The following is a 576,716-nucleotide window of genomic DNA, read 5'->3' on the forward strand; positions in this document are numbered from 1 at the left end:
CGAATAACTATGCATTCATAGCATTCTTTACAATGGCTGCATAGTAGTGTCATGGCTTTCTAGTTAGGTAGTTTGGGTTTTTTTTTTTTTTTTTTTTGAGACGGTGTCTCGTTCTGTTGCCCAGGCTAGAGCGCAATGGGGAGATCATGGCTCACTGCAGCCTCAACCTTCCGGGCTCAAGCGATTTTCCCACGTCAGCCTCCTGAGTAGCTGGGACCGAGGGTGTGCCCACCACTTCCAGCTAATTTTTGTATTTTTTGTAGAGACAGTGTATCGCTATGTTGCTCAGGCTGGTCCTTCCGAACTCCTGGACTCAGGTGATCCTCCCACCTCCGCCTCCCAAAGTGTTTGCATTATAGGCATGAGCCACAGAGCCCAGTCTACTTTGGGTTTTAATATGTTTTCCTGTCATAATTCTGCAAGCTCAGTGAATTTACTGGCAGTCTATGCTAGAAAAGAATACCTAGTATTTGTATAGTACTTTACAGAGTATACTGGCACATATTGACTATGTAATGGGAATAACGGTGCTATCTGTTCCATAGGGTCATTTTGCGAAATGGCAAATAGAAAACATGGCATGGCATGACAAATAGAAAACAATCCATAATGTGAATTGTTATTACTACAGTAATGTCAATATTCCTGTAAGGGCAGAATCATCATCATGTATATATTTTAGATAAGGAAACTGGCTGGGAGAGGTGAAGTAATTGATCTAAGACATCAATGTGGAAACCTCAGCTCATTTGACTTCAAATTCCATAGTTTTGGCATTGCCTCATATTGCTAGTCTTTTCTGTGGGACCTGTCCTTTCCCACAACATTGCAGGCAGGGCTAGCCTTGCCAGCTGCCTCCATCAAAAATTATTTTCCTATTTCTCAACTCTCCAGAATCCCACACGAAATTGCTTGACTTTGGGATGGTTATTCAGCTGCAATTAACAGGGGCCTTAATAAAGTTAAGCCGCCGAAACAAGCGGTGTAGCATGAGAGAGGACTCTAGCACCTGGCAGGTGAGGTTTTTGCACTTCTCTCTCTCTTTTTTTTTTGTTTGATAAGAGTCGAGCTCTGTCGCAAGGCTGGAGTGCAGTGGCGCGATCTCGACTCACTTCAACCTCTGCCTCTAGGGTTCAAACGATTCTCCTGCCTAGCCAGCTAATTTTTGTATTTTTAGTAGAGACGGGGTTTCACCATGTTGGCCGGGATGGTCTCGATTTCCTGACCTCATGATCCGTCCACCTCGGCCTCCCAAAGTGCAGGGATTACCGGCGTCAGCCACGGCGCCCGGCCATTTTTGTGCTTCTCGATTTCGCCACGTGGCCTTGGTAGCCCAGGAGGCTCTAGGAGGGCGGAGGCACGAGTAACACCCAAAGGACTACAGTTTCCAGAAGTCCGCGCGCGCCGCGTGCCACGTGACCGCCTGGCTGGCGCGCGCGCCTGGGGGTTCGGTCCCTAGCCGCGTTCTCGGTCGCTTCCCTCTTCCCTCGCCGCCTCCCGGCCTCCGCACCGACGCGGCCCGGGCTGGAGCCGAGCCGGGGCCGAGCTGCAGGCCAAGCCGGAGCCGGATCCTTACCCGCAGGACGTGGAAACATGGAGGCCTGAGCCGGCGTGCGCCACCTGAGGCTGCGGCGGCGACCGCGACTTCTCCCGACCCCTCTGCCACCCGCCCGTCAGTCCGTGGGTCCGTGGAGCTGGAGCGTATCCCCCCGCCGGCTGAGACAGGTGGGCTGTAGCGCCGCCCCCCTCAGCGCGGCCCGGCCTGAAAGCCCGGCTGCTCCCGGCCTCCTGTCACAGCGGGTCGGGGGCCACTCTCCCCTCCCCGGCCAGCGCCCGGAGGCGAGGGGCAGCGCAGCGGGGCGGCGGCGAAGGGACCCTCCCTTCCCTGCCCGCGGGCGCCTGGGCCACCCCGGGGGGGCTGTGGTGACAGCGGACGGACCTCTGTCCGAGTCTGCTGTTGGGAGTTGGGGGATACCGAAGGCCAAGTCGGTGCTTCCGGAGATGGGGCGGTGTTGGTCTGACAAATGGGCGTGTGATGGGCAGGGTGAGCAATAGTTGTGGGTTTTTCTTTCTTGTTTTTACATTCATAGTTTATTGAGATATAATTAACATGTCAGAAAATTAACCCTTTAAAAGTACAACTCAGTGGCTTTTAGTATATTCAGAGTTGAGCAGCCATCACCACCGTTAATTCCAGAGCATTTTTATCACCCCCAACAAAGAAGCTCGTACCCATTAGTAGTCTCTCCTCCCTCTCTCCCCTACACTATTGATCTACTTTCAGTCTCCGTGAATTTGCCTGAGCAATTGTGTTTTGACTGAAAAGTGAAAGGGTGGGTGTTTGTGAACTGGGGGCAGTAGTGGGGTTTGAGGGTATTGGTGTGGTAAAGCTGATTGGATAAAGCTGTTCTCTGCTGAACAGGGGCAGAGAAGTGGTGGGATGATTGTAATTGGCCAGCAAAGCGGGTACCCAGGATAGACTGATTAGGGGGCACAGATGGAGTGAGATCGTTGAAAGAGGAGAGGGGAAGTTGGAGAGAGGGGTGTGTAGAGCAAGGGCGATGTGCTGAAAGATGAAAACTTGGAGGGTGGAGGCGGTGGAGAGGAATGTACCGTCCACCAGAGGAACTTAGGTGCTTAGGCTGATGAGTTGAGGGCTCAAGAGAAGAATGAGGTGGAAGGGAAGAGAATCTATAGGAATGGGTGAATGGTTGCTGCAGAGGATGAAATTTATGAATATATGGATTTCTGGAGTGATTATCCTGCTTTGAAGTTTTATTTCAGATAATCCTCTCAGCAATTCAGAGATAGACTGGACGCGTATGAATATTTCCATTCTGTAAATGAAGAACTAGTCTTTAGAGGTTAGGTGTCTGGCTTAAGCTCATAAACTGAGTACATAGGGCAAAATGAGTTGGAATAATTGATGAAACAATCAGTCACAAGTGGATTAAATGGCAGAGAACTGAGTTGGGGCAATGTTAATAGGAAGGAGATTCAGCTATTAAGAAGTCTGTGTTGTTACGGCATATAGTTCAAGGAGTTTTTATGTTTTTGCACTTTTTAACCACAGAAAAGTTCACACAGTGAAATAATAAAGGGTACTCCCATGTACCCATTACCCAGCTTCAACAATTAACTCATGCCAATTTAGTTTCATCTGTGTACCTATTCATTCCTATCCCTACTCACAGGTATTTTAAAGCAAATCATAGGCATTCAATTTCATCTGTAAATATTTCAATATATATCTGTAGAAGATTGAATTGCTTTTTTATGTTGTTGGTGGGAGGCAGAGTCTCGCTGTTGTTCAGGCTGGAGTACAGTGGCGTGATCCTGGCTCACTGCAACCTCTGCCTCCTGGGTTCAAGCAATTCTCCTGCCTCAGCCTCCCAAGTAGCTGGGATTACAGGCACGTGCTACCATGTCCGGCTAATTTTTTGTATTTTTAGTAGAGACAGGGGTCTCATCATGTTGCCCAGGCTGGTCATGAACTCCTGAGTTCAGGCATTCTGCCCATCCCAAAGTGCTGGGATTACAGGGGTTAGCCATAGCACCTGGCCTGCTCTCTCTTTTTAATAGGCCCACAATACCATTATCACACATAAAAATTAATAGTAAGTTTTTAATATCTAGAAAGATTTACTGTACTTTAAAAAAAGTGTGGTAATCCATTTGATACAAGGAGGATAAACAGTGCAAATGCTTTTATGTTTGACTCTGAAAAATGTGGCATAATTATCTCCTGATTTTTCCATTAGATCCTGCCATCCTGATTGTTCCATTTTTTTTTTTTTAATTAATATGACATTTTTCTACAAAAAGTTTGAAGAATTGTCACTTTGGCTGGCTTTTTAATGAATGGAGGGCAGGAGAGAAATAGAAGTGAAATCTGTTACAACATGTACAAATGGCTCTTATATTGCTCCAAATATTTGGGCAATTTGGTTATGCTTTTCTTTTCTAGATAATTTCTTATATTGTTAGGAATTGTTTAATGTTTTATGTATCAGTTTTCTATGATTGCTGTAACATAACATGTTACCACAAATTTAGTGGCTTAAAACAATGCATTTATTATCATAGTTCTGTAGGTTAGAAGTCAAAATGGGTCTCACTGACTGTCAACAAGGCTGTGTTCTTTTCTGGAGGCTTCTAGGGGGATATCTATGCCTCTTCCAGCTTCTAGAGGCTGCCACTTTCCTTGGCTTGTGGCGCACTTCCTCTATCTTCAAAGCCACCAGTGTTGCATCTCTCTGATCATACTTCCATCCTCAAGTCTCTGACCACACGTGGGAAAGGTTCTCTGCTTTTAAGGACCCATGTAATTAGATCAGACCCACTTGGCTAATTCAGAATAATCCCCCCTTGAGGTTCTTAATTTAATCACGCTTGCAAAGTCCCTTTTCCCAGCAACATAATCACGGCTTCCATGGTTAGTATGTGGACATCTTTGGAGGCTATTATTCTGCCTACCACAATGTGTTTTGGAATATTTTGCTGAGACTTAAGAAAGTAGGTGATTTCTTTTGCTGCTGTACATGCAATGAGAGGGCCGTCTTTCACTTAGGATTGTAGATAATGGGAATGGTTAGATCTAGAGAAGACTGTTTCCTTTTAGTGGAATATGGGAAATACCTGTGACACTTGTAGTATAGGCTTTGGTAAAATGAGACCTTTAAAAATGATTAAGTATAAAAGCAAATACAGCTCCATGTAAAGTTTTCCTATATTTCGTTTTGGTCTCTTTTTCATATTCATGTCTTAAAAACATAATATATATATGTGATCAGAGGGCTAACCTGATACTTGACACAGGACACGCTGGGGGCAATGATGGTTCCCATGCCCAGGGTGAGAAGGCAGGGACTCTCTGTCCTAGTGGGAGGTAAAGGCACCCCCATTTCAGCAGCAAAGGAAGACTCCTAATGAAAGTGAGAGAACATCTTCAGGCAGAATGAACTACTGTGAGATCTGGACTTGAAGCAGCCCCTTGTCAAGTTCTTCTGTGACTCAGCTGGGCATGGTAGAGTACTGTGGGCCTAACAGAGCGGAGTGATAAGATGGCCATTGCTGCTTTTCCTTTCTCCGGACAGAGAGAAGACTAATCTTAGAGATGGAAAGGATTTCCGGAACTCCTCCGGTTTGGGATCCTGTTTCCTGGTGGGTTTCACTTTCCTACTTAGCTGTCAAAGTCTTGACTGGCTCTAGGTGTGAAGATTCTGGCTTTCTGGTGGTGGTGCATCATTTATCAGGAAATGTGATGGGACTTATTAAATATCTGCTCTTGCCTTTAAGCATTTTTTTTTTTTCTAGTAAGGTTTTTAGCAGAGCTTAATGCTTTGAACTTTGCTTGTAAACAGTTTGTAAGTTATCCTCACATTACTTGATTCTAGACAAAATGAACTAGTGGGGCTGGGAACAACTTTACATATAGGTCTTATTTAGTAAAAGTTTTTGTTTTTTTCATTTCTTTAAGGAAGTTTGATTAGTGATTTTTGATAGCTTCTCTGATTTTTATCACATTCTTTAAAAATGCAGACAACGAAAGTGGCTGAAACTTTCCAATAAGGACATTGGAATAATTATTTTTAAAAAGCTTATCTTTTCTTTTATTGCTCAGTCTTTTGGGCATTTAAAACCTTTTGTCCATCATATGATCGATGATAAATTTCTTTGTTAGGTTGAGTCAGTCACTGAATCTTGACAATTCTTCCTTCAAAATATGTCATGCAACCCTCCACCCAGAATACTTTGAAAGCCCTACCTGTATCAGTTAGGATTAGGTTTGGCTACGAATAACAGAGACCTGAAAAATAATAGCTTAAACATGTAACTAGTTTGTTTCTTTTGTAAAAGAAGTCCAGAGGTGGACAATTGAGCTGGACAGCAGAGCTGGTTTGGCAGCTCTGCTGTCATCAGGAATCCAGCCCCTTGCAGTTTCTTACACTGTTAACCTTAAAGTATGGCCCTTGATTTCTGGGTCCAAGATGGCTGCTGGAGTTCGAGCTAAAATTTCCATGTGCCAAACAGCAGGATGGAGGAAGGGATAAAGAAGTGACTGTCCACTCTTAGAGACTTAAATGTATTTTAGTTGAACAGGAATATGCCTAGTCAAAAAATTGGAGTTCTGTTCCTAAAAGGAAGGGAGGACTGGAGATTGGGTAGGGAATTAGCATTTTTTGCTATTCTTTTTTCTATTTTTTTTTTTTTTTTGGAGACACTCTGACCCTGTTGCCCAGGCTGGAGTGCAATGGTGGGATCTTGGCTCACTGCAACCTCTGCCTCCCAGGTTCAAGTGATTCTTCTGCCTCAGCCTCCTGAATAGCTGGGATTACAGGCATGTGCCACCATGCCTGGCTAATTTTTGTATTGTTTTTATTAGAGTTGAGGTTTCACCATTTTGCCCAGACTGGTCTCGAACTTCTGACCTCAGGTGATCCACTCACCTCGGCCTCCCAAAGTGCTGGGATTATAGACAGGAGCCACTGTGCCTGGCTTCTGCTCTTCTTTATAATTAGTTTCTCTGTCTGGACCTAGACTAACCTACATACTTTTTGAAACTCTAGGTTTGAATCCTAGTTCTGTCATTTATTTGCTTTGGCATGTTACTCAACTTTTTTGAGCTTCAGTTTTCTCATCTGTAAAATGGGACTAATATATACTTTATATGTTTTTTAGAGAATAAAATGAAAATACCTCTCTGTATCTAGCAATATATACACTATAACTATTAGTTGTTTTTCATTCTCTTCCTTTAGGTTTCTCGACTTGGATATCTGAATGAATGGTGTAAAAAGATGAGAATTGGAGATGGACAAGGGGAAGGATATATATTAAGTTCAGTATTGAGCATGTGGAGTTTGAGGTGCCTGTGGGACACCAGATGGCAATAGATGTTAGGCAATTAAATAGGCCTGGCACTCAAAAGACAGTTCTGACTAGACATAGATATTTTGGATTGTCAGTGTATAGGGGTAGAGTTCATCAGTCTGGAAGTCTTAGGATGTATGCAATTGTACGGTTACTATGTGCAAAGTAAGAAGGCATGCCCTTTAGTGAGTCTTTGTGTGAAGCGTCAAGCCTCAGCTTACTTTCTGGCCTCTTCTTTATTTATTATTTTTATTTTTATTTTTTTGTGGGTTAAGGAGTGGAAAGTTTAATAGAAGAAAGGAGAGAGGAGAGCAGCTCTTTGAGAAAGAGAGAGAGAGACCTCCGAAAAAGAGGGGAGGCCATGGACCACAGCAGATTTTATATGGAGAAGGTGGTGTCTGAGTTACATAGGGCTCACAGATTGGTTCGATCATGTATGTCGTCTACAGAGTGTGTGGGGATGGCTGGTTGCCTCTACCTAATCGTATGCAATGGGCTTGCCAGTTGATTGGCGCCATCCTATCTGCTCTTACAGTACATATGGCTGGCCGAGAAGAGAAGATGGAGCCGCCATTTTGAAAATGTCTAGTCCTTAGTTCCTGCAGGCATTCTCCTGTGCAAGCTCCCAGTTTACAGGCTGCTCTTTGTTAGAAAATGATTTGGGGCTGCTTTTCATTAAAAAGAAAAGTCTTACTGAGGACTCCCATGCCTTTGCTATCTGCCTAAGTAATTCATTGTTAACTTCTGTATCATCATTCCCTGCTCTGGAGTGGCAACCCTAACTGCTGTTAAGTAATTCCTTGTTAACTCCTGTGTCATCATTCCCCACTCTGGAGTGACCCTAACTGCTGTTAAGTAAGTCCTTGTTAACTCCTGTATCATCATTCCCCGCTCTGGAGTGGCAACCCTAACTGCTGTTAGTGGGTGTTGGGTGATGACTCTTTGTGGCTACTTCCTGCTGAAAAGGGGCATCATGTGGGGAACAGCAGCTAGGGCTCCTCCTGGGGTCAATCTAAGGGTCCTTGGAAGAAAGGCATGTCCGTGTGTGGTTCTGTCGGCAGCACCATTTGGAGTTTGATTCTGTGGCTATTCTGATGGGTTGTAACACTGGTTTGCCTCCACCACATGTTGCTGAAATGTTAATATAAAAGTAACATTCCTTTTAGGATAAGTGGCATTGGATTTGGGTGGCTGGAGTAATTTTAGTGTTAACCTTGGCTAGATCTTTCCTGCAGTTATCAATCCCTACATGACTTCCACAGAAAATCTCTTTCCTTTATAACCTTCTTTGCATAGCCAGGCTGTGACATATTACCAAACCCAATAAGAAGTTCTAGCAAACTCGGTGATGGTAAAACTTTCATGCTTCCTTTTTGTTGGTAATTATCCCTGCTATAAGGATAATAATTAAGCAAAATACTACAACAATGGAAGCTCTCTGTCCAGTATTTCAGTTAGAAGGTGCTACCATGTATAACCCTACTGCAAATAGTAGAGTGAATATAGCAGTTCCCACAAGTATGGTATAGTAGATACTTTCCATCTAAAATTTTACTTGCCAGGGTATCCAGATTTTTATGTTACCCATCCCTTTTTGTTTCTTCCAAGCTTCAGGAGATCGCCACTTGATTCACAGGAATAAGCAGGGTTAGTCTAAAATGTAGGCACACAGCTTAAAAACAATTAGTGTGACTAGGATTTAATGACAAAGGTATGATAAGCTTTGGAGCCTATTTTCACTCTCTAGTCCTCATTTTTGGTAAAAACAAATTATGATAGGACCGTGTTGTTTGTAGAATAAACTTTAGTCTTATATTTGGCCGGGTTATTTGCATAACGTTCAGCAAGAGTAATTATTTCTACATAGTCCTTTTGGATTGGCTTTGATAGAACTCTGTTCCACAAGAAATCTCAGATAAGACTTCTTAAAGCTGAGCCCAGCCATGGGTTTGTATCCTCAAATACCTGAGAGTTGGCTGATCCTTTTCTCTTAAGGTCCCAAGATAAACTTGGAACTCCTGGACCTGTTAGAAAGTGACATTCTTCACAGACCAAAGGTTAGGAACCCTGTGCAGGGACTGTGTAGACAAGGTATGAGGCCAGTTCTTCCCATGGAACTTTTTCAGCTCTGCAAGTGGAGATTGACTCCTTAAAGGGAAGCATACACTTCCAGTCAAAGCCTTGATAAAATAATAACCAGTTTTTCCAGTTGTGTCCTGTTGAAAAAGAAAAATGGATTCTTATTTCACTGATGCAGACAACTATATTGCCATAAGTTAAGAGTTCCCACAGATTAGAGGAACCAAGCAGAGAGAAACAAACATGCTCCAAGTTTTGTTCACAGAAGTATACCTTACTGTATTATTAGAGACTGTAAATAGTTCAAAATAAGTTTCCTTGACCCTGAAAAGCAAACTAAGGATCAGCAATATTCTAAGCAAAAGTCAAAAAGATTGCTTTAGCTTTCTGAGTGCAGTCCATTTAGTCAACTCTTGTTTCGCTTGATATTTGTGAACATTTCAGTTCTTAATGAGTCCTGTACATTCTTTCTCTCTTCCAATGTTACAATCTTCAAAGCTGTTAAAAACCTGCATTTGAGAACACTGGTTAAAAGTCCTTGATTATAAACCATCTTTTGAGAAGGAACAAAGCAAGACAACAATTGTCTGTGAATGACAAAATTTCCAGGTTACAATTAAAAACATGACTGAAAAGTTTAGTTAACCTTAATTATGATTGATAGCATATATTTAGACATTAGAATTTTAGAAATCCCATACAATTTTGGAACATATATTAGTATTCACCAAAATATAACTTAAAGAAGATTGGACATCATTTTGGCAATTCTCATGTGACTAAACACATCAGATAATCCTGTTTACCTCTTTGGATGTTTCAGGGACCCTCTGAACAATCCAGAAAGCCAGGCATCGGGAAAGACAATTTTGAAGCTTGAAGGTTGATTTTGGGATGCCTGTTAAATGTTAGAGGTTTAAAACACTTGATGTTATGAAATAGAATTCCAAATTGCCATTATTTATTTTGCCAAAATGATGACACAAAAGGCAAAAATCTTTCATTAGCCTTTACCATTACATGAAAATCCTGTTTAAAGCCAAAATTTACCCTTATATTAGTTTATTAAAGTTGTAAACAACCTTTTGATAAAACCTCATAGGAAATTCCATCTAATCTTAACCAATAACCATGGGGTGAAGTCTTTACAAACCCTTTACAACCCCTTTTGCTAAAGGGCAGATTAGTGTCTTAAGAGAGCCTTACTGTGCTTTTCTTTCAATGCTCAATTTAGGAAAGGACGATATAATACCTTTTTGAATTTAGTTAATGTTTACATATTTTTGCAAGATTAATTTTTGTCTTTCTATAACTTGTTAAACCTTTAGCTCTGTCTTATTAAATTTAAGATAATTCCTTATCCCTGGGCAAAATTTATATTTCCATGCTTTCTTATAATCTTTTATTAAAAAACACATTTCACTGTTTTTATAAGCCTTGCAGATAAAACCGTTTAGAGATCTCAAATACATGTTGCACTGTTAACTCTCAGCAACTTTCACTTTTGGTGAAAAACCTGGTTAGTAAGTGATTTTAATTATGTACTAGGTGTGGAGTCTAGGACCCAGATGAAGTTCGGCTTATGGGGTCCTGGGCCTGCATCCTAACCTGAGGTACCCTTTCTTTTGACAGAACCATACAGAAAGATACACAAGCACACCAGATTGGCTACAGCATAAGACCAACCTCACAAATTCTTTTTTATTAATTAAAACTTTACAGAGAATAAACAGTGATCCTTATTATCCTTTTTACCGGTTTGCACAGGAAGAGATAAGCCAAATTGTTATTGGCTTAAGTTATATTGTTGACTGGCTAAAAAAAACTTTTATCCTTTTGCCAACATGTTGGGCTTCTGGGTTCCCTTCCTATTAGCTCAATTCTAAGTCAAGCACCTTTTAAGGTTTTGGGAAATTAATTTTTCCTACTTTGGAGGAACATTATAAAAGAAGAGATAGGAACCATTGTACACTGTGAAAGAAGGAAAAACACCATAGAAAAGTCTGGGGATTCCAGTTAGGGTTGTCAAGAAGTACTGCCTCTCATTGGGAATTGTGTTTCCCTTATTTCTTTGCCTTCCCTATTTTCCCTTTTCGTTTTAGGCCTACTATAGGAAACATTGCTCATCTTTGAATTTCTCTGCTGCCTGCTTTTCAGCTGTAGTTAGGGTTTGGCTTAGAAGCAACATAACATCTCTTCACGAGAGGTCAAACACCTGAGTTAAATTTTGGAAAGCTTCTATATACCTAGCAGGGTCTTTAGAAAATTGACCTAAGTCTCCTTTATTTGCCTAAGGTGTTGCAAAGGGAAGGGAACTTGAATGCTAGTGACATCACCTCCATTGGGCATTTCCTGTAGAGGTAAGAGTGAAAGTGGGGAGTGGGAAATTTTGGAGATGGTGGAGGTGGAAGAGCTGGTGGTATGGTTGGAGGTGGCCCTGAATAAGGGGGACTTGGAGGGCTGGGACACCCAATAACTGCCTCAGATGATTTCCCCAGAAGTTACTTCTCTAATTTTGGGGAATTATTATCTTTGGGCCTGCTCAATGTGATTGCTAAAAGGGCTGGGTTGATTCTGTAACGCTTACAAAAGTCTAGTAAAAAGGCCATGCATGCCCTTGTGCAAAAGAAAATGAGCTGCTTTTTCTTTAAAGTTTCAGGGTCAAAGGAGTCCTTGTGCTTCAGAATGCACTCCAGGGGAGTGCAGGATGAAGATGGTACCCACTTAGAGAAGTGACAAAAAGGTGGCCCTTTAGTCTCCTTCCTTTGGGTGTAACCCATGGTAGAGAGGAAGACAGTGGGGGCATACCCCCTGCTTTTTTCCCTCCGTGTTTCCTGGGTCCCAGGCACCTTGTTGAATGTGCTGCCCATGGTTGCCAGTGTGACCCCCAGCCATGGAACCAGAGGAACTAAGTCACTGGGTCTAGTCAAGCTCACCCAAGTGGCTCTAGTCCTCTGCCTGTTATTTCCCTTCAACTTCCTAGACTTGTGTGACTTGCCTGGCTTCCCAAAAAATGGATCTCAAGAAAAGCTACACAATAGTTGGGCAAGGCCCCTTTAATGGAGGGGGTGTGCTAGATTGAACTCTGTATCCTGCTATTATGGCCTGTGCTGAAGCATTTACCCTTAGAGAATGGTTCCAGTTAACTTCCAAACTTAAAACTCCCTTACTAATTAAGTACTACTCTAATTGTAGGCAGAATAGGTGCCTTAAAAAAAATGTGGGAATCGTATGGCCGTTTTCCTGCTGATGAGACAGTATTCAGACTAAAATTTGGCTTTGGAGGATATTTTACCCCTAGTTGTTGAAGGCAGAAGTTTCCCAATTACAGAAGCAGCATAAAGCCTGGTTTCTAGTAGAGAGGCAGAAAAAGGAAAGAGAATTTGGAGGCTAGGGTATTTCAGTGAAGGACTGACAATATGCTTCATGGAGAGGATTCCTATTTCACTAGGTGGCACTGTTGACCTTAAAACACCACATACCCTCTAGACCAAGGGCAGAGAGAGACCTGGAAAATGCCACGTGCTCTCCAGACCAAGGGCAGAGAGAGAGAGAGGTGCTCACTGTTGGGGGGTCAGGGAGCCCTGTTCTTAGAAAATCACAAAGATGCTTCCCCTTAAGCTATATCCCCAGTTACTACGGCACTCCCTGATCTTGCCAAACAAGATTACTTCCCTGAACCATGAAACTTCCCACACATTTCTTACACGGAGAGGATAAGAGATATGGCAGTTGCGAACAGCAAAGGAGGAAATTACAATAGGAAAGTTGGAGCTCCTGTTGCTGACACCCCACTAGGGCGGTTGGAGGCTGGGGTCCAGAGCCTTTGGGTAGCAGGGGGGGTAGCCCCAGCCAGAAATCCTCAGTCACCCCGGGACTTCTTCCAGCCCCACATGACAGCTAAGTCCTCCATGAAAGGTCTAAAATGGAAGCCGAGAGCCTTGGAATGAAAGGACAGAGTTGGAGTTCGCTCTTCTACTTAGCGTTCTGATGAATGTTGTACTTTGGTATCCCGGACGAAGCCCCCATTTTGAAGTGGCTACACTGTCTGGGGTATATACCCTGGGGTTTGTTGTTGCCCACCGAGAAAGAATTGGGACACGGACACGTGGGTGGGTTAAGGAGTGTATAGTTTAATAGAAGAAAGGGGAGAGGAGAGCAGCTGCTTGAGAAAGAGAGGCGTTTGAAGAAGGTACTTTCTGGCCTCTTATGCTTCTGCTTTGATTCCTTTTCTGTTCCAGCCATGTTAAACTTCTTTCAGGTCCTTGAACAGACTCTACCTGTTATTTCTTAACCATAGGGCTTCACACGTGCCATTCTCTGCTTTGGAAGTTTCTGAACTCCCACATCCACCCAGGCCAACCCTTCTTGTCCTTTAGGTCTTAACTTTTTTTTTTTTTTTTTGAGATTGAGTCTTGCTCTGTCTTGCCCAGGCTGGAGTGCAGTGGTATGATATCGGCTCACTGCAGCCTCTAACTCCTGGGTTCAAGTGATTCTCCTGTCTCAGCCTCCTAAGTAGCTGGGATTACAGGCGCCTGCCACCACACCCGGCTAATTTTTGTGCTTTTAGTAGAGATGGAGTTTCACCATATTGGCCAGGCTGGTCTTGAACTCCTGACCTCAGGTGATCCGCCCACTTCAGCCTCCCAAAGTGCTGGCATGAACCACCGCACCCAGCCGGTCTTAACTTTTGTGGTGTGACCTCTTGGAAGCTTTCCCCAAGTCTTGAATAGTTGCCGTCTTAAATTTCTTGTTGATTTATTTGTATCTCTGTATATAATTCCATTCTTCACAACTTTAACCTTGGCACTTTGCATACTGCTGGCCACATAGTGGGCAATCAGGAATATTTACTGGCTATTGATAGGCTTCTTGTGCTTATTGTAACCATAATGTGATGTAGCTTATATATTGCTTATTTGGTTTTTCAACCCTGTACTGTTCTTTAGTATTTGCACATTGAATTGTTTATATGAATCATTGATTATGAAATAGTAAAGCCGATTCTCTCCTATTTATTTTGATATTTTTTCTACTTAAAGTAATACTTGTGTATTGTTAGAAAAGGTAAATAATAGTAAAGGCAGGTTATAAAAAATCAGCAATATCCTTACCCATCCCCACTTTTTAGTCTCATTTTCAGAGGCAGTTGCTTTTAAGAACTCTGTCTCTCTCTCTCTCTCTTTTTTTTTTTTTTGGTAGAGATGGGGTCTTGCTATGTTGCCCAGGCTGTTCTTGAACTCCTAGCCTCAAATAGTCCTCCTGCCTGGACCTCTCAAAGTGATGGGATTACAGGCCTGAGCCACTGCACCTGGCCCTAAAAATTCTTTTAAGCTTTTTCTTTTGATACTTACCTCTGCGTTTATAAATCTGCCTAAATTGCTATTTTGTGATTTATCAATTTTAGATAATACATATTAACTTCTTGTTATGGTAGGTGGGGTACTCTTCCACTTCCTTCCCCTATTTCTAAAAGCCCTTCCAGTATAGTTATATAAGAATTCTTGGTTAATTTAGTGTTTAACTTTTATATTGTTATGACTACATAAATATTGTTCACTGCTGGTAAGTACTTTACCATGTTTCCCCTTATTGCCTCCTAGTTTGCTTAGTTTTCCATGGATATATTATTAATTTTTAACAAATACTTTGAATGGCCTGTGGGATTTAGTGCCTAAGAAACTGACGTAAGGTGTTACTCTGGCTACTGCTATTGCAGTTGTTTTGTGTCCCTGTTCCAGAGGTTTCATGTCTTTTTCAGCTTTGTCAGTAAAGTAAAATCTCAGATCCCCACAGTGCCTGACCTGACAGTGTAATATCCCCCATTTTGTTTGTGCTTTCTTTTTGGAACTGTTACTATTAATATATTAAAATCTTCTAAATTATTCTTTAAATTTTCTATTTTTTCTCCTCTTGTTTTTCACTTATTTGTCTTCTTGCTCTTTATTATGGGAGTTCCCTTGACTTTTATCTTTTCTCCGTTCTAGTGAATTTTTAGATCTTACTTTAAATTTCAGGTGTCCTTTCTTGTTCTTCATTTCATTTTTTATGACATCCTACTCTTGCTTCATGAAGCAATATGTGGTTAAAAGAGAATGGTTTTTGTACCTATCCTGCCTGGGTTTAAAACCTGCTATGCCACTTTCTAGCTCTATAATCTTGGGCAAATTACTTAACCTTTCTTTGCTTTAGTTAAATTATGTAGGCTAGGAGTTGGCAGACGTTTCATGTAGGACCAGATCATAAATATTTCAGGCTTTATGAGCCAAGGGGCAAAATGAAGGATATTTTAAATTATTTAATCATTTCATTATGCAAGTACTTATATAACAAGAGAGAAAACATTTCTACAAGTTTTTTATTAATAAAACTCAATGCAATACTAATAATGATCGAGAACAATTTTTGCAATAAAGGTTTGCTAATGAGAAGAATGAATTTTTTTTTGGAGGAGAGGGGATAACATTTGGCTTAATTGGAGTTTAAAGTTAGTGTTCCCTATCATCAAAATTTATTATAAATGTCCACCTATTAATGCTGATTTGTAATGAGATTTCATGTATTTCATCTTTGAAAATGTCTTCTTAGATACTGCCAAATACTGCTAATAGTCTGTGAACATATGGTTTTAATAGAGCATATTCATTGCTTGGAAGGCATTTACAGAATTCTTTTAGACTCTTTTCTTGATATTTAACGTTTAGCAAATCATTACATTGCAGACTAATCACTTCCAATTGAGAATTAGGTGGAAGCTTCTCATTGCACAGTTAAATGGTTTTTGAAATGTGGAGTGTTCGTTTCTACTTGCATTGAGGTATGAAAAAATACTGCTGGAAATGTTTGATTTTGGAAAATATGTCTGCTGCATATTTGTGTGGCTGTAGAGATCTTCTTATTTTAATTTTTGGCAGCATAGGAAGTGCATGAAGCATCTTGACATGACTTGTGACTCAGGCAATGTTAGTTGTCCTTGAAATGATTCTCTCAATATAGGTTTTGCATGTAGACCCTGTAGTCCTTCTGATTTTAGGCTGAATTCATTAACAGATGTAATCAAGTCTGCAGCAACAATAGTGGTTGAGGGTGATTCTTTTCATTCAGAAAAATTTGTCTTGGCCTGGATCTTGAAACATTTCAGTAAAACTCTGCCATTGTTAAGCCATTATGTTGTTTTGTGGCAGGACTCGTCAGGATATTTCGCTTCTATTTCTGACAAAAATGTCATGAGAACAAATGAAATTTACCTTTGGCATTACTGGTCCAGTAACACATGATAGATTCAAATGTTTTCTGCAGAGTACCTGCTGATTGAGAATATGATGAATAGCCATAAGCTTTAAACACCTTACATCTCACAAGGCTTGTAAATTTGTCCAGCTAAACCCTTTTCTGCTTCATACATATTTTTACCACCGTCAGTTGTTACACATCTTAGCAGATTCTACTTCAGGTTGTTCTAAATTAGTATTTTCTTGACTTTTTGGAAAATATTCATAGATGTAAGTGTTTCTTATGTACTGTACTTCGAGCCACTGTTTTCATGGAAAGAGTAAGATGTTAAAGATATTTTCTCTGGACACAATTCTTTGACTGCTATAATCAAACACAATTTAATTAACTCACCGTTGGTAAATCCTTTCCTTGCTTGCTTAACAAATGAGCCATTTGGAAATTTACTTTGGTTGCAGCCTCATTTCCCTTGTTAATTTTTGGCAAGACATTCTGCTCTGAGGAGGTATATCTTGTTTAACATTTGCCCATTTTCCTCTCCATTGCTCTCATGAGTTGGGAGTGAATGCTGTGTGGCAGGGCATATTGGGATATTGTGATGAGTGCTTAGTCTAGTAATGCTTCCTATATTGTATTTTGCTGGCACAGCTGTGATGCATCTACATAATAAAGTATTTTGACATCTAACTAGATTTAAAAATTCTGCAGTTCACTGTGACTTACGAGTGTGACATCAGAGTACTTCTGTTGTTTTGTCGTGATAGTCACTGGTAAAATAGTATGGCAATACTCATGACACTTGAAATGCTGTTGAGTATAACTGTATCATTGAGATTTGTGGCGCACTGAGAGTATAAAGAGATGAGGGCACCACAAATGGTCTCTGTAGCAACTACCCAAGTCTGCTGTTGTATCAGGAAAATAGCTGTAGACCGTATGTACACAAATGAGCACGGCTGTGTTCTGATGAGACTTTACTGACACTGACATTTTCTTTTCATATAATTTATACATGTCACAAAATATTCTTTTGATTTTTTTCAACGATTTAAAAATGTGAAAATCAGGTTGGGTGCAGTGACTTTATGCCTGTAATCCCAGCACTTTGGGAGGATAATGTGGGCAGATCACCTGAGGTCAGGAGTTTGAGACCAGTATGCCCAACAAGGTGAAACCTCATCTCTACTGAAAATACAAAAATTAGCTAGACATGGTGGCGTATGTCTGTAGTGGCAGCTACTAGGGAGGCTGAGATGAGAGGATTGCTTGAACCCAGGAGGTGGAGGTTGCAGTGAGCTGAGAGTATGCCACTGCACTCCACCCAGGGCGACAGAGTGAGACCCTTTCTGAAAAAAAAAAAAAAAAAAAAAGTAAAAATCATTCTTTGGACAGTACATAGGATTTAGCCCTTGGGCTGTAATTTGCCAATTTATGATTTAGGCAATGAGAAAAAAAAGTACTATGCCATAGTTTGTGGGGAGTGTTAAATCAGTTAGTATGTGTGAAACACTTAAGATGGTGACTGGGGACATAGTAGGCGCTAAATAAATATTTGGTATTATTATTGTTACCGTTTTCATTATTATCTAAGGATATTTTAGTTTTTATTTTTTTCTTAGAATCATCTGTTTTCTATGATTCCTTTCTTTAGTTTGTTTTGGTTTCCTTTTTTTTTTTTGAGATAGGATCTTGCTCTGTTGCCCAGGCTGGAGTGCAGTGGCACAGTCACAGCTCACTGCAGCCTTGACCTCTCAGGTTCAGGCAATCCTCTCACCTCAGCCTCCCAAGTAGCAGGAACTGTAGGTGTGCACCACCATGTCTGGCTAATTTGTTTATTTTTTTGTAGAGACGGGGTCTTGCTGTGTTGCCCAGAGTGATCTCCAAGTCCTGGGCTCAAGTGATTCTCTTGCCTTGGCTTCCCAAAGCGCTGGGATTCTAGGAGTCAGTCACCATGCCCGGGCTGTTTTGGTTTATGTGTTTCATGTTGGAGGCTTTACTCACAAGTCTAATCATTTTTGACTGTCCATTCTTATTTAAAAGTGAGACTACCCCGAAACTGATTGGAAGCTCTTTGTGTAAGTAGATTTTGTTGAGTGGTGGGCATTGCTGTGAGGTGATGATCTGTTTTTTTAAATTGGCCTGGCAGTTCCTAAATGTCTGTATCTTTTCCCTAGGTTCCTATTCAGTTTCTCTTGAGAGGAATCCTTCAGTCTCCTGCCTTGGAGGCAGGGAAACTCATGATGGAGCTGTAGCAAGTTGCCTTTATCTTCATTCTCCTGTTTTCTTCATTTTCCACCTTATTACCCTCCCCAACCTTGGCGTTGGTCTCTCTAGTCGTATTTCTCTGGGGAGCACATGTAATAATCTCTTCCTGGGGAGAGAGACCCCCAGACTTTAGCCCTGCACCTTGCCCCATATTCCCCAGTGCCCAGTCTCTCACTCTTCAGCCTTCCCACGGCTCCATGCCTTCCTTCTTGTTAGTGTCCCCCTTGGCAGGAACTCCTTTTGAGGCTTCCTCAGGTCTGCTGGTTCAGGTACACTCCTCTGTCACCTTCCCATCTTCCACACTTCCCTTGATCTGATCTTTGTGGGTTTATATCTTTCTTTCCATTGCTTTCATTTCATTGGGCGGGGAATACCCAACTCTACTTAATATAGCACTTGGAACCTAGTTGCGTTTCAGAGAATGTTCTATTACTTGTGGACTCATGGCACCTGTGGCATTTACTATGTCCTTTGGCTGGTGATTATTGCCCGTTATTTCTCTGATCTCCTGTTTCAGCTTTCTCCTTAAAGGCTCTTAAGTACAAGTGTGGCATATATGTGTGTTGTGTGTGTTTGTACACACAGGCAATCCATATATATATTATATATCATATATCATTTATAATATAATGTAATATAAATATATTATAATATGTATATTATATAATATATAAATAATATAATACAATATAATATATATATATTTAGGAGGAGAGCAATTCTGGAATATAGTGTAGAATTGTGGATTATCAGCCTGAGATGGGACAAAGGGCATTAGGGCATCATTTACACGTTTTGAGGGTGTTAGAACAGGATTTGGTTATCATGGATTTTCAGATCCACTAATGTTTACTTTCCATTTAAGGCACATTAAATCAAGAGATAGTCAGTACACATAAAAGAGGAGATTTACTTTATGTATTTATCAAATATTTCACAAATTAAATATAAAATATTGAACATATCATGTATTATTTATTTATTTTTTTGCTGACAGAGTCTCCCTGTGTTGCCCAGGCGGAAGTGCAGTGACATGACTGTATAATAGCTCACTGCAGCTTCAAAATCCTGGATTTCAGGTGATCCTCCTGCCTCAGCCTTCTGAGTAGCTGGGACTACAGGCTCATTAGCCGTGTTGCCTGGCTAATTTTTGAATTTTTTATAGAGACAGAGTTTTGCTTTGTTGTCCAGGCTGGTCTTGAACTCTTAGCTTCTGGAGATCCTTGCACCTTAACCTCCCAAAGTGCTGGAATTACAGGCGTGAGCCACAGTTCCTGGCCTGTTACCAAGTATTTTTTAACGTTTACTAGTTTGATGGGTAACGATGATACATTATTGTTTTAATTAGCATATCGTACTCAGGATTTAGGCTGAAGATCTTTTCATATATTTATTAGCTGTGGGACCTTGGCTATTTCAGCAAGTATTTTTTGAGTAATTTCTCTTTAGCAGCATGCCGGAGGTTGATTAGGGATAAGGAAGAAGTATAAGGCCTGATTCATACCTCTCAGGAATAATCTACCTGGGGAGATATGTTTTATGTACTACAGCATAATAACATTTCAAGGCCGCTTTTACATAATCACAGCTTTAGGAGATTAGTGGAGAGTTTTAAGGGGTAACAGGGAGGAATGATAGAATCAATTTTACACATTAAGATTGAGTTCTTGACTACATTGCATTGAAGATAGGTCCTTTGAAAGGTTTGCTACTAAAAGTGTCAGCAATAGCCTACTTCTCGTGTCTAGCATAGACTTACATAAGGATCACTGTTACCAACAAACTTACTGATTATATTATATATATTATCATTGAGTTAAAAAAAGTCTTAAGTAATTTAGAGATATCAATACAACTGGCTTCCTGACCACAGGTTGGGTCTAGAAGGAGAAATTTGAAAGTAGTATCATGGAAGCCAATAGAAAAGCCAGGAGATGGAATCAGTTACTGACAGATTTAGAGAAAGAAGAGCTGGAAGCCAAGGGAGTCTAATGATGCCCAGTGAGGGCAAAGGCAGTAGGAGTCTTTGGAGATGACCCAATAGTGTTTTCTACTTTACTCTAGTTTTCATTGATAAGGGTCTTGAGAGTTCCAAATAAATTGGGAGGAGGTGATTGTGTGTGTGTGTTTGGAATCCTTGGCAGGAGTCATTGCAGAAGAGATGCCATTGGGGCTCAGTTTTCTACTTTGCTTTCTGTGGGGGAGCAGGTGGATCTTTCTGGCAAGAGTGCCTCAGTGGCTACTGGTCTTATTATGTCTGAACTTGTTTCTCCTGTATATTCCAGCTGCCCAGGGTGTTGCCTTCACTCTGTTCCTAGCAGGTAGCACCCTGTTGTTGCTTCCTGTGGGAGTAAGGGCTTAAGCAGGGGTGTCTGCTCAGGTGCAGTAGCCAAGCTTCTGTTAGTTGCTTCTGGGCCTTTTTCTGGCCTTTCTGCCTTTGTGCCAGAGTTCCTGTTCACACTCTTTGGGATGGTGCCCTTGAAGGCCCTTGAGCCTGCTCTGGGATGCCATTTCCCTTTTTAGCCCATCTCCAGCTGTTTTCTATTTTATAGGGATTCTTCACAGCTTCTGGCCCCCTGTTATTTTATTTTATTTTATTTTTTGAGACGGAGTCTCGCTCTGTTTGCCCAGGCTGGAGTGCAGTGGCCGCCCCTGTTATTTTTTGAGCATGGCTGTGTAATCACTGGCTATTTAAAAAAATATTGTTTATATTATTTCTAGGGTTCGATGAGAAAAAACGGGGAAGGAGGCACTGTACTCTTTGCTCAGTTGGCTGTCTCGATTTTATTTGTTAACGTTCTGTTCAGTGTCTCTCCTGATATGCTTGTAGGCTTTATTCATATTGTTTTAGAACGATTTCATAGTGTTCTTAGACTGAGCAGTTATTTTGATTTATTAATTTTATTTTTGATACAAAGTCTTGCTCTGTTGCATAGTGCAGTGTTGCAGGCGTGGCTCACTGCAGCGTCGAACTCCTGGGCGCAAGCAATCCTTCTGAGTAGCTGGGACCACAGGCTTGTGCCACCATGTCCAGCTAGTTTTTAAATTTTTTGTATAGATGGAGTCTTGCCATGTTGCCCAGGCTGGCCTTGTACTCCTGGGCTCAAGCATTCCTCCTGCTTCTGTCTCCCAAAGTGCTGGGATTACAGGTGTACAGGTGTTTGATTTAAGACTTAATTTTGTGGTCCATCCTAGCCGCCTTGAAAATAAAGTTTATTTCCTATAAACCAGTAGAAAACAGTCATAGGATATGAACAGGTAGTGGCCTTATTCAGGGCAAGAGAGATGCAAAATAAAATTGTATTGAAAAACTTTTTAAAAAAAAATCTAAGTTGGCAAGGATCAGAAAGTTTGATTAAATAATGGTGGCTGTGAAGTAGAGAAATAGGCATTGCTGGTGAGTATCCAAGTATCTATCAAAATTACAAATGCATATACCCTTTTACCCAGCAATTCTATTTCTCTCGATTTATCATATCTGTCTACTCATACATGTGTGAAATATTTTATATGCTTATGTAAGTGATAGTATAAGATATAAGTAATGTATATATCTTACTGGGGAATGACATTTATTTATTTTTTATTACTTGGAGAATGATTTGTAATAGCAAATGATGTCAACTACTTAAGTGTCCATCAATATGGTATTTGAGAAATTATAAAATGGAATGTTACACAGTTGTAAAAAGGAATGAAGTGGTTCATATACGGATATATAATGACTTCCTATATATTGATGAGTGGGAATAGCAGAGTATAGAGGAATATGTCATATGCTATGGTTTGTTTAAAAAGAGGTTGAACATATGTTTATAGATACACAGAATGTCTGTGGAATGATGTCCAAGAAACTGGGAATGTTTTCTCTGAGTTGAGAAGGTAGTTAGAAGATGGGATGGGAAGGAGACTTTTCACTATATATCCTTTGAAGCTTTTGTATTTTGTACCATGTATATTACTGATACAAAAAGAACATAAACAAAAACATCTGACAGATTTTGTTAGTAGACTCTCTGATAGTATTGTTTCTCATTGTTGCTTCACCTGGTGGGAGGAGGAGGTTGATTCCAAAATAAAATTTTGTTCTTTTGAAAATTCAGCATTCATGTACTTAAACTCTCAGGGTAAAATTGCTTGCTTTTAAGGTATCACACAAAAATAGTAAGATACTGGTCTATTTAAATGAGAACAAATTGTTATGATTCTCGTTTCTTTTGATCTGATGTCATTTTTATCCTGCTATAAAATTAACAGAATAAAAATTAAATTTATTAAAATATGAAGCGCAGAGAAGGAAAATTGAGTACATGGTAGAGCCAGGAGGACCCATACTTAAATTGCTGTCAGTAATTCAACACTCTTTGAACTAACCCACTTTCATCCATACAGTTAGAGGTGCTTATTCAGTACACTAATATTAGGCCTATAATCCTAACTGCTAATTAGCATGAGTCCCCTGATAAATAGCGCACTGTAAACAAGTAGTAAAGGTCCTTTTTACTTGTTTGTTTAAACATATATTTTATTGAGGCATATTCAGGGTCACAGGGATTATTGGACAAATAAAAATAATTTGAAAGGTTTGGCTAAAAAGGAACCAGCAATATCCTTAAGTAGGTTGTGGAGGACAAAATCTGTTGTATACTCCTCAGAGTTAATGAAATTAATGCAGATCCCAGAGGACCCAAGAACATTACTTATTTTGTTTTTATTGAAAAAGTTCAATTTTGAATAAAATTTGAAAGAAATAATTTATTGGGTAGCTGGGAGAGGTGACTCATACCTCTAATCCCAGTGCTTTTGGAAACCTGGGCAAGAGGATCTCTTGAGGCCAGGAGATTCAGATTAGCCTCAGTAACATAGCAAGACCCTCATCTCTACAAAAAATTTTAAAAAGTTAGCAGGGTGTGGTGGCGTGTACCTGTAATCCCAGCTACTCAGAAGGCTAAGGCGGAAGGATTGCTTGAATCCAGGAGTTTGAAGCTACAGTGAACTATGTTCATGCCACTGCACTCTAGTCTGGGTGACAGAGTGAGACGCTATCTCTAAAATAAGTAAATAAATTAAGTTTGGAAAACTAGTCTAAGTGAAAGAGCATTCTATAATAGGACACTGAGTAACTAGAATGTGAGATCCTAATATCTCATCATGTATAATATGGATGATGAAGTAACTTAATATGTAAAAACAATCCTAGTGGTTGTGAAAGAAAGTACCTATTAGTCTGATTTGTTGGCACCTCTCTGGGACATGTAGATTCTTTTTCGTTTGTTTGTTTTTGTTTTTGTTTTTGTTTTTTTTGAGATGGAGTTTCGTTCTTGTTTCCCAGGCTGGAGTGCAATGGCACGATCTCGGTTCACTGCAACCGCCACCTCCGGGGTGCAAGCGATTTTCCTGCATCAGCCTCCTGAGTAGCTGGAATTACAGATGCCCACCACTTTGCCTGCCTAATTTTTTGTATTTTTAGTAGAGATAGGGTTTAACCGTGTTGGCCAGGCTGCTCTTTAACTCCTGACCTCAGGTGATCCACGCACCTCAGCTTCCCAAAGTGCTGGGATTACAGGCATGAGCCACTGTGCCCGGCCCTGTGGTTTTAATTGAGCACTTTATGAGATTAGGTTTCTCTTTTCTTAGCATATCAATTATACTTTTTTTTTCACTTTTTTAGTGGTTACCCTAGAGTTTGCAATCTACATTTACAAGCAGTCCAAGACTGCTTTTAAATAGCACAATAACAACACTACCACTTCATAGATTGTACAGTACCTTATGATAACGAAGTATTCCTAATTCCATCTGCCTGTCTGTTGTATTTTCAGTTCACACATACATTGCTGTCCTTCACTTCTTCTTCTTTTTTTTTTTTTTTGAGATGGAGTTATGCTCTGTTGCCCAGACTGAAGTGCAGTGGCATGATCTTGGCTCACTGAAACCTCTGCCGCCTGGGTTCAAGTGATTCTTGTGCCTTAGCCTCCCCAGTAGCTGGGATTACAGGCACATGCCACCGTGCTCTGCTAATTTTTGTGTTTTTTGTAGAGATGGGGTTTTACCATGTTGGCCAGGCTGGTCTTGAACTCCTGACCTCCAGTGATCCCCCTGCCTTGGCCTCCTAAAGTGCTGGGATTATAGGTATGAGCCACCATACCTGGCCCAAAAGTTTTTAATTTGATGAAGCCCAGTTTATCAATTTTTTCTTTTCTGGGTTGTGCTTTTTTTTTTTTTTTTTAGTTGAAATCGCCATGTGGTGCCACCACACCTGGCTAATTAAAATAAATTTTTTTTTTTTTTTTTTTTTAAGACGGTATTGCTATGTTGCCCAGGCTGGTGTCTAACCCCTGCCCTCAAGCGATCCTCCTGCCTCAGCCTCCTGAGTTGCTGTGATTACAGGCATGATCTACTGCATCTGGCCAGAAAATATTTTATTTTTAATCAAAGTAGTATATGGACACAATTTTGAAAAGTCAACTAATATGACAGACTTAATGTAAAAAACTGCTCTACCACCCTCCCCACTCCAGAGTCCTTTTCCACAGGGGTGGCCACTTTCTTTTTCTTTTTCTTTTTTTTTTGAGACAGAGCTGTGCTCTTGTTGCCCAGGCTGGAGTGCAGTGGTGCGATCTCAGCTCACTGCAACCTCCACCTCCCGGGTTCAAGTGATTCTCCTGTCTCAGCCTTCCAAGTAGCTGGGATTACAGGCACCGGCCGCTACACCCAGCTAATTTTTGTATTTTTAATAGAAACGGGGTTTCGTCATGTTGGTCAGGCTGGTCTCAAACTCCTGACCTCAGGTGATCCACCCGCCTCGGCCTCCCAAAATGCTGGAATTACAGACGTGAGCCACTGCACCTGGCCACCACTTTAAAATCTATAAGCTGTTGCTTTGTGCTATTTACCTCCTTATTTATTTATTTAACTTGAGACAGAGTTTCACTCTGTCACCCAGGCTGGATTGCAGTGGCGCAATCCCGGCTTACTGCAATCTCCACCTCCTGGGTTCAAGTGATTCTCGTGCCTCAGCCTCCTGAGGAGCTGGGATTATGGGCATACTCCAACATGCCTGGCTAATTTTTGTATTTTTAGTAGAGATGGGTTTTCACTGCGTTGGCCAGGTTAGTCTTGAACTTCTGGCCTTAAATGGTCCACCTACATTGGCCTTCCAAAATGTTGGGATTACACCACACCTGGCCCTGCTTCCTTATTTATAACTAATACATTTTTACTGTTTTTTGATTTACTAACTTTACATATTTTCTATTGAGCACTACCTATTATGGAAGATGAAGGTTTAGCAGTCATAGACCACCAATCCTGCTTCTTTTTCCGGAATCTTTTGAGAGTTAACTCACAATTTTTGGTTAAATATTTAGTATTTATATCATAGTGATTATATAAATACTGATTACTGTTGAATTTAGTCATATACTATGATTACATGACCTTTCTTAAGTAATTTCTGTTTTTCCCAAAGTATGTAGTCTATACAAAATTATTTACTTTATTCTCCATAAAACTATTATTCATTGCTTCCAAATTCTCCTACAGTGTTGTAACATTCCACAGAGTAAGGTTAGACACATCAAGTGAACTGTCAGTTATATGCTTTCTTCTCCTGGAGATCCGCGAGCTGTTTTGACTCTTGTCCCAGCCTGCTGCGTGGCTGTGATTCTCTATACTACTGCCCTGTGTTGGATCCCTTGTTTCTTGAATTTCTTCTTTTTTCTCGGCTTACTCCCTCATGTGGAAGGAGTACATCTTGTAGCTTCCTTGTAGGTTCCTGGGAGGCCTTTTGAATCTTGGCAAATCAGAAAATGTTTTTATTCTACTTTCAAACTTAATTGATAGCTTGAAAAGCTATAGATTTCTGGTTAAATTATTTCCTTTTGGCCAGGCTCAGTGGCTCATGCCTGTAATCTCAGCACTTTGGGAAGCCAAGGCAGGAGGATTGGTTGAAGCCAAGGCAGAAGGAGTTCGAGACCAGCCTGGGCAACACAGTAAGACCCCATCTTTACCAAATAAAAAATATTAGCTGGGATTTGGTGGCATGTACCTGTAGTTTCAGCTACTTAGGAGGGTGAGGTGTGAGGATCTCTTGAGCCCAGGAGTTTGAGGTTACAATGAGCTATAATCACGTCATTGTACTCCAGCATTGTACTCAGCAACAGAGTGAGGCCCTGTCTCTTCAAAACAGAGCAAAACAAAAAACTGTTTTAATACTAGTGCTAGCTATGAATAAATCCATAATATTTTTTGCGAGTTTTAAAGTCTTATAAATGACAGCATACCATATCTATTAGGTAGCCTGCTTTTTTAAAAAAACATTTTATATTTTTGAGATGTATCCATTTAGCTCTGTTTCATTCATTTTCACTAGTGTATTATGTCCCCTTATAATTTTGATAGCTTAAAATACTATTGTAAGTTAGGAATTTATATATTTCAGAGTTTTTTTTTCTTTTTCTTTTTTTTTGAGATGGCATCTTGCTCTTGTTGCCCAGGCTGTAGTGTGCAATGTGTGTGATCTTGGCTCACTGCAACCTCTGTCTCCTGGGTTCAAGTGATTCTCCTGCCTCAGCCTCCCTTGTAGCTGGGATTACAGGCATGCGCCACCACGCCAGACTAATTTTGTATTTTGAGTAGAGGGGGTTTCTACATGTTGGTCAGGCTGGTCTTGAACTCCGGACCTCAGGTGATCTGCCTGCCTCGGCCTCCCACAGTGCTAGGATTACAGGCGTGAGCCACCGCGCCTGGCCTTCAGGGTATTTCTTTTATAGCATTTTCTAATTGGGCAGCCCTACTTTAAGAAATTAAACCTTATGATTAGCTGGCTTAATATAGAGGCTTAATTGAAGCTGAATTATTATTCATTTGAAGTTGAATTGAGTTATTGGGGCCCCTGTCCCCTTGCAGGAAGGATGAAAGTGGTGGCTGGCCTCAGGTTCAGGGGCAGGTGATGAGGAACCAGATCAGTATTTCTCTCTCAGATTCGGAAGACCCGGCTGTCCATGTGCATCATCGGGGAAGCCTCTTGCTCTCCGAATAAGCAGCTCAATCCAGCTTCCAAATTCTGACCATGGCTTAAGTGCCTTTGTGGAATGAGGAGGGACATGAGGAAGAAAGTGAGTCACTAATGTACATTCTCACCTGAGCTGAGCCACCTTTGGTCCCTGAGCCCATGTAGTTTCCTTTCGTTGTGATTATAATTTTAAAATAGTATAATTTATTATTTACCTTATCACCATTTTGTTATTCAATGGGAGACCTTTTCTGAACAAATCAAGATAAAACATGATCTAGAAGTGTGTTAAATGTGATTTAAGGAAGACAGTGATTCATATTTGTAACTAAACTATTAGTTTTCTTCCCTTAGTGACTGAGAACAACCAATACTGACTTTTGAAGAGCCTCGTGGATACTAATTATTTATTCACTCGCTTGTTCTTTCAACATACTGTTTAGGGAATTTTTTACATGCTAGTCTAGACAGTGGGCATAGAAAGATGAATAAAATAATTCCTGTCATAAAAATGTGCATGGTTTAGGAGAAGAGGCATATCAACAAAAACTACGTATATGCCCTATGGCAGAATGAGAGAAACATTAAATGTGATTCCTTTGTAACTGGGATCTCTTTCACTTGAAGTGGGTAATTCAGGTTTGTCCCCATGACCCCCATAAGTAGGGGCAGCACGTGGTAATTACTTGAGCTATATTCCCTTCCTTGTACATTCAAGCCATCCAGATTTCTGTATTTCTTTGTCACCATTGTTTTGGTTGTAAAACACCTTCATTTTCAGACTAATTATAAGTTAGATTATTATGATTTTGCTTTGAGACATTTTCTTGGGTAGAGATGTGCCCATCCTAAGATACATAGTATAAGTACCATATAGATTTGGATTTTTGTGTTTGTATTGGCTAAGACAGGTGTTAGCTCCATATTTCTTTTTCTTTTTTTTTTTTTTTCCTGAGATGGAGTCTTGCTCTGTCGCCAGGCTGGAGTGCAGTGGCACGATCTTGGCTTACTGCAACCTCTGCCTCGTGGGTTCGTGTGATTCTCCTGTCTCAGCCTCCCGAGTAGCTGGGACTACAGGTGTGTGCCACCATGCCCAGCTGATTTTTGTATTTTTAGTAGAGATGGAGTTTCACCATGTTGGCCGGATGGTCTCAATCTCTTGACCTCGTGATCTGCCCGCCTCGGCCTCCCAAAGTGTTGGGATTACAGGCGTGAGCCACCATGCCTGGCCTAGCCCCATGTTTCTTGTACCTTTGTATCTGATGTCTAATATATTTATAAATACAGAAAGATGTGATTTTCTTTAGTAAGTTTACAGTTTTTTTATAGGTAGACAATGATGACTTTTGAACAAGTTTAAAGTTTTTTTATTTTTATTTTTTATAGGTTGTCTTGTGGAAATGCAGGTTTAAGGACAAGTTATCTGCTTAAGGAAGAATATGGGATCAAATAGCAGCAGAATCGGCGATCTTCCTAAAAATGAATACTTGAAAAAGTTATCAGGCACGGAATCTGTCTCTGAGAATGACCCGTTCTGGAATCAGCTTCTCTCGTTTTCTTTCCCTGCACCAACTAGCAGGTAAGAGATTGCCTGGAGATTGAAAATTTGGATAACGGGCCATATCAACTTGTGTGGTATGCGGATTAAAAAAAAAATTTAGAAATGTTCTGTCTATCTGGTCTGTCATACATAAATCAGTAGAAAATCCAAAAGATTTGAAAGTAGAAAATAAGCTTTTCTCTTCTTTTTACCCCACTCACTAGCCACCTCCCTTCTCTAGAGGTGAGCACTGGTGGCAGTTGATTTTGAATCATTCTAGAGATAGTATAGGTTACTTAAGCATATATCCCATATAGTTTCACAAAATTGTTTAAATACAAATGGTAGCATACTACATGTCCTGTTCTGTCCCTTGCCTTTTTTCCCACAGTTAAGTAAAATATATCTTGTATATGTAGCACATATGCAACTGCCTTATTCTTTTTAATGACTGTGGAGTATCTGTAGAATATATTTAATTGGTTTTCTGTTGATGAACATTTAGATTATTTCCAGTCTTTGTTATAACAGTTATTGCCACATACATCATTTCTTATACACACAAATATATCTTTAGTATAAATTCCTTGAAGTACAATTCCTGGGTCAAAGTGTATGTGCATTTGCAATTTGGTAGCTATGCCAAGTTGTGCTCCATGGAAGTTGTAGGAATTTACACACCTACCAGCAATGCATGAGAGGTGTGTTTCCCCATATCTTTGTCTGTTTGATGCATTTTTAGACCTTTGACCTTTGCCAGTTTTGGAGGTGAAAAACAATATCTCATTTTTAATTATATTACAAAAACTGATAGACAATAATGTAGAATGACTAAAATATTGAATTCCCATACACTCAATAACTAGATTTTAAAAAATTTTATTTACTTTTTAAGAGCTTTATTATGATAGGCAGAATAGTAGCCCCCGAAAGATGTCCATATCTTTGTCTGCAGAATCTGAATATGTTACATTACATGGCAAAGGGGAATTCAAGTAGCAAATGGCATTAAGGTTACTAATCAGCTGACCTTGAAATAGGGAGATTATCCTGGATTATCTGGGCAGGGCCAATGTAATCACAAGGCTTCTTGAAAGTGGAAGAGGGAGATGGAAGAGAAAGTCAGATGTGATGTGAGGAGGACTCAGCCTGCCCTTGCTGGCTTTGAAGATGGTAGGGGGTCATGAGCAAGAAATGTGAGCAGCTTTGCCGGGCGCGGTGGCTCGCGCCTGTAATCCCAGCCCTTTAGGAGGCCGAGGCGGGTGGATCACGAGGTCAGGAGATCAAGACCATCCTGGCTAACACGGTGAAACCCTGTCTCTACTAAAAATGCAAAACGTTAGCTGGGCATAGTGGCGGGCGCCTGTAGTCCCAGCTACTCTGGAGGCTGAGGCAGGAGAGTGGTGTGAACCCGGGAGGCAGAGCTTGCAGTGAGCTGAGATCACGCCACTGTACTCCAGCCTGGGTGACAGAGCGAGACTCCGTCTCAAAAGAAAAAAAAAAAAAGAAATGTGAGCAGCTTCCAGAAGCTGGCAGAGGCAAGAATGCAGATTTCCCTCTGGAGCCTCGGGAAAGGAATGCAGCTTTATTGACATCTGGATCTTAGCTCATTGAGTGTCAGACTTCTGACCTACAGAACTGTAAGATAATAAATTTATGTTGTTTGCACTACTAAATTTTGATAACTTTTATAGTAGCAATAGGAAAATAATACACTTTTTGAGGTATGTTTCATATATCATGTAATTCACCCATTTAAAGTGTATTATTCAGTGTTTTTATTCACATAATTGTGTAACAATCACCAATTTTAGAACATTATAATCCCAGAAAGGAGCCCTATCCCATGCCCATTAGCAGACATTCCCCCAAACTCTAGATTGCACTAGCAACCACTTATTTATTTATTTATTTATTTATTTTTTTTTTTGAGAGGGAGTCTCAGTCTGCTGGAGTGCAGTGGCACGATCTCTGCTCACTGCAAACTCTGCCTCCTGGATTCAAACAATTCTCCTGCCTCAGCCTCCCGAGTAACTGGGCTTACAGTTGCATGCCACCACACCTGGCTAATTTCTGTATTTTTTGTGGAGATGAGGTTTCACCATGTTGGCCAGGCTGGTCTCGAACTCCTGACCTCAAGTGATTCACCTTCCTCAGCCTCCCAAAGTGCTGGGATTATAGGTGTGAGCCACGGCGTCAAGCCACTAATTTAATAACAACTACTACTATCTTTGCCTCTTCTAGACGTTTCATGTAAATGGAATTGTAACAATAAGGGGTCTTTTGTGACTGGCTTCTTTTTTTTTTCTTCTACTTTTTTAGAGATGGGGTCTTGCTCTGTTACCTAGGCTGGTCTTAAACTCCTGGGTTCAAGCAATCCTCAGCACCCCAAAGTGCTGGGATTACAAGCGTGAGCCACTGCACCCAGCTGTGACTGGCTTGCTTCACTGAGTGTAATATTCATACATGTTGTTGCATGCACCAGTACTTGCATTCCTTTTTTTTGTTTTGTTTTGTTTTGTTTTGTTTTTTGAGACGGAGTCTCGCTCTGCCGCCCAGGCTGGAGTGCAGTGGCTGGATCTCAGCTCACTGCAGGCTCCGCCTCCCGGGTTCACGCAATTCTCCTGCCTCAGCCTCCCCAGTAGCTGGGACTACAGGCGCCCGCCACCTCGCCCGGCTAGTTTTTTGTATTTTTTAGTAGAGACGGGGTTTCACCGTGTCAGCCAGGATGGTCTCGATCTCCTGACCTCGTGATCCGCCCGCCTCGGCCTCCCAAAGTGCTGGGATTACAGGCTTGAGCCACCGCGCCCGGCCTCTTTTTTTTTTTTTTTTTTGAGACAAGGTCTCACTCTGTTGCCCAGGCTGGATTGCAGTGGTGCGATCGTAGCTCCCTATAGCCTTGAACTCCTGGACTCAAGTGATCCTTCCACTTTACCTTCCCGAGTAACTGGGACCACAGGCATACACCACCATGCCTGGTCTTGAACACCTGGCCTCAAGTGATCCTCCTTCCTCTGCCTCTGAAAGTGTTGGGATTACAAGCATGAGCCACTGCACCCAGCCTCCGTTCCTTTTTATTGCTGAGTGATACTCCATTGTATGGATATACTGCATTTTGTTTGTCCATTCAGAAATTAATAGACATTTGGATTGTTTCCATATTTTGTTCATTATTGTTTTTTAAGTATCTTAAAGTCTTTTTTTACATAACCATAATACCATTATCACACCTAACAAAATTAACAATAATTCCTGCTACCCAGTTCATATTTAAAATTTTCCAGTTGTTTTATAGTTTATTACAATTAGGAGCCAAATAAGGTGCATATGTTGCATCTGATGGTTCTTGTTCTTAAATGTCTTTTAAAGTAGAATATAGGTATCCACTTCCCACCTTGCCACTATTTTTTGCTTCATGTCATTTTTAAAACAAATTGTGTCAGTTTTTCTGTAGAATGTTCCATCTTCTCTATTTATCTGATTGCTTTTCACACCTTGTAACTTGTTCTTTTGTTCTGTGTATTTCCTGTAAATTGGAAATGAGATTTAAAAGCTTGATAAAATTTAGGTTAATCATTTTTGGTAAGGTTTTCCATATGTAGAAAAAGTGTGTTTTATACCAATTATCATACTAAGATTGATCAGAGTTTTGAGTGTAAATATTTTAGCATCTATTGATTTTTGTCTGAATCACCTGTTTTATGAGGTTACAAAATGGTAATATTTCTAATTTGGTCATTTCTACATTTATTAACTGGAGTTCTTCTGTAAAGAGGACTTTACGTCATCAATTAGGTTATGTAAAATATAGTTCTTACTATATTTATTACTAATTAAGGGTAAGCATTTCAGTTTTTTTCTTTACCGATTTTCAGGAAGGGGTTGGCGTAATCCTGACAAAGAAGTCTATACTTCTCGTTTCCCTTGACCTCAGAGGTAGAGGGCCTATTTGTCTGTCTTTTGAGGGTAAATTCATACACACACACACACACGTTTTTCCGTGTGACTAATAGCAGTCGTTTTTCTTTTTGATACCCAGTTCAGCAAGTTTTGGATAGTGGTCCTTATGGTTTTATTTGCCTTTCTTTAATAATTAAGGTTGTGTTTATTTTCATTGTTTAAGGAGTATTGGTATTTCCTTTTCCGGGAACTGTCTGTTTACATCTTTTGGCAATACATTTTAATTTTTAACTTTATTGTATACAGTTGGATTGAGCCTTAGAAGTTTAATTTAGTTTAAGCCGGGCGTGGTGGCTCACGCCTGTAATCCCAGCACTTTGGGAGACTGAGGCGGGTGGATTACCTGAAGTCAGCAGTTCAAGACCAGCCTGGTCAACATGGTGAAACCCCGTCTCTACTAAAAATACAAAAAATTAGCTGGGCATGGTGGCGGGCGCCTGTAATCCCAGCTACTTGGGAGGCCGAGGCAAGAGAATCGCTTGAACCTGGGAGGTGGAGGTTGTGGGGAACTGAGATCCGTGCCATTGCACCCCAGCCTGGACAACAAGAGCAAGACTCTGTCTCAAAAAAAAAAATAAGTTTAACTTAGTTTATAATTAATCTGATGGCTTGGATTAGATGTATTTTATATTGAAGTGGTTACTTATTCTTGCTTCTGAGATCCTTGGAAAATTAAAGGTGGCTGTGGATTGGTGGGAAAGGTCATACTGGAGATGAGCTATGGCATCAACAAATTTTGAAATCATTTCCTTAATCCTTGCAGAATTATCATTGAGTACTGCTGCTCATGTGATAGTGATACGACTTAGAGGAAGAAAGGGCAAAATGGAGAGCATGATTTATCATCCAAAATAATTTTTCTTTTCACTTATGTAAATTCTAATGTAATTTATAAAGCTATTCCAAATTACAGTATATGGTTTTTACACTGAAATATACTAAAGTAGACTTTCCTAAATAGAGGTATGTACCATGTTTAAGGAATAAGGAGACTGCTGTTAAAATGTCACTTCTTTTCAAATTGACCTATAGATTGAAGACAATTTGAATTAAAATTCGAAAGCCTTGTTTTGGAAGATTGGGGGATCTTGATAAGTTTATTCCGAACTGTGTATGAAAAAGAATAAAGAACAAGAATAACTGAAATACTTAAGAATAATAAGAATAAGAATAAATGTATGTGAATGTACTTGTTTTATGTGGAGCTGGCATATCAGTGGGGAAAAAGATGAACTTATCAAGAAACAGTGATGGGAATAATTTGTTAGCCATTTTTGTCCACCTGTGCCAGTGCCTCACAGTTTAAGTTATTATGGCTTTATAGTTTATTTTGTTAATTCCTACTTTTACTCAAAAAAAAATTTTTTTTTGAGACAGAGTCTCGCTCTGTTGCCCAGGCTGGAGTGCAGTGGCATGATCTTAGCTCACTGCACCCTCTGCCTCCCAGGTTCAAGCAATTCTCCTGCCTCAGCCTCCCAAGTAGCTGGGACTACAGGCATGTGCCACCACGCCTGGCTAATATTTTGTATTTTTAGTAGAGAGAGACGGGGTTTCATCGTGTTAGCTAGGACGGTCTTGAGCTCCTGACCTCGTGATCCACCTGCCTTGGCCTCCCAAAGTGCTGGGATCCCTTTATACCTTTCTCTTAAATCACCTGGGTGATTTAAGAAAAGGGAATGGCAGCCAGACGCAGTTGATCACGCCTGTAATCCCAACATGTTGGGAAAGGTATAAAGGGATCTTAGTGAAAAAACTGTAAAGTAAATAAACTGCATTGTAAATATGTGAGGGTATATTTATAAAGGTTTCTTCCTGCCCCCACCGCCACAAGTGAGTTTACACGATAGAGGTTTCGTTTGTGGTGTTGCATATACTTTTGGCCTGTCACTTTCTCTTTGGCACTGCCCTGCTCCTCGCTGATGGTATTTGATGTGTGACCTTCGGACTGAGGAGGCTTTGAGGTAGCACTTGCCCCCTCGTTGACAGAGTTAGGGACCAAGATTACCTAGTTTATGAATTATTCAGGACTAAGATGAATCTCAGTAGAAGAGACTCTGAATCTAGATAATTATGAGATTGTTCACTCTTGGAATTCCTTAGATACGTATGTACCGTCTTCAAGTAAAGTCCATTTTTGTAGCCAAAAATTGATGTTTGCTGCAATTTTTAGAAATACTAATAAGGCCTTTAGGGTGAATCTAATCCTTCCTTACTATTAACTATTTTTAGCATCAGAGTAATCAGATTTTGTTAGAGTTTCCACATGTGGTTCTAAAATCTTACTTAAATTATTTAATAGTTTTAAATTTTTCACTCTTAAAATTAGTTGTGCAGCAAAGGTCTGAAACAAAATGAAGAATAATTAAATACTAAAGGTTAATAATATACACTGGTTTTTTCCTAAATATTTTAAACTACTTATATGACTGATTTTCTTTTTTTGTTTTTTATCTTTTTTTTTTTTTTTGAGATGGAGTCTAGCTCTGTTTGCAGGCTGGAGTGCAGTGGCGTGATCTCGGCTCACTGCAACCTCCGCCTCCTGGGTTCAAGCAATTCTCCTGCCTCAGCCTCTTGAGTAGCTGGGACTACAGGTGCGTGCCACCATGCCCAGCTAATTTTTGTATTTTCAGTAGAGACAGGGTTTCACCATGTTAACCAGGATGGTCTCGATCTCAACCTCGTGATCCACCTGCCTTGGCCTCCCAAAGTGCTGGGATTACAAGGGTGAGCCACCGCACCTGGCTTATGACTGATTTTATACATGTTTCTAAACTACATAATGGCAGCAAAAATGAAAAACAGATCTGTGCTTATTATTTTTTGGTTCACAGGCATCTGAGGCTATGGTGTGTGTGAACATAACCATGTGTCATGGTTATCTTTGAGAACTGCTGGACCAGACTATCTCTGTGTATCAAGCTATTATTCATTTATTTGTTTCTCAGGCTATAATGGTTAGCTAGATATATGATGTCTTTTGTCCTTAAAGGCTTATAATCTTTTTTTTTTTTTTTTGAGACAGAGTTTCACTCTTGTTGCCCAGGCTGGAGTGCAATGGTGTGATCTCGGCTCACTGCAACTTCCGCCTCCCGGGTTTGTGATTCTCCTGCCTCAGCCTCCCAAGTAGCTGGCATTACAGGCATGTGTCACCATGCCCAGCTAATTTTGTATTTTTAGTAGAGATGGGGTTTCTCCGTGTTGGTCAGGCTGGTCTTGAACTCTCAACCTCAGGTGATTGGCTTGCCTTGGCCTCCCAAAGTGCTGAGATTACACGTCCAGCCAGGGCTTATAATCTTATCTGTAAATCAACAAACAAGTATGGTGAAATATGATAAAGGGTGTTATAGAAGAATTGCATTTTATGCATATGCAAACAAATATGCACATATATCCCTTCTCTTTTTTTGACAAATAATAGCACATATGTTACATACACTTTTTCACTTTGTGCTTTTTTTCATCAGTTGTATCTTGGAGAGCCTTCTATATATATTAACTTCCTCACTCTTTTTAATGGGAGACATATATACCAAAATTAATTGGATTTACCATTTGGATTGCTTCCAGTGTTTTGTTATTACATATAATGTAGCAGTGAATAACCTTATACAGGCTGGGTGTGGTGGTTCATCCCTGTAATTCCAGCATTTTGAGAGGCTGAGGCAGGAGGATCTTTTGAGGCCAGGAGTTTGAGACCAGCCTGGGCAACATGGCGAGACCCCATCTCTACAAAAAATAAAAAAATTAGCAGAGCTCAGTGGCTTATGCTTATAGTCCCAACTACTTGGGAGGTTGAGTCAGGAGGATCCCTTGAGCCCAGGAGTTCAAGGTTGTAGTGACTATGATCAGGTCAATGCTCTCTCCAACGTGGGCAATAGAACAAGACCCTGTCTCAAACACCACCATCACTAACACCACCACTACCACCTTATACATATGGATAGAAGTGACTTCTTGTACTATAAAGGAAACGTGACCAAATGACTTCTAGTAATGCTTCCAGTTTGTGTTGAGAGGAATGGGAATCAAGTGTAATAGGTTGGGAGTGTAGAAAGTGCTTCCCAACATATTTCATGATGTTTCAGGGTAAATCGATAAGGCTGCTCGGGTCTAGAGTGGTCTGCGGCTCTGAACAGTGTAGGGGCTCTAACTATGGAAGGGTGAACTGGGAAATAAAAATCTGTCCAACTGTTACCTGTTTTGGGCATACTTGTTAGAAAGTTGAGGATTAGAAGTAGAGTCCCTTGTAGGCTCTTGCTGAGTGGATTTGGAGAACACATTGTTTCAGAGACATTATTTTTTTTAAGTAGGATGAGTAGGTGGAAAGTGCAAGAAGAAAAACTAGGGCAGGAAAACAAAATCTGAGACATCTGCAGCAACGTACCAGGGATGTGCTGAAGGTCTGAATTTCTGTTACTGTGTAGGAAATGGAAAGTCCTATATCTCGGTAAGTGTATGTAACCAGCTAATAGCAGTATAGAGAATAATATCTTTAAAAAGTTATTTTTGTTTTAAATTAACACTTGATTTGAGTGTTAATACTTAATGAGCGTAGAGTTCTAGATTTGAGAGCAGTGCTGAGCAGTATAGCAGCAGCCTGAATACTCTTCTCCAGAGGAATTGTTTTGCTAAAAGGTGCAGTGACTTTGGGTGAAGTGTGAAGAATGGAGACCATGAAGCATGGCAGGGGGAACATGAATTTTGAAGCCAGACTGACCTTGCCTGAGCTCCACAACTGACTAGTTTGTGAATTTGGGAAAGCTGCTTAATCTCACTGAGCCTGTTACTGCTTTTGTAAAATGGAAATAATAATCCCTACCATGTAGATTCATAGGGATGATGAAACAACATCACACATGTAAAGTGTCTGACTTTGCTCTTCTTTTAAGGAGTAATTACCAATTAGTTTACAAAAGACCAAGGACTCTGTCTTGAGAGTTAGTCTAAAATATTTGAGGAATGAAAATAAGCAGCAGAAATTTAACCAATTTTCTGATGACAGCTTTATCTTGATGATTGAAAGTCCTGTGCCTCTTTTGAGCTAATTGTTCTGCTGTTTTAAAAATTAGGCCAGACGGTGATTATAGTAATAGTCATCTTTGTGTATAAACAGTCTACCTTTTTTTTTTTTTGAGTCGCGTTTCGCTCTTGTTGCCCAGGCTGGAGTGCAGTGACGTGACCTTGGCTCACTGCAGCCTCCGCCTACCAGGTTCAAGTGATTCTCCTGCCTCAGTCTCCCAAGTAGCTGGGATTACAGGCACATGTCACCATGCCCAGCTAGTTTTATATTTTCAGTAGAGACAGAGTTTCACCATGTTGGTCAGGCTGGTCTCGAACTCCCGGCCTCAAGCAGTCCACCCGCATCAGCCTCCAAAAGTGCTGGGATTACAGGCGTGAGCCACCATGCCCAGCCACAACCTACTTTTTATAAAGGCTACTTTTCAGAAAACTTTACTGTGTTATAGAAATTGTATTATGTGTACTGAGCACTAGATGGTGCTCATATAAGGCAAAAAAGGCAGCTCTTGGCACAGTCACTTAAAACTCATTTTTCTGAGTACCAAAGTAATGCATGTTCATTTTTAATACTTTTAAATACAGAAAATCACCAGGAAGGCAAAAAAAAAAAAAAAAAAAAAAAGATAAAAATAATAACAACCAGGAGTAACTTGTTAACATTTTGGTGTATATCATTTTAATTCTCTCCATTTTAATTTTTTTTTTTTGAGAGACCCAGTCTTACTCTGTCACCCAGACTAGAGTGCAGTGGCATGATCTCAGCTCACTGCAACTTCCACCTCCTGGGTTCAAGCGATTCTCCTGCCTCAGGCTCCTAAGTAGCTGGGACTACAAGTGTGTGCCATGCTTGGCTAATTTTTGTATTTTTGGTAGAGACGGGGTTTCGCCATGTTGGCCTGGCTGGTCTCAAACTGCTGACCTCAGGTTGAAGCAGGAGAATCGCTTGAGCCCTGGAGACAGAGGTTTCAGTGAGCCGAGGTCATGAGACTGTACTCCAGCCTGGGAGACAGAACGAAACTCCGCATCCAAAAAAAAAAAAAAAGTGAGTATTTTTTTGATTAATATACCTAAAAAAATAGTTATGGAATGTCTTCCAGGTGCCAGGGACTCTTTTTAAGGACTGAAAACATGAATGACATGGTCCCTGCTCTCAAGCAGTTTACATGTTACTAGAGGAGATGAGTGATAAACAAGTGAAAAAATAAATATGTTAGGTCATTTCTGGAAGTGTCAAGTGTAAGAAAGAAAAGCGAAGCAGAGTGAGGTCATGGAGAGCAATAGCTTTAGGAGATTTCTTTAGCCAGAGAGTCTCTGGGAAAGCAGCATTTGAGTAGAGACATTAGTGACGCCAGGGAGTGAGCCTTGCATGTTTTGGGGAGAGTATTCCAGGTAGAGGGGCAGCGAGTGTAAAGAGGCTGAAGCAGGAGTAAGGTCTGCTCATTAGAGGAGCAGCAAAGGGCCTGTGTAGTAGAACAGCCAATATGAAACAAATTACATAGGAACTTGGCTGTGTGAAAGATTTTATAAGTTGTATCGTAGTCCAGAGATGAGCCTGTTTCAATGTCACTATTTGGGAATTGAGTCTAGTCTGCTATAATTTACTAACTATCCTATAATATGGAAAGATTTTATTCATGTATTTTTTTATTGTGGTAAAATAAACATAAAATTTACCTTTTCAACCATTTTAAAAATTATTGTTTTTTCGTCTGGTCCTCTTGACTCTCGTAACCTTTTCAACCATTTTTAATTGTACAGTTTAAAGTACGTTCACAGGGTTGTGCACCCATCCCCACCATCCCTTTCCAGAATGTCTTCATCACCTCAGATAGAAACGCTGTACCTATTAAACAATAACTTCCCATCCTCTCCCCCCAGTTTCTGGTCACCTCTATTTTTACTTTCTGTCTCTTTGAATTTGACTACTCTGGGTATGTCATATAAGTGGAATAATATAATATTTGTCTTTTTGTGACTGGCTTATTTAATGTAGCATAATGTTTTCTTTCTTTTCTTTTTCTTTTTTTTTTTTTTTTGAGAAAGAGTCTCTCTCTGTCTTCCAGGCTGGAGTACAGTGACGCAATTTCGGTCAGGGTAGCCTCCGCCTCCCAGGTTCAAGTTGTCCTCCCGCCTTAGCCTCCCAAGTATTTGGGATTACAAGCGTGCGCCACCATGCCTGCTAATTTTTGTATTTTTAGTGGAGATGGGGTGTCACCATGTTGGCCAGGCTAGTCTTGAACTTCTGACCTCAAGTGATCTCCCCACCCCGGCCTCCCAAAGTGCTGGGATTATAGTTGTGAGCCAGTGTACCCAGCCTAGTGTCATGTCTTCAAAGTTCATCCATGATGTAATTTCCTTCCTTAAGGCTAATTACCCATTGTAGTTTTATACCACATCATATAATGTTTTCTAAACTTCAGTTTGCTGTACTCTTATCCTTTTAAAGGGCTTCCATTTCTCTTTAGCATTGTTAGTTTCCACTTGTCACTTTGACTTTTCTTTCAGGGATTTTTCTTGCGTGATAAAAAATGTAATTCTACTGAGATAAATGATAAAATAGAATGATGAAATGATAAAAGATAATGATAATATCATTCTGCTAAAAGGCTTCGCTAACATAAGCATTGTTTCTTTACCAGTTATTTATTGAGCTCACTGTTTGTCAGATGCTGGGCCCATTGCTGTAGGCACCTCTGTTTGTTTAGTTCTATTATTGTTGTTCAAGTCTATTACTCCCATGTGTGAGAGAACTGAGGCCTAGGAAGGTTGTCTAAAGCCACACAGTGAGTAGCGAGTAAGGACCAGATTTAGTTTAAACCAGGTTTATTTGTCTAAGTCCGGAGAGGAATTCCGTTGACCATCATGCCACACTGTCTCCTTGGGAAGCACAGGCTAATCTGAGACCTAGTTTCACGTAATTACTAAAGAGCTGCAACATTAGATCGTATGGTAATCTTTGAGAGTAGAACCACCAGATTATATGTTCACATTTTCAAGCACTTTTCAAAGCTGCAGATCATAATCACAGGTATCTTAAGTGCTATTATTTACAGTGATCACACAAGCTGATGGGTAATCTGTTTAGTATTTTCACCTTGCCTTGAGTGGAGCGTATCTTTTCTCTTTTTAAGCAGAGCTGCCTGAATGATTCTTTGTCAAAGTTTCTTAGTCTGTTTCCTCAGTTGACACACAGGAAGAGAGACTTCTATTGAATTAGGTCACGTTTTTAGCTGACAGAAACAAGTGATTGTAAAATTATTTTCTTCTTTGAATCTTTGATGCCTGTCTCTGTTTCTATATTTTTAGACTCTTCGGCACACTTTATGTTCAATTTTATTAGAACTTTTCAAGTTGAAAAATCTGCTCTGTTGTAGAGGTGGGCCTGGGATCGCTACTAAACCATCTTCTAAATTCTGTTTTGATTTTTTTATCGTAGGTTTTCTTGGTTGGTGACCAAAACAATGTACTAGGCTATTTTACTCAGGGAATAAATAATTTGATACTATTCTTGGCATCTTATTATATTTTTCAAATTGAGGGACCACAAGAAGTTCAGTTTTTACATCTTGAATCAAAACCTTTATTTCCCATCCTTTCATTTCTACCTTTCTATGCAAAATTCATTTTAGAAGATGCTTAGGTTTTCCCAGGATTAATCAGTCCCTTAAGCTAAAAGCTTAAATGGGGGAAATATAACCTTTAAAGCATTAAAGTAAAGGGACATGTAAGTTTTACTCCAGGTGCACCCTTGATTCCTTTTCTCACATTATCTAGCATAGTAGTTGCTGAAAATTTGACATTTTAATAGTTATAGTTCCTTTCATTTTGGCAGTTGAATGACAGCATATAGGATTGTCTGTGAACCACATGAATGTAAACACCTTTTTGGTTCTGCATGGGTGCATTAAAAATTGCTATAATTTATATGCAGTTTTTATCCTTTGACTTTTTCCTATGAATAGGCCCTCTTAAAACATTAACCTTCCCACAGTTTAACCACTGAATGGGCTGATTCTTGTTAGTTTTGTGAATAATTTCTGTAATTCTCTTTGCTAAGGTAAGGGGGAAAATGTCTTCAGAAATGCTTCTATCCTTTCCTGAATGGTTACTTGTTGGTTTATTCAGGTTATGTCTTAAACTGACTAGCATTATATATTGTCAGAATTTGTATGTTGTTGGCTGAAAATGACATCATATAAAATGTCAGTTTTGAAAGAATTTTATGGCAGAACTTTCAGCTGAAGGGACTAAGGATTTTCAGTGTTTATTTTATGAAACTTATAGTTTCTTTGATTGTTCAGCAAACCTGTATTCAGAAGTCTGTTATAACTTCTCGCCCAACTATCTGCTTTTCTTAAAAATATTTGAGCTATGAATTTCTCGGTTTTCATTATTGAGATTCATACATGAGAACGGTGTGCCTAAAAGTAAAATAAAACCAGTCTAAATTACAGAAAACTGAATTGGGGAATATTTAATTTAAAATTGTAGCTTCCTGACCACACTATAGTTTCTGATTTCATAGCAGTTACAAGAAAGTTGTCTATTATCTTACCATTTTCCTTACTAGATTTAAAATTTTGTTTTCTTCCAATTCTTTATAATTCACATAATTTTTACATGATTGTAATTATAATGTAGATATACTTTTTATAATAATTTATGTATGACACAACTCCTTTTTGGAATATATAGAAATTCCAACTAGTTGCTGGAGTGTTTCTAGGTTGATATTATGTGGGTTTGCCTTAAGAGTATCTAATTTAATATTATTCATATTGAAAGAATCTTAATCTGGAAGTTAGATATGTTTTTTCTTATATTGTGACATTGGACAAGTTACTCAGCTTCTCTATTTCTGTCACTTGTAAAGTGAGGATACTCCCATTTCCTCGGTTAACTTCTCAGGGTTTTTAAAATAAATCCAATGAAATAATAAAGGTGAAAGAACTTCGAATAGTGTATATAGGCCTGTACGAAATGCAGGTTATTTCAGCAAATTTATTTACATGTGAACAATAATATGCCAACATCTTTAAATACATTTATTTTGTAGAAGGTTAAATAATACTTTTTCTAAATCCCTTTTTCCCTTGTCAAAATGATTTATTTAAGTATAACACAAAAGTCAGTTTCAATTCAATTTATTTAATTTTAATTTTAATTTTTTTTTGAGACAGGGTTTTGCTGTGTTGCCCAGGCTGGAGTGCAGCTCATTGCAGCCTCCACCTCTAGGGCTCAAGGAGTAGTTGGGAGTACAGGCATGCTACCATGCCCAGCTAATTTTTTTTAGAGAAAAGGTCTCACTATGTTGTCCAGGCTTCAGCTCAATTTTAGACAAACAGGCCCCAATCCTGAATTAGTAAATTTCTTTTTTTTTTTTTTTTTTTTGAGACGCTGTCTCGCTCTGTTGCCCAGGCTGGAGTGCAGTGGCCGGATCTCGGCTCACTGCAAGCTCTGCCTCCCGGGTTTACGCCATTCTCCTGCCTCAGCCTCCCGAGTACCTGGGACTACAGGGCCCGCCACCTCGCCTGGCTAGTTTTTTTTGTATTTTTTTAGTAGAGACGGGGTTTCACCGGGTTAGCCAGGATGGTCTTGGTCTCCTGACCTCGTGATCCACCCGTCTCGGCCTCCCAAAGTGCTGGGATTACAGGCTTGAGCCACCGCGCCCGGCCGAATTAGTAAATTTCATATCAGTAAAGTTCTGCTAAATGTATATAATAAGACTTCTTTTTTTTTTTTTTTTGGTTGTGGTGTTATACAACCAATTGGTAAGCTTTTTTTTTTTTTTTTTTTTTTTTCCTAAGATTATATTTTATTCAACTTCTTATTTTTTTTTTACCTTAATCCCTGAGGACCAACACCATGGCCTGGCAGTGTCCATTGGTACCTCTTTTAATGCTTAAAAATCCAGTGGCCGAGTACTGTGGTTTATGCCTGTAATCCCAGTACTTTGGGGGTCGAGGCAGGAGGATTGTTTGAGGCCAAGAGTTCTAGACCAGCCTGGGCAACATAACGAGACTCCATTGCTACAAAAAAAAATTAGCTGGGCATGGTGGCACACAGCTGTAGTCCTGGCTACTCGGGAGGCTGAGGTGGGAGGATTGCTTGAACCCAGGAGTTCTAAGCTGCAGTAAGCTGGGATCATGACACTGTAATCCAGCCTGGGGAATGCATTGAGAGGTCTCTAAAAACACACACACACAAAATCCAGAGTGTTCAGATGAAGAAGAAAGAGACAGATGAGTTAGCAGAAAAGCAGATTGAGATGACAAAGGAAAAAAGTGTTGGATGATGGAAACCACTAAAGAGGCACAAATCATTTCTTCAGGTATTGTGTGTAGGCTCCATGACCTAAGTCACGGAACGTCAAGTAAGTTAGCTTAAGTGTGCAGCTTCTGTTGACCCCAGTTGTATTTTACTTGCAAAATGTAGCCTGCCTGACCTGCTACACCAATTGACCAACATATTGTAAATACCTCTTGCATATTTTCATATGTGACAATTATTAGGAATAGGTATTTAGTTTATTAGATTGTCCATGTTATGTATTTATTTTTTTTGTGGAAACTTGAATTCTTGAACTACAGGCTTCATATGAAAGAGGCTTTTTTTTCCCCTACCAACAAGTATTTTTCCTTATTAATTTGTCAGGATGGGAAAACTAATTGACATCCAACAGTGGTACACTGTTGATGATTGAAGGGATACATGCTTTAACGCCAAGCTCTGGTCTTTTTATTCCATCATTTGTGAACTATGGCGGGGTCTCCCCTGAGTTGTGGTGGAGAGCAGATCTGCCATCAAGGCCACAGAGTTGTTTGTCTTCCATCACCTCCCAAATGGTGGCTGATGACATTTGGAAGCATTTTCTGTTTAAGAAGCAATATAGTTGATCATATGTCTTTATAATGAACAAATGTAATCCAGAATTTTTTATTTAACATTTGCTAACTTTTTTTCTTTTGTTTCTTTTTCTTTTTTTTTTTTTTCTGAGACAGAATCTCACTCTGTCACCCAGACTAGAGTGCAGTGGCACAATCTCGGCTCACTGCAACCTCCACCTCCCAGGTTCCAGCGATTCTCCTGCCTCAGCCTCCAGAGTAGCTGGGACTACAGGTGTGAGCCACCATGCCTGGCTAATTTTTGTATTTTTAATAGAGACAGGGTTTTGCCATGTTGGCAGGCTGGTCCTGAACTCCTGACCTCAGGTGATCCACCTGCCTCGGGCTCCCAAGGTGCTGGCTCACAAGTATGAACCACCGTGCCCGGCCCACATTTACTGAGTTTTTACTTTTTCTGTCACAACTGAATATTTCTGTATTTTGTTGACTAGACCATTCTTGAAGTTTAGGCCAGAGCTGTTTGTTATGCCATAGGGTTCTCACACGAGTTTAAGTCCATAAAGGTTATAAACTCTGTACAATATTTATGTGCCCTGTCCCTCTTGTTATTTAATACAATTGATTGCCTGGGCCAGCTAAAGAACTTAGGTGGTGTTGAATAGTGTTCCTTCTAAATTTACATGACATGGTAATAATTTGCTACTTAGACATCATACCCTTTATGAGTTCCTCTGTAGGCCATTTTGGAGGGAAAACAATCCATATTTGTAATAAAGCTTTATACTTGCTTACTCTCATCACATACTTATTTGAGTTTAAAGATAACTGGATTTGATGTCAAAAGATCTTGATTTGCAACTTTGCAAATCTAGCAATGTGTGGAAGATTATAAGCTACAATTATGCACTACTGCTGGGTAATCTTTCTGGAATGTAATTTGCAACATTCATCAGAACAGAAGTGTTCACTGACCTAGCAATTGCACTTCTAGATTTATGTTAAGGACATAATTGGACAAGTTCAGAAATATATGTAGAGAGACATGTGTAAAGACATTCATAGCAATGTTTATGGTAGAAAATTGCTAACAACTTAAATGTCCACCAGTAAGATTGGCTACATAAATAAAAATGATGCATCTGCACACTGGAACAACATGTAGCCATTAAAAATAATCCTATGTTTTTAGATATGGAAAAGAACCTACAGCATAATAAGTGGTTAAAGCCAGTTATAAAATCATATGTATAACATAATATTGTTCATGCAAAATTGTATGTATATTTTAAAATGTATATAGTATATTTATTTAAATTTTTAATATAAGTTTGTATAGCTTTTTATGGTTCAGAGTTTTTTTTTCTTTTTGAGATGGGTTCTTGCTATGTTGCCCAGGCTATTCTTGAATTCCTGGAATCAGGCAGTCCTCCCCCTTGATCCTCTTGAGTAGCTGGCACTACAGGCGTGTGCCACTGTACCTGACTGGTTCAGTTTTTAAAACTTACTTGGAAATAATTTAGATTGATTAGAGGTTGCAAAAATGTGCAGGGTGGTTCTTTAGCTCCCATAGTTTCCTCCAACTGTAACATCTTGTGTAACTACAGTACAGTATCAAAAATAGGAAACTGACATTGGTACAATCCCTAGAGCTTATTGAGATTTCACCAGTCCGTGATACGGTTTGGATATTTTGTCTCCTCCAAATCTCATGTTGAAATGTGACTTCCAATGTTGGAGGTAGGGCCTGGTGAGAAGTGTTTGGGTCATGGTGGCAGATCCCTCATGAATGGTTAGCACCATCCCCCGATGATGAGTGAATTCTTGCTCAGTTAGTTCACACAAGAGCTAGTTGTTTAAAAGAGTGTGGCATCTCTTTCCTTTCTCTCTCTTGCTTCTTCTCTTGCCATGTAACATGCTGGCTCCTCCTTCACCTTCTGCAATGATTGTAAGCTTCCTGAAGCCTTACCAGAAGCTGAGCAGATGCTAACACCATGCTTCTTATACAGCTTGCAGAGCCATGGGCAAATTAAACCTGTTTTCTTTACAGATTACTTAGGCTCAGGTATTCCTTTATAGCCATGTAAAATGGACTAACATAGTTAGTTATCCGTGCGTTCATTTGTGTGTTTATGTATAGCTCTATACAGTTTTATCATGTGAATAGATTTATGTAACCAACCATGATCAAAATACAGCGCTTACCCTTTATGGCCACACCCATCCTCTCCTCCCCATCCCCATCCCTAATTCCTGGCAGCCACTAATTAGTTTTCTATCTCTGTAGTTTTATTTCAGCAATATTATGTAAATGGAATTTTACATTGCATAACATTTTGAGAAGGGCTCTTTTCACTCAGCATAGTGTCCTTGAAATCCATTGAAGTTGTTGTCATGGGTCTCACTTGTTCATTACTTTTTAATTGCTAAGTAGTGTTCTGTGTTGTAGATGTGCCATAGTTTGTTTAGACGGTCACTCATTGAGGGACATTTGGATCATTACCACTTTTTGGCTGTAATGAATAAAACTGCTGTGAAATTCATGTACAGATTTTTGAGTGAATGTAAGTGTTCATTTCTTTGAGATAAATGTTCAAGAGTGCAATTGCTGTGTTGTATAGTTTGTGCATATTTAGCCTTATAGGAAATTGCCAAATGGCTTTCCAGAGTGGTTTTATCACTTTGCTTTCCCACCAGCAGTGTATGAGAGAGCCAGTTTATCTGCCTCCTCGCTGGCATTTGATGTTGTCACTATTTTTTATTTTTGCAGTTTCGATAGGTGTTTAGTGTTGCCTCCTGGTGATTTTGGGATGGGTCGTTTTTACAATAATAAAAAGTAATAGCCACTTTCTTTTTTCTTTTCTTTTCTTTTTTTTTTTTTTTTTTTGAGACAGGGTCTCCCTCTGTCACTCAGGCTGGAGTGCAGTGGCGTGATCTCGGCTCTCTGCAACCTCTGTCTCCTGGGTTCAAGTGATTCTTGTGCCTCAACCTCCCAAGTAGCTGGGATTACAGGCGTGCTAATTTTTGTATTTTTAGTAGAGACGGGGTTTCACCACGTTGGAGCCAGACTGGTCTCGAAATCCTGACCTCAGGTGATCTGCCTGTCTCAGCCTCCCAAAGTGTTGGGATTATAGGCATGAGCCACCATGTACATCCAAAGTAATAGCCATTTTCTTTTAAAAAATAAAAATAATGGCCATCCTAGCCTGAGCAATCAGGCAAGAGAAAGAAATAAAAGGTACTCAAATAGGAAAAGAAGAAGTCAAACCATCTCTTGTTGCTGACAATATACTTCTAGAAAATCCTAAAAACTCCTCCAGAAGGCTCCTAGAGGAGATAAATGACTTCAGTATGATACAAAATCAATGTACAAAAAGTCAGTAGCATTTCTATACGTTGATAATGTTCAAGCTGACAAAATCAAGAATGCATTCCCATTAACAACAACCTCACAAAAAAGAAAATACCTAGGAATGCATCTGCCCAAGGAGGTGGAAGATCTCCATAAGGAGAACAATAAAACACTACTGAAAGAAATCATAGACAATACAAACAAATGGAAAAACATTCCATATTCATGAATTGGAAGAATTAACATTGTTAAAATGGCCATGCTGTCCGAAGCAATCTACACTTACAGTATATTCTTATTAAACTACCATGTCATTTTTCACAGAATTAGAAAAAACTGTTCAAAAATATGGAATCAAAAAGCTTGAATAGCCTAAACAATCCTAAGCAAAAAGAACAAAGCTGGAGGCATCACATTATCTGACCTCTAAGTATACTATCAGGCTACAGTAACAAAACCAGCATGGTACTGGCACAAAAACAGACCAGTGGAACAGAATAGAGAACTCAGAAATAAAGCCATATACCTACAGCTATCTGATCTTTGTCAAAGTGGACAAAAATAATAAGGAAAAGACTTCCTATTCAATAAATGGTGCTGGGATAGCTGGCCATATGCAGAATAATGAAACTGGACCCCTACCCCTTACCATATAAAAAGTTTAACTGAAGATGGATTAAAGATTTAAATGCAAGAACACAGAGTGTAGGAATCCTACAAGAAAACCTAGGAAACACCATTCTGGACATCGGCCGTGAGAAAGAATTTGTGACTAAGTTCTGAAAAACATTTGTAACAAAAACAAAAATTGACAAGTAGAATCTGTTTAAACTAAAGAGCATCTGAACAGCAAAATAAAAAATCAATCAACAGAGTAAACAGACAACCTGCAGAATGGAAGAAAATATTTGCAAACTGCATTCAACAAATACCTAATATCCAGAATCTATAAGGAATTTAAACAGCTCAACAAGCAAAAACCAAATAACCCCATAAAAGGCATGAATGGACAATTTTCTCTTTCTTTCTTTCTTTCTTTCTTTCTTTCTTTCTTTCTTTCTTTCTTTCTTTCTTTCTTTCTTTCTTTCTTTCTCTTTCTTTCTTTCTTTCTTTCTCTTTCTTTCTTTCTTTCTTTCTCTCTCTCTCTCTCTCTTTCTTTCTTTCTCTCTTTCTTTCTTTCTTTCTTTCTTTCTTTCTTTCTTTCCCTTCCTTCCTTCCTTCCTTCCTTCCTTCCTTCCTTCCTTCCTTCCTTCCTTCCTCCCTCCCTCCCTCCCTCCCTCCCTCCCTCCCTCCCTCCCTCCCTCCCTTCCCTCCCTCCCTCCCTTCCTTTCCTTCCTTTCCTTCCTTTCCTTCCTTTTCTTCCTTTCTTTCCTTTCTTTCTTTTCCTTCTTTTCTTTCTGATGGAATCTTGCTCTGTTGCCCAGGCTGGAGTGCAATGGTGCAATCTCAGCTCACTGCAACCTCCACCTTCCAGGTTCAAGCAATTCTCCTGCCTCAGCCTCCCTAGTAGCTGGGATTACAGGTGCCCGCCACCATGCTCAGCTAATTTTTGTATTTTTAGTAGAAGTGGGCATTTCACCATGTTGGTCAGGCTGGTCTCAAACTCCTGACTTTGTGATTCACCTGCTTTGACCTCCCAAAGTGCTGGGATTACAGGCGTGAGCCACCGCACCCAGCCATGAATGAACAGTTTTCAAAGGGAGACATATAAGAAGCCAATAAACATATGAGTAAGTGCTCCACATCATTAATCATTAGAGAAATGCAAATCAAAACCGCAATGATTTGCCATCTCACACCAGTCAGAATGGCTGTTACTAAAAGGTCAAAAAACAACAGATGCTGGTAAGGCTGCAGAGAAAAGTGAATGCTTATACATCACTGGTGGGAATGTAAATTAGTTCAGCCACCATGGAAAGCAGTCTGGAGATTTCTCAAAGAACTTAAAACAGAATTACCATTTCACCCAGCAACCTACTACTGGATATATATTCAAAAGAAAATAAATAATTCTACCAAAAAGACACATGCACTTGTATATTTATCACAGTATTACTTGCAGTAGCAAAGCCATCAGATCAACCTAGGTGCCCATCAATAGTGGATTGGAGGCTGGTCATGGTGGCTTATGCCTTTAATCCTAGCACTTTGGGAGGCCTAGGTGGGAGGATCCCTTGAGGTCAAGAGTTCAAGACCAGCCTGGCCAATATGGTGAAACCCGATTTCTACTAGAAGTACAAAAATTAGCCAGGTGTGGTGGCATACGCGTGTAAGCCCAGCTACTCAGGAGGCTGAGGCAGGAGAATTGCTTGAATCCGGGAGGTGGAGGTTGCAGTGAGCCAAGATTGCGCCATTGCACCAGCCTGGGTGACAGAAAGAGACTCCATCTCAAAACAAACAAACAAAACTGAAAAAACAACAGTAAATTGGATAAATAAAATGTGCTATATATATGCCATGGACTATTATGCAGCCATAAAAAGAATGAATTAACATCCTTTGCAAGCAACATGGATGCAGCTAGAGGCCGTTATCCTAAGGAAATTAACATAGGAACAGAAAACCAAATACTGCATGTTCTTACGTACAAGTGGAAACTAAACATTGATTACTTATGTATATAAAGATGACAACAATAGACACTGGGGACTACTATGGGGGGAAGAAGGAGGGGGACAAGGGTTAAAAAACTGTTGGGTACTATGTTCACTACCTGAGTGATGGAATCATTCATATCCCAAATCTCAGCATCATGCAATATTCCCATGTAAAAAACCTGCACATATACCCCCTGAATCTAAAATGAAAGTGGAAATTTTTTAAAAATAACAAATCCTAGACTTAAGTCTTTGTTCTGCCACTTAGTGTTTTCTTTATCCGTGCAAATATCTCATCTATAATAGAAATACTATCTGCTATGCCTTTTTCACAATACGGCTGTATCAAATGAAATAATATATTCATAACCACCTTGTAAGCTATAAAACATCATGCAAATGTAAGTTGCTTAATACTGAGAGGTGTCCTAGGTGTGAACAAGGATGTTGATTTTCTTTGTCGTCTACTAGGTTTATACTTCTATTGTAATAAAACATTAATGTAAATAAAATCAAAGCACATCACCTACAGTTGTTTAATAGAGCTGCTTTGGTACTATTTCAAAATGTATAACCACTCAAAATTACTAAATGATGTTTTATACTCCTCTCCTGCTCAATGCAGGGGAAGATAAGGGAAGACTGATAAACTTCTTTAGTAATTTAAGTGTGTATTAAGGGATAAATAAGTAAATAAATATTTGACAGTTTAATACTAGTGGGTTTTGTTGTTGTTGTTGTTGAGGAGTTAGGGAACTCATTTATTGAGCTGTGTGCTGGGCGCTTTCCGCACATTGCCATATCATGTTCATAGCTGTCCTATGAGTTGGCATTTTTACCTCCATTTTACAGATGAGAACTGAGATTCTCAAATTAAGTAATTTGGCTAGGTTATACCAGTAGTTAATGAAGAAGTTGGAACTTAAAAATGCAGCTTCAAAAATCGATCTCTTTCCATTATACCAGGGGCATATCTGCTTTTCAGTAACAAGCACAAAATTGGAAATCTGTGTGAGCAGTATGCAGGAGTTTTGCTAATTGATGGCAGAGTTTAAACTGAGAGGTAGAGTATACTTGGTGTATATGGTTTAAACATGATCCGCCTATGAATCCAGTGGGTGCAGAGACGTTCCATATTCTTGCTGTTGGAATTCCTTCCTAGTATTTTAATTTGGTCTATAATTTTAGTGGAATTAAACAAGAATTTTTAAAGATTATGTACCAGATTGTGTTGTGATTTAGTAAGTTAGTGGTTCATCCAAATCTACTAGCCGGACACTTGGCAGCAGTGGTTAATTATATAGGGATTGTTGTGAGCACATGGTTAGACTTTATCATATACACTAGTGGAGACCTGATTATTGCTGTCATTCTCATTATCTTTTTCTTCCCCCCTAAAAATCTGAGGATGGTCATGGCCAGGGTCAGATATTTAACCATTATATACCCTAGTCATCTTGCTGCTGCTCTAAGAGTTTTGTTAATGTTTGTTTGGTTTTTTTTTTTGTGCTTAATGACTCATCATTAGATGTAGGATGGAATCCAAACTCCTTAGCAGGACATAAGGATACGTCATTCTTTTGCGCTGATTTACCTTACCAGTCTTCTCTGCAACCTACACTTCCCAGTAACTCTGCCATGATATATGTTGGTAGGCTCAGTAGAGTTGGCACATAACTTAGAAATAACTCAGTTGTATTATTGGTGTTCATCGTTGGAATTTTGTAGCAGAAGCTCCTGTAGAAGCATATAGATGGTGGGAGGTTGAGGTTGTTGACATCTGTCTCTCTAGGGAGATTCTCTTCATGAAATCAAAGGAAGGAAGCAAACAGAATATAGCCCAGAAGTGGCAATGGTAATGTTTAAGAGTTTCCTCTACAGTTGTGAAATTTTTCTTTTTTCTTTTCTTTTCTTTTTTTTTTTTTTTTTGAGATGACGTTTCGCTCTTGTCATCCAGGCTGAAGTGCAATGGTGTGATCTCGGCTCACTGCAACTCCACCTCCTGGGTTCAAATGATTCTCCTGCCTCAGCCTCTGAAGTAGCTGGGATTACAGGCGTGTACCACCACACTCAGCTAATTTTTGTATTTTTAGTAAAGATGGAGTTTCACTGAGTTAGCCAGGATGGTCTCAATCTCCTGACCTCGTGATCTGCCCACCTCGACCTCCCAAAGTGCTGGGATTACAGGATTGAGCCACCGCGCCCAACCTGCTCTTAGTTTTAGCTACATATAGTTGCTGACCACCTGAAATGGTCCAAACTGAGATTTGCTAAAGCATAAAATACATACCAGATTTCAAAGATTTTTAAAAGAATGTAAAACATTTCATTGATTTTATATTCCTAAAATGATAATATCTGAGAAATTGGGGCTAAATAAAATACGTTAAAATTAAATTCACCTTTTTCATTTTACTTTTTCAATGTGACTACTAGAAAACCTTAAATTACAAAAGTGGCTTACCTTATATTTCTGATGGACAGAGCTGCTAGAACCTCCCAGCAATTAAAGGCAGTGTCATGTATAAAAAATATCATACATACACACAAAGCTAAGACCTACTAACTACTTAAGTGAATATCCTGTTACCTTAAAAGTCTCAAATTATATGCATATTTTAAAAGATACTGTCTTTTTAAAGTTAAATGTTTAAGTTTCATCTAAGATTGACTTTTTTTAAACAAGATAACCTAGAAGTGATCCTATGATATAGTTTATGGGTAGTAGTTTATGGAGACTCACCATATTAGATATTTATAAAGTGTCTGCCAGCCTTACAACGTCCCTCTGCTGTCTGTCTCTCTGTATGCTGCCTCCCTGCCCTTTTTTCTGTCTTCCCACCTACTTTTCAGAGTTGAGCAGAGGCAGACAGATAGGTGCAGCCTGTCTCCACTCCTGACATCTAACCCAAGCCTAGCCCAAGTCTTAGAGAATTTAGAATTGAGATGGAAAGACAGGTTTTCCATTTGGCTGGAACTTGGCTGCCTAGTTGAGGGCGGTGGGAGGCCATCCTCTACTGACAGAGTGGCAAAGAAAGCCAGTTAGTAAGAAAGATGAGTAAAAGCTTTGCAGAAAGAAAGACATACACAGCAAGGACTCTCAGGATTGCTGCTGGCTTTCCAATTCCTGGGAACAGTTCTTCCAGAAGCCTGGGTGTGTTCTTGATCTTGGATTCTATGAGACACTCCAGTCTCTTCATCACATCTTCCCCTTTCTCTGGCATATACTAAGTAAAATTGATTTTTGTTGACAACCAGAAGACTTCTAATTAATAAATCACTGTGGTCAGATTTAATGGTGCACAGTAGTTGGCAAGAAGTGGGAACTATGAATTACTCAGTTTATCGGTTACTCAGAAAAAAAAGTAAAAGAGGTATAAAATGCAAAGGATTGTAAAAAGCTTTATGAAATTAATAACTAGACCACATGCATAAAATCTATTTCACTGGTGCTTCCACTTTCTTCAGTCAATGGCACTCTCTTTTAAAGCTGACTGGAACCAAGAGTTTCAATTATACACATGTGGCTATAATCTTCAAAGCTGCTAAATTTGTTCATTCAGCAAATAGTGCTTGGGTGCCTAGGACATGCTAGACTTTGGGAAAGATGCTGCCTCTGCCTCCAGGCTACATGGAGGAATGAAGTAGCAGATAGACTGTTCAGTGCTGGGTAAGTATGAATTGTCAAACCGGCCCTGTGTCTGAGCTCACAGGATGTGCACTCAATGAACCATAGGAGGAATCAAAGAGGCCATCCTGGAGGAAGTAACTGTTCTTCCTGAAGGGCCAAGAGACATCAGGCAGGCAGAACAAAGAGAATAGTATGCAGAGACATGGCAGTCACAGAGAGCCTGGCATGCTCTGGGAAGGGGTGGTTAATCAACACAGGGGAATGGCAAATTACAAAGCTGGAAAAGTATTCTAGACGGCTGGAATACCAAGTTCAGTCTCTCCACTTTTGTTTTGGGTATAAACAAAAACCAAAACAGAGCTCTGGTTTATTTTTACAACAGTATTAGCCTGAAAAGGGGATTAATTCCAGCATAAATTGGTGAGGTTGGTTTGGACATCACTTCTTCCAGGAAGCCTTCTTTGATCAGGTCTTACCTAAGACAAGGTAAGAAGCCCATTCTCCACCCCCAACAGCACTCAATCATAAAACTGGGCACGTGGCAGTAAGATTGCCCAATTGCTTGTCTATGGCCCCCACTAGATTGTGGGCTCCTTGTTCATCACAGTATTCCCAGCCCCGTACAAAGCAGGCAGTTAGGCACTGTCAGACACCACTCAGACCTTCATTACCAGAAGACAGAATTATTTCCCCTGGCTCCTTAGGGAACACTTCCCAGTTTCCAGCCCACAAGGCAAGGTCTACTGGTCAAGTTTAAATTTCTGTTAAAATATTTTTTAAAAGACATTTTTCTTTCTTTCTTTTCTTTTCTTTTCTTTTCTTTTTTTTGACACAGAGTCTTCCTTTGTCACCCAGGCTGGAGTGCAGTGAGTGAGCTTGGCTCACTGCAACCTCCGCCTCCCAGGCAAAAGCAATCCTCCTGCCTCAGCTTCCCAAGTAGCTGGGATTACAGGCACTTGCCACCACGCCTAGCTAATTTTTGAATTTTTAGTAGAGACGATGTTTTACCATGTTCACCAGACTGGTCTTGAACTCCTGACCTCAGGTGATCTGCCCACCTCGGCCTCCCAAACTGCTGGGATTATAGGCGTGATTCATTGCACCCAGACTAAAAGACATTTATTTCTTTCCAGATATAAAAGAGCATATCCTTTTGAAGCAGTCTGATTTGTCAGAATTATCTGGAAAGCTCCCCACTGTAGTGAGCCAGCCAGCACCTGCCATTCTGTGACTATGTCCCCCAGGCCTGGATCCCCTAACACAGGGCCACAATCTGAAATAGCATCACTGCCACTGCCTCGTTCAACAATCACCACTTCAGAGCAGAAGCATCTTCAGAGCTCACATTATAAGCTCCAAGAGAACAGGACAATGTCATTCACTTATACATCCCCCGCGGTGCCTGATACAGTGGCTCAGCCAGAAAAAAAAAACACTTAGTAATTATTTATTAACTAGAGTCATAGAGCTCTGTTTGTTGCAGGATGCCTGCAATTTCTGCACTCTCAAGTGTTACTTATTTCTACAAAGGAAATCAGCCAGGCACACCCCTGCCAAAAGCAACACACCGATTGTTATAATAGAATTCCTTTCCTCTCATCCTTCCATCCCTCAATTTTCTAAACTTCTTGGAACATTTTAAGAATAATCTGCTTTCCCATTTGCTTGATTTAGAGCTATAATGAGGTGGTAAGGAACTGGGGTGGTTGGTAACTGTTGCTGCCTATTACAGGCATCTGTGCACAGTACTGTTTTAGTTAAACAAATGAGCTCAGATGTTCTGGCAGCAGGCAACTAACAAATCATCATTTGCAGTAAATAAAAGTAAAATGGTACTGTAAAAATGTGCCAATGTTTCCAAGAATATTACGATTAGAAACGAAATGTTGTTTCTGAAGGCAGATTTGGGCAGTAAAAACACGTAAAAGGGGGCAAAAAGGCAGTGTCAGATATTCATACTAATTCAGACTAAATAAGTATCACACAGTATACTTCAAGCTTAATGCATACATAAATTCCATACCTCCAGGTCAATTTGAAAACTGTCAGTAGTGGGAAATTAGGGATAAATACTTAAAACTAGTTATCTCTTAGTCAAAGTAGCTAAACAAACTAAACTCTCAACAACCATACTGATCCAATGACCAGGTGTGGCTCTCCCTGATGCAATCCATATATTAGAGGCCTTCTTCTCAGAGGATGGCCACACTATTACTTTGCCAGCGACATAAACAGATGGGAGTCACAAAACTGGAATCTTGGTTTTGTTTTTTACTGATACATAATAATTGTAAATATTTGTGGGGATACATGTGGTATTTTGATGCATGTATACAGTGTGTAATGATCAAGTCAGGGTGATTGGGACATCCATCATCTCAAACATTTACCATTTCTTTGTGTCAGTTTTGCTGGTGACATCACAGTGAACAATTACTAAGGGATTGGAGAACTGCGCCCAAGAATCAATCAATCAACCTTTTTCTCTCTCTCTCAGACACACACACACACACACACACACACACACAATCTGAAACACAGTTAAGAACCTTCATTGGGCTACCCGGAAGATAATTCAGTAAGGAAGTGATTATGAAAATTGTCACAACTAGACTGGGTACTAAAAAATACAAAAAAATTAGCTGGGCGTGGTGGCGGGTGCCTGTAGTCCCAGCTATTCCGGAGGCTGAGGCAGGAGAATGGCGTGAACCCAGAAGGCGGAGCTCGGAGTGAGCCAAGATCGCGCCACTGCACTCCAGCCTGGGCAACAGAGTGAGACTCTGTCTCAAAAACAACAACAACAAAGACCAATCAGTTTCCTTCCACAGGTTTTCTAAAGTTTTCTTGTCAAAAACCTTGATGGAGTGAGTCACTCTTAAAAAGTGCACTTCACCAGCAACAGAAAAGAACCCTGGAGGGTTACAGGTTTTAAAGCTGCCACGAGAGAGTTGCCCATTTGGAGGATTTACTGTACCATGTGTATTGGTAGAAAAGAAAACATAATTTTTTAATCAAGTCACCAGGCTCTAAAGCTGGTTCTTGTTCTACTCAGACTTCGGATTCCTGGAATTTTACTTTAAACTCCTTGCATGCCTCAGTCTTCTTATCTATAAAAATAAAGTTTATAGTGACCCTGTCCCCTAGAAGAGATTTTCATGGGATTTAATTGCATCAATATATTTGAAAGTGTTTTGAAAGATATTTAAAAGGTTAAACAAACGTGAAGCATTATTTTAATTTATTAGCTATGGGGAAATCACTACATTTTGGAATCAATAATAGCTATCATTTTTAAAAAGTTTTATTTTGTTAATTGACATAATTATATTTATAGGGTACCATATGATGTTTTGATGTGTTATACATTGTGTAATGATTAAATCAGGGCAATCAGCATATCCATCACCTCAAATACTTGTTATTTCTTTGTGGTGAGAACATTCAAAATTATTTTAGCCATTTTGAAATGTAAAGTACATTATGGTTAATTCTAGTCACCCTACTGTATAATAGAACACCAGAACTTATCCCTCTTATCTAATGTAACTTTGTACCTGTTGACCTCTCTCCCTCTCCCTGCCTGTCCTACCCAGCCTTCAGTGCCACCGTTCTACTGTTTACCTCTATGGATCAACTTTTTAAGTTTTCACAGATGAGTGAGATCATGTGCTATTTGTCTTTGTGCTTGACTTATTTCACTTAATGTCTTGTGGGTTCATCCAGGTGCCTCAAAGGGCAGGATTTCATTTATTTTTATGCCCAAATAGTATTCCATTGTGTATATGTACCTCATTTTAAAAAAATTCATCCATCGATGGATACTTAGGTTGATTCTGTATCTTGGCCATTGTGAATAGTGCTGCAGTAAACATGGGAGTGCAGATATCTCTTTGACATACTGATTTTGTTTCTTTTGGATATAGAAGTTGAGTATCCCTAATCCAAAAATCTAAAATCCAGAATGCTCCAAAATCCAAAACTTTTTGAGCACTGACATGATGCTTAGAGAATAATACTCATTGCACTATTTTGGATTTTGGGTTTTTGGATTAGGGATGCTCAGCTATAATGCAAATATTTCAAAATCGGGGAAAAAAAATCTGAAATCAGAAATGCTTCTGGTCCCAAGCATTTTGGGTGAGGGATACTCAATGTTTATACCCAGTAGTCAGATTATTGGATTATATGGTAGTTCTATTTTTAATTTGTTGAAAAACCTCCCTACTGTTGTCCTTAATGGCTGTACTAATTTACTTCCCTAGTGCCTTGGTCTGTTTTGTGTTGCTATAAAGGAACACCTGAGGCTGGATAATTTATAAAGAAAAGAGGTTTATTTGGCTCACACTTCTGCAGGCTGGTAGCAGCATCTGCATCTGATGAGGGTCTCAGGCTGCTTCCACTCATGGCAGAAGGTGAAGGGGAGCTGGTGTGTACAGAGAACATATGATGAGAAAGGGAACAATGGGGTGGGGAGATGCCAGGCTCTTTTTCACAACCAGTACTAATGGGAACTAATAGAGTGAGAAGTGATTCACTTCTGAGGGAGGGTATCAATCTGTTCATAAGGGATCTGCCCCTATAACCCAGACACCTCCCATTAGGCCCCATCTCTAACATTGGGGATCAGATTTCAATATGAGGTTTATAGGGATCAAACATCCAAATTATAGCACCTACCAACATTGTATAAGAGTTTCCCTTTCTCTGCATCCTTGCCAACGTTTGTAATTTTTTGTCTTTTTAATAATAGCCATTCTAACTGGGTGATGTGATATCTCATTGTGGTTTTGATTTGCTTTTCCCTGGTGATTAGTGGTGATGAGCATATTTTTCATATACCTGTAGCCATTTGTATGTCTTTTTTTTTTTTTTTGAGATGGAATTTCGCTCTTGTTGCCCAGGCTGGAGTATAATGGCACGATCTTGGCTCACCGCAACCTCTGCCTCCTGGGTTCAAGCGATTCTCCTGCCTCAGCCTCCCCAGTAGCTGGGATTACAGGCATGCGCCACCATGCATGGCTAATTTTGTATTTTTAGTAGAGATGGGGTTTCTCCATGTTGGTCAGGCAGGTCTCAAACTCCCGACCTCAGGTGATCCTCCTGCCTTAGCCTTCCAGAGTGCTGGGATTACAGATGTGAGCCACTGCACCCGGCCTTGTATGTCTTCTTTTGAGGGGTGTCTATTTAGGTCTTCTGTTCATTTTTAAATTGGATTTTTTTTTCTGTTGAGTTCCTTGTGTATCCTGGATGAGTCCCTTGTCAGATGCATAGTTTGCAAATATTTTCTCCTTTTCTTTGGATTGTCTATTCACTTTGTTGTTTCCTTTGCTGTGCAGAAGCTTTTTAGTTTGATATAACCCTATTTGTCTATTTTTGCTTTTGTTCTCTGTGCTTTTGAGGTCTTGTCCAGCAAGTCCTTGCCCAGACCCATGTCCTGCAGCATTTCACCTAAGTGTTCTTCAAGTAGTTTCATAGTTTCAGGTTGTACGTTTAAGTCTGTATTTTAAGTTGATTTTTGTAAGTGGTTAGAGATAGGGGTCTAGTTTCATTTTTCTGCATGTGAGTATTCAGTTTACTCAGTACCATTTATTGAAGAGATTGTTCTTTCCCCAATGTGTGTTCTTGATGCCTTTGTCAAAAATCATGTATGGATTTATTTCTGGGTTCTTTATTCTGTTGAACTATCGAAAAAAGAAATAAGGTAATACATTTTCAATAGCTATTAAAAAAACACCTAGCAATAAATTTAACTGAGGAGGTAAAGATCTCTGCAATGTAAACTATAAGATATTGATGAAAAACATTGAAGAAAACATAAATAAATGCAAAGAATATCCCTTGTTATGTATCAGAAGAATAAATATTGTTAAAATGTCTATGCTATCTAAAGTGATCTATAGATTCAATGCAATCCCTATCAAAATACCAGTGATATTTTTCACAGAAATAGAAAAAAAGTTCTAAAATTTCTGTGGCAACACAGAAGACCCAGAATAGCCAAAGCAATCTTGAGCAAAAAGAGCAAATCTGGAGACATTACATTACCTGATTTCAAAATATACTACAAAGCAATAGTAACCATAACAGCATGGTACTGGCATAAAAACAAACACAGACAAATGGAACAGAGTCTATCATTTATTGAGGATTTACTTTGTGTCAGGCATTGTTCTAAGCACTTTATTGATACTGTATAATTTAATCATAATAACCTTATGAAGGTACTGTTACTATTTCTGTTTTATATATGAAGAAATTAAGACATAAAGATTTAACAAACCAGCCCAAGGTCAACTATCTAGTAAGTAGTTGAACTGGAGTTGGAATGCACTTAAAAAAATTGTGGCAAAATATACACAATGTAAAATGATTTTAACCATTTTAAAGTGTATAGTTCTGTGGCATTAAGTATATTCACATTGTTGTGCAACCATTAACACCATCCATCTCTAAAACTTTTTAATCTTGGCAAACTTAAACTCTATACTGACTAAACACTAGTTCCCTATTTTCCCATCCCCAGCCCCTGGCAACCACCTTCTTGGTTTTTCTCTGCGAGTTTAACTCCCCTAGGAGCCTCATATAAGAGGAATCATATAATATTTATCTTTTTGTGGCTGGCTTATTTCACTTAGCATAATGTCTTCAAGGTTCATTCATGTTGTAGCATATATTGAAATTCCGTGTTTTATTTATTTATTTTTGTTATTATTATTTTCTTTTGAGATGGAGTTTCACTCTTGTTGCTTAGGCTGGAGTGCAATGGTGCTATCTCGGCTCACCGCAACCTCTGCCTCCCGCATTCAAGAGATTCTCCTGCCTCAGCCTCCCGAGTAGCTGGAATTATGGGCATGCACCACCACGCCCGGCTAATTTTGTATTTTTAGTAGAGATGGGGTTTCTCCATGTTGGTCAGGCTGGTCTTGAACTCCCGACTTCAGGTGATCCGCCCGCCTCGGCCTCCCAAAGTGCTGGGATTACAGGCATGAGCCACCGCGCCTGGCAAAATTCCCTATTTCTTAAGGCTAAATAATATTCCATTGTGTGTATGTACATTTCATTTATCCATCTATCTGTTGGTAGACATGTGGGTTACTTCTACCTCTTGGCTACTATTAATGGAGCTGCTATGAACATGAGTGTACAACTATCTCTTCAAGATCCTGCTTTCACTTCTTTTGGGTATCTACCCGGAAGTAGAACTGCTGGATCGTATGGTAATTTTATGTTTAATTTTTTGAGGAACTGCTATGTTTTTTGCCATAGTGGCTGCATCATTTTACGTACCATCAGTGTACAAGGGTCCTAATTTCTCTACATTCTTGCTAACACTTGTTACTTTCTGTTTTTTTTCCTTCATCCCTCCTTCCCTCCTTCCCTCCTTCCCTCCTTCCCTCCTCTTCCTCCTCTTCCTCCTTCCTCTTCCTCCTCCTCTTTTTTTTTTTTTTTTTGAAATGGAGTCTGACTCTGTCTCCCAGGTTGGAGTGCTGTGGGACGATCTTGGCTCACTGCAAACTCCACCTCCTGGGTTCAAGCGATTCTCCTGCCGCAGCCTCCCGAGTAGCTGGGATCACAGGTGTGTACCACCATGCCTGGCTAATTTTTGTGTTTTTAGTAGAGATGGGTTTCACCATATTGGCCAGGCTGGTCTTGAACTCCTGACCTCAAGTGATCTGCCCTCCTCAGCCTCCCAAAGTGCTGGGATTACAGGTGTGAGCCCACCTTGCCTGGCCTTTTTTTTTTTTTTTTTTTTTTTTTTAAATAAAAGCCATCCCAGTGGGTATGGAGTAGTATCTCACTCTGGTGTTAGTGTTTCACTAATGACTAGTGATATTGAGCATGTTTTCATGTACTTATTGGCCATTTCTATATCCTCTTTGGAAAATGGCTATTTAAGTCATTGGTTCATTTTAAAATTGGGTTGTTTGGTTTTTGTTGTTGTTGAGTTGTAGGAGTTTTAAAAGTATATTCTGGATATCAGTCTCTTATCAGATATGTGATTTACAAATATTGTTTTCCATTCTGTGGGTTGACTTTCACTCTGTAGATAGTATCCTTTGACGCATGGAAGTTTTTAATTTTGGTAAAGTCCAGCATGTCTGTTTTTTTCTGTTGATACCTGTGCTTTTTGGTGTCACATCCAAGAAATTGTTGTCAAATGCAATCTCAAGAAACATATTTTCTTCTAAGCTTTATTTCTGTCTCTGTCTGTCTGTGCCTCTTTTCTCTGTGTCAGTTTGAGTCTGTCTCTGTATCTGTTTCTATATGTTTGAATATTTGTATCTTTTTTCTACATATTTATAAACCATCAAAACATATATGTATCATCTCTCTTTTCTTGCCTTATTTCTTAATTTTCCTTTTTTTTTGTAGAACTTTTTGAAAGTATTGCAGAAATCATGACACTGCATGTATTTCCCAAAAATAATAGCATCTTTCTAAACTATAATTACTACTGCCTTTAGAATCGGGCACACAGGGCCCCTGCCTTGTGCTGTCTACTTTGGAGTGCCTTTCTTGAATTTTGCTAAGTCTCCCCGCTGCCTCAATGCCTGAAAGGCAGGGTGCCCCAAGCTCTTCTCTTTAGGAGTCTCATATTTAGAATTACAGTAAATTTCCTAATTATATTGAAAATTGAAGCCTAACTGTTTTTTTTTTTTTTTTTTTTTTTGCTGATCTTATTGTTCACTACTGTGTACCATATTTTTCCTCTAAATTATTTTTCTTATCTTTATGTTTATCTTATCTTTTCTTATCTTTATTTCTTTAACTGATTAGTGTGTACATATTTAGTATTATAGTCATTAATTACCTGTATTCTTCTGTCTCTCTAGTACTGAGTTGAAACTCTTGGAGGAAGCAACCATTTCAGTCTGCAGGTCATTAGGTAAGTGGGGAAAATGTGTGTGTATGTGTGTGGGGCATTGTTTTCAAATTTGGTAGGTTTTGATAGTATATGAATTGAATTAATGAAGTAATTGTTCTTCTTTGACAGTAGTAGTAGTATTTTTTTCTATTCGTGGCATTCACAGATGCTGCTAGAAGATACCCTTCAGTCAATAGCAATATGACACATGCTTGACTATATCTGCAGTAGTGGCAATGGACTCTGCTAAGCCATAGACAGTCTTTCAGCTTGTTCTTTTTGTGAATTTTGAAATACTGAAAATAATGTGATTTACCAACTGCTGTTATTGACTATGTTCACCAGAATAATTATTACTTGTTAAAATCTATTAGGAATATATATTAGAAAGTTTCTATAACAAATTGATATTATGGCAAAGAGCATGGAATCCAGAATCACTTTATGATTTTAATTTCAGCTGTGAGACTTATTAGCTGAGCTTTAATTTCCTCATGTAAGCTGAGGATAAGGACAACTATTTACAGGATTCTTATAAGGAAAAATTAGGTAATATGAAATATTCTTTACAATGTGTGGCATGTAGTCATTGCAAACCATTTATATCAGCAAATGTTACCTTTTTCAGGTCTTGTTTTTCAAATGCTTAACTTTCAAGTTCGTAGCAATTGGAAGAAATTGTATATATTTTTAAAATGCAGGCAGTTATACTTAGATTGCATTGGTGCTTTGAAAATTAAAGATAATGTGTCTGTAAAATACCTAGTGTATAGGAGTATAATAAGTGAGAACAATATTCTGTTTTAAAATCAAGCTATATAGGCCAGACAAGGTGGCTCACGCCTGTAATCCCAGCATTTTGGGAGGCTGATGTGGGTGGATCATGAAGTCAGGAGTTCAAGACCAGCTTGGCCAAGATGGTGAAACCCCATCTGTACTGAAAATCCAAAAATTAGCCAGGCATGGTGGCAGGCGCCTGTAATCCAGCTACTCAGGAGGCTGAGGCAGAGAATTGCTTGAACCCAGGAGGCAGAGGTTGCAGTGAGCCGAGAGGATGCCGCTGCACTCCAGCGTGGGAGACAGAGCAAGACTCTGTCTCAAAAAAAATTTAAAAAAAAAATCAAGCTATATGGATAACTCCCATATAAACTATTTTGCTAAAAACAGTTTTTGATGATTTTTTTTTTTTTTTAAAGAGAGAGAGTCTTACTTTGCTGCCCAGGCTGGAGTGCACTGGTGCCATTGTGGCTCACTGCAGCCTTGATCTTCTGGGCTTCAGTGATCCTTCCACCTCAGCCTCCTGAGAAGCTGGGGCTACAGGTGCATGGCACCACACCTGCCTAATGATTTTATTTTTTGTAGAGATGGGGGTCTCCTGTGTTGCTGAGGCTAGTCTTAGGCTCCTGGCTGCAAGCCATCCTCCTCCTACCTTGGACCCCCAAAGTGTTGGGATATTACAGGCATCAGCCTCTGTGCCTGGGCCCAAATATTTTTGTTTTTAAAAACAAACTATGTTGATAACGAAAAAGGTGTTATTGCAGTAGTTGCCTTGCCTTACAACCATAGCTTAGGGAATTTTTTGCTTAATAGAGCTGGCTTTCAAAAGCCATGTTGCAATTCAGTGCTGAAAATTAAGCAGTTTGATGTAACAATATTAGTGTAGTTACTGTGATAATGACTTTTAAGGTGACTTTGGGTTTTTATAAAAATTAAAAAATTAAAAGATGAAAAAACAGAAAAATATAACAAAATAAGGAAAGCAATGAGAAAACAAATAAAGAAAAAAATTACATTAAGAAAACCGAAAGTAGCTGGGAGTGGTGGCTCATGCCTATAATACTGGTAACTTAGGAGGCTGAGGCAGGAGGGTTGCTTGAGGTCAGAGTTCAAGGCCAGCTTGGGCAACATAATAAGATTCCATCTCTACACACAAAAAAATTGATAAAACTTAGCCAGGCATGGTGGCACGTGCCTGTAGTCTCAGCTGCTTGGGAGACTGAGGCAGGAGGATTGATTGAGCCCAGGAATTTGAGGCTGCAGGGAACTGTGGTGGTGCCACTGGACTCCAGTCTGGACAATAGAGCAAGGCTCCAAATCTAGGGGCAAAAAAAAGCAAGTAATATTTACTTATTATATATAATGTGGAAAGCATACTAAAATGTAAACAAGGTAGTAATTGCTCATAATTTGAAAACCCTGACATGGCATTGTTGATATTTTTGTATTTTTTCTTCTACTTATGCAATGGATATAAATTTATATATATATCATCCACCATACAGACACACACACACTCACACACACACACACATATTTTAATCTGTGTTTTTCATTTGACATTGTATCAGGAATGTGTTCATGTTTTAAAATACTTTTGGGAACAGCAAAAAACGATATACATTTATTGCTCCAAATTCCAGTAAATATGATGGTTTGGCTAAAATAAAAATAATCTCATATTAAGCAGTACGTATGTAATCACTGCAAATCTTTAGTGACAGTTTCATATAAATGGTATTATTTATATTTTGTTTACACTCAGCAGCATGTCAGGAACCTCTTCACATCAATAAGTATAAGTGCATATCAACTTTAAGGGCTTTGTGAGTATGCTTAGTTTCCTTTTTGAAAAAAAAAAAATTTAAAGTGCTCGTCTACTGTCAACAATTTTCCTTCTCCTTTTTTTTTGGTCTGAAAATGTTCTATTTTTTTCTTCGCTTTTGAAGCATATGTTTTGCTGGATATAGAATTTTAGATAGACATTAATTTATTTTCCGTAATTTAAAGGTGTCATTTCGTTATTTTTTAGCTTTTCTTGTTTTTGTTGTGAAGAAAGCAGTCAACCTTATTGTTGCTTCTTTGAAAACAATGGAATTTTTAACTTCTGGCTGCTTTTAAGTTTTTCTTTTTATCTTTTGATTTTCAGTAGCCTTAGAGTGAGGTGCTGAGGAGAAGTTTTCTTTGTTTTTTTGTTGCCTGAGGTTTGTAGAGATTCTTAAATCTGTGGGTTGGTGTCTTTTATCAGTATTGGAAAATTCTTTGCCATTATCTGTTTATATATAAAATTTTTGTTCTCTTCTGTCTCTCCTCTCCTCCTGGTACACTTGTTATACTTGTGTTCAATGCTTTTGTTTCCATTGTGTTCCATATACTTGTTAGGACTTTTTTTCTTTTGTAGTTTACATTGTTTTTCTCTCTGACCTTCAATGAGATATTTTCTGTTAATTCATCTTTAGTTTCTAGTCTTTTCCTTTTTTTTTTTTTTTTAAATTTTTATTTTGAGACAGTGTCTCACTCTGTTTCCCAGGCTAGAGTGCAGTGGCACTATCACTGCTCACTGCAACCTCAGCTTCCTGGGCTCAAGAGATCCTTCCACTTCAGCCTCCTGAGTAGCTGGGACTACAGGCATATGTCACTATGCCTGGATAATTTTTAAGTTTTCTGTAGAGGTGGGATCTTGCCATGTTGTCTTGAGCTTCTAGGCTCAAGTGATCCTCCCATCTAGGCCCCCACAAAGTGCTGAGATTACAAGTGTGAGCTACTGTCCCTGGTACTCATCTTTTCTTCTGGTATGTCCCATTTGCTGTTAAAACTATCTACTGAGATTTTTAAAACAAGCTTTTAATTTTAGAATAGCTGTAGACTTATGGAAACATTTCAAAGCTAGTATAGAGCGTTCCTGTATACTCTTCACCTATTTCCCCTATTTTAACATCTTACTTTAGTATGGTACATTTGTTTCAACTAAGGAATCAACATTGGTACAGATATACCCCAGAGATATTGTGGGTCAGTTCCAGACCACTGAGATAAAGCCAGTATTGCAATAAAGTGAGTTGCATGAATTTTTTGGTTTCCCCGTGCTTATAAATGTTATGTTTACATTATACCATGGTCTATCAAATGTGCAATAACATGTGTTAAATGTACGTATCTTAATCTTATAACTGCATCACAAAAAAATGCTAACACATCATCTGAGCCTTTAATGAGTCATAATCTTCTTGCTCGTGACAACGTGACGTCCAAGATCACTGATTCAACCAGGTGCGGTGGCTCACTCCTGTAATCCCAGCACTTTGGGAGGCTGAGGTGGGCATATCACCTGAGGTCAGGAGTTCAAGACCAGCCTGGCCAACATGGTGAAACCCCATCTCTACAAAAATACAAAAATTGACTGGGCATGATGGCAGGTGCCTGCAATCTCAGCTACTCAGGAGGCTGAGGCAGGAGAATCGCTTGAACCCGGAAGGCAGAGGTTGCAGTGAGCCGAGATCGCAGCATTGCACTCCAGCCTGGGTGACAGAGTGAGACTCTGACACACACACACAAAAAGATCACTGATTAGAGATCACTATACAGATATAACAATAAAATGCTTGAAATATTGCAAGAATTGGCTGGGCATGGTGGCCTGTAATCCTGGCACTTTGGGAGGCCAAGGCGGGAGGATTGCTTGAGTCCAGGAATTTGAGACCAGTCTGGGCAACATAGGAAGACCCTGTCTCTACAAAATACTAAAAGAAAATTAGCCAGACATGATGACTCCTGAGTAGCTACTCAGGAGGCTGAGATGGGAAGATCTCTTGAGCCTGGGAGGTTGAGGCTGCAGTGAGCTGTGATCACACTACTGCATTCAGCCCCATAGGTGACAGAGTAAGACCCGTTTCAAAAAAAAAAAGAAAAAAGTAAGTAAATAAATATGAAGACATTTTGCAAGAACTATCAAAATATGATGCAGAGACATGAAGTGAGCATGTGTTGTTGGAAAAATGGCGCTGATAGACTTGCTCACTGCAAGGTTGCCACAAACCTTCAATTTGTAAAAAGTGCAGTATATTTGAAGCACAATAAAGCAAAGCATGATAAAATGAGGTTATGTTAATTCTATTAACTAAACTGCACACTTCAGTCTTTCACTTGCTTTCTCCTAATGTGCCTTCACTGTTCCAGGATCCCACCTAGGGTGCCACATGACATCTAATCGTCATGTATTTCTCTGGTCTGCAACAGTCTCTCAAATTTTCCACATTTTTGATGCCTTTTGATGATTTTGGGGAGTATTAGTAGGGTATTTTCCAAAATGTTCCTCAATTTGAGTTGTCTGATGACTTTCTCATACTTAAACTGGGGTTATAGGTTTGTGGAAGGAAGACCATGGAGATGAAGTGCTGTTCTGAACACACTGTATCAAGGGGACATGCTGTTAATATGACTTATCACTGATGGTGTTGACATTGATCACTTGGCTGAGGTACTATTTATCAAGTTTCTTCAGTGTAAAGTTGTTTCTTTCTCTCCTGATTCCTTCATTTTCAAAGGGTAGTTTTTCTAGATATAGAATTCTTGGTTAACATTTTTTTCTCTTTCAGCACTTTGAACATATTATTCTACTGTCTTCTGGTCTCTATTTTTTCAGATAAGTCTGACATTAATTGTATTGTTGTTCCCCTGAAAATGTTGAGAGATTTTTTCCTGCTGCTTGTAACATGTTCTCTTTGCTTTTTAAAGGAGTTTTTTGGCCAGGCGTGGTGGCTCACACCTGTAATTCCAGCTCTTTGGGAGGCCACAGCAGGAAGATTGCTTGAGGCCAGGAGTTAGATGCCAGTCTGGGCAACATAGCAAGACCCTGTCTCTACAAAAATAAAAATAAAAATTAGCCTGGCATGGTGGCTTGCATCTCTTAGATGTGTAGATTAATGGTTTTCATCAGTTTTGGGAAATATGTTGCCTTTTTTGTTTTTTTGTTTTTTCTTTTTTAAGGAATAGGGTCTCATCCTCTTATCCAGGCTGGTCTTGAACTCCTGGCCCCAAGCATGCATCCCTCCTCAGCCTCCCCAAAGCACTGGCCATTATTTTTGTTAGGCTTTTTATGCTTAGCTTTATTACCTTTTTCCTGAATGTACACATGAGGTTTTCTTGATCAGATTTCTTTTCTTTTTTTTGAGTCAAGAGTTTTGCTCTTGTTGCCCAGGCTGGAGTGCAGTGGTGTGATCTCCACTCACTACAACCTCCACCTCCTGGGTTCAAACGATTCTCCTCCCTCAGCCTCCCAAGTAGCTGGGATTACAGGCATGCACCACCACACCCAGCTAATTTTGTATTTTTAGTAGAGATGAAGTTTCACCATGTCAGTCAGGCTGGTCTTGAACTCCTGACCTCAGGTGATCCACCCGTCTTGGCCTTCAAAGTGCTGGGATTACAGGCTTGAGCCACCACGCCCAGCCCAGATTTCATATTAAATACTTCACAGTAAATAAGATGTCCACTGGTCCTTCTTTGTCCTAGTTCTTACCCACTAGGATAATGCTGTGAGAGCCAGGTCAGTTGTTTCGCATGATAGTCAGACTCCTTGTAGGTGAGGGATGAGGAAAAACATTTGCCAGCTTATAAAGGGTAAAGAAGCAGCTGTACCGTCCTCTCCTGAAAGAGTCTGCTCTTTACTCTAGTCCTTTGGCATATAAATACAATTTTTTCAGGAGCCAGGTATCCTCACTTCTTGTTTTGGCATTTTAACCTAGGGATATCTCCCAAGTTCTGTGGCCTCATTTGTCCTTTTTTTCTTTTTTTTTTCTTTTTGTTCATGAGACTTTTTCCTTTAACTCTTGGTGATAAATATTTCTCATTATGCTTTTTCTCTGTATGGTTTTTCCTATAATTTGATGAGGTGTTTTGATTGGTGTATTAAGATCCTTTTCAGTTCAGAAGTTTGTTTTTCTTTTTTCTTTTTTTCATTATGGCTCTGATTTTGTGTTTTAGTTTCTTCTCCTTACCTCTTGATCGCCCGTAATGTTCAGGTTGGATCTCTGTTCTTTACTTTCTGTATCTTTTTGTCTCTGTTCTTTTCTCATATTTCCTCCTTTGTATGATTGATTTCAATGTTTTATACACTGCCAGTTCTCCTCTTTTACTATTGTAGTGTATGTTTTAGCTGTTATTGCATTTTTAGCTTGTTTCTTAATCATTTCTAGTCTTTTGTAGATAGGCTGCTCTTTTTGTTGTTGTTGTTGTTGTTGTTGAGATGGAGTCTCGCTCTGTTGCCCAGGCTGGAGTGCAGTGGCATGATCTTGGCTCACTGCAACCCTCGCCCCCTGGGTTCAAGCCATTCTCCACCTCAGCCTCCCAAGTAATTGGGATTACAAGCATGCGCCACCATGCCTGGCTAATTTTTGTATTTTTAGTAGAGATGGGGTTTTACCATATTGGCCAGGCTAGTCTTGAACTTCTGACCTCAAGTGATCTTCCTGCCTCGACCTCCCAAAGTGCTAGGATTACGGGTGTGGCTCACTGCCCCCAGCCGTTTTTGTTTTTTTTTTTTGAGACATGGTCTTGCTCTGTCGCCCATGCTGGAGTGCAGTGGTGTGATCATGGCTTACTGTAGCTTCAACCTCCTGGGCTCAAAGCAGTCCTCCTGCCTGGCCTCCTGGGTAGCTGGGACCATAGGCATGCACAACCACACCTGGCTAATTTTTGTATTTTGTGTAGAGATGGGTTTTTGTGATGTTGCCTAGGCTGGTCTTGAACTTCTGCCCACAAGCATTCCTCTCACCTTGGCCTCTCCAAGTGCTGGGATGCAGGTGTGTGCTGCTGTGCCTGGCTTGCTCTCTTTTCATTACATGTGTTTCCCCCAATGGATTTCTGTTCTTTTTTAAAAAATAGATGGTTAATTTTCCTATTGTCCGTTGTTGATTGCTATGTATTAAAATTCTTTTGGCAATTTTGATTTAGCTTTTCTTCTGAGGTTTCACTGTAACTCATTTCTTATCCTCTGGTTGCTGTTGTTGTTATTTTCTCGTTTTCATTAAACTAACATATTTATGGAGCACCTACTATATTACAGGAATTATCCCATAAGCTTGGGCTGTGACTGCAAAAAACACTGACCCAGGTCTCTGACCTCATGGATCTATTTATTTCATTGAGGAGCCAGATAATTAATAAGTATATCTAGTTTATATAATGGTGGCTGTTGAGAAAAATAAAGCAGAGTAAGGGGATGGGATATAACCCATGAAGGTGCCTTGTTTGCTCCCAGAGAAGCTGCGTTTATTTCCTCTGTTGCTTGTGTAGATCCTATAGATGCTTGTTGAATCTGCTGTTATTTTAGTTTGAGAGCAAATTGATATATTTCCCAACCTAATTTATAGAGCCCGAGAAGGTTTTATTTGTCCAAGTCTTCTTAGTTTAAATGGGACCTTCATTACCCTCGCTTCTTGGCTTTGAGGTATGAGGGAATTCTGAAGTTCCCAGGTTGATCATCTGCATCAGTGTCTTTCTACCTCTCCCTCCACCATATGCTGCTGTGTTGTCCAAGCCGAATATGTATCTCTAAATAAGGATTCTTAAAAAAAAAGTACCATGATCTTATGAAAAAAACAACTTTTAATATCACAAAATATTCGGTGTTCAAATTTGTAATTGTCTCATTTTGTTTGAACTGGGGGCCAAATAAGTTCACACATTATTTTTGGTTATGTCTTTATATTTCTTTTCATAGCAAGTTTCCCTTTTCATCTGTCTTTTTCTTCTTTTCCCTCTCTCAGTGTATTTATTGAAGAAACTGAGTGGTGGAGTTTCCCACAATGTAGATTTTGTTCGTTGTATCCCTGTGTGGGGTCATCTTGTCCTCTCTCCTCTGTATTTTCTCTACATTGGTTGTTGGATTTTAGAGCTCATGAGTCTTTCAGTGAGATCTTAGAAAAGTTTGTTTCAGGGGCTAGAAGCAAATTTAATCTCTCATCTCAAACAGAAATCCTGTCTACAATACCCTTATCTGAATGTTACCCAAACTTTGCTTGAATTCTTGTAGAGATGGGGGCATTCCCTTCTTTACACGAGCATCACTAGTTAACAGACTGCTACAAGTTCAAGCTCTAGCATCAGGTAAGTTAGCTCTTTATCAAGCACTGTTGTTATCTTAATTTTACAGATTAGGAAACTGAGGCAGGGGCCAGTTTGGTAAGTTGCCAAGTGTTCTACAGCTGGTCAGTGGTGGAACTGAGATTTGAACTTTGTCAGATTCTGTAATCTAGTCCCATTACACTTTTCTGCTTTCCGGTTGGACCTCCTGTGTTGTTACTCTGGTTCCCGAAGCTCATTCAGCTTCAACATAGCATTTTATTTGCACCAATTAACTGTGATCATGTAAAATTTCTTTTCTTCTACCATTGAGATATTTTGGAATCTTGAATCTACCATGGAGTATTGTTTAAAATCATTGAGTGTATTTAATTTTATTAACTTACTACCCTAATCTTCATCTTATCCAAAAGAGTATCATGGAAACTTTTTAACTGTCTTGGTAGGTAAGCTCCACGAAGACAGGGAGTTCTCTTTACAAATATTTCCTTAGTATCTGAAACAGTGTGGGCACATATGAGTAGCTCAATAAATACATGCTGATTGAATGAATGAATGAAGAAGGTACACAGCGCTTTAATTATATCAATCCAGTAGTCTGGTTACTCTTTCCAAAAACACAATGTTTTATTTTTTTAAATAGCTAATCATTTATACATTCAACAATTACAAGGCCATTCAGTAATAAAGGGGGCTGTTGAATGAACAAAGATTTCAAAGTTGGGATTCTGAGTGATGATTGTAGTCATGTTACCCTCAGCTTAGTTTGTTTCAGCATTTTGTTTGGATTTACAATAGCTAGATAAAGTCCCAGAGAGATGCACTTGCAAACCTTAACTGGTTTTTTGTTTGTTTGTTTGTTTTTTCTTAAAAAGTTTATCCTGAGGTCTCTGGGTATTTTTTCATTAACACTAAAACTTGAAAGAGGAATAGGACATTTTTGTTTCAAAGTGAAACTCTTAACATTATCTACTATCTTATCACATATCTATTCTTTTTTTTTTTTTTGACAAATCTTATTTTATTCAGATAGCAGTCTGATCACACATGGTCCAACAATACTCAAATAATAAATCAAATATAACCAGATGTTAAAGATTGGTCTTCAAACATCATAGCCAATGATGCCACGCTTGCCTATGATCTCTCCAACATAAAACCACATCAACACCTCAGTGGCCACCAAACCATTCAGCACAGCTTCCTTAACTGTGAGCTGTTTGAAGCTACTAGTCTGAGCACTATTGACTATTTTTTTCAGGCTCTGAATAGCTCTAGGGATCTCAGCAGGGGTGGGAGGAACCAGCTCAACCTTGGCGTAGTACCAAAATGTGGCCAATCAAGGCTTCGAGTAAGTCACAGCAGCATTCACCAGAGCCGGGGTCTTCTCAACAAGGTTACGGACAAATTGGGCCATGGTTCTGGAATGCAAAGTCCGTCGCCCGGAATGGCTGGCTGAATGTCACCCCCACATATCTATTCTTGATTGTGAAGGCTGGACAAAAACTGCTGATTGACAACAAATGTTGCACCTTGCTACTCACAGTGGTATTCTTCAGCTAGCAGCAGCAGCAGTGGATGTCACCTGAGAGTGATAGAGATGCAGAATCTCAGTGCACATTTCACATGTGGAGTCCATTTGCATTTTAGTAAGAATGCCTTGTGATTTAAATACACATTAAACTTTGAGAAGTGCTGTCAACTTCAGTTAGGAGTATGGTGGACCTGAGCTTCTGAACTTCCACCAAGCTCTCAGATAATGCTGTTGTGGCCAGTCCATGAGCCACACTTGGAATAGCAAAGTGCTTGTCATTTTATCACAGTTAGAAAGTTAGGCAATTACTTGGATTGACTCTCAAGTCATGACATATGCAGCAGGGAGTGAGCCTGGCAGTTATTAAGCGCAATGCAGGTATGCTGTAATGCTGTACTTACTCCCATGTATAATATTTTAAAATATATGTGTATGGGCCTGAATTTTAAAAAATATTCTGGAGAACTTCATTTTTTCAAATCTTGACACATTTCAATAAGTTCCAATATGCCAGCCTGGGCAACATAGGGCCATCCCATCTCTACAAAAAATACAATTAGCTGAGCATGGTGGTGCATGCCTGTAGCACTAACTACGTGGGAGGCTGAGGCAGAAGGATCACTTGAACCCAGGAGCTCAAGGTTGCAGAGAGCTATGATTGCACCACTGCTGTCCGGCCTGGGTGGTAGATCAAGACCCTGTTTCTACATTTGAAAAAAAGAAGTTCAAATATATGCAAAATTCCCAGATCTTCGTAAGAATGAAGTTTCCTGGCTCCCCAAGCCAGTGTGTTTGAGTGTTTGCATTTCCAGTTTTCAAACTAGTTAAAAATACACTTCAGAAGAGAAACAATTATCCAGGACTCTGGAATCTCACATTTTGAAAACCACTGGTCAAGGAAGAAGACTGTGTTTGCTACTAACATATTGTTGACTTTAAGCCCAGAGCTTAGCCTTTCTGAGCCTGTCTCTTCATCAGTCAAATGAAAGGTTCTTCAAAATAATCTCTCCCTTCTGATGAATTCTTAGCTTCCATGCTTCTGTGACTTGCTATGCAGCCTAGTAGAGCTTTATAGTTTCATTAAGTCCAATTTCTTGATTATAGAGGTTGCTTCACCTAGCAGTTTAAAGTCAAAGATTTGAGCCAGTTGATAAGGATGTTTCCTTGAGCAAGTAGCAACCTCCAGGTGAGGATCTGTGAAATGGAAGCAATACTAGTGCTTTTCCTGGAGGGTTGGTGTGAAGATTAAATGAGTTAATGCATGTAAAGCACCTACTCTATGTTGTTCATCATATGTTAGCTGTTGTTTCTTTTGCAGATGAGAAAACTGAGGTTGGAGAAGTAAGTGATTTGTCTGAGGTTCAGTATTCAGTTAATTATAGACCTGGATCTAGAAACTAAATCTGATTACTGATACAGTTGCTGAAGTGCCCGTCATTTAAAGTTAAAAACAAATTCTTTAAAGTTTTGGCTGGTCAAATAGCTCCCCCTCTAGCCACACTGCTTTGTTGATATATTTTCTTAATTTTTCATTCAAATGATTTGTGATCTGGATGGTGTTTTAGATTTAATAAACTTTTATAGTTTATTATATTCTATATACTGGGGACATATGATCAATTTTTGAGTTTTTAAAAATCTTTTCTAGAGAAAGATTTACTGTGTATCTTGACTATGTCTGTTAACTATTATTTTTTCCTTTATGATTTTGCATTCTGAGATAAGATGGCTACTTGTACTGTTTCTATCATTTTCATTTTGCACATCAGTTTTTGATGTTCAGAATTAAGACCAAGAGCAGCAGTTTCTCTCATTGCTTATTTCTGTAATTAGGTGTGAAATTAACAGTAAGGTTGGTCACTGAGCAATTTCAATATGGCATTTGGTTTTATAAGTGTTATGATAAGCTCACTTTGATTTTAGTTCTTAAATTTAACTTTTTAAAACCTTTTCTTCTCTTGCAGTTGAAAACAATCCTCGAACAGGAAATCTTGGTGCACTGATTAAGGTCTTCCTTTCTAGAACCAAAGAACTAAAACTCTCAGCAGAATGTCAGAAGTAAGCTGGCTAATTAAACCATGTTTGCTTTATATTTAACAATGTGAATTTTAGTTTTCATTTATTGGTGGAAATGGACTGTGGTCTTTTGAAAATCTCTGTGAAGGAATTATTCTTATTATTAAGGAAAAAAGGTAAAAGAGGTATTAGGTTAGTGTCTTAAGTCACTGGGGTGAGATTATAGATTTTGGAATTTGATTTCAGGTTTTTAGACAATCTTTATATGCTTTAAGAAGATGAATAATGATGTAATTATCATTAAGAAGGTAATCCCCCCCATTATCACTGCTGCTGCTATCTAGTTTAAATGATGACTTAGTCTGAGTTTTATTTCATTCTACATCTATTGCCGTTATTTCCGTCATATTTTTTACATCAATGAAAGGTTAACTTTTTATGCACTGAAGCATTTTTCAAAACCATGTTTGGGTGTCAGTCGCTGAAAAGATTAAAAGATTTTGCATTGTCTTGCTTATAAACAAATTACATTGAATCCAATAAAGTTTTTCTTGGGAGTTCATGGTCATTAATACAAATAAAAAGTATTTTACTGTGCTGCAGGCAGTGCCTCATTGAAAATTTTGGTTACATATTTGCATATATTCTTTTTATGTTACCACAATCTTTAAAATTTTTTTTGTAGCCTTCTTCTCTTTTAATTGCCTGTATGTGGTATACCTGTTAAGAACAAAGAATAGTCGTTCCTACAGTCATCAGTAAAGATTTTTATTAAGTAGATTCACTATGTAAAATATGTGGAATGAACTATGAAGTAAAACATAATATCGCTGGTACAATGTAATAAATCATGAGTCATTAAAATATATGGACATTGTCCTAATATTACCAATTAGGATGGACAAAATGGTTGACAGATCAGGAAGAAATAATGGACTAGAAATAAACCGTGATGCTAATGTTTAAATATTGATTCTTGTATGATTTTGGTCTTTCTAGCCACATCTTCATTTGGCAGACACACAATGCTTTGTTTATTATTTGCTGTTTGCTGAAAGTGTTCATCTGTCAGATGTCGGAAGAGGAATTACAACTTCATTTTACTTATGAAGAAAAATCTCCTGGCAATTACAGTACGTATTGTTTTTGAAGATGTTCTGGATACAGCATGTGTAACATTATAAGGATAAAATTTCAGGAATAAAAGTATAATTTTGAAAATTCCAGTTATCCTTATAATTTTCATTTTAAAATGAACTTATACTGTCATTTTTTCTTTTTCTGTATTAATTTAAATGAGTCAAGACTCAGAATTTTTTTTTCCTTTTATGTAAGAAAGCTGATGGTGTTGAAACTTTCATCTATTTTGACTTTCATGCATGTGGATGAAGAAGAAAGTAACATAAAAATAAAACTCACACAAGTATTTACTTCTTTCAGAAAACAGAGGTGTCAGTTTTAAATATTATTGCCAAGTCAATGTATTATTAAGGGAGCCAACTAGTCGGATTTTATGTTAAAGGTTACTTTCATAGAGTGCAGCAATAGCTTCTGGGTCTGAGTGTCTTTGAGACTACAACACTTTATCAGAAGTAACATTTTCAAGGACAGTTTTATGATGCCAAAATGTGTCATCTTTTTCTGAAGATATAGGGAAAGGTTACGCTTCACACTATCTTTCCTCTCTGAGGGCAAGGCAGTGTTGCCCCGTAGTTTTCTGAGTTCTGTTTTCAAAATAGATCTCTACCCTCATCAGGCTGACAGCATCACCTGTGTGATTCAAGGTCATGTGTTACCATCTCTTGTGGGGACAGGTATTGGGAGAGAACTTTGTGATGTGTATACTTTTCATGGAGGTCTGTGTGCTATGTGGATTTCGTGTATATACATAATCACACTTAACTTTCAAAAACCAGGAGTAATTTTTCACTGTGGTTTCAACTGTGGTTGCTAAATACCTGTTTTTAAATGTCAAAGTCAAATATTGACAAAGGGAAACAAACGTATAAAAGAGTTACTATTCATCTAGGTCAACATCACAATGTACTGATTTTTCAGTATATCCATGTCTATGGGGAATATTTCTTAAATTCTGTTATAGAATTTTTATTTTTATTTTTATTTTTTTTGAGATGGAATCTCGCTCAGTTGCCCAGGCTGGAATGCAGTGGTACGATCTTGGCTCACTGCAACCTCTGTTCCTGAGTTCAAGCAATTTTCCTGTCTCAGCCTCCTGAGTAGCTGGGACTACAGGCACATTCCACCATGCCCAGCTAATTTTTATATTTTTAGTAGAGATGGGGTCTCACCATATTGTCCAGGCTGGTCTTGAACTCCTGACCTCCAGTGATCCACCCCCCCTTGGCCTTCCAAAGTGCTGGGATTACAGGCATGAGCCACCGTGCCCGGCATAGAATTTTTAAAAACAATATTATGGGGAAGTAGAAAAGATTCTGTGAAAAGTTAACCTTTTGTGCATTCAAGCATTTCTTAAAACTATTTTTAGATGGCAAAAATCTTATGGAAATTCTGGTTATATCATTTAAATATATTAAGGTATTATGTTACATTTTGAGCAAATGAAATGACATGATACAAGAAAACAATAGTTTACAATACTTTCAACTCAAGTAGCAGAGTGACCATGTGTATTTATCTCTTCTCCCTCTGAAACCCCATTACCTGATGGTAGAGAAATTTTCTACACATACTATCGAGCAACTTAGGACAGTCATTTCATCCTTCTTTAGGCTTCTTATGGCCTCTTTTGAGATCAGGAAACGGTTTTGGAGAAATAGAATATGAATTTCTGTTTTACTGCAATCTTTTCCTCAGTGTATTTCCAAATTAGAGAAGGACATTCTTCTTGACTCACACTTTGAAAATACGATTTTACCATCTTCTAACATTTTAACATTTTTTCTGTGACTTGATAGCCATTTGGCAGGTTCATGTCCAAGGAGGCTATTGCCTTTCATTTCTGTAAGGTCCAAATCTCACTAAGTTCTGCAGGTTTTGAGGAAACTGAAAGGTGGCAAACATCACAGGGCAGGAAACCACTGCCTCATAGCAATGCTGTGTGCAGGGCATGCAGAACATTCAGCAGGCAAGAGCTCTTCATTTTCTTTGGTTAGAAGTTTGTAGACTGAATGGAATTTGCTGCAGTTTACATATGCCCTGTCCCCAAATATGCAGATAGATGAGCAAACTCTAGTTTGTGCTTGAACAAGATATCAGCAATCTTTTGTTTTCTGTTTATGTGGAAACATTTTTTTTCCCTCTACTGATACTGGACAAATACAGGTTGAGTGTATTTAAATTCAAATTTCATCCTTGAGAGTGTGCTGAATTTAAAATATCACAATTAAGTTTGTTTCGTAAGTGTTCTAAAGTTTCTTTCCAACAGATGACATTGTTGGCTGGTTGCAGGGAAGCAAAATCATATGTTCCACTTTTCTTTGAAAGTTATTGTATTAGGGTTCTCTAGAGGGACAGAACTAATAGCATAGATGTATATATGAAGGGGAGTTTATTAAGGAGTATTGACTCACATGATCACAAGGTGAAGTCCCATAATAGGCCCTGTGCAAGCTGAGGAGCAAGGAAGCCAGTCTGAGTCCCAAAACCTCAAAAGTAGGGCTGACAGTGTAGCCTTCCGTCTGTGACTGAAGGCCCAAGAGTCCCTGGCAAACCACTGGTGTAAGTCCAAGCATCCAAAAACTGAAGAACCTGGAGTCCAGTGTTTGAGGGCAAGAAGCGTTCAGCATGGGCGAAAGATGAAGGCCAGTAGACCCAGCAAGTCTGCTCCTTCCACCTTCTTCTGCCTGCTTTATTCTATTCGTGCTGGCAACTGATTAGATGGTGCCCACCCAGACTGAGGGGGGGTCTGCCTTCCCCAGCCTACTGACTCAAATGTTAATCTCCTTTGGCAACACCCTCACAGACACACCCAGGAACAGTACTTTGCATCCTTCAATCCGATCAAGTAGACACTCGATATTAACCATCACAGTATCACAATTACTGTTCTACATTTCATAGCTAAAATGTGGATAACTTTATTATTCTTGAATAAAGCAAGCATATCAATTTTAGCAGTTTTATTTGCTGTCATCTTTTATTTTCTCTTCTGTCCCAGAAGACCATTTCATGGAAAGTCATTTATTGTTTTGCCCAGTTTTGAGTTAGTATGAATTACTACCTCATTAACTTTGGGGGATGGGGGGAAGGGGATAGGTACTGAAATTATCTTTGATGCTGTTAAAAAAATGTTAAATTTCAGATACTATACCATATTAATTTATTAAGTAAAGAATATGTTTCTATAAAGGGTGAATAAAATGGCAATGAATATGTTTGTGTATGTGTGTATATATATATATATACACACACACACATATATATATGTATTTTTTTTTCTTTTAAAGTCCAAGGCAGGTGTAGTGTGTGTGTGTGTGTGTGTGTGTGTGTGTGTGTGTCTTTTCCCCTTTCCCATTTTGTAACTGTGAGAGCCCCATGTGTTTAGGGGCTGCCCCATGAGTATTTCCCTTGGATAAAAATGTTTACCTTGTCTTCTCAGGGGAAACAACTCTCCAGTTTCATTGTAGATCAGACATTCCTTTCTTGGATTCTGTGCTTTCTACTCTGAAGTAATTCCTGCTGAACTTTTGAGATTCTGCTCTAAAAAAGATAGGCAGCCATTTTTTTTTGTTTGTTTGTTTTTGTTTTTTGGAGACAGAGTTTCGCCCTTGTTGCTCCGGCTAGGGTGCAATGGAACAATCTCAGCTCACTGCAACCTCTGCCTTCTGGATTCAGGTGATTTTCCTACCTCAGCCTCCCAAGTATCTGGGATTAGAGGCATATACCACCATACCCGGTTGCTTTTGTATTTTTAGTAGAGACAGGGTTTCACCATATTGGCCAGGCTGGTCTTGAACTCCTGACCTCACGTGATCTGCCCACCTCGGCCTCTCACAGTGCTGTGATTACAGGTGTGCTCCACTGCGCCTGGCCTGGGCAGCCAAATTTTATTGAAGCTACCTTTCATTAAGCTACCTTGGAAAAGGGAGCTGAGGCACAGGAAGCAAACTGAACTGTCCTAATATTTTTAGAGATTGAGCATTTGTCATTTTACCGAAGTTTATTTCAATAATAAAAGTCCCTTTGACTCCACATTTGATTAGTGGTACTGGAAAAACAAGTATTTCTCCTTCTTCCCCCTAAACTTTCACAGGCAAAATACATTTTCTGTCTCTTTCTCAGTCACTAAGTAGGAAAGGAACATAAGTCAAAACTTTCTAAGTTGTTTCTGAATATAGCTAGATTTTTTGCTGGTCTTGATCTTCTTTTGGGATTGATCATTATGTTCTCTGACTACCATATAACTGTATGTTATAGTATAGACTTAATCAAGGATTTGAGAAAGTTAACTAAGTTGGTGTGTGAGAGATTCTGCAGGATTTTGGTATTTTGAATGTTATATACTTTGTTTTTTTCTAGGAGGGAATGTTTGCAAGAATTATATAGAATTGAATTAATTTAATGTAACTATCCCCAACACTCCATCATCTTTCACAGTTATCGTTTATCATTCAGCAGTGATTTTCAGAGCTTGTGCTTCATATATTGAGTTTGGGTTTCAAGAGAGGAATATGTTTAATTTACTATGTTGATAATTAGCCTTCTATATTTGTTAAATATATACTGATGTCTACAGTTAGAGCTTTTAATTAGACTTGTGTCTTGCGTGTGTTAGTTTTGTTAATGCTGGCCTTCGTGATTGTGATGCCAGCAGTACCAAAAACATAGTTCTGCTTGGCAAGTTGCAAACCTTCCCACGAAGTGCTAGCAGCAAGAATGGAGTGAATGTTTATCCTCACAGGGCCCAAGAGCATAGCCCACTCAATACCTGCAAATCCAGCACTTAGTTTTGTATTATGTACTACAAAATATGCATATTTTATTCTTTATTTAACATGACATTGTCAGAGGCATGGGAACCAGAACAACTCCATCTTGAATAGGAGCTAGGTAAAATTAAGCTGAAACCTACTGGGCTGTATTCCCAGACAGCTAAGACATTCTAAGTCACAGAATGAGATAGGAGGTTGGCACAAAATACCAGTCATAAAGACTTTGCTGATAGAACAGGTTGCAGTGAAGGAGATGGCCAAAACCCACCAAAACCAAAATGGCCATGAGAGTGACCTCTGGTGGTCCTCACTGCTACACTCCCACCAGCGCCATGACAGTTTACAAATGCCATGGCAACGGCAAGAAGTTACCCTATATGGTCTAAAAAGGGGAGGCATGAATCATCTACCCCTTGTTTAGCATATCAAGAAATAACCATAAAAATGGGCAACCGGCAGCCCTCGGGACTGCTCTGTCTCTGGAGTCGCCGTTCTTTTTTTCCTATACTTTCTTAATAAACTTGCTTTCACTTTGCCCTGCGAACTCGCCCTGAATTCTTTCATGCGTGAGATCGAAGAACCCTCTCTTGGGGTCTGGATTGGAACCCCTTTCCTGTAACATATTTATCCTGTTACAATATCATTTTTATTTTAATATAAAATTATTTTTCATTATATACCATTAAGTGAATTGATGCACTTTAGAGATATGCTGTATTTATTTTGGGGCCAAAATCTCAGAGTATCCCTGCACCCCCCACCTTTGTCCAAGCTTGGGACGCAAGATTTTTTGTTGTGCATCCTAGGTATTCTAATGTAAGGATAGTGGGAAAAAGACACTTTTTCAACCATAGGCCACATTATCAAGATAGTTATCTCACTGAAAGAGCCATCTCTGTGGTAATCTGTCAGTGATTCTGTCCATATACTGACAGAGCTTTTCTTTCTTTCTTTTTTTAATTTGAACCTGACATTGTGAATATATGCTTTCTTTATACAGAGTTGACAGTTCAGGATTTTATACTTTTTTTTTTTTTGAGACGGAGTCTTGCTCTGTCACCCAGGCTGGAGTGCAGTGGCGCAATCTCGGCTCACTGCAGCCTCCACTTCCCGGGTTCAAGCAATTCTCCTGTCTCAGCCTCCTGAGTAGCTGGGATTACAGGTGCCCGCCACCAGGCCCGGCTAATTTTTGTATTTTTTTTTTTTAGTAGAGACGGAATTTCGCCATATTGGCCAGGCTGCTCATGAACTCCCGACTTAAGGTGATCCGCCCACCTCGGCCTCCCAAAGTGCCGGGATTACAGGCGTGTGCCACCTCACCTGGCCCTATACATGCTCTTTAGTGTTGTTGTTTGTGTTTATAATTGAGCCTACTCTTGGTCCACCAGCTTAAGTCCAGTGAGTATCTTTTAAGACTAAAGACTTTCTGTTTTTGGCATATGTAATTATTTTTACCTTAGTCTTCCATGTTGTTAGTTTGAGATTTCTACTTTAGCCCTTTTTATATTTTCTGCCAATTTCTTTTTACAGTTGATAAAAGAGCAATAAAATTAAATGATTACACAGATACTGTTGAAAGGGGGAAAAATGGAGCATGACCACGCAGTAGCTGAAGACATCCATTTATCAGCTGATATATGATATCTGATTTAGGTATATGAAAGACTGTTTGGGGTCAATAATATACAGTGGTACAGGTTGTTTGAAGGTCGAATTTACAAAAGTGGAGGGCCATCTGCAAACAATTGAGCGAAGTCAACTGAGGCATCTTAGGTATGTTGGCTTATTCCACACACAGCATTTTTTTCTTTATTCCAATCCATTGTAATACTGCTGTGATCACATGGATATTGCTGGCATTTTCAGTGAAGCAGTCTTTATGAGTGTAATGTGTCAGTAAGCTCTTAGTTTGTAATCTAAATTTGTGAGGATTTTGTATTTGAACATTTTCCCATAGGCTACATATGATGTGGTAGCAGATTGTTAGAGAGAATTTGTATTATTATATGAGGATAGCTCTTTCCATTAGTCCATGCCTTTTGAGAATCAGTCAAAGGGGACAAAGCCAGCCCTAGGCAAAACTATGAAGTAGTACAAAATTGTTTCCATTTTCCTTTGGCCTTCAATGTGAGTTTTTCTTTCCTCTTGCCAAGGTAATACTGATATTTATTTTACATTTTGTGTCTTATAAATCTAATATTTTAAGTCCTTAAGGGCCTAAATCTGTTGTTTGTTTTTGGAAACACTTCTCATGGCTTGTTTCCTTATGTATTTGATGACATTGATTATTTTTTTTTTTTTTTTTGAGACAGAGTTTCTGTCACTCATGCTGGAGTGCAGTGGCATAGTCACAGCTCCCTGAAGCCTCAGCCTCCTGAATAGCTAGGGCTACAGGCACATACCATCAAGCCTGGCTAATCTTTAAAGATTATTTTTGGTAGAGATGGGGTCTCACTATCTTGCCCGGGCTGGTCTCGAATTCCTGGCCTCAAGCAATCCTCCTGCCTTGGCCTTCCAAAGCGCTGGGATTATAGGCATGAGCCACCGCACCCAGCTGTGTTTGATCTTATTTGAGGCTCCAAATAAGGGAGAGATTTGCATTTGCTTCTAAAGGGATCCAGGGACTGTGACATCTGATGCCATGTTAGCTTCCTGCAGCGATTCTTGACTTAATATGGAGTCTCAGGTTCAGGCCCCATTCCTTGCCACTGACTGAGGCTTAGTCTCCCCGTAGTGGGCTCCATTCTAACTGGCATTCGTCTTCTGGGTTACGTACCTTAGAGTTTGCTTACTGCTCAGTGTTTTACTCTGGATTAAAGTCCATTTATTTGCTTGTAGGTTCTTTTGGTTATAGGGTTGGAGTCCTTAGAAATTTGCTTTACATTCTGGAAGCCCATCAATGCACTAAAAAGTGTTATTTTAGCCAAGAACTAGATGTTTTCTATAGGAGGGCTCATTGGAGTAACTACTCCACCATGCTGCAGTGATAGTGTCTTTTTCTTTTTCTTTCTTTTTTTCTTTGGAGACGGAGTCTCGCTCTGTTGCCCAGGCTGGAGTGCAGTGGCATGATTTTGGCTCGATGCAGCCTCCACCTCCTGGGTTCAAGTGATTCTCCTGCCTTATCCTCCTGAGTAGCTGGGAATCACAGGCACATGCCACCATGTCCCGCTGATTTTTATATTTCTAGTAGAGACAGGGTTTCACCATGTTGGCCAGGCTGGTCCCAAACCCTGACCTCAAGAGATCCACCTGCCTTGGCCTTCCAAAGTGCTGGGATTACAGGTGTGAGCCACTGCACCTGGCTATAGTTTCTTTACAAATATATTTTTTTTAAATGAGGGAAGAAGACTTTGGAGATTTAGAGGCTGAAGATAAAAGCAACTAAGTGGGGGTGGTGGGAAATAAAGCTGAAAGGAAGGTCCAGGGGAGTAGGAGGTGCTAGGATGAAGAGCCCAGAGAGGGAGTTAGTCCTGGTTTTTTTTTTTTTTTTTTCTGAGATGGAGTTTCGCTCTTGTTGCCTAGGCTGGAGTGCAGTGGCGTGACCTCAGCTCATTGCAACCTCCGCCTCCCAGGTTCAAGCGATTCTCCTGCCTCAGCCCCCCAAGTAGCTGGGATTACAGGTGTGGGCCACCATGCCCAGCTGATTTATGTGTTTTTAGTAGAGACAGGGTTTCACCATGCTGGCCAGGCTGGTCTTGAACTCCTGACCTCAAGTGGTCCGCCCCCCTCGGCCTCCCAAAGTGCTGGGATTATAGGCATGAGCCACTGCGCCCAGCATTAGTCCTGTTTTCAAAGAGATTACCACCTGTGGTGCAGTGGGCAGCTCTGCAAGCACTGAGGGGAGGGAGGCAGCAGATCAGCTGCCCAGACCTGGGGCGAGTGAGGTGCGTAGGCCCAAGACACTGCATAACCCATGAGTACAGCTTTGTGGAGAGTAGGAAAGAGACAGGACTCGACAAGGCCAAGCAAAAGCCTGGCTTTAATAGCACTTCCATGGCATCAAACAGTTCAATATAAATTTATTTTTAAAAAATTATTTTGTGGGACTTGCTCTCAAGCATAGTGGATTAAACATGCGTGTTTGCTTTCTCCTGGAACTCCAATAAAATATCAGCAAAGGGACTTTCAAAAAGTCGTGAATTTATTAGATTGAGGAAGAGAGGGGAACACAATGTTAATAACATTTTGAAAGTTGGAAGATGGAGTAATGATGAGCTTCACTGATCTGTGAAAGCTGAAAGCTAAATGGCTTCAGGGTTGGAGAACTCCAGAAAAAAAGCCAGTTCTTACTCCAGAACCCTGGAAAGGCTTAGGAATTAGAAGTGCCAGGTGTCTCTGAAGGCATTCCGGCTTGGTAGGAAGAAGCAGTTCTGTCCAAGGTTCTGTCCCTTGCCATACAGTCAGGAGGCCACCCCCCTTTCCAATTTAATACTACAGATCTGTTACCGTAGAGGCTGGACTCAGAGAGCCTCCTGAGTGAACTCTCAGGCACTGAGGAAGGAGGGTGGCCTACTGAGACCAGGGCTCAGTAGAAAGGCTACATATGGAAGAGTAAGGTGTCTTGACTTCGCTGCCAGAATGCTGGCACCAGGATTTTACCCACCCTATTCCCTTTCCTGCCAGATTAGTGATACTCTTATAGAGAAAATGAACCAAAACGGGGAAATGGCTTACATTTCAGTGCCCCCATTGAAGCAGCCCAAAGCCCTCCAGTGGGAACTGCTGTTTGGCAGGCTCTGCCTGTGCACACCACGCTTCAAGTCAGCAGTGGCCTCACGCTGGTGGGTCAGTGGAGAGCCAAGGATTCCAAACAGTGAAGGCAACGGCTGACTTGTGAGAGATCAAAACATAACAAAAAAAAGATACAAGATAGGAAATTTGTGGAAGTATATTTAAAATTTGTTAATTACCCCCTCTCTAACACAAGCAGTTTCCTTTCCATTCTCCCCAGGCTTAAAACATTTTTGAAACTCTTTCTTTGGAATCACCCTAAAAACCTGTGGCATATTTGTTTTGCCAAACTCGATGGCAGTGAGTCCTGTGAAGCTAGCTTTGTTTTTCCAGATGGCTCAGGTGTTTTGGCTGCCACAGCAGCAGGTTCCCTGCTCTCCTTTCTCTGCTGGAACTGGGCCCTAGAGACCAGGGCAGGCGGTAGCTCAGGAGGTAAACCCAAATTTGTATAGTATAAATTTGCTTTGTTTGTTTAAATAGCAAATTTAATAATTTAACCTTATAGGTAAGCAAAGCAATAAACAAACCCATGTGGAAAAATGTGGCTCAGAGAAAAAAGAAAGCATGGACTTAATCCTTTAAAATATTGACTTGTAATATATGACTTGTAATCGGTCTCTGCAGAAAAACGAAAGTGCCTCTAGGAATTCCTGAACTGTTCTTTGGTCATATAATAGGTGTAATTATTTTGTAATATTTCTGTCTCTTCTCTCCCTTTCTTTCCCTTATATTATTAGTGGAACAAAATCAATTAAACTTTTCTAATAGGCACATTTTATAATCAAACCTGGTAGAGTATATTATCTTTTAGGGTAATTAGAAACATTTCTGTTTGACCAAAATAATAGCAGTCAACCAGAATTATTATCGATTTGATTTGAATGGTATAGGACACAAGCTTATAAATATTGTAGTGCACTGAAACGCAGATCACTTTTCTTTTTAAAAGAGTCCTTTTGCCTTTCATCTTTATGATTAACCTACAAGAGACATTTTGGTTTTGCTAATTAGAAGTTTAAATCTAATATTTTAGAATAATTTAGGATAACTTCAATGTTAGTTTCACTATTAAAGTGGCAAAAACCTAGACTCTACCATGAGTCTTTCATTTTCTGAATATAAGTTTTTAATGAATATAATCTAATTATGTGTCTTCCATTTTAAGGAAGCCAGTTTTATTCTGAACTTCTAAGGTACTCTGTTAACCTGTTTTTGGAGTACAGCCCTATTCGATTAAGTTTTTAGTACTTGTATTTGGCACAGTGTAATTTTGGGGAGCATTAAAAAACTGGCAGTTCAACCTTCTGAATGCAAAGAAAACAAAGACAAAACTCTTTTAACATTTCTTTTAATGACTATATATATTCTGATTTAAATCCATATGTTTTATTTTTCTGGTTGCTTTGTTTTCTAATGATCAATGAGCGCTTTTTAAAAACAATTTTTTTGCTGTCTTCCCTTCCCCTCCTACTGTGATGGAAGGCCTTTGATTAGGACAGTATCGTACTGTTCTCTGCTTCTCTCCCTAAGGACAATATGAGAGTGCTATCTCAGCACATGGTGCTGAATGGATGCTGGATAGAATGAACTAACAGGGACTGCCGCTTAATTTTGGGTATAGATTATTAGAACCTTAAAGGACCCTAGATATCATCTCGCTTGTCTACTCCTTCCCTTGGTGAAGTTCATAGGGACTAGAGCATTGGGGCTTTAGAATGAGAGCGTTCCAGGGATAGGGCTGGGATTTTAGTGACCTTGTTCTGCACAATACGGATGATAATAGCTTATATTTATTCATTGTTTTAGATTATTTGTACATTGGATTTTGAAGGAGTCAAGAACTTCTAGTATGTGTTGATAAATACATTGTGTGTCATCCTGATGTATAAACTAATACGTAGTACTTCAGATGTCTCCCTCCTAACTGGGCCCGTAGTACTCGGGGTTTTGTATTTACAATGTTCAGTGAAACATGAATTGGTTGAATAGTTTCCCCCAACTTTGTATAGAAACATATCTTTAAAAATAATTTAAAGGATATTTTCCTTTTAATTTTTTCCCTTGAGAGTATAGATTTGAGTTCAAATCTGGATTCTGCCCCTTACTCTAATTAAACTAACCTGAGCCTTGATGTCTTCATCTATAAAATGATTATCATAATCATTAACTATTCATCAAGAGTTATTGTCAGGGTTAACGTTAACATGACATTGAATATAAAGTGCTCATCACAATGCCTGTCCAAGGGTAGAGTACTCGGTAAATGCTGTTAATGTGATCTTACAGAAACTAAGACTTAAAATACTAAAATATTTGTCTGGAGCTATTGTGGTAATTTAAAACTCTTTAAGGGAAAATTCTGGTTTGTTTGTTTGTTTTAACAGTCAGGGTCTTGCTATGTTGCCCAAGCTGGCCTCCAACTCCTGGGCTCAAGAGATCCTCCCGCCTCAACCTCCTGAGTAGCTGGGACTATAGCATGTGCCACTGTGCCCAGCATTGAGAGAGAACTCTTAGGAGAGAAATGGGCTCTATAAGTTATAAAACTTCACAATACAGTAAACACACTGAATCTTTGCAAAGACCTTTGCTCAAAGAACCTCAGTTTATTTTGTCATTGACCTGCAAATTTCAAGAATTTTTAAGATTCTCTTTACTGCATGAAATGCTTGAATGTGTTACTATACTTTTTGTAGGTGAGTTTATATTTATTTTTTGGAACTAAGGAAGATATTTGGCCTTATAAGAAAGCTAAGGTGATGTAAGTGCTAGTTGGGAAAGGAAATAATGCAATATGAATGGCTTGCTTGATGTCAAACCTAGTAAGCAGTCAAATCTTGTCACTCTTCACTTAAAATACAATTATTTACTTCTATATTAGCTGAGAAGCAAGAATTTAGAATTCTGAGGAATTTTTTTTTTTTTTGGGAATGGAAGTCAAGATATTTCAGCTGGATATTGCTTATTGTCTTTTATTAGAGCTTTGGCCTTGAAATATTATATTTTACTTGTATGAAATATATTTATCATCTTCATTATTTTATTAGATTGATAACAAAGCTGTGTGTATACTCCTTAATTGACCTAAATGTAAATTTGGCTGAGGTCGTGATTTGAGTGGCACATGGAGTTGAATAGAGAATCCTTGTCATCATTTTAATATGTAAAAATTAGGTGTTTTTATACCCCTGGAAGTTAAAAAATCAAATCAGGCACCATCTGTGGTTCCTGAATACTTGGTCTCTCACCTTCCGTAATTAAAAAACTATGCTGGCTGCTTGGCTGAACAGGGGTGTTATTAAACTGGCATTTGGTCTGAAATGTTCCTTAGGGAATCACTGAGTGATTTTAAGTGTTCTTTCTTGGGCCTGGGACACTACATCCTGTAGAATGAGTTAAGGAGTGACTGTTTAGCAAACATATATTGAGTATATATTATATACCAACAAATCAACTTGTTGGAGTAGGTTGTTAACTTGAGTTATGTTGGGCAGCCTTGGCAATGAGAGGGATTTTAGTTAGATCTGGTAACTAACCATGCAGTCCCAGAGACAAGTGTGACTTACTCTCTTATTTTATTTTTTTCACTAATAATAGAGCCAAGCCCGATGGTTCTTGGAGTGAGATTTAATTTGGTTGTTGAACTTGAGTCTTGCCGTGTGTCCTTTTTAGCATTGATTGGTGTGTTCAGCATGATTTAATATTCTTTTCAAGATTTGTACTTACCTCTCATGGGGTTACTATGCCAGTTCTTTTTGTGGCAAAGCAGGATGAAATTTCTTTATAATTTCTGAATGCTAGGTGATATTGTGGCCTAGAAAAGAAATTGCTAAACTTTTTTTTGAGACTCCAAGTGCTTTGATGCTTTGCAATTACCTGCTGGATTTTTCTGAGATACCTGGGCTCAGTTCAGCAAATTGTATTGAGTACATATTATGTGCAAGCTCGGATAGAGTCCAGTAGGGGCCTGCTTGCTCGTAGACAAAAAATGATGGCATAATGTAACCAACATATGCAATGCAAGAGGCATGAACGAGGCATAGATACTTTATAGATTATTCAGGGTGAGGCAAGGGAGTGGGTATCATGGAGGAGATGAAACTTAGGATGGTTCAGATGGATACAGATGGGCTTTTTAAAAATTAGATTTTTATTGTTGGAGGCTATTCCAGGCAGAGGGAATGTTACTGAGGTGTGAAATGGCATGTAGCAGATAGCTTGGCATTGCTGGAATATACACTGCAGTACTGGAGGGAGATAAAGGTACAAAGGGATAAGGGAACTATATCTCCAAGAATCTGGCATGCTGTACTTTGGAGCATGGAATTTTTTTGGTATATATTAATCAGCTTAAAGTAATTGAAAAGACCTAAGCCAGGAGAGTGAAAGGATAGAGTTTAGTTAGCTCTCTCTGATTGTAACCTGGAGTTCGGATTGCAGAGGAGTAAAATTGGAACTAAATACTAACTAGTCATGAAGATTAAAGGAGTCCAGGAGTCAGTTTTCTTTCTTTCTTTTTTTTTTTTTTTTTGAGACACAGTCTCGCTTTGTTGCCCAGGCTGGAGTGCTGTGGCGCGACCTCAGTTCACTGCAACCTCTTCCTCCTGGGTTCAAGCAATTCTCCTGCCTCAGCCTCCTGAGTAGCTGGGACCACAGGCGTGCTCCACCATGCTGGACTAATTTTTATATTTTTAGTAGAGGTGAGGTTTCACTATGTTGGCCAGGCTGGTCTCGAACTCCTGACCTCAGGTGATCTGCCTGCCTTGGCCTCACAAAGTGCTGGGATTATAGGTGTGAGCCACCACACCTGGCCCAGGAGTGAGTTTTAATTTAGTAAACTTGTTTAGCTGAACTGTGGTGATGAGCTAATGAACAAAAAAGCACGACGATGGTAGAACTCTGGGGAACATGCCAATAGTTGAAAGGTATTTTGAGGAAGCAGACACTGGGAAGAAATAGAAAAAGAAGTTTGTTAAAAATAAGGTATTATAGGAACTGAGAAAAGAAGGAATTTCCTGAAGGAGGAGGTGTCAGTAATGTCCAAGAGCAGAAGTCACATAAGATACTGACTGACTTTGGGAATTTGGAGGTCAGTTACTTGCAGTAGTTTGGGATAGGGGAACATTTCCATTGGAATGGTAATTTGCATTCTGCCTTTGCCTCTTATTTATTCTTTGACTTCGGAAAGCCCTTTTACCTTTGACTCATTGTCTGTAAAGAGGAGGTTGGCCTCTTTAATGGGGTTCGGTCTACGATCTGTGGAGCTCCAGAGGTTCATAAAAGGTAGCTTGAGACCCATCAAGAAATCAAGGGTAAAGCCAGATATTTGTTGGGGAGGGAGGGATAAAAGTCCTCTACCCCTGCTTCAAACAAAGCAGTTAGAGCCGCTTGATTTTTATCTGTTTCATATATTTGGCTTTAATGTAAGATTTCATTGAAAGAAACACAGTGCAGTATAAAAAATCTGACAACTACTGGCATACAGGAGCATTAAGTACCTTCAAGCTTTAAAAGCTATATTACTATAGAGGTGTTGAAAGGTCCTATACTAGATTAAGATTATGATAGATGCTAACCTGTTCATGGTTTGGATTTTAATCAGAGGTGAACATTAATGACTGAGTTTATATAATGATAACTGTTCATGTTCTCATTAGGAATGAAAATGTAACTTCTAAACAACTGTATTCTACTGTGTACTTTGTTAAAAAAAAAATCTTTTTATGTGTCTTACCAGGTTCTGACTCAGAAGATCTTTTGGAAGAATTGCTGTGCTGTTTGATGCAGTTAATCACTGATATTCCACTCTTGTAAGTTCCGGCTAGGCCAGGATTTGTTTTATCTTCTTTGTATGTGGCAGATCATCATTGATCATGTTGCGGAGTTTGTGGGTCCTGGTGTAGTACTTATATGTGTGCCTTTTAAGGATTCTATATCCAGAGTTCTTTTCTTTCTGCCTAATATTTAGACTGGCTATTCATCGTCAAAACAAAAATGTTACGTCGTTAAGGGGGAAATAGTGAAACTATCTTAAGAATATGGTAGGCACGGAATTAATCTCTGTATTAAGAGAGCTTATAGATCTTTGGAAACAACATTTTAAGAGAGAAGCAATTTGAATCTACTTCATATTATGGTAGACACAGTGAGTTGAGTTCTCCTTATCTTCCTGACTTCTTGATTGTGTTTCCAGCCTCTTTTGGTGAAGCCAGATTTTCATTTCCAGCCTTCTTTGATGCTAGGCATAGTCAGTGAGATGTAGAGGAAGGTCCTCCAATGAGACCTCTGAGTAAAGCTCTCTAAAAGGAACTGCTTGACTCAGCTAGGAGGCATATCTTTTTTCTCTTGACAGCCCTTTCTCCTGCTGTCTGGAATGTGGATAGTCTTTTGAGTTGCACAGCCTTCTTGGCACCATGAACCAAGAGACTCACAGAAAATTCTGTTTTGATGTCATTGAGCTGCTAAACCAAAGTCAACAACTACCAGCACCACCTTTTTTCATCCTGGACTTCTCATGTGACAGAAGTAGACCCTTATTAGTTAACACTGCTGTAACTGGGCCTCTGTCACTGCAGCTCAACGCAATTCCTATATGATTCAAAATGTTCATCTCGTTTGTTACTTTTTAAAATTTAAAATAGAGACAGGGCCTCACTGTGTTGGCCAGGATAGTGTTGAACTCCCAGCCTCAAGTGATCCTCTAACCTCAGCCTCCCAAAGTGCCTGGATTACAGGTATTAGGTGCCTGGCCTCATTTGTTACTTTTAAAGCAGTGATTCTCAACCTTAAAAAAAAATTATTGGCCAGGTGCAGTGTCTCACGCCTATAATCCCAGCACTTTGGGAGCCTGAGGCAAGTGTATTGCTTGGATGCAGGAGTTGGAGATCAGCCTGGGCAATATAGTGAGACCCTGTCTTTACTTTAAAAAAAACAAAATTAGACCGGGCGCAGTGACTCACACCTGTAATCCCAGCACTTTGAGAGGCCGAGGTGGGCGGATCATGAGGTCAGGACTTCAAGACCAGCCTGGCCAACATGGTGAAACCCCGTCTCTACTAAAAATACAAAAATTAGCTGGGCATGGTGGTGCATGCCTGTAATCCCAGCTATAGGGAGGCTGATGCAGGAGAATCGCTTGAACCAAGGTTGGGGAGGTGGAGGTTGCGGTGAGTTGAGATTGCGCCACTGCACTCCTGCATGGGCTACAGAGCGAGACTATGTCACAAAAAAAATAAAAAATAAAAAATAAAAATAAAAAAAATTTTAAAAATATTTTCTACCTGAGAAGCCTTGTTTGACATTTCTTTCATAATTGCCTCTCCCACTTAATGAAATTTGAGTCCCCAGACACACTGAATGTCTGTTTATGTCCTACAGCCCTTTAGAGGACCACAAACCATTATTATTGTATCTATGAAGATTTTTACTTACCTCTGTAGAAAGAGTTTACATCTCCTGTTGAAAATGCATATATAAAAGGAATTATTTTTGAAATAAAAAAGTAGATTTTACTGTTTCTCATGACAGAATCTCAGTCTACATGGGGATATAATTGGAAATGTGCTATTTATCTATGGCGCCAAAAGGAAAGACAGATATTTGTGAAAAAATAGGCTGCAAGCTGCTGTTGTACATGAATGCAACATCTAGAATTTTAATATAGTCTTCGAAGTGAGAACCACCAACCCCCGTCATGATATGGTCTCATGGTATGCACCTGGGAAATTAGGCTGAGACAACTGAAGAGTCATCGCCTAGGGAAGGAAATGGGACAATTTCCCATTCAACCGGAGCTCCTGCAGCAGACACATGCATGCCATCCTTTCTCCCATTCCATTCTAACAGAACTCCAGTATTGTTTAGAGTGGTGCTGTGTGCCCAGATTTGTTTTTCAGACACTTTGGTGGTTCCATGTGACCATGTGACATAGTTTGGGTCAAGTATATGTGAGCAGAAATCATGAACTTGCGGAGCATATCCACTCCAGCCTTTTGCTTGTTGCTCTCCCTTCCTTCCTGGAATGTGGAGGCAATGCTTAGGCTGTCTTGAAACTATGTTAATGAGCATTGCATGCAAAGAATAGTGTCCTGGGAGCATGGGATATTGGTGACATTATGAAACTATTACATGGGCCCTGGATCCCATATCTTTGGTTTTCCTCTTACATGAGAAAAATAGATACCTATCTTGCTTAGGCCACTTTGGTTAGGTTTCTTTTACATGTGGTCAGATCAGGGAAGGGAAACACATATACTGTGTGCTGTTTCTTTGTCATGGTGTGTGGGGTGCTTCATGTGTTCCTGATGTAATTTTACAAGTAGCACCACCTCTAATTTTTCTTTCTTTTTTTTTTGAGATGGAGTCTTACTCTGTTGCCCAGGCTAGAGTGCAGTGGCGCAATCTCAGCTCACTGCAACCTCTGCCTCCTGGGTTGAAACAATTGTTCTGCCTCAGCCTCCCAAGTAGCTGGGATTACAGGCAAGCACCACCACACCCAGCTAATTTTTGTATTTTTAGTAGAGATGGGGTTTCACCATGTTGGCCAGGCTGGTCTCAAACTCCTGACCTCATGTGATCTGCCTGCCTCGGCCTCCCAAAGTGCTGGGATTATAGGCGTGAGCCACCACGCTTGACCCTAAATATTTTTTTTTTAATAACACAATACCAGGAATTTAGTACTTATCCTAAATGCGTACACTCTTTTGTTGTTGTTGCCTTTATTGATAAAATGTTTTGGTGACATTCAGGGGGATGGAAACAGTAAATACCTTTAGATAGTAAATTGGCTCCAAACACAATGAATACAGCAGCCATTTAAACACCCTTGAGGAACAAGCCGATTGTGTTGTAATATATCAAACATTTCAGTGTTTTAATGTGTTTATACCTTTTAAATTAACTGAAAATGCACAGCTAGCCAGTTGTCTCCTATTATGTACACTGAGCTTTAACCAGCTGCTGAAACAATTTCTGATGATTTAATGTTCTTGGAACTCCATCCTACAAGAAGGTTTGTCTTGGTAACGGTTTCCATGTGAAACCAAACTACTCTTTGAATGTTTCATTTCCTCTAACTGTAGTGCAGTATTATGGATCAATGTATAATTTGAGAGGAAATAGGAATATATGCAAACCAGGAATGCTCTCACACCTGAACATCATCAGAAGTGCTATAAACGTTTCACATTTCACATTGGTAATTCATCCTGTGCTGCATTAGCAGGTGAATAACAAGATGAAACTAATTTTAATGGCCACTGAGGGTAATTCAAAACTAGCGTAAATGTTTCTTATGAGACTTTTAAAATCATTCTGTTAATATTGAGAGCAAAGGGGTTGCCATACATATGTATATGTATGCTATATATTTATTTAGAGATCTGTAAACTAAAATGTAAATGATACCTCATTATAAAGAGAATAGGATCAGTGGCAGTAGTTGAAATAAACTCCCGGAAGTTCATTACAGTGATCTTTGTAGGAGTTCATTTGTAATGAAGATTGACTTTTAAGTAGTTACTGGCTACTGTTTCTCAGACACTTTGGATTTCTTGATAAAATATTAATTCACGGAGGTATTAATCTTCATTAAAATTGTTCATCTTTCAGGAATGCTTAACTCCATAGCTCTCAGCATTTATATATTTAAAATAAAGATTAAGTTCTGCATGGACTTGACATTTTTCAGTGTATTTTGGATCGATCCCACTAGAATTTAAATAAATCTGTCAAAAGCAAAACCTTGCCTTTGATTTTTATACCTTCCCTGTGTCTCAGTGAAGTGAACAGGAAAGTAATAAAGATAAAGGTGTTTTCTTCAAGACACTAATATGGAGTGTTCTAACAGAAAGAATGTGGGTAGGTAAGCCAGAGGTAAAAGCCCAGCGCTTGGAATTTGTGACACTGTCTGGGTTCTCGTGATGTTACTATAAGGGCTGAATGAGACTTGTGGGAACCAACCGAGTGGTGGAGTCGGGTGGGGCCGTAGCCGCAGAAGCAGTGATGCTGTATAGACCCATCCTTGTATTTTCGGGGCTACTTGTGATGCCGTTTTGTTAATAAATGGAAGTTATTTTGAGGACTCAAATTAGATTTTTTTCCCCTTGTCTTTGTATCTGTTTTTGTTACTGTCATTTTTCAGCAAATCTGTGGCTGTTAGCTGTACATGATGACGTCAGTGTCAAGCACAGGCTCCACCCCTTCTCACTAGTGCCACCACTCTGGGCAGGTCTGCTCAGGGTAGGCATTTTTCTATTGGCCTCAGACCCAAAATACAGCCTCTTTTCTCTGGGATCCATTTCTGTGGTCTTTCTTATGAACCTGTGAACTCATTGAGGACTGTTTAATTTTTAGCCTGGCCCTGATTTACAGATTTGTCAATTATAATTTAATCTAAGAAAACATTTTTAGTTTTTTTCGTAAGGTATAGATTGATAAAGATGAGATTTTCATAATTAATTGCTTTCACTGCCTTTTTCAGGGAGTGTGTATCTCTTTGTGTACTGTGACTTGTCGGGTACAGGGGATTATCGGATGTCATCCGCTAACCCTCGCTGGTGGTCCTGCTGATGTGGAGCATGCCAGTCCATGCTGTGTCTAGGGCCTTGCCTTCTTTCATTCTGCAGTCTATCTGCCTTTAGATATTTGCATGGCTCACATTCTGACCTCCTTCAAGCTTTCATCTGCTTCAAGTTTTGTTTCTTTAGAAATGGCCACCTTGACTACCCTATGGAGTACATTTGACCACCTACCTGAAAATAGCTCCCCTCTCATTCTCTGTCCTTTTTTCATGTGTTATTTATTTACTTATCTTTTTTTTTTTTTTGAGATGGGATTCCCACTCTGTCACCTAGCCTGGAGGGCAGTGGTACAATCATGGCTCAGTATAGCCTCAACTGCCCAGGCTCAAGCAATTCTCCCATCTCAGACTCTCGAGTATCTGGGGCCACAGGTGTGTGCCACCATTCCTGACTGCCTGACTAATTTTTAAAATTATTTGTAGAGATGAAGTCTTGCTATGGTGCCCAGGCTGGCCTTGAACTCTGGGCTCAAGCAACCCTCCTGCCTTGGCCTCCTAAAGTGCTGGGATTACTGGCAAAAGCCACCATACCCGGCCTGTTTTTTGTTGTAACACTTTTCACTCTCATATTATCTGTTATCTCTCTTGCTCATACTTTCCCAGTAAAACTAGAATGAAAGCTCCATGAAAACAAGGGCTCTTGTGGCAGCATTTGGCTTGCTCACTGCTGCTGCATCCGTGATATTCAGGTTAGCCTGGCACATGGTAGACTCAAATATTTCTTTACAGAGTAAATTAGTAAGGGTCTAACCTGTTCAGTGTGCTTAAAGCATTTTGTTTGTTTCTCAGCATCTAGTCCTATATGGAAACAGTATTGTACTAAGGCATATTCCACTGCAAGTGTAATGGCTCATTTGTAGTTGGCACATTGTAATAAGTGGGTGTCTTACTGACATTTGTAGTAGAAAGGGGCTACTGGAAGCTGAAGCACTGAGAAATAACACCTGAGATTGTTTAAGTAACTAGTAGATTAATTAGTTATAAGTGCTGAGTATTCTGGGGCCGTTTAGGGACGATGGGCTTTGTATCTCAGTAGTCCCTAGATTATTCCTTCCTAGTATAATAATTTCTTTTTTAATTCAGGTCATCCTCAAAAACATATTGTGAATATACTATGTGTGTACAATGGAGTAGACCCTGAACACAGAAAGGTGTGACTCTTGAAGAGCGTAGAGTTGGATAGACAGAAAGATACCCCGATGAGAGGAACATTTGATAAATGCCACAGTCATTTGGAGTTGAACAGATTAGCACTGGCTAAATCATTAAGGAGGCAGAAAAGAACCGGATAGGGACTTCTTAGGTATGAATAATGTATTTGGAGAATCACAAGCACATTAGGTTGAGCAGAGGATTTGTGGAATATTAGGGATAAAGAAGCTACATTGATGTAGCAAAGACTCAAATGTTAGAAGACTAAAGGTTTGATTATTTTTAGGGTTCTCTGTTTATTGAGATATAAAAAAGAATATAATTATTAGAAATATTTCTATAAAATACATTTTGGAAATATTTGAGAGTGAAACTGAGAATCTTATTTATAAAATTCAGTTTATAGCATTTCTAAAATGTAATAACATTATATAAAATGCACATTTATTGGGCCCATAGATTAATAGTACTGGGTTAGATGTTCTGCTGTGGAAATTTGAGTACTGAAAACACTTGGTGGTAACAGTGAGTAGATGGTTCAAGAACCTAGAGAGTCATAAATGGTTTCTTTATTATGGAGTCTCCAAGTTGTTGGAAGAGAGTGAAGGTATAGGAGAGACCCGTGGTTGGCAACGAAGGGCCTAGCTGTTGGGAAAGTGCCTTTCTACAGCCCTGCATGTTGATGCTAAAATGCTTCTCTGAATCTAGCCATAAGGTAGGGGAGGGGTTGGAGGGTGACTACAGCGAGCCAGCATTTTAAGTTTTAGGTGTTACAAGGTAAACATCTAGTATAGCTTTCTGAATGAATTAGGCATTTAAGGCATCGATTGAATCAGTGAATCAAAGATTGTAGTATTTTCAGATACCAAAACAGTATTATGTATTAAGTTCACAATAGCTTTTTAGTTTGAAAATTGATGTCTGGTGCCTTCAGAGAATTTTTTCTGGTAAAAAACCAAGATTGTTACTGAATGCTGCTGTTAATTTTGTTTGCTGTTATTAATACATGTATAGCAAAATATGAATGAAGTGATTTGATGTTAATAACTGCAAATTTTAATTCTCCCAATGAACAATCGATTTTTTTCTTTTTTATTTTTGCTGACACATAACTTATTTCTTTACGGAGTAATTTCTTTTCAGACATAATCCAGATTATATTACATTTGAATATCTTCTGGTAGTCATTGGTGCTGAATTTTAAGTGGTCATATATGTATGCACATGGTTTAGGGACAAAATCAGATTGCACAGAGGCTTATAATGAGAGCAAATATTATTTTTCTCATCCCTTTTTAAATGTTTTCTCCTGAGAGACAACCCTTCTAAATTCTCACCTCTTCTGGTGGTTTATATAAACCTTTACCTTCATTGAACCTTTTATATTTCTAAATAATATACCATTATTTTGAAAAAAAAAAGTCTTAGTTACTCTCAAAACATTTAGTTTTGAGAGTAATTTTAGGTTCACCACAAAATTGAGCAGAAAGTACAGAATTAAAAAGAAAAAAAATTAGTTGTTTGTTGGGAGAATTAAAATTTGCAGTGATTAATGTTAAGCCTACTCCACATACATAGAGTACTCCTGTCCCATCAGTGTCCGTCAGCAGAGGAGTACATTTGTTATAATTAATGAGTCAGTACTCCTGTCCCATCAGTGTCTGTCAGAAGAGGAGTACATTTGTTATAATTAATGAGTCAGTACTACTGTCCCATCAGTGTCCATCAGCAGAGGAGTACATTTGTTATAATTAATGAGTCTGCATTGGTACTGGATTATCTCCCAAATATAGTTTACTTTATTGTTCCCTGTTGGTGTTTATTTTCTATGGGATTAGACAAATGCATGATGAAATGTATCTATGTCATTGATACAATGTATACAGTGTATCTACCAATATATTGATCAGTGTATCAATTCTGTCAGTTGTATCTATCAATGTATCAATGTATCATCTATGTATCATCTATCAATGTATCAATTATCGATAGATATATCTATACAGCCATATCTATCTGTGATAGATATCAACGTATCAATATAAATAGATATCGATATCAATAGATATAGATATCGATACATTGATAGATACATCTATCTTTGATACATCTATCAATGTATCTATCAATGTATTGATAGATCAATTGTATCTATCAGTTTATTGGTCAATGTATCAATTGTATCAGTGTATCAATGTATTGATCAATGTATCTATCATTGTCATATACAGAGTAAATCAATGGATGATGGTTAAAGTATGTTTAATTTTGTAAGAAATTTATATTCTATGGGATTAGACAAATGCATGAAATTCATATTCTATGGGATTAGACAAATGCATGGTGAAATGTATCTATCATTGTCATACAGAGTAGATGAATGGATGATGGTTAAATTATGTTTAATTTTGTAAGAAACTGCTTAACTGTCTTCCAAAATGCCTGTACCAATTTTGCCATTCCCACCAGTAGTGAATGAGAGTTCCTGTTGCTCCACATCCTTGTTAGCGTTTGGTGGTGATAGTGTTTTAAATTCTGGCATTTGAATAGGTGTGTAGTGGTATCTCATTGTTTTATTTGCAGTTCCCTAATGACATATGATGTTGAGCATCTCTTCATGTGCTTGCTTGCCATCTGTGTATCTTTTTTGATGATATATCTGTTAGTCTTTGGTCCACTTTTTAATTGGGTTGTGTTCTTGTTGAGTTTTAAGAGTTCTTTGTATATTTTAGATAACAATCCATTATCAGATATGTCTTCTGCAAATGTTTTCTCCCAGCCTGTGGCATTTCTTTTCATTCTCTTCACAGTGTCTTTCACAGACTAGAAATTTTTAATTTTAATGAGGCCTTTGCTATCAGTTATTTTTTTCATGGATTATGTCTTTCACAGAGTAGGAAACTTTAAATTTTAAAATTTTAATCTTACTATCAATAATTTCTTTCATGGATTGTGCCTTTGGTGTTGTATCCAAAAAGTCCTCACCATACCCAAAGTCATTTGGATTTTCTCCTATTTTATCTTTTTAGTTTTATAGTTTTGCATTTCGTATTTAGATCTGTCTCTTTTTTTGCATGTGGATATCCAGTTGTTTCATCATCTGGTTGAAGAGACTACCTTTCCCCATTATACTGTCTTTGCTCCTTTGTCAAAGACCAATTAACTATATGTGGGTCTATTTCTGAGTGCTCAGTTCTGTTCTGTTGATCTATTTATTCTTTTGCCATTGTCATGCTGTCTTGATTACTGTAGCTTTATAATAGGTCTTGAAGGATAATGCCAATCCTTTTAGTTTGTTCTGCTGTTTCAATTTTGTGTTGGTATTTATAGGCCTTTTGCTTTTCCTTGTAACTTTAGAACCAGTTTGTTGTGTTACTACAAGTTACTACAAAGTAACTTGCAGGTGTTTTGATTTGAATTGTGTTGCGTCTGTAGATCACATTGAGAGGAATCTTGACAATATTGAGTCTTTCTATCCATGAACATAGAATATCTTTCTATTTATTTAGTTATGTGATTTCTTTCGTCATAGTTTTATGGTTTTGCTTATATAGCTTTTGTACATATTTTGTTAGATTTATATCCAAGTGTTTCATTTTCTTGGTTCTTAATGTAAATGTATGCCACTTTTTTGATTCATTAAATTATTTATTGGTGTCTGCTCAGATGATTATCTCCTTCTGTCTACTTGCACCTGTTCCCTTGCTATATTCCTTTATTATATTTAAATTATCATTTTTAGTTTTTCTGTGTAATATATGTCTTTTTGTTCCTTCAAATATAGGCAGTAACACTTGGCTTTCCCTTTGTAAATTGAAGATACTACTTCCCACACCCTTCATTCAGTTCTGTTTCTTTTTTTTCTCTTCTTACTTGTATTATCTGTACTTTTATATCTACTTATTTTCCCCCAGGATGACAAGTTTACTTAAGAATATTCTTTGTAGGAAGTACACAAAAGGAAGCCAAAGAGCAGGGATTAGTTGGGTTCAATAAAAATAATTAGAAGGCAGAACTCTCCGTCTCTTAAATTTTTACTATGTATCTTAATTGTTTTAAAATATTAGTAATTTCTAGATCAGAAGACATCTAGGTAAATCTTGTAACATTATTGGAGCTAAGTTACGGGATAGATAATCTAAATGGGAGAAGTGACTTGGAAATGTGTATATGTTTTTAATTTTCTTTTAGTATATTTATTGTTTTGAGAATTTACTTTAAATCAGCTAATGAAACTACTCTATGAAGATCTGACTAGGGAGGATTTTGGAAACTTTTTCATTTCTACGTTTTGGACCTATTTTACTCCCTCCCCAAAATCTGTCAGGATGACAGAGTATCAGAATTTACAGAGAAAGCAATATGTGTACTTGTAATTTGCAGTAGATATATTGTACTTCAATAAAGAGTATTGAAAAGCTTTAAAAAAAAATCAGACCCTCCCAGTAATATACTTAGGCACAGGGAGAGTTTAACAAAGTAAATCACTAGATACTGTCAATTATTTGGGCATCAAACTTTGCTAAATAATCCATAGTTGATTCCTTAAGAGTCAACTTCAACTACAAAAATCCACTCCAGTGTCACAGGAGGTTTTATTTTATTTTATTATTTTTTTAAGTTTTATGATATAGAACAATTCAATTACATCCCTCTCAACTCAAGTTCCCTAGTTTCCCTTGTGGTCAGTCTGTGCCCCAACTCCCAGTCCCTGACAACCACTTGGCAAGAAGTATAGCGTGATCTACTTTCTCATGTAAGTTTTTGTTTTTCTTGGAATTTAATGACATTTCTTAGCTTTTTATGTTTTTCCTTTACTTTAGCTTCACTTTTAAAAATAAAGCTTTATTGAGATAGCATTCATACGCCACAAAATTCAGTCTTCTAACTTGTACAATTAATTGATTTTAGTGTATTCACAAAATTGTGCAACCATCACCATTATTTAATACCAGAACCTTTTCAGCACCCCAAGCAGAAGCCATGTGCCCATTAGCAGTCACTCTTCATTTCTCAGCCCCTAGCAAAACCGGCCTACTTTGTGTTTCTATGGAATTTGGCTATTCTGGACATTTCATACAAATTGTATCATATGACATATGGTCTTTTGTGTTTGCATTGTTTTACTTAGTATATTTTCAAGGTTCATTCTAGTTGTGGCATGGATCAGTACTTCATTCTTTTTTTATTATTTTAGCCTAATTTTTGAAAGTTATATGTGTAGTCTTGGGACTACTCATTGACACCATCAGTTGCTTTGTAGGGCTATCACATAGCTGTGTCATTTGGGATTCCTCTTCACTATTTTCTTGGGTGGCTTCCACTGTTGTCTGATATTCTTTAAAGCCATTTTTGGTTTATTTCCTCAGTTTTTATGTAGCACATTCTCATGTAGCTTTTGAAGAAAGTATTAGTCCTTACTTGTCTATATTTGTATGTATTTGTCTTGTATGTCTTATAAGTCTACATTTGAATGATAGGTAGGCTAGTTATGAGTTTCTGATTGAGAATCAGTATTCCCGAGAGTTTTGAAGATATTCCATTACTGTCTAATATTATTATTAGTGTTGTTAGAGGAAATTCTGATGCCATCTGATTATCATTGCTCTGTACAGTTTTTTTTTTTTTTCTTTTTCTCTGTGGAAGATTTTAGAATCTTGGGTATGTCTTTAGAATTCTGAAATATGGTGATGTGTTAGTGTGGGTGATATTTTTTCATTGATGGATTGCTTATTAGTCAGTAAATATTTGTTCTTCAACTGTGGGCAGTTTTTTGTGTTATTTAATATTTCTTTGTGCATTTCTTCCCTCTTTTTAAATTTATTTTTATTATTTATTTATTTATTTTGAGATAGAGTCTTGCTCTGTTGCCCAGACTGGAGTGCAGTGGCACAATCTCGACTCACTACAACCTCCACCTCCCAGGTTCAAGCGATTTCTGGCTAATTGTTGTATTTTTAGTAAAGCCGGGATTTCACCATGTTGGCCAGTCTGGTCTCGAACTCCTGACCTCAAGTGTTCTGCCCTCTTCAGCCTCCCAAAGTGCTAGAATTACAGGCGTGAGCCACCGCACCTGGCCCTTCCCTCTTTTTTAAAATCTCTCTAAAATTCATGTTCAAGTCAGATATTGGACTTTGTAGGTTTAACCTGTCTTATCTCAACTTTTCACATCTTTAAATAAAAAAAATTCTAACTTTCTGGAAATTTGTTTGATTTTTATTTTTTGATGTCTTTCATCAAAATTTCTGTACTAAAATATTTATTTTTAATAGGTAATATGTGCGCATGGAAAAAAATCAGGCAGTATAAAAGTGAATATAATAAATCATCTCACTTTGGACCCTTTTTGTCTAATCTTCTAGTCCCTCTCCCAGTCGTAGCATACAGCATAAAAAGTGTTTTTTTTGTTTGTTTTTCTTGAGACGGAGTCCCACCCTGTCACCTAGGGTGGTGTGCAATGACGAGATCTTGGCTCACTGTAACCTCTGCCTCCTGGGTTCAAACGATTCTCCTGCCTCAGCTTCCTGGGTAGCTGGGATTACAGGCGCCCGCCACCACGCCCAGTTTAGTTTTGTATTTTTAGTAGAGATGGGGTTTCACCATGCTGGCCAGGCTGGTCTTGAACTCCTGACCTCGTGATCCTCCCACCTTGGCCTCCCAAAGTGCTGGCATTATAGATGTGAGCGACTGCGCTCAGCCAAAAGTGTTTTTAAATAAAAATGATACCAGCCACACAGACTATACTGTAAGTTGCTTTTATCACTTTTAACTTGATTTTTCCCAGTCAGTAGCTATAGATCAACTTTGATTTTTTTATAGCTATTTATGGATTGTCTGAATATATCATAATTTAATCAGTCTCTTATGAAAATTTAGTTTATTTCCAGTCTTTTACTGTTATAAACAACACTCCAATGAATATTCATGTACATAAATTCACTTAATACATACAGATATAGACATCATATGTGTTTTAGAGTTGGCATTAATTGTGCACATTTTAAGTTTTGATAAAGATGTGATAAGTTTGGTAACAATTTATTCCCGAAAAAGATTATACCAATTATAGTCCCACCAAAAGCCTCTAGCAGAGCCTTGCAAATATTGTATATTATAAAACTTTTTGTAAGTTAAAAATTGAAATCATATTGTGATCCTTTTTAAAATTTTTTTGAGACAGGGTCTCGCTCTATCACCCAGGTTGGAGTACAGTGGTGCGATCACGGCTCACTGCAAGCTCAAACTCCTGGGCTCAAGTAAGCCTTCCTCCTCCACTTCCCCCGTAGCTGGGACTACAGGTGTGTGCCACCAGGCCCAGCTAATTTTTTAAATTTTTAGTAGAGATGAGGTCTTGCTATGTTACCCAGACTGGTCTCTTTCTGTCTTTGCCTCCCAAAGTTTTGAGATGACAGATGTGAGCCATGGCGCCTAGTTATATTGTGATTCTTATGTGCATTTTCTCATTGTAAGTGAAGTTGAATATCTCTTAATATTTTTAAACGCCATTTCTAACATTTGATGAAATTTTACAATCATTTTTAGTTCGTGAGGGTTCTTTTTCTCTGATTATTCCATGTTTTATGAATGCAACATTTTGAGTTGGCCTAATTGCACTTTGGACATATACCTACCCACCATAAATTCTATACTTGTTACAGTTTTGGAATATTTGCTTTAGTTATGTATCCATCTTATCAATCTGTCAGTCTATCTTAATTTTTGTTTTTAAGAATATTTTTAATAACTCTTTTTTGTGTTGAACTTTATTTCAAGAAAATTTGTGGCTATATTTTAAATATTTGATGCATTTTTTGCATATACAGTATAGCATTTAAGTTTATAAAAGTTCAGTTTTTAATATTTATGATTTTATGGATTTTTTTTTTTTTTTTTTTTTTTGAGATAGAGTCTCACTCTGTCACCCAGGCAGGAGTGCAGTGGCGCGATCTTGGCTCACTGCAACCTCCACCTCCCAGTTTCAAGCGATTCTCGTGCCTTAGCCTCCCCAGTAGCTGGGATTACAGGCGCCCACCACCATGCCTGGCTACTTTTTGTATTTTTAGTAGAGTTGGGGTTTCGCCATGTTGGCCAGCCTGGTCTCAAACTGCCGTGCTCAAGTGATCTGCCTGCTTCGGCCTCCCAAAGTTCTGAGATTATAGGCGTGAGCCACTGATTCTGGTCTTTTTTTTGTTTTTTTAATCTTCTGAGGAGTCTCAGTTACCAGGCTGGAGTGCAGTGGCGTGATCTTGGCTCACAGCAACCTGTATCTCCTGGGTTCAAGTGATTCTCCTGCCTCAGCCTCCTGAGTAGCTGGGATTACAGGTGTGCACCACCATGCCCAGCTAATTTTTGTATTTTTAGTAGAGATGGAGTTTCACCATGTTGGCCAGGATGGCCTCCATCTCTTGACCTCAGGTGATCCACTCACCTTGGCCTCCCAAGTGCTGGGATTACAGGCGTGAGCCACCGCGCTTGGCCGTTTTTTTTTTCCCCATTTTTTTTTCTTCAATAAATCATAAAAAAATGGAATGGATATTTTAATTTGTGTGATCCATCCCTTTAGTTTTTATATATGATGAAGTTGATAGGTAATGTGGTCAATAACGGTAATGAGTGGCAGTTCTGAGACTAAAATCCACATTTCTTGAATCCCAAATGCCAAGCACTCTTTCTTCTAGTGTTAAGACTTTTACAAATGAGGAGTATTACCATGTCTTTGATTTGTTAATTTTTAAAACTGGCCATTATACTGTTGTTGACAATATCTGTTCTATGGCATATTATTTTTTAGTCTTTCCCCGTATTTGACTCCTAGAATCTCCATGTTGGCATGCATTGATATTTTTAAATTTTGGTCTCAATCCTTTGAACTTGACAGTTGTTTTTATTAAACTTATGTTCCATTTACAGTACCATCAGGTTTCTTATCCAATAGTAAGCAAAAGGAGGATTTTTTTTCCTCTGTATTCATTGACTGCCCTTAGCCAACACTAACACCCATTTCATGAAGTCTTTTGTCTTTATCCAAGTGTTCCACTGTGCCCTAGCAGAGCAGTGCAGGGTCATGGCGCCTGTCTCTTTTGCTTCACATGAAATTAATAACTTGCTCCAGCAGTACTTTGTTCTAGGACATTTCCAGACCAGATGGTGGAAAGTTCTTGGGATAATATGGCAGCCAAAGCAGTATTTTGGCTTTTTAAGGTTGACTTTGTTTTGGTGATTGTGTAATGAAAATCTTCTGAAGATTATACGAGGACATTAAAACAAGAAAGATCTGTTGGATTAAAACATTTTTCATCTTCTAAAAACCACCACACTCAGCATGGTAGAATTTTGGTTTCTTTCAAGTATTGGCCTCTCTGGCTCTTTTTCCTGATTATTTGGCACTTAAGATAGCCCAATTAATGTATTTTTAATTTTGTCTTCACAGAAATGTAACATTGCTTTTGAATTCCTTTTTTAGAGAGAGCATTATAGAAAGTTGCAGGAGGAAATGACATTAGAGGTCCTCTTGCACATAAGAGGAGACCCAGAGAAATTATTTATTAAAGTTAACAGAGTGAGTTAATAGACACTTAGAAGCAGACCCTAATTTTCTTAGTTTTGAATCGGTGACAGCATACTGTTTGTGATTTGGGTAACTGTTTTTTTTCTTTGCTTTTGTTTCAATATGTTATGTTTTAATTAATAAAAGTTCAGTTTTTAATATTTATGGCACTTCTGTTTTTAGTTATTAACTTACTTTTTATATAGATGATGCATTTATATTATTCAAAAATCCAACACATAAAAGTATACATGAGCAGTCTCCCTCTCATCCTTGTCTCCCATCTTCCTAGTCCTTCCATTGGCCTCCATAGTTAACTGCTATTCTTAGTTTCTTACTTATCCTTCTTATAATTTTTCACAAATACAGAGATGACCTCCAACTTAATGATAATTTGACTTATGATTTTTTGAATTTACGATAGTGTGAAAGCGATAGGCATTCAGTAGAAACTGTACTTCAAGTACCTATACAACTATTTTATTTTTCACTTTCAGTACACTTTCAGTACAGTATTCAATAAATTACGTGAAATATTCAACACTTTATTATAAAGTAGGCTTTGTGTTAGATGACTTTGCCCAACTGTAGGCTTATTTAAGTGTTCCAGCATGTTTAAGGTAAGCTAAGCTAAGTTATAATATAATAGGGTATTTAAATGCATTTTTGGCTTTTGATACTTTCAACTCACGGTAGATTAATTGGGACATAATTCCATTATCAGTCAAAGAGCATCTGACTACAGGTGCCTGCCACCACACCCAGCTAATTTTTTATATTTTCGGTAGAGACAGGGTTTCACCATGTTAGCCAGAATGGTCTCGATCTCCTGACCTCATGATCCGCCCGCCTCGGCCTCCCAAAGTGCTGGGATTACAGGCGTGAGCCACTGTGCCTGGCCATTGATGGACGTTGTTAATTTGTTTTTGCTCATATCCTTTGCTCAGTTTGTATTGCTGCCCCTATTGTATCTTTCTAAAACGCTTTTTGTGTTAGAATTTAATTTTTTTTTTTCCGTTTGCCTGTTGATTTACTTGCTTATAGGATATTTTTGTTTTTGTCATGATGACTTTTTAATAAAACAATTTTGAACAATTTAAATTTATCCATCTTTTATAATTTTTAGGCTTAAGGATCTATAAGCTAACTTAATTTTACCTTTTTAAACCTCGTCTCTTACTACTTTTCTTCTTGCACATTCTATTCTAGCCCTGCTGGCCTCTTTGTTGTTCCTTAAAGGCACTAGGTGTGTTTCTATCTTGGGGACTGCGTGTGCTGGACCCTCTACTTGGAAGACACTTCCCTTGCCCCCTTGCTTCTTTCAAGTCTTTGCTTAAATGTCAAGTCCTTGTTGAGGTCTTCTTACTTAAAATTGTAACACACCTGTGATAGGTTGTCAGTAGTCCCCCAAATTTATCTTCTTTATTTAGAGTTTAGCTGGACAATGGCTGTCCACGTAGAGATGCCATTTATCAGGATCCCCTGCAGCTAGGTATGGATGTAGCAGAAGAAGAGATATATGCTACTTTTACATTTAAAAAAAAGAAATGACTTGCCTTGGAGTGCCTTTTTTCCCCTTCTCTTTGGTGGGAAATTATGACAACTGGCACAAACTTTGAAGCACACGCAAAGGGTAGTAGAGCTTCCCTCCCAGCATGGGCCTTGCATATTCTTATTAAGTAGAGCCTACCTGATCTGGATTATTTTCTGGATTATGATATGGCAGAGAAATTAACTTTGATCCTGTTTTAACTACTTAAACTTTAGACCTCTTTGTCACAGCAGCTTAGCCTGTTACTTACCCTTCTACCCCAACCTGGCATTTTTGGTCCTACCTTTATACCTTACTTTTTTCATAGCACTTATCATCTTTTAATGTAATGTATAACATATTTATTTATCTGCCCCTCTAGATTTAAGCTCCATGAAGCTTGTCATATAGTAGATACCCAATGAATGGTTGGAAAGACCTTCACTAAAGCATGTTATAAAGGAATTCTTCCATTTCTTCTTAGATTTAAACCTTTGATATATTTGGAATTTATTTTTGTATAGAGTCTGTGATATGGATTCAGGTTCCCCCCCCCCCCCCACAGGTTATATAGTTGTCCTACTATATGTATTAATGTTCTTTTAGAATGTTACTGATGAAGTCCTGTTACTAACTTATATAACAATGATTTAAAAATAAGAAATGTCTATTCTTCTACCTAATAGATCTCTTACGGGAGAGATAACTGCAGACTCAATCATCATCAGATCAAAAGGAGATTTTTTTTTAAGACATTAATTCTTGTTTTCTCTAAATCTTATATTTTTATTCGTATTAAGTGGTGTGTTGACATGTGACATCTCTTGATCTGTGGCTTGTAGTTATAGGCTATTTTGTAAATAATCAAGAATAACAAAGTCCAAAGTCTTGAGTTATGAATATGAGTTAGCCAAGCAGTTTGGAGGCAGAAGGGGAAGTTGAAGCCATCACAGAGACTTGGAAGATGAGAAGGAACGTGGTAATGAGGAAGCAGTAGTTGATGGATAGTTGCATTTTGCCCACATGTGTCTTTAAAGTGTATTTCTTAAATGGCTGTTGCCGGGTTTTTCTGTTTACATCATTTTTTCCTCAGGTATATAGAACCCAAATTTGGGTTCCTTATTTTTAAGTTGACTTTTTAAAAACATCAGTCATCTTCAATACCATTTATTACAGAAAATGGGTTAAATGAAGGCATGGGCTACTTTGAGTAAGTCTTGCTTCAAATGAATGTTGAGTAATTATTTTTGTTGTTACTACTAGTTCTGTTACTGTGGCTCCAGGAGTCTAGTGATTTTTTTTTTTTCTAATGTGGTGTAGAGGTGGGGTCTTGCTATGTTGCCCAAGCCTGCCTGAACTCCTGGCCTCAAGTGATCCTCCTGCCTCAGCCTCCCAAAGTGCTGGGATTACAGGCATGAGCCAGCATGCGTAGGCATGAATTTTTCTGCAGCGTGCTAAATCATAAAAAAATATTTAGAAGCTGGGAGTTTCAGATATTTTTCGTCATTTAAAATTTCTACACGAATGGATGTATTTTTCTTGGTTTTGGTAAAATAGTATTAATTTTTCACTGTGCCTGTGAGCATAGTTGAAGAGACTATTCAAAAATATGTGAGTATTCACTTGTTGTCAGTCCTTGTTTTAGCTGCTAGGTATAAAATAGTAAGACATAAATTCTAGTTGCGAGTGGGATGGGACAGACAATAAACACATTAATATGTAATATTAGGATGTGATAAAGGCAATGAAAGAAATAGTAATGTGGTGGTATTTTAGCCAAGATCATAAAGGAGGCCTTCTTGTGAAGTGGACCTTACAATAGAAACCCAAATAAAGTCAAAGACAGAGTCCTGTTGCTGTTTGATGGGAGAGCATTCTAACAGAGGGAATAGCAACTTCAAGGCCCTGAGGCGGGCACATGCTTGGTCTATCCAAGGACACTAAGCAGGCCAGTAGAGCTGAACAGAATGAGCAAGGATGGGGAGGGTATGTGGTAGAAGATAAGTTATTATGGATGCAGAAGTCACGGAGGGTCTTAGAGGCTGAGTTAAGGATTCTGAATTTTATTCTTAGTGGGGTGGGCAGCTGTGGGATGGTCATTATCCTTGTCTGAATATTTTCGCCCTGTGTATTTAAATTTTCCCTTGCTTTGTGGTTATAAGAACTATCCTCAGACAACAAAAATTGGAAATTAGCTTCTTGACATCTTTGCCCACCTTCTCTCCACAAAATCATTCTGTTCTCGCTATTTCTAATATTTATACCTTTGCTACCATTTTAAGCTGTGCTTCATTGTGTATACAGTTATGCATTGCTTAATGATGGGGATATTGTGAGAAATGCATCGTTGGGCAATTTCATCATTGTGCAAACATCATAGAGTGTACTTATATAAACCTAGATGTTACAGCCTGCTACACACCTAGGCTGAATAGTATAACCTGTTGCTCCTAGGCTACAAACCTGTATAACATGTTACTGTACTAAATACTGTAGGCAGTTGTAACACAATGTAAGTATGTATCTACACATATCTAAACGTAGAAAGGGTACCTTAAAATATGGCATTATAATATGGAAGCATTATCATATATGTGGTCATTGTTGACTGACATATTGTTATGGACTCATGACTGTATTTTTATTATCCTCACCTCCCCACCTAATCTGGCAGATGAGTATAACAATGAGTAATATTTTTATGCTTGCTGGTAGGCAAATTTTTGGTTCTTACTGAAATTAGTACATAATCTGATTCTTACTGTGTGCTAGTGGTAGGCAGACTAATGCCATTCCAAACCCCAAAGATGTGCATGCTCTAATCCCTGGAACCTGTGAGTAACATACCTTATATGTCAAAAGTGATGTTGTAGATGTGTTTGAGGTTAAAGACCTTTTAGTGGAGAGACTGTCTTCATTATCCTGTTGGGCCCAGTCTATAATCACATGAGTCCTTAAATGAGCAAAGCAGAGTGGGTCAGAGAGATGTGATATAAGGAGTCACTCAAAGCCCTTGCTTCCTTTGAAGACGGAGCAAGAAATCCATGGGCCAAGGGATGTGGTGACCCCTAGAAGCCAAGAAGTGCCCTCAGTTTACACCCAGCAAGAAAACGAGGACCTGGGTCCTACAACCATGAGGAAATGAGTCCTGCCAAAAACCCAAATGAACAGGAAATGAATTCTTCTTTAGAGCCTCCAGAATGGAATGCAGCTTGCCGACACCTGGATTTTAGGCTCATGAGACCGGTACTGGACTTCTGACCCCCAGGACTGTATGATAACAAATTGTGCTGTTTAAAGCTGCTACATTTGTGATGATTTGTTAATGGCAACAATATAAAACTAATACAGTGCTGATAGAACATATTCAACTTCTCAGAGTAGACACCTTTAGCAAATTAGATTTATTAAGTACAGAATTTTCAATGGTTCATTCATTCTAATATTTGTTAAATACCTACTATTTTCTGGGAACTGTGGGAGGAGCTAGGAATGGGAGAGGTTCCTGACCTCCCCAAACTCATGGTCTACAGTCACTTCATAAATAGTCAATTTTTTATTTTATATTTTTGAACTTATGGAAAATTTCAAGCATATAAATATAGAGAGAATAACGAAACTCCATGTGCTTGTCACTCAGCTTCAATAACTATCAACTCATGGCCACTCTTGTTTCATGAATACCCCATCCACATCCACCCTCCCTCCACCTCTGGGATTATTTTCAAGAAAATTCCATACTTCATGTTATGTCTGGGTAGTCAATTTTATATGAGGCTTTGCTATGCAGACATTATCTTGGACTCCTCAGTGACACAAGGGAAATACCTTGCTTTTTATTTTATCTTTTTTTTTTTTTTTTGAAACAGAGTCTCTGTCGCCCAGACTGGAGTGCAGTGGTGCGATATCGGCTCACTGCAACCTCCACCTCCCGGGTTTAAGCGATTCCCCTGCCTCAGCTTCCCGAGTAGCTGGGACTACAGGTGTGTGCCACCACGCCTGGCCAATTTTTTGTATTTTTAGTAGAGATGGGGTTTCACTGTATTAGTTAGGATGGTCTCGATCTCCTGACCTCATGATCCACGTGCCTCGGCCTCCCAAAGTGCTGGGATTACAGGCGTGAGCCACCACACCCAGCCTTTATCATCTTTGTCATAGTATAATTTATCTGTGAATTCGTTTGGAATTTTTTACTTTCTATTTTTTGTCATGAAATTTGGTCTAGGATTTCTTTGGTGCAAGTTAGAAAATTAATGTAGATTAGTTCAGTTAGCAGAAGTGCTGCAATACTGATTTGGGGGTTACAAATAAATTTTAGTGAATAGGTGATTTTACAAATACAGAATCTGTAAATAATGAGTGTTGACTATATGTACGACAATTTTCCATTTCCTGTGTTCTTGAGTTAGCTAATGGCATCACCATCTCTGGGTGCTAAATTTAGAAAGCTTAGTCTTTCTCGATTAATCTGTTTTTCTTGCCCATTTTAAGTATCTGATCAGTCACTGAGTGGTAATAGTTTTATTTTGTTAAATGTTATTCAAGTCTGATTGCTTTTTCATTCATGTTGTCGCTGTTTTAGTGGATGTCCTCATTATGTCCCCCCAAATGATTTATTGCACACATCTATTGTTTCCTGGATTAGTTTAAACATTTTCCCACATCAGTATGTTCCCCATCCTCTTATGCCTCCTTTCATCCCACAAGCCCTGGTTTTAGACTCATCAGACATAGGGTTGAATTTGTCAATTTGTCACATTCTTTAGCACTATCATCATCAGCTCCTGTAAGGCCTGTCCTTTCCTCCATTTACTATTCATCCATTCATTTTTTCTCTTTTATCTCCATTCCCTGTTTCCTTTTCTTTCCCATAAATAGCCATTCTAGTGTGTTTAATATGTTTACTTCTATTTATATATGTTCAAGTACAAAATGTTATTCGTATGTGTACATGTATTTTTAACATATGTAAATAGACTTGTGTTATAGAACTCATTCTGTTTTTTTACTTTTTTCCTCTCAAAACTGTTTTTAAGAGTTACCTGTGGTGCAAAGTGAACATCTAGTCTGTGGCTTTTAAAACTGCTCCACGTGGGCTGGGTGCGATGGCTCACGCCTGTAATCCCAGCACTTTGGGAGGCTGAGGCAGGCAGATCATGAGGTCAGGAGATTGAGACCATTCTGGCTAACACGGTGAAACTCCGTCTCCACTAAAAATACAAAAAAATTAACCGGGTGTGGTGGCAGACGCCTGTAGTCCCAGCTACTCGCGAGGCTGAGGCGGGAGAATGGCATGAACCTGGGAGGCAGAGCTTGCAGTGAGCCGAGATCGTGCCTCTCCACTCCGGCCTGGGCAACAGACAGAGTGAGACTCTGTCTCAAAACAACAACAACAACAACAACAACAACAACAACAACAAAACAACAACAAAAAAAACTGCTCCATGTATGGCTCTGCTGCATTTTACTTATTTAATTCCTCAGTTATACCTGGATTGCCTCCAACTTTGCATGCCCACAAATAATGGATGTTTCGTGTTGTTCATCTATTGCTGCATAAAAATTACCCAAAAGTTAGCTGTTTAGAACAACGAATACTATTGCATACTTTTTTAGGTTGGAGATCTGAGTATACCGTAGCTTTAAGCCTCTGACTCAAGGTGTCACATGAGGTTGTAGTCAAGCTGGGACTGTGGTCTCACTTGAAGCCTCAGCTGGGGGACGCCTTGCTTCCTAGGTCTGTCATTTGGCTATTGGCAAGATTCAGCTCCTCAAGGGTTGTTGGACTGAGGACCTCAGTTCCTCACTGACTATTGATTGGAGGCCTCCCTTAGTTCTTTGCTGTGTGGTCCTCAGTATGTTAGCCTGCAGCAAGGCAACTGGCCGGCAAATGGAAGAGCAAGAGGGGCTGCTCAACACACATTGTAGTCATTTTGTAAGCTGATCTCTCAGAAGTGATGTAACTCTCACTTTTGTTGTATTCCGTGAGGGGAGGGGATTACACAAGGGCATGAATAGCAGGAAGCAGGCATGATTGGGCGTCATTTTAGAGGCTACCTACTATATTCCTCATACATATCTCTGGATTTTTCTTCGGCATGCATGCATGCATGCACCCGTGTGTGTCTGTGTGAATGGACATAGGTTCTCTAAAACTGACTATGCTGGTCAGTATTCCCATCAGCAGAGCATGAGGGTTTCTATATCACCACATGCCTGGCAACACATTACATTCTCTAGGGCATAGGGGGATATCACATTGTTTCAGATTGCCTGTTTATAGCTTTTCATTTCTTTTTCTAGCAGAGTTCCTGCCTTTTTATTGGTTGTTTGCAGGAGTTACTTGAAATAGTCTTGGTATTAGTTTCCTGTTCTTCTTTCAGTCTATTATCTACCTGTTAACTTTGTCCGAGGATTCATTTGCTGAGCAGTCATCTTTAATTCTGATGTAATTAAGTGTGTAATTTTTGCCTTTGTAGTTTGTGTTCTTAGACTTTTATTTAATAAATCCTTTCTTGTGCATATGTTACAAACTTATTTTATATTTCCTTCTATCAATTTTAGTTTTATCATTCACATCTAAGTCATTAAGTCTTCTGTAGTAGGTCTTTGAGTATGTCGTAAAGTGTAGGGATCTGTCATTATGAAATAAAAGAGGTGTTTCTCATTACCATCTTCTGTACAATCTGTTTTTCTCCATTGATTTGTGGAGTCATCTTTATTGTATATTATTTCCATATATACACAGGTCTGTCTTTGAATTATCAATTGGGGTCCTTTGGTTTGTTTATTTCTTGTACAAATACCATGCTGTTTTTCTTACTACAGCTGTATAGTGTGGCTTGATATGCAGTAGGGAAAGTGCCCCTCTTCACTCTTTATTGTCAAGGTTGACTTGGCTATTTGTTTATTATTTCATAAAAGTGAGTCAATTTATGCGGTTCCTCAGAAAAGTCCAGTGAGGATTTTGGTTGTGATTTGTTGACTTTCTGTATTAATCTAGGTAGAATTATTATCTTCATAGTATTGTCATTCTGTTCAGATCATCCACTGTGTCCTTTTAAAATGTTTTCTTCATAGAGGTCCTATGACTTCTTAATTTCCAAACATTCTAGTTATTCTGGCAGTCTTGCAAAATGCTATTTTGTTTTTGATAATCTACTATTGTTGGTTAGTGCTGCTAAGGAGAAATGCTATTTATTTATCTCTCAAAGTTGATCTTGTATCTGGCCTAGTTGAATTTTTAAATTAATTTGAATACTTTGTTGATTTTTTAATAACTGTTTTAATCTCATTTCTCCAATATATACATACTTTTTCCATTTTATTAATTTATCAACTCCCAGTTTGAGTCCCTTTGCTCCCACCTCTTGCCCCCACCTTCTTGTAATCTGTTTGATCAATACTGAATTTCTTATTTTCCTTCAAAACTACCAGACCTTTTTGTGGCTGCCTTTGCATGGTTTCTTCACTTTAATGCCCTTCACCGCCGTCTTGTTCTTCCTCTGCTCAAATATCATCATCTTTGTGAAGCATTTCCCTTCTGCCCCAGGCAGAGTTGGTTGCTGTTATCTTTGTGTTCCTAATACAGATAGTTCATATTCTTTCATGGGATTTGCCGGATTTCATAGTAATTTCTTTTTCTATGTCTGATTATTCCGTCGACTCTTCACTAGGACTCCTCTCTTCTCTCCTTTTTGCTCCTTCCCTCTCAATCTCTTGTCACTGCTGTGTTTGTCCTCTCAATTGTCTGCGTTCTCAGGCAGGATCCATCGACAGAGAAGACCAGTGGCAGCTCTTTGCATACATGGTTCTTAGCACTCACAATCTCAGAAGGAGAGAGTGCCTCTTTTCTGATAGTTCCAGAAGTGCTGGGAAGGATTTTGACAAGGACCATTTTTATTGGCCAAACGTGGATCACCTCTTAACACCAGGAAGCAGAGTCATGCCCATTGCGATCCACATGTATGGAGAGGAGGGAGGTTCTCAGGAGGACAAAAGGGCTGCTTTTGCCAGAAGAAGGGGAGGTGGATGTTGGTCAGACAAAATCAACAGAGGACAGCTGTAAGCCAGTCAACAACATTCTGGTTCCTTCTTTCATGAAATTCCCTTTACATTTTTTTGCAATGAGTATTCCATTTGTGCTTATGAACACATATTACGTGACCTCAGCATTCTTCTTCCTCTTTGCTATTCTAAGTTGTATATGCCTTGTATGCTATGCTGATGGATCTATTAAGGAAGGTATTCAATAAGTTTCCAGTCAAAAGGAAAACAGTAAAGATTCCTCCATCTCTCCATTTATTTATCCATTAAGTACCCTTATATACTAGGGTTGAGAATATAAACAACAGCAAAAATGAAGAGTCTCTAGCTAGAGTCTCATATATTCTAGCAAGAAAGAAAGATTTGTAAGTAATTGCCACTCATACTTTACGTTTTAAGTGCCACTTTTTAAGGGAAGCTTTCTTTTGATCCCATGGTTAATATCAGAGTGTCCTGTAATCCTCTTTTGTTATTACTTGTTCTTTTCCTTTATAGTCCTTTTTGGAGTGATTATTATTTGATTTTTCATTTTTCCACTAAATTGTAAGCTTCAATAAGGCCTTATCTATTTGTTGATGGATATGTCCCCAATATGTAGCATAATGCCTATCTAGACATAGTAAGAATAAATTTTTAATAAATATTTGTTGAACAACATATGAGCAAAAATACTGTGTGATAAGCAATTTGACATAATTTGTTTCTCTGGGCCTATGGAAGACACACATGGTTCTGTTTAGGAATTTGGGGAAATGGGTTTTTAGCTTGGCATGACTCTTATTGTCATGTTGCTTCAGTATTCTTATGTGCTGGAAGCTTTCCTTACCTCCCAGCGTCAAACCCTCTACTCTTCATTCTTGTACATTTGTACAATTCCATGGTAAGAAAGGATGATCCAAGGTTAACACTTTTTTTGTTCTCTCACTTCTGATTGTGTTTGGCCCAATTAATTTTGAAGGAGAACAACACTTTTTTCTAAATACATATTCCTTCCCTAAGGTTATTAGACCTAGTATTTATTAATAGTCATAGATTTTAGTTTAAACAAAACTAAAACAATTCAATTTAGTAAAACAATTTGTTTCTAGATCTGGGGCATAGAGTAAGATGTTAAATTGTAAACCACTGCAGCTGATTTTTTATCATTGATGCAATGACAAAATACATTTGCGGCCTGGCACGATGGCTTATGCCTGTAATCCCAGCACTTTGGCATCCCCAGGCAGGCAGATTGCTTGAGCACAGGAGTTCCAGATCAGCCTGGGCAACATGGTAAAACCCCTTCTCTACAAAAAAGACAAAAATTAGCCAGGCATGGTGGTATCTACCTGTAGTCCCAGCTACTTGAGAGGCTAAGGCAGGATGATCACTTGAGCCCGGGAGATGGAGGTTGCAGTGAGCCAAGATCACGCCACTAGGTGTCAGCCTAGGTGACAGACAAGACCCTGTCTCCAAAAAGAAAAAAAGAAAAAAAAAAAAGACAGAATATGGTTGCCAATGTATTGGACATAGTCATCCATCTGCCTATCTAAATAGGCTGTAACTCACAGCCAAGTATTTGTTACGTCAGAACTTGGCTTTAAACCCTGACCCAAGTGAAAAGCCTAGCCAGGTGACTATTGAGTATGGATTCCAGACAGGTGTGGGCTATGTTATGAATGAATGATTATTGTGATACGAAATTTTTGGGGGTTCTGAGCACCCAAATCAAATCCTCATTAGTAAATAATAACATGACACAAAACATCGTTTGTCTTTCATTCAATTCATGAAAGAAGAACAAATACAATAATTGCTTTATTTTTAAATTTTTTTTTTTTTTTTTGAGACAGAGTCTTGCTCTGTTGCCAGGCTGGAGTGCAGTGGTACAATCCCGACTCACTGCAACTCTGCCTCCTGGGTTCAAGCAATTCTCCTGCCTCAGCCTCCCAAGTAGCTGAGATTACAGGCACGTGCCACCACGCCCAGATAATATTTGTATTTTTAGTAGAGACGGGGTTTCACTGTGTTGGCCAGGATGGTCTCGATCTCTTGACCTTGTGATCCACCCGCCTTGGCCTCCCAAAGTGCTGGGATTACAGGCGTGAGCCACCACGCCCGGCCTATTTTTTAAATTTTTTATTTTTATTTTTTGAGACAAGAGTCTCACTCTGTTGCTCAGGCTGGAATGCAGTGGTGTAATCTCAGCTCACTGCAACGTACGCCTTCCAGGTTCAAGCGATTCTAGTGCCTCTGCCTCCTGAGTAGCTGGGATTACAGGCATGTGCCACCGTGCCCAAGAATTGCTTTTTACATGGTTAATTTTTACAACAGTGATTATGGAAATTTCAGGAAAGAGATTGTTCTACAATACTTTAAAAGTCAGATTTCTGAGTAGAGCTAAGCTTTATTCAATATGTAATAAGGCTAATTGCGCTGGCCTCTTGTGTGTTTTTTTTTTATATGTCATTTTTAAACATATTTCTTTTTCTTTCTTTATTTTTTGTTTTTGAGACGGAGTTTCGCTATTATCGCCAAGGCTAGAGTGCAATGGCACGATCTCGGCTCACTGCAATCTCTGCCTCCCAGGTTCAAGCCATTCTCCTGCCTCAGCCTCCCGAGTAGCTGGGATTACAGGTTCCCACCACCATGCCCAGCTAATTTTTTGTATTTTTAGTAGAGATGGGATTTCACCATGTTGGCCAGGCTAGTCTCAAACTCCTGAACTCAGGTGATCCGCTCACTTTGGCCTCCCAAAGTGCTGGAATTATAGGTGTGAGTCACCGAGCCTGGCCTTTTAAACATATTTCTATCAGTAATAACTCCTTGAGATATCTGGTAGAATTTAAATTTTTCCAGTTCTAGAATCAAGTCATCATTAATTTGTTTAATGAGCTTTCGTTTAAGTAGGTGTTAAGTATTTTTCTTTGTTTTTCATAATTATTTCATTTTTATAAAAAATATTTTAGTATTCTTTTGGTGCTATTGCTCTTTTTGCTGTGTTGTTGAGTTTCTACTTCCTTGGTCTTAACATGTACCCCATTATAATACTGTTTAAACTTTTGCAGTAACTAGAAATTTCTGGATGCCTTTGTTCCTCTGTGTGCTTTCTGTGCAGCTGAATTTTTTTATTTGATCTAAGACTTGTTTCCCAAAGGGGTTTATGATCTTGAGAGGACAGAGTAACCCTTCATAGTCAAAATATGCTTAATAAAACAGGAATAACTTGTTTACTGTTAAAATTTTGCTGAACATGCACAGTTGGCCTTGAAAAAGGTAGTCACTAGAGACACAAGATCTAGGGTGTATTATTGTTCTGATTGTAAAGTGATCATCAACATGAAAAGGCATTGTTTTCTTCCCTACACTGTAACTTCTCTTCAGCTTTACAATCTGAGTATCTGTATTATCACTAAACAGAAATGAACATAGAGGTCTAGAGTGGATCTTCAAAGCAGAACACTGCTGGTAACTATTTCCATTGTACACAAATAGGCTTGTCATTTAATAGGAGATGGGAACTGGAAAATAGAGAAATAAAGGGATAACTAACCCAAATACACCAGCTAACGAAAGGGAAGGAGTTTAATATTTTTGCTAGACTTAATTTTTATGTTAATATTTATCAGTTACCTGAAAATACTGAATATTTAGATTTGAGTTTTTAAATGTACAGTTCATTTAGAAAAGAGTAGAGTCCTGATCTTCCAAAGTGATTGTTACTCTGTTTTTCTTCCATTTCAGAGATATTACATATGAAATATCAGTAGAAGCTATATCAACAATGGTTGTTTTCCTTTCCTGCCAGCTCTTCCACAAAGAAGTTTTGCGACAGAGCATCAGCCACAAGTATTTGATGCGAGGTCCATGGTATGTTTCTACTTTAAATATGTCTAGTTTTCATTGTATAAATTTGTATTTCTAGTCTTGTCCTCTTACCTGAGTATCGTCCCGTATCTCCAACCAGGTGTTTCCTCTAGTTGTTCTGTTATCTCTTTAAACCCAGTGTACAGGGAACTGCATTCTGCTTTCCTGTGCCATCTACCCATCCTCCCTGTTCTTCCTGTCCCCTAGCTTCATTACCTTCTCCAGTGGTTGCTTCGTAGAATTGAAACTTTGAAATAATCTTTTTCTTCCTTCTCCTTCATTCTTTCTATGTTTAAGCAGTCAAGTCATATTTGTTATTCAGATTATTTTTGTATCTTTTTCTTCTCAGCAGTCTCTGTGAAACAACTGTGATCTGTGCCCCCTCACTCTCTTTGGGTTTCTCCAACAGCCTCTTCACTGACTATTTCTACTTCATTGAGCCTGCAAATATTTACTGGGTGCTAACCACATGCCAGGCATGTTAGGCTGTGGGGCTATAATCTTGAGCAGAAGCTTACGATCTCCTAGAGGGTGGGGATGCAAATGACCAACACACATGCACATACCTGACCTTGTATTAACATAATCTTCATAAAACATTAAAAATGTAAAACAAATCCAAATAAAGTACCTTTGAGGAAAGTTCTCAGGTAGTGGGAGCTTTGTCTTCTTCATGTTCTTTTTGCCACCCTGATTATTCCTGTGGCATGTATGTTCTTTGAACATATTTGAAAATCACTGATAAGAGGGAGAGGACCTGGACTTTGGAGACAGAGGTTTGCATCGGAAGCCTCTCTGACAGAGACTCTCAGAATGACCGTGATTTGAAGTAGTGCTGGCATCGTGGGACTGTGTGCATCTTTGCTAAAACAAGACTGTGAACTTCATTCCTTATAGTGCGAGAGTATTCAAGTTGCTGTTTAAAAATAGACATAGAGAGTGTTAGTGTTCTTATTTTCTAAGTAAGGTTTTTATAGTATCATTATGGTGCCAAATATTTAAACCATAATATATTCTTTACTTATTTTTGTGGCTCATCTTGGAAACCATATTTAAAAAGCTCAGTAGTACATTAAAGACATCTGTTAAAAAGCTTACTCTAGATTGCAGGAATTAGTTTAATACCAATTGAATAATTGAATAATTTCATACTTAAAAAATGTAGTCCTATTGTTATTTTTAAATTCTTGCTTTTTTCTACCGATTCCGTGTTACTACTTCCCTTCAACTGCCAGATAATGTGTTACGCACTAAATTTGTAGTAGCTTACAGTGTTAGACAGAATACAGAAAAAGTAACTGAAGTTCAAGAGTTCAAGTGGGCTGGGCACGGTGGCTCATGCCTGTAATCTCAGCACTTTGGGAGTCCGAGGCAGGAGGATCGCTTAAGTTTAGGAGTTTGAGAACAGCCTGGGCAACATAGTGAGACCTTGTCTCTCCCCGCAACAGCAACAAAAAAGTATTTAAGTAATTTGATCAATATTTTATGATGTGGTAAGAAGAAAAGCCAGGATTAAGCCTCAGAATTGCTCTCAAAGCCCATGGTCTTCACTGTTACGTGACAGTGCTCAATTTCTGTGAGTTGTACCAATAGCCCTTTTATATTAATAGTGTTAATGGCAGAATTATTTCTGTATTGTGACTCAGAATTAGATGACTCCCATAAATATGAGTTTGATTTTTTTTCCTTTTTGTGTAGTCTTCCATACACCAGCAAACTTGTGAAGACCTTATTATATAACTTTATCAGACAAGAAAAGCCACCTCCTCCAGGAACCCATGTTTTCCCTCAGCAGTCGGATGGGGGAGGACTGCTTTATGGACTTGCATCAGGAGTAGCAAGTAAGTTTTATCAGATTTTTTCAATTCTTTGGTGCACATAATTTTGTCTATTTAGGCATAAGAAATTCTGTTTGTTTGGCTGCTGCCATTAATAGTTACATTGAATTTGTGCAGCTGGTTAAATGTGAAAACAAAGTAATTAAAATAGTAAACTTTCTGTTTTGTGCAGTGATATATGTTAAATGTATGCAAATAATGAATAGATTACCTCCAAAACATCGTTTTTCAGGAAGAATGCTTACACATAAATACACATATTGCATGAATTATAGCTGTACAATGAAAATAAAATTAAGCATTTGTAAACTTACAACACTACTTGTATTATAAGGGGAAATCTCTTTTAGGTTATTTTAGGGTATTTTTTGGTTAGGATTTTATGTGACTAATTAGGTGCAGTTTTCCTAGTACACTAAATGCTTTATTCAGTGACAGCTGAATATTTTGCAGAATTTTGTAATAAGCTGTGAAATGGCACAAACTTGAGTTCTGTTTGATTGGGTGCAAATTTCTTAAGTGAAGAAAGCTCTTCCCTACCTTACGGTAAGTCCTCATTTCTGCTTCACTTCACAGTTTTTGGACTACAGACACTAGAAGTAAGAGAGTAGTTCTGGTGGAGGGCCTGGGTCATGTGAAGTTATATAAATGAAACTTCCTAGAGCGACACTTTGGTACTTGTGAGGTCTGCCTGGGAGCTTCTTACTACTCCTAAACCTGCAGCATTGCCTCTCCTTAATCACGCAGGACAGAGTCAAATGGAACAGATTTTCACAGCTGCATTATGGCTGTGGCATGCTCTACACTCCAGCTGGATATCAGTTTGATATGAAAAGGTTGCACTGCAATAACTTACTAGATAACCAATGTTGGGAGCTTCTTTGGATTCAGAGTCCTCTTTAAAAAGCAGTAGACTTGGTCTGTTAATTGACAGAATTAATCAGTGAACCAGACTTTCTTAGATTTGCCTTCCTTTGATTTCTCTTAATATTATGAATTGAGTCACACTTGTGATCACTTCTGCCTTTGGTGCTGAGCAGCCTGCCAAGAGTGCCACACCTACATAGGTTCTTTGAGTTACTCCTATCCAGTTTCCTCATTATTTCAGGGATTTTTGTGTCCCATGGGAAGGCTTAATTGATCTGTTACTGTTTTCTTTTTTTTAAAAATCATTCAACTGGTATAAGTATTTAAAAGCTGAATATTTCCCAATATTCCAGTATGGTTAGAGGTTTTTTTGAGGTGGCAGAGATAGTATAAGCCTGTAAATGCTTTCTTCAACACAGTGGTAATACTTGGCATTTTTTAAAGAAGTAAACATAGATTTGTGTACGGGTTTTGGTTTTTCTTTCAGTTATGTGTCATCTCAGGAGGAACCCAGTATTGTATGTGGTGTCATTAGTGTGCCAGGTGCCAAAATTTTTTCCTAACTAGATAGCAGGAAGGAAGCCCCTTAATTTTCCTAGCTCTCAGTTTCCGTGTCTATTTAATGAGAAGGTGGGTTGGAATGGTGATTTCTGACATTATTACTACATAACTTTCTATGGTCTTTTTTTTCTCATCATTTTACAATTTAATATTCAGTTAAGTGCATTAAAATAGATTTATGGTTTTTAGTACGCTATATAGTCACAAGACATTTTACACAGCTTTCTTCCCAAACCTTTATAAAACTGTTCATGTAAAAGTATAAATCAAGATGGAGTAATTATGGATTCATTATTTCATGATACATGTGACTCAAGGGATTATTAAAAAAACAACAAAAGGACATTCTCCTAAAAAACACAGCTATGTACTGTGGGCAAAATGAAATGTAAAAATGATCACAGTCATGTAATTTTAAGTTAATCCATGTTCCAGGAAAGTCAATCAAGTTGCCAGCATTTGAGTTAAGTTGTGTGATCACTTCTGATGATCTTTTGGTTGGTAGTTAAAGAATTCTCTTACTTTACTATTGGCTTTAGAAGATATGATTTGGAAGTTCCTCACTGAAAAAAATTATATTCCAAAGCCAAGTGTAAATTATAAACTCATTTGGATTATATTCATTTTTGTTGGGATTGAAGTTTTCCTGGATATAGCAAGCATTTCTTTTCATAGCAGTGTGTACATTGTATGTGTTGCTTACATTATTTCCTTTGAAACAGAGTGCCTTATTGTAAAAAAAGCATACAATTTCGGAGTGAAATTTGTTGGCACTGGCAGGGCAGGAGGAGAATCCTTGTACTGGAACTGCGGCTGGATGAGTAGTGAACCACTTGCTTGGACCCTCCTATGAGTCAGGCAAGGCCTTCTGCAGTTTCTTCTCATTTACTTTTACAGATGTGTTTTTGGTTATCCTTTTGTTTGTTTCTGAGACTCTGTGAAAGACTCTGTTACTTTGTTGCATCCTGATACTCTCCTTTTTCTTTCTTCTTCTTTTTTTTTTTTTTTCTAAATTATAGTTTAAGTTCTAGGGTACATGTGCACAATGTGCAGGTTTGTTACATACGTACACACATGCCATGTTGGTTTGCTGCACCTGTTAACTCATAATTTACATCAGGTATTTCTTCTAATGCTATCCCTCCCCCTACCCCCCACCCCACGACAGACCCGGTGTGTGATGTTCGCCACCCTGTATCCAAGTGTTCTCGTTGTTCAATTCCCACCTATGTGTGAGAACATGCGGTGTTTGGTTTTCTGTCCTTGCAATGGTTTGCTCAGAATGATGGTTTCCAGCTTCATCCATGTCCCTACAAAGGACACGAACTCATCCTTTTTTATGGCTGCATAGTATTCCATGGTGTGTATGTGCCACATTTTCTTAATCCAGTCTATCACTGATGGACATTTGGGTTGGTTCCAAGTCTTTGCTATTGTGAATAGTGCTGCAATAAACATATGTGTGCATGTGTCTTTATAGTAGCATGATTTATAATCCTTTGGGTATATCCCCAGTAATGGGATGGCTGGGTCAAATGGTATTTCTAGTTCTAGATCCTTGAGGAATTGCCACACTGTCTTCCACAATGGTTGAACTGGTGTACCTTCCCACCAACAGTGTAAAAGCGTTCCTGTTTCTCCACATCCTCTCCAGCACCTGTTGTTTCCTGACTTTTTAATGATTGCCATTCTAAGTGGTGTGAGATGGTATCTCATTGTGGTTTTGATTTGCATTTCCCTGATGGCCAGTTATGATGAGCATTTTTTCATGTGTCTGTTGGTTGCATAAATGTCTTCTTTTGAGAAGTGTCTGTTCATATCCTTTGCCCACTTTTTGATGGGGTTGTTTGATTTTTTTCTTATAAATTTGTTTAAGTTCTTTGTATATTCTGGATATTAACCCTTTGTCAGATGGGTAGATTGCAGAATTTTTCTCCCATTCTGTAGGTTGCCTGTTTACTCTGATGGTAGTTTCTTTTGCTATACAGATGTTCTCCTTTTTTATGCCTTTGCTAGGATAGAACAGTAGCTTGGAGTCCTCCTTACTTCTCTCTCTGGCTTTTTATTTTCTGCCTATTCATCCATTAAGGACTGTCTTGAGTTCCACCTTCTCCAGGAAGACTTCCTTTGCCCTCCTGGCTACATGAGATCTTTTCCTGTAACGCTTTACCACTGTATCACTCTGCTTTGTAGGAACTTACGTACATGCATCATTCTCCCTATGTTGGCTCCACATAGAAAAAAATGAGAACTAACATTTATATAATATGAGTTTACAGTGCCACTTTTGAGCATCTCATTTATTCTCATAATAGGCTCATCTATCTGAAATAGATGGTTTTAATTTTTTAATGATGGATGAAGAGATTTTCCTGGTTAATACGTTATTTTGTGTAAGATTACATAGGAAAGAGATGATGTTGGCTTGTTATCATAAGCTCAGTTCATCAGACCCCTGAGCCTTTGCTGTTTTTGCCTTTTGTTATTGTGGTCACCCAAGTCCTGAGGGCATAAGCTCCTTGACTTGTATGGGTGTCCCCTGCAGTATCCAGCAGAGCGCCACCCAACATCTGTGGACTGTAGTGAATACTGGTGTGCAATTAAATGCCAAAAGCTAATGCTCAAGATAGATGTGAACTCAGTTGTAGTAACGGTGTCTGTGATTTGCTGAATGCCTTCTATTTGCCAGGCACTGTGGTAGCTACTTTACATACCTGATTTCATTTATTCTTTATTTTTCTTTTCTAACATTTTATTACAGAAAATTTCAGGGATGTATAGAGTAGATGCCAGGCACGGTGGCTCATGCCCGTAATCCCAGTGGTTTGGGAGGCTGAGGTGGGTGGATCGCTTGAGCTCAGGAGTTTGAGACCAGCCTAGGCAACATAGTGAGACACCACCTCTACAAAAAAATACAAAAATTAGCTGGACGTAGTGGTGCACGCCTGTAGACCCAGCTACTTAGGAGTCCGAAGTGGGAAGATCGCTCGAGCCTGGGAGGTTGAGGCTGCAGTGAGCTGTGATCACACCACTGCACTCCAGCCTGAGTGACAGAGACTCTGCCTCAAAAAAAAAACACCCTAAAGATATACAGAGTAGAGAGAATGGTAGAATGAACTCCCATCTACCCACAACCCCTGTTCAAGAATGAACAACAATCTTTTTTTCCCATTTATCTCCATTCTCCTACTTAAAAAATATTTTTTATTTTGAAATAAGTTCACGCATATAGAAAAGTCCCCAAAATAAAAATATCACAAAAAGCTATATGTAACTTTATCCAGATTGATTTACTGTTAACATTTTATCCCATTTGTTTTGTTGTTTTTTCTCCTCCTCTGTCTCATTCTGTACTTTCTTCTCTCTCTCCCCCGCTTCTCTCTCTCTCTCTCTCTCTGTCACACACACACACACACACACACACACACACACACACTTTTTTTAACCCTTTGTGGATAAGTTACATGCATTGTAATATCCCTTTACTCCTAAATACTTTAATGTGTATTTCCTGAAAGAGGATATCGCTTATGCTACCACAGTATACTTGTCAGCTTCAGTAAATTTAGCATCCAACTGTCCTTAAAAGCCATTTGCTTCTAAGTCAATAAAAATAAGAAAATGGATATTTTCCTCTGTATTTTAAAATCTCCTTTATTGAGTATAGCGTTGTTTGTATTTCACTTAAGTTGAATTTTTACAATTAGGTATTCTTGTAACCACTCTGCTATCAATTTATCTATCTTAGACTAAAAGCCCCATGAGGTGGGATCCGCCTCTCTTCCTCCTGTTTATTATTGGCACTGCAGTCCTCAGTGAGTGCTTGGTTGGCATTCAATCAGAATGTAATAAATAACTGGAGGAATTACTAAGACATTTTAATTACCACTAGTAAGTTTTTAAAATTAGTGTAATAGAAATTAACTTACAGATTTTAGTTTTTTTTAAAAAGCTTTTTCAAATGTGTCAAGTGTGGTTTATTTAAGTCACTGGGAGGGGTTAGAATGAATTATATATTAATATATTTATCTTGTATTATCTATACTAGGTGCAAGCAAACCTGTATTCATAAATTTCCAGTACAAGAAAAAATTGTTTCCTTTCTGTTTAAATATTCTTCTAATGTGCTGACAAAATGGAAAATGAATCAATTGATATATTACTTTACTAATTAGAAGAAGGTGTTGCAGTTTTAATTAATGTGGTATTTTTAAATGAACTTTTTACTGAATCACAGAATTCCAGAACCACCTGGCATACTTTAAAAACAGAAATATGCATTGTAGTTAGAACTTGGAATTTCTGATTCATTAGACATGAGGTGGGACCTGGTAATATGCACCTTCAGTAATTATTCTAGGTGATTCTGATGTATCCGAGCCATTTCAGCACCACTGATGAATGCATCCTCCTTTCCAGTGCCTGAATCTCTTCCGCTGCGGGCCTTTCATGGCGTGTGGTTGAGCCAGTGCTACTAACTACTGAGGAAATGTATTGTTTCGAGGCAGCTTATAATGGATTTAACGGACCCCCTCCTCATGTATTACCTAGGTTTCTGTTCTTAGTGTGCTCTGTTGCTGATGAGGTCCAGTTTTCAGGATAAATCTTTTGAGTCTGACAATGAGTACAGTACTTTAGCATGGAATAAATAAATTGGAACTCTTAACTTCCCTGATTCTGGAGTCTGCATTTTAAAAAATTAATCTAAATGCACACTAACTGTTTTGGTGCTAATATTCAGTTATTAATAAAATTTTTGCCAATTTTATCATCTATGTCTTTTCCATATCTGTAGTTTTTATGTCCTATCTTCCTCTTTCAAACTTTATATATAAAGGTGCAGCTCTCAGTGTAGCTCAGTGAGATTCAGTTTTGTTAGGTGTGTGGCCCATAATTGTAGCCAAGATTTGCTCTTATTTTCAGCTCCAGATCATGATTAAACCTATATTTTGGGGATTTTCGCTTTTCTTCAGGATTGTGTCCTTGGTACCATATTGAGAGAGTAGTGGCACATTTTAATTCTTGTGTGGAGAGCGGAGTGTTTCTATAGATGTCACATGTGAAATAACAACAAATGTGAATGTAACTAGGGATTTTTTGACTGTTCTTTATAGAATAGATTTCATCTGCTGGAAGCCTGATAAGGATTTGCTGTGAGGGCAGTAGCCTGGGTTTGTCAGGCAACAGACTTTAGAGTTAATAAGGAATAAGGATTCCCATAGTTCCCCCTGTGTTTTAGGACTTACTCACAGGAATCTTTGCAAAACTAGAGCTAGTAGTACCCCTGGTGGTGGGAGGTGCCTGGGAGCCTCTTGGGCATTCAAATCCCCCCAATATTTCACCCTGGATTATTATTGCCCCGGGACCTCTCAGCTGCCTTTCCTCATCTCCCACTCCTGGACATCCTGGTGGCTAAGGGTGGGTTCTAGAGCCTGATAATCAGAATCAGAAGATTTGGGATAGAATCATACCTCAGCATGACCTTACCAAGTTCTCCAGCGTTTAAAATCTCATGACCTGATGTGTAATGCTGACAAATATAAGACCATTTGAACAGAGTTATTGTGAGGAATAAGTGAGGTATTATATACAAAATAGAAAATTATACAACATCTGTTCTCATGTAAGTAACTATTTTTGTTTTCTGCCCTGAAGCTGTGCTGGTGCTTATTAGTTACAATAGAAAGAAAGAAAGAAAGAAAATAAATTTAATTAGAACAACAGCTAATGATCAGAAAATCCTGGACAAATTTATATAAGACAATTTAAAAATGTAAGAACTTTGGATCTTTTTGGTCTGCTCAAATTTGAAATTTATGTTAAAATATTTTGAAAAACTGACAAAAGTGAATATGCCAGCCATGTTTTCTCCAACTGGCTTTTCATTTTATGTGGTGCAAAATGTGGCCAATAACAGTTAAAGAAGGAAAATTTGATTGTTAAACAGATATTGCCCACACGAGAGTTCTCCTTGCTTCCTAAGTCAACTTGCCTTGACAACAATCACTATGGTACCATTTCTTATTGACTAATTTATCTAAAAGGTTATTATATTTGCTTTTTTGACAGTTTGTTTATAAAATATGCCAATTAAAGATTTTAATAAAGAAAACATTTGATGCGGACTCAACCGGAATTATAAATATTTCAAATGTTTCAAACTAATCAATGATATCAATATTATGGGTAGCCTTAAGTATAGTCAGTAAGGCAGTTAATAGTTAATTCTTTCTTTAATCTACAAGCATATCACCCTGCCATATTAAAGTTTTTTTTTTGTTTTTGTTTTTTTTCCTGAGACAGAGCCTATCTAGCTCTGTCACTCAGTCTAGAGTGCAGTGGCGTGATGTAAGCTCACTGCAACCTCTGCCTCCCAGGCTCAAGCAATTGTCATGCCTCAGCCGCCTGAGTAGCTGGGATTACAGGCCCCTGCCACCACTCCTAATTTTTTGTATTTTTACTAGAGACAAGATTTCACCATGTTGGCCAGGCTGGTCTTGAACTTCTGACCTCAAGTGATCTGCCCGCCTCGGCCTCCCAAAGTGCTGGAATTACAGGCATCAGCTATCATGCCCATCTGTTAAAGATGTTTTATAAAGCAAATGACTGAAGACCCCTACTTCCATAATTTGTTATGTGATGGGACAGGATGTTAGATGGTAAAGTATTGTCTTAGTCAGCTTGGGCTGCTGTAACAAAATACTGTAGACTGGGTGTCTTGAACAACAGAAATATATTTCACACAGCTCTGGAGGCTGGGAAGTCGGATATCCAGGTGCCAGGAGATTCACTTCTTGGTGTAGAACCCTATTCCTGACTTGTAGATGTCTACCTTCTCGCTGTGTCCTCACAGGGCAGAGAAAGGAAGCTCTGGTCTTTTCTTATGAGGGCACTACGCCCATCATGGGGACTCCACTCTCACGACCTCAAAGCCTAATCACCTTCCAAAGGCTCTACCTTCTAATGCCTTCATATTGAGAGCTATGGCTTCAAGATAGGAATTCTGAGGGTGACACAAAAATTCAGTCCATACCAGGTATTAAGTAGGTTGTGCTGGAATGCTCCTCACTGAAATTCTCAATTTGGAAGGCTACTGATCTCTTTTGTATGTTGGCATCTAAGGCACCTTTCAGCTCTAGTCATCATCTTAAACTACAGCTCTGCTTAGTGGTAATGGTAAGGATTGTTGCCAAAGTAGATCACTCACTACCCATTCTAACCCTGCCAACTGTTTTTTTTTTTTTTTTTTTTTTTTTTTTTAAAACAAAAAACGAAACAAAACAAAACAGGCCAAAATATGTAAGGAGTCCCTCAGAAAACAATTCTGTGATTGAAACAGGTTATCTTCTTTTCTAATTTTGAGGGCCACCACTTACATTGTCCTTTGTAGGAGGATCTAGCTGTGGTTTACAATAATTTGGTATTATACAAGAGGGATGTACTGGACTCTAGATGTTTGTGTTAGGTAGACCTAGAATTGAATGCCAGACCTGCTATTTATTAACTGTGTGTTCTTGGGCTATTAACCTCTCAATGACTCAAATTCCTCACAATAAAATGAGAATAATACCTTCCTTTGTGGGGCTGCTGAGATCAAATGAGCAAATGTATAGGAAAAAGACTGATACCTTGGAAGTATACAGTAAATGGTCACTATTAGTATCAGATATTATTACGTGGTAATATTTAAGATATAACTTTTGTTTTCAAAGTACTGAAAAAATAAAGGCCTTATGATTTCCAAGTTTCCTCAGATTTTTAATGTAAATAAATTATGAAAATTATCAGATGTTTGGTATATATTGTATGTGTTGTAATATAATAACATACATATAATAATGTATACAATAAATGTATAATAGAGATTCAGGTAGATGATGAAAGAAATATGTTGAAAATTTGATATCATGAGGTGAAATAAGTTGTAACATTTATTTGGTTTTTTTTTTCATTTGATTCTGTCCTTACCACTTTGGCCTTTTCTTTTAATATATTTTTCTCTAATGTCAAAAAAGGGGGTGAAGCAAGGAAGTGTTGACTTTGAAATTTCTTCTGTGTTTTAAGTTATAAGAGAAAGCTGTAATGTCATTATAATTATTTCATATTTTGAAGCGTCAAATCTAATTAAATGTGTTCTGCCAAACTTCATTTTCCACCACAAGTTCTGAGGTTTTACACAATAACTTCTGATATATGGTTTTTCCATTTGAATGAGCCATCCAAAATGTTTTTTTTTTTCCTTTGCTTGCAATGGTGGGTGTCCAAGCCAAATTATAAGGCCAAAGGAGTGTTTATTTCTTTAGGCAAATGCTATGATAGACAAATTAATACAGTAGAACTTGAAGATTAAAACTCATATTCCTAATTTCTGTTTTTGAGAAAACTATTGAATTCATTGTGATGGGTATGGTATGCAATAATTATAATGTATTTTACTTGTCTGTTATTTTTCTGTTCAGTTTTGGCTTTTTCTAGGGTGACTCATTGAGAGAGAAAAACTACGGTAAGAGAAAAAGTCTGTGGCAATCAGAAACGGGCATAGTTGTGAAAATAACAGATTTCTAATTAAAATGCTTTGAACTTTCAAAAAAGAAACTGCTTAATAAACAATAATTATATTCTCATTTCATCTCTATTTGGAATAATTTGAAAGATTTTATATGCTCACAGAAAGAATGACTGCCCCCCCCCCCCCCACCTTTTCAGGATTGAACTCATTTTGTGACTTATAAAATACAGGTAATTTCAGTTTACTGTTTTTGTGCAGTGGTTCCTTGCAGGGATACATTGAAGATTTAGAATAGTGCTTATGATGCAAAAGAACTATATTTAGTTGTAGAGTAGTAATAAAAATTGCTCTTTGACAAAAGTATGGCTTCAGATTTTAGACTTCTTAAAAGGTGTTTTAAAAATGGTATTCATTGGAAGTAATCTAATGTCAAAATACAGCTTTGTTATCTTTTGTTCTTGTAATTTGCTGACAACCCCTGTTAAACCAGCTCCCAGAATTGGCTTCAGGAGTCATTATGCCCACCTTCTACTCTCATTTTCTTGTTAACAGATTTGAAGGGAAGACTGATGGCCTCTTTCATGCTACAAATAGTTGAAGAACGAATTAGTTTGTATTTGCCAGGAAGAATATAGAATAAAACAATCAATTGCAGATGAAATCCTGGGATAAGTGTCTGAGGCTTGCTACAGGTGCCATTTATTTGGTGCTAATGATTTAATATATTTTTGAGATTGTATTGTAAATTGTAGAATTTAAAAATATTTAAAAGTGAGAATATTGAAATTGAAATTATGGAATTCTGGTTTTTGAGACTATAAATCTTATTCTTTGAAAAATGAAGTGGTTAAAACTGATTTGCTTTAAAACTGTTAAATTATATCCCAGTCAAGTGAGTGTAACTTTTATTAAGCAACTGTTTTAATTTTTGTTAATTTCAGAATGGGTGTTTGGAGTAAATTTAAAGATTAAATTTATTCAAGGTTACTCACTGACATAATTTGTGTATAGTAGGAAAAATCCTAAAACTATAGCTTGTGTAGCTTTGAGACCACCTTTTACATGGATAATTCTTAATATTTATAATTACATAAATATTTTTTTCAAAGATTAATGTTGAGTTATTAAAAAACTAATGTTAAGAGTTATTCAAAGCTTCCCCTTTTAAAATAGAATCAGGCCAGGCACGGTGGCTCACACCTGTAATCCCAGCACTTTAGGAGGCCCAGGCAGGCGGATCACCTGAGTTCAGGAGTTCAAGACCAACCTGGACAACATGGTGAAACCCCATCTCTACTAAAAATACTAAAATTAGCTGGATGTGATTTCACACCTGTAATCCTGGCTAATCTGTAGACTGAGGTGAGAGGATTACTTGAACCCTGGGAGATGGAGGTTGCAGTGAGCCGAGTTCGTGACATTGCATTCCAGCCTGGGCGACAGAGCGAGACTCTATCTTGATTAAAAAATAATAATAATAAAAAAATAGAATCACTGTGTTTCTGCAACTTAACTTTGACATACATTAATAAAATAAGTTACATTTATGGATGAATAGAGGGATTGATAGATAGGGATATTATCACAAATACAGCAAAATGTTAATGTAAAATCTTGGAGCTGAGTTTATGGGTATTCATTAGAGAATTTTTTGACTTTTCTGTATGTTTGACTATTTTCATAATAAGTGTTGGAGGAAAATAGAATCACTCAGAGGATGAATTACTGTTGTAAATTTCAGTTTGTCTATTAAAAATGTATATTTTAATCCTTAGTCCTTCCAGAAGTGCTAGGTAAGACAGTATATGAAGAATGTGGGGTCTGATCAGACCTGACTGCACGCTAATAAGCTCTATACTTGGGAAAGTTGTAATTTCTCCAAGCTTTTCCCTATCTATAAAAACGGAATGATGATGCTTTATAGGATTATGGCACATGGCTCTGCATTTTTCCCCTCTTGTACTTGTTCATAATCTTTGTGAGACCATGGTCCTTAAAGGCCCATCAAACAGTTGGACAAGTGGTGGAGAGAGAGAGCAGGGTGCCATTCATTGTGGTGCTTAGCAGCCTTCATCACTTCTGCAGGACACAGGGGTCCCATACTTGACAAAAGGAAGAGAGGGAGAGAAACAGCTGTCCCTCTTCACCAACAGGGTGGCGGATTGGAATAGAATATGGCTTTTGGCATCAGAAAGGTCTCAGCTGGAAACCAGGCCCTGCCTTTTACAAGTTGAGTCACCGTGAGCAAGTTATTAACTTTGCTGAGTCCCAGTTTCCTCATTTAAAAATGAAACTTAGAGTATCTTTGTCTGTGGGCTTTTGTCACGTTTAAATAACGTGTGATAAGTGTCCAGAACAAAATGCGAGCTGAAAATAAATACTCGTTTACCATTCACTTACTTCATCTTTTTTTCTCCCTCTCATCTATGTCAATTTCTTTAGTTTTCCGAACAACCTTAAATGTTTTTATCTTTCTTGTTTCATGGTCCTTTAGCCTTTCAGCTTGCAAAATTACCTGCAAAATTAATGTAATTTCCCCCTTTTTTAGATTATTAAAAAGGATAATAAGTGCAGATTAACCCCAGTAGTACCCTTCACCATAACTTCATCAAACTGGAAGCCTTGCTAGCTATCAGTACCATTTTTCATGCCTATTAACACTTTTCAGGACTATTAACTCTAGTCCTCATGCTGTACTTTGTATCTAGTTTGTTTATTTTAGAAAGTGTAGACTAGCAGATATTAGCTTTAAGAGAGCAGGTGTCTTCAATAGTAACTGTTCCAAAGTGTAAAGCTTTGCAACAATGTTTCTAAAAGTAGAAATAATGTTACCTATTTATACACATGTTGAACAAGAGAGATGCTGTGTGAGTAACTAAAAAATTGTGGCGTTATCACTTATTTTTAAAGATAATTTCTTAAATAAAAAATTGTGGGACCCTTATTTTTAAAGATAATTTCTTTCTCTCTCTCTCTCTCTCTTTTTTTTTTTTTGAGATGGCATCTCGCTGTGTCACCAGGTTGGAGTACAGTGGTGCCATCTCAGCTCACTGCAACCTCTGACTGCCTGTTTCAAGCGATTCTCCTGCCTCAGCCTCCCAAGTAGCTGGAATTACAGGCACACGCCACCATGCCCAGTTAATTTTTGTAATTTTTTTTAGTTGAGATGGAGTTTCACCATTTTGGCCAGGATTGCCTCCATCTCCTGACCTCATGATCTGCCTGCCTCGGCCTCCCAAAGTGCTGGGATTACAGGCGTGAGCCACCACGCCCGGCTTAAAGATAATTTCTAGACCTGGTTTGTTCTCAGGTCTCCTATTGTCTTCTCTCAGTCCCCCATATTGTTCGGATCCTTCTTCATTGCTGTTGGCTTAATAGCCCCTGCATTTCCTGCCTTAGTTTGCTTCTGTGTGTGATGCTGCCCTGAACAACCACTTGCATCTCTGGGTTGCCATGATGCTGTAAGCAATGGTGGCTCCAGGAGAAACATTGTGGTCATGAGTTTGTGGACCTTGGGGCAAGGATGTGGGATATCAGGTGTAGGCGTGAAGCAGAATGAAATGGAGTAGAGAATTAGAGTGGAGAGATGGTAGGGTCTGTGTAGAATCATCTGTTTTCCTGGGTAGCCGTGGGTTCTTAAACTGCTCTAGGCCTCTCTGTTACCTACCTAGTGTCCCCTGCTAGAATATGAAGAATGTGTTATGAGCAGGAGTTGCTTATTGTACCTGAACCCTCAGTGCATTAGCAGAGATCCTGGGTTATGGGAGATACTAAATATTTGTTAAAAGGATGAATGCTATCAAGCCTTTGTTAGAATGACATGAGCACACTTGAAAATCTGGATGGCTTAGCCGGGCATGGTGGCAGACGCTTATAGTCCCAGCTACTTGGAAGATTGAGGCAGGAGAATTGCTTGAACCTGGGAAACAGAGGTTGCAACGAGCTGAGATTGTGCCACTGCACCACTGCAACTCCAACTTGGGTGATAGAGTGAGAATTCACACACACACACACAAAATAAATAAAAAATAAAAAATAAAAATAAAAAAATCTGGATGACTAAGGACTAGGTCAGTACCCTTATATGAGGTGATTGTTTTACTTAAAGACTTCTGACAAACCTTCATTTCCAGGCCCACTTCTCACTCTTGCCCCATTTCACATGCCTTCTCTACTTCTGGACCCCCTGCCAAAGACTCCGCCAGGAATTTTTTTCATCCTCTTCTCTGAGAATTTGACTGTGTCTCACCACATTCACTGCTAACTTTATACAAGAAATTGTTAAAATCCATCAACCACTTAGGGCTCCACTGTCATTCTCTTTATGGTTGTGCCTTTGTCCTGTTCATTCTTTACATTTTACTTTAAAAATTAATAGACTTTATGTTTTGGAGCAGTTCTAGGTTTACAGAAAAATGAGTGGAAAATGCATACAGTCCTCATACACATATTTCCTCTTCAAGTTTCCCCTGTAAGCATCTTCCATTAGTGTACCACCTTTGTGACAGTTGACAAGCCAATATTGATACATTATTTTGGACTGAAATCCATAGTTTAGGGTTTACTCATTGTGTTGCACAGTACTAAGCATTTAGACAAATGCAAAGTTGCTCCAAATTGGAAGCAACCAAGATGTCCTTCTACAGATGAGTCAAACTGTGGTACATTCATAAAGTGGAATTTTATTCAGCAATAAGAAGAAAAGAGCTGTTAAGCCAGGAAAAGACATGGAAGAACCTTAAATGCATATAGCTAAAGGAAAGAAGCCAGTTTAAAGAGGCTGTCTATACTGTATGATTTAAATTATATGACATTCTGGAAAGTGCAAAAAAAAATAGAGACAGTAAAAAGATCAGTGATAGCCAGGGTTTCAGGGGGAGGAGAAGATGCATAAGTAGGTAGAGCATAGAGCATTTTGGGGCAGCAACACTATTCTGTATGATGTGATGATATATCCTATTGTGTTTAGCTGTAAACTTGATCACATTTCTCATATTGTTATAAACTTCAGTAAACATTGTTTTTATTATCTCTTCTGTGTGGATTTACTGTCATTTATTTAAATTGCATCTTATGTACATTTAGATGGTTTATAAATGCTTGCTTAAGTATCATTGCAGCGAAACATCTTTTTACCTGATGTTTTTCTTCTATAATTTGGAATTTTTTTCAGATATATTAATTCTTGGACATTTTGATTGAGGTCTTCAGTTTTACAAAATAAGCCACTGAAAACTTACATTCCTTTTCTTTTTGATTTTTGTAAAATATTTCTCTATATTTAACTTGAAAAGTATTCATGAATTTTTTTTTTTTTTTTTTTTTTTTTTTTTTTTTTTTTTTTTTTTTGATACTGTGTCTCTCACTCTGTCACCCAGGCTGGAGTACAATGGTGCCATCTTGGCTCACTGCAACCTCCGCCTCCCAGGTTCAAGCGATTCTTCTGACAGTCTCCTGAGTAGCTGGGATTACAGGCATGTGCCGCCATGCCCAGCTAATTTTAGTATTTTTAGTAGAGATGGGATTTCACCATGTTGGCCAGGCTGGTCTTGAACTCCTGTCCTCAAGCAATCTGCCCACCTTGGCCTCCCAAAGTGCTGGGATTACAGGCGTAAGCCACCGCACATGGCCTATTCATGAATATTTTATTTTATAAAATGTGTGTATGTATGTGTGTGTGTGTGTGTGTGTGTGTGTGTGTGTGTGTATGGTTTTTTGTTTCTTGTTTTTTGTTTTTGAGACGGAGTCTTGCTTTGTCACCCAGGCTGGAGTGCAGTGGTGCAATCTCTGCTCACTGCAAGCTCCGCCTCCCGGGTTCACGCCATTCTCCTGCCTCAGCCTCCTGAGTAGCTGGGACTACGAGGCGCCCGCCACCATGCCTGGCTAATTTTTTGTATTTTTAGTAGAGACGGGGTTTCGCCGTGTTAGCCAGAATGGTCTCGATCTCCTGACTTCGTGATCTGCCTGCCTCGGCCTCCCAAAGTACTGGGATTACAGGCGTGAGCCACCGTGCCTGGCCAAAATACCTGTATATTTTTAGCAAACTTGGGTGTTTTATTGTCCTGGCGTTTCCATTACATTTCTAAAAGAAAACACTTGTTTCATATTTTTCTCCAATAGACTGGTTTTCTCTAATTCAGTAACAAAGTGTTGACACAGGGTTTCTCTTACATGGTTACCACTGAGATGTTTTCAGATTGTCAATGATTATATGGATATTTTGGTACAACAAAATGATATACTGTGATTCATTTGCTTTTAAGTTATATTTTTGTGTTTTAAAATTTTATTTGTATGTTTTCAGATTCTGGCAGAATTAGAAAATAATTGTGCTGATTATTTGAAATGTATTTATTTTGAAGGATTTTTAAGAATCATGTCTTTTAGTCTTTCCTGTAGTCAGTGCAGTAGCAGCGTAGTTTAAGTAATCGGACCATAAATGTTAATAGTTTTTTATGATGGGCAAAGATGGGTGGAAAGAGGCAAGTTCTCTGGAAAAAACATCTTCATTCTTGTGTCTGAAGTTTATAACATCACATACATCTTCATAGTACATAAAACTCAATATTTAAGAAATATATTACATTTTCTTACTACAGATGTTGCCATATCTATTTTTCCCCCCATACCTGGTAGGCAGGTTAGATGTAGTTCTGATATTGAATGATTAAAAATACCATACAATTTTTTGTACATCGGAACTTAAATTTATGGAGCCTAACTTGTATGTTAAATGATTAAAAGCAATCTTTCTTTCTTCTTCTTTTCTTTTTTTAAGACAGGGTCTTGCTCTGTCGCCCAGGCTGGAGTGCAGTAATGTGATCTCAGCTCACTGCAACCTCCGCCTCTCGGGCTTAAGTGATCCTCCCACCTCAGCCTCCTGAGTAGCTGAGACTACACGCATATGCCACTATACCCAGCTAATTTTTGTATTTGTTGTAGAGACTGGGTTTTGCCATGTTGCCCAGGCTGGTCTCGAACTCCTGAGCTCAAGCCATCCACCCGCCTCAGCCTCCCAAAGTTCTGGGAACCACCCCTGAGCCACCAGCCTGGCCTTTAAGCAATCTTAATAAACATGATTGCAGCACACAAAAAGAGTGAGCCAAACAGAAGAGAGAATGAAGAGCTCCAATGACCTTGGGATTCTTGTTATAACTTCCAGAGATGTACAGAAGCCAATCATAAGATATGAATATCTGAATTCTCCCTGCTGGTTCTTTGTGGAGCTAGATGTTGCTTATTGGACTGGAGATGTAGTTTTACTCTTATTTTGCATAAAGTGAAAATGGATTAAATCCCTTTCAAAATTGGGCAAATATTGAAAACAGGTACAATTGCCAAACTGGAAATTAACGTTACATTTAAATTATAAAAGAAGGCAGTGCGCCAGTAGGAAATATTACTTTGTTAAGAATGTATTTAGGTGCAGCTGCTTTGATCTTTATTTAGTAAAACTGAATATGTATCTACTCTTTAACACACTGCCTCCATTCTTAGATGTACTCTATAGAGGAATTTGCACGTGTGTACCAGGAAGCCCATATAGAAATATTCGAAGTAGCATTTTTTGTAATGGTCCCAGGCTTGAAGCAAGTCGGAAGACCATCAATAGTGGCATGGATGAAAAGTACTATGTTCAATATACACAGCTGAAGGACCTACAGTTACTCATATAAACCTGGGTGACTCTTACAGCAAAATGTTTAGTGAAAAGCAAATTGCAAAAGAACACGTATAGTGTGAAAGTTCAATAGGCAAAACTGTATTTTTTGAAAACTGGCAAAACTAAACTATATCATTTAGGGTTTTATCTACAGGTGGTTCTGTGTATAAAGAAAAGGGAGGAAATGATTATCATAAACTTGTAAAATAATAATTGATTGGGAAGAAATTACCTATCCCTAGTTTACCATGGATGACAGTGGCATGTAAGGGGATCATGTTTTGTTCTTTAGATGTCTTTGGTTTGCTCGTTGACATTAATTTCTTATTTACTCTTGCTTTATATTTTTATATTCCACCTGCCTTATAATTGTGGTGGAATCCTCCTCCCAACCCCTGTTGTTTTAGTTTAGCAAAATTTCCTCTGGTATAGAGAAAGGTCAAATGCTTGGAATATGGGATCTGGGACTAAGTTTATCTATATATATGTGTCTTACAGCTATCTTAAGGCTGATGTAATTATTCTGTTTTTGTATTTTCTTTCTTTTCTGTTCTTTTGTTTTGTTTTCTTTTGTTCCTTTCCCTTTCCCTTTCCCTTTCCCTTTCCCTTCCCTCCCCCTCCCCTTCCCCTTCCCTCCCCGTCCCCTCCCCTCCCCTCCCCGCCCCCCCTCCCCCTCCCCCTCCCCTCCCCCCCTCCCCTCCTCCCCCTCCCCCTCCCCTCCTCCCCCTCCCCCTCCCCCCCTCCTCCCCCTCCCCCTCCCCCCCTCCCCCTCCCCCTCCCCCTCCCCTCCTCCTCCCCCTCCCCCTTTCCCTCCCCCTTTCCCTCCCCCTCCCCCTTTCCCTTTCCCTCTCTCATTCTGTCACCCAGGCTGGAGTACAGTGGTGCAATCTTGGCTCACTGCAACCTCTACCTCCTGGGTTCAAGCAATTCTCCTGTCTCAGCCTCTCGAGTAGCTGGGATTACAGATGCACACCACCACGTCCAGCTAATTTTTGTATTTTCGTAGTGACGGGGTTTCACCATGTTGGCCAGGATGGTCTCAATATCGTGCGTGGCCTATATTTTCTTTTGATAGAGCTGAGCCTAGGCATGGAAATGGGGGAGAATAGTTGAGTTGGAGGTATAAGTAGTGGGAGGGGAGATGAGAGAGACCCAGAGAGAGAGTGAATGGGTAGTCATCATACCTACTCTAAATCTCCATGGCACTTTACAGATTCTAAATGACCTCACATGTGTGGGGTTTTGTTGTTGTTGTTTTGAGATGGAGTCTCGCTCTGTCACCCAGGCTGGAGTGCAGTGGCGCCATCTCGGCTCACTGCAACCTCCATCTCCCAGGTTCAAGTGATTCTCCTGTGTCAGCCTCCTGAGTAGCTGGGATTACAGGCACCTACTACCACCCCAGATAATTTTTGTATTTTCAATAGAGACAGCATTTCACCGTGTTGGCCAGGCTGGTCTTGAACTCCTGACCTCTGGTGATCTGCCTGCCTTGGCCTCCCAAAGTGCTGGGATTACAGGTGTGAGCCACTGCACCTGGCCACGTGTGTTTTTTTCATGTGATGTTTACAATAGCCCTTGGAGGTAAGTGGTGCAAGTCAAATGTCATCTTTATTGGTAATTTATTATGAATAAATTACCAGTGGCTTTATCGGACCCCACCACTTACCCAAAGTTAGCCCTGGGTCAGGGGCTTCCTCATTATTATCTCTTCTGTGGGTCACCAGAAAGATGTTACCAGAAAGGGGTCCCAATCCAGATCCCAAGAGAGGGTTCTTGGATCTTGCACGAGAAAGAATTCTAGGCGAATCCATACAGTAAAGTGAAAGTAAAGGAATGTTTATTAAGAAAGTAAAGGAGTCAGGTAGCGTGATGCCTCCAGCTTTGTTCTTTTGATGTAGGATTGTCTTGGCAATGCGGGCTCTTTTTTGGTTCCATAGGAACTTTAAAGCAGTTTTTTCCAATTCTGTGAAGAAACTCATTGGTAGCTTGATGGGGATGGCATTGAATCTATAAATTACCTTGGGCATTATGGCCATTTTCACGATATTGATTCTTCCTATCTATGAGCATGGTATGTTCTTCCATTTGTTTGTGTCCTCTTTTATTTCACTGAGCAGTGGTTTGTAGTTCTCCTTGAAGAGGTCCTTTACATCCCTTGTCAGTTGGATTCCTAGGTATTTTATTCTCTTTGAAGCAATTGTGAATGGAAGTTCATTCCTGATTTGGCTCTCTGTTTGTCTGTTACTGGTGTATAAGAATGCTTGTGATTTTTGCACATTAATTTTGTATCCTGAGACTTTGCTGAAGTTTCTTATCAGCTTAAGGAGATTTTGGGCTGAGACAAAGGCTACAGTAACCAAAACAGCATGGTACTGGTACCAAAACAGAGATATAGACCAATGGAACAGAACAGAGTCCTCAGAAATAATACCACACATCTACAGCCATCTGATCTTTGATAAACCTGAGAAAAACAAGAAATGGGGAAAGGATTCCCTATTTAATAAATGGTGCCGGGATAATTGGCTAGCCATAAGTAGAAAGCTGAAACTGGATCCTTTCCTTACTCCTTATATGAAAATTAATTCAAGATGGATTAGAGACTTAAATGTTAGACCTAATATCATAAAAACCCTAGAAGAAAACCTAGGTAATACCATTCAGGACATAGGCATGGGCAAGGACTTCATGTCTAAAACACCAAAAGCAACGGCAACAAAAGCCAAAATTGACAAATGGGATCTAATTAAACTAAAGAGCTTCTGCACAGCAAAAGAAACTACCATCAGAGTGAACAGGCAACCTACAGAATGGGAGAAAATTTTTGCAATCTACTCATCAGACAAAGGGCTAATATCCAGAACCTACAAAGAACTCAAACAAATTTACAAGAAAAAAACAACCCCATCAAAAAGTGGGCAAAGGATATGAATAGACATTTCTCAAAAGAGGACATTCATACAGCCAACAGACACATGAAAAAATGCTCATCATCACTGGCCATCAGAGAAATGCAAATCAAAACCACAATGAGATACCATCTCACATCAGTTAGAATGGCAATCATTAAAAAATCAGGAAACAACAGGTGCTAGATAGGATGTGGAGAAATAGGAACACTTTTACACTGTTGGTGGGATTGTAAACTAGTTCAACCATTATGGAAAACAGTATGGCGATTCCTCAAGGATCTAGAACTAGAAGTACCATATGACCCAGCCACCCCATTACTGGGTATATACCCAAAGGATTATAAATCATGCTACTATAAAGACACATGCACACGTATGTTTATTGCAGCACTATTCACAATAGCAAAGACTTGGAATCAACCCAAATGTCCATCAGTGACAGACTGGATTAAGAAAATGTGGCACATATACACCATGGAATACTATGCAACCATAAAAAAGGATGAGTTTGTGTCCTTTGTAGGGACATGGATGAAGCTGGAAACCATCATTCTCAGCAAACTATCGCAAGAACAGAAAACCAAACACCGCATGTTCTCACTCATAGGTGGGAACTGAACAATGAGATCACTTGGACTCGGGAAGGGGAACATCACACACCGGGGCCTATCACGGGGAGCGGGGAGGGGGGAGGGATTGCATTGGGAGTTATACCTGATGTAAATGACGAGTTGATGGGTGCTGACGAGTTGATGGGTGCAGCACACCAACATGGCACAAGTATACATATGTAATAAACCTGCACGTTATGCACATGTACCCTAGAACTTAAAGTATAATAATAATAAAAAAAAGGGCTGCCGGTTGCCCATTTTTATGGTTATTTCTTGATGATATGCTAAACAAAGGGTGGATTATTCATGCCTCTTTTTAGACCATATAGGATAATGTCTTGACATTGCCATGGCATTTGTTAACTGTCCTGGCACTGGTGGGAGTGTAGAAGTGAGGACGCCCAGAGGTCACTCTCATTGCTATATTGATTTTGGTGGGTTTTTGCCAGGTTCTTTACTGCAGCCTTTTTTTTTTTTTTTTTTTTTTTGAGACAGTCTCACTCTGTTGCCTAGGCTGGAGTGCAGTGGTGTGATCTTGGCTCACTGCAACTGATAGCTTCAAGGACTAATTACAAGTGCATGTTCATAATGCCGTATCTCTGGCACCCACCTGTCTTCTAACTTTGTGGCACATGTGATTAGGACTCTGTTAGTCTTAGAGGTACCTAAATCTGTGCTTCCACTCTACCTTTGCTGTCTCAGAAAACCTACCTTCCATTTAGCTCTCAAAGCCAAGAGCTAACCCAACTGATGTAGGATTTTTCTTCTTAGTCGCTTTGCAAATTGGGGACTCCTGGTGGCGATGCCCCACCTGGGCCTTGCTTGGCCATGCTGACATGCCCCCGCTCACCTGTGTTATAGCTTGTACCCATGTTCAGCGGCTCCCAAGCTCTTGTACCATGCCCAAGAAGAATGAGGATATGCAGGACATTGAAGGGTGAGGAGGGCAGAGAATAATTTTATTGAGCCATGAAAATGGCTTTCAGCAGAGAGGGGATGCATAGGGGATGCTTCCCTTACCTGAAGGTGGGAAAGTTCCCCCTGTGTGACTGGGTCCAGGGTCTCTTATGGACTCAGATTGGAGAGTGTGTGCTGATTGGTTTGTGAGTATGCAAAAAAGGTTAAAGTGAAGACACCACTCAAAGGTGGGCATGACACTGTAGAAAACCAATTAGGAAAGGGTCAGTATATGTAAAATAGGTGAAGGGTGGGTGGGGACCAGTCAGAGGAAAGCACGCCAAACAGGGAGACAAGTTCTCAATCCGGTCTGAGGATTTAACTTGCAGCTTGGCTTTCAGGCTTTAAACTGTCTTTGGCTTGGAGGTGAAGTTTCACTGGGGACCTGCCCCTATCCGCCTAGGCATTTGGCTGCCTCCTGCTGCTCTCACAACCTCTGTTCTTGATTTCATCCTTTACTTCCCCCAATCCCAATATGCCCTCAGTTATGCAGTCACACACAGTGCATTAACATAAGCAATAGCAAAGTTTATCAGCTATAGCAGTGTTTGTAGCTTTCCTAGAGATGAAGATGGCCAGTGTATGACAAAAGAAAAAAGTCACCAGGAAAATATAAATATCCCAAGTTTGTAGGTACTTCTCCTCAATTTTACCTCCAGATCATCTGTCTGCCCCTTCCTCTCATAACCTTAACCTTCATCATCTCTCATGTGAATTCTTTTATTATTATTATTATACTTTAAGTTCTAGGGTACATGTGCACAACATGGAAGTTTGTTACATATGTATACATGTGCCATGTTGGTGTGCTGCATCCATTAACTCATCATTTACATTAGGTATATCTCCTAATGCTATCCCTCCCCCATCCCCCCACCCCACGACAGACCCCGGTGTATGATGTTCCCCACCCTGTGTTGAAGTGTTCTCATTGTTAAATTCCCACCTATGTGTGAGAACGTGAGGTGTTTGGTTTTCTGTCCTTGCTATGTTTTGCTCAGAATGATGGTTTCCAGCTTCATCCATGTCCCTACAAAGGACATGAACTCATCCTTTTTTACGGCTGCATAGTATTCCATGGTGTATATGTGCCACATTTTCTTAATCCAGTCTATCATTGATGGACATTTGGGTTGGTTCCAAGTCTTTGCTATTGTGAATAGTGCCGCAGTAAACATCTCTCATGTGAATTCTTACAGACCTACCTTTTGTTACAGTCTTTTCTACACTTTTCTTTTGGAGAGAACTTTCTAAAACTTTATTGTGTTGGCTCTTATTTATACTCTTTTGGTGTGGATCTCACTGATAATAAGATTGTAAAGCCCTCAGTAGCACACAGTGACCATCATAACTGGCAGTTTGCCTGCCTGTTGATCCTCAGTTCCACTTACGTGATCTTTCCCTTCTCCAGCTGTGCCTTGTGCTTCTCTGCCTCTGTGGCTTCGGTCCTGTTGTCCCTCTGCTTAGACCTGTGCTGTCTCTAAGGAAACCTCTAGCCACATGTGACTTTTGAGCATTGAAATGCAGCTAGTTGAATTTATGTGTTCCGAGTGGAAAATACACACCAAATTCCAAAGATTTTTTTAAAATGTAAAATGCTTAATTCATCATTTTTATATTGATTGCATTGGAATGCTAATATTTTGCCTATATTGGATTAAATAAAATATATAATGTAATTATTTTTACCCATTTCTTTGTAAGTTTTTAGCTGGCTACTAGAAAATTTAAAATTATAAATGTGGCCCTTATTGTTTGAATTGAACAACATTTGACTAGAATGCTTTATCTTCTTTTTGGCTTATCAAGTTCATCTGTAATCCTCTCGAGCATATATGTTTTTTAATGTAAAAGCAACATTTTCTATATTGTATTGAATTAACAAGGTACTAAAATAAAGGGACATCTTAGCAACAAAGTGAAATGGCCTGGAAAATACAGATATGAGTATATACTCTGTATTTGGAAAATACAGAGAACTGTAAAGAAAAGTTAAAATATCTAATAATTATTTTGGCCAGCCATAGTTACGGTTAATAGTTTGATATATCTGCCCTGTATATGTGACAAATATACATACATATACTCTCTTTCACATGTATATGCATAGCTGAGGTCATACTTCAGGTATGTAATTTTACACATGCGGGGCCATCTTTTGTGCTCAGAAAGTAATACTGGCAGTTACTCGTGTGTTATACTAAGATTTTTATGCTTTATTAAAGTAACATTTTCAAGTTTACCCTTTCCTTCAGCTTTTAAGTTCAGGGTAACTTCATTTGAATAAATTTTAGCAATAGCTTTCAAAAAGACCTTTGATTAATATTCACTGAACTCAGGTTAAACAGACTGAATCCTATGTAATTAATGTCATTTATAAACTTAGCTAATTAAATCCATTAAAATAATAAAACTGCCATCATGAATTTGATACGTTGGATTTTCTTTTTAATCACTTGACTTGTCTACCCAAAGCACTTCCTATTCTTAAACAATCATAGTATATCCAATGTAGTGGATTTCTAATTCTTTTAAGTATTTTGGTATTATTTACAAGCTTTGAGTTTTGTTGTCTTGGTGCTGCACGCATCCATGCTGTTTTCCCTTAACACAGGGATGGCTGGCTATACACTGAATCATTCTGTTGTCCCTGTGATAACTAAGAATTCTGGGTCCATGCCATCTGGATACGGTTGATTTCGACCCTTCCATGCACCCATGGGTTCAAGTTACATCAGTACTTTATCCTTCAGGGAGATTTATTTTGGCCAGTGTTTCTTAACCTTTTTTTCCTTTATTATTCCCCTAAGGATCTTTTTTGGGCCATTTTTTCCTAATTGTCATTTCTCCTGCAATGGCAGGAAATTTTAAGACCACAGATATACTATGTACTGATTTTGTACTTTATATATCTGTGGTTTATACATTACAAAGTTAGCTTTAAAAAGCATTTGTTGTTTTTAGAGACAGGATGTTGCTCTGTCACCCAGGCTGGAGTGCAGTGGTGCAGTCATGGCTCACTGCAGCCTCGACTTCCTGGGCTCAAGCTATCTTCTTGCTTCAGCCTGCTGAGTAGCTGGAACTACAAGTATATACCACGACACCCAACTAATTATTTATTTTTTTATAGAGACAACATCTTTCTGTGTTGCCCAGGCTGGTCTCAAACTCCTGGCCTCTAGTCAGCCTCCTGCCTCAGCCTCTCAAAATGCTGGGATTATGATCATGAGCCACTGCACCCAGCCCAAAAAATTAGTTAAAAAAACAAACAAGAAACCTTTCAATCAAGTTTTCAAGTTTGCCACCTTTGAGTGAAAATCCATAGTGTAAGCATAAATCTGCAGCCCTCTACTTAGGCTGACCCAGTTTTCTCCAAGTAAGGATTGCATTTTCTGTTCTTTTCATATCTTTCTGTCAGGCTTGGACATAACTCTCATAGATATTTAAATGATACTAAATTTCAATCTGCATTTTTTTATGCTCTTGTCTAGCTCTGCGGTAACAATACTAACATAATGCTAATGACAATACAGCTTTTAAAATCCTGTCTTGTTTATGTACCATTATGGTCTGTTTTCCATGCCATGAATATTTCTTCATGAATGTAATTTTGATGGTGTATTATATGAATCTATCCAAGTTTATTTAGCCTTCAGCCTATGGTTGGTCATTTTGGTGGTTTTCAGTATTTTGCCATTCCAGATAACACTTTAATGAACATCTTTCTGCATTACACTGCAGTAGAACCTGCTGGCCCCACTCCCATGGGAGCCTTACTACCTGAGCAGGAAGCCGTTGGACCCATCATTGCATCTGCCAGAGACCCCACAGGAAGCAAAAAGAAAAATGATTCCTCCGTTCTTTTCACCTTCCCGTCTCCTGCCAGTGTCTCTCATTGTCAGACCCTAACCTGAAGCCAGCAGGCAAAGTAGTTTTGGGAATATAGCTTGCAAGTTTCTAGCTCCCTACAGTACAGATCATAGATGGGAGGAGTGGAAATGAAAGCAACAGACATGAAATAGCTGATACTGTGGTCTTTGTTTTAGAGAAAGTATATAATTCTCACGAAGGTACACAACTAGTAGACAGTAGGACTGGACTTTAAAGTCATTTCTGGCTTCAAAACCAGGATGTTTTCATGATACCATCTATCTCTATCTTTATACTATATACATGTGTGTAAGATATATATATGTGTGTGTGTGTATGAAGTGTCTGTTTATAAAATTTTAAAACATTGCATAAAGACATTCAAAGTTCTAAAAATTAAAAAGTAAGTTTAGCTATAATTCTGTCTCTGTAAAAAAAAGTAGCTGGCCGGGCGCGGTGGCTCACACCTGTAATCCCAGCACTTTGGGAGGCCGAGGTGGGTGGATCACCAGACGTCAGGAGTTCGAGACCAGCCTGGCCAACATGGTGAAATCCCATCTCTACAAAAAATACAAAAATTAGCCGGGCGGTAGTGGCGTGCAGCTGTTATCCCAGCTACTCTGGAGGCTGAGGCACGAGGAGTGCTTGAACCCGGGAGATGAAAGTTGTGAGCGGGGATGGCGCCACTACACTCCAGCCTGGCAACAAAGCAAGGCTCGGTCTAAAAAAAAAAAAAAAAAAAGCTGTTTTTGGTCTTTCTCATTCTTTTTCAGTTTTTTCAGTTTTTGTCCCTAGATATATGTATAGATTATATTTCAGCAAATTAAGTATTATAGTATTTATTGTTTAAAATGTTAAGTAATGTCATTTTATTTTGTCATTAGAGAATATTAAGGGTACATTATGAAAGTAAAATTGCATATTGCAATATTTTTGGAAAGCTGGAGTCCTACTAGAGAAAGGTGCAGTTTAAATCCAAGCTGTCACTTTTATTAATTTCAGTTCCTGACTTGGTCACATCAAGAAAGCAGGCAAATTCTTGCTGTCGAGCAGCTGAAGTCATTTTCCTCCTTCTTTTGGTTCCATGATTAATAGCACATGTTTTGAGTCACCTTGTTGCTTTTATTCGAAGGGAGGATGTTAGGGTACTTCTGCCAGTTTTCATGTTTTTAATGAAGCTCACTGGTTTATCTGGGCACAGTTGTTTCTTCTGATCTAAGTTAAAGAAAGGACATGAAGGATAGGGTATGGAAGGTAAACTATCTTTTCTGTCATATCAAGTGAAAAGGAGTATTCTTGGGGCATTGCAAAGGTTTTACTCAGATGAGGTGTGGCAGTGACTGTTAGTTGTACCCCTTCCTCATTTTAGCTGACTACATGCACACCAAGAATAGACCATATTTCTCATTCTTCTTTGCAACCAGGTGTGGTCCGTATTTTGGTCAATGGAATATAAGTAGAAATAGTATGGGCAAATGTGCAGGTAGAATTCTTAAAGTAAGTACATACACTCATCTTTTTCCTGGTGACTTGAATGAAGATGTGATGGCTGGAGCTGGTTTAGCCATCCTGGACCATGGGTAACCTTAAGAATGGAGACAATCCACAGTGAAGCAACAGAAGAAAAGGAGCCTGGCTTTTGATCATCATGAGGCAATATGCAAGCTCTGCTGCCCTTACTTTTGGACTTTTGTTGAAGCCATTATTATACAGGCCTGTAACTCTCCCTAATCCTTATTTATACTAGGATATAACATATAGTAGATAAAGGCAAGACCATGATATAATAAAATAGCTTTCTAGATTGAATTATTTGCAGAAGTGATTATCAGAACTTCATAACAAGCAGATGAGAGTGGGATGAGAGAGAACCATGTATTATACTCCTCACTTTCTGGGTACCAGTTTGTGTCCTCAGTCTCCCGATATTTTCGTCATACTCTTCACAAAATAAAACATTTAAATCCAGAGTAGAAGAAACAATAAAAATACAGTTAATTACATGAAAAATCTTCTTTGTTAAACCGACCCTGAATCCTGAGAATCATAGTAATTCACAGGTTGTTGAGAAAGTCATTAGAGTACTCTTTAAGCTTAGCCTTTAGAGTGGAAGAAAGTAAGTGCATAACTCATTTACGGATCGAGGAGTTTGTTAGAAGCCTGTTACCACATGCTTAGGTTTCATAGTTTATCTTATAAATAAATGCATATTTGAAGTTCTACTTTGGTAAATATATCCATGTTTGTTTTATTACAGAAAAGATGTAATCACATGCCAGTTCAATTACTTAATTAACTTCCTTGAATTCCTTTTAGAAAATTAATGTTCCAGGAAAATGTCATTCTGTGGTTTTGCTTATTCCTAGTGCACCATGGGCTGTCTCCAAGAGTTCACATATCCCAGTTTAAGAAGCAGGATAATATGTGATTTGTGCCTAAAGGAGTTTCTGAGCCAACTGGAGTTTTCTTTCTTTTCTGAGTGATGTGGTATATTACAAAAAACATAAAACCTAGACTTAAGCCTGCTGGTTTTCTGACCTTAGAAGGGGAAAAAAATAATTAAATCTCCACTTCTGGGTAACTATTGTGATCTGAAGTTTTAATTTGTTGTGTTATATCTCTGCTATTCACTTTTATTCTGAAAATGCCCTGTCAAGCTTATTGGACCTTCTTACTCTATTCATGTCTCTGGTCTCCTAGAATTTCCATTTCGCTTCCATTTGCATTTTGGGTAATTTCCTTGGATTTATCTTTCAGTCCACTAATCTTTTCAGCTGTATCTGATCTACTATGAAATACTTTCATTGATGTTTTCTAATGTGTGAGTTATAATGTGTGTGCAATAAAGTACACATCTTAATTGTACAACTAGATGCAGATCTAAGTAAGTGATTAAGTAAGGTGAGGACTTAGAATGGACTATTGGTAAATGAATGGAGCTGGTACAATGAAAGTTGGTGGTCACTTTGTCTTGAATCATTTATTTGGAATGGTGTTTAGGAAGCTAATTAGGATGGGTTGAAGGGAGAAAGGAAGTCAGAGTATAGGCAGAAAAATAAGGCAACAAATGGAAGGGGGCATGGATTCTAGGGAGATTTTTTTGTTTTTGTTTTTGATTGGAAAATTTTACATGTTTGTACACTGTGATAGGAATAATTCAACTTATTTCCACAAATATTTATTGAATGCCTACATTTCATTGAGCTTACATTTTATTCAAAGCAGAAAGACTGCTATTCCTAAATATAGGAGGAAGTATATTTCATCCCTTTTATAACAGGAGTGAAGGCAGAATATGTACATGTTGATGCAGATGAATGTGTAGATTTTAAGGTGGAAAGACAAGGTAGTTCTTTTCTGATAGATTCCATCTTTCAGTTAAAAAGAGGTGAAAGTCAGCTAAACATGAAGATTAGGGATTGTTGTTAGAAGTTTAAAGAGAACAGTAGGAGAGTCAGGTTTCCCCAGGGAGTAGATCAATGTAGTAGAATTGCTGGGCAGAGCTGGGGGTGCACTTGAGATTTGTGGTGATGAACTTAAGAGCAAGTGGAATGGTTATGTTGTTCTTTAGCTATATGTAACTGCTCTGGGACATGGAGTAGGTGGAGAGTTGGATTTAATCAAGGTTAGGGTTTTGCCAGGCAAGTATGAAGGAAAAGAGAAGTGAGGGAATTGGGAAGGCATCAGCAAGAAAATGATTTCAGTACTGAACTGCAGAATCCTAGTTGGGTGAGGAGGGAAGTGAGGACATGAAGGTGGCTATGGGACAATGAGAAAAGTAGTAGAGAGAACAGAGCGGGTCAAAAACTGTTTGAGTCAGGACTGGAGGAAATGACCTGAATGCTGGGAAGTGGTAGTCAGGGAGTGGAATGCATGAATTCAGAATTGTAGTGGTAGTGCAGTTACCAGTGGAGAGAATATCTAGGCAGGATGAGACTAAGGGGCTGGGTAGCTGAGGTACAATAGAGGAAGTGAGCAAGCAGATTGAGGACTTAGAGGCCGTGTTGTTGGGTGCCTTGTCTGCAGGAACGTAGAAATTTACAAAATGAGCACGAGAGTAGTGTGGAGGGAAATACAATGAGCAAGGTGCTCAGATTATCAGAAAATGAGCAGGAGTGATGGTGATGTCTGCAGATGACTCAAGCAAGAAAGGTTGATGAATGGAGTAGTCTCATGGGCTATTTCAAGGTAGCTGGGATGTTTGAAGAGAAATGATGTGGAAGCAGTAATGAAGAGTCATCTCCGTGGTACGTGGCTTGTGGAGAGAGAGCTAAGAGGTCACCACTTGAAAAGCCTTCTGAGAAAGAGCTGTCCTCAGAGGACACCCAGGTTTCTGTTCAAGGAGGCTGAGGTTGACAATACAGAGGGTTTTTTCCTAATGAAAATGTGTGCTCCAGAGGGCTCAGTGGAAGGGCTGGGATGGAGAGAGCTGTGGGTGATAAAAGGGATATAAAGCATAATATGATAATGTTGATGTTTTAGGGGAAGGTAGGCAATGAGTTCTGATTCTAGCTTTTGACAATTTGTCATGGTAAGGCTGTTGGCCTCCTGGCCAGGGAAGTGGGTCTCCTACTTGAAGGATTGAGAGCTGTGGGAGCCTCTTTTATATCCTGCTGGTTCGTTATATTCTGGCAGGGGCAGGATGTTTGCAGACTATGGTCTTAACAGTCCATGCATCACTGTATTGTGTAGGGTTAACCAGAGAACCCACAACCATCTTTGACCATTTTGAAGTTAACAGAAACTTATAATTGAAAAAGCTAGAGATGCATCAGTTGAAGACTATGACCAATATAAAACCAAATGCATCAATAACAGAACATCCTTCTTCCAAACTGCGGGATTCCAGACACCTGTGGTGTGTGTCTGTGTGTGCATGTATGTGAATGAAGAGCTCTGCAGCACAAACAAGCATTGCATGCGTAGCAGCCAGACTCTTTTGTAGGCGACTTAGTTAGGGTGTCCTGTAAATTCTAGTAATTTTCCCCCCATGTATATGAAAACCAAATGCAATATCCCATAATTCATTTAGTAAATTAATACTAAGTTGGTATTAATCATAGTAGTAAAAATGAAAATGAAAGGTACATACTTTATGCCATTCATTTATATGAACATAGGAAAGCACTTGAACTTTTGGCCTGTCTGTGTGGTCCTTCAGAATTGGGCAGTGGAACATCCTGTGGGAAGCACTGTCATGTGGCTGCCTCACAGCCTGCCCTCTCTTTTCAGCCTTACCTCACTGTATAGCTCCAGCCAAAGTACCACGTACACCAGAGGGTCACACCTGACCAGCTTTGAATCATTCCGTACACTGAAATGCCTTCCTCCTCTCTACCTGCAGATCTGTCTCTCTCCAGCACACTCCAGGCCATAGGCAGCCTTCTTTTGGAAGCTCTCCTGGAGTTCCCTAGCAGACTTCGTCCTCTGTGTTCCAGGACTTGGTAAACCTCTCATTGTATGGTACTAGAATGACACTTCTACTCGTCATCTTCTTTAAAATGATGGGCACCTTAAATGTAGTGACAACAATTTATTCTTTGAGGAATTTGAGCAGGCCTGCAAAGAGACTGTTTAGTGAATAGCTTGTTTAAGGAATGAACCATAAAGAAAGGGGCAAAATGCCTAAGAGAGATTGTCCCTTAGGAGAAATCAGGAAATGCAGATGCGATACCAAGATGAACAGATAGCAGAAGAGGCAACAAATCAAAACAAGCAAACACAAAAACCACAAAATTGCATTTTTTGGACTAGTAACTATTTCCTTGTGGATATGGGGTTCTGTGGATGAGGATGAAGGAGTGGGAGAGAAGTCTGGAAAGATAATTTGGAGCTAGACTTACTGCAAACCACAAAATGCTATTCTCTAGAACAAATAGATTGAATTTAGGCCTGTTAAATACCAGGTGCTGAAGTTCTATTCTATAGCAGATGCTAAACTTACTATTATTTTCAGCCAAGGTGAGGGGCCCCCTTTAAGGTTTTGGAGTAGGAGAGGCATGGCCTGGTGGTTGAGAGCATCAGTTTTAGAGTTGGAACAGCATGGATGCACATCTGCGTAGCATTCTGTTATGTCAGTAAGGGACTTAACTGCTTTGAGCTTTAATTCTTTATGGGTAAAATTGGGTGAATAAAAATGCTAGTGAGATTTTAATGTAGTAATTTTTGTGGATCATCATTAAATAGCAGAAGCTGCTGTTTTTCTTTCCCCTTACTTCTCTTCTTTCACTCGTTCCCCCACCCCTGCCTTCAACAGTTCCTTGAGTATGGTGGACTTTAAACTTTATGGATCATACATCCCATCAATAAACCTTTTGAAGCAGCACCATGATTTAAGTGAATTGATTTAGAAATTATATAATGCATAGTTATATTAATTATGACATCTACAAATTGATATTTTTCCAAGGATAAGATTAAATAAAAATTTTGAAGCATTTAAAAATTGTGTTTTCACAATAAGAAAATCTTTTATATTGGAAAAACTATTAATGATCATCTGAATAAGTTTTATAAAATGCTTTGCTAATCATGTTGGCTTAATGATATCATTGTTTAATGTTAGAAGGAACAGTATCTATTTAGAGCTATGTTCATTGTTAATAATGGTGGATGTAAATCTGTATCTCAGAGAGTCTTGGTAATGGATAGAAGAGCAGTCTTCTTCAGAGATCTGATTAATATTGTCTTTGTTCTTAGGTCACAAAATGGCTAACAGAGCTTTTTTTGTGTCATTGTCATTGACTTGTACTCAGATCATTAATGATTTCTTTTCATCTGGAATTTCTTTGCACGCAAATTTTAAAATAGTTTTATGATTCCATTATTTTTAAATGGAATTTTATGAGAATCAGTTTAGTTAAACCTAGGTGGTAGGATTATGCGCACTAAACCACCATGTGTCTCATTTTGCGAGAGAGAAGGAAGGAGAGGGTGCCTGTCACTCCTGTTGCATGGCAGGGCTGCACTCTTCTCTCAGAATACCTAGGGCACCACACATGACTGTGACTTCCTGACAGATGGACCGAGTGCAGGTGCCAGTGTCAGGCTGGATTGTGCATACTGCTGAAGCTTAGCTGCTGCGTATTTCTGAGATGAAAAACAAAGCTCTAATATTTTCTTTCCTCACCTGCTTTGGAGACTACTAGTGTTAATGTATGCCTATTAATTGCTTATTGAAATGAATTGAATGCTTTGGGGATAGTTTTTCAATTTCATAAATACTTTCAGATCATTCCTATCACTCTTGTTTGCATATTTCACATTTACTACATGTAACTTTCTTTTTTGGATTACTGATGTCTTGGGAACCTTTTTTTTGTTTGTTTTTGAGACGGAGTCTTGCTCTGTTGCCCAGGCTGGAGTGCAGTGGTGTGATCTCGGCTCTCTGCAAGCTCCGCCTCCTGGGTTCACGTAGTTCTTCTGCCTCAGCCTCCTGAGTATCTGGGAGCCTCCCGAGTATCTGGGACTATAGGCGCCCACCACCACCCCTGGCTAATTTTTTTGTATTTTTAATAGAAACGGGTTTCACTGTGTTAGCCGGGATGATCTCGATCTCCTGACCTTGTGATCTGCCTGCCTTGGCCTCCCAGAGTGCTGGGATTACAGGTGTGAGCCACCACACCCGGCCCGGGAACCTTCTTAATTCTTTTTGAGGAGTAAAGGCATACACATTTATTTAACATGTATACATGGTAGCCTCCTAATGAATATCCCATATTAGAATGAAGACCTCTTGATTCATTAATTTGAAATCTTCTTTTTCAAATACTTACATGTGTCCCTTTATTTCAAAGATTTTAGTTTTACAGTGCTTCCTGAACTCCCATCTTATTCCTCTCTTTAGGTTGATGACTTTGCTATTGCTAACTTTAAGGTTTGAGGCACTGTGCTCCATAACTCAGGCTTGCTTCTTGGTATTATCAATGAAATCAAAATAGAGTTTTGGGGAGAAACTCTTTCTATCTTTCCTTGAATATTACTTTCAACCAGGAAGTAGTAGTTACCCAAGGATTCTTTTACCTTTGGCCCATGATGATCTTGCACAGAACCAATCCTTAATTCCCAGAAAACTAACAGCCAGAGACCTATATGGAAAACATGACTTACTGGAGGTAGGAATATATCTATACAATGTACTTTATTACATCTGCTGTAATTTGGTTTATATTTACTCCTTCATAAGTAGAACTAAAGTTCACTTGAGTTTTTGCAATATAAGCAATTAGCGTAAGATTTTCCTATGTAGAAACTTTGTTTTTTGGTTTTGTTTTTTTTGGAGATGGAGTCTTGCTGTATTGTCTGGGCTTGAGTGCAGTGGCACAGACATCAACTCGGTGTAATTTCTGCTTCCCAGGTTCAAGCAGTTCTTCCGTCTCAGCCTCCCAAGTAGCTGGGACTACAGGCATGCACCACCATGCCTGGCTAATTTTTAGTGTTTTAGTAGAGACAAGGTTTCACTGTGTTGCCCAGGCTGGTCTCAAACTCCTGAGCTCAGGCAACCTGCCCACCTCGGCCTCCCAGAGTGCTAGGATTACAGGAGTGAGCCACGGCATCCAGCCTACTATGTAGAAACTTTTATTTGTAGTTTCCAAATTCATTCTTTTTGGTTACTATATTGTTAAAGTTAAGAAGTTTATTCTTTATGTTTTTGAGTATATCAAAATATATATAGTAGATTGTTTCTGATAAAATCTCATACATAATTCAGGCTTCAATCTAGACTTTTATATGGAGAAAGAATTTCATATGAATATATAATATATAGAGAGCATGATATAAAATGTATACATTTATGTATACATTATTTATATAAAATGTATACATTTTATGTATATACACATATATGTATATACATATATAATCTATATTTTATATGTATATATATCTATGTTTATATATAACTATATATTTATATATTGAGCATGATATATAAAGTATATATTTTATATTTTTATATACGTATAAATATATATTTAATATACATCTATTTGTATAATATATACATTATATTATATATAAATAATATATAAAATATATAAATGTGTGTATATTAAATATATAAATATATGTATATATTATATACATGTATATTTATATATACATTTTACATATAAATATATACTTTATATATCATGCTCAATATATAAATATATAATATATATTTTATATGTATATTCATATGAAATTCTTTCTCCACATAAAAATCAAGACTGAAGCCAGAATTATGTAAGAGATTTTATCAGAAACAGTCTACAATATATATCTTGATACACTCAAAAACATAAAGAATAAACTTCTTAACTTTAACAATATAGTAACCAAAAAGAATGAATTTGGAAATTACAAATTTTATATATAAATATATATTTTATATGTATATAAAATATAGATTTTTTTTTTTCTTGAGATGGAGTCTTGCTCTGTCGTCCAGGCTGGAGTGCAGTGGCACAATCTCAGCTCACTGCAAGTTCCACCTCCCAGGTATACACCATTCTCCTGCCTCAACCTCCCGAGTCGCTGGGACTACAGGTGCCCACCACCACACCCAGCTAATTTTTCGTATTTTCAGTAGAGACGGGATTTCACCATGTTAGCCAGGATGGTGTTGATCTCCTGACCTCGTGATCCGCCCACCTCAGCCTCCCAAAGTGCTGGGATTACAGGCATGAGCCACCACGCCTGGATCATATGAATATTTTTATATAAGATGTAAAAAATCAATCTGTAAAAATGCAAAATTTAAAAAATTCTCATTGTTTTCCTATTTAATGTAATACGAAAGATTGTGCTAGATCCTAGGAGTACAAAGGAATCAAACCCTGGTGAAGGAGGGAAGGCCCTCTCTCAGGGAACCCACAGTTTAGCAGGAAAGATGGGTATGCATGCCAAGGCTGTGTAGTAGTGGAGGGTGGACAGGGTGTTGCAAGGTTAAAGTCTGTATATCGTAGAGGAACCGTTTTAGGAACAGGTCTTGTTTTGTTTGAAGAAGTAGTCTCTGGTGGTGGTATACACTGTCAGATGCTTAGAGACTTGTCTGTTTTCCTAAAGGGTAATATTTCCAAAACTTCAGCCACATCCATGCCACTGCCATGATTTTGTCTTATATGAGTACAACTTGAATTCCAGTTTACTTAGTTCACTTTAGAATGACTTACTTTTTCAAAATTGTAAGCTTATTATTTACTTTATTCTTTTACTATATGGTAAAGTCCTTGACCCTTCTGAGATGGATATGCTAGTTATATATATGTCTAATATACATAACTATTAAAGGTTTTTTTTAAGTTTTCCTCTGCTTACACTGTCATCATTGATCATGTACCGTTTTGGGAAACCCTGCTTTAGGGGATGACAACGGGACATATGGAACAAAGTTTCTGGGAACCAGACATGGACTTGTTTAAAGGAAGGGTTGTCTGTCCCTCCAAGCTGGTAGCACCCTTTCCTGTTTCATGGATCATAGTTAATTTGTTTATTGTTTTTGCATATGTGGGTGAGATAGGATTTATCTCTGAGGGCACAAGACTTTTACATTTATTTTGTTTCCTTTTATGCTTTACATTTTAAAATATTACCTGGCTCATCTAAGTTTCTCATATATGTTTATTGTAGGGATACGTGAACCAGGAGTTTTACTGAGACAGCTGAATTCTAGTACCTTTCAGGGTTGTTCATTTTTGAAAACATGTAAACAGGAGTCGATCTTCGTAATTACTTAAATATTTCAGTGGATTTTTTCAACTTTTCGGAAACAGTTCTGTTTTCTATTCTTCAAGGAATTAAACTTTTAAAAAAACTTTCATATGGCATATATTATGCCAGATTATAAGTCAGAGAGATTCTGACAGAGTGTTTTTTTTTTTTTTTGGAGACGGAGTTTCGTACTTGTCACCCAGGGTGGAATGCAATGGTGCAGTCTCAGCTTACTGCAACCTTTGCCTCCCAGGTTCAAGCAGTTCTCCTGTCTCACCCTCCTGAGTAGCTGGGATTACAGGCACTCGCCACCAGGCCTGGTTAATTTTTGTATTTTTTAGTAGAGACGGGGTTTCACCATGTTGGCCAGGCCGGTCCTGAACTCCTGACCTCAGGTAATCTACCTGCCTTGGCCTCCCAAGGTGCTGGGATTACAAGCATGAGCCACCATGCCCAGCCGCTTCTGACAAATTTGAAACTACAAAGGAGGATAAAATGTTTTACTGTGCTATGAATTTTAAAAAACATTTTTCCTTTGTTCCCCCTGTGTTTTTTTTCTTTCTTGAGATGGTCAAAGCATTCCTTTTGGGAGACAGGATGGGTTAGTACTATCATGTTGTTTTGTGTTAGGAAAATTGAGTTTGACTCAAAACTGTTTTAGGAACTAGCAGTCACCAGATATTTCAAGAGTGCTTTAAGTGTAAACACATGTAAAAAGGTGAAACTATTAGTGACCCTTTTTTCTCCTTTCCTAGCATTATAACATGATTGGCTGTCGTTCAAGGTTGTGTATGTTACTGGTTTACATTCATTTTTAGGCTGGCAAAAATAGGTGTTGGAGACTGCGTTTTCTTAATATATATGTTGATTACATAGAAGAAGTGATACTTGAGGATTATGCCCTTTAATAAAGATGCAACAGCAAGTATGATTTTTTTTTCTGATTACACCAACACTGTTTCTTTTAGGAAACATTGTTGTTCTAAGGCTGTGCTATTAATTTTTTTCTATTTAAATTTTATTGTTTCTTTTGCTGTATGTTCATTTTAGAAATCAAAGCATTTTGATGAGGAAAAAAATCACCCAGCATATAAACATAAGCACTGTGAGCATACTATATACCCGTCACCGTCATTATCGTCATCGATCTACACAGAGGGATACATACTGTGCTTTTCTTGTTCTTCATGGTAAACTTTTTAAGTGTAACTTACAGAAAAGTGCATAATTAGCATGTGGCTCAAGTAATTATTATAAAGTGAATGTGTTCAGTCAGGTGAAATAATTCCAGCACTCCAGAACCTTCTCTCCAACACTCTAACAAACAAATGGAGAAACATTCCATGCTCATGGATAGAAAGAATCAATATTGTGAAAATGGCCGTACTGCCCAAAGTAATTTATGGATTCGATGCCATCCCCATCAAGCTACCATTGACTTTCTTTACAGAATTAGAAAAACCTACTTTAAATTTCATATGGAACCAAAAAAGAGCCTGTATAGCCAAGACAATCCTAAGCAAAAAGAACAAAGTTGGAGGCATCATGCTACCTGACTTCAAACTATACAATAAGACTACAGTAACCAAAACACCATGGTACTGGTACCAAGACAGATATATAGACCAATGGAACAGAACAGAGGCCTCAGAAATAACACCATGTATCTACAACCATCTGATCTTTGACAAACCTGACACAAACAAGCAATGGGGAAAGGATTCCCTATTTAATCAGTGGTGTTGGGAAAACTGGCTAGCCATATGCAGAAAACTGAAACTCGACCCCTTCCTTAGACTTTATACAAAAATTAACTCAAGATGGATTAAAGACTTAAACGTAAGTTCTAAAATCATAAAAACTCTGGAAGAAAACCTGGGCAGTACCATTCAGGACATAGGCATGGACAAAGACTCCATGACTAAAACACCAAAAGCGATGACAACAAAAGCCAAAATTGACAAACGGGATCTAATTACACTAAAGAGCTTCTGCACAGCAAAAGAAACTGTCATCAAAGTGAACAGGCAACCTACAGAATGGGAGAAAATTTTTGCAATCCGTCTGTCTGACAGAGGGCTAATATCCAGAATCTACAAGAACTTAAACAAATTTTCAAGAAAAAAAGCAAACAACCCCATCAAAAAATGGGTGAAGGATATGAACAGACACTTCTCAAAAGAAGATATTTACGCAGCCAACAAACATATGAAAGCTCATCATCACTGGTTGTTAGAGAAATGCAAATCAAAACCACAGTGAGATACCATCTCATGCCAGTTAGAATGGTGATCATTAAAAAGTCAGGAAACAACAGATGCTGGAGTGGATATAGAGAAATAGGAACACTTTTGTACTGTTGATGGGAGTGTAATTTAGTTCAGCCATTGTGGAAGACAGTGTGGTGATTCCTCAAGGATCTAGAATCAGAAGTACCATTTGACCCAGCAATCCCATTACTGGGCATATACCCAAAGGATTATAAATCATTCTGCTATAAAGACACATGCACACGTTTGTTTATTGCAGCACTATTCACATAGAAAAGACTTGGAACCCACACAAATGCCCATCAGTGATAGACTGGATAAACATATACACCATGGAATACTATGCAGCCATAAAAAAGGATGAGTTCATGTCCTTTGCAGGGACATGGATGAAGCTGGAAACCATCATTCTCAGCAGATTAACACTGGAACAGAAAACCAAACACCGCATGATCTCACTCATAAGTGGGAGCTGAACAATGAGAACACATGGATACAGGGAGGGGAACATCACACGCTGGGGCCTGTCATGGGGTGGGGGGCGAGGGGAGGGATAGCATGAGGAGAAATACCTAATGTAGATGATGGGTTGATGGGTGACCTGCGTGTTCTGTACATGTATCCCAGAACCTAAAGTATAGTAATAAGACAAAACACTTGTCAACACCAGATTTGTTCTTTTAGTTAATTTTAGTATTTAGTATTTTTTAGTTTTAGTTAGATGGATTTCAAGAGTTCGTTTGGAAGACCCAAGGGATACAATTAAGGAACTTTGGGAACCGTCCTAAATTTGGTTTTTGGAACACAAGGAAATATATTGTAACTTTCCTTATTTTTCTGGTGGAGAGGTTTTTTTTTTTTTTTTTCCAACAGGAAAATGGAATTCCACTAAGATTCTTGGGTCATACATAGATCAGAGGCTTGGACCGGCAAAGAGAAATGAACTTTTGGAAGAATCTTTGTCCAGTATTATGGGCCAGTTTAAACTGTAATGTAGGCAGTGACAGGCTGCTTCATCTCTCCCTGCAGTACTGTTTACCAGAAAAAGGAAGGAAGGCTGTGTGTGTGTGTGTGTGTGTGTGTGTGTGTGTGTGTGTGTGTCTGTCTGTCTGTCTGTCTGTCTGTCTGTCTGTGTTGGTGGATTCAGGGAAAGATGGAGAAGCTTCCCAATAAAATGTTCGTTTATCTGAAATTTGAAGCAGCTTCTCAGCTCTCTTGGAAAATCTTGAAGAAAGGAGAGTGAATCTGTGTTGAAAGGGAATCAGAATTTTGTATGTGCAATTTGTTCAGTAGTAGTCAACTCATTTCCACTAGCAATGAAGATGAGCAGCTGTGAAGAGGATCCAAAAAACACTTCTATTTGACCTTGGGGAGCGTGTTGTGATTATTTTTGTTGCAGATTGAACTTTGTAATTGTGTTTCCCATTTTTCTGAATCCTGGAACACAAAGTGATGGATATGGGAGCTGACTGTCATGGAGCATACTCTGAGTGGAAGAAAATGGCTTTAAATGTTTTAAAATGATACAAATAAACAACACAAATCAATCTCAAAGCAAATAATTAATACTTGGCTACTGGCTGTACCTTCTTAATAATTTTGATTTTCTTATTAAATGTCTCAAGTTCTTCAACTATGTCATGAGGATTGTTTTGAATAAATTTAAATTTTGGTATATAGTTACCAATTACTGACAATTTTAATTCAGATTTTCCTTATGAAAAGGAAGGAGCACATTATTTAACAGAAACTTTCCTGTGTTCCTCAGTAATCTTAAAATCCTTCCTGTATTAAAGAACAAAACAAAATACCTTTTCTTGCTGATCCTTGAGTTTGCTTATACCTATACTGAAAATTTATACCAGATGTGCAATTTGAGGTTCCCAGTATGCTCTTCTTTGGGAACCTCGAAATTTGGGGATGAGGACTATTTCCCGCTTTCCCCCATAACACCTCCTTAAAAGTTAGTAGTAAATCAATTTCAGTAATCATTAAAAAAGCTTGATATTTGTAGGCTCACAATTATGTAAGAAATTACATATTGTTATGCTATTTATAAGGTACTTTATTTTGTGTGTTCAATAAAAAGTACAAAATATTAGAAATGAACAGATGTTCACACTGAACTATTTACAATGTAAAGCAGAAATAAAAAGTATCTGCCTGTGTTAGTTCAGGAGAAACAAAACGTATCAGTTTCTTATTTTGTTATATATTGTTTATAATTTATTTACAGAAGCACTTAATTCATTTAATAAGAATTTGTGTAAAAAGGACACCTACCAATTATAATAAATAATAAAAATATGTATATGCAAAGATTAAAAAATATCACATCCATTGTCATGGTCCTCGATATAATCAGAGCTAACATGTTGATGATTTTTCCCTCCAAAATTTTCAGGAGTTTTTCTGTTTTGTTGTTAAAGTAAAAATTACCGGGCTGTATCCCTAGTTCCAAAGTATTTGCATCATATTTTTGGGGGAGTTGGTGACCAGGGATTTTCCTCCTTCCCTTCCTTATTATTTTTAATTGCTTGTTATGCTTGAATACGTCTATGTTATAGAAGAGTCAAGCAATAGAGTAATACTACACTGAACAAAGTCTGAGACTCTTCTCAAGCCACCTTCACTCCCACTCTGCTCCATGACAAATGACCACTGTCTACAGTGGACCCTACCAGTGACCTGTAGATGGACTTACGTGCATAGATATGTATATGTGCAAGTTCTTAAAACAAATGGAGCATGCATATATATACATATATATTTATATATATGTAGTTTGTGAATGGCGTTTTTCACTTAGTGATTTCTGATAAGGTTTTCCTATATTCCTCATACTAATGGGATCTATATTGTTCTGTTATTTTAATTTTGTTCTTTTACATTTATTTTTAAAGAAATAAATATATTATTACTGGGGGAAAATTAAACTATACAAGTAAAACAAAAGTCTTCCTTGAATTTCATGCAATCCCACTTCATCCTCTAGAGAGAATCTCTGTTTCCAGTGTGATGTATACTTTGTCCTTCTTGTTTTTTAAAAATATGTTGATATATGCATGTACATATGGATACATATATGGTTTGGTAAGTGATTTTTAAAATTGTTACATTAGTTTTTCTGCAACTTGTTTTTTTCACTTAACGGTATTTCCTTGTTGGTACATAGACATCTACATATTTATATTGTATTCCATGGCATAGTTTAACCATAGCTCATTTTACCATTGTTACTGGGGAGCATTTGTATGTTGTTTACATTATTGGACCATTATAAACAATATTAAACATTCCTATACATGCTCTTTTGTGTGCCTATTCAAGTATTCCCTGGTATAGGAAAAAAAAAAAAAAAGAATTGCTAGGTTCATGAGTATGTGCATTTTATTTTCAATGAAAACTGCCAAATATGCTTTAAAAAGTCCTCTACCACTTGGATCTCTTAGTGTTGGTAATTTCCTATACCTTTACTGATACAACTGAGTATTATCAGTCTTTTAAAAATTTTCTAGTCTTATGGGTCATCTCATCACATTTTTAAAAATTATTTTTATTGTTTGTACTTTTGTTGCCCATTTAAAAAATATATATGTATTTGAGATAGGGGCTTATTCTGTTGCCCAGATTGGAGTTCAGTGGCACAGTCACAGCTTACTGTAGCCTCAACCTCCTGGGCTCAACTGATCCTCCTGCCTCAGCCTTGTGAATAGCTGGGACTACAGGCATGCACCACCATGCCCAGCTATTTCTTTTTAAATTATTATTATTTGTAGAGACAAGGTCTCACTGTGTTGCCCAGGCTGGTCTTCAACTCCTGGGCTCAAGTTCTCCTGCCTCAGCTTCCTTTGTTGCCCATTTTAATTTTGGATTACTTTTTTTTTTTTTTTTTTTTACTGATTTGTAGATTTTTAAAAAAATCCTTTTGTTATACATATGTCACTTGTCTTTGTGATGTATTTTATCATGTAAAAGTATTTAATTTTTAAATGGTCAAATGAGTATTCTTCATGTATTCTTGAATGTTGTTTCTTGCATAAGAAAAGGGCTTCCCTGATTCAAGGTTTATACACATATTTCTATAATTGAATACTAAGAAAATTTTATTGTCCCAAGAACACTTAAGAGAATTTTATCCTTTTCTTACTGATCTGGCACACTACCTTTATCATAATCTTAATGATAAAATACATGTAGCTCTGTTCTGACCTAATTTCTCTTCTGTTGACCTATTTTTCTTCTCTGCTGCTAAATCACACTTCTACATGACTATAGCTTTATACAAATTTTACTATGTGAATGGATGTATACTTCCCCAGGTCAGTCTCAGAATTGTTTTCTTATGTATTTTTTCATGTAGAAATGTTTTATTTACACTATTGCAAAATATCACGTAAAGTCTTGTTGGTATTTTGATGGTTATTATACTGAATTTTAGATTTACTGAAAGACATTTGACTTTTTTTTTTTGAGACAGAGTCTCACTCTGTCACCCAGGCTGGAGTGCAGTGGCATGATCTCAGCTCACTGCAACCTCTGCCTCCCAGGATCAAGAGATTCTCCCGCCTCAGCCTCCCAAGTAGCTGGGAGTACAGGCATGTACCACCACACCTGGCTAAATTTTTGTATTTTTAGTAGAGATGGGGTTTCACTATGTTGTCCATGCTGGTCTCGAACTCCTGACTTCAGTTGATCCATCTGCCTTAGCCTCCCAAAGTGCTGAGATTACAGGCATAAGCCACTACACCTGACCTAGATTTGACATTTTATAGTATTGACTCTTTTTTTTCCAGAAACATGTTATGCCTTTACATTAATTCAGATCTCATATGGTCTTCAAATTCTATGGTCGTCAGCCTGAAGGTCTTCTCTATTTTAGGTTTATTCCTGAATATTTCATTGCATTTGTTGCTATTTTGATTGGAAGTAAATATATTTTCTAATTATTTATTGATTGTGTATCAAGCTTTTGATTTTTATTGTTGTTGGTATTGACCATATAGCCATAGTACTGCACCAAAATCTTCTATTAGTTCTAATAGTGTGTCAGTAATGGAGTATCAGGTGACTGTCTTTTATATTCTAGAACAAGTAACTCCGTCCAATAGAAATATAATAGAAGCCACATATGTAATTTTAAATTTTCTAGTGGTCATGTTCAAAAAGTAAAAAGAAACAGGTGAAAGTTATTTTAATACTTTAACTCAGTGTATCTAAAATATTTCAACATGTACTTAGCATAAAATATTAATGAGATAATTTACATTCTTTTTTTTGGTATTAAGTCTTTAAAATTTCATGTATATTTTATACTTATAGCACAATGTGATTTGAGCTGCAGTAGTCTCACTTTAAATGCTCAGTAACCACAAGTGGCTAGTGGCCACTGTACTAGACAGTGCATTTTTTTTTTTTTTTTTTTTGAGATGAAGTTTTGCTCTTGTTGCCCAGGCCGGAGTGCAATGGCGCGATCTCGGCTCACCGCAAACTCCGCCTCCCAGATTCAAGCAATTCTCCTGCCTCAGCCTCCCGAGTAGCTGGGATTACAGGCGCATGTCATCATGCCCGGCTAATTTTTTTGTACTTTTACTAGAGACGGGGTTTCTCCATGTTGGTCAGGCCTCCCAAAGTTTTGGGATTACCGGTGGCGTGAGCCACCGCGCCCAGCCTGGACAGTACATTTCTAAGTGGACCAGAATATTGCTTGCAAATAATGAAATTTTTTCTCTAAAATTTTTTTGGTCTTCTTTTCTTTTGCCTTAATGTTTTTGCTTGGACATCAGTAGTACCATGCTGATGTTGATGATGATATTAATGCGAATACTTGCAATGTTTGACCACTATGAATTTCTGGCTAGAGGTTTCCTTCCCGTTCTGGTTTGTAAGAATTTTTCTTTAAATCAGAAACCAATTTTAAGTTTAAAATATATATATATATTTAAATATATTTATGAAAATGTGGAAACTCTTGAGTGACCATATTTTTTATCTTAAAAAATAGAAATAATACTTTTAAAATGGTGAACAATTCTTGTATTTTAGAAACAAAGCCTCTCGATCATAATGCATTTATTATTATTATTATTTTTTTTTTGAAATGGAGTCTTGCTCTGTTGCCCAGGCTGGAGTGCAGTGGCATGATCTCAACTCACTGCAACCTCTGCCTCCCAGGTTCAAGCTATTCTTTTGCCTCAGCCTCCCAAGTAGCTGGGACTACAGGCACCTGCTATCACACCCAGCTAATTTTTGTATTTTTAGTAGAGATTGGGTTTCACCATATTGGCCAAGCTGGTCTTGAAGTCCTGACCTCTTGGTCCACCTGCCTCAGCCTCTCAAAGTGCTGGGATTGTAGGTGTAAGCCACTGCACCCAGCTTGCATTAATTTTTTTTTTAGCAAATTTTTCTACTAAATTTCATTTGCTTTTTAAAAAAATTTAGGTTACCTAATCATAAAAATCTCTATTTCTCTATTTTGTTTTAAATACAGTCAATCTTTGTCCAGTTTTTATAGCAACGAGGATTTTCTGGCCTTGTGAAATGTATCGACATGATTCTTGTTCTACACTTTGGAACTGCTCATTACCATGTTGTATTATACTGTATTATATTACACAGAATACTGTACAGAAATACATTCATCTCATTGGTGGTGGCACATCCTAACAGGGTGTTTTCTTCCCCAGCAGGACTCTGGACTGTCTTCACGTTAGGTGGTGTGGGCAGCAAAGCGACTGCCTCTCCAGAGCTTTCTTCCCCTCTGGCCAACCAGAGTCTCCTGCTTCTGCTGGTGTTGGCCAATCTGACAGATGCCTCAGATGCGCCAAACCCCTACAGACAAGCCATTATGTCCTTCAAGAACACACAAGGTTTGTGGTATTTTTTTCTCTAATATTCTTTGTAATGGGGAGAGTATTGCTTATTCTATATTGTTTATTGTCTTGTAGTTTTGGAGATGAGTGTCCATTTGTATGTTTTCATATTGGTCAAACATGAGAAAAACCTTAGCTTTTCCTGTCAATATTATCAGGAAGGTCAAGCAAATCCGAGAACAAGGCTGTGATCCTTTATATCTGTTTAAATTCATATTTCTTTCAGGGATAACCAAACCAGCATGTGTTTAATTTGGGTCAGTCTGTACTACCTGTTAGGGGTAGGAATTAACCTGGAAAACCCAAATGCTAGGTTGTTTTAAATTTTCAGTTAAAGTCTGTGTTCTAGTTAGAGTTTTATAGAACTAAAAATTAGGTCTAAAAAAAAAAATTAGAGCACAAATCAGAAAACCTTTTTCTGTAGGGATTAGTGGCTTTGTGGAGCCACATGTTCTCTCCTGCAGTCTCTTAGCCTTGCCGTTGTTGCATCAAAGCAGCCATAGGTACTATGTAAACAGGTTAGATGGCTGTGCTCCAGTAAATCTTTACTTCCAAACAAGGGGGGGTAGGCTGCCCATGAGCTGTGTAACTTGGTATTAATAACTCCTAAAGTAGAAGATGAGCATATCACTTCATGTTGAACCAGCATCTCTTCTCAAAAGGTTACATTCTAAAAGCAGGATTCCTGTGGTACAGTCAAGTGCTGCTCAATGGCAGGGCTGTGTTCCATTAGGCAATTTTTTCGCTGCGTGACTATCATAGTGTACTTAGACAAACCTAGATGGCATAGCTGCTACACAACTAAGCTCTGTGGTGTAGCCTATTGCTCCTAGCCAGCAAACCTGTTCAACATGATGATGTACTGAATACTGTAGTCAGTTGTAACACAGTGGTATTTGTGTATCTAGGCAATCTAAACCTAGAAAAGGTACAGTAAAAATGTGGTATAATCACACGGGATCACTTCAAATATGTGGTTTATCATTGACTGAAACATTATTATGCAGCGCATAGCCAGATTCTCAAGACATTTCTAACACCAGTGTGATGAAGATGGGTGGGAAGTACAGTGATTGGATGGGAGCATTTGTAAGCCTTCTGATGCCCCGTGCCATGTTTCTTCCAGGTTATTCTGATACACATTTCTTATAGACGTGGCTAGATGTGCCCATTAATTGTGCCTCTGCCAATTCTGGTATTATTTGCAGCGTGTCCATTTGTGCTGCTCTAACAAAATACCTGAGACTCAATAACCTATAAAGAACAGAAATTTATTTCTCACAGTTCTGAAGCCTGGGAAGTGAATCTAAGATCCAGGCACTGGCAGGTTTGGTGTCTGGTGAGGGCTCAGTCTCTGCTTCCAAGATGGGTCCTTCTATCTGTGTCTTCACATGGCAGAAGGGAGTCAAGGGCTAAAAGAGCTGAATGCTATGTGGGCCCTCTTTTATATAGGCCTTCATCCTGTTGATAAGAGAGGGGCCCGTAGGACCTAATCACACTGTAAAGGCCCCACCTCTCAACTTTATTTCATTGGAGATTAAATTTCAACATGAATTGTGGAGAGAACATAAACTGTAACACGTTACAATGGGGAAATAATAACAATTTTATGAATTAAAAAATGAAAACTCCTGTATCTATTAGTATTTTTCTGTTCCCATTACTTACTCTTCTTGGTGACAGTATGACTTAATGGTTAAGAAAGCAAGTTTCAGAGTCAAGCATACCTGGCTTCACACCATACCTCTATCACTTGAGAGTGTGAGACCTTTGACAGTTTGCTTAATCTCCCAATTAGCTTCAAAAGCTTTGCCTATAAAATAGAGAAAATATCACCTAATAGTATTTGTATAAAGACCAAGCAAGGTAAGTCTTTAAAATGATTAGCCCAGATTTTGCAACAAAGCGGGTATTCAGTATATGGTATCTACTATGTTACTCTTGCTGCTCAGGCCAAATGTTGGTATTTAGGGCTGAACTTTGCTTGGGATGGTCACGGTTTGGGAGCCCATTTAGTACAATGATGCAAAGTGTTGGCTTTAGGATGCTCATATCCATCAGGGCTGATCTTGGCAAAGTTACTTGATCCCTTTAAACATCTATTACATTCCTTGTAAAGCTGATCAGAATAATGACACGTTTGTTGTATGGGTTAAATAAGGGATAACATAAACAAAGTGTTTAGTATAACAGCTGGTTCATAGTATTTATTAGCTAGTAATGTATGTATGTTGTGGATACACATACACAACACACATATTCCCTTTGCAGTCAGGTATAATACAGGTTGGTGAATTTGTTACTTTGCTTCAATTTTATAGAAGTGTAGTGTGTCTAGAATCTTCCACCAGTGAGCATTCTGTAGATTCCCATAATATCTGCATACTCACGGCACATGGCAACACTTTCTTTTGCCATCCCTTGCAAAAATATAAAGCCAACCACAAAAAAAATGAATTATTTTTGTAAGTGTCAAAAATACAGTGTTAGAATTGAAAAAATAGCCTCTATTTCAAATGTAGAAGGAAAAGTGAGGGCACTGGATGGTAAAACTGAAGGCGTTTTGATGCATTCTCCTCACAAATGTAAAGCTTAGAAAGGAGAATCTGAGAGGCGAGGACTGTGTTGGAACATATCTCTTTTTCCATAAGAGCACAGCTTTTAGGAATGTTAAAGCAAGTTATTTTGTCTTGGTAGTGCTTCTGTGTTTTTAAAGGCTTAAAATAATTTTGGTGCTTTTTAGAACATAAAAATATTGGCTCTTTGTGCTACCATGTTCAGAGTTTTATTTGATTAGATGATGACTTTCTCTGAGTCTGTTGAACTTATCTTTATCTTCTTTGTTACTTCCTAACCTTGATTGCTTCAGTTTCTCAGCAAATCCAGTTAACTGTTGGAAAGGGCCTGTGTCGGTTTGGAATATCAAGAACTTTCCTAGTACAGGCTGTGATTTTTGCTTTTGATTGTTCCAGTGACTGTACTTAAAAAAAAAAAAAAAAAAATTTCTTAGCAGTTGTAGTCAATTAGGTTTGCATTGGAGATTATATTTTATTTTATTTTTTAAAAAGTTATCGAAGTTTTCTGGTAGTTGTCTCAAGCTTGGTATGCTCTTTTGATTATAGAACCTAATGTTGAACGTACACAGATGGCCCCCAACCTGCAATGGCTGGACTTAGGATTTTTTGACTTTATGATGGTGCAAAAGCAATATAAATTCAGTACTGTATTTAATAAATTACATGAGATATTCAACACTTTGTTGTAAAATAGGCCTACTGTTACAGTTGGATTAATACAATTTAGAACTGTACACAAAAATAATAGCTTAGGCTAGGCTAGGCTAGGCTAAGCTATGATATTTGGTAAGTTAGGTTGTATTAAATGCATTTTCAACTTAGAATATTTTCAACTTACGATTAATTTATGGGAATATGATCCCATTGTAAGTTGAGGAACGTCTATACTGATTTTGGTGTAAGTGGATACTTCAGCCACAATTTATTCATTTGAAGAAAATTAACCCAGCTTTAAAGGCAGTTGTTTTCTTTTTAATTCTATATTAAAAGAGAATTTTCTATTTTGTATAGAAATTCTATCTTTCTCTCTAGATGCTTTTTATTTAGGACTCATGGTTATTTAGTTTCAGTAACAAAGTATTTCATCTTGAAGTCTTGGTTAAATTGTATTGATTGGAGAGCCTTTTGACTCACTCATAATTCTGTTTATTTAAGTTCATGTTCTTAGAGCTGATTTATTTCAGCTATGTTAATGGGAAAATAGTAACAGAGTCAAACTACATGACTTAGTTTAGTCCTTTTTAAGGTAAAATTTTTTTTTTTTTTTTTTTTTTTTGGAGACAAAGTCTCACTCTATCGCCCAGGCTGGAGTGCAATGGCGCAATCTCGGCTGGTTGCAACCTCCACCTCCCGGGTTCAAGCGATTCTCCTGCCACAGCCTCCTGAGTAGCTGGGATTACGGGCCCACACCACCACGCCCGGCTAATATTTGTATTTTTAGTAGAGATGGGGTTTCACCATGTTGGTCAGCCTGGTCTCAAACTTCTGACCTTGTGATCCACCCGTCTCGGCCTCCTAAAGTGCTGGGATTACAGGCGTGAGCCACCATGCCTGGACCTCAAGTAAATTTTGTATAAATTAAAATTTTGAATCTGAAATGTAATGACTTTCCATAAAATTAATGGGAATTGAGTTGTACACATTACTTTAACAATATTTTCATTTATATAAAGCACAGCTAGAAATTACTGATGTGCTGTTTTCTGTATTCCAGATAGCAGTCCTTTCCCCTCATCAATTCCACATGCCTTCCAGATCAACTTTAATAGTTTGTACACAGCTCTTTGTGAACAGCAGACATCTGATCAAGCAACTCTCCTCTTGTATACCTTGCTTCATCAAAATAGTAATATTAGAACATACATGTTGGCTCGCACAGACATGGAAAATCTTGTAAGTATCATACTAAACATTCCATGTGTTTGTATTTTATGATATTTTGAAGAAAAACTTCTTTTCCCAAGAGGGCAAGTTTATTTGCCTGGTTGCCTTAAAGGTGATGATCAAGAAATTGATAGGGAGGTGTCAGCAGACACAGACAGAGGGTAGGATCTTCTCCAGCATAAGACACAGCTCGTGTGGAGGGGGCCTCCCACAGCAGGACACAGCAACGTCCCTGGCTGACTTGACGCGCCTCCTTGTCCTTACCAGGATTCAGCCTGTTCAAGTCTTCCAAAAACCCTCTGCAATTCTCAAGGAGATTTTTAAATCATCTCAGTCCCTTCCATCTGCTAAGTGCCCGCCCACCAACTTCATGTTACCCATCACAGTTGCAGAATATTCCTCATGAGAATGCTGAAAGGAAAGTGATGTTTCAACTCAGCTGCTCAAATGTCCCATCCCCTCTGGCAGGCTTAGGCTTTAGGACTGTCTGAACTCACTCCCTGGAGTCTTATAGTCATTTTAAGGTACTTTTGTCAGATATCCCTTAAATTACACTATCCATCACTACATGAGTGAAATTAGTTCTCAAATTTTTGTTCATAGACAAAAACTCCTGTAAGCAATAATCGATTTCCTTTATGACTAATGTGCAAACATCAGTGTTTCTATGAGGGGGAGAGTAAGCTACCTCACCAAGGTGTTAATGTTGTTTGAAATACATAGTGTGTAGATAACTATGGACCCTAATATACTCGTAAAAATGTGAACATTCCCGAAATAGCCAGTAGCTGCCTGACAGCAATGAAATGTTCCCTCTGCGCCACTTTTTACAGATTGATAGCAGGATTCTCCCAGTATTTGGTTACCATTTTTTCAGTGTTCAATATAAAATACTGCATAAATAGTGAAGGAACACGGAATACCAGAATTCATTGAACATACTCTGCATCCAATTGACACTAAGAATGAAACATGTGATGAAAAGAGTGTCTCCACCTTAGGTCTAGGTGGGAAACATTGCTTAAATAGCAAAGTGAGTATGAAAGTATACTGCTTATATGAGTAAAATCCTGTAAAGAGAAGGTTTGTTTCCTGATAGGTGTGGATAGGCATAGAGACAATTCTGAGGATGATGTATTCTAAGGGAAATATTGGCAATAAGCAGGAAACCTGTGACGTCACCTGTTTCAGAAAGTTGTATGGTAAGGATGCGGGTATATAAGATGGTGCAGAGAGCAGCTGTCTGTGTTTGATGACATACCCGGTGAAAGGTTAAAAGGTTTTGTGTTATAGTTATTTTGGAGGGTGGTGTTTGTTTATTTGTTCTGGTTTTGTTGGATAATTTCTTAATTTATGCTCCATCTGTCCTTTTACCTTTCTTCTATAATGAATATGTTGAGGCTTTGATGAGAAAATATGTTATCAGTAGGAAATTTACTGTGCTGATCTGATTTTGTTATGGTTATCAATTATTTTATTCTGCAGTCTTTGACATTAAGAAGGTAATGTTTGACGGATTACAGTGTTTCTAAGAAATACGTAATTGTGTGTAAATCCCATCAGGCTGGAGGCAGACCTGCCTCTGTTCAGCAACAGGTGTTGGCTGGCTGGGATTCTTTCTGTTGATGGTCTGACTCACTACTGTTTGACTTGTTTTAACTCAAAACAAGTTAATTAATCTGGTTTAACTTCTTATGGTACATTTTTAATTTTTATCTATTAGAATAACAATACAATGACTCTTGCATTTTCTTTTTGTGTCTCTGAATAGTGTCTAGGGCAAATCCAAGTGCCTGAATGTTAAAAACAGGGCTTAAGAGGCATACTTTTTAGAAAAACTCATTATAGACATGAACACACTTTTTATATTTTATCACAAGCAAATGTTTAACAAGAAAAGTAGCTAGACTTTTAAGATAGTCATGATTCTTTTAGTTGTAACAGACCCATTTATGCCTAGCGTAAGCAAAAAGAAATATATCTGTACAAATGAAAAATTTGTGCATTTTTTTTTGGCTTCAGTCATAGCTGGTTCTAGGGGCTAAATGTTATCCAGGCTCGGCCTCTCCATCTTTTGCCTCTGCCTTTTATAGCTTTGGCCTTATTCTCAGGCACACACTTTCCAAATGGGGAGACAGGTGGCCACCAGCAGCTCTCGACATATCATAAGCTAAAAAGAGGAAAGATTACACAACTACTTCAGAAATATTTCATGAAGGGCTCCAATAGTCTCTTCTTGGGTTGTGTATCCACTTATTTGACCAATGATTACGGAAGGAGGCGCAGTTAATGCTAAGCCACCATAGCCACAAAGGTAAAGGGAATTTCCTTAAGGTAGGGATCTTGGACAAATAATATATAGTCACTTCGACACTATATTGCTTGTAATTTCCTTAATCAGGGCATTATGAGCTAGTCACTCTTTTAATTTCTGTTTGTGTTAGTCCAGCAGAGATTCGGCTGGCATTTCCCTTAGGCCTCCAGCAGTCTTCTGCTTTTGGGTCAAGCCTTGAGCCTGCACAATATTGCAGACATGCAGCTCCTGTCATTTTGATACTTACTCATTTGAAACTTCACTGAAGAGACACTTAGAAAATGAGATTAAGATTTACAATGATATGCAGTCTAGGATTTATCATGAATTATAAAAGAAATGACATAGGATCTTTACATCTTGTTTTAGATGGACTAATAGTCCTTTATTTTCTGAGTGTGGTTTTTATATAAACATCAAAAAGGAAATTTTTTTTTAGCCCTTTTCTTTTCCTTTTCATGCTAAGTTTCTTGAAAGCCACATTATTTGCCTTTACTTCTTGTGCACTTTTCTACCTGTTGTGATCTAACATTTGTTTCTACAACTTCCTCATCAGCAGCTCCTGATTGTTAGTAAATCTTTGGTCATGTTTCATTTTCTTATTTGACTGCATTGCTGCATATGACACTGTTCATTTCTTTATTCTTTAAACCGCTGAATACCTATGTGTTAGTCAGTTCAGGCTTAGTCAGTTCAGAATTTATTCAGGCCTGACTGCTTTAACAAACATACCATAGAGTGGTGCTTAAACAACAGAAAGTTATTTCTCACAGTTCTGTAGCCTGAGATTTCCAAGACAGAGATGTTAGCCCCCTTGGTGTCTGGTGCAGACCTGCTTATTGGTTTGTCAAGAGTCATCTACTTGCTGTGTCCTCACATGGCAGTGAGCAGAGGCAGGGAAGAAGCAAGCTCTCTCCTCTCTCTTCTTATAAGGGTACTAATCCCATCATGAGTGCTCCACACCTGTTACCTAATCTCCTCGCAAGAGCCCCACCTCTTAATAGTGTCCCATTGGGGGTTAGGGTTTTAACATAAGAATTTTGGGGGCCCAAACTTGTAGTTCATATATCTACAAACATATACCTTGGCTTTCTGATCATTTTACTCTGCTGGTTTTTCCACCTCTATGCCTACTGCTTTTCTCTCTCCTTTATGTGTTATTTTTTCTTGTCCTTAAATGTGTCCTGCTGCAGGGTTCTGTCCTTCTTTTTGTTTTTTCCCTGTACTTCTCCCTAAAACATCTAAGCAAATTCAGTTGTCATTTATATGTTGCCAGTGTATATGTTCCCATTTATATGTGCCATATATGTTCTGTTTTTGCAGCCCTGGTTGCCCATATCTCATATCCATGTATCCAGCTGCCCCAGACATTTCCCAGTGGCTGTCTCATAAACACCTTAAACCAAACATGTAAAAATTGGGTTCATTATTTTCCCTGCTCTTCCTTCTCTTACTCCTGTATTCTGTATCACAGTGAGCCATCCACAGAGTTAGCAAAAGCTTTGACTCTCCTGTTTCATTCCCCCATATCCAACCAAATCTTTTTTATTTTCTCTCCTTATTATCTTTGGAATATATTAGTGTTCTTTTTCCTCATTGCCATTCCTTTGGTTTAAGCGGCCTTCATCTCTTACTAAAACTATTGCAACATCTTTAACTGGTTTTCCTGCTTTCTGTCTTGCTATTCTTTAATATTATTTTCTATCCTGTTTCCAGAGTGAGTATATTAGAGTCAAATCTGATCATGTCACTTCTCTGCTTTTAAAGCCCTTTCATGGCTCCACAGTGTCCTCAGGTTTAAAGCTCTTACTCTTAATGTGGCTAACAAGACATTTTATAATTTTGCCACAGCTTCCATTTTGGGTCTCATCTGTTTGCCATTATGTCCTTTTTATTCTTTATTTAATCATAATGAATTAATTTAATTTCTCTCAATCTGACCTATCTCGTAACTAAGTTTAGACTTGGTTTTCTCTAGAATACTTCTCCTTGAAATTTTCTCCCTTTTCTTCTTCTCAGACAACTCTTAGTAGTTTTTCAGATCTCAGTTTAAATAGTTCTTTCAGAATTAAAGTTATGTTATAAAAGTAATTATATACCATACCCAAGTGGGATTTATCCGAGGAATGTAGGCTTGATTGGACATCTGAAAGTCAGTTATTGTGATACATCATATCAAGAGTGAAAAACAAAAATCATATGATTATTTAAATAGATCCAGAAAAAGGCATTTGACAAAATCATCACTTTTTAATGAAATAAAAATATTTAACAAACTAGGAATAGAAGAGAACATCCTCAGATTAATAAAGGGCTTCTATGAAAACCCTACAGCTCACATCGTACTTAATGGTAAAAGACCATGTTGTCTTTCTCCCTAAGATCAGCCACAAAACAAGGATGTCTGCTTTTGCCATTTCATTCAACATTTTACTGGAGATTCTAGCCTGGGCATTTGATTAAGAGAAAGAAATGAAACACATCTAGATTGGAAAGCAAGGTGTAAAATTATCTGTATTTGCAGATGACATTATCTTACATATAGAAAATCCTAGGGAATCCACTGAAAAACTCTTAGAATTAATAGATGAGTTCAGCAAAGTTGCAGGATACTGGATCAGTATAAAACGTCAATATGCAAAAAATTGTATTTTTATATATGAGAAATCCCAGAATGAAGTTAAGAAAATAGTTCTGTTCATAATAGCATCAGAAATTTAACAAGAGAAGTACAAAACTTACACTCTGAAAACTACAAAATATTATTGAAAGAAATGGGAAAACATATATTCATTGATTGCAACATAAAAAAATAGAGATAGGGTCTTGCTATGTTGCCCAGGCTGGTCTTAAACTTCCGACCTCAAGCGATCCTCCCACATTGGCCTCCTAAAGTGCTGGGATTACAGGCGTGAGCCACCATACCCAGCCCTGATCACAGTACTTAACATCGTTAAGATGGCAGTATTCCCCAGAGACTGACATATACGTTGAGCACAATACCTATTAGAATCCTAGTTGACTTCTTTATAGAGATTGACAAGATTGTTTAAAAATCCATATAAAATTATAAAGGACCAAGAATAGCCAAAACAATCCTGAAAAAAAACAAATTTGGAGGACTCATACTTTCTAATTTCAAAACTTATTATAAAGCAACACTAATCAATACAGTGTGGTACTGGCACAAGGATAGACGTAATACATCAATGGAGTTGAACTGAGAATCTAGAAATAAACCCATATACCTATCATCAACTGATTTTCAGCCAGGGTGCCAAGACCAATGTGGAAAGAATAGGTTTTTTCAACAAATGGTACTGGTGCAATTGTGTAGTCACTTGCGAAAGGATAAAGTTGGGCTTTTGCTTCACCCCATATACAAAATTAATTCAAAATGGGTCAAAGGCCTAAAAGAGCTAAAACTAAAAACCTCTTAGAAGAAAATGGGGGTAAATCTTTATGACCTTGGATTTGGCAAATGACTGTTAGATGTAACAACAAAAGCATGAGCAACAAAAGAAAAAATAGGTAAATTGAACTGCATCAAAATAAAAACGTTTGTGCTTCAAAGGACCATCAAGAAAGTGAAAAGACAGCCTACAGAATATGAGAAGACATTTGCAAATCACTTATCTGGTAAGGAACTGTATCTATAATATATAAAGAACTTTTTAAACCCAATAGTAAAAGGACAACCCAATTGCAAAATGGATGAAAGATCTGAGTAAGCATTTCTGCAAGGAAGATATACAAATAGCTAGTAATACACATATGAAAAAAACAAACTTGACATTATTAGTCATCAGGTAAGTGTAAATCAAAACCACAGCAAAATACCACTTTACTCTCACTATGATGCCTAGAATAAAATGTTAGTTAATAAGAAGTGAGGATGTGGGGAAATCTAATCTCTCATACACTGTTGGTGGAAATGTAAAATGGTGCAATGGCTTTGAAACAGTCTGGCAGTTCCTGAAACAATTAAATAGTTACCATATGATCCAGCAATTCCAAGGCTAGATATATACCCAAGAGAAATGAGTATACGTCTTCAGGAAAACTTGTAAAGGAATGTTTATAGAAGCATTGCTCATAATAGCAAGAATGTGGAAACAGTTCAACTGTTAGTAAACAGAAGAATGGATAAATGAAATGTGATATGTTTATGCAATGAGATATTATTTGACATAGAAAGGAATGAGACTCTGATACATACTGCAACATGGATGAACCTTGGTAACATGTTCAGTGAAATAAGGTAGTCACAAAAATCTACATAGTCTATGATTCTATTCATACAGACGTCCAAAATAGGGAAATCTATAGAGACAGAAAGTGGTTCCTTTGGGCAGGCTACATAGGGGACTGGAGGAGGTGATAGTTAAAGGGTATGGGGTTTCTTTTTGAGGTAATGAAATTTTTTAAGTTGCCTGTGGTGATGGTTACACATATTTGTTAACATACGGCAAACCATTGAATTATGTACTTTGAATGGATTGTGTCTCAATACAGATATTTAAAAGAATGAAGTACTATTCTGACATAGTCTCATTGGACCCGTTACTTACTCTTACATTATTATTTCTTTGAATATACCATTTGCTTGTGTATCTTGTCTGGTAAAGCACAGAGTCTCAATATTTTCAGTACTCTGGTGATATTAGGTACTGTAGGTAAGATGTGCTTTCTACAGGTGTAGCCAAAAAAAAAAAAAAAAGAACATGGCATAAAATATAGTCATATGTTGCTTAATGTGGGGAGTCATTCTGAGAAATTTGTTTTATTAGGTGATTTTGTCATTGTGCAAGTATCATAGAGTGTACTTATACAAATCTAGATCGTATAGCCTAACTACACACCTAAGCTTTATGGTGTAACCTATGGCTCCTAGACCATAAACCTGTACATCATGTAACCATACTAAATACTGCAGGCATTTGTAACACAATGGCATTTGTGTATCTAAACATAGAAAGGGTACAGTAAAAATATGGTGGTGTAATCTTATGAGACTATACAACCACAGACTCTTACATGTGATCTGCCATTAATGGAAATGTTATGTGGCGTATTGAAAACTCCAGAATCAGAATTAACAAATGTTGAGTTAAATGACCGTAAAATGTAACTGTGCTTACTAGGTAATGTGGAACGTGAGTACAATGTATTATGTTTGACACAATGTCAGAAGAAACTCCAAAGACAAGAATGCCTGGGAAAAGAGAAAGAGCAATGACTACTTGGTAACTGGTACACTTCGTTCCTGGAATTTAATAGTGCTCATGCACTGAACTTCATAATTTAGAGGAAGTTTTAGCTACAACTTATAAAAGAACAAAACACACCAGTGCCACATTTTAAAACCTTCCTGCAATAGGTGTGCCTGTCAAAAACACGTATGCCCCAGTGTGCGGCATACCAGCCTGTGCTTTAGGGACTTGTATGTGTAAACAATTTACTCATTACATGTATTGTCTGATTTAGATGATAGATTTTTTTTTTTTTTTGGCCTATTTTCTAGCATTCAGTGGATAGTGTTCATGGTTGTTTCCTACGAGACATGCTGTATAGTCTGCCCATCTTTAATAAATAATTTCAGTAACCTCCTTACTTTAGGAAAGAAGGAACAAATAGAAGGTGTCAATGATTTGAAATAAGCACAATTGTAAACGGCATTTTGAAATGAAATGTTTGGATAGATACACTGAAGAGCAGATCTTAATACATATGTTGAGAAAATGCACCTTGGGTTCCAAGAGTATGTTTAATTATGTATTTATTTAAAATATATTTCTTGAAATATATTTTTTACTTATTAGCTTTAAAAAAGTGATGCTAAGCACATAAAACGTTAACTTGTGAGCAGCTGTGCTCTCCCCACTACTGCTACTTTTTGGTTAAGTTGGGAGAAGGCAATGTGACTTCTTAAAATCTTCCAAACAAACCTCGAGCCTAAATGGTCCTTGCACATCCAACCTTTATGTTGATTGGACCTTAAGAGACCTTCACAGAGTTAGTGATGATTTTCTCCACTGGCATCTTAATAGCTAAGATACATTTGGAAAATACATTCAGTCAGAAGGGGGTTTATATGGTTTTTTCCTCTAATGAACAATACAGCTATGATATTAAAGCAGAGTACAAAAGTGTAAAGATTTGAAACATTTGGATTTATAATGAAGTACTGAAATAGTCAATTATAATTTTTATTCTCTAGGTTTTACCTATTCTTGAGATTCTGTATCATGTTGAAGAAAGGAATTCACACCATGTGTATATGGCCCTTATAATATTGTTGATCCTTACGGAAGATGATGGCTTCAACAGATCCATTCATGAAGTGGTAAGTTACCATGACTTGGATTAGAGTTAGAGTTACAGAACACACATGTCCCTGCATAAGATTTACTACAGTCTTTACATTTCTTTCTGGTAGATTTTCCTGTGAGAACCTGCATTAGAAATGTTATGTCTTTCTTCAGATTTTTGAAGCGGTGCTTTTTTTTGTTTTTCCAGAATGACTATTAACCACTATTAAAAACTCTCTCAAAATGGTTCTTTGGTAATTGATACAAATGATTTTGCTGCTACTGGGTTCATTTTTCTTCACTATTTCATTTCCACTTTTTCATTGTGGCAGAAATTGTCAAACAGGTTTGCTTCATGCATGCAGAATTAGAGAAGAAAAAGGGACCAAAATGGGAGAAGTTTGAGAAATCCATTGTTTTACATGTATTTTTTAAAGAACATAACATAATTTAACTCTTTAAATTTTGGTCCTGTTGGAGAGTTTTATTCCCAAACTGGTTTTATCTTCTTTCTTTGGCATTTTTTAATTTTATTTTTTGCATCAGAGTAATACACATAAATAGTTTTAAAACTTACATGGAAGTACAAGGTTTTAATGAAAAATAACAGACCCATGTTCACCCTGTTTCTGATTCCCGCTCCTCTAAGGGAAATGCTTTCAGTTCTGTCCATGTTTCTAAATAACATGCTTATATTGTGATTTCTTGATTTCAGTTGTAGATATTAACTATTATCTCCCTAAGATGGAAGATAGTCATTGATTCTTCCTGCATACCACATGTGTTCCCTCTGGGTTCCCAGCACGCTTGCCAGCACACAGACTTTTTCCTTTTTCCATCTTATTACCATTTTTGGTTAACTCAGATTTTACATTATTATTTTAGATGTTATTTTTAGTTTGACTGTGTACTGTAGGATAATTGCATTTCCTTTCTTGAACATGTTTTACCATTTCTGTAGCACATCATTGCCCTGTTTTTTATTTGTGTACTAATACACTGATTCTACCCCCGGTACTTCAACAGAACTGAAAATTTGCTCAAAATATATTCAAACTTACTGAGTTTTCTTTTTGGACTCCTGTCTTTGCTGGAGCGTCTGGTGGCTCTGGTTGATCTGTTCATCTGTAGGAGTAAGCACTAAGAAGTCGATTGGAAGTCCTGTGTGTGGGCAGGTCTGTCTTACTGTACCTTGTTGTACATAGTCTCTTTCTCTGCGACTCTGTCCCTGCAGGCCATTTTTTGGGTAGATTGTTTTTGATTCTTCCAGTCTCCTTGCTAGGGGGTCTATAGGAGAAGGGGGCAGGGCTTTTACTCTTTATAAGGGTACAGACACTTTGTTTTCTCCTCATTTTCAGTAGGGCTTTTATATTATCTTTACTGCTCTCTAATGTTCCCTTAAGTCATGTTTTTGCCTCTTACATAGTATGACCATAATTTCAACTAAGATTTAAGGAATCTTGACCATTGTGGAAGGAGTATAAAACATAGAAATTTATTTTTTGTGTGTATATTTAAGGTATACAACTTGATGTTTTGATATATTAATACATGTACACAGAGAAATGGCTACTATAGTCAAGTAAATTAGCATATCCATCATCTCACATAATTACCCCCTTTATTGTTTGTGGCAAGAGCAGTGATACTCTCCTTTAGCAAAAATCCTGAATACAGTACAATATCATTAACTGTAGTCCTCATATTCTGCACTAGATCTCTAGACTTCATCCTATAGACCTGTAACTTTGACCTATATCTCCCCATTTTCTCACATCCACCCCCGGTACCCATTGTAATATCCTCTATCTCTGTGTATTTGACTTTTTCAAAAGGTATTCCACATATATGTGAAATCATGAAGTATTTTTCTTCTCTGGTTTATTTCACTTAGAATAATCTCTTCCAGGTTTACCTATGTTGTGCCAAATGTCGGTGTCTTCTTTTTTAAGGCTGAATAATATTCCTTTGTTTATACAACCATGCACTACTTAACAATTGGGAGGCATTGTGAGAAATGTGCCCTTAGGTGATTTTATCATTATGTGAAAACTGTAGAGTGTGCTTACACAGCCAAGATAGTGTAGCCTACTACACACCTAGGCTGTGAGGTATAGCCTGTTGCTCCTGGCCACAAACCAGTACAGCATTGTTACTGTATACTGTAAGCAGTTGTAACACAATGGTATTTGTTTAAACATAGAAAAGCTACCATAAAAATACAGTATAAAAGATTTTAAAAGGCACACCTGTATAGGGCACTTACCATGAATGGAACTTGCAGGACTGGAAGTGGCACTGATTGAGTCAATGAGTGAGTGGTGAGTAAATGTGAAGGACCAGGACATTGCTGTATGCTATTGTAGACTTTATAAACACTGGACACTTGGGCTACACTACATTTATAAAAAATATTTTTCTTTAATAATCAATTACCCTTAGCTTACTGGAACTTTGTTACTTTATAAAGTCACCACAAACACATGAATAGTGTGTTGTGCTACAATGGCTACAACATCTAGGTGATAGGAATCTAGTTATAATCATCTGGGACCTTCTTTATATATGCGGTCTGGCATTGACCAAAACATGTTATGTGGCAAATGACTACATACTACAGTTTCTTTATCCATTTGTCTGTCGACGGACTCTCTGGCTATGTCTGTGTCTTGGCTGCTCTGAATAGTGCTGCAGTGAACGAGGGAGTGCAGTTATCTTTATAGGTGGTGATTTCATTTTCCTTATGCCCAGAAGAGGAACTGTGAGATGATCCACTAGTTCTATTTTTAATTTCTTTAAGAATCTATATACTGTTTCTCACCTTGGTGGCTCCAATCTACATTTCCACCAACAGTGTGCAAGGGTTCTGTTTCCTGCATCCCCTCCCGTACTTGTTATCTCTTGTCTTTTTCATAATGACTATCCACACTGGTGTGATGGTTTTGATTTGCATTTCCCTGATAATTAGTGATTTTGAGCACATTTTCATATACTTGTTGACCATATTTATGTCTTGAGAAATGTCTATTCAGGTCCTTTGCTCATTTTTTAATGGGGTTATTTGTTTTTCTGCTATTGAGTTGTGTGAGTTCTTTATGTATTTTAGATACCAGCCTTTTATCAGATATATGGTTTGCAAACATTTTATATCAATTCAGAGGCTGCTTTTTCATTTTGTTGATTATTTCCTTTGTTGTATAGACACTTTTTAGTTTAATATAGTCCCATTAATTTATTTTTACATTTGTAGCCTGACCTTTCGTTGTGAACATAGAAATTTCTTGGTTCTTGTTTTCAGTAAAATACTATGAGAAGTAATATTTTCACTGATTTACTCAACTTTTTAAATAAATTAAAAATCAATACGATTTTTAAAAACATCTTACAATTGAAGTATAATATGCATATAAAACACACAAATTTTAAAGGAAAACTAATGAAAATTACCTTCTATATTTGTGTCATTACCACCCAGATAATTATTTGCTTCTGCAGCAGCAATAACAAAATAATCAGAACAAGAAGAAGTAAGCACACAAAAAACTTTGAAGCAAACATGACAAAGATGTTAATTTTTGGCATAATTCATATGTGGGTATACTGTTTATTGTGCTATTTTCTATACTTTTCTGTATCCTTATTCTATAAATAAAACACTTTCAAATTAGCAGAGAATTTTGCTTAAAATTAAACTTCACTGACTGCCAAAACAGGGTTGGTAAGACAGGGAAAGTTCAGTTCACATTCAAGTTCAGTTCCATTGGATTTCAGGATATTTTAGATGACATTTCAAATTCAAATATTGAAACACTTGTTCTTTTTCTCTAGAATCTGACTTTCTTGTTGATCTCCATTTATTTTGGTCCCTTCCCTTTTCATATGTAATATAGAAAAGAGTAAGTTCAAATGTTTTACCAAGTTTCTCTACATGGAATCATTAGTGTGAACCTACTTGCCTATGAAATATATACTGTTATCTCATTTTGATTTGAATTTGCATTTCTTAATACCCAATGATATGGAGAATTTATTTTTAATGTGCTTTTTATGTGCATATATATTTTTTTGCTATTTTTTAAACTATCTTTTTTATTTTGAAATGATTGTAGATTCACATGCAGTTTTAAGAAAAATAAGAGACACCTCATGTACCCTTAACAGTTTTCCCCAATGGCAACTATAGTTGTAAAACTGTAGTTCAATATCACAGCCAAGATATTTGATATTTTTGTTTGTTTGTTTGTTTGAGACATAGTCTCGCTTTGTCTCCCGGGCTGGAGTGCAGTGGCAGGATCTCAGCTCACTGCAACCTCCACCTCCTGGGTTCAAGCGATTCTCATGCCTCAGCCTCCCGAGTAGCTGGGATTACAGGCACACGCCATCATGCCTGGCTAATTTTTGTATTTTTTATTAGAGACAGGGATGTTTCACCATGTTGGCCAGGCTGGTCTTGAACTCCTGACCTCAAGTGATCCAGCTGCCTCAGCCTCTGAAAGTGCCAGGATTACAGGTGTGAGCCACCATGCCCAGCCTGACATTGATACACTTTAAGGTATAGAACATTTCTGTCACCACAGCATTATATACCTCATCTTGCTCTTGAATAGCCATACCCCCTTTTAAAAACTTGGCTAATCTTATTATTGAGATGTAAGAATTATTTATTCTGGATCATTTGCTTTTTTATATTCTAGTTTGTTAATGTAGTAAATTATACTGATTATTGAGAATTATACTGATTGTTGAATATTAAATCAACTTTGCATCCTGGAGTAAACTGTGCTTGGACATGACATGTTTTGAAATGTATTTTCATATACAGTCTGGTTAAGTTTTGAGCTTTGTGTTTTCTGAGGAATTTGTACATTTCTTTTAAGGTAATGAATCTATTACAATAAAATTGTTCATAATATACTCTTATTACCTCTTCTTTTTTTAAAAAAAGTTACCTTTTAATGTCTGTACTAGCCAGAGAGATTACCCCTCAGTCTTCATGCTGATGTGTCTATTCTCTTCTTTATCTTTCTTTTTTAAAAAGTTAAAAAAACTTTAAAGAACTAACTTTGATTCTATTGATTTTTTTCCTCCATTTTTTGTTTTCTATTTTAATTATTTATGCTCTTTATTATTTCTTTTCTACTGCTTACTTGAGCCTCAATTTGCTTTTTTTTTTCTTCCAACGTTTCTTAAGGTAGAAGCTTAGACCTTTGATTATATATTCTTCTGCTTTTCCACTGTAAGCAAAATGTATGAAAATGGTTTTCAGACTTTGGACAATAGGCAGCACAGGAGAGTAATGCTAGAAATAAAAAAATGTATTTAACAGTAATTATTTTTAAGAATTTGAAAATACATTAAAGTCAAACTTTATCACTGCCACCTAAGATGTGAATACCTTAGCTTAAGACAAATTATTATACTGTTTTAGTGTAAACGATCATACTCATTCATTTACTAGAAATTAGAACTATTAACATTGGGTGAACATCATTTTCAGAAAATTTTCTTCTTTTTATTTAAGTTGAGACAGGGTCTCACTCTTGCCCCCCATGCTAGAGTGCAGTGCTGCAATCACTGTTCACTGTAGCCTCGACTTTCTGGGCTCAGGTGATCCTCCTACCTCAGCCTCCTGAGTAGCTGGGACTGCAGGTGCATGCCACCATGCCCAGCAAATTTTTGTTTCTGTGGAGATGGGTTTCGCCATGTTGCCCAGGCTGATCTCTAACTCCTGGGCTCAAATGATTTGCCTATCTCAGCCTCCCAAAGTTTTGTGATTACAGGCGTGAGCCACCACACCAGACCTTCATTATACAATATATTTTTAAATATTCATATACGGTGAAGAAAAGAGATTTTGGAAAGATAAGATGTTAGAATCATTGTTTAGTTATTTTAAATCCATGTTGCAGCTGTAGAGAGAATCAGTGTATTTCTTAATGAGAAACATGAGAACATTATTAATTCCACACTTCTTTTCATCTCTTTCTTCCAATTTTTTGTTAGTTTAATTATTTAATTTTGTAAAAAAATTTTTTGAGACAGTCTCACTCTATTGCCCAGGCCAGAGTGCAGTGGTGCAATTTTGGGTCACTGCAACCGCCGCTTCGCAGGTTTACGCAATTCTCGTGCCTCAGCCTCCCAAGTAGCTGGGATTACAGGCAAGTGCCACCACTCCTGGCTAATTATTTTTTTAGATTATTCAAAACTTACAACATTTCCATTCTGTTTTGTAACTCAAATTGCCAAAATTGCCTAATACTGATTTTATTGAATGTGTTGTCTACCATCAACCCTTTTACCATAGTTTAGTTTCTGTGTTCCTGAGTTCTTTGTTTTTATTCATCTTCTATATGTCTGGCTTTTGTTTGCAATTATTTTCTTCACAGAATATTTCTGTGGCATATTTTATTCACCTTCTCATGTTTGAAAATGTCTGAAGGTTTTCATTTTCTCTCCCACACGTCTTTCCACTATTTAGTTGGAAGAAGAAACAAATAAATAAACCTACCAAACTTGTTTCTCTCTCTAGATTTGGGGATTTTCATCCGAATTTTCAGGATTTTGTCAGTTTTTCCAAGGGACTGCTACAAGGTAAGGCAGGATTCAGTCAGGCATGTTCTTCTTGACCCTGCTCTAGGGTTTTCTCCCTTATCATCTGACATGGACCCCAGTACACCTAAGACTGTGTGCTTCGGCTCACAGAAGCATTGTTTTTTTACCACATGTTAACACTGGGACAGCCTGTAATTTACAGCATATATATTGTTTTTTTTCTTTTTATTTTGAGATTGAGTCTCGCTCTGTCACCCAGGTTGGAGTGCAGTGGCATGATCTGGGCTCACTGCAAGCTCCGCCTCCTGGATTCACGCCATTCTCCCACCTCAGTCTCCCAAGTAGCTGGGACTACAGGTGCCCGCCACCACGCCTGGCTAATTTTTTGTATTTTTTTAGTAGAGACGGGGTTTCACCATGTTAGCCAGGATGGTCTCGATCTCCTGACCTCGTGATTTGCCTGCCTCGGCCTCCCAAAGTGCTGGGATTACAGGAGTGAGCCACCATGCCCGGCCTGCACATATATTGTTTGGTGAGATTGTTTAAGGACTGTATATACTTTGTTCACTCCCACATAGGCCTAGGATTAGTATATTTGGTACTACTAATTCATTAAGCATTTAATGAGCATATACCGCCTCTCATACCTGTGGTAACGGTTAAATGAATTTTAACTGTCACTTTTTTAGTATAGCTCCTAGTTTTAACTTGCCAGATAAGTCATGTGCTTTTATTCTCTTCTCTAGATTATAGAGGTGTGGTAGACTTTGAGGATATTAAGTTTGGGCTCTAGTCTATTTGTTCAATGTACTGCTCTTCTAAGGCAAAACTTTAAAATTGTGATTTCACAATTTCTACCTATTTCCATGCCTAGAGATATGACACATTTATTCCTTTTGGTATTTTTTCTCTTTTCTAGCCCTCTTCTTGTCAAGCATGGACGTGCTTATACCTAACACAAAGTATTCGATAGAAAAATGGGCAAAATAATAGAAAAACAGAGTAGAGACCCTGAACAGTAATCATCGTTCAACCTGATGCTTCATCAGGATTGTGCCAATTAAAGCAACTGAAATATTCTGTGCCTGTCAGAGTAGCAAAAACGACAAAATCTGATATATCAAGAGTTGGTGATGTTTTTGTTACTATGGGGTTGATGAAAGAAAAAAGAATTGGTGAGGATATAGAGAAAAGGGACTCTCATATGCTGGTAGTGGTAGTACAAATTGGTAGAACCACTTTAGAGAGGAATTTGTCCTCTCAAATTCCTCAAATTATATACAGAAATAAATACTACACCTCTCAGAAATTCCATTTCAAGGTTATGTTTTAGGAAGAGCTTCATAGATCACGAGAACATATTTGAAAGAATTTTCATTGTAGTATTGGGAGAGCAGATAATATAAATGAAATATTGTAAAGCAGCTAGAATGAATGCATAGAGCTACATGTATTGATAATAATAAAACTCAAAAAAAAAAAAAAAAAAAAAGCCCATCCAATTTTGGGATAGTGGCTGCCTCTAGGGAGGCAGGTTATCAGTGTAGAACAATGAGGAGGCTTCAGGTACTTTAGAAGCAAGAATACTAACATTTGATAAATCTAGGTGATGGATACAGTGGTGGTCTCTATAGCAGGCTAATCAATCAAGCTTTCTATCCTCATAGAAGTCTTCTATGACTGCACTGTGCAGTATGCTCACACTTGAAATGTAGCTAGTATGGCTGAGGAATCGATTTTACTTTTATTAAATTTTAATTTAAATATCCACTTGTGGCTAGTGCCACTATGTTGGACAGTGCTGCTCTGTGCTTTTTAGTGTGTTAACACAGTTAATGGTAACTATACTTTTTTTGTGTGTGTGTGATGGAGTCTAGCTCTGTTGCCCACACTAGAGTGCAGTGGCGCGATCTCGGCTCACTGCAACCTCTACCTCCCAGGTTCAAGCAGTTCTCTGCCTCAGCCTCCCAAGTAGCTGGGATTACAGGCACCTGCCACCGAGCCTGGCTAATTTTTTTATTTTTGGTAGAGACAGGATTTCACCATCTTGGCCAGGCTGGTCTTGAACTCCTGACCTCGTGATCCACCCACCTCAACCTCCCAAAGTGCTAGGATTACAGGTGTGAGCCACCACGCCTGGCCTATACATTTATTTTTAAAAGAAGATATTTAATGATTTGGCAATTCTGCTTCCTAGTAAATTCTCACAGATGTACTTATGAAGTCATGTGCAGGTATTTTTGCTTTCAAAATCTGTGTGATTCCTGAACTTAGGTAAAAGTCCGGATAGTAAGAATATGGAGAGTAAGTAATTCTTTCTTTTTTTCTGACTTTCATATAGTAAGATTTAGGATAGTGATCTGAATTGTAACATTGTTTTAAATAGGAAAACAACTGTAAATAACCTAAATTTCCATTAATAGAGGAATGGATTTTTTTAAAAAATGTGACTTTCTAGTATAGTACTCTAGAGTGGTTACAAGGAATGAAGTAGACTTAGATATAGAGGTGACATTCAAATGATTTAGCTAGTGTGGATGGCACCAACACCAGCCAGTAAGAATGGATGTGGACTATAGTACTTTGTTCTCTGCTGTATATTACCTGGGGGAGTGGCTTGCAACAACAGCTATTTACTAACTAGTATTAAGTATTCCATTTTAAAAAAAGAACTAGTACTATCAGATAGGCATACCTGGTGAATATTCTTCTTATATGTGTCAATATAGGAGAGTTACAGAAACATACTGAGTGAAAAAAGTAAGATGCAAACAAACCAGATGTGTGTCAGTTTCTTAGAGCTACTGTAACTGACCACCACAGTTACTGAGTACTGCTGATATAAATGAAAGATACTTGGTATGTTCCAGAGTTGTCTGAGTACCACAGCTAGGTGACTCCTAACAACAGAAATGTATTGTCTTCTGTAGCCTGAAAGTCCAAAGTCAAGGTGTCAGTGGGGCCATGCTCTCTCTGAAGGCTCTAGGGGAAGACCCTTTCTGGTGTCATCCTAGCTTCTGGTGATCACAGGCAATACTTGGCTTGCCAGCTACATCACTCCTGTCTCTGCTGCTGTCATCACATCCTTCTCTCAGGAGGTATCTGTCTCTGTGTCTGTCTTCCTCATCTTAAAATCACCAGCAGTCATACTGCCCTAGAGTCCACATTAATCTAATGCAGTCTCATCTTGATTATATTTTCAAAGACTCTCTGTCCATATAAGGTCACATTCACAGGTTTTGAATGACATAGATTTGGGGAAACACATTCATTCTAATACATTATGTATGATACTATTTATGTGTACTAGAAAACACACAAAGGAATGCTGGTTTTGATTTTTTACATATATATGTATACACATATATGTATATATGCAGATAAAGTAATTGAAATGGTCTAGAGGATACATACTAAACTCAAGATAGTGTTTGTTCCTTCATAGGGGAATAAAATGAGATTTATATATTAAAAAATATTAACAGTTGCTTTGGGAGGCTGAGGTGGGTGGATCACGAGGTCAAGAGATTGAGACCATCCTGGCTAACACAGTGAAACCCCGTCTCTACTAAAAATACAAAAATTAGCCGGGCGTGGTGGCGGGCACCTGTAGTCCCAGCTACTCAGGAGGCTGAGGCAGGAGAATGGCGTGAACCCAGGAGGCGGAGCTTGCAGTGAGCCAAGATTGCACCACTGCACTCCAGTCTGGGCAACAGAGCAAGACTCCATCTCAAAAAAAAAAAAAAAAAAAAAATTAACAGTTGGTAATGTGAAATATGGGCGTATAGATGTCAATTTTTTTTGTACTTTCCTATACATATTTAATTTTTTAAAACAGTTGATATTATGTGATGTTATTGTGTAATACTCTATCATATATAACTTATGGAATTTATTTTTGAGAAAGAGTCTTGCTCTGTCGTCCAGGCTGGAGTGCAGTCACTGCAACCTCTGCCTCCCTAGTTCAAGCGACTCTCCTGCCTCAGCCTACCAAGCAGCTGGGATTACAGGTGCACACCACCTCGCCTGGCTAATTTTTAGTAGAGACAGGGTTTCACCATGTTGGTCAGGCTGGTCTCAAATTACTGACCTCAGGTGATCCATCCACCTTGGCCTTCCAAAGTGCTGGAATTACAGTCGTGAGCCACCGTGCCCAGCCAAACTTTTATATTTTTTACTTTTCAATTCTGAATAATATTTAACCACCATGTAGTGAGTATTTGTTATGTGCCAGCCTCTGAGTGGAGAATGCAGTCAGGGTGGGCTTGTTTGTAATGGGGGATGCTGGGTGATGTGGGGCCAGAGAGTTGAATGAGTGAAAATATGTGTGGGGAATGCACCTGTATATAGTTGTACTTTCAAACATATTGACATGAAATTGAGTGTGGTATTCCTTTGTGTTTTTATTCTTTTTATCTGTTTCTGTTCTCCCTATACTTGCTAGAGAATGATCTATTTTAATCCCCTTTTAGAAAAACTAAGGTACAACCATATTATTTAGACTTAATTCTGTTTTCCTGATGTAATGGATGACTGTTGTGTTTGTTCTTGTTTGTGTTCCATATTCTCCTTCTCTTGAATTCTCCTGGATTTGTCCTGCTGTTACTATGGTGAGAAGGGGCAGCTAAATACTTACATGTGTTGTGGTGTTGTTTTTTTTTTCTTCCCGATATGGTACATGGGTGGTTCATGCTGAGTTTATTTTGCAACAGACTTACGTGGTAGTTTCTCAAGATGTAGAATTCTAGAATCATAATGTCTTCCCTCAAAAATCTTGAGACATTGTTCTGGTGTCCTTCAGATGTGTAGTGTTCAAAATGGGAACTCTAACGTTAGTCTCCTTCTCTTTCCATTGGTGATAACATGTTTCTTCTGTCTGGAAGCCAGTGGAACTTTCTCATATACTGCGAATTCATTAATCTTGCAAGAATGTTTTGATTGTTTTTCATGATTTTTTCTTGGAATGTTGGATGTTTTTCTTTTCCTCTCAAAGAAATTTTCTCATATTACTGATTGTTCTGTTTTTCTTCTAGTTTGTTTCTTCTGGAATTTGTAAGTGCCTATGACATCTGCACTTTTCTCTTATAGTATCTGTGGAGAACTTCTCAGTTTGGTCCTTCACATCACAAATTTAATTCTCTGTAGTGCTCACTCTGCTGCGCCCAGGCTGGAGTGCGGTGGTGACATCTTGGTTCACTGCAACCTCCACATCGCAGGTTCAGGCGATTCTTGTTCCTCCACCTCCAGAGTAGCTGGGACTGTAGGCATGCACTACCACACCCGGCTAATTTCTTGTATTCTTAGAGAGTCAGCATTGGGCCAGGCTGGTCTCAAACTCCTGACCTTGGCCTCCCAAAGTGCTGGAATTACAGGCGTCAGACACTGCCCAGCTGCCATTTTAATCTTAAGCAACTTTTCTTTGTTCTGTGATTTTCTCTTTTCATAGCAGTCTCTTCTTACGTTATGGATGCAATATTTTGTCAAATCTCACTAAATATACTAATTAGAATTTTTTAAAAAAATTCCAGCTTCCTAAATCCTCTCTGTTTAATTAGAGGTCTCTTCTCTCTGCCTGTTCAGTTTCACAGTTTATTATTTATTTATTTACTTGATAAACTTTTTATTATGAACTCTATGAAACTTAAACATAATTGGAGAAAATAGTAGCATGGATCTTCATGTAGTCATTATTAACACTCATGTTCTTATTTCATCTACCCACTTTACCCTCACCACCTTTTACATTTTGATTTCTATTTTTAAAAACAAATCTTCCATATAATTTCATGTGTAAATATTTTAGTATGTTCTTTCAATAAGTATGGACTTTAAAAAATGTATCATACCGGCCAGGTGAGGTGGCGCATGCCGGTAATCCCAGCACTTTGGGAGGCCGAGGCAGGCAGATCACGAGGTCAGGAGATCGAGACCATCCTGGCTAACACGGTGAAACCTCGTCTCTACTAAAAAAATACAAAAAATTAGCCAGGCGTGGTGGCGAGCACCTATAGTCCCAGCTACTTGGGGAGGCTGAGGCGAGAGAATGGCGTGAACCCAGGAGGCAGAGCTTGCAGTGAGCCGAGATCGCGCCACTGCACTTCAGCCTGGGTGACAGAGTGAGACTCCATCTCAAAAAATAAATAAATAAATAAATAAAAATAAATAAATAAAAATGTACATTCAACAAAATCAACAATAATGTTTAAATTCTTCCTAACAATTTATTATCTCTAATTATCTTTAAAATGTCTTCTAGAGTTGATTTGTTTGAATCAGATTCCAACGTCTACTGCATTTAGTTATTAAGACTCACAAATCTATAGCACTCTCTCCCTATCCCAGCTTATTTTACCCCTTATTTGTTGAAGAAACTGGGTTATTTGTTTAGTAGGATTTCCTGCATTTGTCTTTAGCTGATTATGTATCATCATGGTATTTAATGTGTTCTGTCCTTTGTATTTTATGTGCACTGGTTAATTAGAAGAGTCTTGAGTAGGTTCAGCATATCACTCTCTTAGGTCGAATGTCTTCACTTAGTGGTTTGGTTGTTCATCTGTACTTATAAACACAAGTCTAGACTAACTTGTTTTGCAAGGTTGTGGGATCCCCCCTCTGCATTTGTGAGTGGTGGGGAGTCTGCTGTACTCTGTGGATGTGTGCCTCTTCTTAAGGGAGAGGGCAAGAATCAGCCCAGCAGTCTCTTCCTTTTTCGTGCATAGGTAAAGAATAATATGGCACAGTGACTTTCCTTGAGTCACGGAGAAAGGATGCAGGAGTAACCTTAATGGAAGAGAACATTAGGGAGTTCGAGTGCTCGGCTGAGCCCATTGGGGTTTTTTTATTGTCGTTTTTTCCCCCATTTACCTCTTTCTTTGGGGCAGCCCAGATTTGGCTGCTGTACTGCCCAGTGTTTGTACCTGTCTGTCTGCCTGCCTGCCTCTCTCTCTCTCTCTCTCTCTCTCTCATCTCCAGCTTACAAATCTGCAATGGAAATGTCTTAACTTAGAAAACAGTTCTTGCTTACTTCGGCCCGGAGGTGTGCACCAGAACTGCCTACTCTCCATAGCCATGGCAGAGCACTGGAGCATCTCTCCTTGAAGATCTGGAATCGTTTGCATTCGTGGCCTCTCTCTGCTGCTTAACTCACCTTCAGAGCAAAGTCATGGTTTATCAAAAATTGTGGACATGGAGTAATCCTTTTGTCTGTAAAGCAATCATTTTTTACTTAAACTTTTCTTCCCCATTACAGATACTAAAAAATATTACTTGGTATTCAGAACGAGTTTTAACTGAAATCTCCTTGGGGAGTCTCCTGATCCTGGTCGTAATAAGAACCATTCAATACAACATGACTAGGACAAGAGTAAGTATTCCAGCTGCTGTTCTATCTTTTTTGCATACAGTACAATTAAGACGATAGTTTAAAGCAATCCCAATTTTTAGGGTGCTAAAATTCTCATGACATATGGTAGAAAATACAGGTCACTGTATAGTCACTGTATTACATGATCCTAATGTAACATAAGGTCTTAATATTTAATGGATTGTATGATTGGAGATATTTTACATGAAATAGAAAACAAGCAATGCAAAACATTTAGATAAAAGCTATTGTATGTCTTTATTTGGCCAGTAACACTGATTTGCCTTTTTTAATATCAGCAAATAACAAAGTACAAGAGGACAAGAAAATGAGCACAAGAAATGAGCACAAGAAAGTATGAATTAAATGAGAAAGAGAAATAGAAGAGAGAGAGTATTGCCGGGCGCGGTGGCTCACGCCTGTAATCCCAGCACTTTGGGAGGCCGAGACGGGTGGATCACGAGGTCAGGAGATCGAGACCATCCTGGCTAACACGGTGAAACCCCGTCTCTACTAAAAAATACAAAAAAAAAAAAAAAAAAAAAAAACTAGCCGGGCGAGGCGGCGGGCGCCTGTAGTCCCAGCTACTCGGGAGGCTGAGGCAGGAGAATGGCGTGAACCCGGGAGGCGGAGCTTGCAGTGAGTCGAGATCCGGCCACTGCACCCCAGCCTGGGTGACAGAGCGAGACTCCGTCTCAAAAAAAAAAAAAAAAAAAAAAAAAAAAAAAAAAAAAAGAAGAGAGAGAGTATTTTAAAGAGTAAAAGAAAAAGAGAAAAGAGAATATTTTAAAGAGTAAAAGAAAACTTTCTGCTGGATTCTATTCACAGTACCTGGGAGCAAATTACAGTTCTGGTTAATAGAAATATATTGTTAAAGAGAAGCAGTGTACAGAATTCATAGCTAAGAGAAATGGTATTTTATTTATTTATTTATTTATTTTTGAGCTGTGATTGTGCCACTGCACTTCAGCGTAGGCTGCACTGGAGTGCAGTGGCACAATCATAACTCATTGTAACCTCCAATCCCTGGGCTTAAGTGATCCTCCTGCCTCAGCCTCCTGAAGAGCTAGGACCACAGGCATATGCCACCACACCTGGCTAATTTTTTTTTTTAATAGCCAAAGTCTCGCTATGTTGCCCAGACTGGTCTTGAATTGGTTTTGAACTCCTGTCCTGAGGTGATCCTCCTACTGTGGCCTCCCAAAGTGTTGGGATTATAGGCGTGAGCCCCTGCTCCCAGCCCATTTTCAGTTATTTTCCCCTGTGGGGCTGTTGCAGATACACATTCATGTTTTTATCTGAAACCCTAGGAGCCAGCTATGTTTTAGAAAGCAGAAGTTTTTGGATTTTAGAAAGATAATTATAGTTTATATACTCTACTGTATGTAACCATTAGGGCCGTAAGTAGCATGCTGTACTTAGACATTATATTTCTGTAGCAAAATATTTCAATATTCACCATGGAGGGAATAATGAAGACCATCAGAAACATCGTCATTTTTTGTGTTGTGAAAAAAACTTTGAATTTTCCGTGCTTTATGGATTTAGGAATTAGAAAAAAGAGATTGTGGATCTGAACTTTCTAAAATCAGTGACAACTGAGTTTACATTTGCTTCTATTAATAGTTAACCTTGGTTAAAATATGGAGAAGACTTGATTGTATGTTTTATACTTGCTGTTTCCTCACAGGACAAGTACCTTCACACGAACTGTTTGGCAGCTTTAGCAAATATGTCGGCACAGTTTCGTTCTCTCCATCAGTATGCTGCCCAGAGGATCATCAGGTAAATATGAACTTTAAAAGAAATACTGATTTGCTTCCAGTTGAGCTATTAAGATGGATACTATGGTGGTTCCATTTTAAATGTTACCTGTGAGGACTATCACATTTTTCTACTTAATTTTTATCACCTTCTTGTTTTGTTAAAAATACCTTGTTCTGTTTTGTTTTCTAACCTAACTTTTTGATCAAAGTTAATTTTATTTACGTTCAATCTTTTTAAAATGTAATTTTAAGTGTAATGTTAGTTTTTTAGAGGAGCAGGTATATTTCTTAGTAATGTAAATTAAATATGAATGTATTTGATGAGCATTTTATAGAGCATCACAATATACTTTTAAGGATTTATCTGTGTGCATTTTAGAGAATTTTTTATAGCAGTTCACCCGTGTATTAGTTTCCTATTGTTGCCATAACAAATTACCAAAAATTAGTGGCTGAAAGCACAAATTGGTCATTTTTAAATTCTCTAGTTTAGAACTCCACCGTGGGTCTCACTAGGCTAAAACTGAAACAGAGCTGCATTTCTGTCTGTAGGCTGTAAAGGAGAATCTGTTTCCATGCCTCTTCTAGTGGTTGGAGGCTGCCTGCATTCCTTGGCTCATGGCCCCTTCCTCTGTTATCAAAGCCAGCAACAGTAGATTGTTGAGTCCTTCTCATACCTCATCACTCTGACCTCTTCTTGTGGTTCCCTCTTCCACGCTGAGGACTCTCGTGATTTCCTGGACCCTTCCTGATCCAGGATTATCTTCCCATCTCAAAGCCAGAATCATAATCATAAGGTCCCTTTTGCCATGTAAGGTAACATTCATAAGTCCAGGGGATTAGGATGTGAACATTTTTGAGGGAGCCATTATTCTGTCAGCCAGAAACCCTTGTCTCTTCCCCACCCATTGCCAAAGACATGACTTTTTTTTTTTCTTTTTTCTTTTTTTTTTTGATGGAGTCTCGCTCTGTCTTTTAGGCTGGAGTGCAGTGGTGCGATCTCAGCTCACTGCAAGTTCCATCTCCTGGGTTCACGTCATTCTCCTGCCTCAGCCTCCCGAGTAGCTGGGACTACAGGTGCCCGCCACCACACCTGGCTAATTTTTTTTTTTTTGTATTTTTAGTAGAGACGGGGTTTCACCATGTAAAGACATGACTTTTAAGGGTAGGAAAGCTAACTAACCAGTCATGAGTGAATATCATTGCAGGACTTTTTAATATATGGGGGTACTTTTTTGACTTCTTGTAGGATGTTCGATATTGTCCAAGTAGCTCTCAAATAGAAGCTCAGTGAAGTCATATTGTTTCCTTTAATTTTTACTTTTGGGGCAATGCAGGGTTTTTCTTCTTCTTCTTCTTCTTCTTTTTTTTTTTTTTTTTTTTTTTTTTCAGACAGGGTCTCACTCTATCACCCAGGCTGGAGTGCAGTGACGTGATCTCGGCTCGCCGCGACCTCCGCCTCCCAGGTTCAAGTGATTCTCCTGCCTCAGCCTCCTGAGTAGCTGGGATTACAGGCACACGACACCACGCCTGGCTAATTTTTGTATTTTTGGTAGAGACAGGGTTTCACCATGTTGGTCAGGCTGGTCTCAAACTGCTAACCTCGTGATCCGCCCACCTCAGACTCCCAAAGTGCTGGGATTACAGGCATGAGCCACTGCGCCTGGCCTTTTCATGTTTTTTTAAGAGACAGGGTTTCACTCTTTCAAGCAGGCTGGAGTGCAATGGAGCAACCATAGCTCACGGAAAGCTCAAACTCCTGGGTTCAAGGGATCCTCCTGCCTCAGCCTGGTCATGTGGTTTTGACCATTCAGTTTTGTTTAGCAGTCATTGGTGGTGATCCCAACAGCGTATCACTTTTAAGCGCTGATCTCACATTCTGTTCATTGTTTAGGCATTGATTGACCTGGGCTCATTTTTAAGTTACTGAAAATTAAGTTGTCTGTTTATCTTCAGAATTTAGTAGAGGATATTTTGCATTGACTCACTATTTAATTTATGTCTAGTCTTAATACATTCCATTAGATTGTTTTTTGGGTTTGTACTTTAGAGATCATCTAGTTGGCTGACATTGGACTAATGTGAACTTCACTATTTAAAGTAAACATAGCAGTCTCCTCCTACCTTGGAGTTTTTCAGGTATTCTGAAGAGCCTTTAGTTTCCAGGAGTTAACCTTTGTCACCATGCTTTATTTCACCATAACAGAGTTAATGATTTCTGTGCTGCTTTGTAGGCTGTTTTTCTGTTTATGTGCAGTTTTATAACGGTTTCATGAAGATTTCATTACACAATTAACTTTTCTCAAATGACAAATGAACATTTAGCTTGTTTGATATGAAAATGCCAAATTGGCCAGGCGCGGTGGCTCACGCCTGTAATCCCAGCACTTTGGGAGGCCGAGGCAGGTGGATCACAAGGTCAGGAGATCGAGACCATCCTGGCTAACACGGTGAAACCCCGTCTCTACTAAAAATACAAAAAAGTAGCCAGGTGTGGTGGTGGGCGCCTGTAGTCCCAGCTACTCAGGAGGCTGAGGCAGGAGAATGGCGTGAACCCGGCAGGCAGAGCTTGCAGTGAGCCAAGATCACGCCACTGCACTCAAGCCTGGGCAACAGAGCTAAATTCTGTCTCAAAAAAAAAGCCAAATTAGCTGGTTGAGAATTTAAGTTCTGATAAAATACATTAAGTACGATTAAATATTTTTGAGATGCAAAAAAATTTCTAGTTGGGAAAAATGTATATTAAAACACTGTGCTCAAGTTTTAATCTGTGATGACAAAAGTAGAAAATAAACCAATCATATTTGAAGAAATAAGAAACATAGTTTAGATTTGTGATCTGAGAATATTTAGATTGTGATCATCAATAATGAGCAGTGCTTTACTTCATTTTAATAGATTTTTAGTTAGCATAATATGAGTAAGGAACTATGTTAAGCAATGCAAGAAGTATCAAAATAAATAATAAAGATTCCTGCCCTCAAGAAGCTTGCAATTCAGTAGAAGGAGTAAGACCAGGACCAATCTTTGTATATATATGATACAAGGATCCTTTATATAGCAGAATGTTATATGAAACATATATTATTATACCTTAATATTATAATGAAATAAAAATCACTATGGAGGGGGTGAATGGCTGGTTCCAAGAATGGTGAGAACGCTTCTCGTTGAAAGATTAGGCAGGGTGGCTAGAGAAAGATGACGTGATAGATAAGAGAGACTGGCCTGATACAGCAATCATCAGCTACAACAAACTGAAGCAAAAGAAGAGGGCGTATGGTGAGACAGCATGATTTTTATATAGAAAATAACCAATTTCATGGAACTGGCATGCTGTGGACCTGTATTGGGATTACAGGTGAGAAGCCTGAAAGGAACAGCTGGGGCCATTACTGTGGAGGGGCTTAAGGGTGGGACTCACAGTTTAGAATAATCGAAAGGAATGGAGAGAAAAGAAGGTCTTTTCTTAATAACAACAACAACAAAAATAAAGTATGATTAAATGAGTTTATAAGTGGATTTTGAAGAAAAGAATTTAAGGTAAACTTTTTGAGTCACCTCTTTGAGCAGATGATAGTATCGTGGTCTGTTTGTCACACTGAGGGAAGTGTAGTTCTACCCAGCTCCCACATGCTGCCAACACTTTTCTTGTTCAAGGACCACATTTGAGTAGCTGGCATGGACCAGAGTGTTGGGTCACGCAGGAGGGAGCTTGTTGGAAATATAGAGTGTAGGTGTGGCTTTTGACCTACTGGATCAGTCTTCTTTTTAACAAGATCCCCGGATGATTTGTATCTACATTAAAGTTTAGAAAACACTTTGAGTTTTGGCCTGGAAATCATTATGTATTTCCTGAGAAAACATTTGTCTTGAGCTGGAAATGGGGGCCAGCTTTTTGTACTTTGAGGGAACTCATTTTCTACTAAATATTTGTGTTTAGGGTATAGAAATGTATGATAAGGGATGCATAACAAAAACTGTTTAGATACCCAGAAGGTATTACAGCAGTACAACTCAGAATTCACCAGACTCTCTAGTAACTGCTTCAAGTGAGAAGTAAGCAGTTTTCATATACATGATTCCTAAATCCTCTTTTAGAAAAAGACTACACAATTTGATATTTGTCAGTTGCAAAACTTAGAAGAGTCAGTATTTCACATTATCTTCAACAAAATGCAAAACAGATAACATGTTACATTGCTATGAAAGGATGTGGATAAAGCTTTGAAAAGCCTCCTTAGCTGGACATAAATGTAAGGAATTATTTCTTACAGTGCCTAGGCTGTTGCTCATATTTAATGACAATGTATCTTCTACAGACTCTTGGTGTTCTAGGAGAATCACAGATCTAATTTGAGTTTTGCTCGATTTGTAAGTCTTTTGGATGTGCTGTAAATTGCATATTTGCTGTGTTCTTTATTTAGGATTATGAGGTTATTCAATTTCAAGACATTTATAAAGAGCAGATTATATGCAAGGGATTGCTCTGGGTTAGAAAGATATCATTTACTGCCAGCCCTTAAGACTGTCCCTTATTGTCTTTCATGTCCCTCCACTGGCTGTTTCCTCTGGCTTCTCCTTCACCGTTTGCTTAACAGGTAGTTTCCTCTAGTATCTCATTCTGTCTTGTTTTCTTCTGTCTTTACACATTTTCTCTGGGAGATCACATATATGTCAATGACTTTACATACTGTCATTTGTATACTGAAAATCTCTTGATATGGTTAGGCTTTGTGTCCCTACCCAAAATCTCATCTTGAGTTGTAATCCCCATAATTCCCACATGTGAAGGGAGAGAACAGGTGGAGGTAATTGAATCATGGGGGCAATTTCCCCCATGCTGTTCTCGTGATAGTGAGTCTCACAAGATCTGATGGTTTTATAAGGGGCTCTTCTCCCTTGGCTGTGCCACTCTTCTCCCTGCCACTTTGTGGAGAAGGTGCTGTGTTTCTCCTTCACCTCCTGCCATGATTGTAAGTTTCCTGAGGTCTCCCCAGCTGTGCTGAACTGTGAGTCAATGAAACCTCTTAACTTTATAAATTACCCAGTCTCATGCAGTTCTTTTTTTCTTTTTGAGACAAGTCTCACTCTGTTGGCCAGGCTGGAGTACAGTGGTGCAATCTCAGCTCATTGCAACCTCCGCCTCCCAGGTTCAAGCAATTCTTCTGCCTCAGCCTCCCAAGTAGCTGGGATTACAGGTAGGTGCTTGCCACCACGCCTGGCTAATTTTTGTATTTTTAGTAGAGATGAGGTTTCACCATGTTGGCCAAGCTGGTCTTGAACTCCTGGCCTCAAGTGATCTGCCCACCTTAGCCTCCCAAAGTGCTGGGATTACAGGTGTAAGACACTGCGCAAGCCTCAGGCAGTTCTTTATAGCAGTGTGAGAACTGACTAAAACACCACCCAAGTCTAAATTCATAATCTAGATCTTTCTCCTTCACTGTACTGGCAGACGGTACAATGTAGAGGATAAGCACATAGCCTCTGGAGCCAGACTGCCAGGGTTTGAGATTTCAGCTCCAGAACTTTACTACCTGTGGAACCTTGGCGATGACGTTCTTCACCTTCGCTGTGCAGCAGTTTCCCATCTGTAAGATGAGAGTGGCAGTAGCTGCTATCTCAAAGGATTATGGTGAGAATGAAGTGCATTGACATTTGTAAAGGGCCTCGCACATAATTTGCCCCGAGTAAGCTTTAGCTGGCTAAGCACCAGCTCCACTAGGTTCACTACCTGGGTATCCCATGCTTACTTCGGACTTTCATTATGTTTAAAACTGAACTCATTTTCAAACCTGCTCTTCCTTTTAAATCCCCTATCCTAGGTAATGGCGCTCACCACAGTCACCCAAATTGCCAAGCCAATTCTGTAACTTTTCTGCCTTTCTCTCAAATTCTCTTACTGGACCCTGAAGTTGTACCTAACTCTGCCATTGTAATTTGCGTGTGTATGCTCTTCCCTTTCTCCATGGCTGCTGTCTTGGTTCATATGTGTATCGTCTTCACCCACACTATGCCAGTAGTCTAACTGGGTCTTTTTGCCTCCCTGCTCACCCCTGCACACTGCTGTATTCATTGGAAAAGCAAATCTCATCTTATTGCTTCCTTTGCTTAAAAACATTAAATGGCTTCCTATTGTTATCAGGTTAAAAATCTGACCTGTGCTCTTCACTGGGGTGATTTTGCCCCCCAGGGAACATTTGACAATACGTGGAGATTTTGTTGTTGTTGCCGGAACTGGGAAAGAGGTTGCTACTGACATCTAGTGGGTAGAGGCCAGAGATGTTGCTAAACATTCTACAGTGCACACGACAGCCCCCACAAGAAAGCATTACCCAACCCAGAATGGCAGTACTGTCAAGGCTGAGCAACCCTTTCTTAAAGTGACAGTCTGGGCCCTGCCCTTTGCCCTTCATCTTCAGTTGCCATTTGCCATGTACCCACTGCTTCTGCTTTCCTGAATCATTACAGTTCCTTGCTCTTTCACAGCTATACTGCTGAATCTGGATAAATGTGGTCTGGAACTAGAAAAAAGTTGAGGCGGTTCTTTGTATCACCTCTTTTTTTCTGTAGATTTTTCTTTTTCAACCAGCTTCCCACCCCTTTATTCTGTGTCTTTTATCTTGAACCTGCAGTGGCTTCTTCAACTTGCTGAGGCCTCCCCAGTTCAGCTCTTAGGCCTTTTATTTGGACCAGGTTGCTGCTAACATAGTTGTTTCATATTCCCCATTCTTCAGATTACAAAGAGAAAGAACCCATTTGGCCCTATTCATCTCTTCATAGCAGACCATGGATCACTGTCAGTTTCTGGCCTAGGGGCTAGTTACTGGGGCTAGAGCAGGAAGGAAAGCCCCGGGAAAGGAGAAAGTTACATGTTAGAAGATCTGGCTGTGGTTACCTGGCTTCTTTTAGAAGTAGGTGTGGGAAAGATAGAACTTCCAAGTCTTGACCTGTCCAGTGTGGGTGCTTATGACATACTGGCCTGGTCTGGAGTTGCAAGTCCTGTTGCTTAAGCAGAGTAATAATTACTGGAGATAAAAGACTTTATTTTATATTTCTTTGCATTACTTTACAGAGAGTCGCTCTCTGTAGGCACACAATAGACTTTTAATAAATGCTTAGTGACTGATTCTTACAAGTTGGGCTGGCATCTGGAATTTAAACTTAGTTCTGGCACCCACTATTCTGAGACTTCGTGCAAGTTGATTAGCATCTGGCTATGTTTTGCAGATATCTGCTGCCGCTTGAAACTAGTGAAGTTGATGATCTAGTGTCCATAAGATGCTTTAGACAGTGCCAGACACTGTTGAAAGCTTTCTGGGTTTTCACACCTCTTGAGAATAAAGTAATACAAAATATAGATTAGGTTTTAATTAAAACAATTTTATGAGAGCAATACAGTTATTTCTGATAAAATTTAATCATGCAATTTAAGAATTTTAAAATTCTCAAATCCATGACTTATGCTTTCACTTTTTCTCACAGCCATCAGGAGTGAGTGTATACACTTCAGATTTCAAGTGTATGGTTGTGTAACTTCCATGTAGTCTCAAGCTGGCATTTTATGTGAGCTGCCTTTTCCTGCCCTGCACACGTGATGACACATATTTTAATCACCCAGCATTTTTTTGAAGACTACAAAACACAAGTTGATTGTTGAACTCTGTGGTCAGCTCCTCTATTTTGGGCAAATAAGATATTTTAGACCATTCAGGCTCATGGAATTAAAGAAAGAAAGACAATTTGCCGCCAGCCTTCATTTAAATAATTATTTAATATTAACTTACCCCAACAGGCTTCCTCACTTCTGTTCCCACTGAATTAAGTTTTCATGGGTTTTTTTTTTCTCAAATGTAAAGGGAAATATTAATAAGCAAATTGACCTGTTTGTTGGGATGAATTTATATTACACACAGACATGCACAGTTCAAATATGTGATATAATATATGGTTATGATATTTTAGAAATATTGCCTTATTTTTTAAAAAGTCCATTTAATGATAAATTTATACCTGCCATCCTCAGTGTCTCAACACTTATCTCTCTTGTGTTACATTTAAGGCTAGTTGAAGTCTGGAGGTTTAGACAGTCAAGGGTATTGACTCTTCACAGCTGGTAAGTGGCTGGCCCAGGTTTGTCCAGATCAAAAGCCTGGCTCACTCCAAGAATGGCAGAATACTCCTTCTGAGAGTGACTCACTCACCATGGGACCATGGATCCACACTCCTGGGATTTATCTGGAACAGACAGTTCTCTGCAATCTAAGGTAGCCGTGTCCTTGGTGGTCATGCAATTTGCTTTCCCCCAGCCCTGATTCCACCTGCCTCCCAATCTAGCTAAGTACCTAAAGTTATAGTAGCAAAGACAGGAAGGTCTTTTCCATTTTTTAGAACTGACATGTTTGAGACAGGTATGGATGTGTTCAGGTATTACAATACATGGTATGTGGAAATTATCCTGGAAAAGAGGATAAGAACTGTGTGTCTTTTAGCCTGAGACAATAATATTTTTTATATCTAATCCTTGATATTAAATTTTATTTTTAATTTAATAAATACTTATGAATGCCTACCACTGCTGAAGTCCTCTTTAATTTGAGATATCTTATGTTTTTATTGCAGACGAATGCCATTTGTTGTATCTAGAAATTAAGTGTTATAGTTGGTTTTTTTTTTTAAATTTTGATTTTATTTTAACCTCATATTATTGTTAGCACTGTAGTCAAGAAATTATTTCTTTAGGGAGGGAATTATCTGATAGTAAGAGTTGTAATGAATAGTTCAGTTCTGCTTTCTTTCTTTTTTTTTTTTTTTTTTTTTTGAGACGGAGTCTCGCTCTGTAGCCCAGGCTGGAGTGCAGTGGCCGGATCTCAGCTCACTGCAAGCTCCGCCTCCCGGGTTCACGCCATTCTCCTGGCCTCAGCCTCCCGAGTAGCTGGGACTACAGGCGCCGCCACCTCGCCCGGCTATTTTTTGTATTTCTTAGTAGAGACGGGGTTTCACCGTGTTAGCCAGGATGGTCTCGATCTCCTGACCTCGTGATCCGCCCATCTCGGCCTCCCAAAGTGCTGGGATTACAGGCTTGAGCCACCGCGCCCGGCCCAGTTCTGTTTTCAAAACCTTGCTAAGTTATTTAACTTTTTTTTCATCTCTTGAATGAGGTATGATACCTACTTCATTTGAGTGATGTAAGAGTTAATGATGGCTTGTAAAGTCTTGCATCTCTATTTTCTCTATTATAGTATTATCACATTTTTTAGATATTTTGAATCTAAAAATAAATCTGGATAACATCTCTACAAAGTAATTTATTGGTCTCTGCTAACATTGCTAGATTCTGATTCCCTGCCTGATGGATTTTCGAATTGCCTATATTCCCCAAATATTTTTCTAACAAAGACGATGAAGATCTTATTGAACATAGAAGTTTTTAATAATTGTTTTATTGTAGATTGGTAGGAGATCTGAGCAATGGCTTGCGGTGGAAATACTTCTCTTAAATGTATATGATTTCATTTTTAAAAGATAGAATTAGCTTCCTCTTGCCCAATGCCCAGGCAATAAAAAGGTTCCAGTTTCTTCATTCCTTTGGTCTTTGCTGATCCTTGTTTGATCTTGGCATAGCAGTAGCCAGGAAAGGAAGGAGGAATGTTTGTCTTGAAAATCTGGCTTCCTGTATTTCCTACAGCCAGTGGTACTTTGAAGGCAGCTAGTTTTTTCAGGGAAATCTGGCTTGGTTTGCTTTTTTAGTTTAGTCCTTTCTTAAGGAGTTACACTGAGAACGTTAGGCAGCTCCTCTCTGAAAATTTATACGTTTCCAGTAGAAAATTGTTGCCTCTTCAAAAAATTGCTAGTATTGTACAACAGGGTATCTTGGCAGACTTGATGGGACACATGAAAACTTCATAATTGGTTTAATTTCAGTTTAGACTGCTGGCACATTCAAAATGTCAGCTTTAAAGAAGCATGTCATATGTTTATCAGATTTTTTATTTCTTATAAGTAAAGACCTTTGTGGACAAAATTGCCACATAGCAAATTAAACTTTAAAATAACTTCCATAGAGCTTTATTGAATGTCACCATGATGTTACAGAGGTAACTGGGTGTGGTTCATACTTTGTTTCTTAGCCATCAATTATTAAGCCTCCATAAGCCTGTTTATTTTTATGAAGTTTGTAAGATTTTTACCTACTTTCAAGCTAAGAAATTTACCTGCTACGGTTTTGTAGATTCTGGTAGGACACTTAAGACTCCTGGGTCAGAGACAAAGGAGAGTGTGTTATTGTCCTTTTATTATATGTTTTTATTGTAAATTATTAGTCATAGCAGTAGTAGGAACCAGAATACTCTTTTCTTGTGTGGTTCCCATACCCACAGGGCAACATGACAAGGGCCAGGTGACACCTGCAAGTGCAGTGGGTTGCAGTACAGGAGAGGAACCCAGAGCTTGGGAATCCCTAGTCTTTTATAATAGCCTTCAAGCACACCTACCCAACCTTTGCTTTGAAGGGAGACATCTTTAATATATTTGATATCAAACTACTCTCTGCTCTAGAGAGAGACACTATCTCTGTCTTCCAAGTCTGTTCACTCTACAAGCATCCATGCAGAGATAGCCCAGAGCAGAAGGCTACTAATGCCTCTGCTTTTAAGATGTGCAAAACATGAGAGAGTGGGGAATTGTCTCCCAGCACTCCTTACCTAGTTAGGAATTTCTGTTGCCACTGGAAAAACCTGTCACTGTTTCATTAAGGTAGGGCAATAAAAGATCACAAGGCAAAGGCAAAATTAGAATAACTGAGAGGGTCTGTGTCTCACTGTGCACGCGTTGTCTTGATAAACATCTTAACAGGAAACAGGGTTCAAGAGCAGAGAACCAGTCTAACTAGAATTTACAGGCTGGAATTCCCAATGCTAGTAAGCCTGAGGGCACTGCAGGAGACCAGGGCATATTTCAGTCCTTATCTCAACCGCATAAGACAGACATTCCCAGAGCAGCCGTCTGTAGACCTACCCCCTGGAATGCATACCTTCCCCAGGGTTGTTCCTTTCTGGGAAGAAAATTCAGCAATATTTCTCCTACTTGCTTTCTGCAAGAAGAAAAATGTGGCTCTATTCTGCCTGACCCTGCAGGCAGTCAGACCTTATGGTTATCTTTCCTTGTTCCCTGAAAATCGCTGTTGTTCTGTTCTTTTTATAGATGCACTTATTTCATATTGTTCAAACACACATGTTTTGCAAACAATTTGTACAGTTAATGCAGTCATCACAGGGTCCTGAGGTGACATACATCCTCAGCTTACGGAGATGACGGGATTAAGAGATTAAAGTAAGACATGCATAAGAAATTATAAAAGTATTGATTGGGGAAGTGAGAAGTGTCCATGAAATCTTCACAATTTATATTCAGAGATTGCAGTAAAGACAGGCATAAGAAATTATGAAAGTATTAATTTTGGGAACTGACAAATGTCCATGAAATCTTCACAATTTATGTTCTTCTGCCACGGCTTCAGCCGGTCCCTCCGTTAGGGGTCCCTGACTTCCCGCAGCAGTCACCCAGTAATTATCAAAGGAAAAAGATCTTCCTTGTTAGAGGGCTCACAGCACCATGGCTTGTTCATGATGGCCCAGTAGGTATTTGAACGAATGATGAAATTCTGATACTTGAATTGAGCTAAAACAAATGGTTAAAATCTACTGGCTATAGGTAAGGAGGAACCAGTGTGCTTATAGACTACCTTGTTTTTGGTTTTTTTTCTTCTTCTTCTGTGAAGCTGGTATCTGTCACACACATACTGGATCCTATGCAATTGGTTATTTGTGTTATCCAATAATATGAGTATTATTTATATTTTATAATGAAGAAACTAAATCTCAGCGAAGTAACTTGTCTATAGACAATGACAACATTGGTATTTAAACCTGCGCCTGTGCTCTGTCTACAATACTGCGCCACCTTCCTTTGCCAGTGCTTCTTGTAAGTGAAGTTTTAAATTAAAAACAAGTAATTTGTGTACTTGGTCATTTAATATAACACTTTACTTGGGGGCAGTTGTTGCCAACCTTTCTAAACATGTGATCCCCCTGTTGACATGTTTTTAAAAACCCATTGACTATCTTTCAGTAGTTACTGACTGAAAAGATTTGAGGGTGAACAGTGGGGTCCCAGATACCCTGTGATAGATAGTCTAAGCAGCTTTTCCCAATCAGAGTTCATGAGAAAATCAAGTCCAACGGAGAACCAGATGAGTGGGGATTTCCCCAGTTCTTTCAAGGAGATAGTCATACATAACAAATACCTTCTAAACAAGTAGGAGAGAAATTAGTTGATGACAAAACTTTTGCCTTCTTAGGAATCCTGGTTTAAAAGATCTGTGAGGCCTTCTGGGTTTGAGGTCCACTGGTTAAGAAAAATTACTTTAGGAACCCAATGTGACACTCCTGTTAATGATTTAAAAAAAAAAAAAATCTAAAATATGCCTGCTTTAGTCAAACTTGAAGATCATATTGAAGCATGAGAGCATTTGTCTATTATTTACCGAATAAACTTTCATGGACCCATTAGTCCTGGAAATTCAGAAGTATATACAACTCTGTCAAAACTTACTGCCTGATATTGATATAATAATTGTATCTTAGTACATAAACCAATTAAAGACCTTCACATTATGAATTTCCAATTTAGGATCACTCAGTGTTAAATGAATTACTGAGATTCTAAGTATGTCCTCTGATAAACTAGAGAGACTGGTTCTAGCAATGATTTCTTTTTTTCCCTTTTTTTTTTTTTTTGAAACAGAGTCTTGCTTTGTCACCCAGGCTGGAGTGCAGTGGCACGATCTCAGCCCACTGCAACGTCCACCTCCCAGGTTCAAGTGATTCTCATGCCTCAGCTTCACAAGTAGCTGGGATTGCAGGCACATACCACCACACCTTGATAATTTTTGCATTTTTTGTGGAGACAGGGATTTACCATGTTGGCCAGGCTGATCTCGAACTCCTGGCCTCAAGTGATCCACCCTCCTTGGCCTCCCAAAGTGCTCATATTACAAGCGTGAGCCACCACGCCCAACCCTAATAATGATTTGTTCATGGAGTATTTTAAACAAGAGTAGGTATTTAGGGGACATGTAATCATTTATCAGACATTTTCTGTGTGGCTACCATGTGTCAGACATCTCCAGGCACTGGCAATTCACACCATAGACTCGTGCTGCCTTCAGAGAGCTTATCATCTAGCAGGCTCTGCTTTTTACTGTGATGAAAGTGGGACACAGGAGAAGGCAGCCCGCTCACCTGAGTATCACAAAAGCCTTACCAGTGAGATGATTGATGCTTGAGTTATATCTTGGAAGATGAGCAGGTCTCCTCTTTTAAATTAGCGAGGAGGCAGCTCTTTTCTCTGTCCATCTGGCTCTTGGCCCTTCCCTAGGCTTCCTTTAGAAACCCTAGGTATAACTTGACGTTTTGGGATATACTTCCCTTTCAGTGACGTACAGAAGACGCAAAACTTCCTTCATCTAACTTGACTCCCACAAGGGGATGAAAATAAACTTTGTATTAAAATAAAACCCATCTAGAGGCTGTGTGTCAAGCTGACCTTCATCCAATTTTAATTTGTTTTCTTACTCAGGAAACTTTATTTTTCAATGTATATTACAGTTATCAGATGATCGAAATACTCAGATTACTTTATGTATTTTTATTGTTATTATTATTTTTTGAGATGGAGTCTCACTCTGTCAGACAGGCTGGAGTGCAGTGGCGCTTCCCACTCAGCGCAACCTCCGCCTCCTGGTTTCAAGCGATTCTCATGCCTCAGCCTCCCGAGTAGCTGGGACTACAGGCGCACACCACCATGCTCAGCTAATTTTTTTGTATTTTTAGTAGAGACGGGGTTTTGCCATGTTGGCCAGGCTGGTCTTAAACTCCTGACCTCAAGTGATCTGCCTGCCTCAGCCTCCCAAAGTGCTGGGATTACACCCGTGAGCCACTGTACCCAGCCCAGATTACTTTAAATTAGATCAGCAGTTCTCAGCAGCAGTGGAATGGTGGGGTGGGGTGAGAGCACGTGGAGTGTAACTCCAGGCAGCCCATCTGACTCATCTTTGGAGAAAGGCTCCTGAAGAACATGTGTGGTACATGTTGTAGTGCTGGGAAAATGGTTGATAACTCGCAGTGTAGAAGGTGACTTATTGTGGAAACTGAATTTGTACGTTATTAAATTAACTACAGTCAGTGCATAATTATTTAGAAGCCTCAAATGAGTGATCAGTTTTTTCCTTTTTAATTTGAAAAACTGGAAACATGTTTGAAGAGAATTATATAATGAAACTTCAGATTCTCAGCACCTACCTTCAGCAGATACCAGTTCTTGCCAAACTTTATTTCATTTATTTCCCCACCTCTTCCTCCCTACCCTGGATTATTTGGAAGCAATTCCTGACATCATTTTGTCTATCAGAATTGCATTATGTAAAGAGGTACATTTTTATGAATATCCATTTATGATTTGGTCCCTCTACAAGTGGTGGAGAGAAAAATAAAATCAGGTTACCACTATCTTCCAAAACATGGAAATTAGCCATAGTTTTGGTCCTTAGTCATTTAGAACCTGATTCAGTTCAGGGCTTACTCTATCACTCGTAATCCTAGTCAGTGTTGTATGGATACTCTCTTATTTAATTGTAACTCTAGCCATCTATAAGGTACAGAATTTCTGTTTAAGAGATGAGGAGACTGAGACTCAGCCTGAGACTTATCCAAGGTCATGTAGCTCTTAGTGTGGTGGAGCTGAAATTGAAATCCAAGTTTGACCCTAGCCTGGAAATGTTCTTTTTGGCAGACATAACATTGATATAACTGAAAAGGATAGACAGACATCATCTACCTTATACCTGCACTCAGAGTCTCAGTTGTGAATGAGTAGAATGTCCACTATATAAAGTTTCTATGGAGTCTTGGATCACTTCTGTGCGTTGATTCTCAAAGTGTGTTCTGTGGGCCACAGAGGGTCCATGGAGTCTAGTCTAAGCCTTTTATTATAAGATATCATTTGCCATTTCCACTGTGCTGACATTTGCATCAAAGGTACAATAGCAAACTTGGGGTAAAACTGCTGAGACTTTAGCACAAATCAAGTGGTACCTAACTGTACTAGTATTCACTATATTTTCCACAACTACACACATATTTGTGGTAAAATAAAAGCCATCTTCACTGAAAAATGTCCTTGGTGAAATAGTAAAAATGATTAGTTGTTATAAATCTTGACCCTTGAGTACATCTTTTTGATATTTTCTGTGATAAAACTAGAAGCTCACATAATGCACTTCTACTCCATACTGGGTTCCAGTGATTGTCTTGAGGAAAAGCAGGTGTGTGATGGAGTTGTGAGCTGAACTAGCCACTTTTCTGATGGAATAGCATTTTTACACTAAAGAACACAAGACAGTCTTGGCAGTGAAGAAACTGCCAGTGTTGGTTGCTAATAAAATTTTCAAGTCAAAATTAAAATTTTAACTTATATTCGACTTATATTTGGCATCATGAGTTTGACAACTTCCCAATAATTTAGACTTTTGTTATAATATCAATGATGTTAATAAACGTGGATTTTAAAAAATATTATTTGATGAAATGTGTCAACATTTGGAAGATCTGCGTAATTCAGTGAACCAGTATCTCTCAAATGACTGAAGGGGCTTTTTCACTAACTGTATTAATGTTAACATGTAATGTGTTTATGATTAAATTTAAATGAATTAGTAAATACTTAATATTTTTCTCAGTTTTAATATCTATCAGTATAACTGACATATGAAAAAGTTCTTTGGGGTTCTCATTAATATTTTTAAGAGTTGAAAGGGGCTCTGAGAGAAGTATAAGAGCCAGCACTCTAATGCCCTTTCAGGATGAGGTAGGTAGAGTGGATGTGAGCATGTCTGTATCACAGAGGTCACTGTATATACTTTTAAATATCTACTATTTCTGAATTAATTATACCTTTACTTCCTTCCATCAGTATAATCAATATTTAACTACATTTGTATTATTCATGCTTCCATTTAATAAATATTTATTGAGAACATAGTTATCAGATGTTGGAAGAGAAGGGTTATACAGAATATATAAATCATGTTTATTCTCTGTAAGAGCTCATGGTCTCTATCCTAAAAGTCTTAAGATGGCAGTGTTACTGTACTAAATTGCCTTTTAAGTTTATTGCTTATCTTGCCCGGGTGTGTTTATGAAATAAATTTGTTGCTGTTGTCTATTTCTGTGTAACAAACCACCCCAAAACTTAGTGGCTTAAAACAACAATTTGTAATGACCTCCACCGGGCTTTGGGTTGATTGCTTAGCTAAGTGATTATCTACTTGAGGTCTCTTGTTTGCCATCACAGAGCAGCTGGGCTGGCTGTCCAGTGTGGTGTCATCTCAACGCTGGCAGTTGATGCTAGCTGGGAGATATGTTGAGGTGTTGCCTGGAGCACCTCAGTTCTTCTCCTTGTGACCTTGCTATGAAGCTTGGCCTCTTCACTGCAACATAGGCAGGTCCCCAAGAGGAGACATCCCGAGAGTAGCAGAAACTGTTAGGTTTCTTATGGCCTAGCTCAGCTATCCCTGAATGTTACGTTTTGTTGGTCAAAAGCATGTCACGAGACCAGCCCAGATACAAGAGGAAAGAACCACAGAAGGGCATAAATGCTGGGAGATGTGGTTCATTTGTGGCCATCTTTGGATACTAGCAGCCACAAGACTGCTAGAAGACTGTTGAATTAAGTTTTATAAATTATTGCTTATTGTAGCTGGGAAAATGAAAACTTTCATTCTTAAGATCAACATCCAGGCTTCTGTTCAAAATAGAAAATTTAAGCTGAATCCATTCAAATGCTATTCTTTGCATTTTTTTCCTTTAATTTACATTTGACATTAACATCATCTCCCTGACTTTTGCCCTTAGTTTCTTTTGTTGAGCAGGAAATGCCCACTATCTAGTAGAGGTGTCTTTATAGTCAGAATGGAAGAGAAGCAAGTGCAGAGTTCCTGTATGATGCATGTTCATGTGGCTGCGCTTGCTGGCCACTGAGTTGTTGATATTGACCAAATCTTGTCTTTAGTCTGAGAAAATGTACGGCTGTGTTATCTTGTGGTAATGTGGCGGGCTGGATGTTCACTCTGACAATAACAGCTCAAGTTCTATACAAGAGAGGCCGAGGGGTAGCATGTGGAGGGTGGAGTTTGAAGGTTGTTTGCAAGTCCCATTTAAACAACATTCACAGTATCTCCAATTTGATTATGTATCCACAGTGGCTTGGGCTGGAGGAAATATTTTTCTTTTTCTTTTTCTTTTTTTTTTTTTTTTTGAGACGGAGTCTCACTCTGTCATCCAGGCTGGAGTGCAATGGCATGGTCTCAGCTCACTACAACCTCTGCTTCCTGGGTTCAAGTGATTCTGCTGGAGGAAATTTGATAGGGGGATGCTTTGGCTAAAGCTCCCCCTTGGTGGTGCTGTTGCACTATAACTTCCAAAGAAAACATCTTTTCTGTTGCTCTTTTTTTAAAGCAAACATTTTATTGGACGCTAAGGTGCACCAGGCTCTGTGCTAGGATTAGGGGAACTAATACAACAGTTAATATCCTTACAGTCTAATCCTGGCTATTAACTTTCTTAACATCAAGAGTGAAGAAATAATATTAATACATAGCTAATTAATTCAAGCCAGATCCATTGCTGCATGTAGACACTATGGAGGCAGTAACCAATTTGCCTAAAGATGATGCATTCACAAATTTCACAGTTTTAAAGGTTACTTAAAGAGGTATCACATAGCCCTTAAATATTGTTAAAAATGCACAGTTTCACTCTGATATGAAAATTGCAGTTTAAAACTTCACTGACATGCTGTTTTTCACCTATCAGATTAGAAAAATCTGTTTTCCAGGTTATGTGGAAACAGACCGTCTCAAAATTTTCTGGTTGAAGTGTAAATTGGTACAACTCCTATGAAGAATGTAGTAATATCTATCCAAATTTCAAATAACATCACCCTTTGACCCAACAATACTACGTGCATTTGTGCAAAATGACAATGTACTGGTTTATTTTGGGAGTTTTTTATAATAGCAAAAGATTAACAACTCAAATATCCACCAATAGAGACCAACTTAAATATAGTACATTGATCTAATAGTGTGCAGCTGTGAAAAAAAAAAAGTAAGGTACTGATGGAAGGCCCTTTCAGATGTATTATGTGAAAAATACAAGATATGGAATAATACATGTAGTATGTGATTAGTGTAGGGGAAAATAATATATGTTTGCATTTATCTTGTTTACATGCAGAAACTTTGGAAGGATACATAAGAAACTGATAAAAGTGGTTATGGGGTGGGAGGAAAGCTAGCCTTTTCACTGTGTATGTTTTTCTTCTCATCTCTTACCATGTAAGCACCAAAAGGGCAGTGATCTTTATTTTTTTCACAATGGTATCCTTATAACAATACCTGGCACATAAATATTTTTAGAATAAATGATTCAAAAATAAAGAACAAAAGCGACATAAGCTGATTACAAAAAATATAGACAAACTTGAAACTATTAATATAACGTCTGCTTCCAGGTAATCCTTAAATTGATATCTTGGTGGATAACACTGTAGATAATTTTCTACTCATGTGTATGCAATTTAAAAAAACCCAGTTTTATAGGCATTTTCCATAATCTGTGTTCAAAGATACATGACCTCAAAATATCATTGAATTTATCCAGTTAAAATTGCTAATGCTATATATTGGGACATTTAAGTTGTTTGTACATACGCATGTCAAGACACATATAAACAGCTCTGGAAAGAAAATATTCACTCATGCATCAGGGACAGTGTATGACAGTGTGAACACTGGAATGAGAGACTAGCCTCCATTTCTTGCCAGCCGTGTGATCTTGGGAAGTTACCTAACCTTTCAGTGTGTACAGTCCTTTGGTACTTGTCCCCTAAAGTGATCCCTGAGGTCACAAGCAGGAGACCCTTATGGATAATTTGCTTAATAAAATTGAGTATGAAGATACCTGGATGAGCAACTGCAGGAGAGTTTCTCTCTTCAAGGGCTAGGTGAACTGCTCCCAGTTCTCTCTTCAAGGGCTAGGTGAACTGCTCTCTTCAAGGGCTAGGTGAACTGCTCCCAGATCATGTGTGTCTTGAGCTTCGTTAAGCAACAAGGAAAAGGATTCAAAGTCTAGCGGGAGCAAGTTCAAGATGAGGGACCACTGATTCCTTGGTTGACCTTGTTAAGTTATATTTGCAAAGAGCAGATGGTTTGGACTGATCTGACTGTTGTGTGCATGTTGTTTTCATCCTCTACCTCAGAGGCTAGGAGTTCTGCAGGCCTGGCTCCTACAGAGTGGCCTTTTGGGAGCCAGTTCACATTTTCCCATTTACTTACATTGTTTTTTTAAAAAGACTTTGTTTTCATTTCTCAATGTTAATTGGCACTTGGAATTCACCCCTGCCTATTTCCCTTCCTGAATCTTGCCATTTATAAAGCAACTTGTTCTTTCCATATATTAGTTTTCCTAAAGTGGGATTTATTTCATCAAATTCAAATAGTTCTGAAGATACCAGTAACATGACTGAGAATGGCTATTTATTTATTTATTTATTTATTTATTTATTTTTGGGGGGACACAGTCTCGCCCAGGCTGGAGTGCAGTGGCATGATCTCGGCTCACTGCAATCTCTGCCTCCTGGGTTCACGCCATTCTCCTGCCTCAGCCTCCCGAATAGCTGGGACTACAGGCGCCTGCCACCACACCTGGCTAATTTTTTGTATTTTTAGTAGAGAGAGGGTTTCACCATGTTAGCCAGGATGGTCTTGATCTCCTGACCTCGTGATCCACCCATCCCGGCCTCCCAAAGTGCTGGGATTACAGGCGTGAGCCACCGTGCCCAGCCTATTTATATATATATTTTTTTTAGTGTATAAATGGGCATTTCAAAGGCCATTCTCATATAAGAGGGATAATTGGAAGTCCTTTGAAATATGTTTTTTAAAAAGGTTTTAATTTTTAAGTTATCCAAAGTGACATCTGTAATGTGAATAAGACATTCCAGAACAAAAAAAGTTGAAACACAATTATCAGTGTTTTATACAAATGTTATACTCCTTATGTAGCTAGAAATAAAACGTTTCGTATTAAAATGAGAACTGAATTAAACAAATTTTGTTTGCAGAAGTCTGATTCCTTATGAAGAGGAAAAGTTAATATGAAGATTTTACAGTATTATGTTTTTATATTGCACTTACGAAATTGAGTGAATATTGTGTGATGATTGAAAGATTTTAGGCATTTTTTCAAGCCACAAATATTTTTTTTCTTTCACAGTGATATATGGTACTTACTGGAAACTATACTTTTCTTTCCTACCATATCATTTGCACCTGTTTTGCTGGTGTGTGTTGATTGATCTTACTGTATCTCATAAGTAATTACTAACCCTGACTAGTTCAAACACTGCCTGATAGCAGTGTACTCTCATGCCACTTAAAAAAGGACTTTATTAAAATTGGGCCATAGTCTAAATGTTATTAAATTTGAAGTATCACACCATGTTTTTGTTGCAACTGAGAAAGTGAAAATAGGCCTTATTAAAGACTGTTTAACTTGTATCATTACATCTATTTTTAAAAATTGTTCACAACTTGAATAGTATTTCACTTAAGTTTCTGTTATTCTTTAGCTTTTGATCATGATATTGTTATGTGTTGAAAGGATTTCATGAAGTGTATCAGTCAGATTTAGGTTCAACTGTGAATAAGAGAAAAACCTAAAATCTGAGCATCTTAAAGAAAAAATAATTTCTTTTCTCTCCAAGTAAAGTCCAGAGCAGTCCTTCTGAGACTGATGAGGAAGCTCTGCTTCAGGAAGTCTGTATTAGCTTCCATTTGCTGCTGTAACAAGTTACTGCAAACTCAACTGCTTAATCCATACAGATTTATTATCTCACAATTCTGTAGATCAGAAATCTGGCTTGGCTCAGCAGGTTTCTCTGTTCCAGGTTTCAAAAGGTTGAAATCAAGTTGTAGGCCTGATGGGCTCATATTGGGAGGCTCTGGGAAGAATCTACCACTAGGCTCATTAAGGTTGGTGGCAGAATCTAGTTCCTTGTGATTGTGGAACTGAGTTCCTCCTTGCCTTACTGGTGTTCAGCTGAGGGCTGCTTTTAACTCCTGGAAACCTCTCTCTGGTCCTTACGTGTGGGCCCCTGCATCTGACTGGCACATCAAATGATGCTTCTCATGCTTGGAATCCCTCTGACTTCTGCCACATGTCTCTGACTCCAGCCAGATAAAGTTCTCTGCTTTTAAGGGATCATGTGATTAGATTGTGCATATTTGGATAATTCAGGATAGTCTCCTGGTTTTAAGGACAATAATCTTAATTATGTCTGCAAATTACCTTTTGACCTGTAATATAACATGTTCACAGGTTCCAGGCATTAGGGCATGGACATCTTTGAGTAGAGGGAATTCTGCCTATCACAAAGTCCTCAGAGACTCACACTCTTTTCAGACCCACCATCCCCTAGGGTTTGATCCTCCTTCTTAGGTCCAGGAAGCATCTTAGTTCAAGCCACAGAATAGGGGAGGAGGCAAACAATAAAAAGTGAGGTAAAACACTGGGTGACTCTTCTTTTTTTTTGAGACGGGGTCTCACTCTGTCACCCAGGCTGGAGTGCAGTGGTACAATCTTGGCTCACTGCATTCTCCCCTTCCCAGGCTCAAGCAATCCTCCCATCTCAGTTTCCCAAGTAGCTGGGACTACAGGCATACATCACCATGCCCAACTAATTTTTTTCTATTTTTTGTAGACACAGGGTTTTGCCGTGTTGTCCAGGCTGTCCTCAAACTCCTGGACTCAGGCAATCCTCCTACCTCGACCTCCTAAAGTGTTGGGATTGCAGGCATGAGCCACCATGCCTGGCCAAGACTAGGTAACTCTTAATGAAGGTTCTCAGAAGCTGCCAGGAGACCTTCGACCTAGGAATCCGGAATTTCACCATGTGATCACACTTAGCAGCAGTGGAAGCTGAGAAATATAGTCTTTATTATTTGCAGCAATGTGCTCAGCTTAAAAAAAAAATCTGTTAGTGTAGAAGAAAGGGAGAAATTGATCATTGGGGAACAGTCGACAGCCTCTGCCCCACCAAGTGCATTTGCCTAATCATTGGAAACCAGCAAACTGAAGGGAATTATAGCACAACTACTATATTGTGGGAGTGGGGCAACAGCACCATCATAGGCAAGTTAGAGGTCCATAGGGTTAGACTGAAGAGAAGTCTGTCATGTAACTTGACATCTGAACACAAAGATTTTATACCTGAAAGAGCATCTAGTCTTGATTTATTTTTTCTATTACTCTATACTTGGCATGGTGCTTTTACAAAGTAAGTCTTAGTAATTATTTTTTTAATGAATTAAAATGTTACATGGCATTTTGAGTGAAAAGGTATTTCATAAAGCCGCAGTGGATGCTTTCTGTGAAAGGTATTTTGTTGTTGTTGTTGTTGTTTTGTTTTGTTTATAGATGGAGTCTTGTTCTGTCACCCAGGCTGGAGTATAGTGACTTGATCTCAGCTCACTGAAGCCTCTCCCTCCTGGGCTCCAGTGATTCTCCTGCCTCAGCCTCCCCGGTAGCTGGGACTACAGGTGCGCGCCACCACACCCGGCTAGTTTTTGCATTTTTAGTAGAGATGGGGTTTCACCATGTTGGCCAGACTGGTCTCAAACTCCTGACCTCAGGTGATCCACCCACCTCGGCCTCCCAAAGCGCTGGGATTACAGGTGTGAGCCACCACACCTGGCTGAAAGGTACATTTTTAGATTGTACTGAGTCTTTGCTAGACACCCCCCCAGTTTGTAACCAATCCATATATTTTTCTATTATATGGATCTTTAATTCTTATAGCATCTAAATATCTTATGTATTGAAAGGGAATGTGAAAGTATACTTTAAGTATAAGAAATTCCGTTTCACACTGGGCATGGTGATCACTCCCGTAATCCCAGCACTTTGGGGAGGCTGAGGTGGGCCGATCACCTGAGGTCAGGAGTTCAAGACCAATCTAGCCAACATGGTGAAACCCTGTCTCTACTAAAAATACCAAAATTAGCCGGGGGTGGTGGCGCGCATCTGTAATCCCAGCTACTTGGGAGGCTGAGGCAGGAGAATTGCGTGAACTCAGGAGGCAGAGGTTGCAGTAAGCTGAGATCTTGCCACCGCACTCCATCCTGGGCAACAGAGCAAGACTCTGTCTCAAAAAAAAAAAAAAAAAAAAAAAAAAAAGAGGCCAGACACAGTGGCTCACGCCTGTAATCCCAGCACTTTGGAGGCCGAGGTGGGTGGATCACAAGGTCAGGAGATCGAGACCATCCTTGCTAACACAGTAAAACCCCATGTCTACTAAAAATACAAAAATTAGCCGGATGTGGTGGCGGGCACCTGTAGTCCCAGCTACTCAGGAGGCTGAGGCAGGAGAATGGCATGAACCTGGGAGGCAGAGCTTTCAGTAAGCCGAGGTCGTGCCACTGCACTCCAGGCTGGGCGACAGAGCGAGACTCTGTCTCAAAAAAGAAAAAAGAGAGAAAGAAAGAAGAAATTCTGTTTCAATCAAGTAGGATTTCCATATAGCCAGCTAATATAAGACGGAAAGTGATAAATTGTGCAAAGCATAAGAATATGGAAAGTAGGGGGAGGAAATAGTTCCAAACTAAGATAAAACAGAATGCTTAATAATGTACCTGTCTTTCAAACAAGATCTTAACAGATGAATAGTATTTCAGTAGGTAAAAGGCAGGGGAACAGGAAAATCACATGTGTAATTTAGAAACATCAACAGGTTGCAAGAAAAAGAATTTTGGAAGGTATATATAACTGAGTATTATTATAAAGGAATTACATGTTTTCAAATTTTGTATCTATGAATGTTTAGTTCTGAAGTTTTCTTGTCTCCAGCCTGTTCCTTTTCTTGCCTGCAGAAGTAAAATCAGATACAGACGTTGCCGTTTTAAGAATTACGTTGATGTGGCCCTCTTCAAGGCTAGTTAGTACTTACAGTTTGTATTTAGACTTTGACTAAGATTCCTCTCGTGACTTTTAGCTCCAGATGTGCTAGTACAGTATGAAGCATTGTAACAGCTGTTTATTTCATTAGAGTTGGATCTAGACTGCCACTACCTCAGAGGAACCAGATAGAAGTAGATCCACTCCACTTTATTTTACAAAGGAAACATGCTGATCCTAATAACTAAAGGGAATGTGGCAACTAGTTCATGTATTTCAATATCTTTCACATAGGACAGTGTAGCTGTGACCTGCATTTTGACTTGGGAAAAAAGACCTAAGAGAACTTAAGCTATTCAGCAGTGGCTGCATACCTTTGGAGGCACCATCGGAGAGATGGATGGAAAATTGGGTAAAGGGAGGTCTACCCCCCAATCCAAGATTCTGTGATTCTGATACCTTTGCTTTAAAGCAATGATTTTCTGGTTCTGTGTTTTGTTCTCGTACTCTAGATCTCCTGCTTTCTTTGCTGGTGGCAACATGAGCAGCCACCAGTTACTCTGGGATACCCACTGTACTCCTCCCAGAGCAGCTCCACTCTGCTTTGATCTGTTTACACATTGCCATTTCACATTAGCTTTCATTGGAAGAAAGGGTTCCATTGCTTTAAATATATGCATACATAAGCACATACATATATGAATAAATAAGTCGAAAATTAGGAAACTCTTCTTAAAGGATGGAGTAAAGAGGTTGATCTTAAGGTTCTTTGAACTTCTCAAAAGACAGTATAGTAGTCTAAGCTAATATATCTATCTAAAAGATGAATATTGTGCATTAAAACAATAGTATTCTTTTAATGACATTCTTGAAGTCATTTTAAAAATAAATAATGGACCCATTTGATTATTTAAGCTCTATGTGCGTTTTAAAATACATTCATCATGTAGAAATATTCTTTTTTGTCTTTTACTTATTTCTACATAGGCTATTGAGTTTTTCTGCATGATTCTGTATCTCTTTTGTTCTCTGCCCTCTGCAGAATTTTATCTGATAGCAGATAGGATGTGGATTCTTAAGGAGAAAATCTGTTTTATTAATTATAAGGCATATGTCTCAGACTACCAAACCAAGTATACTGAGTGTTTTGAATTAAATATTTAGTGCTTCATTGACTATTTCCTCTGACTTCCATTAAGACCTTGAGAAATAACTCTTCTCTAATAAGCCTTTTGTTTGTTTGGGGCCAATTTACAGATTGATGTGGAATGAACCATTGCTGTAGTATTTAGGGTGTGGTAAGCTTTTCTCAGGAGCTTATCTCATTTTAGTATAGCTCATTTTTGGTAGGATATTAACAAGTCTCTATCGTGGCAGGAAACACTTGGTTTTGTTCCCAGATGTCTGATAGTAGTTCTTTTTTGAGAATAGTAAGATTTTTTGGATGCTAGCATGGGAAAGAAATGTAAAAAGTGTAGAGAGATTATAAGGGGCTTGATATCAAAGGTTTTTAAAGACAAATGGTCTGTGCTTGAACAGGACATTAGAATTGAGCTTAAAATCTGTAACCTAATTTTCTTCTTCCCTTGAATACATTTGGTATATTTGACCAGCATAGGCTACTGCTTCACCATAGTGACTGTTGTTTTTAATTTTTTAGGACACTAAAAAATGTATTACATATAAAAAATTTCCCTCTTTTAGTAAATAGTTCTTTGAGTTGACAAACACATAAAGTCATGTATTTACCACCACACTGAAGATAATATGTTCATCTCCCTAAAGATTCCCCTGGGCTACTCTAGTCAAACCGTTCTTACTACCCAAGCCCCTTTCTGTTCTTTAGTTTTCCTTTACCACTTTGTCATAAATCAAATCATATGGTATTTAGTTTTTTGAGACTGGAGATTTATCCATGTTCTTGTGTGTATCATTCCTTTTTATTACTGAGCAAGTATTTTATTCTATGAATACCACAGTTTATCCATTCACTGGTTGAAGGACATGTGGATGTTTTCATTTTGGGACAATTATGTATGAAGCTGCCATAAATATTTGTGTAGAGAATTTTTGGGGAACCCACGTTTTCATTTCTCTTGGGTAAATACCTAGGAGTAGAGTTTCTCAGGCATATGTAATTGTATGTTTAACTTTATAAGAAAGTGTCAAAGTGTTTTCCAAAGTGGCCATACCATTTTGCATTCTTGCCAACAATATATGATAGTTCCAGTTACTCCACATCTTCACCAGAAGTTAGTGTTTTCTTTTTGTAAAAGCCATTTCAGTAGTTCTATGGTGCTCACTCATGGTTTTAATTTGCATTTCCCTAATGACAAATAATGTTGAGCATCTTTTCATGTGTTCTTTTGCCATCCATATATCTTCTTTGGCGAAGTATCTATTTAGACCTTTGTCCCTTTTAATATTGGGTTGTTTGGGTTTTTGAGTTTTGAGTATTTGAGTGTTCTTTATTTATTTTGGATACAAGTACTTTACAAGTATGTTGTTTTGCAAACATTTATTTCTTCCTGGCTGTGGCTTGTTTTTTCTTTTAACGTTTCAAATAATCCATAATCCCCACTTATTATTTTTCCCCGATACTTGTTTATAGACCACAGTACTTTATTTTGTCCCTGTTCTTATTGCTCTTAATGTTATACATTTATTATTTTGTCTAATAGATTTATTATTTATCAAGTAATTTGAAATTATTCAATTGTTATATTAATACATTTAAAAGTAGTTTTATTATTTGTCAAATAATAAATAATACAGAATCATTTTATGTCTTATGTTGTTTTCTTCTTAACTTTTAGTAAGTATGTGTATATTTTGTATCTCCAACTAGATTATAAACTGCTTGATGAGTAACCATTGGTTAATTTTCTTAAAAATTATGTACAAAATGGAGATAAAGGGAAGAGTTAAATAACTAATAACTGTTTATTCAGATGTGAGATAAATAAGAACCTGTGTCCTTTTCATCAGAATTTAGGTCTTCCTTGGACCCAGTTTTCTCCTTCTAGGAATGGCCACCAAAAATGCAATTTAGCTTGTCTTCCTATCCACAGTGAATTTCCTCCCAACCCCCATCATGGTCTCTTTCATCGCACCTCACCCATTTCCTATATCCAACAGTTACAACTTTTACCTGAAAAAGGTAGCCTTCATAGAGGACCCTAGTTCTAGAGGTTGGTAAAAGTATTGCTGATTTTGATTCAAAATAATCTGAAATAATTCATAGAATGAATAAAGTGATAACTGAAGGTCTTCAGAACTATTTCAGTTTGGCCAACTGTGAGATTAATCGTATTATTCTAGTTCTCTATTCTGCTGGAAGAAAATAGAAAGCTTTCCTTTTGGTTAGGGACCAGGGATGATTAAAATGATGAATTTTTCTCACCTCTGCTAAATGGCCAAATTGTGGGGTTTTCTTAAGATTTTAAGAAATGAGCAGTTAAGACCTTAGGAATTATTGTGTAAGTTCCTGTTGCCAGTGATTTATAGGTCTTTGCTTACTCCTAAGGAAGTAAGTAATTTTATGTTTATGGTTATGACTCTGAATCTCAGCCCAGCCTAAACTGTGCTTGTCAGTCTAATATAAAGGCAATGATGATGCATAGAACTCCCATACGTAAGATAACTTGTGTATCATTGAATATGGAACATTAGTTTTTGTCCATTTCCTCCAGTTAATAAATATGGTGGTTTCTTACGCCAAACACTATACTAGGTACTAGAGAAACGAAAATAAAAACTCAACATCTGCCCTCAATGAGTTTATGATTACTGAGAGGGGAGATAGACAATAAAGCCATTTACAAATGCATTTTGTGAACTTGCTTGTTGGTAGTAAGCATAAGGCACAATGGGAAGCTAGAAGGGAGAGCACCAAAATGTGCATGTAGCAATCGTGGAGGGCCTCATAGAAGAGTCACACTTAGTGAAGAGTAGGAGTTTTCCCAGAGGATAAGGAAATTGGAGGAGCATCTCCAGATAGTCAGCGGCAGGTGCAAAGACCCAGAGGCAAAAGACTCCATAGCTTGTCTATTTCCCTTGGAGAAGATGCTGAGCTATATGCCTCAGTCACTATGGCAGTCAGGCTGATACTTCAGTTAGACTGGCTAGAACATTGGGCTGGTGAGACCAAGATCAGTCTTTTCATCTCCAACCATCCACCCCAGCGAGCTTCAATTTCTGATGACTACATTCCTGTAACAGACAGCTCCCATAATCCTCACCTGCCAGCTCACAAGTGTGGGTTTAGTGTGTATCACCACACCCTTGTGGGTAAAAGGGTGAGAGACTGTGGATGTTTCTGTGTATATCCATGACCACAACTGAAAAATGACTCTGAAATGGTCTTCTGATAATGACTTAATGGCATAATTTCTGTGTATATATATGAAGACTTGTTCTTATTTTAATGACTCCAATAGATTTTCGACTCTTACCATTATATAGCATTTTATCTTGTGTGTATTTTTTCTGCTCTGCTATATAAAGGATATGACATAAATATTTAATCAGTCTCAGCAGAATTGGCCTTATTTCATGGCTCCAGATTATCTAACTTCACTGATCTAATATTTGTGGCATGGATGTTGAAGAATCAAAACTTAGAGCTCAGTTTTTTAGGAAGAATTTTATAATGGCTATAAATCGTTTTGCCAAGAGGCAGTTTGTACAAAATAATGACTTTAAAAATGAGCAAGCTTTTTGATGATCATAAAATGTGCTGAACATGCTATTTTATACCTGTTTATTTGTGAACTCAATTTTTCCATTACATTCTTAGTGTTTATACCTCAGATTATTCAGTGCAGACAGATGTGTGTGGAGTTTTAGCATATAGTCATCATTCATGTCCCCCAAAGACTAGATGTTTTAAAACAAGTATCTTAATTTCTCTGGATGACATTAAAAGGTAAATTTTAATATTTTCAGGCTGAATTGTGTGTCTTTGATGGCTATTTTTGTAATGAGCATGTGCTTTAGGTCTTTTTTTCCTTTAGTCAACTGCATTCCCACTGGAACCAATTTGACATCTGTGGGAGTCATTGTTTTAATGTATGCTCTGTCCATCCACCATTTCCTTTGGTACAAGAGGAACATAATGACATTGAAATGCTTCTTTCAAAATATAAGGTGTAAACAAATTAATCAATAAATTATTTTCAAGTAAATTTTGTTTTTATGAAATCTCCATTAGTGTTCCCTTTACCCTAACTCTATATTCATGAAAAGAAAGTGCCAGAAAGAAATTTCAAATGAATGTCTGCATGTGTGGAGTTTTAGACCTCGCTTACTAGACCACAAGTAGAGTAGACAGCAACATGCTATTAACACATTGAAATACAACTTCAAGCCATATAGCAAACTGTGCATTGCTGGGAACCAAGCCAGCTTCACATTGCTGCATGGCCATATTGGGCATTTGCAGAGCAAATGTCTGTAATGGAGAGCCATGACAACATTCTTTTTAAATAGTTGCTTTGTCCAAAGTCAAAAGACATGTTTCATTCACATACCATGTAGGAAGGAATGCTGGTAATAAATGGATCTGTTTATCCACACCTGTAAATATAGATGGTCCATCTGTAAAACAAGGGACAGTGGTGTACTTAATGAGTACCCTGTACATTTTCATCTGCTCAGTCTCGGAATTTTAGATACCTGGTGCATATGACTTACTGTTTACAAAACTTTTAAAAACTCTTTTCAGGTGCCTTATCCCCTTTGCTTTGGTGGTATATGATAATCTGTGCCTTTACTTTGTTTTCTATGTGGAAGAGAATGAGATTCTATAAACTGTGATCAAATCTTCAAAGACAAGTTAAAGTTCTCAAAAATATTCTTGGAAATAAAATTTATCCCTAAGAGATAATATGATTATTCCTGTGGCTATTGCCAAATTTATATCTGAACCTAATAATATTTACAATATTTTAAAATTAGAAAGCAAGTAATTTGACAGAGATATCATGAAATTGCTATCTAAGATATTTGGCTGTTATTTATGTTTCTACAAATTAGGTTTTAGATCTTTATTGATACACTTATATACCAGAATGAGTGTCTAATTTAGGATGAAAGTGCTTATTGAAAGATTTTGAAATCAGCAGAGAATATGATTAAATCTCAAGTACCAAGGATGGTATACATTTTAATTGATTAAAAAATTGTATTTTACTACAGATGTAGGAATTTCTTATTCTGAATTTCTTCAGCAATTAATAAAACAACTCACAGAAAAGATGCTAATATTGGTATATTGTAAAGGGGTTCATTATTATTATTATTATAGTCTCTATTATTTTATAAATCTGGCAGTGGGATATTAGGTCATTTCATCCCCTTTGAGCTAGTACTAGATTGTTCCCTTCAATATATTTTCCAGTGTTTGAGCCAGTCTGTTAATCCTTCATACTAGAGATTCCCAGGATGTTCACTGCTGGCAGTAGATTCAGCTCCAGGAAAAATGGCTTCTGCTGCCAAGGAATTAAATGATTCAAGGGTTGTGCTTCCACCACTGTTGTATAGTTTCCTGACATTCATTCCAGATTTTACTTTGCTTATTTTCTTGGATATGTAAGTTTTATACTGTGTAAAATTGTGTGTGCACGCTATTTTATAAATTTTTAGTTTGTAAAAATTTCCCCTGGAAACTTAGTGCATATTTAATGCATGTGAATGAGCTAATCAATGAGATTAAAGATGTCTTAGGAAGTCTTGCATTCAGATTTTGTTTTAATCAATGGTATTTTTAATGTTACTAATGAAAAGAATTGTTGGTCACCAGTGACCTCCACATTGCCAAATCCAGTGGACATTTTCTGTCTCATTTATCCTTTCAATTGTATTTGACACTGGTAACCACTCATTCCTCACAGTAACCTCTTCTTGGTTTCCTCATCTTCTTTATGGTTTTTTTGGCCACTCTTCAAAATTCTGTAAAAGTTTATCTTTATCTAGATTTGAAGTGATCTTGTGACACTTTAAATGTTGGCATTTCTCAAAGTCACCCTGTCTTAGTTTGGGTTGCTATAACAAAATAGCATATACGGAGTAGCTTATAAACAACAGACATTTACTTCCCACAGATCTGGAGTCTGGGAAGTCCAAGATCAAGGCACCGACTGATTTGGTGTCTAGTGGGGACCTGCTTACTGACCCAAAGAGGGCAGTTTTTTCTCTTGTCTTCCCATGGTGGAGACTGGAAGCAAGCTCTCTTGGGACTCTTATAAGGACACTAATCCTATACATGAAGGCTCTACCCTCATGACCTTGCCTAATCCTAATGCCTTCCCAAAGACCCCACCTCCTAATACCATCACCTTGGGGGCTAGGATTTCAACATACACATTTGTGGGGGACACAAACATTCAGACTGTAGCAACCCCCTTCTCTTTTCTCCCTCTACTCTTTTCCTAGGTGATTGTAGTCACTCCCATCCTTATACAGATGACTCACAAACATACATTTAGCTAGCCCTATCCTCTAGCTTCAGACCTGCATGTCCAATCAGATGACTAATGTCACCTTTTGGATTTATCAGAGACATCTCAAACTCAGCATGTTGAAAATGGAAATCTTGCCCTTTCCCAGACTCTTTTGATCCTCTTTCTCTGTTCCCACCTCATTGAATGACACCACAATTTTTTGCATGCCAGAAACCTGAGAGTCAATTTTGACACTCCCTGTCACCTGCCATATCCAATTCATTACCAAGTGTTGTCAGTAACTACCCCTCAAATCCATTCATTCTCCTTTATCATTGCCTTAGTGCCTACTCTACTGCAGTAACTCTTTAACACATCTGATGTCAACTCTTGCTTCATCAGTCTCCAACCAGACGGATCATTTCAAAATGCAGATCTCATCCTGTGACTCCTCTGCTTTATACATTTCAGATGCTTCCCATTGTTCCTAGAATGAAGGCATAATTCCTTGGTGATTTTACCTACCTCTGTTCTTCCGCAAGGTCAGCTCCTTACACATTGTCCTTTACTTTTGCGTAGGAGACATGTTTCCTTCCAGTCTCGGTCCTATGTCTGCCTTGTTCCTTCACTTGTAATTATTTTCCTGCTTATCTTTAGTCTTCCTGCAAATCTTGGCTGAATCGTTACTTTTATGAGGAAACTTTCCCTTACCTATCTATTCAGGCAAAATCTCATCTATTTCAAGTTTCATCTGTAGTACTTTGTTACTCATTTACATCAATTTGATTATTTAGTTTGTCCACTCAAGAATATTAACAACACTTCCCTTAATATTATCTGATTCCAAACCCATATTTACATTATGCCTGATTATCTTTGAAAAAAAATATGTTTATTTTGATTAGTTCAAATCAGGATTCATACAGGATCCGACACCACATTTGATTAGTCATGTGTCTTAGTTTTTTTCGGTCGAAAAGAGGCAGGTTTTTGTAAATGAAGTTTTGTTAGAACACAGCCATGCCCATTTGTGTGCATCCTATGACTGCTTTCTCACATCAGTTGCAGAGTTAAGTAATTTTAAGTGAGACAATACGGACTGCAGCTATTTGCTACCTGACCTAAGTTTAAGAAAAAAATTGTGCAGTATCCCTTGCTTGCTTTTCTTTTTTAACTCTTCAACTCACATCTTTGACTAGTTGGTCAACAGGTAAGCTGTCTTATAGAATATCTCACATTCCAGATTTGTTTGTTTGCAACTTTCTGTGTCCTTCAATTTGTTCCCTCTCATCAATTTCTCTTGTAAACTGAAAATTAACTCTAGAGGATAGATCATTTAGATGGAACTTATTGGCAAAAATACTTAGTGTTCCTGTTTATTTCATATTCTATCATATGAGGAGATACATAAAGTCTAGTTATTCTGGAGATACTAAGATTGATCGGTAGGTTCAGATGGTGATAGCTAATCCTTTCATTCTAAATTTCACCATCATTCTTTCATGTGATTTTCATTTGACTAAACTGTTTTATTATATGTTGCCAAATGGCAAATTTCTAATTATAATATTATGTGCATATTTGTGACATAGAGTTTTTCTGTAAAGAAGAATTTTCCTTCATCCACTGTGTAATCATAGTTGGAAAGAGGGGAGTAATGCTTAATTTTTTCCTTTTAATATTTAATTTTCAAAACTGAGTTTGATACCTTTGGTACCTCTAGTAGTAATTGATACATTTTCATTTTTTGGTTTTTATTTATTATGAACTTCTGTTCATATTGTCCATATAGATTGTTATGTTTTTGATCACTCACAGAGCAGTTATTCTTTTTGGTTTCTGATTGTTTCATTTTTGGCCATTGGGAGATCCCTTATGTTGCCTCTTATGTCCTTTTGACAGGACTCCATTCATCTTTGACAGTTTCCTTGCTTCCTTCCTAGATTTTAGGCAAACAAGATGTCTCAGACTCATTTGTATTAAATACATTTCTTGTCTCAGACCTAGAAACCACAATGTGGTTGGTAGGTGATAGGGTGCTCATTGTTGAGGAGTTTGTAATTTTTTTAGGTCTCTTCAATGGACAAAGCTGAAAAGATATAAATTCTTGTAGAGAAAAAAGATTATTTATACTTTTAGTTCTGATTCAAATTTCAGATTATCTAACAGAAATTCTGATTTGCTTTTTTTAATAGCATTGATATAATGTTTTTCTCTTTATTCTGCTCCGTGTTTGTGTATACAGTTGTTTCACAATAATATTAATATTATGACTAATTTTAAGTCAGTGAATGAAGTTTAGGATTTTTTGTGTGTGTTTCTATTAGTCCTTAGAATATAACCCACTGAGTATATATGGTCAATTCTACATTTGAAAGTTATTCAGAGTAATTCTTTGTGTAGTTTCATTACCACTTGAGATACAATTAAATTTGTTTTAGTTTTCAGTTTGAGGAAATTTGTTTTTCTTTTTAGTTTAACTTTAGTTTTGAGTATGTATAATTTTAAGCTGCATTAATAGAGTATAATCTTTTCAACACTGCCCAAAACATGACACATCTAGAATAATATGTTTATTCTTTTTGCCATATTTTAGGAATGACCAGCCTGGTATCAAGGGTGGGATGATACGAGTGGTTTACCCTGCATCTAGATGGCAGTAAGGGGATATATTGTGTATGTCTGTAAAGAATTTCAAAACTATAATAAAACTAACAAAATTTGGTCTGGGTTTTTATTCTCACCATGCACCAGCAATTCACAATACTACCAGTGAGAAAGTACTTCTCCCTGCACTGACTGTGCTGCTAAGAAGCTTATTAGGCAGTGTGAGTATCCAAAGGAGAGTAACAAGACTGATGAGGAATCCAAAAACCATAGCCTGTGAGAGGTGAACAGATTTTAACATCAATCAGAGAAGAAAAGATGAAGAAATTCACAATTTACTCATCTATTTAAAGACTGTAGTGTAAGGAAGTAAGTTAGACTTTGTGTACTGAATTCCAAGTTTCATTACTGGGTAGAAGTTACAGAACAACTGGATTTAGCTTATTATAGGAAGAAGTTTTCTAATTGTTAGAATTTACATATCTGTAGAATGAGGCTATTTGTCAAATTAGAGAGTTCCTTTTCCCTTAAAGATGTATAGTAAGAGCAGTGTGAACATCTCACGAGGGTTGTTAGATGTTCTTCTGTGGATAGATCTTGCACAAGATGACCTCCTGGGCTCTCCCAGCCCTGTGATTCTGAGATCACAGTGCCCATTAACAGGAACCCTCACTGTCTAGACCCATCCACTAAAATGAATCATCATCCTTTTTTTTTTTTTTTTTTTTTTTTTTTTTTTGAGACGGAGTCTTGCTCTGTCGCCCAGGCTGGAGTGCAGTGGCCGGATCTCAGCTCACTGCAAGCTCCGCCTCCTGGCGGGTTCACGCCATTCTCCTGCCTCAGCCTCCCGAGTAGCTGGGACTACAGTCGCCCGCCACCTCGCCCGGCTAGTTTTTTGTATTTTTTAGTAGAGACGGGGTTTCACCGTGTTAGCCAGGATAGTCTCGATCTCCTGACCTCGTGATCCACCCGTCTCGGCCTCCCAAAGTGCTGGGATTACAGGCTTGAGCCACCGCGCCCGGCCGAATCATCATCTTATTCATATCTAAGCCCCATTACAAGTTTATTAATATCATCCCTTTCAGTGGAAATGAGAAATATTTTATTCAGTTATGCTAATGTAATTAGCTCATAATGTTGTCAAATGCTTGAGAAGTTGAGACTGTAGTTCTGCTAAGTGTTTGATTCTCATATCAAATGTCATACCATCAGTGAAATCGTTCATAACCACCAAAATTAACAATTAGCCCCTTCTTCCACCTTTATCATATTTTATTTTGTTAACAAATTATCTTGTTTTTTTACTCACTGATTCTGAATCTCTCTCTATTTAAATGTGTATTCTGTGACAGCAGTCCTCAACCTTTGTTGCACTGGGGACCAGTTTTGTGGAAGTCAGTTTTTCCACAGACAGGAACAGAATGGGGGATGGTTTTGGGGTGAAACTCTTCCACTTCAGATCAGATCATCAGGCATTAGATTCTCATGAGGAGCATACAACCTCGATTCCTCGCATGTGCAGTTCATAATAGGGTTTGCCTTCCTATGAGAATCTAATGCCACCACTGATCTGACAGGAGGTGGAGCTCAGGTGGTAATGCGAGCAATGGGGAGTGGCTCTGAATACAGATGAAGCTTCGCTCATTCAGCTGCCACTCACCTCTTGCTATGTAGCCCAGTTCCTAACAGGCTTCAAAATGGGGGATGAGGCCCCTGGTTCTATGTGAGCAGAATCCATGTATCTTTTTGTACCACTGAATCCCAAGCATTTACTGTTGGTACATTTTTCTGTAAGGGAATCCATGTCTTTTGTTGGCTTTTAAAATGGCCACCTAAAAAAATTTTAGAGTAATTTTGTCAAAATCAGATACAAACAGTTGAGATTTTGAATCTGTGAAGGATAATGGCATTCTTTGTATTTTGTCTTCCTATCCAAAAACATGCTAGTTAGTATTTCTTCATTTATTCAAGATTTCTTTTATGCCAAATAGTTAACTTTAGTAATTTTCTTTATATAGGCCATAAACATTTATTATTAATTTAATTTCTTGGTATTTTTAAGTCTACTAATGGATCTACTAATGAGCTTTCTCAAAGGAAGGAAGGGAGGGAAGAAGAAGGGAAATTGGAAAAGGATATACAGAATATTTTTATTAGTCTAGGTAAAGGTTAACCTGCCTCTGGTAGTCTCATTTTTTTAAGTTCTTTAAGCATATAGATAATTAGGAAAATAAATTGGCCGGGTGCGGTGGCTCGTGCCTGTAATCCCAGCACTTTGGGAGACTGAGGTGGGTGGATTGCCTGAGGTCAGGATTTCAAGCCCAGCTTGACCAATATAGTGAAACCCCATCTCTACTAGAAATACAAAAGTTGGCTGGGCATGGTGGCATGCTCCTGTAGTCCCAGCTATTCAGGAGGCTGAGACAGGAGAATTTCTTGAACCTGGGAGAATAGCTTGAACCCGGGAGGCAGAGGTTGCAGTGAGCCGAGATTGCACCACTGCACTCCAGCCTAGGTGACAGAGCGAGACTCCGTCTCCAAACAAAGTCAGAAAAAGTTGCTATGAAAATGTGTTATAATTTTATTTGATAAGTACTGCAAAATACATTATTAGAAAACTTAACCTTGGAATCTTTTTTAAGTATTACTCTTTTGTGGTTTTTGTCATCTTTTACAGACTTGAATGTTGTTCTAGGACAGAATATTATCATACTTTATTTTAGTGAAGCATAACTATATCAAATAACATTTCAGAACTATACATTGCACAATCTTGGACATTTTCTTGTAAGAAGGCATTAAAGAAATTTTATTTTTGTGAAAGTATAATTCTTAAGTAACAGTGACTGTTTTTTATGGGTTAGCTCCAGACCACATTTGCCTACTTCCCATGATCTTGTTTTTCTGATGTCCCAAGCTTTAAGTGTAGAGGTCAGAATGACATTTTAGGGCTCTAGGTTTGAATCTCATAATCTTAAAATGGATATTATTCAGTTTATCAAAAAGACCAGTTCTATTTTTTTTTTTCCAGATTAAAAATAAATTAGGCCGGGCATAGTGGCTTATGTCTATAATCCCAACACTTTGGAAGGCCAGGGTGGGTGGATCACTTGAGCCCAGGAATTTAAGAACAGACTGGGCAATAGAGTGAGACCCTGCCTCTACTACAAATTTTAAAAATTAGCTGAGTATGCTGGCACGCACCTGTGGTTCCAGCTACTTGGGAGGCTGAGGTAAGAGGATCGCTTGCCCAGGTAGTTTAGGCTGCAGTGAGCTATGATCATGCCATTGCACTCCAGCCTGGGCGACATAATGAGATTCTGTCTCAAAAGAAAATTAAAAAAAACAGTTTTACCAAAAATAGTGCAAATAATTTTCATTTACCTTTAATTCACATTCCCAAATGTTAAAATTTTACCACATTTGCTTTACTATTGTCTCTTTTTTTTTGAAATGGTTGAGAATAAGTTTATAGACATGATACCCCATTACTAACTACTGCATGGTATATTTCTTAAAAATAAGGATATTTATTAAAATCAGGAAATTAACATTAATAAAAACTATTTTAAGTAAAAAATGCCTTTTTTCCCCTCCAAGTCAGGGATCTGATACCAAAATCATGTTACATATAGTTGTCTTCTTTCATCTTTTTAAATCTGGAATGCTCCCTCAGTCTTTCTTTGTCTTTTATGGCCTTCAAAATTTGGAGAATACAGAACAGTTTTTTGTTTATTTGTAGAATGTCCCTCAATTTTGGTTTGTTTGATTTTTGGGGGATTAGATTTTGGCTATGCTGTGATCATATCAGGAGACACATGACATCTGCTTGCTTCGTGACTGATGATAATGTTAACTGTGATCCCTTGTTTAAAGTGCTGGTGGTATGCATTTTTCAAGAATATAGTTCTTGTATTTTCTTAAGTTTTTGCTCTCTTTTGGTGGATGGAGTCCTAGAATCCTTTCCAAGACTCAATAGAAACATCTCTTTAAATATAAGCCTACTTTAAAAGATTTTTAACTACTCTGTTTTGGAGATTAACAGCTTCTTAAGACTTTCTCTATTTTAGAGGGATTTTGTTGTGTCTAATAATCTGTCTCCCACTCTAGGCTGTAAGCTCCTTAAGGGTAGGAATTGTGTATACATCATTCCCCACCCTGTCTTCAATGCCCAGCACTGTTCCCACATGCAGTAGATAGTAGTTACTGCTTGACTGATTGGTTGTTTGATAGGCTAGTGGGTTGAATGGATGAATGGATTGTTCATTTGTGGAAATTTGCCCATGTCAAATCTTCTAACTTACTAGTTTTGAGTTCAACATACTTAAAAAATTACCTATCACCCTCTTGGTATTAATACTTTGATATAGTTTTGATGTAGTTCTTTAGACATGATTCTCAAGGACTAATAATAGCCAAGGCATATCACATGATATGTTCACTATTTTGTTGATTTGCCTTGTCAGATTGATTTTACATTCTCTTCTCTCTAGCTTGCTATTTTTAAATGGCCTGAAATGTGGTATCAGTGAAATTACTCTGACAATAATAGTGATAATTCTTATTGGTCCTCTTATTACTTTATTTTTTATAATATCACTTTAAAATCTTGGAGCAGTTTAAAACTTTTTACTTCTATGTTGTTCGCTTATGGGTTTGAGGCTTAGAGAGGTCATACACCCACTATTATAAAGCTGCCAATGGGTGAGCGGGATTTAGATTTCTAAGTCTTGTCTTTCTTTAAAAAATTTTATTTTTGCAAGCACTTTTCCAAAGGATTTCTAAGTTTTCTGACTTGCAATTCAGTGTTCTCTCTACCATAATCTCTTCCATATTGTAGTAGTATTATTGCCTACTTGCCAGGAACGTATTCATAATACCGTGAAGAAAAAGTATTTTGTATCACTTTTTTCTACCAAGGCATATTTTATGTGGTTCACTAATGACAGCCTCATATTTTGAGACTTTTCTCCCAGTGAGTATGCCTTTTTCTCCACCAAATAGACTTTTTAAAGAGCAGTTTTAGGTTCACAACAAAAGTGATCAGAAAGAATAGAGTTCCCATATTATTCCCTGGCCTCCAACCTCCCCCGCTATCAACATCCTGTGCCAGAGTGACATATTTGTTATAGTTGATGAACCTGCATTGACACATAATCATCCAAACTACATAGTTTACATTAGGGTTCACTCTTGCTGTTGTATATTCTTTGGTTTTTGATAAATGTATGTATCCACCATCATAGTATTAGTAGAGTAGCTTCACTGCCCTAAAAATCCTCTATGCTTTGTGTATTCATCTATCCCTCCCCTCTAACTCCTGGCAACCCCTAATCTTTTTGCTGTCTCCATAGTTTTTCCTTTTCCAGAATGTCGTATAAATGGAATCACACAATATGTAGCCTTTTGCAGATTGGTGGCTTTCACTTAGTAATTTAGGTTCCTCCATGTCTTTTCATGACTTGATAGCTCATTTTTTTAGCCCTAAATAATAATCCATCGTCTAGATGTACCACCGTTTATTTATTTATTCATCTACTAAAGGACACCTTGGTTGTTTTCAAGTGTGGGCAATTCTGAATAAAGCTGCCATAAACACCTGTGTGCAGATTTTTGTGTGGATATAAGTTTTCAACTCTTTTGGATAAATTCTAAAGAGCACAGTTTCTGGATTGTATGGTAAGAGTGTATTTAGTTTTATAAGAAGGTGCCGAACTGCCTTCCAAAGTAGCTATACCATTTTGCATCTCCACCAGCAGTGAATGAGAGTTCCTGCTGCTCCACATCCTCGCCTGCATTTGGTGTAATCCATGCTCTGGATTTGGGCCATTCAAATAGTCTGTGGTGGTGTCTCATTGTTTGAATTTGCATTTTCCTCGTGATGTATGATGTTAAACATCTCTTCATATGCTTATTTGCCATCTGTATATCTTCTTTGATGAAGTGTCTGTTTAGATCTTTTGCCCATTTTTTATTCTGATTGTTCATTTTCTTTTTTATCTTTTCATTCTGACAGTTTTTTTTCTCGGGCACCATCTAGTGAAGATACACAGAAAGCTTTGAGGACATAAAGAATGATTTATTTTTTCAAAGGAAAACTCCTCTCTTTCTGTTTCTCTCCTTTTACCTTTGTCTTTCAGTTATACCTGCCGCCACTTGCGGAGATATGTTTATGTGTTGGACAAACTGTATTTCCCCCACTCTCACTGTTCTACGCTTCAGCATTGCTTCTCGACCCTCAGTGACAATGGAGAGGAACTCTTGTCTTTAACTTGCTCTCACATTCTCAGATCCTATGCTTCCAGGTTATTAACCTCTGCTGTCCATTTACTGCATGCTGCATGTTGTATATGACTGATAATTGCATGTTTTAATAAGACATGTGTCAATTAAATTATTAAAGAGAACATTTATATTTGAGATGGTACTAAATAATTTTTTTAAGTAATAGCTGGATTTTGTTTCCTTACACATGTCTTCTTAAGTAATTTATATTATGTTTCATGGAAGAGAGGAAAGCATTCAACCACGGAATTGTCCGTATAAACCAGAACTATTTTTTTTTTTTTTTTTTTTTTGAGACGGAGCCTGGCTCTGTCGCCCAGGCTGGAGTGCAGTGGTGCAATCTCAGCTCACTGCAAGCTCCGCCTCCTGGGTTCACACAATTCTCCTGCCTCAGCCTCCCAAGTACCTGGGACTACGGGCATCCACCACTATGCCCAGCTAATTTTTTGTATTTTTAGTAGAGACGGGGTTTCACCGTGTTAGCCAGGATGGTCTCAATCTCCTGATCTTGTGATCTGCCCTTCTTGGCCTCCCAAAGTGCTGGGATTACAGGCGTGAGCCACCGCGTCTGGCCTAAACTTGCCAGAACTATTCTATACCTCATTGCATTTGGGAATCTTTTGATTTAATTTATAGCAGTTGGAGTGCTCTGATTTTTATATGAAATAGACTCTACAGTTACTATGACCTTTGAGTTCTCCTTCATGCAAGCACACCTGAGAGCTAGCTGTAGGATTTCACCTATGTTCTGATAGAAGTGCATTCAGTTGAGCAGATTGATTTTACAGGAAGGCAGAAATTATACTATCGGGGTTTCGTATTTTTTACTCATTTTATTTACATACAGAGTGGCTATAAAATCATATAAAATCAGCAGGTTGCAGTGTGTCATGGATGAATGTAAATTAAACATAATGATGGTGGGTGGAGGAAGAAAGAGACAAGCTGTCAATCTCGAATATCAGAGAAAATCAACACCTGCTGTTTTGTGTGTATCATGCACCAAAATAGAGGGCAGTATGACATTACCGCTTTGTGCTTTGCAGTTAACATTTTTAACACACTTTTTTTTTTTTCTAAATAAGAGATGACTTATACCAGCTCTATACTGTTAGCTAGATATGATGATTTAAGGCAATATCTTCACTGCCAGATGATTTAGATGAAGAAGGAGAAAATTCCATGACAACCTTAACCAGAAATTAGCAAACATTTAGAATTTAAAATAGACCTTTTCAGATGATGAAACATATAAAACTTCAGACTATACATAATATCTAAGTGAAAACACTTGATTGCTAGGAAAGGAAAGCAGTCTGGTGTGTAAATTAACAGAGACTTTTCTTAGTAGCAGAAAGATTTTACAGACTCATGATGATGTTGATCAGCCTCTTATCAAGTCAGTGTGGATACTTTTGAGAAATAAAAAGCTCAGGGATAGAAAAGCAGGTGAAAATAATAGAATTAACTCTTAAGTATGTAATGTTAGAAGAATTTATCAAATTTAGCATACTAAACCCAGTGACTTTCCACTGGCTTATGTAAAGTGAGAGAATATCAGGTAAGTTGCATGATATTCTTAGGAATTGGAGACAGTGTGTGTCTGGTTTCGAGGAATGAGGAGAACTGCTGCTGATCATTGAACTTCTGAAATGTGCAGCATAATTGACCTCTCTTCTCTTTTCTTTTCTTTCTTTCCTTCCTTCTTTCCTTCCTTCCTTCCTTCCTTCCTACCTTCCTTCCTACCTTCCTTCTTCCTTCCTTCTTTCTTTCTTTTCTTTCTTTCGTCTTGCTCTGTCACCCGCCCAGGCTAGGCTTCAGTGACTCAATCTCAGCTCACTGCAACCTCTGCCTCCCTGGTTCAAGCAATTCTCCCACCTCAGCCTCCTGAGTAGCTGGGATTACAGGTGTGCACCGCCATGCCTGGCTAATTTTTATATTTTTAGTAGAGTTGGGGTTTCACCATGTTGGCCAGGCTAGTCTCGAACTCCTGACCTCAAGTGATCTGCCCTCCTCGGCCTCCAAAGTGTTGGGATTACAGGCATGAGCCACTACACCCGGTCGACCTTACTCTTATTTACTAGTGTATCATCAGGACTCTTCACAAAACCAATAGGAGATTTTATATGTAAGTGGAGAGAGAGAGACAGAGACAGAGCTATTTTGGGAATTGGCTTTGGCGATTGTAGGGGCTTGCAAGTCTGAAATCTGTAGGGCAGGTTGGCAGCCTGGAAATTCAGGTAAGCCTTGATGTTGCAGTCTCAAATCCTAAATGCACAGGGCGGGCCATCAGACAAGTGACTCAGGCAGGATTTTTATGCTGTGGTCGTCAGACAGAATTCCTTCTTCCTCGGGAAACCTGTCCCTTTAATAGCTTCAACTGATTGGGTGAGTCCCATTCACGTTATTAAAGGTACTCTGCTTTCCTTAAAGTCAGTGGATCATAAATGCTAATCACATCTGCAAATACCTTCACAGCAACATCTAAACTAGTGTTTGACCAAACAACTGGGCACAATAGTTTAGCCCGGCTTACACATAAAATTCATTATCACACTATGCTTCTCCTCTGTGTTCTTTGTTACCACATATCTATTCCATGTGTTTTTCTTTGTGTGTATCCTATCCTGTCATAGGTATCCTTTGGTTTTGTGGAAACTATAAGCCTTCTGGGGGTAAACACTATATCTTGTTCATTGTTATACATCATATAGCATGTCATTCCTGGCACATCGTTAACCCTCATTAATACAGCTGGCAGCAGATTTTAGCATTCATCGTGTGTGACAGAGGCCCCTGTCTTTTTTCTCCTGGAGTCACACTCCTCACGTAGCAGGAGCAGACAGGAGACAGAAATACACCATCAGCTGGGAAAATAAAAGGAAATGAAAGAAAAAGGAGAAGGAAGACAAAGTAGGGAAGAACAAAAGTTAAAAAATGAGAGGAGAGAGATGGAGACACAAGTGGCGAAAGCAGCGTCCAATTCCTGAGCCCCCTTCCCCTGATTCCCAGCAGAGTTCAGCCAAGACTCAGTTTCTGAGCCAGTGTAGAATTTATTCTGCATTTTCTATTTTCCTCTTTCAACACCTTTCCTGGAACCCCCTCATTCCTTACCCACTTGGATTTCTCAGTACTCTCAGCTAGAGTTTAAGGTATGAAGCCTCCAAAGGGCATTTTTTCAATACCAAGCCCTCCTGAGGCCCTGCCCATTTTTTTTCTGAACAACAGAGAAGAAATACATGTTAATATAGTGTAGTGACTAGGGGCATGGGCTCTGGAGTTAAGGCTTCCTCCCCATACCCGCAACCAGCTTTCACTCCTTTTCTTACCACTTGCAGTCTGGGATGGGACAGAGGACACTGTTCTATTCAGGACGAACCTGAATAGATTTGCATAAAAGGAATTATCTGGCCACCTTCTCTTGCTGTGTTCCTTTGCAGGTGACAAACATTTTGCATACACAGTGACACATGGCCAAGTGGAGTGTAGTCCCTGCAGGTGAGAGATTTTCTTCAACAGAACTCCATTAATATAGAGAGACAAACTAAGCCAAATGTCTGAATGGAGCAATCACAGACTCACTTAAAATCAAATAACTTTTGGTTATGCAGAATTTAAAAATGTAAGTCAGTTTCTAGAGAGAAATATAAACTTATTTCTTAAAAAAGAACTTTACCAGCTGGGCACGGTGGCTAATGCCTATAATCCCAGCACTTTGGGAGGCCGAGATGGGTGGATCACGAGGTCAGGAGATCGAGACCATCCTGGCTGACAAGGTGAAACTCCGTCTCTACTAAAAATACAAAAAAATTAGCCGGGCGTGGTGACACACGCCTGTAGTCCCAGCTACTCAGGAGTCTGAGGCAGGAGAATCACTTGAGCCCGGGAGACAGAGGTTGCAGTGAGCCAAGATCACGCCACCGCACTCAAGCCTGGGTGACGGGGCAAGACTCCGCAAAAACAAACCAACCAACAAACAAAAACTACCTTAGTCTCACATGACCTACTGCTATAGATAGAAGTCTCATTCCACTGCAAACTTCTTCCAAATGTCAGAATTTGTTTTACAGCATCCCTGAAAGAGAGCCCTTCTGTGTGCTACTTACCTCGGAAGGCAGTCAAGCTCTTGCTGTTTCATTTTTAGAAAGATTAGAATATGTTAAGCCTGCCTGCAAATAATTTTTATATATTGGCTATAGCTCTGTGCTTTAGAGAAACACACAAATGTATAAACTGTGCTGTCTATGAGGTACCCTTGGGTTTTTGAAAACATCTGTCATGGACTCCCCTTAATTTTTGTTCTCCTCAGCTTAAATACCTTGGCCATTTAATCTGTTCCTGACAACAGATGATTTTTAGATTATGCAGTCTTTTTATTATCTTCTTGGATGATTGATAGTTCCCATCATAAAATTTGATATCCAGAATTGGATATTTCAGTATATTTTATAATTTAAAATATGAATTATAAAATTATAGTTATAAATTAGATGTATTTTTTCTCATCCACTATGGCAATCTATAATAAATTATACTGTTAATTTGTCCTAAGACTGGAGTGATCTTTAAAAACAGGCACACCTTGACTCATATAGAATTACCAGATCTTTTTCACACAAAAACACATTTCTCTAGATTTGTACATTATTTGAATGTAATTGCAGGGCTTTACATTTGTTCTTATTTAAATGTAATGGATTGAGGCCAGGAGTGGTGACTCACACCTGTAATCCCAGCAGTTTGGGAGGCTGAGGCGGGTGGATCACCTGAGGTCAGGGTTTCAAGACCAGCCTGGCCAACATGGTGAAACCCTGTCTCTACTAAAAATACAAAAAATTAGCCGGGCGTCATGGTACATACCTGTAGTCCTAGCTACTTGGGAAGCTGAGGCAGGAGAATCGCTTGAACCCAGGAGGTGGAGGTTGCAGTGAGCCAAGATCACGCCACTGCACTCCAGTCTGGACGACAGAGTGAGACTCCATCTCAACAAATAAAACAAATAAATATATGTAATGTATTGAGGTTTTTCTTGTTTCTGAGTCACATTTTATGAAGCCATAAGCCTTTCAGACCTGTTAGCTCCTCCATTTTACCCCCAGAAGCATGGAAATCAGCTCTCAAATTACCAACCTTGGATTTGACTTCTCTAGAAATCAAATTTAGAATTTTGAGTAAGTACTTGAGAATTTCATTTCATTGCTAGGCTTTTTTGGTTTGTGTGTGGACTTCAGTTGCCAATTGAGGTTTACTTAGTGCTTTTGAGAATGATTGTGACATGGTCAAAGCATGCTACTTCTGATGACTGTCATGCATTTAAGTGAATCTGAGAGGAAAGAATCTGAATTTAGGTAATAGACCAACACTGCTTAGAGTTCCACGTCCAATTTTAAGTTCTACTTTCTTAGGTTTCAGGGTGGAGTGGTGAATACGTTTTGTGAGAAATCTGTGAAGTAAGAAAGTACCTATTTGTCTTTATTTTTACTTCACATACTTTGCTGATGTCAAAAATATAGCTGCTACTATTGTTTTAATTGGGGCTGAAGCAAGGAAAAATGAAGAGCTAAGTTTAGTGTTGAGTTAATTCTGTTGCAGTGGCACAATTTATTTTGAGTTACTATTAACTAGGCTCTTCAGATTGTTGCTGCTTGATGAGAGAAAGCTGAGAAACAGCATCAGAAATGTTTTAAAATTATTTTCTAACACACATTGAGTTAAAAACATTATGTTTTCTTCTTATAAAGTAAAGCATGTTAACACTGAAGTCCTTGACTAGTTAATACTTTGCCAAGATCAGTGGTTCCTGACCTTTTGGGGCTCATAACTCTTCTACAATCTATTAAAAATTATGGACTCTCTTCAAAAAACAGAAATAGGAGTTTTTGCCTCTAAATTTTACATGGACCTGATTTAGGTAGAATTTTAGATATAGCTGCTGTGTAAAAGAGAGTAAAAGAGAGACTCCCCTGCCCAAATAATAGTGGCTTAAAGAAGCAAATGGAAGTTGACTTCTCAAGTAAAAGTATGAGCTGATGTGGCAGCTCTGCCCCATACAGTTTTCAAGACCCAGAGTTCTTTTCTCTTGTGTTCCACCACCCGTCATGTGTTGCTCTGACCAAAAGGTCTCAAATGCCTCACCACAAGCCCTGCATTTCAGACAGCAGAAGTTGGATGTAAATTTCCATTTTAAGGGCATCACACATCCCTTTGGCCAAAAGATTGCCATAGGACTACCCAGTGTGTGTGGTAAGCTGGAAATAAAGTTTTTAGCTAAGTGGCCATGTGGCCTGCTAAGTATTCTGCTGTTGGGTAAGAAGGGAAGATGGTTATAGGGACAACTAACCATCTTTGCCATACAATCGAGAGTTCCTGTCCTGAGTAATTAACAAATGCTTACTCAGTGATAACCGTGTGATTAATCCTGTGCCAAACAGCAAGAGGGGTTCCCAGTGAAGACAGAAAGATAATACCATTGGGAAAAAATCATTACCCTGTACTGTTAAATATAAAATTAGTAACATATAAAAAGTGATCTCTTCTGACAAGAGAATCTGAAGTGGTCTGAAACAGAATTATTTGAGCAGGAACTAAGAATAGATAATGTTCTATTACCAGAGTAGGCATGGAAAACTCAAGTGCGGAAGTTCACATATGGGAGAGCACATGACATATGCTGGGGCAGTAATAGGACGTTTGGCAAAAGCAGATTTATCTGTGATGTTAATCAATATTGCAATGAGTTACATTTGCTAGGGCCAGACTCCCGAGGGCCTTGAATGCTAGGCCAGGTCATTTCACATGTTTTATTTTGGTTTTGACTTTTTTTGTTTGTGTATGATTTTGGTAGCCCATTGAGTTTTACTTAGTGCTTTTGAGCGTGACTGTGATGTGGTCAAAGCATGCTGCTTCTGGTGACTGTTGTGCATTTAAATGAACCTGAGGGGAAAGAATCTGAATTTAGGTAATAGACCAACACATAGACTACCCGATTGTGGCAGTAGAGATGAAAAAAGAAGGACTTAATGGAGGTGAACTTTGAAAAAAAATGAAGTGAAGTATGATATTGAGAGAACATTTTTCAATATTGAAATGGTATAGTATGAAATATTAGTAGGAACTGTGTTATTACTTCTGTGCATGTAGTTAGTTCCTATCAACATGGCAAATATTTAGTATGTATCATTTGTGTGGTTTATATTTTATACTGTAAGAGGAGTGTGCTAGGAGAATTCTTGTTACCGATACTCAATATTAAAAGCTTTGTGTAATCAGTTGGTAAAAGAATGATTTTTTAAGAGTGAAGATTTTTTGAACTGTCCAACCATTTTAAAATTGGTTTTACTAAAGATATGGTATAATACGTGATTCTGGATTATTTTCCAGTCATACAATGCGATCCAAAGCATGGCGATTCAAGAGATCTGTTTCACAACATGGTGATTATTGTTAATAACAAGATATTGTATACACGAAAATTGCTGAGAGTAGATCTTTAAGTGTTCTTACCACAAAAAAGTATGTGATGCAATGAATATATTAATTCACTTGATTTAATAATTTCCACAATGTATACATATATCAAAACATGTTGTACATCATAAATATAATTTTTGTCAATGAAAGAAAAAAATTTTTAGTAGTAATGAAGATAGTGAATTCTATAAAGAAATATGTTAGAAGTATTTACCAAAAGTCACTAAAATGTTAATATATTGGAATTTATCTTAAGGGAAGAACTTAACCTACAGAAAGAGTTATATTTAGGAACAAAATAAAAGAATGGTCCACTAAACTGTATCCTATCAACTCAATGGACTATCATATAACCATTAAAATATTATAAAGAAAAATAAGTAGAAATATGGAAAACATTTGACATGTTTATGAAAAAAGAATATAAACATATACTGCTATTTTGTATTTTTAGTAGTTATATTTGACATATTGTTTAATGAAAAAAGAATATAAAATTATATATGGCTATTAAAACAACTACATAAAAATTATGTGTGTGTCCAAAAATCAGATAATGTATAAAAATAGCTGTGGAACAATAGTAAAATATACATGACATTTCTTTTTAAAATAATTTAAAATTTATCTTTTACAAATTAAAAAAATTATGCAAATCTAAGTAAATTTTTTCTCTCCCTTTTCTCTACCCTCCTCCCAACCACCGCCAAGTTACTTGTGTATCTTTGGATTTTCTTTTATTTTTTCCCTCTACTAACATAATGTAATGCCACTTTATTAATAGGCAAAGAACTGCAGTGGTTTACAGGATTAGATAGGAGTTCCCCAGTATGATCACAGAGAATTTCTCCCATGGTTTATTTTAGAACTTTTATAGATTTGCTTTTTTTTTTTTTGCTTTTTTTTTTTGCTTTTCTTTTTAACTGAACGGATTTATAATTCTAAATAAGTGTGACATGAAATCATTTCTATATCTAAACTGTAGCACTTTCAAATTTAGGAATATTTTTACCCATTTGTCATGTCTTTTATACTGTGCTTTAAAAAAAAAAAAATCACATCTGGTGCCATTTTATTGCTTTCAAAGGATTGCATCTTCAGTCTAAATCTAAGACAAAACTCTAATGAGTTTCCTCAAAAGAAGTTTTAAAAATTGCTGGAATGGTCTTGTCTACTCGCAATATGCTACTCACTAAATCTGTAATGAATAAATACTTGAAGCTATAGTCATAATTTTTCATGCATATGATACTGTCTTAATAATTCTGTTGTGGCTGTGTGCTTTATTGATTTCTGTGCCACTTCTGTGGCATGAAATGAAATGTATTATCCCACTTAAACCATTATGGTTTCCTTTTGAATTACATATTCACTACTTGATCCTGTCATCAAGCCTATTCCATTTTCTATAATGTGATATTCAGTCTTAAAGATTTACAGCATTAGTACTCAGTGCAGTATAAGTCAAAATAGGACAAGTAAATTCAGATCAGAAAAGTTGGTAAGAAAATATAATAGATACATTTTAAAAAGTTGTTCTTCTAACTTAGTATGTTTCTGGTTTGGGGTTTTTCTTTTTTTCAAGAACCATGGGAATGAATTGTTTACATGCATTCTAGGGGAGAGGGGAAGGCACAGTTTGAGTAACTTCACCATCTTCTTTACTTGACCCCAACAGATGAGCTAGGTAGCGCAGCCCCACCCTCTTCTTTTGACTTCTGTGACAGCGTACTCCTGGCTTTCTTCCCTCCCTTTTGCTGTTTCTTTTTATGCTTTTTGGTTTAAAACATTAGAACTTTTAAAAAGCTTGTTCCTACTTAAAGTCTTACCTTATGGATTTGCATCAATTTCTATGACTGTATATGATGTCCGCGTGCCAATATGTTCCAAATTGATAATCCAGCTGAAACTCTGAGCCCTTGTCCTATCCTGAGAGCTGCCTTACTGTTAACGTCAACACTCATACCTCACATGTCCCATCTCCCAAGAGAACTCTTAAGCTTTCTCCGTAAACCTTTTCATCTCCATGAATGGTGCCTGTATCCATCAAGTTGCTTCTGCCTACCACCTAAGAGTCATCAGCGTTTTCCCCTCACCTGCTGTTTCCATCCTCACTACATCCATTTCAGTTCTCTATCCAAAGTATAAATCAAATCCGTACTTTTTTTTCTCTGTTACCACTGCCAGTCCCTCTAGCTCAGACAGTCCTTATCACACACCTGGACTCCTGCCTGGTCCTTTTCCTCAAGTTCTGTCACCCCACCCTTGCCCCTAATTCCTGATCTAGCAAGCATCTTGATAGATTCTAAGTCACATGTCCCTTCCTTGCTTAACCCTTTAGTGACTTTTCTTTGCCCTTAGGATGCTACATTCTCTAGCCATATCAATTGTGTTTTCTCTTCCAGGAGTTGCTCGCCCCTTTTCTCTCTCAGGATTTTTTCCATGTTCTTTCCTGTCTTTTCCCTTCTCCATATTTTCTTACATTTGTCACTTCCTCAGACAGGTTTTCCTTTATCCAAAACGTTGTTATGTTAATATTGTGGTTCCTCTCACATGCTGCTCCCCGCACTCTCTCACTCTTGATGTCGCTCTCACTCTAAGAGTAGACTGTTAGTTCCATAAGGGCAGAAAATGTGTGTGTGTATGCATATGTGTGTGTGTGTGTGTGTGTGTAACCACTGATCCCTAGCACTTAATATGATACTTGGGTATTCAATAGGTGCTTCATATTTGCTGAGAATGGGTAATTTGTTTTGCTGAAATGAACTTAACTTTTTGCAGACTTGTTTAGTCTACTAATCACTTTTCAAGAGACTTAGAGAAGCAGTAAAGTGTGATCCTGTTATAAAGCTACTGTGTCTTAAAAGTAGCATTCAAGGCCAGGTGCAATGCAGTGGCTCAAGCCTCTAATCCCAGCACTTTGGGAGGCCGAGGCAGGTGGATCACCTGAGGTCTGGAGTTCCAGACCAGCCTGGCCAACATGGTGAAACCCCATCTCTACTGAAAATACAAAAAATTAGCCAGGTGTGGTGTGGGTGCATGTGATCTCAGCTACTCAGGAGACTGAGGCAGGAGAATCACTTGAACCCAGGAGGTGGAGGTTGCAGTGAGCCGAGATCACACCACTGCACTCCAACTTGGGCAAGAGAGCGAGTCTCCGTTTAAAAAAAAAGAAAAAAAAAAGCATTTAAGAGAGCATAATTAGAAATTGAAATATTTGGTTGTAATTCTCTGGTTATAGTTTCTACAGATGTGCAGTAAAACTACCTGAGTAGAGAAAAGCTCCTTAAGTCTTCTTGAACATGCAGAATTGCACTGCTTTTCCTCCCAGTAAAATAATTTACAAATTTTCCACTTATTGAAATTATCCGATAACCATGACCATCAAGGCAATATCAACTTACTTTGAAAGAGTCCTCCTGAAAACACGAAACTTTTTATTGTGGATGTATCTATAGTGTTGGTTGGGTAGGGTGCTTTGGCTTCAATTCTGGGTAGATGCAGTAGCATAGATTCTCTATGATTTCCTCAGCTAGGAGGGGAGGATAGAGAGAGGCTGGTTAATGAATACAAAATTATAGCTAGCTAGGAAAAGTGAGTTTTCATGTTCTGTGGTACTGAAGGGTGAATATGGTTAACTTTATTGTATATTCTCAAAAAACTAGAAGAGAGAATTTTGAATGTTCACAACACAAAGAAATGATAAATATTTGAGGTGATGGCTATTCTAATTACCCTGATTTGATCATCACCCATTGTATACACATATAGAAGTATCACTCTGAATCGCATAAATATGTACAGTTATAATGCATTAAATAAAAAGGAGAAAACTTAATCTTAAAGTAACACAGTACTTTGAGTAGACAGTGAACTGAACTAACAATTACATCTTGTTAGATAAGAATAAAGTTGGGAAAATAGATACATAAATGACCATTAATTAAAGAAATCAAAAGCTTGAAAAAAATTATAAAATAACATTTACTCTGCTAGCTTCAGCTAACCAGAAGAGCACAGAGGGGAAAGCAAAATTATTTTACATTAAATTTTGCCTCTTGAAATTTAAACACAAAATTGGAAAACAATTTGAAAATAGAGTAGTCCTAGCAAGCTTTACCATCACCACTCACTCCCCCAAAAAGTTTTCCTTTGGCATAAGTAAATTATGGAGGCTAATGACTGCAATAGTAGTAACAGAGTAAAGTTTCAGGAATATAGGTAAAATATAAGAAAATATGTATTTATGTATATTAAAAATACCATTTAACTTTTTAATTCAAAATAACTTAGCAGAAAATTAAATAAATTTGTACTAACCTGGAAATATTTTTAAAAATTTTTTTTGTGTTACTTATAAGAGTATTGTTAAGATTTATTGAAGACTAACAGTAACATTAAAACCCCACCCAGAATAAATTTTAGATTACTAGCCTGCCACCGTGATCTACACTAAAATGTCACCAGTAGTATCATTCAAAAATGGAAGAAATTAAGTCAGTAACTAAAAATATAACAAAAATACTTATTAACTGGATTTTTAATCTGTAAGAAGGATGTCATAAGAATTTTGGCATATGGAAGCAATGTAAGAATAGGACCTTAGGAAAGAACAATATGAAATTCATATTTGATCCAAAAAATGTAGTAGATCCTTTTTTCCCACCAGACGCTTCTAGGTATAGATCGCATTGGTGAAGGGGGCACTCAAGTCTCAGCTGATGTAGAGTGTGTAGGTGTGGGTGTGTAGGTGTGACCAGAATTCCTGAATATGAACACGCTAAATAACAAATTAAAATTTCTCATGCAGTTTAAATATGTGTATGGAGGATTTGGATTGGATACAAAATTCCTCAAGTTGGATGCTCTTCTCCTGGGCTGCCATTTGCAGGGAATTTCATGTACATATTCAGACATGCAGACTTGCACAACTGCTTATTATAGAAATATTCTTTGTTACTAAATGTCTAACAGACTTAAACATACAGGGTTTCCGTATATGGAGAAAAGTGATTCCACCCACTCCATGCCCTGGCATGTCATGATGCCAGCCCTTGGATTTATTTGACTTCCAAAATTTAAATAGACAGTGATGTAAATCAGAAGTTAATGTTTCACCTGCTGGCACTAAGTAACTAAATCATCACACTGGTGACGAGGAAGGTAAATCCTTTTCAGTTTGGCTACAGAATGGAAATGGCATTTATTCCAATATAATCTGAGTTATATTGACAACAGAATGATTTATTTCTATGTTATAAAAGATGAGGAAGGAAAGGAGAATACAGAGAAGTTAAATGGTTTGGCAATGATCACACAACAAACCAAAGTAGAATCCAAGTCTCTCTGGAGTCCCTTCTCTGATCAAAGTTTCATCTTATTGAATGTCACAGCATTATAAAGTGAGATAAATGTATCTCACCACACATGTGCCTAGTGAATTATTCTCAGTAGATAGCTTCTTCTATTTTTAAAAATGTTGTTCTGAGATTTTAAAATTTCAGTTCTATTCTCTTATGTTTTAAAAACGTTCTTACAGATTTGAGCTAAAATGGGAATCGAAGAGTGACTTTGGCATTTTTCCATGACTATTCTTGTATTGATATTAAATTGGCATCACACGTGTTCCAGGAGGGCACTTGTTTTGCACAACAGTTCTACAAACTAGCTGTCTATAAGAGGCAGTTCATTAAAAATTAATTTTTAAATGAACTTTAGATGTATGGATTTTTTTTAAAGGCTACATATTAGAGAAAGCGTGCATACAAAATATTTTTTTTGCCCAGTAATGGTGATAATAGCTAATATTTATTGAACTCTTACTCTGCAGTAGCCAGTGTTCCAGTTATTAACTCTTTATTTAAATTTTTAAAAATTTTATTTTTATTGTCTATTGACAAATTACAGTTATATATATTTATGGGGTGCAAGATGGTGTTAAGATTTTTTAATACAATGTGGAAAGATTAAGTTAAGCTAGTTAGCATATCCATCACCTCACTATTTAACATTTTTTTGTGACGAGAACATTAGAGATTTACTGTTAGTGATGTTGAAATGTATATAACAATTATATTCACCATGCTGTGCGATTGATCTAAAAAAGAATCAAACTTATTCTTCCTGCCTAGCTGAGGCTTTGTACCCTTTGACTGTAATCTCCTTTTCCCCCCTACCCCCTTGGCCTCTGGTAACCACGACTCTACTCTCTACTTCTATGAGTTTAGTGGTTTTTCTTTTTTTCTTTCTTTTTTTTTGAGACGGAGTCTAGCTCTGTCGCCCAGGCTGGAGTGCAGTGGCCGGATCTCAGCTCACTGCAAGCTCCGCCTCCTGGGTTCACGCCATTCTCCTGCCTCAGCCTCCCGAGTAGCTGGGACTACAGGTGCCCGCCACCTCGCCCGGCTAGTTTTTTTTTTTTTTTGTATTTTTTAGTAGAGATGGGGTTTCACCGGGTTCGCCAGGATGGTCTCGATCTCCTGACCTTGTGATCCGCCCGTCTCGGCCTCCCAAAGTGCTGGGATTACAGGCTTGAGCCACCGCGCCCGGCCTGTTTTTCAGTGCAATCTCTATAAAAATTCCAATGTCATTTCTCATACATATAGAAAAATAATCCTAAAATTCATATAGAACCACAGAGAAACCCAAGTAACCAAGGCAATTGTAAGCAAAAAGAACAAAGCTGGAGGTATTACACGACCAGATTTCAAACTACTGTATACTATAAAACGATAGTAATTAGAACCGCATTGTACTGGTATAAAAATAGACCCATTGACCAGTGGAACAGAATAGAGACCCCAGAAAAGAACCCATGCAACTATGGTCAATTGATTGGCCAGGAGTTCAAGACCAGCTTAGACAAGACTCTCTCTCTACAAAAAAAAAAAAAATAGCCAGGCATAGTGGCACATATGTATAGTTCCAGGAGGCTGAGGCAAGAGGATCACTTGAGCCCAGGTGTTTGAGGCTGCAGTGCGCTATGATTGCGCTACTACACTCCAGCCTGGGTGACAGAGTGAGACCACGTCTCCAAAATGAATGAATGAATGACTTGCTTAGAAAGGTATTAAAGCCAGTATTGCAATCCAAACGTTCTGGCCCCCAAAGCCACACTTTTGACCTTATTCTTTGCCTCCTAAGAATCCTTTTAATAATAGTATGATTTCATTAGCTTTGCCCTTGAAATCATTTTGACTCATCATAGGGCCATTACAAATTTAATATTATTTGATGACTATACATTCTAAATTATATTTGTGTCAAAATTATTGAACTTCTGTTCTTTACCTACTCACAGTTTCACTAGGAGATAATTTATAAAACTGGCTAAAATTTTAAATTGATGTGTAAACTGTAGAAACAGAAGAAACTCAAAACCATTTTTCTTGGTCATTTAAATTCTTTATCTTCAGTTTAGTCTGGTCTCTGTTCTCTAAACATATAGTGTCTCTTGTTGTCCAAAGCTACTAATCTTTATAAAAATTTCATGGTGTTGTATCCAAAATATCTAAGTTCGGTTTTAATTTTTGATACAGGGTTGATTTTTTTTTCTTCTCAAAGTAATAGTGGATATAAGGTATTTTCAACTAGATTTCAAAAAGTAAGCATTTATAGGCAGAGTTTCAAGGTAACCTAAAGGATAAGTTTTAGGTTTTACTTAGTACTGGAAGAGGAATAATTAAGAGTAATTAGCAACTGAGTATAATTTATAATGGTGACTAATATTCTCATAGTTTCCTTGTCATTCTTCTGTTTAGTTACTAACAATTGTGTTATTCTTCTAACTTTAAGTAAACAAGCAGAAGCTTTTCTGGGGATTCTGAAGTATAATTACTATCCAAATATAGTCGACCCTTGAATGATGTGGGGCAGAGTGCCAACCCCCAAACCCCCTGAGCTCCCCCCAGCACAATCACAATAGAACTTTGACAAATAACTTTGCATATGACTTTGGACTTCCCTAGAACTTAACTAATAGCCGACTATTGACCAGAAGCCTTACCTAAAAAATATACGGTTGATTAACATATATTTTGTATGTTTGATGTTTTATATACTGTATTTCTACTATAAAGTAAGCTAGGAAAAGAAAATGCTATTAAGAAAATCACTATTTATTATGCAGAAATGAATCATCATAAAGGTCTCCCCTGTCTTCACATTGAATAGGCCAAGGAGGGAGGAAGAGTAGGAGGAGGTGGTCTGCTGTCTCAGGGGTGTCAGAGGTGGAAAAAAATGCATGTATAAGTGGACCTGCACAGTTCAACCCTGTGTTGTTCGAGGTACTGTATGTACACTTTTATACAGGTAATATTTGCACTGTATGTACACTTTTATACAGGTAACATTTATACAGAAACTTAAAAATGTTCATTTTTAAGTTCATCCCTGTATCTCATGTTGATACCATTATTTTCATATGTGCATTTATTTTCAAGTAGCACATACTATATGCCAATAGGAAGTTCAAGAGCCTATTAATTATGACAGTAGAAGTCTTAAGAATTCAATGTATTGTCTCTGCATCCTAGCATGCAATGGTTGTGGCATTGAGAGTCTGGGCGGAGAGAGCAATGTGTATCTGGTTAGGGTGGTTTCATTAAGTTTCATGTGATATCCTTCAGTCCTAAACCTCCAAAATCACTTTGAAAGATAGCAATGTAACCATATACAATGATATTTCAGTCTTTTCTGTAAAATGTTAAAAATAAAAGAAAAACCAATCTGGTATCAGTGAATAAAAAGCTGCAGGAAAATTTATTTCTGTGTGTTCATTTAGAAAAGTGTGTTTGGGAAATACTTTTCACAGTTTAGTTGATGGTACAATAGCCTCTGAATTTTTCTTACTATCCTTAAGTGATCAAGTCAGAGAGCATCATTATGGATTAAATACTCATCAGTAAAACACAATGGACAGTCATCTGTTCTGTGGTTATCTTGCTGTTTTCTTGTCTTGCATAACACTGTAGTACTATAGCAGGCAGCTATTGAAACAATGTTGTGATTGTCTAGTTTAACGGAAGGAAAAGAGCTTTTGTTTTCATTTGTTTTTTAATATTCCTTTTGAAGAATCACTGTCATTTAATTTCGGAGCCTGGCACTAAGCGGCCAATGCAAGAGGTATGCAGACTACCAAATTTTATGTAACAGTTGATGTGACTATTGCAAGAGTTTGTGGTATTTCCTGTGATCATGGTTGTTTAGAGAAATTTTATTTCACCCTCACTGTCTAGTTTTCTAGTCCCTCCTTTTCCCTGTGGCTTTATTACTGATATTAATAACCTGTGCATTGATTCTATATACAGTAATAATTTGTGGTTCCACAGAAAGATGATCCACTTGAGCTAGAATCACGGTATAAACTAAGAGACACTGGTTACAAAGTTGTAAATGTAACTCACTTATGCCTGTGACTTTTGGGTTATTTGGATTTATTTTTTTGTGACTCTTTTTGCCCACGTGCTTGTTATTTGGTCATTTCTGGGCTTGGGTCGTTGTTTGGTAGATAGAAACTATAGATGACTTGTTTTTTAAAAAACTACTCTGGGGACAAAATATGGTAACAGTGTATTATCTAATGCTTCCCGGGTACTCCATATGCCATTTAGAAGTTTGGCCAGGACTGTAAAAGCAAAGTTCTTTTGCCCTGGAAAAGAAGAAGCAGTTGAACTCATATTCTTTTCCCCACCCCAACCCCTTTTAAAAAAATTTTCGATTCAGGGAATACATGCAGGTTTGTTACAAGGATATATTGCATGATGCTGAGGTTTGGACTTCTATTGATCCCATCACCCATATACTGAACATAGTACCCGATAGGAAGTTTTTCAGCGCTTGTCCCCTTCCTCTGTCCCCACTTTTGAAGTCCCCAGTTTCCGTTATTCCCATCTTTATGTCCATATGTACCCAGTGTGTGGCTCCCACTTATACATGAGAATATGTGATATCCAGTTTTTTGTTTCTGTGTTAATTCACCTAGGAATTGCTGCAAAATACATTATTTTGTTCTTGTTTATGGCTGCTTAGTATTTCATGGTGTATGTGTACCACATTTTCTTTATCCACTCCACCACCGATGGGGGTCTAGGTTGATTCCATGCATTTGCCATTATAAATAGTGCTGTGATAAATATGCAAGTGCAATTGTCTTTGTACCCATATTCTTGAGAGGAACTTTTCATTTATGAACAGCTAGATCTTAGAGGCCCACTTTCCTTTTCCATTGTCTGTGTGTCACAGACTGCCCTCGACAAGATATGTTAAGAATACACTCCTTCTGTGCTACGTTGTCTAGTTGTGACGGGCCTCATAAAACAAAATGGACAGAACCAGGATCCCCTGGATGCAGTACTTCTACTTCCCGCCTCATGTACATCTTTTCTTTAAATGAGACCACGTCAGTTTGGTGTTAATTTGAAATGCCTTCTCCACAGTGAAACTGGTGGTGGTTTTGTTCTGCCATAGTGATAGTGCTACCCCCAAACAGCCAAATGAACTCTTACAGTGATTGCTTTATAGTTAGCTCAGCTCTGGGATATTTGTATTCTTGGATTCCAGTTTGTTGGCACACAACTTAAATTACTGCTTTTTATGTATTGGGGAATGTATATCCTTATTTGAGTAGTGCTCTTTAACTTCAAGAATGAAAAAGAATCACTAAGTCGTTTTTTTCAGAGGATAAGGTGGCCTTATTGATTTGTAACGTGGAAGTTTGATGTCTCTCTCTCTAATCAAAAGCACAGAACTCGCTTTCTCAATACCTATTGTGTTTTTTAGCATAAAGAAGCCATATGTATTATCATGTTATTTTTTTCTAACATGGTTCTGTAGGTGATATTCTCTGATTTTGTACATTTAGAAAAGCGATTTTTTCCCTCTTACATAACCAAATGGCATTTCTTCTGATGGTCTATATTTATATAAATACAATAGTTATTTTCTGACCTATTAATATTTGTGACTCAAATTTTTGGGGAGAGTTTCATTCTCATTCTATTATTTTTAGATATATTATCCCATTAAAAATATCTTTCTGATGTCCTATTTCAGCTTTGAATTTTAATTCCTTGTATTTGTCTTAAACTGCAATGTTAAAAAATTAGTGTTAACCTAGAATTGTCTTATTCAATGTACAATTCTGCTGAAAAATATGTTAATAGGATTTCTAATGCCTTAGCTCATTATACTAGCTCACTAAATGTACAGTCTTTGGCTCAAAAGAGACAGCTTTCCATGTGTGCTATTTTGTTTTTTTATTACTATCCTTACTGTCAATGTGAAGAAATGGGCCCAGAATTGATATTCAGAATTGGGCAAGTTGTAGGTGTTAGGAGCAGGACAAGACCAGATCTTCACTTCACCCATTTTTCCCCATGAGATTGAGAGGAACTTTTCTTAGATTGTGTACCAGCAGTGAATATATGATCTCCCTTTTGACAACCGGATATTCACATCTAAGTGTTTGTCCCTATGTCCTCTGAAAGCAGTGGTTGGATTTATAATTTTTTAGCAAGATCCATCTGGATTATGCATACATTTTGGTTCCTAGATATAGATATACCTGGAACCCTACTTTTACATTGTAAAGTTTGTTAGAATTCACATTCTCTTCGGTGTGAGTGAAGTTGGTGAACCTCATAGTAGTGTAAAAATAATGAAAAACGTTTCAAATTTGAGCCTCAAAGAGGTTGGCCTGATGGATTCAGTCCATAAATAGGACAAGTGGGTGGATGGATGATGTTAGGTAGGCTTCACTGACTAAAGTGACTTTTAAAGAAGTTATTGGAGGACAGACCTTTGGTGGATTAATAGGTTTGTTCCAAGCGTTGGGGGTGGCATGAAAGAAGATATAGGCAAGAGTGGGCGAGAGAGACAAAGGATTCATTTAGGAGAAAACAATAGGGAATGGACAGGATGTGGGAGGAGATGAGATCAGACATAAGAATTGGAAAAGAGCTGTGGACCATTTAAAGACAAGAAAAAAAGTTGAGCTTTAAATATTGAAAGCCAAACTGATTAGAAGTGTGTTTGAAGATATACTCCCTCTAAAAGACAGAATGCTTAGCAGTTCAGTAAGTTTCATTGTTTAATAAAAAAAGACAATGAGTGGGCAGAGCAAAAAATAAAGTGATTATTAAGTGAGTGATTATCTAATTTATGATCCAAACCTGGTCACTTTAAGAAAGTGAAAGGGATGCTATTTAGTGAGACAAAATGTGTAAACTGGGACTGGACAAATCAAGACTGTGGTTATCCCATTATTATTAAATAATGACTTGGAAATCATTAATAGATCACAAAGACAGGAAACATTAAAATCCTGAGTTTTGAAAGTGACACATAATAATCTTTTCAAAAACTAAATAGGAAGGTGTTAGATTTTGGTCAGGACAAGCAGAAACAGTTGCTGAGATTGATAGACAAATGTTGGTGTTTTCATAGCATTGTGCATATGGTGCTTAGGCTATGAGTCAGGCTGCCTAGGCTTGAGTTCTAGTTCTGCCACTGACCAGCTGGTAATCTTCAGCAAGCAAGTTGGGAATGACAAGGAAACCTGCCCCTCTGGGTTGAGGCCAGGTTTAAATGAGGCAATGTGCAAAATACTTTACACAGTACCTGTCACATGCTAAGCACTCACATGTGGCTATTATTTTTTTCTACTATTACTACAATAACAACCACTTTTTGTATATTAGCAGTTAGCATATTTTCAATTTAAAGATAAATACTTTAAGCTTTCTGATGTTGCCGTGAGCTTTCTGCCTTTTATTTCTAGCAATAGTTCAGTAATTGATGAAATAAATTTGAAAAACTGTTTTTCATTCCAGCTTTAATATTATGAAGCTCACATTACACCTTCTACCTGTCTAGACTGTTCTCGCTTTTCATAAGTAGACAAGTTTCCACAGTCATATAATAGAATTATTGAATACAGTAATTCTCATTTTACATTCAAGTAAGTCTTAAAGATGTAATTTTTAGCAGCATTATGTTTTTCAAATCCAATTCCTGTTCTGTAGCAGATAGGTTCTGTTGTTGCTATAAATGATAGCTGAACAGTAATCAGTTAATTTTCTCTTCTAAGAAACATGAAACTTTTCTTGGGGATGGGGGATGGTTCTTGGCAAACAAAAATGATGTGATTTAGGTCTTTTAAAGAAATTCATGAGATTATTTGTAATTCAACTTGAACATGTCCTTCTTGTATTTATTGTTCCTTTTTATTGAAATACTCTTTCTCAAGATTGTGCACAACTCACACACACAGTATCTTTAGGTCTTTGCTTAAATGACACCTCCTCAGTGAAGCCTTCCCTGACCACCCCATCCAAAAACTGAAACCTCCTTCTAGCAATCCTCATTCCTTCTTTAGTTTTATTTTATAATGCCATAAATGATGGTTATTTTAGAAGCCCTGTGATAGTTCTTCTTACCTCTGAGATATATGCAGTGGTCCCCCATTATCCTCGGTTTTGTTTTCTGGAGTTTCAGTTACCCACAATCAAATGTAGTCTAAAAATATTAAATAGAAAATTCATGACTTTTAAATTGTGCACTGTGCTGCATAGTGTAATTAAATTTTGCTGTGTCCCACCTGGAATGCGAATCATCCCTTTGTGTGGTGTATTCATGTTGTATATGCGGCCTGCCCATTAGTTACTAAACAACCATTACTTAGCAGCCATCTCGGTTATCAGATCAGAAAACCATTGTATATATTAGGTTTGCTACTATCCATGGTTTTGGGATTCCACTGGGGGTCCTAGAATGTATCCCCCATGGATAAGGGGGGAATACTGTATTGCTGAGGTATCTCTGAACTCTGACTCTGTGATGGAATAAGGGTTTGCACTTCTCTACTACCTCAGTAACCCAGTCCTTAGGGAATTGAGCTTTCTTTTATAATTAATTTGCTTGTAAGAGAACTTACGGAATGTCTAATCTTAGTTGGGAGTGAGTTGTTGTGGCCTTGGCTAAGGATGAAGTGACAATACTCTTTCAAGCATAGCCCTCTGGAGAAAAGGCCACTTCCCTTCCCCAACAGAAGAGTTTTACTACTGGAGACCCTAGGGCCCTAACTTGCTTTTTAGTGGAAAGAGAGGAACTGCCTCATCTTAAACACATCCCTGTGTATATTAGTCAGCTCAGGCTCATAACAAAATACCACAGACTGAGTGGCTTAAACAACAGCAGTTTATTTTCTCACAGTTGTAGAAACTAGAAGTCCAAGATCAAAGTGCCGGTAGTGTGGGGTCTGTTGGGGTCTGGTGAGGGCCCTCCCTTTGGGCTGCAGATGGCTGCCTTCTCACTGTGTGATCACAAGGCCTCTTAGTATGTGCACAGAGAGAGAGATCTGTGGTGTCTCTTCGTATGAGGACACTAATCCTATTGGGTCAGAGCCTCACCCTTACAACCTCATTAACCTTAATTATTTCCTTATTCCAAATACAGCGGTACTAGGAGTTAGGCCTTCAACATAGGAAGTTTGGGGGAGACATACATTCAGTCCCTAACACTGTGCATCCCAAATTATTTCTGAGTTCAGTTCAATTAAACAAACATTTTTTTGAGACCCTGTTAAATGTACAGGCACTATGCAAGGCATCAAAGAGGCAGAAATGAATTATCCCAGGCTCAAGAACTTAATATTTTTAGTGAAATAAACATGTATATGATTAACTTGAAAATGTGGTAAATATTTTTCTAAGCTACATTTTGAAGGATGAATTGAAAATTGCCAGGCAGGTTTGTATAGGGGAGGGAAGTGAGTGTAGGCCAAGCAGTTAACGGAGGAACAGAATGGAGTGTGCAGGAATGATGAGCGGACTGATGTGGAGTGAAATAAGGAGTGGTGAGCAAGAATTTAGAAGTGCAGGACTGCCTTGTAGTGTTTGTCCTTCCTGATGGTGCCACAACATTTTCTGGAAAAGTAGCAAGTACCTAGTATGTTGATTTTCACAATGAAGGATGAGTTTTAAAAGACTGCCCATGACTGGCATTTACAATCTACAATAAGAGACTAATTGTGCAAATAAAATACAGTGATACAAATCACTTAATTAGTGGGATTAAGTGAATAAAATTTCCACACAAATATTTAGTGTTGTATTTGAAAAATCATGGTGAAATTTAAAATACTGTGGTTATCAGAGATGGAAAAAAATGTGCAATCACCACTTCAAGTAAGGAAAAATATTAGATTAAAAATCTTTGGTTTTCTGCAGTGTTCCTTAAGTTTCTATGTAAGATTTCTAAAACTGTGGGGTTTTCTTCACACAGATGTTCAAAAATCACTATTCACTTCCAACCCAGATAGAGTAACAGAGACTGAATTTACCCTTCTGCCTGAAATAACAACAAAAACAGACACAGTATATATATAGAACGGGGACTTTGGAGACACTGGACATCAGGCAACAAAAGAAGCAAATCCCTGAGAGATGTTAACAGTTGAGGGGAGCCCTGTGAGTATTATAGCTTACTGTCTTGAAAGTTCCCAGACTACCGTCCAGAATTACAGCTAATAATCCAACAAATGGAATCATAAAAATACTCAACCCAAAAGAAGACAGAAAAAATGGAAAAAGGGGGAAAAAAAGAATAGGACAAATGGAAAACTACAGCAAAAGGACAGACGTAAATGCAACCATATCACTAACACCGGTCAAAAGAAAGCAGGAGGGACTTATCAGCAAAGTGACTTCAAAGAGGAAACATCACCAGAATAAAGAAAATTATTTCATAACAATGAAGGAATCAGTGTATCAAAAGGACTATTGTAATCCTAAATGTGTATGTTGTAACATACACATTTGAAGCAAAAACTAATAAAATTGCAAGGAGAAACAAATTACAGTTATAGTTGGAGCTTTCAATATCTCTTTGTTATTAATTAATAGAAGAAGTAGACAGAAAATGAGTAAGAGTGTAGAAGACTTAATACTATCAACCAACTTGACCTAGTTGACATTTATAGAACACTCCAACCAATAACAGCTCCAGCCGAAACATTTGCATAGGAACATTTGCCAACAAAGAGTAGATTCTATGCCATCAAACTAGTCTCAGTAAGATCTAGGTTATAAGATTCAAGTCATGGAAAGCTTTTTTTCTGACCACAATGGAATTATAATAGATACCAATAGTGGATAGCTTTCTGGAAAATCCCCATATATTTGGAAATTAAATAACATACTTCTAAATAATCCATGGATCAAAGAAGAAACCAAAAGTGATTTTTAGACTAAGTGAAAATGAAAATAGAACATATCAAATGTTGTGGGATGACTGCCACTAAAGCAGTATTTTAAGGGGAAAGTATAGCCTGAAATGCCTATATTGGAAAGAAAGAAAGACCTCAAATCAATGACTTCAGCTTTCACCTTAAGAAACTAGAAAAAGAACAACAAATTAAACCCAAAATAAAGAAAATAAAGATAATAATAAAAAGCAGAAATCACTGATGTAGAAAACAAATGCAGTAGATAAAACCAAAAGCTCATTCCTTGAGAAGATCAACAAAAATGATAAACCTTTGGCCAAGATTGTATGTAGAGTAATTTTGGACCGTATCTTGAACATATGATGGTTACACAGGTGAGGTATCCCTAATCTAAAAATCCAGAATACTCCAAAATTCAGAACTTTTTGAGCACCGACATAATGCACAAAGGAAACGTTCACTGGAGCATTTTGGATTTCAAATTTTTGGATTTGATATGTTCACCTGATATTCCAAAATTTGCAGAAATTCAAAATTAAAAACACTTCTGGTTCCAATCATTTCAGATGAGGGAAATTCAACCTGTATTGTGGGGACTTTGGACAATTCTATTATAAACCAGCTGGTCTATGTCTCATAAAACGGAGAATAACATGTTCTCTTTACTGGGGGATCAAGGATTAAATTAAAATACATTTATGTAAAAATTAAAGATTTTTTCATTGGCATATAAATATAGTTCTGAGTGATCTCAAAATCATGCCGTTCCAGGGAAACATTCATTTTGCTTTGAGTTTCTCTCATAAAATCATCTTAACCTTTACCCTTGACTTTTTCCTACCAGAGCACATCTCTTTTGTTTAAAATACCCATCTAACTCCAACATAACCTTGACTCTAGATGGTTTGCTCCATTTCATGACATGTGGTATTTCCAGTGTTTCTCCAAATCAGAAACTGCATACTAACAACCTGTAGCCTGGACTCAGGCTAGAGAGGTGCTCTGTTTGGTTTGCAGGTTTTTTAATTTTTTTTTTTTTAAGTTAGAATTTGTTGCTAGCATATGAACAAGTTGGAACAGCTGGCAACGCAGACCCCGCAGTCCTCCATGCCAGAAATCAATGGAACTGAATGGTGACTTTTTCCATAGGTTCTCTCTTAAGGGTTTTTACATTAATTCCCTCAGTTTAACCATCACAGCAACTCTTAACTGCCACCATCATTATCACCACATATAAGGACACTGAGTCTCAGAAAAATTAAGCGTCAGAAATCCCATGAGCTATTAAATGGAGGAGCAGGTGTTTAAATACAAATGTGTCTGAATTATCCTATATTCCTTTCTGCATAACATAAAAAATGAGGTTATTTTATCTTTCATTTCAATTGAGAAATCACTGGTATCCATAAATATTATATGATGCTAGCTGTAGTGCCCCAGGTATCAAGTTTATCATGTTAAATTATCATGTTAAATGTTAAAGGTTAAAATTTACATTCATTTGTCAATTTTCTTTAAGTTCCTTAATATGGAGTTTACCATAGGCTACTTTCTCATTTCTAGAATGTTGACATTTGTTACCTGTGCTGTCCATATAGGTAACTGATAAATAATTGAGAAAGGTGTTCACTTTAACATTGTTTTCCTATTTAAATACTTTATTTACTGTAACTCCCTTTTATGAAAATAACAAGTAATCACTACCAGAGAACGAGGATGGGCACTGATATCTATAGTTTTCTGGTTTCAAAAGGAACACAGAAATTAAACTTCATTTTGAATAAAAGCTGTCCATGATTTAGATAATAATTTATATCTCTTATCAAGAAAAAAAAGTCTTCCTTACAAAGATAGACTTGTATATTCTAGCTTAATAAATATTTCCTTTTTGACTGAACAGATTAGAATCTTTAATCTGGGACTGTTTGTTTCTATCTAAATAGCATTGTTATCAGACTAGAGTTAGGTTTTTCCATACAACAGATCACTTGACAAATAATTAAATACATCTATTGTACAAAAGTAAATTGGAATTAAATACTAACATTTATAGTCTAGGTCATGTAATTTCCTCTACCAAAAGTAAGGAAAATATTAACCCTCTCCACTTTAGCGTAAACTTTAAAGAAGTTCGACAGATTCAGGCTTTGAATAAAGTATCTTTTGCTTTCCTTTTTTGCCTTAAGTGGAAATGATCGTGCTGGTAGTAAGAGATTATTTTACTGTTGCTATCTCTGTTGATTAAGAGTGAACAAAATATCAAAGCATTTATATACAGAGGAAGTAGTAGATACTTGGTGTTAAACAGACGTTGGGTAATTTATTTTCCCTCAGCTCCCTTGTCTGTAAAATAGGTATAGTAGTATCAACCTTATGTTGACAATGATTTCTCTAAAGACCCAATCCTGTATTTGTTGTGTAATAGATACTCTATAGAAGGTAACCATAAGCCTCTTCATCGTTGTTGTCATCATCATCATTATCATCATCATCACAACAAAATGACCTTATGGTTTTGACAGACCTGAAGATATATTGTGTGGTAACTATATATTCCAAGTCAAAAGTTGTGACATGGTTTGTAAGCAAATGGTAGAATCACATTAGGTGACATTTTAAGTACTCAGTATATCAAGAAACTTTATAGTAAGTGTCTTAAATTGGACACTGTTCAAACAAATTAGAAATGGTGACACTCTTTAAGTCTAATGGGTCATTATTGAATATTGGTCAAATCTCCTTATCAGTTGTAATTACAGTACAGTGAAAAATCTGTGTAACCCAAAGATACTGAGCTTCAGATTTTAAATAACTTGTAGCAAAATAAAGTTCAGTAATAGTCTTGTACATGAAGGCAGTGAGATCATTATAGAATGGAAGGAGCATTGGACTGGGAGTCAAAAGACCAGTTGTTCTTGCTCTCAGAACGCTTTGTGACTGTGGTCTAGTTGTCACCTCTCTTGTTTTTCAACACTCAAAGAAGGGAGCTGGATTACATTGTGAAGATCCCAAATATAATGTGCCAATGCCTTTCAGTGACCTGTAATGGGAATTAACTGTAGCTTTTGAGCCAGCAGAGGGAGCACGAAGCATGAATTTATGTCTGGGTTTTAGGAAAATGGGGGCGTTGGGGGGGGGGGTTACATGGTTAAACATTAATCACAGTTCTTAAAATAGATTATTTCCTATCAGGTTATGCCCAACTTGATTTGATCTATAATTTTATCTGGAGATGGTGGCATTCTTACAACTACTGATAGAATTCTACCTCTATAATTATTGGTGGTTATAATAAAGGACTATATTCCAAAAGTACATTTAATCCATAGTTATTTCTGAGGATTACTATCATTTATTTTCTCTATGTTAGTGTATTTTTATTAGAAAGAATTATAATTTTATCATTTCAGAAATATTCTGTTGATATTGAAATAACTGGGCTATTCGAAGCCATAAGAATCTTTAAGTGATACCTCATTTATCTAGCATTCTTGGGAATTGTGGAGTTCCACATATTTTCCAAATAACAAAAGCATGTTTCACTAAAGCACCACCTTAGAAATATTAAAAGGTATTTGGGATAGAGATCTTGCTATTGCACACTTTTGTGAGTTTGAAGTAAAAACCTTACACACATTTGAATCTTTTTCTCATTGCTGTGGGATTGTTGATTTGAGCATGTACTGCTGTAGTAAACCATAGTGGTATTCTGAGTTTGCTCCTTCCTTGATGTTGAGGCCCTTTTTTCTCTTTTTGGTCACAGTAGTCTTAAATTTTTCCCATTTCCACATTATTCCCACAATAGTTTTCCTTTCTTCTTTGTTGCTTTTATTGTTTAGAAGCTTTAGCTGAGGAAGCTAGTAACTGAGCTTTCTGAGAATTGTGTTAAATTAAGACTCTAATTTAAGGCCTAAAGAGTTAAATCCATGGCTTTCCTATGGGCATTGATAACAACTTCATTCATGGAAATTGTTCTGTCTGTGTGGTTTGGGTTTATGTATTAAGAGGTTGGAAAGGGGGCTACTTCTTTATTCAGGATGAGTCACAGTAGAGGTGGGTTTCTTATGAAGTTACTGTAAATATATGATTGGTTTTGTGGTTTTTCTTAAAAGTAGTTTAGAACTTTTCAAAGAATATCTTATCCACCAGTCAGTAGATATTTTATTTAAAAGGAAAATGAGGGATCATTAACCCACTGAAAGCATTGGTATATACAGGAGGCATTGTGGAAGCATTCAAAGAAGAAAAGAGGAATGGACATTTGTGCCCTTGAACTTGTATTCACATAAGAAATGAGACAAATGTACAAACAAAAGATAAAGGAAGACATGGGAAAAACGTGTAGGGCAAGTATAAATTAATAATTAGGTACACAAAGGTCAAAAGGAAGTTGAAATAAATGGATAAAGTTTTTACAGACATAAGATTTTTTTATAGTGATGAAGCTAATAGGTGTTGAAAAAAGGCATTTACCAGTAAAGACCTATAATTCCAGTTAAGACTTCCTGTTCCTATGGCCATCCCAAAGACTAATTATATTCACTAAATTAAGATTAAGGGCTAAGCAAAAAGGAAATTTCAAAGTTCTAGTTAGGATTCTCAAATTAAGGGTCCAACACCTGGGAAATATTTTGGCTATCAATTGTGTCATAACGTAGTTATAGGTACTCCGCAGCATTTCCACAAAGTTAGCGATATCATGTTTCCTGTGACTATCTTTGCAAAATCTGACATATAGTAAACATGCTTTATTTGGTAGGCTTCCCCTGAGAGGAAATTTCTTTACACTTAGGAAGTGCCTTATGACCTGTGATAATAATAACTTCTACACGGCCATCCTGGCTCCTCTTGTGCTCACTGTGAAGTCATTCCACTTTCCAAATGAATTTTCTCATTCAATGTTATTTTGATCCCAATTATTCCCATAAGTTAGTGACACTGTGCCATAGGATTTTTTAAAAACTGGACAGATTTGCTATTTCTTTGCATGCAGTTTTCTCAAGAGACTAAGAAAGGGTCACCGAAAAAGACAACAAATTTCTTTCAAGTCAGAAAATCTCTTTCTTTACAGAGTATAATTTTCTAATAGAGAAGAGAAAATACCATAAAACTTCTAACAAGATTGATATATTTAGAATTGCATACTAATTATGAAAAATTAGTCTTTCATCATAGTTTAGTTTATAAAGGATATATATTTTTTAAATACATTATCCATGAAATATGTATAAAAGGAGTAAAGTTCTTTTGAGATAAATTTTCAATTTTTAATTTTGTAATTTTTGCTAAATAACATTTCTGACCAAATCTAGTCAAAATTGGAAAGAAGCCAAGCACAGTGGCTCACACCTATAATCCCAGCACTTTGGGAGGCTGAAGTGGGAGGATCATTTGAGGCCAGGAGTTCGAGACCAGTGTGGGCAACAAGGCAAGACCTAGTCTCTGGGAAAAAAAAAAAAAAAATAGCCGGACTTGGTGACACGTGCCTCTTGTCCCAGCTACTCAGGAGGCTAAAGCTGGAGAATCACTTGGGTCCAGAAGTTTGAGGCTATCATAAGCTATGATTGCACCACTGTACTCTAGCCTGGTCAACAGAATGAGACCCTGTTTCTTAAAAAAAAAAAAAAAAAAAAATTGAAAAAAAAAATGTACTTATGTTAAAAACACACAAATGAAATTTGCATGAATGTTTTTATGGAAAATGAAAATAATTGTCTTTAAGCTAATGTTAGATGCTCTTATTTCACTCTCTTATAAATTTGGTAATATAGTTACCAGAGTTTATATTGACAAATTGTATATTTTATCCATTATTTTCAACATATTTTATCAGTAATAATTTTGTAACATTTTTAAAGTTGTTAGCCATCTTTCAGTTTTCTTTCTATGTATTCCATGTTTTGACTTTAGTTACCTTAGCTAGGGGAAATTAAATTCCTGAGTTTCAGCTTTTTTTTTTAAGGAACATTGTTTAGTCCAATACTTTGCCATGTTGTATGACTAGTTATTTTTGGGTTTACATATAATTTTTGATTATGCAGTCATACCATGAAGATCATACTGAATGTTGTACTATAATTTTAAGTTCTTGCTAAGATACACTGTGTGTTTTTAGGATACTAGGATTGGGTTCTCCAGTTATAATGCAGGGTGTGCCCTTTTGGTGGGAACCTCTTTCACTAAATATCACACATATATTTCTTTGTCTTTTGCTTTTACTATATATAGGGCTTTTGAAGAAGATGAGTTACTGTGTTTTCTTTATAGTGTTGAAATATGGAGCAGTAGGTTCTACTAGAACATGTATGGTGCTTAGTGTACTGATGGACACATCTGTTGTCCATGTATTATGCTGTGTACAGCTAGTCACAAGACATTTATATTTTAACAAGCATTACTTGACAGTCAGCAAGCTGGTGGTGCTGAGGTTTGTTATTTTGTTCTCCACCTTTTATGCCATAAAATCAACACCATTTTAGCTCTTGTTCTGGATGGAAATGAATTTTAAGCTAGTTATTATATACCTAAAATAATGTTTATGGTTATTAAGGCAATTAAATGTGAATGAATGGGCAGTTTACTCTGCCCTAACCTTGCTTCTTTGTATAAATGTCAGTTTTCTTAGCAAAGATTGTTATGTAATTAGTCTGTTCTTCGTTTTAACTTTTGGTCCTTAAAAATAAGATTTTTAAACTAAAATCAACTAAGACTGCTTGTTTCTGATTTTGTAAGGCAAGAATACCAATGTCATTGCAGTTTCTTTTATTGGAGTAAGAATGATAGAAAAGAGAAATCATCAATTGGTAATAAGCATATTTTAGACCATGTTGTGTGCAGAACACTGTCCAAAGATCTACAATCAAGGCCTTAAGTGAACTTGGCATTTGGAAAAATACATGTTTACAGTACAAATATGCATTACACTTGTGTGTAGCAGTTTAAGAGCAACTTTGAAGCTGCATATTGAAGCAAACAAATAATTAAGATGACATAATTTGATAGAGAAGAAAAGCCAGGGAAGTTACTATTTCTATTATAATCTGCAAGTACAAAGTGACAAGTTTCATAACATGAATTTGTTCTGTCTTCATTGGCTTTGATGATTTTTTTTTGGTATGGTGTATTAATCCTCACATTTTCCATATTTGTTAGAACCATCATTATCTGTCCCTTTCTCCTTCAGCCTTTTCCCTCAGTTCTCTCTCTGTCTCTCTCCCTGTCTCAGCTTAAAGCCACTTCATTCTCTCTTCTTGCACATAGGTTTTCTCCATGAAGCTAAGCATGACCATAGCCAACTCCAGAATTACGTCTTTACAGTCTTCTAACCGGTGAGAAAAAGCAACTTTCTCACCTTTCTAGTTAGTAAAATCCTAGGGAATATTTCCAGCTGGCTCAACTAGAGCTTATATTCATTGACCAATCTTTGTGACTCAGGGAATGAGCCTGTGTCATTATCTCACTTTTTAAAGGAAAGTAGTGTCTGTTCCTGAAAGTAAGGGGTGAGAGTGAATCATATTGGACAGGAAAAAAAATTAGCCATCATAATTAATATATCTCCATATAAGAGATAACAAAGTGGTAATGAGTCCATGGTCTAGACTCGAATTACCAGGCTGTGAATTCTAGCTCTTCCGTTTATCAATAGCCTAGTCCTTGGCAAGTTAATTTACTTCTGTATGTCATCACTTATAATGTGACATTAACAGTAATACTGTCTTCATTAAGGAGTTGTATATTTAGTTAACAAATATAAAAGGTTAGAGAGATGTGTGGCATAGAGCACATTCTCAGTAAGTGCTAGCTACCATCATTCTTATTATCTACATCATCATCATACAAAAAGATACCATTGGGACCCATCCCAGGAATGTAAGTCTGGTTTAACATGCCATAATCAATCAATTCACTACTTTATTAGACTTAAAAAGAAAACTATGTGATCATCTCAGTAGGTACAGAAAAAGCATTTGACAAAATTCAATGGCTATTTATGAAAAGAAATGAAACCAGCTTTCACATAACAAGGAATAGAAGGAATTTCTTCAACCTGACAAAGAGCATTGATGAAAACCTTACAGCTAAAATCATACTTAGTGAAAAACGATACTTTTCCCCTAAGATCAGGAAAATGGCAAGAATATGTACTCTGACCTTTATTCAGTATTGAATATAGGTCCTAGCCAGTGCCATAAGTCAAGAAACAGAAGTTTTTAATATCCAGATTGAAAAAGAAGATTTTAAACTATCTTTTACAATCTATTAACTATTTAGCTATTTGCATAAGACATTAATATGTGTTTTAAAAGTCCTAATGAATCTACAAAAAACCTACTAGAATTGATAAATGAGTTTAGCAGGATCATAGGACACAAAAACGTCAGTGTATAACAATTTTATTGTTAAATTTACTGTTAAGTTTGTTATTGTCAGTATATAACAAATTTATTTCTACATTCTTGCTATGAACAATCAGTCATTGAAAAATAATACCATTTAACAGCAGCATCAAAAATATGAAATAACTTAAGGATAGACTTAAAATACATTCAAGACCTGGTACACTGAAAACTATAAAACATTGCTGAAAGAAACTAAGGAAGACCTAAATAAACAGGGTGATTTTATCTTCATGGATTAGAGACCTAGTATTGTTAAGATCCTAAAATTGATTTATACATTGAACACAATCCTAATCAAAACCTTACCAGGTGATTTGGTAGAAATTGACAAGTTGATTCAATATTATACAGAGGACCTAGAATAGCCAAAAGCAATTTTGACAAAGCCTAAGTTGGAAGACTCAGACTACCTGATTTCAAGATTTACTATAAAGCTGGAGTAATCAAGACAGTGGGATAATAGTGTATGACAGATTTATGTACCAATGGAATTGAATAGAATCAAGAAATAGACCAGTGCATATATGCTCAATGAAATTTCAACAAGGGTGCCAAGGTAATTTAAGGGGGAAAGGATAATCTTTTCAATAAATGGTACTGGAACAATTAAGTAGCTATATGCAAACATTTTTTTTAAAAAGACACCCAAACCAATTAAATAAATTGTAACTCTTCATGCCATATACACGTATTAATGCAAAATGGATCATAGGCATAAATATAAGAACTAAAACTATAAAACTTAAAACTTAACTATAAAACTATAGGAGAAATCAGAAAATCTTTGGGATCTTTGGATTAGGCAAAGATTTCTTAGAGAAGACATAAAAAAAACAACCGTTTTGTAAAAAAGTGATGAACTGATGAATTTCATCAAATCTAAAATTTTTGCTCTTCAGAAGACAGTGTTTTTTGAAGAAAATGAAGAAGATAAACTGCTCCATTACCACCACCCACAGGCCATAGACTGGGAGAAAATATCTACAAAACTTATACCTGATAAAGAACTTGTATCTGGAATACATAAAGAACTCTTACAACTCAAGGAGAAGAAAAACAACCCATTGTTTTAAATGGGCAAAAGATTTGAATAGACACTTCTCCAAAGACAACGTATGAGCACTAGAAAACTCATTTGGAAAATGCAAATTAAAACCACACAGAAAATTACTTCACACCCACTAAAATGGCTGAAGTTGAAAAGATTGAAATGCCAAGTGTAAGCAAGAATGTGCAGCAGTTTAGCAGTTTCTTATAGAGTGAAACGAATAACATATAATCCAGCGGTCCTACTCGTAGGTATTTATTCAAGATAAATGAAAACATATGTTCACACAAAAACCTGAACAACTGTTTACAGCAGCCTTCTTCGTACTAGACCAACACTGGTAAATAAAGAAATCGAGGCACATCTGTGCGATGGAAAACTACTCAGCAATAAAAAGAAATGAATTACTGATATACAAAACAGCATGGATGCATTTAAAAAGTATTATGCTGAGTGATAGATGGCAGACACAAAAGAGTACCTAAGGTATAATTCTGTTTGCAGGAAATTTTAGAAAAGGCAAAACTGCAGTGACAGGAAACAGATCAGTGGTTGCCTGGAAAGGTGAGGGGAAGGGTATTGGAGCAGGAGATTGAGTGTAAAACAGCCCAAGGGAACTTTTTGGGGTAATGGAAATGTTCTGTTTCATGATTGTAGTGATGGATTACATGAGTGTTTACATTTTTCAAAACATTTTTCATTGCACTGTCTACTTAAAATTGGTGAGTTTTTATTATATAAAGATTATTTCTCAATAAAGCTGATTAAAACTAAGGTAACCAGTAGCATAGGACTGTCATGAAGGACCAGCAGTGGTTCAGAAGCAGGGAGAGCACAGGTTTGAGAAATCTTTCCCAGAGGGTGTGGGATCGGTGGTATGGGGGCTGTAAGGACTTGCAGGAGAGGAGGAAGGAGGGGTGTCTACACGTAGAGGGAATCAGTGTCTACAGATGAGAGCATGACACTTGCTGTGAGATTTGGTTTCTAGCTCCCACTCCACCTCTAATAATTTTAATAGTTTTTTGTTTTGTTTTGTTTTGTTTTTACATTTTAGTAGCTCTTTAGGATTTATAAAGAACTTTTGCATTCACTACACAATGTAAATTTGATCATGGGTCAAGTACCTAACTCTCTACACCTAGGTTTCTTTATCTGTAAATCGTCTGCTCCCAGGTCTTTTGTGGAGTTCAGTCACTTCTCTTTTCCCCCATGACTGCTGTTGCTAGTGTGTTGGAGGAAGGACTGAGGCATGGAGAAAGAGATTGGCTGAGAGTTGTGAGGATTGGCAGGGCTCTCGTAGGAAATGTCTGAAACTTTCAAAGACAGAACCTCCAAACCCCCTCCCAGTAAGTGACCTTTCTGTGATGTGTTCCCTTTCCCTTCGGAGCATTACTCTAGCACTCTGCTCCCCAGCAATGTTCAACTTCTTAAAAATCTACACCTATTTCCTGTACTTCCTCACATCCTACTTATTTCTCAATCACTGCAGTCCAGCTTCTGCCTCCTCCTCCCCTCTGAAAGTGGATAAAGTCACCACTGATTTGTTTCCTTGTGCCAAATCCAGAGACTTCATTTTTTGTTTTATTTTGTAAATCCTACTTTACTATTTGACAGCTTTTAACAGTGATGATTATTCCTTCCTTAAAATTGTTCTCTTGGCTTCCAGAACGTCTTTCTTTCCTAGTTCTTCTCCTACTCCTTATTGCTTTAAGTGACCCTTTCTGGCCTCTGTTCACCCTTTCTTAGTGTTTCCCACAGTTGCTTTTTTTTGAGACGGAATCTCACTTTGTTGCCCAGGCTGGAGTGCAGTGCTTGGTTATCTTCTCTCACTGCAACCTCCGCCTCCCAGGTTCAAGCAATTTTGCTGCCTCAGCCTCCTGAGTAGCTGGGATTACAGGCACGTGCCACCACACCATGCCTGGCTAATTTTTGTATTTTTAGTAGAGGTGGGATTTCACCATGTTGGTCAGGCTGGTCTCGAATTCCTGACCTCGTGATTCGCCCGCCTCGGCCTCCCAAAGTGCTGGGATTACAGGCGTGAGCCACATGCCTGACCTCCTACAGTTCTTTCTTACATTACACAATATCCTTGGGTAATCACCTCCACTTTTGTGATTGCAGCTGATGCAAATAACCATAAAATTTCTCCTCCCCTCTCTTCTGAGCACCAAATTAGTATTTCTAAACTGCCCATCTGCTTCTTTCTGACCACCTCCACCTGTTGTTCCTGATCATCTGTAGGTTTCCTAGAAGACTTGTTAAGAGCACAGATTCTAGAGCCAGCAATGCTAGCATTGACTCCTGACTCCACCACTTAGCTGTGTGCCTGGGCAAATTACTCTCTCTGGTTCAATTCCATCATCTATTTACAAAAGTGGGAAGGAGAATGGATAATGGTAGGACCTACCTCACATGGTTGTTAGATGAACAGCACCTGATACATAACTCATAACTGCTGCTACTGTTAATTTCTTTGTCTTCTGAGTGCTCTCCCTCCCTTTCGGCTTGTTTGTATTCCTAGCCTGTCAGTCACCTTATCAGCTAGCCACTGTGTTTCCCAAGTTAGAGACCTCAGTCAGCCCTGATTCCCTTCTTTCCCTCTCCATGCTATCTCTGCCTTCCACATAGCTTCCATTTGCTTTACTTTAAGGCCTCCTCATCTCTTTATTTGGATAATGTGGACATTTCCTAAAGGTTCTGTTTCTACTCTTGTTCCCTTGTCCTCTCCTGTCCATCCTTTTCTCCAGGAGCAGAGGAGTCTTTCTAAAATAAATAGAATTTTATACACTTGGCCCACATCACTCAGGTCAGTGGTTTTCAACCTTCGATTCTAGGAGCCCTGAAGTTCCATGGTAGGGACTTTGTGGCCACCATAGATGGCAGGGCATAGGGAGGAGGCTCAGGACATAGATGCACAAGGAGTAATCTGCCATCCTTACTGCCGAGCCCTGCCTCCCACCTCGCACCTCAATACCAAACACAGCAGCTTTGTGTTGATCACTTTCTCATATTGTAGTCCTGCTTTCATAGAATACCTCTGGCTTTCAGGATAAGGTCCAAGGTCTGAGAGAGACATAGGAGGCACTTGATGAGCCATCCTCACTGCTACCCAGCCTCATTGCTGTGCTCTGCTATGTACTCAACACTTGATGTGCATGCAGTGCTGTTTCCCCACCCACAGGACTCGTATTTCTCTGCCCAAATCACCTTTGTGGTTGCCTGATTTGCTCGGCTGACTCCTAATTGTTTCTTAAGATGCAGTGCAGGCATCATCTCCCAAAGTGATTTCCTCTTTCTCCCTTCAGGTACAGTTGGGCAGTCCTCACCTGTGTTCCCCTAACATTCCATGTTCACCTCCAGTCTATTTAGGCATGCCCTTTCTCACCTGACTGCACCCTCTGGGGAGGCAGGACAGAGACTGTGTTGCTTTTGCTTTCACATTGCCTGACACATAGTAGGCCCTGGGTAAATATTTGACTCACTGTCTGTCTCAGTGGCTGAGCAAGATGAAATGCAGACCTCTTAGCATGGTCCATGTGGCCTTTTTATTTGGCTCCTCTTACCGGCTTCATTTCTTGCCACTTCTTAGCCCTGTGAGTTTTCTCTATTCTCGCCTTATAAGCTATGGGTATTTCCTTGAAATCTCCCAGTGCCTTTCTAAACACTTTCCCCCTTCTGAATTGCTCTTCCTCCCACTTTGCTTTTCCAAATAACAAGTCCCCTAACCTTCAAGGCCACAGTCAAGATAGATTTCCTCCGTGGAATGCACCTAATCTTCCCCCTGTTCTCCCACAGCGCTCTCCTCAGACCCATGGCATTCTCTGATTTCAGTATTGTAGATTTTTTTTTTTTTTCCTCATCCCAGTAGACTTGAGTTCCTTGGGGGCAGGGATCCATGCCTCTTTCATTATTTTGTAAGACTGATGTTCCATTAGCTTCTCACTCTGAATGGAATAAAAGTCCAGGGCTTTTGATGTGCCATAAAGCAGCCCTTCACAGTCTGGCTTCAAACTGTCTTCGTTCTGGTGTCATCTCCTGCCACCATCTGTGCACCCTACACTACAGCCATTTCCACCAGCTTGTGATTTTCTCAGCGTGTTCCCGTTTGGACTGACCACACTTATTCTGTTTACATGCTGCTTTCTTTTGTGAAATGCTGTCGTTGGCAGGGGCTCTGTTTTCTTCAGGATAGCATGTTCTTTTATCAGATTTTTTAAATGTTATATAATACTTCCTGCGTACACAAAAAATAGAGCAATATACCACTCTCTTGTGTATGTATCCAGTGTTACCAAAAGAACATTTTATATCTACTGTATATGTGTCCATATATATAGAGAGAGAGAGCGAATACTCATGTGAGAGCTGGACCCCCTTTTTCCTCCTTCCTCAGAGAACAGTGGCTATCCTAAATGTAGGGTTTATCATTTCCATATATATTTGATGTTATTAATATATTTTATCTGTAAATGATTTGTAATATTGTTTTCCATTTTTGAAACATAAAATCACCTTGTTCACATTTTCTAAGGATTCTTGCCTATTTTTTACTCAACATTGTTTTTGAGATTTATTCATATTCATACATGTAGCATTAGGTAATTCTAAATTGCTATGTAGTATTTCCTTGTATAAATATCCCACAGTTTATTTACCCATTCTATTCTTGATTAGTGTTTTGACTGTTTTCATTTTCTTAGTTTGTAATGAACATTCTTATACAAAAAGAAAAACTAGTCTTTTTCAAATTTTAAAAAAGTATTCTAGCAAATAGATCCCAGCTAAGTAAATATTAAGCTAACTTAAAGATCATTTTTATTTTTAAGACTGATTTTTAAAATCAAATTTATCCATTTACATACAAACATATATCTTTATTACTTACTCTAATTAGCATTAAGCTAGGGGGTAAGTACTTTGAATGCAAAGATTTAAGCAAAAGTTACTCTTTTCACTCAGCAGTTTGCAAGTCATGTCTCATATACATTTTGCCTTAAAAATGTTAAATAAAAGCCAAAATTAGAATGTTTAAATAAAACTTCAAAAGCACTTGCTCTAAGATTTTAGTAAAATGCCTGTTAAATTGTATGATAGTAACAAAGTAAATGTGAATTCTCTGTTTCTCTTTGATAGAGAGCTGAATGTGACCTCAAATGATCTATTCTTACAGAGAATTTCTTAACGATAGCTAGAAGCAGTATCCACAGCTTCCTGAGGTATACCATTTCAACATTTTATGTCCTTAATAGTAAAATTTTCCATTATGCTCAACCAAAATATCTCATGTTTGAATTGAAGCTCACTTCCTTGTTTGGTGTCCTACTAGCAAGCAAAACAGAGTGTTCATACTCTCTTTTAAAATCAATAAACAAACAAACTAGCCTTTCTTCTCCAAAAGAAACAGTTTCAAGTGTTTTTTGCTCTGGTCCCTAGGACTGTTTAATTATTTTCTTAAATTGATGATGAAAGTTACTATCGATCATCTCTGCTGTTCTCTGATAGTGCACTAATAGGGGACACACACACACACACACGGAATGTGAGAATAAACATCCCAGGTTTGCTGAACTCATGAAGCACCTCTCGAATTCTTATTTTTTTCTTCAACTCAGCAAAGTATGCTGCTGTGTTTCACTTGTTCCATTTCTTCTTCCTAACACCAAGAAGCTCACTTCTTTCAGGCGTATTTATTGCTTTTCTTTTTTTGTTTGGGTAGCCAGTTTATGTTTTTGAGTCATGCCACACCTTGTGCAAGAATTGACTACCCAAAGTTCTTTTAGTCTCAAAAAACTTCTGAAATTCCATTTATTCCAGAAAATACACTGTAACCAATTAGAAGCATATTGCTGATTTCCTTCTGTATGCATTTCCATGTATACCTGTCTTATAAATAATCCCAACTTTTTTACTTTTTTTTTTTTTGCATCTCCTGCAAAATAACTTACATACTTGAAAATATGGACCCCATAATGCAGTTCAGTATTATGTTCAGTTATTCTTACTCAGCAGTTTTGCTTCAGGCAATTTATCATAAAGATAGTCTCACTCGGGCATGCTTAAAGTTATTTACAAGGGTGTTCATTTCAATGCTGTTTATAATATAAACGTTTGGAAACAATTGCAGTGAGTGATTAATAATGGACTAAATAAATTATGGTATATCCATATCCTTTGATGTCAAGTAACAGTAAACACTCATGTGTTTGTTGAATGAAGGAAGGAATGTATTATTAGATGGACAAAGTGCAAGGTACAGCATAGTATATATTTCATGGAATAAAAAAGATGGATATATATGTATACAGTATGCATTTGTTTACATGGATTAATGCGTATAACGTTTCTGGAATCATACACAATAAACTGTTAATATTAGTTATCAGTGGGTCATGGGAATAATGGTGAGCTGAAAATATGGCGTTTACTGTTAACCTTAAAAAGGAAAGATAAAGCAAAACTAAACCTCAAATGGAGAAGACCCAGAAAAAAAAATGATTGGAAAAAAGTGTATGTGCCCTTATGTACTGAATCCTGTTTTCTACTTCTTGTATAGTACCTCCATTCCGATTTTCTTGCTGTCTCCTACTTTTGCCTCTGTGCTTTGCCTTCTATTTGGAAGTGCCTTTTATTCTCTCTTGCACAGATAACTCTTTCTTCTTTCTCAAGACATTGTATAGGGCCTAAGCTGACCTTCATGAAACTTCACTGGAGTATTGCATTTCAGGAGTGTTTCATTTCAAAGAAATCATTCAGATATATCCTCAGCATGTAACCAGTATCATATAATTTCATACTTATTCATTCAGTAATTATTTCATGTAATTATTTTTCTTCCCACCTTATTTAAGTATAAACTTAAATAATATTCACTGCCTCTCTTATGTTTGTTTTGTACAACATCTAACATTACCAATAAATGTTTAAGGAACTTTTTTCCTTGATGATATTAGTTGAAACTTAATCTAGAAAAACTACTTAGTGGCCCAGTCTTCAATGGATATCCTTTTTAAACCATCTGAAATAATTACAGATTTTCCTAAATCGATATTTAAATAAATATTTTATTTGTAAGGGGATTACTAAATACTATAGTGAAGTTTTGGCATGAAAAAAATACTACAGGCCATACTTCAGATTTTTATGGAAAGTACATGGAATCAGAATTGCCTTTATTTTTAAGCCACTATCTATCCCAAAGAAGAATTCTTTCTTTATTAGATACAATAAATTTAATATTGGGATCATATAATTACATATCTCTAAAGTTCTTTTATTAGGCACATATGTATTTAGGATTGTTATGTTTTCATGCTAAACTGGCTTTCATCATTATAAAATCTCCCTCTTTAGTAATAATAATATTGTTCTTAAGCCTACTTTGTCTGAAATTAATATGGCCACTCCAATTTCCTTATGATTAATGTTTTTATAGTATGTCTTTTTTGTATCCTTTTGTTAATTTACCTGTATCTTTAAATTTACAAGTGTGTCTCTTTTAAATTGCACATGGTTGGATCTTGCATTTTTATCCAGTCTGAAAATCTCTGACGTTTAACTGGGGTGTTTAGTGCTTTTATATTTAATGTAAATCAACTGTATTCTTTGAAGATTGTTTGTTTTGCTATATTAAAGAGCCTCTTAGAAGACAGTAATTTGCACTCTAAAGTAAAATAGCCTGACTACTAAAGCATGGCCTTTCTAAGAATTCAACTGAATGTTCATGTTCAATGATTTTTATCTCCTGGCTGGTTAGAGCTCCAGTATCCCTCAGTCTGTTATGGTCCCCAAAAATCTCTGTTTAGTTTACAGCTCCTGGATAGTTGTTTACTGCCACACCTTGTGGAGTCTTGCTCTGCACATTACAGCTTAACATTTATACAAACATTCAAGAAGACCCTTGGATTTCTGGACCTGCTTTCTGGAAATTCTCTCCTCTCTAGTATTCTGCCTTGCAAAATGCAGTTGCCACAGCAGCCTTAAATTCCTCTCTCTGTCTGAGCTCAGCACAACACTGCTGTGTACTCTTTGGGTCCCACCTTCCTGGACCATAATCTGCAATGTTCCTCGAGACAGAAGCTCACCATTATGGGGCTCATCTTTATATCCCTTTTGTTAGGGATTATAATCCTTTACTTCACATGTTGTATAACATCTGAAAAGAGTTGTGTCTTTTTTTTTTTTTTTAGTTAGTGATAGCAGGGGAGTTAGTTCAGTATCAATTAATCTATCACGGCCAGAAGCAGAAATCTTATAAAACATTTCAAGTCATTAGTTTTGAGAAATAAAGCTATAATACAGAACCATAGACTCTGTATGACAGTAGAGATATAATCTTGTCCAACACACTTTTTCAGAAGATGAGAAGATACACAAGCTCAAGTGACTTGTAGTAGATTGCACTGTGAGTTAGTCGTAGTCTACATCTCAGGTTTTCTCCACTATTCTTTTCCCTATAGTAATCTTATGAAAAATTCTCCTATGTTTGAAACATAATTTTAAACTGTCATTAAAAAAATTTTTAGAACTCTTATGATTTAAACATCCTCCTCACTCATTTTTTCTTACATAAATAGTATTGTTAATCTTGCTGTTAACACAGGCATGAAGGAAGAATCATTTACAAGTATATTTTAGAATAATTGACATGCTGTGGAGCTATATAATTCCACAGAAGACATAGAAAACAGTTTTCTTTAATATAATTGGTTTTTTTGTTTGTTTTTCCAGTTTATTTTCTTTGCTGTCTAAAAAACACAACAAAGTTCTGGAACAAGCCACACAGTCCTTGAGAGGTTCGCTGAGTTCTAATGATGTTCCTCTACCAGATTATGTAAGTAGTTACCTTATTTCATCAATAAAAACTTTTCCTTTCGGCCAGGCACAGTGGCTCATGCCTGTAATCCCAGCACTTTGGGAGGCCAAGGCAGATGGATCACTTGGTCAGGAGTTCAAGACCAGCCTGGCCAACGTGGGGAAACCCCATCTCTACTAAAAATGCAAAAACTAGCCGGGTGTGATGGTGCACACCTGTAGTCCCAGCTACTTAGGAGGCTGAGGTAGGAGAATCACTTGAATCCGGGAGGCAGAGGTTGCAGTGAGCTGAGATCATGCCCCTGCACTCTAGCCTGGGCGACACAGTAAGACTCTGCATCTCAAAAAATAAATAAATAAATAAATTCTTTCATTGTAAAATTTATAATAACATTACCCCCTCTCTTCTCAGAATCTTACTGTGCTGAAAATCTTTGATGCCTGAGAAACCTCTAATATGCAAATAAAAGAGTGACGTCTCAAATCAAGGGAACAAGTTATAAATGATTGTTAACAAGTGATTGAAGAAAATCAACCCTAAACCAATAATTTGTACATAATTAAGAACCTTTATATCTGAGTTGAGAAACCCACTCAAGCTAATAACACAAAAACAAAAGCAGGGATGATTTTATAGGAAGTACGTAAAGATTCCTCACTGAACTTAAGGGGAACAAGTACACCTGGATTTCCCAGAGATCTGGAACCTAAAATTGAAAAGCCATTGGGTCCTGTTTCACGGGTCATTTTGTTTCTGGTCTCTGCTTCCTTTTGATTCTACTTTATTCTGCTGCTGCTTTCTACCATCTGGGTTTATCTGTTTGCTTACTTGAACCTAAAATAGCAACCCCAGCCCTTCCTCTTCTTCCCTCCAACCTATAAGCATGTCCTTGTGAGTGCAGTGCCTTTAGCTGTCTTAAAGTCCTCATTCTCAATTCCTGAGAAAGAGAATCTAATTGGCTCTGCTCTCATCAGTATGTGACTCCAGTCTTATCAGACATGGTCAGAAGAGAGCAGCAGTAACATGTGGCCTTTGTTCCATCCACCTTAATGACGAAGAGCTTATTACCAACTGCTACGGTTGAATGTCCCCTCCAAAACTCATGTTGAAACTTAATCCCCAGCGTGGCAATATTGAGAAGTGGGACCTTGAATAGGTGATTGGAGCCCTTATAAATGGATTAATGAATTCATGGATCAATGGATTAGTGGGTTAATGGATGAATAGGTTAGCATAGGAAGGGAACTGGGGGCTTTATAAGAAGAGGAAGAGAGACTTGAGCTAGCATTTTAGCATACTTAGGCCCCTTACCATGTGATAGATACTCTGCTTCATCTTGGGATGCCACAGAGAGTCCCCACTAGCAAGAAGGTTCTCACCAGATGCATCTCCTTGACCATGCGCTTCCCAGCCTCCGTAACTGTACAAATTCATTTTCTTTATAAATTACCTAGTTTCAGGTATTCTGTTCTAACCAACAGAAAATGCACTAAGACATCACCTGACCTTAGAGGATGCTGATGGAATAGAATAGAAACAGCACAGGGGTTAGCATAATATAATAATAGGAAAGAGAATGCATTATAAATTTTCTTAAAGTAGTTTCACTACCTGTGACATTTCTTATATTTTGGAACGTGGCTTAGATGAAGATGCTAAAAATTATCTTGCCATTAACCACGGGAGAAGTTCGTCAAGTTCTAATAAGGACGGCCCTAAATCTCCAGATAACAACATAGTGGATGGGTATTTAGAAACTTTATTAGAAAACTCTTTAATTCTGAGTTTGCAGTGATGATGCATACCAGACAGCTGTAGAGTTGCCTTGCTTGTCCTGTGCTTTGTTTCATTTCTTTGTCCTGATATGAGACTGTGGGAACAGCACCCAGTCCAGATATCAGTCAATGATAAACAAAGATAGCTGTGTGCAGCCACAGCCTGACTGGTGCTAGTTTTTTCGTGTGTGTGTGTGTGTGTGTGTGTGTGTGTGTGTGTGTGTATGTGATGTCACAATCTGTCATCCCCTTAAGGTATTAAGTTTATAATTCCAAAATGTGTCTTTTAAGATTTTCCTGTTAAGTTGAATGTTCTAATTTTTTAATTAGCATAACAGCTCACTTAATTCTACACTTGCCATACCTGTGATAACTGTTTAGAAGCTCCATCCAGGGCCAGGATGGCAATAGGGAATTGTGTTTACCAAAAACTTGAATTTGGGTCATCTGCAAATGTTTTGTTATTTGTAAGCAATTATTATTTGATTTATGTAGTATTCCTGTGCCACTTACTCCACAAAAATGTGTTGAATATGTATAGTTCTGAAGTTCTGATGTTGCCTTCATAGGATTCTTCTTTAATCAGAGATCTATAAAATTAATATTTGAGGAAATAGGTCATATTTACTGGTATTTGCCAATCATGGGGGTAATAATGCCATGATAGGACAATTTGAATTTGTAACAGTCCTGTATTAGTAGAATTCTGCTACTGAAGTTTACAGATTTTAGAGTCACTGATTGAATATTTTCTAATTGTATAAAATTTTCACTAAGTAAAAATGAATTCTTAAAGCATCTGCTTCCTAGAAATAGTGGGAAAACTCCATTTGGAATCTGTCATTGACAATCCTTTTTTTTTTTCCTTAACATTTATGTGTATGAGACTTTGTAAATCACAACATTTTTCAAATGGGTTTATGAACTTGAATTTTGCTGCCTTTTTTCAGAGTTAATTGAAGAAAATGGTTAGCACTGATTCAGTAGGAGAGATGACTGTGAATCACTCCTGATAGAGACCTGAACGGTGATTAAACAAACAGCAGTAACCTTAAAAATAAGCACTGTTGTCTGTTCTTTCATGATACTTCAATGTCTTATTGGTCATTCCCATTACTCAAAACACTGTTGTATAAGTGATTTAAACGTTTGAAATCATTTTCTCTTTTACATTAGTCATTAACTGGGCAAATGAACATGTTCCTTCCTTTTCTTTCGCAGAATTTTTACTTAAGTACCTTTGCCAGTAACCACATAAAATTCTGAGTCCTGGACTAATGCTTTAAACCACTTGTTGGTAAAAGATGAAAAAGGAAAATGAGAAAGTCTTAATGCAGCAGTGGATTCCTAGATGTGTACTTTCTTTTTTTTTTTTTTTTTTGAGACAGAGTCTCGCGATGTGTGCTTCTACACCAAGACTGAGTGAACTATATTAGCAAAGAATTTGAATAAGTACCTAAAAATAAGAACATATTTTTCTTCTCACTGTAGTACATAGAGTACTTTCAGTCTACCTAGAGAGTTCTAAGTTTATTAAGAAAATGTTTATCCTCATTATACTGTATAATTCACAAGTCAGTTGAGTAACAACATAGAAAGCAAATTGCAAGTTCCAAAAACATTAGTATTAGTACTTTAGTGCAACTATGTTGGTCTGAACATCTCTGGGGAAACCTGAAACCTTCAACTGAGTTCCAGATAATGAGGAAACTGCCCTGGCTGTTTAAGGGGAAATAAAACAAAAATTGTACTCAAACCTGTGGGGAGAGAGAAAACCTCTACAGGGGCAATAAGGGCCTTTAAGAAAGCAAGTAAAGTTCCATTGACTTGGCTTTGCTTTGGTGTTTGTATTATCAGGATTACATAAAATTTAATTCAGTGACTAAAGGGGACAGGAGAGAACTGTTAAAGGAGAATCTTTCAACAGATTTTTTTTTTTAATAAAAATGAACTGAACTTTCAGAGAAGTTTGGTCATATATAACCAAATATGGCACCTGAATATAGAAAATGAAACAAAGATAACAAATGAGTTATGATTGCCTTTTAAACTATAACCATATGAATATTTAAACTATAACCAATGATGAATATTGTTACTGTACCATATAAGCTTTGTTTCCCTAGTTCCTAACAATTTAACTTTTATTCTAGTTGCAACCATAAGGAACCAAATTATATTGCCCTGTGGTCGTCAAATAACTTTGAATATTTCTGTAGGACTGACTCTACCATCTAACTCCAAAATTGTAGAGATGGGTTCTCACTATATTAGCCAGTCTGGTTTTGAACTCCTGGCCTCAAGTGATTGTCCTGCCTTGTCCTCCCAAGGTGCTAGGATTACAGGCATGAGCCACCATGCCCTACAGATAGTTTGCTTCTAAATTGTAACTGTCTAAAGAGCAAAGCCATCCATTTGAAATTTATTTTCATCAAGTCATGATCGCTTATTATTATCATTCTATATGGAATTTTAAGATACTGTTAACTCTGGAATATATCATTGGCTGACCTTTTGACTTCATAGCTTTTATTAATATCTTTTAGACCTTGTTTACAAACTTTTAAATCTGCTTTCAGACATTTAGTTTCTTCAGAAATGTATTGTAGGATATTCTGATCTGATTTTCATATGACAAAATTTAAATTCAGAGATTTTTCTATTTTCTACTCCATCCTTTTTAGGTTGTTCTATTATTAAGATTCTGTGTTGGTGTTTACTCTTTAACTTAAATCTCAAATTCATTTGATTCAATAGTTGATGGATAACTAATATTGAAGACTATCTTCAGTCGTTTGTTTTGTATAATGCTTGTGCCTTTACTGAGCTGGTGTTAAAATGCCCCTCTGTACACACACGTGCACATAAATAATACAAAGATATACATACATAGTATTTGTATATATTGGTATTAGAGTATTCTTTTTAAAATTTTTATGGGTACATAGTAGATGTATATATTTATGGGATACATGAGATATTTTGATACCCACGTACAATGAGTAATAATATCAGGATGAATGGGGTATCCATTTATCCTTTCTTTGTGTTACAAACAATCCAGTTATGCTCTTTTAGTTATTTCAAAATGTGCAATAAATTACTGTTAGCTGTAATCTAGCTGTTATCAAATACTAGATCTTATTCATTCTATCCAACTATATTTTTTTACTCATTAATCATCCCCTCCCTGCCCCAACTACCCTTCCCAGCCTCTGGTAACCATCCTTCTTGTTAAGTGAAACAAGCCAGGCACAGACAGACAAACATCACACGTTCTTACTTATTTGTGAGAGCTAAAAATTAATACAACTGAACTCATGAAGACAGAGAGTAGAATTAGTTCTTGATGGAAATGTCCCTTAAAGATTTTTATGGAAGATTTAAAGGCTGGCATAGGTAATTTAACATTTATATAACATAGGAACAGTTATCTTAGGTGTGCTGCCATATCCAAGAAGTTTGAAATGCTGAAATTTGTTACTCTTAAAACAGCTCCTTTTACATGTTGTCACTTTTGACAATTGCTTTTGGGGGTCAACTTTTCATGCATTTATTCTAGTGATGATAACAGCAATCAGAATATTATTAAAACTTCTGTTTTACATTACTTTACCATGGTGTAAGAGGTAAAATGAAGAAGGCATAGTACCTACTTACAGGATAGTTAAAACAAATACACAACTAAAATACAATTCAACGTATAACCAATTTTATAAAAGCTACATAACCAAACTTGCGGGATGTCAGAAGAGTGAGAGAGAACAACTTTTAGGAAGAAGGGGAGGTACTGTGGCAGTCTTCATTGAAAGGAGTTGAAGTTTGAGCTGGTTAATATTTTTTGAAGGAGGGATTCAGGCAGGAAAACATTACAAGTGTTATGCTTCTTCAACAAGGGCATGAAAGTGAAAAATGATCGTGCATCATTGTCACTGAGTTGTTTGTATCCAGCACAGTGTCTGGTATATAATAGTTCAATAATTATTCATCACCCCTCACTCATTCTATACACAAGAATTAACTCAAAATGGACCATAGACCTAAATGTTAGAGCTAACATTATACAGCTTTTAGAAGAAAATACGATTAAACTTTCACGACTTTGGGTTGGGCAAAGACTTCTTAGATGACACCAAAAACTCAAGTGACAAAAGAAAAATAGATAAATTAGACTTCATCAAAATTTAAAACTTTGTGTTTCACAGGATGCAATTAAGAAAGCAAAAAGACAGTCCACAGAACGGGAGAGGATATTTGCCAATAATCCATCTGATAAGGGACTAGTATCTATAATATGTAAGGAGATCAATAATAAAAAGATAAATAGTGGAATTTTAAAATGGGCAAATATTATATTTTGTGAACTGGTTCTGTGGCTTGTGACCTGTGTGGCCTTAAGTATGTCGTTTTGCCTCACTGGGCCTCAATTACATTGTCTGTACTATGATGGCCAGAACCAAGAAGACAGATAATAACGAGGACTGAACACCTGGGGTTCTTGTGAGGATTAAATGAATGAGTAAAGGTAGGATCCTTGGCATGAAGCAAGTGCTTGATAAGGTTAGCTATTGCTGCCCATGTGTGGGAGAGGCAGTCTGGGACCATAGGCGTTAGTTCAGAAAGTGGAACTGTCTCTGAGCTCTTTAGTGCAAAAAGAGCTTCCTGCAGGAGGAAGAGTGGTGTGATATTAGATGAAGAGGTAGGGATCACAACAGCCAGCAATCACTAACTACAGGTGAGCAGCAACATCAGGAGGATTTTCTAATCTGTCTGGGAACATCTGGGTAGTTACTCGACATCACAGGGTGTACCTGAACCCCAAAGATGGACTCCCTCTTCCCAGGGTGCTTCCTGACCTTGGAATTGTCAGGGCTTGGTATGTCCAGGAGCCCCAGAAATAAGCCAAACCAGAATGACCACCAAGAACAGAGAAATGGAGGTCATGTTGACAGGCTTCCTGTCAACCAGCTACTTTTCCTGAATGCCAGGCATGTGCCGGGCACCCCACTAGACTTTAGGTGGGGCAGAGACTGGCTGGATGCTCTACAAAACCCATTTCCTCTCCCTGATTACACAGCAAAGCAACATTTTCCAGCTCCCTTGTGTCTAGGAGGGGGGCATATGACTAACTGTAGTCAGCGGAATGTAGGTAGAAATGCTGTATTCTACATTTTTTTTTTTTTTTCCTTTGAGACAGAGTTTTCAGTCTGTCGCCCAGGCTAGAGCACAGTGGTACGATCTCAACTCACTGCAGCCTCTGCCTCCCGGGTTCAAGCAATTCTCCTGCCTCAGCCTCCTGAGTAGCTGGGACTATAGGCATGCATCACCACGCCCCACTACTTGTATTTTTAGTAGAGATGGGGGGTCTCATCATGTTGGCCAGGCTGGTCTCGTACTCCTGACCTCCGGTGATCCACCCACCTTAAACCCTCAAAGTACTGGGATTACAGCATAAGCCACCACACTGGGCAATTTTTTTTTTTTTTTTTTGGTGGGGGTGGTTTGTGTGTGTCTTCCACACTTCTCTTTTCTCGTCATTTGCTAGCTGGTTGCAGGAGATCCAGTGGGAGATTCCAAGGTCCCACAGGAAAACATTTCCTGGATCCCTGGATCCTCTCATGGAAGGCCAACTGAGCACCCTGTTGGACTGTGATGCAAGTTAGCAATAAAATTTTTACTGCATTTTTTAAATGGGAAAAGTCTTAATAGACGTTTTTCCAAAGAAGGTATAAAAAGTGGTCAATTAGCACATCAAAAGATACTGAACATCATTGGCTATTAAGGAAATGCAGATCAAAACCATGAGATACCACTTCACACATCTATTTTGATAGCCAGAATAAAAACGCAGATAATAACAAGTGTTGGTGAAGATGTAGAGAAATTAGAACCCTCATGTACTGATCATGGGAATGTTAAATGGTGCAGCCATTTTAATTCATCAGTAATTAAACACAGAGTTGTCATATGATGGAGAAATTTCATTTCTGGGTTTACATACAAATGAATTGAAAACATATGTCCACCTGAAAGTGTGAATGTTCATAGAACCATTATTTGCAATAGCCAAAAATGGAAACAACTGACATGTCCATCAGCAGACAAATGAATAAAAAAATGTGGTGTATCCATAACACGTGAGATACCACGTGAGATACTACTAACCCTTCTCAGTGCATCATACAATAAAAAGGAATTAAATGCTAATACATTCTTCATCATGGATGAACCTTGAAAACATTATGTTAAGTGAAAGAAGCCAGTAACAAGGCCACTTATTGTTTGATCCCATGTATGTGGGATGTCCAGAATAGTCAAATCTTATAGAGGTAGATAGTAGATGCCTTAGGGCTGGAGTGTGAAGCAGAATGGGGTGTGACTACTAATGGGCACAGAGTTTATTTTGGGAGGTGATGAAATGTTTTAAAAGTAGGCTGTGGTGATGTTTGCACAACTCTGTGAATATACCAAAAACCATTCAATCATACTTTAGATTGGTGAAGTAGATGGTATATGAATTGTATCCTGATGAAGCCTTTGAAAAAAAAGTAGTGCTTTGAGCACTGGGGGAAAAGAGAGCTATTTGTTGGGTGTGCGTACTAGCAGATAAAGATCAGCAAGGCTAGCATTATGGCACAAAGGTGAATGTAGGAAAATAAATTTTATACTTTGAAATAATATTTTAAGGAGGCAAAATATGTTTGAGTGATTTGACTTTAGAAATGTGAAAGTCAGCTAGATATGCAGTTCCACACAGGTGTGCATATTCTTCAGCCTTGTTTAAGAACCAGAAATGGAAATAAGCAAAATATTCATCAATAGGGACTTATTAAGTGTAAATTCATCCAGTGCAGTATTCTACAGCTATTTTTTAAATGAAGTCAGTCTATATTGGTTTATATGAAAAGATATCCATGATATGTAAACCAGTAAGAAAAATACTTTATAGCATATAGGTTATATGTACGTGTATGCTTGTAAATATGCATTACATTTTTCAATAATGCACAAGAAACAAATGATGGTTACTTCTGGGGAGTCAGACTGAAGGATCTCAAAAAAAAAGAATAACAAAGAATAACATACTTTTTACTTTATATTCTTCTTTGTAGGTGTAGATCTTGAATTTCTGTCAAGTGTACCTGCAACTTGCTTTCTGTCCCTCCATTCCTCCATTAAGATAATTTTAGACTTACAGAGATGTTTTAAAGAATTTCCGGTTGGGCGCGGTGGCTCACGCCTGTAATCCCAGCACTTTGGGAGGCCGAGGTGGGCGGATCACCTGAGGTCAGGAGTTTGAGATCAGCCTGACCAACGTGGTGAAACCTCTTCTCTACTAAAAATACAAAAATTAGCCGAGTGTGGTGGTGCACGACTATAATTCCAGCTACTTGGGAGGCTGAGGCAGAAGAATTGCTTGAACCCAGGAGGCAGAGGTTGCAGTTAGCTGATATTGCGCCATTGCACTCCAGTCTGGGTGACAAAAGCAAAACTCTGTCTCAAAAAAAAAAAAAAAAAGAATTTTCATATATACTTCACCCAGTTCTCCCTTTTGCTAATATCTTACATGATCATGTAACATTTATCAAAATTAAGGAATTAACATTGGTACATTACTGTTAACTTTAATAACAATCTCATTCAGATTTTACAGTTTTAACATTAATGCCTATCCTTTTCTGGGACCCAACCCAGGATCCCGTATTAAATTTCCTTGTCACATCTCCTAAGTCTTTCTTGTCTTTCGTGACCTCAACACTTCTAAAGACTACTAGTCAGTTATTTTGTGGAATATCCCCCAGTTTGGATTTGGCTGGTGTTTTCTCATGATTAGATTGAGGTTATACATTATTGACAAGGATTGGGAAGAGGTGAGCCCTTCTCAGTGCATCATACCAGGAAATACATGATATTGATATGTATTACTGGTGAGGTTTACCATGACCATTTTGCTAAGGTGAGGTATGCCAAGGTTTTTTACTGTAAATTTGTTATTTTTCTGTTTGTAATGACTATATATTTTGGGGAGATACTTTAAGACTATGCCAATATCCTGTTTCTGCTTACAAATTTTCCTACAAATTTTGGAATCCATTGATGGATCTTGCCTGCAGCATATATCACTGATTTATTAGTGATTTTCTATTTTTCTCATTCTTTCTGCCATTATTAATAGAATTCTACAAGGAAGAGTTGTAACTTCTCCCTAGTGTATTTACTTATTCAATTACTTATTTCTATCAGTTTGGACACATGGATCCTTGTTTTATTCTGTGTGTTATAACCAATACTGTTATTATTCTGTTGCTCATGTTGTTCCAGCTTTGGCCATTGGGAGCTCTTTCATGTTGAGTCCTCTGCCTTGTCAGTTTACTCTTATCCTCTTTTGAGACCCTCAACATGCTCCAGTTCATCGTGTATTTTCTCTGCCTCAGCCCTGGAATCAACCAGTTCTCCAGGAGGATCATGAAATTTGGGTCAAGATCTTTATATTTACTTTCATGTTAAAGAAACTGTGTAAAACAGTTAGAGCCAAACCCTGTGAATAAGATTGGTGAACATCCCTAGCACAACTGCTTTGAACTTAAATAGATTTCAAGCCCCATATTGATTAGGTCCCAGTAAGTTTCTTCTTTAGTGCAATCAATTTTTTCCCAGGTTTATGAGTCATAATAAATAAAAAAATTATATATTTTGGAGTGTATGACATGATTTGCTATATGTATACATTGTGAAATAATTACCACAATTAAGTCAATTAACACATCCATCACCTCACATAGTTACCATTTTGTGTGATGAGAACACTTATGATCTACTCTCTTAGTAAATATCACATGTACAATACAGTATTATTAACTTCAGTCACCATGCTATACACTGGGTCCACAGAACTTACTCATCTTATATAACTGAAAGTTTGTACCTTGTGACCAATATCTCCTTTCCCCCACCCCCTGGCAACCACTGTTCTGCTCTGATTCTATGATTTTGACTTTTTTAGATTTCACATCTAAGTGAGATCATATAGTATTTCCCTTTTTGTCTCCGTCTCATTTACTTAGCATAATGTTCTCCAGGTTTATCTATGTTGTTGCAAATGATAGGATCTCCTTATTTATGGCTAAACGATATTCCATTGTGAATATGCACCACATTTTCTTTCACCATGTATCTGTCAGCGAGCACTCAGGTTGTCTTCATATCTTAGCTGTAGTTAATAATAGTGAAATGAATATGGGAGTGCAAATACAGATACCTCATTTCCTTTGGGTATATACCCAGAAGTGGAATTGCTGGATCATATGGTCGTTCTATTTTTAATTATTTGAGGAACCTCCTGCTGCTTTTCATAATGGCTGTACCAATACAATTGATTTTAAATTTAAGCAAAGTCTCTAGCGAGTAAGCAAACTCCTCATCCCCCAACCCTACCACTTTTTCCTCATTAAAAACCAGACCTGACCTTGACATAATAAGACCAATTTTCATGCTTGTGTTCTAATTTGGCAAGGACCTGAGAGTTCCAAAAATGTTCTGAGAGTGATTCTAAGGACAGTATTAAGTTGGAGGGTTCCCCTCTTTTTTTAAAACAAAAACAAAACATTCCTTCATTTTTAAACTGAAGGATTGAAGGAAACACTATGCCTTTTCTTACTCCTGAAGAGGAAGATTGTTCTGTCCCTTCTTATGGAATATGGCAGAATATTCTTTTTAAGGACTTTTTTAAAAAATTATCATTAAAAATACTTAAATAACTTTTATGTTCCTTCCTCTCTCTGGCTTATAAAAAGAAATAGGATGTGTTTGCATTGAAATCTGGCAATGATTAATTGACTTTCTAAGGGAAGTTTAAAGAATACAGAAAAAACAACCCATGCATATTCAGTAGTAATGTGTGATAGATTTCTGAAAACCAGTGATCACAGTTTCTTTCCCCCTCTTTCCATTCTAGTGAAAAAGTTTTTACTTCCTGTTGCATAGAGCTAATATAAAAACACCTTTTCCTGAAATATTTTTAAATTTCCTTTTAATTATTTGAGAAATCTTTAATTCTGTTCGCTCACATCTTGATTGTTTTTCATTCTGTTTCTCCCTTTCTGCCTGTTCATAGTTCCTAATAAGAAGAAAAGAAGTCTCCTATTTGGAATTTTCTTTGATTTATCCTTGATTTACATGGCAAATAGAAAGCAGCTGTCTATTTAAGCATCTAATTCTTGAAACCATAGTCCCCTCAAGCGTCATCTGGAAATAATGTAGCTTATAAAACAAAGCTAAGAAGAAAAGGCAATGTTTGTTTTATGTGGGATGAATGATTTCTGTTGGGGTCCTTTAATTCGGCTATTATGAGGGTTATTAAAAAGCAGTATTACAAAAGAGGCTTAAATGAAAAGAATTTTTTAAGCTGGTATCTTATTATTACAGTTGATTATAGTCAAAGCTACAAATGTTTTGTAAATGGCACTTTATTTGAGTTTCTCTAAATAAGACCCCCAAAACCAGTAATTTTATTCATTGTATGAGTGGAAATTCAACCCTTTCCTTGGTTGATTTAATTTCTGAAAACAAATTGTATTCGAGAATTCAGCTCTGCTTGTTTTTCTGGAAATTTCACGGATTTCTGACAAATTCATGAGAAGAATCCTTAACAGGAGTATTTGAGAATCACCTTATAAATGCAGAGAATGAACAAGAAAAGCATCAGACTTTATCTAGACTTAAGGTATTATTAGAAAATTCACTGAACACTAGATAAAGTTAAGTCCTACATTGTTTCTTTTTTTTTTTAAATTTATTTATTATTATTATTATACTTTAAGTTCTAGGGTACATGTGCATAACGTGCAGGTTTGTTACACATGTATACTTGTGCCATGTTGCTCTGCTGCACCCATCAACTCGTCAGCACCCATCAACTCATCATTTACATCAGGTATAATTCCCAATGCAATCCCTCCCCCCTCCCCCCTCCCCATGATAGGCCCCGGTGTGTGATGTTCCCCTTCCCGAGTCCAAGGGATCTCATTGTTCAGTTCCCACCTATGAGTGAGAACATGCGGTGTTTGGTTTTCTGTTCTTGTGACAGTTTGCTAAGAATGATGGTTTCCAGCTGCATCCATGTCCCTACAAAGGACACAAACTCATCCTTTTTTATGGCTGCCTAGTATTCCATGGTGTATATGTGCCACATTTTCTTAATCCAGTCTGTCACTGATGGACATTTGGGTTGATTCCAAGTCTTTGCTATTGTGAATAGTGCCGCAATAAACATACGTATGCATGTGTCTTTATAGCAGCATGATTTATAATCCTTTGGGTATATACCCAGTAATGGGATGGCTGGGTCATATGGTACATCTAGTTCTAGATCCTTGAGGAATCGCCATACTGTTTTCCATAATGGTTGAACTAGTTTACAATCCCACCAACAGTGTAAAAGTGTTCCTATTTCTCCACATCCTCTCCAGCACCTGTTGTTTCCTGACTTTTTAATGATCGCCATTCTAACTGGTGTGAGATGGTATCTCATTGTGGTTTTGATTTGCATTTCTCTGATGGCCAGTGATGATGAGCATTTTTTCATGTGTCTGTTGGCTGTATGAATGTCTTCTTTTGAGAAATGTCTGTTCATATCCTTTGCCCACTTTTTGATGGGGCTGTTTGTTTTTTTCTTGTAAATTTGTTTGAGTTCTTTGTAGGTTCTGGATATTAGCCCTTTGTCAGATGAGTAGATCGCAAAAATTTTCTCCCATTCTGTAGGTTGCCTGTTCACTCTGATGGTAGTTTCTTTTGCTGGGCAGAAGCTCTTTAGTTTAATGAGATCCCATTTGTCAATTTTGGCTTTTGCTGCCGTTGCTTTTGGTGTTTTAGACATGAAGTCTTTGCCCATGCCTATGTCCTGAATGGTACTACCTAGGTTTTCCTCTAGGGTTTTTATGGTATTAGGTCTAACATTTAAGTCTCTAATCCATCTTGAATTAATTTTCATATAAGGAGTAAGGAAAGGATCCAGTTTCAGCTTTCTACTTATGGCTAGCCAATTTTCCCAGCACCGTTTATTAAATAGGGAATCCTTTCCCCATTTCTTGTTTCTCTCAGGTTTGTCAAAGATCAGACGGCTGTAGATGTGTGGTATTATTTCTGAGGACTCTGTTCTGTTCCATTGGTCTATATCTCTGTTTTGGTACCAGTACCATGCTGTTTTGGTTACTGTAGCCTTGTGGTATAGTTTGAAGTCAGGTAGCGTGATGCCTCCAGCTTTGTTCTTTTGACTTAGGATTGTCTTGGAGATGCGGGCTCTTTTTTGGTTCCATATGAACTTTAAAGCAGTTTTTTCCAATTCTGTGAAGAAACTCATTGGTAGCTTGATGGGGATGGCATTGAATCTATAAATAACCTTGGGCAGTATGGCCATTTTCACGATATTGATCTATAAATTCTTTGAGTTTCTGAGATAGAAGTTTGGAGATCTTGGCAATGGGAAGTGGTATACTTTGGGAAGTAGGAAGGCCAGTTGATTTGATTGGAATGTATTGATTTTCTTGATTTATTTGTTAATACAACAAAGTAGTTATTTTTGGACAGTTGACATTTCAGAGCTAAACAGTCCTTAAATGTACTTGGAATTATAGAAATGGAATTACTTGGCATGTTTGTTTAAAAATCAATAGGGCAGTCCTGTTTAATTATTTTCACACATTTTAATCACCTGTAATCTCTCCCCTAATCTCTTCTATGATCTTAAATTTGCATCATGCTTGACATCATGAGGAAGATTGTTGCTCAGAAACATATCCTTTGTCCTATAATAGGCAGTGCTAGCTAATCAGTCTGGTTGCTGAATGAATGATCCATCCTCTGTAGGGTCATGTTTTAAGCCTGTGTTAGTCAGCTCAAGATGCCGTAACAAAATATAGAGTGGGTAGTTTGAACAACCAAAATCTGTTTCCTCACAGTCCTTGAGGCAGAAAGCCCAAGATGGAGTGTCAGCACAGTTGGGTTCTGGTAAGGCCCCTCTTCTTGGCTTCCAGACAGCCACCTTCTCAGTGTGTGCTCACATGGCCTTTTGTTAGCATCTGTGTTAGCAGAGAGACCAAGAGCAAGCTCTCTGGTGTCTTTTACTATAAGGGTACTAATGTCATCAGACTAAGCTCTGCCCTTATCACCTAATCTCCTCCCAAACACCCCCTCTCCAAATATCATTACACTGGGGGTTAGGCCTTCAGCATATGAATTTGAGTGGGAACACATTCAGTCCATAACAAAGCCTAAACAGTACTGAGCCTTTAATAATCAGATGTAATCTCTCTTAAGTTTCATACTAGTTAATGAATTCCAGTTAGACTAACTTTTGTTCCATTAGTAGTAGTGCTTTAAACCTCTATGTGAAGTAACTCATTAACCAATTACAAGTCCTAAATTTCCCATACCCTTTATGAATGAGCTATAAGTTATAAACATTCTCCAGGTTACCAGTTTTAAATAGCAATTATGAAAGACTAATGCAAGTATAAAAACACTTTGTGAGGCTGGGTGTGGTGACTCACACCTGTAATCCCAGCACTTGGGGAGACCGAGGCGGACGGATCATGAAGTCAAGAGATCGAGACCATCCTGACCAACATGATGAAACCCTGTCTCTACTAAAAAAATACAAAAATTAGCTGGGTGTGGTGGCACGTGCCTGTAGTCCCAGCTACTCGGGAGGCTGAGGCGCAGGAGAATCGCTTGAACCCGGGAGGCGGAGGTTGCAGTGAGCCGAGATCATGCCACTGCATTCTAGCCTGGTGACAGAGCAAGACTCCATCTCAAAAAAAAAAAAAAAAAAACTTTGTAATCGTGCTTGAAATTTCTTACTCTTTCATCCAACAAATATTTAATGAGCAGTTTCTGTGTTCCAGGCACTGTCCTCTGCCGAGTGACAATAAAAAAAATCTGTGGTCTCATGAAGCCTTCATTCTAATGTGAGGAGAGATATAATAATTTCATACATATGTGAATGAATGAAAAAAATCAGTAAAATGTTAGAAGGTAACAAGTTCCATGGGAAAATAAAACAGGATGAAGAGACTGGGAGTGTTGGGAATGGGGAGGTAGCAGTGCATATGGGTGATCAGTGGAGCATATATCTCATTTAGAAGGTGATAGTTGAACAAGGACCTAAAGCAGGAGAAGGAATGAGTTTTGTAGATATCTAGGGGAAGTATGTTCTCATGGACCAGTATTGGTCCATGGCCTGTTAGGAACTGAGCCACACAGCAGGAGGTGAGCGGCAGAAAAGTGAGCAAAGCTTCATCTGTATTGGCAGCTGCTCCCCATCACTCCATTACCTCCTGAGCTCCGCCTCCTGTCAGATCAGCAGCAGCATTAGATTCTCATAGAAGTGCGAACCCTATTGTGAACTGCACATGTGAATGATCTAGGTTACACACTCCTCATGAGAATCTAATACCCGATGATCTGTCACTGTCTCCCATCAGATAGGGCTGTCTAGTTGCAGGAAAACAAGCTCAGGTCTCCCACTGATTCTACATCATGGTAAGTTGTGTAATTATTTCATTATATATTACAATGTAATAATAATAGAAATAAAGTGCACAATAAATGTAATTTGCTTGCATCATCCCAAAAGCACCACCTCCACCACCCTGCATCTATGGAAAAATAGTCTTCCATGAAACAGTCCCTGGTGCTACTCTAATAAAATAGAGCAGGGAGTGCAAAGGCCTTGAAGCACGAGCCTCACAGACCCCTAACAAGGTATTGGGGCTGGAAAGGAGTTTATCTGAATCTTGTTTATAATCATCTTAAACAATGCTAATTGAGGAATGATCCAGAAAAGTTTTGGATAGAGTGACAGACTGAGAATTACAAGACCTGAGTTCTGTTTTTAAGCTAACTGTAATTTACTATGAGCTTGGGCAACTTATTTTGCCATGTTGACCCTTGATTTTCTTGCATTTAATATGTATCTTAAAGGCTGGGTGCAGGGGCTCACACCTGTGATCTAGCAATTTGGGAGGCTGAGGCAGGAGAATATATTGAGCCTAGGAGTTTGAGACCAGCCTGAGCAATATAGGGAGACCCTGTGTCTACAAAAAATTAATTAATTTAAAAAATTTTAAATCAATTTTAAAAATGTGTCTTAAAGTACATTTTCTGTTTTCTAATGTGGTTTTTTTGTGGTTGTTTTTAGCTTCTGCATTCTCTGATTTCATCATTTCCTTGAGGATACCCTGGATATATAGAAAGGGATTTAGGATATTACTTCAAATCAGATGCTGGGAGAGAAGGAGGAGGAAGGAAAGGAGGCAATTAGCTAATTTCAATATTACATATAGTAGGGAATCAATAGAAAATGACAATTAAAGTAAGGGGACTAGGGAGTTATAGTTATTCATGTAAAGGCAACTATTAGAACAAAGATATAAACCTTCCTAAATACCAAAAATAAAAGGTAAAAACTAAAATATAAAAAGAAAAGAAGTAAAATGGACCACATATTGAAAGACTACTTACATAAAATACTTGAATACATAGAAATATATATGAGGACATTAAAAACAAGCAGATAAATCTTCTACCTACAGCTCCATCAGTAAGAATTCATTGAATAAGTTCTGGTACATTCACACAAGAAAGTATTATACCATGCAGCTATAAAAATGAATGAAAACATCTCCATATGAAGCTCCATATGCTACCACATAGGCATCCTCGGGACAGGTTGATGATACCCATTTGTGTCTATTTATATTTTGAAAACAAATAGGGGAAGGACAAACTATAGAAAAAAAAATTGTTAAACAGTTACCTATAAAGATAGTGAGGAAATTGGGTAAAAGTGAAAGAGGATGAAACTAGACTTCTTTGAATATTTTTTGTTCTTTGATGTAACTTAAGAACTCCATAAATATTTTACATGATTATGAAACAAAAATTTAAAGGAGCAGTCTCTAAAATTTAAATAAATTGACATCAGTGAACCTAAATATATATCCATTTGGTGGCATAACCAAACATCTAAGTGACTATTCCTAGTAGGCTATACCTTAAAGACACAATTGAAAAAACAGTTTTTGGTAATGACATTTGTATAGAAACCTTTATATTGTTACTTCAAGACGTGTGTAATATGAGTTTAATAAAACAAATGAGTAATTGTGAAATATTCTAATTTAGTTTTCCCATTGGGAACCTATATTTGTATATTATATATAAAAATTATATATGAATTTTTTTGAGACAGGATCTTGCTCTGTTGCCCAGGCTGGAGTGCAGTGTGTGATCATAGTTCACTGCAGCCTTGAACCCCTGAGCTCAAGCAGTACTCCCGCCTCAGCCTCTCGAGTAGCTGGGACTATAGGCACGCATCACCACGCTCAGCTAAGTTTTTTATTTTTTGTAAATGCAGCAGGGTCCCACTGTGTTGCGCAGGCTGGTCTGAAACTCGTGCCCTCAAGCAGTCCTACTGCTTTAGCCTCTCAAAATGCTGAGATTACAGGAATGAGCCCCTGGTGTGCCTGGCCCAGGAACCTAGATTTTGACATGGAAACATTATATGCAGATTTAAAATAGAAGAGATTAAGTAAAAACCCTTTGATCTTGAATTTGAATAGGAAGTATCTCCATGGACTTATGCTTTTGTTGTTTTAATATTTATAGTTCTGTCTAGTTATTCTACTTCTGTCCTTTGAAGTCATGGAAACAGTGACCAACCCAATAACAGCTTTGAGCATCTGTAACAACCAGATTTCCACTAAAAGGAACTAGGGATTTGTCCTGCCTTTCAAATAAGATGGTAACACTAGATGTCAAAATAGTAGATATGGAGAAGTTCCTCTTTAGAGAAATATTAATAACTGAAAAAAAAAAAGATAGAATTAGAGTATCACTATTTTGCAACCCTAATTAGTAGATTCAAGCATTGAGCATTAGTGGCTGCGAACTTATCTAAAGAGGGAACCATAACATTCTGTTTCTCCTGATGTGGAACACATCACCATCTATGAAGTAGTCTTGCTCTAAAAAAAAAAAAAAAAAACCCCACGGAACTAATCTGACCAAGCCTCTAGATTTAGGTGCCAATTTTCTGGAAATACCCAGAACAGAGAAAAATTAAACACCACCAAAAAAGAATCTATATAAAACAAATAACCTGATCTGTTCAACTAACAAATTGCAGTAAGAAAGGAGAGAGAGGCCGGGCGCGGTGGCTCAAGCCTGTAATCCCAGCACTTTGGGAGGCCGAGAGGGGCGGATCATGAGGTGACAAGATCAAGACCATCCTGGCTAACACGGTGAAACCCCGTCTCTACTAAAAAATACAAAAAACTAGCAGGGCGAGATGGCGGGCACCTGTAGTCCCAGCTACTCGGGAGGCTGAGGCAGGAGAATGGCGTAAACCCGGGAGGCGGAGCTTGCAGTGAGCTGAGATCTGGCCACTGCGCTCCAGCCTGGGCGACAGAGCAAGACTCCGTCTCAAAAAAAAAAAAAAAAAAAAAGAAAGAAAGGAGAGAGAAAAACACATTAATGAGGACAAATTACACCATAGAGATTTTATTTTAATTCTCATTCTGCCTTTAAGAAACCCTTTTTAAAAACATAATTAGAAAGTTGAGCACTGTCTGGATATTTGGTCATTTTCAGGGATTACTGTTTATTTTTTATGTGTGAAAATTACATTGATTTTTTTATGTGTGAAAATTGATTTAAAAGAATCTTTATATTTTAGAGATACTTAACCAATATATTTATGGTTGGAAGATTTGTTTGGACTTTGCTTCAGAATAACACTGGAGAAGAGGAAATGAATGAGTATAAGGAAACAAGATTAGCCATGAGTTAATGGGCTGGGTGATAGGTACATGGAGGTTCATTATACTATCCTGTCTGTTTTTGTATGTATTTGAAATTTCCCAATAAAGAAAGTTACAGAAGTTATACAGCAGTGTGAATATGCATGGCACCACTGAACTGTATACTCAACAGTGGTTACAATGGTAAATTTTATGTTTATTTTGCCACAATTTTTTTAAGTTAAATAATATGAGTATTGGGAATCAGAAATAACTAGATTTAACCTTTATGTGACCTTGACATTAACCTCTCTGATATTTAGTTTTCTCAACAGTTAAATAATAACAGTATCTGGCTTGCCAAATTTTATGAGAATTAAATTAAATACTGCATCAAAAGTACTTAGCAAAATATTTGGCATATAACAAGTACTGCGTAAATATTAGTGACCTTAATTACTACCGCTACAGCTTCTACCACCTGAAAGATAGGAAGACAGGCCCTTTATTCTCTTATCACCTAAAACCAAAGCTTATTACTGAGGAAAGCTATTTAAAATTCTCTTTTCATTACTCTATGACATAAAGGAATAAACTTATGCTGCAAGTCAGACAGACTTCACTCCCCATTTTAGGATTTACTAGCTATGCTGTGTTGGTTAGTAAATAGTTACCTCAGAGAAGTTCCTGTGCGCTCATGTATAAAGTGAGAATACTAATATCTACTTTCCAGAATTGGATTGAATATTTGTAATTATATGTGTAATGTTCTTGGCATAATACCATGATCATAGTAGGTTTTCAGTAAATGATAGATATGATCATATCATGATTGTATTCAAACATGATTATCATTGTTCAGGAATGGAAAGTAAGAAAAGGTCTTTTCCATATAGTCTTCCTGAACAAAATTGATCTGAACATGAGAACAATCTATTTCTGATTTAATTATGGGCTTTAGAATATATGATTAAGTGGTATCTATTTTTCTCAGTTTTAAACATTTATAACTTCATTTAACTGAGGTTTTATCAATAGCACCTTATCATCTTTCCGGTTACGGGGATGATACGTTGCTACTGTGTTGGTGATTGTGGCAGATGAAAAATAACTGGTATAGCGATGCCCAGGGTTAACCTATTCTTTTGTAAGTAACTCAAAAATTTTATACCAAAAAGGACTTGTTATTTACCAGATGCAAATAGATAAAGTACTCTGCCTTTCCCTTTCTCTACTGGAGATTCAAGTCCAACAGAGACAAAGTCTGCATCTAACAGAAATGCTTTTAAAACAGACTCTGGAAATTTTCTGTCTGGAAAGAGACAAAAAAGAATTGATTGTAGAAAATCTGTATTCTCAATACATGAGTAATGTAATAACATGCATCCTGTTTTTCATAATGAAAGCAAACCCTTCAAATTCTCATTCTTAAGTCATTGGTAAATCACTTCATATGTCCAAGCTTCGGTTTCCCCACCCAAGAGCAAAGACTCTAGATTAGAAATACCTGGATTTGAATCCTAGTTCTGTCTCTTAATAGCCATGTGACAATGAGGAATTTATTTAATCTTTTTGAGTTTCAATTCTACATCTGAAAATAAACACAACACTATAATTAATTAGCCATAATTAATTATCGTTTAAATAGAATAGATATAGTAGATGCAGAAGCAAAATATGGAATAAATACAAGGAAAACATCATCCATAAATATGTTTAAAACATATTTATTGATTTTATTCATGTCATATTCTGTCCCAGACATTGAGTACATAGCGATGAATAGGCAGTCATGGACCTTGCCTCAAGAAGCTAGTGGAGGGAAAATAAACATCATTTAGCAATTAAAAATGGAGCTAAAATAACAGGGACATAATGCAAGAGAATCACAAGAATCCTATTTTAGATTTAGAGGCTTAGGAGTTCAGGGGTTTGCTCTCTGAGAAAGTGATATTTAACTGAGACCTGATGATGAATAAGAGTTGCCAGAGAAAGAATGAGGATAGAGTGTTTTAAACAGCATGTGTGAAGGCCTGAAGCAGGACGGAGCTCAGTTTGTTCAAGAAACTGGTAACAGGCCAGTATAGCTTGGAGTGTGGATGGTGGGAGAGAGTAGCATTAAATGAGTTTGAAGCAATAGGTCATTGTAGGGCTATGTTCAAGGCCTGATGAGCCCATTTATGGTAAAGAGTTTGGAGGTTAGCCATAGTTCAGCATAAAGTCATTGAAGGATTTTGGGCAGTGGAGTAACCTGGCCTGATGTACCTTTGAAAAAAGCACTATGGAGAAGTGATTTAAAGGGCTAAGTGTTGAGGCTGGGAGGCCAGTTGTCAATGTGCTAGAGATCACAGTGGCTTGGAACTCAAGAGGAAAAGGTTAGGCCATAGATAGAAATGTAGGTGACATCAGCATAAATAAAATGTTCGGAGTCATGGCAATTGATGAGTGAACAATGGGAAGGAAAGAGGGATCAATCCAGAGCTCTGAGAGACCTCCAACCTTCAGAAGCTGGGTAGAAGAGAAAATGCTGATAAAAGAAATCAGAAAAACCACAAGAACATGGTGTCAGGTAGGCATCTCTTAAAATGGAAGAAATAGTGAACAATCATACATTGAAGATTGAGGGTAAGATGAGGATTAAAACACGTACATTGGATTTGGCAAAACAGAGGTGGTGTCTGGGCATGGAAAAGTGGGGATTATTTTGAATAGTAAAAACTGACAAGTAGCTAGATTAATTAATCTTGAGAGGATTCTCTTAGGGAATAGGTTTTTTAGTTGAAGTCTAAGAAAGAAAGGGCATGAAATTTATTATTCTCAGTCTCCTATTTAGCCTGTCTTATCTTAGGATATGTCCATACCCCTGTTCCTGTTTTTTAGCCAACCCAACTTTATGAAGTTCGTGTGGAGTCTAATGATGATAGGTAAACTTTTTTAAAATACAAGTTTTATATCACTACCTTAATTAATAACAGCTCATAATAAACTTTATAGTTGCTAAATATCTTGACTTTTAAAAATTTGTATCAGATTTTAAATCATGTTATGCTTAATAAACCAAGTGAAAAATACTAAAGTCAAAGTGTATTACCATGTCTTAGGTTATAGGAAGCTCCAAATGGCCTCATCATAACACTGGAATTATTTCCATGAGATTACAGGATGTATTTAAGTATCTCTTACATTATATAGTAAACCTTGCAGTGATCAGCCCATTTCAAGGAAATACTCCTTGAAAGTATGTATAAATGTGTTTCTGCTTCACAAATGTTTGTCATTTTCCTATCAAAAACTATAGAGGAAAAGGTTTTGAGAACTGAGTACAAATGAGGAAAATGAGTGCTATGTGGCAAAGGATGACAACTCTGCGTGTGTATGTGTGTGTGTGTCTTCTGAAAAAGCTTTAGACTGTTTTTTTCTTTTTAATGTTTTATCCTAGCCTCTTTACTATTATGTTACTTATGTAGAGCCCTCTGTCCATTGAGTTCAAAGCACTTACAATCATCAAGTCATTTATTTTTTGAATTTATTGAATGGGTGCCCATTGTTCAAAAGCCTGTGGGCGTAAGTACAAAGTTATAAAAGCACACAAATTAAATATAATGGCACAGGAGTAAGAGAGAAAGCCAGCAGGATTACCGCTGTGCCTATTGGGAATGCCAGACTCTTAAAAAGAAAGAAAAAAAGAGAAAACAAAAGAGAATAAGAAAAGGAAAAAACCAACAACCTAGGATTCATCATATTCTGAGAGTTACAAAATAAATTTGTCAGTCAAAGCGAATGACCATGGGGTGCAGTTAAGAGAGTCCTAATTGAATTTGCAGAGCACTCTGAAAATGCTCCAGCACTCACAGACCCAGTTTTTCCTCTAAAAACTAAGCCTGATAAACTATTGTTCTATTTTCTTCATTTTAATGATAGACATTCAGATATAAGGGGATTTGCTTAACTACCATTGTCTCAAAGCAGTATGGTAAATTTGAAGCATGATCTTATTCTCAGATTCCCAGTTAATTATTGGTTTTGTTTCTTTCAGTCATTTATTTTAAAGGAATATCCATTTCATTTTAGTTGTCTCCCTCAAACAGTGGTTTTAAAAATGGATATTTTCACAGTTTAGCAAATCAGTAAAACTTAGTAAGCTCATTCTAAAATTAATTTAGAAGAAGGAATGCCTCATTTTTTAAGAATAAGGAGTCAATAGATAATTGAAAATTATAAAATTTAAAATAATAGTATACATTATTTCAGAATAAGAAGGCAAATGTTGAGGAAATAGCTAAAATGGTTCAAAATATTTGCCTCTGGGTCATGGATTTGGGGGAAGGGAAAGGATGGATCAGAGGACTGCTCTTTTTCTGTTTTAAGTCTAGTAGTCTTGAATTTCAACTGCTCTCTTATCACTTTGATAAAAATTAAAATTACAACAAAAGTTTAGGAAAAAGAAAAATGAGAACAGGAAAGCTATTCCTCATGTACAATAAATTTTTGAAATCATTTGCAAAACTGAGCTTAATATATTATCTTCTAGGTATTAGTCTATACAGTTAATAGGCTCATCAGCACCCTCCCTTCCTAAAGCATAGTCTAACTCTCGGTAATTCTGGAGAGATTGGCTATAACTGCTAATCAATTATGCATTCCACTAGGCTTTTTCTCCTATTTCTGGTATTACTCCTCATTTAATTGGAATTTCTAATGACACTTGACTGAAACTCTTGGAAGTATTATAATATGAAGACTTAAATCAGACACTTCCTGTACTTCTGTATTCAGATCTCAGTCTAAATTGTATTAATACTTATTTATCTTCCCTTTTCTCTGCTTTCATAGTATTTTTCACAATTTTCAGTTCTCCCCTACTGGACTCTAAATTCCAGTTAGTACTGTACCTGTTCATAATGTCACTGTTTAGTATTTGTTAAATAAATGACACATTTCATCTGGGAATATTGTGGTATATATTGATAGCTATCGGGAGAACTGATTAAATTGCTTCAATTAGCCTGTTAATCTGAAGATGTTAATAAGACTTCCCCACCTGCCTAGATTACATTGAACCGAACCTACCAAAACCAATAAATTACAGTGAAGCAGAGAACGCTGGGCAGGTATTAAGTATCCATGTTCTCAAAGCCCCTAGGAGGTGCAGGGAATATTCAGATAGCAACTGTTCTGGGATCTTTTGTAAAAGTCAGTTTGCAACTGTGGTTTTTTGTGTGTGCAGTTAATGCATTTTTAATTTCTCCCTCTGTGTCTTTGCCTTCAGTTTTCTTATTCTTCTTGTTCAGCGTGTCTGATTCCTCATCCAATTTACTCAAAATTTAATTGACATAAAGTTGAAGCCATTTAGAAGGTTATAATCATTCTTTTATTTGGCTTGTTGACATACCAAAGGGTTAGAGTTAGCAGTGACTATTGAATAATAACCAGTAAATTAGTTCAAATAATGGCACGACATGTTTCTCATATATAAATCACATACATAAAAAAAGAAAAACTCCTTCCTAAACATTTTGCTTGGTGAGGCAATTTTATTAAGAAGGCAATTAGATTACAAAAATTGGTTTTATACTACCATTTTCCTATTCTTTGGGCATAGAGATTTCTTGTTCGCCTAACTCCCAGTGTAAAACCAAAGGGTTTTTAGAAATATCGTAACTGATCATTGGCTTTGTTGACGAAATGTGGCAGAGTTTTTCTGGTTGCCTCTGTGCACATTTAGGCGCTTCCCAAGGTTAAATGAGTTGTGTTCACTACAAAACACTTTCTGTTGCTCCCTATCTCTGTGATTGGTGCTTAGGTGGTGTGTATACTCTGTCCCACTGGAACTAGTGCCTGTCTCATGACATCTCTGACTTTGGATCTTAGGGAAAGCATGGTTTGCTTTTAACTAAAGAAAAACTGTTATTTACAAACTTAGAGGACAGCTGACCAAAGAGAATTATGGCCACTTCCTTTATCCAATGCTAAATTATCTACCCTTATTGCTCTTTCTTAATATTCTTACTAAATTAGAGGATGGCAGGATTTCTAGAGTCAAACGCAAAAATGCAGTCTTAATCAGCATGGTTGATTATACATTTCTGTAGCATTTACAGTTAACAAGTCATTTTCAAATTAGTTAATTCTCATAACTTTACAAGGCAGGCAAGCATTATATTTCTACTTAACAAAAGAAAAGAAATTCTCAGATTAAATGAGTTGCTCAAACTCTGAGGCAACTATTTAGCAGAGGCAGGTCTAGAACCGAGGTCTTTTGACTCCCTGCCAGTATTCTTTCCATTTCACCAAGACACGACTGGGAAAGTGTTCTGTTACTACTTACCAAGTGCCAGGCCTATTCTGAGTGTGTTATTTAACTCATTCAATTCTCATGGCACCACCGTGAAGTAGGTCTGTGCAGGAAGGAAATGTCTACTTGTCACATTGATCATAGCAGAAGATATGCTGTGGTGGTCAATTTAGTGTGTTCTGGTGATAGGATTATCCTATGCAAATGTTACAAGGTTCACACATTGTAGAATCAGCTGCATCTTCATTCTGTACTGTCACTATACTAATGCTACCAAGTGAGTTTTAGCTTTGTTGCCATTGATACTAGTATAAGTACTGAATGTTTTCTTGTTATCATGTATTCATTACCATAAAATGTCTTTTACTTGCATTCTATATCTTCCTCATAACAAAATCTTTTCCTTATACCCAAACCGACATGAGTGGATTAAAGAAATGCAGTAGAAGAAAGGAGGGAGTTGGGTAGGGATCACATTCTTACTTGCCAAGTAAATTTGGACTGAGAACACTCCTTTAATAGCATTTTTCTGCATTTCTACGTTAATATCAACTTTTCTTTGCCTCAAAAAAAGAGGATTTCCTTCATGCTTCATTAAGAGTGTTTTTATTTCTGGTTTTATATTTTACATATTGAGAGTTGTTTCTACAAACTTCTTCCCAAGAAGACTCTCAGTAAAATAAAATTAAGCATTTGTCTCTTCCAAAGAAATTGACACCATATAGCAAAATGACAAGCATCTCCCAACTCATGGTGTAATTGATTGCTAGAATATGATTCCCAAGTTGAGCCATTTTAAGTCAGACCCTTATAAATATTATACATATTAAGTCCTATGCCCCCAGACTAAACTCATTATCATAAAAATGCAAAAATAGATTATAATGAATGAAAAATTTGTGTTTTAAAACCATGTAATCATAAAAGTAGCTAAAAATTGGGATATACATATATAACATACATGTATGCTTTTGGGTTCCTTTGGTGCTTTGAAAATGTAAGTCCAATGCTATTTGTACTGAAGACATCTTGTTATAGTAACGCTTGCTGTAGTAAGGATTCTTCATTACTGTAAGGACTTTCAAACTGTTTTTAAAATTAGTTTCTGCCACAGGAAATAAATTGCAAATTTAATACAGGATTGCCTTCTAAAGTTCCTGAATGGCAATGGCTGGGCCACAGGAAGTTTCCATGGCAACTTTAGTGATCCCTTACTCTAATTGTACCAGCAGACTGAGTTAGCCTCACTGCTGTTGACCTTGACTGAATCATGAGCATTAGCAGTTGTTTGGACAAAATATAGGCATTGAGTCCATTCATTAGACAACCATAAATATAACTTTTGGTCATGATTGTGAAATATAGTTATAATGCAGTGAGGTTTCGAAGCAGGCTGTCTCCAATCAGGGTCACCTCTATTTCAGCACTAGACTTAAAATATTTTTTAAACATATACATAATATTTTCTAAGGAGATTAACCAGAGTTTAGTATAACAATAGCATTTAGGGTTCTTAAAGATCTCAGATTCACAGCTTAGAGCATTTCATTGTAATGCACTTAAATGTTCTAAAATTCAAATTTCAGCCTGATGGAAACACTTCTCTGTAAGAAGACATTAAAGTACAAGTCAGAAAACATTAGTTTCTCTTAGTGCCTGATAGCCTTCTTATACCTCCCAAATACATCTGTACCTGATAAGAAACATTTATTATTACCGTTGCTTTTATTAGTAAGAGCAACAATTTCGTGAGCTGCTACTCTGTATTAGGCATTGGGGTAGGTGTTTTGCATGTTCATTGTCTCATTTCCATTATTCTGTAATCGTTTTTCTGATAATGAAATCAAGGTTCAGACCCTCACCCAAGGTCACATAAGCAGTAAATAGTAGAACAAGGATTCAAAGGCAAGTCGTAAGAGCCTGGCCTGTTAACTCCTGTGCCACAGTATTTCCTCTTCTATATCTGACCAATTTTTCATACAACTGGGGAGTCTTTAATACACAGAGTAGTTGCTCCTGATTTGAATCTATGACAGTAGTTTCTTGTGTCTTCAGTGAAGTTCAGCATTCTTCAATTATATCTGCAGTATTATTTCCAAGTAGAAATAGCCATTTTTTTCTTTTTTAAAATGTTGTTTATTTACATATCTGGAGAGAAGTGGTTTTTTTATGTTTTGTTTTTTTCCAAGATGGAGTTTTGCTCTTGTTGCCCAGGCTGGATCGCAGTGGCACAATATCGGCACACTGCAACCTCCGCCTCCCGGATTCAAGTGATTCTCCTGCCTCAGCCTCCCGAGTAGCTGGGATTACAGGTGTCTGCCACCATGCCTGGCTAATCTGTTGTATTTTTAGTAGAGATGGGATTTCACCATGCTGGCCAGGCTGGTCTCGAGCTCCTGACCTCAGGTGATCCACCCGCCTCAGCCTCCCAAAGTGCTGGAATTACTGGTGTGAGCCACCACGCCCGGCTGAGAGAAATGTTTTTGATAGATTTCTGCCTTACAAAACTAGACAAGCTTTTATAACTCAAAGGTGAAATAAATGACAAGGACTACATCTTATTTTATATCCTTGGTATCTGTTCTCAGTGCTTAAGACAATGCTACATGTCATTATGTTGGCACTCAGCTGATGTTTGTGAAATCATCGTGGTTATTTTCTATTCATTTTATTGTTTGTCTATTTCAATAAGCTGAGGATCTGTTTTGTCAAATTTTGTTAAACTGTGAGGTGGATTCACTTATTTCCATCTAGAAATAATTAAATCAAGACAGCATTTGTTTTATGTGTTAATTATTCTAGAGGGAACTTTCCTTTTGAAAATAAAAATTCCTCAAGCATATTATTTGGCTTTTCACTAACAATTCAAAAAATGCATCCTATACTATTGTTTTTCTTTTTTAATTTGCTAATTACTTGAAAACTAAAGTGAGGTGATATTTAATGCTGTTTGAAACTTAATCTCCTTATAAACCATTATGCAAAAGCCTAATCCTGCTGCTTTGCTAGAAATATCTTCATAAATGTCTAGATTTTCACCCAGTGAAATTGGATCATTGGGGCTAATTGGGTTTTTTTCCTCCAACATTTTACTATTAAAATTTTCAACTATACAAAAAAGTTAAAAATTTTTGCAGTAAATGTCCATATACCTACCACCCAGATTCTCCAGTAAATTAACATTTTACCGGACTTGCTTTATTACCCTCTATTTATCTCACTGTTCTTCTATCAATCAATCCATCCTGTTTTATGTATTTCAAAGTTAGTTACGTGATACCTCATTTTAATAGTTTCATGGTATTGCTTTGTCCAGATGTACTATAATTTAATCAGTCATCTACTATCGGACCTTTGGAATTGTGGTAGATATAATAATGGCCCCTGAAAAGTGTCCACATCCTATCCCCAGAACCTGTAGGTATGTTAAGTTACATAGCAAAAGGGACTTTGCAGATATAATTGGGGTTATGGACCTTAAAAGAGGGACATTAGACTGGTTATTCCAGGTGGGTTTAACCTAAACACACAGGTCCTCAAAAGCAGAGAACTTTGTCCAGCCAAAGCAGGAGAGATGTACCAGATGGGGATCCTCAGAGAGCTTCAAAGCTGAGTGGCATTTGGCTTGCCATTGCTGGTTTGAAGATGAAAGGGGCAATGTGATGGGGAATGCAGGCACAGACTCCCAGCTTATACCAGCAGGAGAATAGCTCTGCAGCTACAAGGAACTGAATGCCTCTAACCTGAATGAACTCGGAAGAGATTCTCTCCCTGAGCTCCCAGAAAAGAACCCTGCTCGGCTGACACCTTGCTTTTGGCCTCATTAGATGCAGAGGAACCAAACCTATCTGAATGCAGAACTGTGAGATGACAAATTTGTGTTGTTTTAAGCGGCTAAATTTGTGGTAGTTTGTTATGACAGTAGCAGGAAACAAATTCAGGGATGATGATAATTTTTTGTTATTGTACAATAGACATCCAGAAAGTAAATCTGTGGACACAATCTTATTTCCTTAGGATAAATTTCTAATATTAGAATTGCAGGGACAGAGTCTTCACATTTTTTAAGACTCTTAAGTACATATTTATAATTGGGTCCCTGGAAAAGTAGTTTCAGATTACACTTGCATCAGTGCTCTGTTGAGAATGCCATCTCCTTTCTACTTGACAACACAGAATTACAATCATTTGTTATTCTTATAACAAAAACAAATGGCAAAAAAATATATAGCATTATAATTTAACAGACATTGTTTACCAGCAAAGTTGAACATATTTTAATATTTTGTCTTTGGTAAATTGTGTGTTTGTGTCTACTGTGCATTATTCTTTTGAGTTGTTTGTCAGGAAGCCCCTTTCTCCTACTTTACTAAAACAATTTTTTATATGAGAAGTGCCTATTGACTTTTCCCTAATTCCTTTTCAAAATCTATTAAGATGATCATGACTTTTTTCTCCTTTGAATATTTACTATGTGTACATCAATAGATTTCCTAGAATTGTACTTTTCCAGAATTCTTGAAATTACTTGGATTGTAACCTTTTTAGCACAGTGTTGAATTTACTATTCATATGTTTAAGTATTTTAATGACGTTGGTTTTTATTTTTATTTTTGAACTAACTGTACCAATTTTTGAAATTATAGTTATGTTACCCCTGGTTAAGGAATAACAAAATGAGAAATGTTCTTTTTTTTCTGATTTAGAAAGCTTAAATGGCATAGTAATTATATATTCATTGAAGATATAAAGGAGTTTACTCATAAAACCATATGAACCCAACCCCCTTTTTTTAACAGTGTATCTCTGACAGATTTTTCCTTTTTTTCATGGTTATTCTCTTCATATTTTTTGTTTGATCTTAGGTCAGGTTGAGGAATTTATAGTTTCCTACACAATTTTCCCTTTAAGTTGTCAATTTAAAAAAATTCTATTATGAAAAAGTTCAAAAATACACAAAAGTAGTTTAATGAACCCCCATATGCTTATTACCTTGTTTCTGCAATTAGATTTTGTCATATGTCCTTTATCTGAGCTTTTTATTTTTCTTTTGCTGAAGTATCTTTAAATAAATCTTGAGATTTTACTCCTTTGTATTTTGGTATGCGTCTCTAAAAATAATAACATTTTCTTTCATAATCACATATCATTATCACATCTAACAAAAGTAGCAATATTTCCTAGGTATAATCTAATGCACAGCATATTAACATTTCTCTGGAAGTCTCAAAAATGGCTATTGGCAATGTGTTAAAATCAGAATCCAAATAAAATTCACACATTTGGTTGTTGTGTCTCCTGTCTCTTTTAATCTAGAGCAATCCTGTCTTTCTTTTTTTCTCCCATCCAATTATACGGCAGAAATTGAACCATTTGTCCTGTAGAATCTTTCACATTCTGGTATGTCCTTTTATTTCCTTTTGGTGTCATTTAACTTGTTTTCTGCCCCTCATACTTACTGTAATTAAAGTTAGCTCTAAAGTCTGAAACAGATTCAGAATCTCCTTCTTGTTAAGAATACTGCATAGGTGGGTACTATTTGGTTGACATATGAGAAGGTATGATTTTGTCGCTTTAGTGATGGTTAAGTGTTAATAGACTAAACTGTTTCCTCCAAATTAATATGTTGAAGCCCTAACCCCCAGTAAGACTGTATTTGGAGACAGGACCTTTAATGAAGTAATTAAAGTTACACAAGGATGTGCTGCTTATCCAGTAGGGGTGGTGCCCTTATAAGAATAGGCAGAAGCTGGGCATGGTGGCTTATGCCTGTAATCCTAGCACTTTGGGAGACCAAGGTGGTGCATTGCCTGAGCTCAGGAGTTCGAAACCAGTCTGGCTAACATGGCAAAACCCCGTCACTACTAAAAATACAAAAAAAAAAAATTTTTTAAATCAGTCAGGCGTGGTAGAGCAAGACTCTGCCTCAAAAAAAAAAAAAGAGGCGGAGACACCAGAGCTCACTTGCTTGCTTGCTTGCTGCTCACAGAAGGCCGTGTGAGGACACAGGGAGGGAGAAGGTGGCATCTGCAAGGCAGGAAGATTGAAATGTCCTCCATGTCTGTAGTCACATTCTCTTTGTCACCTTAAAGTTGGATATTTGTGTTTTTCCTCCCTTTTTCTTCCTCCTTGTTTTGGATTAGCATTTCGTCTGTTGTTTGTGGTAAGCATTACAATAACCGCCGTGTAAGGAACACTCTTTATCTGCTACGCAAGACCACAAATAGTTTTAAATATGTTATTTAATCCTTACGTCCTCTAAAGTAAGTAGTTCTCTCATTTTTCTCCCAGGAAAGCTGAGGCTCAAAAAGGTTCAGTGAATTGCCCAAGGACACATAGTCAACATATGCTAAAGCTGGGATTCAAACCTGACTCCAGGGCCTATGTTCCTACTATTCGGCTATGTCCTCCTCCCCACAAAACCCACAACCCTATTCCAAGTGCTCCCATAGCACCTTGTACTTTCACAGGGTGCCTCTCCCCTAAATGGTAGCCTGTGTGAGGGCAGGAACATGTCTGGATCACCACTCCAACCCAGCGTCTGCCATAGTGCCTAGCAAATCATATAGTCCATTGTATAATTATAGGAAATCTGTTGATGTACTCATAGTAAATATTCTAAGGAGAAAAAAGTCATGATCATCTTAATAGATTTTGAAAAGGAATTAGGGAAAAGTCAATAGGCACTTCTCGTATTAAAAAATTGTTTTAGTAAAGTAGGAGAAAGGGGCTTCCTGACAAACAACTCAAAAGAATAATACACAATAGACACAAACACACAATTTACCTAAGATAAAATATGGACTTATGGACTATATGATTTTTTTCATGTGTCTCATTTTCTACTGAATGCCAGACATTGTGCTAGGACATTAGAATCTGAGGTTAAAAGCATGTATGCGTGTAAATGGGGAGACCTTTGCTCTTAGACTGTTAATGGGAGTTGGTTCCTTCTAGTCAAATCTTGAACAGAGTTGGGTTTTGCTTCTTCAGTGTGCCACCAGCTTCAGATTCCTCTAGCAGCTCTTTATCTTATGCTTAAAGGGTGGAGTCTGCAGCGTCAGAGGGCTTTTTTCAGAGTTTCTTTACTACTCCATTTTCAGCAGTCCCAGCAGTAGGACTGGAGAAGAGATCTCTCTGTTGTCCTAGTCCAGCCTCAATCCTGGAGAGTCCCTGTCTGCACCTGGATGTCAGAGGTAGACCTTTCTCTGCATTCCTGTCCCTTCTCCAGTGGTAGCAGACCTGTGCTTGATATTGGAATGAGTATAGGATGCTGAACCCAACTTGGTTTCCTTCCTCAAATCCCAGGACTGGAAAGGTTTTTGCTTTTATTCCTCTCCCAGCGGGATTGGATCTTTATCTGTGTCCTGGAGGTGAGAGAGCTTCCTACCTCTTGTTCAGGGGCAGACATCTTTCTACCTTCCCCCTAGAGAAAATGAAAATTTGCCTGTGCTACAGGCCAAGAGGGTTGGCTGCCCTGCAGCTTAAGGCTTTTTCTTAGCTTGAGAGAAGGGTCAGGGAAGCAAGTGAGTCTTGGCGCCTGCCCCCAGCAGCAGTTATCACCTCCTGCAAGCTTGAGCAGTGATAGAGGGGCCCTCTTCAGTCTCCTGTTCCATACCAGCCTTTCTCATGAGCACCTAGTAGAGGATAGTGAGGAAGAGCTCTTAAGTGAACATAAAATCTCTTGCATCTGGGCTTCAGGTTTCAAGACTGACACATTAGACCACACTTAGCCTTTAATAATTCATCAACATTTTCTTCTTAGCCACTTCTGTGGATACCACTTCTTCCTTGCATGCTCAGCCAAAGGTGTTTGTGTTCCTTCTTTCCTTAGAAGAGGTACTTGACCCTCTTTGGAATTCATTTATCTGGTTGCCTTATGAAATCATATTCTGATGAACTTAAGAAGATTTAAGATTTATTATCTGGTTTTTTCCTCCTCACTAAGGAGAGTCATTCTTTGTTACTTTCCACATCCTACAGAGAAACTAAGGTTCGGTCGGGTTCCTTATAATGTGTCCACATGTGACCCAGATAGCCTGTTTATCTTACATTTGAAGGAACTGAGGCCTGCGAAAATGACGTGCCCTGTCCATGGCAAAACTGGAACTAGAACCCAATCTGGAGCTTCTCTCCATGAACTTGGAGCTACTCTGTTTCTCTCTCTCTCTCTCTCTCTTTTTAACTTTTTTTTTAACTTGAGCTTATTATACCCCTGTATGTACATATGTAAAAGACAGTACATATTTACTGTCTTTTTTGGCATCACTGACTCTTCTTCCCAAGAAAGAATGAAAAAAAGGCATCAAGCGTCATAGGTCTCTGAAGTCAATGTGTAATCCATGACACACAGGTTTAGAGATTATTTCCCTTCTGTGTGTTAACAGTACCAAAGATAAAGAGCATATATTGAAAACTGAAGAATCAATAGGTTCCTTGGGTTGGAAAATTATTATTTTGAAACTCAGCTTTGTGCATTTTTACTTGTAAAGGTTTTTGGATTTTCTTCTTCTAAAAACCAGTAATGACTCTATTCAAGGTGGTAGGGTAATCCAAATTCTGAACTTTCCTGAAGTTTGAGGTTACCCTGAATACTTTTCTATTTTAATTACATTTTTTGGTTATATTAATAAAATTTACTTTCCAAATTCAGTGTTGTCTAAATACTTTATGAAGCTGAGACTTGAGGTTAGGAAGGGGTTTTTAAAAATTATTTAAGTACTTATTTTTGCAAATAAAAACTGTAACTCAAGTGATGTAGCAAAGGTCACACAGCTAATTACTGGCAGTGCTGGGACCTCAGATTGGGATGAGACGAGGCACTCAGTAGAAAATCAAAGACATTTTTTTAAAAAAAGACACATCTTCCTAAAGTATTGTTTTACTCAGATTTTACTTTTCATAGGCTGTAGAAAGGGATCTCTTTTTCTAATAAAACACCAATATAGTCTAAGAAGAATGAAAATGAACACTAATACTTAAGGTAAAACACTGAATTTTTTTTTTATTACACTTTAAGTTCTAAGGTACATGCGCACAACGTGCAGGTTTGTTACATATGTATACATGTGCCATGTTGGTGTGCTGCACCCATTAAGTCATCATTTACATTAGGTATATCTCCTAATGCTGTCCCTACCCCTACCCCATGATAGGCCCTGCTGTGTGATGTTCCCCACCCTGTGTCCAAGTGTTCTCATTGTTCAGTTCCCACCTATGAGTGAGAACATGCAGTGTCTGGTTTTCTGTCCTTGTGATAGTTTGCTCAGAATGATGGTTTCCAACTTCATCCATGTCCCTACAAAGGACATGAACTCATCCTTTTTTATGGCTGCATAGTATTCCATGGTGTATATGTACCACATTTTCTTAATCTGGTCTATCATTGATGGACATTTGGGTTGGTTCCAACTCTTTGCTATTGTGAATAGTGCTGCAATAAACATATGTGTGCATGAAAACACTGAAGTTTTAAAAACAGAACACCAAGCTCTGGTACGCGCTTGTCTGTTCTGCTGGCAGGGGGCCTGAGGAAGGGTGAGAAACTCCATTCTGCACCCCAAGTTCTGCCTAGTGCAAGTGGCCTGCTGACATAATCTGATTGTCAGGGGCTGCAGCTTTGTTGGATTTCAATCAGAACACTCCTTTTTGTGTGAGTTCTCTGGCTCTTCTCTAGATGTGGAAAAACGTGACTTTAGCCAGTGTGCTCTGGCAGCCACCGTTCTCTTGTCGCTGCCTCCAGTGCCTTTGCAGTAGTGTATGTTAAAGAACAACTTTCCAGAGTGTTGTGGTTGAGGCTCGTGGGTCACATTCAAACCACATCCAAGGAGTGTAGAAAAAGACCACATAGTTTTACATCCCCTCATGAGACCAGTGGTGCAGTAACTGCTCTGTCCTCACGGCCTCCCCCTCCCACTGCTTTATTAAGGTTACCCATTGTCTTTTTAGGTCACAAGATTTATTCTTCAGCTCTGATTTTGTGTTTAATATAAAAACTGTTCTTTCTATCAGAAGCTCAGTATTTTGGGACAAATCCAGTTCTGGCTGGAAATAACATGGCCACAAAGCTTTCCAGTGTGTGCACCAGAGAATTAACAACGTAAAGATAACAAGAGTCTATCACCAAGTGATTGCCTTTGAAGGCCATTGGCGCATTAACTTTAAAGAGAACCTTGCTTGTGCATTTCCTCCCCCTGCTCCCCGCTTTTGGCAAAATCCCATTAATTTTGTTGAAGGTTTTATTTTCTGCTGAAAATGCAGGAAATTTAGACAACTCTCTTGGAATCCCCCCAAAACTAATACAAACAAGATACATATGCTTCTCTTAAGGAAACTAAAAATAAAGATTTGAAACCATTTAACTGTATAAATTCCCTCATAAGAGGAAAAGGAAGTTTATAGAATGAGAGACAACTCTGACTGCTGTTAACAAGGTAAAACATTCCCACAATGGCCAACTTGTCTATTTGATATGAAATTACTACTTAGCATAGAATTTGTTGAGCTTTCATTCCCAACATGTATGATATATCAGAAACATCTGAAAATGGGATCATTTTCTTGTTTTTACGTTTGAAATTGTCTGTGGTAAAATAAGTATGCCCATTTTTTGGAGGAGAAAGCCTATCTGATGTGGAAGCTGTAAGGACTAAGAAGAAAATACCATGGCTGCCCCATCGGTGAACCAGCAGATTCTATTATGGCTCCATTGAGGAGCCAGCGGATTCTACCTCTGACAAAGCTAATTTTGACACAATACTGAGGAAATATGATTAATTTTCAAAAGCGTGTCTTCTGTAAAATCTTATTTTGTTTCATAAATGTAAGTTATTTTTTCTATACATTGACTACTTTTATAAATTAATAAGAGTGGGATTTTGGACTTACATTTAAAACTAAGAAACATGAGTTCTGATTTCTTTGCACTTATAGTAATTTCAACTTTGGGAAGCCATTTTTTTATGATAACGTCTGAAGTTAAAATGATTTTTCTCCTTCAAAATACTTTGATAATGTATTTGTGGATGTTTTGGATAACACTCACATGGTGCTTACCATGTGTTACACACTGTTTTAAGGACTTTACAAATGCTACCTCATTTAAAATTTGTGGGAAAAAAAAGCAAATAATATTAAATACCATTTGAAATTCAGACACCCAAATAATGAGATTAGATAAATTTTAGGTCTATTTAAATACTGAAATTTGGATGATTTTGTAATTTTAAAGAATCTCTCCAAATTCATGCTTTTTCTTCTTTTTACAAGTGGTGATTATAACCCAATAATGCTTTTTAAAAATAAAACATAAAGGATTTCACTTATGACCACATGTAGTAGGTACCTGCATCAGACATCTAATCAGAGCAGCAAGTTGAAGATGCAAATAACTGGGAAATTATAGTTGTTGAGATAGTTTTCCTTTGAAATTAGAATTAGCCAAAAATTTGATACTTTTTTTTTTTTTTTTAGGAAATCAGAATCTCAAGGTACATAATTTACTCCTGTGGCTCGTGATTATTTCATGATCTGCTTGGTACCTTGAAGTAGTGGTTGATCTTCCAACACCAGTGGGAGGATCCAGAGCATAGTTTCCAGGAAACGACTTATACAGTAGGAATTCTGTCTGTTCCATAAAGGATAATCAAAGTAGTGGTTAGCAGAGAACTGTTGTCACTTAAAAATGGAAATGAATTAGTTGCAAGGATTACAAATGTATAAATACTTATGTATCTTAATGGAGATAATAGAATACACAGCATTACATCTGTGATCAAAACAGTCCAAATGCTAGACATCTAGCAAAGTGCAAATAAGATGATGAGAAGGCTTTAAACCAGGTTGTATTGAGGGACACTTGAGGTTGCTGATGGGCTTGAGAAGAAGTGGAATAGACTGAAGACCAGCAAGTAGGAGTATAGTGGATTTCTGCCAAACTGCAACAGCTTTCTGTACTGCATAGAAAGAATGAGGAGCCTTTCAAAAGTGATCCGTATTCAAGGATGGGTTGGTTGACCACTTGGTATGAATGTTATAGGGATTCTAGCATTAAGGGGAGCGACTTTAGTGTCTTTTGTATCTTCTGAGTGTGTTTTATAATTTTACGATTCTTTGACCAAATTCTAAGCTTTCTAATTGGATAGATAATAACGGAATTAGTCAGAAGTAAATTAAAGAATTGCTGAATTGAAAAAAGTAATGCACGTAGAAATTCTTGGTATAGTTTTTGGAATATAATAAAACCAATTAACGTAGACCTGACTTCAAGGAAACTTGATTTTATTTCTCTTTCTTGAAAGAGAGTACTTAAGAGTACTTATGTCACTACTACCACTGACCTCTAGCCAATGCAAGCTAGTAGGGCTGCCCTGGTTGTGCTCAACCTGCATCCACTAGGACTAGCAGTGCCAGCTAGTTGTTAAATATTTGGAATTTCACCCCTGGGCATAACCAGAAAGGAAACTGTTCTTAACCTCATGAAAAGGGTATCTATGTTGAGGTTTATAGGGATTCTTTATATTGAATTTTTTTTTTTTTTTTTTTTTTTTTTTTGAGACAGAGTCTCACTCTGTCACCCAGGCTGGAGTGCAGTAGGCGATCTTGCTGGGATTACAGGTGTGTGCCACCACGCCCGGCTAATTTTTTGTATATTTAGTAGACGCAAGGTTTCACCATGTTAGCCAGGATGGTCTCGATCTCCTGACCTCGTGATCTGCCTGACTCAGCCTCCCAAAGTGCTGGGATTACAGGCGTGAGCCACTGCGCCTGGCCTGATAACTTGTTTAGAGTGTTACATAAAGTAAATATTGACGGAAAATTATAATTAGCTACTCTTTAAACTTACTTCTGAATTATGTTTCTCATTTTTGTTTTTCAAAATAGTAGTACATTAAAATACAGAAGATTCTTTCTAGCATGGCAGTCCAGCCAAATATGATATCATATAAAATGTGTTTGCTGTAACCTCCCACACTATGTCGTTAGTCAATTTGAGTAATGCTAGAAACTATATGTTCTCGTCATTTAATTTATAAATATGCAACTGAATATAATCTATAAAAGATAACATTAGAATTTGTCACAGAAACAATGTAAGATAAGTTAGGTAAAATACCTAATAACTCTAAAAATAAGAGAGTTAGTGTAACTCTTAAAGAGCCTTTAGTCAGATTCATGCAAAGTAAAAACTAATGTAGAGCATGCTTATTCATATAAAGTTTCTTTCTTTTTTTTTTGGAGACAGGGTCTCACTCTGTTGCCCAGGCTGGAGTGCAGTGGCATGATCATAGCTCACTGCAGCCTCAAACCTCTGAACTCAGGCAGTCCTCCTGCCTCAGCCTCTTGAGTAACTGGGACTATAGGCATGCACCACCACATCACACCTAGATAATTTTTAAGTTTTTTGTAGAGATGGGGTCTTGCTCAGTTGCTGAAACTGCTTTTGACTCCTGGCCTCAAGTGATCCTCCTGCCTCAGTCTCCCAAAGTGCTAGGATTACAGGTGTGAGCTGCTATACCCAGCCTAAAGTTTCTATTTGATACTTTCCCTGACTTGGGAATAAAATAAGTAGTCAATGTTTTAGCCTGGGTTTAAACTAGCAGGTGCCTATTTAGGAATTGGGTATATTACCCTGTTTGTTTCAGCAAATTACTTATTTAAACATTGAGAATAAACTCTCAATGTGTTTGAAAGCAGAAATTGTAAGCTATCTGCAGATAATTTTTGAAGTGTAAGTTTCATATATCAGCACTTATACTTAGCATAAGTGTATAAAATATATATGAACATAAAATTCTACAGAAAGCTAATATTTCGACTTGATTATATTTCTAAAGTAGTCATACCATTTCATTGGGTTGCCCTTAAATGACTGTGAGAGAGAATTCTGAAGTTTGAAGTCTCTTCCTTCTTCTATACTAATTCAAATACCAAAATGAGAAGCAAATATAATTCAGAGAACTTCTGGTCAAGATTATCTTGTTAGTTCCAAATTTGAAGTCTCATCTTCTCCCCTTTGCTTCAAAAACATAACAATAATAGATGAATCGTAAAAAGAAAACATTTTAAACACATAGCCAAATCCCAAAATGAGACAGCTATTTCTTGATGGAACAGAAACAGAAAAAGCAGTCAAAACAGTGAGCCTGCTGAGCTGGAAGGAGGAGAAGTGGCTGGGAGCTCAGCTACTGTAGGCCAGACACTAGTGCCAGGTTCTCTGCTAGAAATTAGGAGCTGGAATAGATCCTTTATTAAAATAAAGAGCCTGAATAAATGTATTAATAATAACGGTTAAATTCTATGTCTAGGGAGGCAAGAGTACACAGAAACAGCCTTACCATGGGATCTTGAAACAAACTGATACCGGCATGGTGATAAGCCTGGCCAGTACTGTCTTTAGTGTGATTGTAGGGCGGGAGCACCAAGGCACCAATTATGAGACCTGGTTTCAGTCTGAGACTCTAGGAAGCCACCACATAACCTATAGATTTGGAAGTATTAAACCATATTAGATGAGCTTGCATAACAAAATACATGCTGAAATTAACAATAGAAAAATAACAGTCATGATCATAATTAAGGTAAATTTATCCAAATAGAATTAAAAACTAATAGAATAACTATGGGAATATTCTGAGTAGCCTCAAAGATAAATGAAGGAATAATATTCATAAAAAAGAGTATATGGGAAATAAAAACAGAAAGAAATGAAATAACATGACTGTGAGAGAGAACTAGTTAACTAGAAAGCTTAAAATGAAAAATATAGTCATTAAAAATCAAAACTTAGTAAACAAGATTGATCTATACTGGACACTATCAAAGAAAGTTAATAAATTGGAAGATAATAATTAGAAAAGATTATCCAAGTTATCTTTATGGAAGAGACTAGGTTGTCAGATCAAAAGTGCACTCCGAATATACTGAGCAAGACGAATAAGAATAAGCCAATACCTAGACTTGTGGTTGTGAAGCTGAAGAATACAAAGTGGGAGTCCCCAACATTTTTGGCACCTGGGACCGGTTTCGTGGAAGATGGTTTTTCCATGAACTGGTTGATGGTTTCAGGATGATTCAAGTGCATAACATTTATTGTACACTTTGTTTCTATTATACATTGTAATATATAATGAAATAATTATACAACTCAACTCACTGTAATGTAGAATCAAGGGGAGCACTGAGCTTGTTAATCTGTATTTGGAGCTGCTCCCCAGCCTTAGCATCACCACCTCAGTTCCACCTCAGATCATCAGGCATTAGTTTCCCATAAGGAGTGTGCAACCCAGATCCCTCACATGTGCAGTTTACTCCCATTCAGGGAAATGGTCACTAAGGTAGTAGCAGTGTATTTCTCTATTACTTTCAGGTAGTGAGTTTTAAAAAGAACGAGTATACCTGCTGTTGGTGCAAAAATGGTAGAAAGGGCCTTCCTACATTGCTAGTATAAACGTATTGTCATCACCCTAAACAATCTGACGACATCTATTAACATTACAAATACAGCCTTTTCAGCAATCCCTCTCCTGGAATCTATCCCAGAGACATAAACGAACCCATATATAAACACATCTACCAGGAGGCTTATCAGCCTTATTCGTAGAAACAAGGAAACTAGATATATATTGGATGCCCATCAGCAGAACGTTATGATATATTTTACATGTTATATATATGTGCTATAAACCTATACTACATGTCTACTATTTTTACTTTAGAAGTCAGTTCTCTTTTAGAATGATTAAAAATAAGAAAAATATCTTGCTTCCCTTGTGGACATCTACATTTCTGTCTGTTTTCATATTTCTTCTGCCTGAAGAAATCCCTCTAATATTTTGTATAGTGCAAGTAATAAATTAGCTTATTTTTGTCTGAAAAAGTCTTTTTTTCACCTTCATATTTGAAAGATATTTTTGCTGTGTATGGGATACTTGGCTGACTGTTGTTTTATTTCAGTGCTTTAATGATGCCACTACATTTAGGTTGGACTGCATCGCTTCTCCTAAGAGTCAGCTGTGACTCTTATCTCTGCTCCTCTGTATTTAGTGTGTGTGTGTGTGTTTGTTTTTGTTTTTGTTTTTTAAACTGTCCTCAATATTTTCTCTTTGTCTTTGATTTTTAATAATTTGAATTTGATGGATCTAAGTAGATGGTTCTTTTGGTTTTTGTTTGGGGGTAGGGTGACCATGGATATTTTCTGACGTGCTTGAATCTGTTTGTTTTTTTTTTCATTATTTATAGGAAATGCTCAGTCATTATCTCTTCAAATATCTCTTTTGCCCCATTCTTTCTTTCTTTTCCTTCTGGGAGTCAATTACATGTATATTAATGCATTTCATATTATTTTACAGCCCTCATTGGATTCTCTGTCTTGTTTTCTCACTCTTTTTTTCTTTGTAGGGTTAGTTTGTGCAGTTTCTGTTAACCTGCCTTCAGGTTTGCAGTTCATTCGCAAGCTCTGTCCAGTCTATTGTTGAAACCTGTTTAAGGCATTCTTCACTGCAGTCACCACATTTTACAAAAATTCTATCTTTACCATTTGTCTCTTTCTTATAGTTTTTAACTCTGCTGAAATTCCCAATCAATTCAAACAAATTTTGTAGATCATAGTTCTTTTAGATTCCCTCTTTGATATTTTCAGAATGTTTTATCTCTGTGTCATATTCTGCTGATGACTTTGTCTCTTCAACATGGATTCTTTTACTTGCTTTGTTGTGTGTTTCATACATTTCAATTGAATGTTAAACATTGTATTTAAGAAAACAGAGGCAGAGGCTGGGTTCAGTGACTCACCCATGTAATCCCAGCACTTTGGGAGGCTGAGATGGGAAAATTGCTTGAACCCAGGAATTCAAGGCTGCAGTGAGCTAGGATCGCATCACTGCACTCCAGCCCAGGTGACAGGGTGAGACCCTGACTCAAAAAAAAAAGTAAGAAAAGCCAGACAGAGGTAAATTGTATGGAAATAGGTATACCTTTTCATCTCTTAAGCAGGGAAAGTAAACTTTTTCTGTAAAGAGCCAGATAGTCAATACTTTTTATTTTATAGGCCAGATAGACTCTGAAGTCTACTTTAATACTAATATAAGTCAGTCCTCCATATTTTGAGTTAGGCATGCACAGATTCAACCAACACAGATTGAAAGTACATACAGTTGGCCCTTCATATCCTCGGATTCCATACCCACAGATTTTTTTTAATCTATGGATGGAGTGAGCAACTGTAGTATGCCATTTTGTATAAGGGACTTGAGCATCTGCAGATTTTTGGTATTTCCAAGGCACGGGGATGTCCTGGAACCAATCCCTTAAAGATACGGTATACTGTTTAGCCACTCCTGCTTTCTTTTGACTTATGTTTGCGTAGGTATCTTTCCGTCCTTTTACTTTCAACCCAACTGTATTAGAAGTTTCTCATAGATAGCATATAGTTGGGTGGTGTGCTTTTAATCCACTCTGACATTCCTTGGATTTTAACTATTGTAGACTATTTGCAATTAATGTAGTTATTAATACGTAACTGCCATTTTACTTTCTGTTTTTTGTTGGTTTCCCCTTTTTCATTTGCATTTTTCCTGCCTTCCTGTATGAAAATTTTTTTAGAATCCCATTTTGATATATCTCTAGTTCTTTTTTTCTTTTTCTTTTCTTTTTTTTTTCTTTTTTTTTTTTTTTTTTTTTTTTTTTTTCCTGAGACAGTCTGGCTGTGTCACTCAGGCTGGAATGCAGTGGAGCAATCTCAACTCACTGTAACCTCCACCTCTCAGGCTTAAGCCATCCTCCCACCTCAGCCTCCCAAGTAGCTGAGGCTACAGGTGTGTGCCACCCGCCTGGCTAATTTTTGTATTTTTTGTAGAGATGGGGTTTTGCCATGTTGCCCAGGCTGGTCTCAAACTCCTGAGCTCAAGTGATCTGCCCACCTTTGCCTCCCAAAGTGCTGGGATTACAGGCATGAGCCACCGCACCCAGCCTTAATATATCTATAGTATTTTTGTTTCTCGTCAGGTAGATTTGCTCTAGACATTACATTATATGTACATAGCTTATCGCAGTCTAGTAGTGTTGATATTTTACCAGTTCAAGTGAGCCGTAGAAACCTTTGTCCCTTTAAATCCCTTACCCACCTTTGTTTATAATTGTTTTAGATATTCCTTTACATACATTGAGAACCACATCAATGTTATAATTTTTGCTTCAACTGTCAAATATATTATAGAAGACAGAAGAGGAGAGGAAAGTCTGTTGTATATACCCATGTGCTTGCTCCTTCCATTGCCCTTTTCTTCCAAGAGGTTTGCTGATTGCTTACTTTGAGCTTTGCTGTTTGGTAACTATTTGATGTTCAGATTCCCAAAGACTATTCACTCCGAGGAAACAGTGACAAAATCATAGTCTGTTTATCTGAAATATAAAGACTGAAATGACAGGGTAGAGCAATGAAGTCATTTTCTGAATTAGTAGTCATTTTCTTGGAATGGGTACTACCCTACCACTACTCTACATCGTGGCAGTCTTAACGATTTAGGGTAGTACAATAGTGAGAATACCAATATGGATCTATTAAATGAGGAACTGAGTAAGCTCCAAATTTCCCTCTAGATTGATGTCTGTAATTTATTATATGAAATTCCTAATTATTACCATTCTAAGTTCAAAAGATTTTAACCCAAATCCTTTAGTAACTGACAAACCTCATTCTTAAGATTCTTGACAGAAATAATCTTGATGAGCTTCTCTGTGTGATCTTTCCAATTCTGTTATAATTTTAAGGCAATTTCTCTTATTTCGATTAATTCTATTGCAAGGAGAAAAAGAGTGACTCTGTGTTGGGGTTTCTTTTCTTTATGAGGCACAAGACCTAAATGTCATTGAAGAAGTGATTCGAATGATGTTAGAGATCATCAACTCCTGCCTGACAAATTCCCTTCACCACAACCCAAACTTGGTATACGCCCTGCTCTACAAACGCGATCTCTTCGAACAATTTCGAACTCATCCTTCATTTCAGGATATAATGCAAAATATTGATCTGGTAAGTGTAAATGAAGACATTTATTATGATTCTTTTTTAAGTGTTAAAGCAGAGAATGTTTAATAAGCCTTGGTAAGAACTGTAATAGTAAGAGTTTCTTCTTTCAACATTAACTGTATTTGCAGTCTATTTTGCTATAATAATTGTGGTAATCTGTGTATTGTATATACATACACATACATATTTAATACAATTGAAGTCATACTTCATACAGTTCTTTATTCTGCCATTTTTACTTTACACTTAGACTGTGAGCATTTTTCTATGGTATTACTAACTCTTTGAAAGTCTCACATTTTAATATTTATCTAGCCCATGTTTGTGTCCTAAAATATATATAACCATTATCCCATTTTTGCTCATTTATTTCCAATGTTTTATATCAATTCTTAATGAATGAAAAGTTTATAAATAAGTCTTATCTCAAATTTTAAAATTAATTTTTGGTATGGTTTTAAAGCTGGAATTTTACTAGTTTTTCTGTCAAAGGGCATCTTTATTTTCAAGATTCAACACAGGTTGCGAAATTGCTTTCCAGAAAAACGATAGAATTTGTGCCTCTGGGCTGGGCGCAGTGGCTCATACCTGTAATCCCAGCTACTTGAGAGAGTGAGGCAGGAGAATCGCTTGAACCCAGGAGATGGAGGTTGCAGTTAGCTGAGATCACACCATTGTACTCCAGCCTAGAAAACAAGAGTAAAACTCCGTCTCCCAAAAAAAAAAAAAAAAAAAAAAAAGGCCAGGCAAGCGGTGGCTCACGCCTGTAATCCCAGCACTTTGGAAGGCCAAGATGGGCGGATCACGAGGTCAGGAGATCGAGACCATCCTGGCTAACATGATGAAACCCCATCTCTGCTAAAAATACAAAAAATTAGCCAGGCGTGGTGGTGGTCGCCTGTAGTCCCAACTACTCAGGAGGCTGAGGCACAAGAATGGCATGAACCCGGGAGGCAGAGCTTGCCATGAGCCGAGATCGTGCCACTGCACTCCAGCCTGGGCAACAGAGTGAGACTCTGTCTCAAAAAATAATAATAATAATAATTTATGCACCTGTATATCATCTTATACTTCCACAAGTGACCTATGAGAGGATCTATGTCACTGTACTTTTGTAGCTTTGAGCATTGTAATTATTTTAATGTCTTTTTATGGCAAAAATGGTATTTTTTCATATTTTAATTTCCTTAATTACTAACGTGGTTTAACATTTTTTACACGTCTGTGAATGTTTGCTTCCTGTCCTTTTTAAAAATGTTTTTTGCTAAGTTTTCTACTGCCATATTAGTGTTTTCTGATTCAATTTGGTTCCATAGATATTTTTTGAATAACTAATATAATTCACAGTGCTAGGTTCAAGTAAACTGAAGAGCCACCATCGCTGTCCTTGTGTTACTTATATTTAGGAAGACATTCAATAATTAAGTTATGAAACAAACATAAATATATAATTTCAATAGTAAGTAAGCACATGTACATACCTTTCTCTGGGGTGTTTACCCAATAGTGGAATTGCTGGGTGTTGTGTATCATGCCAAACCATTTTCCCTGGGGTGCTACCATTTTACACTTTAGTCACTGCTGTATGAGAATTCCTGTTGCTTTACATACTCATAAAAAATTGTTTTGATAGTTTTGTCAGTTTTGTAATGGCATCTTATTATACTTTTAATTTGTAATTCCTTGATTACTAATAAGGATAAGCATATTTCATATGTTTATTAGCCATTTAGAGTTCCTCTTTTGAGACTGCCTGTTCAAGTCTTGTTAGTTTTTCTATTGAGTTATTTATCTTTTTCTTATCAATATATATTTTATTATTCTTGTGTTCTAGATTCTAAACTTTTCTTGGTTATATGTTGCAAATATCCAATCTCTAACACAGCTACAAACTTTTTAACAGAACTCTAAAACTCCTCTGCAAATAGTCAAACAGATCAGGTAACATTCTCAAATCTACTTGTTCTATGGAGACCTGCTACCTGCCACACCCATTGTGCACTGGTTCTGCACAGCTACAGTGTATTCTTGGGAATTGCCTTCAGTGCTCCTGTGTCTTTGTCTTTCTTTGTTTACTACTTTGCGTTGATGGAACATATACTATAGTAGCTTTCTGGGAAAATGGTGTATATGAGATAGATTTTTTTATTTTTAAATTTATCATGTCTGAAACATCTTTCTTCTCCCTTTATATATGACCTGGTCTTTATGGAAGCTTTTCTGATCTCTTTATCCTTGTGTTCTGGAACGTCATGATTTCCTGCGCATTGGGTAATTGTAGTGGATACTTGGAGAGCCTTTTTAGTCTAGAGACTGATGTTCAATGCTATCAAATATTCTTTCTGTTGTTGTTTTTGAGACAGAGCCTCACTCTGTTGCCCATGCTACAGTACAGTGGCATGCTCATGGCTCATTGCAACCTCTGACTCACAGGCTCAAGCAATCCTCCCAGCTCAGCCTCCCAACTGGCTGGGATACAGGCATGCATCACCACACGCAGGTGTGTGTGTGTGTGTGTGTGTGTGTGTGTGTGTGTGTGTGTGTAAAGGCAAGACCTTGCTATGTTGCCCAGGCTGGTCTCAAACCCCCAGGTCAAGTGATGCTCCCCACTCAGCCTCCCAAAGTGTTGGAATTGCAGGCGTAAGCCGTTGCACCCAGCCAAATAGTCTTTTAAATTATTTCTTCCCTGCCACTTTTGGTCTGTGAAATTCTTCTTAATTAGATGGTCATTTCCTTGGGACCCCTTTATATCAGTATCATTAAATCTTGTTTTGGGGGCTAGTCCATGTCCTTAGATAAGAATTCTTTAGGCCCCTGCCTGGAGTGTAGAAGCCTGTCTGTCAGAGTTTTGAAAGCAAAGATAGAGGCTGAACTACTCTGGGGATGGAGAGAGAAGGTAGAGAGTGGCTTCTAAACAAAAACCTTTTTGCTTTCAGGGTGGCAGCAACACATAGATTCTGGTCAAATTTCAGACATTTAAGAATGTCTCTATCCATTCTCATAAGCCAGTTTGCCGAAGTAGGTTAATCTTTTGCTTGTCTTAGTAGAGTTTTGTGTAGTTGTTAGGTACTTGGTTGAAATCAGGTTTGGGCCATAGCTAGCCTCCCATTCCAGACTTTTAACACATAGGATGTATTAACTGCTGAATACTCTGGAATCTACACAATTAAATGTGAGTTTAATCTACAGTTGAGTATACTATTGCAAATCCATTCATTGATTTTCACAGCTTTTTCATGATTGCTGGTAAACAGAAATCAATATTAAAACTCTTCTGTCAGCTTAATTTCATTGGCTTTCCTTAAGCTGCTTCAATTATATACCTAACGGTTGCAGCTATAGCAAAATATTTTGCCATGCACACTCTTGTCATTTTCCTAAGCTTATATCAACATCATTTAGGTATCATTAACAGAATTGGGGAATTTGGGTATAGTTGCCATCCGTGCAATCAAGGTAAAGCAGAAACACCATTTCACACAAGGATGTTTATTTTAATAATCAAACTTTGACATTTTAAGGGAAATCTTTATGAACCAGTATACTCCCATGTAGATTCACTGATATTTAGGATGTGTGTGAGCGTATCCTTAGGCAACTTCTCGAATATTTCATCTCTGGCCCCATGTCCTTCTTGTTAATTCTGAGTTTTAATTAAGAAGTGTTGGTGTTGATAAGATCTCTTTAAAATTGAAAAGTGTCAGTGTTAATAAGATTATGAAACAAAGTATTGCCTAAGGAACACCCATCACAAGTTAACTCCATCTTCTTTTATGGGATAGACTATTTTTGACAACATGGTAAATTGTGGTTTATAGTCTTAAGAATTTGTGTTAGTTTTATACTTTGATAGAAGATGAGAATGCAAAAGTACCAGTTATTAAGGAAAGTAAAGAGTCTATGGGGGCTGGAGGGTATCTCATGGGAGAATGACGTCCCTGCTGTCATCTCAGCTCTCAAAGAAACTATCCAGAACTCAAGCAGAGCCTTTATCCATTCCTCTTTTTTTTTTTTTTTTTAATTATATCCATTCCTCTTAACAGTTATTCCTGCAAGCAGTCTTAAGGATTATAACATCCAGTAGAAATTGTTCTCTCTGTGAAGGCAAATTTATAGGCAGCTATTTACTTACTTCTGAAAAGCTTCTTCTAACCATGTCATTCATGAATTTGTCCAAATTCATTTCTGTTTCTTAACAGTAGTATTTTTGGAGGTAAAATACTGAGTTTAAGACTCATTATGCTTGTGGGTAAAGGTTTCACAAAACTTTTTCCCCTTTTACATGAGAAATTGGCCTTGGGTTAAGATGCTTTTAGCTCAGTTCTCTGGAAATCTAATGGAGGTAGAATGTCAGTTGTGTTACCAAGCAACACTGCTATGATAAAATGATAATGTGATAAAATGACATTTGATTGGTAAGCTGAGTCATTACTTGGAGGACTATGAATGAACTACAAATGCTTGATGAGAAGCCATTGCTTTGGGCTTCTCTGAATGAGAGAACTTTTATAACTGGGCACATCCTTTACAAAGACCTAGAAGCTGAGACTGTCACAAGGATATTGGTTTCTATTTGGGACATGGTTCTAAGGTAGGGTGGCTACTGCATCTGCCTACAGTAGTCTCATTCTCTTGCATCTGAGCTGTCATTTGAAGGGTCAAAGACTAGCCCAGAAACTACCATAAGGATTCCCAAGGAAAACAAAAGCCTGTGGGGTTTTGCTCTTGGCATGCTACTTTTCCTATCTATATATCTTTTTTTAAATTAATCTGATGCCAAGTGTGGCCTTTTATAGTCTTGAGACTCCTGATGTCTAATATTTCATCTAAGAATATCACCCACGAATGGGCATTGTAATGTTAAAATAGTGTTTTCTTGTATTGGTTTATTAATATATCTCTTTCAAGCTCCAGAGGTAGGGAGATATTCCTGGTTTTCCAAGATTTATTGAGATCTTTACATTCTAGAAATATCCAACTTGTCTGTTTTTAGTCTTCATGTTTCTAAACTGTGCCATCCCATTCATTTCAGTCTGTCCTTGTGGCAGTCCTCTATCCCATCTGTCCTAACTTTTGCCTTTCTCTGGACCTCCCTCATTCCAATTTCTTTTCTCATTCCTTCCTATCTTTCTTTTTTCCTTTAAAAAATTTTTTAAAGATAGTCACCTGAACTATGGACTATGTATGTCTGGTAATATACACCTGCAGTATATTGGAGAAAAATAATCTCTAATTCCCAGTACCTTTCATTGTGATGGGCAATATTTTCTTTGTGTTCCTGACAAAAGACTAAACCAGAGATTTTTTTTTTTCCCTCTGTGGTCATAGCTGCAATAGCTGCAATATTACACATCATTTGGAGTATTTAGCTTTAAAATTTTATTTAAACCACATCAAAAGCCATTTGCTTCTTTTCTAATCATCACTAGCTTTTATTGCATACTTGCTAAGCACTTACATGCATTAACTTACTTAATCCTCAGTAAAAAATAAACCATGAAGTATATTTCATTTTAGTCCTCAATTTGCAGATAAACCAAGTTAGAAAGATTAATTAACTTGTTTACTGTCACACATTCGGAAAATGATGCAGCCAGAACTTAAACCCAGAGTTTGATGATAAGGCCCATGTTAGTAGTAATTCTGCCTAACCACTGTACGCATTCACTAAATGCTCCCACAGTTGCCTATGAAACCATCTGATCATATCCACAAACGTAATTACTTTCTCTTTCAAAATCAGTTCTAATGAAGTCCAATCGGTCTTTATTCCGTCAGTGGTGCAATAAGGAACATTCTTAGTAACCAGGCAGTTGATATCCTTAAAAATGTCTCTGAGGTGTGGTGGTGCACTGTTATCCCAGCTGCTCAGGAGACTGAGTCAGGAGAATCTCTTGAGTCCGGGAATTCAGGACCAGCCTGGGCAATGTAGCAAGACACCATCTCTTAAACACACACACACATACACACACACACACAAAAGAAAAGAAAAAGAAGAAAAAAGTCTCTGAAAGACCAAATTAATTTTTTTTAATAAGGACACACAGAACCATGCAAAGAATTTAAACTACATCCATTTGAAACACATTCTCCTTTGGAAGAAGTGAAAGGCAGAGTGGAGGTGAGGAAGTAGAAAGGACCTCACTGTAAGCACACAGTATAGAACCATGTAGAAGTAAAAGCAGGAAGTTAAGTTGTACTTACTTTTCTGTCGTTGTCGGAAGAATGGGCCACTTATTTACACTTCACCTGTATTTAGTAAAAACTGCATTCTCAGGCTAAACATTTGGCTATATGCTGTTATGCAGTTCTTAAAACCACATAAACAAATGCCTAAACAGTTTTAAGTACACCTTCCAGATGATGGGAATGAGGCTTGAGTGCCTCATGTATATGACCTCTTTTACCATCCTTGATCTATGTGAGCTAGGCTTATTATCCCACTTTACAGATAAGAAAACCAAGATGCTGAGAGGTTTCTTAGATGCCTAAGGGTCATTGTCTTGAATAATTATCACATATCATTGCAGGGGGCTCTATCTCATTGGCCCTTTCGCCGTCCCTAGGAGGAAGGGAGAGCAGGGCTAGAGAAGGGCTTGAGACCACTTAGCTAGCAAGTCAGTCAACCAGGCCCCGAATCCAGGTTCTCATTCTGTTAAATCTCGTGTTTTCAACATTCACTTGGATAAACCTAAGGTAGGTTCCAAATGAGCAGGTTTTCCAACAACTTTTTGTTGAATACTATCATCCAAAATAGTGCTGGGCACACTGGAAATTCATTTAAAAAACATTTTAAACTCTTTTTACATATTTTGAAAAGATTGCTGTGATAAAGATATAAATAACATCTCTATTTCTGCCTCTTTCAGTACTTTACCTTCCCCTTCTATCCCCCAAAGACCCCTGAAATTTTGGCTTAAACAAGCTTTTGCTACTTTCTTCTTTCATAGAGTTAACCTTCAAAAGTTAACTGTGGAAGACCGTAGAAGAAAAAAAGTTGGTGGAGGAGACGAATCTACTGTTATTTTTAGCAGGCAGGGAGTTGAGAGTTGATTATTTTTGGTTAAGACATTTAGCAGCACTCAGTATCTCAGAAGACGGAAGTGGCTAACCTTGGAGCACTTTTAACTTCGGCAGAAGGAGTTAGATACATGGTTTTCAAGTGCCCATGTTTTTATTACACACGGGTACCTATCTCTCCCATCTAAAACATTAGGTGATATGATCAGGCTGAATTAAGCAGCAAGACAAGGTAGAATATGACACCAAACAAGAGAGAACATAAAATAAATTGTCTAGTTACCTAAGAAATGGCTGAATATAAGTAGAGGATAGATGCAATGAATGGTAACCATTGTATAGTATGGTAAAGGCAAGAAATATTTTTATCTCTGAACAGTGTAGAATTCACATTAGATCTTGTGTATTTCCAGACCTGACCATCCTTATCAAGGTCTAAACTAACACATTAGGCTACTGACTTGACGGTCCCACAATTGTTGAACAAGGTTAAATCATAATTCTTGATTTTCTGCAAAAACCAATACAATATAAAATATTTTCTTCTACAGTCTTTCTTATCCCAATATATGACATCAGTATCTACCCAGTTGCTTAAGGAAAAAAAAAAAAGAAGAAGAATAAAGGAGAATAATGAGAGCTCTTTAGAATAGGGGTAGGAGATTGCAGATTTAAAGAATGTGATCAGGGAAGCCTCTCAGAAGGTACGTTTGAGCCAAAACTCGAAGCAGGTAGAGAGTGAGCTATGCAGCTATCTGGGGACAGAGCAGCACTCTAAGCACAGAGTGGGTGGGACGGAGTGATGGGGAACTGACCGGGAAGGTGAAGTGAACATTCTGTGATAATGAGGGGCAGGTGGTTACAGGGTATGCATATTTGTCAAAACTGGTTGAACTGTACCATTAAAATGAGTAGGTTTATTTTATTGTATGAAATTGTACCTCAGTAAATTTACTACTAAAAAATAAATTCCCTAGAGTGGACTTCTGCCTAGGATATAGAAAGCTAGGAAGAGTTCTACCCTAACAAAGAGAAAAAGAGGTAAACTACAAAATCATAACTTTTCTGGAACCTATAAATGAGCCGAGGTCACAGGGCAAACAAGTAGCCTAGATCCCAAGGAGGGATCATCGGCCCGCCCACCCCTCAAGTTAAGGTGAGACATCAGGACTGGATCACCTGTGGAAAAGCGTAGGACTAGGCGGCTACCATACAAGTGGGTAAAAAGAAATCAGATGCAATTTTAATAACTTGCTAAAGGTTGAGTGTGGACTAGCATGACATTACAGAACACCCAGGAGACCCACGCACCAGAGGAATTTGCACTCACAGGCTGTTTTCCACTGAGACTGGGGGCATGGCAGGAAGCCAGAGAGAGCCTCCCAAGGTAATATACCTATAGAAAAATGCGTAGCATCATTCCCCTGCCAGACCCTTCTTTCATATGGTGCAAAAGCCTTAGATTGCTGGTGGGTGGAGGGGTGGGGTGCAGAGGCAGGCACTAAACATTTTTGCCCTCAGGGCATAGGTAGAGACCCTTTATTGCACGTAAAAGATTAAAAACTCTCTACTTCCGGGTAAAGGGCAGGAAACTGTCCTAGCCCCAGGATTCTACAAGAGTACCATTAGAGGTATCCTACCAGCAACTCATCACAGATACAGGGCAAAGTTTGGCTGCCATTAGAGGAAAGGGGAGAGAAAGCTAAGAAAGCCTTACGCCCTAGGCCCAGGCATAGAGAGCCCCATTTAAGACTGAGGTCTTAGGACAGCAGGTAGAGAATCCCCTACCTTCTGCCACCAGCCTAGCAAGTACTGAGTAACAAGCAGCAGCATCTACTGCTGGGAAAGATCAAGGGCATGGATACAGACCCTACTCTGGGACCCAGGCATGCAGAGCTCACTGAAAGCAGAAAGTGGAGCACGAACATTGAAAAACCTGTGGCACTTCAAATCCCAGCAAAGCAGAAGGCGTCATTAGAGGATGTGGTGCACTGAAGGTAGCCACAGCAACAGCCAAACTCAAATTCAGCTTACCTTCTGAGTGAATCAGCTCAACCTCCAAGCCTGACCTAAGAAGAGATGTGCCCGAATTTATCATAAATAGTATTTCTGTCAGTCTCTACAGTTCTACACATGATGTCTAACATTCAGCCAAGCATTATGAGACATAAAAAGGCAAGAAAACAAATGATGTTGTCAACAGACAACAGACCCAGACTCAGTGATGACTCAGATGTTGGAACTGTCAGACTGGGACTGTAATTATGATTTATCAGTTTCAAAGATCTGGTATGAAGGTCAACTAAGTAGGATCCATAGGGCAAATGCAGCCCACAGCTTGTCTTTGTACAGCCTGTGAAATAAGTATGTTTTTTATGTTTTTAAAGGATTGTTTAAAAAAAAAAAAAGAAGGATATGTTACAGAGACTATATTGGGACCCACAAAACTTAAAATATTTACTACCTGGTTCTTTATAGAAGACACATACCAACCTTTGTCCCAGGGGAAAAGGTGACAACATATATAAACAGTTCCAGAGAGAGATGGGAACTGTAAGAAAAAATAAAATGGGAATGCTAGAAGTAAAAAACATATGACAGACAAAGAATTGCCGTGACAGGCTCATTAGTGGGCTTGTGAAAAAAAAATATGTGATCTTGAAGACAGGTCAGTAGAAATTATCCAAATAAACACAGTGAGAAAAACATGTGAAAAATGAGAACATAGCATCCAAGAGCTATAGGATGATATCAAATGATTCAATATACATATAATTGGAGTCTCAGACGGAGAAGAGAGAAACAACAGCTCAGAAGAAATATTTAAAGAGATAATAGCTGAGAATGTTCCAAAAATACTGACATGAAACCACAGATCCAAGAAGCCCAGAGAACCCCAATCAGGATAAATCCATTTTTTTAAGACATAATATTTAAACATCTGAAAATCGAAGATAAAAAATACAGTCTTTAATTCAGCCAGAGAAAAAAAAATAAACATTATATACAGAGAAACAAAGATTGTAACAGCAGTTTTCTTGACAGAACCTAGGCAAGTCAGATAATGAAGTGACATCTTTATAATGCTAAAATTAAAAACAAATCTTACCCCAACAAATGTCTTTAAAAACTGAATACAAAATAATGACATTTCAAACAAAACTGAGAGAACTTATTGCTAGTGTGTACTATAGGCAAGTTAATGGAAGTTATTGAAACAGAAGAGCTATCGTATCTGACAGAAACTTGGATCTACAAAAAGAAATTAAGAGTTCCAAAAATAGCAAAAATAAAGGTAAACATAAAAAGTTTTTTCTTATGTTGATTCACTGTATAAAATAATTGACTGTCTGAAGAAGAGGTCCTCAAACTTTTTCTGTAAGTGATCAGATTGTAAATATTTTAGTCTTCACAGGCCACATAGTCCCTGTCACAACTATTCTACTCAGCCATTGTAATTCAATGGCAGCCATAGACTATGTGTAAACAAGTGGGTATGGCTATGTTCCAATAAAACTTTATTTACAAAAACAGACAACAGGCCAGATTTGGCCCACAGGCTATAGGTTGCCAACCCATTTTGTCTAAAATAAAAACATTAACAATGTATTGTGGGGTTTATAACATGTAAAAGTAAGATATGTGTCAGCAGTAGCACAAAGGATGAGAGGGAAGAATTGGAAGTTGGCACATATGTGTGTTGGGAGATAATTTTCCAGAGATTTCATCTTGTGAGCAAAGGCACTGACTGTCCTTTGCTCTGGATTATCTTTTCAAAGATGTTTGTATCTCCTTCTGGAGTAAAAGATAGGCATGGTTACTGACCACTCTAAGAGATTCGGGTTCCCTAAGCTCAGGGTTCTGTCCTTTAATATAATTTACTGCATGTGCAGGTGTCGTCTGACCCTTGTCACATCACCCTGAGCAAACTGGGGCTTGGGGAGCCAGTGTGGTAATGTAGATGCTGTGATCACTGCTGTTGCTGTGACTAACAAACTTCCCTTCATCTCTGACCCAGAAATATCTCTTCTTCCAGGATCCATGAACTACAGACAGGAAAAGCAGAATAAGGCAGTCAGGAAAAGCAGAATAAATAATAGCGGAACAACAGCAAAAAAAGAATTATAGATTTAAATCCATTCATACCAATAATTAAATCAAATGCAAATAATCCTGATGCCTCAATTAAAAGACAGAAATTTTCAGATTGGATAAACAGCAGGACTCAACTATGTGCTGTCTATCAGAAACCCACCTTAAACATAAAGGAATAGATAGGTTAAAAGCAAAAGGATAAAAGAAGTTTTACTATGTAAGCATTAATCAAAAATAAAAGGGTAGGATGACTATATTAAGAGCAGACAAAGTAGACTTCAACACCGGGAGCATTACCAAGGGTAAAGAGGGACTCCATGTAATGAGAAAGAAGTCAATTCACCAACGAGACATAACAACCATAAATGTGTGTACAACAGAGCTTCAAAATGCACAAAATAAAAACAGATAGAATTGCAAGAAGACACAAACAAACCCATAATTGGAGAAGTCAACACTTCTTTCTCAGTAATTGATACAACAAATAAACAGAAATTTGTGATTATATAGAAGACCCAAACAATACTAACCACCAACTTGATTAGTTGACATTTATAAAACATACCACCCAACAACATCAGTGCACGTGAACCATTCACTAAGGGAGACCACGTATGGGGCCGTAAAACAACCCTCAGCAAATTTAAATGACATGAGATCACCTGTTATTTGACCACAGTGAAATTAAACTATTTAATAGAAATCCATAAGAAAGATATCTGGAAAATCTCCAAATACTTGGAAAGTGAACATTACACCCATGTGTCAAAAAGTAGACAAGGGAAATAGAACAAATTTAAAGTGAGCAAAAATGAAAATGTAACATATCAAAATTTGTGGGACCCAGCAAAAGCTCAGAGAGAAATTCGCAGCCTTAAATAAGTTAATGTCTGCCCAGCGCAAAGTGCATGGTAAGTGCTCACAAAACGTTAGCTCTTTCTGTTATTAGGTGTGTGTCAGTACCCTCATTTACAAAATGACAAAGTTGCCACGTTATCATTATTGGTTCCTATGCAGTAGATGCTGCAACTTTGTCACTTTGAAGATATTATAAGGAGAGGTGGGATTTAAACCCAAGCAGTCCCACACCAGGTAAGTTCTCTAAACCACTGCATCATGCTACATCTAGATGTTGAGTGTTTTACAAGTCACATTGTTAGTATCAGAGGCAGGAATCAAATCTAAGCTTTCTGACTTTGAGTAGTTCATTGTCCACTTTACCATGATGTCTATTCTAATTATACAGATTTGATCTGTCTTATCTCCCAATTTTTTTTTTTTTTTTTTTTGAGACGGAGTCTCGCTCTGTCGCCCAGGCTGGAGTGCAGTGGCCGGATCTCAGCTCACTGCAAGCTCCGCCTCCCGGGTTTACGCCATTCTCCTGCCTCAGCCTCCCGAGTAGCTGGGACTACAGGCGCCCGCCACCTTGCCCGGCTAGTTTTTTGTATTTTTTAGTAGAGACGGGGTTTCACCGGGTTAGCCAGGATGGTTTCGATCTGCTGACCTCGTGATCCGCCCGTCTCGGCCTCCCAAAGTGCTGGGATTACAGGCTTGAGCCACCGCGCCCGGCCTTATCTCCCAAATTATATTGCGTCTTTCTTCAAGCGAGAAAATGGTATCATCTATTTATTTCCCTGGTAAATCCTTGGGAGAGCTCCTCTGCTGAATGGGTTGTCAATATATGTATTGATTAAAATACAGTAATTTGAGGAGAAACTCAAACAAGTCAATGAGGAAATATATATGTATTTCACATGTTTATCATTGTCTTAAAAAATAAAAATAAAATAAAATTTAGCTGTCTACTTCTACCTCTTAGGAGAGTGGCCATTTTTAGCAAGCAAGCATGTTTGCCTGATGAGTACATACTAGCTCCTTTTCACCCTCCTCTACTCCAGAAAAGCTTCTCGTTTCTATTAATCTGTGATCTATTAATAATAATCATTCACTCGTTTCATGACAGGTGGTTAAATTTGATTTGACATTACTCAAAGTATACAACTGATTTATCAGTATATGACATTGGGCAATCACTGTTCAAAGCTAATAGCATAATGGAAGGTAATGTGCTGTACCTGGATTTCATGAGTTACAGCCAAATATGGTAGGTAGAGGAGGGTTGTAAAACATGCACTGTGGAAAAGTACCTTCCTTTGAAAGGTTGTCTTTGAATTACACTGACAAAGCATTCATCCCCACTTTCACTAAAGGTTTTACTTAAATTTTTCTGTTATTGGCTGTGTCTCATGCAGAGATTTTCAGAGGAATAAAAGTTCATCTATTTTAACAGTTTTAATGGTTGCTATACAAATTGATAAAAGCCACACATCTGTTGTAGTCATCGTCACTAAAAGTACTATTATGTGCAAAATTATAACCTGGGAGTAGGAAATAGAAGCTCATATCTTTGAATGAATTGTCTCACATTCTTTGGTGATGTTGCAATCAAACGACATCTGAAAGGTTTGGCTAAACAACTTACACCTTTCACTCAGATATCGCCTATTTGAAAAACTAAGCTAGTGCTCCATTTTGCTACGTAGGAATTGCCAGAGACATGATAAAGTAAGAAGAAATACCTGAGCTAGAGCCCTGCTCCTCCCACTTGCCTGGGTCACCCCAGTCTAGTTTCTTGTCTCTCTCATCCTTTTTACGGTTCTGTAGGACAGAGATTTTTATCAGCCTCGTGAGATTGTCATGAGAATTAAATCAATAGTATGTGTACAGCACACAGTCCATGATAAACATTCAGGATAGATTTGTTTCCTTTGGTTTTGATACATAAATTATACTTCCCTTCTGCAAGTGGTAGTTTTATCATTTTCTAAAATCGTGTGAGTTTGAATGCAAAAACATGAGAATGTCAGCTTTAAAACATACAAATGAGAACCAGTTTGAAAAAGGAATTTAGTTAGAAACCCAGCCTCATGCCTACTCTGCAGCTCTCCCAGTGGAGATGGAAATTCCTTGTGGCTTAGAGGAAAGCCAGTGTAGGCCGCAGAGTCAACAAAGCAAAACTGTCATTGCATTACTTTGTTCTTGGTGGTGTGACACATAAGTACACTCCCTTTTGTTGGTTTGTCAAGTCTTTGAGTAGTATGTGAATACTGTTAGTTACATTTAGCTTTGATTATGTGCATTTTGTTATCTTCATTAGTGATTATCAAAGCGGATGGCTGCACATGCCCCCAGATATTGCACTAACAGTTCGTCCATAGAAGCATGGAAAGAAAATATTAGAGCTTTTATTTATTCATCTAAAAATAAAGAGATTTAGTTTTACTAATAGTATTGGCCTTTACAACCTGCCAGGGCTGTGTCAGCTTCAGTACTCCAGATATCCCGAGGGAGAAGATAGAAGTTCCTCAACTCATAGGGCTCGGCATACATGCACTCACCTGTTCATTCACGTAAAGCTTAGTGTAGTATGTGTGTTCCTGGTTACAGTATCTGGATTTAGTTAAACCCTCATGAAACAGCATGTTTCCCCACACACTGAAGGTGATAGAAAAATGTAAGCACATATGACAAAAGATAATGGCAGAGCTGACATACCCCTGCTCCTGGAACAAGTGCCACATTACAAGGGAAAAACAGTGATGAATCAGTCTAATCTCACAGCAAATGGATCCATAAAAGTTATCAGGAAGACTGTTGGCACTATGGATTTATATTCACTGTAATAAATGATGGATCTTACCACGGGTGAATACTGTGCTTGCTGATGGTCATGTGAAACCACTGTGATTAGTAATCTGTAATTACCCAGATTATTTTCAATGACATTTTAGTGAGTACAAAAACCGTGTTTTGTATCATCGGGTTTTTTAAATCTAATTCGTTTTATCTTTATCTCATTCTTTTAAGTTTATTTTATGAACATTTTGTAATATGTAAAACATTACTGCTGTAGAATATTGCACGATTTATAAAAAACTAGAACATATATTGCAAGCACATCCTCATTTTTTTACTTGTAGATGTATATAACCTGAAAAGTTTGGAAACCTGTGGTCTAGATTTTGGCTGATCATCAAAATCACCTGGAGAGTCTGATGTGTAATAGAAGGTCCCTGACCAGGCCCTGGGATCAGAATTTCACAAGGCTTCTCAGCTACTTCTGATGATCAGCCATGCTTGAGAACTACTCCTTGTCTGTATTATCTACTGCTATAAACAAAACAAAAATCCAGTAGTGAAATAGCTTTCAGCACATGTTAGAAAGAAAAAAAATTCAGTAAGCCTCAAGCATCTGTAACATCTATCTACTTTTTAATTATCATTTTTTTTTATTTTTTAGAATGTGTTTTTAACAGATATGCTCCTACTCTTTAAATATTTTTTGGTCAAAGAAGATAATACTATGCATAGGTGTTAGGTTGACCCATATGAAATTTCGAACATTAAGCCATTTTTTTTTTACCAACAAAATTGGCATTTTATATGGTTAACTAATTCTTTTCTCAGAAAAACTATGCTCGTGTTTACAACCTGTGAAGATATTTACACAAAAGGAAAGCATTTATTTTGTGTATTTGTTGTTGCATATTTTTAAAATAGGATTTTAATCTATTACAATATATTTTGCTATCTGTGTTGTGTCTTTCTTCAAAGACTTATTCACTGTATTATAAAAATCAATTTTTGGACCTGCTGTGTCTAAACTCTGTGAACAAAATATTAATCCCAGAAACTCAAAAAGAACTTGAAATCCGACATGGGAAAGAACAAGGCCCATAGGCACATACCAGAAAAGCAACTTGTGGGCAAAATAAGCAACTTGCCAAGGAGCTGGTGGTGCCAGCAAACTGCTTGAGATAAAGAAATGGTTTATCTGGAATCACAAGCAGTGTCACCAGCCATGAGCTGCCTTTGTTCTCACTCATTGCCACAGAATTGTGAGGCACATGCTTGTTAATGGCCGTGGCGCCAGCTAAGTCTCTTTACCTTCCAGAACAAATGCATTTGGTGGCATTTATGTAATATAGTGTACTTTCCACTAGCATTGTTAAGAGAAAAGTTATTGTACTCTTAAACAATTAGCATTTAGGAGAGTAATTCTGAAAGAAAATGCATAAAAATGTTTGTGAAGGATTGTTTGTAACTTAATATATTATACCTATGAAATAGAAGACATAAAAGGTAATGCTTAACTTTACAAAAACACAATAATTTTTTATATTTTTGCATGTCTGACTATAAACACCTAAATGTTATTTTCTTGAATTTAAAAGGGATCTGCAGTCTTCTTGATTTATGAACGTTGTGGTTTTAAAAATAATTTGCTGGAAAATGACGTTTTGTTTTCATTTTTTAGTGACAAGTATTTAAGAACAGTGTATTTCCAGAATGCTACCGTGTTAATATCTTGCTACATACTTTGGGCTGTGCTATAACATGAAGCAAAAGTAATTATAGGTTGCTATTCGTTATCCCTGGTGATCACGATAAGGGAAATGTGGCTAAATTCATAGATAATCCCCAAAACATCATTTTAGCCATTAGTTTCAAATTCTTTCCTGTTAAGCCCTTATGAGAGAGAGAGAGCTACTATTAAGCTTCAAAAGTGATAGGCTTTAGGGTTTAGCTTTCTCTCCCCACTTTCTGTTGGATGCTGCTCTATAAATGAAATGTAAATGCAAGGTTGGGCAGCACAAGAAAGAGTAGAATTCAGGAGGCTACTTAATTCACAGAATGAATAATCAGCCCTGGATATTGGATATTGAGGGGTTGCGCAATTCTGATTCGGCTATCAAACCCAACAGAGAACAAACCGTGTTTAGAAGGGCTAGTGAATTAAAAGCCAGGTCACTGTAGGAATGGAATCATGATAGTTTACCATGTGAGGAAGGCAGCTACTAAAAATACACTTCATACATCTTGTTTAAAAAAATAACACTTTACATTACAGGTGATCACCTTCTTTAGCTCAAGGTTGCTGCAAGCTGGAGCTGAGCTGTCAGTGGAACGGGTCCTGGAAATCATTAAGCAAGGTGTCATTGCGCTGCCCAAAGACAGACTGAAGGTAAGATGGCTAAAGAAATGTCCACTTGACACTGCCATGTCCCTTGATGTAAATGTTAGTGTCTGAGCAGGCCCTATCCAGAATCATGCTGCTTACCCAGTACATAGACTAGAAGGGCTCCTCAGAACTGTCACAAAGGTTTCTGACAGCTTTTCAAAAGAAGATAGCAAAAGAAGCATTAATACTTTCATACCACTGCATATCCTACAAGCAACCATGGCATGCACTATAATTCATATACTGTTAATAAAAGGACACCTTATTTCTTTAACCCAGTGAAACAAATTCGGCCTTAAAAGTATCATCACGAGTTGTTGGGAAGGTGATGATGAAGATGATCACAACAGTAGCTAATATTTACATAATATTAACTCAGGTGCCACACAGGTTCTAAATGTATTATATCAAACTCATTCAGTCCCTACCACAGCCCTTCAAGGTGGGTAGTGGTATCATCCTAATTTTTCAGGTGAGGAAACTGATGTACAGTGAAGTTAAGAAACTTAGCCAAGGCCATACAACTGGAAAATGATGGAGCCTGGAGATTGAAACCCAGGAAATCTAGCTCCACAGCCCACATTCATGATTGCTGCACTGTTTACTGTGTGCCTGGGATGTAGTAGTGGAAAGAGATGCACTTCGTGGAGATGGTGGGGGAAATGCTGTATTTGAAGAAGGCATTTACATCTGTGTGATAGATGTATTCCTGAAGCAGTCTCACAATATAAAACTCACACATCAAGACTAATTATCCCATAAGAAAAGATGTAAAAGAGATCCTTTGGGGAATGCATGAATGTACAGCATTGCAGCTTACTTTTACTTTACTGTTCTTTTTAATTTTTTCTTCATTAGCTCTAATTTTTTAGAGTGCTTTCACATAAATTACCAACACAGGAGGTCATAGTGGATATTTGGCCTTCATAGTGTTTTATCACAACTCACGTCTGTTCCAGTGTTACTGTTTTTGGGGGCTGTGTTGTTCAGCACTATCACTAGAACCACTGCTTAATGAATGCTTGAGAGATATTGTTGTAGGATATAAAAATATTTTCAATTATAATAACAGAGTTTGTAAAATAACAGCACATTAGTCATCATAATCACTTGCAAAAGTTCCACTGTACATAAACAACAGTGAGATTCACACGGTACTGAGCAAAGATGGCAAGTGTTCTGTTTATCAGCCAAAGTGGCACCACCATGTGGTAATAGCATAAAAACAGGTTACAGTTCACTGGGTCCTCCAGCTTGGATGTGTTCCTATTCCAGATAATTTTTTAAATATAGAGAATTCATATTATTTCCATTTTCACATAAAGTAAGACCTTGGTTTGTTGGTTGGTTTGGGGGTATTTTTGTGGGATTTTTTTTGAACTATTTCAAATTTATGTAGACTATACCATGTGAACCAGTACAAAAAAATCCATGAGGATTAGAGTGGCTAGTCCCAGGAAGTGATGGATCTTGGTGTCTAAGCTCAGTCAGGAACAAAGTAGAAATATCAAGGCCGCCAAAAAAGGACACTGCAATGGAGTCTGGGGAAGGTTGATCTTGTAGTTCACTGTAATACTTACCTTAAAGCAAAATGAATTACAATGTGCTGGCTAAGTACTTGTATGTTAATATTTGTTCATTTATTATACTATGTTCAAAAATAAAATGTCATTTATATTTGAGACAGTGACATATAAACAAAAATGAAACTTTTCGTTTTTCAGAATTATGGCTAAATAGAGAAAATAATTGATCTATGATGGGTCCCAGGCAAGTTGACTCTGATTTAGAGCAAGATCCTATTGAGGCCAAGGTCATGGGTAAATTTCTTAAGTAGGCCAGTTAATTGGTTCTGGAACATAGCAAGAAGTTGTACTCCTGACCTCAGCTTGCCATCTCACTTCATGGTTGCAAAAGGATAGAGGAAGGATGATTCAGTTTAAAAAAAAAAAAAAAGAACTATCACCAGTACTAGAAAAGATTACATTTACTAAAATTGCATTTACCCACAGATGGTGAGTCATCCTAGTTGGTTTAAATGATAGCATATTATTACCACAGATGTTACTAGAAAAAAAAGGCTGTTTATCCTTACAATCAAGCCTTATCTCAATTATTTTAATCATCTTTTTGGATTGAGTGTTTATGATAAAATGAATCACTTAAAACCTCTAGAGTTTAATTCACAGAATACCACAGTATCTAAAGTTGATTGAAAATTCAAGCTGTGTTGAATAATGTTTACGTTATGCTACATGACAGCACATTACAGTCTTTGGAGTAGTTTACTAATATATACTGATAAAATAATTGTCGGGTATGTAATAATAGTTTTATACATGATATTGATGTAAAAGAGTTGGTTTCAAATTGGAAATGCTGTCTTAATAAGCTCTCTGTGAAAATGTGGAATAATATATACTGATTGATTTGTTGTTTCTTAAAATATATAAATTAAACACTTAGAAACTCAAAATTATTTACTACTACCTTCTGGGTTGTTAAGAGGATCACACTGCCCCTTACTCGTGAGAAATTCACCAGCTAATGTCAGCTGAAGACAATGAGCCTAAAGTTTTAGAAGTTTCCCTTTCTTTGTAGAATGGAAGCCAAATGTGTAGAAGTAGTATTCTTCCAATTTTGGGCAAGTAAACAGTAAGATCTGGAAGCCCATGGAAGAGTAATTGACTTCCAACCAAATAAAATATTTTTCAATCAAATATTATTTGACATAGCCTTCTAAAATATTTGTGTAATATCCTATGTGGGAATACATACTCTTTGGATAAATCTGTCTATATAGTTAAACAACTTGGCTGTTCAGAGTAAATAGTATTAATATCATTCTAAACATTCTCTTCTTACTGGTATTCTGTGAAGTCTGGGAAAGGCAATGCCAGGTAATTATTTTTTCCGGACCCTCCTTCTTAAACAGAGACCTAAAGAACAGGCTCTGAAATTCTGAGTCGCTTATTTCTCCTTTAGGGTTTGGAAGGAAATAAATAAAGTTAGTATGTCCTCTGGGAGCCGACTTAGAAGCCGCAGCTCAAAGCTCTCGCTGTCTGTATCCACAACAGGGCATGTTCCTGGCTCGCATTTCGCTTACTGTGGAGCAATTTGAATGTCATGGTGATGGGTCGGAATCCATCCAGATCTGTGCGTGTTCTCACACCACCACCACCTCGGGTTTCATTATGTTGGACTCTCAAATCCCCTCTTTTCTTCAGTTTAGTGAATTATCTATGTCATTTGAGGATTAAGAATTTTACCGTATTTAATGTTTGACAACTAGGTAGTGCTTTTCAAGAGGAATTAACCAGAAGATAACTTACCTTTTAATGTAAATAAGAAAGTATGGAATAATATGTTATTGACATTAACCAAACTTTTCATATACTCAAGACACTTGATAAGTCATAGGAATTAAAAGTAATTACCAGTTTCACACTAAATGATTTTAAAGCCTTTATTTTATATCCACTTTTTATAACACTTTTGTGGTTTTTAGTTGCATAAAGAAAAATATAAAAAATTATACTAACTGAAATTTCAAGAGGTTTTTCACAGCTTCTTAATATTGACTTGCTTAAAACCTTTCCCCTTGCTCCTATTCAGGGGTCTCTTCCCTGTCTCACCCTAAGCATCTTGCATTTCTCTGTCAGTTCTCTATCCCCAGAGCAGATTCCTGAGTGCCATACTGGGAGGGCCCCCTTGGGGTCCCACAGGAACAACCCCCGTGTGTCCACAGTCACTCTCTTCTGCCTGCCTACACATCCACACTCCTTGTGCATCTCTACCTGTGGAAATATGAAGAGCCAGCATCCTCCCTCTAACACAAAAGTACTGTTAGATCCCAAACCCTAGAAATTCTCATTTCTCAAGTCATTCCTTTCCCTCTACATTGCCATCCTCCCATGTGGCTTCTCCACATTTCCTCCACAGTCTATTGCTATAAACTCCTAATCGGGGTCCCCACTTCTCATCCTTCTTCCTCCCCAGGCGTCCTTAGCCCTTTTGCTGCCCTTATACCCTGCTCTGATCCAGCACGCAAGGCACTTCATGGCCTACCTCCTGACTTAAGTTTTGTTCTTTTTCCTCCTACGGATTCTGTGCCCCAACACTGTCAGCCACTAGCCGATTGCCAGGTGGACAGAGTCCTTGCATGCCAGGCCTTTGTGTGTGCAGTTTCTGGGTTCTCACAGTTTCATGGCTTGTCTGTCAGGTGAGCCGATCGTGCTCCCCGCTTTCTATGAAGCCCACTCCGATTCACCCACGCACACTCCGTGGTTTTCTCCACATTCCTATGGCACCACGTATGTCCCTCCATTATAGCAAAAACCATCCCCCAGCACACCCATCTCATTCAATACATATTCGTGGGGTAAATTAACTTCTCCACTCCACCTCTGGATTCCTATTTCTCTCCTTCTCAGCCAAAATCCTGATTTCTCCTTTGGTCCTTCAACTCTCCTTATTCACTGCACAGCATTAGTGCAGAACATTAAAGGAGGGACTCCCAGTGAAGAGTGAAGCTTTTCTCCATGGCATGCTGTCCCAAGGCCCCCTCAGCCCCAGCTCCCGGGTGGAAGACAAAGGGTCTCTTACCTCTAAGCTTTCCCTACCAGTTGATTTTCCTGTATTTGGCCCGTCTCCTTCTACCACCATTCTCCTTCTGTCCCCAGATTTGCTTCTCAAGATGTGTGCACTCATCTCTCCCTTTACATTAATTTGCATCATCATCATCATCACTGATATCACCCCTAATATACAAGCAAAGCATCACTTACAAATGTGGTTTGTTTCTTCCTACTGCAGCTCGTTATTTTACTCCCACTTTGACCATAGCATTGCTAGGACATTGGGGAAACAGAAGTGTGTAAGACACCACCTCTGCCCTCAGAAAAATGTATTACCTTTCAGGAGAGAAAGGCACCCCCTTGCATTGCAAAGCTGAATAGAGCAGGGCACTTTACGCTGCGTGTCAAATGAATGGTGTAGAAGTTAAGTTCTGGAAGAAAGAATAGAAGGAATGGAGACACTGCTGGGAAGAACTAGTCAGGGAACATTTAAGAGAAACCTGAACTTGACCTTCTCTGTCTTAAAAGGATGGTAAGGTTTCCATAAAGCTGGGATGAAAGAGAAATCCAGGTGGGGAAATCTGTGTGTGAATACAAGAGAAGGCCCAAGGCAAGTTCAGCTTAGTGTCTAACTGGAACAATAGGACTCCCCTAATTATCTCTGCTGTATTAATGTGGCTTGTATTATTTAATGGTGCAATAAAGTAATTAGACCAGTGGCTTTCAAACTCTTTAGACTGCCACCCACAGCAAAAAATACATTTTACATCATGATGCAATTCACACATTTATATACAACTGAAATGAAAGTTTCATAAACAGTGCTTACCCTCATTAAATGTGATGGGCTCCAACATTGCCTATTCTGTGTCTTTTTTTAAAATTGCTGATCAGACCCATTAAATTGATTTAATTATCCACTATTATTTAGTAACTCAAGAGAGTTTTAAAAATAATATATCAAGGCTGGGCGTGGTGGCTCACGCCTGTAATCCCACCACTTTGGGAGCCAGAGGCAGGCAGATCACGAGGTCAGGAGTTCGAGACCAGCCTGACCAATGTGGTGAAACCGAGATTGTGCCACTTCTCTCCAGCCTAGGGGACAGAGCGAGACTCCATCTCTAAATAAATAAATAAATAAAGTATCAAATCACCGTTTTTCAAAGTGTGATCCTCATATCAGCAGCATCAGCATCCCCTAGGAACTTGCTAGAAATGGAGGTTCTCGGGCCCTACCCCAGACCTATGGAATTAGAATCTGTGGGGCTGGGGCAGTCAACGCTTTAACATCAGCCCCTGTGTGAACTGATGCCTGCTCCAGTTTGAGAAGCACAGCACTAGATAATTGCTCCAAACACACCAGCCCTCTCCACTCTTAGAGCCTTGCCTGGATCACTCTCCCTACTCTAGATGTCCACTGGCCTCATTCCTGCATCCGCTTCAAGTCTTTACTCTCGTGAGCAAATCTCTCTCTCCATCAGGCCTGCCCGACCTCCCAGTTTACATTTCTGCACTCCCAGTCCCCCAGTCCTACTGTATGTTTTCTTTTTCCGCAGCATTTGTCATCTAGCATACTGTATAATTATTTATTATTATCCTCCTAGATAATGTAAGCTCCAGGAGGCAGAGGTCTTCATATTTTGTTCACTAGGGTATCTGAAATGTACCTGGCACATACTGGGCACTTTAATATTTGCTGGATGGGAGGGAGGGAGGAAATGAGAAAGAGAAGGATATCAACAAACAGTGGGCCCGTTGACCATAAAATGCTGCTTCAAGAAAATGTCCTTTGAAGAAAGGCTCTCCATGGACTCTTAAAAGGTCAGCTTTTATTCCAGAATATTATAAAGAAGCTCAGTTAAGACTGGAGGTCTCGGTCACTTTGTTGGAACAGTCGCTTTTTAAAAGTCTACATTATTCCACACTTATGCATTCTTATAGCTACAAAACCCTTCTGTGAAGACCTCTACTTTAGTAGTTCTCATCAATAAGCTAATTCCTATGTAAACTGGCCTTACTAAATTTTTAATAGTTTCTCAGGGGTTGTCTTCTTGACTGTCACCTGCAGTGATTTCATAGTTCAAGCAGAGTAAAATATTCTGATTTATGTTATGAGGATAAAATTTTCAAGTGATCTCATTTTTTCCTATTTCTGAACCTTTCTCAGAGGGTAAAGAGCATGGAGGGCCTGTCAGGCTCTACGAGAGTCCAATAAAGAGCCACTGTTTGCTTTTTCTGGTTCATTCTCTCTACTTTCCCTGATCCATGTAGAGCATGTGTGTGTTCAGGGCCTGATAGAAAGTCGAGGAGACCGAGTCCCTGACACCGTCCGCCAGCCCAGCAGCAAAGCCTCTTCTTCAGACTAAATCTGCTGCTAGCATATAGCTACTTTAATTGTACAAATGATGTCATTTGACTTTTTTCTCCTGTTTTTGTTTTTATCACTTTAGACTTTTAAAAAATCGTTTTCTCTCTTTCCTGAAATACTATTACCTTTTTGCTGTGGGATGGGAGCTAGGAAGCATTCAGCATAAAGGGGATAGTTCTGTGCTGGGCTTCTATCCTCAAAGGGGAGATGACGTTTCTGCCATTTCACCAGGCCCAAAATGATCTCTGCAGAATTCAACAATCACAGTGGCTCTCCCTCCCGTTCTGACTCTCCTTGAGTTTCTTGTCCAGTAAAGACAAAGATCAAGTCTTATAAGTTATTTCGGCCTCCCATGGAATAGTAAACTCAGGCTCATAAATGGCTCCGGAAACTGCTAGAATAATGTAATACCTGATTCTTAGGACCATTTAATCCCCATGTGAGAAATTTTCTGTTATGAACTCCACGATCTCACATGCACACATGCACACACACACATTTGCAGGATGTTGCTACAGTTTTCCAAGTCACCAGTTCTACACATTGAGAAGAAAGCAAATGGGAAATCTTAGCCAAGGCCAGTTCCTCAGTTGAATCCCTCCAGAGTCATTTTGCAGGACAAGGGCTGTAGGAAGGCACAATAGAACACTCATAATGTTGATACTAGAATCTCTTCTGATTGGGGTTATCTCAGAAGGAATCTGGTCACAGTGATTCTCCCTCCATTAAAATGAGGACTTCAAGAGAATTCTCTTAATTAATGAACAGTCCCCTGGAGCACTCTTTTCATATGCAGGTTCCGGATCCCACCTGAGATTCCAACCTAGTAGACTGGTGATGAACTCAGGAATCTGTCTGGTTAAACGGTTCTTTGAGCAGTGCTGATAACCTGCCCGATTTGGGAACCACTACTGTATGGACCAGTTTTCTTCAATTCCCTGCCCTCACAAAAGCTAAGGAGATGATGGCTAGAATTAACAGTTGGCCGTGATAAGGTTGAAGCTGTTTTTTCCAACTTCCCTACAAACGACAGAGAACTTTCACTTTGTGATCCTTAAAGCAGATTCCTTTAAAGTAGAAAATCTTTTACATGTAACCCAAATATAAGATGAGAATTACTTTAAAACGAGACAGAGTAGTAAAATTCCATTAATAAAGTCTGTGGCCTTTTAAATGTTGCATATGCTTTTCAGTCTGACGTAAGTATCCCTCTTTTGACTCAACTTCCTTTTTCTTTGTTGTTTACTATTCTGTTAACATTAATTGAGCACTTGTTCTATACCAGGTGCTCTGGTAAGTATTTTTATGTAAGTGATCTCATTTAGTCTCCCTAGCAATTCTATGAAGTGTAAGGATAATTTATATTCTGCAAGTGAGGAAACTGAGGCCAAGGAGTTCATTGGAGCCAGGTGCAGTGACTCATGCCTTTAATCCCAGCAGTTTGAGAGACTGAGTGAGGCAGGAGGATAACTTGAGCTCAGGAGTTTGAGACCAGTCAGGGAAACATAACGAGACCTCATCTCTACTAAAACTACCCCCAAAAGAATTAGCCAGGCATGGTGGTGCACACCTGTAGTCCCAGCTATTCAGGGGGCTAAGGCAGGAGTATCACTTGGGCCTTGGAAGTTGAGGCTGCAGTCAGCCCTGATCCTACCACTGTACTCCACCCTGGGTGACAGAGAAGATTATTTTAGTCCCTCTTATCTTTGAGCCATAAATTTCAGCTATTCCTTCTTTCAAATCCTAAATTTTTGCTTCCACTTAACCCATTTGTTTATTAGACCAATTTGCGTAACTGAAAGCATACATAATACACCAAATCAAGTCCTTGGGTTTGAAAATATCTGTATCAATGCTATAGAGTAACCTTTGAAATGTTCGACAGTTGTGTCCATTGCTGCTTTATGAAGTACTGAAAGACTGTTAGGCCTTTCTTGTACTTTCTTGTACATGGTATTGAAATTGCAGTAAACATGCAATGGGTTGGCCAGGCGCGGTGGCTCATGCCTGTAATCCCAGCACTTTGGGAGGCCGAGGTGGGCAGATCACCTGAGGTCAGGAGTTCAAGACCAGCCTCAACATGGAGAAACCCTGTCTCTGCTAAAAATACAAAATTAGCCAGGTGTGGTGGTGCATGCTTGTAATCCCAACTACTCGGGAGGCTGAGGCAAGAGGAATTGCTTGAACCTGGGAGGCAAAGGCTGCAGTGAGCCGAGACTGCGCCGTTGCACTCCAGCCCGGGCAACAAGAGCGAAACTCCATCTCAAAAAAAAAGACATGCAATGGCTTAATGTCATATTTTCTTTCTGGCTAATCATTCTTGATAAACAGGCTAGCCCATGATATTCATTATAATGTCTTACATTATTTTTGTTTAATTAAACATATGGTAGATTTGTAAGCAGTTTATAAGCAGTTTTTTTCCTTGAAATTGATCAGCCAATTAAGCATAGTTTTTATTTTGTAATCCTAGGGTAACAAAATTTAGTCTTTATTATCATTGCATCTTGAATATAGTCATCAACTAAAACACTTAATTGAAAAGTGATAAATATCTAATTTTTTGGCAGCAAAATAAATCTTGCCTAGTATTTTAGTTTGTTCAGGCTGCTATAACAAAATACCATAAACTGGGTAGCTTGTAAATAACAGAAATTTGTTTCTCAAAGTTCTGGAGACTGGGAAGTCTAAGATCAACATGTCAGCAGATTTAGTGTCTGGTAAAGGCCTGCTTCCTGGTTTATAGATAGCCATCTTCCTGCTGTATCTTCCACATGGCAGAAGGGGTAAGGGAGCTTTCTGGAGTCTCTTTTATTTATTTATTTTTATTTTTATTTATTTTTTGACACGAGTCTCACTCTGTTACCCAGGCTGGAGTGCGGTAGCATGATCTCAGCTCACCGCAACCTCCACCTCCTGGGTTCAAGCGATTCTCCTGCCTCAGTCTCCCAAGTAGCTGGGATTACAGCTATGCACCACCATGCCTGGCTAATTTTTGTATTTTTAGTAGTGACAGGGTTTTCCCATGTTGGCCAGGCCGGTCTCGAACTCCTGACCTCAGGTGATCTGCCCACCTTAGCCTCCCAAAGTGCTGGGATTACAGAGCCACCGTGCCCAGCCCTGGGGTCTCTCTTATGAGGGCACTAATACCCTTCATGAGGCTCCACCTTCATGCCCTAAGTATTTCCCCAATGCCTCACCTCCAAATACTATCACACTGGAGATTAGGATTCCACATATTAACTTTAGGGGAACACATTCAGTCTATGGCACCTAGTTCTCCAGATCATTGAATGTCCCTTCCAAACTTATGTTGAAAATTAATTCCCCAGTGCGGCAGTATTGAGAGGTGAGGCCTTTAAAGTGTGATTGGATCATGAGGGCTCTGCTCTTGTAAATAGATTAATCCATTCATGGAGTAATGGCTAATGGATTAATGGGTATCATGGGAGGGGGACTTGTGGCTTTATAGGAAGAGAAAGAGAGGCCTGAGCTAGCACATTTAGCCCCCTCCCCATGTGATGCCCTGCACTGCCTTGGGACTCTGCAGAGGGTCTCCACCAGCAAGAACACCCTCACCAGATGCAGCCCAACCTGGGACTTCTAAGCCTCCATACCTGGAAGAAATTCCTTTCTTAAAATAATTACCCAGTTTCAGGTATTCTGTTGTAAGCAGCATAAAATGGACTAGGACACATGGTTTCCAATGACTGCGGGACCCAAGTTCACAGTGCAAGGGCAACTCTGGAAAAGGCTGGCACTCTTCAGTAGAAAAGGAAACATTAAGCTGTGTGATTTTACCTTGAAATCCCTGCTATTAGTTTTGATAGAATTTTTTTGGGTCAGAAATGTGTGATTCACAAACTAAAATTTCCTAGAAAGATAATCTAACTGTGGTGCTTTAAAAAATATAACCAGTTGCCGGGAGCGGTGGCTAACGCTTTGGGAGGCCCAAAGTGCTCCCAGCACTTTGGGAGGCCAAGGCAGGTGGATCACAAGGTCAGAAGTTTAAGACCAGCCTGGCCAAGATGGTGAAACCCCATCTCTACTAAAAATACAAAAATTAGCCACGTGTGGTGGCAGGGGCTGATAATTCCAGCTACTTGGGATGCTGAGGCAGGAGAATCATTTGAACTCGGATGGTAGAGGTTGCAATGAGCTGAGATCATGCCACTACAGCCTGAGTGACAGAGTGAGACTCCATCAATCAATCAATCAATCAATCAATCAATCAATAAATAAATAAAACCAGTTGTCCTTATTCGTCTGCCTCAACTGTGACTCTTCTGTTAGATTTGTCCAAATATTGGACCAGTATTTCAGGGAACTTCCTAATCTCTGACTAATAAAATGTCAATTACTGGATTGTGAAAATCACTCCCAGCATGTTCTACTTGCCCCACTTGAAGGGTATCCACTATTTAAAAAGAAAAAAAAAATGGAGGGCGGAGCAAGATGGCTGAATAGGAAGAGCTCCAGTCTCCAACTCCCAGTGCGAGCGACACAGAAGACCGGTGATTTCTGCATTTTCAACTGAGGTACTGGGTTCATCTCACTAGGGAGTGCCGGACAATTGGTGCTGGTCAGTTGCTGCAGCCCGACCAGCGAGAGCTGAAGCAGGGCGAGGCATCGCCTCACCTGGGAAGCGCAAGGGGGAAGGGAATCCCTTTTCCTAGCCAGGGGAACTGAGACACACAACACCTGGAAAATCGGGTAACTCCCACCCCCAATACTGCGCTTTAAGCAAACGGGCACACCAGGAGATTATATCCCACACCTGGCCGGGAGGGTCCTATGCCCACGGAGCCTCCCTCATTGCTAGCACAGCAGTCTGCGATCTAACCTCAAGGCAGCAGCGAGGCTGGGGGAGGGGCGCCCGCCATTGCTGAGGCTTAAGTAGGTAAACAAAGCCGCTGGGAAGCTCGAACTGGGTGGAGCTCACAGCAGCTCAAGGAAACCTGCCTGTCTCTGTAGACTCCACCTCTGGGGACAGGGCACAGCTAAACAACAACAAAAGCAGCAGAAACCTCTGCAGACGCAAACGACTCTGACAGCTTTGAAGAGAGCAGTGGATCTCCCAACACGGAGGTTGAGATCTGAGAAGGGACAGACTGCCTGTTCAAGTGGGTCCCTGACCCCTGAGTAGCCTAACTGGGAGACATCCCCCACTAGGGGCAGTCTGACACCCCACACCTCACAGGGTGGAGTACACCCCTGAGAGGAAACATCCAAAGCAAGAATCAGACAAGTACACGCTGTTCAGCAATATTCTATCTTCTGCAGCCTCTGCTGCTGATACCCAGGCAAACAGGGTCTGGAGTGGACCTCAAGCAATCTCCAACAGACCTACAGCTGAGGGTCCTGACTGTTAGAAAGAAAACTATCAAACAGGAAGGACACCTACACCAAAACCCCATCAGTACGTCACCATCATCAAAGACCAGAGGCAGATAAAACCACAAAGATGGGGAAAAAGCAGGGCAGAAAAGCTGGAAATTCAAAAAATAAGAGTGCATCTCCCCCGGCAAAGGAGCGCAGCTCATCGCCAGCAACGGATCAAAGCTGGACGGAGAATGACTTTGACGAGATGAGAGAAGAAGGCTTCAGTGCATCAAACTTCTCAGAGCTAAAGGAGGAATTACGTACCCAGCTCAAAGAAACTAAAAATCTTGAAAAAAAAGTGGAAGAATTGATGGCTAGAGTAATTAATGCAGAGAAGGTCATAAACGAAATGAAAGAGATGAAAACCATGACACGAGAAATACGTGACAAATGCACAAGCTTCAGTAACCGACTGGATCAACTGGAAGAAAGAGTATCAGCGATTGAGGATCAAATGAATGGAATGAAGCGAGAAGAGAAACCAAAAGAAAAAAGAAGAAAAAGAAATGAACAAAGCCTGCAAGAAGTATGGGATTATGTAAAAAGACCAAATCTACGTCGGATTGGGGTGCCTGAAAGTGAGGGGGAAAATGGAACCAAGTTGGAAAACACTCTTCAGGATATCATCCAGGAGAACTTCCCCAACCTAGTAGGGCAGGCCAACATTCAAATCCAGGAAATACAGAGAACGCCACAAAGACACTCCTCGAGAAGAGCAACTCCAAGACACATAATTGCCAGATTCACCAAAGTTGAAATGAAGGAAAAAATCTTAAGGGCAGCCAGAGAGAAAGGTCGGGTTACCCACAAAGGGAAGCCCATCAGACTAACAGCAGATCTCTTGGCAGAAACTCTACAAGCCAGAAGAGAGTGGGAGCCAATATTCAACATTCTTAAAAAAATTTTAAACCCAGAATTTCATATCCAGCCAAACTAAGTTTCATAAGTGAAGGAGAAATAAAATCCTTTACAGATAAGCAAATGCTTAGAGATTTTGTCACCACTAGGCCTGCCTTACAAGAGACCCTGAAGGAAGCACTAAACATGGAAAGGAACAACCGGTATCAGCCATTGCAAAAACATGCCAAAATGTAAAGACCATCGAGGCTAGGAAGAAACTGCATCAACTAACGAGCAAAATAACCAGTTAATATCATAATGGCAGGATCAAGTTCACACATAACAGTATTAACCTTAAATGTAAATGGACTAAATGCTCCAATTAAAAGACACAGATTGGCAAACTGGATAAATAGTCAAGACCCATCTCACATGCAGAGACATACATAGGCTCAAAATAAAGGGATGGAGGAAGATTTACCAAGCAAATGGAGAACAAAAAAAAGCAGGGGTTGCAATCCTAGTCTCTGATAAAACAGACTTTAAACCATCAAAGATCAAAAGAGACAAAGAAGGCCATTACATAATGGTAAAGGGATCAATTCAACAGGAAGAGCTAACTATCCTAAATATATATGCACCCAATACAGGAGCACCCAGATTCATAAAGCAAGTCCTTAGAGACTTACAAAGAGACTTAGACTCCCATACAATAATAATGGGAGACTTCAACACTCCACTGTCAACATTAGACAGATCAAGGAGACAGAAAGTTAACAAGGATATCCAGGAATTGAACTCATCTCTGCAGCAAGCAGACCTAATAGACATCTATAGAACTCTCCACCCCAAATCAACAGAATATACATTCTTCTCAACACCACATCGCACTTATTCCAAAATTGACCACATAATTGGAAGTAAAGCACTCCTCAGCAAATGTACAAGAACAGAAATTATAACAAACTCTCAGACCACAGTGCAATCAAACTAGAACTCAGGACTAAGAAACTCAAGCAAAACCGCTCAACTACCTGGAAACTGAACAGCCTCCTCCTGAATGACTACTGGGTACATAACGAAATGAAGGCAGAAATAAAGATGTTCTTTGAAACCAATGAGAACAAAGATACAACATACCAGAATCTCTGGGACACATTTAAAGCAGTGTGTAGAGGGAAATTTATAGCACTAAATGCCCACAAGAGAAAGCAGGAAAGATCTAAAATTCACACTCTAACATCACAATTAAAAGTACTAGAGAAGCAAGAGCAAACACATTCAAAAGCTAGCAGAAGGCAAGAAATAACTAAGATCAGAGCAGAACTGAAGGAGATAGAGACACAAAAAACCCTCTAAAAAATCAATGAATCCAGGAGTTGGTTTTTTGAAAAGATCAACAAAATTGACAGACCGCTAGCAAGACTAGTAAAGAAGAAAAGAGAGAAGAATCAAATAGATGCAATAAAAAATGATAAAGGGGATATCACCACCGACCCCACAGAAATACAAACTACCATCAGAGAATACTATAAACACCTCTACGCAAATAAACTAGAAAATCTAGAAGAAATGGATAATTTCCTGGACGCTTACACTCTTCCAACACTAAACCAGGAAGAAGTTGAATCCCTGAATAGACCAATAGCAGGCTCTGAAATTGAGGCAATAATTAATAGCCTAACAACCAAAAAAAGTCCAGGACCAGATGGATTCACAGCTGAATTCTACCAGAGGTACAAGGAGGAGCTGGTACCATTCCTTCTGAAACTATTCCAATCAATAGAAAAAGAGGGAATCCTCCCTAACTCATTTTATGAGGCCAACATCATCCTGATACCAAAGCCTGGCAGAGACACAACAAAAAAAGAGAATTTTAGACCAATATCCCTGATGAACATCAATGCAGAAATCCTCAATAAAATACTGGCAAACTGGATTCAGCAGCACATCAAAAAGCTTATCCACCATGATCAAGTGGGCTTCATCCCTGGGATGCAAGGTTAGTTCAACATTCGCAAATCAATAAACATAATTCAGCATATAAACAGAACCAAAGACAAGAACCACATGATTATCTCAATAGATGCAGAAAAGGCTTTTGACAAAATTCAACAGCCCTTCATGCTAAAAACACTCAATAAATTCGGTATTGATGGAACGTACCTCAAAATAATAAGAGCTATTTATGACAAACCCACAGCTAATATCATACTGAATGGGCAAAAACTGGAAAAATTCCCTTTGAAAACTGGCACAAGACAGGGATGCCCTCTCTCACCACTCCTATTCAACATAGTGTTGGAAGTTCTGGCTAGGGCAATCAGGAAAGAGAAAGAAATCAAGGGTATTCAGTTAGGAAAAGAAGAAGTCAAATTGTCCCTGTTTGCAGATGACATGATTGTATATTTAGAAAACCCCATCGTCTCAGCCCAAAATCTCCTTAAGCTGATAAGCAACTTCAGCAAAGTCTCAGGATACAAAATTAATGTGCAAAAATCACAAGCATTCTTATACACCAGTAACAGACAAACAGAGAGCCAAATCATGAATGAACTTCCATTCACAATTGCTTCAAAGAGAATAAAATACCTAGGAATCCAACTTACAAGGGATGTGAAGGACCTCTTCAAGGAGAACTACAAACCACTGCTCAGTGAAATAAAGGAGGACACAAACAAATGGAAGAACATACCATGCTCTTGGATAGGAAGAATCAATATCGTGAAAATGGCCATACTGCCCAAGGTTATTTATAGATTCAATGCCATCCCCATCAAGCTACCAATGAGTTTCTTCACAGAATTGGAAAAAAACTGCTTTAAAGTTCATATGGAACCAAAAAAGAGCCCGCATTGCCAAGACAATCCTACATCAAAAGAACAAAGCTGGAGGCATCACACTACCTGACTTCAAACTATACTACAAGGCTACAGTAACCAAAACAGCATGGTACTGGTACCAAAACAGAGATATAGACCAATGGAACAGAACAGAGTCCTCAGAAATAATACCACACATCTACAGCCATCTGATCTTTGACAAACCTGAGAGAAACAAGAAATGGGGAAAGGATTCCCTATTTAATAAACGGTGCTGGGAAAATTGGCTAGCCATAAGTAGAAAGCTGAAACTGGATCCTTTCCTTACTCCTTATATGAAAATTAATTCAAGATGGATTAGAGACTTAAATGTTAGACCTAATACCATAAAAACCCTAGAGGAAAACCTAGGTAGGTACCATTCAGGACATAGGCATGGGCAAAGACTTCATGTCTAAAACACCAAAAGCAACGGCAGCAAAAGCCAAAATTGACAAATGGGATCTCATTAAATTAAAGAGCTTCTGCCCAGCAAAAGAAACTACCATCAGAGTGAACAGGCAACCTACAGAATGGGAGAAAATTTTTGCAATCTACTCATCTGACAAAGGGCTAATATCCAGAACCTACAAAGAACTCAAACAAATTTACAAGAAAAAAACAGCCCCATCAAAAAGTGGGCAAAGGATATGAACAGACATTTCTCAAAAGAAGACATTCATATAGCCAACAGACACATGAAAAAATGCTCATCATCACTGGCCATCAGAGAAATGCAAATCAAAACCACAATGAGATACCATCTCACACCAGTTAGAATGGCGATCATTAAAAAGTCAGGAAACAACAGGTGCTGGAGAGGATGTGGAGAAATAGGAACACTTTTACACTGTTGGTGGGATTGTAAACTAGTTCAACCATTATGGAAAACAGTATGGCGATTCCTCAAGGATCTAGAACTAGATGTACCATATGACCCAGCCATCCCATTACTGGGTATATACCCAAAGGATTATAAATCATGCTGCTGTAAAAACACATGCACACGTATGTTTATTGCGGCACTATTCACAATAGCAAAGACTTGGAATCAACCCAAATGTCCATCAGTGACAGACTGGATTAAGAAAATGTGGCACATATACACCATGGAATACTAGGCAGCCATAAAAAAGGATGAGTTTGTGTCCTTTGTAGGGACATGGATGCAGCTGGAAACCATCATTCTTAGCAAACTATCACAAGAACAGAAAACCAAACACCGCATGTTCTCACTCATAGGTGGGAACTGAACAATGAGATCACTTGGACTCGGGAAGGGGAACGTCACACACCGGGGCCTATCACGGGGAGGGGGGAGGGGGGAGGGATTGCATTGGGAGTTATACCTGATGTAAATGACGAGTTGATGGGTGCTGACGAGTTGATGGGTGCAGCACACCAACATGGCACAAGTATACATATGTAACAAACCTGCACATTATGCACATGTACCCTAGAACTTAAAGTATAATAATAATAATAAATGAATACATAAATAAAATAAAATAAAATTTAAAAAACCCACGTTAAAAATGGTAAGTTGTAGACTATTTGTGTCTAGAAATGATCTTTGCACATCAAAGCATGTTCTTTCAGATAGAAATCATTTAAAATATGAAATAGTTCACTTTAAGTCACCTTTTCTTTGGTGTTAGATAAGTTAAACTTGAGATGGGTTTGGTATTAAATTATATTGTTGCTCACTAGTCTCACAGTGAGATTGGAAGGAACATATTTTTTACTCAATTTCAGAAGTTTATTGAGTCATAAGAGTAATTCCCTGTTTCTGGTCATACATCATATCTAGAACATAGTCAAGGTCTCATCTACTAATAAAGCTATCCCTCTTCTTTTTTTTTTCAGTGTATATTGAGAGATAGTATATACAAATAAACTATAGATGTATACTGTAAAATAATAGTTACAAACTAAATATCCATATAGTGGCTTTTCAGATCAAGAAATGGTCATTGCGAACAGCCCAAAAGTCCCAGTATACCCTCTAGAAGTAAAAACTGTCCTGACTTTGGGGATAACTGTCGTCATCTTCATAATTTTGCCATCTGTGTGTATATTTCTAAACAATGTGGTTTCCAATTCTGACCTTTTCATAAGTGGAACCATGCACTATATTTTCCTTTGCAACTTTCTTCTTTCACTCAACATTTTGTTGATGAGAGACGTTTATGTTGTTAGACAACATTTGTTCCTATCCACTGATGTATTAGTATTACATTATATAAATAGTTCACAGTTTATCCATTGTACTATTGGTAGACATCTAGGTTATTTCAAATTTTGAGCTACTAAAAAAATTCCCCAAAATAAACAAAACTTTACAGAACTGAAAAGAAGTAGAGATAATTCAAAAATAATAGTTGGAGACTTTACTGCCGCAATAATAGAACAACTAGATAGAAAGACAGCAAGAATATAAACTTAAACAACACTATCAACCAACATGATCTAACTAACATCTATAGAACATTCTACCCAATGGCAGCAGAATACATACTCTTTTCAAGTACTCATGGAGCACTCTCCAGGATAGACCATGTGCTGGGTCACAAAACAAGTCTCAAATTTGAAAGGATTGAAATCAAACAGATATATTTATTGGCCACAACATAATTAAATTAGAAATAAAAGAAAGGTATTTTGGAAAGCTTCTAATATTTGGAAATTAAGCAGTATACTTTTAATGGGTCAGGAAAAGTTTAAAACAGTTTGAACTAAATGAAAATGAAAATATAGCATATCAAAATTTGTGAGATGCAGCTCAAGTGGTGCTTACAGGAAAATTTACAACTTTAAATCCTACGTTAGAATAAAAGAAACATCAGCTAATCTAAGCTTTTACCTTACGCAACTAAAAAGAAAAGCCAGTTAAACCTCAAATAAGCGAAAGGGCAGAAATCATAAAGATCAGAGCACAAATCAATGAAGAGAAAACAGAAGAACAATAGATAATATCAGTGAAACCAAAAACTGATTCTTCGAAAAGATCAATAAAATGGGTAAGACTTTACCTAGAATGAGCAAGAAAAAAAGACGAGACACAGATTACCAAAGCAAAGAATGAAAAAAGGGCATCGTTATTGACCCTGCAGAAATTAAATATAAAGGAATACAATATTAGAAACAAATCGAAATGAACAAACTAAACATTGTAGATGAAATGAGCAATTTTTAGAAAGATACAAATTATCAAAATTGATTTAAATAGAAATATAAAAACTGAATAGACCTACCACTATTTTTTTAATGAATTAGTAATTAAAATCTTCCCATAAAGAAGAACACAGGCTCATATGTCTTCACTGGTAAATAGTTTTTGCAAAGAAATAATGTGAATCCTCCACAGACCTTTCAGAAACTAGAGTAAGAAAAAGGAATGCTACCCAAGTCATTCAAGGAAGCCAGTATGACCTTGATAACAAACCCAGACAAAGACATCACAAGAAAAGAACAGACCAGTATCTCTCATGAACAGAGACACAAAAAAATTCCTTTACAAAATGTTAACAAACTGACACCAGCAGTGTACAGAAAGGATTGTACACCATAACCAAGTCAGATTTATCCCAGGAATACAAAGTTAGTTTAATATCCAAAACTAAAATAGTATAATATGCCATATTAGTAGAATAAAGGACAAACCACATGATCATTTTAATAGACCAAGAATCAACAAACCACAACCCACAGGCCAAATCCTGCCTCCACCTATTTTTGTAAGTACACTTTTCTTGGAACACAGCTACACCCACTTATTTATGTATTGTCTGTGTCTCCTTTCACACGACAGTAGCAGAGTCAAGTAGTTGTGACAAAGATCATATGGCTCGCAAAGCCTAAAATGTTTCTTACTGGGCCCTTTATAGAAAATGTTTGCTGACCCCCACAATACACACAGACAAAACCTAACATCTGTTCATGTTAAAAATTCTCACAAAACTAGGAATATAAGGTAAATTCCTCGTCTGACAATGAGCACCTGGAAAAAACCTACAGCTAATGTCACACATAATGATGAAAGACTAAATTCTTTTTCCACTGATCAGGAACAAAGCAAGAATGTCCGCTTCCAGCACATGAATTCAGCATTGTGCTTGAGGCCCTAGAAGAGCATACAACAAGATAAAGAAACCAAATGTATACAGATTAAAAAATGAATAAGTAAAACTGTCTGTATTTGGCCAAGCACAGTAGCTCATGCCTGCAATCCCAGCACTTTGGGAGGCCAAGGTGGGAGGATAGCTTAAGGCCAGGAGTTCGAGAACTCCTGGGCAACATAGCGAAACCATACCATATCTTTATATTAAAAACAGCAACAACGGCCGGGCACGGTGGTCATGCCTGTAATCCCAGCACTTTGGGAGGCCAAGGTGGGCGGATCACAAGGTCAGGAGATCGAGACCATCCTGGCTAACACAGTGAAACCCCATCTCTATTAAAAAATACAAAAATATTAGTCGGGCATGGTGGCGGGTGCCTGTAGTCCCAGCTACTCAGGAGGCTGAGGCAGGAGAATGGCGTGAACCCGGGAGACAGAGCCTGAAGTGAGCTGAGATCCGGCCACTGCACTCCAGACTGAGAGAGAGAGAGCGAGGGTCCGTCTCCAAAAAAAAAAAAAAAAAAAAAAAATCAATGACAACAACAAAAACTGTATTTGCAGGTGAAATTATCCTGTTCTTGGAAAATCTTAAGGAGTCTATAGCACAACTAATAGAACCAATAAATGAGCTTCAAAAGTTGCTGGCTAAAAGATCAGTGTACAAAAATCAATTGTGTTTCTTTATACTAAAAACAGTGCTGTATGGACAGTGGTATTCTGTCAGTATTGAAATTGAACATACACATCTGTTCAATTTCAGATTCAACCTGCTACCCAAAATGGTTGTGTCAATTTATATTTCCATCAAGAGTATTTGAGGGTTCTTGTTTTTCTACATACTCTAAAAAGGATGTCATCCCTTTTACTTTTAAATCCAGTGGACGTGTGTCAGTATCTGTGGTCCTATATATTCTTTATACTTTTCTGCTTCCTAGAAGATTACCTCTTGCTTCTGGAAATGCCATCTAAAACGGGAAGTTATTCTGGCTTCTCAACTGCCTCTAGATAGACACCGGGATTACTCCTTCATCTTCACCATCCCCTAAATGTAGGTCTACCTCATGTCTTTCACACTCATGGCCATGCCAGTCTCATCAGCCCTCCACTCTTATCCGCATTGAGCCATGTACTCTTGCCAGAGCATTACTTGCATTTTTCTACCTCTGTGCCCTTGGATATGCCACTTCCTGTCTTTCTTTGAAATTCTACCCATGTTTCAAAAAGCATTGCCAAAACCCTCTCTCCAAGTTCTTCTTTACCATTCTGTTTTTATCTCCTGCTACCTTGTGTATTAATACATATGTATATATTTAATCTCATTTCATTTTTAAGTTAATTGCTGTGTTTTCTATGTTTATGTCCCCCCACACCATCTTGACATAATACACTACCTTGCACAGAATAGCTACTCGTTATATATTGCTAAATAAAGTAATGCAGCGTGGTTTAAAATTGGCTTGGGAATTAAGTTTTTGCTTCTAGGTATCAAGACCCTACCAGATAATACACCCTACAGAAAACAACTATAAAGTCTGAACATATAATACAAAGCATAACTACCTGAAGATACTGGAGAGTGAATAGAAGCAAACCATTTCAAGCTGTTTATGCTCCTTTAGAGGAGAGGAGACAGGAAGCTATATACATACATTTCTATTTCCATGGCATTTAGCCTGGAACCAAGTGCAGTCCCTGTAGTTTGTGGCATGGTGGCAAGCACCTCATGTGGAAGACTCTTGATATTTCTGGCCTGGGAAATCACAGAGGAAAAACTGGGAAAGCATGAATGCCAAAGAGAGTAGAAGAATCCTAAGAAGGGAAAAGCTGGAAGGGAATTCCAAAACTGCCTATCTGCATCTCTGACTTGTCCCTGAATCATAGCAGCTCAGCTAGAAACCAAAACTCTGAACTAAGACCAGCTCTGAAGATACAGAAGAGTGAGCATATGCAGAGACTCTCATGAAGAGGGTGCATTCTTCACTTGGAGGATGGAAAATAACAAACCTACTTCCTGACACGTTCAGCCTTGGGCTAACTGCAGTCACAGCATCGCACTGCACACACAGCAGAGGTGGGGCACATGTGGAAAAGTAGCAGAGCCTTTCTGGCCTGAAAACCAGAAAAGAGAAGTTGAGAATCCATAAACTCGAAAACAGTGGAGGAATCCCAGAAGAGAAAGAGTCAGAGAAAGGAATCCTTAAACTCTGCCAGTCCACATCTTTGACTAAACCTTGAACCACACATCTGCAGAACAAACTCTAAGCAGCCTGGCTAAAAACAAAAGATCAAAATACAGAGTTTTCAGTTCTAGCCCAGACAAGAATCTCTACAGTGTAACATTAATATTATTCAGGATACAACCCAAAATGTCCCAACATCCACAGAATCAAGAAAATGGAACATATTTTGTACACGCAACAATCAAGTTTTCTACCCCAAAATGAACCAGATGTTAGAACCAACAAAGATTTTGAAGTAACTACTATGACTTTCCTCACTTTTTTTCTTTGTGTGAAACGTTTTTAATGCATAAAGGTTCCAGCAGAGAAAGGAGATGTCTCAGCTGAGAAATAGAAACAAGTAAAAAGGGCCAAATGGAAAAAAGACAGACAGTTGCAGATATGAGATGCTGACACCAAGCAGAATAAACACAAAGAATCTCATGTCAAGGCATTTTAGCATCAAAACTGTTGAAAGCCGAAAGAAAAACAACAAAGTATAACATAGTACCAAGTTCCCTTATGCGGGAACAGCAACTCAATTAACCTCTCACTTCTCATTAGAAGTCCAAGAGTCTCGAGATACGTTCGTCAGCTTGCTCCTTTCTGCCCGTGGACGCCGCCGAAGAAGCATCGTTAAAGTCTCTCTTCTCCCTGCCGTCATGTCTAAGTCAGAGTCTCCTAAAGAGCCCGAACAGCTGAGGAAGCTCTTCATTGGAGGGTTGAGCTTTGAAACAACCGATGAGAGCCTGAGGAGCCATTTTGAGCAATGGGGAACGCTCACGGACTGTGTGGTAATGAGAGATCCAAACACCAAGCGTTCCAGGGGCTTTGGGTTTGTCACATATGCCACTGTGGAGGAGGTGGATGCAGCTATGAATGCAAGGCCACACAAGGTGGACGGAAGAGTTGTGGAACCAAAGAGAGCTGTCTCAAGAGAAGATTCTCAAAGACCAGGTGCCCACTTAACTGTGAAAAAGATATTTGTTGGTGGCATTAAAGAAGACACCGAAGAACATCACCTAAGAGATTATTTTGAACAGTATGGGAAAATTGAAGTGATTGAAATCATGACTGACCGAGGCAGTGGCAAGAAAAGGGGCTTTGCCTTTGTAACCTTTGACGACCATGACTCCGTGGATAAGATTGTCATTCAGAAATACCATACTGTGAATGGCCACAACTGTGAAGTTAGGAAAGCCCTGTCAAAGCAAGAGATGGCTAGTGCTTCATCCAGCCAAAGAGGTCGAAGTGGTTCTGGAAACTTTGGTGGTGGTCGTGGAGGTGGTTTCGGTGGGAATGACAACTTCGGTCGTGGAGGAAACTTCAGTGGTCGTGGTGGCTTTGGTGGCAGCCGTGGTGGTGGTGGATATGGTGGCAGTGGGGATGGCTATAATGGATTTGGTAATGATGGTGGTTATGGAGGAGGCGGCCCTGGTTACTCTGGAGGAAGCAGAGGCTATGGAAGTGGTGGACAGGGTTATGGAAACCAGGGCAGTGGCTATGGCGGGAGTGGCAGCTATGACAGCTATAACAACGGAGGCGGAGGCGGCTTTGGCGGTGGTAGTGGAAGCAATTTTGGAGGTGGTGGAAGCTACAATGATTTTGGCAATTACAACAATCAGTCTTCAAATTTTGGACCCATGAAGGGAGGAAATTTTGGAGGCAGAAGCTCTGGCCCCTATGGCGGTGGAGGTCAATACTTTGCAAAACCACGAAACCAAGGTGGCTATGGCGGTTCCAGCAGCAGCAGTAGCTATGGCAGTGGCAGAAGATTTTAATTAGGAAACAAAGCTTAGCAGGAGAGGAGAGCCAGAGAAGTGACAGGGAAGCTACAGGTTACAACAGATTTGTGAACTCAGCCAAGCACAGTGGTGGCAGGGCCTAGCTGCTACAAAGAAGACATGTTTTAGACAAATACTCATGTGTATGGGCAAAAAACTCGAGGACTGTATTTGTGACTAATTGTATAACAGGTTATTTTAGTTTCTGTTCTGTGGAAAGTGTAAAGCATTCCAACAAAGGGTTTTAATGTAGATTTTTTTTTTTTTTTTTGCACCCATGCTGTTGATTGCTAAATGTAATAGTCTGATCGTGACGCTGAATAAATGTCTTTTTTTTAATGTGCTGTGTAAAGTTAGTCTACTCTGAAGCCATCTTGGTAAACTTCCCCAACAGTGTGAAGTTAGAATTCCTTCAGGGTGATGCCAGGTTCTATTTGGAATTTATATACAACCTGCTTGGGTGGAGAAGCCATTGTCTTCGGAAACCTTGGTGTAGTTGAACTGATAGTTACTGTTGTGACCTGAAGTTCACCGTTAAAAGGGATTACCCAAGCAAAATCATGGAATTATTGGTTATAAAAGTGATTGTTGGCACATCCTATGCAATATATCTAAATTGAATAATGGTACCAGATAAAATTATAGATGGGAATGAAGCTTGTGTATCATCCATTATCATGTGTAATCAATAAACGATTTAATTCTCTTGAAAAAAAAAAAAAAAAAAAAAAAAAAAAGAAGTCCAAGAGTCTCAAAGAGAATGGAACAATGCTGAAGGAAGTTCTTCAGGCTGGGCAAAAATGATGCCAGATGGAAACTCAGGCTTTCAGAGAGGAAGGAAAAATATTTACAAGAAGTTGTAAATATCTAAGTAAATACATAACATTCACATTTATATTTTTCATTCTCTTTACCTTCTTCCCTCCCTCCCTTTCCTCCCTTCTTTCTCTTTAATTTTTAAATAAACTAAAATTCCTAAATGACATGGTGGCAAGCACCTCACATGGGAAACTCTTGATATCCTGACCAGCACAGGAGAGAAGCTGGGAAAGCATAAATGCTGAAGAGAGTAGAAGAATACCAAAAGGTAAAGAGCCAGAAGGGAATAACCAAAATTATCACTTTATAATCTATGTGGATGTATATATAACACCTATAGTATATAGGAGAGAAGAGGAGGGATATGGCCCTGTATGGTTGTGAGAGTTGTATGTTTTACATGGAGTGGTATATATATATATTTTTTTTTTTAATTTTTGTGGATGCATAGGTATATATATTTATGGGGTACATGAAATTTTTTGATACAGGCATGCAATGTGAAATAAGCACATCATGGAGAATGGGGCATCCATCCCCTGAAGCATTTACCCTTTGAGTTACAGACAATCCAATTATTCTCTTTATGTTATTTTAAAATATGCAATTCAGTTATTATTGACTGTGGTCACCCTAAGTAGTATATTATTATCTGTAAGTTGACTGAGAAAAGTTAAGAGTGTATATTGTAATCTCTAGGGCAACCACTATAAAAGTAATTTAAAAATGAATAGCTCAAAAGCCAAAAGAAAAATTAGAATTCTTAAAAACATTCAAATAATTTTTTCCCCAAAGCAGGAAGGGAGGAACAAAACAATAGAGGATTTGAGTAGAAAGCAAAATATAATATAGCAGACTCAAACCTAACCATATCAATAATAACATGGAATGTTAATGGACCAAACACTCATTAAAAAGCAAGAATTGTCAGAATGAATCAAATAAGACCCAACTATATACTGTCTGCAAAGGACATGCTTTAACTATAAAAATACAGGTTGAAAGCAAATCAGAAAAAGAGGTACCATGCAAACAGTAAGCATAAAGTGGCTTTCCTAATATCACATAATACAGATTTCAAACCAAAACCAAAGGTGAATGGGGATACTTCATAATGATCACAGGGACAATTCAACAGGAAGACATAACAAGCACAAACGTGCATGTGCCAATAACAAAGCTTCAATATCATGAAACAAAAAGCTGACAGACAACTCCACTATGTTGGAGACTTAACCCTCCCTCAGCAACTGATAGAACATCTAGACCAGAGAAATTCACTGAAGACATAGAAGATCTGAAAAATACTGTCAACTACCTCACCTTCATTGATATTCCGAGAACATTTCACTGGACAGTGGCAGAAATTCACATTCTTTTCGAATGTATGTAACACACTTAACCAAGATAGATCCTATTTTGAGCCATAGAACGGATCTCAATAAGTTTAAAAAATTAGAATTGTCAAAGTTAAATTGATGAAATCAATAAAAGCTAGAAAAGGCAAAACTGAGAGAGAAAGCAGATCTGTGGCTTCCTTGGGCCCAGGGGGACAGCACAGAAAATCATGTGCAAAGGGACGGGAAGGGGCTTTCTACTCTGCATCTTAATTGTGGTGTGGTCACGCAATTGTATACAAACGACAAAATTTATGAAATTGAACACTTAAAATTAGTAAATTTTATCTTGTGATCATCTCAAGAAGCAAAAAATAGGGGAACAGTCAGTTTGGTCATTTTCATCTAGCAAATGCCGGAGTTCAATTTTAAAATGTAATTGGAGACCAGAAAAACATCGCCAAAAGGGAAAAAAGTCCTTCTGTGAAGCTCCCGTGTTGTACAGGGCACCATATGTTTCACCACCTGAGACAAGAGCTAATTTATGGTTAGAGCATTTAAAGAGTCCAGGTTTTTTGGAAAAAGGAACTGTATACAAGTTAAGCTTCTTAGGAAGACTTAAGAGCATTCTTTCTCCACATTCCTTCTCGCACAGCCCAGAACTAGTCTTGTACCAGAAGAAAAGCTATGAAAGAACTACCCTGAAAAACCAGGCTGCTTTATGTGCAATGAGAAGATTTTTCATCTAAGCATATTATCTGTTAAAAAGTGATCAGGGCTGACAGCAGCAGTCTGTTCTGTGGCATCCACAGCCTCTCTGTGGCGTTCCCAGGGAGAATTCTGGTAATAACTGATACCATATTTTTTAGTACCTTCAAGGGTTGTTTTAAAGCAGAATGTACAATTCACCTCTTCCCAGATGTCGTCAGGATGTGAACATGCGGCACTTTATACGGTTATTACATTTTACATGATAATTTTTTATATAAAACATAAAATGGCTCCAGAAAAATGGTTTTATATGGTACCTACTCTGAAAACCTAAACAAAATAGTGCTTGTTATTACATTGATGGTGTGAATTACTTGAACTGTTACGATAGCATGTTTCACTAAAATGTATTTCAGTAGTTTACTTTTGGCATAATATCTGCAGCATGGAGATTAAGTGCCATATCAAAGTAGAAAGGTATGGCATTTTTCTTAAGGTGTCTTTCAGACTCAAAGTTTAAAACATCATATTTTTCCTGTGATTGCTACTATTTTTATATTCATATATCTCTACACACACTACACACACAGAGACACACAGATACATACAGAGAAAGATTATTCCCCAAAATGAAAATATTTACTTTGAGCAATAAGATTAAGGGTGAGTTGGTTGGTTGATCAGTTTTGCTTTGCTTTTTTGAAATTTACTTTAATGTTATACTGCCTCTTCAGTAACAGGGTGCCCCTGCTAACACATTTCTGACATTGCCCTATCAAGATGGAGGATAAACATTGCCACAGCCCCAACATAGGAAAACATGTGTTATCAAGCTTTTAAGTGTATGGGGTTTAAACTCTCTTCATGTTATATCAGATCTTTACTGTAAACGAGCCAGAATATTTCCCAGCAGAAAATAGTAAGTGTGTCTTCAACTGGAAAGAGCACTTCATAAAACTCGTTTCATTACAAAACAGAGTAAACAGTCTTTTGATCCCTTCTTCTTCCCCACCTCAAAAGTTAAACTGCCATTCCTTGTTTCCAAGACTCACAGTAGTAAATGTTTTGAATTTTCCGTGTTGGAAAAATTCTGACATGGCATTATCTACTACCCCCACCATCAAAATGAGGATAGGACTGTGTGTCTATAGTTTTACTCGTGCCAGTGGCCATTTTCCCAAGCAGGGATCCAGAAATGTGTATTTTCCTCTTGACCCTGCCATCGATTCCCTGTTTATCCTTCACTGAATCCTTCTTTCCCTACATTTCCTTGGCTCCATAATGGACAGATTGGCTCACTTTTATTAAAGATTCCTGAGTGGCCCTGATCCTCGGATGAAAATCTGAAGAGAGGGATAAATCTGAAGTGATGGGATGGGAGTAGGGGAGTATCGCACAGTGGTATTCAGGAAACAAACCTTCAGCATTCAGGCTTTGTCCCCATCCAAGCCAGCACAACCTCCTCCGCAGGAGCTGCACACTCGGCCCTCAAATGGGACGGTTTTGGGGCTCGTGTTGTTGAACAGAAACCAGGAAGGAAGAGAAAGCAACTGAAAGAGGGAATGTACCTGGCTTCTCCTCATCATAAGTACTTGAGGTCCTTAGGGTTATGGGTCCTCACTGATTGTCTAGCTGTAAAATCCATGGTATCTGTCTCCCTCCAGCACGGAGACAGAAGTGAAAGCTAGGTTTCTGGCCTCCTGATTTGGGGGTTGATGAGCATCAGAGGGGACGCCCAGCCCGTCTGCCTCTCCCGTTGCTTATCAGCAGCCCCTTCCTCAGGACTCTGAGTCCATTGCATCCAGCCTTCTCCATAGTAGTCTCAACATTAGTGCACTTTTAAGCCTTCTCTGTCCTCTATGCAACTCCCACCCACATCTGGCTTCTGAATTTGAGATGATCTGAAAGCAATCGCATTCAAAAGAAAACAGAAAAACATTTTAGTTCTCTTGGAACTTATTGTATAAGAAGCTCATGTGCTTTGTGGAATATTCACAAGTAACAGTTCTTCAGATTAATTAGAGGAATTAGAGGTCTCAGATTTGCTTTTGGCCGTTAAACTCGGTAGTCATCTGTAGCTCTGTTCTACAAAGCACTGATTAGTATCCTCTAAATAACTCAGTTTTCATGTTATGAAACAGACTAATTCTCATACCACAGGTATTGAGCCCTGTTTTTGAATCAAACCTTTTGATTTTTCCAGTTTGGCTTATTTTCTGAATTTAAAAGTACCATGCACAATTATTATATATGTAGACAGTTAAAATTTGAAATGGTTTATAAGCACAATACAGTTACCTCTCTGTATCCATGGGAGATGGGTTCCAGGACCCTACCCCCTAAACACCCCCCATAGACACCAAAATCCACAGATGCTCAAGTCCACATTATAAAATAGTATATTTGCATATAACCTGTGTACATCCTCTTGTATACTTTAAATCATCTCTAGATTACTTACAATACCTAATATAATGTAAATGCCATGTAAATAGTTGTTATACTGTATCATTTAGGGATAATGGCAAGAAAAAACAGTCTGTAATGTTCAGTGCAGATGCAACCATCCTTGTTTTTTCCTCAGAATGTTTTAAATCCATGGTTGGTTGAATCCAGGGATGCAAAACCTATGGATACAGAGAGCCGACTGTGTAAATTTAGTTTTGCTCTTTATTTATAAGCTGTGGAGACCAAAAGAACCTTATATTAAAGTGGCCATCTTTTTCAATTCATGTGACTGATCAGAATCACAACTCAGATAGTTTTAAAATAACCTAGGAGACCTCCTTTCCCTTCCATCTTAACATTTTGATACCAAATTATTTTACCTTGATAAAGCAAGTTTAGCACTGCCTCCCTATAGTGAATGCACAGACTTCTCTACTTATCCTGGGCCTGGAGACAACCCAACTCAGTGTCACCAAGAATCTAAAACTGAAGTCAAAAAAAGAATGTGTCTTGTGGTTACAAAACCATGGAAGAAGAAAAAATGGATTAAATGGTTAAAGAGGAAGCTTAGGGCTCATTGGCATTCCCCCATTCCTTGTTTTAGACGTGGTTATTGTCGGTGGGTGAAATTAGCCTCAGCCTCTCTGTAGACCTCCAGCATATCCTTGTTGCTGCTGTGACGTGGGTTTGCAGGGTGAACTTAATCAACTCCAGGCTTCCTTTCTGCCAGGCCAAGTCTGCCAGCCTCTTGAAAGCTCACTCATTTCAGATTTGGTTTTTTGGGTTTTCTAATTTTTTGTAATTGAGGGCCTGAAGCCATTATTTAAGACTTTCCCAAACTTCTCTTGCCTTCAAGTGTTCATTTGACTATTTTATGGGGGTGGCGGGGAGCTGGTATTGTGTGTGTTTTCTAAGCAAGCCCAAATTACATATTTTTTAATCTGTCAAGTTAACCTTTGACAAAAGTTTACTTGAATTCTTTAAACATATTTGTGCTTTGGCCAATTCTGAATTAATGTGAAAGGTGTTAAGATGTTTTTAAATTTTCAGGCATAAATATAGCACATATAGAGTTATGAGAATTGCCTTTTAGTTTACTTAAACATAAAGATATTCATTTCAAGTTTAAAATGTAAATGATCTTGTGACGAATAAGGCTATTCACATTTCAGATGAACTTGTTTCAATACTTTGAGGCACTTTCTGTTTGTCATAATTTCCCTGAGATTGAGTTACTATGTTTTACTCTTATTTGTCCATGTATGTGTTCATTTTTATACATTACATTTCCCCAACTCTAAATCAAAACTGAATGCCCAGGATATTTTGTTTTTGGTTGGATGAGGGGGGTTACATTTAAATGAGAAGACTGTTAAGCCTGCTCTTCTAAAATAATTTTAATAGGCATATGTTTCCAGCCCTGCAGGTTAAAGAGCCTAGTCTAATGGAAGGGGCACACGATAGCAATGTCATTTCTTAAAGGGATACCACATGTTTGTGAAGCCCTATCAGTTGTGCTTCAGCAAGGGCTCTAAATGGAGTCTGGCAGCTCTCCTGTTTGCATGGCGCTGTCTGGCTCAGCAGTGATAAGCAAAGACAGCCGGCTGGCTCCTTCAAGGAGCCTTTCATAAAGTCTCAGCTCTCAAACGTTCTGAAACTCACTGGTGGACTTTCCCCTGTGGACCATTCATTTATCAGGAAATGAAATTGGTTACAGGGTTTCTCACATGGCCAAACCTCACTGACGAAATCTGGTTTCTTCCAAAGTTCAGGAAAAGCATTTACTCTTTTTTGCTGTTCACTACTTCTTGTCTTTTTGGAAACCCCCGTCAATACAAGGGTTTGAGAACTCCACAGGGAAAAGGCTGGTGTGGGAGGTGGCCAGGGAGTGAGTCTGGGGGCTACTTTCATAGATATCAAATCCCGTCCCTTTCGAATGGGATTTTTTTTTTAATGTTGGTATCTTCATCTTTCAAACTACAGTGTCAGTTTCACAGGAGTGATTTTTTTCCACTTCAAAAATGAAAGCCTTTAAACATGACACAAATCACCTTATTGGCAGCACAGCCTTGTAACTTAGACCAGAGATCATTGTTTAAACTTTATGAAACTAGAAGGAACAAAAATAAAGAGAAACATGTAGTTGTATGGCACAGAGAATGTTTGGATAAGTGAAGGTTAAATTATTACAAAGTATGTAATCTAGTTCATATGTTTAAGGAAAGGAAGTAGGCTAAATTATCTAAAATATTCTGACGTACTGAATCATTTCATTTTGTAAAACAAAATCTAACTAGCAGGGCATTCTGTTGTAGACCAGTCTGTTGAGTGCAGTGTGCAACCTCCTGTGTTTGGAATTAGCAGGCCCAGGGGTAAGGCACAGCGTGCATGTGGCAGTTATTATGGCTGTGGAAGTGGTTGCTGGCTAATTGATAGCAGTAGCAGTAGAAACAACCTTATTTAATTTTCAATAGTCCCTATGACAAGACGCTATACATGGGATCCTTTGTAGTCTTACCATTATTGTCCTTTCTCTCTCTGCCATTAAATATGTGATAGTTAATATATACACTTGATGATATTAAGGAATGAATTCCTTTTACTCTTTTTTCCCCCTTTGGATCGTCTTCACATTTGACTTCTAGCCCTGATTATTTTAGGCCCCCAGGTAAGTAGTGATTTACTATCAGTGAGCATGTTACCCTTGAATGTTGTAGCTTCAATTTGCTAAAAATGTACTTGTGGTCACAAAGCCACCTCTTAGCCTATGCTGGCTGGTGGCTTTGCTCATAATCTGAACCCCAAAGAGACACACTGGTTCCATAAAGGGTAAATGAATGAATCGTCTTCTCTATTCATCGCGGGGAGATAAGCTTTTGTGAACTTGAATTGCCTTTAGAGCATTGTGTCCATGGTTTCAGTTGTATCACAGAATGTTACACAGACTGAAGTTAAGTGGTTACTTTTTGTCAAGGGTTATCTTATTTTTCTCCATTCAGTTTAACATGTCTACTGCAAAAGACAGTATTTTTGGAAATGAAAGCATAGTCTTTCATTTAAAACATGCATCAGAGGGATTTCACTAATGTAAGCATTCAAATCATGTGCCTAGTTCTTGTTTCTAACAGCCTCTGCCATTAAATAAATATCAGTCTTATCAAATTCATGCATTCAACATTTTTCCTGTTGATACAGGCATGAAAAATAAAAGCAGGTAGGCACTATAAAAGATTTGCCTTCATCTTTGGTGATCTGTATCCCAGCCCTAACCTACAGGAACTGAAAATGAAAAATCAGTGATTATTTTCGTCCTTTATAAATGGTCTGCACATTCTACCGTACAGCCTCTCATTGTTAACAGTCCCTATTGAAGAGAAAACACCAAACCCAATATTGAGAGTTTTTCAAATCAGGGCACAATGGCGTACAGGGAACCATGTGGACTCTTGATCATTATATTTATTTATGGTGTTCCCACAGTCTTTAGGCCTCTGAGTCTTTGAATAAATATCTCCAACATCCAGTGGCTAACATTCCTTTTCCTACAAAGCTACTATTTGCAATAGATATTTTCTTGCCTTTCATTTATTTGTTCAACTAGTATTGATTGAGCAACTCCTGCCTGCACAGCACTCTGCTAGTGGTTGTCCCTTAAAGAACCTTACTGTTGGGGGCACAGTTTCTAAAGTAGCATTCAAAGAAACAGCTTCTCTACTCCCTTCCTTTTCAAATGTGAGGAACTTAAGCAAATTAGAGAATGCAAATGGGCAAAGGGAGCTTGGGAGGTAAAAGGAGACTGCACAAACTCTGAGGGCTTTGAGCTACAGTGGTTTCCTTGAGTGTGAAATGAAGAATGGCTATGGGCAGAATGCAGATTCTGAAGCACATAAGTGGAGAAGCAGGTGGGATGCTGGAGGGCTGAGAGTAAATCCCCAGTCCTGCTGTCTGGGGCAAGTTATTTCACCCTCACTTGCATCAGTTTCTCACCTCAAGGACAGGTCTAACTCATCACCTTACCTACATCCTGGAATAGGTGGAGAAATCAAAAGAAACAATGCATGTAAACTCCCTAGCACAAAGCAAGCTCTCAGTAACTGTTAGCCAATGTTAGTTTCTCAGATATCTATCAACCTCACTTTTCCAGAACAAAGACAAAAACTAGAGTTGTAGATTCTGAACAATCAAAATGAATGGCTCAGAGCTCTTGTCTTGTACTTTATTGAGCCTCTTGCTCATAGCCATACTCCTTGCTTGATACACAGTTTTTTTTTGTTCATTTGTTGGTTGGTTGGTTTCTGAGACAGAGTCCTGCTCTGTCGCCCAGGCTGGAGTGATGTGGCGCGATTTTGGCTCACCACAACCTCTGCCTCCCGGGTTCAGGCAATTCTCCTGCCTCAGCCTCCCAAGTAGTTAGGATTACAGGTATGCGCCACCACACCCAGCTAATTTTTGTATTTTTAGTAGAGATGGTGTTTCACCATGTTGGTCAGGCTGGTCTCAAACTCCTGACCTCATGATCCACCTGCCTTGGCCTCCCAAAGTGCTGAGATTACAGGCATGAGCCACCACGCCTGGCCTAATACAGTTTTAATAAGCTTAGCCATCTGGTTCCCAAGTCCATAATAGACCAGAAGCCACAATTTAAAAGAACTGCTGCAAGTTAGTACACTAACAGTTATGAAAATCAAGGGCCACTTGTCCTGATTAGCAAGGGAACAAAACAACACACGAGTCTTACTTTTATAAGTAAGTGTGTTGTTTCGTAAACTAAACAACACACATGAGTCTTACTTTTCAGTATCTTATAGGAACTTTTACATGCTACTCATGGAAATATACCAAAAAGAGTTGTGAGTCTTTGGCAGTCATGACCCTGAGGAAAAGTTGGGATAATACAGGACATAGAGCTGGTATCATCTCTACCATTGAGAAACACAACGCCCTGTCTTTGAGAATAGTGAGCCCAAAGACGGCTCAAGGTGCCAGTCTGAACTTTCAGAATAGGTAAATTGCTGAGTGATTTTCTTTAGCAGGTTAGTTTTCTTTTTATTTTACTTTGGGAGGGATCATAGCAAGATTCTTTTAAATGCTGACTTTAATGTATGATTGAGTTTATAACAATTTAGTTTATTCACTATTTTCCATGAACACATTGGTAGCTCTGTCAAGACTAAGTTGTCTAATTTAACTTACACATCATCCCATCTATGTAGGTGAGTATTTTACTAATATGTTGTCAAATGAGGGTAAACTAGGCTAACTCCGAAGATCCCTTCTTTCCGTAATCAATTTATTATACTTCTTTTGTTTTGCCTGTGTCTCTTCAATATACATTCTATTCTCACAATAGGCAAAAACTGAAAATTTGGCATGGTAAACTTTCTCCTGGTTCCAGTGTTTTTAAAAGAGATTCTAGTGTTTGTAGATATGAAAAAACATCAATTCCATGCAGATGTGTTCACGTGAACTGTTTAGAATTGACCCTGATTCAAAATCCCATAAGTGACACTTTCCAGTAGAATTAAAAAGATGGTTTGGAATGTAATCACTTCTAGAGAGGAACAGGAGAAGCTATTTCCTTGTTTTAGATTTCCACTCTTTTATTCGACTGAGAGAGGGCATAGAAAAAGGGGAAAAAAAAAGAATTTCCACTCATCCTCGGCATATGAGAGCTGCATGTGGCTTTTTAAGTTTTAACAAAAGCAGCCAAGTGTCAGGGTACCCAGTTCATTTGTGGAGTTGTTCTGGCTTGTCATGTACTCCTCACCTCCAGCAGTCCAGCCTAACAAAAGCTATTAAAATGACTTAAAAACAATATTCTCTGGAGCTCCCTTCATTTCTAAGGAGCAGCATCAAACTGTGCCCTTTCTCCATGGTAAGCCTTAGGATTTGTGGGAAATGTTTTTGTTTAAAGAAAGGTACGCAGGAACCAGTCATGAAGCTTCTGTTCCTAAGGAAGTGGACCGAAAAATATCCTTTCTCTCAGCATCAGTTGTTAGAATGGAGAGAGAAGAGATACTTGAGAAACCCTCTTTTCAACCCCCTTATTTTATGAATAGGGGAAATGAGAATTGCCTCATCCAGGGTCACAAGGCTGGTGGGGGCAGATCCAGGCCCCGATCCTGCACTTCCTGACTGCACCTGGTAGTCTCTTTGTACTACACATGGCTGTTCTCTGCATTCAAGGGACACTGTAACATTAATATCAGTCTACAGCGCCCTCTCAAAGCAGCCTCAAAAAAGCTTCATAGTCCAACCATTACTAGTCATTGGCCCTGTGCTATTCTTTGTGTAGAAGGATGATGCCATGAGTTTTGGCTTGATGTTTATGATGTATTTACGTTAACTCAAATCTGAGTTAATTCACTGACTCTCCCCTTTGTGACTAATGAAATGCCTTTGCAAAAGGGCCAGTTTTGGAGGGGTGGGTGTTCTGTCAGCAGTAACATCCCAGATCTGTCTATGCCTTGGAGGGACCATGTCCTCAGGCTAGGTCTCAGGGGCTCAGTATTCTAGCACCATAACTACTTTTAGAACTGCATTTTGGAGTTGTACTTTCTTGCTCATTTGTGACTAAATTTAATATTTTTAACTGGCAGATTTTATTTTGTTATGTTATATGTTATTCAACTGCAAGTTGATCTTTAACTGGCCATTTGAGAGGCAGATTCTTCCGCTCTGCCCTGCATGTGGCATGGACAATTGTTTCAGGATACTGCTGATCCCTCCCAGATCGCTGAACATGGCATGCATGCTCCCAGCCTCAGCCTGTGCTTGTTTCCCACAAGACCCAGCGAAAGCCAGAGCTTCACCCCAAGATTTTCACACATCACCCCACTCCTTCCCTACTGAACTTCCATAACGCTCACATCACCCCACTCCTTCTTCTACTGAACTTCCATAACATGCACATCACTCCACTCCTTCCCCTACTGAACCACCATAACACTCACATCACCCCGCTCCTTCCTATACTGAACCTCCATAGTGCTCACATCACCCCACTCCTTTCCCTACTGAACCTCCATAACACTCACATCACCCCACTCCTTCCTCTACCGAACCTCCATAACACTCACATCACCCCACTCCTTCCCCTACCGAACCTCCATAACAGTCGCATCACCCCACTCCTTCCCCTAACGAACCTCCATAACATAACACATCACCCCACTCCTTCCTCTACTGAACCTCCATAGTGCTCACATCACCCCACTCCTTCCTCTACTGAACCTCCATAACACATCACCCCACTCCTTCCCCTACCGAAACTCCATAACACTCACATCACCCCACTCCTTCCCCTACCGAACCTCCATAACACTCACATCACCCCACTCCTTCCCCTACCGAACCTCCATAACATTCACATCACCCCACTCCTTCCCCTACCGAACCTCCATAACACTCACATCACCCCACTCCTTCCCCTACCGAACCTCCATAACACTCACATCACCCCACTCCTTCCCCTACTGAACCTCCATAACATTCACATCACCCCACTCCTTCCTCTACTGAACCTCCATAACACATCACCCTACTCCTTCCCCTACCGAACCTCCATAACACATCACCCCACTCCTTCCCCTACCGAACCTCCATAACATTCACATCACCCCACTCCTTCCCCTACTGAACCTCCATAACACATCACCCCACTCCTTCCCCTACCGAACCTCCATAACATTCACATCACCACACTCCTTCCCCTACTGAACCTCCATAACATTCACATCACCCCACTCCTTCCTCTACTGAACCTCCATAACACATCACCCCACTCCTTCCCCTACCGAACCTCCATAACACTCACATCACCCCACTCCTTCCCCTACTGAACCTCCATAACACTCACATCACCCCACTCCTTCCCCTACCGAACCTCCATAACATTCACATCACCCTACTCCTTCCCCTACTGAACCTCCATAACACTCACATCACCCCACTCCTTCCCCTACCGAACCTCCATAACATTCACATCACCACACTCCTTCCCCTACTGAACCTCCATAACACTCACATCACCACACTCCTTCCCCTACTGAACCTCCATAGTGCTCATAACCTACAACATTTATTAGCTGTTTATCATATGCTGCTTCTAGTAAGATCTTAACTATATTTCCTTTTTCCAAACTCGATTGTAACACCTGATGTCAAGGACCTGCTATCTGCCTTTTTATATCCCCAGTAATCAGCCTGGGACCCTGTATACAATAGACACACACTGCATGTATCTTCATTGTGATGGGATGAAGAGCTATGAGTGGCCAAAGTACAGGAGGCTATGTTGGCCAAGATGCAAGTATGATAGCCACCTTGTAAGCTGTAGCAATGTCCAGGCAAGGTTTGATATAGGGCAAGATCAGGGATAAGAAAAGCAGTAAAGAAGGTATGATGTGGTCATGAAAACCTTAAAAAAAAAAAAAAAATCCAAATTGTACAGATACTTTAGAAAACAGTTTGGCTTATCTACTAAAGTCGAACAGATGTATATGCATACTGTCTCCCACTCCTAGGTAAACATCTAACCTAAATGCCTGCCCTTGCACACGAGATGTGTAAGAATGTTCATAGCACAATTGTTCATAACAGTCCAACCCTGGAAACAACCCAGTGTCCATCAGTGGTACAATTAATAAGTTGTGTATATTTAAGCAATAGAATACAGCAATGACCATGAATGAATCACAGCCAACCCCAACATGTTTGAATCTCACGTGCATAGTGGTAAGTGAAATAATCCAAATATAGAAGGGTATACACTGTGTAATTCCATTAACATAAAATTCACAGATAGGCAGAACTCACCGAGAGTGCTATGGAATGCAGGTATAGGTGGTAAAAGTTAAGTATAAGAAAGAGCAAGGAGTGCTCACCACAAAAGTCAGGGTGGCGATGGCCAGGGAGACGGGAGAGAGTTCCCTGACCAGGCTGGAGCAGTAATTCCATAAGTGCTTACCTTCTGCTATAGGTTGGTGCAAAAGTAATCGTGATTTTTGCTCTATGGCCAACCTATATGCTATATGGCAAAAACCGCAATTACTTTTGCACCAACCTATTTAGTTGTTACACTTTATTATTGGGAACTTTTCAGTATGCATTTCACAAAAACATTTCACAAAAGAAAAGGTTTTTTGTAAAGTGCGGAGGGACGGTACATGAAGGCTCCTTTACTTAAAAAGTGAACAAAGTATGGTAAGTGATAGAAATGTTAAAGAGATTCCAATGAACGTAAAAATCAACTATGTAAAATTATTCTCCCTGTTTCCATTTGCATATAAAAATCAAATGATTTTATCCATTTTTGCTCTCCTAAGATGTGATCTATGCCCCTCACTAAAAGGACTAGAAAGAGATACATCAAAGTATTTCATAGTTGTTATATATTTGGATTGTGGAACTAATTTTAGTGATAATTTTATAAGCCCTGCTTTTAATTTTTTTCAGTGAATAATATATTTGATTTTACTACAAGGCATGTCGGAAAATAAAAAAATATTGAGGCCGGGCGCGGTGGCTCATGCCTGTAATCCCAGCACTTTAGGAGGCCAAGGTGGGTGGATCACCTGAGGTCAGGAGTTTGAGACCAGCTTGATCAACATGGAGAAACCGCATATCTACAAAAATACAAAATCAACCGGGCGTGGTGTCGCATGCCTGTAATCCCAGCTACTCGGGAGGCTGAGGCAGGAGAATTGCTTGAACACAGGAGGCAGAGGTTGCGGTGAGCCAAGATCGCACCATTGCACTTCAGCCTGGGCAACAAGAGTGAAACTCCGTCTCAAAAAAACAAAAAATTAGCTGTTTCACTAGAAAAAGGAAAACATGGCCTAGGCAATATGAGTTAGAGGAAGTTGTTGTAATGAATGTGTGGACTTGGAATTAGTGGAGTTACTAGTTTTAAAGCAAATGGGAATGGGAAAATAGATTATATCCCTGCTTTCTCTAAAATCAAGACCCAGGCCTTCTGTGGGTATTTTAGTGACGTGCGGTGCAAAGAAGCCCAAGCCAAGCTTGTGATTTGTCTGTGAGCACTTACAGCCAATTTGTATTTTTTAGTTATTCTCTCTGATCTCCAATGAAGTGGCTAAACAAGTAACTTTTAAGTATACCTTAAACAGTTCAATACTTTCAGAAATGAGTGTAGCTAATTTAAACCATGTAAGTAAAAAGTTTGAGAAAACAATTTGTTAATAGCTTAGCAACCCTTGGGGATAGAACATCTGTGTTTTTAAGAGGCAATGTTTAGTCATGAAGTGACTATAAATTCATACTAGATACATCATGAACAACAAAGAGGTTGAATTCCAAAACAGTATTTGAAAGTAAAGAGAGAAACTACAATTTTGAACACAGTAAAAATTAAACCTACATTTATTTTAGTTGCAGATTTAGAAGTGTGAAAAGGAAAAATATATACATATTTTGAACATGCTGTCCCAGTGATGTATTAATAGAGCGTAATACACTCTAGCTGGAGATTTCAAATGCCTGCTAGCCTCTCCACATATAAGTGCAAAGGCTAAAACTTCCCTTGCATCAGTCTAGCTAGTTTTGTGTTATTTTTAACTTTCAAGTAGGATTTAATCAAATACATCATAGAGTGGCCTTCAGAAAGTGAATGTGAAATTTCTTACTGTTAACAGTTTCTTCAGGGAGTATGAAGTCATAGAACCTGGTGTGGAGAGCTTCACAGAAGTGAATCTATTTTCAGAATTGTTTGATGTGAATTTTTGCATGTTTACTTCAAAGGCATTTTCATTATAAGGGACAAATGACTTTTGAGGAGGATAGAATAAAAATATTAGCTTAAAATAATTGAAATCTGAGAAGTTAATTTTATTGACCAATGAATAGGTTTATGAAGCATCCCATTTTGAAATCAGAAAATTTATATTTCCAAACTCGAATCTGCCTAAAAATGCTACTTTTCTAGGCATGCAGTTGTTCTGACTAGATTTTATATAATGTGCATGGTTGGACTATCAGTTTCATGGTAGGATTCTATATAGGTATATAAATTGTAAACTGTCAGTATATAATATAAATAAGAAGCCTAGTCCTTTTGGGAATGATTGGTTTTACTGTCTCCCTTGTAAAGATAGTTATTTTGACTGTTTTTGCATACATGACTCTATTCAGATTTTTTCCCAATGTCTAAAGTGCTTCTTTCCTACCCAAACTCACCCCTTTCTCTTAGGGTTTAGAAATTAGCTTCAGCCAGGCACAGTGGCTCACACCTATAATCCCAGCACTTTGGAAGGCCGAAGCAGTTGGATCACTTGAGGCCAGTCATTTAAGACCAGCCTGGTCAACATGGCAGAAGCGTGTCTCTACAAAAAATACAAAAAAATTAGCCAGGCGTGGTGGTGAGTGCCCATAATCCCAGCTACTTGGGAGGCTGAAATGGGAGAATCACTTGAACCCAGGAAGCAGAGGCTGCAGTGAGCCAAGATCACACACTGCACTCCAGCCTGGGCGACAAGAGCTAAACTCTCTCAAAAAAAAAAAGAAATTACTACCTTCTCAGCAAAGCCTTTCCAACCACTTAGCAGCCCAGCTATTAGAGCACTTCATATTTTGAATTAGCAGCTTGTTGTATGGTTGTGGCTATCCCTTTAGAGAACGAGGTCCCCCCAACAGTGACTGTCCTAAACCACATTTAGTTTCTTAGCCCTGTGACAGTGTTTTTCATTTATATATTTCTTTAGTTCTGTTCATATGTTTATTTACAAAATGTAACTTATTTCCCAAGCTTTTTAGTAAGAGGGAAATTCTTTAGGCATGGATTAAAAAAAAAAAAAACAAAACACAAAAACTGCCTTTTCTCTTTTGATTAATTCCTAATCTCACGGTTTCACTCATCCTTCGCATGTGGTTTCTCCCTGGACAGACCTGTGTCAGGTGTGGGAAACTGGGCAGAGAATGTTATCATCTCAGTGGAGGGTTCTAGAGCAGTTGTTTTTTAACTTGCTGAATATGTGCTTTTTCTCTTATTTGTTCCTTTGTCCTAAAAATAGGTGTGCTTTAGTGAAAGTTCCAATTAGTAGGGTTCCATTTCCTGTAGATTTTGCTACACTGGAAGTGAGAGGTGACTACAAACTGATCATGGCAAAATATTCCAGACACAGAAAGCGCCTGCACAGGGAGTTGGTTGCCTTCTGCCCACAGATTAAGGCATATTGCCTCATTGGCTTTCCAGATGGATTATAATCTCCTTCCCATCACGACATCCATTCCCACCCTCATTTTCAAAGGTGAAAAAGAAACAGAGTGGGGAAGAATCCCTGGGGTGAAATTTGGATGCACACTTCTGAAGGGGAGTAACTTTTTCTAAACTTTGTAAAGAGGATGACCCCTCACTGAAGTCAGTTTTTCTAAGCTGGAACCGTCAGCCCTAGTGTGTTCCAAAGACTCCTATTTCCTTTCCAAATAATTCAGGAGTCAGGTGGAGGAGAACAAATGGCAAACAGCATGGCCACCCGTATGTGTTCTGTACATGGCAGTCAGGGCTGGGCACTGTGCCGTTGGTGCAAAGCACCTAGAGTCTAGTCCGTTTTAGCTCTTGTCTCAGGAATCTTAAGGGCTCCTGGTTTTCCCTGAAACCTGTGGGAGGAAGCTTGCTGGCTTCACATTTATGGCAGGAGGACCAGAAGAGTCCATCAGTGGCTGCATTTTGCAGGCCTTGGGGATCCCAGAATCAAGGCCTAGGGACTGACTAGGTCATAGTCAGCAGGTCCTGAGCTGGGCTAGAAGGGTGTGCTTCCTAGCCTCTGATCAGAAAGTTAATCATTGGTGACAGTGAGTCTGCCCTTGTTCCTAAGCCATTGTTTTAGTTTTGTAATATTTACAGGGCTGACAATCAGATTAAAATGTAGAGAATAAGTAAAACCTCCTTCCTTCAGAAATGTGTATTGGGACTTTCTCCCAGGCTCTCTCTCCCCATTTCCTAACCTTTGAAAATAAAGGCAGAATTATAATTCTGACAAGCCTTCCAGACAGCTTGCTTAATCTGGGCTATGAGGCTATCGGGCCCGGAGGCTTGTCTCCGCAGCTACTGCTAAACTGAATATCAAGGCACCATGAGGTCAGCTGCACAGAGACCCTTTCCCAGAGGCAAACTGGCTCGAAGAGACCATATCAGAAAGATAAAGACTCATTAGGATGGAGCCAGATGGAGGATGGAAACAGAATTTTATTTGTCTGCTCTTTTGTTTCTAGGGAAAAACAAAAGCAACACAGGTCATTGGACTCTAAACATATGAAGTTTGACTATTGACAGAGGAAGCTCTTGGATTCATTTCTAGATCTCTTCCTTCCCAGCCCTGATTTCCTTCCCTTTGTGGGCAGAGGCAGCTGTGAAGAGCTGCCAAGTCTCCCTGCCCACTCACCCTGGTGGCACTGCCAGCTCTCCTCTGTTCCCACTGTCATCTTTGGGTCCTAGCCCTCAGCCCCCATCGCCTAGACCCTGCACTAGCTGCTTGCCTCCAAGGGCTGCTTCCCTCGCATCCAGATGGACCACATTGTTTCCCAAGTAGGCTCCCAAGAGCATGCTCCGGTCCTGGGCACAGCTCTGCTCAGGTGCATGGAGTGGCCCCACTTCGTACGCAGAAAAGTCTAGGCTGAGTCTCAGCAGATCTCCATAAACCTACCTTCCAAGCTATTTTCACATTCCCCCTCTTATTCTCAAACACACCGGCTGTTCCGTGGGCACCCTTGTGCTTTTCTGTCTCCCTGTCTGTGCTTCTGTTATTCCTCTGCCTGGGTTGCCCTACCCCCCACTTCCACATGCCCAAATCCTACCCTTTGTTTACAGACCACCTAGGTGCCTCCTCCTCCTTGAAGCCTTTCTTGATGCTTCCAGCTTAATTTCTCCCTTCCCTGGATCCCCACAGATTATACTTATTTGCACACTTCAGATGATATTATCACCTCCTATCTTGTCTGATATTTTTGTACATCTTTTATCTCCATGTGTAGATTATGAACACCATGGTTCGGAGGCTCCGCCTCTACTTTTTGGTATCTTCTATGGCAGTGGTTTCCATTGAGAAGCCATCAGGATTTTTTTAAGCACAGAATAACATGATCAGATTTTTATTATGGACTTTTTTACTCATGCCCCCCTCACTACCCAGGAACTGCTCAGAAAGGTCATTGTATGGGAAGGGTTTTGTTTGTTTTTTGTTTTTTTTCTCAGCCAGGTTTCTGAACAATTTCCCCTGACTAGACAGTGCCTTCCACTTCTCTCTCCTCTCCATCGGGACCACCCTAGGTGAACTGTCTTGCCGGCATCCCCTGACTACAGTTTTTACAAAGTCTTTCTCTCTCTCTCTCTCTCTCTCTCTCTGTGTGTGTGTGTGTGTGTGTGTGTGTGTGTGTGTGTGTGTCTCTCTCTCTGTCTCTCTCTCTCTCCTAAGCCACCCTGTGGCAGAGGGTACTGTTCCTCACTCAGCAATGCCTGACCTGGGGCTGCATGGCGCACAGAGAGCCTACCTTCAAATCATTTATGTCCAGTAGTGAATGGAAACTATCCAAACCCATGTGCAGCCAGGCACTTTGTAAGAAATACACAGGTAATGCTGTAGGCAGGCAGGGACTGGGCACTGGAGAGGACCGTGCAAGACTCTGGAGGGAAGGAAGCATCTGCACCAGCACTGCAGGAAACAGAAGTGTGGTGGGAAGGACATCCTAGCTATAAAGAGACCTGTCAGAAAAGGCATGGAGGTGAGCATTTGCCTGAAGTGTGCAGGGGACCCTAGGGAGCTCACCTGGCAGAGGCTAATGGTTTGCTTAAAGGAGAGGAAGCAAATGAAGCTCAGGTCCTGGGCACCCAGTTTGTGGAGACTCCAGAGTTCATACAGATCAGAACTGGCAATTATGACATTGTACTTTCTAACATTAGGTTATGTTAGAGGATTGCTTTTTAGTGATTTTTTTTTTCATTTGCATTTATCTTAGCTCTCCAAGTAAATGTTAAGATCCTTAAGGGCAGGGACCATATTTCATATTTTTGTTAAATGCTTTTTATGGTACAAAGGGTCACCCTACAATTTATTTTATTCTCATATTGGGTTTTCTTAAAGCAGAGTAAAACATTCTTACCTGTTTAATTAGGTTAATATTTAAGAGTGAAAATATATAATGTCCAGAATTAGCACCAAACGAATTCAGAGGAGGGAAGTTGGGGTAGCTTAAATGAGTGCCCATGAGTTAATGGCTTGTAGCTGGGTGATGGGCACACAGTGTTCACTGTATTATTTTCCCCACTTTGGTGCACATGGGTAATTTTCCATAATAAGATGTTGGGTCTCCAGTGGTACTGAGTAAGCCTTCAGCTTGCAGGACTGCCAGCACAGCTCCCTCCCTCATACCACCACACTGTGTAGCAGCCACCTGAGCCTCTAACTGCCAGCTGAGCCCCTTGCTACAGCCCTGACCTCCGGAACAGCCAGGAAAACAGCTAAAGATCAGCCACTGGGTTAGGGTCCTGGTACAGTCACAGCTCAGTGATGCAGACCCATCAACCAGGTGGCAAAGACGACCATTATTTTCTATCACCATTGTATTTGTTAAAGCACAAGTGATTATAGTTATAATGTAAATATTAATAAAAAGGAAGGAAGGATGCATGGGTGAGCAGGTCACCTTTTGTCTTAGTCCGCTGGGGCTGCTATAACCAAATAATGTGGAATGGGAGGCTTATAAACAACAGAAACTTATTTTTCACTGTCCTGGAGACTGAGAAGTCTAAGATCAAAGCACCAGCAGATTTGGTGTCTGCTGAGGGCCCACTTTGTGGTTCATAGACAGCACCCTCTAGCTGTGTCCTTACATGGTGGATGGGACTAGCTGGCTGGCTGTGGTCTTTTCTATAAGGACACAAATCCTTGCAAGAGGGATTTAATCAGAAGTTTTATCTTTTTTGTTTGTTTGTTTGTTTTTGAGACGGAGTCTCGCTCTGTCGCCCAGGCTGGAGGGCAGTGGCCGGATCTCAGCTCACTGCAAGCTCTGCCTCCCGGGTTTACGCCATTCTCCTGCCTCAGCCTCACGAGTAGCTGGGACTACAGGGGCCCGCCACCTCGCCCAGCTAGTTTTTTGTATTTTTTAGTAAAGACGGGGTTTCACCGTGTTAGCCAGGATGGTCTCGATCTCCTGACCTCGTGATCCGCCCGTCTCGGCCTCCCAAAGTGCTGGGATTACAGGCTTGAGCCACCGCGCCCGGCCTGGAAGTTTTATCTTGAAACATCTTTCTTCATCAGAAAGTGTTTTGTGCGCACTTAGAGGTAGAAACCATAGAAGATGTATTTACAGTGTAAGTTTCTCTTTAAATAAGCACATCATTCTATCTTCCTTAAATCTGCTTTTTCATTGTACAAGTTCCAAAACTCAGATGTTGTCACCCCTTTTGTGCTGAACATACATTAGTTCTCTCTAGGGGAAATTTAGAGTTTTCACTTTTTCTTATGTATACCAAATTTTGATTAAAAAAAAAAAAAAAAAAGGTATGTTCTGCATCCTCTTGCTCTAAATAAACCCAAATATAAGTGTCTTATTATATGTTACCTATATCCAAATCCCAAAATATAGTATGTTGATTATTTAAATTTGGAATTTCCTTTTGAAAGATCCTTTAAAATGTTTTATGGGTGTTTCCAAGGTAACTCTCAATGTTGTTTAATTTTCATGCTTACAGTGTATCACAAATTGAATTATCTATCATTGGTCCCTGAAAGTAAATTAAGAGATAAGCAGTGTGTCTTTCTTTATTGAAATATGTAAATTTGTGCCAGGCAGTGTGGCTCACACCGGTAACCCAAGCACTTTGTGAGGTCAAGGCAGGAGGATCACTTGACCACAAAACCAGCCTGGGCAATATAGTGAGACCCCAGCTCTATAAAAAATTTAAAAATTGGCCAGGCATGGTGGTGCAGACCCGTGGTCCTAGCTACTCAGGAGGCTGAGGTGGGAGGATCACTTGAGCCCAGAAGTTTGAGGCTGCAATGAACTCTGATCACATCACTACACTCCAGCCTGAGCAACAGAGCAAGACCCAGCCTCTGAGGGAAAAAAAAAAAAAAGAAGAAAAAAAAATGTAAATTTAGCATAATTGGAGCCTGTGTTATAAAATATGAGTCCTTGCTCTTAATTCCTTGTTTTGAAAATGACTAGAGATCTCCAAATGCTTCATTTACAGATGTTTTACTTACCTACTGGGGCATTGATTTGAAAAAAATCATGATAGAGAAGGGAAAGGTCTTGTATTTTCCAGTTGTCCTTTGGCTGTGAACCTTGTTCCAAGGCAGGAGATGGACTCCTTTGAGGCCCTTCTCTGGGATTGCTTGGACAAGGCAGAGCAAGGTGCTAACAGAGTCCGGCCAGTAGCTGTGCCTGGCCCTCACTGGGCCTCTCAGCCCTGCCTGTGCCACCTCAACGTCATAGTCAGTCTTCAGCTCTGCTCTCCACCAGTCAGAGCAGGCCTCGTCAGCCGTAATGGTTTACAGATGAAGTAACTAAGTGTCAAGAAGGGACATGATTTGTCCGAGTTTATTAGTGTCAGAGCCACCTCTGAAATCCAAACATCTTGAATTTTCCCTCCATGATACCATTCATAGCCTAGATGGGAGAGGTACATGGTAGTCTTAAAAGTTTACACTTCTTTTTTATGGTATTTATTGAAATTTCAAGTAATTGATCAGTGCGACAGTTGCCTTGGGGAGCATGAAATGCCAGCTGCCTGCTCTTCTGCCTTCCAGCCTGTCTAGGCTGAGGAAAGGAAGACAGCAGATGTCATGGTGGTGTGTCTGGCGCAGCTTCAGCTGTCAAACTAGAAACAATGGGGCAGGGCGTCTCCTGGGCCACCACCAGACCGCCCCCCAGTTAACATGTGGGGCAGGTGGGAATGAGCATGACTCCCAGCTCCCTTGCCCTGGCTCTTTCTGGCCCCATCATGCGACAGGCCTGCCTGGGAAACACTGTGCATGCTCATCTGTGGCCCTGCCTGAGCCAGCCCCTGAGCAGTGTCCACAAGAGACCTGGGCTCAAGGAGCAGCAGTCTGCAGAGGTGTTGAGTCCTTCCTCTCTGTGGTCTCCTCGTCTGGTCGGTCAGCATCACTGCTTTGCCACCTCTGAATGTACTTTCCCTCTATCCTGCCCACGGTGTTACTGCTAGTTCATAAGGTTGTAAACTGTGAAACTGCTCCCTTCATAAGAAAATTACCAAAAAAAAAAAAAAAAAATCAGATAACATGGATTTATACCAGTGCAGTTAAATTTCTAGCCTGCCGCAAGGCCAGATCAAGACCCTATTTTGGATATGCTGGGCCAGGTTTTACACTGCTAACACACTGAGAAATGAAACTCCTGACCTATGCCTTTTTGTACAGGAAAGGCTAACAGCAGGAATTGGGCCAGGCCGTGGCGCACACCTGTAGTCCCAGCATTTTGGGAGGCTGAGGTGGGCAGCAGATCTCTTGAGCCCCAGAGTTTGAGACCAGCCTGGGCAAAGTGGCAAAAACCTGTCTTTACAAAAAATACAACAATTACCCAGGTGTGGTGGCATGCACCTGTAGTCCCTGCTGGTAGGGAGGCTGAGGCGGGAGGATCACTTGAGCCTGGGAGGTTGAGGCTACAGTGAGCTGAGATCGCACCAATGCACTCCAGCCTGGCCAACAGAGTGAGACTCTGTCTTTAAAAATAATAATAAAATAAATAAAGCAGGAATCATGAATGAAAAAGAATAGGCTTTTATAAATGGAGATTGAATCTTTCTTTCAGCTTATAAATATGAATATTTTTACACTCATTAGCCCTCTGTGAAGATTCTCCTCTCCTCATTGGCATGTAGTCTAAGAGCCAAATCCTGTTTGATTTCTGATCACATCACCTGTCCCTTGCTTATTAGCTTTCTCTACGTTGGTTTAGGAAAACAGAGAGTTTCAAGTATTCTTTCTTTTCTACTCTAACAGTGACAATGAAAATGGCCTGTCTTCAGTGGTTTTTAGGGGCTCTGTGGTAGTGCTAGCAGAAAGCAGGGCCTGAGCCTATTTGGTGGCTCTTAAGTCTCTGAGTTGTCTGAAGAGTCCTGCCTCCATCTCAGGAAAGTGGGAGCAGAGAGTGACAGCTGAAGAGACAAGAATGACTTGATAAACCCCAAAGTTTCCTTCAGCCTGCGCCTCCCCCAGCCCCCTCATTACTCACTTCCCCTAGCCAGGCTCACGTGGCTGCTGGGCTGAGTCGCCTGAGCTGCCGTGGCAGCGTCACCACCTCCACCCTCACTGGCCAGCAGTGGGGAGCCGTTGTTCCGTTAGTCAGCCACTGGTTGCTTGTTCGTCTTTTGGTGTGAGCCCTCCCAGGAAATTTCCTGGAACGCTGGAGGGAAACATTTCTTCACCCAGCCTTTCCAGGCTTCAGCTCATCATAATCTTTGCCTTCGCATTCTCACAAAGGCAGGGAGACCTTTATCCAAGAAAGGGAATTCAGGTTACTCACCCACAGCACGCTGCTATGCTTTTGTTTAACATTCTGCCCATTTGGCCCTCGGCATGTTGGGAAGCTCTGCAGCTTGGCGTGGGGCTACTAATGGGCAGGATCCCACGCAGTCTGTTCAGAACCTCAAAGACAGCATTACTGCTGTGGGTTAGGAAGGACTCTTGGCACCTTGTATTCAGACTCTGTCTCTCATTAGTATCATCATCTTTGAAGACAGACAGCAGAATTCTCCACTTTTGCCCCCATCTCCTACCTTGGAATCAAAATATTCTCCTTCTTCCAGCCTCCTAAGTAGGAATTGATTTGCATCAGGCAGTTTGACTCAGTAATGTAGTCAGCCTTCCTGAGGAGTTGACACATCGGCAACTTCACCTGCCGCCCCGCAGCTGATGGCTTTCAGATCACGAGTCTCTGTCTTCCACCTGTCCCCTCGGCTCTAGGCTTCCCAGGTGAACAGGCTTCCCTCGAGGCCACCTCCGTGCCTCCACCCACCTTTTCAAACTTACTTCTAGCCACACCTCACTGCAGGTCGGCCCCCAGAAGAGTGCTGTCAGCCTCTGTCTGCTCCAGAGGCTCCCTCTACATGCAGTTCCAGCACCCCCACCCAGCCCTGTCTCCACAAGTCAGAACCCTGCCCACATGCCAAGGCAGAAGGAGAGGCTGCACCTTCCCACCAGCCCCCAGAAAAGAAAGAGAAACTGAAAACCGAAGATAAAGTCTCTCTCCTTTCTGTGAACCCCGTTAGCCTGGGTCTGTGGCCGAGGTCCTACCAGGGACTTTTGCTCAAGATTCAGACTCGGGGGGGCTTTCAGTTCTAGCCAATGATCAATGGTTTGTGGAAAGCTTGTCCCGAGCATGGGGCTCCACTTTATATCCTCCATGTTTTCCCAAAGAGTCTTTTCGCCCTCGCTTACAGAAACTGTTGGTGTCACTTGCAGACACTCCACAGTGGTGAAACCATTTCCTGAGCTCAGGATCCATGTCTGCCAACCTTGTAAGTGCCCCTCTTGGGTGGTAACTTAGTGCCCAGAGACCCCCCTCCAAGGTCCCTCTGTGTCACCAGCCATGGTGTGGTGTTCCTAGATATGCAATGTGTTGCAGCTGTCTTCTGAGCCACTCTCATGATGGGCTTCTTAATTTTAACTTTGTATTTCTTAACTTGTAACTTCTAATAAGTGGTCCTTTATAATTTTATATATTTTGAATTTAGTTCTGGCCCAGCATAGTGGCTCATGCCTGTAATTCTAGCACTTGGGGAGGCCAAGGCGGGTGGATCACCTGAGGTCAGGAGTTCAAGACCAGCCTGGCCAACATGGTGAAACCCCATCTCTACTAAAAATACAAAAAATTAGCCAGGGGTAGTGGCGTGCCCCTCAAATCCCAGCTACTTGGGAGGCTGAGGCAGGAGAATCGCTTGAACTCGGGAGGCAGAGATTGCAGTAAGCCGAGATCGCACCATTGCACTCAAGCCTGGGCAACACAGCAAGACTCCATCTCAATACAGAAAAAAAGAAAGAAAGTTCTTCATTAATTTTAAAATTAATTCACATAAAATGGAACTTTTCCACATTCATTGCTGATGTTATTCATAGACTAGTGCTTATCTTCTTTTTTGTTATAATATTTGATAGATTTGTCACTCCTTCCATTACACTTGGAAGAGCCTGCACTTTTCAGTCTTGATCAACAATTTAGCTGAATTGATGATTCATTATTTCTTCCAGAGTTTGCTGTCCAAGCCCACCTAAAACCTCCTGGGCCCAGTGTTCGCCAGAACTACCTGGGAGAGTGTCCTCTGGGAGCACCACCTGCTTCCCATCCTGGGTCATGCTCCCCGCTTGTTCTTGTTTCCTCCCCCTAACTGATGCACCCTGTTCAAGGAGCAGCAGTTATTCCTCCCTTTCCTCTACAGCCAAGCAAATGCCTCATGTTTAGCTGAAGCCCACCAACATTTGATTTCAGGACTCATCATTGATGAACTAAAGTTACACAGCAATAGAATATGGGGGGCAGGGGAATGATATGAGGCTACATAATCCCCAAATTCATCCTTCACCCCCGGAATTAAGAAAAGAATGTAAATGCATCCTCTGCTATTTTATGACAGGATCTCAAAACCTGTGTAGTTTTCATCTGAGCAGGACTGCCCACCACAAGCCCTGCGCGTGCTGTCTGTAGTCACTAACCCGTCATTCCTGACCTGCACCATCTGCCAACAGTTACTGGTCTGCCTTGCGACCAGCAATCACCCATTTCCTTGTCTATTCAAAGGCTTAATATGGTCTTAAAATTTTTTTTTTCAATCTGCTGTGTAGCTATTGGATTTTAAATTGTATTAGACGCTCTGGACCTGTGCCAGGTGCTTGCTAGAGTTTCTGATGCTATCTTATATCATCTTGAGGTGGAAGGGGGAAAACTCCATTGAACTTTCGTGGTAATAAAATTATTGCAGTTGTGCCCTCCATCTGTTCACTGAACTTCCTGTGGGTTTTCACCAGATCACATGACTGACAGCAGAGACGGCTTTCAGGCTTTTGGTCTGCTTGTTGTACCCAAGTCTCAACCACCAAACCAGACCCTTGCTTTGTCTCTGAGCTGGGCGTCCGGATGTCCCACTGTGGTAGGTTGATTCACTGGAGCTGATAAAAACATTCCGGCCAAACTTGAGAGTCTAGCATTACCTCTGGCTCCAAAAATCAAAACAACAGGATTGCTGTAAGTAGCTTTGGATTGAGACCAAACTACAAGCTTGAGAGATGGGTTTTCTCTCCTTGTTGAGCTGTGTCTCAGGACAAGTATCTCAGAAAGAGAAGCATGAAAGCCAGGGGCTCCTCACCAAAGTAGCCTGAGCTTGAGATAACCAGCGCCCTGCCCTGTGCCAGCCGGTTCTAGCTGAATTCCTGCCGTAACTATGAGATCCAAGCCCCCTGATCCTTCCCAGGCACCTCCTCTGCCTTCCCAGAGCTTTAGTCTAAGTCTTCAAAGCATGTTGACCTGAGAGTCACTAGCTGGAGCCCAAAGGGATTTTGAGAAGCGCAAGGGAGGGAAGATGTAGGTAGAGAAGAGCCAGACGGATGTCAGAGCTGGGAGGGCCTGGGGATGCCTGAGCAGCCGAGGCCATGGGCCACGAAGAGGGTTTGTTAGCCGTGTCAGAGACGAAGACACTCTCAAGTGAAGAAGTTGGACTTTCCTTAGCCTCACAGGATGGCATCATTGTTCTCTACAAAGGGACATAAAGGAAAGGGTGATGTTTTCTAGGTTGTTGATTTGACATTCAGACTGACATTTCTTGGACTGAGTCCTGACAAAATGTGTCCCCCGTGTCCTTAGTGCTAAATTAAACCTTTTGTCTTTCTTTTCCTTAGTACTTTAGACTTCTAAGACATCTTAGAGGGAGGAGCACATATTTTTAAGAATTGCTATTTAAGTCTCAAACCATGCTGGCTCGCTCTGTAGGGAGGTAGATGGACAGGTAGATTTGGAGAGGGGTCAAATTAAATTCAGCGCAGGCCTACCCAGGTTGACTGAAAAACATTCTCAAAATTCTTTTATGATTTATGCCTAGTGTTCACCCCTTTAAAGTGTTCCCAGGCACTGCCCTTACAAACAACTCCCTTCAGGAAAAAGGAAGCTCCTTACCATGTGCTTCCAGGCGTTTACTCTGTGTAGCCAGTCCTGGAGAATGTGCATAAATAGCAAACAGAGCATGATTCCCCTTTCTGAACCTTTTAGGTGCTGATGAAAAGTTCCAAGCAAACAACCCTAAAGGAACAATCTCTCTGCTCCCTTGCTCACTGTGGGAGGAGAGCTGGCACTGTAGTTCAGGGCGTGCACAGTGCTATCTGCATGTTCAGGTTTTCCAGTAATGGCCGTGTGTTCATGCTACTCTCTCTAGCCGCTCTTTCGGTCCCCCCATGACCAGTGGTGCACACTTAGGAGACAGCAGTTTGGGAACCCAGTCTATGGAGGGGACCAGGCCTTCACTAACCAGCACAGACAGGGCAGTGCCTGGAACCTCAGCCCACTTATCTGGGAGCTCCCAGGCTCAACAGCAGCTTCAAGCTTGTCCTTGTTTTCAGCAGTGGGGAGCCTTAGCCTTTAAAACTGTCTATTGTCAACCCCCAGTACATTCAGATACCATCTCCAGTGCAAAGTCTGTCAAAGTAGAAATCAACAAATGCTTGACTTCAGGGTTGCAGCTGAACCCAGGCCCAACCCATGCAACCCTTTCTCCAAGTGAACCCTGCAGAGCCTAGAGGCATGGCAGGGAATACACCTTTAGACCTTATTGGTCTAAACGTAAAGCCACATCTCATAAAACCACACCTAGTCAGAATTGGAAGGAGCTCAAAGGTCCTTCATTTTTCACAAGGCTAGAAAACTGAGTCCTGAGAAATGCTATGACTTGCCCCAAACTGCCCAGCTTGCCAGCTGCTGAGCCAAGACAGAGCCAAGGCCTCCTGACCCCAGCCTGGGATCACCTGGTGATCAACCCCATCATTCACAGTGAAGAAACTCGGCCACAAAAGGTTAGTGAGTTGCTAGTTAGGAGGATACTGAAGAAACGTCTGAAGTTCATTATTATTACTTGAAAGACATGAAAACCTAGTGGCCACATTGGCCACAGACATTTTAAGAAGGGCACACTTAGGTCCCTTTTGACCCTGGGGAGGCTCCAGAGGAAAAGCCTGAGCTTCGTTCAGCTTCTGGCTCTACCACTCACTGCTGTGGCCTCTTTTTCATGTGACTTATCCTTTTGGGACCTTGATTTTTTAAATCTCTATAATAGAGTTAACAATAACTGTGTCACAGGATTTTTGTGCAGATTTTACGTCATTCATTCACTTATTTAATTCCTCATTCAGCAAATATATCTTAAGATGTCAGTGAATGCCAGATGCTCATAAAGTCCCTGCCTTCTTAGAGCCGGTATTTGTTCTAGTTGGGGAAACAAATGGTGCACAAGTCAACAAATAAATAAGAGAAGCACCAATTGCACTGAGTGTTGTGAAGGCAAGAAGCCAGTGAGCCAAGAGAGGCCACTTTTGTTTTTTATAGGGTGGTCATTAGTGAAGCAGGAAGTGCCTGGTACATGGCAGCTCTAGTCAAAGTCACTTCCACTCAGCTTCCTACTGGGCTGTCTCTGAACTTCAAGCAGAAGGCTTCATTCCTGGTCAGCCACAGCCCCCACAGCCCCATGCGGCTCAGGGAGTTAGCTGCCTTGCCTCAGCTTGGATGTTGTTGAATGTGCTGCACGATCTTACAGGAAGATGTAAACACCTAGGTCACATACATTGCAGAAGTTACCCCTTCTTAGATTCATAGTTGCCCCATGAGATGGCAAAAGCCTAATGTCACATACATGGTAGAAGTTACCCTCTGGGCTGGGCGCGGTGGCTCATGCCTGTAATCCCAGCACTCTGGGAGGCCGAGGCGGGTGGATCGCCTGAGGTTGGGAGTTGGAGACCAGCCTGACCAACATGGAGAAACACCATCTCTACTAAAAATACAAAAAACTAGCCGGGCGTGGTGGCACATGCCTCTAATCCCAGCTACTAGGGAGGCTGAGGCAGGAGAATCACTTGAACCTAGGAGGCGGAGGTTGCAGTGAGCCAAGATCATGCCATTGTACTCTAGCCTGGGCAACAAGAGTGAAACTCCATCTCAAAAAAAAAAAAAAAGAAAAGAAATTACCCCTCTGTCCACCTTACCATAGCCATAAACCCACTCAAGGACCAATGTTCTCCCCTCCAGTTGGGCCTGATTCTGAGACAGAGAAAGAAGGCCGTTCTTCAGAACCTGCCTTCTCTTACTGAAACAGCTTTGTTCTTTAAAAATGTTGATGAAGATGAGCTCAGTGCCTTTAAGCCATTTGTCAGCACTTCTGTCTGGTTTTCATGCAGGGAGGCTTGTTTCTATTATTAAGAGTCAGTTGCCAAGTGAGAAGTTTCCATTTGGGTGCATAAGAGAAATGGGCTTGTAAGAGAAATGGGCTCTGTAATCACATCTAAAGACTAGACTTCACTGTGACCAGGCCATAGTAAGCATCATAGTATGTCTAGTCTTTAGGCTTGATTACAGAACATTGTAAGAGCATCCCTTACACTTGCATGTCATTTTAATGTCAGTAATCATAGCCAACATTCACTGAATCCTTACTCTGTGGTGGTACTATACCAAACCCTTCGTGTGGCTTATCTCATCCGATTGTCAGTACAACTCTGTGAAGTAGGAAGGATAGCTACATTCCAAGCCTCAGAGTGTAGTAAACCTTAAGAGCCTGATCTGAGCAAGAATGTGAGACTAGTCCAAGATCACTCAGCTAATAAGGACTGGCCTTTTAGCTCTTGAAGGCTGGAACCCCATGTGTCCTAGTGGCTGTATTTTTAGCCCCGTGCTTACTATACACTAGGCCCTCACTAAGTATTTACTGAGTGAGTGAAAGGGAAAAGATGGGACTGAAACTCAAATTATCTGCCTGCCTTTGGAGTTGCTTTTTCTAGTTGTTTCAAAGATGAAATGAGTAACTATATGTAAATTCTTTGAATATGCCTGCCACGTAATAGGTAATCAGTTGTATTAGCTATAAATGTTAGGTATAATCTCAGAATTTATTATTTTTTATGGGGAACTTCTATGGAAATGATGATTGATCAGCTTGAAGAATAACTTCATAATAAAATCTACACATGTCTTCTCTTGACAGATAGTTTATACTATTTTATACTACTTTTGTGTACTGTCATATGCTATATACTGAATGTTCCTGAGATTTTGTTTGCAGCATTTGAAAGCCATAGTTACTACTAGCCAAAGTGTGTACTTTCCAATTAGAGGAAAGATCTCTGTTGCTGAGAGATGTCCTGTGCCTTTGTGGAGGGTGAAATGGATTATTGTTTCGACATCAACTTGAGGCATTTTCACCTCTGGTTGTACCAGGTGGTGGGAAGGATAGTCGTGGGGGTGCCAGGTATTTTTCCCAGATCCTCTTTTGCAGGATTTCAGGACAGTCTTGGACTCATTACTCCTTCTAGCGGAATAGTCGTCAGAGTTTCCCCAAAGCCATGAGGGCAGGAAAACTTACTGCCAGCCCATAAACTTAGTAGCGGCTCTTGCCTAAGTTTCTGTAATTCAGCTGGAAGGAATTCTTCTGAGAGCAGCTTACAGTTTGTTGGTTTTATTTCCCATTCCACCCTCCTTAGAGATGCGGAAAGCAGCCCCGCGTAAGCTGCCTCACAGCCTCTCCTAAGGCCTTCATGGGAAAAGCCCCACATAAGTCACTGAATGGAGAAAGGCTTTCACATCTTTGAGTCATTTTTATTTCTAACAATGAGAAGTACGTGTTAACAGCGACATTACCACATAGAAATGTAAGATGTGATTTAATGAAAACAGGCCGTGAGGGGACTCTGCAGCCCCACCCAGCCCCTCTCTTCTCTCTGAGTACGTGTGAGGTTTTCTAAACTTTGAGGCCATCTAAGAACTAGGACTTTCATCTCCATTATTATGGGTGAGTTTCATTTCTTCTTCACATAGCACCACTGTCCTCTCATGATTGCCCTCATGTGGTTCTTTTTTTAAGGACCAGCAGCGTGCTGAGCTCTGTGCCTCACACCCAGAAGGGTTTCATGGAGCCTAAGAGAATCAAATTTAAGGACGAATCATTAGGGTGGCTGGAACTCTGATGTCTCTTTTCAAACTAACTTTGCACACAATCAGACCCAGGCTTTAAACCTGACTCCACTCCAGCAGGCTGCACGACCTTGCACCGGGCACTGAGCCTCTCTGAGCTCCAATTTACCTTCTCTTCGTGGGGTTGACGCTGGCCTCAGCGGGACATTTGGTGACTGACCAGGATGCCATGGGAGCTTCAGACAGGCGTGGTGTGTGGGGAGCACGGGTTGGTGGGAGCTACTTGTTGCCTCGTGCTATAAATGCTGATTTTTCACAGAAAAGAACATCATCGTGTTGGTACCTCTAAGACACCTGATTCCATGATGAAGACTTCCCTCTAAGCACCCACATACCTGAGAACCCCATGTCAGGCTGGAATCAACACAGTGTGTGAGGAGGCTCCCAAACTCTCCAGGCCCTAGGAGACCCCCCCACCAGCAGTTAGGGAACACCCAGAGAGCACTGTGCAGGGAAGGTGGGGGACAAGGGGACTTCAGGAGTGAACGAGGAGGGAATAGAAAGCTGGGGACCTTAGGTGTCAGCTGAGAGGAGGGAAAGAATAAAGAAAGATAAAGCTGGGGCCTCATTGAGCTCTGGCTCATGCCAGCAAGTGCTGGAAATAGAGCCACATCTTGAGCTGATCAAACTTTGTCAGCCAGACTGACCCAAAGAGGCTAGTTAAAGAAGTTGTCCCCTCCATTGCAGTCATGAACAATGTCATCAGCAGATACTGAGACTTCCAGCCTGCACTGATGATGGCAGAGAGCCTGAAGGAAACACTGATGGTCTGAAAAGGCTCGGGTTTCATTGAACTAGAGTAGTTTTGGAAAGGGGACTGCAGTGTGGGGGTGCAGGGCGTGGGGAGATCTTAGTGCTGGAGCTTGGTGCCTATTTATATAACAGTCTGGTAGCCACGAAGTGGGGAGTTGCTGATCACTGAAGCCCTAGCAGACGGGGGCTGTGCTGTCTGATGTGTTGAAGTTACATCAATGGCCAGAACACCCTCCATTTTAGGAATTCTTACACACTTTTTCAAGATGTAACTCTTGCCACGAAGTCTTTGCAGCTTCGCTCTGTTCCTCTCTGATCATTCTGGAACTCTGAAGACCCAGCACTTAGATGTTTTTCGTTGGTTTTCTTAAATTTACTTTTTTAATTTATTTTTTTGGTTTAATTATTTTTAGAGACAGGATATCACTCTTTGGCCCAGGCTGGAATGGACTGACATGATTCTAGCTCACTGAAGCCTCAAACTCCTGGGCTCAAGCAATCCTCCCATCTCAGCCTCTCGAGTAGCTACAGACATGCACCATCACATCTGACTAATTTTTAAATTTTTTGTAAAGATAGGGTCTTGTTAGGTTGCTCAGGCTGGTCTTTAACTCCTGGGTTCAAGTGATCCTCCTGCCTTGCCTTCTCAAAGTGCTGGAATTACAGGCGTGAGCTACTATACCTGGTCCAGATGCTTTTAGTTTTAATCACTGTAAATGTTACTTTAAAATTCTTGTTACTGTGTGTGTGTCCACGTGTGTGTCTGTGTTGTGTCTCTGTTGTGTCTGTGGGTGTGTCTGTGGGTGTGTCTATGTGTGTGTTGTGTCTGTGTCTGTCGTGTGTGTCTGTGTGTGCATGTCTGGGTGTGTCTACATATGAGTGTGTGGGTGTCTGTTTTGTGTGTGTTGTGTGTGTACACGTATCTGTGTTGTATGTGTGGTGTATGTGCATATCTGTGTGTGTGTATGTGCATGTCTGTGTGTGTGTCTGGTGTGTGTCTCTGTGTGCATGTCTGGGTGTGTTGTCTGTGTTGTGTGTGTTGTGGGTGTGGATGTGTGTGTTTTGTATGTGTTGTGTTTGTATTGTGTATGTGAGTCTGTGGTGTATGTGTGTGTGCGTGTCCGTGTGTGTATCTGTGTGTGCATGTCTGTGTGTGTATCTGTGTGTCTGTGTGAATGTGTGTGTGAGTGTGTGGTGGGTGTGGGTGTGGGTGTGTGTGTATGCACATGCAACTCCTCTACCTGCTCCTCCCCTTTCCTAAATATATTTTAAATCCACCCAGCTAGCATCATCCTAATTCAGGCCTGTTTCCCAGTTCCCTGGACCAGGCTCCTGCCCCTGCCTGCTGCACCATGCCCTTCAGTTCTCCCCGCTGTGATGGGAGCAGCCACTGCACAGTGCCATTCTCATGCCGCAGCCTTCAGGCCCTTCAGAGGTTTCTGGGACCTTATGTGCAGCTCCCGAGTCTGACCTCTGCTGCCCAGTGTGTGCTCTTCCCCCATCTCCTCCTTAGCTTCCAGTGTGTTGTGCCTCCTGCCTCACACCCCGGCCTTCCCCATGCAGGGCCCTCCAGGGGAGCCCACCTCCCCTTCATCTGGCTGCCACCTCCTCCCTTCTGGCTCCTTGTCCTTCCCTGCCTTGCTGCCCTGTTATTATTGATTTTTTGTTACTGCTGCTGCTGTTTCTGTCTCTATCCTCTATGAAGATTTACCTTCCGTGAGAACAGGAGCTAGGTTTGGCCACTGCACCTCCATATCTCTAGGCCCTGGCCCACACAGTGCCTGCCTGGTACCTGGCAGCAGAGAGTCAGTAGAATGAAGAATGAGTGAATGAACAAATGAATGGACTCCCATAAGAAGGACTAAATTAGATAATACACATGAAGCATCTACAGTGTGTCTGGGACATAGTTGGCCCTCAATATATGGTTGATTGCTTCACTGATTCATTCACTCATCTGTTTATTAAGTGCCTGGCTAATATCCCTGGGGACGCAGCAGCTGACAAAACAGATAAAAACCTCTCTGCCCTATGGGCCATGCCTTCCAATATAATATAATAAGTGCGGCTATGGATGCATGTGGGGAAGTGTGGGGTTTCCTCTCTTTCTCTATTTCAGCCCCCTCTCTCTCTCAGCCTTCCACCATACTCCTCCTCCCAGGACCCTGTCCCCTCTCTCCCCACCCAACCTGGGACAAGGGTCACCAAGCTGCCGCTACTCCTGCCAGCGATGCCTTGGCAAAGGAGTGGCCCAGGGGCCTTGGGTAGACTCTAGCCGCTCCTCAGGCTGCTGAAAGTGGAATCGCTTCCTCTGCCCTGGCTGGAATTAATAGGTCAGGAGTAAAAGTAGAAAATCAAAAGCCCAAATCCCAGTGATGTGCTAAAACACAAGTGCCGCTGAGCTGTGCGACTTCTTACATAGCAGAGGACTGGAGTTTGCAGACCAGGGCACCCGCAAGGTGTGTGTAGAGCCAGGCCTAGGCCTTTTCCTAGCCTCCATGAGGAGCAGTCTCGGGCTCCCTCTGCAAAGCCGAAGCCACTGTTCCTGCCTCCAAGGAGGAAGAGACTGAGGCCAAGCTATGGCCGAGCAAGCTGGCCACCCCAGACCCCTGCTCCTCCAGAGTAGCCCTCCACTGGTGGCACACACCTACCCTTCACATTAGGGCTCAGGACACTGGTGGCACACACCTACCCTTCACATCAGGGCTCAGGACACTGGTGGCACACACCTACCCTTCACATCAGGGCTCAGGACACTGGTGGCACACACCTACCCTTCACATCAGGGCTCAGGACACTGGTGGCACACACCTACCCCTTCACATCAGGGCTCAGGACACTGGTGGCACACACCTACCCCTTCACATCAGGGCTCAGGACACTGGTGGCACACACCTACCCTTCACATCAGGGCTCAGGACACTGGTGGCACACACCTACCCTTCACATCAGGGCTCAGGACACTGGTGGCACACACCTACCCCTTCACATCAGGGCTCAGAACACTGATGGCACACACCTACCCTTCACATCAGGGCTCAGGACACTGGTGGCACACACCTACCCCTTCACATCAGGGCTCAGGACACTGGTGGCACACACCTACCCTTCACATCAGGGCTCAGGATTGTGAGGGGAAGGTCCTCACCTCCAGAATGACAGAATCCTAAGGACAGTGCCTCTCAAGAGCCAGTTCCCAGCGTCACACTCTGGGGAGTATCAGCCTGAGGCCTGTCTGCCTCCCAGGCAGGGTCCATGTCTCAGCTGGGATATTTCTCATCATACCTTAACCATGGGTGGGGTCCCTAGCAGGGAACTATCAGCCCAACTGACATTAGCCAACCAGGACCCTTTATGTTATTTGCTCTCCCCATTGGTAATTCACATTTTCTCAGGAGCCATTTGACAGCTGAAATATTTTAAAGCCCCAGATCTCTCAGGTCCTGTGACCAGTTGGCACGGGTGGGTGAGCTTCCTGTACACCACAGCACCACCTGCAAACTCCCACCGCTTTTGCTTGTGCATGGAACTGTGGGATTATAAAATCATCTTATTTTCATTGCAGAAATTTCCAGAATTGAAATTCAAATATGTGGAAGAGGAGCAGCCTGAGGAGTTTTTTATCCCCTACGTCTGGTCTCTTGTCTACAACTCAGCAGTCGGCCTGTACTGGAACCCACAGGACATCCAGCTGTTCACCATGGATTCCGACTGAGGGCAGGATGCGCTCCCAACCGGACCCCTGCAGCCAAGCAGCCCTTCAAGTTGTTTTATTTCTGGGTAACAGAAGTAGACAGACAGATTACTTGGTGTATCTTCTGTTAAAGAGGATTGCACAAGTGTGTTTTCCTCACACACTTTGATTTGGAGAATTGGAGCCAGTTGGCAATAGATCACTCAGCGTAGATAGTAGTGCAAAAAGGGGAGGAAATACACAACAATAATAAATGTAAAAACCTGTTATTCAACATGCAGTTTTCTTTCGAAGCCAAAAACCTAGAGCTTTCCCAAGATCCTGATGCCCTAGGCACATCACACTGCAACAGTGCACAGTATTCAACCGTGTATACTATTCAGCAGTGCACACTATTCAGCAGTGTAAACTATTCAGCAGTGCACACTATTCAGCAGTGTACACTATTTTTTTGCATGTTCAAGATATTTGTTTTGGTCTTACGTGTGTGTGTGAGAGAGAGAGATTCCTTTAACATTAAGGAGCATCAATGAGAAAAGATGATGAGGCAGGAATTAATAAAGAAATGAAGTCATGTGTGTGTTTGGTTGCCTCTCAGAGGGCCCATAATTTCATAAACACCATGCCTGGACAATTTGATATTAATCTTTAACACCTCTGCATCTTTCCTTAAAAAGGAATATGGGCTGGATGCAGTGGCTGTCATTTGTAATCCCAGCACTTTGGGAGGCTGAATCAGCAGAATCGCTTGAGCCCAGGAATCTGAGACCAGCCTGGACAAGATAGTGAGATCCCATCTCTACAAAAAACTTAAAAATTAGCCAGGCATGGTGGCACATTTATGTAGTCCTAGCTACTCAGGAAGCTAAGGTGGGAGGATTGCCTGAGCCCAGGAGTTCAAGGCTGCAGTGAGCTAAGAAGGTGCCACTACACTCCAGCCTGAGCCACAGAGCAAGACCCTGTCTCCAAAAAACAAAACAAAAAAAGAAAGAAAGAAAATGGCTACCTCTCATAAAGCCCAGATTAACTTTTCTGTGAATATGGCCTGTGAACTGTGAACTGTTGCTGGAATTAAATTGGAGTCTAGCACAAATTAAGTTAATCTACTCTGTATTAATCATTAGGAAAAAGAAAAGCTTCATTTGAAAACAGTCTTTTTCCTTCACACACACTAATAGAGAAAGGAGAGTAATTTGTTCATACTGTATTCCACATGGGATGAAAAGCATGTTTTGCTCTTTGTTTCTGGTTTTTTAAAAACCCTTCTGGGCTGGTGTGATCCGCATGTTGGTGCCTGAGCTGGAAGAAGGAGCTTCTCAGAAGGAAACAGCCACTAGGGCTGCACTAAGGGCCAGTTGGGACTTCCTTTCCAGTCACACTCTGTGTCCTCACGGGCCCCTTCGCAGTCTAGATAAGGAGCCTAGTTTCATTCTCAAAGGAAAAGTATTTGCTCTTCAACATAGAAAGCACATAAGCCCAGATGAGACTGAGCACACTGTTGGAATCCACTGCCAGTTCATCTGTGTCAGGGCTAGCTTTTCCTGTCCCGTGTCCCAGGGCTGCAGGCCCATGTCATTCAAGTCCATCACATCTTCTGAGGGCCTTGGAGGAACCATTCTCAGTCACCCCAAGTTCTGTAAAAGGTCAAAACACTGCCAGCATCTTAGTGCGCCGCTGTGTGGGCTCCACACAGGAAGGCCTGGCCAAGCTGCGCTCTCAGAGGCTGTTGAGGTAGGGCAGGCAGCTTCCTTATCCTTGTTTGGAAGGAATGAAACAGTCTCCCTGAGGCTGAGGGACTCACGGAGGGCCCATCCCTGGTGGGGTCCCAGAGGCAAGTGCAGCTTGCCGCCCGTCCCCAAGGGGCTTGTTCTGTCAGGCCTCCTCCGGTCACTGCTGGAGTGGAGCCTCTGACTCCTGTGCTCACCTCAGAGTGCATGTACAGGGCATCCAGGCTAGAGGTAAGGCTCAGCAACAGCTTCTGCTAATACTTGGTCAGCTTTGCAGAGGAGCCAGTCTGAAGGAGGAGGAGCAGCACTCTCAGCCAGCAGGGGGAGTGATGATTATCATTTCAGGTAGCAAGGGTATGTATTTCCTATGTGGGGAAATAATTTGCAACTTTAATTTGTTTCCAAAGCATTTCGATTGGCTTCCTTTTCCTTTAAACCAAAAAATGTTTAAATGTTTAAGGGTCATGTGGAGCAGCTGAGCTTCTGACAGGACCACAGAACTGTCCACTGAGTCTGAGGGCTGGGCAGTGCCACAGGACAGTCCCTGGGCTGCAGGACTGTCAGTGCTTGTCGTGGGAGGAAATGAGGCCCTTCAGAAACCCAGTCATCTTGACATAGGGTACACTCCCAAGGAAGGCCTGATTGGGGAATCACATAGCCTCTCCTCCAGGCCTCTGGGCTCACTGAGGTACCCCCAGAACCCTGATTGCCCTCCCCTCTTTCTCTCTTCTCATTCGTCACACAGTAGAAGCACTCACTGGCTAAAAGCTCAGCTGGGGCAGCAGCCTCCAAGGAGGCCTGCAAGTGCCGCTCCCAACGCTGGCTCCCCCTCAGGAGGGAGGCCCCACCACATGCCATCACTGCCTCAGCTCTACAAAGTCACCAGAGGCTTCTTCCTTATTTTTGTGAAAGATTTATTGTATGGCAATAAATCTGAATGGTAAACTTTCATTATACTGGCATTAATTTTGACTATTAGTTTGCTTAGAAATTTGTACACGAAGTAAAAATGTGTAATGATGCAACACAGGATCATCATGTGTTCAGATGGAAATTAACATCTGATTTTACCCAAGATCGGAGGCTGTTACTGCATTGTGTCATTTTATCAACAAAGACTTCTGCCACAATATGTACTTTTAAAAGAATGTGTCCCTTTCAGTAGCATCTTCCCTATCAAGAGTTCAAGGCACTTTGCAGAAAAGCTTCAGAATTCTAACTCTAGTTCCCACAGTCACCCATTGAGGCTGGTGTCATACAATCTATGAACAACAACCTTGCAGCAGGACTGCCACCATTCAGCAGTGCAGACAACACAGCTCAAGGACACAGACAGAGAAAGGAAAGAGGAGAAGGTCCCTGAAGGTGAAGCATAGAAAGTACACTGCACACACAGTTCTCTCTGGAAGGAAAGCACAGGAGCTGGGGAGTGGATGATGGGAAGTGGAAAGGACACAGGACCAGCGTCAGAACACTCAGCAACTTCCTAAGACCTTGCTAAGGTACATCCAAGAGAAATGTTTAGTGGGGGAAACTTTTAAGCACTAAACTTGTTAATATATCATACTTTAAGCAACATTTCGTCCTTTAGATTCTGGGGAGCCAGGGTTTTGCATTGGGTGGTAGAGCTCTCCGCAGAACTGAGTCACTCTGCATTTTCTTTGCAGAGTCATAAATTAGTTTCGGCACTTGCTGATACTTCACAGGCTGGAGTTTGCAAGGTCAACCCTTTAGGTCTCTTAATTCTCTCCTAGGCGCTATCCCTGCAATATCAGTAGTTGCCACTTCATTTTAGGGACTGATCCTTAGGCCTTCTGACTCCAAATTCGGAACTGTTTCAGTGTCCTACATCACCTCCTGGAGTCAAAGAGGTCAGAGTTTCTATTCAGTGATGAAGAGCCAAGCTAGCTATGCATATGAAGAACTGAAGTAGATTATAGCACACGATCCACAGCAAAAATGCATATTTATTTTGTATGAATTATATTAAAACATAAAGTTTAATCTCATTAGGGTATAGCTATTCGGAGGTCCCATCCAAAGCAAGGAAGACTCACCAGTAGCCCCAAGACCCTTGGTCAGGTCGTACTCCAACCCCTAATCTGACTTCACAAGGCTATCTAAATGTCAGCTACTCAGACACAGCCTCTGGCATTAGCAAAATCCCCTAGAGGAAAAGCAGCCCCATAGAGCTGGACAAGTAATACTTTAACTATCTTGTTGGCTCTGGGATCCTTCAAGCAAATTTTAAAAATATTTTTACCAGATTTCCAAGTTGTCCTTAGCTGGAAGGTTGGTCCTCCATTACTGTCATTGGACTATTGCTCATGGGTACTGCAGTTCAACTTCTAAACCACCTCAGTACCTGAATGTGGTCGGAGGTGAAACCAGATTACTGATGCCTTCAGGTGCCCAGCTGAAGCAAATGCAAATTCTGTGGAGGAAGTGAACATAACCCAAGGCCTCAAATTATTTCTGCAGTGTTGCAATAAGAAATACCCAGGTATGGGAGAAGACCAGACAACATTAATTACTTGAATTAAAACCATTAGAGGAAAACATAGACAATAGAAATATCCAAAAGGACTCCAGATACCTTAGTCACAGAATTTAAAACAGCTATGCTTACTGTGTTCAAAAAAATGAGGCCGGGCGCGGTGGCTCAAGCCTGTAATCCCAGCACTTTGGGAGGCCGAGACGGGCGGATCACGAGGTCAGGAGATCAAGACCATCCTGGCTAACACGGTGAAACCCCGTCTCTACTAAAAAATACAAAAAAAAACTAGCCGGGCGAGGTGGCGGGCGCCTGTAGTCCCAGCTACTCGGGAGGCTGAGGCAGGAGAATGGCGTAAACCCGGGAGGCGGAGCTTGCAGTGAGCTGAGATCCGGCCACTGCACTCCAGCCTGGGCAACAGAGCCAGACTCCCTCTCAAAAAAAAAAAAAAAAAAAATGAGACACATGGTCAAGAATTTCAGCGGAGAGTCAGAAACTGTAAAAGGCCCATTGGAAATTCTATAACTAAAGTAGTGTAATGAGAAGAATAGTGAACAGGTCTAAGAGCAGATTAGAAATAACTGAAAAGAGAATGAGTAAGATGAAAACTCGGGGTTGAGGGGTGGGAGCAGGAATTACATAGTAAAAAAAAAAACAGAATATAGAAGATAGAGGGTAAGAGACTTAAAGGATACAGTGAGCATGTCTGACCTAAGTGTAGTTGGCATCTCAAAAGAGTAGAAGAAAGGGATATTTAAATAAATGGCTGAGAACTTTTCCAAAACTCATGAAAGATATCATACCAAAAATTCAAGAATCCCTCCCACAAAAACTTCAAGTGGGATAAATAAAAACAATCCACACCTAGAAACATCATAGTAAAACTGTTGAAGACCAAAGAAAAATAATATTTTAGACCTTCTGGGGTGGGAGGAGGGAATATAACCATTAAAGGAGCAATAATATTAGACTGACAGCTCCTTCTCAGCAGAAACAATGGAAGACAGTTAAATACTGCCTTTTATGGTTCTGAAAGAAAATGACTGCCAACCTAAAAATTTCTAATCAGGGAAAATATCCTGCAAAAATGAAGAGGATATGAAGACATTTTTAGAGAAACAGCTAGAAGAATTAATCAGCACGCCTACCCTAAAGGAAAATTTAATAGGTGTTTTACAGGCAGAAGGAAAATAATCCCAAACATGAGGACAGAGCCCTAGGAAGGATTGAAGAGCAATGAAAATGACACATAAGTATTGACTACATAAAGCAATAATTATGTATTATGGAGTTTTAAATATATAGAGAAATAAAATACATGAAAATAAAGAGATTTATGTGGAAATTTTAAGTGTTCTAAGACACTTGGCATCATCCAAGAAAAGAGTAAATATCCATTTAATATTAGTCTTTGATAAGTCATGTTCGCCTGATAATATTTGAGATATCAATAAAAGTGTATAGCTTTCCACATAATAAGAGAGAATTGGAATAATCATTTCAGTGGACAGATTTAAGAATTGCAAAAGAGTCTGAGAAAGAAGAAAAAGCAGAACAGGTGGAACAAATAGAAAGCAAGATATTTATGATTAATCCATTATTACACTAAATGTCAATGGACTAATGCTCAAATGTTGGCAAATATTGTCAGCCTTGTTTTAAAAACAACCATATGCTATTTACAAGAGACACTTTTAAAACATGAATTTAGAAATTTTGAAAGAAAAAGATGGAGAAATACATACCCAGCAAACAGTAACCATGAGGAAACTGGTGTAGATATATTTAAGTAAACTTTAAGGCAATAATTTTTTTAAGAAATGAAAGGGTCAATTCAATTACTAGAAAGATAATCTAAATTTATATGCACTTAAAATATAAACTCAAAATATGTAAAAGAAAATTTGATAGGAAATTTAGGCAAATATGCAACCAGAGTGATATTTCAACGTGCCTGTTTTGTTAATAGGTAGAAAAAAAGCTAGCATACAAAAACCAAGTTATAGAAGATTTAAGCAATGAAATGAACAAACCAAATGGATGTGTGTAGGACACCAAACTCAATAACATACTTTTCGAATACAAATGGCACACACTTCAAAATACTGGGCTATAAAAGTTTCAACAGGCTAGGCGCAGTGGCTCACATCTGTAATACCAGCACTTTGAGAGGCCAAGTCAGGAGAATCACTTGAGCCCAGGAGTTTGAGACTGGTTTGGGCAACATAGTGAGGCCCCACCTTTACAAAAAATACAAAAATTAGATGGCCATGGTGGCATGTGTCTGTAGCCCCAGCTACTTGGGAAGCTGAGGCAGGAGAATCACTTGCGTCCAGGAGGTCAAGGCTGCAGTGAGCTCTAATTGCACTACTGCACTCCAGCCTGAGTGACAGCAAGACCCTATCTCAGAAAAACAAAAAAGTCTCAACAAACTTGAAAATACTTCAAATGAAATACATTCTCTGACCAGAATAGAATCAAGACAAATTATTTACAAAAAGATAATTTTATAATCCTCATATTTTTGGAAATAGATTTCCAAGTAACCCAGCTGTCAAAAAAAAATCTTAATGGAAATTTGAAATATTTTGAACTGATCATGAAAATACTACATATCAAAACTAACGGAGAAAAAAACTTGTGGGATGCAACTAAAACCATGCTTCAGAAGATGTCTTTTAATTTTATTTTAAATTTAGAGAGTACATGTTCAGGTTTGTTACAAGAGTATATTGGTGATGCTGAGGCTTCTAATGATCCTGTCACCCAGATAGTGAACATAGTACCCAATAGAAAATTTTTCAGCACTTGCTTCCCACTCTCCTTCCCTTCCTCCCTCCTTTCGGAGTCCCTAGTGTCTGTTGTTCCCATATATATATATATCTTTAAATGTTTATGTTAGAAAAGAAGATATGTATCTTTAAATGTTTATGTTAGAAAAGAAGAAAAGTTAAAAATCAATTAAGCAGTTACCTCAAAAATTTTAAAAACCGCAAATGAAACCCAAAAATAAGCCAAATTGCTGATATAGAACACAGATATACAATAAAGGGAATCAAAGTCAAAAGTTGGTTATTTAAAAGGGTTTAAAAGGATTAAGAGGATTCATCGGCTGGGCACGGTGGCTCACACCTACAGTCCCAGCGCTTTGGGAGGCCGAGGTGGGCAGCTCACCTGAGGTCAGGAGTTCAAGACCAGCCTGGCCAACATGGTGAAACCCCGTCTCTACTAAAAATACAAAAATTAGCTGGGTGTGGCGGCGGGCATCTGTAGTCCCAGCTACACAGGAGACTGAGGCAAGAGAATTGCTTGAACCTGGGAGGTGGAGGTTTTAGTGGGCAGAGATTGCGCCACTGCACTCCAGCCTAGGCGACAGAGCGAGACTCCATCTCAAAATAAATAAATAAAAGGATTCATAACCCCTTAAAAGACTGATCAAAAAGGAAGGAGAAAGGGCAGGAGAGAGGAATAGCCAATATCAGAAAGGGAAACAGGCAAGTTACTTCGGATTATGCAGACATTTAAAATACTTAAAAGCCAGCCTGGCCAACATGGTGAAACTCTCCTGTCTCTACACACAAACACACACACACACACACACACACACATATATTAGCTGAGCATGCTGGTGTGTGCCTGTAGTCCCAGCTACTGGAGAGGCTAAGGTAGGAGGATTACCTGAGCCCAGGAGGTAGAGGCTGCAGTGAGCTGTGGTCATGGCATCACACTCCAGCCTGGGCAACGCAGTGAGAGACCTTGTCTCAAAACTATGTATACATATTTAAGAGAATATTATGAATACCAATAAATTTTAAATCTAGATGAAATGATCTTCATTGCAGTGATAGGTGTATACATATATCTAATCAAATTGTACACTATTACATATGTGTAGTTTTTATATATTAAGTATTCCTCATTAAAGTTGTTTTTAGATTTTGCATAAAATGAACAAACTATTAAAAAAAAAAAAACTCTCCAAAACTGACATGAAAAGATCCTGAACATTGGAATCATCCTATATGTAGTGCATAAATTGAGTCCATAATTACAATCTGCCACAGGAAATTTACAGACCAAGATGGCTTCGGTAGTGAATTTAACCAAACATTTAAGAGCGAAATAATGCCAATTTTAGACAAACTCTCCCAGAAAATAGAAAAACCTTCTAATTTGTTTTATGAAACCAGCTGAACCTTAGATATGAAGAATCTGCCAAGAACAATACAAGAAAGGAAAATTGCAGGCCAGTCCTCATAGTCTAGATGCAAAAGGTCTAAACGAATGTTAGCAAATAGAAACCCCCAATCTACAAATACAATGTGGAAAAATACATCATGATCAAATTGGATTTGTCCTTCACAAATCAATTAGAGTTATTCACATAAACAGAATACAGAAGGAAAAGTAAGTGATCTAAATAAATGCAGGGGAAAATGTGATAAAATTCAGCAATCTTGAGTGATAGAAATGTTTAGCAAACTAGGAAAAATGGAATCTATCTTAATCTTACAAATATTATTTTAAAACTACAGCAAACACATCATACTTAAAATATCAAAAGCTTTCATTCTGAGATCAGAAGCAAAAAAAGGATGTCTAGTATCACTTCTATTCAAAATGTCGTTAGGTCATGCTATGCATGCCTATTTAGGGGGGAGTGTACTGGTACCTTAAATTACTTTGAAATGCATCATGAAAAGGGAAAAAAGGATGGCTTGATGGATAGATATATATGTGATAAAGCAGATATAGTAAACTTGGTAAAATCTAGAATGGTAGAATCCAGATGGTGGGTATACAAATGTACACTGTGCGATAGTCAATTTTGCTGTATGTTGAGGAAACTATTACCTGAGTTCCTGGCCTAGTACGGCAAGATTTCCTTTTAAATTAATTGGGTAGGGTCAGAAGAAAATTAACTATCATTATTTGTAAATGACATGATTGAGGATATAGATAATTTAAAAGAATTTGCCAATAAACTAGTAAAATTAAAGTTTCTGAATACAAGGTTATAGACAAAAATAACTTGTATTTCTGATGCTAGCAATGAACAATTAGAAAATGAAATTTTAAAAATGAACCATTTACAATAGCATTCTTTAAAACATTAAATACTCAGAGATCAATCTAAAATAAAGTGTGATTAAAACTAAAGATCTAAATAAGGGTTCCCTAAATAAGGGACCATTCCAGGGTCATTAGATTCATGAGTTGGAAGGCTCAGTATTAGAGTTGGTTCCCTCAGAATTGATCTGTGGATTCAATGCAACCTCAGTCCAAATCCCAGTATGATGGGGGAATGGGAAAACTTGACAAATTGATTCTAAAATCTACATGGAAATGCAAAACGTCCAGAATTGCACAGAAAAGCTTGAAAAGGAAGAAAGTCCATACTTACATTGCTGGATGTCTACAACTTACAGATGTACTTTAATTAAAACCTATAAGCCAGGTGCAGTGGCTCACACCTGTAATCCCAGCACTTGAGAGGCTGAGGTGGGAGGATTGCTTGAGACCAGTCTGGGCAAAATACAGAAAATTTTTAAAATTAGCCAGGTGTGGTGGTGCACACCTGTAGTCCCAGCAGCTGGGGAGGCCGAGGAAGGAAGATAGCTTGAGCCCAGAGGCAGAGGTTTCAGTGAGCTGAGATTGCACCACTGGACTCCAACCTAGGTGACAGAGCGAAATCCTATCTCAAAACAAAATGAAACAAAGACTTACAGATTTACTCTCTGGGCTCTGGGCCCCCAGCTCTGAGCCAAGGCCATGGAGAGATACTTAAATGTAAAGCCCTCATGGCCACCCTGGACTTTGGGGAAGCAACTCCACTCTTCACCCTACTCTGGCATTCACTGGCCGCGTGGCCTTGGCGAGTCCCCCACACTTCCTGACGTCACCATCTTCCTTGTGAAATGGGATGTTTACATGTGACACTGTGTAAGGGGGTGACATCCTCATGACATTACAGTTTACGTTTCCATCTTCTCACATGCCTGTACTCATCTGGGCCCCAGCCCCACCTGTGATAGAGGAAAGACAAAGAAAGAGGCTGAGAAGTCACACCGCACCCGAGATCTCATCATTCTCCCACATCCCACCACTGTCCTCGAAATCCTTATTTTTTCAGAACATTGAGGAACCCCTTGCACCCAGCTCCCACTGTGTGGATGGGGACATGGATTGCTTCCTTGAAAATGTTGCTATTGCAGCTAACAGAGTGGGTTCACTGTCCCTGAAGGGGGCCCAGGAAGAGCTTGTCAGAGAAGAGACCTCCTTCATGGCCTCCAGGGTCCTTCACTGCACTTGGGGAGATGAGGCAGATTAGCGCGTGAGCCAGGGACGTAATTCAGCCAAACCATCACGGAGGCATTGGGGGTCATCTTTCATGACTCCAGAGCCTGAGTTCCAGTTCCATGTGCCAGCTGTGAGAGCTCAGGCCGACACATTCTCTTGGGGGCTCAGTTTCTACATCTTCCTATACCCAAGTGTGGGGGAACAAGGTTAGAGTCATTGAAAACAGGCCATTTGCTTCTTTGGGCAGGGTTCCTAGAGGGTTAAGGTGCTCGCCAATGGAGAGGTGGTGACCTAAGCAACAGTTCTAAAGTGGGATCTGGAGACCTGGGGGTCCCTTAGGTGCTTTCTTTATCATCATCATCATGTTATTTACCTTTTCTCTTTCATTCTTTCGTGAGTGTTTGGTGGAGTTTTCCAGAAGCTGCATGTGTGTGATATTGCAACAGATTGAATGTGGAACTGATATGAGAATCCAGCTGTCTTCTATTAAGGCAGACACTAGAGATTTGCAAAAATGCAAAACATTGCCACTCTTCACAAATCTTTTTTTCTTTTGAAACATAGTATTCTTCATAAAAGTTATTTATGTTAGCATGTCATGGGTTTAGTATTGTTATTCTTCAGTGAGTTAATATTTTTACATTTCTGTTTAATTTTTTATTAAATATGGACAGATCTAACACATATAAACAAAAGCTTTTAGGAGTCCTCAGTTTTTAAGAACGCAAAGTTGTGCCAATCCCAGAGACTTTGAGAACCACTGATCCAAGGATGATTTCTAGAGGGATGGCTCTGGTCTCTGCTTCTCAGCCCAGCCCTGTTCAACAGTTTTATCACTGTGTGGAGGAAGATATAGAAAGAATGTTCTCCACATTTGTAAGTGATGAGGTGACAGGGCTACTCAATACAGCACATGCTAGAGAGGATCCAGAGAGAGGAATGGGCTGAGTCCCAGGGATGAGATGTGGCGGGAACCGTCGTGGAGCTCAACCTTTGCGTCTGGCGGTTTGGATTTAGAAAAACGAGTCTCACTCAGTGGCTTCACTCAGGACAGTATTTAGGAGTTCCAGTTGTGTGTAGTGGGTGCCAAAAATGATGATGTGATTGTTCCTCATTAGTAGACATAACGGGATTGTTCCTCATTAGTAGACAGGACAGGGTGGTCACCATGCTGATGACAAATTCAGCTTTTGTCTATCTATAAATGCCTTTCTTTTGTCTTCATTTTTGAAGATGTTTTCAAAATTCTAGGTTGGCGTCTTGCTCTATACAGGCTCAGCTTAGCCAGTGACAAGAGGAATTACTGGCAAATTTGGGGCTCCTTCCTCTCTAGCATCTTGTCCCTCTTCTTCCAGCCACACTGGCTACCCCAACCTGCACCCTCTGACTCGCAAGCCCAGGAAGACCATGACTTTGCTTGGGCGCTATTTTCTGAGTCCTGGTGCACTGGAGAGGCCGTGGGAAATGCAGGCGAAGGAGGATGTTACTTAATGATGTCTCCCTTTCTCTATCCAACATCCATGCACAGCCGCCTTCCCCTGCAGAGAGCACCACACACCCTCCCCAAAGAACAGAAACCCGAAGAAAGTTCCATCTTGTGACTGCACCGGCTTCATGTCTGGCTGTGACTTTCCTTCCTACATACAGGAGGCAACAGTTTGACCTAACCTTTTTCCACTGCATAACAAGAAACACCAGCTTTTTACCCATACTGGGTGAATTCCCGCCATCTACCACCAACCATCTCCCGTAAGTGCATTTTAGGCGATATTATTTGCAGTAAACATGTAATCTACTTGAGCCGATTTGGGGGAAAAAGGGTTTATTTCTGAATATTAGATAGCTGCCCAATTCCAGGGTGAGCCAGGGACCTAAGCTTGGATGGCACCCAGCCAGGGGAAACTCCCAACTGCTCCCCAGTACTGAGAGGCAACATGGCTGCTGCCCTGCCCAACACTCGGTGTCCTGCCATGCAGCTAGAGACCAGTAATGAGACTCTGCCCACGATGGCCCCGGAGAAGCCAAGGGCCACCACTTCGCCCACATGCCCACGCACTTGCCGTGCCCAGTGCTCACTCCACTTTCCAAGTCCCAGCTGGGTGGCCCTTCTTGGAGAAAGCTGGGCTGCATGCAGGACCCCAGCCTCAGAAGTGCCTGGAGAATGACAGCTTTTGCTTTCCAGCCTCTGCTGTCTGTAGAACCCTCTCTATGTGGGGAGACTGTGTCTTGAAAGACAGACCCTGATGTCTGCACTTCAGCTCAGGCTATGGTTTGAGTCTTAAGTGAAATAGCATTCAAAGAATGGAGAATGTGGCTGGACCTGTAATTCCAGCACATTGTAAGGCCAAGACAGAAGAGTCACTTGAAGTCAGGAGTTTGAGACCAGGCTGGACAATATAGTGAGACCTTGTCTCTACAAAAAAAAAAAAAAAAAAATAGCCGCATGTGGTGGTGTATGCTTGTGGTGCCAGCTACTCAAGAGGCTGAGATGGGAGGATTCCTCAAGCCCAGGAGGTCAAGGCTGCAGTGAGCTATGACTGTGCCATTGTATTCCAGCCTGGATGACAGAGCAAGACTATATTTTTTTAATGGAGAATATATCTTCTCAGGGAGCAGGGATTTATGTGTGATTTCTGCACATCTACATCCCACACCTTGTAATCTACCTGATTACAAGAAATAATAGTTGAATAATGTGAGCATTTAGCACTATGTCTAGAAATGATAAGCCCTCAGGAAACCAGAGCTGGTGTCATCTCACAGGTTAGGAAGCCCCAGCGAGGGTGAAGGCACCGGCTCAGTGCCATCCTAAGGTCCTATGCTGTGTCCCTGTGTACTTGACACCCTCTGGCTAGCTTCCCTCATACTCACAAGAGGGCTGCCACAGCTCCTGGTGTTACATCAAAGCATGATCTCATCTGGAGTACAGCTCAGGAGTAGGGCTCCTCTCTCAGAGGCCCCTTCACATATCCATGCCCAGGCCTGTTTCCCACACCCATTCCTAAATCATTATTGGCAAGGAGAGGAGTCCCCATCATGGCACCAAATCAGGGTCGGGGGCCAGCCTACTTAGCTGCAGAGAGGAGAGTGAGGCCCAGGATATTAATCAGGCTCTGATATGTGGGATGTCTGTCCCCTCCAAGTCTCATGTTGACATGTGATCCCCAGTGTTGGAGGTAGGGCCTGGTGGCAGGTGTTGGGTCATGGGGGTGGATCCCTCATGGATGGCTTAGTGCCATTCCCTTGGGGATGAGTGAGTTGTTGCTCAGTTAGATCTGATCATTTAAGAGTCTGGGGCCTCCCCCTTGGCTCTCTTGCTCCCTCTCTCACCATGTGATACACTGGCTCCCCCTACGCCTTCAGCCATGACTGTAAGCTTCCTTTGGCCTCACCAGAAGCTGAGCCGATGCTGGTGCCATGCTTCCTGTACAGCCTGCAGAACCATGAGTCAATCAAACCTCTACAAATTACCCAGCCTCAGGCCTCCTTTATAGCAACATGAAACAGACTAACACAGACTCCTTCAGGAAGAAGGACGGGGAAGGCAGGGATGGGCAGGTGACCAGGCATAGTTTGCCCAGGGGCAGAGGAGAAGGTCATAGCCAGGTTTGTAGTGAGAACCCCCATCCAGAGCCCTCCCAAGTCCTGGCTGTCAGCCCTTCAGTCAGATGAAGCTGCTCCGGGGCCAAGGGACAATTCCCAGGACAAAGGCCAGTTCTGCCCATGGTTGGCCAGGAGGCATGGAGAACAGACATGCCCATAGCCCTTCATGGCCTCCCCAGCCAGTCCTCAGCACCCCTACACACACACACACACAGACACACACACACACAGACACACACACAGACACACACACACACACACACACACAGACACACACACAGACACACACACACAGACACACACACACGGACACACACACATGGACAGACACACACACACGGACAGACACACACACACGGACACACAGACACACACACACACAGACATACACACACACGGACGCACACACACGGACACACACACATGGACAGACACACACACACGGACAGACACACACACACGGACACACAGACACACACACACAGACACACACACACAGACACACACACACAGACACACACACACACACACACACAGAGAGACTGCATGATGGAAGGCGACTTCTCCATCTCGCAGAGTCTGCTTAATAGGAAACAGGGTTTAGTGGATAATTGATGGCAACCTGAGCCCTCAAACTGGAAACATCTGTCCTTGCCATAGCTCACTCTCCCCAACCCAGCCCCAGCCCAGCTCCTGAAGGGGCCCACCCGCCTGGCCTGGGGGACTCAAAAACCTTCCAGGGATAACAGTGGAGTCCCCAGCCTGGGAGGGGTCTGCAGGCTCCCAGCTCTGGACCCCAGCGCCTCATGGGCTCCTAGCCTCATGCTACCCCCACCCTGGGCCATGAGGGGACTCAGGGCTGATGGTCCCAAGGAAGCCCTGGGCTAGATTTTATCTACCCACCCCACTGGGGGCCAGGGCTGGGCAGAGAGATGTCTGAGGGGAGGGGTGTAACCTTAGCCCCGCAAGACCCTCACTCGTCCTCCTGCCTCTGCTCTGTCTGGACCACCCTTTCTGTCCTATCTCCCTGGTCAGTCACTGTCCGCCTTCAAGGCCAGACTCAGCAGTTGTCCTGGCAGCCAGCCCAGCTGCTCAGATGCCGCTCCCTGGGCCCACAGTGTCCTGGTCGGGACCCTGACTCCATGATGTAGGAAGCCACTCAGGGCAGCATCATGCCATGTGCTTCGCACAGGAGCCCCATCGCCAGGCTGGCATCTGTAAGGTCCCCAGGAACATCCGGACAGGAGAGGTGACCAGATGCACCTGAGACCAAGAAGCCATGGCACAGGGTTGGGGCCACAGTGGGTTCCAAAAAACGGAAGCTGATGCCCACACACTTGGCTCCCTCCTGGCCACTACTGCTGGGGCAGAGACCAGGGTGCTCCCCCCGCCCCCACCCCACTGGAGAGAACCTGGCCCTGGAGCAGCTGCCTGGTACCGAGGGGCACCTGTGTGCCTGGGCTGACACTGGACTCTCTGAGCCTCAGCTTCCCCATCTGTACCTGGAATGCCAAGCCTGTAGAAGCAGGACTGTGGAGCACAAGATGACAGATGCAAATTGCCTGGGAGGCGGGGGATGGAGAGATGGCAGGGGCTCAGTGGTGGCGGCTGTCACTGCAGGCTGCCAGCAATGTTGGTCCCAACCTGAATTCACCTGGATGACAACCTCATGGAGGGAATTTCCCCGAGTGTGTGTTGAAGAGATGCAAAGGCCAGGCAAGGGGGCGGAGCAGCACCTTAGCCCCAAGAGCTCTGCCCAGAGCCTGGCATGGGGGGCCTTGTGGTGGGGCTATCTGTCTTTTGGGTGAGGGTAGAGGAAGCAGAAGAAACTGCCTGGGGTCGGAGCCTGGGTCTTAGCCACCTCTGAGAAGGACTCACCTCATTGACCAGTTTAAATCCCGCCTCCTTCAGGAAGCTGTCCTGGATCAGCCCAGCCCCAGTGTCCTTCCTTCCCGGGCTCCCAAAGCTCAACCACAGTCCTGCCATTCCCATTCCCTGCCAAGGGCACAGGACAAGCAAAACAGCAGCGTCAGCGATGAGGAGCTGACCCTTCCTGTGCCCTGGTCTCCAGTCTGCATAATGGGGATGACATTCTTCCCTACAGACCTCAGACGGCCATGAAAGCCAGAGGGGAGGTTGACCTGCCCAGAGGCTAGGAGGAGGCTTCCACTTGGCAGAGGGACTCAGTTGTTGGCTGAGGGACATGGGGGCTGGAGAATCTGTTGTCACTGGGAGAGGCTGGTGCCAGGGTGTGTGGAGAGGGGGCACTGGGAGGTGAGTCCTGCTCAGGGTCAGTCCCACCCAGCCACGGGCTGCACCAGTACAAGCCCCACCAGGATGGAGCTGGCAGAGCAGGGGGTGTCCAGGGCAGAGAAACATCCTCAAACCAGCCACCCTCCATCCCACAGAGAGCAGGAAGCCCCAGCTCAGCCTCCTCCTGGGCCTAGAGACCAGGAAAGCAGATGTAGTGAGGCGGCCATCTCAACATGCACACATCTTCAAAGCGGGGCTGCTTTCCATGTCCTTCGGGCAATTTTAGAACAAGTTTGTAAAACTGGGAAGTTAATGGATGACAGTCGCGCTGTGCTCACGCAGGCGTCTGTGTCTGGGCACCTTCGGTGGCTGTTGCCGATACAGCCTCTGGGAGGTGGGGTGGGGGGGCGTTTCTTAAAGGACCTCCAGATTTTCTTTTAGGTTCGCTGCATGTCGCAAAGGACTGAACCTTCAGGAATTGGGGGAGGGGCTACAGAGTCAGCTGGTGAGGGAGTTGGGGGTGGAAGGCACAGTCTCATCCGAAACCACCCTTCACACACCCTTTCTCTTGGCTCCAGGTGGAATCCGGGTGTATTCATGCGCTGAGGCCTTGCCTGGCTCTTGGAGCAGCTGCCCTTAGTTGGGGGCTTGCAGATGGCGACCTTCCCGCCACTGCCTCTCATTGTTGCCCCTGGTCTGTGTCTTGTCTGTGCCCTAATCTCCTCTTCTTTTAAGGACATCTGTCATGTTGGATCAGGGCCCACCGAGATGACCTCACTTTAACTTCACTAACTCTCTTTAAAAACTCCATCTCTGGGCCAGGCACAGTGGCTCATGCCTGTAACCCCATTGCTTTGGGAGACTGAGGCCAGGAGTTTGAGACCAGCCTGGGCGACATGGCAAAAGCCCATCTCTGCAAAAAAAATACAAAAATTAGCCAGGCGTGGTGGCGCACACCCATCATCCCAGCTACCACGGAGGCTGAGGCAGCAGGATCTCTTGAGCCCAGGAGGTGGAGGCTGAGGAGAGTCGTGATCATGCCACTGCACTCCAGCCTGGGGGACAGAGCGAGGCCTTGTCTCAAAAACAACAACAACAACAACAAAACCCATCTCCAACACAATCCCATTCTGAGGTGCCAGGGGTTAGGACTTCAATGGAGGAATTGGGGGGACATAATTCAGCCACAACACAAGACACTTCCCATTACTTTGGTCTGACCCTCAGTGCTTCCATGTCTAACCACGCTTCCCTGCCTTCCTCTTCTGTCAGGGGCCCTCCCCATGCCACACCCCCTGCCCAACATACGCCCACCCACACACAGGATGGGGGTCCGAGAGCAGCTCCTTTGCCATCCCCGCCAGCCTGAGCTTTCTGCTCACCTAGCAGAGCTGCCCACCCCCGAAGCAGAAACGTGGGCTCCACCACTCCCCGGCAGCTCTCCCCATGAACTCTGATTCTGCCTCCTCCTGGGGATGAAGGCCCCGGGGTCCCCCACCGGCCCTCCAGGCTGGCCTGATTTGCAGAGCGCCTCCCTGGACCATCTCACTGCGGCACCCCAGAGGCAGCTCAGTAGATCAGGTGACCGGGACAAAGGCCACAGGAGGTCTGGGAGGAGAGGCAGGGCCAGGGCTAGGGGGCTTTGGGCTGCTGAGGAGACGTCCCGCAGACCACCCAGGATGTGGTCTGCCCCAGGGACATAGATTTGGGTTCCTGTGCATGGAAGATAAGCATAAGCTAAGGTGGAGATCCTGGGGTACACCCACATTCAGAGGTGCTGGACAGAAGGGAGCTCCTTGGGGGGAACTGAGGCCCAGGCATGGAGGAGGAGGAGGGAACAGGAGGGAGGAGGGGTCATAGAAGCCAAGGGCCAGGGGATCACGGAGAAGGCTGGAATGGGGTCGAGAGGTGAGGAAAGGTCACACAGAAATGAGCACAATGAATTCAGCCACCCAGAGGTGCCAGGCTCCCTGGTGACAGGAGTCTCTGTGGAGGGTGGGCAGGAAGCAGGTGGTAGCTGATTTGTTTATCGGTTACTGCATGACAAGTAACGCCAGAACTCAGCCACTGCAAACAACCGTTTCCTTATGCACCCAGATTCCGTGGTTAGGAGACTGGCAGGGTGCAGAAGGGGCAGCTCGCCCCTGTCCATGATGTCTAGGGCTCGCTGGCAGATCTCCAAAGCAGGGGCCAAAATGACCTGGACGTGAATGTCTCCCCTCAAGTCTTGGGGGGTGTGATGCTGGCTGTGGTCTGGGACCTCAGCCGGGGCTGTCAGCTGGAACCTGGCCTAGGACCTGGGATTCCTCCCAGCATGGGACCCCACAGTAGCTGGACTTGGACATGGTGGCTCAGGGTGCCACGCAAGTGTCCAGCACACCAAGCCAAGGCTCCATCACCATTCACTCCAGAGCCTGAAAAGAGGGAAGGCAACATCATAGAGGGGCTGAAGAACATGGACCCTGGAGACAGACTGCCTAGGTTCCAATCACACTCCAGCAAGTACTGGCTGTGGGACCTCTCAGGGCTCCATTTCCTTATCTATGAAATGGAGACAATAATTGATGTTCACGCAAAGCTGTTACAAAGATTAAGCCTGTGCTGCAAGGTGACGCCCTCAGAGCAGAGCCTGATGCATCCACGGTCCATGCCTCACAAGTGTGTGTTGCTGGAAGTATTAGCCTTGAGGGGAGCTCCTAAGAGGCAAGGCATGGGCACGCCTGTGGGAGGGGAGGCGGGAGCCCAGGATGTCGAGGCTACAGTGGGCTATGATTATGTCATTGTACTCCAGCCTGGGTGACGGAGCAAGACCCACCTCTTAAAAAAAAAAAAAAAAAGAGGCTATGTGAACCAAGTATGCATGTGTGTGAATGTGTGTGTGCGTGCATGTGTGTGTATGCATGTGTGTCTGTGTATGTGTCTGTGTGTAATAATCAGGGCCATCACGTTGCTGGTCCAGTCGGCATGTCAAGTCTGTGTGTGGGGCGCCCTCTGCAGTTAAGCAGTGCACAACCCATGCAGCCGTACCTGGCAGCCCTGAGTGTGGACTGTGGGACCGTCGGCTAGGTAACCTCCCTGACGCCAGGCCCAGGCCCCGCCTCCCAGCCCCTCGTGCCCTGGCTGCGGGAGCTGCAAACCTGGGCTCACCACTCTACAGTCTCTTTTCCCCCTCGTGAGGCTGCTCCCTGGGTCAAGAGGAGGAGGCAGTGCCCTCCAGTCCTGGCGTGCCCCTCCTGCAGATGCTATGGGGACAGCAAGGTGTAGGATGGCGTGACCTTGGCTCTGAGACTGGCTAGGCCCCTCCTCTGTTACCTGAGTCATGGAATTCTCCAGAAGTGGGCAGGGCTGTGGCCTGGAGCCAGGAGAGGTGAGGTCATGGGTTGTGTCTACCATGGGCCCTACCATCAGGCAGGGAAGGGTGTGTCCCTTCCATGGGGTGTGGTGGCTGAGCCCATGTTTCCCAGAGCTCCTGGGTTTGACTTGAGCCCGAGAGTCACTCCCGCAGGCTGGAGCTTTCTCGCTGGTGCTGCACCTCCATCCGGGGCTTCATGTCCCCTCCACCTTTCTCACCCAACACTGGACAACAGGGAAGCCTGGTGAGGGAAAAGAGGGTGAGTGAGGGCCCCTGGGGGCTGCCTGCTGCAGATGGAGGTGACAGACCACACAGCTGTGCACTTCGCTTGGAGGCAGGGATGGGATGTCCTGGGGAAGGGCCAGAGGGGTAGTCAGGGCCCGGCTGTGGCAGTGGGGGCAGTGGCACTGGACTCCAGTGTGGTGACCATGCCGGCCCTGGAGGGGTCTGAGCTGGGGCGTGGCTTGGCAAAAGTCACGGTGGAGCTGGACAGCTGTGTGGGAGGGGAGGGGAGGCCAGGGGAGGCGGGGCCCTCACAGGCAATTGCAGCTGGGCCCTGATGACTGCAAGGGTTCCTATGCGGGGTCCGGGACCCACACTGGCCGAGCCCCCTGCCACTCTGCACACACCTCACCCTGTCTCAGCCACTCTCCCACCAGCCCCGAAACAGAGGGGAACCCGAGGCCTGAGGAGTAGCTCTGGGCCCCGGGTCACGCAGGGACTGCAGGGGCTTAAACCAGCTCCCCCAGCTCCAGAGCCAGCGCCACTTTCCCCTCGCCCACCACGCGGCCGCCTCTGTCCGTCCTGGTGGAATTTGGTTCCAGGTGATGGCCTCAGGCGGGGAGCCTGGGAGGACGTCGTCAGTGGAGAGGTGGCGTGTTTTGGGGCCGAGGGGAGACGAGGAGGCTGTTTTCAGGCATGCTGAGTCTGTGGCGGGGATGACACATTCCTGTGGACATGAAGAAACCACCATAGACATAGGTCTGGACTCGAGAGAGACCATGACTGGGGCTTCCAATGTCAGCTCCCCCGAGGCAAGAAAGACAACTCCAGGCCACCTGAGCCTTCAGGGGACTCAGACAGCAGAGGTGCCAGGATGGGGGAATGAGGGGAGGGGCCTGTGGGTTGCCAGACTTCCACCCCCAACGACAGCAAGCCGCCACCAGGGAGCCTGGTATGGGGGCCGGGACGATCTACAGCAGGGGTGAGGGTGGAAGAGGCATGGGGCACAGGGTGAGACACACAGGGCAGCCTCCCTGGGTGGAGAGGAAGGCCGAGGGTGCTGGAGTCTGCACATCCACCCAAGTCCCCTGTCCTTAGGCTGGCCACGATTCCTCCTGCCCCAGAACTGCTGGGGGATGTAGGGGCAGGAAGCTGGGGCGAGGGTTACAGCCAGGGCAGTCTGATGGCCAGAGAGGCCACCCCCTCCTGCCTGACACCCCGCTGCTGTGTGGAGCACAGTCATGGTCGTCACCCCGGTGCTGCCTGGGGGTCAGCTCTTCAGGCTCAGCCGTTACAGCAGGACCCAGGCTGCTGGGAAACAGTGAATGGGCAGCCCGGGGGACATTGGAGCACCTTTCGTCACTCAGTCCTAGACTCACAGGGATCCCCGCATGTGCGTACACACACACACACACACACCCCACACATCACACACACTCATTCACATTCACACTCGTGCACACCACACACACGCTCATTCACTCACACACACGCCACACATCACACACATTCACTCACATTCACACTTGTACACACCACACACATGCTCATTCTCTCACACACACGCCACACATCACACACGCTCTTATTCACTCACATTCACACTCATACACATACCACACGCACGCTCATTCACACACACATCACACACATCACACACTCTCATTTACTCACACCACACACACACCACACACATCACACTCTCATTCACTCATTCACACTCATACACATACCACACGCACGCTCATTCACACACACATCACACATCATACACTCTCATTTACTCACACCACACACACACCACACACATCACACACACTCATTCACATTCACACTCGTGCACACCACACACACGCTCATTCACTCACACACACGCCACACATCACACACATTCACTCACATTCACTCTTGTACACACCACACACATGCTCATTCTCTGACACACATGCCACACATCACACATGCTTTCACTCACATTCACACTCATACACATACCACACGCACGCTCATTCACACACACATCACACACTCTCATTTACTCACACCACACACACACCACACACATCACACTCTCATTCACTCATTCACACTCATACACATACCACACACACGCTCATTCACACACACATCACACACATCACACACACTCATTTACTCACACCACACACACACCACACACATCACACTCTCATTCACTCATTCACACTCATACACATACCACACGCATGCTCATTCACACACACATCACACACATCACACACTCTCATTTACTCACACCACACACACCACACACATCACACTCTCATTCACTCATTCACACTCATACACATACCACACGCACGCTCATTCACACACACATCACACACATCACACACTCTCATTTACTCACACCACACACACACCACACACATCACACTCTCATTCACTCATTCACACTCATACACATACCATATGCACGCTCATTCACACACACATCACACACATCACACACTCTCATTTACTCACACCACACACACACCACACACATCACACTCTCATTCACTCATTCACACTCATACACATACCACATGCACGCTCATTCACACACACATCACACACTCTCATTTACTCACACCACACACACACCACACACATCACACTCTCATTCACTCATTCACACTCATACACATACCACACACACGCTCATTCACACACACATCACACACATCACACACACTCATTTACTCACACCACACACACACCACACACATCACACTCTCATTCACTCATTCACACTCATACACATACCACACGCATGCTCATTCACACACACATCACACACATCACACACTCTCATTTACTCACACCACACACACCACACACATCACACTCTCATTCACTCATTCACACTCATACACATACCACACGCACGCTCATTCACACACACATCACACACATCACACACTCTCATTTACTCACACCACACACACACCACACACATCACACTCTCATTCACTCATTCACACTCATACACATACCATATGCACGCTCATTCACACACACATCACACACATCACACACTCTCATTTACTCACACCACACACACACCACACACATCACACTCTCATTCACTCATTCACACTCATACACATACCACATGCACGCTCATTCACACACACATCACACACTCTCATTTACTCACACCACACACACACCACACACATCACACTCTCATTCACTCATTCACACTCATACACTCACCACACAGCTCAAACATTCATTCACTCACACCCTCCACACATCACACACTCCTTCACACTCATACACTAACCACACATCACACACCACACATCACACACACTCATTCACTCATTCACACTCATACACTCACCACACAGCTCACACATTCACTCACTCTCCACACACCACACACATCACACACCACACATCACACACCACACATCACACACACTCATTCACACATTCACACTCATACACTCACCACACAGCTCACACATTCACTCACACTCTCCACACACCACACACATCACACACCACACATCACACACCACACATCACACACACTCATTCACACATTCACACTCATACATTCACTCACACTCTCCACACACCACACACATCACACACCACACATCACACACCACACATCACACACACTCATTCACACATTCACACTCATACACTCACCACACAGCTCACACATTCACTCACACTCTCCACACATCACACACTCATTCACACTCATATGCTCGCCACACATCACACACCACACACATCACACACACTCATTCACTCACACACACTGACTCAATCATTCCTTCACACTCACACGCACACACACACCTGCAGCCAAGATAGGGCTCACCTCATGGGGCCAGGGGGACTCCAGGCGGGAGGGGCCCTGGCTGGGTGTCCTCGAGGGAAGGCTGTACTTCACAGCTGTGGCCTGCAGCCAGAGAGGACAAAGACTGTGGAAGGTCATCCAGCCTGTCGGGCGGGCCAGGGCTGGATGGCAGAGCTGTGCCCCCACACCCCTGGGCTCCCAGCTCATTTCCCCACTGTTCTCCCACCTCTGCTTCCCTTCGGGATGGCACTGCCAGGCCTGGGACACTGGTGCCCCAGAGCCCAGGCCCGGAGGGGCTCCTTGCAGGTGTGCGCCCAATGCCAGGGGCGTGACTGTGTGCTCTGGGGTGGCCCTGCCTGAGGACCCTACCCCAGGGGCTGGTTCCCCAACCTGCACCCAGAGCTCCAGCTCCTTGGCAGGCAGGAGTCCCTCCCACCCCTGCCGTGGCGTGAGCCATTCCCCAGCCGTGGCCTGGGTGGTGAGGAGATGAACCAGACAGCCCTCTGCAGATGGCCCCCCCGGGCGCCCCCAGCTGGCAGCCCTCCCTCATGCCTGGCTGGGGGGTCTGAGGTGTGGGAGGAGCCGGCAGTCCTGGGACACAGCAATCCCTGGGCTGAGGATCAGTTCCCAGGACACTTCAAGTCCCTGCTGTGTCCTTTCCCAGGACGAGGATACGCCCTCTCTAGACCTCACTCTATTTCGGCGCGGTTTAATAGAAGCCTCCTCAGGCGGCTGCCGTGGGGGTTAGATGTGAACATGCGTGGAGAGGACTTGGTGGCACTCTCGGTAATGGAGGCTTAGCAGATGACACCGTTAACCCCAGGCCCAGGGTACAGTGGCCTCTGTCCCTCAGCCACGCAGGTTGAGCTCAGGTCAGGGTTGAGAATAAGCGAGGCCAGGGCACCCCCAGGCCGGGGATAGAGGCCTGGCCCTGGGCTTTGCCACCAGGGACCCCCGCTCATCCTTGTAGAGTGCGAGGGGCAGGGTCTGCCGGAGGAGGGGCCTGCTGACCGCAGCTAGGGAGATGCAGAGGTTTGCTGGGACTACTAGCCCCCAAAGGCAAAGCCACCCCAGAGCTGGGGAGATGGCGGCCCTGGAAATGAAGCAAGGCTGCCTGGGCCTCTCCTCACTCACCCTGAGCAGGGCCGTTGCTTCGTAAGGAGCGGCAGGGCCTCAGGGCCTCTGACCCAGCCAAGGCCTGCTAAGGGGGCCCTAGGAGCTCAGGGGTGCATGAAGCCGGGCCCCTCCTGCAAAGGCCCAGACCCAGGCCCTTAGGGGTCAGGAGATCAGCTCGGCTGCTCCTGCAGGCCCACCTGTCCCTTCCCTCTCCTGTGCCTTGCTGGGTTCATGCCACTCCTCAGACTCCCCAGAGTGAGGGCAAAGCCCCTGCCTTGGTTTCCCCAATAGTGCCTGGCCAGGTGGGGTAGGTCTGCAGCAGGGGCATCCCCTGGGAGGGCAGCATTGTGACCCCCATGGTTGGAAGTTGGGGTGGTGCAGGCGGGGGCCGTGGAGGCAGGGTGGACCCTGCACGCAGATACACCTTAGAAAGGAGCCGGCCAGGCCGGGCGCGGTGGCTCACACCTGTAATCCCAGTACTTTGGGAGACCAAGGCGGGCGGATCACGAGGTCAAAAGATCGAGACTATCCTGGCCAACATGCTGAAACCCCGTCTCTACTTAAAACACAGTGGTGGCATACACCTCTAGTCCCAGCTACTCAGGAGGCTGAGACAGGAGAGCTGCTTGAACCCAGGAGGCAGAGGTTGCAGTGAGTGAGATCACGCCACTGCACTCCTGCCCGGTGACAGAGTGAGACTCTGTCTCAAAAAAAGAAAAAAAAAGAAAGGAGCCAGCCTCACTGGGCCTTTTTGTGCTAACAGCCCTGATTTCCACGGGTTTGGTGGAGGGAGCAGGGGGCTTCCTGCTTCTTGAGAGCCTCTGCCCCCAGGGCGGTATCTATGAGTGGACCCGCTCCCTCCTGGGCCTCAGTTTCCTCCTCCTGCAAGTTGGCACCGGCCTGGGACGCCTGGGGCCGTCCCGATGAGCACTGAGGTCAGGGCTGGGAGGCCACGAAGTTCCCCCAGGAGGACGCACATAAATACCTCCTTGGCCTCATTATCTTCATTAGAGCCCGGGAGCCCGGGCGTGTGGAGCTGAGCAGGCAGGGCGCGTGAGTCACCTGAAAAGAATGCCCCCCCACCCTGGAGGGGGGAGAACGGGCTTCCAGCGCTGGAGAGGGCTCCCCCGAGTCCCCCAGCCCCTGACCCTGAGGTCTCTCTTGCTCCACCAGCCCCTCTCGCTCGTCCTTTATCCCTCTCCTCCCCCAACACACACACACACACTCACCTCTCACCTCTGCCTGTAAACCCGGGGAGGAGCATCCACTCTGTGCCACGTTCTGAGCTGGTGACAGGAGACCCACAGCCACCCTGGCTCGGCCCTGCCAGCCCCTTTTCCCTCCTCAGACCCCGTGTATCCGAGGGCCGTGAGCTGACAGCTTTCCCTCCCTCCATTGTTGGCTCCCCTCTCAGCCCTCCTCAGGCTTCCCCCACCCCGTCCCCTCCAGGCTGTGTCTACTCACAGGCCAGGGGACCGGGCCCTGCCCCAGACCCGAGAGCCTCAGGGCTGCGATGGGTTTTTAGTTTTATTTTTGGTGGGAGAGGGGTATACATTCATGGAGACAGAGCTCTCCCATCCGAGACTTGAGTGGGAATTGGAATACAAGACCGGTCACCTCTGGGGAGGAGGCAAGGGGTGTGGGAGTAGCACTGAGTACCTCATGCAGGGATCAGACAAGCCTGAGCAGGGGAGGGGCCGTGTGCCCTCCTGCATCTCTTAAATATTCTTATGACATGATGATAGCTTAAAACCTTTTGTGATAAAAACACTTGACAAACTATGAACAGACGGGAACTTCCTCAATCCCATAAGATTTCTATGAAAACTTGTCACTAGCACGGTACTTAGTGGTGCAAAAGACTTGATGCTTCTCCCTTAAGAGGAGGAACAAGGCAGGGTGTCCCCATCACAACTTCTGCTCAACACGGTGCTGGAGGTGCCAGCCAGGGTGATCAGGCAAGAAAATAAGTAAAATGCCTACAGATTAAAAAGGAAAAAGTAAAACAATCTCTGTTTGCAGATGACAAGATCTTATGTAAAGAAAATCCTAAAGAATCCATTAAGAGACAATTAGAACTAATAAGTTCAGCAAATTTGCAGGATATAAAATCAATACGCAGAAACTGACTTTATTTCCATACACTAGAAATGCGGAATCTAAAATGAAATTTAAAGAACAATTCTATTTACAATAGCATAGAAAAGAATAAAATACTTAGGAATAACTTTAACAAAAGAAATGTAGTATTTGAGAGTACAAGGCACGCAGATCACCTGAGCCCAGGAGTTCAAAACCAGCCTGGGCAACATGGTGAGACCCCATCTCTACAAAAAATAAACAATAGCCAGGTTTTGGTCTCAGCTACTCAGGAGGCTGAGGTGGGAGAATCACCTGAACCTGGGAGGTCAAGGCTGCAGGGAGCCATAATCTCACCACTGCACTCCAGGCTGGGTGATGGAAGTGAGACCCTCTCTCAAAAAAAAAAAAAAAAAAGAAAAAAAAAGTAGGTCTTTTTATACTCTAAAAACTATAAAACGTTGTTGAAGGAAATTTTTAAAAATTACAACAAATAGACATCCCATGTTCATGAATCCCATGTTCATGAATTGGTCTTATTAAGACGGCAATACTCCCCAAATCTATCTAGAGATTCCACACAATCCCCCTCTCTTAAAGCTCTGAAATGTCTGTTTCTGTGAAGCAGAGACGGGCCCTTATTTGGGAGAGTTGAGGATCTCACCTTTATCCTTCCCTCAGGACTGCCCGCGGCTAACACCAGAGGACTGTCCGCCTTAGGGCAGTAAGTTAGTTGTAGAAGGAAAACCTGGATTCTGGGGTCAGACAGGCCTGGTATGAATTCCAAAACTATGTGACCTTGAGTATGTTGCTTAATCTCTCTGAGCCTCTTTTTCACAAGTATAAGGTGGGAATTGACATCACCTATCTCACAGGGTAGTGAAAAATACAGAATATTTGTGAAGCATCTCTCATGTGGTCCAGCATACTCAGGGTGCCCAACTAAGGCTGGCTCCTGCACGCGCCTTCTCTCACCTCCAGCACCCCCAGTGCTCCTGGGTCAGATGGATGCACCCACCTCGGGACAGGCCCAGGCTTAGGGAAGGGTTGAGACCCAAGGTGATGGATGTTGCCTGGTGGCCCAACCTCCTGCCACAGAGCTGGGACCCGCTGGAGGCTCCCAGAGCCCTCGGGATCCTTCATCATCAGTGTAAGGGCAAGGTTCCCCCAACCCCCAGCTTCAAGGCTCCACAAAGAGATGGTTTGTGGGTGAATGGGAGACGCACAGCCGTGGCTTTTGGGAGGCTTGTGGAGGGGCGTCAACTGTGTGGCTAGACTGGAGGCTGGGGCTGCACGAGTTTCCCTGCACAAAAGCTGGGCCTCTGGGAGCCCCGAGCGAGGAATGTGCATAACGAGTAACATCTGTGGAGCGTAGCAGGCACAGGAATGAGTGACTATAAACTCATTTAATGCTGATAACAACGAGATGGGGGAAGCGGTCTTTGGCCTCTTGGCTGGCAGGTTTGCAGAGGTGGTAAGTGCTATCTTTCATCCCACGTTTACAGAGGAGGAAGCTGAAGGTAGCGGGCGGAAAGTGGCTGCGCTGGGGCCGAGGCCCAGGCTCTGGCTCTGATGCTCTTCACCACTTCTGTGTAGTTCCCCGGTCAGGAGCGTGAGGCAGCTGCCTTGGAAATGGCCACAGCCACTGTGAACTGGGTGAAGAAAGGTGTCACCTGGGCTAACATGGCCCGACTGGAGAGACAGAGTTGAATTCCCAGTTTTGTCGTTCACCAACTCTGTGACCTTGGGCAAAATCACTTACCCTCTGCAAGCCTCAATTTGCTCATCTATAAACCAGAGCTATAATCCACTTCTAGTTGATGGAAGAATTATGGATAACACATCGAAAGAGGCTGCAGGCCCAGTGAATAGCAGAGGCTTTTATTAGCCTTTTAGAATGTAGGGATGCAATATGAGAAATAAATCTGGAGGAGCAAGTCATCGGACAGAGGGTCATAAATGCGTTTGGATTGGGCTATGATGGAGAAATCCGAGATTCTGTGAAAAGGGAAGGAAAAAGCATGCCAGGTGCCAGGAATAGAAATAGCCAAAGCAGGGAGGTGGGAAGGTTCGAGGAGGAAAGTCAGACCCTCTCCAAGCATTACAACATTCAGCCTTCCCAAGAGCTCACTTCATAGAGGAGACACTGGAGCCTAAAGCATTGAATAACCTTCCCTGAGGCTGTGCAGCAGCGAGGGGTGGAGAAGGAATTCCCCTCTGTGGACTGCTAGCCTGCGGCCTCCCTAGCCTGACTCCCTGTGGGATGAAGTGTGGGCTGTGGGCTGGGCACCTGGGAGGAGGAGTGGGGTGCAGAGGGAACGGGTGGCCTGGATCAGGCACCCAATAGTCCTGCCTTGAAAACTCCAGGAAATTGACCCAGGGTGAAAAATAGAGAGACACACCGGCAAAGTCAAACCATAGTGGGAAAAAATGTGAAGTCCAGCAAGAAGTGATTGCCATCAAGTCAAGACAGTGGCTACATTTAGGGGGAAGGAGGAAGAGAAGCTTGGGACTACTGGGAGGGGCCCCCCAGGAGGAGGATGGCTTCTGGGGTGCTGGAAATGTTCCCACGATCTGTGTGGCTGCAGGCATTTCCTTTTGAATCATTTATTCCACTGCACATTTGTCTTGCATGCACCTTAGTTGATGCCTATTTCATGGTAAAAGTTTTTGAGGCCAGGCACAGTGGCTCACGCCTGTAATCCCAGCACTTTGGGAGGTTTAGGCGGGCGAATCACAAGGTCAGGAGTTCGAGACCAGCCTGGCCAACATGGTGAAACCCTGTCTCTACTAAAAATACAAAAAAATTAGCCGGGCATGGTGGTGGGTGCCTGTAATCCCAGCTACTCGGGAGGCTGAGGCAGGGGAATTGCTTGAACCAGGGAGGTAGAGGTTGTGGTGAGCCAAGATTGTGCCACTGCACTCCAGCCTGGGCAACAGAGTGAGACTCCATCACAAAAAAAAAAAAAAAAGAAAAGAAAAAAAGAAAGAAAGAAAAGACAGAAAGAAAAGTTTTCTAAAAGAAAACACAAAAACCCCACAATAATAGGGCCGCGAAAGGGAGCATAGCCACAGGTAAGACTGAGACTTTTACATCTCTAGGAAGTATTGTATATAGGCCGGGCCAGTGGTTCACACCTGTAATCCCAGCACTTTGGGAGGCTGAGGTGGGTGGATCACCTGAGGTCAGGAGTTTGGGACCAGCCTAGCCAACATCGTGAAAACCCGTCTCTACCAAAAATACAAAATTAACTGGGTATGGTAGTGCGCCTGTAATCCCAGCTACTCAGGAGGCTAAGGGAGGAGAATCGCCGAACCCAGGAGGCAGAGATTGCAGTGAGTCGAGATCACACCACTTCACTCCAGCCTGGGCGACAGGGCAAGACTCTGTTTCAAAAAAAAAAAAAAAAAGTAAAGTATTGCTGCACCAAAATCCTTGAAAGTCGGGATGATATGGATGCATTTTGGGGAACGCAGGAGAAAATGACTTGAGAAGTGGTAGAAGGGATCTGATCGGCCAGGCATGGTGGCTCACACCTGTAATCCCAGCACTTTGGGAGGCCGAGGTGGGTGGATCACGAGGTCAGGAGATCAAGACCATCCTGGCTAACACAGTGAAACCCTGTCTCTACTAAAAATACAAAAAAAAAAAAAATTAGCCAGGCGTGGTAGCAGGCACCTGTAGTCCCAGCTACTCGGGAGGCTGAGGCAGGAGAATGACGTGAACACAGGAGGCGGAGCTTGCAGTGAGCCGAGATTGCACCACTGCACTCTAGCCTGGGCAACAAAGCCAGACTGCATCTCAAAAATAAATAAATAAATAAATAAATAAATAAATAAATAAATAGAAGGGGTCTGATCAGCTCCAGTATAGACCCCAGGTCTGGAACGGGATCCAGGCGGCCGCACACACAGGGCTTGCTTCTGGGATGGCTCCTGTTTTCGTACATAGCATATAATGCTTTTACAATAGAGAACAACCCAGATGCTTCACAAAGGGCAGCGATGCTCATGGCTGCTGAGCAGGGCTGGCCAGGCGGTGGTGAGGCTGCGCTCCAGAGGCCGCCCCTCCATTGGCCCATTTTCCAGAGGCCCAAGTGATAAGGCTGGTGTCTCCCCTGGACTTGTAATGCAGTCAGTCAGGCAGTCAGCCCACTGGAGCCAGAGTCCCCCTTCTTCCGGAAAAGTCTATCAGCATGTCTCCCCTATCTGGGTGCCTCGGAAGCAGTGCTGCAGAGAGGGCCCTGCTGGCTGGGTCTGCCCTCACCTCTCTCCTCTGGAGGCCAGCAGGATAGCATCTGGGAGGAGCAAATCACCCGCAGCTCCGCTCACTTCCTTTCCTAGGGAAACCCCTCTGCCCAGAAGTTTGGGGCCTGGATCAGGCTAGTGGGCCAGGGAGTGTGGCTGCAGCCCTGGGGGAGGCTCAGAGGCTGGGATCCACCTGGCCCGGGGTTCCTGCCTGACATAATGCCCCTCCTGGTTAAGCCCCTCCAAGCTTGGCTCTTATACCAACACAGTCTGAGGGTCTGAGTCCCCATCATGTTTACCCTGGGATTCAGGGAGGTGAGGAGCACCCAGAAAGCAGAAGGAAATCCTTTGGCTACTTGGAAACAGAAAGGGGAGAATAAGGCATCATTTAAAAAGTTCAAAGCTAGACACACTATGAGAAAATAAATATTTGCAATATATGTAAAATATAAAGTGTTAGTATCCTGAATCTGCACACAAGAAAAAGATAATACAATAGAAAAATAAGCAAAAGGTGGGGAGAAGACATTCCCAGAAGAAAATAAAATGGTTCATAAACTTATAAAAAGATGCTTATTTGCTCCAGTACAAATAGACAATAATGAGATATTTTTTTCTCTACCAGACTGGAAAAAAGTAAAATATTGGTAATATGCAGTGCTGGGGAGGATGTGGCTGAATGGCTCATTTACTATCAGTTTGAATGAAAATGGATGCAGCCTTTTTGGGGTTAATTTAGCAATAGCTGTTCAACATTTAAGTACATATTGCTTTCAACCCAGCAATTCCATGTCTAGGAAAATATTGCATAAAAGCACTTTTTTTTTTTTTTTTTTTGAGACGGAGTCTCGCTCTGTCTCCCAGGTTGGGGCACAGGTGGCAGGATCTCAGCTCACTACAAGCTCCGCCTCTCGAGTTCAAGCAATTCTCCTGCCTCAGCCTTCCGAGTAGCTGGGACTACAGGCGCCCGCCACCACGCCCAGCTAATTTTTGTATTTTTAGTAGAGATGAGGTTCACCATGTTGGCCAGGCTGGTCTCGATCTTCTGACCTCGTGATCCGCCCGCCTCGGCCTCTCAAAGTGCTGGGATTACAGGCGTGAGCACTATTGCGCCCGGCCTCATAAAAGCCCCTCCTATGAAGGTAGTATGGAAAGATGTCCATGCAACTTTGTGTCTGAATTAGCAAAATATTAGAGGCAGCTGAATGCCCACCAAGAACAGGTTGCTCCAATAAACTATGGCGCCTCTACTATGAATCCCAGGCATGGCATGACTGAGAAAGATCTTTTTTGATAGTGTGTCTTTAAGAGAAGAAGCAAGTCCTGGAGGAATATGTAGAAGATGAGCTCAAGTTTGCAGAAACAAAACAAATCAAAGGTAGATAATAATAGAGAATAAACACACATAGAGAGAGGGAGACAGTCAAATCCAGAGAGTGGAACTGGAAGGAGGTGGCTGGGGATGGGGTAGACATTCATTTATTTCTCTTTCAAGTATTCTGTGAATATTTATTGAGAAACTAGTATGAACAAATGCTACTCTAAGTGCTGGAAATACAGCACCTTTCTTTTTTTCTCTCTTTTTTTTTTTTGTGTGTGTGAAAGGGTCTTGTTCCGTCACCCAGGCTAGAATCCAGTGGCTCGATCACAGTTCACTGCAGCTTCAATCTCCCTGGCTCAAGTCATCCCCCCACCTCAGCCTCCTGAGTAGCTGGAATCAAAGCCTGGCTAATTTTTAAAATTTTTTATAGAGACAAGGTATTGCCATGTTGCCAGACTGATCTCAAACCCCTGGGTTCAGGGAATCCTCCTGCCTCAGCCTCCGAAAGTGCTGGGATTACAAGCGTGAGCCACTGCGCCCAGCCAAAGCTCACTTCTTCCTTTAGATCTTTTGTGCCGTTTTAACATTTTTTCAGCAAACATGTAAAGAAAAGTTAGAAAATAAAAGGGATGATCTTGAGAGATCCGGCCAAAGCTCTCAACTGAAGGTGACAGTTGGCGTCTGGGGGTGAGGGTGGGGACCGGAGTGTGCTCTGGGCTATGTGCAAATTGGCGCGTCCCTGAACCCTTCATCCTTTTCAGCTGCCTCTGGCCTCTTTGGCAGGATGGCTTCCCTCAGAACCACCCCACCCACCCCGTGCTCACTGGGAGCCACTGCCTGTCTCCCTCTGTGGCCCTTCTAGGTTGGTCTTTCTGAAGGGCAGAGACCACTGGCGCCCCTACTGCCACCCCAGGGCCCTAAGGCTGAAGCCTCTGAGATGGCTGCCTCCAGCCCTGCTTCCCCATGAAGCCTGAGCCTCCTGCTGAAACCATCACTGTGCCAGGCCTAGGCCTTGGCTCTGGGGCCCCCGTCCCTCTCTGCCAGGCAAAGCCCACTCACCCTGAAACTGCCCAGCTGCCTTCTGGTGTTGGCCCTGCTTCTGGCAATGCCCTTGGCCCGCCATTTTGTCATGGTCTCAGAAGCTGGAAAACAGCTTCACTTATAAGGAAAGGGATGTATGTATATGTGTGTGTGTGTGTGCGTGTGCGTGTGTGTGTGTGTGTCTGTGTAGCCTTGAGGGGTGGTAATCTCAGAGGCTCCTGGGTCCTCTGCAGTCTCAACCAGGGCCCCAAAGTCAACAGTTGATAGATGGGAGGTTCTCCCTCAATGGGCGGAGAGTCCTGCTGCAGGGGACCCAGGTGGGGCAGGGAGAGGGACAGTGGCCATCCTCTCCCCTCATGGCCACCAGCCATTTTTGGGAGCCACACACAAGTCCCCCTGGACCTGGACTGTTCAACAGGCAGCGGTAGTTGGGAGGAGAGACACCAGCAACCCCTCACTCAGACCCTGATGTCCCTCAGCGCCCACCAGTTCTCCCTGTTACTGCAGAAATGGGAGGAGCAATGCAGGACCGTCAAAGCCCCCGCCGGCGGACACTCCTCACAGACCAATTAGCCCCCCTCCCCTGCTCCCGCGCTTCCCAATTTTCTTAAAATTAAACTTTAAAAAAATTACAGAACACACTTGTTACTTTACAAATCCGAACAGTAGGGACGTATACCCAGTAAATGTTGAAAAACCTCCACTCCCCTCCCACTCGCCAGAGCTTTCTCCTCTTAATAGTGGAGAGCGAATCCTGCCAGACCCACCCCAGTATAGAGAAGCATTTCTTGTACACATGCACATTGTCACCAAAATGCTTCCCGTTCTCCTACTGCCTCCAAAGTCAGCTCCCCAGCTTGGGGCCTGGGATCCTGCCTAATCCGTCCACCTGGCACATCTCGTTTTATTCCTGTATCCATTCAACAAATATCTAAGCATCTGTTGTAGAGAACCAGACAGACAGACTCAGTCCGTGTGGAGCCTGCGCTCTGGTGAAGGAGACCGCAAGTAAACCAAGGAGATACTCTTGGATGTCGCTAAGTGTTTGTCGCTCCAGACCCTTTGTCACTGTCTCCTCGCCTGGAAGACCTTCACTGTACCACTGATGTTGCAATTCCTCCCCATTCTCTGAAATGCATCTCTTCCTAATTACCCAGCCTGCTGGGATCTTTCTCCTCCTCCAAACTTCTTCACTACTTGGTAAGTGGTGCTATGTACTTTGGCTTTCACTATGAAGTCACATTTGTCCTGTGAAAGCGTTAGGCACCTATGTTGATCACCTAGGGCGTGCCAGGTTCCATGCTACAGAGTGAGGCCCGTTGATTGAAGGTCACAACCCTACAAATTTGTTATGGCCATTTTACATATGAGGAAACTGAGGCACAGAGAAACAAAAAGACTGACTCAAGGCCACATAGGGTTGAAGCCCGGGTGAGCCTGACCTCCAAGCCCAGGAAGGTTCTGCAAACTCCACTGCAGGAATCAGGTCCTGGTCCTATAGCCCCCATGACAGCCATCCCTGATTGCCTAGGGCAGCCCTGGCTTCAGTCCTTCTCCCCAGCACATCCAGAGCTTTGTTCTGAAAACGTGCTGTTCATCCCCTGAACCTTGTGCTAGCTGAGTAGTGTGGTTTAGAAAAAAAGATGGGGTGTGGATTTTGTGGGTGCCCCCCACTTTGCCCACCTCACGAAGGGGAGAGGAAAGGTCTGTGCATGGAAGAAATGCCAGGCTGAGAGAGGAGTGGGTGGGAGGAGGGGGCGGGCCCTGGGCTCTGCCTGCACTGACGAATCCTCCCAGCGTGTTTTGACACGTCTCCCTCCGAGGAGGGTGTAATTATTTTCAGTAAGGGTTTCCTAACGTATCATTAATGGATCGTTTCCCGCCCGCTGCAGAAGGCGGTTGCTGAGAGACTGGGTGAAGGGGCACATTCTCTAAATGTGTATGAGAATCTAGAGGAAGCTGGATGGTGGCCCAGCTGCCACATCAGCCCACTCTGCTCCCCAGCCCCCTCCTCACCACAGCAGACGCCCAGGAGCCAAGCGTTCCCTGCCCAGCACTGGGGGAATGAGACATTCTGGAGCTTTCTTTGTGCCTTTATCCAGGATGGATTCGTCCCAGCCCACTGGGGCCCGGGTTACCTTGTACTGCATGTTTCTTCAACGGTGGCTGTGTCCACACTGCAGTGGCGTGAGGCTGTGTGTCACCGCCTGCTGGTGGGATTCAGTGACCTTTTGAGAGGACTGGTGGAAACACCAAACACCAGCTCCTTTATCTGGGCAACTTTTGGCAAACTGCTTATCCTCTCTGAGTTCAGTTCTCTGTCCATAAAATGGAGATGGTAAGGGTGGAGGGGTGGGTATAGAAAGGTAGCTTAAGGTGCGGTGGCTCACGCCTGTAATCCCAGCACTTTGGGAGGCTGAGGGAAGCAGATCATGAGGTCAGGAATTCGAGACCAGCCTGGCCAACATAATGAAACCCTATCTCTACTAAGAATACAAAAATTAGCCAGGTGTGCTGGTGGGCACCTGTAATCCCAGCTACTCAGGAGGCTGAGGCAGAATTCCTTGAACCTGGGAGGCGGAGGTTGCAGTGAGCTGAGATCATGCCACTGCATTCCAGCCTGGGTGACAGAGCGAGACTCTGTCTCAAAACAAAGGCTGGGCGCGGTGGCTCACGCCTGTAATCCCAGCACTTTGGGAGGCCGAGGCGGGCAGATCACTAGAGGCCAGGAATTCAAAACCAGCCTGGCAACATGGGGAAACTTTGTACCTACTAAAAATACAAAAAAATTAGCCGGCGTGGTGGTGGACCCCTGTAATCCCAGCTACTCGGGAGGCTGAGGCAGGAGAATCGCTTGAACCCGGGAGGCAGAGTTTGCAGAGAGCCGAGATTGTGCCACTGCACTGCAGCCTGGGCGACAGAGTGAGACTCCATCTCTAAAAAGAAAAAAAAAAAAAAAAAACAGAAAGAAAAGTTGGTTCATGGGTACAAACATGTAGTTAGATAGAAGAAATAAGCTCTAGTGTTTGATAGCACAGCATGATGACTTCAGTTAACAATTATTTATTGTATATTTTAAAATAGCTAGAAGAGAAGATTTGAAACGTTCCCAACACAAAGAAATGACAAATATTGGAAGTACTAGATATGCTCATTGCCCTGATTTGATCACTACACATTGTATGCATGTATCAAAAGATATCACATGCAGCCCCAAATACGTACAATTATTATGTATCAAAAAAGCCAAATAACCAAACTTACACCAAATAAAATCAAGTACTGTAACAGCAAAAAATACATTAATTAAAAAGATAAAAAGCAAAAAACAATTATATTTAAGAGAAAAAATGGAGATGGTGCTGTGAGTTTGTAGAAATTCTGAGAGAATTTGGCTGGGGGCCAGTGGCTCACGCCTGTAATCCCAGCACTTTGGGAGGCCAAGGCGGGCGGATCACGAGGTCAGGAGATTGAGACCATCCTGGCTAACACGGTGAAACCCCGTCTCTACTAAAAATACAAAAAATTAGCCGGGCGTGGTGGCGGGCGCCTGTAATCCCAGCTACTGGGGAGGCTGAGGCAGGAGAATGGCGTGAACCCGGGAGGCAGATATTGCTGTGAGCCGAGATCGTACCACTGCAGTCCAGCCTGGGCGACATAGCGAGACTCCACCTCAAAAAAAAAAAAAAAAAAAAAGGAATTCTGAGAGAATTAGAGCTAATGTTTGAAAAGAGGTCAGAATAAAATGTGCTCAAGAACTGGTAGTTATTGCTGTTTGGGGTTATGTGGATTTTGATTCATTCATTCAACAAAGACTTATTCTGTGCTTCCCCAGCTGGAGGCGGGCACCTTTATAGGCTCTCCGGATGCATCAGTGAACACAAGGGGCAAAGATTCCTGTCCAAATGGAGTTGACGTTCTAGTGGGAGAAGTTAGCCTCTAAGCAATAACACCATAAGAAAATTGTATGAGGCCGGGCGCGGTGGCTCAAGCCTGTAATCCCAGCACTTTGGGAGGCGGAGACGGGTGGATCACGAGGTCAGGAGATCGAGACCATCCTGGCTAACACGGTGAAACCCCATCTCTACTAAAAAATCAAAAAAACTAGCCGGGCGAGGTGGCGGGCGCCTGTAGTCCCAGCTACTCAGGAGGCTGAGGCAGGAGAATGGCGTAAACCCGGGAGGTGGAGCTTGCAGTGAGCTGAGATCCGGCCACTGCACCCCAGCCTGGGCGACAGAGCAAGACTCCGTCTCAAAAAAAAAAAAAAAAAGAAAATTGTATGAAATAGTAGAAGGTAATAAATGCTATAGTGACAAATGGAGTTGACATTTTATTTTAGTTTTTTGACACAGAGTCTCACTCTGTCACCCAGGCTGGAATGCAGTGGCGCTATCTTGGCTCACTGCAACCTCCCAGGTTCAAGTGATTCTCCTGCCTCAGCCTCCTGAGTAGCTGGGACTACAGGCGCCCGCCACCATGCTCAGCTACACTATTGTATTTTTAGTAGAGACGGGGTTTCATCATGTTGGCCAGGCTGGTCTCAAACTCCTGGCCTCAAGTGATCCACCTGCCTCAGCTTCCCAAAGTCCTGGGATTGCAGGTGTGAGCCACCGCACCTGGGCCAGGAGTTGAAATTTTAAATAGAGAAGGTGACACTGAGCCGCGACTTGAAGGAGGTGAGAGAGTGGGTGGTACAGGTACAGAGAGCACAGCCAGGACAGAGGCCGAGGGCAGGGCATGGCTTGGTGTCTGCTGGTCAGCAAGGAGGGCTCTGTGGCTGTGGCTGGAATGAAGTGATCGATTGGGGCATGGGGGCGTGGGGCCCGTCAGGTAGGTCCTTACAGACCAGTCATCCTCCAACTTGAGCCAGGGCTGTCAGGATCACCCGGAGGACTTGGGAAGGCCCAGCTTGCTACTCCCCCAGCCCCAGCCAGAGTCTCTGGTTCAGCAGGCCCAGGCCAGGGCCTGAGAGATTGCATTTCTAACAAGCTCCCGGGCGCGCGTGTGGGTGATCGGGGGCCCAACGTTGAGAGCCGCTGTGAAGATCACTGCCAGTTCTTTGGTTTTACCCTGGGTGAATGGCAGCCCTTGGAGGGGTCAGCATTTTGAGCAAAGACTCAGTGACATTCCCTGAATTTTGAAAGGATTCTCTGGTTGCGATGTTGATGTGAGGCTGCAGGGGAACAAGGGTGGACACAGGAACGAGAGTGAGGAATCGAAATTTCCAGACGAGAGTGCCGTGGTAATGCCGGTGGGGAGGTGGTGGATTCTGGCCATATTTTGAAGGCAGAGTCAATAGGATTTCCCAATGGATTGGACACTAGGTACAAGAGAGAGAGGTCAAGGGTGACTGCAAAGTTTTTGGCCTGAGTAATACGAAGCTGCCATGAGCCCAACTGGGGAGTCCTTCAGGGAGAGCAGTTTGGGGAGGAGACGCTCAGGAGCTCAGGTTCGTCATATTGAGTTTGATAAGGTCACTGGAGGTCGATGAGGAGAGGTCAAGGAAGCTGTTGGAATTGTGAGCCTGGACTTGAGGAGAGAGGTCTGGGCGGGAGAGTAAATGTGGGTGTTGTCAGCCATCAGGTGAGACTGGATGAGACCACCAGGAGACGGGGAGCCAAAGGAGCAGAGTGGACTGAGTTCTTGGCATCTAACCCAAGAGGGCAGGGAGGAGAGAAAGGAGTCTAGGAGGAGGCAGGGGAGGAGAGAGAGGAGAGGGGGAGGGGGGGAGGAAGGGGGAGGGGAGAAGGGGAGGAGGATGGAGAGAAGGGAGGAAGAGGAAGCAGGGGAGGAGGGGGAAGGGAAGAAGGAGGAGGGGGAAGGGAAGAAGAGGAGGAGGGGGAAGGAAAGGGGAGGAAGGGAAGGAAAAGGGAGGAGGGGAAGGGTAAAAGGAGGAGGGGGAAGGGAAAAAGGAAGGGTAGAGGGGGAGGGGGAGGAGGAGGGGGAGGAGCCTGTGTGAGGAGGGAAAGGCAGGAGGGTTGTGCCTAGAAATGAAGAAAATGAGTCAGGGAGGAGGCCATCCCTGCGAATGCTGCTGACAGATCAGATACATCAGGCCAGGTGAGGACTCAGACCCCTCGCTGGGCTCAGTATCACGGGTGACTTGGGTTCCTCTCATTCCTTCAGGTTCGTGACTGACCCAGTCGTGCATTCATTCAGGTACCTGCTGAGCACCAGCTCAGGGCCGGGCTATATTCCAGGCAGTGTCAGGGCCATGGGGAAATGGCAGCCCCTTCCTACCCTTGAGGCAGGTTCCGGGGCACCCTGGCATGTGCAAAGCACTTTAGCCATTTCAAGGGGTCTCTGCAGAAATTCTTCATCTCATTCTTCACAGGTGCATGCGGGAAGAAGGGAAAATATTGTTATCTGCGGGCCCTGTGGCCCAGTGTGGCTCTGAAGGGCTTAGGTGGTGGAGTTTTGATGAGAATCTAAGTTTTCAGGCCTTCCCGTGTGTCAAGGCTGCCTGGAAGAAAGCCTCCGGGTAGTTGGAGGACACTTGAGCAGTCGTTCTGTGTTTTTCCTGGGTTTTCTACTTTCTAATTAAATAAGTTATTTATTTAATTATATCATGAATTTGTGTCAAGTGCACATGATTTAGGTGATAAAAAAACACACAGTGTGGAGAGGACGCCTTTCTCCCTCCCGACCTTCCGGAGTCCCGGCCGTCCCAGGCTTGCTGTGCGTCTTCCGGGGTCCATGCTGACAGCAGCAACTGAGGTAGCAGGGAGGCTTCTCCCATTATATGCATGGGTCTCATGGTGGGTGTGCTTTTGCAATTTGCTTCTTGTTCTCACGGTGTCTTGAAGAACCTTGTCAGAACCAAAAATCCATTTTCATAGACTCTGGTGGCCTGAATGCTGCCCAGCCCCCAGCCCCTTGGGATCCCCTCCCCACCTCCCTGCTCAGTTGGGCCAGGGAGGCTCCCAGCCAGGAGGTCAGAGGCAAAAGGAGGCGGTGAGGAAGTCCCACTCCCCACCGCCTGCCCCAAGAGGCTGAGGCTTGGTCACGGCTGTGTTCTTCCCGCGACCCCCCACCGAGTCCCGGAGGTCAGTCTTCAAAAAGCAGCTCTGTCACCTGCCCCAGAACCGGAACTGTCTTCCTCCTATGCCTTCAAGCTGGGCAGGTGGTGCCTGGTCCGGTCTCTCCTAACCTGCCCCCACCTTTTTTTTTTTTTTTTTAGACGGAGTCTGGCTCTGTCGCCCAGGCGGGAGTGCAGTGGCACGATCTCGGCTCACTGCAAGCTCCGCCTCCCGGGTTCACGCCATTCTCCTGCCTCAACCTCCCAAGTAGCTGGGACTACAGGCACCCACTACCACGCCCGGCTAATTTTTTGTATTTTTTTAGTAGAGATGGGGTTTCACTGTGTTAGCCAGGATGGTCTTGATGTCCTGACCTCGTGATCTGCCCGCCTCGGCCTCCTAGACTGCTGGATTACAGGCGTGAGCCACCGCGCCTAGCCATGAGCCCAACTTTGTAAGTTGTTCTTCTACCCTCTTGTCTTTGTCACCCCTTCGAGGCCTCTCTAGGACTCCCTGTGGGGACCATGCCCCAGGCAAGCACTTTCTAGGTCCAGGCACAGCTCTGGGTCCTTTTCAAGCATTAACTGATACAGTCCTCACAGCAGCCCTCAAGATAGGAATTGTCAGCACGATTTTGCAGGTGAAGCACCAAGGTCCAGTAAGGTGAAGCACCTTGATCTAACTCACCCTGCAGGCATATTACCTGGGCCCCGAGGATGGAATTGTGTCTCATGTTTTCTACATGTGACCTTTGGGGCATTTGAAGCCAGGAGTGTGCTGGGTGTGGACACGGGATAGCTTCTGCTAATTGCCCACCTTCCTTCTCTTCCTTCCTTTCCTGCCTCCCTCTCAGGCCATCCAGCCCTCAGGAGTAGCTGCTCCGGAGGCCAGTGTAGTGGGGCAGGTCTGAGGCCTTGGTGGAGGCAGGCTCAGATTCAAGGAAGACACCGTGTTGCAGGGGCAGCCCAGAGAGGAGAGGAAGCCCAGAGCCTGTCTCCTCCCAGGGCCTCGGCCCTGAGCACATTCCCTCCTTCCACTCCCGCCTCCCGCAAAGGTCCTGTGCTCTCCCCAGGAAGGGCAACGGGTCCAGGTCTGCCTGGAGCCTCGAGTTGAAGCAAAGGGCATGATGCCAGCTGGCCTCATCAGAGGGGTCAAGCCTGCAGGTATGAGGGCAAAAACTCCAGGCTGAGTCCTGGATCTGGGGGCTCTGAAGGCTGTGGAGGGAGCCACAAGGCACCCCTTGCTCCACAAGACCCCAGCTGCCTCTGCCCCACCCCACAGCCCAATTCACCCAGCAAATTCAGGAGAACAGAGACCTAATTATTTCTATCAACGGCCTTAACGAGATTTCAGAGACAGGCTCAAACTGTTCCTCCATCTCCTCCCTGCCACCTCCACCTTCCCTGCTCTCCCATCCCAGGGCCTCTTGTGCTTCTTGAGAGCCTCATTTTTCCAGGATACTTTTCCATCTAAAAGAGACTAGTGAGCCTGGCACGGTGGCTCAGACCTATAGTCTCAGCTACTTGGGAGGCTGAGGCAGGAGGATCACTTGAGTCCAGGAGTTCGACTCTAGCCTGGGCAACATAGTGAGACCTCATCTCTAAAAACTAAAAAGTAAATTTAAGGCTAGGCACTGTGACTCACGCCTATAATCCCAGCACTTTGGGAGGCTGAGAATGGCAGATCATTTGAGCCCAGGAGCTCGAGACCAGCCTGGGCAACATGGCAAAATGCTGTCTCTACTAAAAATACAAAAATTAGCTGGGCGTGGTGGTGTGTGCTTGTAGTCCCAGCTATTTGGGAGGCTGGGGTGGGAGGTTTGCTTGAACCCAAGAGATCAAGGCTGCAGTGAGCTGTGATCACACCACTGTACTCCAGCCTGACTGACAGAATAAGACCTTGTCTTAAAAAAAAAAAAAAAAGAAAAGAAAAAAGTCTGGATGTGATGGCTCATGCCTATAATCCCAGCACTGTGGGAGGCTGAGCCAGCCAGGTCACATGAGGACAGAAGTTTGAGACCAGCCTGGCCAAGGTGGCAAAACCCCGTCTCTATTAAAAATATAAAAATTAGCTGGGTGTAGTGATGGGTGCCTATAGTCTCAGCTGCTCAGGAGGCTGAGGTAGGAGAATCGCTTGAACCCAGGAGGCGGAGGCTGCAGTGAACTGAAATTAAGCCACTGCACTCCAGCCTGGGCAGCAGAGTAAGACCCTGTCTCAGAAAAAGAAAAGAGATGCTTGATATCACTAATCATTAAGGAAATGTGAATAAAAACTACAGTGAGCTAGCACCTCACACCTATTAGGCTGGCTACTCGTTTTTTTTTTTTTTTTTTTTTTTTTTTTGAGACGGATTCTGGCTCTGTTGCCCAGGCTGGAGTGCAGTGGCCGGATCTCAGCTCACTGCAAGCCCCGCCTCCCGGGTTCACGCCATTCTCCTGCCTCAGCCTCCCGAGTAGCTGGGAGTACAGGCGCCCGCCACCTCGCCCGGCTAATTTTTTTTTGTATTTTAGTAGAGATGGGGTTTCACCGTGTTAGCCAGGATGGTCTCGATCTCCTGAACTCGTGATCCGCCCGTCTCAGCCTCCCAAAGTGCTGGGATTACAGGCTTGAGCCACCGCGCCCGGCCTCGTTTTTTTTAATAGAGAAAATGACCAGTGTTGATGAGGATGGAGAAATTGGAGCCCCTGTACGCTGCTGGGGGGATGTAAAAGGGTGCAGCCGCTGTGGAACACAGTACGGCAGTGCCTTGAAAACTCAACATAGAATTACCACACGATCCAGCAATCCCATTTGTGGGTATGTGTTCAAAAGAACTGAAAGCAGGGTCTTGATGAGGTTTCTGCACACCAGTGTTGACAGCTGCACTGCCCCCACAGCCAAGGGGTGGAAGCAACCAAATGTCCATCTGCGAATGAATGGGTAAAAAAAATGTGGCCTATCTACACAATGGAATACTATTCAGCCTTAAAAAAGAGAAGGAAATCCTTTCATGAGCTACATCGTGGATGAACCTCGAGGACATCACGCTGAGTAAAATAAGTCAGTCACAAAAGGACGAATACTATATGATCCCACTTTTATGATGTATCTAGGGAAGTCAAAATCATGGAAACAGGCCGGGCGCAGTGGCTCACACCTGTAATTCCAACACTTTGGGAGGCCGAGGCAGGTGGATCACTTGAGGTCAGGAGTTCAAGACCAGCCTGGTCAACATGGTAAAACCCCGTCTGTACGAAAAATACAAAATTTAGCTGGGTGTGGTGGCACACATCTGTAGTCCCGACTACTTGGGAGGCAGAGGCACAAGAATCGCTTGAACCTGGGAGGTGGAGGTTGTAGTGAGCCGAGATCGAGCCACTGCACTCTAGCCAGGGCAACAGAGAAAGACTCTGTCTCAAAAAAAAAAAAAAAAAAAAAATCATGGAAGCAAAAAGTCAAGTGGTGGTTGCCAGGGACCGGCGGTGGGGAAGAGGAGTTGTTCAATGGGAGCAGAGTTTCAGTTTGGTGAGATGAGAAAGTTCTGGAGATTTGTCACATGGCAAGGTGAACAAAGTTAACACCACTGAACTGCACACTTAAAAATGGTTATGAAGGTAAATTTTATATTATGTGCTTTTTACCACAATTAAAAACAAAAATAAATATAAACTGACCGATGAACAAATTATAAAATCTTATTTTAGTGGGTAGCCTGTGTTTGCTTGTTTAGGGGCTTGGAGCTCTATTTTTACTGACACACACACTGCCTTCATTATATTTCCAAAACCCAACAAACAGGTCACCTCCATTCTCATCGGCCAGCACCTTCTCCCATACCAGCCCTGTTCTAGCATCTCACAGCCTCTCGAGATCTTACGTCTTCCCCAGCACTCTAGAAGGGCCCTGGGCAGAGCACAGGGCTAAGACCTGATGCCTGGCCGAGGGTCTTGGAGCCTGAGGACTGTTGGCTCCTGCAGGACAGGCAGCTCTGCTCAAGCCAGGAGAGGAATGTCAGAGCCCAGAGGGTGCCCGGGGCCCCAGAGACGCTTGCCAAAAGGGAAAAGCTCAGCAGCTGGTCGGGGAGGGGACGCTGGGCAGGAGTCCCTTGGCTCTCAACCTTGGCTGCACATTAGAATCTCACGGTTACATCAGAATCAGGATATTTTAAAGCACCCTAGGTGGATGCAGCATGGAGCCGAGGCTGAGAACCACTGCTCTAGAGAATGGGATGGAAGGGTGTCCCCACGGGGCTCAGGACTGGGCCTGTTGTCAGTGGGAGGCCTGGCTCGGGGCCAGGACACCCTCCCAGCCTCCACCCCAGGGCTGGTGAGCAGCTCTCAGCCGCACCTGACCTTAGTCAAGAACTGGCAGGCAGGCACCAAGGGTCCCGCCTGGAATTCCAAGGCGGTCACGCATTCCCCACCACCCCCCAACCTGGGAGCCAGGGGTGTTACATCATGTCCAGGGCCCTGAGTCACTACGGATGTCTCCACTGATGGCCACAGAAAAGCAAGCACCCAGCAGGAGGGAGGAAGCTGTGAGCACAGCCCCACTCCCACGTCCCCTCTCACAGCAGCCCCATAAACAGGACCAAGCTATTTTAGGGGAAGATCAAATGTGGGGATCAGTTCCCCCAGCTACTTTTGACTCAGTCCTTCAGGCTATTTCTGTGAGGACGCAGGCTGGTGTCACCCCGCGTCACCAAGCACTCTGGGCCTGAAATTAAATGTGTCTGCTGGAAGAACGAGTGTGAATTCCTATAGGATAGATGGTTGCCTGGCAACACAGTGTCAAGGCCAAAACATGGGCTAGGGCAGGATGGGCGCGGGAGACACTCAGGTTTGCAAAGTGCCAACTCAAGCCTGTGACAGTCTCAAGGGTCTCTGAGGCTCGAGAAACTGATATTTGCCCAGGACGCCTGTGGGCCTTTAACCACACACGAAAGAGGGTAGAGTGTGGACCCGAGCCTTGTGCTCTGTGACGCATCACAGCCTGGGTCCCTACCAGGACCCAGCACCGAATTTTGATCAGTCATTCTGTACTATTTTCCTGAAGGAGACACTCTTGCAAATTGTGTAAGCTTCAGGGCCCCTCAAAACCTGGAGAATCTTCTGACCCCTTTCCATACCAAAAGAAAAAGTTCTACCTGTGAGTATCCAGGTAAATTTTATGTATAATAAACACCCCTGCAATGGAAGTCTCATGGACCAAAGCTTTGGTCAAACACTCAGTTAAAATAAGTTCTGTGTAAATAATCGGGAACTGGCAGAAACTTTAAAATCCACCTTGCTCAGCCCTTTTCTAAGAGAAATGCAGCTCTGGGAGGTGAGGCCGCGCTGCCCTCCTTAGACGGTTATCAGCAGCGCCTCCCATCTCTGCAGGCCCCTGGAGCTGGCAAGAAGGGGGATTGACCTATGAGTCGTTTTGAAGACGTGCCTCAGAGGTGAAAGACACAGGGTGCAATGTGGCATTTTTATTATTCTTGTGATGTCATCACTTTGAGAAGCTTATCTATACACACATCTCCCCACCCAAACAACAAAGTCAGCTTCAAAAAAGAAAGCCCTGAAGCAAGCTGTTTGTTTCATGAGTTGCTTAGCAAGCCAGAGGCATCTGCTCTCCTGATTCTAAAACTGTAGGTGTCGTGGGCAGCAGAGGCTCCCAGGTCTTGCTGGCCCTGGCCTGCCCTTCCCAGGCCAGCCAGGCCGATGCAGTGTCTTGGGGGTGGGGTCGGGGTGGTGCCCAGGAGTAGGAGAAGGCCTAAGCCAAGACAAGCCTCAAAGCCTCCTCTTCTCTAGCGCTGGCCCTGCCCCACTGGCTTCCAGAAACCTCTGCCAGCCTCCCTGCCTTTGCTCCCAATTCACCCGTCCTCCACAAGTGAGAGCTGGAAAGAATTGCAGAGATCATTCCAGTGCAGCAGCTTTTCGGGTGGAGCCTCGAGGCTCTGATGTGCTCAGAGTCTGGGGACCATGGGCTGCTGACCTCTCACGCACCCTTGTGGGGTTTTTTGGGGTCTTGTTGTTGTTGTTTTGAGTCAGGGTCTCGCTCTGTTGCCCAGGCTGGAGTGCAGTGTTGTGATCTCAGCTCACTGCAACCTCCGCCTTCTGGGTTCAAGTGATTCTTCTGCTTCAGCCTCCTGAGTAGCTGGGACTACAGGCGCCCACCACCATGCCTGGCTAATTTTTATATTTTTAGTAGAGATGGGGTTTCACCATGTTGGCCAGGCTGGTCTCAAACTCCTGTCCTCAGGTGATCCACCTGCCTCAGCCTCCCAAAGTGCTGGGATTACAAGCGTGAGCCACCGTGCCTGGCCACCCTTGTGTTTTTCTGAATCACCAGTCTTTTCTCCTGAAATATCACTGCCCTAGGTCCAGTTCCTGTGGGGATTGGTAGGGCCAGTGGTTTTCAAAATGTGGCTCCTAGACCAGCAGCCTCAGCCTTGTCTGGAAACTTCTGACACAAGCAAATTCTCAGGTCCCACCCCAGACACCTGCTGGTTGGGAACTCTGGGGCTGTGACCAGCCTTCTGTGTTAACAAGCCCCTCAAGAGATTCTGGGGCACCTACACTTGGGCACCTTTCTACAGACAGAAGCTCTGTGAAAGCAGGGAGCCACCTGCCTTATCCGCTGCCACTTCAGCAGGGCTCCTGGAAGATGGTGGCTGCTCAATACATGTTGTTGAGTGACTATCCTAGACCCAAGCTAGAGCTGCTGAAAATGGGTGTGTGGGGGTCCTTATGGACATCTGCATTTTAGCAGGTCTTCCAGGGGAGCGGTGGATGAGGGGCCGCAGACACCATGAAGGGGCAAAGGGCCCCAGTTCCTCTGGCTGGGGTGTTTGCTGGGCTTGAAAGCAGAACAGGCAGATGACTTCGGGAATGGGGGCTCCTCTATTTTCATGCTGCCTTTATTCAACCAACCTCTTTTACAGAAATGGTCCTCTCGGTTTCTGGGACACGAGGCTACTGAATAATCAAGAAATGAAAGATGGGTCCATCACAAACCGGACAATCGCTCAGGACTCTGAGGATGTCCTGTCAGCAGTTCTTGATGCAGAGGAACCCATGTAGACACGTGGCTTGTTCCTAGGCTGATCCCCAGCCCGGCTCCAGGCGGGCATCGCTGTCTGCCCTGCACTCTCTTTCCGCCCTGCTCACCGGCTTGGAGGAGTCTGAAAGGGAGCCCGTGCCTAGGAGGTCTGGCGGCTTCTCCTGCCATCCTATTTCTGGGCCTGGCCACTAGGAGGTTTCCAAGAAGGGCCCTTGGTCAATATCACAGACAGCTCTTGGGTTCCTGAGCTGTGCCTTGTTAGGGCAGACCATAGAATCCAGCCACAAGTACAGGCTATTTGCCACCACCTGGTCCATGTGGATCCCCCTCTGTGTACCGGACGTGTGAGGACACTGCTGGGGCTCAAGTTACAGGCCCTGTACCCCTCAAAAGACAGAGTCTGACTGCTGAGGGCAAACACTCCACAAAGCCATCTGAAAAGCATTGAGTGGGAAGGCAGTGGGGGGCTCTGAGTGTGACCCCAGTGCCGAGGCATCTGTTCAAGGGCTGATGGGTGGGAGAGGCACTGAGAGCGGGGGAGCAGGATGTGGAGATGGGATTTCTCCTGGGAAAGCAGGTCTTGCAGGGCTTATGGCAGGATGGTGCAGAGAAGGGCCCAGGAAGCAGGGGACTGGTGCGGGTTAGGTGGGTTGGGTCACTGTTTGGGAGGCATGACAGTTGTCTCTGCTTCCCACATGCCTTCAAACTCAATGGCACGAACTAGAGGGCACAAGGGACCTCCTCTCAAAACCCCCAAATCACCCACCATCTCTGCGTCCTGTTACTGGCCACATTTTAACAAATAATGTTCAGCACAACTTTTTCCCTTTGGGTTTGTCAGAGCAGGCTTATCCCTGGGTGTTCCGTAGGGTCGTTGTGTGGGGGGCAGGGTGGGGGAGTAGTAAAGGGGGAGCGGGGAGGAAGGGAGGGAGGCACCCTGGGAACTATTTCTACACAAATAACTAGCTATTTTAGTTTCCCTACTGGACTAAATGCCAAGTATCAATTAAATATTTTTTTAAGAAAAAAATAGATGTATTAATTCCTGCTTCCTCCTTTTGTTGGTGGTTCTGCCCTTTGCCATTTGTGAGGCCGTGTGTGGGTGTGAACGTCTGTGTGTGCACATGAAGGGCCGCATGTGCTGGACACGTGCTCTATCCACGCACGTACTCAGGCCTGGATGATACGGCACCCTTCACCCCCTTCACCAATTATGAAACTGCTTCATGAATCCAACCCCAGAAATGACTGGATTTAGCATTTTTATGGGGTGGGATGGTGAGGCACATACCCCCACATGCCATCTCCCATGAGGACAGAAAAGAGCATCATACTTTATTTTATGACCAACAGGTCATTCGTCTATATCTGCTCTTGAAAGCCACTGAGGACATTTTGCCAATCACTAGGAGAAACTAAATAAACAGAGCCAAACAGTGTCAGCTCTCTGCGGCTGAGTAATTATGAGGAATTCCTCTTTAAATAGAAGTTTAAGTAAATATAGAAAGATCACTTTACAGAAGGCAGCTCGAGAAGTGATGGGGCAGCGGGGCAATAGGCGACCCTTCCAAGTCAAGGAGAAGGTAAAGGCTGAGCTTGGAGAAACCAGAACCGGAGGGTTTCTGGTATGAGCCACGCTTCTCCCTCTTCAGGGCCTGGAAGCAATACGCCAAGTTGTTTCTGCCTTTGTCTTGGCAGGCTTCAATTTTGGAGGCTTCATTTATAAAAATGGCTTCTGTTCTGGGCCTGGGCTGAACCCCTGGCCCTGAAGACTCGCTCTTGTCCGCCAGCTCACCAGGGCTCGGTCCCATTGGCCACTGGGCTGAGCCTTGGAGGAGGGATAGAGTGTGGGGAATAGGTAGAGCTTGGGAGATCGCTGCACACCGAGAAGAGCCCTTGGTAATGCATAGAAACTAGTTCGTGATACTGTTGGTTGGTGCTAGGCAAGTCAGAAAGGCCAATGAGCAACGGGTGAGTGGAAGATGATTGTTACCCTGGTCTGCGGAGACAGAAGGCCTCTCACAAGTTTGACCAGTCCCCATGGAGAAGCCCCACCCAGTGCGAGCTGCCCACCCTATTCTGTGAACATGAGGGCTGTGCAATGATCTCTCTCCCCTTGTCTGAACATTCTTTGGTCCCCCACAGGGCTGTGAATTCCCCATGGTCATGGCAACTAGAAGAGTCGTTGCCTTGAAAGCTCAAGCAGAAACTGTTCTGCACTGTGAAACAGCAAGACCGGTTCGAAGTCCCTGCCACACAAAGACTGAGAGGTCCTGGAAGTCTTCCCAGGGGAGGAGGCACACAAATGATGTTTTGAGGAATGAATAGGAGTTTGCTGGAGGAAGGAGGCAGGGCATTCTAGAGCAGGTGGACATCTCAGAGGGATCAATCCCAACATGTTGGGAAACTCTGAGCAGACAGAGAATGGCTGGAATGTGGGTGGAGGAGAGAAAAGATGAGGGCAGATGGGAGCGAGGACGAAGGAAGGTCAGCCTCCTTCCAGAGGACTCTGTCCTAGAGCAGTGGGAAGCCACGGGAGGAGTTAGGCAGGAATGTGGCACACCCAGGCTCCCCTGTTTCAAACTTCCCAAGGGGGGGCTATGAAGGCTTGAAGGTGGATGAGCATGGCAGCGTGACATTCAGTTAGCAGATGGCTGCAGTGGTTTGGTGACAAATGACAATGGCCTGGCCCAGGCTGGTGGAGGGAGGTGGAGAGCAGTAGACAGAATGGGGAAGTAAGTGCTGAAATCAGCCGTGAAGTTAGTAGGGGTGGGGGCAGGAAGGAGTCAAGGACAAGGTTGAGGAAATCTGTGGGATGATGCTGTCATTTGTGCATTGGGGAAACCACAGCAGGAGCAGCCTGGGTGTGGCCAGGCTGGGGCTGTGCCTGTGGGAGCCCAGGAGAGAGGGTCTACACGCAGCTGGGTGAGGGGCCCGGAATGCAGAAAGGAGGTCTGGGCTGGAGAGGCCTTGGGCACAGACAGTATTTGAAACCGTGGTTTGGGTGAAGTCACTCCTGGGAGAATGTGGAGCGAGGACAGTACTAAGGCCAGTCCCCAGGGGACCCACATTTGGGGCAAGTGGCAGGGGAGACTGAGGAATCCACTGAGAGGACAGTTGGGGGAGTGGGGAGTGTTCTAGAAGACGAAGCAGAAGGCAGAGGAGGGGACGGTCCATGACATCAACATCACCCAGAGAGGGCCTGAAAAGCGGCCACTGAATGACAGCAAATGAGGCTGGAGGCCATGGAGAGGCCTGTTCAGTGAAGAAGGGGACACTCCAGCTGGCCCGGCCTGTGGACTGGCCCCTTCCAGCAATTGCCACACTTCCTCCTGCCAGGAACATGGTTGGCTAGATAGTGCCAGGCGGGGGACACTGTCCAGCCAGTGTTGGACAAGGAGAGGGGAGGAGCCCAGACCCACGCCCTCCTCCATGTCTGACCCGAGCTTGAGGCTGTGGGGCAGGTGTGAGGTGAGCCTCTATTCCCGCCAGAGCAGAAGCTGCCACCTTGCTGTGGGTCTGCACTGGGTGGCCAGCATGAGGTGCCCGGGTAAGGTGGCTGCCCCTCGCCTGCAGGACGGACCAGTTGTGACAGTCATCTTCCTGGGTGAGATGGGTGTTAGCAGTGTGGGGAAAAGGCGTTGGAGAAGGTACCTTCCCTGGAGACAGGTTAGGCCCTGAGGCAGAATCCTGACCAGCCTACACCCCAGACCAATTAAATCCAAGCCTCTGCTGAGAGTCTTGGCCCCAGTGTTTGTGAAAGCTCCCCAGGTGATTCAACCCCTCCAGGGCTGAAAACCACGAGTCTAGGGAGAGAGAACCCAGGTGCAGGGCTCTGTGAGCGCTTTAGATCAGAGCAAAGCAGCAGCACTGAAGCAAGAGAACCCAGGAAGAGGCTGAACTCACAGGGGCAGGGCCGGCTGCGCGGCAAGGTCAGCCTCCCTTCCAAGCGGCTCCTTCCTTCTCCCTCTGGTCCTCGAGGCCCTGGTGTTGTTTTCCACTAGGCAGGGTCATCCCCACCTCACCCTCAGCCCCCATCTTAACCCAGCAAGATCCTCTGGGGCTCCTCCCTCCCCTGCCACCCCACCCCACCGTTTCTGGGAAACTGCCCCGGGCGGGCTCCTGAGTGTCATACCCGGCGCTCTGCGTTGATGAAGGTCACAGCCCAGGGCCAGCCCACGCCCCAACCTGAGGCCCCTCTGCAGTGTCAGGGAGGTGGAGGACTGCCTGAGGCCCCTCAACCTACATCTGTCCCTGGACCCAGAGCACGGAGAGATGGCAGCCCACTGGGGTCACTGACCTCAAAGCCCAGACTTTTGCTCTGAGCTGGGGAGGGTGCCACACTTGGCAGGGTTGGGGCTTAGGAGGAATTGGGGGAGGGCCCGAGTCACTGTGGTCCCTCCTTCCTGGAGGAGAGCTCTTGGAGGCCAGGCGAGAGTTCTGCTGCTGGGTATTAGGGATGAAGAGGTCCTGTCTGGAGACCAGGTCAGAATCCCGTCCAGCCTCAGGGCAGGGTGGCCCCAGCACCTCTCCCATCATTCCTGGGATGAACTCCGGGAATGGTGTGACCCTGATGTGACATGCCGAGCTCTCCCTGGCCACCTTCGTAACAGGTTCTGCAGGGACAGATTGACCTAACCTCCTCCTGGGGTAGGACTGAGGATGCCACAGACCAGAGGTGAGGCAACCTTCACAGGGTCGCGCAGCACCTGGTGGTCGGGTCAGTTCTAGAATCCCAGACTCCAGAGGCCTGCTTCTGTGGACTTTCCAAACACTGCCATGACTCACTAATGGTGACATACCGAGCATGGCCTGTGTGCCCTGCCCGCCTCTCGGAAGCTCACTGAGGGGACAGTGTGGGTGTGCAGCCCTTTGCTACCGGGGAGCCCACAGCATGGGCGTGGAGACCCCTCTTGCACACACACAAAAACCTCAAAAGCCTCGAGCCAGCAGTGTCTCTGCTAAGCCTCGTGGCTCAGACTGTACCTGGGATGGGGACAGGTAGGGTCTGGGTGAGCGGTGTGGCAGGCAGACGGTGCAGGAAGGTGAGCAGGAAACCAGCGGAACGTGTATGTGGACAGGCGGGGAGGCTCCCAGTCACAAGGCTGAGGCTCACGGTGCAGGAGGGAAGCTCCCTCTCTCTCCGGCTGTGAGGCTGTATGGAGCCGGGACAGGGAGGGGCCCAGGACAGCGGAGGGCCTCTCAGCTCAGGCTGTGTCCAGGCCTGGCTCTCTCCCTCCCTACCCCTCCCTCCTTCCTGCCCATTGCTGTATGGGCAGGCACCCAGGCATTCACTTTTCGAGTTGTCTTTAGGATTGTGGAAATGGAGAGAAATCGGGGCCTGGAAGGAAGGATGGGGGCAGGAGGCTCTGCAGAGCAGTGTCAAGAATTCAGGAATCAAGTCACCGGGAGAAATGGGGCTTCCGCCTGGCCCTGGCCCCTCACTGGGGTCCTAAGCCCCCAGCCCTTGCCGGCCACCTACGCCCTCATCCAAATTAAATGAGCCTGGAGTTGGATAAGAATTCCAGGCCAGGACCTTTGGGAAGTAGAAACCGCCAATCTTATCCACTGGGCTCTGAGGAATTTGGCAGGGCCAGGAGGAAGGGGCTCCAGGGACCGGGCTGGCCGCCGCAGCCTATCTCCCCCACCCTGGAGCAGGGGGCGCGCTCATTATTAATAGCCCCACAGTACACCCCAGCGATAAGGCTGCTCCTCTTCCCACCACGCAGATAGTTCTTCCAGTTCAGAACGGGGAAACCAAGAGCAAACTGCCAGGTTTCACAGAGGGGTTCTGTCCATAGAACAAATCTCTGGGTTGATACCACAGCACACGGCCAAAGAGGTCTCACACCTTGGTCTGCCTGACCTGCCAGGGGATTCTCTTTGCTGTACAGAAGCAGCGCCCATCCAACCTCACGTTGGGTCCTCTGTTCAGCTGTCCCTCTCTCCAGAGAGGCTGTCCCTCTCCCTGCCAGCTGAAAGCTAACCCGGGCCTGGCAGCCAGTTCCAATAAGGCCTCCCCTATAGCCCCACAGACTGAGTTTTCCGCCAAAGCAGGGACAGAGGTGCATCTTTGGGTGGTGGGCTAATTCCTTCCCCTGAGTGTGTCCTGTCTCCAGTTTGCAAAAGCCCAGGGCAGCAGCAGCCAGGCGCTCCCCTCTGGGACCCCAAAGCACTGATCTTCTTGGAGCTCTTTTATTTGTTTGCAGTTGTTTGTTGAATGAATACACGAATGACTGGGTCACAGAAGTTAGTCACCTGGCTCCTAGATAGAGGTCTTTTTTTTTGAGACAGGGGCTCACCTGTCACCCAGGCTGAAGTGCAGTGGTGTGAATAGGGCTTGTCGCAGCCTTGAATTCCTGTGCTCAAATGACTCTCCTGACTCAACCTCCTGAACAGCTGGGATTACAGGCACATGCCACCACATCTGGCTTAGATGGGGTCGTAAGAGCAATCACACAGCAAACAACAAGCTTGTGAAAGCAGAGAAAAATGGGCTGGGGCACAGTCAGCAGCTAGGATGGCACCTGCCCTGGCTCCAGGGTACGTGGGATCAGGGCCTGGCATCCTCTGCTGGCTGCAGGTTGACAGAGGACAAAATGCTCCTCAGTGTTCTATGGCTAGGACTCTTCCCAACCCACAGCCCCTGGGCAGCCCCAGAGGGACTGTGAGACATCCCCTCTGGATATGTGGGTCAGGCCCGAGCCTGGGGCACAGCCAGAGAACCTGATTTTGGGGTCAGCTCAGGAGCCCCTAAGCCACTAAGTAGCCAACTTCCCAGGGTCCCACAGGAACCCTCAGAACTCCAGCGGAGGAGCTCCGCGCTGTCTGATTCTGACCTTGACCTTGGCCTTGCCTGGCAAGACCTGTGCCCTGGGAAGGCCCCCAGCACTTCCCTCCCCTGTCGGGCTCCAGGAGACCACCTTCACTCCATCTGAGCCCCCAACCTCGGGCCTGCTCTAAGCTCCTGAGCTGAAGGCCTGACAGTGACCCTGCTGCCTGATCTCCGGGCCTGAACCCTGGGCAGGCTGCAGGGAGGCCAGACCTTCCTGGGGGAGCACCCTGTATGAAGCTGGCCCTCCTCCCCCAGTTCAGGCTGGGTTAGCAGAGAGCTCCCAAGACTGACGCCCACCACAGGCCAGAGGGGTCGAGATGGGCGTGTTGGACTTTTCAGAAAAACATGAGCCTCTTCCTCAGTACAAGCACATTTGGGGAAACTTTTTTTTTTTTTTTTTTTTTTTTTTGAGACAGAATCTAGCTCTGTCACCCAGGCTGGAGTTTCCATGGCACAATCTCGGCGCACTGCAACCTCCACCTCCCAGGTTCAAGTGACTCTCCAGCCTCAGCCTCCTGAGTAGCTGGGACTACAGGCTCCTGCCACCAGGCCTGGCTCATTTTTTTTTTTTTTTTTTTTTGAGACGGAGTCTCACTCTGCCGCCCAGGCTGGAGTGCAGTGGCCAGATCTCAGCTCACTGCAAGCTCCGCCTCCCGGGTTCATGCCATTCTCCTGCCTCAGCCTCCCGAGTAGCTGGGACTACAGGCGCCCGCCACCTCGCCCGGCTAGTTTTTTGTATTTTCAGTAGAGACAGGGTTTCACCATGTTGGCCAAGCTGATCTCGAACTCCTGACCTCAAGTGATCTGCCCTCCTCGGCCTCCCAAAGTGCTGGGATTACAGGCGTGAGCCACCATGTCCGGCCTGGAAAACTTTTAAACAAGGAAACCGGATGGGGAGGGTGAAAAGGGGCAAAGAAGAGGGGGGCAGGAGAGGCCAACTTTTTTTTTTTTTTTCTGAGAACACTTATTTCTCTCTGAGTAGCCAAGCAAGTCCTAATCCCAGCAGTTTTGGGGCAAGATTCAATAAAAACTCTGTCTGCTGGGGCCTGGGCAAAGCCACTGAAAATAAATACTTCGTGGCTTGTCCGGTCTCCTGCCTCCTGGAGCCTGGAGGGCCCTTCTATTGACTTTGGGCCCAGTGGGATATGGACCGAGGGCGGAATTCTCTCCCCAGCCAATCAACTTCCTCTCCCCGGTTAGGACCATTTAAAAATCAAAAGTAGAGTTTCCGGTGTGGAGGGGGGAAAACAGAGCATATTTAGTCGAAGGAAGAAAAAAGGAATTGCAGAGAGGCCAATTTATTTTCAATCAGAGCTTTTGGATTGTCTTGTTCGCGGAAAATAATCTTTGGGGTTAGGACCTGCCCTTAGCTCTCACACTTTCACCTCAGTCTCCTTCAACTCCAGGCCTGCAGCAGGAAAGCCCAGATGTCTAGAGTCAAGGCCGGTGCAGGGTCTTCCAGGGGCTGAGGAGTCCAGGACCTCCTACCCCAGTGGTTGCTGCCAGGGCTGGGGAATGTGCAGGCCGCAGGGACAGTGGCAGCTCTCCAGGCCTGGCTGGGGGATGACTGGAAAAAAATGTGCGGGAAACCAGGGCAGGAAAACACTCAGGGTCGCAGGCAAGCAGCAAAGAGCCGCACTCTGATGCGCCAGTCAGAGCAGAGCAGATTTTACAAACTGGGTATCTGTATCTGGGAGCAGGAGGAGAAGGGATTGCATTTGATGCTGGGGGTTGAGGGGCGGTTCTACAAACCCAGGAGGAAAGAAAGGGTGAGGCACCACCGGATGAGCGGGTGGGTGGTCCACACAGAAACGGGAGGACCGCAGGAGAGCACACGAACCCCCACTGGGCCTAGGAACTGGAAACCCCCCACTTTTTACAGTGTTACGGGTCAAAGCATTTGAACGGCCATCTTGGGGTGTGGAAAGTCCTAACACCAAGGGTAGGCCGCAAGAATGTGACCCATTTCCCCTTCCTATTCATTGTCCAGATCCTCCCTCTCACTGGGGGTCCGGGAGCCTCCAGAGGCTGTGGGAGGCCAGGGGTGAGCTAATGCGTCTTCCCTTCTCCCACCGCATGTCCAGGATGGAAACAATGGTTGGCTCTTGTCTTCCAAGGTCCGGACAGAGCACAGGGCTGCAGGGCCACAGCCTGGAGAAGCTGTGTCCCCCTCTTTTAGCCACCGTCGCCCTCGGAGGGCCTGACTGGGCAGCTAAGGGCCACAGGCTCGGCTTGTGTGGTCCCCACTCAGTCCCTGGGCATGACATTCCACCCTCAAGAGTCATGTTATTCAATCCAGCATTATTCCCCCAGAAGTTCTTATTTTAAAATGCAGATACTCTTAAGAGGGCTGATTCTGAGCAGGTGTCTTTCTGGCTGACCTCCTCAGGCACTGGAGGATGGAAATGTCATCATGGCCCAACTCTTATGGGGGGTTGGTCTCTCTGGTAGAGCCAACGGCTCCCCAAAGCTCTCTCCAAGGCCTCAAAGCCAGCCTTGGTGGGCTGGACAAGGTGGCTCACATGTGTAATCCTAGCACTTTGGGAGGCTGAGGTGGGTGGATCACCTGAGGTCGGGAGTTCGAGACCAGCCTGGCCAACATGGCGAAACCCCGTCTCTACTAAAAATACAAAAATGAGCCAGGGATGGTAGCAGGTACCTGTAGTCTCAGCTACTCAGGAAGCTGAGGCTGGAGAATCGCTTGAACCTGGGAGGCGGAGGTTGCAGTGAGCCGAGATCACACCACTGCACTCCAGCCTGGGCAACAGAGTGAGACTCCATCTCAAAAAGAAGAAGTCAGGCTTGGTGGCTCCTTGTACACAAGGAGAATCCCAAAGCCTCTGTTTTTGGGGAGGGAGAAAGAATGGAAGAAGAGGATGAGAAAGTGCTGCTGACAGTCTTAGGTCTGATCCCCACTTTCAAAGACAGGGTGGGTAGTCATGGGTAATTTAAAAGAAGCGTCTTGGGGCAAGGACTGTATTTACTCTTTAGAAACTGTATTTACAGGCCGGGCGCAGTGGCTCACACCTATAATCCCAGCACTTTGGGAGGCCGAGGCAGGTGGATTACCTGAGGTCGGGAGTTCAAGACCAGCCTGACCAACATGCAGAAACCCCATCTCTACCAAAAATACAAAATTAGCCGGGCGTGGTGGCACATGCCTGTAACCTCAGCTACTCGGGAGGCTGAGGCAGGAGAATTGCTTGAACCCGGGAGGTGGAGGTAGCAGTGAGCTGAGATTGAGCCATTGCTCTACAGCCTGGGGCAACAAGAGCAAAACTCCATCTCAAAAAAAAAAAAAGAAAAGAAAAGAAACTGTATTTACAACGAGTGGTGACATGTCAACTAGTCACAAATCTATGTATCTAAAACCCCCATAGGACCAGAATTAAAATAGAAAACACTTCTGAGCAGCCAAAATAGATATTAAAAACCCCTGCTCTAAAACACAAACTCTTTGTTTATTTGTGAGCCTTCAGTCAAAACCTTTGAATTCATATATTATATACAGTTGCAACTGCCTATGTGAACTGATACCCGAATCCATGCAGGAGAAAAAGGTGCAAGGAGGGAAAAGAACTGTTATGGGAAAAAATGATCAAAACTCGGCTGTCTGCAGCATTTGGTACAGGGATGGGGTGGTGGGGTGCTGGCTGCCATAGTGCTCTCAAACCCCAAGGAAATGATAAGATTCATATAGGGGATCGCGAGTCACCAACAAAGCACTCAACTCTGCTCAGGGCAATATGTGATAGATTCAAGGAAAATTTATATTCAAAATTGAACAGGGCTCTGACTCTTAAAGGGAGAAATACTCCTTTATTGGAGTACCAGGTTTCTCCTCCATCTGAGCTGGGGGTGGAGATTTTACTGTGCCCAGCTCCACATCCAATAAGTTCCTCAGGTCTCCTGAGGCACTGTTAGAGGAGAGAAGAGAATTGGGCCCTGCCCCTGAAACCTGTATCAGTGACCAGTCCAGGCCAGTGACCCATCAGGCCTCGGGGGCCCTTGTACCTTCACTGTCCAACCTCAGCACCTGTGCCCCTTCTCTTTTTTCTCTTTATTCTGCCTTCTCATTTTCTCTCCACCTCTCCTATTTCTCCTCTCCATTCTACCCACAGCCACCCACCCACCCACTGCCATCCTGTAGGACTTTGTGCAATAATGGAGATGTTCTGCCTTTAGGCTGCCCAATACACTAGCAATGAGTCATGTGGCTGCGGAACACCTGAAATGTAGCTAGGGCAACCGGGGAACTTCATCTTTGACTTTCATCTGTTTTAATTATTTGATTCGATTTTATTTTGTTTATTTATTTTATTTATTTTGGGACGGAATTTCACTCTTGTTGCCCAGGCTGGAGTGCAATGGCACGACCTCGGCTCACTGCAACCTCCGCCTCTCAGGTTCAAGTGATTCTCCTGCCTCAGCCTCCCGAGTAGCTGGGATTACAGGTATGCACCACCATACCCAGCTGATTTTTTTGTATTTTTAGTAGAGACAGGGTTTCTCCATGGCCAGGCTGATCTTGAACTTCTGACCTCAGGTGATTCACCTGCCTCGGTGTCCAGAGTGCTGGGATTACAGGTGTGAGCCACTGTGCCCGGTCTATTTATTTTTTGAAACAGGGGTTTTCTCTGTTGCCCAGGCTGGACTGAAGTGGCATGATCACAACTCACTACAGCCTCAACCTTTGGGCTCAAGCAAACCTCCTGCCTCAGCCTTCCAAGTAGCTGGGACTACAGACGTGCACCACCCACCCAACTAATTTTTGAAAATTTTTTGTAGAGATGGGGTCTCACTATGTTGCCCAGGCTGGTCCCAAACTCCTGGGTTTAAGTGATCCTCCCACCTCTGCCACCCAAAGTGCTGGGATTGCAGACATGAGCCCTGTGACCAGCTTCATTTTAATTTAAATCGCTACATGTGGCTATCAGTTACCACTTCTGGACAGCACAGTGACCCTGGAGGAGCTCCATTGATTCCCCTCAGGCTGCTCACTGGCCTGCTGCCCTGGATGACCACAGGCATTCATTTATTGTACATGCAACTATTAAGCACCTACTGTGTACCAAGCAGAAAAAGACTGTCTTGTGAAATACTTCGGTGAGCTCTCAGTCCCTTCCTTCTCTGTTTTTCCTTCCTTTCATCAGCAAATCCTGGTTGCCTGCCAAGCGCTCAGTGCTGTATGACAGGGGTGCCTGAACTGCAGTGAGCCTCAGGATCTCTTCAAGGACCTGTTAAAAAATGCAGAACCGGCCATGTGCAGTGGCTCACACCTGTAATCCCAGCACTTTGGGAGGCTGAGGCGGGCAGATCATGAGGTCAGGAGATGGAGACCATCTTGGCCAACATGGCGAAACCCTGTCTCTACTAAAAATACAAAAATTAGCTGGGTGTGATGGCATGTGCCTGTAATCCCAGCTACTCGGGAAGCTGAGGCAGAATTGCTTGAACCAGGGAGGCGGAGGTTGTAGTGAGCTGAGATTGCGCCGCTGTACTGCAACCTGGCGACAGAGCGAGAGTCTGTCTCAAAAAAAAAAAAAAAAGCGGAACCCCCTTTCCCACCCCCACCCATTAGATCTACTGAGCCAGAATCTCCAGGGCAGGCCCAGCATCAGAGGCTCCCACAGGAGAATATATTCCCACAGTGAATACTAAACCAATGGCAGATGCTTTTCTACCAAAAGCTTATAATTTATAAGGTGTGATAAAAAAAAAAAAAAGAAAAAAAGAAAAAAAAAAGACAGGCCAGTAAATGGTGAGCTCTTTTTACAAACAGCTATTCCCCAAGAACTGTCTGAAAATACCCTAGAGAGAACTAATACCTTAAGCCTTTTTATGGTGACTCTTAAGGGAATGTCTTTGGCAGATGTTTTTCCTGCCATGGAGTCAAATGGCAGAGTGGTTAGGAACCAAGGCTGCAGGGGCAGATCTGGCCTCAGGTCCTGCCTGTGTGACCTTGACAGGGCTGATCCCTATCTGTAAAACAGAGATAATTGTCTCTGGCTTCCATGTCACAACATTTCATTATGAGCGTGGATCACAGGGAGATCAGGACAAGTTTCAGAAAGCGAAAACCTTAGGGTCTCAGGGCCCTCAAGGCCAGGAAGGACCCAGCCCTTCAAGACTCGCCTGAACAAAGGGCATTTAGACCCTTAAGGCTTTAGTTTGGGATGTTTTCAGCTTGGAAAATATTGTTCTAATTTTATTCCAGTCCAACTGGAATGCATTTAGAAAATGCATCGATCTGGTTCCAATTCAGACTGGTTCATTGGGTGCTTCTTGGGTTAAAGAAAATTGACAAATAAGGAATCAGTAAAAAAAAAAAAAAAAAAAAATCATCATCATATCTGAGTTCAGGGTTGAACTTTTCAGTTGGAAAGTTGTAATTCCTTGGTTCAGTTCAAGTACCTGTTTACAAATTTACAAGCATTTATTTAGCACCTAGTTTTGTTCCAAGAACAAACCAGGTATGAGACAGTTGCAAGGAATTTCTGCTCAACTGTGGAAAGGACAACTAAACAATCATAATCCCCTTAATGACCAAACAAGCAAAATCCCAGGGATGGCCACTAGAGAGCAAGGGGTTCCGGGGGAGGGTGGCCAGGAGAGACACTGTGGAGGGGTGGTGTGTGAGCACAGTGAGTGAGAGGGATTTCCCAGGCAGTTAGCGGTGGGGAGGAAGGGAAGCAGGAAGGTGAGATAAGCTGTACTGTGCACGCAGTCACAGAAGAAGGGGAAGGATAGTCTAGACTGTGGGTGGCCCATAGGCTTGGAGAGGTGCTTGTGGGAGATCATGAAGACACCATGCTTTGCCTCCGACTTGCTACTCTGTCCTCACCCCCAAAAAAGGACCACTTTTCCTGGCCAGAAAGAACCACATTTGTATTTCTTTGTGTATTTATTTGTTTTAGTAGCTTTATTGAGATATAATTCATATACCACACAATCATTCATTCAAAGTGTATAACTGAATGATTTTTAGGACAGTCACAGATACATGCCGCTATCACCACAGTCAGTTTTAGAACATTTTAATCACTGCAAGAAATCCCATATCCATTAGTTATCTTCCTCCCACCCGCCCCCCATCACGCTCGCCTCCTCCCCAGCCCGAAGCAACCACGAATCTACTTTCTGTCTGTATAGATTTTTCTATTCTGCATATTACAAATAAAAGGAGTTGGCTGGGCATGATGGCTCACGCCTGTAATCCCAGCACTTTGGGAAGCCAAGGCAGGTGGATAACCTGACATCAGGAGTTCGAGACCAGCCTGGCCAACATGGTAAAATGCCGTCTCTACTAAAAATACAAAAACTAGCCAGGCGCAGTGGCAGGTGCCTGTAATCCTAGCTACTCCGGAGACTGAGGCAGGCTACTCGGGAGGCTGAGAATCACTTGAACCTAGGAGGTGGAGGTTGCAGTGAGCCGAGATCACGCCACTGCACTCCAACTTAGGCAACAGAGTAAGACTTCATCTCAAACAAAAGCAAAAACAAATGAATGGAGACTTACAATATGTTGCTTTCAGCATGCGGCTTCTTTCACACGGCATAAAGTCTTCATCCATGTTGAGGCCCATCCACGTGGGAACATGTATCAGTCTGTCACCCCTTTTTTATGACCAAATAATATTTGATGGTATGGATAGACCACATTTGATTTATCCACTCATCTGTGGACAGACATTTGGGCTATTTCCATCTCTCGGCTATCATGAACGATGCTGTGTGAACATTCACGCATGCGTGTCTGTGTCAGTCATTACTGTCATAACTTCCGTGTCACAGATGAAGGTGCATGTTTTCATTCCACTGAGAAGTGCAACTGTTGGGTCACAGCGGAAATCTATATTCAACTCTGCAAGGAATGGCCGGGCTCTCTTGTATTTATACATTTACTTTGAAAAGAAGGAAATGCCGGGCGCGGTGGCTCACGCCTGTAATCCCAGCACTTTGGGAGGCTGAGGCGGGTGGATCACGAGGTTGGGAGATCAAGACCATCCTGGCTAACATGGTGAAACCCTGTCTCTACTAAAAATACAAAAAATTAGCCGAGTGTGGTGGCAGGCACCTGTAGTCCCAGCTACTCAGGAGGCTGAGGCAGGAGAATTGCTTGAACCCAGGAGGAGGAGGTCGCAGTGAGCCGAGATCACACCACTGCACTCCACCCTGGGCAACAGAGTGACACCCTCTCTCAAAAAAAAAGAAAAAAAAAAGAAAACAAGAAAATGAATGAGAAGATAGCAATAATAATGGAAATCTGGTTGAAGCCAAGAGACAGCCTATGTTCAGAGAAAGGAGAGGTTAGGGCAGCAATGAGATCACCACAGGTAGCCTTACATCTTCCCAGGGACAGTGCCAGCTGGGAGGAGACGGGCACAGGGCTAGCACCCTTGGCCACCCACCTATGGACCGAAGGCACCTCCTTGTCACTGCCCCACCCCTCCACAAACCAAGGCCCAGGCTGGCTGTGAGTCTCCATGGAGCACAGCAAACATGTCTCCGCCCCAGCCTGCCATCTCTCCCTTCAGAGACAGTTAAAGAGTTCAAGGTCCAGAGGGAAGAAACATATCCAAGGTCATGTTCATCCTGGCACATCTGGTGAGCCCCCACTAGCTATAGGGACCGCCCAGCATGTCCATACATTCTGTACACATAGTGCTCACTGTGGCCAAACGCTATTCTAAATCTTTCCAAATCAAAATGCTTTAAATACTCAAAATAACTCTATGAGAGACTTCCTGTTAGGACTCCCATGTTACAGACAGGACACTGCGTCAGAAAGGGAAGCCAGCTTCCCCAAGGTTGCATGGCTCATAGTGACAACGCTGAGACTGAAGGCAGTCTGTCTGGCTCCAGCACCCACCTTGTGCCACCTCAACTATTCTCCTGCAAGGGCAGTGTTGAAATTCTCATTCCACAGACAAGGACATTGAGGCTGAGGCTGGTACACTTTCCCAAGGTTGGGACTCAAGCCCAGTCTCTATTCCACACCATGGCCTCCCTTTCTGGTGAGAGGGGGCAGAGCTCAGCGTGCAGTGAGTCACGGCAGTTAGAAAGCGTGTGCCTTTGTCTACTGCCACCTCTTTCAGGAAGCTCTCCCTGACTGCTCCCTAGTCAGGGTTACAGATCACCCCTCCGGGCTCCCACAGCTGCCAGGGACGTTCTGCCACAGTCCTGCTCCCTGGGCATGGCCACTGGTGTGTAGACGGCAGATGCCTGCTGAGGATGAGCGTGACTTCGTCCCCTCTGTCTCCCCAGCACTGAGCCAGGACTTGACCCCAGCAGGTACCCCATAAGCATGTGGGGGATGAAGGGAGTGGTCCAGGTACTAAGAGACTGAGGGTCTTGGGGAGGGAAGAGCCAGCTGTGCCTGCAGCCAGGTACTCGAGGTGGGGCACCCAGGGCCAGGGAGGAATGGTGGAGTGGGACATGGGGCAGGCCCTTCCAGTGGGGAGGGCTGGGGTTCCTCAGGGGCCTGAGGTCTCACTGTCCCAGAGAGGACTAGAGGCGGGTGGGGAGTGCTCTGTGGTAGCAGGTGCCAGAGTCTCAGTCAGTGCAGAGGGCACCTTTGTGCCAGTTAGGAGGTACCCTTCCTCCCTCCAGGCACCCAGCCCTGCCCCAGGACCCTGGGAGATGCCTCGGACCCTCAGCTAGGCACCCTTGTGTAGGACACAACCTGGGTGCTGCGTGTGAGACTCACTGGGTGTGGAGTGTGACTGTGTTGTGTGGGGGTGTGGGATGTGGTATATACGCACACGTGCAGGGAGTGGGGTATGTGTGGTTGAAGAAGGTTGTGTTGTCTGTTGTGTGGGGGTGTGGGGTGTGGCATATATGCACACATGCAGGGAGCAGGGTATGTGTTGTTGGAGAGGGTTGTGTTGTGTGTTGTGTGAGGGTGTGGGATGTGGTATATACGCACACGTGCAGGGAGCAGGGTATGTGTGGTTGAAGAAGGTTGTGTTGTCTGTTGTGTGGGGTGTGGTATATACGCACGCGTGCAGGGAGCGGGGTATGTGTGGAGAGGGTTGTGTTGTGTGTACATGGTGTGAGAATGGAGAATTAGTGTGGTGTGCGTGTGGTGTATCTGTGTGTGCTGTGTGTGGGTGTGTGTGATATGGGGTGTGTGAATTTGTGCTGCACTTTGCAAGCCTCCCGGGCTGGGTGGCCTCTGTGCAAGGAGAGCTGGGAGGCCAAGCTGTGAGGGTCACGTCCTAGGGCCAGAGACACAGGTATCTCAGTGGCCGAGCCTTCACCTGTCCCTGGGAGTAGGGGCTGACATGGGGTCTGCAATGGCAGAAAACGGGCTGGAGGTCCCCAGTGGGCAGGCACAGCTTGCCTCTGCTCACGAAGGCCCTTCCTTCCAGAACTCTGGCCTATCCCTTAGTTAGGGAAAGTTCTGGACAGACTGAGCTGAGGAAAATATTCCTGGGGGGTCAAGGGATGCCCTCAGCTTGAGGTGCCTGGTCAGAGGCTCAGAAGAAGAGATCTGGGGGGCAGGCCACAGATGTTCTGGAAACCGGAGCCGCACAACAGTGGAGGATGCCGCCTCCCAAGGGAGCAAAGCCCCACACCCTATGCCCTTGATGAATTCCAGCAACGCTGCGGCCCCCTCAGCAATGGTGTTGGAGGAACCTCCCCTTTATGGCACAAGGTGTGGGCCACAAACCCCTCAGCCTCCTGGGTTCTACAGAGGCAATGGGGACCCCAGGGCCACCTCCTTCTGGCAATTGCACCTGCTGCCCCTCCCCGAAAGTTCCTCCATCGCTTTTCCCCAGTGGCCCCTCCAAATACTCCAGGATACCAGAATGTGGAAGGTGGCTTAAAGCCACCCTCTCATTTTACAAATGAGTTGACACTGAGGCCCTTACAGGGAAGGAACTCACTCAAGGTAACAGACGTACAGCTAACACTACAGGCATGCCTCAAATCAGGCACCCACCTAAGCGCCCTCATCTCCTCACACCATGCCCAAGGCGGGACCTTCTCCATCTTACACCCGGGAGGACTTGGCCTGGGGTTGAGATAAGCCAACATGGCCCAGGTCACAGCACTAGAAAGAGGGAAGGATTCTCATAGGGTCCTCTCTGCTGCCAAGGCCCTGCTGCTAACCTTGACGCTCACACTCGGTGTCCCCCACACAGCGATGAATCTGACACATCCACTGAGAGAGGAAGACAGACCCTCTCAGTACCATCTGCCAGGGACAGGGTTAGGGAGGCTGGGCAGCTCACTCAGCCTGAGTTTGTTTCCCCAGTAGTCAAATGGGGATAATAATAACAGTAACATCTGGGGCTTGTAAGAGTTCCATTAAACATGTAACACCTTCTCTTTCAGACCTCAACAAACAGCGTTTCTCCTCTCCAACCCCTTCCATGACTAAAGTGCCACCCTCACCAAGCCACCTAGCCTCCTGGCTTCCCACACCCTTAGGGCCTCGGCCAGCTTTCTTGGGGTATCACCTACACACAGTAAGATGCACCTATTTTGCATTCAGTGTTGGATGAGTTGGGACAGCTGTATGCTTCCACCCACATAACCGCTCCGGCAGGGTCAGAGAGGAATGGGGGGTGAGGTGCCATGGGGGAAATGCCTTCCAGCAGGGAGGGCTGAGGGATCCTCAGTAACCTGAAGCCTCAGGGTCCAGAGAGGCCGGTAGGTGGGTGGGGAATGCCCTGCGGTCACGGGTGCCAGAGCCTCAATCAAGATACGGGACAGTTCCATCATCCCCAGAATGTCCTTGTCCTCATCCCAGTCACTGCCTCCACCCCCACCTCAAGACAACCAATGCTTTTGGTGGACCAGGGACTACATTTGTCTCTTCTAGGGTTTTCCATAAATGGGAGCCACACCATACGTATTCTTTTGTGTTTGGCTTCTTCACTCGGCATAATGTATGTAGTGTTTACTCAGCTTCGCACATCAGTAGTCTGATCCCTTCTATGCCTGCAAGAGAACAGAACCAGGGAGAGGTGGCCTCCCTGCAGCTGGGCCTCCTGAGAACCTGCTGTGGCTTCTGAGCAGCTGTGGCTTCACTGCTGGGCACACTGGGCCTGGCCCAAGGAAGGGCTCAAGTTTGTTGCGAGTAAATTGACTGAACCCTTGATATTCGGGAAAACACAAATTGCCTAAAGTAGGCGGGGAGTCATTTCATTGCTTTTATTTTCTTTTTTTCTTTCTCTCTTTTCTCTTTCTTTTTCTTTTTTTTTTTTTTCTCTCTCTCCTCTCTCTCTCTTTTTTAGACGGAGTCTCGCTTTGTCACCCAGGCTGGAGTGCAATGGCGCCATCTCGGCTCACTACAACCTCCTCCTCCTCCTGGGTTGTAGTGATTCTCGTGCCTCAGCCTCCCAAGTATCTGGGATTACAGGCATGCACCACACGCCCAGCCAATTTCTTTTTCCTCTTTTTTTTTTTTTTTTTGTATTTTTAGTACAGACAGGGTTTCACCATGTTGGCCAGGCTGGTCTTGAACTCTGACCTCAGGTAATCTTTCAGCCTGGGCCTCCCAAAGTGCTGAGATTACAGGCGTGAGCCACCGTGCCGCCACATTTCATTGCTTTTCAAGCAGTCCCACCAGCGTGGAGAGGAAGGGGTAAAATTTAAATACGATGAAGGGGAAAGGACGGCTTAAGATAAAGAGCTTAGGCCGAAGAGGGAACAGTCCCAGCGTTCAATTATCCAGCAGAGCGCGGCCTCCCCACGCCCGCCCACCGGGGATAATTAAAAGCCGGACGCCTGGGTCCCTTCCCCATGGAGGCGGCGGCCCTCCGCGTGTGAACCGGCGCTCAGGAATGAACGGCGACACAGTGACTCCATTGTTCGGCGGCGGGGGAAACTGAGGCCGGAGGGCGGCCGCCGGGTGACTGGAGGCTGGGTCACCGCGTGAGTCAGCGGCGCAGACGGGCAAGATTGCTGTCATTAAGGTTTACAGGTCTGCAGCCGCCGCCGCCGCTGTGCGGCCCGCGCCGCGCCCGGCCCGGGTCTCGCTCGGCCACCCCGCCTCGGCGCCTCAAGCGCAGCTGTTGGGGGCTCGGCCACCGCGGGGGGCTGGAGAGGTGGGCGCGACGATCTCCGCCCGCCCCGCGCTCCTCTGCCACCGCCACCGCCCCGCTCCCGCGGGCCCGCCTGCCCTCCGACAGCGCCCGCTGAGGGCCAAGCCTGGCGGCTGGAACCTGAGCCCTGGGGTGGCTCCCACCCCCGCCCGGCCTCTACCTGCGCCACCCGCGCGGCGCCCCGGGAGGCGGCGCGAGCTCTAAGAGCGCGGCGCCGGGCAGACGGCGCTCGGCCGGGCCCTCGCCGCCGCCCGGCGCCTCCGCTGCGTGCGCGGGCGCGCGCCCGCTGCCCCTCCCCCACTCCTGGGCGCGCGCACCCGATTTCCCCCGAGGGCGCGGGGTCCCGGGTGCGCGCCCGGCCCGCCCGCCCCCTCCGCCAGCCTCCTCGGCCTCGCGTCGCCACCCGGCTGAGTCACGGGCCGCGCACACCCGGCGTCTGACTCTGCATGGGCCCCTCGGGCCTGGACCCCCGCGTCCCCACCCCCACCCCGGGAGGGTCCCTGCGGCGGTTACGGGGGAGCAGCGAGAGCTCCCCTGGAGGTCGCATTCCCACCCGGCCCCCGAGTCCTCCGGGAAAACCCCCCCGCAGCCTCGGCGGCCTCGCCTCCTCCGATCTCCCCAGGAATCGTGTTTCCCCCAACCCTGCCTCCGTGCGCGCCGTGGGGGGGGCGGCGGCGGGATCCTGGTGCCGCCACCCCTGGGCCCCTCCGCTGCCGCGCGGGACCGCGGTGTGGGAGGGGACGGGTGCGGTTTCGGGAAGGGGGGTGGAGGTCGGCCGCGCCCGCTGCCCTGGCCCCAGGGTGGAGGCTGCGAGGATGGCGGGGTCACCGGGCTGAACCCGCGCCTGCCTGACCTGCGGGGGTGTAGGCGGTGTGGACTGTGGACTGGAAGACGTCCTTAAATTTTTAAAAATAGCCTTGCTGTATGGAGAAGAACACTGGAACCTTTAAGTCCGCATCCCCTCGCCCGATTCGGCTCGGCTTGGTCCCGAGTGTAACTCCAAACATACTTATTAAGAAACTGTTGCTTTATTTTGACTCGTTTACATAAAATTTCCACTTTGGGGGGGATGGCGGTGGGCTTGTGGATTCCCTAAAATAACCTTTAATGGAGCGAAGCCTTCCATTATGGGAAGCGCCTAGACGCGGAGAGGCGTCTGGGGGCCTGGGTTGCCCCTGCCACCAGCTGGCTGAGCGACCGGGACACGTCGCTGCCCCCTCTGTCAGTGTTAGGAGAGTGGCCGCGGCGGGGCGACTGCACGAGCTGCCCCCAGGATTGAGAGACAGAGGCTGTCTCTCCTTAACGTGCTCTGATCCTGCAGAGAGGCAAAATGGAGTGAGATTAAAAATAAGATGCAAGCAGTTTGCTTTTCTGAATGGTGTGCTTTCCGCCCCGCTCCAGCTGTATTTATCACGCAGACAAGGTCAAGGTAACCTTCACGGTCTGGCCAGTTCCATTAATTACAGAGTGCCCTTTCACTAGGAGGAGACCTCCATTGAGAACTTTACTTCCCACATCACTTGGGAACCTTCAGGCCTTTGAAGGCTGCTACTCCAAAGGGTCAGGAAGGGAGAGGCCCGGAGGGAATGCGAGAAGGGACTTTTCACAGAGGGAGAGAAGAATGAAGGTGAACAGGTGATGTCAACTTGATGTGTCACATTTGGGGAGCCATAAACGGTTTATGGTCCTGTCCCAGGAGGCCCTGCCCTCCCCACCCCCATGGCTCCGAGGGGCTGAGTAATGTGGACACCCCGAGGTAGCGAGGTAGCGCAGCCAGGAGACTTTACTGCCTGGTCGTGCGCTCTGCTAACCTGCCCGCCTCCTTCCTCCCCTCTGCTCTGCCAGGGTGGGTGGGGGGTGAGTGGAACAGAGCCCACAGGGATGCTGTTTCACAAAGCTAGTGTCAGGGTCCCCTCCCACCGCCCCCCAGCAGCACACACGTGCATTAGCATGTCTGTGGTGGGTGAGAGGCAGCTGCAGGGGAGAAGCAAGGTTAATTTAAAATGATGGAGTGGTGGGAAGAATGAAAGGCCACGATTAGAGCTCAACTTTGAAAGAAGGCAGGGGAACAATTACTTTAAAAGGTTTTAATTGGTCCTGTTCTGAGGAACTCACTCCTCCTTTGCTAAAACCCCAGGCCAGCTCAGACCTGCATTTCTGGATTGCCCAAGTGCCTCCCTGTTTTTCCCCTTTGAACAGTAATTCTCAGAGTGAATGCCTCCACTGCCCTCTCTCCGTAGCCTTCTCGGTTTTGGGGTGTGTGTGTGTGTGTGTGTGTGTGTGTGTGTGTGTAGCTAGCTGGCTACTTATCTATCTTTATACAGCAGATTTGCAGTCTGGCAGGTCAAAGGACTTGCAGGAGGAGAAGAGGGCCTCTCTAAATTATTCTCTCAACTCCTCAGTCTGACTCACTTGGGGCGGGTCTACATTGCAGTCTAAGTAAAGTGAGGAAGGAAAGTGGCTTCAAGCAAACTGAAAACCTTTTGAGAGAAAGGGCGATGGGCCTGAAGGTGCGGGCCTAGCTATGCTAGCCATGGAAACAAACACCCTATAAAACACTGAACTCCTGAACTCCATTTCAAGTTACTTGCAATTGACTGACTTGCACCAGATAATAAAGCTGGGTTCTTTCCCGCAAGAGGACTACTTACATCTTAATGGAAAAAGGGGTCAAAACTGGCCAGTCTGCTCTGTTCAAAATGTTCAACAACGGCGGATCCTAGGACTGGGGCCAGAAATGCTGAAGATGAGTCCGGAGCACCTTGTGGTTCTGGGCAGTAGGAAAGTGCTCAAGATGAAAGGGATGTGGGTATGTCAGAAGGACACAGGGACCAACCCGAAAGAGGGCCCAGCCTCAAACCTGGAACAATTGGAACAACAAAATCAATAACGTAGTATTAGATTCTAATCTAAAACATAAAATAGGGGCTGGGTGCAGTGGTTCACGCCTGTAATCCCAGCACTTGGGGAGGCCAAGGTGGGCAGATCACCTAAGGTCAGGAGTTTGAAACCAGCCTGGCCAACGCGGTGAAACCCCATTTCTACTAAAAATACAAAAATTAGGTGGGCGTGGTGGCAGGCACCTGTAATCTCAGCTACTCAGGAGGCTAAGGCAGGATAATCGCTTGAACGCGGAAGGCAGAGGTTGCAGTGAGCCAAGATTGCGCCACTGCACTCCAGCCTGGGCAACAAGAGCGAAACTCCATCTCAATAAATAAATAAATAAATAAATAAATAAATAAAATACTTGTGAATGAACCCATGCTAATACAAAGGCGTGGTTGGATAAGTAAATGGAGACAAGAGACAATCTCTCATGCAGATAATTTCAAATAATTCATGTAGATAAAACTCTACATATCTAGGTATGTAGGTAAACTCCCCTGAAGGAAGTGGAGCCTAATTTCCTCTCCCGTTGAGGGTGCACTGCCCTTAGTGATTTGCTTCCAAAGGCTACATGCAGTATGGAAGGAGGTTGTGGGAGAGAAGAACTTTACAGTGGAGAAACCTGCAAACACTACCTTACCAGTGCTGAAGGTCAGCATCAGCAGTGCTAAGTCATGTTGACCTCATGCACCGCAATATGATGGGATGAGAGTGGCCCTTCACCTCTGTGGACTTCTTTCCCCTAACCCCTAATTCCAGTCTAACGATGAGGGACATTCTACAAAATACTGGACCAATGTGGAATCCTGGATGGGTTCTGGAAGAGAAAAAGGACGTTAGGGAAAAATGAATTGGAGTAAAGTATGAAGTTTAGTTAATAGTAATATACCAACGCTAGTTTCAGGGTTGTGACAAGTATTGCCAGAATAATTTAAGATGGAAATTGAGTATGGGGTAATACAGGAACTCTCTTTGCAACCTTCCTGTAAACCTAAAAATATTCTAAAAGAAAAGGTTTGTGTTTTTTTTTTTTTTAAAAAAAAGACCCAATTTAGCTGGTCTAGATTGGGCCTTAGAATCACAGGATTCACAGGATTTAGGCATTCTAAGAAGAAGGGGAAGAGTTAGCAATGGCTCCCAAGGGGCCCTCTGAAAGAAACTGCTGGGACCGGTTGGCGAGTTGATCAGGCAGGGTAAAATAATTTGGTTTTTAAATCATTATCATAGCCCATATATTGTGATTTTAAAGTAGCTTGCAGTTGTCCAAACCAAAACAACTCCATCCTGAATTCCTCTATGTGTAAACTGAAATTAAAACAAAGAAAGTGTATTTTTAAAAATGTGATCTTTGGCTGGGCGGTGTGGCTCATGCCTGTAATCCCAGCACTTTGGGAGGCCGAGGCGGGTGGATCATGAGGTCAGGAGTTCAAGACCAGTTTGGCGAAGATGGTGAAACTCCATCGCTACTAAAAATACAAAAAAAAATGAGCAGGGCATGGTGGCAGGCACCTGTAATCCCAGCTACTTGGGAGGCTGAGGCAGAGGTTGCAGTGATCCAAAATTGCGCCACTGCACTCTGGCCTGGGTAACAGAGCAAGACTCCTTCTAAAAAAAAAAAAAGAAAAGGATCTTGTTCATATACAGTTGAAGTGTGAGGAGTCGGACTAGTAGTTACTCTTGTTGGGGAGTCAGTGGGAGGGTGATGGGAGGGAGAATCTAGGTTGGTGATGTTCTGCCTTTTGAGCTGGGAGCTGGCTAGCTGGGTGTTTTCAGTTTGAAAAATTCAGCAAGGTATATAGATCCATGTGCATTCTTCTGTATGTATTAATAAGTTGTATTAATAAAAACTTTAGAAATTATATAAAATAGGCTGGGCACGGTGGCTCACACCTGTAATCCCAGCACTTTGGGAGGTCAAGGTGGGCAGATCACCTGAGGGTAAGGAGTTAGAGACCTGCCTGGTCAACATGGTGAAACCCTGTCTCTACTAAAAATACAAAATTAGCTGGGCATGGTGGTGTGCACCTGTAGTCCCAGCTACCCAGGAGGCTGAGGCAGGAGAATCGCTGGGACCCGGGAAGCAGAGGTTGCAGTGAGCCAGTATCGCCCACTGCACTCCAGCCTGGGTGACAGAGCAAGACTCTGTCTTAAAAAAAAAAAAGAAAGAAAGAAAAGAAATTATAACTTTGGGAGGCCAAGGCGGGTGGATCATGAGGTCAGGAGTTCAAGATCAGCCTGGCCAAGATGGTAAAACCCTGTCTCTACTAAAAATGCAAAAAAATTTGCTGGGCGTGGTGGTAGGCACCTGTAATCCCACCTACTCAGGAGGCTGAGGCAGAGAATAGCTTGAACCCAGGAGGCAGAGTTTGCAGTGAGCCAAGATCACACCACTGCACTCCAGCCTAAGCGACAGAATGAGACTGCGTCTCAAAAATAAAAAATTAAAATTAAAATTAATTAATTAATTAAGTTGATTTCCAGCATTAAACTTTAGAGCTGGGAGAGACCAACATTCCTCTCTTCCCTCCCCCAACACTCCCCCAGGCAAATAAATTTAGAGAGTTCAAACAATTTATCTGGGGGCATGAGGCCATCAGAGCCCTGGGGTCCTTGCTCCCTGTCTAAAATGAGGGCTCTGCCACTGGGCCTCTCTGGGGAGCAGTAAAACCCCTTTCACCAGCCTACAGGTCTGGGCACGGCGGGTACATCTTTGGTGATAGAACTTCAAGGAAGCACCAGTACCAACCTGGTGACCTTAGATCAAACATGTATTCATCTGTGCCTCAGTTTACCTGCCATTAAAGAGGATTTCCAACTACTATAGTATGTCGGTAGATCAGCCAAAAATGTTGCCTTGTCTTAAGTTAGACTTGTCTTGGTCTGTGTGATTTCTCAGATTCCACTGGAGAGTTTGTGCATGACAAATAGGGATGTGAGGAAAATGCAGGTGACTAGTTCTGTCACAACATAATGAGGGGAAGAGAGGGAGACAAGAGCTGAAGGGTGGAGCCACCCATTTCTGTCTTGCACTTTGACTTCCAAGGGTCATTCAGAGGACATGCGGTCCAGCAAAGAGAACCCTGAGGCTCAGACAGATAAAGTGATTTGCCCAACGTCCCCAGCTATTGGGCTACCCGCAGTAGTGACCTCAGACAGTTCAAACCAAACAAGCTGCCACTGGGACCATGGGTTTTATTTCCTTAAATAAAGGTTTTTGTTTTTTTTTTTTCAAAATGCCTTTCATTAAAGCACAATTACCGGAGTTGACTTGTCTTTCTAGCATCAACAATGCAAGTCTGAAAGGTTTTTTTGTTTTTGTTTTTGTTTTTTTTTTGAGATGAAGTCTTGCTCTGTCACCCAGGCTGGAGTGCAGTGGCCCGATCTTGACTCACTGCAACCTCCACCTCCCAGGTTCAAACGATTCTCCTGCCTCAGCCTCCCGAATAGCTGGGATTACAGGCGCCCGCCACCACGCCCGGCTAATTTTTGTATTTTTAGTAGAGACGGGGTTTCACCATGTTGGCCAGGTTGGTCTCGAACTCCTGACCTCAGGTGATCTGCCCACCTCAGCCTCCCAGAGTGCTGGGATTACAGGCATGAGCCACTGCACCCGGCCCTGTAAGTTTTTACATTGTGAAAGAACACCTATCGTGATAGTACACATAAACATTTTTTCAATATTTCATTTTTGTAACTAAGGAAGAAAATAGCAACTCTTGGTTTGCCATTGTTGAGAGTTGACTAGGTTGCCAGCAACTTCTCCAGAGGTCTGGGGATGGGTGGAGTTGAGTCCAGCTGAGGGAGAAGGAATGAGGGTCACAGCCAAATTCCCCACACTCAGGAAACCCCATGGAGGGTTTTGGAGGAGTTTCTGTCTCGAAGAATTTTGCCATCAAACCCACAAACCAGTGCTTTGAGAACTGGGTTCAACTCTAAGGGCATTTTTGTTTTATTTCAAATTTTTTAAAAGCTTTTTTTTTTTTTTTTTTTTTAAAAGAGCATTTTAAATTCACATGCATTTGTAAGAAATACTATGGAGGCCGGGCGCGGTGGCTCAAGCCTGTAATCCCAGCACTTTGGGAGGCCGAGGCGGGCGGATCACAAGGTCAGGAGATCGAGACCACAGTGAAACCCCGTCTCTACTAAAAATACAAAAAATTAGCCGGGCGCGGTGGCGGGCGCCTGTAGTCCCAGCTACTCAGGAGGCTGAGGCAGGAGAATGGCGGGAACCCGGGAGGCGGAGCTTGCAGTGAGCCGAGATCGTGCCACTGCACTCCAGCCTGGGCAACAGCGTGAGACTCCGTCTCAAAAAAAAAAAAAAAAAAAAAAGAAATACTATGGAAAGAACCTGTGTAACCTTCACCTAGATTCCCCCAAAGATGTTAATCTTGCACTAAGATTGTCTTGTCTTTTGTGTGAGCTGAGGGAAGATCACCTAACCAGAATGTCTTCTTGTAAAGTGAAGAAAACCACTGGTTGTGGTGGCTCATGCCTTTAATACCAACACGTTGGGAGGCCAAGGCAGGTGGATCGCTTGAGCCTTGGTGTTGAAGACCACCATGAGCAACATAGCGAGACCCCGTCTCTACAAAAAACCACAACGATTAGCTGGGCATGGTGGTATGCGCCTGTAATCCCACTTACACGTTGAGGTGGTTGAGTTACTTGAGCCTGGGAGGTGGAGGCTGCAATAAGCCGTGATAGTGCCACTGCACTCCAGAATGAGACCCTGTCTCAAAAATTAGATAAAATAAAATACAAATAAAATGAAGGCCTGCATTGTCCAAGTGACTTTCTCAAGATCACACCTGGGAATGGCAGGGTCTGGGCCTCTCTCTAGGTCCCTGTGGCTCCATCTGTATGAGATTCCATTTTCTGTCCCCCAGGATCCCTGAGGTCAGGTCAAGTTGGCAAATAGACGTGGACATATTCTGCCCCCTGACAACCTTTTTTTCCAGTGGTCCAGCAACAAAGGTCCATTTTCCACTCAATGCTCTGTGTCCATCGTGGGTTGCCTGGAGGGCTCTGCTCTGGTCATCTCCACTGAGGGACACCCCATCTCTAGGTGGACATGATTGCCAGTGGCAGGCCAAAAGAGCAGTGCAATAGTATGTGGCTCTGCCACTCACATTTCACTGGCTAAACCAAGATGCATTACTACCCTCACTCCAAGGGGGGCCAGGCTGGGCGTATGCAGTTCTACCTTTCACCTGGGAATGGAAACAGAAATATCTGTTAAGCAACGCTAATGAACATTTTGATATCCTACGTCTATCAGGAGAGATGGGATGCTTTGAGTCAGTCATTGGCAAGCTTTTTTATTTGCATGATGAGAGGACTTCTTTCTGATTTCAGCTTTTCTATTGTGCTACCTTCTTTTTGGCAGGCTCGCAGAGTGGATGGGCACTGGTCAGTGGGGCTTGTGGCCCTATCTCCTCAGGGAGGGAGAAGATCTGGGAAGGCATGCTCCCATCCCCAAGCCAATGAGCTCTGGAAGCTCCTCCTGGAAAAACTAATGATTGAGTTAAAGAAGGAAGGGACTGTCATTAAAAACACAAGGGAGAGAATGATTCTTGTATATTGTGATGCTGATTAGACTCCTTCCTTCCTCCTTCCCTCCCTTCTTTCCTTTTCCTTCCTTCCTTCCTTCCTCCTTCTTTCCTTCTTTCCTTCCTTTTTTCCTCCCTACCTCTTCCCTTCCCCTTCCTTCCTTCCTTCCTTCCCTCCCTCCCTCCCTCCCTCCCTCCCTCCCTCCCTTCCTTCCTTCCTTCCTCCCTCCCTCCCTCCCTTCCTTCCTTCCTTCCTTCCTCATTCATAGCTAGAACATTCCAGACCCAAACACTGCAGTCTGGATGGCAATTTTTAACAGAAATGTAGACCAATTGAGGTTCCCAGAGGAGGGTGACCATGAGCTGGACATCCTGTCCTGGGATGATCACCTGACAGAAAAGGGCATGTTCAGTTCATAGGAGAGAGGGTGAAGGAGGATGCAGGAAAGGTGTTCAAGGAGTGCTGGCAGGTGGAATTAGATTACATTTGTTATGCTGCTGCTGAAGGTAAGAGTAGGATCAATAGGTAGAAGTTAGTACAGGCACAGTGGCTCATGCCTGTGATCCCAGCACTTTGGGAACGGGAGATGGGAGGATGGCTTGAGGCCAGCTCGAGACTAGCTTGAGCAACATAGGGAGACACCATCCCTACAAAAAAATGTGTAGAAAATTAGCCAGGTGTAGTGGTACACACTGGTACTCCTACCTACTTGGGAGGCTGAGGTGTGTAGGATTGCTTGAGCCCCGGAGGAAGAGGCTGCAGTGTCGTCATTGCACTCCAGCTTGGGCAACAGAGCCAGACCCTGTCTCAAAGAAAAACAAAATAGCTCGAAGAAGTTATAAGCAGGTAAATTTCAACTCAGATTGGAGTCAGCCTTTTAACTAGAAAGTTCAGCAAGGAAGAATGGGTTTCCTTGAAAGCAGGGAATTCACGGTTCCTGAAAGTCTTCCAACAGGCTGAATGACCTTTCTTATTGATTATTTCTAATGTTATTCCCAACTCTGAGTCCACAATTCCTGAGAAAAGAGACTCTACAGAATCTCTTATTGCAGGATCTAAAATTTCATCTGTAAATGAGGTCATCTACCTTGTAGCCTAAGAGTTGTTTTTTTCTATGTACAGCTAAATTTTATTAATAATAATGTTGACGATTTTTTTTTGAGACAGAGTTTCATTCTTGTCACCCAGGCTGGAGTGCAATGGCACAATCTTGGGTCACTGCACCTCCGCCTCCTGCCTCAGTTTCCCGAGTAGCTGGGATTAGAGGTGTCCGCCACCACGCCCAGCTAATTTTTGTATTTTTAGTAGAGATGGGGTTTCACCATGTTGACCAGGCTGGTTTTGAACTCCTGACCTCAGGTGATCCACCTGCCTCGGCCTCCCAAAGTGCTGGGATTACAGGTGCCAGCCACTGTGCCCAGGCGATGGTTGTTGTTCTTTACAACTAACACTTATAGAGCACTACTATGTGTCAGGTACTTTTCTAAGAAGTTTTATGTATTTTAATACAATTATTAATTTAATTCTCAGAACAACCCTACAATGAAAGTGCTATTGTTATCCCCCCATTTTACAGATGTGAATATTGAGTCATAATGACTGTAAGGGGCAGAGCCAATGTTTGAATTGGGGTAGCCTAGTTCTAGAATTTAGAGTTTATGCTTCTAACCACTGCCTTTCTTGATGCCTCTTTTGATGATACCCAATGAAGTTTAGTGATGTGTCCGAGGTCACAAGGCTAGTTCAGTGATGACACCTGGTGTGGGTGGAACCTTGTCTCCTGGCTACCCAAATGTGGTCAGTGTCAAAGACTTTTATCACCTGTGACCCAAAGTGGTGGTATTACAGTTGTGAGCCACCTAATCTTCTGTTCTTGTTCTTTGAGTAGATATCTAGATGGATTACTGGGTCAGAGATTAGGAGCGTTTTTTTAAATTGTGGTAAAATGCATATAACATATAATTTACCATTTTACGCTTGAACCGGGGCGGCAAAGGTTGCAGTGAGCCAGGATCGTGTGACTGCACTCCAGCCTGGGCGACAGAGCCAGACTCTGCCTCAAAAAAAAAAAAGAAAAAAAAGACCTTACCATTTTAGCCATCCTAAAGCATATAGTTCAGTGGTATTAAGTATATTCACATTGCTGTGCAACCATCACTACTATCCATCTCTAGAACTTTTTCATCTTCCATGATTGAAACTCCATATCCACTAAACAATAATTCCCTGTCCTCTCTGCCCGGCCCCTGGTAACCGTGATTCTACTTTCTGTACTCTGAATTTGACTACCTCATGTAAGTAGAATCATGTAGTATTTGTCCTTTTGCAACTGGCTTATTTCACTTAGCATGTCTTCAAGCTTTATCCATATTGAAGCCTGTGTCAGAATTTCTTTCTTTTTTAAGGTTGAATAATATTTCATCATATATATGTGTGTGTGTGTGTGTGTGTGTGTGTATGTATAGTGGACTATTATAAATGGAAACTATATATTTGTATAGTTTACCACATTTTGTGTATCCACAGGAACTTTTTTTTTTTTTGAGATGGAGTCTCACTCTGTCGCACAGGCTAGAGTGCAGTGGCACAATCTTAGCTCACTGCCAGCTCCGCCTCCCGGATTCACGCCATTCTCCTGCCTCAGCTTCCCGAGTAGCTGGGACTACAGGCGCCTGCCACCATGCCTGGCTAATTTTTTGTAGTTTTTAGTAGAGACGGGGTTTCACCGTGTCAGCCAGGATGGTCTCCATCTCCTGACCTCGTGATCCGCCCACCTGGGCCTCCCAAAGTGCTGGGATTACAGGTGTGAGCCACTGCGCCCGGCCATCCATAGGAACACTTTTAAGGCTCTTGATTCAAATCGTCTGCTGCTGTCCAGAAAGATCACACCAATTTACACATTCGATAAGAATGGATGAAATTAAAATTCTGAAGTTTGCATAGCTAACTCTTCACTATGGTATCTCACAGTCTAATTAATTCATAGCCCACATGCATAGAGTTTATTGCATTTGCAACTATGCAGCATCAATACAACATGTAATACATGTACATATAATGAAGATTACATACATGTATAATTGTATTATATACATATATAATTGTATATGTATATAATACATTTAGATAATCTTTGATTATATGTATATGTATTATATATACATACATACACATTGGGAGGGATAGATATAATTGAAGATATAGAATTGAAGATGAGTATATTTAATATTTATCAAACGGTAAAGGAGCTCATCCACAGTTTGGATCAGAGCCTCAAAATCTAAATTCATGCCATGACTTGCGTTTTTCAGATGTTGACTTCCTAGGATCCTGTTCTTTTAAATCTGATTCATTGTTTGTGCCTATCAAGATAGGCACCAAAGATTTTATTTAGGAGGAAATATGTGGTATTCTTATTAAACTTTTCCAAATACATCACTTACGTGATCTCACTTGGTTTCTACAACATTCGCAGCCCCAGGAGGCAGGCAGAGTGATATTGCCAATCACATTTTTGTAGACAGGCTCAGAGAAGTGACATTACCTGCTAGATGTCACACAGCCCATCTGGGACCCCAGGACTCAAGCCCCTTCCCTCTGGCCTGAGTCCTGCCTCTATCTGCGGACTCCCAGCTCTTGCTGTTGCTACAGTGTGCTGCTCCTTTACTTGGCATGTCCACATTCCTGGGATGTCCAGGAACACACATTCTTGGAGAGGAAGGGGAATAGATATTTTAGCCACATACAACACTCTGAGCTTGCCAGGCATCTAACAGGGACACTCAATAAATATTAATTAAAGAATGCAGCCACATTGGCTTATGTGCTGGCCAGATCCTTTAAAGTGTCAAGAATATTCCTTGAGAGATTGAGTGTTGGGCTGGAAGGCTGTGTGGAGGCGGAGAGGACGGAAAAGTCCTGGAGTAATGGAGTGCATTATCTTGGAAGATGAAAATATCCACCCGCCCCAGGGGGCACCTATCTGTCACTGTCACCAGGAGAGAAGGAGGAAGGGAACGTGTCTGTTGAGTGCCTCTGGGACCGGTATTTTTCTTGCTGGGGTGGGATTTATTCTGCTTCTCCTGTACTTCTTCATCTCCAAGGCCAGTGGAGGACACCAGGGGACAGCTGGCTGAGATCAAGGGTGAGTGCAAATGGTGGGCTGTGGAGTGGGGTGGACGGGAGATGGAATGGGTGTGCCCACCCTCTCCTAGTGTCATGAGGGATTTACTGCTCATTGAGTAGGTGTTCCTTAGTGTCTCTGGCTTGACAACAGAAGTCTACTTGGATAGGCAGTTCTGGGCACGCACAGCCAATTGTCGGGGCCTCTCCCCTGGTCTGGGTGTTCATGCTCACAGAGCTGGTGTCCCCTGGAATCCAGGGACTTGGAAGAGGGGAAAACTAAGCTGGAAGTGGAGAGTGAGGCAGAGGCCTGACCAGGGAACCCTTGGGGAGCGTCCCCCAGCCTGAGGGCTGCTGCCCAGTAGACCAATGTGCCAGGAGGAGGAAGGATGTAGGGGCAAATCGAGATCTCTGATTCCACCCAGAGCCTGTGACTACCCTCTCTTTGCACTGGGAGGTGTTGCATGCAGAAAGCATAAGCAAGGCAAGTGAAGCTCCTCTGGGAAAGCCAGAACCTAGACATTGATCAGGCTCCTGGGGCTTTTTCAAATGAGCTCATCCCTGCTTTCCTAGGCCTCTTTTGGCATTGAATGGTATTTCCCTTTGGTTCTTTCAAAAGCAAGATGTGTTTGTATAATTTTAAACAAGTGATCAATTTCAGATTAACGTCAGGGAGTTTCTTCATCATCTCCATCATCAAATTTTACTTAACATGCTCTGCCCATTCCAAGAAAAAAAGAGGAATGAATGTGAGCTCTTTTTGTACATACAGCCATTTACTCCAAAAATGCAGCCGGCAGAGATTCCACAGCTGGAAAGCGGATTGGTAAGCATCCTGTGTAAGTGAACGCGCTCAGTGGGATGGAAGGAAGAGTACTGAGGGGACGCAGGAGGGAGGGAGAGGGCTCCAGGTCACTCAGGGTTTTGTATGCCCAGGAAGGGAATTTGTCTTTGATCCAAGGATGTGCAGAAGCCCCGCTGGGTGGTCGTGCACTCAAATCAGCACTGAGCCTGACAGCCTGGCAGGGGAGGGAGACTGGGTGGGTCTGAGGAAGACAGCAGAGGCTGAGGCGTGGACCAGTCCCAGACAGATGCTGGGTGGTTGTGGTGGGTGAGCCTGGAGAAAAGCAGATGAGTGGAGAGGCACTTTGGAGGTAAAATGGATAGGATTGGGGTTGGTGGGATAAGGGGTGAGGGAAGAGGTTCATTGTCCTTGGTTTCTGGCTGTGGATCACTGGATGGTGAGGAGTGAGCTTTCTGAGTGTGGAGCTCTGGAGCAAAAGCCTGTTTGGGAGTGTTAGAGGAGTCTGAACCAGAGCAACTCCATCTTGAATAGGGGTTGGGGAAAATGAGGCTGAGACCCACTGGGCCGCATTCCCAGAGGGTTAAGGCATTCTAAGTCGCAGGATGAACTAGGAGGTTGGCACAAAATACAGGTCAAAAAGACCTTGCTGTGGCTGGGCATAGTGGCTCATGCCTGTAATCCCAGCACTTTGGGAGGCCGAGGCGGGTGGATCACCTGAGGTCAGGAGTTCGAGACCAGCCTCAACATGGAGAAACCCCATCTCTACTAAAAATACAAAATTAGCAGGGCGTGGTGGTACATGCCTGTAATCCCAGCTACTCAGGAGGCTGAGGCAGGAGAATTGCTTGAACCTGGGAGGTGGAGGTTGCAGTGAGTCGAGACCATGCCATTGCACTGCAGCCTGGGCAACAAGAGCGAAACTCCATCTCAAAAAAAACAAAAAACAAAAAAAACCTTGCCGATAAAACAGATTGCAGTAAAGAAGCTGGCCAAAATCCACCAAAACCAAGATGGCGACGAGAGTGACCTCTGGTCATCCTCACTGCTACACTCCCACCAGCGCCATGACAGTTTACAGATTCCAGGCAACGTCAGGAAGTTACCCTATATGGTCTAAAAGGGGACACATGAATAATCCACCCCTTGTTTAGCGTGTCATTAAGAAATAACCATAAAAATGGGCAACCAGTAGCCCTTGGAGCTGCTCTGTCTATGGAGTAGCTGTTCTTTTATTCATTTACTTACTTTTTTTTTTTTTTTTTTTGAGATGGAGTCTCACTCTGTTGCCCAGGCTGGAGTGCAGTGGTGCGATCTCGGCTCACTGCAACCTCCACCTCCCTGGTTCAAGTGATTCTCCTACCTCAGCCTCCTGAGTAGCTGGGACTACAGGCATGTACCACCATTCCCGGCTGATTTTTCGTTTTCTTTTTAGTAGAGACAGGGTGTCACCATGTTAGCCAGGATGGTCTCCATCTCCTGACCTCGTGATCTGCCCGCCTCGGCCTCCCAAAGTGCTGGGATTACAGGCGTGAGCCATCATGCCCGGCCATTTCTTTACTTTCTTAATAAACTTGCTTTCACTTTGCACCGTGGACTTGCCCTGAATTCTTTCTTATGCGAGATCCAAGAACTCTCTCGTGGTCTGGCTCGGGACCACTTTCCTGTAACAGGAGGAAGATGGCCTATCTGGGACCTAATGAGCTCAGGGTGCCTTTGAGATGTCAACCAGGCAAATGGGACTGGAGAGCAAAGCAAAGACCTGAATTTTTTTTTTTTTTTTTTTTTTTGAGATGGAGTCTCAGTCTGTCATCCAGACTGAAGTGCAGTGGCGTGATCTTGGCTCACTGCAACCTCCACCTCCCGGGTTCAAGCGATTCTCCTGCCTAAGCCTCCTGAGTAGCTGGGACTACAGGCACATGCTACCACGCCCAGCTAATTTTTTGTATTTTTAGTAGAGACGGGGTTTCACCACGTTGGCCCGGATGGTTTCGATCTCCTGACCTCGTGATGCGCCCGCCTCGGCCTCCCAAAGTGCTAGGATTACAGGCGTGACCCGTCGCGCCCTGCTGAGGCCTGATCATGTTCTGCCTCTTTGGCTGTAATGGTTGCTGCCAGTGAGAGGCATGGGTGACTGGCAGCTGAGGTAGAAGGAAGCCTTATCTTTCTCTTCTTCCCCTTTTGTATTCTTGGAATTGTGTACCACTGTGCATGCATTGCCTATTCAAAAGTCAATAAAATAGAAAAAGCAAAGAAAAAGTACCAAATAAGATGGACTGAAGATGGGGACTCTCTGGGCTATGCAACCTTTATAATCTCTACTGGCTTGAACCTCATTTTACTGCATTTCTCCAGATTTTTATTTTATAGTCTACCAGACTCTAACAATGCTAAATAACATCATCTTTCCCTAACCTTGACAGCCTTCAAAAGAAATGTTTATGGGAGAAAGGGAGATCAAAACTAAATTGGGCACTGCAGGATCCTGCCCACTGGGTAACTCCTCTCCATGAAAATGAATCCCTCTTCACTTCCTCCTTGTATCTCGTAATTACCAGGGGAGATATTTCCAGGACACAGGAAAATATGTATGACTCATAGTAGTACTAGAAAAGAATTAAAAACACTTACATTGTTTCCTCACTTACCCCTCTCTTATTCCAACAGGGAAAAGATTTCCCCAGGTTTGTTTGTTTGTTTTTAAATTCAGATGCTAGCCTTACCTCTTTGACAGAATTCTAATTGGTCCTTACAAAACCCACACAAGGGACTGGGCATGGTGGCTCATGGCTATAATCCCATCACTTTGGGAGACCGAGGCGGGCAGATCAATTGAGGTCACTTGAGGTTCGAGACCAACTGACCAGCATGGCGAAACCCTGTCTCTACTAAAAATACAAAAATTAGCTGAGTGTGGTGGCGCACGCTTGTAATCCCAGCTACTCAGGAGGCTGAGGCAGGAGAATCACTTGAATCCGGGAGGCAGAGGTTGCAGTGAGTCACGATCGTGCCACAGCACTCCAGCCTGCATGACAGAGCGAGACTCTGTCTCAAAAAACTAAAAACAAAAAACCCCCCCACACAAACACAATCCCAGCCACTAGAAAAAGTAACTTCCTTCTTCATTACCCTATCACTTGGACAATTATCTCCTCTAAAAATTCATTTCCTAGTCACGGAAGATTAGGCAAAATGTGCTTATTGGGCAGCTAGGACCTCAGAATCCATGATAATATGATAATTAGCATCTGTATACCACTTGGTTTACATAGCACTGGGCTCTTGCGGTGTAAAGGTCTCCTCCCAGCAACCCCACCGTGAGGACTTTGTTCTTGGAGACTCACACTGAGTCTGGCACACAGAAGACACAAGACATTGTTGATTCAGTGTTTGTTGTATGAGGAAGGTAGACAGACTAGAAACAGACTTCCTTAAGGTCTTGTAGCTAGTAACACAGAAAAGTCTATTGAATCCTAAAGCTGAGCTGAGGGCCTTTCTGTTCTCCTAGGTCTGCGTCGGGAGAATGAGCAAGATGCCTTGGCCCTCACTCCTCCGGTGGATCCTAGCACGTGCCAGGGTCAGCATGTGCAGTCACCTGTATGATCCCTTTGCTCTAGTCCCAATTCCCTACTACGGATAAAGCATCATTCACCCCTCCACAAGCTTTCCGTTCTGATTCACGATTACCAGTATGTCTCATAGCTCAGATCCTAACCAGCACTTACTAGGCAGTCAGCACTAAAGTGACCCATTAAGGACTTTTGGCAGAGGAATGGGGAAGATAAAAATAGGAAAAAAATCAGAAAACTGAAAAGGATAATTTGGTAGCCCAATGTGACCAGGAACTTGGGACTGCCCAGTTGAGTGTGGCTGGAAGCTGGAATGAAGAACTTGTCTGCAACTTGGCCAGTGAGAAATAACACCAGGACCCATCAGGGTCCATCTGGGTTAGGGCTCAACACTGATTGCTTTGCTTTGCTGTCTTTAAAATCAATTTTTTAGTACCTGTCGGGATCAGCCAACTGTATGTCTCACCGTCTATACGATAATGGCAAATAATACTTTTTTGTTGTTGGCATTTGAGAGCATTATTTAAGTACCCCCATTACTGAGGCATCTCAGCCAACTTCCCTGCTGAGGGTACTTCCCTTCCACTTGTCTTAAAACTGGCATAACTTCCTAACATGAACCAGTTTGACTCAGGGAAGGCCTGCTCTTGATCTGAGGGGTGGAGATCATGGCGATCTCTATAGTCATTTGAGGAGAAACTTCTCTGTAACCATAGATGATCTAGTGTTTTTCCTCCAAAGTTTTTCTACAGAGAAAACTGTCTTCTTTTTTTTTTTTTTTTTTTTTTTTTTTGAGACGGAGTCTCGCTCTGTCGCCCAGGCTGGAGTGCAGTGGCCGGATCTCAGCTCACTGCAAGCTCCATCTCCCGGGTTCACGCCATTCTCCTGCCTCAGCCTCCTGAGTAGCTGGGACTACAGACGCCCGCCACCTCGCCCGGCTAGTTTTTTGTATTTTTAGTAGAGACGGGGTTTCACCGTGTTAGCCAGGATGGTCTCGATCTCGACCTCCCAAAGTGCTGGGATTACAGGCTTGAGCCACCGCGCCCGGCTGAAAACTGTCTTCTGAGGGAGATGCCCTCCCAGACCACCCACTGCAGGGACCTCACTTTCATCACTGACTTCCTATGGCTTGGGGGTGTTTATAGATAAAATTATACACTTAAGTGATAAGTGTCGCTTGGGTATTGAAAAGTCAGCTCAAAGAAAACAAAATTTCGTTCTTTTTTTTTTTTTTTTTTTTTTTTTTTTTTTTTGAGACAGAGCCTTGCTCTGTCACTTAGGCTGGAGTGCAGTGATGCAATCTCAGCTCACTGCAGCCTCTGCCTCAGGGTCTCAAGTGATCCTCCCATCTCAGCCTCCAGAGTAGCTGGGACTACAGGCACACACCACCAAACCCAGCTAAGTTTTGTATTATTCTTATTTTTTTTTTTTAGATGGAGTCTCACTCTGTCACCCAGGCTGGAGTGCAGTGGCACAATCTCAGCTCACTGCAACCTCTGCCTCCCAGGTTCAAGCGATTCTCCTGCTCAGTCTCCTGAGTAGCTGGAATTACAGGTGTGAGCCACCACGCCCAGCTACTTTTTGTATATTTAGTAGGGAGAGGATTTCACCATGTTGGTCAGGCTGGTCTCCAACTGTTGACCTCAGGGGATCCACCCGCCTCAGCCTCCTAAAGTGCTGGGATTACAGGCATGAGCCACCAGGCCTGGCCATAATTTTTGTATTTTTTGTAGGGACAAGTTCCCACTATGTTGCCCAGGCTGGTCTCCAACTCCTGGGCTCAGGCAACCCTCCCACCTCAGCTGTCCAAAGTGCTGGGATTACAGATGTGAGCCACCATGCCAGGCCTTGCTCCAGGTGTGGTGGCTCATATTTGTAATCTTTTCTTCTTTTTCTTTTTGATAGGAAAATTAGGACTCTGATCACCTTTGCCTGGCTAGTCAACTCAGCCAATCTAGTCTAAAATATTTCTTCCTTTGGGAAACCTTTTGCGGCCTCTCCCAGACAGAAGAAGTCCCTTGACTTTCTGTTCTTAGAGTCAGTGCCTCCATTCTTGCTGCTGGGGTAGCACTGATCCCATTTCATGAGAGTTTGTGGCTCTCCTAGACTGTGGACTTCTTGAGGGCAAAGGCTGATTAATATTCACATTTATAACCCTCAGAGGTCTCTCCTGGATCCTGGCTCCAATCAGCTCTGAATCAGTGCTGGCTAAATGAATTGAAAATCATGTGAACACATTTCTGTTCCAAAAAGCAAAGCTCTCATTTTCTCAGATTGGGCAGGCTCCTTCCTGTGCCTGTGTCATCCTGACAGCAGTATTTATCTTTTTTTTTTTTTTTTTTGAGATGGAGTCTCACTCTGTCGCCCAGGCTAGAGTGCAGTGGGGTGATCTCAGCTCACTGCACCCTCAGCTTCCTGGCTTCAAGTGATTCTCCTGCCTCAGCCTCCCAAGTAGCTGGGATTACAGGGGCACACCACCACGCCTGGCTAATTTTTTCGTATTTTTAGTAGAGATGGAGTTTCACCATGTTGGCCAAGCTGGTCTGGAACTCCTGACCTCAAGTGATCTGCCCACCTTGGCCGCTCAAAGTGCGGGGATTACAGGCGTGAGCCACTGCGCCTTGCCCCGACAGCAGTATTTATTAGGCTGTCCATCCCAGGTTAGGACTTGCACCTGACTGATATCTGGAATGACTTTTGATTAGGATGGGCATGTTTCCTCGCTGACTCCGGCCACGGTCACGACGAAGCAGCCTCCACCTTGCTGTCTGGGATGAGACATTGGCCTCTGTTGTCACCAGCCTCTTCCTGTAGTAACTGCCTTACAGAGAGAGAAGCCATCTACAGCATCATTTCCACGTGGGACCTTGCCAACTTGTCCTTTTCTACAAGGGCATCAGCACAACGAATTTCAGGAAATGAGAAAAGCAAGCAGATATTTTTTAAAAAAATTAAATCTGTTTATTTTTGAATAAGTAACACATTCACATGGTTCAGAATTCAAAAGGTACAAAATTATACAGAGTAAAATTCCCCTCCCAGTTCTGTTCTTCATCTGTCCAGTAGCCCACCTTGGAGGAAACTGCTTCTATATGTGACTGTAGATTTGAATGCCTCTGTTGTCCTCACTCTTTACTTTTTCTGGATGTTTCTCGTCTCCTCCATAGCAACATTCATTTCATCCTGCCCCCATTCCAATCCCTGATACCTAGTTGCATGCTCTGGATAGGCACCTGGCAAATGTTGGGGATCAGCTGACAGCTTGTCTGTAATCCAAGAATATTTGTGGACTCCGGGCTTATAGTATCTTTGTTTGATAGTGAATTAGATGCATTTTCATTCACTTATGTTCTTGTTCTTCCAAGAGAAGCCAAGAAGCGTTGATTATCCCATCAGCCTTCCTTGTACTGTCTTCCTTTCATAAGCCATCACTTCCATTTGTACTGTTGCCAGTTGAGGATGGTTTAGGGCTCACTCACACATTTTTCAGGGGATGATTGTGCAAGAAATGTTGATGTTTTCCAATACTTTTTTGGCCTCCTCAATTGTTTCTTCTTTTGGCTTGTGCAAGAAAAAAATCTTTACCCCTGTCCTCACTCCCATCAACACACACCCATACATGCTTTGGGGCCTCTCTTTGCCCTTCTCTTCTGGAATTCATTGAAAATGAGCAAAGAACTGAAAGGTAGAATCCTGTCTTCTCTAAACAGGTGCTTTTCAGCTTTTACTTATCATTGTTTTGAGGTGTCAAGAGTTTTGGAGATTTTTTTTCCCCTCCTCTTTCTCTCTCAAGTCAGGCCCCTCCAGAAGCCCGCCTCTCCCCTTGGCAGGTGTGGAGAATTCACCTGCGTTTTTGGTCACTTCCTGTGCACTCTACTGCCTTCCCTGGCTGCTCAGAAAACATGGGCCTTGGAGCAACTTCCCTCGACTTCCTCTCTCCTCTCGATTCCTAGCCAGCGGCCAGTCAAGAGGCAGCCCCACAGTCCTCTGGGCGGCAGGGGCCGGTGATTAAGTAGCCAGGTCTTTAGCTGATTCCATCCTTGTTTGTCATAACTCTGCTGCAAGTTATTTTGGTCTCTGTGACTTGTGGCGGCACCATGATTAGGGTTTGATTACTATCACCAAAGCGACTAAAAGATGAAAATAGAAGCCACAACAGGAAATAAACAACTGCAAATGAGCTATTTTATTCCATATTCCCTGCCAGCAAATGATTAGAATCAAATTCATTCACAATAGTTTGGTGAACTCTTAAACTTTTTCTTAAGGGTCAGAATAGTCTGAAACGGCGTTTGCTGGCCTCCTTTGTGCCTTTGGAACGGAAAGAAAGAAGCTACCTTTCTAGGCACACCAGCCTGCCGGGAGTTCCTCTACTGCCAGGCTTCTGGCTTCTTTCTTGGAGAGGAGAGGAATAAGAATGTGATGGGGTGGGGCTATCAGGCAGGTTGGGATGTTAACTGATTCAGGGGATGCCAGGGAGCTATAAAGCAGCACCAATCATTGTAGCTACTTGCTAAGCACCGCACCCAGCTTCTACCTAGGGTAGCAAAATGGAAGAGGAAAGCCGTGTAGAGAGGGGTGACACCTGAATTAATACACCTACAATTACACTATATGGGAACATATCTCTGCAAGTACGTGCATGTTCCACCTAGACAAACCGTGACGTCAGACTCCGTTCCCGAAACACCCATGAAACTTACCTGCCCTGTGTGTGCTCCGGCCTCTCATTACAGAGCCTTAGCACTACTGGCCAGATCTCCAAAAGATTCTTCAGATTCTCCATTTAGCCAAGAAGCTTAATTAGAATTATGACCTCTGCTTTCTCTGCTTATTGAAGTCCTTTCTGTTGCTATGAAGCCTGGTCTAACCACTCTAAAAAAGTGAAGATCTTTTAGGGAGACCCAGAACAGAGAGGGGATGGGACCCTCGAGGGCAGAAACTTGCCCAGAAAACCTTATAAACGCTGCCAAGTGCTCGCCTAATGTGGGGATTGCTGTTGGCCCAAGTTGCTTAACCAGTGAGTGACAACGCCCCAGCCTGGAATCAGATTTTCTGACCTCTAGTCTGGTACTCTTTCTAAGCCTTTCTAAGGGGAAAATATGATACATTTCCCAGACACCTTAAAAATCCCATTTCTGTCTCTTTCGTCTTCCGTTGCCTATTGTGATAGGCCTCCCAAAGTGCTGGGATTACACCCTTTCTCCATTCTCTTCTGTGCTTTCTCGGCTGCTGTCTTCACAGGTTGCTTCTTAGAATGTTTTATACACACACACAAGGTTTCGATGCCCTTTTCAACAAGCCATATTTTAATTTACAATAAAATTATGATGTTATACAACTGCAGCTTATGTGGCCTTACACAGTAAATGTTCAGAATGGCAGCTTCTGTCCTGTCCAATAGGGTTCTGTACTGCTTGGGGCATCCTACTGTCTTCCAAGTCAATAAGTGTTAGGATCTCCTTGCCTGGAGATGATCATGTAAGCAATGTTGCTGATTTCTTCTGGAATGTATGTTACCAAAGGTACTTTTGGTGGGGTGGAGGAAGGGTCCAAATGCCCCTTAAGCCCTAAGTGTTGATTTCTAATTATTTATTAAGCATCTACTATTGTATTAATATGTTATAAGTCTTTTTAATTGCTGGAGGGGGAGAGGGCTTGAGCTCTAAAGGTGGCTAAGATTCATTCCTGCCTTTTCCTTTTAAGAACATATAATTGGCCGGGCGCGGTGGCTCAAGCCTGTAATCCCAGCACTTTGGGAGGCCGAGATGGGCGGATCACGAGGTCAGGAGATCGAGACCATCCTGGCTAACACAGTGAAACCCCGTCTCTACTAAAAATACAAAAACTTAGCCGGGCGAGGTGGCAGGCGCCTGTAGTCCCAGCTACTCGGGAGGCTGAGGCAGGAGAATGGCGTGAACCCGGGAGGCGGAGCTTGCAGTGAGCTGAGATCCGGCCACTGCACTCCAGCCTGGGTGACAGAGCGAGACTCCGTCTCAAAAAAAAAAAAAAAAAAAAAAAAAAAAGAACATATAATTTAGCTGAGGAGATGTACATTTCATCTTTTTCTTTTTTTTCTTTTCTTTCTTTTTTTTTTTTTTTTTGAGACAGAGTCTCACTCTGTTGCCCAGGATGGAGTGCAGTGGTGCGATCTCGGCTCACTGCAACCTCCGTCTCCCGGGTTCAAGGAATTCTCCTGTCTCAGCTGGGGTTACAGGCACGTGCCACCTGCCTGTTTAATTTTTGTATTTTTAGTAGAGACGGGATTTCACCATATTGGCCAGGCTGGTCTCAAACTCTTGACCTCAGGTGATCCACCTGCCTCAGCCTCCCAAAATGCTGGGATTACAAGCGTGAGCCACCAAGCCCCGGCACATTTCACCTTTTCTAAAGATTATTTTAAGGCCAGGTGCAGTGGCTCACGCCTGTACTTCCAGCAGTTTGAGAGGTCGAGGCAGGTAGATTACTTGAGGTCAGGAGTTCCAGATCAGCCTGGCCAACATGGTGAAACCGCGTCACTACCAAAAATTACAAAAATTAGCCAGGTGTGGTGGCAAGCGCCTGTAGTTCCAGCTACTCCAGAGGCTGAGGTGGGAGAATCATTTGATCCGGGGAGGCAGAGGCTGCAGGAAGCCGACATCGAGCCACTGCACTTTAGCCTGGGTCAAGAGTGAGACTCTTAAAAAAAGAAAAAAGATTCTTCAAAGCCCCCAATGAGTTTCACTGCGGGCCTGATCTCATAATTCTCAATGGCTTTTTTTTTTTTTTTTTAATCGTATTTCACTGAATATGAAGTGAGGTTAGATCACCATGCCAACCAGTGGCCTCATCAATACTGATGTGTGTGTATTTAAATAATTACGTTTCTCAGAGCCATCAGCTTTCACGCTGTATATGCGTTCATGCCCTAGCAATGCCATGCCCGTTTCTATGCAGTAACTCGCCAGCTTGAGTATATGTTTCTTCGGGACCTGGGGTCAAGGTATAAACTCTCTGACCCTAAGCACCTTGAAAGCTACGAGGCCCAGAAACAGGCCCTGCATGCAAATAAATGCCCTAGGCAGGTCTGCTCGCTGGGTAACCTTCCCGCGCCAGGAGGCAGGGTGGCTGGTGGCGGAGGTCTTCCGGGCCCGGGAGGAAACCTGCGGGCGGCGCGCAGGCGAGCCCCCGCCTCCCGCTCCCCTTCTCCCGCCAGGAGGCTGCCCCTCGCAGCTCGTCAGCCGGCCAAATGCATTCCATAGCTGTGCACAAGACACACTTCTCCAGGCAGTCCTAGAAACCGGAGCCCGGAGCGGAGAGGGCGGGAGGGAGCGCGCGGCCGCCGCTGAGGTCATATTCACGCCGCCTCCCCGCCCTCGGCGGCTGTTCCCCTCAGCGCACACTTCCCGGGGCCTCGGTCCAGTCCCGTATAAATGTCTTTTAAACCGAGACAGCGCTCTCCTCCCCTTGCCCTCCGGCGCGGCCAAGGGATCCGCCGCCAGGGCCTTTAAAACAAAACCAATGAATGAAGCGCTAGAGCGAGCGCGCGCGAGATGGCCACCGCGAAGCCCAGCCGGGTCGAAATCGGGCCACCGACCGGCTCTCTAAGCTCCAAAACTCGCAGCGAAGCCCGCTCGGTGCTCCCTGCTTTTCCAATTTCTCCATGGCTCCGGCCGGGGCTCAATCGATTCTGGGAGCTTCTCTGCCCCCCACCTCTCTCTCTCCTCCGTCGGTACCCCATCTACAGCCCCGGGAGGGGGTGGCGGTGGCGGGGGGTTGGGGGGAGAAATAGCTTTTAGAAACCCGATCTGTTGTTTGCGAAACACAATCGCTTTTTTTTTTTTTTTTTAAAGCGACAGGGTGTCTAGACGGCCACGTGACGAGGCCGGAGCCGGGCGCGCCACTGCGCAGTGGAACCAGCCGAGCAGAGGGCCGGAGGGGGGGTGCGGGGGGGCGGGGAGGAGGCGGCGGCGGCGGCGGCTGGGGGCGGGGGAGGGAAGGGGGAGGAAGGGGGAGGGAAGGGGGCGGGGGCGGGGGCGGGAGGCCTTGCGGGAGGCGGCGAGGTCTGGGCACACTCGCTTGCTGCTCGGCGCACTGAAGATCTTGTCCCCGAGCCGCGCCAGCCGAGCCAGCCGGGCGCCGTGCTCGGTCCGCTCGCCGCGCGGGAGAGAGCTGCCCGAGACAGAGCCAGTCCGCCGCCGCCGAGCCGCCGAACGCCCGGCCCCTGAGCCCCAGAGTGCGGCGCGGCGAGCCCCTGGCGGCGGCAGAAGGACCAGAGCGCCAGGAGAGGGCGGACCGGGGACAAGGAGGCTCCCGGGCGCGACGAGGAGAGTCTCGGAGGAGGAGGCGCCGAGAGGACACCGGGGCCTCCTGCCGCCGCTGCTGGGGCCAGGCGAGCAGCCCATGCGGGGACCCTCGGCGGGCAGCCGCGGCCAGGGGAAGGGACACCGGCGGCCCCCGCACTAGCAAGCAGCTTGTGCCCAGGGGGGGCGAGAACGCGCGACCCGCCTGGGGCCCTCCGCCGCCGCCGCCGCCGCGCCGCCCTCCCCCGCGCTGTCAGCCCCGCCGGGCTCAGCCGCCGCCGCAGCATCTTCTGCCCCTGCGCCCCCGCCAGCCTCGAGGAAGTCCCCGCCGAGGACCTGGGCCCCCAGGAGCGCAGGAGGAAAGACCAGAGACTCCCCTAAACCACCCAGATGCGCAGGATTGAAGCGGTCTAGCCAAAGCTTTCTGTGGATTAAAAAAATACACGATTTTTTTTTTTTTGGCAGAAGGAGAGGAAGACCAGCGGGGCTTTGCAAGGAAAAAAGGGGGGGATGTAACTCGTGGATACATTTTTCCACCCCTCAAACATCTTGTTATACTTTGTAAACATTTTCTTTTTTTAAACCCCAGCTCCAGCCGGACGCCCCCAGACCTCAGAGGTTCGAGGAGGTGGTGTTTTTCATTTGGGGCTTTGCATATTTGGTTGTTAGGTTTTGCGAGAGCCTTCTTATTTCGCCAGACATCTCATGCGGGGTGAAGTCCACTCGGCCCCCTCCCCTGAGTCTTCGTGTGCACGGAATTCGAGGAGATCCGGTTACTAAGGATATAGAGAAAAAAAATAAATTGCGTGCTTGCTTTTTTTTTTTTTAATTGCCTGCTTCTCCCCACCCCCAAATTAAGTTGCTTAGCAAGGGGGAAAGAGGCTTTTTCCTTCTTCCAGCAGCCCAGCCGAACGCCTTTCGCTTTTTTGCCTCCGCGGACCTTCCATGTAGGAAGCCGAGGCTGGCGAGCCCGACATTCGGGAGCCACTGCGGGGGGGCCTCTTTTTGGGGAGGCGCCGACGGGGGCAGGCTCGGCCGTCCCCAGGGAAGCGGCGGCCGGGTTCCTCCGGGGCGCGCCGGGGCCGGAGAGCCGCGCAGGGCGCGGGCCGCGCGGGGTGGGGCAGCCGGAGCGCAGGCCCCCGATCCCCGGCGGGCGCCCCCGGGCCCCCGCGCGCGCCCCGGCCTCCGGGAGACTGGCGCATGCCACGGAGCGCCCCACGGGCCGCCGCCGCTCCTGCCCGGGCCCCTGCTGCTGCTGCTGTCGCCTGCGCCTGCTGCCCCAACTCGGCGCCCGACTTCTTCATGGTGTGCGGAGGTCATGTTCGCTCCTTAGCCGCCAAACGACTTTTCTCCTCGCCTCCTCGCCCCGCATGTTCAGGACCAAACGATCTGCGCTCGTCCGGCGTCTCTGGAGGAGCCGTGCGCCCGGCGGCGAGGACGAGGAGGAGGGCGCGGGGGGAGGTGGAGGAGGCGGCGAGCTGCGGGGAGAAGGGGCGACGGACAGCGGAGCGCATGGGGCCGGTGGCGGCGGCCCGGGCAGGGCTGGATGCTGCCTGGGCAAGGCGGTGCGAGGTGCCAAAGGTCACCACCATCCCCACCCGCCAGCCGCGGGCGCCGGCGCGGCCGGGGGCGCCGAAGCGGATCTGAAGGCGCTCACGCACTCGGTGCTCAAGAAACTGAAGGAGCGGCAGCTGGAGCTGCTGCTCCAGGCCGTGGAGTCCCGCGGCGGGACGCGCACCGCGTGCCTCCTGCTGCCCGGCCGCCTGGACTGCAGGCTGGGCCCGGGGGCGCCCGCCAGCGCGCAGCCTGCGCAGCCGCCCTCGTCCTACTCGCTCCCCCTCCTGCTGTGCAAAGTGTTCAGGTGGCCGGATCTCAGGCATTCCTCGGAAGTCAAGAGGCTGTGTTGCTGTGAATCTTACGGGAAGATCAACCCCGAGCTGGTGTGCTGCAACCCCCATCACCTTAGCCGACTCTGCGAACTAGGTGAGAAGTTGTCCCCTTACCCCCAGCATTTTCCGGCGCGCCAGTGCTGGAAGAAAAGCCCTTAGGGCAGTGCGTTTGTGCAGCCACCCCTCCAGGGGGAGTGTGCATCCCCTCCTGGGAGGAGACTGGGGGCCGAAAGTAGAGAAGGGACACGGGGAAACTCAAAGGGCATTCCCTGGGGTTTCCCTTCCAGGATTTCTCCTGTGTTGCCCCGAAGGGGTCTATGGGCACTGCTCCTGCACACAGTTTGCGGTTAAAAATTAGACGCCTTCATTTCCGGATCAACAAGGGGGTGCAGAGGGAGATGGGGGGGTCACGCCTCCCCGCACCCGGAAAGGCGTTGAGGTGTGTGACCGAGTTGGATTTGGTCCAGGCCCGCCAAGGAAGGCTGGGAGAAGCATGCTATAAAAAGGCTGGAAGGTCTCCGTATTTACTCCTTCAGTAAATAAGGAGAATCACGTCGAACACAAGTGGCCCAGACACTGTCGTGGCCGCGCAGCTTTGGAGTTTTGGGGCAAAGAGAGTTGGATGGAAGGCCGAACTGGGTATCTGTCTCATTTCAACTCTGCCAGCCCCAGGGTGCAGAGGAACAAACAGCCAGGAGAAGTTGGGTGTCCCCTACTTTTTCCTTCCTTCCGCACAGATAAGTCTATAGATTAGTGGGGCCCTGCGCCTCGGTGACGTTGTCGCCCCTTACTGCGCTGGGGCCAGGGCTTCTCGGCTGAGACCCTGAAACTTCTTCCCTTTTATCCTGTCAGCTTTCTCCATTCCTTCCTTTTCTGTATGTCTCTGTACACGGAGTGTGATGTGAGGGTTCACCCCGGGCGACCGCAGATCCCCCAAGTTCACCAGCACGCTTGGGCTGCATCTCCCGAGTGCGCTGGGAATGGGGAGCCCCGTGTCCCTCGCGCGGGTGCCCAGCGGACCGGCGGGGGCGGAGGTGAATTGCACCCCTGGGGGGCGGGCCAGGGCGGGGAACCGAGGTTGCTGGGAGCTAGGTCTGGAGTCCGAGAACGGGGAGGGGGTATGGTCGCCCCCCGCCTGTGAACTGTGAAGTGCGCGGCTCCGGCTGAGCCGGTGGTTTCCAGCCGGGCCAGCCGAGCGCGGCGGCGGCGGCCGCAGACGTGGAGGAGCGGAGCGCCGAGGCTGGCGCCAGGCGGCCTCTTTTGTTTATCTGACAGCTAAATATCAAGGCAATCACCGCCTCGCGGCCCTGCCTCCAACCCCCACAGCTAAGACAAACAGTTGGGCTAAAAGAATGCTTCTGTTATCATAAGTTTCTATCTCTCTTCTCATGGCTGGGCCTTTATTTTCTCTTGCTTTTTTAATTTCAGAGTCTCCCCCCCCTCCTTACTCCAGATACCCGATGGATTTTCTCAAACCAACTGGTGAGTAGATGATTTTTAAAATATCCTTCCTATCTTAAGTTAGAAATAGAGCCTCTAGAACCTGGCTTTTTGTGTGTAGGCAAAGGCTTGGAGAGGTGCTGGACTTGCTTCACTTCACGTTGGTTCTAGGTTTCCTCTGTTGGAAGTTTGGTGAATTTTTCTGTTGTGACTGGGTTTTTGTTTTGTGTTTTTGCAAAGATGTTCCCTTGATATGCTTTACATTTTGTTCCTTTTTCCTGTATTTGCGCTCTGTAGCCGGTGGGCTCAGCTTTGATACGTGGAAGCTTTAGTCCAGAAAGAAGTGTCTTGGGAACCAAATAGGACTGGTTGATGGGGAAAACTTGGAGACTTCGTGAGTGCCAGGAGCATCAACGGCAATAATGGAAAGCGTGATTAGATAGATGGGAAGGCGGTTTAAAAAGGTTCAAAGAAGACTTTGGTCTAGAGTAGACACTGGAACGTTTCAGAAGTATAGGCAGTGAAAGGAGGGTAGGTTCCCCCTGCCCCAGTCACCTGCAAGTCAGTCCTCTCCCGGGGTTTTCTCAGTATTCTCCATAGGGGCCGTCAAAGTTTTGAGCACAGCTCTGCCTGTCTGTTGCTTTGTCACTGACTGGCATGGAGCCAGGGCAGAAGCCCATTTGAGACTGGCACCAGCCCTGTTGTGGTTGTCTGCATTCAACTTCTGGCCGGCAGTAGCACAGGAGTCCATCCCTGGACATCACAGTGCTGGGGACGGGGTCAGCAAAATGAACTTTGGGGTGACAACAAGGACAAACCTCAATTCCTGGAGCTCCTTCTTACAGTAGGAGATAGATCTGTTTGCTACAAGTACAGGCCGTGTGTAACCTTGGTTTTTGTTCTTGTATACTGGTGCCTGAAAAAACATTAATACTTGGGACATTTTTATTTTGCCAAGGTTCTGGGAGAAGGAAAAGTGAAGAGTTGGGCACCATTTAGCTCCTGGAATTCTGCAAGTCCTTCCGCCTTCTGCATTTTGGCTGTTGGGCCTTTCCCCTCACTAATTAAAAGTTTTGCTGGGGCGTTGTCATAAATTAAATACTTTAATGAATGTGTAACCGAAGCCCATACTCTGCAGCCAGTCCTCCTGGGACTCTACCAGCTCCCTCAAGTTGGGAAGGCGTTCCTGCTTGCCTGGTGCCGGTCTAATAAGTGGCCCGCAAAGCATGTGATATTTTGCTTTCGATTTACAAAACACCAGATAAATGGTTATTAATGAGGAGATACCCAGCTCTCTGTATTTGTAACAAACATTAACTGGAATTACCAAGCTTTGTTTTCCTAAAGACTGTAACTTGACTGGGTTTTGGCTTAAAGAATCCAGAATTATTTTATGAAGTTAGTTTTCCAAGGGGCCACCTCTGACCTGTTTTTGTTTGTCCTTCCATATTCTTCAAATTTGGAGGTTTTCCTTAAAAGAGAGAGAACAGTGACCTTAGCCCCAGGGATAAAGACCAGCAGGGGTAAATGAAACCTCCAAAACCGTAGAAAAGAAACCTCCAAAAACCTTAGAAAAGAAAGGCCATGTTCCCTTGGGTTTCCTGCAGAGACACTGGGATAAATCTGTTCTCAGGATTTAAGCAGTCATTCTGCCAGGCCAGGACCTCATTTTCGGTGAGTGGAGTGATATATTTATTCATTAGCAAGTGTTGACATTAGGTAGCAAAATGTGTGTAAACAGAGAAGCCACAAAGACAGGAATGTGCCATTTCCAAGGGGGAGAAAAGTTCTCCAGATCAGCCAATAGGAAGTGATTAACCTGCCAATCGGAAACTAAGACAGCTGGTTACTCACCCAAAATGTTTTGTTGAAAATAGAACAAAAAAAGAAATGAGAAAAGGCGCTGCTGTGTAAGAATTTAGCATCAGTAATAGACAAAGCCCCCACAAAGGGAATTGTCCTGCCACATTGGAGGACGGCCAGGTCTGGAGCTGGAGCACACCCCCCTCCCACAGGTCTGGGGCTGGTTTTGCCAGCTGCTGTGGCCGGGGGCACTGAGGTCAGACCACAGATGGGCGCTGACCCAGGTCTTCATCCCCATTTTGCATATGGGAGAATGTTTGGCCCAGGAATCTACGTGCACCATTTACATTTTTCAGTTTCTAAGTCCTCGGTTGAATTTTTAGTCTTGGGTTACTAGGTGAAACAGGCACAAAGTTTTACAGTGGACAGCTGTTAAAATCTTAACCAGCTGCACAACTAAAGGAATACATCCTGTGACGTCTCCATCTTGGGAAAAGGTGATGGGAATGGGGCTGGGTCCTGGTACCCCTGCAGCCTTTGGAGACACAGAGGCTCAAAGCTCGGAGCTCCATTTTGCTGTAATTTAAGCCACTCTACTCAGCCTCTGGGAGGCCTGGACTTGAGACACCTACATACTGTGTGGTCCAGCCAGCAGAGCCATCTTTGAAAGAGCGTTCACATGACTGACTGAACCTAGGGCGAGCCTGTTGTGACTTGTGGCTGTCAGAAGTCAGAAAGACACCCCTACCTCCGCATCCCACAAGAATTTGCTGTTTAAAGCTGGGTCTCGGGGATAGCTGTGTGGGCTCTGCTTCCCGTGTTTCACTGCATGTAATGGTCTGAAAGGTTTGAAGAATGGCTGGCCTTTGGGGGTGGCTGGGTGAGCTCTTGAGGGCCCCAGGTGGCCAGTGTCCATTGGCAGATCCAGCCTCCAAATCCAGGTCGGAAGTCTGGCATCTTGACCTGAGATCTGGCACTGCTTTTGCCTCTTAACCGAGGTGCCTCTTCACTTTTCTAGGCCTCTTTTAAAATCAGCATGATGAAAGAGATTAGGTCATTCATTCATTCATTCTTTGGTTCATTCATTCATTTTACAGGCATGATGATGTGCCTATCTAGAAATGTGAGGATTCCGATGCAGTGCTATGTTCTTCTATAACCAGGGTTCATTTGAGTTCTGGGTTGGGTGAACTACCTGGGGCAGAGCTGCGACCCTTGGGGTATACTCGTGGTGTGGTTGGTGGGTAGGGGCTCCTCTGTCTTTAACAGTACTTAGGAAGCCCAGAACGCAGTTGCTGAGGCTATCGTGGTACTCCCAGCTCCTTTACCTCGTGCTGATTCTCAATAGTTCACTCCTTGGCTGCTCCCCAGGGTTGGGTTTTCAAAGACTCTGTTGGAGCTGCTCGGAGAAAGGAATGAGTCTTTTTCTCCCACAGAACCTAGCGCTTACCGAGTGCTTGGTAATACTTAGTGTTGCATGAGTCAGGAGTGGCCTAGAGCTTCTGTCTGCCAGCCAGCCCGGGCTCTGGGGAACAGGCAACACAGGCCTAAGGTGAGATCCTGACTTTAGAGATCTGTCTGTGCGGAGCTTTTCTGTGAGTGAGAGATGGAGGTATGGCTCCTTAAACCTTAAGGCCAGTCTGGATGGCCTGGCCACCGCCAGGAAAGAGGGTAGGGACTCCATGGCCTGCCTGCGGGGTGAGAGCCATGGGATAGGGCTGGACTCTTAGGTATAGCCCAGCTCACTGGGTGGCCCTTTGAGCTAGTCAGTGGTGCCTCAGTTTACCTGGGTGCCTGTGGTATACTTTGCTTCTTCACAGGGGTGGCAGTAAGGCTTAATTAACGTTTGTAAATCCCTCCTGAGATCAAAGCCACTGCAGATGGGCAGAGCACCATTTCATAAAAACACTTGTGGTTGCCTGCATGGAGCTGGCTTACCTTTGATCTGAGATGGGCTGACACCCTGAATGTGGTCCCAGCTCTGCTCTGAGATGCCTGGCTTTTCCTTTGAAACACACCTTGCCCCTGGGATTCTGCCAGCCAAAGGTGTGGGGGAGTGGCTGTGGATAAGTCATCATGTTTAATGTGGGGATGTCTTCTGTCTGGGAGGAGTGGGTTGAGAAGCCTATCTCTGGAAAATGATGAAGGCCATCAAAAAGGTTTAGAAAGGGCAGAGTATACACCATTTAACAAGTAACTCCATTTCCTGCCTGCCTCTATTGTTTTCTGTTTGATTAAGTGTATCCTGTAAAACTGTATATTCATGTTAGGAATTAGACTTTATCCTGATAAAATGAGATTACACACACAGTGTTCTTTCTCCCCTGCCCACTGTGGCCACCTCATCCCCACACCTGCCTCCACTTCTGCCTCTCCCCTGCTTAGGAGAGTTCTTGAAAAGTTGTCCTTCCAGCCTGGAGGATGTGGGAGAGGGAGTGACCCGGAGTTAGAGAGAGAACCTTAGCATTAAGGGGGGCAGACAGCAGAAACCCAAAGATGGTTTGGGGCTATGTGTAGGCCACTGAAGGATTCCCATGGGCTACTTGTCCCTGGCTGCTGTTTTTTTTTTTTGGCTTTCCTATTTGCCAGCATGGCCGAGTGGTTCTGATTGGAAACCCACAGGGACATTGTCCTAGTGGCCTGGGGTAGGAGGCCTGGTGTCTGCATGATCCAACCTGTTGTGTTTGCTGCGGACTTGGGCAACACCTTTCCTTAGCCAGGCTCTCTCCTAGGACTTCAGGGAGTTCGGCGCCGTCAGTGGTGCATGACAAGCTTACAGGGTCTTGTGTATTTGTGTTTCTTGGGACTAATGAGTTGTGGTTCATGGACATTAGGTTTTGCTTTAATTGCTTGGAGGGCGGTTGTGGAGTCTCTGTTTCTCAGCTGGAATTGTCATTATCCTCATTAACGGTGAGGTCACTGTGCGGAGTACCTGAGGGTGACAGAAGTTGAAGAGAAGCTTATAGTCTAGTTAAGGGCAGGTGCAATCTAAAGGTAAAAGTCAGTGAGGAAACTCCGAGTGTTGGGTGCCAGAGGTTTTATAGGAGCTGAGGGCAGAGAGCCTTGCAGGTCTGGGGTTGCCTGGGAAGGTTTCCAGAGATGAGGGGTTTGGACTAGCCTGGGAGAGGTAGAACATTTCCCCTCCGGCTCGGAGCCTTGCTGAGAATGTTCTCTGTCTTGATCTGGTGGTGGTTACACAGGTGTATACATGAGTAATATTCATCGCGTCTACTCGGGATTTTGTATACTTTGCTCTACTTAAGTTACTCCTCAATTAAAAAAGGGGAAAGAAGTCCTTACAGCCCAATACCAATCTTGAGAATGTTCTCAAGAACTGGGAAACCTGTCTTTTAAAAGGATGAAGGCAGAGAGGACATGGGCTCCAAGGAGGGAGGCTTCTGCCCTTGATGAGGGATGACAGAGCAACCAGGGTTAAGAAAGTCCAATCCAAACCTCCTTTGACCTTGGAACCACCTAGTATCCTTAATGGGGGACTGGTAATGCAAGAGAAATTCCAGCCAGTCTGATTGAGCCTGACTTGAGTAATGATTAACTGGCCGCCCGGAGCCCAGACGGGTGACAAGGTGCTGTGGTCTGTCTTACGATGGGCAGCGAAGCCTGAGCAGACCATTAATAATCAGCATCAAGGCCACGAGTCAGCCTTTTGGAATGTGTGGTTTGTCTTTCATGCTGTTTAGAGCGTGCTTAAAGATGGATCTTGGTGTTTTTATTTGTGTATTTATTTCTTTCTCTCCCCTTTTCAAATCCACAGCAGACTGTCCAGATGCTGTGCCTTCCTCCGCTGAAACAGGGGGAACGAATTATCTGGCCCCTGGGGGGCTTTCAGGTAAGATGCTTTCTCTTATTTTCTTGGCAGTTCCAGGGTTTCTTGAAATTGCTAGAGACTGGAGGAATGGGGGCGGCCTTCTGCCACCCCAGCTGGTCTGGACTTCATTCTCATTTTTATATGCCTTAAGCTGGATGCGTCGGTGGTGACATTGTGGTACCTTTCAGCTGCTCACCCTGCAGTCCTTTACGCTGTGGACACTGGGTCTGTGCCGTGGACGGGGAGACAGGAGCTAGCTGGGGACTGCTTTGGTGTGTGAAGTGTTTCCCGGTTATTTTTAAGCAGCTCCTGGGTTGTGGGGCTTCAGCTTGGTGACTTTGGTGTCATTAACTCATGCATTTGAGCTCTTTTTTTGCTTTTGCTCTTTGTGCATGGGGGATGTAAAGGGAATGGACCTACCTTTAAGGAATTTGTTGAAGACAGATCCCAAGCGTACGATGGGATTTCAGAGCATATCTGAGGCCTCCCTCCCAAGTTCTGATTCCCAGCCCAGCTTGCTGCAGGATTTTGCAGCACATGTCTGGGCCTGGGAGCACCAGGGTGGGAGCACTGCTGACAGTAGGAGCTATAATGGTTCCCTAGCGGGGCAGGTTTTCCTCGGGGCACACAGGTGTGCGTGAAGGCCTGGAATGCCAGTGCTGGGGAGTCACGGGGCTGGCTGAGAGGCACTGGGTAGCCATAGCATTGTTGTTCCTGAGGATGTGAAAAGAGGACAGTACTTAGAGAAACTCACTGGCAATGTACATGGGATGCATTTCATGTTCTGAAGAAATCCTATTTCTATCTGTTTTTCCATCCCCACCATGTCATCACTAGATTTTCTAAGAAATGGCTGAAGCAAGAGGGAAAACAACCTTAGAAACCAATGTTAGCAGAGTTTTGGGCATTTGGCATTTCCTTGCCCGTAGGATCAAGTGGTAGCAGCTCAAATAGAAGCTGTGCCCCGTTGTGGTGTATCCTCTTGTGTGAGGGGCATCCTCTTTTGTGGGGTGCCTGCTCTACTTGAAGTGTTTCCTCCATGGCTGGCTGAGGCAAAGTTCATTCCCGGACGGCTCCCTCCCAGGCTCCCCTCTCCAGGAACTGAGCTTGCTGAGAACGTCTTTAGGGAGACCCTTGTTTGTTTTCATTTCAATGCAATATATACTCTGACTGTTATCCGAGACTGAGGGTATTGTTTATTCAAAGCTTCTAATGAGAATTAAGCAGGAAAAAGAGGGACCCAGAGAAGGGAGGGGGCTTCAGGCAGGACAGTGGGAGTGGACAGAGGGAGAAAAGGCAGCAGTGTGTGAACTGCATCTTTTCTGCTTTCTAAGGCTAAGAGAGTTCTTGAAAGAAAGAAGGCCAATGAGAGGAAAGGGTCTCAGCAGAATAACACGCTCAGGATGTTGTTAGATAGTTTTATTTTTTAAACCCTGAATGTGCAGGGAGGAGCCCCGGCCCCTCCAAACCACATGAAATAAGCAAGGGAAGTGGCAGCTTTTGAAAAGGTCCTTTCGGAAGGTTTGTCTTATTGATAACATCTTGTCTGTCTCCCCTGCTGGAGGAAATGGCGACACAGGCTGAGATGCCAGCCTGAGCGCCTCCTCACCCACCCGCCCATGCCATGTGACCTGTGGAGCCCTCAGGAGATGGGTGGGCTTTTTTTTTAATTTTTTATTTTTGACAGAGTCTCGCTCTGTCACCTAGGCTGGAGGGCAGTGGCACGATATCGGCTCACTGCAACCTCCGCCTCCCAGGTTCAAGCAATTCTCCTGCCTCAGCCTCCCAAGTAGCTGGGATTACAGGCACCCACCACCATGCCCGGCTAATTTTTTGTATTTTTAGTAGAGACGGGGTTTCACCATGTTGGCCAGGCTGGTCTCAAACTCCTGACCTCAGGTGATCCATCCACCCCGGCCTCCCCAAGTGCTGGGATTACAGGTGTGAGCTACCGCACCCAGCCGATGGGTGGGCTTTTTGTTCCCCAAAGCTCTTCCAGTCCTAGAAAGAAACTGGGGGTAAAACAATCATTAACTCCTTCCCCTCACACCCCAGGTGATTGTAGACACAGATATTAATAAGGAGCTGCCAGGAAGAAGCAGTGACTCCCTGAAGGGGCAGCGTGGCTTCAGAAGGCTGCAGAAAGGAAAAAGGGGGCCCTCCACATGGAAAGAGCATTTGTTTTGAATTTCTTCCCTTGATTTACTAATTCCGAAGGCTTCAAAGTTTGAGCTCTTTCTTCTTTCAGTTCGGAGTTGGTGCAGTGTATTCATAATGGGCCATGGTGGGGAGGGTACAGTGTTTTGGGGGTTGATGTCACTGGCTTGGGGGCATCTGGAGGGGAGGCGCTGGGCACGGAGAAAAGCCCAGGGCTGTCCTCTTTGTAGCGAGAATGCCTTCCAAAAGGGAACTCTATTGGCCCTGGTCCAGGGCAGAGAGTTTTGTAAATGGAGAAAGCCCAAACCTCCTCCTTTTCACGAAGTTGATCCTTCCATGGGGGGTGGCCTGGGTGTGTCTGCCTTGCTGAGGATGAGGCCAGTGCCTGGATGTGGCAGGGCTGGATGGGGGAAGGGGCATAGCAGACACTGAGGTTGGGGGTTGGGAGCCTGGCAGCAAGGTGGGGAGCAGTGAAAACGCCAGTGAGGAGTTTCTCCCTCCTCCTCCTTGAAATAACCTCTCTGAGCCTCTTTCACAGGCCCTGTGTGCTGTTTTCCTTCCTGTCCTGCCCTGGCTGAGAGTGGGCTTAATGAATGGGGCTCAGTTTAGGGTGGGAGGAAGGTCGGCAGCAGGAGCCAGGGCTTGATTCTTTTGGCAAGGGAAGAAGGGAAAGAAAAAACAGCCAAATGTGAAAATGTGTGCCTTGGAGGTGGGGGTGGGGTGTGCTCAATGGCCTGTCCCCTCCTGAAATGCAGGGGTGACTCCAAGGCTGGCCCTTCCCTTTCCTGCGCCCTTGCAAACTGCCAGGGAGGAAGGGGAGTGGGTGGGTAGGAGCCTGGGGGCGGGGCTGCTGGCTGCAGGTTGGAATTCCAGCATTGCAGCTTTCTTTTGGGGGAGTGGTGGGGGTGGGTAGAAGACGGGCCTGGTCGTTAGGGACTTGCAGTGAAACACACCCCACCCCTGCAAGTTTCCTCGGTCTGGGAAAACGGGACATTTTTAGAAGGCAGCGACTTGCTTCCAGGAGATTGTACTTTCATTTTTGACAGCTGGCTTTCTGAGACAGATGGATTGCTGGGTGCAGGCTTGTGTGTGGATGTGTGTGTGTGTGTGTGTGTTGAGGGGGTGGGTGAGTGGGTGGGTGGGTGTTGCCACAGACGTGCAGAGAGACAATCCCGTGCGCAAACACATGAGACTGTGCAGATGCCCACAGGCAGGCTCTGGGATAGGGTGGGTCCCTGTCGCTGGGGTGGGTTGATGTCAGGGTGGCCTCTCCAAGAGGTTGTGGACTTGGTGGGTGGAGTTTGTGAATGGATTCTGCATTGTGATTTGGCAGTCTGCGCCCGACCCTCTGGGATGGGTGTCTTTTGAAAGGCATGCAACTCCCGAACAGGTCCTTGCTGCTGCTTGGACATGGATGTGTCATGGCTCAGGAAGATCACCTGAGAGGTCTTATGTAGCTTGGAAGCCTCTAGGCTCAGATTCGTCGTGGAAATGGAAAGGATTTGCCCCCAGAGCTTTCCGGGGATCACTGGGAATGCAAAGCATCTGTTGGAAGCTATCATCTTTGCAGCCTCCATCTGGAGTTTCTGTCTGGGGGCTTTCATTTTGCCTGTCTGCTGTCCTGGTTTGGGTGGGTTGAGGGAGCAGCATCTCCCTTGTGAGTTCTAGGTTATTCAACTGCAGACTCATCTTCTAGCCTCCTCCTTTATGTATGAATGTCTGGAACTGGCTCGGCCTCAGCCATATGGACCTCCCCAGTTAGGGTAGGGATTGGAAGCCAGCAACCACTTGTAGTTATTTAAACTTCAAAAGAAATACTCCCATGGATCTCAAGGAGGGAGGTAGGAGGCAGTGGAGACAGAAGCGCTCACGTGTCCTGGGAAACTCCATCTCTTGGCTGTGCAAAGTCATACTTGTTGGAGAGACCCGGCACCAGGCCTCCAACCCAAGGGTGGCCAACTCTTTTGCTCAGGTCTTAAGATTCATCTGTGGCCATCTAGTTCACAAGTCTGGGGGATGGGAGCGTCCTTGAGTCAGTATCCATTCAGCATTCAAGAATGTTTCTCTCTCCATCTCTTTGATCCCTGCTGGCATCTGTCATAGTCTCAGAGGAGAGCCTTCAAAAATACCTGTATAATCTGAAAATGCACCCCTGGCTCAGTCCACAGTTGACTTGGGCTCAAACCAAGTAGCTTAGGAAACATTGCTCCATCCTGTTTTAAGGAAAGTTAATCAGCTGCACGTGAACAATTATTCATTGTCTGGCTTGGAATTGTGATCGCGAACTGGGAACCTGGGCGCCTGTTGCTCTGCTTTTTAAAATTTTTTTATTTTTTTAAATTTTTTTCTTTTATTATACTTTAGGTTCTAGGGTACATGTGCACAACGTGCAGGTTTGTTACATACGTATACATGTGCCATGTTGGTGTGCTGCATCCATTAACTCGTCATTTACATTAAGTGTATCTCCTAATGCTGTCCTTCCTCCCTCCTTTAAATTAAGTCACCTCCCCATGCCTGGCTACAAAACAGCTCACGGTTTCACTGAGATCTCTAATGCCATTGTGGAGTGAGGGTAGGGGGCATAGGTTGAGCTCACAGGCACGTGGGCCTTTCACCCGAGTGCTCATGAGCATGGACTTTGGGGGACTCAGGTGGACAGGTGCTTGTGACCATGAGAAAGCTCCTTCCTTCCCATCGCCTTAGTACCCTGCAGGCCACTGTGAGAAATGACAGTCTGGAACTCGAGACCTTCTGCCTCTCCTTAAACACCTGCCAACAGGATGAGTCAGGGCTAGGGCGGGCTCACCTGGTGCACACCCACACCCTGGTGAAGACCAGTCCTGGACCCCGCCTCTTCTGCAGTGCCCCAGGTCATGCACTTCCCCCTGGAGAAGGGCTTACTGATAAAACCCCTTTTGTCCTGGAAAGAATGTGGCAGTCAGGCAGGGGTTAAATACAGGGTGACAGCATTTAAAATCTCTGGAGCAAATTTAGGCTGCTCTGCCGGCCAGACAAGCTGGTCTGCTGCCTCACGCATCCTGTCCCCAGGCAGAACTGGGCCAGCAAAGGGAGAGGGGGCCAGGTGAAGGCCAGGCTTCGGGTGGTGTCACTTTTGGTGACGCTCTAGCACGCTCATTGCCCTTCACTTCCTACAGACACACACACACACACACACACACACACACACACACACACACACAGGCCTTTACAGCAAAGCCTGGCTGTAGCTGCGTAGACTTGTACACCTATGGGACCTCCGTGGCAAGCTCAGAGCCAGTGGAGCAGTGAAAAGGGAGGAAATGCTGAAGAATTCATGATCAAGTTTGGCTTCCTTTGCTTCTTCTTAAAATTTTTTTTACTTTTTATTTTATTTTATTTTTTTTGTAATTTGAGACGGAGTTTTGCTCTGTCACCCAGGCTGGAGTGCAATGGTGGGATCTCGACTCACTGCAACCTCTGCCTCCTGGGTTCAGGCCACTCTCCTGCCTCAGCCTCTGAGTAGTTGGATTACAGGCGTGTGCCACCATGCATGCCTAGCTAATTTTTGTATTTTTTGTAGAGACAGGGTTTTGCTATTTTGGTCAGGCTGGTCTCAAACCCCTGATCTCCAGTGATCCGCCTGCCTTGGCCTCCCAAAGTGCTGGGATTCCAGGCGTGAGCCGCTGCGCCTGGCCTCTTTGCTCCTCTATTATTGCTGTTACTGTGTCATAATTCCTTGCAGAATTATGATGGCCAGGCAGGTCTTTATTCCCTTCGGTCCAGGCCTTGAACTCGGAGCAGCATCCTCAAAGCAGTTGTCTTCACCTGGCAGAAGAAAACAAAAGTATAAAGTGCTGGTTCCTAGACTTGCTCACCACACTAAAATCCCTCGGGATTCAGCTTCCCAGATAGGTTTTTTGCTTGCTTGTAGAAACATTTGAGAGAAAACTATTATTAAGTATACATGGTCCACTGTTTTGCTTTGCTGTCATGAATGGGATTGTAAAAGGGACCCATGGGACCGGGTTTCCTTTTGGGGCGATGAAAATGTTCTGGAACTGGAGAGTGGTGATGGTTGCACAGTTCTCTGAATGTACGTGTATTTTACCACAGTTTTGACCAAAAAAATGGCCAGCGGAAGGTTTTAAATACATGCAGATATTTGGATAATCTATAAGGAACAATGATTGTGGAGAGTAACATTGGAGAGACTTCTGTTAGTTGCCTGGGACCTGATGATGGTAGACATTTGTTTTGGTGGCAGCCCTGAGGTCGCATGGGAAGTACATTGATGGGCCAGGGAGCAAGGCTAGTAGCCTGCCTGGGATCTCTGGGGTGTGTGTGTGTGTGTGTGTGTGTGTGTGTGTGTGTGTGTGCGCGCGTTTTGAGATAGAGTGTCACTCTGTCACCCCTGCTAGAGTGCATGGCGCGATCTCGGCTCACTGCAACCTCCACCTCCCGGATTCAAGCCATTCTCATGCTTCAGCCTTCCTAGCAGCTGGGATTACAGGTGTGCAACACCATGCCTGGCTAATTTTTTTCTAGTAGAAGGGGGGTTTCACCGTGTTGGCCAGACTGGTCTCGAACTCCTAACCTCAAGTGATCCGCCCAACTTGGCCGCCCAAAGTGCTGGATTATAGGCGTGAGCCACCAGGCCTGGCCTTCTGCTTTGTGTTACCTGAGCAAGCAGACACATCTGTGTTGATCTTTCGACCTTCCGTTTTTCTTTGTGGGTTCCAGAAATGAGAGACAGGAAAGTTCCCTCTGGTTTGATTCCTGGCCTGACTTTTCTGCCAGGGGAAGTGAATATGCTTGTTCTCACGCCGCGGGGGTCCCCTGGCCTGCCCAGCCTAGTGACTGTGAACCAGGATGGTGCCAGGGTTGGCTCCCAAAGCTGGCGATCCAGACCCTTCCTGGGCCGCTGGAGACCCCAGTCCCTGTGATGTCCTTGGCCCAAGTTCTAGGGCTGCAGAGGCCGCAGGTGACTGGCCCGGGCACCCTCCCTTCACAGGAGCCTCGTGAAAGGATACTGTAAGCACAGCCGCTGGGAGGTCACCACTGGCCCTACCACCTCTCGCTCAGTATTGAATGGCTAGCCCCAAGGCTGGCCGCCTGCCCACTGTCACACAGAGGCTTCCTCTCCCGGCTATTTTCAGCAGGAAGATATTATTAACTGCTGAGGCACAGTTCTCAATTTAGTGGTTAACACACCAAGAAAGCAACACTCACCTGATCCTGGCCACTCTTCCTAAACCTGTTGGCTCACTTGGGGGACTCGGCTGCCCCCCAGCCTCTCTGTTTCTCTCTGTGGGTTCACCTTGGAGATCTGGGCTACTAGCGCCATTCCCGTGGAAGCCGCCCCTGTAGATTCAGTGTCTGCCATAGAGAGAAACAGGCTTCTTTTGAAGCCAACTCTTAAAGGTGTAGAAAATGATCGTAGTTATACTCTAAGATGGGGACATGTTTTAATCGGGGTGGGCACTGGCTGGGAAAAGGGACTTTCAGCGGTGTTGAGGACAGTTATTTAAAACAGGGCGATAACTTTCACCTTGTAAGTTAACAGGAAATATTGGGACAAGACAGGAAATTGCGTCACCTCTTTTTTAAGAAGAACTCCAGAAAAAAGTGGTTCGTGAAAGGTAGTGGCTGAGAAACGGCTAGCCTGTTTTCTGTTTTGTGTTTTTTTTTTTCTTCCCTTCCACTCCCACGAGAACATGTACACGGCCATTTTCTTTAAGAAAGAGGCTGTTTGAGAACTTTGTGTCATTTTTATTATTAAAAAAAATATTTCACCAGAAGGGTCACCTTCAGTTGAAATGTTAACTGCAGCCTTATTTCCCATTTTACTAAAGAATCTTTCATGACTTTTCCAGCTTCCTTCCCCAAATGGTAAGGCCAAGCAGCTCTTGGCTGGAAGCTAATTCTGGTTTGGCTGCGGAGTCCTCAACACTGAGCCCCACCCAGTGTCATTAGCTCAGTTTTAACTTGCAAAAAAAAGATTGTATTTTTTTTTTTTTTTTTTTGGATGAGGGGTAGGTAAGAATTTACTCACGCCTTTAGCCTTTTTACTCACCCCGGTACTGCCTTTTCCTAGCAGACGTGCCTGGCATTTAGCCGCTGGGAACTCAGGGCTGCCTTTGTATTTTCAAGCCACCGAGTCCCCCTCATCCTGCAGGAGTTCTGTAACTTTCCTGAGACTGTTTCTAGGGTGCTACTGAGGAGTGGAGGGGAAATGGGTCTCGGAGCTCCCCTGGTACAGCCGTGTCCAGTAACTGTGCTGTGCTTTGGAGGAAGGGGTGATACGGTTCTCCTAGAAGCATCTCCCAGAGAGGGGGCTTGCCACAGCCCTACAGTGGTGTAGATGAGGTCCAGTTCCATTTATTTGTCTCTGGGTTTCTAAATCCCCTCTTGGTTGATGTCATTGTTCTAATGACACAGGGCATGGGACATTGCCCCCGGCCCCGTGCTGCCAAGGAACCATCTTTAGGATAGAGACCAGAAAGAAAGAGACCTGTGTGTGTGGCTGGCCCATTCTCCACTCATGCTCACCCCCACCCTCCCAGCTTTTTCCTTAGCGTGCTTTGTTTTGTTTTCATAACACAACAAGGGCCCTGGGGTGTGTAAAAGCATTGTTGAACACTTGGTGGGGTAACTTGTCCAAACAGAGCGGGACGCCAAAGCAGAATGCTGTGGGCAGGTGGTGTGCCGGCAGAGGTTGGCGGGCCGGCGCCTGCCTTGGAAACACCTTTCAGCAGCATCTGCTACAGCCGCTGCTCTCGGCCTGGCGCAGAACAGGGCTTCTCTCTTGCGTCCTCCGCAGGGAGTCCGGGAGAGGGACTTGGTCCTTCTGACTGACTTCCTGCTTAGAAGGTGTGCTCCCCTCTCCGGTGGGTTCACATGTGCCTCCCTCTCTTGGGTGTGAAGCTAGGTGGGCCCGCTGCTTTGGAAGAAGCCAGTGTGTCCCTGTGATTCGTTTATGGAGCAAATATGTATTGACACCTGTGATATGCCAGGCTATGTGCTGTGCAGAGGGCCAGTTCCTGGGCCGCGATAGAGTTAAGAATTGGCAGATGGAGTGGCTTGTCCGAAGGTGATGTTGAATCCATGGGGATGGAGCCGTGGGGAGGGGGGATTGAATATGAGTTGCCTCCATCTGGAGGCAGGCCGGGGCAGCTTCTGTAGGACAGAAGAGCCTGGTCCCTCCATGAAGCCAGGCCATAGGTGAGGGAGGTGCAGGGGTGGGCCCCCTGGAGTAGGCAGAGCTCTTGAGTCATCTACTTCTGCTTCTGCTTTGGTTGTGTGGTCTGTTGAGAATTGAGATAAAGCTTGTGGATAAACAGAAACAGAGGTAGGTCTCCCGGGTTTTGGTTCCAGCCCGCCTCCCCACCCCTCTTCTTGCTGATTGTAAGATGACAGCAGGAAGAACAGGAGCTGTGGTTATAATCCACCCTCCAGACCCTGGTAGTACCTGGGGCACAGCACAGAGTGGAAGTGACCAGCCTAGTGCCAGGCTCCTCAGTGGACCACAGCCAAGGGGTGGGGAAACATCTGGAAAGACAGTATCTGATGTCTTGACAGCCAGAGGGGAAGTGGGATGTTTTCGAAGCCCAGGAGTGACTTTCCCTTTGTAACTCCAGAGGACTTGATTCTCATGAATACCATCTAGGGGATGAAACTGTTGCTTTTTAATTTTAAATCTGAGAGTTAAGCCCGTTTCTGAGGTGTCAGCCCTGCGTGTGAGGCCCTGGCCTGTCTGGGGTTGGGTTTGGATGAAATAATCTAAGATGCAGTTACCAGGGTGTTTCATTTTCACGTTCATCCTTCCCTGTCTGTTCCCCTGGGGCCAAGCGATGGCTTCCGAGCTGTGTGGAGTTCACTAATTGAATTACTCTTGCTCCTCCGTGGAGCCCCAGGAAGAAAAGGCGGGGAGCGCTGCTTTTGCTGGGAGGTTTGATCAGAGCAGAAAGGGAAGATCTGGTCTCAACTCCAGTTTCATCTTGCAAAGTTGGGAGTTTCTTTCAGCCAGAAGACAACTCAGATAACCAGGCCAGCAACTGTGTGCTCATTTCAGTATAGCTTTCTTACGTTTTGATCTGCGACTGTCACTCAACGGAACAAAAACAATAAGACGCCAAGATATGACTGTGCCGTTAGCAGATTGGCTGTCTGCATTTTCTGGGGTGGCTCACTCGGAGGTTAAATGATTGTCCCTGCTTCCTGTCCCACCTTCCAGTCACCTCATGACGCTGTTAAGTGTCTCCTTCCCCAGCAGGCTAAGTGAGGGTCATCAAGAGCTGGGCCTGGGTACCTGGTCAGCCCCACTGCAGCCTCTGAGCCAGTCCTGCCCCACCCCCTCATGAATCAATAACCAAGAGGGAAGATTAAAAACTTAGTTCTCAGTGTGATCTGAGTGCACCATACTGTTCTTACAAATAGATGGGCCCCATCTCTTGCTCAGTGGGGACACAATCAAAACCCCGTTGGAGGGCTGTTTCCTGGGGAAGAGCCCTGGATCGTGGAGCCTGCAAAGGTTCAAAAGCCTCCTCTTCTCCCCAGGGTGTCCAGGATGCTGTAGTCCCAGGAGGGGGCTGGGAGAGAATTACAATGGCGGGGCCAGCATCCTCCACCTTTTTTGTCGCTAGACGCTGGCCTGCCCTCCTGGGTTGAGACCGAGTGTCTCAAACCCTGGCTGGCCACATGGCCTTGCAGGAGCCATTTCTGTGTTCTGGGCCTCAGTTTTCTCATCTGCAGAATAAGGGCTTGGGCTTGGCTGCTGAGTCCCTTCAGTGATCTGTGATCTTTGTCTCTTGGGTTTGAGGGGTGTGGGAATGACCTGCCATTGATGAGATATCCCTATGGAAGCCAAAGACTTCCTGTCTCTTGACTTGCAAACTCTTCCAAGTATGGGTGAAAACTGAGGACTGTCCAGAAAAATGCACGATATACTACAATTTGTATACATTTGCGGGGGGCCGCTATCTTTGCTGAAGCCCAGTCCCACCCGTGGAATCCCCAATTCAGGAACTCCATGCTTACGAGGACTGGTTACGGGGGTGCAAAGGAGAGCATTAAGAGAGCTGAGGCCTTTTTTCTTCTCTTTTGTTGTGGTAAAATATATATAAAATTTACCATATTAACAATTTTTAAGTGTTTAGTTCTGTGGCATTAAGTACATTCATATTGTGCTGTTATCCCCACCGTCCACCTCCAGAACTTTCATCTTCCCTAGCTGAAACTGTTCCCATGGAACACTAACTTCCCTTCTCCCCTCCCCCCAGCACTTGGCACCCACCATTCTCCTTTCTGTCTATGGATTTGCCTCCTCCTCTAGGTACTTCATAGAATAGTGGAATCAGACAGTGTTTGTGCTTTTGTGATTGGCTTATTTAACATAATGGCCTCAGGGTTCATCCATGCTGTAGGGTATGTCAGAATTTCCTTCTTTTTTAAGGCTGAATAATATTTTATTGTATGAATATCCCATGTTTGGTTGATTTAGTGCTTGATGGACACTTGGCTTGCTTCTACCTTTTGGCTATTGTGAATAATGCTGCTGTGAACATGGATGCGCAAATACCGTAGGAGTCCCCGCTTTCAGTTCTTCTGGGTATATACCCAGAGGTGGAATTGCTAAATTACACTGTCATTCTGTGTTTAATTTTTTAAGGCATCGCCAACGGCAGAGCCTCCTTGACTTGTGTGTCGGCACACACTGATCACATGGGGTGGGGCAGCCCTACCGACTGCGGGTGGGCTTGAGGGTGAATCCTGGGGCAGAGGGAGTGAGAAAGGGGGGAGGGGGCAGTTTGTCCCTGCACGGTGGGGGAGGGGCAGTGCTGGGCTGCTGCAGTCACCAGCCAGATTTGGAGCTCACATTTATGGGAGCCCATGTTTATGGGAGACCTGGAGGCTCTGAAAGGTGGGGCACCCAGCACAGAGCGTCTGGCTGTGTGTGTTGGACTCCAGGGCCTTGTGACAGCAGCTTCTGGGTGGGGGATCCTTTCATTCTTCTTTTATTCCCTTGACCTCCTAACTGGAGGTTAGGAGTGGGAGGGCCCGCCAGAGGGAGTGGGGGCTCGGGTCTAGGAGGTCCTGGGTGCTTCAGGGGTGAAAGGGCTGGGATGGCTGAACAGTGAGTGTGTCCAAGCGGGAGAGATTAGATTACGGAGGCAGACAGAAGTAATGATTAACTTTTCCAGTCTGCACGCTGTCTCCAGGCTGTCGTACTGTTGTTTTTCCCTCTAAGTACAGTGCGGCCCTGGCCTGGCCAGGCCCTGGTATTGGGTTGTAAAGTGAGAGATGGAATGAGGGCTGGGAGTGCACAGGGAGGGAGCTTGCCGGAGAGGAGAGATCTTTTCCATCGGATCCTGCATTGGAATTTATTGGCTGGAATGCAGTAAATGTTCAAAATGCCATCCCATCCAACAGTTTTCATAATTGTTATGGAACAAGGGGAGCCGGGGGAGGGGAGGAATGAAAAGGACTTTTGTTTCTCACTGTATTTTTCCACGTCTTCAGACAGCTCTCCTACCCTCTAGAAACTGGAGTGGAGTTGGACCTGTGGGGGATGGGGTGGGAGAGGGCAGGGTCTGCCTTTGGGTCCTGTGATACCTTCCAAGGACTTAGGGGTCCTGGTGCCCTGGGACTTTATTACAACGAGGCCCACGGCAAAAGTAGCTTGGTTTCTTGCAGGCACAGAGCCCCCACACCTGCAAAACCAGGGAAAAACTGTCCTGTCCTTCTAGGGGTTTTGTCCTTTTAGAAAATTGGCTTATGATGCAGTGGTTTCTATTAAGATTTTCATGATGCTTTAACACGTGTGTGTGTGTGTGTGTGTGTGTGTGTGTGAGAGAGAGAGAGAGAGAGAGAGAGAGAGAGAGAGAGAATCAGCATTCAGTGTCAACTGCCCAGATGGGAATCCAGATAGGGAATTTGGGGAATCTCCTGACGCTCTCAGGGTGGCAGGTGGGTAGGTGAGTGAGGTAAGAGACTTGACTTGGATGTCTCTCTTGGACATGACAGACTTTCTGTTCCATGCTTGTCCCAGCCCTTGTGCCTTCCTGGGGGTGTCAGGGTCATGCCCAGAGGGAAGGCAGCTGATCAGACAATGCCATGCAGGGCTGAGGGCTTCTGTGCCTGCTAATATGTGAACCCCCTTTCTGAAGAGAGCTGCTCTGAGTTACTTGGGGAGTAACAGTGGGAACCTGGTTGGTGCACCATGGAGGGGAAGTATCTGGAAATTCGAACTTGAGAAATGATTCGGCTGCATGCACACTAAACAGCAGCCAGAGAGGCCCTTTACTGTCAATATTATGAATGGAGTTGGCTGGGTCGGGAGTCCCCACCCTTCCTCTGAGGCCTCTCTCAGAGGAGCCTGGGCAGAGCGGGCCTCCTCAGACAGCAGTGGCTGCAGGCAGCTGGGTACACGCTATAATTTGCATGGCTGAATGCTGGGGCACAGGAAGCCGCGTCAGCCTGGCTGGCGAGACAGACAAGAGCTTTTGATTTGTGTGGCTTTCCTCCCCTGCCCTGTGCCACCCTCAATTACATTCTCCATGGCAAGATAAACGCTCTTCGGAGCATTTATCCCCAGGTTGGGGGCTTCAGACTCAGATGTTTGGGGGTTTTGGGAGGTGGTGTGGGACCAGTTTGGGGAGTACATTTTAGTTCCAGGAATTGATTATTTAACGTAATTTGTAAGGACACAGTCACTAATTAGTGTTCTAGACCAGCAAGATCTGCCAAATATGTAGGCTTGGGAGAGGTGGCATTGAGGGCGGTGATGGGAGGAGAAACTTCAGGGAACCAAACCTGGGCAGACAGTGGAAGGATGACAGTGATAAAAGAGATCCTCTCCTGGGGGCCCACCGTCTCTTGAGGGTGATGAATAGTAAGACAGAGTAAAAACTCATTTCTGACTATTTGAAATTAAAAAACAAAAAGTTGGTTTAGAGATGGACACAGCAAAGCCTGACTCAAAACCTCCTTTCCCTTTTGATTTGATTTTGTTTTATTGTTGCAAATTAAATGCAAAAATGTACCCTGCTCCTCAAAGTGGTTTTCTTACTCTCTGGAAGGTTGTAAAAATAAATGGAACCAGTGTTGTTTAATACTGAGAATCAGAGTGCAGCCAGAGACCATGAAGGCCAGAAGGGGGCCCATGGGGCCATCTTCCCTTGTCCCCTTTACATTATTTATGGACAGGTCAAACTGAGACCCTGAGAGGGCAAGCCACTTGGCCAAGGTCACAGAGCAGCTTGCTGGCAAAAAAGCCATTTCACCCCCCACTTCTTGCTGCAGGGAAGTTGCACCCCATGCTCAGCTCTAAAAGCTGGTGCAGCATTTCCAAAGTGTGTTCTGAAGGACACTTTGGAGAGAACAGTGGGGCTTGGTGGCTTTAGAGGCCTGTGTCCACAGCTCACACCAGGCAATATTCTGGGCTTGAAGTATAGCTCTGCACAAGCCGGTGACTTGTGCTTCACCCCCACTACTCCCTTTTTGAAGAGACTGGTGATAGTATGCAGCCTCAGAGGCTTGTTGTCATGAGCCACTTAGAGAACACAGCCTATGCAAAGTAAATGCTTATTAAGTATAGGCATTGGCCCAGAACTGTCCTCCCATGGGGTGTGGGGCTGTGGAGACAATTGGGAAGACTGGTGGGCGTTTTCTGAGCAGCTGGAGAACCCAGGAGCCTCAGAGATGAGACCAACGTGTGTGCAGCACTCTCCTCAACTGGCCTCAATCACTTTTGCATCAAATTGGTACAGCAACCTTATGAGGCTGGCCTGGGGGAGCCCCGTTTTAGGGATGAGCTGAAGTTACCCCAAGGCTGCATGCGAGGTTGGTGTGTCTGAGTCTGTAGCTGGTCAGCTCACCTCTGGGGTTGGCACGGGGGCAGGGGTTCTGCCATGGCTAGAAATCCCCGAGGGGTGGAAACGAAGCCTACTGGGCCCGGGAACCAGAGAGCTGCCTGGCCTTTGAAGGAGACCCTGTGGCACCCCCTGCCCACCCGCAAGTCCAGCCATCTCACTTCACTAGAGATGTTGCAAAACATGAAAAAAAAAAAAACCATTGTTCTCAGGTCAACCTTCTACCAGCCAGGATTCATCCTCTGATCTGTTTGGGGAAGGAGCGTGGGGTGGTGGAGATGGGTTGGGTGCCAGCATTTTCTGAGTAACTCAGAGTTTACCTGAAACATTTTGGTTTGTTTCCTCCATGAGGAACTCGCTCTAAACCCCAGCATTGTCTGTGTTTCCTGAGGAGTCTGAGGGAGCTCTGGGGTCCTATTTCCTCTTCTGGATGAGGCTGTGAGCATGGTGGATTAGAGACGGCCCCGGGTCTTAAAGTGAGCCCAGATGTCTCAGCAAGTTTTACAGGTCTCTATTTGGTGGGGTTGCTGCGGGGGGGATTTGCCTAGAAAACAAGAGACCAGCAAGGGTCCTTGTGAATTATGATGATTTGGGGTGAGAATAGATGGGATAGATTGGCACTGGAGTCCCTTTTTATCTCAGGCTTGTGCCTGAAGAGGGCTTGTTGATATCAGAACAGCCAATTTCCTGACAGGGTTGGGAGCAGGGAATGGGTGCTGTTAACCTTTGAGATGTCTGATATGGAGGGAGAGACAGGATGAGGCAACCGTTGGCGGCGCCTGGGTCCTGAGGACAGAAGGACCCTGGACCTGGCGTTGGCGAGGCGTGGTGATGTTTGCGCTCCCAGGTTGCCAGGTGCAAGTTATGTCCACATTTCTGCCCTTCGTTTGCCCCTGATTGGCACAGGGAGGCCTGCAGGAGGCGGCCACGCCTGCCCAGACGTTCTTCCTCCCCAACTTCTCCGTCCTCAGCCTTCTGCTCTGTTGGACCATAGAGGAGGGAGCTCATAAGCCCGTGGCCCTGTAGGACTTTGGCAGAGGAATATTACTTCATTATCCAAGTGCCTCACAGAGATGAGAGCTGGTGGAGACCCCTCCTCACCCACCTTTGACCCCAGCTCCCAGTACTCTGGCAATTGGACACATTTAACCATGGAGTGTCAGCTGATGGAGTTCATGTCTCTACTGGCTTTTTTCCCCAAGCTTGTCCTTGTTCCTAAATGGAATCTTGGGAACCCCCTCCCCACAAGCACCTCCTTTGTGTGTCTGGGCCCAGTCAGGCCCAGTATAGCCTCTCTTCCATGCCTGCCCGTGTTCTCAGAACCCCATGGCTGTTCTTGGAGCCTCTCTGCCCTCTGCCTTCAGGTGGAGACCAGAAATGGTATTGCTGAGGCACTGAACAAGGCCTTTCCTCCCTCCCCCCATTTTTCTTCTCCTGACGCCTTCAAATTAAAAATTTAAGAAGGGGGCCGGGTGTGGTGGCTCACACCTGTAATCCCAGCACTTTGGGAGGCCAAGGCGGGTGGATCACGAGGTCAGGAGATCGAGACCATCCTAGCTAACACGGTGAAACCTCACCTCTACTAAAAATACAAAAAATTAGCTGGGCGTGGTGGCGGGCGCCTGTAGTCCCAGCTACTCAGGAGGCTGAGGCAAGAGAATGGCGTGAACCTGGGAGGTGGAGCTGGCAGTGAGCCGAGATTGCACCACCGCACTCCAGCCTGGGCGACAGAGCAAGGGTCCGTCTCAAAAAAAAAATTAAGAAGGGGAAAGTTCCTTACTTAACCTAAAATGTGGCCTTGAGGCCCGGTCACCCTGTGCCATTGAGACCTGGGGTGTGAGGTTCATTCATGAGCCTCTGGTCTCCTGGAAGGGTCTGGTCTGTTCATTCATGAGCCGGGTAATTAAATAACTCTTTGTGAGAGTCAGGGAGCTCCTTGCTAAGTGGTCTTCCCCAATTGGAGCGCAAACAGAGGCTGAAGTCCTCTCCCTTCTCAACGCCCACCTCCCCCTTCCCTTTAAAGGGAGGATTTGATGCTTTAAGGGAAATGGGGAAGGTGGAGGTGGGGGAACACCTTAAAGGAATTTTAGGCAGATTCAGCATTTTTCTGGTGTTGCTCCAAAAATTCCCTACACAGTAATAAAAAGAAAAAATTGTGAGCAGGCATCTGATTAGTGAGCTTTTTACAGCACAGCTTTTCTTTTGGATGCTTTAAAATGAGCACATACTCTTTTAAAACAAGCCCCTGTACAGTTTTCTGGGGAGGGGGAGAAGTTTATGGAAAATACCGGAAAAGGTTATAAAGCTGAGGGAAGTTAACAAAGGACTGTGAGTTTCGCCTTTGGAGGTTAAATATCAGCGAGAGAGGCCAAGGCTCTTCCTTAGTCCTTGTACTGATTGAACTTCCCAGCCCCTCCACACGTGGCCCGGGAAGTCCCTGGGAGCAGAGCGTCCACACAGACCTTTGTGGGGAGACTGTGCGGGCTGTGGGCCCGATTTAGGGAAGTGTGTTTCTGTGAAGATGAAGCTGAGCATTTCCCAGAAATGAGCCCAAATGGCGGGGAATTCAGGGCAAAGAGGGGAATCTCTGTTACTGGCAATGGGAGGTGTCGTGCGGGGTCCCCAGAAGGTGTGATGTTCACACAAGGGTGTGTGTTGGAAGGGCCTTTGCTGTTGTCGAATGGTTTTGCTGGAAAGCTTGTTTTTTTGTGTGTGCTTAGAAATAGGCCGGGCAGCCGGGCACGGTGGCTCAAGCCTGTAATCCCAGCACTTTGGGAGGCTGAGACGGGCGGATCACAAGGTCAGGAGATCGAGACCATCCTGGCTAACACGGTGAAACCCCGTCTCTACTAAAAAATACAAAAAACTAGCCGGGCGAGGTGGCGGGCGCCTGTGGTCCCAGCTACTCCGGAGGCTGAGGCAGGAGAATGGCGTAAACCCGGGAGGCGGAGCTTGCAGTGAGCTGAGATTCGGCCACTGCACTCCAGCCTGGGCGACAGAGCCAGACTCAGTCTCAAAAAAAAAAGAAATAGGCCGGGCAGGAGGAGACTGGAGCTGTCCTAACCGGAGGGCAGAGGCTGCTGGTGGGGGAGCCGGAGGGGACAGCGAGGGAGGAGCAGGCAGGAGTCTCCGTGCGGTGGGTTAGGGCACCGAATGGACTTCAGGGGCCTTGTTCAAACACAGTGGCATTCACGACCTCCACGCACTGCTGACAGCCACGCACTGCAGTTTTTCTGGGCTGGGCCATTAACCTCAGCAGAAAAGGGCTTTTTCCAGGGGGTGTCTGGCAGCAAATTGCTGGTGGGCTGCACAGATGAACCAGAAACCCCCCCTGACACTTCCCCCTCCGGCTACAGGTCTCAGGCTCCAGTCCCCGCCCAGCTTCCTCTGCCCCCAGACGCCCCCGCCCTTGGCAGACAAGGCTCCCACCCCTTGTCTAGGTGGCTAACAGGCTTGGCATGGGGGCACCTCGATCTCAGGTCCATACTCCACTCACTCCCTTCCTCCTCCCCCTCCTCCTCCTGTTGGCTGGTGCCCGGTTTCATGGGTCCCCGCTGCATGAAACAAAGCATTGTGAGGCTCTGCTGAGGTCTCCCATCCTCGCTCCCTCCCACCTCCCTCCCAGCGACTCCCTGAGTCTTCCTTTCCAGGCCAGGTTTGTTGTCCTGAATTGGGAAAATAAACTAAAGCTTCTTGTGTTTCAAAACACCCTCCTCCCCACCAAAAGGGTGGATGTCCTGTGCCTCCCAGAATAGGGCTTTCTGCCCCGCTTCACACGTGATGCCAATGTGTCCTTCCCTCCATGGGCGTTCGGGTCTTTGGTGTAGCCTTCAGAGCTGAGCTCCCTCAGCAAGAAAGTTCAAAGATTGCCAGTGCTCACAAGTTTATTAGCAGTTGATGGATACTTTGCAGAAACAAGTAAATGGCTGATGAGTCACCTTCTCCCTGTCCCTGTCTTGTTTTCCATATGTTCCAGTACGTATGTGCACACAGAAACATATATAACACACACTCGTACACACTGACATGATGGACACAGTCTTGCACACCCACTGGACTTCCTAGATAAGTGGGGGGCGGTGACCGGCCAGTTTTCTGGTGTTGATTTTCAGTGGGGTGGGGGTTGAGGGAAAGGAATGAGACCTCAGTGTCCCCTTTTTGTGGAGCTGTTGGGGCAGGCATTTGGGAAGGCCAGCTGGGGTCGTCTGTAGGGAACCGCCACTCAGGGTGTGTGTGTGTGGCTGCCTCAGCAGGCCGCAGTGTGCACATTTGTACGGCCTTACTGATGGGCACCTCCATCCAACGCTGGCTGCTACTTAAAAAAAAAAAAAAAACAGCTGAGTGGAGCCAATGGGTTCCCAGGTCCTAACACGCCTGAAAAGTTGGAGCGAGTTGGTGTCCTGGGCTGCCCCAGTTACACAGCCTGCTGGGGCAGCAGGATGCGGCCCCATCCTCCGCCGTCGACCCCCCGCAGGGTGCAACGCATCATCGTTCACTCTGAACCCAGTTACTCCAGAATACAAAGGCCACACCAAAACACATCTCACACTCAACCCCTGCTTTGTGCCCCCCAGGCTCCCGAGAGGGAGGAGCTGGGGCTGCAGGGAGCGAGGGCAAGGGCTTGACCGACATGGGGCCCTTCCCCTCTGCTTTCCCCTCTCTGCTTTCCCCCCCTCTGCTGTCCCCATTTTTGTTAACAAATACAAGACTTCCGGTCTCCACCCTGCTGCCACAAACCACAGCGTTCCTGCAGTCTGGCTGGGCTGGGGAGATTTATGGTCCCAAGTCTGAGGCCTGCCCGCTGGCTCCTGCTTAAGGAGGAGTCAGAATGCCCGCTGCCGGGGCTCCCTTTCCGTCCGTGTGACCCCCCTTTTAAAGTCCTCCAAGCGCCTGTTGAGGAAAATTACCTTACCAGAATCACCCCAGCCCCCAGGCTGCCTGTGGGAAGAGCCCTGTGTAGGGAAGCGGGGCGGGGCCTGCAGGGGAGGGATGAGGGCGGAGCAGGGCGCCCTGCAGGCTCCGGATGCTTCTGTGGAAGGAGGGGAGAGAGGGGGCACCCATGGTGACGGGGGTGCCGGCAGAGAAGGGGAACACATCTATTTGAGACACATAATCTTCTGTCTGGGCTGGAGGAAGCTTTGTTAAGGTAGCCTGGGTTAATACCGGTCTGCACGTTGTGATTTGGCATTTTGACATGAATTCACCCTTTGTGTACAGGGCTGCTGCTGACACACTGAGACTTGTTTTTCTATTAGGAATATAGACGTTTTTGTCCCAAGCCACTCTCATTTTTATTTTTACCGGATAAAGAGGTCCCTCATGACCACGGTACTGATTTGAGAGCTGGGTGACAGGCACCCAGAGACCGTCACATAGGTGGCCCCAGAGTCTAGACACCTGGGTTCTAGCTCTGGCTGTGTCATCCCCTGGTACTCCAGCAGCAGGCTGTCTGGGTCCTGGTTTTCTCATCAGGATGACAAGGGGCTGGAGGAGCTGGCCTTCAAGGTTCCATCCGGTTGAAAGATCTGTAACTCCAGTATGTCGCTGAGGCTTTTTGCGGCCCTAAAACTGGACCACCCAAGTTACTAAGGGTGTCTTTGCGCCTGTGCTCTGCAGAGAAGAGGCTTTGTTGGCCAGGTGGACACAGGTGCTGGTGTACTGGACTCCTGACAGGCAGGGGCCTGGAGAGAAGCAGCCCCCAGCGCTTCCTATGCTTAAAGAAAGGCAGGGTCCTGGTCAAAGGGCTGTAAGAGCCTGGGCAAGTCCAGGACTATCCTCACCGCCTCCTTCTTTCTGTCTCGTCCTGAGAGATGAGCTGGTGACCGGGGTGGGGGGTATCTTCATTCTAGTAGTCACCAATGCCTGTCCCCACCAACCCTCTCTGCCATTGTGTTTTCTAGATTCCCAACTTCTTCTGGAGCCTGGGGATCGGTCACACTGGTGCGTGGTGGCATACTGGGAGGAGAAGACGAGAGTGGGGAGGCTCTACTGTGTCCAGGAGCCCTCTCTGGATATCTTCTATGATCTACCTCAGGGGAATGGCTTTTGCCTCGGACAGCTCAATTCGGACAACAAGAGTCAGCTGGTGCAGAAGGTGCGGAGCAAAATCGGCTGTGGCATCCAGCTGACGCGGGAGGTGGATGGCGTGTGGGTGTACAACCGTAGCAGTTACCCCATCTTCATCAAGTCCGCCACACTGGACAACCCGGACTCCAGGACGCTGTTGGTACACAAGGTGTTCCCCGGTTTCTCCATCAAGGCTTTCGACTACGAGAAGGCGTACAGCCTGCAGCGGCCCAATGACCACGAGTTTATGCAGCAGCCGTGGACGGGCTTTACCGTGCAGATCAGCTTTGTGAAGGGCTGGGGCCAGTGCTACACCCGCCAGTTCATCAGCAGCTGCCCGTGCTGGCTAGAGGTCATCTTCAACAGCCGGTAGCCGCGTGTGGAGGGGACAGAGCGTGAGCTGAGCAGGCCACACTTCAAACTACTTTGCTGCTAATATTTTCCTCCTGAGTGCTTGCTTTTCATGCAAACTCTTTGGTCGTTTTTTTGTTTGTTTGTTGGTTGGCTGGTTGGTTTTCTTCTTCTTGTCCTCGTTTGTGTTCTGTTTTGTTTCGCTCTTTGAGAAATAGCTTATGAAAAGAATTGTTGGGGGTTTTTTGGAAGAGGGGGTGGGTATGATCGGCAGGACACCTTGATAGGAAGAGGGGAAGCAGAAATCCAAGCACCACCAAATGCAGCATATGAAGGGGGGCGGTCATCATTTCACTTGTCAGGAGTGTGTGTGTGTGTGAGTGTGAGGCTACGAGTGTGTGCACGCGTGTGCAGGAGCAGCAAATGGGGAGACGATGTGCTTTGTTTTGTGTCTCTTACGAATGTCCCCAGCAGAGAGGTTTGCAGTCCCAAGCCGTGTCTCTCGTGCTCCTTGGACATGCTCAGTGGGGCAGAGGCAGTACCTGGGCGGCAGGGGTCCCAGCAGCTGCCAGGAGCACGGCTGTGTCCCCAGCCTAGGAAAGCCCCTGCCCCTCCTCTCCCTCATCAAGGACACGGGCCTGTCCACAGGCTTCTGAGCAGCAAGCCTGCTAGTGGCTGAACCAGAATCAATTGTTTTCATCCTTGTCTTATTCCCTTCCCGTCAGCCCCTGCCATTGTAGGTCTTTCTTTTTTGGCCATCTGCTCCTGGATCTCCCTGAAATGGGCTTCCTAAGGGCTGCCGGGGCAGCCCCATCACAGTATTGCTCACCCAGTGCCCTCTCCCCTCAGCCTCTCCCCTGCCTGCCCTGGTGACATCAGGTTTTTCCCGGACTTAGAAAACCAGCTCAGCACTCCCTGCTCCCAGCCTGTGTGTTGAGCTCTGCTATTGGGCCAGCAAGCGGGGACGTCCCTGGGAGGGACATGCTTAGCAGTCCCCTTCCCTCCAAGAAGGATTTGGTCCGTCATAACCCAAGGTACCATCCCAGGCTGACACCTAACTCTTCTTTCATTTCTTCTACAACTCATACACTCGTATGATACTTTGACACTGTTCTTAGCTCAATGAGCATGTTTAGACTTTAACATAAGCTATTTTTCTAACTACAAAGGTTTAAATGAACAAGAGAAGCATTCTCATTGGAAATTTAGCATTGTAGTGCTTTGAGAGAGAAAGGACTCCTGAAAAAAAACCCTGAGATTTATTAAAGAAAAAAATGTATTTTATGTTATATATAAATATATTATTACTTGTAAATATAAAGACGTTTTATAAGCATCATTATTTATGTATTGTGCAATGTGTATAAACAAGAAAAATAAAGAAAAGATGCACTTTGCTTTAATATAAATGCAAATAACAAATGCCAAATTAAAAAAGATAAACACAAAATTGGTGTTTTTTTCTATGGGTGTTATCACCTAGCTGAATGTTTTTCTAAAGGAGTTTATGTTCCATTAAACGATTTTTAAAATGTACACTTGATTTCATGTTGTCCTCCAGCTCCTTTTTCTTCTGCTGCTTGGAGGGAGTGGGGAGGAGTATTCATCAAAATTCAGTTGAGTTGGCGTCTTCCCAGCCCAGTGCTTGGAGGAGGGGAGACATGGGCCACAAAACAGAGGCATCTAGAACAGCCCTGGTCTTCAAGAGTGCTGGAAAGACTTGCAGCTACCCAGACATCCCTCCTTGTGTCTTGAATTTGTAATGGGAGACAACCTACAGGAGCCCTGTGGGTGATAATTCAAAGCTTGTAGAATTGAGGACAAGGAATTACAACTAGGGTGATGGGAAGGAGACCGGATTAGGGATGGATGGATGGATGGGGAAATTTAGCCCCAAGAACCTGGGTTCATCTGGTTCTTGCCAACTCTTCGCTTGGCATTAAATCCCGAGCCTAAGATACATCTGCCAGACTGGATTCCAGGAGAAGTTTCCTGGGCCTGAGGCCCTGGAGGGGTGATGAAGGTGGGGGTTGAATGTCAGTGGTGGTCAGAGGGACTAGGCCACTTCCTGGCTCCCTCCCAAATACTGTCCTGGGCCACAGAGGTCACAGAGTCCAAGTTCTACTCTGCAGTATCCTCCCTTGTCTGCTGGAACTTAAGCAACAGTTCACTAGTCCCCTTCCCCAGCCCAGCCCTGGTGGCACTTGCAGTCAAAATGCCTCTTCAGTGCTGTGTTGGCATCAGCCTGCCTTGGTTCGCTGCTGAGCCGTGATCTGAGCCATGTTTTAGATTCGGGAAATCTTGCACAAGAGATGGTCTAAATTGGGTACGAAACTAACGGCCGTGCAGGTGTCTGTGTAAGGGCTTTTGAACCTTATATCCAGGAAGGGGGGCCTTTTGAAGTGGGGGTTAAGATTTTGTTTTTGTTTTTGTTTTTGTTTTGAGACAGAGTCTCGCTCTGTTGCCCAGGCTGGAGTGCGGTGGCGCAATCTCCATTCACTGCAAGCTCCGCCTCCTGGGTTCACACCATTCTCCTGCCTCAGCCTCCCGTGTGGATGGGACTACAGGCGCCCGCCACCGCGCCCGGCTAATTTTTGTATTTTTAGTAGAGACGGGGTTTCACCATGTTAGCCAGGATGGTCTCGATCTCCTGACCTCGTGATCCGCCCATCTCGGCCTCCCAAAGTGCTGGGATTACAGGCGTGAGCCACAGCGCCTGGCCTTGATTTTGGATATCATAAGCCTGTATGATTTCATGAAAGTTTTTGGGAAGGCCAATATAGGACAGCTAACTTTCTGTTTTGCCAAAAAATGACCCAAAGCGCTACAGCCTACTGGCGCCACCATTTCATTAAAGGGAATGACAATACAATTGTGTAGCAAGAAATATGAATACATGTTGATTGTTGATTTATGCTCCAGGGCGTTAATGCCAAGTGGTCATCCAGGCCAACTTGTTTACATGTGATGGGGAGCCCACTACCTCTCAAAGTAGCTTTTGCTTTTTTTTTTTTTTTTTTTTGAGATGGAGTCTTGCTCTGTTGCCCAGGCTGGAGTGCAGTGATCTCGGCTCACTGCAGCCTCTGCCTCCCAGGTTCAGGCAATTCTGCTTCCTGAGCCTCCTGAGTAGCTGGGATTACAGGCGCCTGCCACCATACCTGGCTAATATTTTGTATTTTTAGTAGAGATGGGGTTTCATCATGTTGGTCAGGCTGGTCTCAAACTCCTGACCTTAGGTGATCCACCCGCCTTGGCCTCCCAAAGTGATGGGATTACAGGTGTGGGCCACCATGCCTGGTCACTTTTTGCTTTTTATCATTGAACTGAAACTTGTTTCCATTGTAGTTCTGTAACCCAGAATAAGTGCAAAATCTCATCTCTAGAAAACGCCCAAGGAGGGTTCTAATTAACTCCAGGGTGGTAGTGGCAGAGGAGGGGTGGAGAGGGAAGGTGTCACACTGGGGGCTGTCAAAGTCATTTTAGCTTGCTCTAAGTTGTGTTGGCATGCCGGGAAGCTCTTTAATAATAGTAGCTATCATCTATTGAATGCTTCACTAGGTGCCAGGCATAATGTCTAGGCATTTGAGGGAATTCTGATTTCATCTTCATTAGGACGCTGTGCAAAAATGGAGGCTTTGAGAGGTGAAATGACATGCTCAAGGTCACACAGTAAGAAAGTAAGCGGTTAGGGAGATCAGGATCTGACTCCGGGCTGAGTGGTTCTTCCTGCTTGGTCCGTGCCCTGTTGAGATGTTTATTTGATAGGATCCTGTGTGACTCCAGTCCCACAACTCCCTGAAATGGAAAGGAGGTGGGAGGGTGGTCCGCCACGTTTCCTCCTGGCCCTGCCACTTGCGCAAGGCCTCTGGATTTGGGAGGCAGAAGCTGTGGCAACTGGAAGAAGGAGAGGCTGGCACAGGGGTGTAGGTGTGTGGGTTCTGGCTGCATGGCTGATTCTGGATGGTGGGGAAAGAGGTGTGCTTAGGAGGAGTCTGGCATTTGCTGGTTTCTGACACTTCCCTCTTTTTGCCGGCAAGCCCGTCACCCACAGTCATCTCCTGAGCACCTTCAATGTGCCCAGAACTGTGCCGCGGTGGGCATGGAGGTAACATGGACCTGGACAGTGCCTGTGAGTGATGCTGGGGGACAAGATGCCACACCTGAGATGATCAGCAACAGTGCAGGCAGAAGAAAAGGCGAGGACCCAGGAGGAGGCCTGGTCTTGGGGCCACAGGTGCTTGCAGAGGATGTGGGACTTTTAGCTCGGATGGCATTGAGATTAGCAGAGTAGGCGGAGAAGCTACCCCATTGGAAGGAAGTTTTCCTGCCTCTTGGTACTCCTTCCTTTCAGTTCACCCCTTAAATTTCAGGGTGTCTTATATAATTCGATCTCAGGCTCTGCCCGGGTCATACCCTCTCCCTGGACGACAGCATCACTCTGGTGGTTCTGTCTCCCTTGGACCTGTAGATGCCTCAGTTGTCCCAACCAGAAACCTGGATTCCCCATCCTTGCCCCTGTCCCCCGTAATAAAAAAACAAATTCCCTCCACCCTGTTTCATTCAATCAATAATTATAAAATGCAAATGTCTCTCTCAGCGTTCTCTTTTCTCCACCCCCACTAGCATGACTTAATTCAGGGCCTGTTAGTTTTCCCTGGGTCTCCCTTACCTCTGGTCAAAGTAGCCCTTCAGCATCCACCTCTGCCAACCTCTCCCCTGAGCCCCCAGCCCTCCACACACAGCAATCTTTTGTTCCAGGCATGCAGGGGGATGCACCGTGCTGCCGGCCTGCCATGCAGCAATTGCTTTGCGGCCTCTTCAATTACTATCCTCCTTATCCTTTGGGATGTGATGCAAGCAACACTTCCTCCAAGAGGCCTCCTCCCTTTAAAAAATTTCTGTCTGTCTGGGCGCAGTGGCTCACATCTGTAATCCCAGTACTTTGGGAGGCTGAGGCGGGCAGATCACCTGAGGTCAGGAGTTCGAGACCATCCTGGCCAACATGGTGAAACCCCTACGTCTACTAAAAATACAAAATTAGCCTGGTGTGGTGGCTGGCGCCTGTAATCCCAGCTACTTGGGAGGCTGAAGCAGGAGAATCACTTGAACCTGGGAGGCAGAGATTGTGGTGAGCTAAGATTGCACAATTGCACTCCAGCCTGGGCAACAAGAGTGAAACTCTGTCTCAAAAAAAAAAAAAAAAAAATTTGTCCTGAAGAGTGATCAATAGTGTAAGATTCTCTCTCCTGCTGAACTATAAGCTCTTGGCACCCTGGGGTCTCAACTGGAGTCTCAGTTAGGATCCACTGCCCTGACAATTCCTGGTGTGGTGCTCAGACAGGACTTATCTCATGAACGAGGCATATCTGTGGGCTTAGCTTGGGCTGGGAATAATGGTCATCATCGTCATCATCAAGAGGCAACGCTGAGTATGTCCTGACTCTGCTAGGCAGTGTTCTAAGCACTTTTCACTGGGATTGTCCCATATGATCCTCACAGCCACTCTGCGAGTGAATACTGTGATCATCACTCCCATTCTACAGATAAGTAGGTTCAAAGAATTGCCCACAGTCTGCCAGCTGTTAAGTGATAGCATCAGATTTCATCACTTCTGTGTTATCTAATCTCTCTGAGCAGGCCTGGCTCAAGGCGTTGTGTATGTTTTTTCTAAAACAAGTTCTGGTTTGGAAGGACCAAGCTGATTTGACTGCTGAGCAACAGAAACAACACCTGCCATTTGTACGTGTCCGTGCACACCAAGAGTCATGCTGCCTGTGCCCCCACGCCGCAGAGGATGTGGGCAGGCCTTCCCTGATCCAGGAAAGGCCCGATCCTCCAGTGGGTGAGTGATTTGCCCAGGACCACGTGCACAGCCTGTGATGGAAGCTGGATTTGCACCCAAATCTACAGCAAGCGACGACTTCTCACTGGGTCTATTAAGCTCCCAACACTCAGGGGCCTGCAAAGGACCTGTGTGTCAGCTCAGCTGGTGTGCCCTCAATGAGCAACTCCTGACTGTCCCTGAGGGTGTGCTGGGGGCAGGCGGGGTCGGGGCCTGATGTGAAATAGGATGTGGTTCACAGTCATGGGTTTGAAGGTCAGACAGATCTGGGTTTGAGCACTCACTTGGGCAAGTCACAACCTCTTCAAACCTCAATTTCCAAAGCATAAAGTGTGTATTATACTTTCGTGAGGCTAAAATAGGGATTGGGGAGAAAATTCATGTGAAGAGCTGACCATATGCTAATTAGGTTGAGCCACGTGGGACTGCTAATATCTGATCATGTTGACTTACACTAAGGGCAATTTCAGATACTTTATTAGATACTCAATCCAAGGAAACCAGCCGTGATCAGGGGTCCCCACCCTTCTTTTCATCCCGCAGCTGCAGTCAGAGGCTGGTGGTGCCCTCTGGGTGGTGGATTTTGCAGCAAGTGAGAGAAGACAGTCGGAAAGCCAGTCCATGGATAGTAGCGGGGTGGCCAATATTGAAGCGATTCCTTCCTGCTCAGAATGTCATCCAACTGCTAAGCCCAGGCCAGGGCAGGAAGCAAAGACCAGCAACAGCCAGGGCTGCAGGGTTGGGGTGCCCTGGCCTCAGGAGGCGGGGTGCATGGGCCCAGGCTGCCACCCTCGGAGCCAGGAGCAGCCTGCACAGTCCCCGGTTTCCTGGCGGCTCTCAAGCAGGAGGCCTGAGCTGCTAACTCAGCAGTTTTCCCCCAGCCAGAAGCACCCCGCTCTCTTTCTGAAAGTAATGATTTTCTAAAAATGGATTCACTCCCCTCCCCCAGCTGCAATTAATCTACCCAACACAAAGTGGCCGCTGGAGGAGGACTCTGGTGAGTTGGGACTAGTGCAAGTGCTTTGATTAATTCAGGGACAATTTCCTGGCTGGGCTGGGGGTGAGAGGCTGGGCAGGGGCACGCTGCCTGGGTTGGGGCTGGCCCACTGCAGGGTCCATTTAAACAGCTGTGAGAGCCGCGGACATCTGGGAGAGCTGGGAGCCTCTTCCTAGGGAATCTGTGCTCTCCTTCCTGGGAATTTGAGAGGCAGAGTCTGCCATGGACATGTGCCCAGGTGCCAGGGGAAGCTCTTGCTAAGCCTGGAGCTGCCATTTTAGCAGAAGCTTAGGGGGAGAAGGAATACAATTGTTTCTACCATAAGCCCTTATATCTTACGTAGTAGAATGCAAACTTGACCTGAATTGTTGAGAAAAATCAAGACACTTCAAGGACATGTGGTTGCCCTTGGTGTTGCTTTAAGTGGTGGCTCCAGGTCCTGGCAGTTTCTCTTCTGCCGTGGGCACTTTGGTGGAAAAGGGTAAGATCAGTGGGATACAGAAGCCCTGGGGACAGAAATAGAGTGTGTATATTAGGACTGCTTTGAACCTTAAAGAAAATAGAGATGTGTCACAGACAACTATATTGAATCCATTCTCTGCAGTGCAGACAGCCCTTTCATACACGTTCCTCTAATGATTCTGGATGGGAGCTCTGACTGCCCCCATTTTAGAAGAAACTGAGGCTAAAAGAGATGAGAGATTTACACAAGTCACCCAGCCAAGAGGTGGCCAAGCAGTTTTCTTTAAGCCTAACCCAGGGCTCTTTTATCCAAAGCCTGGTGCTCACCGCTCTGTCCCATGCCCATTTCAAACTCCAGGTCTTGCACTCAGCCTGCCCAGATCCCAGCAGTAATGAGTGACTGGGGTCAAGACATTTTATTCCCAGGGAATACTTATGCACTTCCCTCATTTCCCAGCCTCCCTTGCAGTTTGTTTGGGACCATGTGACCAGTTCTGGCCAATGGGCTGTGAGAAGTGCCATGCGTCACTTCCAAGCTAAAGCACTGAAAAACTGGTGCAGGGTGACCCAGCTCTCTCTCTCTCTCTGCCACAGGGACCTGGAAGCTATGTTTTAGGATGATGGAGACAGAGATGGAAACCGCTTGGATCCTGAATTGCTGCTCCGGAGAGCCCCTGGGTCTGCTGCAGGCTTTGTTTGAATGTGGAACTTTTTCTTTTTTGTTGTTGTTGTTGTTTTTTGTTTTTTGAGACGGAGTCTCGCTCTGTCGCCCAGGCTGGAGTGCAGTGGCGCGATCTCGGCTCACTGCAAGCTCCGCCTCCTGGGTTTACGCCATTCTCCTGCCTCAGCCTCCTGAGTAGCTGGGACTACAGGCGCCCGCCACCGCGCCCGGCTAATTTTTTGTATTTTTAGTAGAGACGTGGTCTCCATCTCCTGACCTTGTGATCCGCCCGCCTCGGCCTCCCAAAGTGCTGGGATTACAGGCGTGAGCCACCGGGCCCGGCCGGAACTTTTTCTTTGTGGCTGAGATTTGGAGGTTTGCCTATCCAGACGATTATGTGACCTGTGCCCCACACTCAGTCCCTTGCAGAATCTGGCTTGCTTCTTTCCTTTATGGAGCTGGGTTTTGTATCTCCAGCATCTGGAAGCTCCTTGAGGTCAGGCATCAGCCCAGCCCTCATGCTCACTTGAATCCTTTCATAGTACAAAGCCCAGCACAGGGCTCATAGTAGGTGATGAGTAAATACCTGCTGTAATTGGCATGAAGTGCCTCTCCAGTGGTGCCCCATGAGGGACTGCCACTGGGTGTCCTCCAAGGGCACAGTCTCCCACCTGGTCCAGAGCTCCTCTCTGATGAAACCCTGCCCTTGCCTGCTCCTCAGCTACATCGTCTTTGAAGCAGCTCTTCACCTTCTCGTCTCCTTAGGATACAGCTCCAGCCAGGCCAGGGGCCACTTCAACCTGGCCAAAACCAGTATCCTCTGGGCAAAGAGAGAGAGGCTCAGAGCAGAGCTCCGGCTCCATTGAACACATTGATTGGATTCATCAGACCATGTTCCCAGCTACTCTCGCCTATCCTGCTTGAATTTTCTTCATATTGGTGGTTGACACTATACTTACTGTATTGTATACACGTTTGCCTTTTTTTTTTTTTTTTTTTTTAAGACAGAGTTTTGTTCTTGTTGCCCAGGCTAGAGTGCAATGGCATGATCTCAGCTCACCACAACCTCCGCCTCCCAGGTTCAAGTGATTCTCCTGCCTCAACCTCCCAAGTAGCTGGGACTACAGGCACACACCACCATTCCTGGCTAATTTTGTATTTTTAGTAGAGACAGGGTTTCACCAGGTTGGCCAGGCTGGTCTCGATCTCTTGACCTCATGATCCGCCTGCCTTGGCCTCCCAAAGTGCTGGGATTACAGGCGTGAGCCACTGCACCTGGCCTATGTTTGATATTTTATTATATATCTGCTTGTTGGCTTGATTGTTGTCAGAGGCCCCTAGCAGAGTGTGAGTTCTGTGACAGCAGGGACTTAGCTCTGGTCACTGCCATAACCCCAGAATCTAGAACAATGCCCAGCACATAGAAGGGATAGAAGGCACTCAACCCATATTGGTTGGATCAATGTTGAATGACTATTTAACTTTTCAACTAAAATATATGAATTTAATTTCCAGGTGAATTCCTTTTTTTTCTTTTTTCTTTTTTTTTAGAGACAGGGTCTCTGTTGCTCAGGCTGTAGTGCAGTGGCAAGATCATAGCCTTGAACTCCTGGGCTCAAATGATCCTCCTGCCCTCAGCCCCCCAAATAGCTGGAACTACAGGTGAGCGCCACTCTGCTTGGCTAATTTTTTTTTTGTTGTTGTTGAGACGGAGACTCGCTATGTTGCCCAGGCTGGTTTCCAACTGTTGGTCTCTAGTGATCCTCCTGCCTTGCTGGGATTATAGGAATGAGCCACTGTGCCCAGCCACATTCCCTTTTCTCCAAGAAAAGTGGGTATGGGGCCAGGCGCGGTGGCTCACGCCTGTAATCCTAGCACTTTGGGAGGCCGGGGCGGGTGGATTGCCTGAGCTCAGGAGTTCGAAACCAGCCTAGGCAACATGGTGAAACTCCGCCTCTATTAAAAATTAGCTGGGTGTGGCAGCAGGCACCTGTAGTCCCAACTATTCGGGAAGCTGAGGCAGGAGAATTGCTTGAACCCGGGAGGCAGAGGCTGCAGTGAGCTGAGATTACACCACTGCACTCCAGTTTAGGGGACAGAGAGAGACTCCATCTCCAAAAAGAAAAAAAGAAAAGTGGGTATGTATTACTTTATAACACTTGTGAAAATAAAAAGCATATTGTTATACTGTTTTCTCCCAAAAGGTGAATGCAAAACTTTACTTCTTGGGGTGGTGGTGATAGTGACAACTACGACCGCAATAATAGTAGCAAAAACTTGCGTTTACTTAGGGCTAAGTATGTGCCAGGCACTCTCTGTAAGGTACTTTTTTTTTTTTTTTTTTTTTTTGGCAACGGAGTTTCACTCTTGTCTCCCAGGCTGGAGTGCAGTGGCATGATCTCGACTCGCTGTAACCTCTGCCTCCCAGACTCAAGCAATTCTCGTACCTCAGGCTCCCAAGTAGGTGAGATTATAGACGTAAGCCACCATGCCCGGCCTACGTTGTGTTGTCTTTAAGGTAAGTGCTCTCATTAGCTCATTTTACAGGTGAAGACTTGCAGGCCCAGCAAGAGACTCACTATGAGAGAATGGTAGAACCGAAGCCCAGGTCTGCCTAACTCCACAGCCCTTGCTCTGGGCCCTGGGTCCCCAGGGGAGGCTAGAGACACCAGCAGCCTTGAAAGAGTAGTTTTCCCAGCATCTGTTCCTCAAGGTCGAGACAGAAACACACTAAGGCCTGATTCCACTGAGGCAGTTTGAGACTCTGGGGGTCTCTCTGCAGGAAGGGCTTGCTCCTTGGCCAAGCTGTCCTGTCCCATCCAGGGCTGTAATATTCACTGTGTATGGGCGTCGTGTCATCAGCACCAAATCTAATGACACACTGCAGCCAGGGAAATTACAGTGCCCAGGAGACTTGCCCAGAGGCCCTGCCCAGGGTAATTCCAGAGCAGGAGCGCATGCTGGGAAATAACAAGAAAGACAGAGTCTAGCTGCCAGCCTTAGGTAATGGAACGGTGAGTGATCGTAATGGGGGTGGAGCGTGGAAGATTTTATTTTACTTATACAGATATTTTTCTTGAATTTTAAAAATATTGAAAAATGATATCAGAAGTAAAAATTAGCCCTAACCTCATCATTTAAATGCCCTCCAACTTCATTCCCCAGAGGTGAGCATGCTGGAGACTTTGATATGTCCCCTTTCTGAATTGGCCTCTGCCCCTACATATGCACACATACAATTCTCACCAGTGGAGTCACATTCTACATATTGGCCTGCGCCCTGCGTATGTCACTTAATGATACATCACAGACATTTTTGGAGATCATTCATTTTCATAGTTGTCTATTAGTGGAGCAGAATTTAAAAGATGCCAGTGTTCATTTGAAGATACGCCACTTAGTGCTGAATGGGAGTGAGGGCGTGGTGCAACAGGAACTCTCATGTGATGATGCTGGGGGTATAAACTGGTTAACTTTTTGGCAGTAATCTACCAAAGCTAAAGAGAATCATACGTGCATCAGAAATGCACACATATATTCACTAAAAGGCATGTACAAGAATATTCACAGCAGGCTGTGTACAGTGGCTCACACCTGTAATCCCAGCACTTTGGGAGGCTGAGGCAGCAGATCACTTGAGTTCAGGAGTTTGAGACCAGCCTGGCCAACATGGTGAAACCCCACTTCTACTAAAAAAAAATGCAAAACTTAGTCTGGCATGTTGGCACACGCCTATAATCCCAGTTATTTGGGAGGCTGAGGCAGGAGAATCGCTTGAACCTGGGAGGCGAAGTTTGCAGTGAGGTGAGATGACACCATCGCCCTCCAGCCTGGGTGACACAGTGAGATTCTGTCTCAAAATAAAAAAAAAAAGAATATTAATAGCAGCACTATTCATAATAGCTCCACACTGAAACAACTCAAATGTCTGTCAAAAGTAGATGGTTATTTACACAGTGCACATCATGCAACAAGGGGCATGAAAGAACTCCGACTCTACATGGCAGCAGGATGATCTGCACAGTTGTAATGCTGGGCCAAAGAAGGCACATACAGAAAAGTCCACACTGTATGATTCCTTTATATAAAGTTCAAAATCAGGTGAAACCAATTTGTGGTGTTAGATGTCAGGAAGTGGGCATGAGAAGAACTTCTAGGGTCTGATGATGTCCTGTTTCTTGATCTAAGGACTAGTTACATGGGGTGTACAGTTTGTGAAAATTGTTCACTTTTCTACAAGGGTTATACATCAGTTAAAGTCTATATTTTTAAAGAGGGGTCAATGGCAGGCCACCCCCTCCAAAAATTCAGTCTTGTTTCCCCTAAGTTTGTCCCCTTCCTCTTTTTCTTCCAGCACCTAATGAGCTGCATACAGGACAGTGCCTTATGTATGATGTAACCCAAGGAGGGAATGGGAGTTGCACGTCTTGGTTTTGGAATCTCTGGGACCAGGTGGCCAGCCTCCGGTGATGACTGAGCTTGTGCTGTCCCACGTATTTGCTCTCAGGTAGTCAGTGAACAATGGGGTAGAAAGAACGTCAGCAGGAGGGGTGGGAGGAGGAAGAGAAAGAGGAGGAAAAAAAGGAGGAGGAAGAGGAGGAAGAAGAGGAGGAAAAGGAGGAGGAGGAAGAGGAGGAAGAGGAGAAAGAGGGAAAGGTTACTGTTCTCAGGACTGCTGAGGGGACTGTCTTGCACATGGGCACTTGCATGAGTGGTGGAATTTCTGGGGTCCTAGCTACTATTATAGCAATGATAATAATAACAACTACTACTATTATTAGTAGCATCCAACTTTTCTTGAGTGCTTGCCTATTGCCAAACAAGGTGCTGAGTGCTTTATATGCATCACTCATGTGGATCCTTTTAACACTGTGTAGTTTTGATCAGTACCCATTTGCATGTTGGAGGCTCACATACAAACAGTAAGCCCCTGACCACCACACCACACAAGCCCCTGCTTGTTTTGATTGTTCAGTTGTTTATCTGGAGACCTATTATGTGCCTGATGCTGTTGAGGATTGAGGTATAAAAATGAATGTGTGCCAAGCATGGTGCTCACACCTATAATCCCACCACTTCCGGAGGCTGAGGCAGGCAGATCGCCTGAGGTCAGGAGTTCGAGACCAGCCTGGTCAACATGGTGAAACCTTATCTCTACTAAAAAATACAAAAAAAATTAGCTGGGCATGGTGGTGTGTGCCTGTAGCCCCCGCTCCTCCGGAGGCTGAGGCAAGAGAATCACTTGAACCCGGGAGGCAGAGGTTGCTGTGAGCCAAGATCACGCAACTGCACTCCAGCCTGGGCAACAGAGTGGGACTTCGTCTCAAAAAACAAAACAAACAAAATGTATGTGATACAGTCTCTACAGTGTCTAAGCAGGTTAATAATTGGGTGCTTATCCAAACCAATTGTCAGTGCTTTATTTCTTATTTTGGGAGTGCTCAAAATAGGTGATTCATTTCTTTTGCTATTTACTTGTATCTCCTTAGCAAGATATGTTCCCTCTTTAAATATTAGAGACTAAATTAACAAATACAAAGGGAGAAGAATTTTGTAAAAATCACCTCTTGTGCCACCCATCACAGAGAACTTCTTGACATCTGAACACAACTCATTTCAGACTTTAAAAAAAATACATTTTTATGTGCTCACTGTATAATAGGTGCTCACAGAAAATTTGCTGAATGAATGCTTAAATTGTTATAAAATGACACTATTGTATGATTTTGTAAACTGCTCCTTCCGTAACACAAACACACTTAATCCTGTAATGAGAACATATTTCCAGGTTCATGGACACACAGCTACCTCTGATGCTTTCGTTCATCATTGGTAGGGATGATTTTTTTTTCCCATGTGTTGGGAGACATTTCTATTTCTTTTGTGGATTTCTTGTTTATGTCCTCTGCCTACTTTTTCCAGGGTTTGTTACTCTTTGTGGTCATTTGTCTTAAAATTTTTTTCAAAGTAATTCATACACAAAATTTTAAAAGTCAAGTACTATTGAAAGGCTTAATAAAAAATAGTCCACTGTTCTTTCTCTCCCACCCTAGGTTTATTCCCCAGAAGTAACCCTTTTCAACTTTTCAAGCTGTTTCTTTCAGTATTTATCACTATAACTTTTTAGGGATATATAAAATATTTTACTCATTAAAATGTAAAAATAGTATATATTCATCATCAAATACTCAAAAGACACAAGAATGTATTAAATGAAATGTTAAAGCCCTTCTTAATTTCTCCAATGCTACTTTTCAGGGGTAAATTTCATTAGAATGGATTACAATAGTCCCTCTTTATCTGTGGTTTTGTTTTCCGCTGTTTCAGTTAGCTGCGATGTATCTATCATCTATCTATCTCATATATATATATATATATATATAATTTATTTATTTATTTATTTATTTTTGAGACAGCATCTTGCTCTGTCAACCAGGCTGGAGTGCAGTGGTGTGATCTTGGCTCACTGTAGCCTCAACCTCGTAGGCTCAGTGGATTCTCCCACCTTAGCCTCCTGAGTAGCTAGAACTACAGGCGTGTGCCACCACATCCAATTAATTTTTGCATTTTTTGTAGAGTTTTTTTTTTTTTTTTTGAGACAGAGTCTTGTTCTGTCATCCAGGCTGGAGTGCAGTGGTACAATCTTGGCTCACTGCAACCTCTGCCTCCTAGGTTGAAATGATTCTCCCACCTCAGCCTCCCAAGTAGCTGGGATTACAGGCATGTGCCACCATTTCCTGCTAATTTTTTGTATTTTTAGTAGGCATGGGATTTCACCATGTTGACCAGGTTGGTCTCGAACTCCTCACCTTGTGATCCGCCCACCTTGGCCTCCCAAAGTGTTGGGATTACAGGCGTGAGCCACTGCATCCTGCCTAGAGATGGGGTTTTGCCATGTTGCCTCGGCTGGTCGCAAACTCCTGGGCTCAAGCCATCTGCCCGCCTTGGCCACTCAAAGTGCTGGGATTACAGGCATAAGCCAGTGTGCCCAGCCATGATCTGAAAATATTAAGTGGAAAATTCCAGAAAGAAGCAATTTTTTTTTTTTTTTTTTTTTTTGAGACGGAGTCTCGCTCTGTCGCCCAGGCTGGAGTACAGTGGCCGGATCTCAGCTCACTGCAAGCTCCGCCTCCCAGGTTCACTCCATTCTCCTGCCTCAGCCTCCCGAGTAGCTGGGACTACAGGCGCCCACAACCGCGCCCGGCTAATTTTTTTGTATTTTTTAGTAGAGACGGGGTTTCACCGTGTTAGCCAGGATGGTCTTGATCTCCTGACCTCGTGATCCGCCCGTCTCGGCCTCCCAAAGTGCTGGGATTACAGGCGTGAGCCACCGCGCCCAGCCAAAAGAAGCAATTTATAAGTTTTAAATTGTGTGCCATTCTGAGTAGCGGGATAAAATCTTGTGTTGTCCCACTCTGTCTTATCTGGGACGTGAATCATCCCTTTGTCCAGTGTGTCCATGCTGTAGGCACTTCCCACCCATTGGTCACTTAGTAGTGTCTCAGTTAGCAGAGCAACTGTCATAGTATTGCAGTGCTTGTGTTCAAGTAATCCTTATTTTACTTAATGATGGCCTTGAAGCCCAAGAGTAGTAATGCTGACACTTTGTCTTAGGTGTTCTATTTTATTATTACTGTTGTTAATCTTTTACCACATCTAATTTGTAAATTAAACTTCGTCATAGGCATATATGCACAGGAAAAAATATATAGGGTTCTGTACTATCTGTAGTTTCAGGCATCCTGGGCATCTTGGAACATATCCCTCAAGGATAGTGGGGTACTACTGTATATCACCATATTCCAAAATAATATTCTGATGTTTCTTGATACGTCAGTTTTAGATATCATCTAGTGACTTCCTAATTGGAGATTAGCTCTCTTGCAGCATCACATTGTTTTCCTTATCTGTGACCAACACTTACATTATTACAACTATGCCCATATTGTATACCCTGAGTCATATAGTATACTATTATTGCATCTATTTTTTTACGCAATGTGTTGGTATTTCTGAAGTTGAGTTGCTTAGGTTCTTTTCATTTGCTTAGAGTTCATTGTATGTTTTGCCATTGGTTTCCACACTCTTCAATCACTTCTCAATATAGCTTTTCTCAAGGTTAAACCTACTAGATAGTTTGTCGATTTGATTTTTTCCCCTTCTGAAGTCTCCATCCTTCTGCCCTAGTCTGGACAGGTTGCCTCATAGGCCTGATGCACAGCAGTCACCCTGAAGCATCCCTCCACCTTCTACTGGGTGGGATCCCTCATCACTGGTATCCCATGACTTTACCTTTCTTGGTTTAGTCCCTCATTTTGGTGCCAATTGTCTTTAGCCTTCCTGTCTTCCTTCCCTTCCCTCCCTTCCCTCCCTCCCCTCCCTCCCCTCCCTGTCCTCCTTCCCCTTCCTTCCTTCCTTTCCTTCCTTCCTTCCTTCCTTCCTTCCTTCCTTCCTTCCTTCCTTCCTTCCTTCCTTCCTTCCTTCTTCTCCCTTTCTCCTTCTCTTTTTTCTTCTTCTAAGCATAACCAAGGTCTTCAGGGCAAGAGGCAAGGGAAGAAGGGCCCACTGGCAGCTTCAGCCTCTGCTCTGTTGTCTCAGCAATTCCACTCTGGCCCTTGACTTGCAGAGTCCACTTAGCAAAACTAAAGCCCTGCAAATAACTACACCCTCCCCGTTCAGAAGAGGAGGGTTTTTTAGGGGCCATCAGGTGTTACCAGAGCTTGCCTATTAGGGATTCACTCTGTGCTCATTCATGCCTCAAATCATACGGAGAACCCCTTGCAGGGGAATACTGTATCCTGTTGCTTTCTTGATGATTTTTGGTTCCATTGTGTAAAGGGACCCTGATAACTGAATCCAGCACCTCAAAAGCCACTTGCCTAAAAATGCCTAAAAAGACAGTCACATTCTTTCCATTCCCCTCTGCTCTTCCCCATGTGTTTTTCCTCTCTCCCTGGACTGGAAATTTTTGGGTGTAAAGTTGTCTTTGTTTTGCTGGCACTGCCTCAGCTCAGGCACTCCTGGCCTCTGGCTTGAACGATTCAGAGGCCTCCTGGGCACCCTCTCAATATGCATGCTGTCCCCTGCTGATCCATACTTCTAGTTAGGGCAGAGGGTGTGTTGTAACATCCAGCATTGAGTTATTTCGTTTGTGAAAAGCATGTACTTCCACATCTCCACATCTTCACACAGGGCCCTTGGCCTGAAATGCATTTCCCTGCTCTGTAACTGATGAAACCCATCTGTTCTTTCAATGTCCAGCTCAAACATCTACTCCTTCAAGAAGGCTTCCAGTCTCTTCTGTTGGAATGACGCATGTCCTAAAGCACTTTATATGACACTTTCTTCTAATCCCTGTCCTTGTCTGCCATGGGAAAGCAGAGAGAGGAGTCAAGTAACCCAGGACAGATCCTGTGGCCAACTAGCAGAGCTACAGGCCACCTTACCTCAGCTTGCCCATCTGCATACTCCTCTGGGAGGAGAGCTTGACTTTGTTCAATATCTATTAAGCGCCATGACCTAGGCTAAGAATTTCACTGACATAGTACGATTAGATGCTGAACCCCAAAGCTGTTTCAGCAACACACTTCTTTACATACATTCACTTCGAAAGTCTGGGCAGATAATGAAATGGACAAAGAATTGGAGGTGGGGGAATGAAATGGAGAGGATATTTGTTTTTGTGGATTAGCCTACTGATATCTGGCTCTCTACCTGGCTTGGGGAAATTCTTCTTACTTGAGTCTTTTTTTGTTTAGTTTTGTTTTTTATTTTTACTTTAAAAATTTGAGACAGAGTCTCACTCTGTCACCCAGGCTGGAGTGCAGTGGTGGGATCTTGGCTCACTGCAACCTCCGCCTCCTGGGTTCAAGCCATTCTCCTGCCTCAACCTCCCGAGTAACTGGGACTTCAGGCATGCACCACCATGCCCAGCTAATTTTTGTAGTTTTAGTAGAGACAGGGTTTCACCATGTTGACCAGGCTGGTCTCGAACTCCTAACCTCAAGTGATCCACCCGCCTTGGCTTCCCACAGTGCTGGGATTACAGTCATGAGCCACTGTGCCCGGCCCTTAATTGAGTCTTATTGAGAGGATAATGAGCAAGATAGTTGCTTTTCGAGCTTCCCTAGTGACCAAGTACAGGCATGTGCCCTGGGATTGGCCAATCAGATGCCCCCAACCTGTTCTTGGGATCAGGGTCTGGGAAGAGAGAAGCAGGGATGTAGGAGAATCATTCCAGGGGTAGACAGTGGTCACATCCTATTTCTAGGGGACAGCAGGGATGGCTAGGCCAACAGCAGCATCCAGTGTTTGGTGTCTAGTGCTGATGTCAGTGGAAAGAGAGGAGCCTTCTGGGGCTCTGTGGCAGGGCCAGTGCGGGTCTCAGAAGGCCAGCACGGTGGTGTGGTTTGGCAGCCACCCCTGCTGTGAAGAAGTTCTCTGGCTTGTTGTTGATTCTGTGACCTACCCAGGATCCCCTCGTGACTTTTCTTTTGTGCTTAACTCAGCCAGAATAATGTTCTGTATTTTGCAACTAGGAAGACTGATCATGGATAGAGGCCTGGAGAGGCATAGGGGCATGGTTGGCTGCAAAATTTCCCAGAGGGCTGGGAATCTCTGAGCCTCCAAAAGGTGTTGATGACCATGGTGTCTTCTCCACCCAGGTGGTCACTTAGGTCCTAAGCAGAAAGATACCACTCAGCAAGGGCAGAGTCGCAAAGTTACAGAAGCCCTGGGAATGCTCCAGGAGGATGCAGCTGAAAAACAGAACCATCCTAGGCAGTGTCGCTTCATCATGACAGCCACGCAGGCTGAAAGAGAAGGCCACTGTTCAGAGCAGCAGGGTTTAGAGTCCCATGGACAAGAGGTCTGGGTTCTTACCTTGCTGCAATTAACTCACTGTGCAGCGTGGGCAAGTCCATGCTTTTCTCTGGGCTGCAGCGTCCTCATCAGGAGCCCTGGAATGTGGGCAGATAAACAGGGAGACCTCGTCCAGCACCATAGCTTCTAGGACCAGCACTGAGAGCTTCTGAGGTGCCCATGCCCCATGCCCTGAACTCGCATGCTCTCCCTGACAGCAAATCCTTGCCTTTCAGAGGCTGGGTGCTCAGAAAGTGTGGGTTAATGGACCAGGGACTGGCTGGCTCTGTTAGGGGTACAGGGTAGGTGGCTGGGGTCCTGGCAAGCTCCTTCTCCTTGAGTCCTGGGCCATGCCTAATGATCTTTTTCTGGGAGCTCAAGATCTGCCTTCCCTAGGTCTCTACAGAGGAGGAAAGGGAGAAAGGGGGATGGAGAAAGGGTTAGGAGGGCGACTGGCCTGGCAGTGGCCCCAACGCAGCCTCGGCAGGCACTTTCTGGGAAGCCGCCCCCGGAACCTAGCCCCACGAAGGCCTAGGAGGCCCCGTCTCGTCTCCAGCCCGTTTCCCTTGAACTGGAGCCAGGCGGTCCTCACGCATTACTCACTGGCGGGGCGGCCCTGGCCCAGGGCCAAGGCAAACAGGCCTCCAGCCTGCCTGGGGGCTGGTCGGGCTGGGCTGGGGAGGGGAGGGAGGCACTCGCACAGCCTCCCGCCTGCCTGCGTCCTCCTGCCAGCTCAGCCCAGCCCCAGCCTGGTTGAGGGTCGGGCTTGGGCCCAGCCTCCCCCAGGGTCAGCCCAGGAGTCCCTCTGAAGCTGGCATGGCTGAGATCTTCCTCCTGCCTGTGCCCCTAGCAAGGGCTTCACCCGGGTCCTCCTTCTCCATCCAGGGAGAGATTGTGACTCCTGCCTTATAGTCAATGCAGTGGCTTCTCCCCCAGCCTGTCACTGACCAGCCCCTGGGACAGCAGATCAGGAGGGGGCCCTGCCCTTCCCAGGCTCCAGGTCTGCATTTCAGAAGCATCTATTCAGGATGACTGATGTGGTGATATGGGTTGTCCACCAATATTGTGAATTAGGAGTGCAGAAGAGAAGCAGACCACATGAGTTAGGAAGGCTTCCTGGAGGAGTGTGGCCTGGCAAGGCCTTGAAGGATGATTTAGACAGCCTTGGTGGATGAAGAAAGGAGGGGCTGTACAGTGGGTGTGTTTCTCAGGATGTGATGGGCCTGGAGATGGGGACCTGGGTAGAGGGTGAGGTAGGAGGGGGAAGATAGCTAGGTAAGGAGGATGACTCCAGGTACTGTGCCTGGGCAAGCCCAGTCAGCCTTTTCCCAGAAGCTCCCTTTCCTCTTATGCACCTACCCACCCTGCCCACCCATCCGTTCATCTGTCCATCCACATACACATCCACCTATCCATCCAGCTATCCATCCGTCTATCTGCCCATTCCCACATATCCATCCATTCATCCATCCATCCATCCATCCATCCATCCATCCATCCATCCATCCACTCATCCAATTATCTACCTATTCACACAGCCATCTGCCCATCCATCCATCCATTTACCTATCTATACACTTATCTACCCCTCCATTCAAGCTACTAATATCTGTTGAGCATCCACTTATGAGCCAAGGCCTGTACTAGAATATTCTCACTGACCTTTGGGCATACAGGCCTGGCTCATAGTAGGCTCAAGAAATATTTGTTTAAATATATGGAGAAGTGGTAATCAGAGGTGACCTATCTCTATCTTCAAGGAGCTTATCATCATGCAGAACAAAACATGTAAAATTATCAATTGTGATAAGTGTTATGAAGGAAAAGACCTGGGTGCCAAGAGAAGCAAGGAGGAGGTAAAAACTAAGGGCTCTTACGTTGCTGTGTGATCCTGGACAAGTAACTTGACCTTGCTATGCCTCAGTTTCTGCATCTATATAATGGGAATAATGATAGTACCTTATAGGGATGTCCATTAAGTTTTTTGCAATTATCAAAATCAGAAAGTTTTAATATTAACACAACTTTCTAGTCCACCATGCACATTTAGTTTCAGTTGTCCCAATAATGTCTTTTTCTTACTAACTTTATTGAGATATAATAACATACCATACAATTTGCTCACTTAAAGTATACAATTCAAAGGTTTTAGTGCATAGGTATGTGCAACCATCACCACTGTCAACTTTAGAATATTTTCACCACTCCAGAAAGAAATCTTGCATGCTTTAGCTACCACCCACTTTCTTCTCTCCACCCTCTCCCCTGCACCAGCCCTAGAAAGCCACCAATATGCTTCTCATCTCTATAGATTGCCCTGTTCTGGATATTTTATATACATGAAATCCTACAATATATGGTTTTTTGTTACTGTCTTAACATAATGTTTTCAAGGTTCACTTGTGTTATAGTATGTATCAATACTTCATTCCTTTTTTTTTTTTTACCTTAAAAAAAACTTTTAGGATTTTTAGAACAATTTTAGGTTTCTAGCAAAATTGAGTGGAAAGCACAAAGGGTTCCCATATACCACTTCCTCTCCCCCACAGCCTTTTCAGCCGTCAACAATCCCATATCAGTGTGGTACACTTATTACAATCAATGAACCAACATGGACCCATAATTATCAATCCAAGTTCATAGTTTACATTAGGGTTCACTCATTTTGGTTGAGTAAATATTCCATTGCATACGGATGTACAACATTGTGTTTACCCATTCATCAGTTGATAGGCATTTGGGTTGTCTCCATCTTTTGTCTATTATGAATAATGCTGATAAAAACATTTGTGTACAAGTTTCTGTATGACCATGTGTTTTCATTTCTCTTGGGCATATAACTAGGAGTAGAATTGCTGAGTTGTATGGTAACTCTATGTTTACTCTTTTGAAGAACTGCCAGACTATTTTCCAATGTGGCTACACCATTTTACATCCCCACCAGCAGTGTATAAAAGTTCTGATTTTTCCACATCATTGTCAACACTTACTATTATCTGACTTTTTGAGTTTAGCTATCCTAGTGAATGTAAAGTGGTTATCTCATTCATTGTAGCTTTGATTTGCATTTTACTGATGACTAATAATGTTAAGTTTCTCTTCATGTGTATGTGCCTATTGGCCATTTGTATATCTTCCTTGGGGAAAAGTCTATTCATAGCCTTTGCCCATTTAAAAATTGGTCTATTTGTCTTTTAATTATTGAGTTGTAAGAGGTCTTTTTTTTTTTTTTTTTTTTTGAGACTTGCTCTGTCACCAGGTTGGAGGGCAGTGGTGCGATCTCAGCTCACTGCAACCTTCGCCCTGCCAGATTCAAGTGATTCTCCTGCCTCAACCTCCCAAGTAGCTGCACTACAGGTATGTGCCACCATGCCCAGCTAATTTTTGTATTTTTAGTAGAGACAGGGTTTCACCATGTTGGCCAGGCTGGTCTCAATCTTTTGGCTTCATGATCCGCCCGCCTTGGCCTCCCAAAGTGCTGGGATTACAGGCGTGAGCCACCGCACCCGGCCTAAGAATTCTTATGTATTATGAATACAATTGCAATTTTTTTCTGCCATTCTGTGGGTTATCTTTTCATTTCTTATGTCATTTGAAGCACAAAAATTTTAAATTTTGATGAAACCCGATGTTCTATTTTTTCTTGTGTTGCTTATGTTTTTGGCATTATATCTAAGAATCCTTTGTCAAATCCAAGGTCATGAAGGTTTATTCCTATGTTTCTTCTAACAGGTTTATAGTTTTTAACTCTTACATTTAAGTATTTGATTGATTTTAATTTAATTTTTATATGTGGTATGTGATAGGGATCCAGCTTTGTTCTTTTGTATGTGGAAATCCAGTTGTCCCAACACCATCTGTTGAAAAGACCATTCTTTCCCTATTGGATGGTCTTGACACCCTTGTTAAAAATCAGTAGATGCATGGATTTATGTCTGAACTCTCAATTCTATTCCATTGATCTGTATGTCTCTCCTCTGCTGTTACCACATTGCCTTTATTATTGTTGCTTTGTGGTAAGTTTTGAAATTGGGAAGTGTGAGTCCTCCTACTTTGTTCTTCTTTTTCAGGATTGTTTTGCTTATTTTGGGTTCCTTGCAATTTCATCCAAATTTTACAATCAGCTTGTCATTTTCTACAAAGAAGTCAGCTGGGATTCTGATAGGGATTGCATTGAATCTGCAGGTGAGCTTGGGGAGTACTGACATCTCAGTGATGTAAAGTCTTCCTATCTATGAATAAAGGACTGTTTTTCCAATTATTTAGACCTTCTTTAATTACTTTCAAGGCTTTACAGTTTTCAGAGTATCAGTTTTACCCTTTTTTGTTGTATTTATTTCTAAGTTATTCATTCTTTTTGATGCTGTTGTAATGGAATTGTTTTCTAATCCCATTTAATTCTCCACAAATGCTTATTGTGCTCAGTACTGTTAGAGGTGCCAGGGATATCACAATGAGTATGTTGTGAGGATGAATGAGATAATCTGTGGAAAGGGTGATAATGTACTTTGTATTATTGCTTTTCCTGTCTTTTCCCTTTTCATCTTTTTTTTTTTTCTTTTCCTGATGGAGTCTTGCTGTCACCCAGGCTGGAGTGCAGCAGCGTGATCTCAGCTCACTGCAACCTCCGCCTCCTGCCTCAGCCTCCCGAATAGCTAAGATTACAGGCACCTGCTACTGTGCCCTGCTAATTTTTGTATTTTTAGTAGAGATGGCATTTCACCATGTTGGCCAGGCTGGTCTCAAACTCCTGACCTCATGATCTGCCCACCTCGGCCTCCCAAAGTGCTGGGATTACAGGCATGAGCCACCGCGCCTGGCCTCCCCTTTTCTTTAAGCATGTCCTAAGAAGGCGTCCTGCAGAGGCAGGAGGCAGCTCTTTACCTTCAGGCAGAGAAGACTTGCCAGTTGGCGATGGTTCCTGAAGCAGCGGGAGGAGCTGACTATTTACCAGGGAAGCACACTTGCCTGCTTCGTGTGACTGTGAGGACAAGACCCCAGGAAGGCTGAGGGAGCTGCTCCCGGAAAATGGGCATCCTTCAGAAGCCTGGAAGGGCCAAGCTGAAGGAAGGGCCTAGTGGAGGCCCTGTGCCTCCTGCTAAGAGGTTCCTGGAGGGAGCAGCATTGCTCCCTAGCCCCAGGCTTGGCTACCTCCTCCACAGGCTTTCATCTTTCATCTGTGGCTTCTCAATTTCATAACCCTTTGAGGATCTCCTCCTGCCATCCTTCTCTCCTTCCCTGCATGCCTCTCTAGCACCCAGGTGCTGGGCAGTAGGACGTCTTGGGATCCTGGAATGTGCAAGACCCTGCCAATCAGATTAAGTGGGGAGAGGGAGCAGTGCCTCCTCCTTGCTCCCACCCCCCTAGAAACAGTGGGCCAGCAGTTGGGGAGATTCCTCACCGCACAAGCTGGCTCTTTCCTGCATCTGGCTCCAGCCTGGACCCCTTACCCTGGCCACAAGCGGGAGAGTGTCTGTTGGCCTGGCCAAGCAGGGGCCTGGGGTCTGAGACGGCCAGCGCCAGTTCGGGCATCTCCCTCCCTCTATACAGGGCCTCTTCCTCCTCCCCACTGTCTGGAAGGCCCCAACAGGTTCCTCATTTCAACAGTGGCTTCCTCTCTAGGCCAGGCCCTGTGGCGCCTGGGTGCAGCCTGATGGCCCCAAGCCTCACATCTGTCCACAAGCCACCTCCATCTTTGTCTATACCAAAAACACCATGCCCACTGCCCTCATGTCATAGGCCAAACCACAGAGGGCTGACTAAGGCTCAACTGTGTGTTCAGCGCCCTGGGTCTGGAGGGGTGGGGACGCAGGCGGAGATGTGGCCCCTGTCCCGGCCCTTTTCTGCTTTCCATACAGGGCCCTGCACATGAGGTGGACTGGCACCACACGTGGGGTGTGAACCAGGTCAGAGAAGGGAGGTGAGCGTGGGCAGCAGGGCTGTGATAGGTTCGGGGCAGGACGTCCGGGTCCTCGGGTTGGAGCATTGTGGCTAGGCACTCAGGGATCCTCATCTGGGCCCTGAGGGAGCCAGCCCTCCCTCTGCCCAGGAGCTGTGGGTAGGCTGACAGCTCCCGCAACGAGGGGGTCCTGGCCAACAGGATGAGGTAAGACTGCTGCAAGGTGAGGCTGAAGAGTGCAGTGGCCAGAGCATGGACTGTGGCCCAGAATTCTTGGGCTACAACAACCTGCTGCCTGTGTGACCTTGAGAAAGTGACTTCACTTCCCTGGGCCTCAGTTTTCTCAGCAGTAAAATGGGATGACCTTACCTTAGACTCTAAGGCTTAACGTGGGGGTTTTCAGCCTAGACATTATTGACATTTGGGGCTGGGTGATTCTCTGTTATGGGGCCTTTTCGATGCATTGTAGAGTATTTAGCAGCATCTCTGGACCCTACTCATTAGATCCCAGTAGCAACTCCCTGTCCCCAGTTGTGACAATCAAAATGTCTCCAGACATTGCCAAGTGTCCCCTGGGGGCAAAACTGAGCCTGGAGTGAGAACTACTGGTGTTATGTACTACTTACATGAGGCAATATATTGAATGCACTTAGACAGGGCCTGATTCAGAGGAAACACTCAATGATTCTTAGTGTTATTGTTGCAAGCAGGTTACAGAGGCAAAAACAGAACAAAAACACGAGACAAAGACAGAAGAACATGTCTAATGTTCTTGGTTACTAGAGAGTAGGGTCCGGGATGAAGGGGAGAAAAGACTGCTTTTTAAAAACTCCATCGTTGGAGCCGGGTGTGGTGGCTCTCGCCTATAATCCTGGCACTTTGGGAGGCTGAGGTGGGGGAATCACCTGAGGTCAGGAGTTCGAGACCAGCCTAGCCAACATGGTGAAACGCTGTCTCTACTAAAAATACAAAAATTAGCTGGGCGAACCCAGGAGGCGGAAGTTGCATTGAGCCGAGACAACGCCATTGCACTCCAGCCTGGGTGACAAGAGCAAAACTCCGTCTCAAAAAAAAAGAATTTTATTTTTGAGGCTGAGCATGGTGGCTCATGTCTGCAATCTCAGTACTTCAGGTGGCCGAGATGGGAGGATCACTTGAGCCCAGGAGTTCAAGACCAGCCTGGGCAAGATGGTGAGACCCTGTCGCTACGAAAAATAAAAAAATTAGCTGGGCATGGTGGTGCACACCTGTGGTCCTAGCTACATGGGAGGCTGAGGCAGGGTGATCTTTTGACCCCAGAAGATCAAGGCAGTAGTGAGCCCTGATTGTGCCACTGCACTCCAGCCTGGGTGTCAGAGCTAGACCCTATCTAAAAAAAAAAAAAAAAAAAATTCCATCCTTGGCTTGCCCAGTTCCTCCCCATGATTGGGTCTGTTAACCACAGTGTGAACTGGGGCTCGCAGTGGGTGCACTAGGGTGTGCTGGGGCCCCCAAAGACAGAAAGAAAGGGGACACCCAGCCACCCCTGGCTTCCAGGGTATTAATCTTGACTCAAATAAAAGCTCATACACTTTACATTACTTCTAAAAAAGGTCAGGGGACAGAGGGGACAGAGTGACCAGCTAAAGCCAGGGCCAACTGGCCAGGCACCCAGCCACTCATTCATTCGTGCGATGCTCATTGTGAGCCTGTATGTGCCAGACGCGGTGCCGGTTGCATCATAAAAAGACAGAAGTTTGAGCAGTGATTTAATGGCTGGCCAAGCTTCAGCTAGATGGAGAGGAGGAGAAAGAATGGCATTGACGGTGGGAGCTGGGGATTGGCAGGAGGTGGGAGGAGGTGAAACTGATCAGGCCAAGGCCCTAAGAAGTGTGGTGTGATTGGAGGGGTGGATTGGGGTCAGCTTGGGCAGGGCCTTGAGTATCAGCTTAGAGACACAATGCCAGGGCCTTGCAGGCCTCCCCAGGAAGGGGTTCTTGGGTGGGCCCTTTATTTTTTATTTTATTTTAATTTTTTTGAGATGGAGTCTCGCTCTGTCACCCAGGCTGGAGTGCAGTGGCATGATCTTGGTTCACTGCAACTTCTGTCTTCCAGGTTCAAGCGATTCTCCTATCTCAGTCTCCCGAGTAGCTGGAATTACAGGCGTGCGCCACCATGCCTGGCTAATTTTTGGATTTTTAATAGAGACAGAGTTTCACCATGTTGTCCAGACTGGTCTTGAATTCCTGACCTCAGGTGATTTGCCTGACTTGGCCCCCCAGAGTACTGGGATTACAGGCATGAGCTACCACGCCCAGCCTGGTGAGCCCTTTAAGCAGGGCTTGGGCTTGGGTTCCTACTCCCGCCTCCCAGCCCCAGGGCAGGGGCCAAGCAAAGGGGCAGCTCAGGGCAGGCGCTGGTCCTGACTCATCCTCCATCTCTGAGGGATGCTCCGCCTCAGTCTCCCTAGCCGAGAAACGGGCCTGTTCTATTTGTTCTTTCAGTGATGGTTCCCACCTGCCTCCCAGGGCCCTCCACCTGGGCGTAATTAGACGCTGCCTCCAATTGCTTTGAACTCTGCAGCAGTCAGGCAGCTCAACAGGAGGAAAGCATGGTGGCCCCTTTCTAATGAAGCAAACACCAGGCCTGACTGTCAGATGCAAGGTAACTGGGACCCAAGACAGAGCCCAGGGGTCAATGGGGATGGGGTGGGGCCAGACAGCAGGAAGCCAGGCCTGTGTGAGCACCTCCTCCTGGCCTTAATCGTGGCCACTTGCCTCCTCTGGGGTCCTTTGCTCTTGCCCAGGGTGCCAGGCGGGCAGCCGGCCTGGGCAGGACCACACCCACAGGGCTGTTAAAACCACCTGGGCCAGGCTTGGCCGTGGGGAATGAGCTCACTGAGTCGCTGTCCTATGAGGGAGCCAGGTCCTGGCTGCATGAGCATGACTGGTCTGCCTTGAAGCAGGGGTGCGGGGCCAGGCCTAGAGAGGCTGGCCTGAGGTTGTCCAGCTCTCTGGAGTCCAGCCTGCAGAGCCACACTGTAATCCCATGGGCGCAGGCATCCTTTCGGCTTCAAAAGGAATTTGGAAAACATGAATTGGTCTTTTGAACCCTGCCTGCCCCTTGGCCTGCGACCCAGGCAGCCATGGAGAGGATGAAGGGTCAGGTGGCGCCCCATAGGAGACTGGAGCAGGGCTAGAACTCCAGGCCAGCACACAGGGCCACTGGGCTCTGATCAAGGTGATTGTCTCTCACCCAGTGTGTGTCCCCTTGAGCAGGTCCCCTCCTCTTGAGCCCTGGTTTCCACTGGTGCCAGTGGGAGTCAAGAGGCCTGCCCGCCCTCCCTTCAGGGAGGTACTGGGGATCAAAAGAGATCACAAAGATAAAAGAGAATAGAAGAAAAGAAAGCTCAGAACACACGGACGTGGTTGTTATTGTCACTGTTGTTATTATTAGCTCCTCGCCAATCCCTCTCGGAACAGAGCCATGCGGGCAGGTTCTCAGCCCTACCTGGGAACCCCAGCGGGAGCCAGGCTGTCCTGGTCCCTGCTAGGATCCCTGCTGCATCCCAAAGCTCTCTTCGGGAGCACCTCTGTCCCCCACCGTCATCTTCCAGCACAGTCCCCCTAAGGGCAAAGGGGAGAGACGCAAGGGGCTTCGGCCTCTGTCGGGGATGGGACCCTCCCGGCCCTGCTGAAGACACATGGAAACACACGCATACTTCCAAATACACACAGTGCTCACACCCAGACATCTCAGACACACATCAGCGCAATGGAGCATTTGCACGCAGATCTTAACACAGGCACCTCTTACACACACACACACACACACACACACACACACACCCCAGATACCATCTCTGAAGCAAACCCCATCATCACCTCCGTCCATCAGAAGGCCATGGATAGGAAAGGGGCAGGCAGGGCTATGAAAGGATATTATTACCTGGGTGGTTGTTGTTGTTATGATAATCCTTAGAAAAGTCTCTACTCGGCAGAAAACATCAAACGGCGACCAGCAGCCTCAGATAGCAGAGGCGACAGGCCCTTTGGGGCCCTTTCCAGTGCAGACCTGCCTCCTTGTTTGCAAAAATGACTTATTATTAATCTGCGATTGAAACTGTAATTATGCCATCACCGTGTCAACAAGCTGGAACACGGCAAGGGCTGGCAGTGCCGCCTGGAAGTGTGTTCTTACCCTCCACTGTGGCCGTGCTGGCACCCGCCCCAGCACGCATGTGTGGAGGGGGCCTCACGCACACCTGCCAAATCAGGGCCCACCTCCTCGCGGGCGCCCAGCCCTGTGTGTGCACATGGCTTGGTGCCTCTTACCCGTGAGAGTCTGGCTGGAGGAGGTGAAGTCAATGCATGTTCCTGACGGGACAGCAGCCCTCAGAGAGCCCCAGGGAGCTCCAGAGCCCCAGTTGGTGGGTCCAGTGGGGACTGAACGTCAGAGTGTGCACAAGGGAGTCAGGGCCCATGTGCAGGACACTCCCAGCTATGCCTTTCTGAGTGGTCATTGTCCCGGCTTGCCCTCCACGATGGGACCTTCCTCAGCACCCTTCATAGACATAGTGCCAGGGTCCTTCCCGCCCTGTCCCTGCTCTGCTGGACCCTGATCGGTGGCCGCCCTGGGGCCCACTCCTCTGCCATGCTCACCTACTGATGAGCAATCTGTATTGACCACTCATGGCACGCCAGGTCTGGGGAAGAATACTTTATGTTCATGATCTCATTAAAAATTTTAAAACCATTTACATTGAAGTGAAGTAAAATATTAGTATTAGCTCTGCAAATGAGGACGCTGTAGCCCAGCGAGGTTAGGTGGCCTGCCCAGGTCTTGCAGAGCCGGGGTTTGAAGCCAGGCGATCTGACTCCAGACTGCCGGCCTCCTGGCCACTCCTCCCATGCAGGGAGCTCGGGAAGGCAGAGTCCTGGCTTTAGGTCCTCTGCCTTCCTGCCTGGAGTCTTGGGTATAGAAGATGCCCAGGAGATGGTCAGTGAATGAAGGAATGAGGTGAAATTCAAAAGTTTAGAATTGGCTTGAGAGACATGAACTTTCCAGATTTCATGGGGACCTGGGGTCACTACCTGAGCGTGTGCCAGGCTGAGATTTCTGGGTTGGGGAGGGTCCTTTGGCGCCCAGAAACCACTTTTTTTTTTTTTTTTTGGCCACATAACGAGGCTGAGTTTGGGGAGCTAAGAAAATGGCAAGCCTAACTGGCCCAGAAGGAGCGTGCGTATGTGTGTCGTGTGTGTCTGTCTGTCTTCTTTTATTTTATTTTATTTTTTTGAGATACAGTTTGCTCTTGTCCTCCAGGCTGGAGTGCAGTGGTGTGATCTCGGCTCACTGCAACCTCTGCCTCTTAGGTTCTAACAATTTTCCTGCCTCAGCCTCCTGAGTAGCTGGGATTACAGGCACCTGCTGCCACACCCGGCTAATTTTTGTATTTTTAGTAGAGATGGGGTTTCGCCATATTGGCCAGGCTGGCCTCGAACTCCTGACCTCAGGTGATCAGCCCACCTCAGCCTCCCAAAGTGCTGGGATTACAGCCCACCTCAGCCTCCCAAAGTGCTGGGATTACAGCCCACCTCAGCCTCCCAAAGTGCTGGGATTACAGGCGTGAGCCACCACACCCGGCCTTGTCTGTCTGTCTTCTGTCTGTACCTGCAAATGTGTTGTCATGCTTTCAAGAGACAGCAGAGCTGGAAGGGTTCAGAGCTAGCAGGCAACCAAGCTGAGATGAGGACCTGGGCCTCCTGACTGCCAGCTGGGGATCTTCTATGCATCTGACTGGGAAGACCACAGGCCCCTGGGCTGGCCAAGGTAGAGACAGCTTCAGGGGGCTGGTCAGAGAGCTTAGCCCTTTCAGATCTCCTCTGGAGGGTGACCACAGACTCGGTGGCCACATTCAGCCACTTCTCACTGCCCTCAGGGTCATTGGGAGAAGCCAGAAGTAGGAGGACTGTATTTGACGCAGAGGGCAGTGAGGCTCAGAAGAAAGAGGAACGGCTTTGGAGTGAGGTGCGACCTGGGTTCCAATCCTGACTCGACCACATTCTCACCTAGTGCTCCTGGATAGAGTAACTTTTCTGAGCCTCAATTCTTTCATTTGTAAAATGGAGATCGTGAGGTCTGCCTTACAGGGTTACTGGTGGGATAAAATGAAAACACGGTTCCCAGCCCGCTGTGAGGAGAGGCATGCTGCCCCGATGGTTCCCAAGGCTACATTCTACGCAGACTCAGAACTTCGGCAGCACATGCCAGATGCCTAACTACAAGTGGTTTTGGGTCTGGACACTAAGTGTCTCAACTCTGTGGCGTGCCCCCCACCCAGACCCAAGGCCACTGTTCACCACCCCACGCCCCACAAATGTCTCAGCGCCCTGCCAGTCCTGGTCCACCCAGTTCCCTGGTGTTTCCTTACTTTGACTTGAGGCTCACTGCAGTCTCTTTCTATTAGGGCCTAGGCCTTGTGCCAAAACTGTTGAGATGCAAATGTCCCCCTTCATTGGTTTTTACTTATTCATGCCCTCACGCATTCATTCAACAAGCAATGAGTGGCAGACACTGGGGAAACTGAGACACAGCAGGGCCCCAGCAGGGCTTTCTGGGATCTGGAGCTGCTGGCAGGGCAGAGACGGGGAGGCCGGCAGTTAGGGTGCCTGAGACCCTGCAGGAATAAGAAGTGGCCGGGAAAAGGGGCAAGAGGGAGGGGCGGCTGCGCTGAAACCAGGCGTAACTGGGCTTCATTGATTCTATGTTAATGCCGCTGGAGCAGCTCAGTGCGTGGCAGAAGGACCCAGCTGGGCTGGGTGGATGCTTTGAGGCAAACAAAGTCCTCTTTGGGGACTTTGTTACTACAGGGAGAGCCAAGGAGGGTCCAGGAATTAAACCACTGTGGCTGTTTGAGGTCTACATTCCCCCCGGTGGAGTGGGACAGTGGTCCAGGTGGTCCAGGAAATAGGCACGAGGCGTGACCCAGCCTGTGGATGTCACAGGCCGGGGGACCGTCTGGGACTATTCCCAGGCTGGGCCTCATGTGGGGAGACTCGGATGGAGTTGGGGATGTCGGGCCCCAGTGGGGCAGCAGGAACAGGGTGCGGAGTGCGCGGCAGGCAGGTCAATGGGGGGCAGGGAGGCCATGGTGATGGATGGGCCCTGCAGACCTTGCCTGGGAACCAACGCCTGAGACGCCTCCCGCCAGCTGGAGAGAGCCAGGGGGTCAGATGGCGGCCCCTCCCCTGGGAGGCCGGCCCTGCTAAAGCAGGAGGGAGCTGGCAAGCCATGCCGTTCTCAGGCCAGGCCGCCCATCCTCCCGCTTCCCACTGCCTCTGGTCCACACGGATCTTAGGGCTGAGAAGGCCTGGAATGCAGGGGGCCCTAGGGCCTTGGAGAGGGCTCACTCCCCCTCCCTTGACAGAAGGAAGAAATTGGCTTTCAGAGACCTGGAAAGGCCCTCCCAACCCCTCCAGGCCTCCCAAACCAAGCCCCCAGCTTTTGTTTACAGGGGCAGGGAGCTTGTGGACAGCACCCATTGTGCCCAGAGAGGGGAAGCGATTTGCCCAAGGTCACACAGCCAGAGAGAGACAGAGGGAGACTTAATAATTCTTCAGGTCAGGCCTCCCTGAAAAGCACACTTCTTTTTCCATAGAGGTGCATTTAGCCAATGGCTGTTGCCTTGGGAGAAGAGACCAAGCCATTTGTACCTGGCTAGGTCAGAGAACCCAGGTTGGGGGAAACGTGAGGGGGCATGGCAGGGATCCTGGGGGCCTTGGGAGTGAAGCAGAGGCCCTGCTCGAGGGCACAGCAGGTCAATGGGTTGGTTGTTGCCATGGTTTGAATGTTTTTGCCGCCTCCAAAACTCATGTGTTATTAATGTCGCTATAAAAAGGGCTTGTGGGAGTGGGCTCCCCCTCTCTTCTGCTCTTCTGCCATGTGAGGACACGGCATCCCTCCCCTCCAGACGATGCAGTGTTCAAGGCACCGTCTTGGGAGCAGAGAAACGGGGCCCTAACCTGCCGGCACCTTGATCTTGGACTTCCCAGTCTCCAGAACTGTAAGGACACGTTTCTGTTCCTTATAAATCACCTACTCCCAAGTGTTCTGTGACAGCAGCACACAAGGGGCTAAGACAGCTGTGAACCTGATTCTCCCCAGAACATGGAACAAAGGGCTCAGGACACGTTAAATTGTGGGCCACACCTGTTCAGCAGCCCTGAACACAGCCCTGAGCTTGTGTGCTCAAACACGCCCATGCGTGGGGGTTCCTAGCTGGGCAAGGGGGTTGCTGGAAGAACAAGTCTACCACCACCCTTCGGCCCAGGACCTGGCCCCTTGCTGGGGGCTGGACAGGCTGAGGGGAGGACAGGACTTCTCAGGAGAACTGGGGTGGAGAAAGGTCTTCTTACTGGGAAGGTGTGGATGTCCCTCTCTATGACAGTCCCCTCTGTGCCAGCCTCACAGCATGCCTGTAAAGTAGGTGCTGCCACCAGCATTTCACAGCTGAGGAAACAGGACCAGAGGAAAGCCGTGCGTGCAGGGCTGCAGGGAGGGAAAGGGGTGCCGGCGAGCAGCCCCCTCCTGCTTCTCCCGGCAGGTGGCAGGCGGCAGAAGGAGCCTGGGATTCCAAGCTTGGTGCAAATCTCCTGGTAACTGTGCCTTTGGATTAAACACTTCCCCTCTCTGCACTCCCACTTCCTTTTCTGCACTGTGGGAACAATAGTATTGTCCCCTTCTCCCAGGAGTGTCTCAGGGCCTACGTGGTGACAGATGTGAAAAGGATCCGCAAAGCCTGAGGTGCTGTCCTTGCGGCCCAGGCCTGCGGCTCCCTGTGGGGGAGGAAGGGCTCCCCTGGGGCTCTCTCCTCCAGCAGCACCGTGCGTGCGCCCTGGCCCTATTCCCACGGGAAGGGGGTGGGAGAGGTGGGGTTCTCACCTCATCCTGAAAGTGGGGCCCACTGTTCAGAAGCCTAACCCCCATCCCATTCCGGCAAGGGCAGATGTTTTAGAGAGGTGGGGCCTGTCTCCCCAGGCCTCATGACCTCAGGCGGGAGAGTCGAGTCGCTATGCCTGATGTCCGGGCCTGGAGATGCTGCTAGCTGGGTTAAGCGCCCGGACCTCAGTTCACCTCCCAGTCCTGCTCACCTGCTCTGTGGTCACGTGTGTACAAAGGGCAGACCGGAATGCTTACACAGGCTCAGGAAGCAGACGAGGCAGGCAATGAGCTTAATTGAGAGAATCAGGGCCCATAAATAATCTCTCCCTGCCCCCACCGCAGCAAGCTGTGCCCAGTGGCTGGCTTGGCATTCTGAGGACTTACCCATCAATCCAGGGACTTCTGAGTGCTCTGCCAGTGCTCGGGGAGGTAGAAGGCAAGACAGGCCTCTCAGGAGCTCAACGCTGAGCAGGGATGAGGCACTGAAGCCACTGAAGTACCTTCCTGGGTGGTGGGATTCCAAGGAGGGAGAGGGCTGTGTGGCTGAAGGCCAGGAAGGCTTCCCAGAGGAGGTGGCTGCCAGTCTGGGGGATGCTCTGACAGGAAATGGTGAAGAGGGGTAGTAAGAGAGGAGGAGAAGAGATGGGAGAAGGGGAGAGAGGTCTGTGCGTCCCCTGGCCAGCAGCAGCAGACGAGGGGGCTTGTTTCTTTCCCTAGTTGAGAACTCCTGTGTATGTCAGCCTCAGGAGAGAGGGGGACCACCCACGGGCAAACCTACTAACTCGGCCCTGCGAGTTGTCCGCTAGCAGTGACAGACTCCTCACTCCTTCCCTCTGAGGCGGGCGCCTTGTTGCCAAGGAAAGGGAAGCACAGAGAGGCTGGTCTTGTTGCCTGTGACCCTGCAGGAAAAGGAGGAGGTCCGGGTTGAATGGGCATCTTCTGACTGAGCACGGGAGCGGAACTGACCGAGGAGCCCCCTGGCTGTGTGTCCTGCAGGCTGCTCTCCAGCCTGGCGGGGACACTGAAGCAGGCTGGTTGCTGGAAAACACCAGACTCCCAGGGGCTGGCTTGGGCTCAGTGAGACTTGCCGACCTTCCTTAGATCTCACTAGGATCTAGGATATTTTCACCCGGCCTCGGTCTTTCACTTTCTTTTTTTTTCTTTCTTTCTTTTTTTTTTTTTTTGAGACAGAGTCTTGCTCTGTCATCCTGGCTGGAGTGCAGTGGCACAATCTCAACTCACTGCAACCTCCATCTCCTGGGTTAAATCAATTCTCCTGCCTCAGCCTCTGGAGCAGCTGGGATTACAGGCGTGTGCTACCACACCTGCTAATTTTTTGTATTTTAGTAGAGATGAGGTTTCATCATGTTGGCCAGGCTGGTCTCGAACTCCTGACCTCAAGTGATCTGCCCACCTCAGCCTCCCAAAGTTCTGAGATTACAGGTGTGAGCCACCGTGCCCAGACCAGTCTTTAACTTTCAGGCCCCACGTGCCCCCAGCTCTAAGGGCTCATCCAGACTTCGCCATCTCCTTCCCTGTGTTCTTTTACCCAGTTTCCCCGAACAAAATCCTTGCATGCATGATCTCATCTTGTGGGGGCATCTGGCACCCTGGCTAACATATAACACTCCTCTGAGCTCCCTCTGAGGCTCTGGAATCCTAGGACTCTTGGCCTCTCGTGCTGAGCCCTGACTGGCCCTAGAATCAGGACTGAGCAAACCCAGGGGTGCTGGAGTCAGGAGGACACTCACCATGGACAAAAGAGCATCCTACTTACCCACACTGTCCTGCTGCTGCCCCGGGGCCTGGGACTTCATCGGGTCCTCTTCTCCCTGCTCTGTTGGAAGCCTCAGCCCTGCTCTTGTCTGATCTGCCCTTTAGCGTATGTGCAGGAGGTGAGCATTTCTTGAGGGCCTCACAACACCCCTCTGAGCAAAGTATTCTTCCCCGACTTTTACCCGCTTCACAGATGAGGCCCAGGGGAGGAGCAGTGGGCTGTCCTCATGCAGTCTCACAGCTGGTGGGACCTGGGGGTCCCACCCCCTCTCTCGCACCCCATCCCGCCTTCACCTCTCACTGGGAGGATGAGAGGTGGCAAGGGAAGGTGGCGGCAGGTGAGGAAAGTGGGGAGGTGCTGGGGCCAGGAGGCATCTTCTCAGGCCCATCTTGGGAAGCTGGGGGTTGCCATGGCACCCCTGGCCTGCCTTAGTCTCCCTGACCAAGCCCGGCTGCCTCTTCCCATAAAAGCTAAATTTACTCTTTTAACAAGTCCAGCACTGCATTAAAACACAATGGAATGTTTGGGAAGAGGGAATGTTCTGTCATCCAGGGCCAGTAAGTCAGGAGGCCATGCTCAGCCTCTGTGGGGAAGAGCAGTGCCTCTAGAGTCGGGGAGAAGGCCCCCCCGCCATGCCTCTCCTCCTCCTGGGAGGTAGGGCTGAGAGCCCCTGCTGGGAGGCAGGAGGCCTGGGTGCTGCGCCCTGGGGTGGATCTCTCTGAGTCTGTTGCAGAACTTAAGTTCTTCTTTGGTCTCAGTGGTCCCAAAGGCCCTGTGTCTTGCCTCCATGGTGCTGGGTGTTCACCCAAGGCGCTTCCTTGAGGACACTGCTTTCCTTCCCAGTGGAGGTTGGTTTTCTCTCCTCCGCATCTATCTCAGAACCAACAGGTGGGTGGGTGCCTTTTCTGCTCCCACTGGTACTTCCAGCCTCTCTCCTCCCTCTTTTTTTGGAACTCCCCCCCGGCTCTTTCCAAAGCTCATGCGCCACCCTGCCCCAGGCCACACACTCTCTCTGTCCCCTCCTTGCTGTTACCTGCTAACTTCCTGGCCACACTCCTCCATCCCTTGGAATGCTAGCTCTGTCACTAGTATCTTGGGACTTTCCACATAGGGCACTATTGTCCATGTCTCAGTCTCTTGGCGACCTCACTTCTGGCCACCTCATCCTTGTCACACAGTCCCAGGGTCATACCCTACCCTCATCACCACCAGAAACTGTACCACCTCTGAACCCTGATCTTAAGCTTCTCTTTCTCTGACCACCCGTCTTCCTTCCCAGGTCTCTAACTCTAGACATGGACTTTTAGTCGTGACAGTTTTCCAACCTCACCATTTTTGGCTCCTCTCTCCTCCTTCTCCTGAGTCTATTTGGGGAATCTCAACCTTAGTAGCTATTTCCCCAAGAGCTGACCTTTGCTGGAGAAACCCCTGTGGCCGGGCTGATCAGGTCCCCTTCTGTGCATGACCACTGCCTCCACGGGGGTGCTTGCTGCCTGGCAAGCCTGGTGTGCGTGGCAGGGATCTGCTGTCCCTCAAGGGTTCACACTTTCCTGAAACCTCTCATCCCCTGTCCACTCACTGTTGGTCAGGCCTCTGACTTCACCCAGGAAAGGGAAGCACAGCTTCCTTCTCTGGCCTCTAGAATATGCTTCCACCTCCCTGGAGCCTCTGTCTTTCCACCATCCAAGTGGAAGCCTACAGATCTTCACCCCTTCCCCCGGGGCCATTCCTGGCACTTATCACAGGATGAGCGTGGCTTAGTGGGTTTATTTACTTGTTCATTATCACTAGAAAATTATTATCCTGGCACCTGGCACCAAGTAGGCACTCAGTACATACCTTTTCATGCATAAATGAGCATATATTAGGGACAGTTAGCTTTATTGAGTAATATTTTAAAATGACAACTTTAACAAAGTATGCACTCATTACAAAAACTTCAGATAAGGGAAAAGCATAAAGAAAGAAAAGGCAGAAATGAACCATAATTCTATCACTTGTTAATAACTGCTGTCAACTTTTGATATGTATGTATTCAAAGTTTCCTATACATATATTTTTCCTTCTCAAAATGATACTTGGATAGATATAGATGACTACGTAACAATTGGTAATGAACATTTTCCTACGTCTTTAGATATTCTTCTAAATCTTTTTAATAATTGCACAGTGTTCCATTGTATGGATGACCTTAATTTACTTAACCACTTCCCTAATGTTGGACATTTGTGTTCTTTCCATATTTTTTATCTTCCCTATTTAGTCAATATCCTTATACATAAATGTACGTATACATTATTTTCCCTGTGGCTGAATTCCGAAGTGGACTTGTAGGTCAAAGAGTACACATATTTTAAGGCTTTGATTTATATTGTTAAATCACAAGAGACAATTTGCTTTGGAAACCAAATCAACACAAACACAATCTCCTACTTTTCCAAGCATAACAAATCCCCTTCTGAAGCTCCAGAGGGCTCCTCCCTCAGAAATCCTCATGGCTATAGGATCGTCCTTTCTGTCAGCATTTTGCTTAAATGCCCCCTATCAGCAAGGCCTTGATGGCTCTTCCATACAAAGTGGCACCTCTCCTTCTTTTTCTTTTTTTTTTTTTTTTTTCTCGTTTTTTCTTTTTTCCTTTTTTTTTTTTTTTTTTGAGATGGAGTTTTGCTCTGTCACCCAGGCTGGAGTGCAGTGGCAAGATCTCGGCTCACTTGCAACCTCCGCCTCCTGGGTTCAAGTGATTCTCCTGCCTCAGCCTCCTGAGTAGCTGGGATTACAGGTGCCCGCCACCACACCTGGCTAAGTTTTTGTAGTTTTAGTAGATTTAGGGTTTCACCATGTTGGCCAGGCTGGTCTCGAATTCCTGACTTCAGGTGATCCACCCACCTTGGCCCACCCGCCTGTAATCCCAGAGTGTTGGGATTACAGGCGTAAGCCACTGTTCTCCACCTCTCTTTCTTTTTCATCCTCTACGTCCTTTTTGCAGTTGCCTAGCTGCACTCAGCACCCCCGACAAGTCTAATGTTTGTTTATGTCTGTCTCTTCCAGATCTATGAGAGTAGAATGTCTTTTTGTTCCTTCTGTAGCCCCAGTGTCTTCACCTCGCCTGGCACAGAGTACATGCTCAATAAGCATTTTGAGAGTGAATGACTGAGTGTTGGCACTTCTAGTCTCAAACTAATGGTGATGATAATATTCAGGGCTCTATAGGAGCTGTTTTAAGTAGCAGAGGCAATTCATAGATAAGAGATAAGGAAATAAACAAATAAAATGACTGCTTAATATAGTCATTGTTGTGAAGGGGGGATACACACACAGGGTGTGATATGTAAACTGAGACCTGTGGGCTGAGCAGGAGTAGGTGTGAGGAGGGCATGGACAAGCACATCCAGGCACATGGACCAGGGTGTAAAAAGGCCTTGAAATAGGAAAGAGATTAGCAGGTTAAGGAATGGAAAGAAGGCCAGGGCCTGAGCATAGCAGTCAATGGGGTGAGAGCCACAGTGGGGAATGGGGAGATCACCCATGTGCTGTGGATCAAGGAGCATGAGGAAGAATCCCCTACCCAGAGCTCCTACTCACGATTCAGATCAGAGCAGTGGCCTCCAAAGCCCATTCTCTCCCTGAGTCTCATACACTGTGGAGTCTCATCAAATTTACATTTAATGCATGAAACTTCCAGCTCCTTATTTTTATTTTATTTTATTTTATTTATTTATTTATTTATTTATTTATTTTTTGAGACGGAGTCTTGCTCTGTTGCCCAGGCTGGAGTGCAGTGGCTGGATCTCAGCTCACTACAAGCTCCACCTCCCGGGTTTACGCCATTCTCCTGCCTCAGCCTCCCCAGTAGCTGGGACTACAGGCACCCGCCACCTCGCCCGGTTAGTTTTTTGTATTTTTTAGTAGAGACGGGGTTTCATCGGGTTAGCCAGGATGGTCTCGATCTCCTGACCTCGTGGTCCGCCCGTCTCGGCCTCCCAAAGTGCTGGGATTACAGGCTTCAGCCACCACGCCCGGCCCCAGCTCCTTATTTTTAATGAAATAATGCCACAAGTCAAATTTGCATATGCAGTCTTTATTACATGCTGTCCATTATCCCATGTTATGCTCACACACAAACACTATACTATATTGTACATATGAAATCTTTTATTTTACTTTATTTTATTTTTGGATAGGGTCTTACTCTGTTGCCCAGGCTGGAATGCAGTGGCATAGTCATGCTCACTGCAGCCTTGACCTCCTAGGCTCAGGTGATCTTCCCGCCTTAGCCTCCCGAGTAGCTGGACTGCAGGCATACACCACCACGCTTGGCTAATTTTTTATTTTTTATAGAGACAGGGTTTCACCATGTTGCCCAGACTAGTCTTGAACCCCTGGGCTCAAGTGATCAACCTGCCTCAGCCTCCCAAAATGCTGGGATTACAGGTGTGAGTCATCACACCCACCCTACACAAAACCATTTATACTGTGTTTTATGGGGTAAATTAAGGGATTTAAAAATGTGATTCTTGAGGTCAGGAGATTGAGACCATCCTGGCTAACACGGTGAAACCCCATCTCTACTAAAAATACAAAAACAAAATTAGCCGGCCTTGGTGGTAGGCACCTGTAGTCCCAGTTACTCGGGAGGCTGAGATGGGAGAATGGTGTGAATCTGGGAGTCGGAGCTTGCAGTGAGCTGAGCTCATGCCACTGCACTCCAGCCTGGGTGACAGAGCAAGACTCCATCTCAAAAAAAAAAAAAAAGTGATTATTCTTTTGTGCCCTGATTAAATTTAATTAAATTAATTAATTAATTTATTTATTGACACAGAATTTTGCTCTGTCACCTAGGCTGGAGTGCAATGGCGTGATCTTGGCTCACTGTAACCTCCAACTCCTGGGTTCAAGTGATTCTCCTGCCTCAGCCTGCTGAGTAGTTGGGATTACAGGCACCTGCCTCCACACCTGACTAATTTTTGTATTTTTAGTAGACATGGGGCTTCACCGTGTTGGCCAGGCTGGTCTCCGACTCCTGACCTCAGGTGATCCACCTGCCTCAGCCTCCCAAAGTGTTGGCACCACAGGTGTGAGCCACCACGCATGGCCCCGATTTTATTTTTTATCAGATTTTCTCATTGTGCTTCGTTGATCAATATTTTATACTGACGTGTTTTCCAGTTCACTAATCTTCTATTAGAGACATCTAATCTGCTGTTAAACCCATTCATTGCTTGTTAATTATGATGATTATTTTTTGTAGTTTTTTTTTTTGTCTAGAATTTCCATTTGATAAGCTTTAGGAGTTTCCAGTTCTCCTTAAATTATTTATCTTTCCTTTTTTTTTTTAACTTATCAATCACAATTATTTTAAAGTCTGCTGTTTTAAATAATAATATCTGGATCTCCTTCAGGTCTGTTGCTATTATCTGTGTTTTTTTCCACCTCTTAGTTTCAGTCATATGATCTTATCTCCTGTCTCGCCTGGTAAATATTATTGACTTCCAGACATGGTATATGGAAAGATTGTAGAGATAATTTGAGGCTCTGAATAATCCAGAGAGGATTTACTCTTGCCTCTGGAAGGGAGTTGGAGTAGAGGCAGCGTACCTTAATCCCATGTGGGATGAAGTTTGTTTGAAGCTGCACTTCAACCTTTGTGAGGGCTGACCTATTTCTGATTTGTGCTTCAAGGGTCCTAACTGACAGTCTTTTTTTTTTTTTTTTTTTTTTCTTTAATAAGCCGTCTCTCCACTTGGAGATGCTTGAATTCTCCCCTCTCCTCTTTTTCTCTAACTCCAGGAGATTGCAAAAACCTCAGTCTCCAGTTTGTGCTCACATTCTCAACTTCATGGCTACTGCTTAAGGAAAAAGTAGGGCCAAATGTTGAGCTCATCTTTCTAGATTCAAATTTTAAAAATGTATTTTATCCCTTTTTTCAGTTGGTGGCAAAGTTGGTGTGATATATAAGCTAGTCTATTGAAACCAGAAGTAGAAATTGGCACAGATCTTAGAACCCAGCCCTGCAGAGAGGTTATTCCAGTCCCCTGCTTCAACTTGGCCATTCAAAGGGCCAGCCTTGGCCTCCTCCTACCCTGAGCACCTGCTCCCCATTCATACAGGGCTTGGCTGCTGCCTAGTGATGTTCATGGCCTGGAGGCTGCCTCTGAAATGGCTACCCTTCCAGCCCCAGCATCCAGGCTGGTCAAGATGGTGGTGGCCTGGTTTTTGCCAAGGCTCTGCCATCAGAGTGGCCAGGCTCACTTCTGTCTGCTGACCAGCCTCACTCACATGCCATGTCTTCTGTAGCTCCCTCTTGTGCCAGGCTCCATGCTCAGTGCTTCACATAAGTGGCTTCATTTCATCCTCATAGAAACACTAGCAAATAACTATAGTTATCTTCATTTTACAGATGAGGAAACTGAAGCCCTAGGGGTTTAGTCATAATTCCTGCCCACCTCATAAAAGCACATATGTACTTAGGTGTTCAATTAATTTTCTTGTTCACCCTAGACTATAAGCAACATGAAGGCAGAAAACGTGTCTATACATCTATTCTATATCCTCGTCATATACCCATGCCTGGCACAAAGTCTGTAGACAATAACAAGCATTGAAGCCAGGTGTGGTGGTGCATGCAGCCTGTAGTACCAGCCACTCAGGAGGCTGAGGCAGGAGGATGGCTGAAGCCCAGGAGTTTGAGGCTGTAGTGTGCTATGGCCACATCTGTGAATAGCCACTGCACTCCAGCCTGGGAAACATAGTGAGATCCCCATCTCAGAAAAACAAAAAACACAAACAAAAACCAACCCAAACAAAACCAAAACCAAAAAGAAGCATTGAGTGAATAAATAAAGCTTCAAGTCCCAAAGTTGTTTGTGGTGAAGGCCAAACTGCAGGGAGTCCTGCCTGCTCACCATTCACCTCACAGCTGCTAGGGAATATGTTCATTTGCCAGAGAGTTTCCAGTACCTTCTGTATGTCAAGATTCTAGTTGAGTTTCCTGCTACCAGGGGTATAATTTTGGCAATTTCAGTGCTTTGGTGTTGGGGGTTCCATTGCCCTTAACCAAGGTCTGGGGACCCATATGGAACTGAGGAATGGACTCAGAAGCTTCTGACGTTACAGTAAAAATTTGCAAGTATGTGATCATTTTTCTAGAGAAAGGATCTATTGTATTTCTCAGACTCTCAGAGAGGCCTGGGACCCCCCCCCCAACCAAGGTCAAGAATGCTGGGCATGGGGTTTGGTTGCCTTGTCGGTCTCCCAACATTACCTCCCCTGGCCAGGGAGGGGCTTCCTGAAGCCACCCGCAGCTTGTTGGGGGCCGGCTGGAGAAACCAGCCAGGGTGTGAAGGCGAAGCCTCTCTTCCAGCCTGAGCAGGGTGTCCAGAGCCCTCCAGCCAGCATTCTCGAAAATCCCTCAAGGTTAGGGGGTTGGTGTCACTCACCAAAGGACCGTGAGTAATGGAGGTCTGGCCCTCTCAGGGCAGCCGTTGACAGGAAAGCCGCCGCACCGGCTCAGCGGCATATTTGTGTGGCTTCTGGTTCTGAGGCAACCGCCAGGTGAGGCCGGGGTGGCGGGGGTGGGTGTGTGGGAATTCCCAGGCCCCAGCTCAGCACTTTGAAGTGAAGACCCTGAGTCCGTGATGGAGGAGGGACAGGAAGGCGCCACCAGTCCCTCGAAAGGAGACAGGAGGCCGCCGGGGCACCTTCTCCTCCCTGCTCAGGCTGCCCTGGGTGCCCCCGGCCTGAGGATGAGGAGATTCTTGTTTAGTTTTGGAATCAGCAAGTCCAGCTACAAGAACATCCTCTCAGAATTGGAGAGGCCTCTCCTTGTACATATTCTTCCTCACACACAAAATCCTTACAATTTTTTTTCTTAGACGCACACTTTCAAAAACATGGGCACTCTCTTCTCTCACACACCAAATTCTCTCGCGCGTGTACATATGCGTTCTCTTTCTCTCACACACAGGCTCACACCCGTTCATGACCAGGTTCGGGGGCTCCTGCAGACCTGGAGTCTGACCTTGGCCCCTGTGTCCACCTCAGGGTTCGCGAGGTGACCGGGTGGCTTCCTGGCTCCGCCTTTCTGAGTATTGTTCCCCATTGGTCAGCCCTGACAAGGTTACTTCCTACACAGAGTGTGGCCGACCTTGCTGGCCTCGCCCACCCTGCCATGCTGTCAGCCACCATCCTGCTCCTTCATCCCATAGGTCCCCTGACCTAGCCTGGTCCTAGGCGCAGCCTTTGACAGGGAGTCAGGGGCCAGACCCTCCTTGTTCCCCACCCCCGGTTCAGTTCAACAATTCTCTCTCAGAACTTAGAGCCCTTTAAGAAGGAGAAAATGTTTAAGAAAAGTCAAGAAAACCAAATTATAATTTTATGTCCAGCTGTGACATGACTCAGTGCACGTCCTCCAATCCCCAGACCAGAAGCCCCCCCTGAGCCCACCGTGGCTCCCGGGGGAGATAGGGGTGACAGGAGTGGGAGGGATTGTGTTTCTGGAAGGTCCTTGGCCAGGGTAGTCCCTGAGAGACTCTAATGTTCCCTGGGGCTGAGCGTTCTCTGCTGTGGCTGGGCTCAGGGAAAGCCACATTGCCGAGTGTCTGGACTTGGGGAAAGTCCTGACATGACGCTGCCATGGTTGCCCCATCAGTGTAGCTGGGTCATGGGCGAAGGCGGCCTAAGACAGGATGATATTTAAAATATTTAGGGCTAGGCACAGTGACTCACACCCATAATGCCAGCACTTTGGGGGGCTGAGGCGAGAGGATTGCTTGAGGCCAGGGGTCCAAGACAAGCCTGGGCAACATAGGGAGCCTTTACCTCTCCAAAAAACAAACAAGCAAACAAACATTAGCACTCAGCACCAACCATGAGAACTGAGCTGGAACAGGACCCCAGAGGCCACCCCATCAAGCTGTGCTCGCCTTTAGCCCTTTAGTTCCTAGGTGTGGGCAGTTGTGGTGAGGTTGGTCCTGGGGGGTAAGAGGGGCAGGGATGGAACAGTGGCTATTTAGCAGTTGCTCCTGAAGAAGCAGCTGTGGGGGACATATGCTGAGATTCTAGCTGAGTTCCTGCCATCAGGGGTATAAATTCGGCAGTTTCCAGATTTTGATAACATGTACACACATGGTTAGCAAGATGCAGAGTGGGCTGCCTTGAGCCCATATGAGATTTTGAAACCCGGAGGGGCTAATGATGAAGAGAGCAGGGGTGAGGGTTGGTGGCAGGGGACATGAGAGAGTAACAACAGCATTTAATATTGATGTAGTTCTCACTGTGTGTCTGATGCCTACTGAGTGACTTCCACATATTACCTCACATGATAATTTAAACAGTGCTGTTGGCCTAGCACTTTGGGAGGCCGAGGTGGGTGCATCACTTGAGGTCAGGAGTTCAAGACCAGCCTGGCCAACATGGCGAAACCCCGTCTCTACTAAAAATACAAAAATTAGCTGGGCGTGGTGGCGGGCGCCTGTAATCCCAGCTACTCAGGAGGCTGAGGCAGGAGAATCACTTGAACCCGGGGGGTAGAGGTTGCAATGAGCAGAGATTGTGTCATTGCACTCCAGTCTGGGCAACAGAGCAAGACTCCATCTCAAAATAAATAAACAAATAAACAGTGCTGTTGAGATATATTTAAAGCTAAAGTGTGCAATGTGCTATGTTTTGATACACGTATGTACCCACGAAATAATCACTACAATTAAGATAATGAACAAACCCATTGCCCCTCAACGTTTCGTCGGAACCCTTGGTAATTTCTCCATCCTGACCCTTCCTTCTGTCCTCAGGCAACCACTGACCTGCTTTCTGATGTTATAGATTAGTTTTCGTTTTCTATAACTGTTTATAGAAGTAGCTCATTTAATAGTTACAACGACCCTCTGAAGTGACTACTACTTTTCTTGCCATCATCCCCATTCTACAGATGAGAAAATAGAGGCACAGGGAGGTTCAATGACTTGTCTGCAGTCACATCACATGGCCTGGGATGGGTGGAGGCCAGGCGTGTGGCTTTGGAGCCTGGCCTGCTGACCACAACACTGCACTGCCCCTCACTCAGGTGGAGGGACCCGAGCACAGGAGGGTGTCAGAGGCCAGAGGGAAGCAAGGAGGTCCCTGTTTCAGAGGCCGGAGGGAAGCAAGGAGGTCCCTGTTTCAGAGGCCGGAGGGAAGCAAGGAGGTTTTTGGAAGAGGGGTCAGAAAACCTCAGGACGTGAAGCTGGTGAGGGGAGCAGTAGGGGTTATGGCTAGGCTGGGCTTGGCTGCGGTGAGCTGTGGGCAGTAGGCAGTGAACTGGCCCACAGCCCGAGTCGGGGTCTGGTGATCTTAGCAGGCCTGTGGAGGAGCTTGTTCCTGCCACAGGAGGAGCCAGGGAGGGTGGCTGTCTCCTGCAAGCTTTTCCCTATCTGTCCTGGAGACCCCTTTTGTCTGCAGCGGCTGTCTGTCCTGTTATGGAGAAAAGCGCTGGTGGCCCGCTCTCCCCCTGCAGCATGGCCTGGGGGCTGCAGCCAAGCTGGGAAGGAGTTGCAGTCTGAGGATCCCTCTGGGTTCCCTCTGGTTGGGAACCCTGGGCAGACCTTGAGCCCTGGACCAAGACACCGTGGTCATGTGGTGCCTCCAGAGCAGCTGGCCAGGGCTGGGCTGCCAAAACACCTGCGGAAGACCCCGGATGCTTTCCAAATGCCGCTGTCACAGCAGAGCTTGGATGAGCAAGAGGAGGTGGAGCGTCCGAACTTCTCTAGGGGCCACTTGATGAAGGGGTTTCTGGAGAAGGCCAGTTCAGAGCAAGCCTTTGAGAAGGAGGACTTCGGGCACATGACCAGCGATTTGGCCAGGATGACACTGGGCTGCCTCTTGCTAGCCTCTCTGTGATGATCACCAATAGTAAGTGATAAACCCCAAACAATGAATACTGACAAGAGGGCAGTAATCACTGTGATTTTACATTTGGCTAACTCGCTGCTGCAGAGGTGGGGTCTAGATGGTAAATAACAGGCAGACTGTAAATCACCCCAAAAACTCATCGAACCAGCAGCAGATTGACCCAACTTCCCCGCCCCGGTGCCTGGGTCTCAGAGGCCAACATAGGGACAGCACTGGGACTCCTAGGTTGCTCTGGTGCAGGAGTAGGGGTATTCCCACCCCGGGAGACTGCGCCTGGCTTCCAGTCCAGCTCTGTCAACTGCTTGCTGTGCTACTCTGGGCTGATCGCTCACCCACTCTGGGCTCCTTTTCCTTCAGCTGTGAAATGGTGGGCTCCAATATTCTACAATTCCAAGTCTCCTCTGCCCTACCCAGATTCCTTAAGATTCCTGGACCCTTTTAGGAAGGGGCCAGCCCTGTTCAGACTCCTAGGAGGGCTCAGGCATGGGGAGGGAATAGAGTGGATGAGGGTCCTGCCAAGGTCCCTGCCTGGCCAGTGACAGGAAGGCAGTGGATCATGGCACGGGGAGCGATTTTACTGGAAAGATGAAAGGAAATTGCATCTTTAATAATTCACCGGCCGGTTTGAAGGGAGGCAGGTTGGCGGGGCTGTGGAGCCGCCAGGCGATCCCAGCCTCTGTTCCTGGAAATCCTCCGGCTCCAGGGCTTGCCCGCGAGACCTGGGGCCCTCCATCTCCTCCTGGCCCAGGGACAGCGAGAGCTGACAGAGTCTAGACCAGGGTGAGAGGTTAAAACACAGCCATCCCGGGAACCCACTAAATTGATATCCCCAGCAAAAAGGGAGCCAAAATAATCGATACAGCAACAGCCCAGGAAATTGGCCAAGCTCGGGTCCCAGCCCAGTGGAGTCGCTGCAGAAAAGGAGGGCTCAGGCTCTGGCCAACTGCGTGGGGCTTTGGTGAGCACACTGGTGGCAGGGGCTCTGCCTGGGGTCACCAGGAATGGAAAGGGACCTGGAGGCAGGCAGGGGTCACAGTGCTGAGTAGCCTGTCCAGTTCGTGGGGTGGGTGCAGGGACCACACTGCCTGGTGTCCTCCATGGGTCCTCATTTTGTCCTTCCTTCCTGGTCTCTCTCAGGTGGGAATGATTTGGCTCATGCTGAAGCATCAGGACCTTCAACCTGGGAGCCCTGAGTGCCAGATAGAGAAGGAAGCAGGTGAAGCTGGGAAGAAGTGGCCCAGGACACAGGCGGAAGGTGCCACAGACAAAACCAGAGTCAGAAGTTCTGGAGTCCGCAAATGTTGGTTTGACTCCTAGCCCAGTCCCTCGGACAAATCACTCCCAGGCCTGCAGCCCGTCCCTGTGAATGGGACCTCAAGGGACATGAAGAGGTGCAAGACCCTGTGCTCTCAGGAGGAGCTCTGCATCTGTAGGCTGTCGTCATTATTAGACCTTTTCCTCAAAGGCTGTAGAATCGTGGTTGACTCCATTGAAATTTCCAAGCTCTCCTGGGTGGGCTAGCTTGGGTAGAAACTGGATTAGAGGAGACCGAATGCCACAAAGGAGAAGAGACCAGGGGATGGAGGGAATCTGGGGGCCAAAACGGGCTCACGCAGAACAACTGTTAAAATCTGTCTCTCCCTCTGCTCCCTCCCTTCCTTCCTTCCCCTCCTGCTAATTAATAAAGACAACTCAAGAACCACAGAGAAGGCCGGGCGTGGTGGCTCACACCTATAATCCCAGCACTTTGGGAGGCTGAGGCGGGCGGATCACATGAGGTCAAGAGTTTGAGACCAGCCTGGCCGACATGGTGAATCCCCATCTCTACTGAAAATACAAAAATTACCTGAGTGTGGTGGCATATGCTTGTAATCCCAGCTACTTGGGAGGCTAAGGCAGGAGAATTGCTTGAACCTGGGAGGTAGAAGTTGCAGGGACCTGAGACCTCACCATCATTGCACCCCAGCATGGGCAACAAGAGCAAAACTCCATCTCAAAAAAGAAAAAGAAAAAGAAAAGAATTGCAGAGAACACACCTTAAAAACTAACATACCCATCCGTCTTTTACAGATGGGGAAACTGAGGCCCAAAGAACACTTCCATGGGCACCTAGCTGGTTGGGGTGGAAGCAGGGCTAGAATTCTCTGCCAACCCTCAATCCAGTGCCCTTTCCCCAGGTCCAGGGGCCTCCGGTTCCCTTCTGCCCAGCTCTGATGCTGGGAGGCGTGGTGTGGCCTCGAGGCTGCGCGACTCACCCTGACTCACTGTCTGATTGTGGCCCATTCCTCTGAGGCTCAGACTTCCTCCCTGGAAAACTAGGATACGTCCCATCCCCAACCCCAGCCAACCCCAGGGGGCCTCAGGAGGACCCCAGAGACTATCACAACTTTAATTCTAGGTCAGCAAAACATTTCTTATCTGGTGGGTCCCATACTTTTGAGTCACTGGGGATCAGAAAGCAGGCAAAGATGGTTCCTGAGCAGATCAACGGGTGGCTTCAAACCCCCATTCATGCAGCCAAGCTCATGCTTTTTGGTATAAACATGCCCCTCAGGCCCGCACTCAGGGCCTATTTTCTCTCACTTGGCAAATAGTTTGGACAAGTTTGGTGGTCTAGTTTCTCAGGCCACAACAGGTATACTGATAGTAGTAAGAAGAACTTTATGATGACAGGGAAGGGAGAACAATTGTAAAATGCAGATCCAGTAATTAAAAAGCAAGGCAGATGGGGTCTCCCTTGACAATCCTGAGGCTAACCCCGTGTTGCAGTCTGGTCTACTCATTAGCCTTGTCAGAAGGACCTGAGTCACCAAGGAAGTCAACACATGTTGCTTTCTGAGAAATTTGGGATGTGGAGGATCCCCTGTGGAAAGATTGCTACCAAAAAATGAAAATAAAGAGTTTTGCTCTTTAAAGAGGTAGATCACAGCTACAGAAAATGAAGGTATGTGTGACGCCTCATGCTGCACCACGCCGGGCGCCTGGGATGGAGAGAGCCGGTCTTGGCCGAACATCAGAGCCCGCAGAACCCTCTTTAGTTTTCCTCCCCCATGGAGGTGCCTCCCACCTGGCCAATTAACTGGTTTTCCTGCTGTTCCTCACCGTTCCTCTCCCCTTTAATCCATTCTGCGTGCTGCGGGATGTCTTCCTTAATTCTTCCTGTCTTCTTCTGATAAGGAGCCTCTGACTTTGACCGTGGGCTGCCTGACCCCAGACAGCACTTGCTTGCACACTGGCAGCCCACCCTAAGGCCCACCTCATGTGCTGGGTCAGCTCCCCACCAGGAGACTGGGTCCCCAGGCCACTGCCTCGCTGGGTGGCCTCCTCCCCAGGAATTAACGACTCCATCACCAGAAGGTGCAGCTGTGTGTGGTCAGCAGAGCACCTCATTGTGGGCTTTTCTTTACGTGCCGCCCTCTCCGCCGCCTGCCAGGTTCCTCGCTGCCTTGCAGTGGGCACACAGGAAGGGACTGTGGCATTGACCTGGGCAGCGACTGGCCTTAAATCTTCAATTAGAGTGGAAACACTCAGCTTGAGGGTAGGGCGGGTGTGTCTTCCTTCTGTATCTCCCAGGGCAGGGCTCAGCTCTGTCTTGCAACCAGCAGGTGTTCCGGGTCGGCTGATGGGTGCTTGGTGGGGCGTTACGTGGGTGATTCTTTGGTTTACCTGTTAGTACTTCACTGAGGATGGTGAGGCCAGCACCCTAAGTCTCGGCTTCAAAAGTGCTTAGAAGTTCAGCCAAACCCCACACCAACCCCGGTCCTGCTGACCCCAGTCCCAGCGGGTCCTGGCAGGAGAACAGATAGGCTTTACTGCACACCCACTGCCCGAGAGAATCAGCGGCAGACAGAGCCAGCAAGGCGGGCGAGTCTGGTGGTTAAGAGGTAAGAGAGCTGTCGTTTGTGGAGGACTCAAAGCTCGTGCACCGTTTCTCCAAACAGTCCAGCAAGACAGGATTGTGCCCGCCAGTATTCCCATTTTTAGCAGAGGAACCGAGATTCGAAGAGGCTGAGTGAGCTGCCTGGCCTCCCTAAACCTATTCCTACCACTCTGTGTACGTATCTGATTCGTTGCTCTGTGGGGGACACCAAGTATAAGCGTCAAGGTTAGCCTTGGCAGCAGAGGGAACCCTGTGAGAATCCTGCCCTCTTTCTAGTGCTGTGACTTGGGCCATGTTGGCCTCTCTCAATCCCAGGCCAAGTCCTCCCGTGTGTAAGATGGAGAAGGTCCCACCTCGGGTGTGGTACGAGGAGATGAGGGCACGTAGGTGGGTGCCTGGTTCAAGGTGTGCCCATGGTGTTAGCTGTACCTCTGTGACCTTGGGCGAGTCCCTTCCCTGTAAGGGTCTCAGTGTCCTCATTTGTAAAATG

The 576,716-nt window shown here is 42.2% G+C and overlaps 2 protein-coding genes, 1 long non-coding RNA gene and 3 pseudogenes across 27 annotated transcripts; 5 read left to right on the forward strand and 1 right to left on the reverse strand.

Annotated features, from left to right (window-relative positions):
- The first annotated feature begins 1,442 nt into the window (after positions 1-1,442).
- Positions 1,443-403,184, forward strand: DYM (dymeclin). 23 transcript variants are annotated; one of them, XM_074022278.1, is made up of 19 exons: positions 1,443-1,725; positions 26,342-26,444; positions 28,853-29,045; positions 63,242-63,294; positions 75,631-75,724; positions 76,682-76,815; positions 92,060-92,132; positions 120,901-121,026; positions 122,722-122,864; positions 168,466-168,648; positions 172,942-173,120; positions 181,646-181,771; positions 195,538-195,651; positions 197,342-197,436; positions 237,678-237,842; positions 279,689-279,791; positions 324,489-324,671; positions 341,695-341,808; positions 402,782-403,184. In XM_074022278.1, exons 3-19 carry the CDS (start codon positions 28,906-28,908, stop codon positions 402,929-402,931), a joined length of 2,175 nt encoding a protein of 724 aa, XP_073878379.1. In that variant the 5' UTR covers positions 1,443-1,725; positions 26,342-26,444; positions 28,853-28,905; the 3' UTR covers positions 402,932-403,184. The 23 variants fall into 23 exon arrangements, with proteins under 23 accessions (XP_073878379.1, XP_073878384.1, XP_073878383.1 ...); XM_074022283.1 differs by lacking the exons at positions 26,342-26,444; positions 237,678-237,842 and adding an exon at positions 11,248-11,312; XM_074022282.1 differs by lacking the exon at positions 237,678-237,842.
- LOC102134135 (ATP synthase subunit g, mitochondrial pseudogene) lies at positions 73,124-73,549 on the reverse strand (annotated as a pseudogene).
- LOC102142924 (heterogeneous nuclear ribonucleoprotein A1 pseudogene) lies at positions 364,774-366,295 on the forward strand (annotated as a pseudogene).
- A 19,585-nt stretch (positions 403,185-422,769) lies between the features above and the next one.
- On the forward strand, positions 422,770-433,322 carry LOC135968232 (uncharacterized; annotated as a pseudogene).
- A 48,578-nt stretch (positions 433,323-481,900) lies between these two features.
- On the forward strand, positions 481,901-486,455 carry LOC135968233 (uncharacterized). Its single transcript, XR_010582849.1, has 3 exons — positions 481,901-483,031; positions 483,782-483,835; positions 485,247-486,455. It is a non-coding gene; the product is annotated as an uncharacterized lncRNA (long non-coding RNA).
- A 10,087-nt stretch (positions 486,456-496,542) lies between these two features.
- Positions 496,543-527,585, forward strand: SMAD7 (SMAD family member 7). 3 transcript variants are annotated; one of them, XM_005586745.4, is made up of 4 exons: positions 496,543-497,645; positions 498,980-499,033; positions 504,567-504,641; positions 525,529-527,585. In XM_005586745.4, exons 1-4 carry the CDS (start codon positions 497,033-497,035, stop codon positions 526,065-526,067), a joined length of 1,281 nt encoding a protein of 426 aa, XP_005586802.2. In that variant the 5' UTR covers positions 496,543-497,032; the 3' UTR covers positions 526,068-527,585. The 3 variants fall into 3 exon arrangements, with proteins under 3 accessions (XP_005586802.2, XP_005586803.2, XP_045234177.1); XM_005586746.4 differs by having other exon boundaries at positions 504,570-504,641; XM_045378242.3 differs by lacking the exon at positions 496,543-497,645 and adding an exon at positions 498,078-498,190.
- The last annotated feature ends 49,131 nt before the right edge of the window (positions 527,586-576,716 follow it).

Source organism: Macaca fascicularis, chromosome 18 (genome assembly GCF_037993035.2).
Source record: "Macaca fascicularis isolate 582-1 chromosome 18, T2T-MFA8v1.1".
NCBI lineage: Eukaryota > Metazoa > Chordata > Mammalia > Primates > Cercopithecidae > Macaca > Macaca fascicularis.

Bases quoted from the DNA above. Each gene is read 5' to 3' on its own strand.
- SMAD7 (XM_005586745.4), top strand. From the start codon at position 497,033: ATGTTCAGGACCAAACGATCTGCGCTCGTCCGGCGTCTCTGGAGGAGC. The intron at 497,646-498,979 runs GTGAGAAGTTGT...TTTTAATTTCAG, and splicing joins TAGCCGACTCTGCGAACTAG to AGTCTCCCCCCCCTCCTTAC. The intron at 504,642-525,528 runs GTAAGATGCTTT...TGTGTTTTCTAG, and splicing joins GGCCCCTGGGGGGCTTTCAG to ATTCCCAACTTCTTCTGGAG.
- DYM (XM_074022278.1), top strand. From the start codon at position 28,906: ATGGGATCAAATAGCAGCAGAATCGGCGATCTTCCTAAAAATGAATAC. The intron at 29,046-63,241 runs GTAAGAGATTGC...CTGTCTCTCTAG, and splicing joins TTCCCTGCACCAACTAGCAG to TACTGAGTTGAAACTCTTGG. The intron at 341,809-402,781 runs GTAAGATGGCTA...TTTTCATTGCAG, and splicing joins TGCCCAAAGACAGACTGAAG to AAATTTCCAGAATTGAAATT.